The sequence below is a fragment of the Leptinotarsa decemlineata genome, unplaced genomic scaffold (assembly GCF_025532065.1).
Source record: "Leptinotarsa decemlineata unplaced genomic scaffold, Ldec_3_MD MMD2_tig00000035_RagTag_RagTag, whole genome shotgun sequence".
NCBI lineage: Eukaryota > Metazoa > Arthropoda > Insecta > Coleoptera > Chrysomelidae > Leptinotarsa > Leptinotarsa decemlineata.
In genome coordinates, this window is record NW_027412540.1 from 18,080,948 (window position 1) to 18,657,663 (window position 576,716).

The 576,716-nt window shown below is 34.9% G+C and overlaps 10 protein-coding genes and 1 pseudogene across 16 annotated transcripts in view; 4 read left to right on the forward strand and 7 right to left on the reverse strand.

Annotated features, from left to right (window-relative positions):
- Window positions 1-918: 918 nt before the first annotated feature.
- LOC111509302 (frequenin-2) lies at window positions 919-329,322 on the forward strand. The gene is made up of 7 exons (XM_074171976.1): window positions 919-1,034; window positions 174,806-174,830; window positions 200,586-200,634; window positions 202,705-202,794; window positions 231,751-231,829; window positions 309,620-309,708; window positions 326,463-329,322. The coding sequence occupies exons 1-7, from the start codon at window positions 971-973 to the stop codon at window positions 326,625-326,627; spliced, it is 561 nt and encodes a 186-aa protein (XP_074028077.1). The 5' UTR covers window positions 919-970; the 3' UTR covers window positions 326,628-329,322.
- On the forward strand, window positions 235,080-257,336 carry LOC111509299 (kelch-like protein 10). 3 transcript variants are annotated; one of them, XM_074171973.1, is made up of 6 exons: window positions 235,080-235,305; window positions 235,366-236,003; window positions 238,267-238,604; window positions 250,904-251,188; window positions 251,248-251,556; window positions 257,001-257,336. In XM_074171973.1, the coding sequence occupies exons 1-6, from the start codon at window positions 235,165-235,167 to the stop codon at window positions 257,204-257,206; spliced, it is 1,917 nt and encodes a 638-aa protein (XP_074028074.1). In that variant the 5' UTR covers window positions 235,080-235,164; the 3' UTR covers window positions 257,207-257,336. The 3 variants fall into 3 exon arrangements, with proteins under 3 accessions (XP_074028074.1, XP_074028075.1, XP_074028076.1); XM_074171974.1 differs by having other exon boundaries at window positions 257,013-257,336; XM_074171975.1 differs by having other exon boundaries at window positions 235,167-235,305; window positions 235,355-236,003.
- Window positions 251,264-253,783, reverse strand: LOC141481096 (ubiquitin carboxyl-terminal hydrolase 2 pseudogene; annotated as a pseudogene).
- A 16,987-nt stretch (window positions 329,323-346,309) lies between the features above and the next one.
- Window positions 346,310-369,068, reverse strand: LOC111509296 (luciferin 4-monooxygenase). Its single transcript, XM_023165010.2, has 5 exons — window positions 368,906-369,068; window positions 360,074-360,594; window positions 359,085-359,244; window positions 351,685-351,963; window positions 346,310-347,065 (listed from the first exon to the last, which is right to left on the reverse strand). The coding sequence occupies exons 1-5, from the start codon at window positions 369,014-369,016 to the stop codon at window positions 346,559-346,561; spliced, it is 1,578 nt and encodes a 525-aa protein (XP_023020778.2). The 5' UTR covers window positions 369,017-369,068; the 3' UTR covers window positions 346,310-346,558.
- A 14,102-nt stretch (window positions 369,069-383,170) lies between these two features.
- LOC111509301 (luciferin 4-monooxygenase) lies at window positions 383,171-411,073 on the reverse strand. Of its 2 annotated transcripts, none has more exons than XM_023165014.2 (5): window positions 410,587-411,073; window positions 407,178-407,924; window positions 399,706-400,010; window positions 395,945-396,226; window positions 383,171-383,379 (listed from the first exon to the last, which is right to left on the reverse strand). In XM_023165014.2, exons 1-5 carry the CDS (start codon window positions 410,818-410,820, stop codon window positions 383,211-383,213), a joined length of 1,737 nt encoding a protein of 578 aa, XP_023020782.2. In that variant the 5' UTR covers window positions 410,821-411,073; the 3' UTR covers window positions 383,171-383,210. The 2 variants fall into 2 exon arrangements, with proteins under 2 accessions (XP_023020782.2, XP_023020784.2); XM_023165016.2 differs by having other exon boundaries at window positions 407,178-407,920; window positions 410,587-410,726.
- Window positions 411,074-430,503: 19,430 nt separating this feature from the next.
- LOC141481040 (chymotrypsin inhibitor-like) lies at window positions 430,504-432,767 on the reverse strand. The gene is made up of 2 exons (XM_074171978.1): window positions 432,619-432,767; window positions 430,504-430,718 (listed from the first exon to the last, which is right to left on the reverse strand). Exons 1-2 carry the CDS (start codon window positions 432,719-432,721, stop codon window positions 430,549-430,551), a joined length of 273 nt encoding a protein of 90 aa, XP_074028079.1. The 5' UTR covers window positions 432,722-432,767; the 3' UTR covers window positions 430,504-430,548.
- A 16,111-nt stretch (window positions 432,768-448,878) lies between these two features.
- On the forward strand, window positions 448,879-523,467 carry Cbl (E3 ubiquitin-protein ligase CBL). The gene is made up of 7 exons (XM_074171983.1): window positions 448,879-449,757; window positions 492,834-492,980; window positions 504,475-504,744; window positions 507,467-507,689; window positions 510,211-510,381; window positions 511,798-511,872; window positions 514,451-523,467. The coding sequence occupies exons 1-7, from the start codon at window positions 449,216-449,218 to the stop codon at window positions 515,186-515,188; spliced, it is 2,166 nt and encodes a 721-aa protein (XP_074028084.1). The 5' UTR covers window positions 448,879-449,215; the 3' UTR covers window positions 515,189-523,467.
- Window positions 522,865-555,829, reverse strand: LOC111512372 (Glycerol kinase 2). 2 transcript variants are annotated; one of them, XM_023168491.2, is made up of 12 exons: window positions 555,562-555,829; window positions 555,106-555,345; window positions 544,083-544,175; window positions 543,810-544,027; window positions 543,540-543,755; window positions 543,375-543,485; window positions 543,242-543,320; window positions 542,912-543,089; window positions 525,797-525,977; window positions 525,576-525,744; window positions 523,753-523,839; window positions 522,865-523,498 (listed from the first exon to the last, which is right to left on the reverse strand). In XM_023168491.2, exons 2-12 carry the CDS (start codon window positions 555,332-555,334, stop codon window positions 523,383-523,385), a joined length of 1,677 nt encoding a protein of 558 aa, XP_023024259.2. In that variant the 5' UTR covers window positions 555,335-555,345; window positions 555,562-555,829; the 3' UTR covers window positions 522,865-523,382. The 2 variants fall into 2 exon arrangements, with proteins under 2 accessions (XP_023024259.2, XP_023024251.2); XM_023168483.2 differs by having other exon boundaries at window positions 555,603-555,828.
- Window positions 555,830-559,253: 3,424 nt separating this feature from the next.
- On the reverse strand, window positions 559,254-561,488 carry LOC111512349 (GPI mannosyltransferase 1). 2 transcript variants are annotated; one of them, XM_023168465.2, is made up of 3 exons: window positions 561,182-561,487; window positions 560,821-561,127; window positions 559,254-560,763 (listed from the first exon to the last, which is right to left on the reverse strand). In XM_023168465.2, exon 3 carries the CDS (start codon window positions 560,608-560,610, stop codon window positions 559,405-559,407), a length of 1,206 nt encoding a protein of 401 aa, XP_023024233.2. In that variant the 5' UTR covers window positions 560,611-560,763; window positions 560,821-561,127; window positions 561,182-561,487; the 3' UTR covers window positions 559,254-559,404. The 2 variants fall into 2 exon arrangements, with proteins under 2 accessions (XP_023024233.2, XP_023024241.1); XM_023168473.2 differs by having other exon boundaries at window positions 560,469-561,127; window positions 561,182-561,488.
- A 1,582-nt stretch (window positions 561,489-563,070) lies between these two features.
- Window positions 563,071-570,642, forward strand: LOC111512319 (ubiquinone biosynthesis protein COQ9, mitochondrial). Of its 2 annotated transcripts, XM_023168440.2 has the most exons (5): window positions 563,117-563,313; window positions 567,660-567,949; window positions 568,967-569,179; window positions 570,093-570,302; window positions 570,490-570,642. In XM_023168440.2, the coding sequence occupies exons 1-5, from the start codon at window positions 563,259-563,261 to the stop codon at window positions 570,523-570,525; spliced, it is 804 nt and encodes a 267-aa protein (XP_023024208.1). In that variant the 5' UTR covers window positions 563,117-563,258; the 3' UTR covers window positions 570,526-570,642. The 2 variants fall into 2 exon arrangements, with proteins under 2 accessions (XP_023024201.2, XP_023024208.1); XM_023168433.2 differs by lacking the exons at window positions 567,660-567,949; window positions 568,967-569,179; window positions 570,093-570,302; window positions 570,490-570,642 and adding an exon at window positions 563,439-565,226 and having other exon boundaries at window positions 563,071-563,313.
- A 2,785-nt stretch (window positions 570,643-573,427) lies between these two features.
- Socs44A (Suppressor of Cytokine Signaling at 44A) overlaps window positions 573,428-576,716 on the reverse strand; it is a 9,441-nt gene continuing 6,152 nt past the window's right edge. The window contains exons 3-4 of the mRNA XM_074171984.1: window positions 575,567-575,793; window positions 573,428-574,540 (exon numbers count right to left, since the gene is read on the reverse strand). Of these exons, the coding sequence (XP_074028085.1) occupies window positions 574,177-574,540; window positions 575,567-575,793 (591 nt within the window). The 3' untranslated portion in view covers window positions 573,428-574,176. The remainder of the gene's footprint in view (window positions 574,541-575,566; window positions 575,794-576,716) is intronic.

Genomic DNA, 576,716 nt, shown 5'->3' on the forward strand with positions numbered 1-576,716 from the left:
AGTCAGAGGCTGCTGACTTCCTTGCAAATGAGGGTGCCACAAGCAGCTTCAACGTACCAGCACCTATCATTGGCATCGCTTTAGGCTTTGCCAAACAAATTTTGAACACCTGGATGTCAAGAAGATTTATGGACTTTTGACAGAATCTTCCAGGATTGGCTCACTCCAAGGCGTTCATTCACCCTTCTAAGTTTGATACCAAACGGTTGTTGGACTACAGTAGGTATGAACTACGATGTCTAATAGGCCTTCTTACAGGTCACTGTCATTTGAATCATCATATGCAGAGACTCGGACTGTCGAAAGACAGTCGCCTCTGTTTGGAAAATGATGAAACAGCAGAGCATATACTTTGTGTCTGCCCCGCTGGGGACTGAATCAGGTTTTTAGAGTTCGGCAGAGCCGTACTCTTACCATCTGACCTGAACCAACCATCATACCAACTAATCGGCTTCGTTAAGAAGCTGGGTTTATTCGAATAGACCCACTCACTTCAGACCTAACTTAACATAACTCAACCACTGAGGAAAGTACCGTATAGTGGAAGGCGTCTTGAATGAAATATATAGTGTGAAAATTATACAACTATTATCATGGTTAGTATTATTAATTTTCATCAAGTAACTGGTCATCGTATTGATGAATAGAAATGTGTTAAACGAAAGTATGACTGCGAATTTTGTTTCAAAAAACCAATTCTTTCAGGCAGTCACAGTGATACATTTTTTATTTCTTATGTAATCTCTCTGTATCTCAAACATCAAAAAAAATAATCTGTTCACCCCAACGATGTTATAAGATAGAGCATCGCGGCAAGTATGTGGCGTATTTCCTAGTCTAAAAAGGGCGCAAGCGTCTATGTTACCCCCGAGCGGGACCAGTATCCGAAAACTACCCTGTTAGTATCGCGCGGTAGCCGTGCTGTTTAGTTTTCGAGTTTTCACCATTTTTTCGATCAGTTCCGAGCATCATGGGGAAGAAAAATTCTAAACTAAAGCAGGACACTATTGACAGATTGACAACCGCAACTTATTGTAAGTAATTTTTGCTTGGGTATATTTCGATTGAAAAAAGAAATATTTGAAAGTTAATGAAAGTTTCGTGAGCGGAGAAGTATTGATAAAAGTTTTACGCAGTGATTCGTGACACCTAAGAAGATTTATAGTAACGGTATTTTGGGATATTGAGTTTGTGGAACTATTTATTAGATTCCTAGCGATATTTTGTGAAAATGAAAGAACTTTTCTTGTTTACTCGACCTTTATTGGTTTCGTGTCATTATGAAGAGAGGAACTCTGGCTTTGAGAATTTTATAAACGATTTTATGGGAATATATTATTCATTATATAATAGATAATTCATATGAGGAATACTTGTTACTCATAGTACATTCATTTCAATTCAAATCGACGTTCACTAGTTAACGGCAATGCTAATACGTACAATATAATAAAAAATAGTGATCCAATAAATATTAACATCGAAATGATACAAACATACAGAAAAAAAACTCGAAAAATGAAATGAAACATCGATTCACTCAATTTTGATCAGTCTAACTACTGCTTAAGAAGATATCCTTTGGTCATCGTGAAACAGAAATATATTTGTGAGATATCCTATATTGGAATATTTTGGTTTTGAATTTACATATCATGTATCAGCAGAACTATTTGGATTTTTCAGTTTCACCACATTTTTTCATAAAAAAAACTCTATGCTTTCTCACTTTGAAGAAATTTTAATGAAACCGATTATCATTGATTCAAACATGCGGAAAGATAGTAATGAAAACAATATTTATTGGAAATCATTAGATATACATAGATGAAAAATACATTCACCGAAAGATATATAATATTTTCCTATAAAACTCTTTGACATATCTTCTGCAAATTTAATGCAACCATTATGAGTCACTAATAAACAATTTATAGTAACTGATATGTAAGTATGGAATTATATCAAAGTTGAGTTGAATAAATAACAGTAATATGTTAAAAATATGTTTAAAATATATTACGAACGACAACCCTCAGAAGTCGAAATTTGTGCGAGCTAAAGACTAACGAGGTCTTACCTTTCAACGTGTGATTCCTAACGCGGGTTGAACGATAGCGAGTGAAAATCGATCATTCAGCCTGCGGCTTGAACCACCGACCAAAGCGGCGGTCGATTTGATTGAGAACAAAGCAGTCGAAGCGACCGACTATCAACCAATACGTAAATAATTTACAGTAACAAGTACAACACATATAAATGAAGTATATTTCCTGTCTTCGAATAAGTAATGAGGCGTTTTAATTCATAATAGTTGTTTGAAATGTAATCCGGAAAAGCATGTTACAAACAATAAAGATATTTTAATTTGTTGTTATAATTTATTCACGGTTTTGAAACACTCAATAGAAATAACCGGTTACCATATTACCAAGAAAATTACAAATACTATTTAGCATTTTTACCAATTATCGAAAGAAAAAATTGAAATTATTTAGACCAAGTTTTGTCTTGCATGGTTATTCACTTGGTTATGAATGTATAACTTTTTTCTGCAACGACCGCGACCTTTATAAGGTGTCATTCCAAGAGGAAAGTTTTTCTTTTCAAAAAATATGATTTTTCGATAAAGACGACTATCTACCAAACCATTGATTAAATCCAAATTGGTTTCCTAAGATTTTCTGTCAATTCTGCTGAAATATCACGGAACGGCATCCAAGAAAAGTTTTTGCTTTCCGTGAACCATGTTCATGTGAGTCAGTGATCATCAGGGAGACCGTAAACACAAGGGTTCCTAGCCAAACAATTGAAGCAACATCTTTCAATTTGAACATGGTTGTAACAAAGAGCGTTTCAAAATCTGTTATAGCGATTGTGGTTGTGCCGAAATACTTAGAAATATCTGCTCTTAGAACCGTTTCTCTTCAGTTGGTGGTCTGCTGATACTGATACCTGATGAATTTGGTCTTGAGGCTCTTTTCTATTAGAGGTCGCACCTACATCATGAATGGGTAATATATTAACTATTTTGTGGCTTGACTTGTACGGATTTCCATTGTCTAATATGATACGATTTGGAATCCCTGAAAAAACAAATTAAATTACAAACTGAAACGAATAGCTGAAAATAACAAGTTTATTAAGCACTAAACTGTGAAATGAAGTCACTAGAAAACAAGTAGGCAAAAGATTACAAGAATTGAACAAATAAAAATGGAATTAAAACAATAAAAAATTTGAAACCAAGTTATTTCACGACGTTTCGATTGTTAGTGTTCACAATAGTCTTCGGGTGATGAATGGAATGTTTCTCCAAGAGATGACTATTTTAGCTTCCACCTATTTCCTCTTTAGTCCAGTCATTATAGTAAGTTCACCTCGGAATTCGAGATACCCAGCTGTAAGTCTGTAAATACTTGTATATTGACACCCTAAAAGTTGTCTCAAAACCTACATATGGTAGGGTGTAAGCAACTATTACATTTTAAGGTCAAAGGTCACAAAAATCGGTTTTTTGCGCTTTTTTTGGAAATATCCCATTTCCTATGGGTTTTTGCTATTTGTATTTATTATCAATATTGTAGAATACAAAATTATCTACAAATTTTGTTTGAAAACATTTTTTTATACGGTGAACCGTTTTCGAGATAGAGGGCGGAGAGCACGTGGTCACAGCATCACTTCAGGTCAACCGGTGCCTCCGGTCGAAAACGCGCCATATATAGTTGATGAACTATCGATAAATCAATGATTATAAATATTTGTCAATTTTTATTAACTATAATTAATTATATTAACTAATTTGTCAACTATAGATTAAAAAGCTGACGAATTGATTTGCAGGTAGTGGTTCCACTAGTTAATTACCGAAAAATCAATTAGAATAATCATCATTTAACAAACAAAGTCCACATCGGACCCAAAAACTTTAGGTATATAAACAGCTAACCCTTGTCTCTAGATTCAGTATCAATTTACTTCTTCTGAAGATGCTAACCTTGTTAACGAAACGCGCGTTGAGTGCAAAAATATCAGTTTGGTGTTAGGGTAATTGATCTCTAGAAAAAGTTTTCAACTTTTACACCAAAGTTTCCAATCTCATCATTTTAACCGATTTTTGTGAAAATATTAGTGTTTTTGGGTACTTTCATCAATATGTCTCCAGAAGAGACCTTTTGAAACAAATGATAACATTACGTGTGAGGAATCTGCGTCAATCGACAGGGATCCGGAATTTGAAAATGAGGATACCTGTCACACTTCACAGAATGCTATTGTGAATAGAATATGCGAGTTAACGGAATTATCTCGTTCGACAGTTCTTCGAGTCATTAAAATAGGGGATGTCATTGACCATGCAATGAAACGAAAACAAAGGAAAAAAAAATCGCAAACGTTGATGGTGCTACAAAAGATGCGATTCGACGAACAATTTATGGTATATACCAAAAAAATGAAGTACCAACCTTGGAAATGATTTGGTATAAATTACTCGACTATCCCGATTACAATTACAAATCTTTAGAAACTCTACGAGGTGTCTTATTATCTTGTGGTTTCAAATATAAAAAATTTAACAATTGGATGGTCATGATGGAATCGACACGCATTGTTCAACTCCGACAAGAATATTTGAGGCGAATGAAAATCTACCGAGAATCCAGCAGATATATAAATAATCTACCTCGACAAAACTTGGTTTGATATCCATGATGTTGTTAAATATGGCTGGGTAGACGAAACCAAGTATTGTGCTTTGAACACACCTTCTTCAAGGGGAAAACGTGTTATAATTTTGCATGCCGGAAATGAAAGTGATTTCGTACCTAAAGCTTTACTTCTGTCGGCAAAAATATAAAAGATTCGTCTGCTGATTACTCCGAAGATATGACTGCGGCTTTATTCGAAACCTGGTTCAGTGAGCAGCTTCTCCCAAATATTCCTTCAAACTCGATTATTGTTATGGATAACGCTTCGTATTATTTTCGGTTATTGACTACAATACCAAACAATAACACAAAAAAGCAGATATTGTTGATTTCATGCGAAATCATGACATGGAAATACCCGAAAAGATTCCAACGAAAAAGGTATTACTGGTGACCACAAAACAACGTAATTTCAAAAAAGAGTATATTATTGATTCGATGTGTGAAACACGTGGTCATATTCTCTTACGTTTGCCTCTATATTATTGTGTGTTCAATCCAATTGAATTGGTTTGGGCCACAATGAAAAAAAGCTTGCGGAAATGTAATCAGTCACCTATTCTAAATGCTGTAGTGCTTGACAATATAAGGCGAGTAGTGAATGAAGTAGGTAATAGTGATGTGTGGAAGAACTGTGTGGCCCACGTTTTAAAAAAAGAGAACAAATATTATGTGCAAAGCTCCATAAATCCGATCGTTATTAAACCCGATGATCATTCCACCTCATCCGAATATAGGGAAGAAGAATTTTGATTTTTCTAGCAATTTTGTTGGCCTCTATTATTTTGTAAATATATGTTTGACGAGAATTCGGTGTGATTATTATTTGTTTTCATTGTATTTTAGAGTTTTCGTCTCGGAAATCAACTACCTTAAATTTCGAATTTTTTCATAATTACCCATGTTGGAAAAATTCAGTTGAGATAACTTTTTCATGGGGTGATTAATTGCTATGATTGTAAGAATAAGTAACTGAAAAACTACCACTGAAAAATAATATGCCGACGCCTATGTCGAGGCGGGAATTCCTTCTCTGTGCTGTTCCAATTGGTATTGGAATACCGAACAACAAATGTTCATATTTGATGTAATTATTCATCACTTTTAGAGGAATTATAAAAATACTAAACAGATATTGAACTATCTGAGTTTTGGAGAAGACAATCTGAAACACCGTCGACATATTCATAATACTTTTTGTTATTCAGGCTCTCAAGAATGAAGAGTAATAACAACCTATTTGACAAAAAATAAATTCAATATGGAAAAATTTATCAAATTGAATGTTCAAAGTGCCCTTATCAAGTGGTAGAGAATGAAGGAAACCGTTGAATGAACTCATTTTCATTGTGAGAATCAACTCATCACTTTTATTCCAAAGTAATCATAAAATAAATGCATTTATTTTTATTGGATAATAGGGCGGAACGTGTTACTGAGAAAATACAATTCATCACTTACAATAAATTAAAAAAGTCACGATTCATTTTTATACAATCAGTTTCATTGATAGAAAAATTATAATAATAGTGAATTATTTTCTTTCAGAAATATTTTCACTAAACAAAGATATAAAGATAAACACTGCTAGATGTATTTCTTTGTTAAATAAGAATACTGAAGGGTTTAAGATATTTGAGATGAAAGATTCGTTCTTTATAGGCCCGTTACAAATTTCCATTTTTTCATCCCTTTCAGAATTCTCGATGAATGTTTTTCCATCGAGAACATAAGCCCATTATAGATAAACATCCAACATAGCTGAAATACAGCTAATGAAATCCATTTTCAGGGTTATTATTTATTTCGTTTCAAAAACTCTGACTATATTTCGTAATCACAGTCACAAGAAATTTATTAAAGAAGTTTCAATGTTTTTTCAGTCCATACGATGGGTTTGACGGAAAGTTTGTTGGAATCGAGTTTTACGCTGTCAGGAACTCATTCGTGTATGGACGAATCGAATTTAAGGCCGTGTCTTCCCAGGCTGAGAAGAATGAATAAGTTTTTTATTTATATTCATGAAAACAATTGGGACGTTCCTTCTGGAATATAATTTATGAATTAGATTGACACTTCTGGTGTCATTCTTGTACATGACCATTCAAAAAAGTTTTCGAAAAACGGAAATACTATAGAGTCATGTTCAATTGCAGCGACAAACACCTTTAGAGGTGAAAAGTTGAAGTTTTCCATATATACACTGATACTAGAAAGTTAATCTTAATGATTCTTATCGATGGTTGGTATGGCGTCGATAGTTATCGAACACATTCGAAAAGGAAATCTATTTCCCAATTGATATCTACTGAACAGATTGAAAGATGATTCGTCGGACTCAAGAGTTTTCAACGATAGTCGATTTGAAAAGTGTAGGCAGTGATGTATCTCGAACAAATATTCGGCTCTTCCAGTAACAATTAAAACTTGAATGACTAACTTTATGTCACTAAAACAATCTTTTGGAATATTTGGATGATATTCCATTAGTAAAAATGGGGAATGTGCGATTTCACCATGATGCATTGCATTGGTCTTGTTTTTCAAAGTGAATCACTTTGAAGCCTAAGGTCGCACTGTAAACCCAAATGCTTACAGACGTTGTATTCTGAGTCTGAAGTCACACAATATATTTTTACTGTATAGATCCAAATGATCTATATAAAATTGGATGTTTTCAGTGACTGACAACTACTCAAGTTTTCATTCGACAATGAAATCAACGAAAAACAAAGTAATTATAAATAATATTCTTCGGCAACACCACCTCTAGTAATGGAACTCGCTTCATTACTCTTCTTTTTGATGATGTTCATTTGTCACATCTAGAACGCGTAGTTTCACAACCGATCGTCGATAAACTCCAGATTTGGTTTTGACATCCATCATCTGCTCCTGGGAATACCACAACAATCTGTCCTTTGAGCCAGTAATTTCGTGGTAGGTCGCTGTCAACTGAGACAACGATGTCGCCAAACTTGATATTCCGAGGGTCTTTCTGGAACCATTTAGTTCTCCTTATTAACGTCGGCAAATACCCTCTCACGCATCTGCGCCAGAAACAATAGATAAGTTGTTGGGAAATTTTGTTTTGCTTTCGGGTGACTAACTGATCTTCAGAAAATTTAGTGAATAGGCAGCTAGAACTAGAGGTACCGATAAAGAAATGGTTAGGGGTTGTAGATTCTTCATCTTGCGAATCAATGGAGACATGTACGAGTGGTCATGAATTGACAATGTACCCAGTTTCCACCAATGATATTAATTGAACTTCTTCACGTGGCGATTGTTCTTTAATGATCGCTTTGAGAGCTATTTTTAGTGATTGACCAAACGCTTCCAACTGCCATCCATGTGTGGTGCAACCAGAGGAATGAACAGCCACTCAATTCCTTTAGATGTCATCTGTGTCATCATCTTTTTTGCTTTCAATTCTCTCAGAGCGTAGTTCAATTGTTTATCTGCCCCCTCAAAGTTTTAACCGTTAATGGAGTACATTTTTTTCTTGACATTTCCTTCTCCCTGTAAGTCGACGTATGGTCATAATCACAGAATCAGTGCTGAGAGATGAAGAAATTTCTGAATACACTGCTCGTTTGCTCGAGCAAGTGAATAATACTCCCCATCCCTTTTGTTTTCTTCTTCTGATGGACACGTTCATTGATCCAAAGTAGTTCAATATAGATGATGACGAACTTGTATTTTCAGTGTCGTTGCTTCGCACTGAGTGAAGGAGACCACCGAATTTTGTTTGAGAACACAGAACTAATTGCTCCCAACTAGGGATACCATAGCCGACTGGTACGGGAGGCAATAGAGATCCACAAACACACGTATAATTTTAACAGAAAAGAAGAAGCGGTGAACCTCAATCGAATATGGAACCACATTTTGAGGAATTCGAGAATAACGAACAGGACATCAGGCAGCAAGATTGTTAATGTTCCAGGTTCAAGTGCAGGTACGAATACAGGTACAAATTCAGGTACAAATACAGGTACTAATACAGGTACAAATACAACTGATTACCTCACAAGGCATAAATATGCTTTGCGAAGCCTAAAAGGTAGTCATCGGACAGCAAGCCATGATGCTTGAAGCTCTGAAGAAGCTAGCCACTCGCGCCAGCGAAACGTCAGGAAGAAATTCCAAAAATCCACGGCTTTCAAACTCGAAAAGCAACGACACTGAAAACCTCAGCCGTGAAAGTCTAAACCATTTTGTCAAACTTGTATTTTTTTTGGTGACTGACAGTTGCTCAAGTTATAGTTTGTCGACAACTTTATATCAGAATTTAAAATAAAAAGGAGTCAAATTGAATCAACGAAAAACGAAGTGATCATAAATATTCTTCTTTCGCAACACGTACTTCTATGATAAATACTCATCTATTTGCAACATATCCGTGCGAAGCTAGATTGATTTATTTGTAACGAATAAAATCAATATAAAAATTGCTCCCATACATCAAAAAGGTAAAAAAAATCTGGTGTCTTATCAACTGAGTTGACATCATCAAAAAATGAGCAATATTCATTATATACGAACCATACTATATACGCGAACCTACAAAATCCTGGGCAATCAACTCTTGAAACAAATAGTCTCCAAATCAATATTCCATAAACATAAAGATTCAATACAATCGTTAACACATAACCCTAACAATGATGCATTCCAAAATACAAAGCCATGAATTCAAAGGCACCTCAAACAAAAAAAAAAACACAAATTCCAATTCACGAATTCCAATACTCAAACCCTGCTAAATCTCTAACAAAACAGTATTGAGTAAAGCAAAATCGCGGAATCCAAACCTACACTCATTCATTCAGAAGCTGTCTAGTGTTCTTTTCGAAAGACTAACCGCATAACTATCACTGATTTCCATTCAATTCAATATTAATATCCTTGAAATTAGTTTCGGATGGACTTTTCCTTCCAATTCGTATCTGAAAGAAACTTCTTCACATGATATACATATCTTCGTAGAAAATTTTTATTTAATTTTTTTCTTTGGTATTGAACTCATATATTCTCGCTTTAGGTTATTTTCCATTTCTTTGTACCTTACTGATGATGAAATCAATTCGATCGTTGTTGCTGATCAAATCAGTAGTTGCTGACAGAGTTAGTCGTTTCTGAGACTTCGAAATATAACCTTCGTCCTCGTAATGAACGCGCATACGACAGATGTTGTTAGCCCGGAGTTTTTCACTGAGTTGACTACTTATTCCCAAAATGAAATTTGAGTCTTGGTAAACAATTAAGGGAGGATTTGCATTGTTGAGCAAGAATGTATTTAGAAGCCATAGAAATACACAGACACCAAGAGTACTTCAACAGAAAGGAAGAGATACCAAATGCTGTGTGCCAGATCTACCAAAGATCTGGCACACAGCATTGAAAAGCAAGTCACCCAAATCGTGCAGGAGTACGTGCGAACCCGCCTTTACAGAAAGTGCGCGAAAAATCGGAACTATAAATGACACAACAGAAAGGAGAGCTTCAGTTTCAGTTGACACGTCTAGAAGAGTACTTTGACCACGCCACTGAAGATGACTGCCGCAAATGCAGTTGAAACATTTGGAGATTATAACCAAAGACAAAACGGCAAAACTCGTAAACGAACCAAAGCGATGAATAAATTTCATTTGCATGGCTCTACATGAAAACCGAAAAAATCGGTTCTCGGTGGGAGTGTTTCTTATTAATAACTTCTGGGCCACTTGACGAATTAACCTCTCGTTATCACAAAATAGTCGAATTATGACATTTCTCGTTGAATTACTACTCTCTGAACGGTAGAAGACAACAAATCGTGGTATTCAGTACTCAAGAAGGCCTGAAATAGTCTAGAATATAAGTCTGACCGATATCCCACGAGTAGCTTACCTGTCAACAACGTGGTCCAATCAGAACTGAGCATTCACACGAACTCTTCGTCGCCACCCACAAAACCGTTATCATCGTTACCTCTACCATCACCCCCACCACCACTCAAAATTATAAATATGAGTGAACACTGAGATCGTCAGTCAGTCGTTGGTGATATGTCGAGATAATACGTTCGTCGCTTTGTCCTCGCAGTCGACGTATATACCACTGAACATATCTGTCGCAGTGGTAGACGAAACATTTGGTACGACAGGTTCTCTCTAATCGTTACTCCAGCCGTGAAAGCCCATGTTCTCAAATGGAGATTTGCTTCATGAAAATGTTGACACACTATATATATATATATGATTTCTTCGCTGAGTTTACGGTACCCTGAAAAAAAAAGATGTGTGAAGAACTCTTCCAACATTTATTTCTGTCACGAAAAGCGGAAGACACTTTCGTAAAAATAAGAAAGGTTTGTAGAACCAACTTTGACCTCCATATGGGAATATTTCAAACCAAGTTGCATTTTTCATTTCCGACCAGAGACCGGTCTTATTTCTCAGAACCTATATTTCATGAGTTATGATCTGCACGAGCATTATGTTTTTGTTATCGGGATAGTAGGTATATTTCAAATGTCGAATACACTCGTATATTATATTCCCACAAATATTGGGTCAGTGAGCTCATGTTTGAATAAGCCCAACTTCTTTACTGAATTTTCCCCCTTAATATACCGGTTTGCTTGATTACTTATTCATAAATTCGTATGAGAGTCAGCTGTAAATAAATAAGGGTTGCCGTCGCATTCATCGATATGTCAAACTTTTCGTTGTAGTACAGTTCATAAGTACCATTTCATGTTTTCAGCTATTTAGCATGTTTAATTTGTTTGTGAGAGGCGTAAAAGTTAGAAGTGTTCTACGTGTTCGGTGATTTTCTGCTATCGAAAAAAATGAATCAAAGAATTTGCAAAAAACATTTCGTGTACAAAATATAATTGAATGCTCAAAAACACCTGAAATGTTGACAGTGGCATACGGTGATTGTACTCTGAGTCAGAAAAATGTTTTCAAGTGATACAAGCACAGAAGGTCGCGAAGATATAAAAGACGACGCTACCCCTGGACGCCCCAGCTCATCAACAACCGACGAAAATGTTATGGAGAGTCGTCGAATCACTTTCAGAGAAGTTGCTGGAGATGTCACGTGATTATCGCTCAGAAATTGTTGAATAACCTCAATGGCGATCCAGATTGGCTCATAGGTATATGATTATGATATCGGAACCAAAGTCCAATCGTGCCAATGGAAGAGCTCAGAAGAGCTGAGACCAAAAAAGCACGCCAAGTTCGATCAGATGTCGTGTTTTGCTCGCTGTTTTCTTTGATTACCATCAGGAGTGCTTGCCACATGGTCGTACGGTCAATAAAGAGTACTATTATCTTTAAGTTATGCGCCGCTTGCTGGAAGCAATACGAAAAAAACGTCCGGTATTGTGGAGAAAATTCATCCTCACGAAAATGCACTGCACCTGCTCACTTGTCATTGCTTGTTTGTGATTTTTTAACCAAGAACAACACCGTAATCATGTCTCAGCCACCGTATTCACCAGATTTGGTTACTTGCGACTTTTTCCTGTTCCCAAGATTGGAAAGATCCATGAAAAGACGGCGTATTGTGATGTTGAGGAGATCAAAACTGAATCTGTGAGACAGCTCAAAAACTGCTTAAAGTATTGGAAAAACGTTGGCACAAGTGTATTGTATATGTGAGGGGGACTACTTCAAAGGATATAAAATAGGAATCGATTAATTAAAAAAAAATGTAAATTCAAATTATTTTTTGAATAGACCTCGCAATTTCAATTCGCGGTCATTTAAAATTTTGTGTCATTCAATCCGTAATTTCACACACAAATAATTCGAAAGTGGTAAGCAATTCAAATAAGCAAAAAAAGGGAGTTTATTTTTTGCGAATATATTAAAAACTATTGTAAATATTCAAAATTTGAAAAAACGTTCTTAAAGAGCAAAAAATTAACAGAAGAAAAGTTGGGTGGTTCGATCGCCTGATTCAGTCGCCTGATTCAATATGAATATAATAATAATAATAATAATCGATTTTATTGCCATAAAATCACAACATATACATATAGATACCTATACATACGATAAAGTGAAAGGAAAGTATATATATATATATACATATATATATATATATATATATATATATATATATATATATATATATATATATATATATATATATATATATATATACAGTGTGTCAATTTGAAAACTTCCCACCCTCAATATCTCCCTTCCAGTACATAATATGAAAAAATGGTCAGACAGGTCAACTTTATTTGCAAGGGGGACACTCTGAATGAATATTTTCAACCCTCGGGGTTCAACCCCCTAGGAGGGGTGGATGTTACCCTCAGAATTTCAAATGGAAAGGGGGGTCAAGTGGCACATCATTTTGAAGGGCATTCAATTCGCTTGCCGACGGTGCCCTCATTTATTATTTTCCGATCAGCAGTATCCGAAATGTAGTTCTAAACTAATAGAAGTAATTAGAATTGGCCTATACTAAAATGCCTGGTTATCAAGTTAGTATGCAAAGAAATACAATTTATTGACTCTCTTATAAGTAAAACTTGTGATGACGGGTCAGCTTTTCAACTTTCCATCAGGGGTAAAATTAGACAAGCCTCAAAAAATTTACATTAATTAGTTATCTGATTTCGGTGACTTTCATTTGGGTTTATTATCGGATTTAAAACTCTTATCCCTTTTTTGTTACTTCTGCTATAAAAAGTATCGTTTTTTGAGCAAAAAAGGTGTTCATCGCATTCAAGCCATTTGGTAGTACTATCATTTCAGTTTCATTTGTTGAGCTGATCAGCGATACCTTAGAAAGTGTATAAATTGTAAGAATGGTTTACACTATCCAAGACCGAATTGAAATAATTTTTATTTATGGAGAGGTGGGCAAGTGCGCACGAAGGGCGGCATCTCTTTTTAATGAAAGAAATCCAAAACTTAATATAAGTCACCGGTATGTGCTTGATTTGGTGACAAAGTTTTCCGAAACTGGTTCGGTGAAGAATAAAAAAAGGAATAACCCCAGAGTACTGAATGAGGATGCTCAAATTGAGGTGTTGGGAACATTTGCTGCAGAGCCGACTAGCTCCTTACGATCAGTAGCAGAACAGACGGGAATGTCACACGAGACTGTAAGGAAAGCACTGAAAATGCACAAATTTCATCCATATAAAATGCAGATTCTCCACGAGCTCCATGAGGATGATTATGACAGAAGAATAGAATTCTGTGAAATCATGACTCTTCGAATCAATGCTTTACCTAATCTTCTGTTCAATATCTGTTTCAGTGATGAATGTTCATTTTTCCTGAATGGCAATGTTAATAGGCAAAATTGTCGCTATTGGAGTGACGAAAACCCTCACAATTTTCGAGAAGGACATACACAACACCCACAAAAAGTTAATGTTTGGGCTGGTATTCTTGGAAATGCCATTATCGGACCTTTATTTTTTGAAGAAAACTTGAATGGTGATCTGTACCTAGATATGCTTCAAGCACCTATCGATCCACTTATAACTCACGAGCTCGAAACTCAAATTGATGCACACGGTAATTTACTGTTGCAGGAAGATTTGTTACATTTCCAACAGGACGGTGCGCCACCTCATTATTTTCGCCCCGTCCGACAATGGTTGAACGAGCGATTCCGGGAGAGATGGATTGGCAGAAGGGGATCAATTGAGTGGCCACCGAGATCACCGGATTTGACTCCATTAGATTTTTTTCTTTGGGGATATCTCAAATCTGTCGTTTATAAAACACAGCCCACTGATATGGATGACCTCAAAGGACGAATTACAGCAGCATGCCGGTCAATTAGTGGTGAAGTTTTCCAAAATGTTCGAGAGGAGTTCGAAAACAGACTGTATTACTGTTTAGAGCAGAATGGACAACATTTTGAACATATTATCAGATAAAGCGTAACAAGATGGTTGAAATTTGTTTTTTGCAATTTAGTATTTTTTGTTTGCACTCGATGCGTATTTCGTTAACTAAGTAGTTCTACATTCCTCTCACATCCACGAATTCGAATATTACTCAAGGGTTGGAACGATGCTACCTAGTACGATGCTCACCTTTTCCAATAGTCCATTACAATCATTTGTTTTGAATACCAACCTGAATACCAAACATCTAGTGCGGGCGAGTTTTAATCATTTATTCTTATTCACTTCTAATCACCGTTCGTTTGGAACGTTATTGTTCAAAAACTGCTCATCAAAAACTAATGAAAAAGGTATCATTGGCAAGAGAATTGAATGCCCTTCAAAATGATGTGCCACTTGACCCCCCTTTCCATTTGAAATTCTGAGGGTAACATCCACCCCTCCTAGGGGGTTGAACCCCGAGGGTTGAAAATATTCATTCAGAGTGTCCCCCTTGCAAATAAAGTTGACCTGTCTGACCATTTTTTCATATTATGTACTGGAAGGGAGATATTGAGGGTGGGAAGTTTTCAAATTGACACACTGTATATATATATATATATATATATATATATATATATATATATATATTCAGAGTTCGTGCTTTCTCAACAGGAGTTGAGAAGCAGCGCTCTTCCACTCATCCTCAACCACTCAACCAAATATTGAGAAATTAAAAAATAAGTACTTGATGACTAGTTAAATGATCAATAATTTTACTGCAAAAATGTTCATCGTGATTTTATTTCAAATTATGTTTTTATGCAATATTGATTTTTTCTAAATCATTGTATTCATATTAACCTTAATAATTTACAAAATTTCAGAGGCTGGAATCATTTTGAAGTTTCTTGAAGACTTTAGAAAAGTTTATTGTTGGAAAACTAAAACAAAATCCTTTTATATATGATATAATGATGTCTTCGATGAAAACCATCACGGCAAATCAATAGCTCCAATAAACTGTTCGAAATAAAGATTTTGTAGCCCGTTGTTTCATTTTTTCAAGAAAAACTGATATACAGGGTGGTAATTAAGTATGTACCATAAATTTAACAGACGATTAAAAAAAAGTTATTCGTAAATATCTTAAATATCCTTCACCTAATTTTGTTTTAATTTGGCAATGGTATTCATAACATCAAGGAGCTAATTTAGCCGGAACGTGATTCAATTTATTAAGTCCAGTGGCGTCTCGAGCGGGATTTGAACGAATATTTTTTACTTAAAAATGTATCCCACTGACTTTTGTGCAATTCATCATCATTTCTTTGGATTAGGCAATTAGAAATATAACTTTTTTGTTTCTTGAATTGTTTTCGTATCTTGCTTAGTTTACAAGAAAAAAACGTCGACCTAATTGCATATCCCTGGAATAAGGAATAATATGTTAATAATAAAATAAATAAAGTATGGTGGAGCACCATCGTGCATGTACCACATACGGAATCTTTCCAAGACTGGAATTTCTTCTAAAAGTCCAGGTAAAACAAATTCTAAAAACCTTTGGTTTTCTTCTCCATTGAGTCTAGGTGGAAGGAAGTGAGGCCCAATGGGATGGTCACCGACAATTCCAACCCAAATATTAAAAGAAAATTGTTCTTGGAAATTATTTTCTAACAAGGCGTGTGGATTGTTTTCGGCCCGAATGTGATTGTTGTGGAAGTTGATAATTGAATTGAGAGAAAAACAAGCTTCATCTGTAAACAATATTCGACTTAGGAAACCTGGATTTCTTATTTTACCGTGTAATCAATTAAAAAGCTAGTCTTACTGGCAAATCTCTGGGCAATAGAGCTTGCACACGTTGCATGTGATAGGGATATAGCTGCTGGGCTCTTAAAATCTGCCACACTGTGACGTGGGTAATATTCAGTTTTTCAGCTATTTTTCGAGTACTGGTATGAGGATTTACTTCAATTTCATTCAAAACAGCGTCTTCAATTTGGACTGTTCGTACCGTTACAGGCCTCCCAATGACAACCGTATATCTTTTGAAGCTGCCTGTTTCAGAAAGTCGTGCATGGAGACGTACAAAAGTTCTTCTATTAAGCACTACACGCTGAGGAAATCTTTCATGGTAAATGCGTCTTGCAGCATTCGAGTTTCCATGAGCCATTCCATAACAGAAATGCATATCTGCTATTTCACTGTTAGTAAATTGAACCATGTTTTACAAAAATGGTTCGAAAAATAACCACTAAACACACTTTTTATAACAATTATAAATTAAAAGCTTATAAAGTTGACAACAACTGTCAAGTTATTTATTAAATGCTGCAATCGTTTTCCAAGGCAACCCTTAATTATTATTTATGGTATTTTCAGAAAAGTGCGAAATTCAATGATGCGACGGCTAGACGGTTGTATTGAAGCCGGAGGAGGCCATTTCCAACACTTAATTTAGTGCAATTCGTTAGTCTAGATGTTAATGTTATTTAATATTTGTTGTTATTGTTATATAATTGGTAATGAAAAATTGTAAAAATAATAGTTTCCAAAAGAAACACTCAATTCCCCATATTATTCCTTGTGAGGTCCAGGGATATGCAATTAGGTCGACATTTTTTTATTATAAACTAAGCAAGATACGAAAAAAAATTATGAGACAAAAAAGTTGTATGTCTAATTGCTAAATCCAAAGAAATAATGAAAATTACACAAAAGTCAGTGGCGTACATTTTTAAGCCAAAAATATTCGTTCAAATCCCGCTCGAGACGCCACTGAACTTAATAAATTAAATCACGTTCAGGCTAAATTAGCTTCTTGATTTTCTAAATATCATTGCCAAATTACAACAAAATTAAAAAAAGGATATTTAAGATATTTACGAATAACTTTTTTTTTATTTTTATTTCAACACCCTGTATCTTGAGAACGAAGGATTTGATGACCCATGTTTATATGAACATTTCGTCTTGAAATTACTTAAAGAATCGTCTATTGAATTTATGACACATACTTAATTAACACCTTGTATCTCGTGAACGGTTGATTTTTGATAAAGGGAATGCTTCATGAAAATCTGTCAAAATGTTTTCAAAATTCCAAAACTATCGTGAATAAAAGGGTATTTCATTCCTGAAAACTGAATTTTGGGTATTTTCACATCTTCAGACACAGTCATCTATTACGAACACCTTGAATAGCATTTTGAAAATGTTACTCCTACAAAACGATCGAATGAAGAATTTCGATGAATCAGTAATAGCTTATTTACGTTTTCTATCAAACTTATGAATTTTATGGGGGAATCACTCGAGAGTCGAATAACTAGTTTTTTTTGAGTAAACAAATGATATCTTGAGAATGAGTAATTTTTGGTATAGAATTATGCAAGGTATTTGAAAAAATGTGAAAATATACCGGTTATTACATCTAAATTGAGGAAGTTGGTACCAACTTTGGTACAAAAACCTATACTTGCCAATTTTCAAGATATGAATCTTATTATTTACCAAAAAAGTCTGCTTCCAGTCTATTTGTTTCCGAAACTTGGCTCAATCTCAAATTATTTTGTTTGAAATTACGAATTGAAACTCGTCAATCATACTGGAATTATGTGAAATACTTGTGAACTAGACTACTAGTCAGTCAGATAAACATCAAATATACAAACATATGTTGTCAATGTGGTAGTAAAAAATCGCATTGATGACTTTGGAAAATGTTTGATGATTATATCAATATTTAATGAAATCGCTGAGTAAATAGGAAATAGGAACAATCGCCCTTTTCAATCTAATATTTAGTATGTAATATGATACACAAACCGGCAAACAGAAAGTGTATGAAGTTCATGGTTAATGTGTAGAAAAGCATAATTCGAAGTGTGTAAGCTTTTACGAAAGGAGATGACTGTTTCAAAAATATTTTTTGTGTTTGTTGGCCGTAATCTACAAGTTTCATGTCAGACGTTTCATCGCATCTGCGGTAGATATTATCAAAGACTATGAGGTGACAAAGTATTCTGGTTATCATCAATGCAGGTAGCCAGATTTTATTCATGTTGATTCCCTCTTCCTCTTGGTTGGAATTATTTCTGTGCTTCTGAATTTCTATCACCTTCCAATATTGTCTTAGATAGTAAGTCATCAACAGATATCAGAGTTTCTATTTATAGAAACGAAGCTACGTGCACCACCAATGGAATAAATACCTCCAAACAAATTCTGTGGCATCTGCTTTAAGGACAACGAGAACATTTCGTCCATTCCTCCACGCATTTAAAAATGTCGATCGCAGTAGGCAACGTCAGACATAAAAACCTGCATAGCTTGTCCAAAAAACCTGGAAAATAACTTTGACATAAGCTTCATTGAATAATCTTTCCTCTACAACTTTTTCAATGAATTGCTCGCTGAAAAATCAACAACATAATATTAGTATGGTACAGATAAACCATTTTACTCAACTATTCTGCAAATACTTCTGCAAATACACTTGCTATCGTTACCTTAGTCAGTCTGAAACACATTACCCTGGCTTACTCAAAAAAAGTGATCGATACTTCTGGAATTATCTTTATGTTCATAGTCTCTCAAATAATGTACAAGCTGTTCATTATTGTATTTCAGAATGATACTTTCTGAATATTTGAGTTTTTACTGATGATAATAATAATAATAAATGGTCTTTATTTTACGTGGCGGAATTTAGCAAAGCGCTATTCTTCCACTAAACCACGTTTGAAAAAAAAGAAACATTACAAAAAATAAATGGCAACTTCAGGACAAGAGTAAGATTAAATTAAAATGTTCATGTTTGGATCACTGTTGGCTGAGCAATTCAGTTTCAAGTTTACTATTGAATAGCGGTAGTGATGAATTTTTCAAAGATTCACTGAATGAATTATTGATTGTTATGATACGTGAAAGATGGTTCATAAATGTTATGATTCGGAATGTCAAAATTATTGTTAAATCTAAGGTTTCTTGAGTGTATCTGATGTCTGGGAAGGAGTTTATTTACCAAATAAGTGGGTTTTTGTGTTTTTATCAGTTTGTGAATGAAACAAGCGAAATGCAATTCTCTTCTGTTTTGCATTTTTAACCAATTAAGTTGATTGATGAAAGGGGTCACATGATCTCTGTAATTCAAGCTGAATATTAGTCTAATGCAGGCGTTCTGTACTTTTTGAATTCTTCGCAATCGCAATAATAGAACATTGATAGATAATTGATAGAATCAGTACGTCTGAAAGGATAATTTCGAGAGACCTACTAAAATAGTGTCTATTTGAATACAGATGTTTTAGAGTACCGTACGACCTTTGAATGAGAGTATTGACTTGATGAACAAATCTTAGGTTGTAGTCTATATGAAGTCCAAAACATTTGATTTTGTCAGTCAGTTCCACAAAATGTCCATCAAATCGATATTATCTATGGCCCTTCCACGATCTTTGGCTTTTCCAAAAATTATTAAAGATTATTTACTAGGATTAAGGTTTAGACAGTGTTGCTGCGAAATCTGAACAAGATTTTTTATATCATTATTGAACGATGTTTCGTGATCAATACGCTGATTTACTTTATCGGAGTAGTACAAGTTAGTGTCGTCTGCATATGTATGAATATTGAATAACTTAAGGACCTTGGAGAAGTGAGATGTGTAGATAATAAAGAGTAGCGGAGCGAGAATTGAACCTTGCGGGGCTCCATGACATTCAATCATATTATCAGACTGACTACCCTTTATCACAACACGTTGCTTTCTATTTTTTTTAATGAACTAATAAAGTCTCATGCCTCCATACTGAAACAAAAAAAACCAAGTCTAGCGCACATCAGATCGTGATTCGTGGTGTCGAAAGCCTTACTGTAATCGAGAGACAAAAAAAGAGTGACCTTTTTATTATCGGTGGCTGAAAAAATATCGTTGGTCATTTTCAACAGAGCACTAGATGTACTGTGATTTTTCCGAAAATCAGATTGGTGTTCAGGCAGGATGTTATTGTCTGAGACATAAGAGTATATCTGACTACAGGCTGCCTTTTCTACAATTTTTTATATTGTCGGTACTATATTTATGGGCCTCAAATCATTTGGTGTCAAAGGTTTAGAAATTTTGTTTATAGGAAAAATAATAGATTGTTTTCATAGTTCCGGGAAGAGACTGGTTTCAAGGCATTTGTTGACTAAATATGTTAGAACTGGAGTTAAGTAAGGAAAACATATTTTGATCATTTTGATAGATATCTTATCTGATCCGGTAACATTCGTTTTTATGGAGTTGACTATCATGTTAATATTGATTTGATGGAATTTAAAATTTAAATTTTCCAGAAATTGCGGTGTTTTGTAGAAGTTAAGAAGAATATCCGGAGATTCAGTCGCAATTTGAGTGACCGAAGTAATAAAGTGATTACTTATTTCATTAGGATTAGAAAGATGTTCAGGAATATCTTTCCTGTCTTTACCATTGACAATGTCAAATAAGTGTAATGTGTCCCATAGATGTTAAGCGTTTTGATGATTTTTAATGAAATTCAAGTAGGCTTGTTTCTCTTTTCTGTCACCATGTTTCTCAAACCCTTATAGGTGTTCCAATTATTACTCGTTTTGTACCGTTTATATTTCGCGAAAGCTGAATTTTTTGTCTTAATCATGATCTTCAAAACGTCAGTCAACCAGGGAGCTTTGGGTTTGCTTATTCTCGTCGTTATTATGGAGCTATATCTATTTTTTTTTGCATCCAACATAAACAATGTGTAATGGAAAAGAATATCCAAGAAGCTTTTTGAGAGAAGATTGCTCGAGTTTTGCTCTCCATCTGTCTATTGGTGTAATTTTTGAGCAAATACAGTTTTTGAGTCTTATGGCAATGCCAGAGATAGAAATAAAAGAAAAATGATTATTTATCAGTTTCAACCATGCTAAAATAAAATTATGCGTCACCACAAGTTCTATTGACGATCTTCAATAGGAAGATATATGATGGAATCGGCCGATACTTGATGAAAATCCATAACTAACGTATTCCAAAAACACTTTATTGTGAGATTTTCACTAAATTGTTTTACAAAAACGCAACACGTGTTTCGCCATACAATGGCTTCATCTGGCGTGTCTTTCAACTGAGTTCAACTGAGTTGAAAGACACGCCAGATGAAGCCATTGTATGGCGAAACGCGTGTTGCGTTTTTGTAAAACAATTTAGTGAAAATCTCACAATAAAGTGTTTTTGGAATACGTTCAATAGGAAGATATAGACCGATTCGGAAGACCAGTTTCTGTGTCCACCTCCGTAAGTATCGATGTAGTTTATGAGACAATTTCATCAAACCGACGAATTGTAATAAAACGAATATCTGAGGCACTGAATATTTCATATGAATGCATCCATCATATAGTTCACGTTGATTTATTAATACATGAATTGATCAGAACTGTGTGGCGATAGCCGTGTTGTCTTCATTGATTGAACTTGATAACATTCATACAACCAAGAATAGCTATTTATGATATATGTGTGTTAACACAAATATCATACAAAATTGTTTGTACTACTGCCCGTTTTCATAATAAGGTAGATAAATTTAATATTTATAAAGAAACACATTTGCTCATCTATTGTCAGCTAACTATTTTCATATTATCGCATTTGCTGTGAAGTAGCCATGTCAGGTGACGCCGAATCGCTTGGTTACCAACAAACAGGAGTTTTTATAGCTCACGCGTTTTATTCAAAGTCACATATAAAGTTCTTGCTGGTGTTTAATGTCTTGCATAATGAAGAACAATAGTGGGGCATTGTGTGTTCCTGACGATATTGAAGAGGCTGTAAAAAGAGCTTCAATTGAATTTTTACCAACAAATAGGTTCAGCAGTACGACATCGTATATTCAAATATTCTTAGCTGGTGTAGACTTAAAAAACGTCGAAGGAAATTTCAGCGAAACCGTTTTCTTAACCTATCTAGAAGAGAAATAAAAAATTTGGAACTCGTCAACTTTGTGGAGCAAGTTTTCAATGATAAAGTCGAGTGCGCTTGTTAAAAATGGTGTTAATACAACCAAATATTTCCAGGTTATAGCATTTCTAATGACGGAACGGAAAAATGGAACTTATAGGCCCAAAAATCAAAAACTCTTAGGTTTGTTTGAAGGTGATTGACAATGTTTCATGATGAATTTCACTAGTTCGGACTTCCATTGTCTAATATATAAAATGATCTGAAATCCCTGAAACAACTAAAAAAGCAGAATTAAAAATGAATAGCTGTATTTTATTTAACTATTCTTTCATTTCAAGTTATTTTTCCTTAATATAATTGTTATTTTCAGCTATTTATTTTCAATTCTTCTTCTTCTTCTTAGTTGTTTCAGGGATTTCAAATCATTTTATATATTAGACAATGGAAGTCCGAACTAGTGAAAAACTCTTACATTTGAATAAGTCCAGAGGCGTCCGATGAAAAATATTTGATGATAAAAGTTGCTACTATTTTCGAAATATATAGAGCCTGCCGGCGTGAAGAGCTGTGCCATTTGTTAATAGAAGACATTAAATCAATGAATGAAACATTGATTTTTCAAATTTCAAATACAAAAACGAAACTAGGTCTTTCTATTTGCATTGTTGGAAAAAACATTGACTATTTTAATAAATACGTTGCATTACGCCCTTCTGTTATCAATCATCAACGTTTTTATCTAAAATACTCAAATTATAAATGCAATACCAACCCAGTTGGTATAAACACGTTTAGGAAAATGCTCTCTACCATTCCTGAGTTTCAGAACCTCCCGGAACCAAAGGAATATACAGGTCACAGTTTCAGAATGTCTTCTGTTTGTTTGCTAGCAGAATCATATAACGGATATTAAGAAACATGGAGGATAGAAGTCTTCAACAGTAGCTGAGAGTTACATCGATCAATCTATTTTTCATAAGAAGGCTATTGCTGAAAAAATGATCCCAACAGCTAGCTCTAGCGTTACAGCATCGTCCTTTTCACTAAAAATTGTCAAATCAGCTAGTTCAAATATATTACAATGCTCTTCAACATTGCAAGGTATCAATATCTGCAGTTGTTCTAATTGTACTTTTCATAATAATGTTCATAAATAATAATAATAATGTAATTAATGTTCATAATACATTTCTAACATAATTTAATTGTATCTATATCTATTGTTCATAATAAAACTTCCTTGAGTATTAAATAATTATATTTTGTTTATTGCTATTTGTTAGAAAACAATCGTGTTCAAAATACTTTTAACACAGTGTTGAAAATATTTTTGACAGGCTACGTTGTAAACATCATCTTTTAATACTCTTGACAACTATTACTTTTAATGACAGTTGTACAAAAGCAAATATCGATCCATTGTATTCAATAATAATAATAATATTTATTTACATTGCATTGAAAGAAAAGTTACAATAAAAGAAGACATTCAATGGTAAATAAATACATACTACCCAACAAGGCAAGCCTTGGTAGTGGGAGTAAAACTTTACAAAAGTAATATCTATACATTCAATTAGCCTAATAGGGGATCTAGTCAAAGTTGACAAAATACCAAAAGGCGGACCTTGACTACAGTGAAATTGTCTACGTAGATCCAGAATCTCTAATACATATCAGGAAATATGGAGATACTCTTGGTTTTTGAAGCCTAAACAATTTTGTGTATGATTTTCTGATGCAGGTTAGAATAATAACTGGTAACTACTACCAGGAAAAATTGTGGCGAGGGTAATTAAGGAAGTTGTTTGAGGGTTTATTGTTTCTACAGGACAATGTTGCCAACTAACAATTCGTGATTCAGTGTTGAAAGTACGTTCTGGATTGCCTCCTTATGACATTCATCAACTGAAAAAAGTGTTGAGAGATCGTAACTTAATGAAAAGAGAAATGAAAATTTCTATGTTTTTTACCACTTTTATTTGTAACTAACGTTATTAGTTTCATCCTATATGGAAATTCTCAAACTTATACTACGTTACATAGTAACGATCATCCATCATCCATCCATCAATCCATCATCCATCATCCATCAATTTATAGATAGTAACTTTTTTATAGAAATTGTTGAGGCCTGTTCTGCAGAACAAAATAAATGAAAGTATTTTGGATGACTTTAAAAATTTCGTGTGCTCCTATAGTGAGCTGAAAATTGTTCAATACAAGTTTTTCTGAAAAAATATCAAAATATTAGAACTTGTCACATTCGCTATCCTCACACTTTCACAATTTCAATATGATAGTTAATTTAACCTTGTTACGATTTCCCCTTTTCCGTCTACCAGAAGATAATCAGTAAATCGTCGCCGAGGCGTATCATATTATTCTGTATTTTCCCCTTCTGTTGACGGAGAAAATTTATCATCTTGGAGCTTTAGATTGAAAGCTAGCCCTGCAGACAAGTTGCCAATGCTTTAGATTTAATAATGTAATTTCTGTGGAGGATCCTGAGGCATGAGCAATACGATAAAAAATATCTTCGAAGAATTTTCGAAGAACGCCTTTAAAATTTACGGTTATTTTACGTCGCGCTTCGAGTATATCCCAGCGATCGTCTTGCCACTAGAAGTTGATTCTTGATGTCTTGTCGTTTGTTCCGGGCGGAAAATATTGAGAAATTTTGTTGAACCGTGTTACTGAACATGGTTCAGTGAAATATCATTAATAAATTAGACTTTGAAGTCATCTACAGAGTAGAGCAAAAAGAGCATATGTGGCTTATGAGCAATGTATGGAGACGCACATGTAGTTTTTCACCCCGTGTGGTCACCTGGATCTACACTGCAATAATAAAACCTATCTCAACGTACGGATCCATTGCATGGGGACCGAAAGTTCTACAAGCAACGGTCATCCAAAAATTATATCAGATCCAGCGATTGGCTTGTTTAAACATCACAGGAGCCATGAGAACAACACCAACCGAGGCAATGGAATTAATTACTGCGCACGGCTGGTGTAAACCTCGAAGTAGGAATGGGTCAATTGAGGCTAAGCTTATGGCAAGAAGCGCTTACTGCGCAACCTCTGTTGCAGGCTGCCAGTGATGCAATTGAAGACAAGTTTTGTGTTCAATGAACTCTACAATGAACACAAAGTTAGATGCTACAAATGCAATATGCATATATACAGATATAGATATATAAAAATAATCAGGAAAGGAATTTCTGACAAAAATATAACAATCTGCACTGATAGTCGACAAGCCTTATTAGCCTTGAACAGACAACGTGTTACCTCAGTTATTAGAGTGCCACCAAGATTTAGCCAAAGCCTCGGTGGATAATAACATTATCTTGAGGTGGGTTAAAGGGCATAACAGGAGTGATGGTTATCGCATTGCCGACTCTTTAGCCAAGGAAGCGGCTGGACTAAGAATTTTAAGACCCAGTGACACCTATGGCCTGATGACTTTGACAATTGCGGAACTAGCCGAACGTCACACCCATGCTCAATTCCTAAAGAGAAGGGATGATAATCAAAGGATGCAGTCTTACCAGAATCACCCTGGGCGATCCTGGAAAGCTGGCGCCGAAGAAATATCTGGCGATGACCAGGTAAAACCTATGCTTAACAGAAGGATTTCTGACTGGCCACTGTCAACAAAGGTAACACCTGCATATTATGGGGCTAGTGGACACACCTCTATGCAGGATGTGTGAACAGGAAGATGGAACTGTCAGGCATGTCTCATGCGAGTATCCGGAGTTATCGTCAATAAGATGTGTGTTCGGCGAGTCTTGGCCTACACCTGCCGATATATAGGAGATGTCTCCTAGTGACCTGTCCACCTTCCTGGAAAGGACAGGATGGACGATGATCTAGGAGGACAACTCCTCAGACAATGGGTCACATGTGTCCTAACTGCTGTGGGCCTACACTCACCCTCCCTACTCTACAGATACAGACAAATAGACTTTGAAGTGGAGTTCCATATATTTCGACAATAATTCGTTACATAACTTCAAACAAGCTTTTCGGAAATTGAAACCAAGAAGGTCATCCGGACCAGATAATATCCCTTATTTTATATTCAAGGCTTGTGAAGACTCCCTGATATATCTTTCATTAGTAATATTCAATAAATCTTCGAAGAATGGTAAATTTTTAAAAAAAGGAAGACTAGGGTCATCCCAATTTATAGAAATGCAGAAAAAAACAAAATTTTCAACTATTGTCCAACAGCACTTCTGAACTGTATTGCCAAAGTTTGTGAATTCATCATTCATGAAAAGGTATATTCTTATTTTCAGAGTTATATTTCAGTTCACCAGCATGTATACTGTGTCTTCACTGATTTTGCAGAAGTATCTGATAAGGTTGACCATGATACATAAATAGAAATGTTGAAACACTACAGACTCAGTTACAATCTAATAACTGTTTTCTCTCCTATCTAGAGAAAAAAATACAGCATGTTACCTATAGAGTAGAAAAATCTGAAGTGTATTTGGCAGGGTCGGGAGTAACCCAAAGGTCCAACCTAGACCCATTGTTCTTTTTAATTTTCATCAATGACCCCGGAAAAAAAAAGTTAGTGACGATTTCAAAATGCTAAGAAACATCACAAACCCACGTTACTATTTTCAAGTCTAAAACGATATAGATAAAATAAGTAATTGGTCCGGGGATAATGAATTACCTTTTGACATTTCTGAATGCAAAGATATGACGTCCAGCAGAAGTAAAATTCCATATCACTTTGTTTAGCAAATTTTTTTTTCGTAGTCCCCATTTTAAAAAATGGGTAAAAAAAATAAAACTTTACTTAGATGGCCATTACTTCAAATCTAGATGTATTTTTCAATGCTGAACAACTTTTCTGGATAACATTTCCCGAGATTTTTCAAAATAAGAGTACTTTACAATTGTCTCATAATCAAATATTTGAAGGCTCCTTGTATATTACGTGTGATTTACTGCATTTTGTTGGTGCATACTTTGGTTATGACACTGTATGATGCAAAATACAGTTTGAGGAAGGGTTTAAGAAATATGTCCCCTCGGGGTCCTCTTCCAAAGTGAACTGAAATTCAACTGACATATTCACATGAAGCTATTAATCCACTAGGTTTCTCAAAATTATTTGAAATAAATCAGAATATGCTAGTATTATATGAGAATCCAATAAGAAAAAAAACAAATCAGGCCAGTCTCAAGTCCCTACACAGTAGGTTAATGGACTGACACCTATCAGAAAACAACTACTTTCCTGGCTAATACCACGAAAGGGCGTTGGATTATATCCGACAGGTGTGAGTGCAGGATTCTTCACAGAAGTTATTCCTGCATATGCTGTTGGCGATACAACTGCCGCAATAGATTTTCAATTATTGGAACACACTTGCAAACCGGTTTCGGGCTGTTTGGCCACTCGTCAGTGCAAGGTAGTGTATATCATCAACATAAAGTCGATGATTTCGGATAATTGAAAATCGAATTCCGTCAGAGTATCATTCCTCGAACTAAGCTGGAGCATACAACAAACAACAGGTTTGGCGTCGCCCCATCTGCCTGTGATCGAGGTAACCAACTGCATATCCGAAATTTGCCCAATTCCTCGTATAAGGAAAGAAAACTTTCACATATAGTCAGTGGGCATACTTGAAGACTGGCTATAAATCAAATTATCTAAGAACAATTTGTTCAGGCCAGTCTCAACTCCCTACACAGTAGGTTAATGGACTGACACCTATCAGAAAACAACTACTCCCCTGGCTAATACCACGAAAGGGCGTTGAATTATATCCGAATCAGATTTTAGAAACATTCGAACAATTATTTTATGTTGGTGTTTTTGATCCACGCATGTGAACAATATGTGTCCTATATGTAGGACATTACTATACCACGATGTTTTTTAGGGATTTTTTCTGCAAGAAGCTTTCTTTATGACAGAAGATGATGATTTGCAAGCAGATACAATAATCTTTAATGCTTTTGGTGATATCACCGATGAAGAATCTGGAGAGGAAGATAACATTGACATAAAAAAATTGCCTGCTTCACAGATGTTCATTTTGAATGTGAGGGTCATCTACACATCACCGTGATTGTGACTGGGATTCAGATGATGAAATAACATTGTCGGAAATGAAAGAAAATCTGAAAAAAACAAACATCAAAGGATAGAAAAAATATGAAAATAGTTTTATCAATGAATTTCACATAAAGCAGGTGATGATTGGTCATCACCCGAAGAGGATTGTAGATACTAACAATCGAAACGTCGTGAACTAACGTGACTTGTAATCTCTCAACTTTTAATTTTAATTTTTTTTTATTTCTCTATTTTTATTTATTTTTGTTCAATTGTTCTATTTTACTTGTATTTTATTTCACTATCATTTCATTTCAGGTTTATTTTGCTTAATATAATTGTTATTTTCAGCTATTAATTTTTAATTCTTGTTCTTAATTGTTTCAGGGATTTCAAATCATTTCATATAGTAGACAATGGAAGTCCGAACTAGTGAAATTCATCATGAAACATAGTCAATCACCTTCAAACAAACAGTTTCATCAATATTTGAGAAAAGGTATTCAGAGCAATAATCATATTTTTGAAAAGCCTCAAAGTGGTAATGTTACCGTATGTACTGCTTTGCAATTGTTTTCTCTTTTCTTTGATGGCAAAATCACTGATGTTCGTTATCTTACTGAAAAACATGAAAAGCCTGCTCTCACTCAACGCAATATTTTCTTTCGAAATGCATATTTGTTTAAGCAAAATCTTCAAGATGTTTCAACGATATTATGATTCGATAATCGGGGGTTTTTACTTACTTGCCAAAAAAGACTATTTTCTTTCTAGATTCATGAAATCCCTTTATGAAGGATGTATTCCCAACACACTCACGTAATATTTTGAATCATTGAAAATTCCTTCTATGGTGGTTTCTACGGCCCTCTCTTTTGTGATAGATGGAGGTGACCCAAAATGCACTTACCGATACATAATAGGAAAAGGATTCTTTAGAAGTAGATAAAGAATGTACACTCAAAGGGGAGCTCAGTTATGCAAGAAAAGCAAAATTGTTGAAAGGTTTTTCGTCTCTTAATCACAAGCTACTACATCCTTTTGCACGAGTTTGTTGATAGCAAAAACATTGAATGTTTCGGAGAATAAACAGAAGACAAAAGTAAAATATTTCCCTGTGAAACTAATTTTATTGGTGACGTTTATTAAAGTATGTTAAGGAACCAGTCAAGGAGAAAAATAATGTTTCTAGTCAATTTTTCATTTCTGAAAACAATGTGTCAACTTCATCATGTTCCATCAGTTACAATATAGAGAATAATATGAGATAAGAAGAAAATATTGTGATTTTCCACAATACTAATTGAGTTTTTTCTGTGAATTGGTGTTTCCATAGCAAATAGTGTTTCCGTGTAGTGTTTATTTGTTCCTGTCCAAGGGTATACTGGCGGCCTTTGAAGTCAGACAAGTATGTTGTTATGAAGATTTAACGAGTACTAATAATGAAAAAGTTATTGAATAAGGGGACGAAAATAATTAAGATATTCTCACCTTTCCTTTTTCTTTCAGGAACACTAAAATATATATTCGTTATTTACTTTTGAGGTCACAGAATTTCAAGGTTTGACTTTTTCGATAACAAATGGTGGCCGTTTGCATAATTTCTTTCTTAGTTTTCCCCGAGTTTTTTCTCTCAAAAATTCCAACAGTTCATTTTCAACATCCATATCATGAAATAACAGTAACAGTATACTGAATTATTTCATCAGTATCGAGAGTTATGAACTCTACCATCAATATTCTGAACAGGCAATAATTTTAGTAGAGATACAAGGCAGGTTCTGGTTCACTTCAAGGTCGCGCGTCGTTGGTTAGTGTTTTAGAGAGAGACTTTAGTGAGCGGAAGAGATAAACGTCTGACGTGATCGACGCAGAAAAGGATGGAATGGATATCGGAGAGTTTCAAAGACCGTGAGCCCCCTTAGGACTATTTCACAGTAGTTGCTCGATAATATATTTCATATAGTCTAAAAATGAAATCATTTGAAATGAGTACCCACATCGGCCTGTTGCGGCTAGTATAAGGAAAATAGGTTATGAGGCCTTTTTGGCATCAGAAAATGATTAATTATGTTTTTTGACATCTAAATGAATACATTGATGTCAAAATTGGTCGACCGGAAATGAAAAGAGGAAGTGACTTGTTTTTGGCGGATGCGAAGCCGTCTCACCATAAGGAATTTAAATATATCATATATTTTTACATGAAACGTAAAGATATGTCAAGCCAATTTCTCTATTTTTTTTCCAGATCTCTACAACATATGCTTCTCATACGAATTTCAAAATATGGGACGAATACGGCTACGACAATGACGACGAAATGAAAACGAATGAACGTACGCAAAACGGTCGAAGCGCACGCAACACAACGTATTTTGAAATGTCATTGTCGAATACTTTGTTTCCCTATTGCCCCCACCCCCCTTCAAACGTTAACTCCACAACACGTAACTCCCCGACACCATTGGGTGCGGTCTCCTTTTCCTGATTATGTTTACTTGGTTGACGAAGATACGACTTAGTGTCCTTCTGACATGTAGGAACGCACTTTGAAACGTTGGATCCTCGTAGTCGTCGTCGTCTGATCACCATACAATTTTTATTGAGTCGTATTCCTAATGCTTCATGATTTATTTTGAAACCGGCAACGCTTCATATGCTACATCGCCCTATAAATAACGATTTATTTCACAACCGACAACACCGAACCTGTCATGTTTGCGCTGGCGACGTATCACTTGATACCATCTTCATCCCTCTCTGCATCGATTACGTCACACGTGTCTCTCATTCTTACACACACAAACACACCTATTATGAAACATTAATTCTTCCCCAAATCTGAGGATATTTTCCTAATTCCACATGAAAATGACGTCATAATCTCCCTAAAATTCTACGGAAATTGAAAAATGCGGTTGAGTATAGAAAATGAACCAATTTCCGCCCCGACAAGACAGTTGCAGGCACCATTAGTATCAACACTTGCAATGACTTTCAAGATCTCACGTTGGTGTCGAGGCTAAGGATCTGGGTTCGATTCTCATACCGATAATTTTTCTTGAATTTAATTTTCCTCAGCTGCAGATGACAACTAGAACCATGTGACTGGTGCGCGACATGGGGTTGGGGGGTGAAGGCCCGAGGGGTGAGGCGGAGTCCCAAGAGGGCCCACGCTCTTTGAATCCTCCGATACTCATTCTATCCTTCTCTGCGATTACGCCACACGTAATTGGAGGTTGAAACATCACCATGCCTTTTGGCAGTTGACAGGAAAAGATGGTTGATGTAAAATTCAAATCGCTTCATAAGAGTATAACCCAAATTGAACCATTTTTGGATTATTACTCCCATATATGAAGTTTCGCTCACCAGCATACTATGACACTACTAAATGTTGTTCCACAAGAACTTATTCACGAAGTTGGAGATTGAAACATCACTATGCCTTTTGGCAGTTGACAGGAAAAGATGGTTGATGTAAAATTTATTTCGCTTCATAAGAGTACAACACAAATTATACCATTTTTAGATTATTTGTCTCATATATGAAGTTTTTCCTGTTCCACAAGAAGAGGAAAAGATGGTTGATGCGTTATACTTTATTTTTCCATTTTATACTGTTTGCGAGACAATCTGACCACAAAGAAACTTTTTTTGTCAATTTTAACTTGAAGATTGTACCATACCAATTATGTAAATTCCTATTTTCACAGATCTGGGATTGTTCTGAGCAGCCTGCAGCAGTATTCCAAATAAATCATAATCAAAATACTGACACCTATTCAAAGTACATAGTGTTCATTTTAATTATTTTCATTTAATTTACTTTTTTTTTGGTCAGTTATTGTGAGTAACGTAGAGTGAGAAGTGAGTGAGAAATGTCATATTTGGAATCGGTGGGCGCCCTCTGTGTACATATTTGAAGGGATGGAGGCAACAGGTGGTAGCATTGCCTAAAATGATACTGGTTCTATGTGTGAAGTATACATTTTTCAAAAAGTCTTTTTACACCTGACTTCACCTGCTCTAAATAGAAATTATTGAGAATCATACATCAGAATAAATTCCAACTTTTGAGGTTCATGTGAAGCAGATTATAAAAAGTAATATATTGAATATGTTGATTTTAACTCATCATAGGGTCGTCAGAATTTTTTACAACATTTTTTTTTGATATAGTACTGTCAGGTGAAAACATAAACGACTAAAACTAAAAAAACAAAAATTGAATACATTTGACAAAACGAGCACATTGAAAAAATTTAAAAATCGACGAAATCGATTAAGTCGAAGAAAGTGGAATACATTGAATATTCAGCAGTTCTCTTGTTCGCGGGAAGCAGATCGTCTTCGACATGTCCGAGGTGGCTACTGCTTGAGATTGCCGGAGTCCCGGATCTCAAGAATAAGAGGAGACGTATAAATGAAAACTCTTGAGTTTCCTTCAATGTTTCTGGAAATAGGATTTCGATAAGAAGCTGTGAGATTTAGTGCATTAAACCCTAAGGTCAGACCCTGTAGTTTTCCTATTGAAACAACCATTGGAAAGTGTAGGAAATTCCAGAACTTTGACACTCTGATTTCCATTTATACAGGGTGTAACTAAATAAGATTAAAACTTTCAAGGAGGTGATTCCTCATTGAAAAAAAGGTAGGATCTCTCATATGAATAAATTTCATTGGAGCATCCCTTGTTAAGATACAGGGGGTACATAAAATTTGTATAACAATTTTTGTCACAAGCAATTATTTTACGAACAACTACAGAGATAGATCTGGTTTTAGATCCGGTAACATTATCCGTAGCAGCCTCACGAAAACCAGGCCACCAAACGCGGACTGCGATTCCAAGAATTGCATTTACCGGATACCCTGTGAGTGCGGAAAATCCTATATTGGTGAAACTAAGAGGCCATTGAATGTTCGCATTGCCGAGCACAAGAAACACACACAGCGAGGGGAAACCAGCAAATCAGGAATAGCAGACCATGTTTGGACCCATCAACACAACATCGAGCGGTCCCAAGCTGAGATCTTGCACAGAGAGGAACATTGGTTTAGGAGAAAATTCAAGGAAGCCGCATACATGTTGTCCAACAACGTATTCAGCCAAGCCAGCGTAGAAATACGCAACATATGGAAACCCATCATCAAGCGAAAAATGGCCAACTCCCGCCAAAACGGTCATCTCCCACGGAACCAGTGAAGCGGAAAATGGAAAGCGGGGATAAGTGAAAGTACTCGAACGACCTATAAATAGTCATCTCTCGGAGGAATCAGTCCAGTCATCACCCGAAGACGATTGTAGATACTAACAATCGAAACGTCGTGAACTAACGTGACTTGGAATCTCTTCACTTTTTATTTTTATTCTCTTTCTTTTTTCATTTCTTTATTTTTTTATTTATTCAATTGTATTTTATTTCACTATTATTTCATTTCAGGTTTATTTTGGTTAATATAATTATTATTTTCAGCAATCTCATTTTTAATTCTTCTTGTTTAGTTGTTTCAGGGATTTCAAATCATTTTATATAGTAGACAATGGAAGTCCGAACTAGTGAAATTCACCTCCTTAAATGTTTTACACTTATTCAGTTACACCATGTAGTGACAGTTCAAAGTATATATCAATTATTTCATTTAATCCATTCATTCATTTCAAGGTTAGGGATACAAACTCCTATTGAAACTCTCAAGTAAATTGTATTCCTTGTTTTATTGGTATGCTTAAAGTGTGTATAAATACTACTTTCTTGCTCTAAATCAGAGAAGAGTAAGAATGCGGTAGTAATGTGTATCACTGATAAAAGTCAAACACCTCAAAATTTTGTCAGTGACATTTCTGTATCAGCATCATTTTACATAATCTTAACTTGAGTTATGATTCCCATAAAAGACTAATATATTCCGCAGAGGAAATAGTCTAACATAAAAATTCCCCTATTTCGCCTCGAATTTATTTCCACGTATGAAGTTCTACCGTTTGCGTTGGAGTCAGTTGAAGGTGGAGATAAAAACAGTCTCATGTATCAAACATAAAGCTTGTGGAACACAAAACATGAAGATGAAAAGTTTGGTGTGTGATGTTAAAGTGATTTGAGTAAAAGCAGTAAATCTTTAGGACGAATCCTGAGGAATGATATTGCGATTTCTAGAGGAGTTTTAAAGAAAGTGTAACGATTCATTCAATACAATTGTTACAGACATCGATTTGGTAGGCATTATATTTTAATTGATGATTTGACTGAAAAAATGTATTCCAAAGTATGAAATTAAATTATAATATTCATTCATTCATTCATTCAGAAAACTGGAAATTGACGGATTATTGCGTGGCAGGAGATTATCATGAAAAATGAGAATTGAACCTTTCTATGTTTTTTACCACTTTTATTTGTAACTATTGTTACAGTAGTTTCGTCCTACAAAGACGAAGACAATAATAATAACGATATGTTTATTTTCTCATACACTGATATAAATTACATGAGTGCTATCGAAAATAAACAAGATAATCACAGAAGCCATAGAAATCTGTAGCTTGTTCGTGATGAGACTATTTTGTGAATTAAGTGTATAAGTACTTTTACCATACATTTACATTGCATTAAAAAATAATGAGTGATCGATCAATTAATAAATAAACCTAATAACAGAAACATTAGTTACAGACAGAATACATAGTTATTTTCATCTACTCAATAATTGCTCAGGTCAAATTGCTGTTTGGAATAGTTTAATTTTCGAAGTAAAAAAAAATGTTCTTTTGATATTTAAAATAAATTTCTTTACTTCTCTTTTAAACATAGAAGAACTGTTGATATTTTTTATTTCTCCTGGTATAATTTGGTATAAGCGTGGTCCGAGATATGTTGCGTTTCTTTGTCCTATAGTTTTGTCACATCGTGGTGCATTCAAAGAGTTTCCCTTTTTCCTAGTATTGTAGGAGTGAATGGTTGGTTCTATTTTGATACTTCCTTTTTTAACATCACTCAGTATGCTCATACAAAAAAAGTTGTCGAATATCACATACACTTGCTTCTTTAAATAAGGCCTCAGTTGGATGAGCTTTTTTTCTATCAAATATAATTTTCAGTATCCATTTCTGTATGACATTTAGATTCCTAAGATAACAATCATTCACTTCTCCCCAACCTATTATAGGATAGTTGTGATTGTACAAGTGCAAAGTACAATGTTTTCAAATGCTGAATGTCAAGAAAGTTTTTTAGGCGATTGAACTTAGAAAGTGTACCTCTTGATTTTCTGATTATTTCTTTCATCTGTAGGTGCCATCGAAAATGCCTATCTATATAGATATATAGATATTTTATTGACTCGCCTTCAGGTATGTGATTATTATTTCCTATATTTAAGTATCCCATATTGGGTAATATACTGCAATATGATGTGAAGGGTAAATATTTGGTTCTTTCTTGACAATTTATACCCTTATATACCTTTACAACCACAGCAAGTAATAAAAGACGGTCCTTAATGACTTCAATACCTGTATTTTATTTACCTGTGACAATGTAGATGCGCTTTCCTGAAAACCGGCGAATAGGCAAGATCAATTTGGTTATTTACTATGTTACTTCTTCCAAACAGAGTGACATGTGTAAAAAACTCTCTTTCAACTCCCAATGAAATATTTTTTCTGATTTCAATTCGTAAAGTGTTTTTACTCATTTTTCGAATGCCTCAACTTTAGTGACTTCAATATTGATTGATACAATGGCTACAATAATAATCAATCAAAGATTGTTATATTTTCAACTGTTTTTATTTTTGTATTTTGTTAATCCTCTACATGATAAAGACTGGGTAGATACATTCGATATGAATATTGTTTTTCCCAATTCTTTGTTGACTTTTTCTCCGAAATCACTTTTCCAAAATGTGGAAGATATTTTAGTAATGATAACGAAAATAACTGGATAATTAATGAAATTATAAAGTCAAGTCAGAATCTGAAAAATATTTCAAATCTGAAAAATGTTCTTTATGAACTTTGTCTAAACTGAGTAATTTTTGAAAAATAGAAGAATTGAAACCAAAACTATGCTATCTTTGCCTGCTACCTGCTACAGAAGTTTTCGAGAAGTACGTTTTCTCCACATATTTATAGGTCCAGTTAATTCGTTATCGATCAATCAATCAATCAATTATGCCTTATTGTCCAAGAAATCCAAGCTAGTGAAACTTTATGGAGTCAACAATGTTGAAGTTGTATGTTCAGTAACATGCATGGTCAAGTTTGGAGAAATCAGTAAATTATGTAGATCCTGCTTAACCATACACTCTTCATCGTCGTAATTTATATTGAAGTCGCCTGTGAGTTCAATTTTTGAGTTAATTGGTAGGTTTGATGGAAGAATTTCAAGTTTATTCAAAAAGTTTTTGACATCGAAATTAGGCGATCGGTAAATGCAAATTATATAGTATATAGTAAATGCAAATATAAGATCATTGAGTATTTCATCATTCGCTGGAATCATAGTTCCACCATGTGCCGAGTTACTTCTACAATATTTGATGACCTAATTTAGAATATAACATGTATTTGTACATTGTGTGTTTTGGTTGTACTTTTCATCCCAGTTGGTAATTTTATGTGTGCTCTAGTTCGCTCTGAAGGACTCGCGTGCAAAAAAAAGAATTAGTACCCATGATCAACGGTGGAATTCATAAGATAGTTCAGTTGGAGTGTAAACTGGGATAGTCTAGGACAAAGACAACTTTTTTTCCATCTTCACAAAATGTCTGCTGGTTTTCCTTAATTGGTATACTACTTTGCATGTTCTGAATATATTTGGGCGATGCCGCTTTGTTATTTGTTCCATTGTGTGTATTGTATTGTTCGTTTGTGACAGGAGTTATTTGTGCTGCACCAAGGTGTGTTTCAATATGACTTAGGATGGCCTTGCTTATGAACAATTTTGCCGATTTCTTCAGTTGATCGCCATTCCTGTTGTAATTCCTTCTCTGGATTATCCCGTTGCATTCCAGTGTACTAATAGATATGCTGGCTCCGCGACAACATTTCTTTAGTGCTAAGTTATAATCTTATTCTTCCGAATCCATATTTGAATCAGAATCGTTTTTGCAGCAGTTAATTATATTGAATTGAAGAGGTTATATTTTCAAGAGTGATTAATTTTTGGGAAAGAAAGTTTTTGGCTTTCTCCCACTAGATCTTGATACAAAAAAATGAAAAAAAGGATTAGGGAATCTTCCAAAAAAAGGAAGGAAGTAATCAATTTGAAAATAAGTAACTCTATACATGGATGTATAGATCATGCAAAAAAGTAACTTTCAGACACAAACTGAAAGAAAGTCCTCCTGAAACAGCTACTTTCATACAAACATTGAATTACACGAAAGAAAAAAATTCTTTCGAAACAAATACTTCTATATGAACACTGAATTATACAGGAGATATTTTCCTCTACTTAGTTTGTATTGCAAACATTCGTTGTGGAATAAAAATCAGATATCATTCACATGAGTTCTACTTTAAATGAATGGCAACCAATTGCACTTACATGGAACACTGTCATCCTCACTGGTATACATCGATGTTTCGCCTTAAGACACTTGCCCTAAGGCTCTACAGTACCAAATTGGATAACATTATAGAAAATACACACACTTCATTCATGAATTACGATTTTTTAATGTCACGGAATAAGCTTGATCTACTTATGTCATCGATGACAACGTAATGACATTCATTCACCTATTTGATTTAATCCCAGCCAAGAGGAATCTTATTTGAATAAAAGGTGTTATATTTTTAGGAGTGATTAATTTTTGGGAAAGAAAGTTTTTGGCTTTCTACTACTCCATCTTGATACCAAAAAAAAATGAGGGAATCTTCCAAAGAAAGGAATGAAGTAATCAATTTGAAAATAAGTAACTCCATACATGGATGTGTAACTTTCAGACACAGAAGTAACTTTCAGACACAAACTGAAAGAAAGTCCTCCTGAAACAGATGGAGTAGTAGAAAGCCAAAAACTATCTTTCACAAAAATTAATCACTCCTAAAAATATAACCCCTTCAATTCAAATAAGATTCCTCTTGGCTGGGATTGAATCAAATAGGTGAATGAATGTCATTACGTTGTTATCGATGAAATAAGCAGATCAAGCTTATCCCGTGACATTAAAAAATACACACACGTGTGTGTATTTTCTATAATGTTATCTAATTTGGTACTGAAGAGCCTTAGGGCAAGTGTCTTAAGGCGAAACATTGATATATACCAGTGAGGATGACAGTGTTCCATGTAAGTGCAATTTATTACCATTCATTTAGAGAAGAACTCATGTGAATGATATCTGATTTTTATTCCACAACGAATGTTTGAAAAACAAACAGAGTAGAGAAAAGTATCTGCTGTATAATTCATAGAAGTATTCGTTTCGAATTTTTTTCTTTCGTGTAATTCAATGTTTATATGGAAGTAGTGTTTCAGGAGGACTTTCTTTCAGTTTGTGTCTGAAAGTTACTTTTTTGCATAATCTGCACATCTATGTATAGAGTTACTTATTTTCAAATTGATTACTTCCTTCCTTTCTTTGGAAGATTCTCTCATCCTTTTTTTTTGTATCAAGATAGAGTAGTAGAAAGCCAAAAATTTTCTTTCCCAAAAATTAATTATATTATCTTTCAAAAAGCGAACTCAAACAACTCTTATGATAAATACCTGAACATGTTCTGTATATATAGTAACTTACTGATTTGGTTTTACAACACTTATAAGACATATTTACGGAACTCTTACTTTTTGAACATTTTCGATCACTAAGTGATTATTTTCAAGAGGGACATTGAACTCTTGTCAGTGATTTTACACACTTCTATTGAAGGTATACCTCCTGTAATAATGACGAATTTACTAAACGATTCTCAAGTAGTACCTTTCTTGACAAACTCTTCTTGAATTCATCACTAGAGAAACAGCCAGAATCCGCATGTTTTTTTTACCGAAAATCAAGTATCTGGTAGCTCTTTTCAGTGTTTGTTTTGTTTTTGATAATTCCATTCTTTTAAAGAAAATGTTCCAGCTTGGAATTTAATGCCCTCTAATTTTATTCACTATTGATGACGATACTGTGACAAAATGGGTGGGTAACGCTTTCGCGGACAAGTTTTTCAGTGTCACCATTTTTCTGGTCTGAAGACCGTCGGTTTTTGGAATTTTTTTCCTGACGTTTCGCTGGCGCGAGTGGCTGGCTTCTTCTTGAGTTCATCTCCGATGACTCCAAACTCAATAGTTATGTGCTAATGGATTGTTCAGAAATAGATGAGATGAGATTTCAAAACAGATGAGATTTTTTTAATGCAGTTAAACTTTTCTCATTCCGTTTTATAAATGGGTTATGGAAAGTAGTGGGCATATCAACATTCAACACAACACAAATCTTGTTAACCAGTCATATAGTTGAGCTGAGCTCATAGATATTTTCGATCAGAAAACAGTACTGCATTTTGACTTCATGCAAACATTCAGTCTTGAAATAAGATATATAGAAACAAATGAAAATATTTAAATTTTCAACAAAATCCCACAAATCGCAACAAATCTCAACTGAAAGTTCACTGGGAACGAACAAACTTTCCGGGAGTTTCTTCAACAATTGTTAAAAACAGTGAAAAAAATTGCGACAAATGCCCTTCGAGGATAAATTTCCTGTTCAAACCAGAATCCACCTCTTTTATGTCTCGAAAGCAAATTCTAAGATTATATATATTCAGTTAATTGAATATCCAGATGGGTTTCTTTGAGATTGAATTTAATAGGAAGTTCGAAGTTGAAAGTTATCTCTGAAGTTGAGTGAATAGGGACTTTTTGAAAGAGAAATGTTCCGTTACAAAAGTATTCAGAGTTATTCATTAGTGATTCCCAACTTCAATTTATAAATATTCCGGAATAATATAATTTGATTCAACATTTGAAGAATGTCTCTTGGGAGATTTTGAAGAACTTTTTCCTTGGTCGTAGAAAAAGTCGTAGTTTCATGTTGGAGCTCCAATCCAAAGACAAACTTTCGAAAATTTTCTAAAATGGTATTTTCACTACGTTGAAGTCTTCATATACTCCATATACCAGTATTAAACGTTTACCATTTCATTCTGTTGATGCTACACTGTTTTCAGAATCTATTGAAATCTGTTAAAATCTGTTTTTTCGTTAACCAGCTGTCGCACCCCTACAAACGACAACCCCCAGAAGTCAAAACTTGTTCGAGCTAAATGTAAAACCTGTAACTCAATGAGAATGTTTTTTAATGTCATCATCATGAAAAAGCTCCCGAATAATTTTCAATTGCAAACAAGCACCATAGTAATTAGCGATTAGAAGCAAAGTCTTAATCATTTCATCTCGAAAAGTTGAAAATTCTTGTTAATTCATACTGTTCCTGTTGAAATATTAATTTTGGTAATTTACTCAGAATGAAGCCATTACTTTGATAGGTTGTGCTAAACAAGGGAAGTTAATTGTGTGGAAGCAAATACAGACGTCATTATAGATTTTCAGATTCAGGAATGATACTTGTTGATAATAGATGATGAGTTATTTGGAGTCATTCAGTTTCAGATCCAAATAAATAGTTTTAACTATCACATTCAATCGATTTTTTTGCAGTAAAGTCAAGCAATGACACATCAACATATACAGGATGTCTCCTAACTACGGTACAGAACTTCTAAAGGTGATTCGTCAGGTCGTTTTAAGGAAAACAGTTCTTATAAACATATGTCCGGAATTGCTTCGTTTCTCAGATAAAGGGCGTTGAAGTTTAAAAAGAAACTATATTTATAAAATATCATCAATATCCTTACAACGATTCAATTGAAATTTGAAGTAATAAGGCTTATATAGCCTAGACTGGATTGAAATTATTAGATCCAGTGGCGTCTCATTGGAGATCACAGCCAACAATATTGAGAAGAAAAAAAGAACGCCACTGACGTTTTTTGTAGTTTTTCATTTCTTTAGATTGAGCAACTGAAAATATAACTTTTTTGTTGCTTGTGTTTTCTTTATATCAAGCTTCGTTTTCGTGAAAAAAAATCACTTCAATCACTTCTAAAAACTATCTATGGACAACAGAAAACAATTTCGAACTTCCATTCGTTTTCGTGAAAAAAAATCACTTCAAATCACTTCTAAAAACTATCTATGGACAACAGAAAACAATTTCGAACTTGAAGTAAACGAGAAAAATGTCAACCTTCTGATAGAATACACGACTGCAATCGATCGGTCAATGATTGTCTGACATTGTCAAAAATACCTGGAGTATTCCTTATGACAATGCAAACGTCAATTATTGGATTTCTTAAGTCTTTGAGATCTAGTACAAGAGTTTTATGAACAAGAGCCTTCAGGTGACCCCATAAATAGAAATCTAGAGGATTCATAGCAAGACTGCGAGCTGACCAATTTTAAGGTCCTGCACGTCCAATCCAGTGATTAGGGTAGGTGATGGTGATTGAACGCTGTGGGGAAAAAATCAGTTAAAAGTGACCTATCTATCACGAAGTATACACCTACCTGGTGAATATCTGTACCTCGACATAATGGAGAAAATACTCTTCATTTCAATGTGAGAAAAATTATTGACGACAACATTCAAATCTCATGAACAGGTAATCTATTTCTATGTCATATTATTAAAACAAAAAACTGCGTCAAAATTCCCAACACTACCTATGATCAAATTGAGAGATTCTGCTATGTAGTTGAATATAAGTTTCGCTGTCCATATGTATCACATAAAATCTCGGAGAAGTTGATAGAACTATTGAACCAAGTCTCTGTTAGACATATTATGTCATATTCGAGATTTAATGAATATTTGAAAGTAACTGACTAAAAGTAACTAGTAGAAAACATGAGTCCATTCATTCATTCATCACTACAGAACTGAACGGCTATCATGACCTCTTTATGTTGTTTTTTTATAAATTGTATCTCGGATATTATGTTCTGAAGGATTTTCTGCTCCTGATTCCTCCTGTTCTTCTTCATCTGGAATTACTATAGACGAGTTGCCAGTATCAGATGAGGATCGGCAGTTACGACAGATCTATACCGCGCCTGGCAAGTGTAAGTTATTGAGCATCTGCTTAGCCCGTGGTCCGAATCACGCTCACAGCGCTCGTAGCGTACGTACCAACGCTCGGTCCGATTCGTGCTTTTCACGCTCACCGTTAGCGTTGTGAACGCTATGACGTCACATGTGACGTCACACCGTAGTGCTCACAGTACTCACGGATCAGATCGTTAACACTGTGAATATGTGAACATTGACGTTATTTTGCGCTATTTATTTGAACTATCGAGTGTTTTATTTCTGTGAATTCAATCGTCCGAAATAAAATAAAATGTCAGTTCTTCCGTGTCAGTTGAAGAAACTGGCGAGATAGAAAATCTGGGAATCGTTTCTTCGACGTAACGTTGAATACGAGGTCTAAGGTCCAATTTTCCTCGCTTCTTGTTCAACACGAGAATTGTGTTAACCAGTTCATCTTCGGAGCTACTCGATGATGACGAAATATTAAATATATCTTCCACATCAATATCACTCTCCGTCACTTTCCCCGATTGCAGAAAATGTTAGAAACACAAGCATTTTCCGATCTTCATCAGCTACACCACATACTCCACTCATGTTTATTTCAAAAAATGCATTGTTAGGTTATGTTTAACTTGTGGAATTCGTAAGCACACTCACAAGTGGTTCGAATCGACGTTTAAATGTCGTAAGTGCTGCGAGCACAATTCGGACCACGGCCTTAGTTAGTCCAACATATTTTCCATGGTAATGGTGATGTGCGATTGTCATTGTCGGTTTGAATGGAAGTTATTTTCTTGGTATATCAATGTGTTAATAATTTATCCACTTTCGAAATGTTTCTATCTTTACATATTCTTTATTTATTTTTCTGCAGTGGTTGTATTCCTGGTAAAAATAAATTCCTGGTTGAAAGGTACGTTTTCTTGTTGATACCTTTAGAACATATTTCGGAAGTACACCACTGACGAGGGTCAGCCAAATTGATCAGGTGGAAGAAGCGGTGTAACGGTATAAAGAAAATAAGTTGTTTTCGGCGGCGGCATCGCATCAGCCGGGAGAGGCGCCCGACACCGCGGCGCCCGTCAGACTCTGACGTGCAACAAACACCACGGCATCGGCACGCTGCTACAAGGCGTCTCTCCGCGGAGAGATGTGGCCGGTGACAGTTTCTCAGGTTAAAACAGATACTACGAATATCGAAACAATGTTGCTACGCTCTTTTGCGGATGAGGGAATAACACAGACGGGAGCGATTGATTTCCTCTCACGAACTCGGTGAATGTGGAGTTATTCAATGAAGAAATTGGAATAGTATCATTTGAATTGATATAAAAATATTTAGTTTTTCATTTACTTAGTTGAATTTGAAAGAATTATACGGATCATTTTTTAACTAATCTTTTACATGAGTTTTCTGTTCAAGGGTTGCCAAATAAAAACACCACTAACAAACCCAACTATAGAAGGACTAGGGAAGGAACAATTTGTTCAGACCAGTCTCAACTCCCTACACTGTAGGTGAATGGATTGACACCTATCAGAAAACAACTTCGTGGTATTAACCAGGGGAGTAGTTGTTTTCTGATAAGTTTCAAACCAGTAACCAACAGTGTAGGGAGTTGAGACAAGTCTCAACAAATTGTTCCTTCTGATGATTTGATTTATAGCCAGTCTTCAAGTATTCCCACTGACTATATGTGATGTTTTACTAATAAAGACACTTTATTCGGATTCCAAACGAATTATATTGAACTGTCTGATTTTCAGAGATGAGTCAGATGATAAATTCACCTTAGAGAGAGACAAAAAAAAAATTAAAATATGTGACGTCACGTAAAAGCTCACACCATTTATCGCAATCAGGTAATTGCTTATTGTCAGATAAAGGAAAATATAAACACAAGTAAGTTTCTTTAATTTTCAATTAACTGAGCCTGAACTTAACTATTTTTCTGGTGATCCTTATAACGTTGCAAGGGGGGGGGCGACTGCCTCAACAGTATTCTGAGGATACTGACGGCTTGGAAATTCGACGGAACTCTCGGTTCACTGCTACGATATATCCAGGAGAGTCCACGAAAAGAAATGTTGAAACAAGGGATCGTTTTCAATTTATTTGATTCTAGCTTGCAAATATGTTTTTCTATGGGATACCTCAACACCTTGAAGAAAATATTCTTCGTATCGACAATATTTACATGAATAGTGCGAAAAAAATCTGACGTGGAGGTTTATTACGAGTTGAGTTGCAATGTTGAGTTGACAATGGAGGGTGTTTCAACGGTGATTTCCCTTGGAGAGCTTATAGAAGATGTAGATACTGATTATCTGCCTGGTACAAATCCTACGTTTGCAGCTATGATTTTCAATACTACTACAAGATATCAAAAAGAAACCACAATCAGCTCAATCAACGAAATAATTCGACAAGAAATCATATATCTAATTGGTTTCCGTCAAATTTTAGTTTTTGAAGGAAACAACACAAAATCGCTTCCTAGTTTTTTATTTCGAAATAATATTGTTCGGTCCATAGGCGGGTTGAAAACTAATCGTATTGAAAATATAATATATATATATATATATATATATGTATATATGTATATATATATATATATATATATATATATATATATATATATATATATATATATATATATATATATATATATATATATATATATATATATAGTAAAATGGACTAATGGGTTATCTCAGTCAAAAAATCAAACTCTGCTCTACTTTGCCAAGCTTTCGCTTCTAATGGGAAGCTTCTTCAGGGCCTATAATTTAATGAGTTCTGAATTTTTTCGGCATTGAATAACATTACAAATCATACTTACAGTAAAAATGACTTAAAAACAATTAATTGAACATATAAATTGACGAAGAAGGTTAAACATGTATAGGATTACTTTGTGTTTGACAAATGTCATACCTTCACATAAATGTCATTTTTCATTATAGCTGAAAATTGTTTTATATATAGCTATAGATAAGTTCATTGCAAATAACATATGAAAGTAAAAACAACAATAAAAATTAATTGGCGGTCCGGGGCGACTTCATTGATTCCAGTGGCGCATTTGCTTTTTCAGCTGCAGGAAAACCCGGAAAAACCTGCAGCACCACATCATCTGAAGATCTTGATCCAACAATGTTCTCTCTCTCTTATAAAACAAAATGTAGGGTGTCTCCAGAGGCTCCAATAAATTAAATGCATCACCAGAACACTTCGTGACACGACTATCGTCAAACTTAAACCAGTCCGTTTCTTCTTTGACCAAGGCGTAATAATGACCAAATTCAACGCCAGAACCACAGTGAACAATGACTGCATGAATATTATAATAGTGGTCTGCTAGGTTGAAATGTTCATCTATTTCGAACCTTCCAAAGAGTTTCTTGCTTCCGTTAGAGGTTGAGTCTTGTTTGAAAATCATTAGTGTTATTATTAGATTGACTGGAGCCTCAGCTATACTTGTTTCCTTATAACAGTCAGTTAGTTTGGCGCATGTTTGACAATACAGTCGATTATTATTATGTTTTTGATGTAGTTCCAGTAAGTTACTATATATATATATATATATATATATATATATATATATATATATATATATATATATATATATATATATATATTGCTGGGGGTATCAATGTCAGTTTTCTTATTCATACAAACAGAAGACTCATTAATTTCAACCATTTCAAGAAAAAGGCGTTAAGAAATATATTTTTCTGTATGTAAAACTTTGATATTGGAGTAATCTGGTTCATGTCCTGTTTCTATAGAATGTTGTGCTGATGCCCATGATTTCTTATTAGGCTTCATATCACTTTTATGTGAAGTTATTTTATCATTGAGAATTCTACATATCGTTCCAAAATAATCCAAGTTACAATCATTGTAACAAGGAATGTTATAAATCACATTTGACTTTTTGGTAGTATCCGTTTAATCTTTCAATTTAGTATTCAAATTCTTTAAAGTTTTAACAATTTTTTTGGCATATTTTGAAATTTTGTTTATTATGAAAAAGTTTTATGATATTAGAAGATATATTTCCAAGGTTAGGTATAGATTTATAAGAAAAATTGATAGTTAAACTATCATTGCATACATTTCTGTTGATTACATCGAAATTTGTATTACTGCCAGTATTGAAAATTATTTTATTGAGAAGTTTTCTGAGATAAGAAGTTTCTATCAATATGTCTCTAAGAAGTCTGAGATTTTTTTGAAGCCATTTTCACGAACCACTTGAAACTGAATTTACATGACTCGACGACGGGTTCGTAATCTTCCTGACCTCCCAAGTATCTTTCTTGCTTTGTTCAGCTCCAAGTGTTCACTTTTTCATTCTGAGAATGGCGTCCTAAATATAAAATGCAGTGTTTCAAGGCAATTGATATTTTCGCACTGTCACCAATCTCAAGGAGTTTTAGGAACTTGAGCATCTTTATGGAATATCAGAAGGCCATATTGATTCAATTTTCATTGTTTCGATTCCATTTCACGTATTTTATATCAGCTGAATTTTTTAACCTTCATCAATCTTGTAAATTGAGGGAAGTTTTCACTGAAAATTATTATTCATCACAACGTCGACGATAACAGATCAGACATGGCATTACCAATGAAAATCATTTAATTTTTAATACAAATTCACTTCCATTTATTGATATAATTCACACTTCACCGATAAATAACTCATTTAAAATCAGACTGAGAAGCCGATGCTTCATATTTCAAGCGTCGCTACTTATATTGCCCTTAGAAAACAACTCCGTACATTTATCTTACTTTTCTTTTTTTAATTCATCCGCAAGTGTTCTGGGTACTTGAATATGCTATATTTTTTCGTCTGCATCTGTTGCACATGTACAACAGATATGGAAGTTACTACCTCTGTAATAAAAATTTATGAATTTCATATCTTCACTGCTCTGCTGGTAACGCTTTTTTATCGCCAGCACTTTAAAACTCCATTTGATACAGAAACTTTCCCAATGTGTGGAATATCGTGTCACGCGAATTTATTATAAGTTCGAGTTCAAACTTCTGATATGAATATAAAACTGTAGCCACCACAATTATGTTCGTTTTTGTTCGGAGGCCTTCGTGTTAACATTAATACGCTTCATGCATATTTTTTGAAAGCCTTTGAGATTATTACCTTACATGCTTAGGTCTTTGTTTGAGTTATATGAAACTGATGAAGTCTCATCTAGATCATCGAAAATAGTTCTTGCATAACAACCGTTTCAACTCGACAAAATATTATTTCAGCTGCTAATGAAGTATTTGGTTTCGTTATTATATCTGAAATAGTTGTTGCCCGCGAAATTCAATACAATCTTTGAACCCCTATTTTTCCCCATTGGGGGTGGAAAATCCCGGATTTCCTTTCTTGGGGCTAATTTACGCTATACAAAGGACCTACCTGTATATTTCAAGATTTTAGGTTCAGTAGCTTCGGCTGTCAATTGATATCAGAGCGGGCAACAGCTAGTAATTTTCAGTGTTACTATCTTCATTCGGGTTTAAAGGTCGTCGTAGTTTGGAACTGCATCCTAACGTTTCGACAGCACGAGTGGCTTGCTTCTTCAGATGTTTATTCATCTTGATGATTCAGTTGATACGTCAAGAAGAGTTCTTCGACCATGCCACTGAAGATGACTGCCGCAGTTGCGGTAGAAACGTTTGGAGATTACAACCAAAGAAGACCACGGCAATACCCGAAAACCAACCAAAACGAAATAATGTATTTCTGGTAATAAATATGTATTTGAAAACATTTTAGCGTATAAATTACTTCACTCATCTTGAGATACAGAAATATTAAAACAGATTTTCAGACGCTTCAGTACTGATTGCAAAGATCTGTTCAGAGTGAACAACATTAGGAATGTTCCCTCCAAAACCACCTTTCTATAGTTAGTGTCGCCCAAAGAAAAAATTAAGAGCACGTAAAAGTTATGAAAATTATCCATGTAATAATGTTAGATGAAAGTTCGGAAGTCTACTTGAGACATTTAAGTGCCAATTGAAGGAGTTCTAAATAGCTTCAAAGTGACATTACAAAGATAACATAATTCGCCAAGACTTTTATGAGGTACTCAAACTTGTAATATGCCTATGAAGGTCTGTTCAGACTGATAGTGATAAATTTGATAATGTCTGTTGAAGTATAATGGTTGTTAATATATCTGTAGAAATGATATCAGTATCAACGAGCTAACATAACTCAACCCATTCATGCTTATGAACACCGGAATAGAAACATCGAAAAAGATGTAAAGTAGAAAATATCAAAGGAAGAAGATTGTACAATGAAGATAACTTTTACTTCTAGGTCTCTCTTGAGTTAAAAAAAACTTCTTTCCAATTATTTGGAATCATATTTTCCATCATTCAACTGCCTTGTGAAGAAAGTGGTTGCCACATCGACAGAGTTGAGAGACAAATATGGCAGAGCTCTCTTCAGGATGCTATCGAAAGTTTTAAAATAGATAAAATCCGAATGAAAACTATGACCGGTGTCGAAGACCCAACTCCAAAGAGTTTATTGTTTACTCTTCATCAACCACTCACTTGAAATTAGTCATTAATTGTACCTCCCACCGTTCCATTTTAATTGGACTTTGAGTTTTGCCATCATGCTGATACTTGCTAGATAATAAATCGATACATCAATGTACCTCTGTCACACCTGAATGAAAACTCCTTCATGATAACTAGTGAACTATGACATTTGATTAGTTCAAATCATGGAAGTGACCATTTTGAACCGGAGTATTTTGAACCGGACATGACCGTGACCATATGAATGGAGTATTTAAATAATTGGGTATTATATTTGAAATTATATTAGCGTCATCGTGTGACACCTTGGCATTTAGCACTATTTTTAATTTTGGTAATTATATGAAAAAAAAAGTCCATTTCAGAAAAAAAAGCTTTTAAAGAATATCAAGTCAGCAGTTCTTGAATCTTCTTCTTTTTCTTCAGAATGATCGTACTCAGTTAACTATTATGAATGAACAAATTTTATTCAGATGTCTCCGAATCTCCGAATTTTTTTCGAAGGAAAACACAAGCACAGAATCCTTAAAGCGCTCTAAGAGCGGTGCCTGTGCGAAAATACCGATTCACGTTAAATTTGAATCAGTGGAGATTAAATTCATTTGGAAAAATTTCCTCAGAAAGTTTATACCACATAAACGCAGTTCTACAAATGGAATTCCTTCAACAGTGAAGTTAGAGGTGTATTGAGTTGAACCTCAGAACGATGAGCAGCCACAATTCGTAGCGTGTTTCAGATATGTACCGCTCTTGGTGGAATCAAATGTGCCAAGTCACTTGAACAACTCCGTGAAAGTATCTACAAAAGACAGACAAATCTCCAACTTTTTTCAATGTTTCAGACTATCAGGATTGCAAAATATGTTCGTGTCTACCACTTAGTAATTTACTTTATATATTTTTTTTTTGTTAAAATTGTCTATATAATAATACTCACAACAAATGGATGATTACATAAGAAATTTTGAAACTTACAGCTTTCCGAGACACTGAATTGCACCGAAGAAAACCTTGAATTATTTCACCTCAATATTAGAAGTATTAGAAAAAATATGGATCAACTCCAAGTGTTCCTTCATCAGGTCAAACAAGATTTCGACATAATAGTATTGACAGAAACATGGAATATAGAAGATGAAAGTATTTTCAATGTGGCGGGTATAACTTAATGTATAATTCAGGCAACTTAAATCGAAGTGACGGCATAATTATCTATATTAAAAAAGATCTGAACTATCAAGTCCACTATCCATATATAAATGTAAATAAAGTTATAGAAATTAACATTAGATTTGAATCAAAAAATATAAAAATAACTTCAGTGTATAGGTCCCCATCAACCTGTGCTAATGAATTTTGCAACAGCCTCATAAAGTACCTGCAAATTCCAAGAAATATTGAATCAGATATACATATCATTACTGGTGATATAAATATAAACATATTAGATAACAAAAGCGATGTAACTCATAATTACCTTAATGTCATGAACTCATTTGGTTTTCTTTCTTATATTAATAAATACACGCACGTACAGGGCTTAGCAGCAACATGTATAGATCATTTTTTTATAAAAGATCAAAAAGAAATTTTTACATATACACCTTACATAATACAGGAACATATAACTGATCATCTTCCTATAGTTCTCCAACTCACATCACAGAAAAAACGTGTAAATAATCCGTCCATAATTAAATACTACCTGGATAAAAATAAGTTGATAAAAAATATTCAGAAGGAAAACTGGTATGATATCTACACGGCTGAAAACATTGATCTATCAACAGAAATACTCGTCAGAAAAATACAATCAGCAATCGAAAGCAGTACAAATAAAGTGAAAGTGAAAAAAGAAAATTTCAAACGAAGTCCCTGGATCACCAGCCATATAATTAAACTCACGAATGAGAAAAACCATATTTATAAAAAACTTAGAATTCAATCAACAGAAAATAAAACAAAGTACAATCAAATGAAAAATGAACTACATAAGATTATAGATACGGCGAAGAAAAAGTACTATCAAAAACAAATTGAGAAAAACGGTAATAACTCTAAAGGTTTATGGAAAACTGTAAACGAATTATCTGGAAACAAAAAAGAAAAAGTGATAAATGAAATAAAGACAGAGACAGGTGATATAGTAAAAAATGATAAAGATATAGCAAATGAATTTATTAGCCATTTCACTAACATAGGTAAAATACTGGCTGAAAAAATTATAGATAAAAAACAACTACCCCACTTCTCAAAAAAAAATTAATGTATTTCATTTTTCCTAGAAGAAACTACTCAGTCTGAGGTCTTGAAAACAATACTTGAATTAAAAAATAAGAAATCTCCAGGAATCGATGGTATTCGATCAGAAACTTTAAAACTGATAGCGCGTGAAATTGCTGAACCCCTAACTTACATCACTAACCTCACATTCTCTGCAGGACAATGCCCTTCGGTATTCAAGACTGCGGTAATAAATCCTGTATATAAAAAAGGTGACAGACCTGACGTGTCAAACTATAGACCAATTTCCCTTATCTCAAACTTGGCAAAAATCTTTGAAAAAATTTTGAAAAATCGTATTATCAACTTCCTGAATAAAAACAACATTATATCAGATCGCCAGTATGGATTCAGAGAGAAGAGATCAACAGAAGATGCTATAAACTATCTGCTGAGTAAAATTAGCCAATATGTCGATAAAAAGAAACCTAGTTTATGTGTCTTTGTGGACCTAGCGAAGGCTTTCGACATGGTAAGCCATAAGCAACTACTGGAAGTATTGGAAGGGATTGGATTCAGGGGAATTCCATATGAATTAATGAAAAACTATTTAACATCAAGAAATCAATGCGTAAGAATAAATAGACAGTATAGTGAATCGAAAGAAGTTGAGTATGGTGTGCCTCAAGGAACAATTCTGGGTCCAATCCTTTTCGAAATTTACCTCAACGACTTATATATGCAGCTAGTCAAAGGAGATATTATCAGCTACGCAGACGACACCGCTATACTATATACTGCAGAGAACTGGATAGAGTTAAAGAGTATTGCAGAAACAGATTTCAAACAAGTTATACAATGGTTCAGTAGTCCTCTTCTAACAATAAATTTTGACAAAACCGTTTTCATTCCCTTCACCTTATACCCCAAATTTCTTCCAACATATAAATCCTTCAGTATTACTTTGAGTGATAAGGAAGAAGTGAAAATATCCACAGCAGATAATATAAAATACTTAGGTATCATTGTAGATCCACACTTGAAATGGAAGGACCATATAAATACCACTGTAAAGAAACTCCGGTATGTGCTTTATAGAATGAGGTATTACAATTATATTCTCAACATGCAACAAATGAGAACACTATACTATGCCCTTGTGCAAAGCCTCATTAATTACGGTATAATTGCATGGGGGGCAGCATATTCCAATCATCTGTCTCCGCTGGAAATGATACAAAAGAGAATTCTCAAAGTTATTTTCCGTAAGCCACAAGACTATCCAACGGAAATGTTATATAATGAAACCAAAGTAATGGATATCAGACAGCTATTCTTCTTGAAATTAGTTCTCAATCAACACAAAAACAAAAAAAACGGCGACTAGTAATAGCCATGTACATGATACTCGAAATAGGAACTATATACTCACAATACCTAGACCCGAAAAAAACACCCTAATGAGAAATTACACCTATTTGGCTCCTCGATGCTACAATATGATACCTAATGAACTGAAATCAGTAAATTCTATATATTCATTCCACAAGCAATTGGTTGCCTGGATAAACGACCAACTACGGAAAAAAATCCACCAGTACATTGACCTGAAAAATCATTACTAGATAGACTGTCCTTTTGAGTGTAAATGTGTACTCGGAAAGCTAATGAATGAAATCTCATAATAAATTTTAATGTAATCCTCCCCGAATTTTATTAATGTTGTATTGTGAATAGTCTTCATATAAGTGAGTATAATTATCGTGAATATGTGTGTGTGACTGTGCAGACTGTGTTATTGTTATTAACTTGCTAATATATCCGTACTTATTGAATTATTATTCTTACCCCCTCCACATACAGGGGAAACCCTCGTGGAGTTCAACCATATTTATTTCATTATATATCGAAATTTTGTATCATTCTTTGTATTGATATCCTGAAATAAATATTATTATTATTATCAGTTGGATAGCTTTTTTCTGGATGGAATACAGCAGCTTCAGGGTATGCTAAGAAGCGGAGCTCCATACATGAGAACAATACTCCAAAGAAGGTCTGATCAGAGATTTATAAAGCATCGAAAGTTGCTTTATGAACAGTGTTTCAAGCCTTTGCAATTCCAACGACATGATTGTGCTACGATATATTTGTGTCCATTTTAACCCCCAAAAAACTTATCGAAGCAGAATTGTCGGTACTCACATCATCATATCCGGTTTGGAGAATGTTTTTTGGAGAAAACCGATGATTCATTGAATTTGAACCTGGTTACTTTCACCCCAATTCGAAATCACTTCTAGGGCCTCATTAACATATGCAACCTCCTGCTGCCGGTGAAGATGTAAATCCACAGTCGATTTCCTGGAATCTTAATGGAATGACGATACAAGTGTGCTGTCGTCGGCAAAGCAATATATTTGATTTTAATGTTTTTTAATTAGTCGTTGATATACTATAAAAAGAGGGTTGGAGACAATATGGATCACTGGAGAACACTAGCGTTGATGATGAAAGTAATCGAGGGATATCCATCGACGACCACTTGCAGGGAACGCTCTTTCAGGAAGCTGAAGAGGCATACACAAAAATAATACGACAAGCCATAGCATCGAAGTTTGTCCAGCAAACCCTCATGCCACACACGATCAAAGGCCTTAGAAATGTCAAGTGCAACAGCTCTTGACTCTCTATGTTTCTCGATTGCGTCATTCCAAATATGGGTGACATACAATAAAATTTCCCCTGTTGATGTTTGTTTCCGAAAGACATATTGATGATCGTGCAAGATGTAAAAGCCTTCCAAATGTTCAAGGATATGGTGATTCACGACTTTACAACAGTTTGCTCGCAATATGTGTTGAACCAAAGTTTGCCGCTAGAAATTCGTTTAATTGAAAATAGAACATATGCATCCATGGATGATAGGATGAATTTCAGTAAATTTATTCACAACAGATATGTTTCAGTATCTTGCACTAATTATTTTGTTACTGAAATAACATTTACTATAATCTGAATACAGTTCGTTTCTATGAATTTGAATAATTGAGACCTAACTTCTACCAGAGCTGGTAGGAATATCAGTGGAATAGTTTATGTTTATGTTCAAAATTCAACCACTACGTATTCCGTTTAATTTTGCGAACAGGTAGATTTATTCCAAAGCAGCAAGGTAGAAAGGGTTGTAGGTCGAATGCGAATCAGATAGGTGAACAGAATATAGCAGTATTTCATTCATACGAACTTTGATAGCCTTCGGGTACGGAAAACATTACTAACACTTCTCTTATCTGGTATCAGGGGCTATATATCATGCAGTTTTATTTATCTAATTTAACTCGTTACCGAAATAAGGAATCAGAAGTGCTTCTCTGACTTTATTTGTATGACAAATTTCATGAAATTTCTGATTGGAATATTCGATGACTGTAATGCAAAGTTTTTAGGAAATCAAGTCAACAGGTGAAACTTAAATATCTGATACACAAGTGAAATTGTGGCCAATTCGTTAGAATGAATGGCCAAGTGGCCAATTGGTCGGTCGGTAGCCAACACTGCCGTGTTGGTCGGTGGTTCAAGCCCCAGTCTGAACGATCGATTTTCACTTGCTATCGTCCAACCCGTATTAGGAATCACACGTTAAAAGGTAAGACCTCGTTAATCCTTAGCTCGCACAAGTTTAGACTTCTGAGAGTTGACGTTCGTAGGGGTGCGACAGCTGGTTAACGGATAAACATATTTTAAACAGATAAACAGAACTGATTAGAATGAAAAATTAGTAAATTTATAGTAAAACGGAGACATGGAAGAGAAAAGCTTTACGAAGTTGAGCAACTCGAGTAAAAAAGCAAATAAAAACCGTTTTGGACTTCAATCCTGTTTTGTGACATCTTCGCAATAGTTGCTGAAGATAATAAACTCAACATCACGTGATACAGTGCATGATAATGATTACAATGTAAATAATCACGTAATATTTGTCTCTAACTCTTAACACAGGGAGCTATGGGCGTAAAACTAATTCTAAAAATAAGTTCATTTGTTTCACTCATCAAAACATTCAATGTATCAGCAACAAAATGGTACTTATAGATGAGATATTTAATGGAGATAAAACTTGTGATTTTCTTCTCATTACGGAACATTGGCTAAATGCTGAACAATTGGAAATTTTCAAATTGAAGAACTTTGATCTGCGTTCCTCCTATTCTACGAGCACTAGGATACATGGGGGGGTTGCTATATATAAAAAGAACACTCTTGTCGAAAACATTTGTGAGTTGAACCTGTCCAACTTTTGTAAAGAGGGTACTCTAGAAGTTTGTGGAATGAAGTTAATCACTCGAAGCATAATTTGTATTGTTTTATATAGACCACCTGATGGCGACTTTTAAAAATTTTTGTTATTATTTAATGGAATTCTGTCTATCATAAATAATGAATCAACAACGCTAGTTATTGGTGGAGATTTTAATATCAATTTCATGGTTGATAGTACCAATTCAACACTATTGGAAGACTTGCTTTCCTCTTATAACATTGATATTAGTTTAAGAATACCAACAAGAGTAAACGCAAAATCTTCGACATCTATCGATAATTTCCTAATTAAGACAAATTACCTCTACGATGTAGCAGTAGTAGACCTAAATTTGTCTGACCATTACTCACAATTCTTGAAAATTGCTTCCAATTCACAAAATGAAGCCAGCAATGAAACAGACAAAAAAAACTTATCGTCGGGATTTCTGTGATGATAATATAATGAGATTTCGAAATTACTTACAGTGTGAAGACTGAAGATTTGTGTAGCAGCGTCCTAACTGGATATGTGATCTCTTTGCACAATTTCTAACTTATTATTTTGAAATATCTTTCCCATCAAGAAAGGTATCGACTGGACCATTGAGGAAGAAATCTAATTCAAAAATAGCGGTGTCTCCCGAGCTAGAATACGTGTCACTGTTCAATAGGCTAGCAAAGCATGATGGCAATTAAAATGAAATTTGTAGGAAGATTAACAAGGAAAACAGAGAAGAACTACAATCTATGAATAGGAAATATAATGATGAATTGGTTATCAATGCACACAACAAGTCTAAAGCATCCTGGAGAATTATTAATGACCTACAAAAGAAACAATCCGAAAAACATGAACTGATTTTAGCTGAAAACAGTATACAATATACGGGTAAAATATTAGCGGAAAAATTCAATGCTCACTTTACGAAGCCGCTATCGGAAAATTCCTCAATAGATACCGGATTTCTTGAGAATAACATCCCACTCAATTCCTCCACTTTTTTTATGTCTCCCATCACTGACAGGGAATTAATACAGTTAATGAATAGACTGAAAAACACAAATGCATGCGGAACAGACCAATTATTATCAAACAGGTTGAATAAAAGTTGCTCCTCTGAACTATGTACTGTACTCACCTTTCTAATAAATATATGAACAGAAAAAGGCATTTTTCCAAATAATCTGATATTAGCCAGTGTGACGCCTATATATAAAAAAGGGGATAAAAATGATTCGAATAACTACTTTCTAGCATTTCTAAACTATATGAATCTAAAAGAGCAGTTGAATGATTATTTTACTGCGATGAAATTATTATCACCATCATAAATAACATGGTTTCACGATTAACAAAAGCACTGATACAGCTCTCTGCTACTTTCATAGTCGCATAATAACGGCCTTGGATAAAAAAAATGTGCTAGGATTGTTCACTGACTTTTTACGTGCGTTTGATTGTGTTGATCACAGTCTCTTGCTGGAAAAACTCTCAAGATATGGGGTGAGAGGACTCCTATCTTAAAAATAGGAAACAGATAGTGAAAATTGGGAAGAATATAAAATTTGAAAAACACATTGATGATGGTGTGCCTCAGGGATCCATTTTGGGACCTTTTCTGTATTTAGTATTTGCAAACGATCTATTAGTGTACTATTAGTGTACTTTTTGTCTTATTATTTGTTTACCATTTATAAATTTATTTCCGATAGCCTGTTTCATTCTTAACAAAAAATGTCTCTTGGGTTTTTTGCCCAAAATAAACCAGCTCGCAAAAAAAATTATTTTACGAACAACTACAGAGATACATCGTCATATATGCGAACTGGATTTATTGTTATTTTGTAGTTAGAACCTGCATTAAATGATTAAGGGGTAATAAAAAAAAACTAATTTATTGATAACAAAACACACAACATGTAGAAATCATAGTAAATGTTCAATATCTCTATCTTCAGACATACGCATGCGTCTAAACGTCGGCGCATTGAGCCACGTATTCGCTCAAATATTCCTGGACTCTCTCTGATTACCCTGCACGCATCGATGATGCGGTTTCTTGAGTCCTCTACATCGCGAACAGGAGTACAATAAACCAAATGCTGTAAATGGCCCCAAATAGAGAAATCGATAGGATTGAGATCCGGGGATCGAGCGAGCCAGTTCTGTGGTCCTCCTCGATATATCCACTGATTTTGCATCAAAGGAACGCCCAAAGGAACTTCCTCTAGCAGTACGTATGCCTCAGCATTTGATCGAGGAGGTAGAAAATGAGGCCCAATTGAATCATCCCCAATAACTCTGAGCCAGACGTTAAGAGAAAACTGTTCTTGATGGTTAGTTTCGACAATAGCGTGAGGGTTTTCATCAGCCCATATGTGGTAATTATGAAAATTAATAATCTTGTCCCGAGAGAAACTACATTCGTCTGTGAATTCTATCGTCTTCAGAAAGCCACAATTTCTTCTAATCATTCCCAGCATCCAATTGCAAAATTCAAGACGGTTCGGAAAGTCTCGCGGTAACAGTGCCTGTACTCGTTGCAGATGGTAAGGGTAAAAGAGTTGTTCCTTTAGAATTCGAAATACCGTCATATGATCAACATTTAGCTGGAAAGCAATCTTTCTAGTACGGATAGTAGGTTGTTCTTCAATCAAATTAAGTACTGCTTTCTGAAGCTGTCGTGTTCGTACTTCTCGATGGCGACCACAACCCACAACGAGGAAGATCTAAGAAACCGAATAGTAGACGCCTGTGAAACAATAAGAAATACACCAATAATTTTTGAGCGGGTACGAGATTCAATGACTAGACGACTGACTGCCTGTATCTTCGCTGAAGGTGGACACTTCCAACAATTTATTTGAAAACAATTCAGTTTCGTTTATTTTGGTTTATTCTACATATTCAAAATTTACTGAAATAAAATGTTGACATTTCTTGCAAATCTTATCAAAACAAATACTGATTATGCACCCTTGATACAAAAATAACTATTTCGCTCAAGGATGTCATAAAGGAACGTACCCAACAGTAATGACCTCTTCAAACGAGTAAAACGTCAAATTCATTTCCAAAGCAATATTGTGAAAAAAGCAAAATATTCGTAACAACTTCAACATGCATCGATTATCAAATAATCGACTTGAAGTTTTCCAGTCGAAATATTTAGAAAACGGTTGCTTACAGTGACTAGTAACAAGGGTAGCTTATTTACGTAGATATGACAGAGGAATAGATTTTTTTACTGAAAAATGTGCTAGAAGTACGCCCAAAAAAGTTATGAATCTTTAAAAAAAGAAAAAAACGTGTCGTGGCGCCCCCTACGAGTAAGAGCAATAAGAACATCATGTTCGAATTCGACACCTCAAAAACCTCCTATTACCAAGTTTCGTTCAATTAAGTTCAGTATTTCAAAAGTTATTTGAAAAAAACGAAAATAAAAATAAAACTTCAACATCCTGTATCTTGGAAACGAAGCGTTTCCGGACATTTATTTATTCGGACAATTCATATTAGAATATTGTGTGGAATCACGTCTTGAAGTTTGTCAAAGTACTTTTGAATCACCCTGTGTATACATATATATATATATATATATATATATATATATATATATATATATATATATATATATATATATATATATATATATATATATATCCGTGAAAAAAGTACTCACTTATTTCCCGGGGAATGAAGTAATTTCATAAAAAGTGACATTTTGTTACCTGTCATCAGAGATAAAATGTCGAACTTTTTTCCCGTCACAAAAAAATATGTTTTCAATCATCAAAAAATAAATGATTCTTATTGAGAACACGAAAAATGACACTTGCAGGTCCTCCATAATTGTGGTACAAATTCACGAACGAAATAATTGTTCGACTTCGAAAACAGCAAAAATAAAAAACTCTAATGGAAAAACTAAGCTGTAAAGTCACCATTCCTAAATAATTTTCACCAGAACTCAACAATTTCAGCAGTAAATAATGAAATTTAAATCCAAAGTGTGTACTTCATTCTGTACTCAAACAAGGAATTTTCCACTGTTCTCATTTCTCATTTCTGTTATTTTCTTCATCATTCGATAATACTCGACTCAGTTAGAACATTCAAGGTAGTGAAATTATTGTTCAGGCTGACCTTGGCCCAAAAACTAACTACTGGAATTATCCTTTATCAAAAACTATCCTACTAGAAGTAACCAATCAATATTTTTGATTGTTCATCGAAAACATTGTAATAGCTATTCAGAAGCACGAGTATCCAGTCGTTTCTAACCGACAGACTATAAAGAAGAAGAGACAAGAAGACTACTTCTGAAGTGCACTAGAATTTCATAACGGAAACATCTTGTTCGAGAAGAAACAAAGCAATGCCATTATTCGAGGTTCTTCAGTAGAAACGAACTCTAGTGTGAATGCTCATCCAATCGAAAGAAATTTGAATTTTCCTCATGCGTTCCCATATTATCCAGGTCATTATTTTCCAGACGCAAAGTGGAAAATGATTATATGGTAATCTACGGCCAGTTAGTTTGGCCTAGATGCCAGTAAAAATGATTAGCAATAAGTTTTAGAGTCTTACAGACATGTAGAGTTGAACTATTGGGAGATAATGGAAAAATTCGAATTGTAACAATTATAGTTCTCATCCACAAAACTGAAATGAGGTAAAGTTCCAATATCAGACAGAAAATTATTGCATAACGGTTTCCCTTTTATTTTCATTAAATCTATTACAATTATTTGTCGAATTCAGAAATCCATCCCTTTTGCCTTGGATATTTTCATAGCCATTGTTTTTATTTTGGGATTTACTTAACAGAAACCTAGAATATGATGCGCTAATTATCCCAAATGAAGTTTTAATGGCGATCAGCTATGTTTTTCAATTCTTGGACAATGAATAACAAACAATTGATTTCATAATAAGAATATACTTTTCAAGTATGTTCTTTGGTATTATCTCCGAAATCTTGATGTTTTTGCTCCTGTGAGAATTTCTCGAATTATGGCACTCAGCCTCTCCAAATCTGATTTGTAGTGATTATATGATTTCATTGACATTGTGGGTTAATGAACGTAGAATGTAGAATATATATCTAGTTTTCCCAATTTTTGTCAACGATATTGGGGATATTGATTTCGAATGTTCGGGTTGTGGATACATTCATTGAAGCTCCACATATTTATTCGATTATTACTTTAATACTAGTGATATAAAACTGAATTTTCTATATGTGGTGACTTGTGGACAGAAGCAGCTAGTTTGTAAAAATTACCGAATTACATCTGTGTAAAACGTCATTCAATGTATTGAGACAACTTTTTCCAAGTAGACACCTTTCATCAAAATGTCTAAAGGTGAGTCTCTGTGAAACACTTATTTTTTCAAGATTAGCTTACTGTGATTGTGTCTACGGACCCGCCTTACAATAATTAGATACAAAATAGTTGTGTCAGATTTTCCTACGGTATTTCGAAAGTATGATCACATAAGTCCGTCCTTTCGAGATTCTGGCTGGCTTTCACTGAAGTATCTAAGAGCAATCCATTTGCTCGGTTTCACGAATAGAATTCTTGTTTTTTTGTCTTACGTGAAAGACTGGTTGCACTATTACAGAGTGACACTTCTCGTAATAGGCATACTTTGCTCATTCACAGGCATTCCACAGCAAGTTTCTTCTACAATGCGGCAAAGTTGTATAACACCATTCCAACAGACTTTAAGGAAAGTTCAATGAGACACTTTAAGAAAATGTTAAAAGACATGTTTCTTACACGACAAGGATAGGGCACGACATATGCAAAAAGATTTTTGCAATTTTTCACATATACGAATATTACCAATCGAGGTTGGGTTTAAAAGCAGCTCTCATAGCTGAACTCCGCCTATTCATCATTTCTTTGAATTTTATTTAATTTGTACTTCTTATTGTGATGAATACAGCCATATTATTATTATTATTATTTTCATAACGACTTTTTTCATCAAAGAGCCAAATACTTTTGTGTCGATAAATCAGGCGAATCTGAAAGATTTTCAGGGAACATTTGCAAATTCTCCACTACCTAAGAATCGTCTTATCAACATTTTCGATATTTGGGAAGAAGTAATTTCAATTTGAAATCTCTCATCTTGACTTCCTCTTGTGGGTTTTCACATTCAGTGGATGCGAATCTGTAATTACTATTATCTCTTGAAGTCGAAGTTGAAATAAGTTCGAAAATAACTGTCTGCTCATTCTTCCACATAAACTTCCCTGACTTGATTTATATTTACTTTCGTATTCGCTTCTTTCGTCTCTATTTAAATTTTCAAAATGCAAATCCAAATAGAAGCCAACATTCCTTGTTTCAGTTCCTTTTCCTTTATATCTGATTCAGTTTCAGATCTTTTTTCATTTCTTTTTGGTGGTTGATCTTTTTACTTAGAAGTGCATCATGAAGTTCTCGTTTACTATATGTCTTTTTACAAAAGTTAACTAGAAGTTTCGAAAGACCAATATTAGTGCTTACCTATAATATAATGATTTGTGAAATGCCTGTAACATATTGATCAATATATTCGTGTCAAAGGCCGTCGAACAAACATTCGACTCTTTTCAACGTCAAAGATTCAAATGCATTCATTTCAATACTTATAATAATAATAATATATATATTTGACTACGTTACATAATACAATATGTTTGTAGCAAGTCATGTTTGGCTTTACATTTGAATTTTACAAGTTAAAATTTACACAACAAGCACATATGTAAAAACTTTGAAAATCAAAAAAAGTAGTGACTTGTATGTTACCACAAAAATGTGTTCTGAAGTCATCGACAGAATAGAAGCAATGCCTCAACAAATAATTTTTCAGTTTTCTCTTGTATGTGTTCAGACTGAGTTCTTTGAAATCTTGGGGCAAAATATTGTACAGAGAGTAATCTATGGAATTTTTTTGCGAATAGTAAAGACAAAACCGATTAAATCTAATGTGGTGAGCGTTTCGTGTGTTATGTTCGTGGATATGACATATACTTATACATTAATGTATAAGTTTGAAAATGTCCTTATAGGATGAAACTGCAGTAACGTTAGTTACAAATGAAAGTGATAAAAAACATAGAAAGTTTCAATTTTCTTTTGAAATGCTCATGCAATATAAAGCCAACACGTTTTTTTATATAAATTGATGGATGTAGCGTTAGTTACATATAAAAGTGGTGAAAAACATAGAAAGTTTCCATTCTCTTTTCTTCATTGTGATCTCCTATCACTTAGTATCGGCTACATCCATCAATTTATATAAAAAAGACGTGTTGGCTTTATATTGCATGAGCATTTGACTATGAGAAAGGTCTGTTCAAATTAGGTGCCGCGCGAGCTCACTGTTGACCAATAACAAGAACGTATTGATGATTCTTAGCCGTGTTTGGCCTTGTTTGACCTTAAAAAAACAGAATATGTGACAATAGATGAAATTTAGATCCATCACTTCACTCCGGAATCGAAACGATCGTCTCTGGTATCTGTAGAGTAGGGAGAGTGAGTGTAGACTCACAGCACCTAGGCCACATGTGAGCCATTGTACATCCACCCGAGGAGTTATCCTCCTAGGTCATCGTCCATCCTCTCCTTTCCAGGAAGGTGAACAGGTCACTAGGAGACATCTCCTTAATATTGGGAGGTGTAGGACAAGACACGCCGAACACACTCTTTGGCAACCTTGAGGTATCTCACGGTGGCCTTCGCGAAGGTTTTGGAAGGTGCAGCATTACAGTCGTTGCGCGGCTTCTTCAACCTTCTTGGCGTTCCCTTCGTAGAGGTCCACAAGTGAAGGAGCTTTCATGCAGGGGCAGCCGTTTCTTTGCCTTTATTCAAGGCGGAGAAAGTGCCCTTTCTATTGGAGGTGACCTGCTATTTCCAGCCTCCTTCCAAGCGGTAGATTGGGGTGGACATTTCTGTTCATCCCCAGGTGAGATTGAGGTGAGCACTTCTGTCCAGTCTCGGGATTGGTTTTTGTTGATTATCTTGTTTCATTTATGTGTGTTCCCATGAGTAGCAAGAGAAGAGTTGGTCACCTCTGGCAGAGCTCCGCATTACCAGAGGTTGGCTGATTACAATGAGGTTCCGCCCAGTTTCCCAAGAGGATCATTCGTGACCACATATCACCCTGCGGCCATTCAGCTGTCGGCACAATTCCTTACACCTTAGCTTGGATAGGTTGATCTACGGAGGCATGTTTTGCAAAGGCTTTTGGGGAGCTTTAGTTCCTCTCTTCCTATTTATTTCTGCCACTGACCAGTAGTCCGGCGACCCCGTCTGTAAGACCACATTGATTTTTCGGACAGGGCCCCCAGTCCCCTGGCCGTTCCCCTATTCGCCAACTGAGAACGCGCCCCATAGGTAGCCCAACCCACGGAATGATCGTATCTGGGTGGAGAGCAACTGGCGAGCCTTGTCCAAAACGTCCGAAAGCACAGAAATTGGCTAGAAAGGTTATGGCCTCGGTATTTTGGGATGTGCGTGGTGTAATATTCATCAACTATCTTGAGAAGGGAAAACCACCAAAAGTGAATATAGTGTTAATGGAGCATTTGAAGGCTAAAATTTCGGAAAAACGACCCCATTTGAAGAATAAGGAAGTGTTGCTTCATGAAGACAATGCACAGTGGTACAAATCAATGAAAACAGTGGCAAAATTGCATGAAATGGGCTTGAATTGCTCCTGGATATACCATATTTGGCTCCCAGCGAATACAATATGTTCGCAGACCTCAAAAAAATTCTCACTGGTAAGAAATTTTGCTCGAATAAAGGGTGCTTTTGAAGTAGTGCTATTGAAATGTTAGAGGGGCGCTGTAATGATTGTGTGGCTCTTGATGGATAAAGCCAATTTTGAAAAAAAAAGCGTTCTCTTTCTCAGGCCAAAGACTTTTTAGCTCAGGTGTTGGTTCTGTTAATTGACTACTGCATGTAGGTATTCATGGAAATTTTCAGAAGCGTTTTGGGTCAGTATCTGATTTTTGTGGACCAGTTTCGGTGCGTTCGTAATATACATGATAACGATGGATATCAGTATTCTCGAAATTTCAAAACATTCTCAATTAAACCCAAATTCATGAGTTTCTTACCTTTCTAAAGTTGAGATTCATCATTTTGTTGAAGTAAAATTGTTGTAATGTTAAGCACATTACATTATATTTTACGATTTTACTAATATTGTCCTCAAAGTTTCATAATGAGTATTATCAAGTTCTAACAGTGTTCTCAGTTAGTTCGCATTTCATAAAAGTTTCCACATTGTTTGTTTCCCGACAATGAAGTTTTATTATCATTAACGGCGGACTTACCGTCCAACGCATTTACAGGATCCATTTCAAGCTTTGCGTCTCTAGAGTAGGGCTCATGTCGCTTTAATACTGAATTATATTTATGATCATCGAAAGTAGGAGAATATAAAACGTTTGCTTGAGTATGCAGGACAAAGCGTCTTAGGAAAGAGATTTAAAATGATTCCAGATTATTATGATATTAAGTTCATAGATAATCGATTTCTACGTTACGTTGAGGGAATTAAGGGGACCATTTTTATGGTGAGGACTCAGTAGATACTCATCAGTTCATTAGTTGGAAGCAACAGAAAAAAAATGAATGAATTATTGTGGAGGGATTGGCGTTTACCAAATATGTTGAAGTGTTTATTTCACTATGAACTATAAGATATATTCTACCAAATCTGGAGTAAGGATAATGGGATTTCCATACATTATACAAAAATGTCATAAACATAACATTTTTGCTAGTTGGAATTTGTTAGTTTACTACAGAAGCCAAAATCTTATTAGTAGTTTTCGTCAGCTAATATCAGGGCCGTCGCCATAGGGGGAATGGGTGGAGCCTCCCCCCTGCTTTTTCGACTTGGGAAAAAGTTGGGAAATTTTGGGCCGTGAAGATAGAAAAAAATAATAGTAAAAAATGAATGAAAATCAAACAAATAAAAATCAGTGAAAAGAAAGGGAGAGGTGATAAGAAAGGGGAAGGAACCAGGATTCCCAACATGCATAGCTTGGATATCCCATATTTTGAAATTCTGAGTTGTTTGAAAACTTCAAAAAAGTTTAATTTCTCCCAAGTGAGAGTACAGCTCTGAGCAGTCCACAAATTATGAAGTGACAATTTTACAAAATTCCCAACTTTTCGCTGTTTTTTCGACTTGGAATAGTTGGAAAATTTCGGGCCGTGAAGATAGAAAAAACAATAGTAGAAAACAATAAGCACAATATTATTCAAGCGTTGCATTCTTTCATTTATATTGAACATTCCTATACATGGTGGATATGGTGGAAGACCAAGGACCTTGGTCCAAAGTAGAATGATTCCCATTATCATTTTCATAATTACCAATATTTATTTTTGTTTGTGCATACCCTAACGGGCATTAACATTCAGCCAATCTTTGGATAGCTAAGTGAGAAAATTAAAATATTGTAGTAGTAACTACTACAGTAGTAGTAAATAAAAGCCGAGTGTTTTTTTTTTCGAAAGTTGGGAAATTTTGCTGGTGGGGTTGGGAACATTTGGATTCGCTCCCCCCTGGTTTTTCTTTCCGCTACGGCCCTGATCAAACCAGAAGGCTGCAGCTCAGTTTGCGGAAATGTCGTTTTATACAACATAAAACATGATAATTGAATACCACTGGAACGGAAATTTAACTGAGGGTACGTATTTTATCCATGTATATTCTACTATTATACAGGGTGTGATAAAAAGGTAGGTTATAAATTGAACCACATATTCTGGGTCAAAAATAACTCAATTGGATATAACTTACCTCAATGCGAATGTACACACGAAACAATCATAGCCCTTAGAAAATACAAAAGGAAATTTTCCAAAATTTTGAATTGTTCAACATTTTGCAATGAAAATAGATCCATGGCTTCCTTTTCATAAGAACATCTTTTTCATATGAAACCACGAAATCTGTTCATCTCACAAAAATTTTAGGGAGGTATTGGACCCATAAAGCCCCCCAAACTTTTCTATGCGACACAATTAAATTAGTATTGTAACAATATTGGTTGAAAACATAATTTTTGAATTCTTCGCAGCATTTTTAAGGGAGTCTAGTTCTCATCAAGCATTTTTTCATTATCCTTTGAGAATTCATTAGTTTGCTACACTTTCAGTGTTTATTGGTGGATGACAAACAGTTGCTAGTTGCTTCAAAAATTATTTTTTTGTCAGTTGAAACTTTCGATTATTGCGCATTTCAGGAGTGTGTTGAGTAAAATTTAACTTTCTGTAACAATGGTTTATACGTTTGCAGAAATGGCAAATATGCATACAATTCTGAGTGAGTCTATTCGATCCCCCATTGCAACTCGCAAAAGTTTATTGTGGCTCACACCTATTTACACTCACCATATAATCTAATCGGCTTCTTAACGGAGCCGATTAGTTTCTATGGTGAGTGGTCTTTCAGGTCAGATGGTAAGAGTACGGCTTTGCCGAATACTAAAAACTTGATTCGGTCCCCAGCACAAAGTATGTGCTCTGCTGTTTCATCATTTTCCAAACAGAGGCGACACACAAGGTCTTCCGATAGTCCGAGTTTCTGCATATGATGATTTAAATGACCTATAAGAAGGCCTGTTAGATATCGTAGTTCATCCCTACTGTAGTCCAACAACTGTTTGCTATCAAGCTTCGAAGGGTGAATAAACACCTTGGAGTGAGCCAATCCTGGAAGATTCAGAAGTCCATATATCTCCTTTCCATCCAGGTGTTCAATCTTTGTTTGGCAAAGCCTAAAGCGATGCCAATGACAGGTTCTGGTCCGGTGAAGCTGCTTGCAGCACCCTTCCTTTGCAAGCGGGTTAGGCCAGTATGGCCAGGAATCCAAACTATAGACAATCTGTTAAGGCTTCTTATCAAGAAGAGTCGTTTTTGGAAATTTGCTGCGAATTTAGATGTTGTTCGGTAGAAGCCAAGAGCTTCCAACGCCGCTTGACTGTCCGAGAATATTTTCATTGACTTGTGTATGAGGTTGAATTCTTCCAGTTTCTCCGCACACAATTCAGTAGCGAAAATGTCCGCTTGAAATACAGTCGAATAGATTCCTAAGCAGGTTGATATCTCTGTCCTGAAAACACATGCACCAGAACTGGAAGGTGTATTTGATCCAACCAACAACTATCTACTCTTGATATTTCCTTCTCCTGGAGAATACAGTCTCCTCTACTTGGGAACAGTATTTTATAAGGCAGTTCGTAGTTGACAGTAGGAGGCATAAAGTGCGAAGTCATTTTCAGAATGCTGTGACTTCCAGTGTCGACCAACAGTCTGTTGCACTCTGCATCAAATCGATTTGTGCAATTGGCAATGTGCAAAGTTTATTTGCAGTCCATCTAGCCTCTCTCTCTCCAGAAAAAATGTAGACAGGAGGTAGATTTTGAAGGATTTCCATGACCGCTGACGATGTGGTACTGATGTCACTACTGATGATCAGACAAGCCTCTCTCTGTAAGCCAGAGAGTTTGGCCTGGGTCGTTTTCTATAAAGCCTTCGGTGATCGGTAAGTGATCATTGGTCTGGAATTGGTCAGGCTATAACAATGTTTCAGAATATTATCTGTTATTCTGGTAATCACAGATGGATGCCAAAGAAATAGGGCAACAGCTGTAAGGCATCATACAGAGAAATACCCTTATCGGGATACAACAGACGATTATTTCTTTCCAGTGATCGTTGATTACGGGAGACGGGTACTTTGCAACTGCAAGTTGCAGGTAATAGTGGTCGTCCAAAAATGGATTCAAATGATAAAGAATATTTTAGAATTTGTGAAAGAAAAAAATGAAAGCAGTGCTGCCCAATTAGATGTTGGTCACTTGATGGTTTGGAGAAGATTGAAGGAACAGCAGCTTCATCCCAAACACTCAACAATCATCTAGGAATTACTAGATGGAGATCATCTAGGAGAACGGGATTTAGCGACTGGTTCTCAATGAAAAACAATGAAATATGAATTTCATCACTCAATTTTTATTTACCAATGGAGCTACGTTTATTAGGAATACAAATCATCATAATGCTCACATATGGGCGGAAAAAATCCTCATGTATCAAACATGTTTCATCACCAAAAGATTTTCAAGGTAAATTTTTGGGCAGCTATTGTCAATTATAATCAAATAAGACCAGTATTCCTTCCAAATGTTTTGAATGTTACTCAGAATTCTCACAAAATGATTCACCAGAATAATTAGAAGAGGTTAATTCAGCAATAAGACAAAATAAGTTGTATTCACAAGATGGAGCTCCAGCACATTTCGATAACGATGTTAGGTTATATCTTTTCGGTCTGTACCCTGAAAGTTGGATTGGAAAGTACACCGATGCATATCTACTTCTTGGCCAACCAGAAGTCCAGATCTTAAACCTATCGACATACACTCCTGGGGTTTTATGAAAAAGGAAGTGAATGCTGTTGAAATAATTGGCGAACAACAACTGAGGCATAGAATCATTGAAAGTGCAAATCGATTTCGTCAGATGCCTATCATCTTTCAACAAATTTGGTTTTCCCTTTCGAAATGGTACCGAATATGTATTCAGAAAAATGAAGGTCGTTTTGAACTTTCATTTTAGGAAATAATACAGAATTTTTGCCACATTTCGATACAAACCGACTTTTCAAAAAAGTGCTACGAGGTAAAGAAAGTAAAGAATATATGTAATAAACCATTGGTGTCACAAATGGCAATATGTAATTGTTTACGCAACTGTTATCAGTAGGAACTACAAGTTATGGACAGCCATGAATTTTCAAAGAGTTATGAAAGAAGCCTGCATCTTGATTAAAACTGGATCCTCAGAAAAGTGGAAAAGGTGGAAGAAAATCAAGAAAAATGATATATCAAACCAATACCGTCCCAATACTAATTTGATTGTAACGCATAGAAAAGTTAAGGGGGTTTTAGGGGCCCAATACCCCTGAGTTTCTTATAGTCCGAACAGATTTCGTGGTTTTATATTACAAAATATTGAACAGTTCATGAAATATTGGAAAAAATCGATTAACGTATTGTACTTTTATATCCATTCGAGTTATTTTCGACCCAGAATATGTCGTTCCATTTTTGACCTACGTTTTATTACAGCCTGTATATTCAAGCAACACTTCATTGTGAGATTTTTACTGGACAGTTCATGAAACCCCAACACTCGTTTCGCTATATAATAGCTTCCTCAGGCGTTTCCAGGCTAAAAGCACTTTTTGCAAGTGCTAAAATATCCAGAACTGTATACATCTACATAACGTTCCCGTATGATGAAAAAAGTCTCAGCTTCACCTTACCATCTAGATTTTCTTTGTAATAGTGTGCATGGCAACACAATCATTTCGTAATACGCAGTAGACATTAGGATTGTTTCACACGGGAAGCTTCACGTATCTTGCTCCTATAGGTTTATCACTCGTACCTACCGCGTGACTCTTTGAGGTCAGCCATAGAATGGATCACACGCAAACTGTTACCATATACATTCTCTACCGTTGACACAAACCTCTACGACAGAAGTGTCAATGACCAAGAATGGGATGGACAAAGTTGCAGAGTTCCACCCAACTTTTCACAACTTCATTTCGGTCCTTATAAATGTCGAGACTTTCATCCCAAAGAGCGGGTCAGTTGCAGACAGCTCTAATTAACAGCTTCACATCGTAATCTGCCAAGATGAATAGTGTGAAGCATCAACTAGGTTCCTCGTGTGGAAGCCCCCACTCATCCTTTTGCATTATGAAGTGGAGACGTGGCTCCCCGGCTCGAGGTGTAGGAGACGTGAGAGCTCTCGTCTCCCGCTCTACGGTTGAAAGCTCCATTGGACTTGTTGCATTTTGGCGCTAAAAGCCTTCCTCTCTCTCTCGGGAGCGAGAGACGTGAAAGGGCGCTTACAGTTCCATTCAGTGTGAAAAGATTTTGCTCGGATCGGGTGTCGATTGCTGTCACACCAGTAACGAGAATCTGTTGAATGAATCTTTTTTTTCAGATTTGGCTCTATCAGTCCAATTCTGATCACCAAAATATTGTGTTAGCAATTTTTTTTGATACCAGTGATCTTTCATACCACTTCATTTCTGTTCAAGTTGTTTTTCAATTTTCGTGTATTGTGAGTAAAATCTCACAAGAATAGAAAACAAATTTAGGATTTCAGCTCTGAGAAATACTAATAATCGATGTATTTTATGAATATAATTTTCCGATACATCACCCAATCATAAAATGAAGAAACTCCGCTCAAAATTGCCTCTGATTCGATATATTGATGAATAAGCTATTGAAATCGCAATCTGAACATTACAATCACCAAAGCATTAAGTTGATTGCTTTTTGAACTTCATGAACGCTCACATCCGTGGAATCCAATTATCACTGAGCGTTTTTTGTTGACAAAAAGATTGATTTTTGATAGACGATTCATAAACCCATCGCGTTTTGCAGTTTGCTACAAATCACCGAATTATGGCATTTATATACGTGTACTCCAATTGAAAATTTATGCATTATGAAATTTCACCTACGAAACATTTTCATACTACACAATAAATGTAAAACCATGATCTGCTCGCATCTTAAGAACCAGTTAGTATCATTATATTCAGTATTAGGAAGCGGACTTTGATTTTCATTCGAATATAACAAAATATAACGAACATGACTGTTCGAATCATCAACTAATGTTGATAAATTTAGAAAGATATGGAAAAAGAGGTTCAGCGCTAAAGCGGGTTGAATCCTACCCATCAGATCGCCTTCAATCTGTAGAAATAAAACAAAATGGAAGAAACCCTTCTCAAAGACGTGGGAATTCCGCAGAGGAGCATTGCCGGCCCTCTTTTGTTCGTCATTTATTTGAACGACTTATGTAATCTAAACCTACACCAAAACAAAACTGTCTTCGCAGATGACACAAGTCTGTTATCAGGTGGTGAAACCTTCCCAGAGATGATGGTAAATAGTACAGATCTATTCAACAAAACTAAGGATTGGTTCAATAAAAATAAACTTGCACTAAATGAATCGAAGACACATATTATTTTGTTTGGAAAAAGCCAAGAGAACATTGATTATTCAGTTAGGGTGGACCTGCAAAACTCTGCTTTTGGACTGTCCCACAACACCAAATTTTTAGGAATCTACATCGACGAGAAAATGAATTGGTCTTCTCATATTAACAACCTCGCAAACAAATCGAATGGAATTAGAGTTACCTACATCAAAATATCTGCACAACGAGGCTACAAAAATAATATACACGGCTAACTCGGTTGCTAACTCGGTTGCTCGATTCGGAATTATTTTTTGGGGAAGCAATAGAACTATCGAAAAAATCTTCATAGTTCAAAAAAGAATAATAAGAGGAATCAACAACTCAAATTATAACCAAACTTGCCGAACAATATTCAAATACACCAATGTAATGACAACCTACGCGATTTGTATCTATGAATGACTAATGTTCATTTATAAAAATTCACACGTCTTCACTGAGAATATACCTGTTCATAAGTATCCCAATAGAATTAATGAATATATGTATACCTTTCATATACTAACATTGACTGAAAAAAGCGTCCACTATATGTTAATCAAGCTTTTCAACCATCTTCCTAACAGAATAAAACAAACTAAGAAAATTGGAGTTTTCAAAAAAAAACTAAAAAACTTCTCATAGACTTAGAGCCCTATAATTTGAACACATATCTCACTGGAACATTTTAAAAATATTTATAACAAAAAAATTTGAACCTTTTTGTTTGGCGCCATTTCATTCTATGTTACCAACCTTTTGCAATGAAAGTTTGTAATCGACTCTGAAATAAAGCTGTTTATTATTATTATAAATCAATTATCAGATCACGTGGCAAGGAACACCATTCGAAATGCTATCCAAGGTTAGATTGCTTGGTTTCTGTAGAATTCCAAAGGATGTTATCTTTTGAAATTGGTTTTGAAAAGTTCTTCCATAAGGAAAAGTGAATTCATTACGGCAAATATTTCGAATGTGTCGTGAACTGATGGTTTTATCGTGGCGAATTTATTCACAACAAACAGTAACATCGAAGACACCCATGTCTACTCGTATCTGATAGATGGCCATCTATGAGATCGACAGAAAAATCAATCCATAGGTATGGAAAATGAACGTGGCTCCTTGAAGCGATTTGTTACAAAGCCAAGCTGCGACTTCGATAGCCGAACGAGATTCCTCTCGTCTTTCATAATAGCTTCCACTAGATGAAAACCAGTTGAAACTAGATACCAATGCCAAAGCATTTGGATCCAATACCAGCCAGCACCTACCATACATCTTATCAGTAATGCTACGCTGAGCCACAAGTACATTGTTGAACTCTACTGTCCTTAGCCTTACGCTAGTTGCACATACACGGCCAGTATAAAATCGGCCGATATTTTATTGGTAGCGGGTGCTTGCACACTCACCGGATTCTTATCGGTCAAACAATCAGTTGCTTTGTTGTCGTAATTAGCACGCACTACCAAAACGAAGTTAATGCGTAGTAACTACAATTTCACCGAGCATTCGAGACTGGAATGGTCGGTAAAAAACCGGTAAGTATGCAAGAGTGTATTTAGTCATGTACGCCACTACTTCCCGGTACTGCCGGCGATACAGTGGCAGTGGACGGCTGCTCACCGGTATTTTACCGGCGACGATCACCGGTAGGCATGTGTGCAAGGTCCCGTTCCCTCATGTGGTTCACTATTGGAATTTGGACGACCGGTACAAAGTCGGCCATCCAAAATCGGTGTGTGTGCAACTAGCGTTAGAGGACAAAAGTGAGTAGGAAACGGCGATGATATACACTCTTTGAGAGTTCCGTTTGCCTTGAGCTGTAGTGGGAGACTGAGGATGAATCTCGTTCGGTAGCCGATGTCGAAGTTTGGATTTGCAACTTCCCGCTTTCATCTTGCATTTACGATGATTGAGTATTCTGTCGATAGGTGGCAAATTGACAAAAATGACTCTCCTCGATAGTTCCTGGATTTTTTGGAAAATGATGAAATAGCAGAACACAGAGCGGCGGCAGATCGGCGGAGCCGTACTCTTACCATCTGACCTGAAAAATCACTTACCATACAAACTAATCGGCTACAATTAACCCTTGCAGGTTACGGTGGAGGGTAGAATAGACCCACTCACTTCGGACCTAACTTAACCTAACTTGTAGATTGCTCCGAATAACAGAATGGTTAGTTCGGTCGATCCGGTGGATGGTGTAGTAGGGTGTCATCACCTTCCTTTTCAGGATTATTCTTATAAGAATAGTTGCGTGGTTCAGCCTAGCACCACTGATGAGACATTAGAGGGCAAAACAGTGCTGTTCTTTGTTGAATCGCATGTACCTACATATAATATAACACATCTAAAGCTAGTCAATCAACATATTTTTGAGAAGTGATATCAAGGCTAAGTTGTCAACATTTCGAATGAAAACAAATCATACCAATACATAACTTTCGCCCAATTTCAACACAGTTTGAATTAATTCACCTGTAGATATAGCTGGCACTTCCATATTATGCTATTTTCATTTTTGAATATCGATCTATCATCAAATTTCGACTTTATGAGGTACTTAACAACTATTCTGAGTACTTTTATGAGAGTTCCTGTATAAATTTGTGTTTTAATAAAGTTCCAAAAGATCTACGGATCGAAATGATATCTGCCGTGTTTTTAGATTCATTGAAACTTCTACAATATATAGGGTAAACTTTGAGGAAATCCAAAAATTGAGTTTTCAAAAAATTGTTCAAAATTTTTTACACAGCTCAAATCATAAAATCTAATGAGCTCATTAACTCAACAAATACCGCATTTTTCTCTGTCTGGTGGGTTTTTAACTTTCCAGAGTCTGAAAAACAAATATATAGATTGAGAATCAGCTTGAGTGTAAGGAGAAGCTGAAAAGTTCACCACAAAAAGGTACTGTGTAATATAAACCTCTAAAGACAATATTTACTCTCTAACTTTTTGTATTCATAAATTGTTCGTGTAGAAATATGAATATACTTATCTTTATACACAGTGGTTGACCTTTTGTAAAGCAAATTCTTTTCATTCTCAAATCCTGAATTTCCTAATAAAAAACGCCCAGCAAAAGTTGAAGTCCATTCAAATAATCCCATAAAAATTTTCCGGGTGATTTAGAGATTTCCTAACAACTTACCTTTTCGTAAGGACAAAAAATCTAGTACTCAGAAAACTGTGTCGAATACTCTTAGAGTGGAATTGGAATTGAGGTGGAATTATAAAATGAAAAATTGATTTTTCAAAATAACTTCAGAATATTTTGATGGAGCAATATTTTTGAGTTAACAATATTTCTTGTATGAAAAGTAATATCAAATAATGCAATTCAGTTAATCACTCTGTTAATATTGTTTTGAACAATAAACATAAGAATTGGCGTTATTATTTTTGTGCTGAAGATATATATATATATATATATATATATATATATATATATATATATATATATATATATATATATATATATATATATATATATATATATATATTTGGGCCAGTTTTGGGCCAGCTGGCAAACACAACCTCGACTATATGGCAAGTCCGATACTGCATTGGTATTATTGACAGTTGACTGAATAGTTGAGTATTCAGAAATGAATAATTCTAGCCACCTTGAAAGAACACAATCGAAAACTTGGAGAAATCATCAGGAATTCTTTTTTTTTTCAATATTCATCACAGACACTTTTCGAATAAATTCTATTTCCGTGCTTTCAAAAAATTAATTGAAATGAGTTTCAATGAAATGGTTCGATCAATAACGTGAGTCCGGTTTTGGCACAACTTCAAAAACCCAAGAACTCGTATTTCTCTCATTATTGGAATGCATGTGGTGTTGTATGAAATGAGGTCTAGTTCCGTTATTTAATATATTTTCTTCGCCACAGAGATATTGGATGAAAGGAAAGGGTCTCCACATGGAGAATATGAGATTTTTACGTACTATCATTATTGCTTTTGTCGAAATTATATATAAGAATGTATTACCAAACTATTTAGAAGAAATATGAAGCTTCCGCGAGCATTTTCAATGAAATGAGATAAAATACAGGTATACAGAACATCTGGTATGGATACAAATGTATGCAGTTATGTGTCTGAACTTTGACTCTCATGACTTTCAACAGAAGGTGACGTCAATAGTATCTACATTCAAAAAATAAGACACTTTATTTTCTCTTCGAAAACCGAACGAATTCTTGTTTTCCGTTATCGTATGTCGTTATCTGACTTGTCAAGATAAGAAAAGAGTGGGGACTTTTCAATCTCGTATTTCAAGTCGAATTATTTATTTTTATTGAGGAACTATTTACTCTAAGCAATATTCACATGGTCCTAATCACTTATTCTTGAAAGTGAAAAACTATAAAATAAAATCTGTCATTTGAGCAATCGGAAACAAATTTCACGGGGTGACAAATCTGGTGATCATGGAGGCTATTTCTTGATGCCTCTTCTCACAATCCAATGCCATGTTAGTAACCAAGTCGATCTCCTGATTGATTTCTTTGTGTGAAGATATGAAAGGTGGGATCGATAGAACATAGCCCATATCTTCATAAGATTTGCAAGAAAAATTATAGGGTCTGGGGTCTATACTAATTTTTTTTTAATGATATCTTTATTATCGTATGAACGCAGCTGGTTATCGATGTTAACAGTCAATCAGTCATGAAATAAGTGGGCACCTGAACAAGTTCAAATTTTCAAATGTATTTTTTTTCAAAACTATAAATCTATGGAAAAGTAGAAAGCCACAACCTTTCTTTCCCAAAAAAATACGTATGTTTTTAAAATGAAAGGAAAGCTGGAATGAAGAGCTTTCAATCAATAATCGAGTCTTGAGAAATAATGACGTAGTTCTTGATAGTGGCTTCAACCATAAAGAGATTTCCTTTGTATAGAGGGAATTATTTGAAATTGATTGCTTCTTTCCTTTCTTTGGAAGATTTCCATAGTTTTTGTATCAAAATGGAGGAGTAGAAAGCCAATAACTTTTTTTCCCAAAAATTAACCTTTACTAAAAATATACCATTTCAATTGGAATAGGATTCCTATGGCTGGGATTTAATCAAATAAGCGAATGAATGTTATTTATGTACTGTTATTGATGCCATGGGTGAATTCAACCCATCAAGATCCCATTCATATAGATTTGTTGTTTAGAAATCCTCAAATATCTACATCAGACCATCAACATTTTATTCAAACATATAACCGATTGCCTTCGATATTATGAATTTATTTTCAGTGTACTTCGTTCTAACATAAAACATGATGACATTAGAAGTAACATCAAGTTCTGGTGTGGAACACTCCGTAATGTTTTGTTCTCATCAACCATAAAAGCATAACCTAAAAAAGTTTTGCGTTACTTTAAAGTATCATAAAAGTTCGTAAAGCGTAGAGAGTTAAAACAATGACTTTTGTTTCAGAAAGTTCAGAAGAGAAAGAATTTATGATAATTATTGTTGTCACATCGTTACGCAATTGCAGCGAATTCTGCGGGCGGAAAACATAGACTTGATGTTGTGCCAGAAACACACTCGACCTTTGTAATTTTCAAAACTGTCTGCAAACGGCAACTGATGAATGGAAATCAGTAGGGATTGCCGATAGAAAAACGTACATTTGAAGACCGGCATGCATTTGCGAAAAAGTTGATTTCGAAGTCAAAGTCTTTTCCTCTCTTTGTGAGTTCCTTCTCATTTTTGTTGGGAAATGGGAAAGTAGAGAACTAAAATGCATTTTCATTCCAAAAATTAACCTTTCCTGAAAAAATATCCAGGGATTCAATTTAAATATCAATAAATGCTTGGAACGCCTAAAAAGCCTCGATGCCTTCCAAAAAGCATGTTCATTCAATGTCTCCAACCTTTGAAAACTTCAAAGAATGCACTTGATCCACTAATATGTATAGAGTTTTTTTTAAATTTTCAAATTGCCTTCTCCAGATTAAATAATAGTACTTTGATTGTATACATTCGACACTCAAAGAGAATCTTCATTTTCAGAAACATTTAAAATAAAAACCTTTCATATCAATTGGTATTAATATATCTACCGGGTGTCAACGAATCTATTAGACAAGTCATAATTTCTAGACTATTAGGAGAATTGAAATGAGATTTGGTATAGTTGAATGGTATGTGGAGAGGAATGTTTTCACATATTTTTCACTTTCCGGTCACTTCCGGTTTCAGCGGAAATGGCTCCGGTTCTGAATTTTTAAATAGAACACCCTGTATATTGTAACATTTTTGGATTTCTGAGACAATTCTGGATCAGAAACTGACATTTCCGGAAGTTTTTCAGCCTACTTGATTTTTTCAGAGTCACTTTTAAAATTGCATCTAGATGGCCATGATCGGACGTAAACTAATCTATGGACCTCAGGTGATATCAGAAAATTGCAATAGCGGAGTTTTAGTGACAAGTGTGTTGAATATGAATGAGACAAGTTTACAAAATAACATTTTCGTGTCTAACTACTATTTTTCAAATGGCGACCATTTTTTGACAAGCAATTTCCGAATATCGATTGTAAAGTAGGGGGAAAGACCGCAGTTATCGCCAAACTTTGAACAGTTCGTCTGTCTGAGACAGAATTAGCAGATACTCGATGAAAATCCATGATAAATGTTCACATTTATCATGGATTCAGCATTAATTCAACAATTAAGATACCAACAAATTTTGGAAAAGATATATCAGGATGGAATCATTATACAGCGAGGGTGTAAAAAGTCCTCCCCTCCTTGAACGGAACAAACTATCGAGGTCGGGTGAAATTCTGGTAAAAAAATACTACTTTTGCTACGAATATTTAACAAATGAATTATTTTAACCATTAATCGCTGCAGAATTTCAACTTCGTTACTAATTCTGGTAGAAAATCCAATTTTTTGTGGTAAAACAGGTCCGCATATTAGTTTAGGTTAGGTCCAAAGTGAGTGGGTCTATTCGACTCTCCTTCGCAACCCGAAAGGGTTTATTGTGGCTCATACCTATTCCCACTCGACCAAATAAACCCAGATTCGTAACGAGTCCGATTAGTTTGTATGGTGAGTGGTCTTTCAGGTCAGATGGTAAGAGTACGGCTGTGCTGAACTCTAAAAATCTGATTCAGTCCCCAGTGGGGCAGGCACAAAATATATGCTCTGCTGTTCCATCTTTGATGAGGTAGTCGGATAGTCAAGGAGCAAGATTATCACCTTGATACTCGTTCCCGCGACAACCTTTCCATATGAGGGATTTTGCACGTCAGCTACGCCCGATGATTCCTCAGATTCAACCGTGCAGGGCTTTTTTGACTCTGGTTTTGGTGAATCATCACTTGAGCGCAAACGTTTGCTAACCTGCTCATGGGGGGTTTGTTCCTTTACCTGAGACAGATTCTGCGTACGCCGCTCAAGAATTTGGTGCAAGACGGTTTTATAAGGTGGTACCCCGCTCTTGAAGAGACGACTCAGTCATTTCCTGGCTGCACCACCAAACCTTTATTTTAGGTTCAGTTATTGGATCAGGAGTTGGAGAGCTGAGAAGCTCTCGATCTTGATCTAAATTTACAGGAAGGTCAGTTGGAATCGTAAGCTCGACATCCATCTCCTCTGTAGACTTAGCGTCAGAAAAAATGTTAAAGTTTACTCTATCAATGAAAGTCCCAAGAGTAGCTATGGAAAGAAGGTCTATCACGGCAGAGCCCCGCATCACCGTGACAAGGCGATGCTATGACGAGAAGGCGCTCGAAGGTCCCTTAGAGACAGCTGATAGGCTCAGTGTCATTCACACTGATACACACACCTTAGGATTAAGCCATCGTTGGGATGCAGAACCACAAGTGATTCTGTCATTCCCGTATCCAGCGGGGCTACATGGAAGCAGGCATCCGATGGCCGGTTTGCTCAACTCCCACATCTCAAGCCAATGCACTCGCCAAAAACAGCATGCACAGTGGTTCAGGCAGTGAAAGTTGAACAAGAAAAACCAACCTGCCGATGCGCATATTATTGGTATTTTAAATTGTGCTTCTTGTTTCAGTTTCTTATACCTTAGTTATTTTGCTGGAGACTCCCAATAGCATTTCATTTCAATATCAGTCTAATATTGACGTTAAATATATCGATACTCGTACCTACTTAAGGGAATTGGTCAGTAAATTTCAAAGAACTGGTTGTGAAACGGAGAAAAAAGGATCTAGAAGAAAATCTATTTCACAAGAACAGCAAATCGACGTTCTGGCAGCTGTGGTTGATAATCCGCAACAATCAACTCAAACGGTAGCCACGGATTGTGGCCGTTTCTTACCACTATGAAAAAATATCTCAAAAAACACAAATTTCACCGATACAAATTAAAAATTCTGCATAAATTAACAGAAGACGACCCGGATAGAAGACTGCAGTTTTGTGAGATCATGTTTGACCGTGAAATCCAAAATCCCGGTTTCATTACCTTTCTTTGTTTCAATGATGAAATTGCGTTTCTTCTAAATGGAACAGTAAATAGAGAGAATGTGCGTTGATAGTAAATCGGTACTTTTTTCGAGAGGGAAGATCAACGTATGTGCTGGTATTTTGGGTGACCATATCATAGGTCCAATATTTATGGTAGAAAATGTAACTGGACATTTGAATTTAAATATGCCTCAAAATCAGTATTCAAGAAGTAGTTGGGGAAAGCTAAATGTACTTATCGTGGATGTTACCTTTCAACAAGATGGTGCATCCCCTCACTACTACAGACCTGTCCAAGAATGGCCTAACGAGAATTTTCTGGGACGGTGGCTAGGCTGACGTGGCTCCTTTGAATGGTTAGCTAGGTCACCCTGAATGAAACCTAATCTAAACCTAATTATCTGTCGGGGTACCTAAAATCAAAGGCGTACGTCATGCAGCCACAGTCATTCCAGGAACTCATGGACCGAATGACAGATGTGTGTTACAGTATTACTCCGGAAACATTTAACAACGTTCGGAATGAATTCCAGAACCGACTTTTTTTCTGTCAAGAAGTGAACGGTGAACACTTCAAGCACACGTTGAAATAGTTGAAAGTGTTACTTGAAATTTTGTTGCAATTAAAAGTTATTTAGGTTTTAAATTTAGTTGCAACATATTTAAAGCACATTTCAAACTCTTGTCAATCTGAAATGGCTTGGACGATTTTGACATATACAGAGGATAGAGATTCGGAAGACCTTCAAAATCAGGAGCCACGTGACTACCTTTTACATAAAAAAGTTGATGGTGCCCTCTTGACACTAAGCTACGTGACTACAATCATTTTTATGCCAAAAAGTAGTTAAAGTAGTACCATTTTAACAAAACTTCACCCGACCTCGATAGCTTGTTCCGTTCAAAAGCTAAGGGGTGGGGAGGACTTTTTACGTTGTCACTGTATATAATTCAATTCCAGAGAAAATAAATAAGCACTATTCCATTACATAATTTCGGTATCAACCGCATTTTATTTCTATTACACTTGAATTCGTTATCAACATATACTTTATGTAATCAATTTCATATTTGACTGCATTTCATTGTTATTTTTTTTTTCAAAATATGTTATGTGTTCATTGTGAAGTATCTTATTTCTGTCATTTTATTATACTTAGTTTCACCGATATAGGATTTTCCGCACTCACAGGGTATTCAGAAAATGCAATTCTTGGAATGGCCGTCCGCGTTTGGTAGCCTGGTTTTCGTGGGGTTGCTACAGATGGTGTATTTCAGCTATTCATTCGAATTTTATCTGTTCTTTCATGTATTTTGAACCATATTAGAATCGCATTAGACAATGGAAGTCAGAACTAGTGAAATAAAGGAGATGTAGGAACTTTTCAATGTCATTTCAATCAGAGTAGGAGGATCAACTGAAAATATTGAATTTATTTGAGTACTCAAGTACAAAATTTTTGATAGCTAGTTTGGAATGATTCAATTGATGTCTAAAGTGTCATTTAAAAAAAATCTCATTATAATAATCAAGAGTTTACATCAAAACTTCTGCATAATAGAGTAATGATTTTTTAATCATGAAGAAAAATAGTTTTTAGCTCACCATGCAAATTCTTCAGTTGAATACTTCAATACATTTGTAATTTAATTTCCTGGAATTATTCAGAATATGCATATACCTTCCTTGATAGCCACAAAACATTGCAATTTTTGACGGTGAATATATTCATCTTGAGGTGAACGGTGTGATGCTAATAGCCATTAATTAATGCAAGTTCCAAATCACGCGTTACAATTAATGGGTTACATGAAACAGACATCCTGTCAGACCAAATGACGTGATTGCATGATTGAGCTTTCGCGTTGATAGTCACAAAGATATAGATAATATGTAAATGACATAAAAGCACTTCGAGGAGATAAGCAGATAACATACACGCGGAGTCAGATAAAGAAACTCAATTAGCGTGTTCTGGTTCTAGAATAACAAGAACATTACTCACTGGAATTGGTAACGTGTCTTGAGGGATGAAAAGGATGTGAAATATTTCACAATTAATGAAATGGAGAAATGTGATTTACGGTTTGGACAATCAAAACAGATATTAAGGATATTTTTACTTGAGAGTGTTTGTGTTTCAGTTCACACATCCTCTTTAGTGCCGCATAAAAAAACATAAAATATCATGGAATGTATTAAGATTAGTTTTTTCGATAAATTCATTTGAAGTGATGTAACAACTCCTTATAATCTCTACACTACTGAATAGAAATAACGTTTACCCAAATGACTGAATATAGGTCTTACAAAACTCAACAGAATATCACATTTCGTTGCACCAGCACTGTACTCGATGTTTCATAAAACCATGTTCAAAAAGATATGACATTTTTAGTGAAATGTAGAACCTTCATGTTATATAAAATTAAATTTCATAAGGTAATCCCTGTTCAATTTTATTCATTGGAAATATTTCCTAGTAGATTATATATTTACCATCCTAATGACCTAAGAGTAGTAGTTCCCAAACTATGGACGACCAACGGGGGTGTCGCGGGAATAATTTGGCTGGGTCGCGGAGAAAAATTAATAACACTTAATACTTTTGAATTGTTTTTCTCATTTTGAATAAAGGCTAGGGGAGAGTATCCAGTTCTTTCGAACATAGCCTTAAATGAGCTGATGGGGTTTTCAATCACATATTTGTGTGGGCGGGCATTTTCAACTTCAGTATATTCAAACAATAAATATACAACTGTGCTTTGTGTGGAAAGTGACTTGCGTTTGAAGCTTTCAACTTTCAACTTGTGGAGCACCAGCTCCACATGTCACATTTATTACATGAGTCTCATTTTTTGTATTCGTCCAGTTTTAAGATTCCTCAATAGTAAATTTTCAGGATAGTAATAATAAAAGTAGTGTTAGTAATGATAATTATACTTTCTATTATTCAATAGGTCGGTCGCGAAAAAAAATTCCACAATGAAGGTGAGTCCCCAGGCAAAAACGTTTGGAGAACGCTGCCTTAAAGTATAATCTGAGGTGGTCCCAGAAGAAGTACCCGTCCTGAACTAGAGATGGTGGTAGTTGTTTAGAAAATCTAACTGTATTAAAAAGTACACAATGTATAAAGCATATGTTTCAAGTTTGAAGACGCGTCGTCGTTTAGTGTTTGTTTGGCAGCCATCAATAGCGAACGTTTTTGGTAAGTTTGTGAAAATGGGGAAAATTGGTCATCATTATATGGTAAAATACTTCTATTTGAAAGGCCTCAGTCCAACCAATATGAAAGCTGAACTGCATTTAACTATGAGTGAGTTTGCTTTTGAGTTTACGACAGTAAAATATTAGGTAGCAGAGTTTAAACGAGGCCTACGAGCTGCCGAGCATCGCAAAGGTTGAGTAAATAAGGTGAAAACTCCAGAAACGGTAAAGAAAATTCACAAAGCAGTACTGAATGATCGTCGAAAGAAAGTGAGTTACATCGTAAATTAACTAAAAATTTGAACATGAGAAAGCTGTGTGCAAGATGGGTGCCGCGTTTGCTCACACTTACGCAAAAACAGTGTCAAGCGAAGTTTAACAGCAACAAAGCATATTTCTTGCTTCGTTTCATAACCATGAATGAATAAACATGGTTGCATCACTTTACACCCGAGATAAAGAAACAATCAAAGCAGTGGACTCAAAATGGAGAACCGGTTTCAAAGAAGGTGAAGAGCGTTTCTTCAGAGTGAAGAAATCCAGCAGAAACGGTCGCATTCAGCGAAAAAAGTTTGTTCCATCAAGACAATGCACCAGCTCACAAATCTATCATCGCAATGACCAAGATTAATGAATTGAAGTTTGAATTGCTACCTGCACCATATTCACCCCCCTCAGATTATTTTCTGTTCCCAAACTTAAGAAAATGGCTCAGTGGTCAAAGATTTTCCCGCGATGAAGCTTTTTTGAGAAGCAACGATGGTTTTATTATAAAAACGGAATCGAACTTATTGAATGTCGCTAGAAAAAGTGTAAAGAGCTAGCTGCAAGGAGATTGATTCTGTTGAAAAATAAATACATTTATTTCAACATTTTTGCGTTTTCTTTGTTGAGCCGGGTATTTCTGGAACTACCCTCTAACTATAGTTTCCTTTTGATCTAGTATTTCAGGAAATCTTGTTACCGTTCAGAGTTTAAAAGTTAATTCAGGAACTTTGTATGTAAATTATTACTTTCACAGATAACATCGTGGCCGTGCTCACCCCTTGACAATATCTGGAACTTTATTACCGAACAATTCACGTAACCATGCCTGAAGTAGAAAATTTCTGATTTTGTCGCCATTAATGTACGATAAGGTCAACAACCAACCCTATGTCTACTCGACTTATAATAATATGAATCGGATGCTATCAAAGGGTAACGCAACACGCAATAGTTTTTGCCAGATATTTATGGAAACGCCAACCGCGTCCTATATTGTCCACCGACTGATGGTTTTCAACTCAGGCATAATATTTCACATAGTCACATTCATAGTTTCGACAGTATTTACTTCAATCAACGAGCTTTAATTCTTGTAAATGAAAAATGTTCACCTGGCTGAAACTTATCACTCTTGAATTTTTTTTCACCAGAATACTGGGTGTGTAGCTGCTTGTTAAATGAATGACTGTATTGTTCAAGTCAATGTTTTTTCAAACCACTTTCAGTTTAACTTGGAAATAATTTCAGTAGAGTAGACGGTGGTTACATTTTGTTTGCTTCCTTTAAGTTCTCGTTAACTGTAAATGAGAGTCAGCTGAATGGAAAAAATTTGACTATATCAATAATTTATTAGACGATATAAAGAAAACTCGAAACATCTCGAAAGGTTCCCAAGATATTCGAAACAATGTGCAGATAGAGAGGAACCAATTTATCCCAGTCTCTTTGGTTTTCGGAAACAAACATCGAACGGTAGTTATTTATGATGCGGTTTTACCATTCGACCATTCCATCGGACTGTGGTTGAAGAGCGGTTGTTCTTGTCTTCTTCATTCCTTTCATAAATCTGATTCGAAGTTGCGGCCCTGATCCGAGTGTAATTTCTGGGGTACTCCATAGCTAGCAATTACGTTCTGCAACAGAGCTTCTGCCACCGTTTTAGCCTCTTGGTTGGGTAGGGCTGAGGCATCAGGTTATTTAAAAAAATAATGCGTTACAACCATACGGTACTTGTACCCGGATGTGGTCAGAGAAAGTGGTCCCAGAATGTCAACTGCGATTCTCTCGGAGGGACACTCACTAAGGTACTCCTCCAGCCTTTCTCTTTGTCCTGTCTTAGGATCCTTTCCTCTATGTCTTGGCGGTAATTGGCTCAGTAGTACCTCTCGCACACCCTCGCTAGAAATCTATTCACTCCGAAATGCCCTTCAGTGCGACCATCGTGAAGCTGTTTGAGTATAGACCGGATCCCACTTCTGACACCAATTGGTAATAATTGACTTCATTTCACTGCTACACTGATAATACAACCAAACACTTTAACTAAAACTCCACATTAATATTCAAATGTATATCGCCTTATTAGATCACTTCGTACCGCACTATCAACTAAACTTTTTGATATGCGAGTGAGTAGTGTTTATATCTGCGAATGGAAGGCTTAAGAAGCCAATAGAATTATTCCCGAAGTAACGCAACACCTCAAAAGATCTAAAACACAATTGGAGTTGAACGTGACCTTGTCCGAGTCACAGTCAATTGACGATGACCAGTGGCGAACGGAGTTTTTTTTTCAGGAATGAATTACAAAAACACCGAACATCTTGCTTATGGGTGACTAATGGATTCTGTATACCCGATCATTTATCTTTTAAATTACCCAGTAAGGTCCCCGACATGGTATTTGCAATTTGGAACGCAAACGATTCCTATGCCAGGGTTGGTAGAGCCACACTGCATCGTCCTCCTTAGAGCTCACCGGCAGCGACTTTTTGTTAAATCTTATCTTCATGCTGTCGTTATAAAATCTACGATACCACCACATTATATTTTCATTAAGAGATTTCATGTTATTAGAGCCACCATCTGAACCATTTATTCTAATTCAGACCTGGATATTATTTCAATTCCCTTGTTGAATTATCACGTTGTAAATTTGATATGGTTAAAAACGTTACATAGAATCAGTTACTCAAAATACATTTGAGAACTTACCTTAAATTCTATTTTGAAAGTTGGCTCATTACTCCAGAAATGAAAATAATGACATGGACCATTTGTATTCTGGAAGAAGACAGCCGCAGAAAAAAAATTCTTTCGAAATTGTACAGAGATTTTTATTTCAGCAATTTGAAATTTTTTAGAGAATGAAAGGAAGTAATGAAGATTGTGTTCTATATTATATAAAGTACAAAAAATTACCTGAACATTTCTTCACAATTTCAAACAATATTGAGTTGTAAAATGAAAAGTCACTTACCTATCCTATAAAATATATTGAGTTCCTTTATATCGTCTAACTGACTATTGGTATAAAAAATCTTCATTAAACCAACTTCATATCTATTAGGCCCAGTTGTAGAATCACATTTTGAGTTTTTTCAAGTTCAAAACTTTGTTTAAATAATATGGGTTGTACAAGGCATGTTTATTGGTGAACATTAGTCATATCACTACATAGTTTCACTGCACTAATCCAATAATTCCACAGTCAGTTTCTATATTTTTTCAGGATTTTTTCACAACAACTATTTGAGAAAGTATACACTATACTGTTCATCCAATCAAGGATTCTCCTGTTTGCCTATCAAAAATATTACACCAAAACCATATTGTCCATTCTGCTCCGACATAATTGTAGTCTTTCTGAGTCAGCATATTATATAGTTTTTGTTGAAAATTCGTATATTCTGTGTTTGTTAAAATAACTTCCATTTATGGTGAAACTTTCTAGCAGGTTTTCTATTTTTTCTTGTTTGCTTTATATATTTTTTGCACATTTGCATGTGCATTATAATACATCATCTCACCTGACTATACTGTGTTAACGGAGGTCAAATTCAAATGATTCACAAACAGCATTCAAAAAATATTGTTCTATTGGTAAATAATCATTATACCAACGTTACTATTGTATTCAAAACAAATAAATAAAACTGTCTTCACTTATTAGATTAGATTAGATTAGTTGGCGGCACTCTCAAAGGCCAAAAAAACCAATACATGAAAATAAACTGGCTGCGAACTAGACCATGTAAACTGTAGAATTGGCAGAGAGTATGTTTCAATGCATATACGAATCTATATCTCAAGCTTGCTTTCGAGGGAAACATACTATTACAAGCAGCATCAGATTTAACCGAAATTCCTTTCTTAACGGTACGTAAGACGAAATGTGATACAGAATTACCAAAACCTTTAGATGTTCATTTAATAAAATCTTTGAAAAAAGCAAGATACGACTGTAACAAAAGCAATGAGTTTCCTACAATTGAAATCATGAGGAAGAAATTGTATACTTCTGGCCATAACGTGAGCTGCTGTGACAAAACTGGAATTCCGTAACAATAACTCTGAACAAATAACTAAATATAGACAAGAACAACGGCAAATTTTTTATTTGGACGAATCTCGGTATGACACTCATGACACAGTTACGAAAGGGTGGACTGATGTTTCGAGAATGTGAACGCCTAACATGCCTGCAAACAAAGGATGGCTACTAATTATTGTGCATTGCGTAGGAAGTGAAGGACGGGTTCCGAATTCTCTGAAATTATGTGGGAAGAAATATGAGGACTGCAATGTTGACTATCATAAGAACATGGAAGCTACTATTTTCGAGGAATGGAATTTAAGTTGGAAAAGTCTATGTGGAGATTGGACACTTCCATATTAATAGTGGAAATGAATGCATTATTGATTTAAATGATTATTGAATAACAAAATTAGTTAGCTCCCTAACTATATTATATTGAAGGGGAGCTGTTGGAAGATAGGTTTACTTAAACTATACTCATCAAGGTATCCGTACTGGAAATCGCACGTTGAAAGGTAAGATCTCATTTATCCTTGGCTCACATATTTTTTACATTTGAGGGTTGAACAACATTCGGCTTTGTCGGAAATATACGTACAACACAGAGCAAGTGTATTCATGAAAGTTTTGGTGTTCACTGTCAATGAATTCAATCATTTGTGAATATGTTTCGTAACAAATAAACACTGTTCGTCAGTTTCCATGAGAATCACGAAATTCTCTGTAATAATTTGTAAGATAGGCGGCAAATCCCAGCAATGTTATAGCAAATCTGGATTATCTAGACTATGGGTTTAGCTGTAGGGTAGATTAAATGTAGTGGATTGTTCGAGGTTGACTCATTATCTGGGGCTGGAATCGATACGTTTTGCAGTGGAGAATACACACATTTTTGTTACATTGGAAATTAATATATTAAATGTGTTATTAAGGAGAATATTTACAGCAGAATAACAATGATGAACAATAAACTAAAATACTAATGAAAATAAAACATATCAAAACCTCAAAATAGAAATGTATTCTCTCAACTTCTCATATGGATAGAACACATAGTTAAGAAGTCAGCAAGCATGCAAAATCGAATTGAAAACACTTTGAAATTCTATAATTTCGAATCTGAAGGAAAAATGTATAAACAAACAGATGGACTAGCGATGGGATCCCCACTATCTAGCATTATATCCGAAATATACCTGCAAACCATAGATGAGAAAATCTTAACAATAATAAGAACACATGATGAAAAAGGAGAATGGTTCAGATACGTTGACGATGGACTGTACATATCACAAAACAATGGAATAAGAATAGAACAAATAACAAAAGAAATTAACGAAATAAATCAAAAACTATGTTTCAGCATTGAGAAAGAACACAACACAAAACTTAACTACCTGGACATAACCATAGGATATAACCACAACAAAACACAATTTCAAATGGCAATATACAGGAAACCTACACAAACAAGCTCCACCATACCCGCAAGTTCAATCCATCCACCATCACACAAAATGACTGCCTATAACGCATTCATATATAGAATGTTAAGGATACCACTCAGCAGTGAAGCCGGAAACGAAGAACGGAAAATCATATACCAAATAGCGAACGAAAACGGATACACCCAAAAGACAATAGATAAACTAGAAAACAGAATCAAACGAAAAATACAGAACAAGGATCAAGCTACCCCAACAGACAAAACAACACAACGTTGGACAGCATTTACGTATGTAGGACACCAAACCAAAAAACTAACAAACATCTTCAAACCACTGAACATCAACATCATATACAAGCCGAACACGAATATAACACAAAAAATAATCAACTATGAAAAAGAAGAAGACGAAGACCAAAACGGGATATACAGTATATAATGCTCGGACTGCAACAAATTCTATATCGGCCAAACCAAGAAAAAACTGACATTTGGGAAAACTTGAACATCCATAAATTCAACAGTCATGAATCACTTATCGAGGAACAAGTACGAATCAAAACACAACAAGATCTCACATTCAATATATCAAAGAAAACCATACACATTTCTAGAGAAGATCTAACACGAAGAAGAGTACCTGATGCAGAACAAATACAGGCAAATTTACCTGAAATACCTGAAATACCTGAGTTAAGACGCTCTGACCATATAAAGAGACAGACAACAGGATGACCAGTTCAGTTTGAGGAGTGCCAGATAATGACAGTACTACCAACTGTCGAAAGCGCTCGCAGATAATTAATAGAAGATATAAAGCTTCAAATCCTTTTTGTAGAATTTAAAATTGAAATACTCAAAATAAAGGAAAATTAGTTGCATCAATCAAAATATATATATAGGCAAATAAATCAAATTTCCGGAAAGCATTAATAACAATTCAATTACACCTCATCATCAAAAATATTAGATAGTATGATAATTACGGAAGCAGGGAAGTAATATATCCCTCAATGGTTATGGATGTGAAAGAGAATTATGCCTGCCAGGAACATTGAAGAGTAATTTATTTCTATCTATTCAATCAACGTATACAGAATTGCTCCTGTAAATCACAAAATTATTCATAAAGTATGAAAGAAACCTTTTTTTCCTTCGAAATAATTTTGATTATTCTGACATCTTTCATTTTCTTCGAAAAATTTAATTTTTAGAATCATCAAAATCCTTTATCTCGCAACAGGATTCTGAGTAGAAATCTAAGAAAGACATATATAATTCCGAGGGTTCAAGACAAGGTGTTTTAATTTTTTTTCCAAAATTCATATTTTTGGTAGAATATGTTTCTGTACCAACAACAAAAACAATTCATTTCTAAACTTACATAAACCTCTCTCAGGATTCTAAAAACCCCTCAATTACTACCTATTTCATCTCTATTGCAAATAACAGATTTTACATTCATAAACTATTTAACATCATTTCTTTTTTTTGAAATCATGATCTTGTTCCAGATGATGCTCCGGATTCTACATGCAAACTTTGTCTAGCCAATTTTGGCGATTCTGAGCCGCAGATGATTAATTACCCGCGGAGCTGCTGAAAGAAAATTAACTTTGTAGTAATAACCTCAGCCGTTTAGAAGATTAATTGTTTTTGTGAAAGTTCGCTAAGTCGTCTTGTCAGTTTATTCAGACTTTATAAATACCTAGTTCCACACCGAATTCTGGATAAAGTTCGGAAAGTATCAAAGTTATTGTTAGCAATATCATTGTGAGGATGTTTGAAAACATTCTCCAACAGCCATTAGACTTTTTGTAGTTACGGTGATATCCAAAAGTTTTTATTTTTCAGTTATATAATTCGAGCGGTGAAGAATGATGTCTTCTATAATACTGAATATAACGAAAAATTGTGAAATTGTGAATGTGTGAAACTGAAAATTAATTTTTCGAAAATTATATTTGAATCAACAGATTTCTTGAAACAGAAACAGGATGAGAATTTCATTTTTTGTCTTATGAAATCATCTTGAGGTGAGATAGCTTACTATTTTCCCTGGAGTATTTTCTGTATCGATGAAAAGAGTACTTCTTTCTTTTGAAGGTTTCATTCCATTTTAAATTTTGTGAAAATTTCAATAATATAACCAGAAAATTTAATTTTTCTCTAATCAATTCAAATTTTATTGAATCCGTTTTCCTATTATACAATGGATTGGACGTGTCTGGTGAGGTGTGAAACCCACACACTTACTACAACAAAAAAAATTACTCCTAAAGTACCAGTTTACAGGTTGAAGATCATTGACATTGACAAAATAGGATATATACACATACATACATGGACATACTATATTGGTGAGGATGTAATCCTAATATTACTCAATGACACATAAAAACAAGTATACAAGACATGTTGATATGAATATAAAAAATCAAAAAAAAACAACAAACACTATGAACTCAGTTAACACTGCTAGAAAGAAAGTCATCAAATTTCCCTAGGCCCAGGCTATATAAACAATAATTCGTTAAAATTTTCTTTAACCTACTTTTGAAAATTCAAAATACTCATCATACATTGAAATTGGAAAGAACAACATGGATGATGTAAATAAATTTCCACAAGGGCAATAAAAACCTAAATAATGGTTTAAACAGTATGATAGTATTACAGAGTATAGAGAAATACTCAAAAATAAGAACAAAGGTGGAATTGAAAAATATTAGGATCCAACAGAAATACTTCTCATGCATTGAAATTGGAAATGAGAACGTGAATGATGTGAGTGAATCAGGAATTGTTCTCCACATGGACATTTACAGCCTAAATAATGGTTTGAACAGTATGACAGTATTACAGAGTATAGAGAAATACTCAAGAAATAAGAACGAAGGTAGAATTAAAACATATTAGGATCCAATAAAAATACCTCTCATGCACTGAAATTGGAAAGAACAACGTGAATGATGTGAATAAATCTGGAGCTGTTCTCCACATGGGCATTAACAGCCTAGATAATGGTTCAAACAGTGTGACAGTATCACAGAATATAGAGAAATACTCAAGAAATAACAACGAAGGTAGAATTGAAACTTATTAGGAACCAACAGAAATACTTCTCATGCATTGAAATTGGAAAAAACAACGTGAATGATTTGAATGAATCAGAAGATGTTTTCCACATGGGCATTTACAGACTGGATGAAAGTTTGAACAGTATTACAGTCATAGTATTGAGTGATACTATTCAATAAATGAAAACAAAGGTGAAATTGAAACAAACGAGGAATCAACAAAAATACCTCCCACACTGAAATTGGAAAGAAACAACGAAAATAATGTAAACAAATCAGGGCGCGTAGGCATCAACAGATCTGATAATAATATGAACAGTATTACATAAAGAGTTTATATGGAACGATGTTAATCAAGAAACAAGGAAAATGGTGGTGAATTGGAACTTCTGACGTAAGAAGAAGCCGCAAAAAAATGCTTTCCGTACGCTGAAATTGGAAAGTTCAAAAAATGGAATGACAACCTTTTCAGTTATATCGGGGAAAACTTTGGGTTGAACAACAACACCACATTAACGTGACGTAAACAGTGTAAACAAATCAAGTGGCCGATCTCCAGATGGAATATTAACTTTTCAGTAGAAGAAAAATCCCTGGGAGTTATCTTATAAACAATGCATTTGTTAATAATGACATTTAAACTATGAAAATATATAAAATATAGTAATGCAGCTATTATCAGTGAGAAAACAAACTAATCTGGATATTAAGAAAATGTTTAATGCTTTTCTTATTTAAATGCAAAATTCATGTAAGGATCTTTTCTAGAACCTTCAAAGAATAGCTCCAAAACATGAAAACAAAGTTTTCAGTTTCAAAAATGCTCGACCATTCAATGTAAACCTTCAATTTGGAAGAAATCCTAATCAATAAAATCTTGAATGAGAGAAAAATTTGCCAAACTTTTTGGCCAGTAATGTACCTAATTCTTCAAATTCATTAAAATGTACATCTGAAGGGTTTGAATAATTTTCAGTATAGAAGCGACTCTCTTTTTTGTTGAACCGAAATATTTATAATATGATACCTCAGTCATAATTTTCAAACAGAACTTTTGTGAAATGTCACTTTTGAGCTGCACTATCACTAGTTTTTTATATTTCTAACATTTATAACACATTTCATTTACGTTTCATGTTTCAAACCACATCGGAAAATCAATGGCTGAAAACAAAATTGTAGATATAGCTCATAAAAAGATAGTATTGCTGTATTCTCGACGGTTCTGAATTGAAAATTAAATAGTTCTAATCATATTTTAGAGTTCAAATATGAATGATTAAATGTAACTGTTTGTTGAACTTTCATTACATAGATCGATGTTGTGAGATTAGACGCTTCTCGAAATTCATTTTCATGCATTTCATTAGTTCGGACTTCCATTGTCTTATATGATATAACTTGATTTGAAATACCTGAAGGAATCTGTAGAAAATGAAAAAAAAGGTAAGCTGAAAAATAACAACTATATTAAGCGAAAGAAACTGAAATTACATTGAAAACAAAATACAAGCAACAACCAAAAAATCAAAAAAATAAACTATCAACACGAGATGAAAATTAAAAAATTATTAACAAGAAATGAAAATTGAAAATTGAAAGATTCCAAACCAGGTTACTTCACGACGTTTTGATTGTTAACTTATTCCTCCGAGATCATTCGAGTGCTTTCACCTTCACCCTCTTCCCTCTCTCCGCTTCATTGGTTTTAGCGGAAGCTGACCGTTTGGCGTGAGTTGGTCGTGTTCTTCTTGATTAGAGGTTTCCACATGTTGCGTATCTCTACGCTAGCTTGACTAAATGCGTTGTTGGACAACAAATATGCGGTTTCTTTGAATTTTCTCCTAAACCATTGTTCTTCCTTGTGGACTATTTCAGCTTGAGCCCACTTGATGTTATGTTGATGAGTCCAAACGTGCTCTGCTATTCCTGTCTTGCTGTTTTCTCCTCGCTGTGTGTGTTTGTTATGCTCGGCAATGCGAACTCTTAGTTTCACCGATGTATGATTCTAAGCACTCGCAGGGTATCCGGTGAATGCAATTCTTGGAATCGCAGTCCGCGTTTGGTGGCCTGATTTTCGCGAGGCTGCTACAGATAGTGTTCCCAGATCTGAATCAGGTTCTGATGTTATAATTGGACCCAATCCTCCTTATCCTTTCCGACAATCCTCTGATATAGGGAAGTACAAGTGCTGGTTGTGGCGGCTTCTCTTTCTTGTGGAGCTCTTGCTGTCTTCTAGCTAAAGCCTGTTCCACCATCACTTTAGAGTGAAGGTCATTTTTGATGATACCGAAAGCACGGTCTAGTAGTCTTGATGATTTCTCTCTTAGTCGATTGATGGTGGTTGGATTCCTGGTTGATACACAGATGTTTCCCATTTCGACTTGGTCCTCTTCACCAATATGTCTATCAATTGTCATGGTCTAGAGGTTCGTTGTTAGGATAAATGCAGTTATTTTAAATAAATTTCGAAACTTTTTTCGAAAATCTCTCCGTGATTAAATTAAAAGGTATCTCAAAATCCTTATGCGTATTGAAGATATACGACAACACATAAAGACCATATCTTCCCTATTCAATAACTTTATATTGTGCATTTCATCTACAACCTACACGTTATATAACAGAAACATTTTTCTGATATTAAGTGTCGAGCAAAAAATCAATCTATCCACTGGTAAATAAAATTCTGAGGAATTGATTTCTCATCGCCCTTTTCTGCCATGAATTTCACGTCCATTCCAATGTTAATTCCGGATTCAGAATTCAAAGGCATAATTCCTCACCATCCAACCTTTGAGAGGAATTTTGAGAGGGTTAATACTTAAACTATGTTAGAAGGTCGGGAACGGCTTTTGTGAAAGCTACGCTGAAAACAAGGACGAAAAGGAAATATGAATAATAAATAATTGATTTGTAGCAATCAAGGAAGGTAATCAAAATTTAAATTTAAAAATTGAGAGAGGTATACAAAGTGGTTTAAGTTATGAAGCCAAAAATAAATTTGATTTCTGACATCGAGAAGTATCTGAACACACCCCATGTATGTATTTTTTCAATACTTCATACCTAGTTCCTTGAAAATCTTTCCAAAGTTCTTCGCGTAATGGTGGTATGGAACTGAGATATATTTATCTTTGTTTTTGTCCTTTCTAAAATTCGAGACTTCGTTCATTTTTAACCTTAACTTTTTCTTCCTTATTATGCCATCTACAATACCCCTCGGAAACCGTTAGTGGCTGCTATTTCCTGTATTGTAGGTTTTTCTTTTGTGAACCTCTCATGTGTTAGAGGAAAAGTCAAAAGACGATGCACTAGAAAATTCAACCCAGCACGTTTGTGCTGTCCACAGTGATGTGAAGTGTCAGGAATACACCTGTACGTGCTTGTTTCTTTTCTAAATATATTGTATTCTAACCCTCCATATTGGCTCCTCATTACCAAAACGTCAAGAAATGGTAGTTGTTCCTCATTTCCTAACTCATACGTGAATTTTATTGATGGACATCTATTATTTAAAATGGAAACAAAGTCGTCAATATTCGATTTTTTGGTATCGAATATCGCGAAAATATCATCCACATACCTTAGCCATATCCTAGGAAAATACTTTGACTTTTTTTTGGTTTCCATTCCGAATCTGCTCATGAACAGGTTTGCTAGGTAGGGGGACACGGGGTTACCCATAGTCTTTCCCTCCTATTCTTCATAAAAGCAACCTTCTCCTGGAACCGGTTTTGTTTCATACACAAATTAGCGAGAAAAACGAATTCATCAATTTTGTTTTTATTGAAATTATTTTTCTCTAGTAATTCCCTGAGGTATTGTAAGGTCTGTGGAATTGGGACGCTAGTAAATGAGGAATTAACATCAAAAGGAACCAAAATGTCATCTTCTTGCAGAATGATGTTTTTTGTATGTTGTATTAACTCTAAGGAGTTTTTTATACCAAAACCTGTTTCTGCAACAGACAAAGCTTCAAATTCCTCAGTGAGCCACTTTGCTATTTGGTAAGTAGTATATCCAATAGCTGACACGATGGGGCGCATTAATTTTCCCGGTTTGTGGATTTTCAAGAGGAAAAAACCCCAGTAATATTTATCGTATATGGTAGTGGTGAATACTCTTATTTGATGTAAAATATGACTCATTTTCAAACACATACACACATATTTCGAGAATATAAACTGATGCTAGAGTTGTAATATTACATTTTACTAAATACTGTCTGCAAGAATCTTTAGAATATTTGCCAAGCATCGTACAATGCGCTTTTGTGCAATGAATACTCTACGTGCTGAAGTACCTAACACTGTATCTGTCTAGTCAAACAATTTGTTCAGTGTTACTATCTTCATTCGGGTTTGAAGGCCGTCGTAGTTTGGAACTGCTTCCTAACGTTTCCCCAGCATGACTGGCTGGCTTCTTCAGAGGTTTATTCATCTTGATAAGTCATCGGTGAACATATTCCTTATGAATTATTCTTCACCGCATGAAATAATCAAATAGGAAATAGGAAACATTCTGATCAAAAGTTAAATAAGTGTAACGAGAAACCACACAACCATTCACACTTCAAGTTGCAACATATGGAAATTACTCAATTGAAAAGTTCATTCAAAACAGTTTTTCAAATCAATTTTTTGAATCGTACCCTATATTGTTCATAATCGAAATTAATAGAGTTTAAATTGAAATATTTCTTCTTTATCTTCTGAAACAGAACGGTTGTTGTGAGATGTATCATGTATTTGTGAAAATCATAAAATACATGTATATACTTTTAGGGTTCCAATCTAGTAAACATCAGCTTTTCATTTTTCTTGATAATTTTGTGTTTCCTTTCATTGTGATCATGTGCAAGTTGGGCTAGACTAAACAAATGTATATATTACATCCTGCCGATAATAATCATTCGCTAGGGAAAGTTAAAAACGCTGAGATGAGGTTTTTCTGGCTAGCGTTGCTGACACGAGGGCTTGGGAGTTTTTGCGAGAGACACAAAGAAGTCGGTCACCGGAGCCCGTCGAGACGAGTTCGGGGGTCTCATCCCTCAGCCTTCGAGGCTGAGGAAGGTGGCCTAAATACGGAAGTTATTTTGTTTCTAAGCGTATGATGCGAAATTTAATGAAAATCGGTAGTGAAATCGTAAGCCGGTATTGAGTACAGGGAAGTTGAAAATAAAAGTGTTGGTGTTGAAGACACACCGGGTCAACGTACCTATGGTTGACCATGAACCACCAAAGAGGCGTTATGTGAGTGTTTGTTTTTTTTTACTAACCAGTTGATATTGAGAGAGAGTTCACATATTATTTCGTCCAAGTTCACTTCCTATTTTCAAAGAGGTTATATATTGTTGGCCAGTTGATATTGAGAGAGAGTTCACATATTATTTCGTCCAAGTTCACTTCCTATTTTCAAAGAGGTTATATATTGTTGGGTTCCTAGTGCGGGTTGTAGCTGGAGTTTATATTACAATTACAAAAAAGGGTGCAAATTTAAAGTTATTCACAACTCTCTCTGAAGTAAAAGTAAAACTGAAAGTATTTTTGTACTGAGTTGGTGCGTTCGTAGTTGTTTAACAGGATAAGTTAATAGTAAATGGCACAGTCAAATTGGCGACATATTATTTGTTTTATTTCCTATTATTTTATAGACTTTAATATTTTTTTATATAAGATTTTACACGTTGTTTTCTATTATTAGTTTGTTGTTCATGGAGTCGTTGTTTTACTCATTATACTTTATTTTTGAAACATTGGATTTTCATTTTCTCTTGGACTGAGAAAAATTCCATTCCTCGTAGAGTGAGATAAAATTGAGGAAACAAAAACAAATTAGAGACTTCTTAATCAATCTATCGAGAAGAGAATAGTAAGAGGAAGGCATTTCAACTAAGAATAAAATTCAGTTCGGCATCATTTTGGAACCATATGATGAGAGAGAATATAAGTAGGTATATCAAATGACCAGATTTCAAAAAGTCCGGCCTTCGTGCGATCGGCACAAATCCTACAGCCAAACTTTGATGTGGAGAAATCTGCATCTGGTGACAGCAGCTGAAAATTTTATTTAAATAAAACAAACATGGCAATAGCGAGAGGGTTACCAAGGATTGATAGACAGTTAAGTATTATTTCACTGGTGACGCAGCGATATATAAGAACCCGTAGATATTACACTGACCATAAGAACAATATTGCAACAGTACAGGCTTATTACAGTATATCTATAGACATTAATTGAAGGGGTTATATTTTTCAGGAGTGAATAATTTTTTGGAAAGAAAGTTTTTGGCTTTCTACTACTCCATCTTGATGAGGGAGTCTTCCTAAGAAAGGAAGGAAGTAACTCTTTACATGGATGTTTAAATCATGCAAAGAAGTTACTTTCAGACACAAACTGAAAGAAAGTTCTCCTGAAACAGCTACTTTCATATAAACATTGAATTATACGAAAGAAAAAATTCTTTCGAAACAAATAATTCTATATGAACACTGAATTATACAGAAGATACTTTTCTCCACTCAGTTTGTATTTCAAACATTCGTTGTGGAATAAAAATCAGATATCATTCACATGAGTTCTACTTTAAATGAATGGTAACAAATTGCACTTACATAGAACACTGCCATCCTCACTGGTATACACCGATTTTTATTCCACAACGAATGTTTGAAATACAAACTGAGTAGAGAAAAGTATCTTCTGTATAATTCAGTGTTCATATAGAAGTATTTGTTCCGAAAGAATTTTTTCTTTCGTTTAATTCAATGTTTATATGAAAGTAGCTGTTTCAGTAGGACTTTCTTTCAGTTTGTATCTGAAAGTTACTTCTTTGCGTGATCTACACATCCATGTACAGAGTTACTTCCTTCCTTTCTTTGAAAGACTCCCTCATCCTTTTTTTTTCAAGATGGAGTAGTAGAAAGCCAAAAACTTTCTCTCCCAAAAATCTATAGACATATTAATCCATAAACTTCATAACTCAATCAAAAACAGTGTATTCATAAAGTGATTGGAGAAAAATGGTGAAAATAGATAGAAACTCTTGAAGTTTGTTAACAAATTCAGATTCGATTGTTGAAACCACTATAACTCCATCTACTAAAAATCATAACAAATGTTTCCCGAAACAAAAAATCTTTTTTCAGTTTAATGCAATTACGGCTCCTGTCGGATGCAACATATTTCATCCACATTTATGAATTGAACTCATAAGTTTCACAGGGATAGAGGAATTTTCGAGGGCAACATCAGTCAGAACTAATGTCTACATTTCGGTTATCAAATCTGACGCATATGTGAATGGGCTTACTGTAACGTGCATGCTGGATTCTTCAGGATGTGATTTATTAACGAAAGTGTTAACCCGCCAGTGAAATTGATGTTCGAAATCCGGGAAAATTGAGTTATAAAAATCAGACATACTTGACGTAAACTCCAGGGCTTCGGAAACGGCTGCCCACTTATAAATCTTCCGCTATATATTCCAGTTTTTTTTCCTTTATTATCTGCTTGCGTTTCATCTCATACGTATGCTAGTTTTTGTAGCAGCATGTCCTTATTGTTGAATTAGTTAAAAATTGTTAATTCAACATGCATGAGTTATATAAATATATGAGGAAGAAAAAAAGAATATCATTTAGTATCATGCAATACGATCAACTAATATGAATTATATAGTTTGAATAGTTCAATGTTTCATGTTTATGTAATGAAATCTGTTTAAATCTGTTTAAAATCTGTTTTTCCGTTAACCAACTGTCGCACCCCCTACGAACGACAACCCTCAAAAGTCGAAACTTGTGCGAGCTAAGGATTAACGAGGTCTTACCTTTTAACGTGTGATTCCTAACACGGATTGGACGGTAGCAAGTGAAGATCGATCGTTCAGACTAGGGCTTGAACCACCGACCAACACGGCAGTCAATTCGAGTGAGTGTACAAAGCACCCACGCCGAACCGCTTGGCTACCGACCCACACTTGATGAAAATCCATGACAATTCAAAAAACACTTTATTGTGAGATTCTCACTGCACAGTTCACAAAATCGCAACACGTTTTTCGCTTCTTCAGGCGTATCTATAGAGGGTGTTTCAAATGCGATCCTCTTTATTGGGATCTCGGAAACTATGAGAGATACGAAGATGGTTGATTCGGAGCGAAGTTGCGCATTTACCTGACTAACAATGTGTCGTTGAGAAAGTTCTGAAATTCCGCGTATATCCGGAAATATCCGATTAAAACAGAAATTTTGGAAAATGGGTTTTATTTTTTCTGGCTTCATTTTTCTAAGGATTCAAAAATAAATTGCACTTCCACATTGTCTCATAAAGGTGTTTTCAGATTTGCTATCCGACATTTCGTTTTCCGGCCACATCAACTTTATTTTTTTATGGGCGCTACATTGGCTTCTTCCTGTTTTGAATAGAACCAGATTTTACCTTCTCACTGATGTATCATAAGTTATTATTTTTTTTCGAAAAATTGGAGAAACTGGAAAAAATTCATTCTTATCATAATATGCTTTCTAAAGTTAACTTTCAATTTGTTACACTCAATCACATTTTGTTATTGTACAAATCATTTTTTGGTGAAAAAAGGCTTTCACGAATGAAGAAAAAAGAGATATGATACAATTGTATTACAAATACCATACAAACAATATTAGGACATATACTTAAACTTGTAACCCGAAAGACGACAACTACATCGGACTATGTTCAAGTTATTGGATCAAAATCTCACGATTGATTCGTTAAAAAAACCAATAAATGAATACGGAGACGGAATCAACAATCAAAATTTGACAAATGAGGTGTGTATGAGGTAAATTAGACACTATATCCTTTTCAATGAAAATAGAACTTTGAACGAATAACAAAAATTAATTAAAATATAAACACAAAAGTGAATCACAACAAATGTTCAAAAGGCCTTATTCATGATAACAAAACTATGCCTTTCTCAAACATTGTATCTAGGTGATCCCGAAAGACGATTAGAATTTTGTAATTGGCTTATAAGAAGACCGGATTTTCCTGTTTTTTTGAAAAATGTAATTTGGACAGATGAAAGCACTTTTACGAATTGTGGGAAATTCAACTGAAATAATGAACACATTTGGAGCATAAACAACCCCAGGCGGTTCCGAAAAATTTGACCTCAAGTGCGCGTGGGCAGGAATTGATAAAGATAGAATTTTGGGCCCTCATTTATTTGTTGGAATTCTGGATGGTGAAATCTATCACCAGTATTTAATGTCGATTTTCGAAGACTATTTGGATGATCTACCTTTGACTAACTATAACAACATCTGGTTTCAACATGATGGTGCTCCACCGCACACTACCAAATGAGTATCTAATTACCTGAAAGGTTTGGTGATAAATGGATAGAGAAAAATGAGTCAGTGAGGTGGCCAGCAAGGTCTTCAGACTTGAGTGTTATGTATACATTCTTATGGGGTACACTGAAAAATAGAGTTTATGGTCAGAGGGAATATCAAAATATTGAGGAGCTTCAACACAGCATTGTTGAAGACTTCAGAAGATTGAGGAGGAGGGAAATTACTCGTGCAGTGAATAATATTGGCAGAAGGGCACAGTTGTGTTATAATGAAAATAATTCTCAGTTCTCTTTCAATTTCAATCACGAAATGTCTTGATACGTTATTAAGTTGTGATTAGGTTGAGTTAGGTGAGATCAACCTCAGGTTAGTAATCTTTCAGGTCAGATGGTAAGATTGCGGCTCTGCCAAACTCGGAAATCATTCGGTCCGCAGCGGGGCTGTTTCAGCATTTTTCAAACATACAACATACACTGTCTTCCGACAGTCCGAGTCTCAACATGTGATGATTCAGACGACAGTTCATGCCTACTGTAGTCCAGAAACTGCTAGGTTTCAAGTTTCGAAGGGTGAATGGACACCTTGGAGTGGGGAAATCCTGGAAAATTTTGCCAGGAGTCCATCCAGGTGTTCAATGCTTGTTTGGCAAAGCCTAAAGCGAAGCGAATGACAGGTTCTGGTCCGACATTCCACCAGTATGGCCAGGAATCCAGAGACAATTTGTTAAGTCTACCTATTGAGGAGCTCCTTTCTTGGCAATTTGCTACCAATTTAGTTGTTGCTCGGTAGAAGCCAAGAGCTTCCAACGCTGCTTGACTGTACCAGAATATTTTGTTTGATTGAGTTGTGATTGGTTTATTTTGTTCATTTTCAAAATTGCATGGTATGTTGGAAACATATTTTAATTTTGGTTGTACGTACCTACTTCCCTTGCTGAACAACTTTTCATCATATAAAACTGAACAATTCAAGAACAAGTTCTATTTCAGTTATCTGTAACTACTATTTAGAGCAGACTTGAAAACTATTATTATTTCAGTATAAGCTCAAACTTCCAGCACCCTCATCTGCTAAGTTTCTGTACATAGAAGCACAGGGCAGGTATTCTGAAATTATTCACATTTCAACAATTCCGGAAACAAACTTCAGATCTCATTAGCCTGTAAATTTAATTACACCAAACCATCCTGCTTTATCCGAAGCTGATACCCAAACTGAAAGTTTTTGAGCTAAATGGCCGATCCTAATTTAAAACTTATCTCTGGATCCCGAAATCCAGTGACACGACGCGTTAAGCATGAAATAACAAATTCGGATTCAGTGACTCCGATGTTAGATTTGGAGTTTATATTATATAACAAAGTAGTGAGAATGTTGTGAAGTTGATAAAGTTGAATAAGTTTGAATGGGAGGCTGATATGACCTATAATATTAAACTGCTAGACTACATACGAAAAAGACCACTACTGTGAAATTGCAAAAGTTATTCTGGACACATTCTCAAGGAAAATATTTGAGATCATAGCTTGAGTTCTTGATTTTCGATGACAAGTTTCAATGAATCAGAAGAACTTGATGAGGAAAGTTTACAAAAACGCTATACTACAGCTTTCTCAAGCATTTTCATACTCCATTGCTGTTTTTTTTTTCGAATGGAATTGTTATTTCGCTGATATAAAAAACGGAAAAACAATATTATTGTATGGTAAGTATACTATGATGATGAAATAATAAATATTCGATAAAACGTGTCAACATGGCCATCATCAACTTTTTTTTCAAATACGGACCTGTCTTTTTTATTACAGATATTGATAAAGCGATACATTCACAATTCAACGGTATATCATGTTTGACATTTTCATAGCCTTTCATTTGAAATAACCAGTGACAACAATGAAACAGAAAAACAATTTATTATATCATGAACTTTTGGGAAAATTGAAACCAAAGCAACATGGCAATCTACATTAAATGGTCGAATTGACAACTTCTTTGTTGAATGCACATAAGTTGTCGGTACAGACAATTTCTGTGGCAAGTTTTTAGCATAATAGGTGTAATACTAATAAATGCATCTCTTATTTTTTGTTTGTAATGGTCGATATCTGTATCTGGTGTTGAAAAAATGTTATCCTTTATGTATCCTTATATGCCATCCAGCCATAGAAACCAAGCAAAGCCTACGCGATTTGGATGGTAAATGAATTGAGATGCTATTTGATCATACCAAATTATACAACAATCGAATTTTGACCAAAAACTGATATTTTTGTTACTTCCAGGATTGATAATTATAGAAATATTACTAATTATAATTGATTAGGGAGAAAAAAGCCTTGAAAGAAGGATTACGACAAAACAAAAATTTCCAAAACGAAAAAGTACGAATTTTCATTGTGTTAGGGTACCTACCTATCGAATTTTTGGGGTTGTCTGATTTATATTTTGAAAAAATCGAAATAATTCACAAAAGAAGTAACGACAGAACCTTAATTTAAAATTATTGTCACTGCTGATGGTAGTTATTTCAAATGAATCACTATAAAAATATCGAATGTGATATACCTTTGGATTGTGAATTTATTGCTATATCAATATTTGTAATAAAATAGACAGGTCCGTAATCAAAAAAAGTTGATGGTGGCCATGTTGAGACTTCGAATACAATAACATTTTCCTTTTCCACTTTTTAATATTCTCCAAAATAACAATACCATTCGGAAAAAATGAAAAACAGCATTTTAGGTCTTCCCCGTATAACTCGAGAAGGGTGAGAGTCCTCGTGAATTTTTTTTCGACCATTGTATTGTTCCCGACAGTTACCTTTTTTCCCATTTAGGGCCGGTTTATCAATCGCCAGCTAACCTCATTTGACTAATGGTTTTGTCTTAGCTCCTAGTCAAACTGTTTTTCGTTAACATGTTACCATTAACTGGTAGATGAAGTCTCAGTGACTGTAACAGTCGCTAGAAAGTGATAGTTTTTTTATTTAAGCTGACAGTTATGTCACAGAATATCAGTTCCGATATTCTGTGGTTATGTGGTCGCGCATGCGAAATTAGGTTATTTATATTTTTTGTGATAATTTGAAAAATACTTTTTGCAAGTAAAGGGTTAATTACTATAATTGTTCAATTAAAGAAATTTTCCATTTGTTGAATGACGAAGATGAGGATATATTGGAGTTCAAAGAAGACCTTACATTGTTAATGAACGTAATGATGCTTTCAAAGAATTAGATGTGGTAGAGACTTACAGGTCCTGATGTAGAGGAATTAAAATCAATTTCAACTCTTTTCCAGGCCTCTTCTTTCTTCTTTCATGTGATGGCATCAGTTTTTTTTGCACTCAATGATAAATTTATAGGAATTGGCAATTTTTATTAGGAGTGATCTGTCTGTTTCGGTTAAATTGGATGTTCTTTTATTGCTCTTTTTCGTTGTTCATATACCCTCTGAACTCATATAGGTTATAATGTATAACTCATGAACTTTTTGTTAGCAGTTGTCATTCTTGAAAATCAATCCTCCAATAAAAACAAGCCCCTGAAATAGTCACTTATGCCAACCTTAGTTAACTAACAGTTATTAAACATTAGCATCAGTCAGGGTATGATAAAGGATTTGAGTAGTAACTGCAACATTGACTATCAGCTAAGCTTAGCTTCGAGGTAGCTAACAGGAACATTTAACTAAATATTGATAAACCGGCCCTTAATCAACTTCGTATTTACGGTTACGGTTACGGTTTAGAATATAGCACTGTTACCGCATGATAAAAGAAACGGCCTTTACATAGTGTTACTTGAATGAATTCCATTCGAATCAGAAATGTCTTACTACGATTATGTTCTTGAAATTTCTGGATATCATGGGGCACCCCATACGACACGGTCTCTGTCAACTAAACCATTAATCTTTTCGTATATTTTTCATTTCAATATAATATATGTATATTGATTGAGGAATCTACAGGGTGGCTCAAAAAGTGTAACATATCGAAGTTATGTTACACAAGTTATGTTAAATGGAACACTCTGTATTTAGTTACATTTATGAAAAGGTCAGGAATGAATAATGATATCATGAGATGTACTATATACCTAGTTTTAACCGTTCTCAAGTTATTGATTTTTTTTTATGAAAATGCTAAGTACAATTGGAAACTAAATAGCATCGAAATGTATAGAAATCATTCCTTCGAATTCTGACCAATCATAAAAGTCAATATCATACAGACTATTCAAAAATCATTGTCACTTCTTTATAATTTCGGACAAAGATAACTTAGTTATTTCATAAAGAACACCCTGTTTTTCTTGGTCTTCCATTTCTTCATGAAGTTTTCTATACCTAATCTGAATAGTTTTTCAAATATTCGCTTTTTCAAATAGTAGTTATTATTTCAATACATTCTTTGAATGAAGATAGCTTTGAAACGACATTAATATGATTTGCTCATAGACTTCTCATTGACAGTTGTTGTACTCCACTTTATAGAAAATATTTACTGTTCACTAAAATGAAGTTATCATTTATATTCATATTCTGTAAATGCTCATTGGAGAGGGCTCCAAAGAGTTATTTCAAATGATACAAAACTATTATATCTTTCAATCATGTGACTGCATGGTGACTGAAGATGAAAGGTTTTTCAATTCTTTCAGAATGTAATATTAGTAAGTGAAAAAGCACTCTCATAAACTATGGGAAATTTCATAGAAACAATGGGCATTTAGAGCATAAACTGTCTCAGGGAATTTCAAGGAATTCAACCTCAATTGCAAGGTTATGACGAGCGTCACAATATTGATCAGTATTGCAGTATTTTTTCATTGAATCATCTTCTAGATAGTGCACGAAAAAAAGAATTACCAAGAGAATATGAAATCAGAGTAAAGCTTTCCAGAATGGAGTTCTTTTAGTTTCTCGCAAACAAAACACTGTTACTTTATAAAAAAAAATCAGTAAATGGGTATTTTGGGCCTGAAACATGATAGTTGCTTAGGTTGAACAACAATATAAAATGTTAAACAGAATATTTCGTTTGAATGAATTGCAGCATTTATAATATTCAGAAAGATTTTGGTTATCATCAAAACAAACCGGTTTTTTCAATTTTTCTCGGAGAATTTCAGGTGGTGTTGGAAAATGGTTCATACAAAAATTGTAGATCCTCAATTTTTTCTATAACTTTTGTATTCAAGAGGTCTACCCCTAAAATTAACGCCATTTCATTCCTGGTAGCTCAGATTGACTCATTAATTATTTTTTTCTCTATTAACTTCTCTAACATGTTTCTGCACTGATCTATCTAGAGAAATCTTTTTTTTAATATACCCGTATACAAAGTAACGAAATTTCATAATTATCCAAACCACTTCATATTTTTCGAGATCCCAGTAGTGTTATTCCAATTCGAAATACCCGGCATGAAGATCCAATATCATCGGAAGGAAACTGTTTTGAACTTTTTTACTAGTCCTCCCTCGAATAAAAACACGTATAAACTCTTCTGAATTGTTTTTGTTTTTCCAATATATCGGATCCGGCTGACTGCTGTATTAAATCCGAGAAACTCAATCATATATTTCACATTTGCAAACTTCTACAACTCGATGATATGTTTTTAGGTTGAAAATGCTCAATTTCTACTACGTGATTCGGTTGGATTTTATCTCCTACAAAACTTTAGCAAAAAAATGACAAATGTTACAAGAGCAGCAAGAGTTTACTACAAAATAATGGTTTATTGGTCTCAGATTTACAGCCATGGCTATAAATCTCAGACCAACCATTTTTTGATGGTAGTGTGAAAAACAACTACTCTTCTATTATGTTTTTTTATCAAACCCTCTCAACTGATAAACATATCATGGAGGTTCATGAAAAAAATTCAGTCAACCATCTTGTGCGGTCCGCCATGTCAAATTAATCATATTCTTCTCGAACTTTGAATGTCGCCATATATATGATGTCCATTCAAAATATGTTTTCACAGTGTTAATAGCATTTATATGCCCACCCATATACCTGGTTATAATCGAAAACATTTCTTGTATCCAAAGATGTTATATGGAGAATAATATTTTCAAGTAGTCATATTCAAAACTGAGATTTCCTGAAAATTCTTGGAACATATGTGTATGTTCAGATAAGTGAGACACACGCTCTCTAAGAAAAATATGAAACGTTCAGAAATACACAAAAAGTACATTATTCAAAAAAAGTATGCTTCTGGGTCCACTTTGGTTTGAAATGATTTTTTTGTATTTGTTATATTTGAAATTAGCATTTCGAGACAAACTAATGAAAAACCAATAAGGCATCACTGAATGTTCACCAATGATTTGGATCCCACGTTCGATCTTGATTGGATAAAATTATTGATGAGAAAAATGTGTCAATCTCAGTGACTTTGTGGATGAGTTGTAGTGCCACTTGCTTGAAAAGACTGTGTTGCTTTCTTTGATGTAGCGGAATGTTGGCATAATTAAAATTATTTTTCTCTCACACTATATCGAATGTACTATGAATATTGTTCTCACAGATGTCATCAACGGAAATAAAGGGAATTGAGTTATACATAACAGCAGCCTGAGAAATATTGAAATAAAAAGTTGGAGTACTGTTTTTTAATTTTGCGGCAGTAATTTTCATATTCTTCTTCTGCCTGTTTAGAAAATAATATGAATTTTCATTTTTTTCCACGATTATTCATTTATTCATCAATTTCTATTTTGTCCCCTTCAAAGAAGTTCCCCTCAGATATCATTCACGTTTGCCAGAGTTTTTTCCAATTCTCGATGCAGTTGTGATATGCTCTTTTTGGTATGTCCTTAAGCATTAGGCAAGAACTTATGATGTTCTTCAGCAATTTCGTAACGGACTTTGCTGCCACACGCTTCATTCCTAAAATTTTCAATAATATTGGATGGCAAGAGCCAACCGATATGCCGAAATCCTCACCTACTTCTTTAATAGTGATTCGACGCTTCACCATAACAGTTTTTTCACTTTCTCAACATTTTCTGCGGTCGTTGATGTTCTGCGGCGTCCAGGGCGAGTATCGTCATTCACATATTATCGACCTTTCGTGAAGAGCTTGTACCACTCGTAAACATTTTTCTGAATCTGAGTACGATCATGTATGCCTCTGTCGACATTTTCAGCACCTTATTCCATTTTTTGAACAAAATTTGTCGAAAATTCTTCGACCAATTTTTTTGACAACAGAAAATCGCCGAAGAGGCAAAACGATTTCAACTTTTATGTCTCTCACCAAGTGCTGAACAGCTGAAAATATTAGCAGATAGTTGTTGGTTCACAGATAGATCAGAAAAACCTTCCGGTTCTGGTGCAGGTGTTTTTAGTTGCAGACCCAGGACAGAGTTATCTACCTATCTAGGAATTATGTGCGGAGAGATTGAATAAATCCAACTTCACTCACAAGTGAATAAAAATATTCTCGGGCAGTCAAGCGGCGTTAAAAGCTCTTGGCTCCTACCGAGCAACATCTAAATTGGTAGCAAATTGCCAAAAACGACTATCCTCGATGGGAAGACTTAACAGATTGTCTTTGGTCTGGATTCCTGGCCATACTGGCCTGGAAGGAAATGAAGCTGCTGACTGTCTTGCAAAAGAGGGTGCTGCAAGCGGCTTCATTGGACCAGAACCTGTCATTGGCATCGCTTTGGGCTTCGCCAAACAAACACTGAACACTTGGATGGCAAGAAGATTTATGGACTTCTGGCAGAATCTTCCAGGATTGGCTCACTCCAAGACGTTTATTCACCCTTCGAAGCTTGATACCAAACAGTTGTTGGACTACAGTAGGGATGAACTACGATGTCTAACAGGCCTTCTTACCGGTCACTGTCATTTGAATCATCATATGCAGATACTTGGACTGTCGGAAGACAGTGTGTGTCGCCTCTGTCTGGAAAATTATGAAACAGCAGAGCATATACTTTGTGCCTGCCCCGCTGGGGACCGAATCAGGTTCTTAGAGTTCGGCAGATCCGTACTCTCACCATCTGACCTGAAAGACCACTCACCATACAAACTAATCGGCTTCGTTAAGAAGCTGGGTTTATTTGGCCGAGTGTGAATAGGTGTGAGCCGCAATAAACCCTTGTGGGTTGCGGTGGAGGGTTGAATAGACCCACTCACTTGAGACCTACCTACCTACCTACCAACATGAAAAAAAGCTTATTATTTGAACAGTCCACGTATGTATCAAACAAAAATATATCTTGAACAGTCCACGTATCACGTATGTATCAAACAAGAAATACATCTGTCTGGAACTAATTTATCTATTACGATTGAACTGTGTTCTCAGAATTTCCCTGCTTTTATTGAGCGCAAGAAACAAATTATAAAAACTTCTTGAAAGGAGTTCACCAACGGCAGTAGATTCAACAATAATTGAATACATTTGTAGTACATACATACCTACGTACTTGTATTCCGTGTGTGATAAGAGAAATAAAATAATCAAATCATCTGCAAGAACAATTCGTTCAGGTTAGTTTCGGATATGCGGTTGGTTACCTCGTTCACAGGCAGATGGGGCGATGACAAACCTGTTGTTTGTTGTTCGCTTTAGCCTAGTTCGAGGAATGATGTTCTGAAATAATTCGGATTTTCATTTATTGGAAATCATCGACTTTATTTTGATGATAGACACTACCTTGCACTGACGAGTGGCCAAACAGTCTGAAACCGGCCTGAAAGTGTGTTTCAATATTTGAAAATCTATTGCGGCAGTTGTATCGCCAACAGCATATTCAGGAATAACCTCAGTGAAGAATCCTGCACTGACACCTGTCGGATATAATCAAGTGCCCTTCGTGGTATCAGCCAGGGAAGTAGTTGTTTTCTGATGGGAGTCCGTCTATTAATGTACAGTGCAGGGGTTGAGACTGGCCTGAACGAATTGTCCCTTTAGATGATTTGATTTATAGCCAGTTTTCAAGTATGCCCACTGATTATTTCATGAATATATCAATCTGTATCAATATAGAAATATATGTGAAGAATTCCATTTCATATTTTTTTCTAATTCAAACAATTGTCATGTCCATGGACATATGACTTTTTTTCAAATGTCAAATGAAAATACTGTTGCATTTAAAAAGCATGCTCGCAGAATGACGTAGTTGCAGAAAAATTTAAAAAAATTGAAGACAAAACTGAATTATCAGATTAATATCGTATAATCATAATGTGGTGAATTTATAATCCATTTTGCAATATGTTATTATCCGATGGAAAATTAGGATAAATTTCTTTCGATTTCCAATATAATTGGATAACATTAGCTTGTAACGGCACGTAATGTTATTTCTACTTTATGTGCCTAATTAGCTACCAAACACACAAATCACATGCACTATTCCACTATAATCATACCAAAAATTGAATGGTTGAACTTTCTGATGACAAAGTTGTAACTTCCTCCATTAGCAGTTTGGATAATGAGACACGAGAAAATATGAAAAAGGTATTGCTGGACGTGTTCGTTTGAACAAATTATTTGGAAAGAAGTATTTTCGAATACTCAGTATCATCATGAGTTTTTTCATCTCCTGATGATGCTAACATAGTTAACAACACACGCGTTAAGAGATTCTATTTTTGTTCTGGTCTGTGATGAGTGTTATCTTGAGAATATAATAATTATTTCAGAAATAAATATTTCACCACTCCTATTTCAGTAGAGTATATTAGTTATATTAGTATTTCTGATGATCATTGCTTCAAAGCTATTCAATATTAGATATGCTGAATATAGCACATTTTTGTGAATCTCTGATGTAATTTCTTTTTTGATTTTTTTTAGTTATGAAACAACTATGAAAAATTATAGTCATTTGTTGATCAAAAATCTCAAGAGACTGAACAATTCCCTTATATCATAAAAGGAAATCTATTTGTTCCCGTTTTTGAATTTCACTTTATTCTGGTAGAGAACTGAAAAACAACATAGGACTGGAACTGTTATGTTATGAAAAATCTTGAATAACAGATCAACTTGAAGATTTGAAATTTCCACAATGCTTATCAGAACCAAGATAAATATTCAGTAATTGAATATTTTAATGCACTGGAAGTTTACTAAGAGCTTATACATCTTTCGACTCTCAGTAAGTTATGCGATTATCTACAAGGATTCAGAATGGGTAAAAAACCACAAATAATCAAAAATCAATGGAAGGTATCTTGAATGTAGGAAATATATTTGTAAACAGACTCCATTATCGTCAGGAAGTGAATGGTGAACGTTTAGAACATTTATAGAAATGAGCTGAAGTGAGTTTTGAATACATTTTGTTAGAAATTAATCATTTGTTTGCACATTCTCAAATCAAACATAAAACTGCTCATCACTCTGGAACGGCTAATTCGATCTCTGAAAATGAAGTATTAGATGGAGAATTGTAATACCTATCAAACGAGATATCGCAAGACCCTTTCCATTTGAAAACAATTTTGGAGCGCACTTTCGACGACGAATGATGCAACACTTACTAATCAAAAAGTATCACGAGCTTCATATCTTGTCCCTTTCAAAATTTGAGAGGACAGATTATTTACTAAAGCTCTGTATATGTTGCTGTCGTAGTCAACAAGCTTTACCTTTTAAAAATTGATCAGTGTCCGACCGAAACTGGTTTTTACGACCGAAACCGAAACCGAATTTCCGCAACGGTCTCAGTTTCGGCCGAAACCAAAACTTCCTTACAAGGATTATGTTTTGAGGGAAAAATAAAGAAAACGTTATTGTAATCAGTCAGTCTTAATTTTTTTATCTTCAAATCACAACGTTATGCAGTCTTCTACATTTTTACTTATTGAATGATCAACATAAAAAACTCTTATTTAAGAAAAAATATCAATTGCACCTTAAAAATACTTAAAATAGGTGAGGTGTTTATTTGAGTAGGTGAATATCCTTCTTTTGATTAAATTGATGTGTTTTCAAAAATGTTAAACATAAAATTACTTATTTGAGTTGTTACTTAATATCACTTGTATGAAATTTAACGAGCCGAACATGACCTATCACAACGCGGGAACTCCCGAATGCAGTTTCGGTGTCGGTCGTAGTTTCGGCAGGTTTGCCGCCGAAACCGAAACTAAACCAAAACCCGTTTTTTGCCGAAACTCGACCGAAACCGAAACCGAACTTTCGGTCGGACACTGAAATTGATATACTGCTTGAAACTCTAGATTGAATATCAATATCATCAGTGGTTTCTGAGGAAAGGATAGTATGCCTCTGCAAAAAAAATCAGCAAACCAACTGTTTCAACTGTTCAATTGAATAGTAGGCCAAACTGAATTCACTACACCCTATTCGATCAAAGAATGTAAACTTTACAGTCAGAGATAACTCAATATTAAATATATTTTCCGGGATATTTGTTCATGGTCTGCAGGTTTTATGTTTGTCGTTTCGTATACTGATGCGGTAGACATTATCAAAGGGCCATCTGGTAACGGTGGCATTGCTCGGGTTGTTCCCGTTATTCGGAACGCATTAATTACGATGCTAGTATTTGACTTTGGTTGTATATTATTATTATTGGGATTACCTCACCTTGTTTGTGTACATTTAAGGACAGGTAGCTAGATTTTATTATTGTTCATTGCCTCTTCTTTCCCATTGAAATTATGGTTGTGTTTATCGAGTATTACTGTTTGTCGGTTTTTCCGAGTAGACATTTTTTCTTGTGATCAGAGAGATAGGTACCTACACTTCTTTTCGTGGTTCCAGTGCAGACCAACCCGCAACTACAAGGAATACGGTATAAAAACTGAAAAAAACTCTTTAAAATTTTTTTTTGATTTCGTTACCTGATCTTTATGTAGTTTTTTGCGCTGATTTCAAAAATGGCATTTATTTTTATCTATCACGTAAGGTTTGCCTACATAATTGAAAAAGTACAAAAAACGAGGAATTGTGAATTTATTTTTATTATTTTAACATGAAGTAAAAGCAAAAAAAATGATGCTTCATAGATGAACTAAGCATTATATTGATACATAAGTGTTTGCAAAGTGATTATGAGTCTTTAAAAAAACGTTTTCTTTCACCGTCTAAGCTTCTTTTGGTACTTTTTCAGCTGTGTTCTTGTGAATTTTCTCTTTTTAACATCCAACAGCAGTCTTGCATCATGTTAACATTCCACCGACCTTGTTATCTGCGTTCCATTTCTTTTATGTCTTGATGGAACCATTCTCCTTGTTCCTCACTTACAGCCCCTAGATTTTCGGGAAAGTAGTCCAGATGTGAGTGAAGAAAATGGACTTTGACATTCATGTTGCAGCCCGACATTTTATAGTTTTGTATCAATTCAACAACCAAAGTTTTGTAGTTTGGATCTTTTTTGTTTCCAAGAAAGCCTGTTATAACAAGTTTAAATGAGAAAGAAAGATTTTGGCTTTCTACTACTCCACCTTGATACAAAAAAATGTGGGAGTATTCCAAAGAAGGAATATGAAAATAAGTAACTATATAGATGTATGTGTAGATCATGCGAAGAAGCAACTTTCAGACACAAACTGGAAGAAAGCCCTCCTGAAACAGCTACATCCATGCAAACATTGAATTACACGAAAGGAAAAATATTCTTTCGAAATAAATACTTTTATATGAATACTACATAAAATATAACCCCTTCATTTCAAGTTTAAATAAATTCCAGGCATTTTTTTCTTTCATTTCCATTTCAGTGACAAAGCTTTCATCTTTTGAAAGTTTTCTTTTGTTAGGCCCAACGGAAACTCCTTTTTTAGTTTAGCATCGGATAGACCAGGAAACTTTTCGGAAAGATACTTGAAACAATCTCCTTCTTTGTCTAATGCTTTCACAAACTGTTTCATTGGCCCAATTTGATATGAAGTAATGGAAGTAGAATTTTTTTAGGATCCACTAAACTTTGTTTTTCAACATTTTCAACTCCAGTAATAAGACCTTTTCTTATTGGCCACACCTGCTTGACATAGTGGTGTTTCTTGTCACGGCTATCCCATTCACATAGGAAATATGGAAACTTAGTATAACCACTTTGTTGACCTAGTAACATCGAAATAACTTCCAAGTCTCCACAAATGGTCCACTTATGATCAGAGTAGCTGAGCTTATTGAAAACAAATTCAAGAATTTCGCAACATTTTTTCAAATGGACTGAGTGTCCAACAGGCACAGAAACATATACGTTCCCATTGTGAAGAAGTACAACTTTCAAACTTCTTTTTGATGAATCGATGAAAAGTCTCCATTTCTCCCGTTCATACGTTATGTTGAGCATTTCCATGACGCCGGGTATATTGTTGCAGAAAACCAGGTCACCCTCTTGTTTAAAAAAAGAGACCAATTCTCTTTCTCTTAATCGGTACCATGAAAATGAAACACCAGAGGCTAACATAATGTGACATATTATGTCTTTCTTTAAGGCTATACAGAAACATCGAACCCATACCGAAACTAAAAATCCATTTATAGGTGATAGAATTTTTTTATTTTTTTCGTAATCTGCACACAAAATACTGTTAAAATCACTAGTTACATATTCTACAATTTTTTCATCTCAGACCTGTGTAGTTTTTGTTGACCTAAATATTGGCTTTACCAAGATTCTCCCAATCCGGACTGTAACATTTTTAACATAGGAAGGGAAATATTTTCCCTTGACCAACCTATCTGAGGTTACTTTGGTGTTCTCTCTCCTGGATCGTATGGCCCTTCGCTGTACCTACTCCCTCTTGAATGCAATTTTTAAGTGATTGAGATACGTCGTGTTCTCTCTCTTTTTTGTTGTGGTTGGTGGTTAGAGTATTTGTTCAGGTACCTTTCTGTGTGTGTTGGTCACGTCTGTTTACAAGAATGACCAAAAATGCTAGAGTCCCTTGGGTTTCTCGTTCCATTGTGAATTGGGTTTGGGTCGAGAGAGTTTAGATGTGATAGAGCATCATTCAGTGTCGCTTCACCATCTTACCATACTAGTACACTCTATGAATATTCTTAGCGAGATTCTCATCTGAAATAGTTTTTTGAAAATTCACTTCTTCTCTTAGGCAGATAGATAGCATTTCATATGAATGAATGAATGAATGAAAGTTTATTGACTACCTTACATTACATAATGTTTGTAGTAAGTCCAAATAATATCTAAAAAGAGTACAACACATAGAGAAACAAAATAAGATAAAATAAAATTTTAAAATATAGTACACTACTACTAGCTATTGTAAAGTGTCGCAGTGGCGAGTGCATTCCATAGAAATACACTAGCGATGTCGAAAATGCTCCATGAAATCACTGACAGAATAAAAACAATTAGTTAGTAAAAATTCTTTTAAGCGCTTCTTGAATTTATTGTTTGATAGGATTTTGTATTCCTGCGGTAACAGGTTGTAAAGATTATAATTTAGAGAGTTTTTCTGTGATTTGGTTAAGCGAAAACGATCAATACGAATATTGCCTGCAGCTCTGGTATAATGATTGTGAATATCAGATTGTTTGCGCAGACACATTCGATTTTTGTGGATCTCGAGCAGAACCGAGAAAATGAATAATGAAGGCAAAGGCAATATGCGTAATTGGGCAAAAAGGGGCTGGCAGTGATCACGAAAACTCACATTGGAAAGTATCTACAGCACTAGAGGCGTTCCCCCAGAGTACAATCCCATAAGTAATGACAGAGTGAAATAATGAAAAATATACATTTTTGAGTGTTGGAAAACTTGTAATTGGCTTCAGTTGACGAAGCAAAAAAATTGAGCTGGCCAATTTACCTCGTAGGTCATCCGTATGATTTTGCCAAGATAATTTACTATCTATGTTTATGCCTAACAATTTCACACTGTTATCACTCGACATAGTACTAGACAAACAAAAGGTGAGATTCTTTGTTTTTTCATTATTCAGTTTTAGTTTATTTAATGAAAACCACGTTTCAGCACTTCAGAGTGAAATTTTTACAGACTGTTGCAAATCCGGCAAGGTGTCACCTGAAAAGATGAGTGTAGTATCGTCAGCAAATAAAACTGACTTATAGGGATGTAAAAAATTAGGTAGATCATTGATGTAAATGATGAACAATAGAGGGCCGAGGACTGAGCCCTGGGGCACTCCATGTTTGATAGGTTTATAATTAGATGTACAGCTGTTATATGTGACAGCTTGTAAACGATTTGTTAAATATGAGGCAATGAGCGATAAAGCTACACCTCTTATTCCATAGAACTGCAGCTTATCCAGAAGAATAGAGTGAGAGATGCAATCAAACGCCTTAGATAGGTTGCAGAGTGTGATGGCGGTTATCTTGCCCTCCTCAAGGCCCTCGACCACATCACTCACCACCTTGAGAACAGCTTGCGATGTTGATCTCTCTCTTCTGAATTCGAATTGTGAGTGGGTAAAAAACCTGTTCTGTTCAAAATAGTTGTATAGACGCTGTTTCAGGAGAGTCTCGATTATTTTACTGAAGATAGAGATGATAGTTATTGGTCGATAATTATTCGTATCCGAAAGGTTCCCTTTTTTATGAAGAGGTAAGACTTTTGATATTTTGAAAGCATCCGGGTAGATACCGAACAAGAAAATCAGATTTATGTCGACAGGTTTTTTGCTGACCTCTGAAATAACTTTGAGAGTGGAGAGTTTGTCTCTTTTTTCCCCAAAAGAATCATCAAACCAATTTACTGGAGATTTCCTGACTTTTTCACGGCATTTTTTCAGACGAAAAATATCAACGATCAGCTGTCTAAAGGTGTTTGTTATAAAATGAGATAAGTAGTTAACATCTCGATTGGCTTCAAAAATAGACCAGTCCATATTTAAGAGGGAATTTCTTAGCCTACATATGCCATTTTTTGAAAAAAACCTTTTAACTAAAGGTTTATTTGGAAAAAGGTTTTTTTTTTCTATTTATAGCAATTACTTGTGCTCTGTGATCTGAAGTACATGGTTCCCAGACACCAGCCGTGAAAACATGGTTGTTCAAGTTGGTAAAAATGTTGTCAATGCAGGAAGCCGATGTAGCTGTTACTCTGGTGTAATCATTAATAGTAGCTGCGAAACCAAAGGATGTCAATAAATCTTTCAATTTTTTACCAGAGGGTGATAAATGATTTAGATTGATATTTATATCACCCGTTATAACTACATCCAAACCAGACTCTGCCGCCACACCAATGGCACCTTCAAAACTCTCCAAAAAATCCTCTACATTGCCTTTTGGTGATCTGTAAACTGTTAAAACGACTAGTTTAATATCAATCAGAACTATTGCACAAAATTCGGCATTTTGTTCTGCGTTGAATGCAGACAAGTCTAAGGTCAGATATCTTAGTCCCGATTTTGTATAAATTGCAGTGCCACCTCTACTTAAACGAGTCCTGCAATAATAAGTTGCCAGGAGGTAGCTATCTAAGTTGATGATGGACAGATTATTTTCAGTCTGCCAGTGTTCAGACACGCAAACAATGTCGAAGGGCAATTCTGACAGCATCAAATCAAACATCAAATCAAATCAAACAAATCAAACATGAGTCATAACTGAAATCCCTCGTTGAAACTGATTTCCAAATTTCAAAAATTCTGAGTTGGATCTGTTGAAATTAGTTTGTAACATTGACAGAAACTACTGAAATTTCTATACCTATGGATGCGTAAGTCACTCACTTAATATCCACTCATTTATCTCTGCTTCTCAGTACTGGAAAGTAAGTATGAGTATGTAGGTGCTTCTTATGTCTACGATGCTCACTAAGAAAGGATTTCCAAATATTCCAAGTGGGGCGCCAGCCGCAGAGAAAAACGGCGCCCCCATACAATAAAGTTGCGTTTTCATCATTGTTTCTCCATACCGATATATTTTTGGAGGTTGAAAGAAAGTTGCCTTTTTATCGCTGTTTATCCATACCGGTATATTTTTGGAGGTTGAAATTTTGTATGTGCAATAAAAAAGAATTTTCAAATATACCAACTGGGGCGCCAGCTGCAGACGAAAAAAGGCGCGTCCATAAAACAAATTTATTTTTTTATCACTGTTTCTCTATACCGGTATACTTTCGGAGGCTAAAATTTTGTATGCTAGGGTTGCTAGTTCATCAATAACTGAACTCATTTCCATCGATAACTCATTGCCATTGTTCACGGAAATAGTTATTGTAATATCGTCAGTAATATGACAATCTGCCATGAATTCGAGCAAGTCAATAATGAAATAACAATGGATCCAAGACAGATCTCTGAGGAGCACTTAGTTTCACTCCACTAGGAACTGATGTAGTTTGACTAACAAACTATGATTTTCCATACAAGATTCCACCCAACACAACATATTATTGGTAGAACCCATTTTTACCAACTGTTTTCTTTAAAATTTCAAAAGAACAGTATCGAATGCTTTCGTTAGATCCGAACAAAACGAAATAAACAGGTTATTAATATCGACATGAATAGAGTTTGATAGTTGGTGAGATACTTTCGTGTTTATCATTACAGAAAAGGTATAAAATTATCCTACCTACTCTTTTCGTGAATAGTTTTGGGAAAGAAAGAAACAGTGAACTCTGACTTTTTTGTGCAGTGGCTTTCAGGCTTTTTTTGGTTACTTTATTTATATGACATTATCTGGAGATATCGTGACTGAGAACCCACTTATCTTAAAATAGTCTTTGACTTGTTCTATGTCATCTTGTTATGATCGTTATGAACGAATAAACATTATTATTATTATTATTATATTTTCCATTATTCACCTCTGGTGAATGATGAATAATTAGCTGCGATGATCATATCACACCAACTATAAATAAAGTTAATACAATAATATATCAAATTCGATGTTTGCGAAATGTGGTTGATATTGGCAGTCTGAGAAATTTCTACTTTACTGAAATCCAGTCTATTCTACTTCATGACATTTTACTACGAGGAAACTCTACAGCTGCACAGCATCCATTTCTGATTCAGAAAAAAGCAGTAAGAACTGTAAAAAATGTATCACCCAGGAATTTCTGCAAGCCATTGTTTGCCGAATTGAGTATTCTTCCTTTGGCCTGTCTTTATAGGAAGTTGCCTGCTACATTCATCAAACAAAAAACACTCTTCTCAGACATTCGGACATGCATGTCTACCAAACCAGAAACAATCAGCTGATCTTTCCAAATCATGGCAATCTCCAAATAACATCAAAAGGACCACTATCAACAGGTGTAAGAATTTACAATCAATTATCCACTGACATTAAAATTCAGCCTACACATTTCAAATTTCGAAACTTCGCTTTCTGCAAGAAAATTTATTTTATACTTTTTATTATTAATTAATTATTAATGTAACTTTTTAGGCCAATAATTCATATTGCTGTTCTTTTTTGTTGTTTTGTAGTTACGTACGTAGTCTTTACTATATTTATATGCATGTACTAAGACATTATTTCCTGACATGTTCTATCCTAATGGGTCCTTTGAATGAATAAACTGATTTGATTTGATTTATTTATTCTGATAATACAAAAAACCACCAGATTTGTAATTTATACCTGATCTTCATTAATACATCCTTGATAAATTACCAATAACAGGAATTATTTTTCCATTTTGGCCCCCAATTCCACAATAATACGCGAATCGCCGCAAAACTAATTGAACGAGCGATATAGTTCTCATGATATACCAATTATTTGTATCCGTATGAAATGGTCGAATAGAACCATGGAAAAAACAAATGCTGGAGTTATCCTGATCTGAAACAATTCCAGAAATTACTGTTTTGTGTATTCGCATTGAATTGCAAAGAGTGCCAAAACTATAATAAATAAACGAGGGAACAAAAGTCCAAAGCTATGAATACAGCCAAATTTATTGAGCATGTATATCATTGGGATAGTAGGAAAACTGGCAGGCGTCGAGACTACGAGAGATTACGAGTGCACCTGTGGCAGGACAAAAACCTGCATGTCTGTTCATTTGGAGAGATATTATCTGGAAGCATTCGGTTGAATTCAAATTGGTGTTATGGAAAATTAAATTAGGCAAGTCAATTATTGGAATAGCATTTTCAAACATTGTCCACAAGCAAATTGGAAAAAAAGAATTTTCTCAGATGAAGTTATAGTTTAGGATAGGAATATGAACAATTTTTCATTTCGGAATTCAAGAACTACTAGTTTGACCTTGAAGTTTCCCAGAAGTCACTTGATGTTTTCGTTACTGCTTATAGTAGTAATAATCTCTTCGTTTGAGGGCTTTTCTGAAAACCAGTAAAGCCTCATCTCTCAGTTTCTGTAATTGCTTGACATTTTCAGTTATCCACGGCCATTTTGGAAGGTTTTATTCATTAGATAACCCTAGCACACAGTATAGATCAAATTTGTTCCTCACTTCAAGTTCTCTCAATTTTTCATGGTATCCCCAAACCAATCTCAATGCCATTCTTTGGTTCATCAGTACCCAAAGTGAAGCCTGGTTGTTTGTGAGAATATAAATCCATTCATTTCGTTGATGATTCTAAATTCATACAATCAGGAAATGTTTAAATTGTTCAGTCATATGGTTTCCAGGACTTGGATAGACGTTTGTTGAGATGAAATGATATTATTATTTTTTATTTAAAAACTAATGATGTGATACTCGATAAATACAAATAAATACGAATCATACAAAACAACAAAAATTATTTGGCGCTCCGGGGTGACTTCATTGATTCCAGTGGCGCATTTGCTTTTTCAGCTACACGAAAACCCTAAAAAACCTGCAGCACTACATCATCTGAAGAGAGCTTGATCTGCCAATGTCCTCTTTTTCATGAAGCAAAATGTAAGGCGTTTCCAGAGGCTCCAATGAATTCAAGACATCACCAGAACACTTAGTGCCACGACTATCGTTAAACTTAAATCAATCCGTTTCGTCTTTGACAATGTGTAATAATGACCACATTCAACACCAGAACGACAGTGAACAATGACTGCATGAAGATTATAATAGTGATCTGCTAGATTGAAGTATTCATCTATTTCGAACCTTCGTAAGGGTTTGGTACTTTGGTGGGTTGAGTCATGTTTGAAGATCATCAGTGTTATTATTAGATTGACTGGTGCCTCAGCTATACTTGTTTTCTTAGTTGATTTGGCGCATCTTCGGCAATACACCACCCGTTAAAAGTTTCACAATAAGCTTTGCACGGAATGGTTATTAGTCATATCAGGAAACGCTAGTTGAAGTTCCAGATAATCACTTACGTTTTTGCTACCTTTTGAACATTTACTATAGAGTAAACAAGTGGAGATATTTCCAGCAAAAGATCTACAAACACAAGACGAGATAGACTGTACGGAATCATTCAATCCATAGCGGTCAGGAGTATTGATTCTGCTATTTTTTTTGCTCACGAAGAGTATTCAACAAGAACCCCTAGAATTCGGAACAATCCTTTTGTTGTCCTAACGACTATCTAGTGGACTTCAAAGTCTCCAGGAAATCGGTTTGTGGAAAAAATGATACATTCTTACGAAGATGTAACTGCATGAACAATTGTTTGAGTCTGATTAATAAATAGGAAACATCCTGTATCTCGTTCATCGTTAAAACCTCGTTCTTGAAATTCTTCGTCATGAACAACACTTGTAAAATGCTATTCATGTAGCAAGTGTTTCCTAAATCATCCAATCCAATTTTCTCCTCAAAATTTTCAGGATAAGCGCCTACTGATTCGTAAGGAAGAACATGTTCCACAGAATCTGTATTAGAATCATTTCTCAAGCTGCAATCGATAATTTCAAGTGATGAAGGGTTTCGTAGAGAGATATATTCGGCTCTTGCTTCATGAAGCTCTTTCACTGTTTTATAAAAATAGAAGACGATTATTTATATTTTTTCAATCACGACAGTCCCAATTTAATCTGAAGTGTCGTCTACAAGGTCTAAATAAATTAAATCTGCTTTCTCTTGGAAAATATTTCATCATTTTCGGCTGAGTAGCTATTACGCCAGTTGAAACGGAATCGAAGCTCAATAGTAGTCTACAGTTAGGACATTGCATAGCACCTTTTTTTTACAAGTGAAATGGGAGACAAAAAGGTCAAAGCTTGTTTTTAATTGTTGCGGCGAGAGACAGCAGCACAATCACGAGTCGTTCACAATTTCTTTGATTTTCAGATCATTTAATGATGCTCATTATTCACATTTTTTTATTGAAAATTTTATAATTATTTTACACTACACACATAGTTTTTTTCCCAAATAATAAACTTCATATTTCACAGTAAGTGACTTTTATATCGTATTACGAATTTAAACCTCAAACTAGGAATGACCCTCTCTAATGTTCCGTATACTGGACAATTCAAATTGCCAGATATCGGAGGTGAAAAATGGAATAGGAAATATGCTCCCATAGAATAATCAATCAAGTGCTGACGAATTTGATGAAACTGACCCAAAATCGTTACAGACGAGTTTCACTATTTGTGAATTTCAAAACTGGTTAGGTTAGGTTGTTTGGAGCAGTAACCATATTGACAAAATGGTTGAGGGTTTCACGGCAGATGTTTTCAGTGTCACTATTTTTCCTGTTTGAAGGTCGTCGATTATTGGAATTTTTTTCTGGCATATCTCATCCTCAGGTATCTCCGATGAGTGAATATTATTGGCTCAGGTGGTTTGGTGTGCTAATTCACGCTTTACAAAATTTATCAGCACACCAAACTAAAGTTTCTGCTTAGTTTGAACAAAAGGATCCGATTTTTTCAGTAGCTGTTTCGAAGCAAATCAATACAGCTTAAGAAATTACTTTCAGGTGTTTTAAAATGCAAGATCTACGCCTAATATTGTTGCTGAGAGTTTGTGATAAAAAAAATCTCGTCACTGGTGTTTCCAAATCAAGCTTCAGGGTTCCAAATGCTTCTTGTATATCTTTTTTATGCACTATTCATAATTTTTTTTTTCAGTGCACAATTTTCATTTGTGTTGACTTCTACGTGTGCCATTATGACTTTTAGCTAGCGCTTGTTTTTATCGTTTGACACATGTTGGAGATCGTTCTGAAAATTGTTTTTACCATAACCCAAGCATTTCTCTTGCCTTCAAATTACATTTTCACATGAGTAGCGAATTCAAAGCTCATTTTATTAGCGTTTTGGTTTTCTTTCTCTGTTTGTTCGCTGACATAACAGGGGGACTTCTGTGGGTGTCCTGACCGAGATCTTTTTTGTGGTATAACAAATATCTCTTGTAACCATCATTCCTACAAAGGAACAGTTCCTCTATATGATGTGTATCAACTCATTTACGTGTCATTCTGAACTTCAGAAATGAGCGTTTCTTTTCATTTTCATCTGTTGGTCTCCAGAGTGATTTTGTAAATCACACAAAAAAGCTTCAGCATTGTCCATTTTTGCAATTATGCCATTATCAAGGTAAAAATGTCATAGCTTCGATGAAGGGTCTTGAAAGAAAATTAATCATATTTTAGGTTGCATAATAATTCCTTTAATCATCCGATTAAGGAATAACTCACCCAGTTGGACAGAGTTGGAATTGCTTACAATTGACATGATAGGAAGAGACTTTCAAAAATGTGATCGGGACATATCCGGACTTATAACAAAACTCTTGAAGCTCAACAAAATTTCAAGCTGAATGTGACTTGAAACTGTCTTTTCGTGAAATAGTTTTTCATACGAAATAATGAATCTATCAAGTTATCATCGTTAGGAGATGACTAAGTTCTATCCTAACAGTATTTTTGTTCTGGTGAGGTTTTCTTTTTTCGAGATTCATTGCATGCTGTATAGGAAACAGGGCAGTGAATAGTGTATTGAATTGTAGGAACGAAATAGTTAGGATTAATTGTTTTTATCTGCCACAGCAATAACTGAACCCAATATAGATGAATATTTTTAGTAAGTATATGATATACAATATTTGACCAACTGAAATATTGGCACACACTGAACGCTCTGCTGAGAGATACATGCATTGTAAAATATAATGGACAATCAACTTTCATCTAAGACCTTTTCTATCTAATAGAATGGGGACATAAAACAAACCTCAAGTCTATGTCCACCATATATTTCTTTATATTAGGTAATAACCAATTTTTGGGATACAACCCTCAGAAGTCGAAACTTGTGCGAGCTAAGGATTAACTAGAACTGAATAACGACACACGTAAGGTTTTTACCGACAAATACCCATATGTGAGACGGTTTCTTGCAAAGCCAAATTGTTACGTCGACCGCAGGAAACAAAACATAGCTCTGTGTCTCTCTACAAGATTTTAGCTACAAGATGACCATTTTCATTGCCTAAAATACAAAACATTCATGACTCAACCCATAAGTGAAACAAAACACTATCGTTAATCTATTATTTGATCACCGAAAAGATGAGTTGTGAAAGAGCTTGATCTACTCCTGATTTTTCTCCACATAAACAAACAAATTCTATCTGCGAAATTTCTTTGCAAATTCAGCTTTAGCGGTTTGGTGTGAACTCGATTCCTGCTCGAGAAACACAGCTTAGTAGGTAGAATACCAAAAAATCCTGAACATATAACTGATACCCTTTTCATCTCATTGGATTACTTGAATGTAACCCCAATCAAACTGGAAAGAAGCAGAAATGAGCAGCTTGCCTATTCTCGGACTGTATATTCAACGATTTTTTTTTCAAGTAATACGTGGATTGAAATAATACAGCAGGAAAGCTATTATCTAGATGACTGTTTGAATTTTTTAGGATCTCACGACACTGAAAAAGATTTATGACCTTATAAAAAGCCCTACTACATGGGTCGGGAGGTGCGAAGAAACTCATGAAACGGATATAGGATATTTATTTGAAGCTCCTTGAAAGAATTATCATCGTCTCCCCCCGACGGAATCTTCTATCCAAAAGAAAAATGTATCAAATTGGTGGAACGTTAATGTAACGTAACGGGAAAATGTAATCATGATATTTTATTGGGAACATTCATTTAAAATAATGATGTTACCAATCCACTCTAGATAAATGTATCTATATTTCAAATAACGATATATTCGTTCAAATGGAATGATTTCAAAGAGAGATTCTCGAAACAAATTTGTTCAGTTTATAGCCATTTAACATGGTGCTCGTAATTCAAAATGAAACTGCGCAAGACCTTTTTTCAGTATCAATATCTCTTTTTACACAGGATGATGTTATATATTGCATTCAGTATATTTTAGGATCCGTTAATTTAATAAAACATCGCAATTTAACATCAGTAGGCAGAGAGTTGTAACACTCGGGCTGAAAAATCCCGGGCCTAAGAAAGAAAACACGATTTTTTGTTAAGAATTGGCTTTATTCATCAACGTAATCTCCATCAATAGCCAGACAATCATTCCAACGTCGCTCTAACATTTCAAACGCTCCAATAACGGTATATTGCTCGCTATATGATCTGAACTTGTTCAAGAACTATCTCGCCAACAGACTTCAGTGTATAAAAATTGATGAAATTTTGAGTGATACACAAGAAATTGTTATAGGGGTCCTCCAAAGCACTGTTCTGGGACCAATTTTATTCAACATATATATAAATGGACCAGAGGTAAAATATTGGGCTTCGCAGATAATACAGCCATGTTTTACAAAGCAAATAGCTGTGAGCAACTGAAACATGTAGTGAAATCGGATCTGATTTTGATTAAAAATTGTCCCGAACACTATATGTATACCTTTCAGTGGCAATAATTCCAGCAAACCTTGTTTTTCACAACTAAAAATTGATCAATTTGTAATACTTCGCGAAGCTAAAGTAAAATACTCAGGAGTAATAATAGATTCATATCTCAAATGGGATGCTCATATGTATCTGTATAGTGCGGAGGGTGAGTGTAGACCCACAGCACTTAGGCCGCATGTGACCCATTGTACATCCTCCCGAGGAGTTGTCCTCCTAGGTCATCGTCCATCCTGTCCTTTCCAGGAAGGTAGACAGGTCACTAGGAGACATCTCCTTTGTATTTGCAGGTGTAGGTCAAGACTCGCCGAAGACACAATAAATTTGGCAACCTTGAGGTGTCTCACGGTGGCCTCCGCAAAGGTTTTGGAATACGCAGCGACATTACTGTCGTTGCGCGGCTTCTTCAACCTTCTTGGGGTTCCCTCCGTGGAGGTGCACAAGTGAGGGAGCTTTCCTGCATGAGTAGCCGGTTCCTTGCCTTTATTCAAGGCGGAGCTCTTGGCGCCCGTCGCAGAAGGTGCCCTTGCTGTTGTAGGTTGAGTGGGGGAGGAGGAAGGTGCACATATAGTTGCTGCCACTCTTTTTCCTTTTGGTCTCGACGCCGCAAATACGCTTACGCCTTGGCCTTTGTAATACATCACGAGGTATTACAAAGGCCAAAGGTATTGGAATGACGCTATGTCCAGCGTCATTCCAAGCGGTAGATTGGGGTAGACATTTCTGTTCATCCCCAGCCACCGCCATAGATTGTCCAGCCCCGGATTGGTTTTTGTTTTTTCTGTTTTTGTGTTTGTTTCATTCATGTGTGTTTCCATGAGTAGCAAGGGAAGATTTGGTCACCTCTGGCAGATCCCCGCATTACCAGAGGTAGGCTGATTACAATGAGGTTTCGCCCAGTTCTCCAAGGGGATCATTCGTAACCGCATATCACCCTGTGGCTATTCAGCTGTCGTCACCATTCCTTACACTTTAGCTTGGGTAGGATGGTCCACTGTGGCTTCTGTGGAGTTTTAGTTTTCCTCATCCTCCGTATTTCTGCCACATTGGCTTCCCGGATAGGGCCTCCAGTCCCCTGGCGGTTCCCCTATCCGCCACCTGGGGACGTACACGATAGGTAGCTCAACCCACGAGATGGGGTGCTCATATTCAGTATATTTGTAATGAGTTGCGTTGCATACTTTTTGAATTTGAATTTTTGGTAAAAATATCAACGAACTCTTACGTCAAAATTTTGTGCCATGAACTTGTAGCGAGTTCCCCGATCTACGGAATTGCTTGTTGGGGAGGAACCTACCGTACTCACCTTCTCCTTCTTGAGGTACTCCAAAACAGGTTCCTGAAATTAATATTGTCCAAACCGCCTTAATGTTCAACTAAAACTCTGTTCAACGAAAAACGAAGTTTTTGATTTTTGCCCGCTCTTTTATCATAATATCATCCATCCATTACCATAAGAACAGAAATTTCGCTCTACCGATTCATTTACACAACACCCGCAGAAAAAAATATCATTTTATTCCCCAGACAAAAAATCAATTTTCCAACACTTATACCTACCTGATGGCTCCGAAACTGTATAATACTATTCCTGAGGAGATTCGTACTTCCCGAATGATTCACTTGTTAAAAAACTTTTCATTTTTTCTCTACCTAGGATGGTAGTTTCCAATTTTTTTGACGAAAAAATACATGAATTCAATGTACATGATTAGGTACTATAATTTCAATTAGGAAACCACACACTACATCGTTGTATTTATATTACATATTTTTTTGCGTTCCAATTATTGTTCCATTTCTTTTCACTAGTTTAGAGATATGTATTATTGTTTCCATTTATTTAAAGTTTTACTTTCATTTACATTGTATTTTACGTTGTGTAACTGAAATTGCCAAAAAAGATAGTTATTATATCTTGGACGCTTGTACATCAATTTTACTATCATTATTGTTATAGGTTTAACTTCATGTCTATATATTATATTTGTTTTAATAAATTCTTAAAATTATATTGTTCCTGTTATACGAAGCAAGTGCTTTTGCACTTATCGTTATTTTTCTTTATTCAACTATTATTATCATTATGTTGTGTGAAACATTTCATATGAATGAATGAAGTAATTATAATGTTCACTGTCGGTCGGTAGCCAAGCGGTTCGGCGTGGGTGATTTGTTCACTCACTCGAATTGACTGCCGTGTTGGTCGGTGGTTCAAGCCCTAGTCTGAACGATCGATCTTCACTTGCTATCGTCCAACCCGTGTTAGGAATCACACGTTGAAAGGTAAGACCTCGTTAATCCTTAGCTCGCACAAGTTTCGACTCCTGAGGGTTGTCGTTCGTAGGGGTGCGACAGCTGATTAACGGGAAAACAGTTTTTTTTTTAAACTGTTAATGGTATTTCCCTTCTCCAGATAGTCGACGAATATTACACCACGCACATCCCAAACTCGGATTATGAAAAAATTTATATTTCAAACTGGAATTTAAAATAAAATTGGGGTCTTTTCACGCCTCTTCACTATACTACGTTATTCAGAAATTTTAAAACAATGAATTTGAAAAAACTGGTAGCTGGTCCAAGAATATAGTGAAACGAGGATATTATTTTGGAACCTGAAAGATTTAATTATGGAATACAACTATAAAAGGATTTCTGAGCAGAGAGGGATAGTCTGTGTTATTGCAACAACTAATCATTACATAATTATTGACTGATAAAGAATATTTCTTTTGCCACGCGAATATCTAGGAAAAAATGATATCGGTGTGAATTGTATTAGAACTCAAACAGAAAATGAAGATTTTTGTAGTGGTGTGGTTTGGTATCGGTGTGATATTATTGCACATGTCAAAAAATGCGGTTCTCACAATTCATTTTCACGTAATAGTTATCAAGCCTTCAAACGTTCAGAATGGAGAGTAATCAACCCTTAATATGTTAAGTACTTTTGGAGAAATTTAGCCCACTATGAGCAGGTATATTTTTTAAGGATATTCACATACTCCAGAGAAAATCCTTCCTTGTCTTCTAATTGAACAGATTAGGTATATAATGATATTGAATTGGTTCATTCGAATAACATGACGAAAACTGATTGTGTTACATTCTATTCAGAGGTAACATTCAAAGTTTGTGCACGTTTTCGCCAGAACATATTATTTATAAGATGCTGGTGAAATCTCTTGGGCCGTTTCCTTCCCCGGGCCACATATTTTGGAGGCACAATGGAAATATCGGATTCGTACGAAACTCAGTATTGTAAATTTAATTTTTCAAAAGAAAGATCATATGAAAGTGGATGAATTATAGATTGAAGGGTTATATAAATACAAAACGTGAAGCGTTTTTTTTTAGAAGCGTTATAATATTTGGAGAGGGTGTTTTAGCACATTTTGAAAACAAACAAATAATTTTAAAAATTATTATTTCATGTATAACAACATTTTTAAATATTAATTGGTTTCAAAATAGTAATGATGATACAAGAAATGTTTTTCAAGGGATACTATGTATGTATGTATGTAGATAGTAGGGAGGGTAAGTATATACCCCCAGATGTGACCCATTGTACATCCTACCGAGGAGTTTTCCTCCTAGGTCATCGTCCATCCCGTCCTTTCCAGGAACGTAGACAGGTCACTAGGAAACATTTCCTTTATATCGGCAGGTGTAGGCCAAGACTCGTCGAACACACACTCTCTTTGGCAACCTTGAAGTATCTCACGGAGGCCTCTCCGAAGGTTTTGGAAGTACAGCGACATTACTGTCATTGTGCGGCTTCTTCAACCTTCCTGGGGTTCCCCTAGTGGAAGTATTCAAGTGAGGGCGCTTTCCTGCAGGGGCAGCCGGTTCTTTACCTTTATTCAAGGCGGAGATCTTAGCGCCCTTGCTGTTGGAGGTGAAGTGGGGGAGAAGGAGGGCGCACTTATAGCTGCTGCCACTCCTGCCTCTTTTGCTCTCTTTCTCCTTTTGGCTTTGGCGTCGCAAATGCGCCGCCTTTGTATTGCATCACGAGGTTATCTGCTATGTCCAGCCTCACTCTGAGCGGTAGATTGGGGTGGACCTTTCTGTCCATCCCCAGCCACGACCATAGATTGAGGTGAGCACTTCGGCATTGGTTTTTGTTGTATCTGTTTTGTTTGTTTCATATATGTGTGTTCTCATGAGTAGCAAGAGAAGAGTTAGTCACCTCAGGCAGAGCCCCGAAATACCAGAGGAAGGCTGATTACAATAAGGTTTTGCCCGGTTCCCCAAGGAGATCTTTTGTAACCGGATATCACCCTGCGACCATTCAGCTGTCAGCCCTATTCCTTACACCACAGCTTAGGTAGGCTGGTCCACGGTGGCATGTTTCGCAAAGGCTTTTGGGAAGTTTTAGTTCCCCTCGCCCTACTTATTTCTGCCACTGACCAGGAGTCCCACGATCCCGTCCGAAAGGCTTCCCGGACAGGGTCCCCAGTCCCCTGGCCGTTCCCCTATCTGCACCTGGGGACGCGTCCGATAGGTAGCCCAACCTACGGGTCAAGGGAGACTATCAACGGTATACTTATTTTTCGATTTGGATTTGATTGGTGCATTGAAGGGATTTCGAAAATGAATGTTTGTTCTGTTACAAATGGAAAAATGGTTTTTGAATTGAATTCAAATTTATTGTTGATTTTTAAATCAGTGATTCAAATGATGACATTGAGAGATACTAAATGTTCATCAAAACTCCTCAATAATTTGATGGATGCTGCCGTTACAACGTGGTAGGAGATCATCATGAAAAATGAAAAATAAAACTTTCTATGTTTTTACCACTCAGTTTATTGTATTCGTTTGAAAATTTTCCAATAGAACGAAACTGCAGTAACGCTAGTTGCAAATACAAGACAGTTTTATTTCTCATTTTTCATAACTTCTGAGTTCAATATTCTATTTCATTGATTTGTTCAGAAGTATTTATTTTCTGCAATTTTCGGGTTCATTGTCACAGAATCAGACTTCATTTCAGGTTATTGCAATAATTCAAAACCGTCGTTGAGGATTTTCAATCCATCAAATGTTAGCGTAATCATTTACGACAAAACAATAACTTTAATTGTCAAGATATCAGTTTTCTGAAATGATCACCAAACCCTGTACACCTAACGACATTAATATTATATTATCATTACAACTATCGAAATTAGAATTGAAATGGAATATCATTTCTATAGTTTTTACAATAATGAATTCAGTTAAATTATTATTCTTTAAAATATGTATATATGCCACTGCAATCCATTATATCATTAATGGAATATAATGGAATATTTGATAACTCTTTTATTAAGTGATTTTCGACATCAAAGTTTAACAAATTGCAACAATGTTATGAAGTATCAACAGGTCAATTTGAATAAAATTTTGTAATAATGATTTAAAGAAAGAATAAGCGATGCCAAAGGAAATTGCATCAATTTATAATCCACAAATTCGTAAACTGAATGTAGGTAATTTATTACAACTCCCCACTAGCGAAATACAAGATAATTGAAAAAAGTTTATGAAAATAATAATAATGATTCATTTTCGTCAATTGGGTACAATATGTACATATGGTAAGTCAATTAGAAACAGAAAGCAGACTACAACACTGATTAGACTTATTAGGAAAAGAACAGAAGACATTAAATTTTCGTTTAGGTATTCCTGTCGACTATAGTAACACCTATCAATAAGCAAAGATTCAACACGGTTACAAAACACATTTTCAAATTTCAAAGTTTTAATCAAAGTTGGCATTTTATTATACAGGACGATTCCATTATAAAGGGGTGATTTTTGGAATTCAGCTCTCCTGTGAAGGAAATTGTCAAGATCGTCATATGTAGTATAAAATTGTGAGAGGATCCACTAGTTGTGAGAGTTGTAAGCTTTTCCTGACAAAGATTACACATTTGGAAATAGACACTACTGGGACAGACAACAGTTTCATTATTATGAATACTGGTTTATAACTCTCACGATATTCCGTCTCAAAAATTAGTCTCAGAATACGTTTCTGCGCTATGAACACACTGTTGAAATCCTTACCGCACCTCAAGACATGATAATCAAAGAAATATTTGAGAAAGCCATTAATGGATGTTCATCAGAGTTTTCTGATATTCACAGTTTTTCATTTGTTTTATTGCAAAAAATGCTTTATTGAGTTTCTTGCAGACACAATCAATACGAGAGTTCCATTTCAAGGATTCATCCTCAATCGTTCTCAAGAATTTTACTTCATATGACATATCTATTCCATCTACATCTTGAATATTATTTTTTCTGTAATAAAATTTCATTATTACTGATTTTGAGGTGTTCAAAACTAGGCGATTGCGTTTACACCGATAAGAGAATTCATTTATAGTGCTACCAATTTTGGCTACCACGTCATCCATTGACTGCAAACATCGTTATGGATGTTATGGAAACGTCTAGTCGACAATTTATGTTAGGTGAGGTCAAAAGTGAGTGGGCCTATTCTACACTCCACCCAATCCTTCTCATCCTCTCCGGTAATCCTCTGATGTAGGGAAGTGCAAGCACTGGTTGTGACGGCTTGGCTTCTCTTCCTTGCGAGGCTCCTGCTGTCTTTTAGCCAAAGTCTTTTCTAGCATCGTTTCCGAGTAGCCATTCCGTTGAAGATCATTTTTAATGTCTAGTCTTTCTTGAGACCTTCCTCCGTATTACAGAGCCCGAAAGCACGGTCAAATAGAGTCTTGATGATTCCTGTTTTAGTCGATTGATGGAAGTCCGAACTAGTGAAATTCATCATGAAACATTGTCAATTACTTTCAAACAAAGGTCCGTAGGCAGGTTTATATCTCTGCCCTGGGTTTGCAACTGAAAACACCTGCACCTGCACAGATCCATCTGTGAACCAACAACTATCTGCTCAACAATATATAGTTTATGAATAAAATTATATAGTTTTCATGTACTGTTGAATAAGACAAAATGTGTTTTTATAACTTATTCAAAAAACACTTCAGTGTGAAATTTCCACATGAACGTTTACAAAAACGTGACACGTGTTTCGCTAAATAATAGGGCGTTACAATACAAGTGAGCTAGTTTATCAACAGAAAGTAGTAAAATATTACTCATTTCCTGAAGTCTCATATACGACACCCTCGTATAATCGATTCTTTGGCATATTTTGTAGATTTGACAACGTTGCATCAGCAGACGACGTAAGATTAGCTTTCAGCGGAATTCGAATAACAAGTAGGCCGGGATCTGGCAGCAATTTCGGGACAGCATAAGTAGGCCATGAAGGGAATACTGCTTTTCCGATATGAAGTCGGGCGTAGAGATCTCCCTTTTTCTACTATCGCGAACTCCATATTTGAACCTATATCTCTTCAGCTGGAACTTGCGGACAGAAAATCGTTTTCTTTTTGGAGTTCGGTCTGAGTAAATAAATGGAATTCAAAAACAATTGAATTTTAATCGAGCCATTACGTCTAAGCGATTAATCCATGAAAATTAAAATGAACTGAAGTATTGTTGGATTTTCCTGTGATTTTATCTAATAGACGAAGTGATTCAAGAGAAAGATTCATGTGTATAACTCATCAATGTTTTCTGTGAATTGCTTGAGATATATACTGCGCAATCCAGATATAACAAATCAATATATCAAATCACTATATTTTTTTTACAAAATTATTTTTTGTGGGGTTTCTATAGACATTTTTGGCATTTTCCACAATGTGAAAAAAAACATTAAAATTGTAATGGGGAACTTTGTACAGGCATAGAAAGGAAAAAACATACAGTTTACCCCGATAAGTTACTGCGCGAATTCAGAGAATTCAGAAATCAGCAAAGAAAAAACTTCAAGTGTCATTAGATTTTCCCAATTCTGAAGAGAAAGATAGATTTCAACATTGGAAACGTTAAGGAAATATCTGTATAGCTTTTCAGATCTTTTCCCATTAATACAAGTTACTGATAAATAGAACATCTTCCTTAATGGAAAATATCTTAAAGTCACACAATAACTCAAGAGGTGAATTGAAAAGTTTGTTCCACTACCAATTTCATATTTTTTTCAAATTGTGGAAGGTGAAAATACCGAAAAAAGTTATAATTCTTTTATGGGTTTAAAACATTTCGCGATATCATATGTCTATTTTTCAAGAAAAGTTAACTAGGAGCATTTCAATATTCAAAATAATGGAAAAATAAAGTTTGGTAGTTGAAAAGCTATTAAGACGGATATGAAATTATTTTTCACCAAATACGTTAATTTCCTTGAGTATTTCATTCACATCCTTCACATCATACGATACATATTAATATCTCAGGAATTATCTCAAAATCAAAACATACGTGATGAAAAAACGTTGCAACTGCGTTGGTATTGTTTTGAGTAGTGAATTATTTTTGACGTTATATTTTTATTATGTGTGGTCTTTGGAACATTTCACAGCACTCGAGATTGTTTTGGATATTCAAAAAACTCCAGACTATTTCCGAACATTTCACAACATTCCAGAATATTTTGGAATGCTCTCGAATACTCACGACTTTACCCTACTGTCCTATAAATTTCTAGGAGGCGAAATTTCGAGTCCTCATATTTTCAAAAGCACGCCCTATTTTATGTTTTTACAGAATAATGAATGAAGTGTTGAAGAAATTCATGAAATTGACCGAAAATTGTAACATGGGGTTCTGTATTTGTAGAGTAGGGAGGGTGAATATAGGCCCGCAGCCCTTAGGCCCCATGTGGGCCTATGGGCTAAGGACCCATTCTACATCCTCCCAAGGAGTTGTCCTCCTAGGTTATCGTCTATTCTGTCCTTTCCAGGAAGGTGGAAAGGTCTCTGGATAACATCTCATTTATATCGGCAGGTGTAGTACCGAATATACAGTCTCTTATTGACGGTAACTCCGGACATTCGCATAGAAAATGCCTGACGGTTTCATCTTCCTGTTCACACATCCTGCATAGAGGTGTGTCCACTAGTCCCATATTGTGGAGGTATTTCCTTAGTTGACAGTGGCCAGTCAGAAATCCTACTTTTAAGCGTATATTTTTCCTGGTCGTCGCCAGATATTTCTTCAGCGCCAGCTTCCCAGGGTCGCCAAGGGTGATCCTGACAAGATTGCATCCTTTGATTCCATCCCATCTCTTTAGGGAATGAGCATGGGTGTGACATTTGGCTAGTTCCGCAATTGTCGAAGTCATCAGGCCATAGGTGCCACTGGGTCCTAAAATTCTTAGTCCAGCCGCTTCCTTAGCTAAAGAGAGTCGGCAATGCGATTACCTTTACTCCTGTCGTGCCCTTTAATCCACCTCAGGATAATGTTATTATCTACCGAGGCTTTGGCTAAATCTTGGTGGCACTCTAGTACTAGCCTTGAGGTAACACGTTGTCTGGTTATGACTAATAGGGCTTGTCTACTATCAGTGCAGATTGTTATGTTTTCGACAGAAATTCCTTTCCTGGTTATTTTTTTTTTGTGGCGATTGAGATACCAGTCAGTTCTGTTTGAACCATGCTGGTATTTTTTCCCACTCCACACTTAATCCTTAGGCTCAGTGATCTGGAGTACACTCCACATCATGGGCCTTCCACATGGGGTTTTAACTACCAGATAATTTCGAAAATTAAAGCAATTATCAATAGGTTAGATTATTCGGAGCAGTAGCACTATTGCATATGCATCCTATCATTGTTGCAATTGTGAAGATAGGTCCCGATTTTGTGCATTGTATTAAATTGTCATACAATATGTCATATTTATGGTAGAACTCATATCCCACTGCGAAAAGTTGATTTGCAGATATTGAATTGGTATTTTCATTCAAAAAATGGAATATTCTTCATTATCTTGGAGACGAATTCTGAATTTGTAACCAGTATAGAGTTTGGATCAAAATCCACAAGTCAACTTATACACTTCTCGATCTATCCGATACCAGAGTATTGTCTTTACTGTTTCACTAATTCATTCGATTCATTTTTCGTTTTGTTAGCTACGTCATTCTTTTTAAAAAATGAGTAATATTATTGGTGGGTTAATCAAAGTAGGTTAATGTTCCATTACAGTTACTGTGTTTCTTGGAAATCAATGAGATTGGTTTGATTGTTTCAGTACTTTTGTAGAAAAAATATAATCGATAATATCATTTTTGTAACCATTGTTGCAATTTACATAATGAAACTCAGGTCTTCTCAAAAAATGCTTTCAGATAGTGGAAAGGGGAATATTCAATAGTCCGTGGAGCAAATATTATATGCTGCTTCTTTATGATGATATCCCAACCAGCAAAAATGTTTTATAATTCCATGGTGCTGCAACAGTTGCATTTTGTTGCTTTGTTATAATTACTTACAAAATGCTTATCGATTATGATAGATGAGTCGTGAACACAATACCCTTGTAGGTAATGAAAGTATTTTATAAATTTGTCAAAGAAACGTTTATAAAATAAAATTAAAAACCGTTATAAAATACTCACCAACTTATCACAGAAACGTTTTTACAACTAACCTATGAAAGTAAATTGGTTTGTAGCACTTTTATAGAACTTTTCTGCACAGTTTGTATAATCCTTATGAAACTATTTCAAGCTTATTTTATAACTGCTTCCTGTAGCTTCAGTGAAATTATTTTATTGGATTGCATTCAAACACAATTTTATTTGCATTACCATATTGTCACTTCAATGATGATTTCCCAATTATTTTATAGTATGGTGTATTTACTACAATTCCAAACCAATAAAGTAACTTCTATAAATTTTGCATTGATAATCGATAGAAGAAGTTCCTTAGTCAAAACATCCCGATAGATAATATTTATCCAAATTATACCTGAGAAATCCTATCTTTATACTTTCGTAGGAATTTACAGCTTTAAAAGTAGTCCAATTCTGCCGCAATAACATCACTCCTAGAACCAAGTGTTTCTTAACAGTTTTACAGAGGTAACATAGTAGCTAAAATATGTAAAAATGCTGGCTATTGATATCAAATTACTTTATTGAACGACACCATTTTGAAATGATAGCAATCCGGAATTGAATTGAACTGAATTAAGTTTGTGATCAGAAAATGAATACGTCGACAGAGTGAATTTTTGTATAATTGATAATTTTTTCCAAAAAGATTTATAGATGAGTGGCGCACTTAAATTTTGCTAATGTCATTGAATTTTTTTTCGCGGTAAAAATATCAATCTTTAAAGCACAAACAATGTCTTTAACATATTAAGTACAAAAGTGAAATTATTAAAATTGCTTCAACCTTTCAATTTGTTAGTTTTTCAAATCTGAAGAAATGAACTTCAAATGTTCAAGGCCGTCTCGGATATATCTACGCAGTAGGTTGAATGGACTGACGCCTACCAGAAAACAACTACTCCACTGGCTAATACCACGAACGGCGTTGGATTATATCCGACAGGCGTCAGTGCAGGAATCTTCACAGAAAATTTCCTCCATATGCAATTGGCAATACAACTGAAAGAGTCGACCTTCAATTTTGGAACGGGCACACTTGCAGACCGGTTTCGGGCTCCTTAGCCACTCGTCAGTGGATATAATCCTGTCGCCTGTCGGATATAATCCAACGCCGTTCGTGGTATTAGCCAGTGGATTAGTTGTTTTCTGATAGGCGTCAGTCCATTCAACCTACTGTGAAGGCATATCCGAGACGGGCTTGAACATTTAAAGTTCATTTCTTTAGATTTGTTTGCTGCTCGTCTTCAAGCATAGCCCACTGACTAATAAGAAATATTAGTTATTTTTGTAGTGTCCAATACAAACTTATTCCTTGCGCCTTCAAGAAAACATCTTTAACACTTTTTTATTTCATTGTTATCGTTTTAGGCTGCTTTATATTTTATAACGCTCACTTGAAACTACTGAAAAACTCTTATGAAATTGTTTTTTAATTATTCTATAAGTCTTTACAAAACTACTTTTTAAGAGTGTTGGAAAAATTTTGTAGTAACCGCCGAAATGTTTATAAAACTGTTTTGTAAAAGTGTTTGTAAAAGGCCTTACAAAATATCAATCAAGAATGTAATGTTTTATAAAACGGTGCCAATTTCCTACTTATAGATGTTTTGTAAACACATTGTAGTTAGGTAATACATAATGTCCCGACAGTGTAAAGTGAAACACGCCTTGGAATTTCGTGAACTGTTTATCGAAAATTCCATTATATTGGATTTTCATCAAGTATTACTCGTGTTCATCACATCAGAATGGTTTTGATAGAATCTACCATCCCCCAATATCAAAATATAGAATCAAATAAATAAATACCAGTACCTACTCATGCATTCAGCTGAAAAGAGCCAAAATGAAAAGTTGTGGGTGCATTGGAATTATAATTCCAGAAGTTGCACCACGTTGCAGTTTTATTGAGATAATAACAAACACGGCAGCTTGATTTGCATGTTATTTGAAACTGCCGGATGCAATTTGAAATGGAAAAACTCTCAAATTCCGTAATAAATGAAAAGTCAATGGGATGGAATCAACTGGCATGATGAATGTGCTTCAATATGAACACTTTTTTGCCAGAAGAGGCTCATATCCATCATAAAACTCGGTGAAAAAACATTTTGTTACATACTATATCAACTTTCACATTGTTTCAATTCTTGAAGGTACTTTACAAATATATTTCAAAAAGGGCTATTCCAACCGCTGTAGTCTTGGGTAATGTATTTCATTGCAGCTATGAAAGCCCAATTTATAATGAGTTGTTTGCTTTTCATAATGTTGAGTGCGATGCAGATTTTTTTTAATTTCAAATTATATGCTGTCAAAACAATCACATCCCAGGAAAATATCCAAATTGTGATATCCATAATATAACATCACAATTCAACGTTTGTTGAGAGGATTATCGGAAAGAATAAGGAGAATTGGGTTCGAATATAACATCAGAACCTATCCGTAGCAGCCTCACGAAAACCAGGCCACCAAATGTGGACTGCGATTCCAAGAATTGCATTCACCGGATACCCTGTAAGTGCGGAAAATCCTATATCGGTTCGCATTGCCGAGGACAAGAAATATACACAGCAAGGGGGAAACCAGCAAATCAGTAATAGCAGAGCATGTTTGGATCCATCAAATGACAAGCTGAGATCATACACAGGAAGAAATATTGGTTTGGGAGGAAATTCAAAGAAGCCACATACATGCTGTCCAACAATGTACATTCAGCTAAGCTAGCGTTGAGATACGCAACATATGAAAATCCATAATCAAGCGAAAAATGGCCAACTCCCGTCAAATTGTGATATCCCACTAAACCGGTGAAGCAGAAAAAGGATATAAGTGAAAGTCCAGTCATCACCCGAAGACGATTGTGGATATACTAACAATTGCAACGTCGTGAAGTGACTTGGCTTGAAATCTCTCAATTTTTTTTTATTGTTTTGTTCAATTGTTCTATTCTTACTTGTATCTTACTTCAGTGTTATTTCATTACAGGTAATTGCCATCCAAATAGTGTTTTGATTGGTTTCCGTGGTCTTCTTCGGTTACAATCTCTAAAAGTTTCAACTGCACTGCAGCAGTCATCTTCAGTGGTTTGGTGGAAGTACTCTTCTTGTTGTATCAACTGAAACTGAAGCTCTCATTTCTGCCATGTTACTCATAGTGCTGATTTTTCGCACACTTTCTGTAATGGCGGGTGACATGGCTGTCAATGCTGTGTGCCAGATCTTTGGTAGATATGTTCTCTCTTTCTTTCTACCGAAGTTCTCTTGATGTTTGTGTATTTCTATGGCTTCTAGAAACATTCTTGTTGAATACTGATTTGACATTGCCAGCCTCTTGGTATTTTTGAAAGGGAATTTTTGTTCCCGTCGTATATTGCATGTATAGTGCATGTTCCCGTCGACTGCAGATTTCTCGGTCTATCCTAATCGGCAATTTCGCTTGTGCTCGACTACGTGGGTACCAATTCTCTATAGGTTTAAGTACAGAGAATTAGATTTAAATCAAATTGAAATAAAAATAGAAAATGACAAAATTGAGCTCATTACTAAATTCAAATATCTAGGATTCATGTTGGACAAGCATCTATCAATGAATAACCATTTCACTTAAATACAGAAAACATTTTTGATGAAATTATATTTTTTCACAAGAGTGTCCCAACAATTAACAATGCAATCACGGATAACTGTATATAAGACAATTATACAACCACATTCCGAATATTGTCTTCTATACACACGTGATTTAAATAAAATGAGAACACTAGAAAATCTACAGAATCGCACAATGAGGATTATTTTGAGATGTGACAGGAGTACCCAGATACCTTTAATGTTAAATACTCTAGAATGGTTATCTATAGAAAGTTGGCTTGGATACATATTCAACGATGATTTATATTTACAAAATGTTACATAACCTTCTACGTTCATATTTTGACAAATTTGTAATTTTTAGTAATCAAATCCATCAGTATAATACTAGAATAAGAAATAAATTGTATGTTAATAATCAAACAATAACGTTTAACACTAAAACAATAATTTTTAAAGGATTTACCAAGTATAACAGTCTACCTGAAAATGTAGTCTTCTAACAGTCTTATTCTGTTCAAAAGGAATATATTAGATCATTTAAGACACCATTAAGGTGATACCAAATCATTATGTATTGTTTTTTTCTATTTTTAATTATCGTAGGTGAGACTACTTAAATATTCAACGAAATTCATTTTTTTGTGGAGGAAAATCAGTTCTTTATCGACCTTTTTTGGGTATTTGTTACCTTCCACAATCTGAAAAATATAAAAATTATAATGGAGAATTTTATACAAGTGTAGATGGGCAAACTTTTTAGTTTACTCCTTTGACATCTGTCGAAGAAGTAAAGAAATAAATAATCAAAAAAGAATAACTGCCAATATATTAGAATTTTCTTGTCCATTTCTGAAGACGGAGGCAGAGTTTGGCCTACGAAACGTTAAGATAGGTATCATATTATTTTTTAACAATTTTTTTGATAGGCGAAATACTGATAGAAGATTTTTCTTTGTAAAAAAAATTTGATTTTTACGCAGAGACTTAAGTTTTCCCTTCTATTACACTTGTATAAATATTTTTCAGATTGTGGAAGGTAACAAATACCCAAAAAAGTTCGATATTATCAAATATCGGTAGATCTTTTTTCTATTATTGTGTTTGTATGTAAGTATATCATTGTTAACATTATTATCATTTTTGATTCGATTTGAATAAAACTCCTTTTCATTTGACTGATATAAATTTTACCACAGTTACATAGAATCCTGTAAATTCCCACTGATTTTAGTGGATCTCTGCTGTAATTTGCCTATCTCAGATACTCTGATATTTTCTTCGTTGGTATGAAGACGGTGTTGATTTTCTCCTTCTTAAGAATTTCCTTGATTTGGTTGGTGACACCTTCTTTATATGGCAGATAGACAGTGCCTTGTGTTTATCTTCACTGGTGATTCTCTTCTTCTTTCTTGGAAGCGTAATGTGGATTATTTTCGCTTGTAATACAGTTGTTAGGTGTTTTAATTCGTCGTCGACATACCTTCCTTCACATATTCCCAAAGCTTTGTTCACTGTTCACTATTTGGATCCATTATGTAGGTATCGATTCGTGTGTTTTCTTCCTGTACACCTTATGGCCTAGGTGATTACCTTCTTCTAGTTTTATGATGAACTGGATTTTTGGATGAAAGCTGTTCAGATGATTCAGGAAGTTCTGAAGTTCTTAAATTATTCAAAATATCGTTCAGTAGTACGTAGGTTGAAAGTTGAATTATATGTTTCACACAAACGCACGAGAATGTATTTCTCCGAAGTCATAAAAATCTGTTTTGATAAGAAACTCGCTATAATTTGAAATATTACTTTGAAACCAATGAGAAAATATCACCTACTCCATTGTTGCACGCAAACTAGATTAAACGATAAACCGTTGATTGAATCACCACTGCCGTATATACAATTACTTTTCCATCCGATTGATGTTTTTTTTAAAACACGGAATCAATGGAAAACTATTAGAAGAAGTAACCATATGAAAAGTTGGGTGCAAAAAATATTTCAAAATTGTACACGAACAAATTGATCAAAATTATGAAAACTCAACGTGTTGTGTGAATACACATGTATTCAAATTTTCAAATTACCAAGCTGTAGGTTATCTGTTCAACGGCTGAAATTCACCATTCACTATTTGTTTTCAATACGAGTGCATGGACTTTTATTTCCACATTGGAGGTTGGGAAAATGTTCATAACGATCATAATAAGAGATCTAACTGACTGCTCAGCAGGTTTCTTGTCAGTATCTTAATGCATTTTCAATATGGTTAGAAATATGTTTGAAAATATTGTTTATTATATTCTATAAAAAGACTACAAAATCAGAGATAGTAGCAACACGCTACAACTAAAGTCGTTTCATAACAAGACAACAGAATCTTCTTCAGCTGTGTTGATTCATTTCGAAACAATCATGTTCCCGATCTCAATTTAAAAAAAAATGAATCGATCGAGTTCGAATTTCCATCCTACCTTTTGAAAAGTGTTAACAGTGAAGCGGAAAAATTTTATGATATTTAAAGAAGCTGTGAGAATCTTATTGCCAGTAGGTACTGCAGACATGCGGAAACTATTTTTGTAGATATTGTCGAAACTAAGCAGTTTTATCGACCCTTCTAGTGGTGAAAGCTGTGATAGAACTTGAATTGTGCTTAAGGATCGGAGAAATTGAAATTGAACCAAAATTTTGCGGAAATATCTAGAATTACTCAGTATGGCTAAAATTGTTGAAAATTATATCTCTCATGTTGAGATTCATTGGAAATTATAAAAGTAACAGGAAGTAGAATTGGAACCTCCACCAGAAAAAAGTGTAATCCACTTTCTGAAGATGCCAACTGGGTTGGTGAAACGTACGTTTCACCAACGTTGGAAAATGGTCGTTTGGTTCCGAATAATAACAAATGATTCCAATTGACACCATGTGCGGAAAGTGAATTTATTAGTTTGAGGAGCAAAAACTGATGATTCTATAGAAGTAGAATACCGAAAGATCAATTGAAATACAGTCATAGATACACATAATATTATTATAAATAATTTGGTTCGAACAATTTGGGTTATTCGTAGATTTTTTCAATTGAAAAAAATAAGTAAATATAAATCGAGGTTAGGAAGGTGTTTCAGTAGAAATATAGTTAGTTTTGAATAGTCTTTGTTGATGATTTCACTCTCATTATTCATGAAATAATTATGTCTTATCCTTCTTTCTGAATTCTACTTTTATTTTTCACGGAATAAGTATGTAACGCCCTTTTTTCTGAAATCTGTATACCAAGAGGCTAATTATCTTGTCCAGCAGTTAGGCCATTGGGACTCGCTAAAACTGGAGTATCTACCCAGTTTGAATAATATGATGATTCGGAGTATTGTTATTCCGTTAGGTTATTGTAAACGGTGAGTTGATTTGAGTGGATTAAATGAAGAAATTATCGAATTCACCACTAAGGAGCCTTTATTTCGTTCATTTCGACTTTTGGCGAAGGTGGCAATGCTAGACTTCATGCTCAGATTCAAAGCCTTCGCCATAGTCTTCAATAGAATTATTGCAAGCAGCCTGTTTAGTTCAAAACAGTCTTAGGGCTTCGTAACCAAGCAGTTGGTATCTATATTAAAATTACCGACCAAATTGTTGAATCAGCTTTGTAAATGGTCTTATCTGCTTCAATCAGTGTGAATGTGAATAAAAATAAATAAAATTTCGAAGTCGTTTTATACTATGCCTATATTCAGGTCAAAAATAAAAGACGTTAGATATCACAAATAGTGGTCATATAATTGAAGAAAATCAGAATGAAAGGTTATAGAGCACGACGATTCAATATTTCGGGAAGCTGGAGCCCTTCTTGAGCGCCAAAGTTTTTGAAAAGTGAGAAATAGAAAAACTGAATAGCCTTTTGGAATAAACAAACTGGATGAGACTAGAATGGGTCTCCAAATGCGATTGTACAATGAATCATAACTCACGAATGATACGATATGTCCACTGAAAAGTTTATTGATAGGTTTCAGTTACAGCTCTGTGATAGGTTTGTATAGTTGAATTGAATTGAATAACTGATGACTGCCATCAATTCCGTTTTATAATTAAGTTGAATAGTTTTGGAAGCGGTGAATTGTCGCAGTGCTAGTTGGTTTGACTCACGATCCTTTGGTAGATTCCCACATTTTTTGTATAAAGATGAAGAAGTACAAACATTTCTTTCTTTCCCAATAATATTTTAATTAAAATTGGAAAGTGAGTTTTTATTTGTGTTACACCATATTAGATCTCAATGTCATTTGTTCACTTTGGTTAAAAAAAAGAATATTGGAACGGATTTTGTGCTGTCACGTTTAAACCTTCATCTACAGATGTCTATCATGTATACAATTATTTCAATTTTCAGGTATCTGATCGACTATTTGGGAAATGTAACATCCATTCATACAGGTGGTGGAAGTGGACTTTGAGAACTGACCGACTAATGTCAAAATCTCGCGAAGAGTAGTATATGAATTAATGATAAGGAAGGATTGAGAGTGCGATGAACCTGAATCCTCCACCATTTATTGAATATACTTCGTCTGCAAATGGCTACCTACTTTTTTTGTTCATTTAATAGTTATTTTCATGGTCTACTATAAAAAATTCAATTGATCGTTAACTCCGGAAAGTCTGAACTCGTAAAATGTTTCATGAGAAGGTAATATTGCGGCAGACAACAAAGGTATATCATTAAAATTCCACTCGGATATTTTCTAACAAAATAAAACGATTAAATGATTGGACTATAAACAATACTGAATTTTTGAAAAAAAAAGTTATTTTCGTTTTGGAATACCATGATACAAATTTTTCTCATTGTGGAAAGGTAATTTTATGAATCGGGAACAGTTATAAAAGCTTTTATCACACGCCTATCTTTGTCCAGATTACTTGAGAAGTTATTTTATTCTAGATACGTCAAGATTGTTCTGCTTTTGAAAAACAACACAAATGTGAATGTTAATATTTTTTTAATCATTATATGCAAACATGGGATCATTTGGTGATTAAATGTATGAGGAAGAAAGTTCAAACATAATAATAATAATAAGCAAGGCCACGGTGGAGTAGATTTCCATATTGTACGGGGGCCTGGAATCTAGAGAAGTTTCTTTTATCATATAGTGAGTCATGGGTCGATGACATCGAACATGATATTTCAACAAAGGAATATAATTGGGTTGGTATCGAGGAAAGATGTCATTTGACCTACTTTAGAACTCGAATCACGCATTATATCACGATATTACGATATCACGATATTATATATCGAACAGGTTTTTATATAGATACAAAATTCAAGATTTAGAGACGTTACTTAAGAAATTCCCGAAAAACCAACCAACTCTCCAGAAAGGTTTTCACCATTATTTCCAAAAAGGTGATGACATATAATTGATGATCCCCAAACAGGGGCAGTATTTGATGATCCGATGTGGAATTATTTTTGTTTGGAAGAGAAGCAAACTGCGTTCTTTTACAAAAACTAAAATTTGCCGACAAATCTATGATTTATATTCAGGAGATTAGGTTAGGTCAGGTCCAAAGTGACTGGGTCTATTCGACCCTCCACTGCAACCCGCAAGGGTTTATTGTAGCTCACACCTATTCACACTCGGTCAAATAAACCCAGCTTCTTAACGGAGCTGATTATTATGGTGAGTGACCTTTCAGGTTTGATGATAAGAGTTTGGCTCTGTCGGACTCTAAAGACCTGATTCGGTCCTCAATGGGGCAGGCACAAAGTATATGCTCTGTTAATGAGGTAGTCGGATAGTCAAGTTGCAAGAATCCCACCTCGATAGAAATACTGAAAAAGCCAGGTTAATCAGTTTATTCGGCGTGCATATCATTCACTCAAAATTATATATGGACACCGAAATTTCCTACCCATGAAGGTGAAGGCGAATTTGTGCGAATCATTAGTTTTATCTATATTCAATTATGCTGATGTTTTGTATGGTCCATGTTTAACCAACCAATTCAAGAAAAAGATACAAAAAGTTCAGAATTCCTGCCTACGGTTAATTTTTGGTATAAGAAGAAGAGAAAGAATATCCCATAAACTGAAGGATACCGACTGGTTGAATATGAACGACACGAGAGTGTTACATGCTGCAAATTTGTTTCACAAAATAATTTATAGTAAAATGCCGTCTTACTTACACCAGAAAATCACTTTTAGAACTGATGTGCATAATATTAATGTAAGGTATAAAGGCCGACTAACTCCGCCATCCTTTCGCACAGAATTCTTTAGAAGGAGTTTCAGCTACCAGATCTGTGCAATTTATAATGACATTCCCGAGCCCATGAAACGAGATGACTTCAATCATTTTATTATCAGTTTCAAACGATTCTTATTATCTTCAAACTATTAATGACCCAATAGCTACCTACCTATTACAAATCTATAAATAGTTATAATATTTTAAGATATTTAAAAATTCTTTTTGTCTATTCCTTTGCGTACTAGGCGACATTTTTGAGGTTAAGTGGAAGAGCAATTGAATGATGACTTGTCATCATGTAAATTGAACTTCGCCTTTTGTCTTCTTATAATAAATGAACTGTACATGATTAATTTGATTTGAATGTATTAGAAAATAATAAAGACGGTATTATTATTATTATTATTAAAAATCACCTGATCAAAATATTCAGATGAGTTAGTTGAAACAGAAAAAAAGGGCAAAAAAGCAATGAGTATAATAATTGTGAGCCCCGAATTTGTAGAGCGAAGACATTATTGTTACATGAAATGAAAATATTATGATATTATAAGATCAAGTGAAGTATCAAATATATACAACAAACATATGGATAGAATGAAGTAACCAGAATAAATGATGAAAAAAGCTAAAAAATAGGGAAGAGATTTCAAACCAACCTACTTTACGACTTTTCTATTCGTCTTCGGATAATAACTGGTCCCTTCCTGTTGATCTAAACTATTCATCGGTGAGTCACATCGGCGCCCCCACTTCTTCCAACCCCTTTCTCTTGCTTCTCTGTATCTAGTTCAGTGCAACGTAGACCGCTTTTGCATTTGGTTGGTGATTTCTATACTTTGTGTAACTCCACACTACCCTAGCTGAATGCTTGGCTATAAGCAACTTCTTCAAACTTTCTCTTGAATCAGTATTCTTTCCTGTGCATGAATCCATCTTCGAAATTGACGATATTATGTTGGTTAGTCCAAACATGCTTCGCTCTTCCTGATTTGCAGGTTTTTCCCCACTGGTCGAGTTTGAATAGGTGTGAGCCACAATAAACCCTTACGGGTTGCGGTGAAGAGTCGAATAGACCCACTCACTTCAGACCTAACCTAACCCAACCCCGCTGGACAATTTTCTTGTGCTCGCTCATAAGAGCTTTCGACGGCCTTTTGTTTTCACTGATATTCGGTTAATGTAATTCTTGAAGTCCCTGTCTGCATTTGGTGGCGTAGATATCGCGAGGCGGCTACGAGTAGTATTACCGGATTTGGAGGAGGTTGTATTCAACCTGCTGCAACAATAGGTACTCTAACATGGGGAAAGGGCTAGCACTGGTCTTGGATAAACAAATCTGCTAAAGATCTCTCTTAATGTATTCCTCGTCAAGACTTTCCGAAGTGTTATAGAACCTAAATAGACGATTTTCTCCTCAATGATTGGTACTGGTTAAACTAGAGATTCAGATACAGTCCTGTATATGTTGTTTTTTTCTTATACTAATGTTCCTTATAGTTTTCTTCACTGTCACGCCTCAAAACCGCAGTTCATTATAGACTTCCTTCTTCATTGTTTTATGTACGTCTTACACTGCAAACAATCATTCAGTTCTGTTTCTGTATGATTTCATACAGAATGATCTCTCAGTTACGGTAGCGTATACACTGGTGACTCGTTTTATCAAATTACTTCAGATTTTTCCAAAGCCAACTATCAGGAGTGAAGCATGTAGCTCTCACGTGAATAGGTGCCTTGAATGAAATACTTTGCATCACAAATCATCATCAATAATTTCCGAAAATTTTGCTTGCACTCCAGAAAGGATACAATCTACGTCGAAAGGTTGAGGTGGTGTGGAGCAGACTCGATGTTGTGGATAGCATTTTATTGGAAAAAAAACTTATTGATACAAAATCTCAACCCAAAAATATTAAAGGAATATTATAATTTGATATTATAATATAAGAGGAAGGCTCCACCTAAGTGTGGCTCTGCTTGCACACGAATTGAATTCGAATTTACAAATGAAGTTCAATCGAACTTTTAACGATAATGAGTTTAAATTATTGATTTAATCCAAATTTTACAATTTAAAAAAGTAATCAGATTTCACCAATAATTTTTGACCAGATGGTGAAAAACTTAGACGAGATTGGTATTGGTACCGGTTTCTGGTAAGACGGTATGTCTTGCAACAAGATGTTTCTACGGTACTTGCAAACGATACTTTATTTTATGATACGCGGTATGTATTGTCACTATTACGCTCGGAAGTAAACTGAAATTTATTTTCATTTTGCCCTGTCCCCAAAAATTTCCTTTTGAGGTGGGGTAATTATTGTCAAGTCCCGTAGACCTCGTACCTCTTGGAAAAAAGGATGCTTAGGTCGAAATTCGGCAAACATAGGAATTAGTATAGATTGTAGATAATAGTTGCCATAATATCAAAAATAATGCAGAAAAATGTCACGTTATCTTTAGAAATCTCGGTATTTCAACCCAAATAATAGAGCCATGAAGAAATAAAATAGACTGTCTTGAGAAAGTTAACAAAAGAAGTATAGACCCTTTATTGATGGTTGAGTTGCAGATTTACCAATCATAAGTAAATACCAATAATCTGAAAGTTTCCAATTTCAAAATAACGAGAAATGAACATAATGAACAATTCAAGATTGACCCAAGGGTCAAAAATGTTAAATCAAAAAAATATACAGTCTTTAAAATTATGAAAAAAACACTGATGTGTTTGAACAACACCAGTAAATATTGAATCATATCGATGTATCTACAAGCGTACATTGAATAATGCAGAGGTTCCCAATCCATTTCGGTTTGCTGCAACTTGAGTAATCGGATTTTTTTCGCTGAGCTCTCAATACATTAGATTTTTTTTATTTTTCACTCTCTTGAAAAATTGGAAAACTTTCGGATGCGGATTGGAAAAAAAGACAATAGGGGAGACATGAAAATTGCTAAATTCCTATAATTTTGTCAGCAAACACGATTGTTGGCGCCAAAATTCGAAAATTAGAAATTCCAAAAAAATTGCCGAATTGTTTAATTAAATATTTCGGGGCGCCGTTATGACGGCAACATGTCTCCCCGGAGAGCCGCGGTTCACACTTTGGGAATCATTGGGCTTATGTATTCCACTGTATAGACAGAACGGCAATGGTGCCAGGTCTCGCATTGGCAGAGTGACAATGATCGACTCTAACACAGCAATCGTACTTTAGACGTTCGAATTTTCATTGACTTTTAAATTCGATATGTGATTTAGCAGCCTAAGTCAGAGACTCAGACTGTCGGAAGACAGTGTGTGTGTCGCCTCTGTTTGAAAAATGATGAAACAGCAGAGCACATACTTTGTGCCTGCCCCGCTGGGGACCGGATCAAGTTCTTAGAGTTCGTCAGATCCGTACTTTCACCATCTATCCTAAAAGACCACTCACCATACAAACTAATCGGCTTCGTTGAGAAGTTGGGTTTATTTGGTCGAGTGTGAATAGGTGTGATCCACAATAAACCCTTGCGAGTTGCGGTGGAGGGTCGAATAAACCCACTCACTTTGGACCTAACCTAACCTAGAAGCCTAAGTGATCATAGCACCAACTTGACATGGATGGCTGATATTTTGAATTCAACTACTTTGTGATGACATACTTTTAACCAAATTTCGTATTCGTATTGCTTTCCCAAATACATTATCACAATATTATTACTTCAAGCTAACACTAACGAATAGATTGTAAACCTTTTATTCCAACATGAAAGAATGCCACTGTTAAGAACTTCAGGAAATAGCATGCCAAACGCGATTTCATGTTATTGTGAGTGTGTGTAATAAATTACAGGTATGAAAATTACTTGTTAAATAAAAACACCACCAAATTACTCATTTATTGCTGCTAAATGTACAGAATGACTGTTCTGGCGAATTTCATCACATTATTGTTTGAAATGAATATTTCAAATCCTTTCAAAATGATTATAATCATTATAATGTTCTGAATGCGGTTGAATGAGATTTTTGTTTGATACTTCAAGGCATTCTTTCTAGAAGATTTTTGGAATAATTTCATTCATCCGAAAGGAGGACTATTTAGAGTTTGACCCGTAGATGAATAGTATGAGAAAATATGTATTTTATTTTATCACAGAGGTAAAAATCAATTATACATATACCCACAGATACTCGCTTTCCTCAAGTTACAAGAAGTGGGATAATATTTTTTTGTGAACAATCTGATGAATTTTTCCTCAATAGTATTTATGATAGGTATATTGAAACAAAATGTTTGTATATGAATGTTTTGTAAAACAAGACAATTAGGGAAAATACAAAAAACTAACCATTTCGATCATTCATGATTGTCAGTACGGAATACTTTCTCATAATTCAGTAATAGAAAGTATTCTACTATTGAATATCATTTATTCGAATAATAGTGGTAATAGTATCGTACTTTGTTTTGACGACTATTTAAAAAAAACCTCTTCCACCCGACTTGAGATAAGGAAAGGGACATTTTGAATATTCTCATCACAAATTATACTGTTTGGATTCTAATATGATCTGATCCAGAGCCGAAATAAATCAGGAACCAAAACATTTCAAACAAATATTCATTTTGGTACTTCGATAAATGAATGTTCATGTCTGAAATTAATTGAACATACAAGGTTAACTGAATTGCTACGTGAAGTGAAATTACAGCTGCAGAAAAATAACACATAATTTTTCGAAATAAGAAAGTTCATGATTTGAAAATTGAATCCGCAATAATATACCAATTTTTATCTATCAAATGTTGAAAGTTTTGACTTCCACTACCGAAAACAAAATAACAGATAGATATAAAACTTCAGAACAGATGAATCAGTAAATTCCAGTTGGACGAAAAATGACAAAAAACTACATAATTCATAAAAAACTGTGTTGTAATATACAGTACCACATCATCTGAAGATCTTGATCCGCCAATGTCATTTGTTTCATAAAGTGAAATGTAGAGTGTCTCCAGAGACTACAATAAATTCAAGATATTGCCAGAATAATTAGTGACACGACTATTGTTGATCTCAAACCAATCCGTTTCGTCTTTAACGTTGCATAATACTGACCAGAATCAACGCCAGAACCACAGTGAACAATTGCTGCATGAAAATTATAATAGTGGTCTGCTAGATTGAAGTGTTCATCTATTTCGAACCTTCGTAAGAGTTTGGTGCTTTCGTCAGAGGTTGAGTCATGTCTTATGATAGTCAGTTAGTTGGGCGCATATTTAGTAATACAGTTGATCATCACTCGTTGAAAGTTCTATTTTCGGAAGATTTAACAATAAGCTTTGCACGGACTGTTTATCAGTAATATTAGGAAATGCTAAAGTTCCAGTCACATACGTTTTTGCTACACCTTGAACCTTCATAAGAGTTTGGTGCTTCCGTCAGAGGTTGAGTCATGTCTTATGATAGTCAGTTAGTTAGGCGCATATTTAGTAATACAGTTGATCATCACCCGTTGAAAGTTCTATTTTCGGAAGATTTAACAAAGAGCTTTGCACGGACTGTTTATCAGTAATATTAGGAAATGCTGAAGTTCCAGTCACATACGTTTTTGCTACACCTTGAACATGTACTACAAAGTAAACTAGTGAGGATTTTTCCATGAAAAGATGATTCAAATGATCTATATACACAAGACATGATAGACTGTACGGAATCATTCACTACAGAGCAGTCAGGATTCAAGTATTCAATATCCCAAACTTGGTTTCTCATAAAGTTTCTGTCAATGCCCACAATCACCTATGACAATATGTGACTTCTTATAATGAGAGACTATTCATGAGTTCATTATGCGAGTTTCTTTCTTTTGAGCCGGGAAATATAACCTTATCCACAAGGTTTTAACCAGATGCAATTTATTAAGTCGTTGTTCACGTTTGTTGGTTTGGCCTCCTTGAAGTTGCTATTCATTGATTATCTGTGATTGTTTTGAATAAAGAAAAAACCTGAAACCTTGTTGCAATATACTCATAGAATGTTTTCCATAAAATTCATATAGGAGAAGGAATCATGGAATTATTCGTCGTCCCTGGAAGGGTGGAGAACTAAGTACCAGTGAAAAACATTTATTGGAAACCAACTCACAAGAGATCGTACACAAACTTTTGAATTCAATAACCAGTCAGGGGAGTCATTGAGACACTGACTGGTGATCAGGAAAAAACTGAACGAATAGAGGAAGATATATACTCACATATACAAAACCCAAAAACTCAGACAAAGAACAGAAACTGAATTCATACAATAATTTGTTCTCGTGGAAAAGTTATATTACTGAGACTTCAAGACCATTGACAGTGCGAGAAAGTGAACATCCAGATTACATCAGAAATAGACATCACCAAGATCAAAATTCTCAAAACTAATTTCGAAATCAGACGGTGATCATTGAGTTGAATGGAACGGTATGATAATGATTGTCAGTGAACTCCACTCATGGAGACGAAAGTTCAATAAATCAGAGTGTATTCTTATAGCTGGAGAAACGTGTTTTTCAAGCAACTCCTCAGAAATTGATCCTTCTTTTGGCCATCTGTCTTGAAAAAGAATAAGAAAATTCGCAAAATTGCAACAGAACAATATCAGAGATCACTTTGTATCATATCGAATGTTCCAGAAGTCGAACAACATAGACAAATTTCCCATCTCAAAACGCTTTCGACATATTTCTGTTGAAAAATGAAGAAAACCGCTGAAAACTACAAGAAGCAATAGCATACTGTGCGTATGACCATGGTACTGTAAATATCGAAGTAGTGAGCTCTGTATTTTTTCATTTTCTAAGCGATATTTCAAGACTAATTAATCTGTGATCAAAGTCATATTTCGGCAACTACCGTTATGCGTGGATTATAAAGTTTCAACTTTTGTAAAAGTGAGATTTTAAGAACAGTGTTACCAGTTTACGCATAATGAGCAAAACAACCCGAGCTAATGCATCAACCGCTTTGAGTTATATCGATGAAACCACTCTCGAAATGCTGATAAATAAATTAGTTCCAAATTACAGCCAAAATAGAGGAGCAGTTGGAAAATATGAGTAAGCAACTTGAAAAAATGGATACTAAGTTAAATAACGTTGTGATCAAATTGAATGCTTTGGATGAATTAGTCTATTCTAATCAAAAAGAAGTTTCGCTACTGAGGAAAAAATTAGATTCACTTGAACAGAAAAATAAGATGAATACTTTGAGACTGGTTGGAATGAAGAAAGACGATAATGAGAATCTACAAGATAGGATTCTTCATCTATTTAATGATGGAATGAAATTCAAATGCGCATTTGGAGAAATCATCAACGTCTTCCGTATTGGTAAATTTAGTGAGATTACTCAAAAGCCAAGAACGATTATGGTAGACTTCGTCTCATACCTGAAGCGAAACGAAGTCTACAGAGCCAGAGCTGCATTGAAGGGTACCGGGATATATTTGAACGAGGATTCGATTGGAAAACGCTACCAATTCTAATGTTAACGAAGAAAGAACAGGGTGCACAGAATGTCTGGACTAGAAATGGGAAAATCTATACGAAAGTTGGCAACCATGTGAAAATAATGAATGAAGAATCGGATTTGATGAAGGCAGATGAAAAACATCAACGATAAGATTTGTTTTTTCTCTTTAAAATGGTTGTGTTCCACATAAAGTTAGGTTTATACTGTTTACATGTCGATAATTAGCAAATATTCGCTGAATGATTGATAACATTAGAATTCATAATTTATCTAATATTTTTTGTAATATTTTATAGTATTTGATATGAGCATGTTTCAGGGCTTACTAATCGTTATACAATACTATGATCGACTCAGCTATATATTACCAGAATTGTAGGAGGTTGAACACAAAATGAAACGAATTTTTCAGGAGATCTTTGGAGGACGACTATGACATGTTAATGATAACGGAAACATGTTATTTCTTCTGAAGGGAGGAAGGAATCTACAAATATTCCACTAGAAACGAGGTATAACTTTGAAAAGGCCGATTTTTTTGAATTGAGTCGCATTTTCAGAAATATCGAGTGGCATACAGTTCTTAATGAAAGCGATGTTGAAGTGGCCTCAGGTAAATTTTATAGTTTGTGGAATGACGTGGTAGCAAGGTGTGTCCCTAAAATTAGTTAAAACCATTGATTGGAGTCTAAGAAATAAATTATATTTCAATTTAAAAAAATGTACTGTACTCTCAATAACCCGTATTAAAGAGCCAATTCTGTTTGAATATGAAATGAAGGGAGATATCCTACAGAGAAAAACTGAAATAAAGATCTTGGTGTTACCTTTAATTCACAATTCACTTCTCCACTCACATTAATAACATGATTGAGTCCGCTGATCATATTTAAGGTTTTGTTATCAGACAAACATCGAATTTTGCCAATATTAACACCATTAAGTTATTATATTATTCCCTGTTCAGGTCTAAACTAGAATCTGCCTCAATTATTTGGTCCGGGGAATATCAAACATATTTAAATAATTTGGAAAAAGTACAAAACAAACTGTTGAGATATTTGTATTTTAAAAAGTACCACGTGTGGCCTAATTATAATACCGTCAGGACATATCAATTAAGATCGGAATTCAAGATACTATCCTTAGACCAGAGACGAACTTTAACATTAATTATATTCCCCTATGAATTAATAAACAATTCAACAAATTCCCCAGAAATTCTCAGTGTGCTTCCATTTCATGTACCTCCATGGTGTATACGTTCCGCACCAATGTTTAATATCTCTGCAATATGTACATCATCGAGAGCACCTCTTTTAGTTATGATTAAATTAGCAAACAATTTCAATTTACTTATGGATTTAGATTGGACCTTACCTCTATCAGTTTTCCGTAAAACAATTTTAGAACAAATATTGAATTTAACTTTGTCAAACTGAACATATATTTGACGAATCCACTCAGTGCAGTTATGGACGACTCCCTACAAATCTGGTATCAGATTTGGTATCTGGTATCTGGTATCAGTAATAGTTTAGTAATCTAGATCTATATTTAATTGCTATCATTGTAGTGTATTTGCCAACAGTTTATCCATGTGATTAGTCTATAATGGACTGTATGGGTAATAAATACAAATAAATAAATAAATTTTTTTTTCAAATCTAAAGACGGAGGCAGATTTCAGCCTCCGAAAAGTCAAGATAGGTGAAGCATCTGATAGTTCACTGATGAAACAACCATTTTTCTTTTTGAAAAATAACGAATTCAAAAAACACTTTATTGTATGATTTCCATTAAACAGTTTTACGAAAAAGCAACACGTATTTCTCCATACAATAGCTTCTTCAGGCGTGTTTTTGCTAAATGTATTCAACATATTCAATGCTTAATGAATAATGATTTCACAATTTGAAATACCTACAATTCAAGTACCTGTGCCTATGTCCCAGTTTCCACATTTGGAAAAATATTTAGTAACGTATTCAATTCTAATTCAGTTCCCGCATTTTCAATTCATTTGGGATTTCATTTTTGAATTCAATATGAAACTACGTCATAATTACCTTATTACTCTGCAATTTCGAGAAGAGAAATCCATTGCCAAAGATCCAAAGTTATCTAATTCAATAATGGGACTGGAAAGTGTAAAATTCGTCCTTTCACAGCGCAACGAAATATGTGCAGATCTAATTTGCATTACTTGTTGAGAACGTTCCTGATATCGCTTGAAAACCGCTCATCTCGAATGAATAATAGTGAGCTTTCGCAAGCTGACAGAACAAGTACCTTAGTCGTATACAATGGGAGGTAGTCATGAATATGTGTTGGATTTTTCTTTATACTGAGTCTGAAAATACTTTTACAGGAACAAAGGAATATACATTTTAAAAAACACCGCATTAGAATTTGCTTTCTATATAATTCATCTCCACAGAAATAGAGATTCAGAATTTCTCACAGCTTTTTATTATAACTAAGATAAGATAAGATAAGATAAGATAAATTTATTCAGGTAATTACATATTTTGATAATGGTATAAGAATCAATGAAAAATAAACAATTTTGAAGGCTGATCTACCTAAGCAGAGCTTGAGTTGTAGTATCAACCTATAAACAACTTAAACGTTCTTTATTTATATACACATATACATGCATATACACATATGCATACATATTCATACATACACACATATAAACACTGCCAATGTAAATACAACTATTACAAATATTTGGAAGAAAGAAAAAAAAGGAAAACTGGTGGAAAGAGAGAGTAATATTCGAAGAGAAGGTGACGTTGGATTGTTCTACTAATTCAAGATATTACCTACAGTAGGATGTAGTTTATATTCACAGCCTAGAGAGAACTTCGATTATGAATCCAGTTCATAAACAGATTTCAATTTATATTTATTGGAAATTGCTCTAATGTCTGAAGGAACAAGGTTTATTAGTTTTAGGCCAGAGTATGATATAAATCTCTGAGTGCGAGTTAATCTATTATAACTTTTACAGTTGTTCGAAAAACTCAGTTTCTAGATTTTATTGCACGCTTTATCATAATATAATTTTCTCATTTTTCTGAAGAAATGATTTACTATGAAGTTATGAAAATACATTGAAATAGAAACGGAAAGTAAAAGTTTACAAATTAATTTCATAAATGGAATTGTAATTTTTATCTACCCTGTTCAAAAAATTTGGTGAATTTTCATTTTTCTATATAGCAGAGAGTCGCTGAGCACGCCAAACACTTTCAACTTTTATGCCTCTCAACAATAAACTAAACATGCTAAACAGCTGAAACTGTCTAAATATATTCGAAATTACTGTACCATCACGAAAAAATAAAACAATTGCTAATCGAATATACATACCCGCGAAATTCGAACATTCACATTATTTTTTGAACATTCCAAATGAATGGTAGAATACAATTTTCAATTATAACTATATTTTATTTATGCCATTCCATTTGAGTATACGATTCTGTTTGAATTGACATGATTTGAAAATTTTTCCCTTCGAAATGAAATGAACAACATTTTTTTGTAGAAATGTATGGAGTTTTTAGTTGATTCATAGCTCTTTCCATGGTTTAATAAACAGGTATCACTTTTTTGTCATCATTTCTTGAAACATTTCTTGTACTTCCGTGTAAATGTAGTGAATATTACTAAGATGTTATTAATTGTTTTTTAAGGACAAAATGCATTGGATTTGAATCGCTAGAGATCAGATTCATTTGGAAAAACGTTCTCAGGAAGTTTCTTCCACATAAATGCAGTTCTCCAGATGAAAGAGTTCTTAAACAGTGAATTTCGAGGTGTACTGGGTTGAACCTCAAAACAATGAGCAGCAATAGTCCGTCGCGTATTTGTGATATGTACCGCTCTTGGTGGAATCAAATGTGCCAAGTCACTTGAACACTTCCCGTATCTATAGAAGAGAGACAAATCTCAAACCCTTCTTCCAGGCTATAAAAGTTGCACGTGATGTTCGCGTCAGGCGGATGGCTTTTTTCTGGATGGAATCCAGTAACTTCAGGGTATGGCTGGAGGCGGAGCTCCATACATGAGAACAATACTCCAAAGAAGGTCTGATCTGACCTTCATAAAGCATCAAAAGTTGCTGAGGTGTGTAGAGTTTTCTGGTTCGGAACAGTGTTTCAAGCTTTTGTGGATCAGCCTTTGCAATTTCGGCGACATGATTGTGCCAAGACATATTGGTGTTTATTTTAACCCCCAACAAACGTATCGAAGCAGAAAAAGGAATTGTCTGACCTGACATTATTACATCCGGTTCGGAGACATTTATCTACTTGGAGAAAACTAATGCCTGGGTTTTTGTGGCATTGAAGGCATTGAATTCAACCTGGTTACTTTCACCACAATTCGAAATCACTTCTAGATCCTCATTAAGATATGCAACCTCCTGCTGCTGGTGAAGATGTGCCTCCGTAGCCGATGTCCTGGAATCCAAATGGAATGACGAAAAAAGTGTGCTATCATCAGCAAAGCAATATATTGGATTCTTGGTTTTTTCCAGTGAGTCGTTGATATAGATTTTTCAAGATTTTTTTTATACAATAAAAAGAGGGTTGGAGACCATATGGATCCCTGTGGAACACCAGCGTTGATGGTGAAAGTATTCGAGAGATATCCATCGACGGCCACTTGCAGGCAACGTTCTCTAAAGAAGTTGAAGAGCCTTATCTCAACGCGGATGAAATATAGTTCAACGACTTTTTCCGCGTGAAATACAGTATACAGGAGTGCGCAAAAGTCCGGAATAAAATTAATATCTTTTAAACCAGTATTTTAGGAAAAAAAACGCTGAAACACTTCGGTTGATTTCACGTTGTATGCAGTTTTTGGCAATAAAATGAATTTTTTTTTCAACCCCTTAGCCACAACCCTCCCCAACTTTTTTTTCAAATGCAAACCTATGTCGTGTATGGGCTCATTGAAAAGCTCGTAAAAAATGAATTCTGACTATTCATTTTATTTTTTTTTGTGGTTACAACGAAATGAGAAAAAACTCTTTTGAAAAGTTACAAATACCAAGCTTAGTGCTATCTACGGGTAAATTAACGTAACAGATGCTGAAATTGGCCTCCACCCTCTACTTGGCAGGCTCCTAGGCGATGGTAAAACCCGTCTACGGAATTCCGAATGGCCTCAGCCGATATGTTATGTGATTCTACTCTAATTCTGCTTTTTAGATCTTCAATATTAGCCGGCCTATTTTGATTAACCCTTGTCTTTCATATATCCCCAATAAAAATAATCTAATGGCGTTAAGTCTGAGGATCTTGGCGGCCATTCAATTGTACCACGTCGTCCAATCCAGCGTCCTGCAAATATGTCATCGAGATATTCTCTAACATTAATACCAAAATGTGGGGGAGCGCCGTTCTGTTGGAACCAAAGTGTTTCAGTGGGGATATCTGGATCTGCTTCATTGGGAAACATAACAGCTAAAACAGGGACTAATTCAAAACGTAAAAAGTCTAAGTAGCGTGCAGCTGTAAGGTTTTCCTCAAATTAGTATGGCCCTAATATTCTGTTGTTGATGATGCCTGCCCATACATTTACTTTCTGAGGACGCTGCGTACGAGCTTCGCATATCCAGTGTGGGTTTTCCTGACTCCAGAATCGATAGTTGGGCCTGTTAACTACTCCATGTAAATAAAATTAGCTTCGTCCGAAAAAAGTATGTTGAGTGGGAACCCATTATTCTCGTCACATCGCCTCATTATTTCCTCCCAAAATTGCAAACGCCTGTCATAGTCATCTTCCAAGAGCTCTTGGACAAAACATATCGTATATGGATGGTATTTTTCTGTTTTCAAAATCCTCCCAATCGTACGTCTAGACGCAGGATTGTTTGGGCTGATGAAACCGTTGGCAAATGTGGATCTTGCTGCAGAGATACGGCAATGTCCAATTTTTGATCTTCGTCTTAAACATGTGGCCGGTCACTTCTGGATGAGTCCTTCACGGTACCATGTTCTATAAATTCGTGTAAGATCTGACTCACAGTAGCCTGGGAAATGTGATTTTCCGGATATTTTGCATTGAATAAAGTACACAACTCACTTTGACTCCGCATTCTGTCCCCACATCCCAACAATATCAAGACTTCGATACGCTGCCTCTCTGACAATACCATTTTTGTTTAGCAAATTAAAAAAGAACACTTTGAAGGTGCCCAATTAATAAACTTAACATACATACATATTTTCATTTCCACCCAGAAATGCCACAATTTTAAAACTAAGTCAAGACAATAGTTCTTATCAGGGCATTCATTTTGGTACAAAAAAATCAACAACCTTTTTCTCTTTTTGAGCTACTTTGGTCAAGAATTGCTTGGGATGGAACTAATTCAATGTGTAAGTTTTTGGTGAAAAAATAAAATCCACAGAATGTTGATGCTACATTACGTTATCAGTTTTACACATAAATCAATAAAATTTGTTGTGGTGCCTGGCCCGGTTGGTCTGTTCTTAAAATTTGTAAACTTTTAGAAAGTAGGTACTGGTGATCCTCAGCAATTGTTGAGCAATGTACATCATCACCACTTATTTGTTTTTTGCAACGTTAATTCACCCATAGATAGCACCAAGTAGGTATTTCTAACTTTTTTGGTTTTAAAAGAGTTTTTTCTCATTTCGTGGTAACCGCATGAGTAAAAAAAAAGGGTATGGCCAGATTCCATTTTTTACGAGCTTTTCAATGAGCCCATACACGACATAGGTTTGCATTTGAAAAAAAAAATTGGGAAGGGTTGCAGCGAAGGGGTTGAAAAAAAAATTCATTTTATTGAAATCAACTGACGTGTTTCAGCGTTTTTTTCATGAAATACTGGTTGGAAAGATATTAATTTTATTCCGGACTTTTGCGCACCCCTGTATAATGAAATCACCTTGCATCATGTTACTTCTGGCTCTGTATGGGCAGATAGATATAAAGTATAAATTACACTCGATTATGGAAACGAGCCTCTGAATTTTAGTTGCTTGAAGGTTTTCTATAAACCACATTTGACGTCGTTTCGTTTTGTGATAGCAGAATACATTGATTATTGAAAGTTCCGGCATCAAATATTATTCACAGGGAAACTCTAAACTACTAGGCTTCCATGGACAAAGTTCCAATTGACCGATGGGAATGGTCGCTAAATACAATTTTTGTGTAAAGAATCTGTTTCGTAGTTCTGTTTTATCTATCTATCCTCATGATACCTTGGTGGTATTTTGTGAAACTACTGAAGCGATTTAATGTATGCATCTTTCAGCATATCTTACATAATGCACCTGAGAGAAGATTCTTATGTATTTTCCGTAGCGGAAGTACAATATTATTATTTTTGACCAGAACTTCTCAGTATATTTTGAAACATTTCAGTTCATGAAAATATCAAGTCCTTTCCTTTTATCTATTCCTATATTATGAATTAGTTTTATTGCTTATAAATAAAGAACGTCACACACTATCTGAAGTACGAGTCGTAGAAAGATCCAAAGTAAGTAAGTCTATTTGGTAGGGTTCCTCTGAAACCCGAGGAGGTTCATTGTAGTTCACGCCTATTCAACTTAACCAAATTTGTCCATCTTCCTAATCAGTCGATTACGTTATTTGATTGGTGATCAGCTGGCAAGATTGAGACTCTGCCGAACGCTGAAAACTGGACCCGGTCCGTGAAGGGGCAGAATCAGAATAATTGTTCTGCTATTAGGTTCATGTACCATGTACATGGGGATGTACATGATTGACCATGGTACATTTCTCCCAATCTAGTGAGGACCTGATCAGCGATCAGTCTGCGACTAACTTCGTCAGGTAGGTGAGGAACAAAAATATATTAGATGGGAAGTAACTTCCCTGTGACACGCTCCCTTATGGCTTCAGTGTACTAATCACACCCACCAGCTGAAAGATGGTCCCATGTTACTCTCAGAGTATGTAGCCATTCAGGCCGAGTGGTGCAGCTCTGGAATCGAGCCTTATTGAGCCTGTCAGGTTCCCACAGCAACCTTTCTATATGAGGAAATCTTTTTGTCAGATTTCACTGTCAATACTTCAGATTTAGTCATGCAAGACTTTTTGCCTCTGGTTTGGGTAAATTATCATCTAGGCATAAGCGTTTGCAGAACCTATTCAGGAACGGGCTGCTTTCTCTCCTGATGCAGATACTCCTTTTGCTGCTCAAATATTCAAGCAGATTCATGGAATATCCTGCTCTGCAGGAGGCTACAGGTTTTTTCTAGCTGCACCGTCCATACTAGGTTCATTCATGATTTGGAGGATTGAGAAACTTTGCTCGTAATGTGATGTTACAGGACAGTTGGTGTCACTTGGTCAACCTCTATCTCCTCTCTGAATCGAACTCAGAAGCTGAAGAACTGAGAAGCTCTTTCTCTTGATCACTTGTTACAGGAAGAACTGCATTTAGAGTATTTAGTCGAGTCGAGGTGTATCTCCTCTGTAGACACAATTTCGAATTTTTTTGTTACTACATGGTCCATTAGGTTCCCATGACAATCTAGGAAAGGGAGGTCCATGACGGTAGAGCTCGGCATCACCATAACAAGTCTTTCTACGACGTGAGGGCATATGGGATACCGAGGGTTCTGTAGTGACACTGAATGGACTCAAGACATATATGAGAAGTCATTGAGTAGAACTTACCTCCACGAGTGATACCTCACCAGGGAATTTCAACGTTTTCCGCACGAATCGTGAATTATTTTTCAATGTCTTGGGTTTGTACATATGAATTTTCAAAGATAACGATTAGGATCACAGGTTTCTAGACGGTGTTATATTTTCTGTCACTCATTAAAGTCTGGAGAATCTTTCACCAGCTCAGTGGAGTTTCTCTTAACGTAGTGAGCGTTCGAAAAAAACGCTGAATCATCTAACTGATCCTGACGACATCATGAAAAAATGAACCATTTCGAGACTTATGTTTCTAATAGAATATGAATATGTCAACCAATTTATTGAAAGTTGAATTGATTGAAATATTTCACAAGTAGGTATATGAATAACAGAGTTTCTGTGAACTTCTCTCATAGTCATGGTATTTCAGGAAAGCTCATAATTCAAGATGAATTTTGCAAAAACTATTACTTCAACTGAATTATCTCTCTCCATCCCGACACTGGTTTAATCAGTTCGGGATAATTAAGTTTCTGATTTTGGAAGCTAGAAGCAAAGTAATGGTGTTAAAATCCAAGCCGCAACATCTTACAATAGAAATAACAGTAGCGGGTATCTTTTTCTAGAGGATTTTGATCACGATGATGAAGATAAAACTCTTCGGTGCAAAAATTTCAACTCAAATTGAAAATGGAGTAATTTACTGTTCTCAATCAACAAACAATAATTAATTTCTCCAAACAAATTTAGAATATTCAGAGAAAACCCAAAACGTATGAAGAAACTAACTTTCCTCATATCTCTCCGTTTTGGGGTATTGCCAAGAAAATCAAACATAATGATTATCCTTGGATAATTATCAATCAAGAGTGCGGCTTTTCCTATTGTTATTATAATGTGGTTGAAATATTCATTTCTGGTATCCAAAATCAAATAATTTTCAATAACGACGAAGGTATTTGCCGGAATACTGTTTTACGTAGAATTTTATTCTGTCAGATATTTGCATCTCGTAGTAAATCCGGTGGCATATTTATATTATTTGAATTTGTTTCTTCCAACTGATCCAAACATTTCGGTTCCGTAATTTCCTATTCAATTCCTCAACTCTCTGGTCTATGAATTTCCAGAACTGTGATACAAATTCCAGCAGTTTTTATAAGCATAATGCCAACAACTGCATTATCAAAAATGGTACAATTCGCCCCTTTACCAATTTCTAGAGACTTTCATTGAACCTGTGATCCTTTTCATAATGGTTTTCCCACTATTTTTTATTAATTTTTTATCGATTCAGTACTGATCTGGTTCCGTGAAAATGGTCTTCTTACCTCCACAACCGATACAGATCGCCTTTCTAGATTTGCTGATCACCGTCCCTATCTAATTCAGAGTCAAATCTGTTCTTGTCACTTTTTTGATTGAAGTCTCAAATCATTCATATTCTTTTTCGCACTGCATGAGTATTGACTGAGCGGATAGCTGTACAATAACTTTCTACTCGCACAATATATTTCAAATTCCATCATATTTTTTTCATCCAACCTTTTGTGGTGAGACAAGTTGAGAAGGACTTGCCATAGTCTGTCATGGTGAACAGGATATGATTTGAGGAAAAATCATACTATTGACTGGAAGTTCAAAGAAAAAAGTGAACGAAAGAATGTGAAAACATTGTTATCGTGAGTAGTTAATAAGAACACTAGAAATGATATGTGTATATAGAGTACTACCACACTGAAAGACAAAAATTATTTGTGTGACTTTTTCAATTATTTCTGAGATTGTTTGGCTTGCTCAGGTAATAATGAACATTTAGATAATATACATTGTATGTTTCATGAGCTGAAAGTGGATTGACAATCTTGAAGCGATTTGAAATTGTTTCTGAAAAAACTAGCCCTGAATGAAGAATAGTAAATTCATTTCTCGATTCATCAGAATTGCTGAGAAAGTTTGTTCCAGACTTTAACATCCTGTATTTCAAATTGAAAACTTTCGAGATAAGCTATTAACAGCAAATCCTCAGAAAATATACCCACTTAACGAATATCTTCGCCGGAGAAAGACGATGCGAGCTACAGTTAGTTGTTCATGAGAGGATCACTCCCAGCTCTATAGATCGAGATATGATGTCGGGACGTCTGATGGGTCAAAATCCTATACGGACGTCGATGATAGAAAAGGAGGACAGCAACCCCGAAAGAAAGTGTTTGATGTAGACGGGTGATGAATTTATCTCAATGAAATTCTGTTTTCATTTCAACCATATTTCAAAGCATAGATATATTATTAGGAATCAATTACGAATGAAATTAATGACTTTCGTTACGAGTTTATTTTATAAAACTCACCAATACTTTCAGTAGCTACTCGTAAATATTACTAGAGTTTTTTCCCAAAACGTGTCGAGGTTTTAAAATGAAGGTTTGGTGTTGGGAAAAAACTCCCGTAATATTCATCACTACACCAAAGGTTCCAAACAATGCATCACAAATAGCTACTCGTGTATGAGGTGGGTAATAGTGACACATAATGTTTTCCTATCGGGAAACACATTGGGGATGATAAAATACAGGGTGTTAAATAACTACGGTACGAAACTTGATGGGTGATTCGTTAGGTCGTTTAAAAAAAGTTCTCATGGACATATGTCTTGAGTTGCTTCGTTTCTGAGATTGATCAACTAAAAAATACAACTTTTTCGTTGCTTATGCTTTCCTCCTATCCATCTTCGTTTATGAGAAAAACAATTGAAGTCACTTTGCATATCATGAACACCTGTTTTGAATTCGGAGTTGTCAATTAGCAGAGATTACGTCAATAATAACTTTACCAACGCTGAAATGGCTGACATGCACTTCATTTATGGACTAGCAAATGAAAATGCAGAAGAAGCACAGATAATTCATCAGGACAGATATCTTAACAGAATAATTCCATGTGCTAAAATATATATTTAGAACACTACATGCAAAATTAGGTAAAACTGGGAGTCTAAGTAAAAATGCAGGTGGATCAGAAACTGTAACAACGCCTGAATTAAAAGAAGCTATACTTGATGCGATAGAAGAAGATCCTTCAAATAGTACTATTAAGATTGCACTGCATCTTGATGTCAGCCCAAAAACCGTATGTACAGTTCTGAAAAATAACCTCCTATACCCATATCACATATAGTGGGTCCAAGTTCTGCCTCGGGATTTCCATTCAAGAAAAATGATTTGCATGTGGATGATTCATACGATGGCACACAAAAATGATTTTTTCCAAATATTTTATTTACGAACGAAGCATGTCCATTTTTGGGCCGACGAACGAACAATGCTGACCGTTTGGGTAAGACAATTTTTCCTACCAACAAAATCAACAGGTGAATTCTAGATGAACTTTTTGTGGAATCATTCACACATTTTGTTAGGAGTGCCGGTACTTGTAAGAGGCAATATGTGGTTTATGCACGACAAGCTCATTTTAGTGTTCTTTCTCGTCATCTCATCGACTTCACTTACCCTAATGGCTGGATTGGACGTGCAGGACCTTTAATTGGCCTGTCCGCAGTCCTGACATGAATGCTTTATTTATGGGGTCTTGTTTATAAAATTCCTGTACTATTGAAATTGAATAGTTGATAACTGCAATGTCATAAGGAATACTCTGTGTCAAACAATCAATTACATTTATTTTGAAGTCGTAATTGTTTATTATTTACTTTTAGTTTTTATTTTATGGTGTCAACAGATAGTTTTTAGAAGTGATTACCCTGAAATTACCCTCTGAAGTTCCGCACTGTAGTTAAGAAACACCCTGTATATTTTTATTCACTCACAAGGTATCTTTAATGATATACTTCGAGACGAAAAATATTACTAGACATTTCGCTGACTGGTGAATCATTAATTATATGTTGGGTTTCTTTTAGGAGATATTGCAACTCTTGATTGAGCTTGTTGAAATCACACATGTTTATTTATTCCAGCAGCTAACTGAAGTTACAACATAGTACATTATATCGGGAAACTATTACGGTTGATATTGATATACCGGGTATCCGGAAAGTCTTAGTATAGGCTGGAGTAATACAATTTTGGTAATTAATATATACAATGCTTGATATAAAAAGGTTTCATTACGAAACTGCCTATGAGATCTATTAACATCCCAATGATTTCATCAGAGAAGAAAGACAAAAGTTGACTAGAATACAACTTTAATCGACATCCTACCAACAGCACATCTGTAAACAACCTGGTTCAATCAACAAGTGCGATTCAATCAGCAGAGAACATTCCCATTGACACCCCACACTCTACTAGTGAAAATAGGAAAGAACACAGAACTTTCCAGGTAGTCGTTACATGATTTCGAAATACTTCTTTCATCCTCATAGTTAACTGACACCACTGAAGATGTCTGACGCAGTAGCAGACGGAACGCTACGTTCTACAATTTTTTTTAACCATGGCCCAACAACCCAGAATCTGTTTTATCCTATCTGACACTGTGTGAAACCCTGTGTTATTATATAGCTCTGTATCTATTGCATTTATCAATTAGCAATTCATTATATTTTGTGAACAAGTTCCGCCTTACCCAATAAATTTATTCTATTTCCTCTGACATCCTCACCGAGACATCTCAATTTTTAATGACTCCATTCAATCTGGAAATCTCCACACTCCTCCAGACCCCCTTCGAACAAATTTTTGCACTCGAACGTTTCAAAATTTATAGTTTGGGATATCTACAGAAAAATATTTTTTGTTATCAGAACATCGTCATTATAATAAGTATACTCCATGAATGAATGTGTACAGGAAAAATAAAAATTTTACATGTTCATTGAAATTTCCGTGACTACTTCTTCATAAATCACCATCTTCTACTTCACATTCGCATTCCTCCTCATCGTGTGCACATTCTTCTTCCCAGTTGATTCGCTCGAATTCCCGTTCTGATGTTTTATTTATTTCTGCTAGGATCGAACTTCCATATTTTCCAAACCAAGCTCCAGCTATTATCCCCACCAGTAGTGATCCAAAGTCCCACAGTAATTTCACCATTTGCGATTTTTTCCGAAATTATTACTTTTCACATGATTGAGTAAGTGTCGGAATTGAATTTGAAAGTCATTCGTTTGACAGACGAGTAAATGACTTGACAGAACAACCGTTATCTAGTGATAAATCGGTAAGGATTGTGTCGAGTAATAAAATCGATAATACTATTGAAATATTCGAAAACTAACTATTGGAAATGGAAGAAATGAAGGACTTGAACTACTCACATTGTGAAATTGATCTCTGTATCTCTTTATCAAAATGAGTCACAATCATTTTGAGTATAAAAAATTGTTTCAATGTGTATTCATAGATTAGTGTTTTCGTTTTTGGGAGAATTGTCAATGAAATTGATATTTTGTATATATAAATCTGTGAACTAGCCAGATATTTCAATGTTGGTACCACTGAATTCGAATATTTCTAAACAAAATCTCAATATACTCATCCCTCCCAACTACCTACTCTGTAGGTTCTGGCACTTTACTGCAATCCTGCAATGATGAGAGGTTATTCTTCGAAACCACTCTATAGGTGATCTATTCGAAAGATTTCAGCAGAGTACTGCAACTGGATGAACGGAAAACATCTGTGAGACAAACCTTAGTGTGGTATCTTGCATACACGTCTGTCGGATATAATTCAATATTCACCGTAGTATTAGTCGGGAAAGTAGTTATTTTCTGGTAGGCATCTACCAGAAGCTACTGTGTAAGTAGTTGGGAGAGATGAATATTTCGAGATTATATTCCGAAATATTTTTCTTCTCATCCATATGTATTTCTTCTCAATACAGTCTTCAGACAAGTTTTGATCTCTTAGCTTAGCTTAGCTTACTAGTTAACAATTTTTCACTCAGACGAAGGTTTCCTACATACAATCGAGCCGCTAGGAATCAATTGATTCTCAGACACTTTCAGGGGTTTTTTTGCTTTATATAATTTTTACTTTCAGCTATTCTTTTGAAAATTTCAATTTGTATTGGTCGTTTAGGGATTTCAAATCCATTTATACAGGGTGTAACTAAATAAGTGTAAAACATTTAAGGGAGCACCCCTTGTTGAAATACAATCCCTTAAAGGGAGAACATGAAATTTTTATAACAATTTTTTTCACAAGCTCTAAAAAAGTTACAATATTGAAATTAACCTGACGTTTTGTACTACCAAAAATACACTTAGCCAGAAATTTATTTGGTTTACCCCATGGTTGTGAGAGGTGGAAAACGCAACACCTAATAATTCACTTGTTATTAAAATGGCATACACAAATGAGGAAATGGCTGATATGCATTACGTTTACGGTCTGTCGCAGGGGAATGGGTTAGAAGCTTCTAGAAGATATGCTGAAATGTATCCTCGACGGCAGCATCCTTCACATAGAATATTTGCTCGACTTCATCAACGAACGCAGAATTGTGGTCGCCATCGAGAAGTACGAATACCACAGCTTGAGGCAGCAGTACTTAGTTTGATTGAAGAACAACCCACTAACAGTACTAGAAAGATTGCTTTTCAGCTAATTGTTGATCATATGACGGTATTTCGAATTTTAAAGGAACAACTCTTATACTCTTACCATCTGCAACGAGTACAGGCACTGTTACCGCGAGACTTTCCGAACCGTCTTGAATTTTGCAATTGGATGCTGGAAATGAATGAAATGAAAATTGTGACTTTCTGAAGACGATAGAATTCACAGACGAATGTAGTTTTTTTCGGGACGAGATTTTCATAATTACCACATATGGGCTGATGAAAACCCTCACGCTATTGTCGAAACTAACCATCAAGAACAGTTTTCTCTTAAAGTTTGGCTCGGAGTTATTGGAGATGATTTAATTGGGCCTCATTTTCTACCTCCTCGATTAAATGGTGAGGCATACGTTCAATTTTCAAAAGGAATGCATCCAGTAATGCTGGAGGAAGTTCCTTTGGGCGTCAGAAGGGATATGTTTTTTATGCATGATAGGGCTCCCGCCCATTTTAGTCAAGAAGCACGCCAGCAATTAACTGAAACAGTAGATAGGTCGAGGAGGACCACAGAACTGGCCCCCTCGATCCTCGGATCTCAATTTCTCTATTTGGAGCCAACAGCATTTGGTTTATCGTACGTCTGTTCGCGATATAGAGGACTTAAGAAACTGCATCATCGATGCGTGCAGGGTAATCAGAGAGATTCCAGGAATATTCGAGCGAATACGTGGCTCAATGCGCTGACCTATAGACGTATGCGTAATGTATGAAGGTAGACATATTGAACATTTACTATGATTTTTACATGTTGTGTGTTTTGTTATTAATGAATTAGTTTTGATTATCACCCTCCAATCGTTTAATGCAGGTACTAACTACAAAATAACAATAAATCCAGTTCGCATTCATGACGATGTATCTCTGTAGTTGTTCGTAAAATAATGTTTTGCTGCGAACTGGTTTATTTTGGGCAAAAAACCCAAGAGACATTTTTTGTTAAGAATGAAACAGACTATTGGAAATAATTTTTTAAACAAATATATTAAAAAAATAAAATGGTAAACAAATAATGAGACAAAAAGTTACATTGGAAATATATTTTAGGGGTTGCGTTTTCCACCCCTTACAACCATGGGGTAAACCAAATAAATTACTGGCTAAGTGTGTTTTTGGTAGTACAAAAAGTCAGGTTAATTTCAATATTGTAATTTTTTCAGTGCTTGTGAAAAAAATTGTTTTACAAATATTATGTACCCTCTTTGAGGGGATGTATCTTAACAAGGGATGCTAAAATGAAATTTCTTTATATGAAAGATCCTATCTTTTTTCCGATGAGGAATCACCTCCTTAAATGTTTTACACTTATTCAGTTACACCCTGCATATTATTAGGCAATGGAAGTCCGATCAAATGAAATTCAAATGGTATATCCAATATTTTTACTGATTTGGATATTTGAAATCTATGTTTTTTGAAATATTTCAACTAACTTTTCTAAATATAATTTTTTAATGGAAAATCGCATATGTACATTTATCGACTTCAAAAAAGAAGATACAGGGGTGGTCAGAGCTCTAGTGAAAAATTTAGTATATCATCAATCATCACTGATACGGATAATATTTGAGATGTAAGTGTTTGGGAAGATTCCAAGCAACTATTTCAAATCATTTTCATCAGATGAAGAATTAGCATACATATTTTCTCCAAAATTTTGATTTCTGATATCAATAAGTTAAAATTTGTAGGCAGAATTCATTTTGAAGGAAACAGAATTAAAATGTTCTACCTCTTTCATTTGTAACTAACGTTTTGTTCTAGAAGGACAATTTCAAACTCATACATTAAACAGCAACGTATACATTAAACAGCAACGTATAAGTTTGAAAATGAAACGTTTAATGTATAAGTTTGAAAATGTCCTTATAGGACGAAGCTGCAGTAACGTTAGTTACAAATAAAAGTGGTAAAAAACATAGAAAGTTCAATTTCTCTTTTCTTCATTATGATTTCCCACCACGTGTAGTAACGGCTATATCCGAGAAATTATTTTTTTTTAATTAACACATGAGTTCTACATTCTGAGTTGAGGTAGAAACTGATCCAAAATTTTCAAACTCCATAAAAGAAAATTTCACTAACTGTTACATGTAGTAAACTACCTACCAATATCCACATTAAAAAACAGATTCAGAACACGAGATGAATTCATTTCTATTCGATTATTCTTGAAGCTATTAATGTTTAATGACTCAAAAGGATTGTTTCAAACCTTTTTTACGGATCTAATACTCCACAGTCACGGTCAAACTCAGCACTGTCTGTCAAACGATGTGGAATTGATTTTCACATTCGAAAAACTACTCATATGTTCTTTTATGTGATAAAAATTTCTTCCCGTTTGGCCATCATAAAGTTTCAGACAAGAATCACAAGTCAACTTATATATTCCTGATCTATCCGACACAGCAGTTTTGTTTTTATTGTTTTCAATGAATTTACCTAAATTATCATTTGTTCGGTAAGTCACGTCCAAGTCTGTGCGGTAAAAAAGCGATATTGTTGATATTGTTTGTTGAGTTTACCAAGAAGTATCAATGTCCTCTAACGCTTATTATTTACTTGTGATGCACTGTTTGGAACCTTTGGTGAAGTAATCAATATTACTGGAGTTTTATCCCAACACCAAACCGTTATTTTTAACACCTCGACACGTGTTTCGATCACCAAGTGATCATCTTGAAGAGAAAGATTAAACTGTGTGATCATCACACATAGACTGTATTATTGTTTTCAAAACAACAGAAACCATTTGGAACATATACTTAATTGACATTTTTAATGAATTTGTAGTTCAACAAAAACCTCATTAAATATTCCATTTAAGCCAAAGTTGCACAATTATTGCACCATCCTGTACAATCATTATTTATACCATTGAATTACATTTTTTATAGTCTTTTCAATGATGTATCACAAGTAGGGGTTTGCAATTTAAACTTTTTGAGTTTTGGTGGGTGGAGCCTAGGGGATTGATGAAAGTGAGTTCTCTTTCATGTTACTTTAGTTCCCCCTTACTATCCTACAAACGGTTTCAAGCATTTTTCGATTTCAGCTTTCTTTCGTGAGATATAGCCCAATGTAAGTTCTTAAAATTAACACACTGTATAATAAAGTAAATTATGACCTCCTGTTGAAATGACGAATGCGTAGTCAAATTCATAATTATTGAAACAAAATTAACGAAATGTAGGAGGTCGTAGAGAATTGTTAATACAAATCATATTGATGTTCAGAAAGTTATCAACATGAACTATCGATAATACGGGGTTGATAACCATAGTAGTCGATACTATTTACAACGTAGGGAAATAATCAAAACAGTTTCGAATGTAACGTTACAGAACTTCTTCTTAACCATATTTGAATTTTCCAATTGAGTACTGAGTTTTGAGTATTGAGTTTTTTCATTATTTTCTAGGAGTCTCAAGTTCTTCATTATCATATGAATCTTATCCTAAATTTGTATCTCCATCACTCCATTACCTTCTTCTTGTTTCGAAAAAACCAAAAGCGTAGAAAATCAGAAAGTCAGAGAAATTACGTCCAGAAGTTCAATTAATGCAAAAGCCGAGAACGAGATTGTTCTTTTGGACCAACTACTAGGTAACCAGTCAGGAAGAAAAACTATCTGATGAATTTGCGAGCGTATTCAATATTTGCGAGTTTCAGGTAGAGAATCAGTTCGAGACAACCTACGAAAGGTTATCAAACTATAGTGAACGAATGAAATAACTATGAAGTTACATTGAGAAAAAATGTTTTGAGTTTCAGTTTTGAGTTATTGAATCAAATTATGAATTTAATTAGTATTCCTAACAAACAACTTTAGTACACATAACTGCATTAGGTTATTGGTTATTGCAAATAATGTATCACAACAAACGACCCATTGATAAGGTAATAATTACTGTAGGAAATCTTATTAATCTCAACCAAAAATACTCCAAAATTGCAACAATATTGGGGAATATTTCTTAGCTGGTGTTGGTTGGAATGCTATAAATTTGCTGGAGAGGGTGAAATATACGATCCAGAAAACACTTCGCCTATGAGATTTTGAATAATTTCATTCCATTAAGGGTAGTTGAAAATTCCGAACAGTGGGTTGAAACAAGCACTGGTCGTTATTTAAAATTAATGTTTGGGGATTTGGAATACCAAAGTTCTGCATCACGTAAATGATTGGGCACTATCCTGATTATACTCGTGCCAGTGGTTGAAACGACGTTATGATGCTCATTTCAAACCCATACGAGGATGTGAAATTTGAGTTAAATAGGCTGGAATTCCGTTGTTCGCTATGTAGAAACCATAAAATGTTTTCGAAAACTACTCGTGTCACGAAGACATTATACGCTTATTTTATTTGATGCCAGCCATTGGATTCTTGTTTGAATTGAAAGGGTTAATAATATTTCAATCAGAATGTTGAAACTCTATAGCCCGTTTACTCATATCATGGATTGTTTTTTTGAACGTTCATATTTTCCAGACTTGTTGAAAATTGCCGTTGGAAAACCCTTTCCAAAGAATAATTATCCAGCCAGTTATTCTGTTCTCAGAATTATCAGTATACTCCTGACCATGAGTAAAATTTTTGAAAGGTTTATTTATTCGAAAATTGATGAGTATTTTGATACTAATAATCTGTTATTATCATCGCCAGGACTACAGCACAAGTACAGATCTTGCTACTGTTACTCAAGATATTGATAAGAGAATTGTTAGTACTCTGGTTTTTCTAGATTTTTCAAGAACATTCGATAACATCAATCATGAGTTGATTTGCATGGAACTCAAATATTTTGGTTTTTATAGTGCTACATTATTTCTCATCTGGTGTTTTTTAATGGGTAGACCTCAAAAACCCAGAACGAGGAATGGCCACAGACAAAAGGCATTTGACCTGTGCCCGCAACGAAGGCGCTCACAGTGTTCCCAATATTGCCAACACAATAAATAAGGAAACGATATATATCGTATAATCAAATTGTCTTCGATGTGTTTTATTTTATACCTGAAATTATTGTTTGGAACTATATTTTCACTTGATTAACATTGATTGTTTTATTTTTCAGTTACCGAAAAAGAAATACGACAATGGTGAGTAACTTACACTTTTTTCCATCAATAGAATTTAAATTTTAACGATTCTCTTGAGAATACCAAACATTTCACTATTTTGGAACACAAAATATTTAATGGAGGTATATAAGGAGGTATATCAAATCTCAAACCGCAATTATTTTTCTTTCAATATAGCTTCTCTGTTCCACATTCCTTTGTATTAAAGGTTGCATATATTTTTCTCCAAACAACAATCTCTACTTTCCAACCTGACAATCTGAATATGAATCTAAATATAACCTTTTGAATAGTTTGAGGAGGTATTGAAAGCAAGAGTAGAACTTGAAAGCAGTAATGTTTTGAGATCTGTAATGTCGTATGAATATAGAGTTATCTGTAATATTATCCAGAAGGTTTTGGAAACTAGTTGAGAATTCAAGTAAAAGTGGAATTTTTATCTTCCTACTGAAGTTGAGATCAGCTCCCAGGTTGTCAGTTTTGTATAATCCCATACATGAGTTACTTGTGTGGATTGTGGGGAAAAATAATGTTGATGATGATTAACCATTATATTCTTTTGAATCTAGAACATTGACACTGTTTGTGTATGCAAGTTTCAAGTATTATCTACAAAAAAATCATTCACTAAAAGAGGTATTCGTATTTAGCGCGGGGATGAAAGAATTTTTTCCATTTCACTCGACGAATCTCAAAGAATTAATCCATTTGAATTGGTTCCAACTATCTTGGCTCTGGCGTCAAACACAAATCTGAGTTTCTGTAGTTTGATGGTATGTTTACTGCAAAGTTTGACGAAGGCCGGATATGAGACAGATGTGAGACATAACGGCGGTTTACAAGGGGTACAAGATTTCCATAGAAGATCAAGAAGAAGTAAATGATGACGCTTATCCTAGACGCCCGAGCAAATCAACAACCGACGAAAATGTTAAGTGAACAGAATTGTCATAGAGAATCATCAAATCACTATTAAAGAAGTTGCTGAGGAGGTCGGGATTTCGGTTGGTTAATGCCATGCAATTGCCGTCAACGGCGATCCAGAATGTGCCGCGTGCGAGAATCAATACGAAGAATACGTCTGGTATTGTGGAAAAACAATTCATAGTTTTTGCATCACGATAATCAACCTGGTCACTTGTCAATGCTTCTTCGTAATTTGTTAGCCAAAAACAACACCGTGATCATGCCCCAGCCATCTCATTCACCAGAGTTAGCCCATGCGAGTTCTTCCTGTTCACAAATTTGAAAAAATCCATTACAAGACGTCATTTTGCGACGAATTGAGGAGATTAAAATCGAATCACTGAGAGAGCTCAAAAACTTACCCAAAATGTACAGGGTGGGCCAAATTGAACACTTTCAAATGGAAACACCTGTTTTCAAACTAGATAGATGGAAACTGATGGCTGTGTCTGAGGGTCAAATCTTTACTGGTAGCAGTAAAATTTTGATTCAAGCAGTGAAGACGCTCTTCAATTAGTGGTTTTTGTTCAATTCTCAAACACATTCGCAATAAAGTATGAGAATTATGAAAAATGGGAAATGATTGTCTGAGAAAATACGGAAGCAGCAAGCAATTTGTTTCACGAGACGTATCCAGATTGAAAACAACCTTTTAGAGAAATTTTGGCAAGATTGCGACACAACCCAATTGACGATGGTCAATTTGAAAAGAAAAGGACAAAATTATATGAATCAAATAGGGATAAGAAGTTGGAAGAAATAGTCGTTTTTGAAGCTGTTGAAAATAATCCCAAAAAGGTCAACACAAAATTTGAAAATATCAACAGGCCTATCAAGAACTAACTTTAGGAGGAGTTTGAGAAAACTACAAATTCAAGCCATACAGGACCAGAAGATTTTAAACGCCGCATGGCTTTTTGCCAGTGGTTCTTGGAAAGTTGTAACCAAGTGCGCGATTTTTCGTTAAATTGTATTTGGATAGGCGAAACTTATGTGAGCAGTGTAGGCATGTTCATATGCTATAATTCTTATGCTTGGGTACATAATTCTCATTCTATTGTGAAGCAGAGAAGTCAAGGAAAATTTGGATCATCAAGATGAGGCTTCGCCTCACAACACTACTATTGTCACAATTTTTTTGTCTGCAAATGTTGGTAATAACTGGATAATTGAATAGAACTGGCCGATACTTGATGAAAATCCATATTTAAAAAACTAATAAATAGAGTTTATTCTATGATTTCCACTATAAGGGTTTTACAAAAACCGGTTTTACAAAAAAAGCGGTTTTTGTAAAACCCTTATAGTGAAAATCATAGAATAAACTCTATTTATTAGTTTTTTTAATAACTGGATAGCCAACCAAGGACCAAACCGTTGGCCCGCCAGATCACCGGACCTAACGCCTATGGAATTTTACCTCTGAGAAAGGTTGAAAGACCTCATGTTCAAATTGCCGACCAATTCTAGATACGAAATGGAAGCGGCAGTGATGTTTTGCTTCTCCCACTCTTATTGAAGTAATTATATCGACAAAAAAGTTCAGAAAAGGTGTCGCCTGTGGGTAAGCGAAGCTGGTAGATATTTTGAACACCTTTTCTAAAAAAATATATTCCATTGTTTGTTCTTTATCATTATTTATTATTATAGAAGTTCCATTCATTAGTAGTAAATAAAATATGAATTGTTATCAGTTTTATACGGAAGCGCAGAAGGGCCACATATTTTTATTATTTGTTTCTTGGAAATTACGACTTCAAACTCGAAATTTCGAGACTAAAGTCGAAATTTCGAGATTGAAGTCGAAATTTCGAGTTTGAAGTCGTAATTTCGAAATTACGAGATTAAAGCCGAAATTTCGAGATAAAAGTCGAAATTTCGAGACAAAAGTCGAAATTTCGAGATAAAAGTCGAAATTTCGAGATTCAAAGTCGTAATTTTCAAGAAACAAATAATAAAAATATGTGGCCCATCTGCGCTTCCGTAGTTTTTATGTTATCAGTTTTGATTACTGTTGTTAAAAGCTTTATCAACATTTGATAGCTACTATTGAACAATTTCATTTTGTTTCACGCCCGCGTCTTCCAAAGCCAACTTGATCAAAGTGAGCGTTTCAAAGTCTAAATGGAAACTCCTAAAAGCTCTGTATTTCAAAAATGACCCTAGCAAAATATCAAATGTGCTATATTTTCAAAAGTTTATTTGAAGCTCTATTGAAATGTGCAAGAATATACAGGGTGTCTCATAAAAAATAGTTTTTCATCAAAATGCACATTTTCGAAAAACATGCTGTAACACAGAAACGATGATAGATATCGATATACAGTTTTGATCATTGAGTTTGTCATAAAATTTGACCTCCAAACACAGCCATCAGTTTTCATCTATCTAGTTTGAAAACAGGAGTTTCCCGTTGAAAATGTCCAATTTGGCCCACTCTCTACATTGAACCGCTTCTAGGATTGGGAAAAACGCTGGCTGGAGGGCTATTTTGAAGGGTACAAAATTGAAAATGATGAATGAATAAATATGTTTTGAGAAAAATGAAAACTCCCCTAATTTTTTAAACAGACAGCATACTGTTGTAAATCATGCCCTAAAGAAAATAACGCCGGCCGCCACTGGTAGCCATAAACCAATTGTGACGTAACTGACAGCGCGCGAATGTACGACGTTTGCCTTCGCTCCAGATGTAACGTGAATAATGCTACCGACTTCAATGAAATTCCGGCAAATTTTCTTCCGCATTCGATTACCATATATTAACGCTAGCAATGAGCATATCGACACAGTTAAGTGAAAGTTACAGTGCGGTACGCGAAGTGATCTACTAAGGCGGTATACATTCGAATAATAGTTGAAATTTTAGTTGAAGTGTTCGTTGTATCTAAAGTCGAATAGAGTTGAGTTTAATTATTTTGCAGTTTAGTCAATTGTTGGTTAATCCACGGGTAAAAACGTAACAATACGTTCGAGTATTCACAGCTCGAGAAGAGATCACACCAATGTGATAACTACAAAACTATAATTAGTATTTTTCGTTCCTTCACAAAATGTTCCAAGAATTGATCACACTGTATACTCACAAAAGTGTGTTCGCGAATTCAGTAACATTTACGCTGAATATTCATGTGCAATAACTTACGACAGTCAAATAATTCGCTTCAGAAGTAATAGACATGAAACCTAATCCCTAGAGATATTGAATCGATTGGCACAAAGCAGTATAATTTGTTTCTGATTTATATGACATCGGCATTATATAAATAGAATAGATTTGGCATTACGTTATATCGATATCCCATTAGCTTTTCCACTTTTTATCGAACAGACAGTTTCTAGGTCATAGTGTGTCTTTTACCATTCCGAACAGAATACGGATATTTCATTGTTCTTGTTATGACGTCGTATGAAGTTTGATGAAATAGTTTATTGCTGTTTTATTATACAACATACAGTGGAAATACATGAAAATTATGTGATATAATTTTCCCAGTAAATGAATCACTACTATCAGTTATTGGTTGGTTAGTGAGTACTATTCATAAAACCACCGCCGTCGTGGAAGCTGATTCGATTCCAATTCTGGAACGATCAATGTTCTCTGCATATCACCTGACCTATACTAGGAATCGCACATTGAAAGTTAAGACCTCTTTAATCCTCGACTAACGTGAGTTGAAACTTCAGAGGATTATCTATCGTGAGGAGATTTCAGCTATTTGACAAAAAAAACATCCAACCAATTTTTTTCAACCCAGTATTCTAACAAACCGATGTTTCAATGTTACTGAAAGCTTATCTTAACAATGAACTGAAAATACATCTCTCTACATATTTGCTATTCGCTCAGCAAAAATTTTGAGAAGTTAAACCCATTGAATTTGGTTCATTTGAAATATGATCTTTGAATATTTTATACTCGTATACATATACTAATGTCAAATATTTATTGAAGTTTGGAAACTACTGCAGGCATTTAAGTAAAAATTTTGATGAATCTTTGATGATAGATAATGTGATGATAACATGGAGATATCCAAATAGATCATTTACGGCAAACCTCACAACATATCAAAAGCGTGTCCCTTGTTTTGTGTAAAATTTTTTTGTCAATTTCAAAATGAAATTAAAGTAAGAAATGCGAACTTTCAGTAGAAAAATATACTGAACTTTACTTTAACGCCTTTATAATTCAATAATATTTTAAACAGCCACTGAGGAACTCCAACAAACTGTACCCTATCGAAAAACAAACATTGATAATCTGTTTAATAATCTGTTTGAAAATCTGTTTGAAATTTGTTTTTTCGTTAACCAGCTATCGCACCCCTACGAAAGACAACCCTCAGAGGTCGAAACTTGTACGAGCTTAGGATTAACGAGGTCCTGCCTTTTAACGTGTGATTCCTAACACGGGTTGGACGATATCAAGTGGAAATCGATCGTTCAGACTGGGGCTTGCACCACCGGCACCGACCAGCACGGCAGTCAATTCGACAACAAAGCACCCACGTCGAACCGACTGGCTGAAATAATCATTTCTAATTCCCTGTCGCTACCACCGATACCTTATATGACTCATGAATGCTTGATCAAAAAAAACATTGTGTTCTCAACTTTCTCTCCAAAATCATCATTTGCCTCCATCGACGCCATCGGCAATGATGCCAGTCTACAAAGATATGAAAATTTGAACGAATGCATCATCACATTTTTGTTAAATTTGTTTAAATAATGCATTATTGAAAAGAACGATTGATTTTTGAGTTTTATTAATTGATAAATTGTGTTTTTGTAATAATTTATTTAATTTGGAATATACAATTTCAGTTTCAGTTTAATTTTTGCAAAAATTCATTCAACTTCCAGTAGCTCAAATAACTGTACCATTGCAGTTATAATTTTATTTTATTACCTTAGTTTACAAAAATATTTTTTTATATATCCCCACTATTCATGGTATATCATTCAACATTGGCAAGGGGGTACTGTAGGGTTTTTCCTACAACTACTTAGTTTAGAAACATTTTATTTCTTTGTTTGTTTGGAGGTGATTGACAATGTTTCATGATGAATTTCATTAGTTCGGACTTCCATTGTCTGATATTACATAAAATGATTTGAAATACCTAAAAAACTAAAAAAAAATAATTAGAAATGAATATCTTTCTTATTAGTCAGTGGGCTATGCTTGAAGACTGGCAGTAAACAAATCTAATTGCAGGATTTCATCTTTTGTTGTCGTGTTTTCTTCAGAACTAATCTGCCTGTCAGGTGAAATTTTTTAAAGAAATGAACTTCAAACGTTCAAGCCAGTCTCGATATACCTACACAGTAGGTTTAATGGACTGACGCCTATCAGAAAACAACTATTCCCCTGGCTAATACTACGAAGGGCGTTCGATTATATCCAACAGGCGTCAGTGCAGGAATCTTCACAGGAAATTTCCTGCATATGCAATTGGCAGTACAACTGAAAGAGTCGACCTTCAATTTTGGAACGGGCACACTTGCAGACCGGTTTCGGGCTCATTAGCCACTCGTCAGTGCAAGATAGTGACCATCATCGACCTAAAGTCAATGATATTCCATAATTGAAAATCGGAGTTCTTTCAGAGTATTTCATTCCTCTTCGGAAGGTCGACTCTTTCAGTCGCATTTCCAATTGCATATGCAGGAAATTTTCTGTGAAGGTTCCTGCACTGACGCCTGTCGGATATAATCCAATGCCCTTCGTGGTATTAGCCAGGGGAATAGTTGTTTTCTGATAGGCGTCAGTCCATAAAACCTACTGTGTAGATATATCAAGACTGGTTTGAACGTTTGAAGTTCGTTTGCTTCAGATTAGAAATGAATATCTGAAAATAATAAATAGGTATATTGAGCAAAAAAAATTAATAGTGAAATAAAATATGAGTAAAAATAGAGCAATTGATCAAAAATAAAAAAATAAGAGGTTCCCAAGACAAGTTACTCAACGACGTTTCGATTGTTGGTATACACAATCGTATTCGGGTGATGACTGGACTGATTCCTTCGAGAGATGACTATTTATGGGTCATTCGAGTACTTTCACTTTCTTCGCTTTCCTTTTTCCGCTTCACTGGTTTAGTGGGAGATGACCGTTTGGCGGGAGTTGGCCATTTATCGCTTGATGATGGGACAGCTTGGGACCACCCGATGTTATGTTGATGGATCCAAACATGCTCTGCTTTTGCTGATTTGCTGGTTTCCCCTTGCTGTGTGTCTTTCGTGTGCTTAGGAATGCGAACATTCAATGCTCTCTTAGTTTCACGTATATAAGATTTTCCGCACTCACAAGGTATCCGGTAAATGCAATTCTTGGAATCGCAGTCCGCGTTTGGTGGCCTGGTTGTTTTTGTGAGGCTGCTACGGACAGTGTTTCCGGATCTAAAGCAGGTTCTGATGTTGTACTTGTAACCAATTCTTCTTATCCTTTCCGATAGTCCTCTGATGTAGGGAAGTGCAATCACTGATTGTTACGAATTCTCTTCCTTGCGAGGCTCCTGCTGTCTATTAGCCAAAGTCTGTTCTACCATCGCTTTGGGGTAGCCTTTCGGTTGAAGATCATTTTTGATGATGTCTTGTTTCTTCTCGAGACCTTTCTCTGTATTACAGAGCCCGAAAGCACGATCTAATAGAGTCTCGATGATTCCTCTTTTAATCGATTGATGGTGGTTGGATTCGTGGTTCAGATACTGTCCCGTGTGAGTGAGTTTTTGGTAAACAGATATTTCCCACTTAGTGTTGGTCCTCTTCACCAATACGTCTAAGAATGGCAATTAGTTGTGGACTTCCTTCTCCATTGTGAAAGTGATGGAAGGTCTTACGCTGTTGATGTGTTTCAGGAAGGCGTCTAGTTCAGTTTTCCCATGGTTCCATATTATAAAGGTGTCGTCAACGTATCTCAACCAGACACTAGGTGTCTTGTGGGCTTCTTCGATAGCCAGAGTTTCAAACCACTCCATATATATGTTTACTATGACTGGTGAAAGTGACGACCCCATTGGCAGTCCCTCATCTTGTGAAAAGAATTCGTCCTTCAGTTGGAAAGAACAGTTTCGTACACAGCATCCTGGTAATTCCATAATTACTTCCATAGGTGGATTCGTTCTATCTTTCAGGTCCTTGTCTTCGGATACCTTCCTTTTTATCGATATTTATTTTTGTATTATAAACTTTTCTTGGGAAATTAACTTTTCATAACTCTATTATCCAGCAGTCGTCCGAAATATCAATCTGCTTGGGTTTTTATATCAATTCTCGTGTTTTAATTTTTACTCATCATTTTCGTATTTTCTCATCATATATCATTGAAATGCTCTCTTCTCTGGAAACGGAAGTTAATTGCCGAGAAACAGATGAATATTTAGAACGACACCACTTTCGAAAAGGTACTCATTGTTAATACTTTTATGGATCAAGACAAGGAATTTGGGTGCAGTGATTGACCTTTCTCGACTATATTTATGAACCCCGACCATTTGTCAGTGATGATTTTTCGAGAGACTTCGAATACATTTCTTAGCCGATACATTCATTCTATTCTCATTCTATTCTGGGATTTCGACCGAGAACCATTTCTTATTATGGGGTTTTCGCCGAGAACTAAACCCGCTCAAGAGTCTTCTCGCTGATCGAGAGAAGACTTAGCGTTAGTTCCTCGAGGTTACCCTGTAATTTTCTTTTTCATGTTTTGTTTGTCGTTGTGTCTTGTTAATAAATTTTATTATTGATAAACGCTATGTTCGTCTAAATAATAATTCCCCCATCACCAGTCCCGACATCCCCTTCAAAGAAGTCCTCATCAGATATAATATACTTGTGTCAGCGTTTTTTCCAATCCTCCAAAATGTTCTGTTGTGCACTTTTTGGTATATTTTTGAACTTTCTCAGCGATTCTTAATCGTCGCGAAACGCCGTCTTTTCTTGGGTCTCTTCAATCCTGGGAACAGAAACACAGTTGCAGGGGGCCAAATCTAGTGAATACGGTGGCTGAAGCATGATTATGGTGTTGTTTTTGGCCAAAAAGTTGAGAACAAGCATTGATGAGTGAGCACGTGCATTATCGTGATACAGAAGCCATGAATTGTTTTTTCACAATACCAGACGTTTTCTTCGTATTGCTTCTCGCAAGCGGCGCATAACTTCAAGATAATACACTCCTTAGACCATGTGGCAAGAACTCCTGATGCACTATGTCACTTTAGTCGATGAAAACAGTAAACAAAACCTCAACATTTGATCAAACTTGGCGTGCTTTTTTGGGTCTTGGCTCTTCTGGGCTCTCATATTGGGAAGATTGAACTTTGGTTTCAATGTCATGATTCGTCATGACCAATCTATATACCGACATCCTCAGCAACTTTCCTAATAGTGATTTGACGATTCTCCATAACAAATTTCTTCACTTCCCAAACACTTTCATCGGTTATTGATGTGCTCAGGTTACAGGAAGAACGGCGACAATCACATCATCTCGACCTTTTGTGATGAGACTTGCAAATATTTTTCAGACTCAGAGTACAATCACCGTATGCCACTGTCCAGTATTTTTGAGTCCTGAATTTCATATTTTACACAAAATTCAATGTAAATTCTTTGATGTATTTTTACGATATCCGATAATCGCCTAACACGGAACACTTATAACTTTCATGCCTCTCACGAACAAACTAAATAGCTAAAAATGTGAACATATGTTCGAGACGAGTGTACCAGGATAAAATAATCTTCAATCGAACATTCACGCGAACATTCACCTTATTTTTCGAACCGTCCACGTATGTGGTTACCAATTTGTGAATTATTACCTATCAGCATTATCATCTAGCGACTATACCATATCTTTTCTCCAATTTCCACCACAAGGGCGGATTTATATGATATCATCTTCAGTTATTATCTCATTGAGAGTCAGCATCCTCACAGCTGAGTTATTACTACTAAGACAGAAAGTTATTGAGTACGAATAGTCGCTATGTCACAAGTCCATTGTTCATTATACTCTGCTATAAAGTTCTGTTAAAATCTGTTTTTCCATTAACCAGATGCCGCCCCTCTCAAAAGTCGACACTTGATCGAGTTAAGAATTGAAAAGGTCTTACTTCTCAACGTGCGAGTCCTAGCACTCGTTTGAATTGAATAAACACTTCTAAAAGTCTTTTTCTTATTATTCTGCTTGTGAATAGCAGCGACGCCCGATAAGAGACATAATAGTCTGGGTGCCCGGCGACATAAGGTATCCAAGATGAATAACCAGCTGTAAATTTGTGTGTGGCTTCATCAAGTGTAGTCCGACAAGATGGTCTTGGCGTTTTTTATGAAGTGGGGGCGTTTATTCATAATTTCGTTCTAAAGTCGCACACCCGCAAAATTTTTAAAATTTATGCATAACGCACTTTCCAAGAAAGTATTTGAAAGAAAAATTAGTAAAATGCACAAAAATGAATTTGTCCGACAAAAATTTTGGGGCGTTGAAGCTGTCCACCAACTCAAACATGTCAAAATTTTGCGTTTAAAAAGTTTATGGATAACCACCTGATTTTTTCAGGATTGGTTATTTGATACATGCGAAATGCAAATATCGATTTGTCTAAAAAAAAAAATTTGCCGATTCTTCAGTCCGACGCGTGAAAATTTTCGATATAAATAAGACCAAAAATTTATGAATAACTATCGGACTGAAATGAATTTACCTTTTTAAGAGTAGTACTTATTTGATAGTACTATTGTCCGACATTTAAGAAGAGCTAAATTTCGAGTCCGACAAGAAAACATTAATATTGGAATTTCATGAATTATTCCATTGATCATATAATGAGTTATAGTATATGTAAATTGTTTAAACGACTCATGTTCAAAATATTAAATAAATTCTATTATAAAATAGATAAGGCTCATAGAAGCGGAATAATTTTTTTTTATGTTTCTAATTTACCTATTATGGATGTAATTGTTATAATTTGAAAAAAATAATTGATTTTTCAAATTTTTACTAATTTATTTTTTTGTAAATTTATAAATTTTAATTATAAATAATAGTAACAGTGAAATTTAATGCTTAAAATTTTTCCTCAAATTCCCTCAGATTTGTCGCCGCTCGAAGTAGAATCCCATTCATAGGCCTCATATTGCATCATATCATCATCGTCTCCATTATTTTCTGCATTATCAATATCATAATTGATTGCTACCATAATTGATTGCTACCATAATTGATTGCTACAGACTTCGTCTTCTTTCAAAATATTTCAAATTTCGATTGTTCACATACGATAAGTTTTTGCGAGAACATTCTTACAAAATTATGAAACATATTAATGACATACATTCTAAATCGGTTATGAAGTAAATGAGAAGAAAATAATCCACTCATTAATGCTGAGGCTTAATGAAACCGATAATTTCCATACGTCGGACTGGAAAATTGGAGCACGCATCTTATCGGACAATTCAATAATTACACTCTACATATTATGATGAACCAATTGTCAAAAAATCAGCTGAGTGTCCGTATATTCACAAATACGAATCAACCAATAATCCTCAGATAACCACTATGTACACACAATTTCCTTATTTTGCAGGAAAAAAGGCTCACTTTTCTATCGGACAAGTGATCCATTGTATTGTATACTTCATTTGAAAATGAAAAAAAAATAAAAAATGTTATTCATAAATTATTCTCTAATCTATGTAAATATAATTCTACTTGAGCAATTTCATCCTTAGTTGGCCCGCTATTATTAAACTTATGAACTAATTCATTAATAAGTGAATTAATATTTTCTAACCTCTGATACCGTCTCTGCGTAGCTGCTTCACTTCGTTTTTCGTAAGAATCTTTGCGAAGATTTTCTTCAAATTTCACCAGTTGTTCTTCAGCTCCTGTGAACTCCTTCAGAATATCTTTGCTGCTCATGAGCCCTGGATACTAGCGTATTCTAATATTCTCCTTTTCAGTTGGAATTAATACCTTCTCGAGACCTTCGAAGTTCGCTTAACGCGATTTGTCGTTCCATTGATTTTTTCATACCATCTCGCATTTTCCTCCATATAAAATAAATAATAACAATTGCGATGAATATTAAAATTGGAATTATCATTCCGTCGGTGTGTGTAAATTCGGTGGAACTGGATTGATTTGCATTATTTGATCCCGTGCCAGTAGCTTGTATCTGCAGTCTTTCTTCGTTTGTAACTTTTGATCCACACATTTTTAACTATTTGGTTTTTTCTCTTCACACTGGTTGGACTGGACTGGCAGGATCGCCATGAAATGTTGGGTTTTCCAGGTAGTTTAATTGAAGCCAGTCATTACCAAGAGTTTCGTTTTTATTCGTATCAAAGTTAACATCTTACATCGAAGAGTATATGCACAATAATCATTCATCAGAATCGGGGTTATACAGAATTGGTTGCTCATCACTTATTATCTAATTGTTACATATTTGAACTGCAAACAGTTCAATGTACTGAAAAGGTTGCAGTAATACATAATTAGGTCGAGGTGAGTTTAATGAACCTGCAACGTTTCTATACGTAGAATTGTGGAAAAGACAATTGAATATAATACGAATTTGGTAACCTATTTGAAATGTAAAATATGCGACTTAAATCTTTATCACAGTCTTATTTATATCGACAATTTTCACGCGTCGGACTGAAAAATCGGCAAATTTTTTTTTTTTTGGACAAATCGATATTTGCATTTCGCATGTATCAAATAACCAATCCTGAAAAAAAAGGTGGTTATCCATAAATTTTTTAAACGTAAAATTCGTAAAATTTTGACGTGTTTGAGTTGGTGGACAGCCTCAACGGCCCAAAATTTTTGTCGGACAAATTCATTTTTGTGCATTTTACTAATTTTTCTTTAAAATACTTTCTTCGAAAGTGCGTTATGCATAAATTTTAAAAATTTTGCGGCTGTGCAACTTTAGAACTACATTATAAATAAACGCCCCCACTTCGTAATAAACGCCGAGACTATCTTGTCGGACTACACTTGATGAAGCCACACACAAATTTACAGCTGGGTATTCATCTTGGATACCTTATGTCGCCGGGCACCCAGACTATAACCTTTTATATTATATCCTAGAATAACTCAGAACAATGAATTACGGGACATGGATACAATAAACACTTCTGGATTCAATCTGTTTGGGGTCAAATCTATAAATCGCCGCACCTTTGACTTCCAGAGCTTTGATATAGACAAATAGCAGTTCTATGCTTTCAGCTGAAATAATCATTTGTTTCCTTCGCCACGAGACTCAATGAAATTCATTATTGATATCCTCAAGTCACGCTATATCCTGTTGCTACTATAAATTATATTACTAGATTCATCCGTATATTTCCTATTGTTATATCTTACATTAACAGATTGATTTAGATGTGGGTGGATATGATTACAGGGTGTTTCATAATTGAGTTCTGATCCTGAAGGGCAATTTTTATGACTTCAAGAAAATTACCTCCTATAGGTCCGTAACCGATTTATTACTGAGATACCCGATTTTGAAACTTCAAGAAAAAATATTTTCCCCCTAATATCTCTGAAACCGCTTTGGATTTCTTCTTCAATTTTGGTACATACAAAGTACGCATGAACATACACTTTCTCCATGGTGAAGGTTTTCTTGATATTTATCAGTGATGTCCCTGCTATTTGTTCAATCAAAATCATGATACCACTGTCCTTCTTCCAAATGAATATTATTTTTGTTATTGCCCTGTATCTTTTCATGAAAACGGTCTCCCGCCTTTTTTTCCATTTGGCTAATGGTTTCGAGTCGAAAATAAAATGCATTAATTTGCTCGTCCCTATGCTAAATTGGGCGTTGAAGTGTAGCGGAATTATTTTGTAGGCTAGCACGTATAAAGTGCTAATTTCGTTGTTGTCAAGTTATTTTGAAAATTCTCTATCCCAATACGTGATACCATTCACATCATGTAGACTTGGTTTTTTTAACATGGGATATTTTACAAATACTGAATTAGTAGACATGTATTACTTCTATAGGCTTGCTGACGGGAACGCATATGAAGCCAGGCGGCTGTATCGAGAGCGCTTCTCAAATTGAATGATTTCTGATGCTAGAAAAATTTCAAGCACCTACAGAAAAGTATGTGAAACAGAACGTTAGAATCCAAATCATCACTTGAAAGGAGCACATCTGAATGCAAGAACTCCAAGCTATTGAGGTAGCTGTTTTGGATACAGTTGACGAAAATCCTGGAACGAGTACGAAGCAATTCGTCAATTATTTGAATATCAACCATATTCTAGCAGGTATGGAGAATTCTGCATGATCATCATCACATCCCTATCACTTTCAACGTATTCAAACTCTACTTCCTCGAAAATTTTCTTTTGAGTAGACTTCTGCTAATGGTTTCTCCAAAAAGTTACCGAAAACCCATAATTTAACAAGAAAAATTGTATTCACGGACGAAGCTTGTTTTACTGAAAACAAAATCAGAAATTTTAATTATGATTTTTTGGACCAAGAAAAACATTATGCAATTGTGTAATCTCTTCAGTAGGAGCTATTCTGAACTGGAATTATGGGAGATGATCTAATTGGACTTTTTCTACCATGCAATTTAAATGGACATACTTGTCATCGGTTTCTTGAGGATAATTTGCTAATTATGTTGGAAAATGTTCCTATTTTAATGCAAAATCGCATATGGTTTATGTACGTTGTTTGTTCGGGATATTCAGATGGTTCACTCTGTCTGAAATGACCCTCCTGGTATTGACGAGGAGCTAGTACTCCGAAAACGGTCTATCGGTGGTCGTCCCGACCAAATAGAATCAATTTCAGCTTTTTATATATAGGAAGTTACTTGCGATGAATCTTCCGAATAGAAGATGTTGCACAGGTGCCTGATGGTTTGACTTCAGCTTTCTGCACGACATTAGCTTGGTTAGTTGTTTTTTTCCTGTCGTGTATCTGCCACACGTACCTACAATATTTTAGGTTCACATGAAAGACAAGGGTGAGGTGGTTTCACCTGTATTTGAGTATGTCATATGCACCACTCCGGAATATATGTTCCATCATTCTGAGTCCCACCCCGGAGTATGTGTATGTGGAGACGCTTCCGGACTTTGATTACAGGTGGCGCACTGGTACATTCTATTAAATCATATGCAGATAGAGCTTATGACTGGTTGAAATCAATATTTTGTTTGCTAGGGATATTCAGGAGTTTTACTCCGTCTGTAATGACCCTCCCGATACTGACGAGGAGCTAGTACTCCAAAACCGGTCTATCGGTGGTTGTTTCGACCAATTGAAATCAATTTCAGCTCGTCATATGAAGGAAGTAACTTGTTACGAATCTGGTCGGTCGGTAGCCGGTTGGTTCGACGTGAGTGGTTTGCTTACTCACTCAAATCGACCGCCATGTTGGTCGGTGGTTCAAGCCCAGGCTGAACGATCGATTTTCAATTGCTACCATTCAAACCGTGTTAGGAATCATACGTTGAAAGATAAGACCTCGTTAGTCCTTAGCTTAGGTATTTTAGGTAAATTTGCCTGTATTTGGGTTACATCAGGTACTATTCTTTATGTTGGATCTTCTCTAGGTATACTGTTTCTAGGAGTGCATATTGATTTGTTCAATATAGTGGATATAAGGTCTTGTTGTGTTTTGATTTGTACTTGTGATAAGTGATTTTAGACTGTTAAATTTATTTAACAACATTTTTAACAATATTAAAATACTGAAAGTAAAGGAAAATTAGTTGCATCATTTAAAATATATATATATATATATATATATATATATATATATATATATATATATATATATATATATAAAATATATATATATATATATATATATATATATATATATATATATATATATATATATATATATATATATATATATATATATATATATATATATATATATATATATATATATATATATATATATATATATATATATATGGAAACACCCCCGTATCTTCCGTAATATTCGAGGTGAAACGATGAAAGTCTCTGGACTGACGGAAATACTCAAAATGCACCTACCACCTGAATGGGGTTAGCCAAAGTGATATACACTGTCCGCCACTCGCGATGGAACACTCCATTTTTACGGTAAAACATATTAGGGGGCAAAATAGGCTCAAAATTCCTTCAGATTCGTGATCAGGACTACCAACTTACTACGATTACACTTTTTTCCTGAAAAAAACAAGGATATTTTGTGGCGAATAATGTTATGTAGTTCAAAATTCTTTAGAAATACTACTTTCAAAATCACAATTTCAATTAAAAAACAAAACGATCAATTTCAAATGATTTAACTGTTGACAATTTTATATTTTCGTGCCTTCTATGAATTTTCCCTCCAATCGAACACATTTTTCTATGCGCCTTCTATTATTTCCTCCAACTCTTCTCAGTTCTCTAGGTGTGATTTCTCTACACGCCTGTATAATTCTTGCAGGGAGATCTTCCTTATTCGTTGGCCTATCCTTATTAACTTTATTTTTCAAGTTTCCCCATAAATAAAATTCCAGTGGAGTTAAATCTGGGGATCGTGATGGCCATACTGAGAGAGGGCTATTGCGTTTTATCCATTTCATAGGTAGATTCCTATTCAACCAAACCCTTGTTATGCCACTATTGTGAACAGGTGAAGCATCTAACTGAAACATCATGCTATGTCTCACATCCAAAGGTAGTTCTTCCAAAACATCGGAAAATGCATTTTCGAGAAAATCAACGAACAGTCGTCCGTTTGAATTTTGATCGAAAAAAAATGGCCCGATAATATTTTTGTTCAGGATACCACACCACACATTAACTTTCTGAGATATTTGGTCTCTATAATTCACCACCCAATTTGAATTTCGTTCAACCCAAAACCTCATGTTCTAGGAAGATACAACACCATTCGTGGTAAAGGTAGCCTCATCACTGTATAAGATATACTTTAAAAAATTCCTGTCATTGAGATAATTTCCCTGCATTTCGCTTGCAGATTGAGATCTTCAAGTTCTTCTGAAGTGTATGCACGCCCATTCGTTCTTGAGCTGAATTTTTTCAAATTTATTTTCGCTGATTCTACCGTAAACTTAGATTTTTTCTTATTTTCTTCTTCTGCATATATTCATTAAATTTGTATCTCTAGTATCTCTCTCGTTCGATTTTACCGACTGTATAAAAATAAATATTCCACTTTGATTATCTATCCACATCCATGAAACAAGTATGTTAATCTTTTCAGATAATCTGTCTTAATATTTATCATTTGATCATTTGTAATTTTGTGGTAACCGTTTGCCATAAAAATTCCAACCCTTTTCTGCAATTTCTACCCAGTCAACTATTAAAATCTTACGCAAACACATAACAAACGCCCCAAACTCAATTGCTCTGGTTCTCCAACTCTAATGAACTCTACCAAACCGCCTAATATCCGCTAGTTCCTAATTTACCACATGCCTGTTTGAATATTTATCATCTCACCGCATATACAGTCCCACTAGGTAATATGTAAATTTGTTCCATTGGTAGTAATTACCTAAGTATGTGCGTAATGAATGTGGGGAAAATGGAAAATTTTCATCAGTTCATTAGAGTAGTCTACCAAAACCACCAAAATCCAAACAAAGCGATGTAATTTGTGAAATGGATAGTATTTATTTAACCTTAAAACAGTTTGATTCAAATTTGTTGAAATTATTTTCAAGATATGATTTGAGGCCTCTTTTGTGCACTAAATTTTGGTCGTTTTTCGCGTTATACAGAGTGTGGCAAATTGGAAACTTTTAACAGAAAACTCCCGTTTTTAAACTAGATAGATGGAAACCGCTGGCTGTTTCTGAAGGTCAAATTTTATGACGAACTCACTAGTGAAAACCACATATTGATATCTGTCATCATTTTAGAAAATGTGCGATAAAACAGAAAGAAATTGTTCAGTAGTAGCTGTCAAATGTTGAGAAAGCTTTCCACAACAGTAATTGAAACACATGGTTTCAATGAAACTGAAACAATTCATCCTATATCTACTACAAATAAACGAATCTACAACAATAATAATAATAATAATGATAAAGAACAAACAATGAAATATATTTCTCCAAAAAAGGTGTTCAAAATATTTACCAGCTTCTCCTACACATAGGCGACACCTTTCCTGAACGTTTCTGAACGGGCCGATAATTTAATCTGTTCAAATCTCCTGGTCTAAGTTGATGAACTCTTTGTCCAGTATGGCTTGAATTTGTGTTTTTCAAAATCCTTCTAATGTTGGTTAGTTATTTTCAATAATTCTTAACACGACTATTTCTTCCAACTCCTCATCCCTATTTGACCTTTATATTTTTGGCCTTTCTTTTTCAAATTGATCTCTATCAATTAGGTTGTGTCGCAATCTGGCTGAAATGTCTCTAAAAGGTTGTCTTCTCTTTGAATACCTCTCGTGATTTAAATTGCTTGTTGCTTCTGCATTTCCCGCGGTTTGTATAAAACAGACTGTCATATCCCATTTTTCCTAATCCTCATTGAAAATTGAACAAAGACCACTAATTGAGTGAGGTTTTTTCAAGTGTGACTTTCAAAGTCTACTTGAAAAAACCTAAAAGCTCTGTGTTTCAAAGATGACTCTAGCTAAACATCAAGTGTGCCTCCATCAGTTTTCATCTATCTAGTTTGGAAACAAGATTTTCCTTCAAAAGTGTCCAATTTGGCGCACCCTGTACAAAAACCGCGACGCTTTGAAATAGAATCAAAATGGCACTTTTGTTAAAACGTTTCTCGTCGCGTGTCAGCTCTAAATAGAATCTGTTGATATAGGCCGGTCGATTAGATGACTTCTTTCAGCACCTTACCTTGATAAAAATGGATCCCTGTGTTGTAAATTTTATTTTCAAACATATAAATAAAAAAAATCAGAAGCGTTCAGCTATTCATTCCCTGAATTGTGAGTGACGATACATCTCACAAAAATTATAGTTTTTTTAATTCGTCCATGAATAGCACTAACAGTATTTTAACATATCGAAACAACACTGCAAATGAACTAATGGTTCTACCGAACTAACGACGTGATTCATAATCATAAGGAAAAATGCCAATTTGAATCAATGCACTATATAAACGCCCGTCGCGACGCGTTCTGTGATTCTAGACGACATGATATGAAAACAGAATTTGAGTAATGAGTGACTGATATATGAAATCGCGTATTCAATGTGTCAAAGATAAAGAGAGCCAGTATGGAAAAATGGAGAACCGTAAGAAATGACATTTCAAAATTTATTGATAAAACGACTGTGGTAATACATCACAGAAATTTTCGCCAAAAAAGACTAACTTATAGTGGGTTATTATTTTTTCCGGTCCCCATATAAATGAAATGTCAGCATAAAAGTTCAACAACGCTATCTTGTACAGCTTAAAAAGTGGCAGTAGTGAAAAATGTGTTTGTGTTCCAATATCTTCTGGAATGATGTCATAACAAAAACAAAATTGGTGAATTATTGATTTTTTCAAATATCTTCGGAAGTTATCGAAGTTTCCTAAATTCGCGAACATCATCCAAATGAGCTTTGAAATGAACAGCTCTTTCCCAATCTAACCGACTTTGTTCCCTCACAGAATCCGATGGCCAAATGTTTGTCAAGTTCTAGTGCAATCACACAAAAAATGGCTGAAACGGTAGCAATCTACGATAGAAACTGAAAAGTCGATAATGAAATTGCCAGGCTATCCGATATTAGATATTCAGAAAGAACCAAATGATGGAGAGTATTTAAAAATATCAAACTGACATCAGAAAGATATTAACTGAAAATTTTGAGAAATCGACCCCCAAAACGAAATCAAAAGTAGGTATGAACTGAATTGGTGGTCTACATATTTTTATGATGCTTGTGATGCTTATGATACTTAAGAAAAGTTTCCTCTAAAAATTAATAGAGTGTAGGTTCCCAATTCATTTTTACACACATCTGATTTCTTTCTGTTAGTAAATAATTCAATTCAATTCAATTCAAATTTTTCGAAATTACGTTTTTATGTATGTATTAGGAGAGTCATAGTTACGACCGCACCGGGGGGCCAGTTAGGCCCCCCAGACGCACCCTGGCTTTGGATGCGATCGGGTGTGGAGGGGTGCATTTTCGGGAAATCCTTGCGGGTACCACCCCTCACCCCACACCAACAGGATTTCGCAGGGCTTCCTCCCGCTCACCGAACCCGGAATTGCTTCCTTACATCTACTTAGTGTGGCTAACCAAGAGACAGGACCATCGGCAGCGTTCGACCGAACGTTCGTACAAGTTAACTAAGCTCTTCTTTCGCCAGAGAGTGCTCGCGTCGCACACCTGCTCCCGTCAACCATGCCAAATCAATTGGGAATATGGTCCCGGAAGTGGCCGGTCGGGGTCCTAAGCTCGGATACTAGTAGCTCCGTTCAACCGGGGTCCGACACCTCAAGCGTCTGCCTTGGTGCCCTCCAAGACTAGACTCGGATACTAGAGCCCGGAAGGACCGCGAGCCCCGACACCTCGAACGCTCGGATCCGTACAGAAGCAGGCGAGGATCACGGAACAGCATAAGCCGTCCAGTGCCTTGAAATGAGGCTGCAATGCACCCATGAATGGATTACCGCAACCCTGTATCCCTTTACCCGCTAGCGGAGCCGCTGCCCCTAAGAGACCAACGCCAGTTGGAGATGAGGCTCACTAGCCTCCAGCCGCGAGCGGGCACTCACCTCCCCCCTAGAACTCATGTTAGGAAAGTTACCTTTCTAGCGTTGGATGAGTAACCGCCGAGGGCTCTTGCGAAACACCTCTCCCACACATCTAGCTTGACACCGGCCAACGCCTGTTACCCGCACGTGCGGGATTGGGTGGTTGACCGATAACTTTACTGGGTGAGTGCCGTGTGGTCTGCACCGGGGGACTGTCAAACACCCATAAGAGAGAGACAGTGATCCCCCGCCACTCACACCGAAATACAGATAAAACATCATGAAACATTTGTGTGAAAGTTATTTTTCGGGTTTTTTTGTTCCTGGACTGCTGATTTTTATGTCTGACGTTTCGTCTACTACTGAGGAGGACATTATCAAAGGCGATGTGGTGATTGTTGCAGTGCCGAATTAGTACTCCCACATTTACTATGATACTAGTATTTGACTTCAGTTTTATACTCTTATTAGTGAGCGTGACTTGGTTCCTTTTCTCTTCATTGGGTTACCTAACCTTGTTTGTTTACCTCTAAGGAGAGGTAGGCAGATTTTGTTGATGTTCATTGCCTTTTCTTTTCTATTGAAATCATTCCTGTGTTGAATCCCTATTGTCTTTTGAAATTTAACAAGTATTACTGTATCTCCAAATGAAATGATGTGAGTGTCGTCTTTGTCGTTATGTTATGAAATATTGTTGATAGATCAACTAAAAATTATGTTTCTTCTCAGTAACAAATCAAAAAAGTATACATACTCATGAATCAAGATATGAACGGTGCTGTAGTTATTTGTTTCTCTATTAGAGAGCTGAAGTAAGAGGAAAAATTTATGAATGATTCACAGAAGAAGACTAATTTCAATTCAATGTACCCACAGTACACAAAAAGTAAGATATTTCAATTCGCTTTTTGTAAATGAAAATAAATTGAAAAGTGCTTCACAAGGTTCAGATTAATGAGCGATGAAACCAAGTTGTCTATGCATCAATCAATTATGATAGAAACCGTAGGAATGCAACTTGAAACACAAAACTGAACGATCAATTTTTTAATCGGTAGACTGGGGATCCAATTGATAATTTTTTTTATTCGGGAGTTCGAAGGAAAACTTATTGTTTCGCAACGTTTTGAATTAGATTCTATGTATCTTCAAGAAAAGCGATCACATCTATTTTTATGAATATGCCATCTAAAGGATCGTCAGAAGTTACAAATCATGAATATCAATGTTGAACGAAGCCCTCAAAAACGATCTCTGAAAGAACACTTTATTTTCAATAACTGTAACAGAAACATATTATGCGTCTTTTACTATGGGCAAACTTGCACTTTCCTTCAAAAAAAATAGTACATTGCAAACAATAGAACAGAAGAAAAAAACAAAATTCACTCAAATTATGTAAAAGAACTGAAATGGACTGACACCTACCAGAAAACAACTACTTCCCTGGCTAATACCATGGGAATGTTGTTGGATTTTATCCGACAGGTGTTAGTGCAGGATTCTTCACTGAAGTTATTCCAGCATATGCTGTTGGCGATTTTCAATTATTGGAACACACTTGCAGACCAGTTTAGGACTGTTTGACAACTCGTCAGTGCAAGGTAGTGTGTGTCATCAACATGAAGTCGTTGATTATTGAAAATCGAGTTCATTCTTTGAACTAGGCAGAAGCGAACGACAAACAACATGTTTATCATCGTCTCAGTAAACCAACCGCATATCCGAATTCGCCGAATTCCTGGTATAAGGGAGGAAACTTCACAAATTGAGTGGGCATACTTGGAGACTGGCTGTAAATTCAGGCGACTCTCAAATCACCCATACTGTAGGTTGATGGACTGACACCTATCAGAAAACAACTACTTCCCTGGCTAATACCACGAAGGACGTTGGATTATATTCGACACATGTCAGTCCATTAACCTACAGTGTAAGTGATTTGAGACTAGCCTGAACGAACTTTTTTTTATATAATTTGGTTTTCAACTTCGTTTCGAAATAGTATTAGTTACGTCCTATTTCAACAAGTGACATCTTCTTTCTGACCGCTGTATTACGATTCCTAAATGAATGTGTTTCTGACTCCGGTTAGTTTTGGTTTTGAAATTGCCTTTGCTTTGTTTGACAAGTATTCAATTTCTGTTTATTTTTGCCAAGTATTCAAGAAATCTCTAATAAGTTAATAGTACATGAGCAAAATAAATAAAACAACCATTTCAGATAAATAATCCGTAGGAACAGAATGTATTCTATTCTGTTCCACTTATTGTGATTCATTTCATTTTCGTGATATTCGAAAAAGTATATTTTGATGTGAATACGATAATTTATTTTCTTTATTTCTGCCGCACCTTTTATGAATGACTAGGAAACCTACACGTAAAATATGGGAGAGATGTGTCAGGAACGGAAACCTATCACGGAACTCACGTTTTACTTCAGCATAATGGATCGGTGATATTTTCCGGTGATTATTTGACCGAAAGATACCGTCACGCAAACGAATGAATCCCACCAGTATTTGATGTGTCATTATATCTGTTTTTTCTCTTTGAAATCTGGTTTCTCGTTAACCAGCTGTCGCACCCCTACGAACACAACCCTCAGAAGTCGTAACGTGTGCGAGCCAAGGATTAACGAGGTCTTACCTTTTGATGTGTTATTCCTAACACGGGGTAGACGATAGCAAGTGAAAATTGATCGTTCAGACTGGGGCTTGAACCACCGACCAACACGGCACGGCAGTCAATTCGAGAGAGTGAACAAAGCACCCACGTCGAACCGCCTGGCTACCGATTGATAATAGTTCAAAGAGATGTTTTAATATTTTTAATTTGTTTCACAGTCCGATTATTTGAGAAGTGCTTCGGTTTCGTCACTTTAAACGGTATTCTTTTTGAGAATAATCTCACCTGGTTGTTTTTCTGAGAACATTCACCATAAATATCTATCACGTCGTCCAGATAGACAAGTAATTATAATGACTTGTCTCAGAAATAATTCCATCAACCTTCCGAAAATGGATGGAGTGTTAAATATTTTAGATTTGTAGAAAACAATTTCTGCCTAACAAGCATGGTGAATATGTCAATAGTCTTTGATATAGAAAATTAATATTTTTCAGTAACATCAATGATCAGACCAGAACCTGTCATTGGTATCGCTTTAGGCTTTGCCAAATAAACATTGAACACCTGGATGGCAAGAAGATTTATAGACTTCTGGCAGAATCTTCCAGGATTGGCTTACTCCAAGGCGTTTAGTCGAAGCTTGACACCAAACGGTTGTTGGACTACAGTAGGGATGTACTACGATGTCCAACAGGCCTTCCTACAGGTCACTGTCATTTGAATCATCATATACAGAGACTCAGACTGTCGAAAGGCAGTGTGTGTCGCCTGTGTTTGGAAAATGATGAAACGGCAGAGCACATACTTTGTGCCTGCCCCGCTGGGGGCCCAATTAGGTTTTTAGAGTTCGGCAGAGCCGTACTCTCAACATCTTACCTGAAAGACCACTCACCATACAAACTAATCGGCTTCGTTAAGGAGCTGGGTTTATTTGGTCGAGTGTGAAAAGGTGTGAGCCACAATGAACCCTAGCGGGTTGCGGTGGAGGATCACTCACTTTGAACCTAACCCAACCTCACATCAATCAGAAGGCTCTACTTAATCAAGAATCAGGTTGATTCATCCTTCATTGCCACCAATAAAAATGAGAATAGGTAATCGGGGATTCCCAAAAAAAATATATTCCTCAACACCAGAATTTTTTCAATATCGGCAAAAAATTTTTTGTTGATAACTGGATGATATGGATATAAATAATAATAGTAATTATGAATATACTTCATTGGCTGAAGTCATACAACCTCAATAACAAAACATGAATATAAATAAGACATATAATATCTACTAAAAATCTGAATTAATAAACAAATAGTGTAGACGAAAACAACATAATAGAGTACCTGAAATATGAAATATTGTACACCCAGTCAATGCAATGAATGGAAGAATTCCTACTACAATAGTAGGGTCTCTCAGAGTTTTTTTTTTACAGTTTTGCCGTCAACTGGTAAGAGATTGAACATCTTGCCATCAATATATACCTATATAGATTTTTAGTAGGTAATGGGAGTTTCAATATGTGCTTACTGTTGCGGGTAGCACAATGATTAGGAGTTGGGGCAGATCGACTCCAGAATCAAAAATGCCTTGGCCGTAAGTATGTTGTTACTTGAGAAAATAGTCCTGCAAGACCGTGAGTCACGCAGGGTTATCATAGGGATAGCTCATTAGAAATCAAATATTACATATTTGTCAAACACAACAGGTTAATTATTCGAGCATCTGAAGGATAATAAGTAGGTTTTTCTGTGTTAAAAAATAATTTTTCTGCATCGCACCACTTTTTCACAATATTCAACTCTGTAGATATTATATCATGTAGTTCCCCGGTTTTCTTGCCTTTTCATAGTATAGTGGCATCATCTGCAAAGACAAGCATTTACCAGGTATCTTGGCTTCAGTGAGGTCGTTGGACATAATAGGAAAAGAATGGGGCCGAGCACAGATCCTTGAAGAACTCCTGACGTTGCTTTAACCATCTGATATTGTCGTGAGAGATGTGAATCGATCTAATTATAAACGAATTGGCGTGGAAGTTCTGCCTCACCCGCCATACTTCCCAGACCTCTCACCAACCGACACATATTTTTGCAAGCACTCCGATGACTTTCTCGCCGGTAGAACCTTCCCCAAACAGGACCAGGCAAAAACGGCCTTCACTCTTGAGTCCTTGAATTTCGAGGATTCAGTTTTCATGCTGACGTAATGAATTGACTTGTGTACGTTGAAAAAAAGGGCACTGATTCAAATGTCGCTTATTTCCATTGAGTTGAATGAATATTCTCTGAGATATAACGGTTTGAATTATATACATAAAAACGGACAACACATTTGAAATAACTTAATATTTTTATCTCATGTTTGTTCGCAACATTGCACGCAAACATTTATATCGTTATCTTTGTTTCAGGCACAAAGGTTTCCTGAAGGACTGTCCTAATGGGCTTCTCACCGAGCAGGTAAGACTTCTGAATCTTTTTCTTTTGCCACCTATTGCGACATACCGGGTGTCAATGAATCTATTAAACACGTCATAACTTCTAGAGTATCAGGTGTATAAGTAGGCACCAACTAAGATGAGATTTTGATGTGCATTTGAAACCAAATTGTACCCTTTCCCCTCCCCCGGAAGATTGATCATACGAATGAAATAAACTAGTAATATAATGGGTGTTATTTTTATAAGTCTATTGTGCGTCGATAAATTGGTCACTGCCGGATCTACAGGGTGTCCCAAATCCGGATAGTATGGATGTAAGCGTAAAATGTTGTGGCCATGTTCTCGTACGAGTGGTGAGTTATAAATCATCCTTTATTCGACTTTATTAACTCATATCAACTTGAATATTACTGGATGTTTTTGCAAACACCAAACCGTTATTTCAACACCTCGACATGTGGTTCATTACTTTACCTAAATTTCCAAACAGTGCATCACAAGTGATATTAACTTGATTAACTGATAAACATAACATTTTTATTAAAATTCCCGGTTTCCTTATCAATTTTGACAAATTATTCATTTGTGATTGGCTATTTACTTAAAAAATATGTTTATCTAATGGTCTATGTTTATCCGATAATTATTCAATTAAAAATAAAGACTGTGTTACCCTAAACTCAATAAATATTATTGAAATGTAATTTAAAGTTATTGTAATGAATCTGAAGCCGGCCCTGACCGATGTCCCAGTCAGCAAACGCATGTTTGATCGCGAACCAGCGGGAAAGGTGTGGATGGGTCCCGAATTCCGCAGAGAAATCCGGAACGTTCGTTGACGATATAAAAACGTCGCTCTCCGTCTCGAGGAGTAATCTGTACTTAGAAAGCGAATCGTGCGTTTAAGGAAATGAATCTAATTGTGAAGATAAATTAAGCGTTAGTTACTAAGTGTTGTATATAAATTAGTTGTGATAGTGAAATATTGCTAAAAATAAATTTGATTAAGACAGTTAATTCTTTAATTCGTTACATTATTTACTTTTCGCTTGCGATGTTTTACTTTTCACCATTAACAAAGTGTCCAATTCACCCTTTTTACTTCTGAAGTAATTATACACCCTTAATATTACACATTTTTTCTCACAATGCGAAATATGACTTAAGTGGGCGGAGTCTTTCGGCACGGAACGATTTTACGTTTCGGCGCTGACCCATTTTAGTTGGCGTCGACTATAGCAAAATAAGATTCGGTTTAGGTATATTTTCAGTTTTCAGTAATTTTTTTTTAAATTTTCTAGATATAACTCTTCAAATGCGTTGACACCCGGTTCATACAGCTCCAACATGACAAGATTTGGTTGAAATTCAACATTATTCATTCACTGTAGTTGAAGAATCACTAGTAAACATAGTTTTCAACGTTGAATCACGTAACATGAAATGAAATCGCTTTCATGTCAGCCGTATTTGCACTGTTTGCATTCGAATAATTTTTTATGAATTGGGGAGATTAGACCGTCAGTCGTATTGCCTGGATTTTTGTTAAAAAAAGAAACGTTGAACCTATTTCTGAAAGACAAATAAATAAGTGAATCCGAAATTTAATTAGACGTTCAATAGAATATTTCAACTTGATGCTCAACATTTATAGTTACATATAACATATATAGTTCACATCTGTGATTACAAAATATACAAGGAGATTGAAACTTTCAAAATTACGTAGTTTTGAAAGTTTCTTTTCTGTATATGACCCATATTTTAACTGATTACTTGAAAAGTTGCCAACAACTTAGGCGCTAAATTCACATGAATTCTTTTCAGACAAACGTCTGAAAGATATAAATCAAACTTGAATTATTGGAATAGTTGAACATCTCGAAGAAGAAAAGATATTTTGACGGTAAACAACTACTTCAGAAAATTTGAAAGCAAAAACAAAGTATGTCATTATATCTGATTATATATTTACTATATACGATCGTCAATCCTCAGAAGTCTTCAGGAGACTTGTGCGATCGACAGTTCAAGAACTATCATAGCTATGATTTTTTCTATAATTTACTAATAGTCTAAATCTTTCTAGGGGTTCATCAAGATATACAAACAATTTTTTCCACAAGGGGATCCCTCCAAATTCGCCTCACTAGTTTTTAGGGTATTCGACGAAAACAATGTGAGTATTCAGTTTTACTTTATTCATGAGTAACGCTATTAGAATTTTTTTCATATATCTTAAAATAATCATTATTTTAGTTGAAATTTTCATGAGAGATGAATGGTAGTCAATGAAAAATGAGAAAAAGAAATGTCAAGAATAACTATTCTGATTTTTTTAAACAAACAATATGACGCCATGTTCAATGATTTCTTCGTTCGGTATCTTTCAAAATAACAGAAAGCAAAATGAAACTTTTTACTTTCCAACCAAGTTTTTTCATCAATCTCATCAGTTTCGTTCAATACAAAGTACTCAAATGACTAAACTCGTATTTTTTAAAAATAGAATTTCTTCATTAAAATTGTGCGACGACAGAGCCGGCTCCCGAATCTCTCGTCCTACTTGATGCGGCTAGATCAACTATACGTCGCGTATTCTTTTCGATTTCAATGAAATTGCTACTATTCAGAATAATTCATTTAATAAGTTTCGAATAGAGATTTTATATTGAGTTATATAAATGCTTGGTATTCAAGGTGGAGTTTGAATTAAATGTCTTATATTCGTGATATTATATGAATCGATGAAGTGTGGTAATTCCTTTTTTATTTTGATCTTTTGTATGTGTTCATTGTGTTGGTGAGTTTCATTTGTTTCACATATTCATTTGAGTTGTCCCAGTAGAGAAAGGGGTCTAGTCACTGACATAATCATAATACCAAATTGAACCTGTGAATTTTTGTAGAAGCATTAATGTATCGTTTGAAAATTCAGTCACAATTATATTCGAACATTTGATTTCAATGGTTCAATTAGATGTTCATTTCATGACTGTCAGTTTTATCGCTGTTTAGAAGAAGTGTTTAATCGTCGTGAAACTCTGTTTTGGTTGCATTGCCACCAATTTTTTCATCAATTTATCGATTTTAAGGAAATTATCAATCGTGTACATACTCAAGTGGATTTTAAAAAAATTATAGTTGAATAACGGCACTTCTCCATATTCTTCGAGCCTCAGACAAAGATGAGTGTACTATTTTGGTCTTGCTAGAATTTAGTAGAGCTTTTGGTACTATCAACTATGATATATTGTTTGAAATTCTACATTACATAGGACTGTCGAATTATGCTAGGAATCTCATGGCATCATACTTTTGAGGTCATAAAGATACGGTTTCAGGGCAATCCTCCAATTATATGGATTCGAAATGTGGAATACCGCAGAGTCCCATTTTCAGGCCATTGCTTTTTACTATATATACTTCCTGTCTAATGAAAACTCTTCAGGTTTGTAATGTACACTTGCACGTGGATGGTACTCAAATTTATTATAGTTTTCACCTCAGAACAGTAGTGGAGTCATGTGACCTTATAAATGAGGAACTTGATAGGTTCATTAAGGTTGAAGAAGATCACTGTCTCAGTATCAATTGCAGTAAATCTATTGTTATTCTTTTTGGCAACAGAAACAAAAGACATGAGATATCTGATAGTGTAAGCATAGTAAAAATCAACCAGTAAATCCACTCCCACTACTTTCATTCATAAATTCACGATGTTATTTGAAACAATAATAACAATACCGAATAAATTAAACACAATATCAATTTTCGACCGTTTATTATAACTAATCCGATGTCCGTGGTACCGTCAAATCCTTCGATACTACAGCACTGAACGCGTTGGATGAGAATCTCATTTTAAGGGCGGTTGAAGGTCCCTGGCAACTCGGGCGAATCACGTTGTTGGAGACCCTACTGGTTGTATTATTCTTCTGTGGTGTGGTTTAAAATCTGTTTTTCCGTTAACCAGCTATCGCACCCCTACGAACGACAACCCTCAGTGCTAGCTAAGTATTGACTTGGTCGTACCTTTTAACGTGTGATTCCTAACAGGTACTTCAAAACGTATTTGAAGCCAAAAGTTCAGGTATAATATTGGACTTCAATTTAAAATTTGAAAAATACATAAATCAGCTTATTCAACGTACATACTTCACTCTTAAAAATATACATACCGAAAGATATTCCCTCTCTATTCAAATAAAATCAAATTTGTGGGAATCATCAATACTGTCCATATTTAATTATGCAAATGAACTCTATGGTCTATTGTTGTCCAGCCAATATCAAATAAAAATACAATAAGTACAAAACTCATGCTCATGATTAAAATTTGGTATCCAGAAGAGAACATATTTCACACAAATTGAAATACAGGGTGTAACTGAATAAGCGTAAAACATTTAACGAGGTGATTCCTCATCGAAAAAAAGATAGGATCTTTCATATAAAGAAACTTCATTGGAGCATCCCTTGTTAAGATACAGCCCCTTAAAGGGGGTACATAAAATTTGTATCAAAATTTTTACACAAGCACTGAGAAAGTTACAATATTGAAATTGACCTGACGTTTTGTACTACCAAAAAGACACTTAGCCAGTAATTTATTTGGTTTACCCCATGGTTGTGAGGGGTGGAAAACGCAAACCCTAAAATTTTTTCCAATGTAACTTTTTGTCTTATTATTTGTTCACCATTTGAAAATTTATTTCCGATAGCCTGTTTTATTCTTAACAAAAAATGTTTCTTGGGTTTTTTGCCCAAAATAAACCAGTTCGTAGCAAACAATTATTTTAGGAACAACTACATAGATACATCGTCATAAATGCGAACTGGATTTATTGTTATTTTGTAGTTAGTACCTGCATTAAACGATTGGAGGGTAATAAACAAAACTAATTTATTAACACACACAAAACACACAACATGTAGAAATCATAGTGAATGTTCAATATGTCTACCTTTAGACATTACGCATGCGTCTAGACGTCGGCGCATTGAGCCACGTATTCGCTCAAATATTCTTGGAGTCTCTCTAATTAGCCTGCACGCATCAATGATGCGGTTTCTTGAGATGCGCATAAAAAACATATCCCTTCTGACGTCCAAAGGAACTTCCTCCAGCAATACTGGATGCACTTCTCTTAAAAATTGAACGTATGCATCACCATTTAATCGAGAAGGTAGAAAATGAGGCCCAATTAAATCATCTCCAATAACTCCGAGCCACACGTTAAGAGAAAACTGTTCTTGATGGTTAGTTTCGACAATAGCGTTAGGGTTTTCATCAGCCCATATGTGGTAATTCTATCGTCTTCAGAAAGTAACAATTTCTTCTAATAATTTCCAGCACCTAATTGCAAAATCCAAGACGGTTCGGAAAGTCTCGCGGTAACAGTGCCTGTACTCGTTGCAGATGGTAAGGGTATAAAAGTTGTTCGTTTGAAATTCGAAATACCGTCATATGATCAACATTTAGCTGGAAAGCAATCTTTCTAGTACTGGTAGTAGGTTGTTCTTCAATCAAATTAAATACTGCTTCCTCATGCTGTGGTGTTCGTACTTTTCGATGGCGACCACAATCCTGCGTTCTTTTGTCTATGTGAAGGATGCTGCCGTTGAGGATACATTTCAGCATATCTTCTAGAAGCTTCTAACCCATTCCCCTGCGACAGACCGTAAACGTAATGCATATCAGCCATTTCCTCATTTGTGTATGCCATTTTGAAAACAAGTGAATTATTAAAGTAACAAATTAAGAACAGAACAACAACACACAATTAGTATTAATTCAATTTTAAAAATTCACAAACTGACAGCGTCATACCAATTTAATTGTCACTATCGCTAATAACGACCTACTAGATAGATCTTTTTTTTATTAAAACAACGATAAAAATAAAATAAAAACAACAATAAAAATTAATTGGCGCTCCGGGGCGACTTCATTGATTCCAGTGGCGCACTTGCTTTTTCAGCTGCAGGAAAACCTGGAAAAACCTGCAGCACCACATCATCTGAAGATCTTGATCTAACAATGTCCTCTCTCTTATAAAACAAATGTAGGGTGTCTCCAGAGGCTCCAATAAATTCAATGCATCGCCAGAACACTTCGTGACACGACTATCGTCAAACTTAAACTAGTCCAGATAGATAGATTAGTTTCGTATTTTCGCATTTATGACGGTGTATCTCTGTAGTTGTTCCTAAAATAATTTTTTGCTGCGAACTGGTTTATTTTGGACAAAAAACCCAAGAGACATTTTTTGTTTAGAATGAAACAGGCTATCGAAAATAAATTTTCAAATGGTAAACAAATAATGAGACAAAAAGTTACATTACAACCATGGGGTAAACCAAATCAATTTCTGGCAAAGTGTCTTTTTGGTAGTACAAAACGTCAGGTTAATTTCAGTATTGTAACTTTTTTAGTGCTTGGAAAAAATTGTTATACAAATTTTATATACCCCCTTTAAGGGGTTGTATCTTAACAAGGGATACTCCAATTAAATTTCTTCGTGTGAAAGATCCTATCTTTTTTTCGTAGCGCTGTCCTGTTGCAAGGAAATGTCGTTGGTATCCAGATTATCCAATCCAGGCCAGAAGAAGTTGGTAATGATAGACCTATAGTTCTCGCTGTTGACTGTGATGGTCTGGCCAACATCGTTCTCGGATAAATATGGACTGATGACGCAGCCAGCCCAAAATCCACACCAAACAGTGACTTTTGGGATGCAAAATTCGCCAAGTTGTAACATGCGAAAAGCCGAGTTCTTGTGAGCGACGCAAAATCGACTTCCCTGGATTCTCCTGCACACTCTCGCAGACAGCGGCGTTGTTTTCGCAAATCTTGCGTTGGTCGATCGTTTACCTCACTAACGGACTGAAATTTGTCCATCATATTGCGAATAGTTTTTTCGGTAGTACGATTATGACGACGGTAAAATGGGCGGGGCGCGGTACGTTGCCCGAACAGAACACCCATTTAGATAATAGCTATTTATGGTATAAGTGTTGAAACTAAGGTATTATTTTGTGAGTCAAAAAGGTTTTCGTAACGTCCGGAGCGAGTTGAGCAAATTCATGAACAAAATAAAACTTACTTTTAACACAAATATCATACAAAGTTTTTGTACAACTGTTCTGTTTTCATAATAAAATAGATACATTCAATATTTCTGTAAAAACACATTTTGAGATCTCTTGTCAGTTAACTATTTTCATGTTATCACATTTGCTGTGAAGTGGCCGTATCAGGTGACGCCGAATCACCTGGTTACCAACAACCAGTATTGTTTACAGCCCACGCGTTTTATTTGTAGTTACATTCAAAGTTCTTGCTGGTGTTTAATGTCTTGCATAATGAAGAACAATAGTGAGGAATTGTGTGTTCCTGACAATATTGCAGAGGCTGTAAAAAGAGCTTCAGTTGAATTGTTACCAAAAAAATCGACTCAGCAATACAGCATCACATATTCTAATTTTCTTAGATGGTGTAGACTTAAAAACGTTAAAGGGAATTTCAGCGAAACCTTCTTCTTAGCCTATCTAGAAGAGAAATAAAAAATATGGAACTCATCAACTTTGTGGAGCAAGTTTTCAATGATGAAGTCGAGTGCGCTCGTTTAAAATGGTGTTAATACAAGCAAATATTTCAAGGTAATAGCATTCTTAAAGCGGAAAAATGAAAGTTACAGGCCCAAAAAATCAAAAACTCTTACGTTTCAACAAGTCCAGAGCTTTATAAATGAGGCGCCAGATGAAAAATACCTGATGATAAAAGTTGCTACTGTTTTCGGAATATATGGAGCCTGCCAGCATGGAAAGCTGTGCCATTTATTAATAGAAGACATTAAATTAATGCATGAATTATTGATTGGTCAAATTCCAAATATAAAAACGAAAATAGGTCGTTGTTTTTGCATTGTTGGAAAAAACATTGAATATTTTAATAAATACGTTGCATTACGCTCTTCTGTTATCAATCATCAACGTTGTTTTCTGAAATACTCGAATTATAATGCAGTGCCACCCAGTTGGTATAAACACGTTTGGAAAAATGTCCTCTACCATTGCTGAGTTTCTGAACCTCTCGGAACCGAAAGAATATACAGGTCATTGTTTCAGAAGGTCTTCTGCTTCTTTGATAGCAGAATTAGGAGAAAATATAACGGATATTAAGAAGCACGGAAGATGGAAGTCTACAACATTTTCTACATCGTACAATCTATTTCTTATAACAGCTAGCTCCAGCGTTACAGCATCGTTCTCTTCACTTAAAAAATTAAATGTTAATGCCCATGAAATTGTCAACCCAGCTAGTTCAAATATATTACAAGGCTCTTCAACATCGCAATGTATTAATATCAGCAGTTATACTAATGGAACTTAACGTATATAATATATTTGTAACAGAATTTAATTTTATCTATATCTGATGTTCATAATAAAACTTCCTTGAGTATTTGAGTATTTGGTCAAAAAAATCGTGTTGAGAATACTTTTAACACTGGTGTTAAAATATTTTTAACGCGCTACTTTGTAAACATCATCGTATAATACTTTTTTCTACACCCGTACTCTAACAATACACTTATATGACCATAATCCATTTCATAATGATATCCATTAAGATACAGATTTTTCATAACAATACAGATTATCAACCAATAGAAACCCATAATTTTTCAATCAAGAATCCTGTTCCTTTGTTTGTCCTATATTCTAACCTAAGTAACTAATTGCTTTATTTGTCAAAATCAGTTTTCATATTACCTACCTATATTATCAAAATGTCCGAAAACAGCGATATAGAAGGAATACCATCGACTCCAATATTTTTAAAAGATCAGATTATTTACAGTTGTTATATTCAATATAAATATAATTAGAATCTTTATAGTTTTCATATATCCATGATAATACAATTAAGTTTGTGTTTTTACAGTTAATTACTGTAAATGTATTGAATACAAATACAATATTTATAGTTTTTCATTATTTATCGGGTTTAGAAAAAATGTCGTATGCAACTCTCATGTAATGGTTATTAATATACTCGCATATACCCGGTTAATGCTCGTGTCTTAATAACCATCATTACATGATCGTTGCATAATATACTATTGATAACCATTAAAAATATCACTCTTATTGACATTTGTACAAAAAACAATGTTATTACTTGCCCATCTTGTTGAATGCTATATCCATCCAAGATGGTTTGGCAAAACAGACTAATTTGACAGATGAACCTTCAACAAGATGGCCGTTATCAATTGTCAAAGTTCGGAACTGTTGGTAGACCCTTAAGATTCCACCTCCATCTCCAGAAAGAGCCAAGTAATGGTTCATTGAGTTTTATTCATCATTTGTTTTCAAATAATCATCCTCGTTATATAAACGACATGGTGTTGTCATATTGTCAGCATATTAGAAACTCACTGTCTTCAATACACACAAGAACTACAAATAACCCGAATGTGCCGTAGTAGCGTTTGTACTTTGTAGTGATGCAAGAGCGACCGTAAATACGCCATTAGGGAAAGTAAACATTCATTACTCTGCGTGCTTGCTTATGGCCTACCCATATTATTAGACATAAACCCAGATTATCCTGCGAGAAACGTGAACTGAAATTCGCCTGAATGAGCATATTCATTAGAGTTGTTTCCGCTTTTTATTCGCATACAGAATTTATTCCATAAACCTGACGTGGTTGGAATCATCGTGGTATCGGAAAGTATATGGAAATTTCTCGAGTGTAAGTTACTATTGAAAAAATGTGAAACGAATTTGAAGAACATCTCTCGCTTTTCTACTCTGAGTACGAATCTGAATATTTTTTATTCATCAACGAATAATTGTAATTCATGGTAATATGATCAACTGATATTTCATGAGAGTTAGGTTGAATCAGGTCCAGAGTGAGCGGGTCTATTCGACTCGCCACCGCAACTCGCAAGGGTTTATTGTGGCTCACATCTATTTACACTCGACCAAATAAACTTAGCTTCTTAACGAAGCCGATAATTTTGTATGATGAGTGGTCTTTCAGGTCAGATGGTAAGAGTGCGATTCTGCCAAAGTCTGAAAACCTGATTCGGTTTCCAGGGGGGCAGGCACAAAGTATGTGCTCTGCTGTTTCTGCGACACACACTGTCTTTCTACAGTCCGACTCTCTGCATATGATGATTCAAATGACAGTGGCACTACTTCAAAATGATGTCATTTCAAGTTTAGGAAATTTATTTCCTGATCCAGGAAACTCCAGGAGCTCACGGAAGACGATTTTCATAGAAGAACTTATTTTTATGAGCAAATGATGGATACGTTGAATAACAATATCATCCAATTAGAAGACGTTATGTTTTCTGATGAGTGTATTTTGTCTCTTAACGGTTATGTTATTCGGCAAAATTACCGCTATTGGTCAACGAAAAGTCCTCACTGGAAGAGAGAAGAACACACGCAATATCCTCAAAAGGTTAAAGTTAGGGCAGGAATTGGAGGAAACCATATCATTGGTCCCTTTTTCAAGGAGGGCACCTTGAATGGCGATAATTATTTGGCACTACTTCAAAATGCCAATGCCAAGTTTAGGAAATTTATATCCTGATCCAGGAAACCCTCAAGTTCCAGTGAAAACGATTTAATCTCAGCAGGATGGAGCACTATCACATCACCAAGTTGATGTTGGGCAATACCTCGATAAACCATTTACCAATCGATGGATAGGGAGGCGAGACTCGATTGAATGGCCAGCGCCATCACCTGATCTTTCATCATTAGATTTATTTTTATGGGGATATGTAAAGAGCAATGTGTACAGAACTGAACCTTCAGATCTGAATGACTTAAAAGAACGAATAATGCTTGCGATGAGGTTGGTCAAGCTAGATATGTTAAATGATATTATAAGACAGTTTTATTTGAGATTAAAATGTTGCCAAGACGTTCGCGGTGAACTTCGTTAACATCCATAGTTCTTTTTCGTATTTTACATTTCATTATGTTTTGCATTACATTTTAGTTTTTGTGTGTATTTTATCGAATTTCGGTAACTACAAGATTTTAATTTAATTTATCCCAATTATTGCAATAAACTTGGAAGTGATAACATTTTTGAATAGAGAATGAAGAGACCTTTACAACGATATATCACAAACCTATACTTCCTATTTAAAAAATTGGGAGTTGTACTTCGAAAGGGTTGAAGGTAGGGATGGCATTTTTACGTTGAAGAATGTCAAATTATAGTTTACTTCTGACGTATTTCGAGATTTTTTCAAATATGTACAGTAACCGAAATAATGAATTTACTTCATTTGGCTTTTAGACACTGTATTTCATTGATAAACCTATTGACTGATTCATATTAATTTCTCAAGAAACGCTTCATTGTGAAATGTTCACTACACAGTTCTACAAAAACACAACACGTGTTTCGCCATACAATTGCTTCTTCAAGCCTGTCTATATTGTTCGTATAATTAGTTTGTAATACCAAATGATCAAAAAACTTGTAAGGCCTCTCTTAAGATAGCTTCTTCAGTTTCTCTGACACATTATGGACATGCTCGAAGAAGGTTTTGTATACCGAAACAAGTGTTGCGTTTATGTAAAACTATGTAGTTACTTTGATCTACTACTCATCCGAATATTTCCTCCCTACATTTCAAACCTGAAAACTCCTTTTTAGAGACGGAGTTCTAAGATCGAACATTCCAAGATTTTGTCACACTACACAAAAATATGCTTCAAAATGAGCTTCTGCGGTGAATAACAAGTGAAATGAATAACTTCACCAAATTCAGTTTTTAACTTGCTCGCCTGAAAGTTTAAGAGGATTTATCAGAAACACATTTCCTGTACTGCAAATTTAACGTTCTGAACGAATATCGCAATCCCCCACTTCGTCGGTTTCCTTCCCTATTATGCGAAAAAACGTAAAAGCTTTCTTTTCACTGGAATTTACGGGTTTTGTTCCGGATCGCGTGTTGAATAAAATTCACCCTTCGACTTCTGGAGATTCATTCATAAAGAATGGATCAGCTCTCAGAATGACAAAAGATATTGTGAAAAGCTTTGAATGTGATTGCTGTTTAATTTTCGATGGTAGAAATTGGGATTTCCATTACCTATGAGGAGTTTAGATTTGAACTAATTTTTTCAACGATCTCAGGTACAAGCCTTTAATTATTTAAATAATTTTGAACACTTTTTTTTCGGTGTCACTCATTATTCAATCTGGTGAAATACTGCTGAAATACTTCGTGTTTTTGTTGAAGTCATCATTAGTAAATTAGAGCCTTCGAATTTTTCAAACATTAACTGATCCCGATTAGCACTTTGTGAGATATAACGTTGCCGTCAACTTTTATTCGATTATCATTTATAATTTTTTGAAGACGATAACCAAGGAAGGATCGATCGCAGCTTGAGAAATGGTTCTTATGGAGATTCTGTGAAACATGTTCTTCCTTACGAATCAGTAGAGAGTTGTCCTGAAAATTGTGAGAAGAAACACTTGACACATGAATAGTACTTTACAAATATTGATCATGACGAAGAATTTCAAGAACGTGGTTTTAATGATGAACGAGAACGGAAATATTTCCTACTCATTCATCAAACTCAAACAGCTGTTCATGCAGCTGCAGTTTCGTAAGAATGTGTCATCTTTCCCTCCAACCGATTTCCTGAAGTCTTTGAAGTCAACTAGATACTCGGTAGGACAACAAGAGGATTGTTCCGAATTCTTGCGGTTCATGTTGAATACTCTTCGTGAGCAAAACAATATCAAAATCAATACTCCTGACCGCTCTGGATTGAATGATTCCGTACAGTCCATCTCGTCTTGTGTTTGTAAATCTTTTGCTGGAGTAATTCTCACTCGTTTACTTTGTAGTAAATGTTCAAATGGTAGCGAAAACTTATGTGAATTTCTGAAACTTCATCTAGCGTTTCCTAATATGACTAATAACCAGTCCGTGCGAAGGTTATTGTTAAATCATCTGAAAATGGAATATACTGTATTGCCAAACATGCGCCAAACTAACTGACTGTTATAAGAAAACAAGTGTAGCTGAGGCACCAGTCAATCTAATAATAACACCGATGATCTTCAAATAAGACTCAACCTCTGACGGAATCAATAAACTCTTTCGAAGGTTCGAAATAGATGAACATTTCAATCTAGCAGACCACCGTTATAGTATTCATGCAGACATTGTTCACTGTGATTGTGACGTTGAATTTGGTCATTATTACGACTTGGTCAAAGACGAAACGGGCTGGTATAAGTTTGACGATAGTCGTGTCACGAAGTGTTCTGGCGATGTACTGAATCTATTGGAGCTTCTGGAGACACCCTACATTTTGTTTTATGAGAGAAATGACATTGGCAAATCAAGATCTTCAGATGATGAGGTGCTGCAGGTTTCTCCGAGATTTCCTGCAGCTGAAAAAGCAAATGCGCCACTGGAATCAATGAACTCGCCCCGGAGCGCCAATTAATTTTTATTGTTGTTTTCATTTTTAACACAATATATACATAATGCACCAAGATATATAATATATATTATAGAAATCAGATTTAATGAGAATATATTACATTGACAATCTGTCATACCGTTAAATCAAACAGAAACCCGAATACTTTCATACGTGATTGACTTTTGATCAAGTGAAATCCTTGAAATCTCAATTGAAATACCACCTTCAAATTCAATTTGAACTGGTCTCAATTTACTGCCTCTAAGATCAATACTACACTAATGATGTCCCAGGAATACTGCCACTTTCGTTTATACAGAGATCCATCACAGGTGCACTTCGGTCACAACAACAAACAAAAAGGAAAATATAGGATGACAATAAGAGTGTCTTCAGGTAGTTAGTTCACATCATACTTTCCACTGTCCTTCCTCGTCAAACCACCCTCGAGTCTTGTTTTCTCTTCACAACCAAAATAGGTCGATCTGAAAAGTTGCGTTTCAGTGACGTACTGCATGGGCTTAAAAGTCTCGTGCCTAGTCTTATCGCATTCACTGCTTCATCAGTTAGTACTAGTCTCCAAAAGAAAGCTGTTGAAATTTCAGGATACGAGGGGTGACCCAAAAAAACGGGAATTACGTTGTGGTGGAGAGAGGAAAATGGGAAAACATATTGTTTGACCACATGTACACTGTATACTATATATAGTAAGCCCATTTTGGATGATTTTTGGTTTGAATTTTCTACACGACGAGTTCAAGACAGGCTCGCAACCCTTCCATAGTTGTCAAATTTCATGGGTTTTACCCAACCTACTGAAAAATTTTGTTTGTTGAACAATACACAATTACTTGTTTACTTCTTCAAGTCCTGAATAGTACTACATAATTCAAAAAATTGGCTCTACAGATTTTTAATTCTTGAGTGATGAATTCGATTAGGAATATTTTTAATAATTGGCCCTTAATATAATCGGATCGGCAAACTCATCCGCCATCTTGAATTCTCAAATCAATAAATTATTATGCTATATTTGGCCCCAAAAATCACTACCTACAAAGAAATTTCGTATCGATTCGTACCATGGTTCATGAATAACAAAACTCGTTCTTCATCTTGTCTTTTCTTCCTGTTGAAATGAAAATATATTATGTCACATTCGAATATGAACATCTGCCGATCCCATGAATTTTTAAAATCTACTTGAAACATAGTTTATCATTGTCCAAATGATCTGAGTTACTTGAATATCACACAAATGTAAAATTATTACTTGTACAATTTTCTCAGGTGCCCAACATGGTTTTCATCGACTGTATTTTTTTGAGCAGTTTATATGAATAGTTGTTATGTTGAGCAGTGTTTGGACGCGTTGGTTGATATTGTAGTAGGGACAAATGTCATTAGTGTCAAATACGTCAGCATTGTAAAAACTGAAACTCCTCGACACCAACATCAAAGGACCGACGCTAAGGGGGATTACTGTATGTAAGTATACTGTGACATGTCCGTAATGGCAGATTGTTGTAATTCTTAAGATTGCTTATGGGGATGCTGCCTTAAGTAAAACCAGAGTTTACGATTGGTGTTCACGTTTTAAAAATGGAGAAACGTTTATTGAAAACCAATTTCGTTCAGGACGCCCCTCAATGTCAAGAACTGATTAAAACGTCAACAAAATCAATGTCCTCGTTCGTGAAGATCGTCGCCGAACCATTGATCAAGTCTATGAGATATTGAAAATGTCATGGAGTTCAATTAAGAGGATTTCATCCAAATATTTGCACATGAGAAGAGTTGCAGCCAAATTCGTCCCGCGCCTTCCACAGACGAGCAAAGGGAGCGTCGACTTCAGGCATGTTTTGAACTTGAAATTCAGCTCGAAGAGGACTTTGAATGTTTTTCCAAGGTAATTACTGGTGATGAATCGTGGTGCTATGGATACGACCCCGAAACGAAGCAGCAATCAAGCCAGTGGAAGACAGCTGGCTCTCTTCGTCCCAAAAAACCTCGCCAAGTGAAGTCAAACATCAAGAAAATGCTCATTTGTTTCTTCGATTGCAGAGGTGTTGTGCAAGCGGAGTTCGTTTCCCCTGGTCAAACTGTTGACCAGAAGTCAACAGTTGAAAAGATTGAAGGAGAGTATCCGGAAGAAAAGGGCAGATCTTTGGCGCACAGGCGACTGGTTCTTCCATCATGACAACGCGCCGGCCACACCACCTTTTCCGTGAAGCAATTTTTGACTAAAAACGATTGTCCATCCTACATACTCACCGACCCGGCCACTTGTCACTTCTTTTTGTTTCCCAGACTCAAAAAAATATGAAAGGAAAGCGTATTGCCACTGTGGACGAGGTGAAACAAAAATCGCTGGAAGGCTTAAAGGACATCCCAATGAGTGAATTTAAAAACCGTTTTGAACAATGGAAGAATCGTTTGGAGAAGTGCGTTGTGGTCAATGGCAAATACTTTGAAGGTGATCAAAATGTTGTGTTAAAATGTTTAGAAATAAAGAAGTTATGACGAAATTCCCGTATTCCACTCATGCTTCTTGATGGAAAAAAAATGCCCTTCAAGCGAAGCAATGGCTTGAAAAGTGTTATAAGGACTACGGTCCATCAGAAATAACAATTAAACGTTGATTTGCTGACGTGGTCGTAGATACACCGATGATGCAGAATGTAGTGGACGTCCAAATGAGGCAGTAACACCAGGAAACAAAAAAAAAATCCACAGAATCGTTTTGAATTATCGAAAAGGAAAGTTGCGTGAGTTAGCTGACCAAAGAACGTATTGACTTTATATTGCATGAGCATTTGACTATAAAAAAGCTCTGTTCAAAGTGGGTGCCGCGCGAGTTCACTGTTGACCAGAAACAAGAAAATCTTGATGATTCTGAGCAGTGTTTGGCCATGTTCGATATAACAATTCGGAATTATTGCGTCGATATCTGACAATGGACGAAATATGGATCCATTACTTCACACCGGAATCAAAACGATCGTCATCTGAGTGAAGAGCAACTGGTGAACCTCGTCCAAAGCGACCGAAGGGCTCGGTATTTTGACATCTGTGTAGTGTAATATTCCATCGACTATTTTGAGAAGAGATATATCATCAACAGTGAATATTATATAGCGTTATTGGGGTTTCAAAAACTACACCTCACCATTTAATCTCCACTAACTTTATTTGAAAAATATATCACAGGTAACCATAATTCAGACTACCTCCAAAAAATTACCTGAACCTCTACCTGTTCAATAATGATCACCTGAAGCATATTGCTTCACATCTGCATCAATAATAATTCTTTCTGGGTTTTTAAGAAAACAAGTTCAATAATGGTGATCTATTCTATTCAAATCCAGTTGGTCATTCATTAAAATGTTTGAAGTTTTAAGTTTAATAATTTCCATTGCTTCCAAATAATTCAGTTTCAAACCTTAATTTTCAATGTGCAAAATTTCGAACTCATATGAATGTCATATAAATAAAAGGGACCTACTAAATATACCACCTAATATATACCTACTAGGATCAACATTCGTTTTGAAATTATTTTAACAAAAATACGAAGTTTGTGGAAACCATTGATATTAGAAAAAGCACATTGTCGCATACACTACAGAGGGCGCTGGCTGACAATATGGCAAATATACCAGTAACGTTGAATTTCTTAATTTTCGGTGGGTGGCATGAATGCATAATTGATTTATTTTATTACAGCTCGTTCAATTCTTTTTAGAATTATATTTAGATATAACTTGTACTATATCAGTTATGAAGGCAAATATTATTGTTCATTTTTATGCTTAATTCGTGGATTCGAGCGATCTTATTATTGTATATTTATTTGTTTGCTGGCTTTATTCTTAAAAAAATAATGAATAATCACAGAAAATTTTAATTGATCGTTCATTTTCTCAGGAAAATGAATGAAATGGTTTATTCAGCATTGAAAATGTATGTCATATCGGATCCATTCTGCTTGGTTTTGCAACATTGAGTTTCAACTTTTGCTTAGCTGACAGCTCGCGTAGGAACAATTCGTTTTTAGTTTGTGTATGTTTTGAAAGTGTTTTAGAAATATATTTGAATATTGATATGGTGCATTCTTGTGCTGATTTTAATTGTGCGGAAAGGCACAAGAAAACAAAAAGCGCATTGGTTTATAAGTGAGTTATTTCATTTAATGAGTTTAGGTACCCAAAGGATAAAATGATGAGAAAAAAAAATGGGTGAAAGTATTGAAAAGAAAGAACTTCAATCCTTCTACTCTTCCAAGACTTTATAGAAATCATTTGAAAATTGACTATAAATGAAAGGGGAACGAAAATGTTGAATTTGATGACAGAGTTTCTTATTTCAACTTCAAGTATTCTCCACAGAAAGTATTATCTAGGGTTAATCCTGTCATTGAGAGTATGAAACAAAATCAATTGAATTTTATCATATGATTAATGGTATTATTAACTCAAAAGATTTTGTTGGATCAGTTCGAATACAATCAATTCTGTCTATACTTGACCTCATTCAACCTTCCTCTCAAGTTTTGGAAGATTCAACAGATGACCCAAGCGAGCCTATAACGCTTGAATTTAGTAGTTATATTAGAAAGAGGTATGTATGTAGAAATCGTTTTTTTTTATGATAAATTGCAGTTGTACAGATTGAGGATTGTAGAATAAATTGAATATTCGAAATGATTCTTCAATCCAGTTTGCTATATTTTTTGATTATCATAACTGTATATTATTAAATAATGCATAAAATCATAGTTTAGGTGAATATTTTGTGATTTATCGACTTTGTGTACTGATTTTAGATATAGAACTTATTTGCAAACATGATTTTTCGTGTACATTTTATTCCATGTGGAGAATTTTTCATTAATTGAAACGTTAACGGGTTCTTATACACTTCCATAATTTAATTGATGATTATAGGCTTCGTGAATTTTATGATTTGGCAATGTTGATTATTTCTATTGTTCCTATTGGCCAATCGAACAAGAAGCGGAAATAGGGGCGTGACCTCACCACCCTACCACATTCGATTTTTAATAATTAATTACAGGAAAACTACGGTACTTAGAGAGATGAAACAAAGTACACTGTTTTTCAATTTAAAATTTCTATCAAGTGAATTATAAACTATATATCATGAAACAAGCCCATAACTTCGAACATTCTGTCTTCCGGTGAAAAGGTTCAGCAATTTTCAACACTCATTCTTTTTTCGATAGTACTTGCCCAGTCCAACTGCTTTCTCTGTGGGGGTTCCTAATATCTTCAGAAAACTATCGATATATATTCATTTCAGAGCCTAATTTTTCAGATCTCCCAACGCCATTTTGAATATCATTTCCAGTAAACAGGCTCATGAAAATCAAAACTAAAACCAGTCGACTGGTGCACCATTTCAGTGCATTTCAGTAAATGAGATTCTCTTATGTTCGCAGTAGAACTGTCGTAACAGGCGAAAATTTCCACTTTTCTCAGTTTTTATGTTCGCATAACAACCCAGATTTCCCGGAATTCTTGGGATTGAGTTATATAATATGCATTTGCACATGGTTCCATATGGGGGTTTATTAACTGATCTATAGTTTCTCCTTGTGCTTCCTCAAATAATCAATGATTTTACGTACTATGTGAGAGTTGAGCACTGTGAAGTTATCATAATAAAGAATGATTCGACACGGAAGTGGTGAACATTCAAAATTAGATAATTACAAACTCATATCATCATTAACGCACTTATCAAAATTTTTCGAGAAATTAATAAAGAACAGGTTGACTACGTATATTGAAAAATATAAAATTTTATCTTTTTTATTAGTCAATGAGCTATGCTTTGAAGACTAGCAGTAAACGTTCAAGCTTGAACGTTTAAAGTTCATTTCTTTATAATTATTTACTGCTACTCTTCAAGCATAGCCCATTGACTAATAAGAAAGTTTTCCTTCCTTATTTGGAGGAATCGGGCAAATTACGGATATGCAGTTGGTTAGTACCTCGTTCACTAGATGGAGTGACATTTTGTTGTTCGCTCCAACTTAAGAAGAGGAATGAAATACTATGAAAGAATTCCGATTTTCAATTATAGAATATCATTAACGTTAGGTCGATGATGGCCACTATCTCGCACTGATGAGTGACTAATGAGCCCGAAACCAGTTTGCAAGTGTGCCCGTTCCAAAATTTAAGGTTGTATTGCATATGCAGGAAATTTTCTGTGAAGATTCCTGCACTGACGCCTGTAGGATATAATCCAACGCCCTTCGTGGTATCAGCCAGGGGAGTAGTTGTTTTCTGATAGGCGTCAGTCCATTCAACCTACTGTGTAGGTATATTCGAAACTGCCTTGAACCTTTAAAGTTCTTTTCTTTAAAAAAATTATCTGACAAGCAGATTGGTATTGAAGAAGAAAATACCAACAGAAGATGAAATTCTGGCCCTAACCACGAAACTAAATAATGCTTTGAATGAAAACAAGTCCTGTCTATGTATTTTTATAGACCTATCAAAAGCTTTCGACACTTTGAGTCACGTCCTACTTCTGCAAACATAAGAATACATTGGTATTAGGAATGAAAAAATGAAATTATACGATTTGCCGTATATTTATCACAAATATACGGCAAATCGTAAAGGTGGACGATGTCCTCAGTCAGGAAGAAACTACTGAATGTGATGTGCCTCGAGGTACTGTTCTGGTACCTCTTTTGTTCAATATATGCTTTTTTCGTAATGTTCTTATATTGGATTCAATATATTTTTTAATGTAGTTAAGTAAGGTGATTGTATTTCGAAACAAGTGTTTGCTCACTTATCGAGTAGGTATCATTTATGCAAAAAAATTGTATTTGCTGTATATTTTTCGATATCACCTAATATCGAATCACCTAAATATCGTTTCTTGAGTAGATTTTTGCAGTTTCGTCCTTAAATATTCACAAACAACATAAAAAACGGAAACATATTCTCGAACAAAGTTCTATGAAAACTCATCATCAAAATGACCTCATTTCTCTTGGAAAATCGAAGCCGAAACATTGTAAGAATTGAATTAGTGCACTTTGTTTCTGACATCACATTCAACGAAGTTATTTGAATGAATGCTCTTTCTCATTGTTACTGTCACAATATATATCATCAAACCTAGAATTACGTGAGTTACTAAATTGACAAATGTTTTTCTAACTATTTTTTCAATTTCTTGGTGTTTCGACAGATTCAATAGTTTTATCTAAATTTGTGTCTTTCTCCTCCAAGAGTTTTGCTGTGAATTATTGTCATTGATACCTGAAACAATTCTGTCACGAATAATATAATGAGTATTTTCTTTGAATACATAGTAATGAAAGTACAGTTTTTCCACATTCCACTTCAACTCTGGTGTAAAAAAATCTTTCATAGAGAATGTTCTCTCTGTATAAGCTAGTATAAGTTTTCAGCAACCTTTTCAGTTTTCAGAGATCCTTAATTTTGACTCAATATCAATATATACGTCAGTCTCATATTGTATGATTTTTCTTCAAAACTATTATCTACAGGAAGGAGTACACCTGCAAATTGCAATCAAGCAACAAGTATCACAATGAAATTATTTCCATTCCGAGATTTTGTTACTAGGATAATTCAGATTGACCACTTAGATTGCATGAATTATCTTGGAACAACCAGAAGCTTTCCAAAAGATCATTTCACCATATTCATATATTGTATTCATTGTATCAACTTTTTTCAACCACATTTTAACGTATAAGTGTGTTAATCTATTTGGTTGGAATTTAATATCCCTAGAATTCACAGTTCTGAGTAGGTACTATGTTGGAAATTCAGAAGATTTTTGGCTTTCAGAATTTTTAATTTTTTTTTGCATTATATTGATTATTTTATTATAATAATGGTTCTTTCAGGTTACTATACTTCAAACATCAAAATTGATATCAGAAACTTTCCTATCAATATTGAAAAGAAACTTTTCCATTATAATAAACTACATGAACCCAAATGGAAATATAAAGAAGATTTTCTGATATAATGACAAATTGAAACAGTCGTTAGAGAAATACCTCTGGTTCAAAAAAATCGATTTTTGTTTTCCTGAATATTTCGTAAAATGTAATGCAGATCTACGTACTCTTCTAGTTCAAAAAACATTGCAAACCTGATAGAATGTTGTTGTTATTGAAATTCTGTAAGTTATGAAGCATTTTCTTGGTTTTTCCAGTTTCAGTTGACGGACAAGTGATGTTTATGGCTTCTCACAGCGAAAAAAACGAGTTACGACAATGTTGGTTGTAATGAATGATACTTCTGAAAACTAAAGTACTTTTTGCATTATTGTGCGTGCTCAACAGCATTCTTACAAAAAAATTATATAGGAAACCCAAAGTGGAACTTTCCAATCGTTGACTGTCAAGTATTATAATAATAATAAATCGACTTTATTCATCATAATATACAATAGAATTGTATACAATAGCATTGACAGTAAGATAGGGGAGAGGTGGCATGAAAGGGACATTTTTAGGGCAAATATGTATATAAGCAATATCAATAAATTTCACATTTATTGAACCTGATATTATAATTGGTATAACATTTGGAAAATGATTTTGAGTATAAAAAACATAAAAAAATTAGTTGTTATTAAAAAAATTAGAAAAATATGAACCACTGTATTTGTCCCTTTCAACACATCTCACTGGATTGAAAGAGGCACATTTGGGGCTGAAAGGTTCACATACAAAAACATTTAAAGTAGGTGTGATAAATCAATATTAAATGAAAAAAAAAAAGCTTTCACTCTTGTAATCCTGGCATTATCAAGAGGTGGAAGTAGTTTGAGTACTATATCCTCTTTTATGACATCAGCCACGTCATCAATCTTAGGAAAAACAAAGTGGTAGGAACTGTCACTAACTTTTTTTAAACCTTAACACTGACTTCGCCATCTTCCATGACTTCATTTATTTGCCCAATAAAATGTCTGATTATTTTCTTTTTCGCAAATTTAACGACGATAAAATCATCCACATTGAAGAAATCATTTTCGGCGAACCTCGTTTCTTCCTCAACCTCCCAATCCAAAGAATTGTCACTTTCGGCATAGACAACATCCTCTTCGTTGCTACTTTCACTGCTACTACTTTGCAACACTTTCCTTTTTATTGTTTTTTTTATCATCCGTGTTGATCTTGTTTAGTTTAATTTTTTTTAATGCACAGGCTTCCTCTATTTCATTTTTCTCTGGTGTGGCAGTGATTATGCGACTAGTTCCTCTTTTTCTTCCTCTTTGATTGAGTTGTCTCGGAGGTGCCTTTGAAAATGGTTTTACAGAAGCAGGTGATATAATTATAGATGGGTCAGTGGAGCAGGACGGACGCGGTTCAGCAGAGGGTACACCTTCTAGATTGGGCCGTTCTGGTCCATCTTGTTTATTTGGATCTTCGTGGTCTGTTACAAATGAGTATAGGAAATCTTGTTCCGCAAATATATTTTTATCAAACGGATAAATACCAGCCTTTGAAAATCTGGAGCAAATATTCTTGGGTGTAAAAGCACTGATAAAAGCGGAATTGACTAATTTTGGTAAATGATAGATTGATATGGTTTTATCCGGATTTGATACCATCCAATCATTTTGGGCAACTTCAAAATAATTTTTGAATGGCCCGAATACCGAGATGTCTAAGGGCTGCAGCCTATGACTGCAGTGTGCCGGAAATGTTAATATTATGACGCCATTTTCACGGGCATGATACATGACATCAATATTAATGTGACTCTCGTGATTGCCAATTAACACCGGGTTTTCTTTAGATGGACGTACTTTTTCCACAAAATGTTTAAATGCCAAATAAAAGTTATCAGAAGTAATCCATCCACTTTTGTGACATAAGCCTAGGCTTCCGGTAGGGCAATCTTCCAGCATAAAGTCCTTAAACCGAACCCTAGGAAATATGAATACCGGAGGAACCTGGTTATTCGAAGCCGAAACAAATGCCAACATTGTTACAAGCTGTCCCCGTTCGGCAGAGGTAACCTGACCGACTTGCTTGGCTCCACGTTCAGCGATGATGGAAGGAAGCTCAGTAACAGTGGTTAAGCCTGTTTCGTCGGCATTATAAATTTTGTCTCCTGTAAATGAGTACTTTTTTAACACTTTTTCCATATTTTGGAAAAATGTGTTCACTGTTGTTGGATTAAAAGCAGTAGCCCGCGACAAGCTTGTTTTCTCCGGGCGGCGCAGAGACAGCTCGGGATGTCTCTTCATAAACAGTTTCATCAAATCTACTCCTGCTTTTTTGTCAGATCTCCAATTTTTTGGCATCTCCTTATTTACTTTCTCAGCGTATGGGTACGCAAGTTCTCGAGTTTGTGAATGAATGAGACCATGTGCCATTTTTGAGGATATTTTTAAATATTGGCTTAAGCTTAACTCTTCTTCAAGTGAAAATACTCTTCTGTTCCCAATCTGTGGCTCATAAACAAATTTATTTTCAGGAGTACACGCTTTTGTCTGTGCCACTAGTCGAGCTAGCATTGATTTAGCTATATCACATTCAGATGCTGCTGATCTAATAGATATTCTACCATCTAACACCATGTCTATAGCCTTCTGTATAGTTTCTTTGGATTGTCTTATCCTCTTTTTGGGTTTAGCATCCATATGACACAATATTTGGACTCTGTAATTGAATAAAGCTACTTCAGTAAGCAGAAAAACAATATAAATAAAGACACAGTATTGAAAGGGACATGTCCCTTTCAATGCATTAATGTATGTCCTTTTCAACGGAACAAAGATAAGAAATTTAAAAATTTATGAAAAACTTACCAAGCCTTCAGTCAAATAGCATATAATACAATAATCCACGAGGTTTCGTGGAGACATATATCGGTTAGTAGCAAAAGTTTATTTTGTTAGTAGATTAAAAGTTTAAGCAACTGTCCCTTTCAACACTTGTCCCTTTCATGCCAGCTCTCCCCAACTATTTCAAAAAATGATAAATTGGCGGGGGTTCAGCCTGAGCTGTTTTTCAACCCTACCGTGAGAAAGGGAGTGTCTACAAGTATAATCGTAATCATAATACAGAAATCTATAAACGCAATCGAACAGATGTATATGTGGTTATCAAGATTGTCAATCAATCCAAATTTACTTTAAATTTGATTTTCAATCTTTTCTTGAAACTCTGTATGTTCACACATGGGACCCAGGAGATAAAACTATGTTTTTCAAAGGAAATAGATATTCCTTTACTGCATTTCACACTTCAAGTATTAGCAAAGCTATTTATTTTAGTGCCATTAGATTCATTCGCGTTGAATCGACAACCGATGGAAATCGAATAAACAACTGGAGAAATAATGTTTTCGGTTTTTCATCACGAGTTGAACATATTCCCGGTAAGACTGATTTATTGAATGATGCCGTCAGCTTTTTGTGATTTTCCCATATAAAACACTCTCTGGTAGTATATAAAACTGTTCGATCAAGAACAATAAAATACATCCTGTCAAGTTAATCCGATAGGAGAATCTAAAAAGCCGAGGGATGACTCTTAGGATCTGCCACAAAAACTTTGGTAATTTTTTAGTCAGCATTTTGTTTTGATGGAAAACGATAGTTGGACGAAGTTGGTTAGTTAGCCAATTCGTCTAGTGGAAAGATAATTTTTATGTTTCATTATACTAATATCCTAATTTCAGACAAGTTTCAGCATTTACAAATAATAATAATAAATTGGCCTCATTGATATTACAAAAAAAAACAATACTAAGATACATTTGAAAATGAAAATAAGTTACAGGAGATAATTGGCCGCGAAGGTAGTGCGCCCGACTCACGATCGGAAGACCGTGGGTACGATTCCCGCCTCGACCAGATATTTTTCTCGACCCTAACCCTGTTAGGAATCACACGTTAAAAGGTAAGACCTCGTTAGTCCGTAGCTCGCATAAGTTTCTCAACTTCTGAGAGTTGTCGTTCGTATGGGGGCGACAGCTGATTAACGGAAAACAGATTTTAAACAGATTTTTTTTAACAGATTCTGGTACTCATTGGCGAAGTCTAGCTCAAAGCTACTCTAACTCAACCAACAAGCAACACTCCATAATGCACGCGAATATACAGAAACAAAAAGACAATTAACATTGGTAGTACCACGAAATAAGAAACATAAATAAACATAATATTTGTGATTACCCTCTGAAGAGAGTTGATAAATAATTAAATTTAATTGATCTGTTGCTTATTAAATTATCCAATGAGCAAAAGTTGACATTACTGACTATCATAGATATAATTTTTATATTTGTATTTGAATTTCCTGATATTGAATCCCTTCAATTGCTCGGGCAATGAATTATAGAGTTTTACAGCACCAAAAAGAAATGATCTCTGAAACTATGCAGTGCGATGTTGTGGCATAGTTAATATGTTTTCATGTCTAATGTTTCTTGAGTGAATATATTCATGCAGAACTAGTTTTTGTATTAAAAGGGGAGAATGGGGAAGGGTAATCAATTCATGAACAAAACAACCCAAATGATGAATTATACTGAGCAACGAGAGTTTTTAAAGTCTTCAGAAATTGAATCATACTTACGAAGTCCATACAACAAGAATTTTATACTTTTTGTTTTTTTTTTCCATCTGAATCATATAAGTATGGGCCATATATAAAGTCACAGTAGTTGAAATGGCTCAGCACCAAACTATCACAAATCATTTTTTTTTATAGAGGTTGGCTCAAAATAAAACAATTACAGTATAGCATAAAAGCTTCTTTAATCAAATTTTCAACATGACTAGTGAATATAAGATCAATGTCAAGCATCACCCCTAAGTTTTCAGCTGTATTGACAGGAGTCAGAATAGTATGACCTAGTTCTAAATGGAAACTGTTTTCTACAAATTAACTATTCTTCTGCGATCTAAAATGCATCATCATCGTTTCATTAGGATTGACTTTTAAATCATGTTCACTTGATAGCCCATTGATCAAATCAAGATCAGTATTGGAGAGGTTTTGTGCCTCAGCATACTCATCGATTTTAAAGTGCATGTGTATGTCGTCAGCATACGCCTGTATTTTACATTTCTTGATGGACGAGATAATGTCACTAGTATTAATGATGAACAATAAAGGTCTCAAAATGGAATCCTGCGGTACCCCTAATAGAATATCAAGAGGTAAGAAGTGATGACCAGATGAGAAATAAGGGAGCACTATCAAAACCATAATATATGATTTCGAGAAATCTAATAGAACCAGAATGCTAATCATTCCATTATAAAATCCCTCAACAATGTCGTGTGTAACAGTAGCAAGATCTGTAGCTGTACTAAAACCCTGTCTAAAATCACATTGCGATGGTGATAACAGATCATTGCTATTGAAATATTAATTGATTTGTGAATAAATAACTTTTTCAAAAATTTCACCCATGGTTGGGAGTACACTGATAATTCTGAGATCAGAATAACTAACTGGATCATTTTCTTGGGAATGTTTTTTCCAACGGCAATTTTCCACAGGTCTGGAAAATATGAACGTTCAGAACAACAATTGACGATATATGTGATATATTTATCTATAAACGGGCTACAAAGTTTCAATATTCTGAATGAAATATTTATCGACCCCTGAAGCTTGACTTTTAATATCATTCATGATTTCATGAATAGCTTCTTTAGTAGCGAATCGAAATGAGAAAAGTTATCTTGCCTGATTAAATAATTATTGCTCTAACATTCAATATTTTCATCACAATTATTAGAAACATTTTGTACGAATTAGGCAAAATAGTTGTTTATTTCATCGGGATTCGAAAGGTGATTGGGTGATGAATCTTGTTTTTTTGAACGAACATTGAGGTTAGAGAGAGCATTCCAGGTTATATATACATCTGGATGAACCATTTACTTGGCTAATGAGGGTCAATGAGTGAGTGATACATTATTGTACCCTTATTCCTAATTGTTATGTCACTGGCTATTTGTAGAGATACCTAATACTTTCCTAGTTGCTACATGTGATTATTATGCAAAAAAGTGAACAACTGGCTGTTTCGAATGGGATCTTTCGATTTTTCGAAAGCGTCTAAGGCCGGTGACATACTTTGCGATATCCGAGCGGCTTTTTCCAGCGCGGTTTCCTAATGGCAATTGCTGGGTAAAAATCGCTACAGTGGGTACCTCGCAGTGTTCGCGATTCCCGAACGATTTCCTGCCAGTCCGGGTTTCTGATTGGGGGAATAATATTACTTGTTCGCGCCTTCAAAACAATCCCTATGAAGTCTACTGCTGCAGCGATATTTCACCATCAAATGGTGGTAACCATGCGCTTTGGAAGCAGAAGGCGCTCCTGCTGAAAGACACCACCCAAGAAGGTACGACGTGCACTCGTACCACGGAAAGAGGAACCAGGAAAAAATGTTTTCTGTTTCATAGAAAAATGTCAGACAAGTTTTTTACCTGTTACCGAATGTCCATGAAGTCGGGACAATTGTTCGATCTTTGCTACAGAAAGATCGCACCAGAAAGGGTAGCCATCAGCATTGAAGAAAGGCTTACTGTTACATTGAGGTTAGCTCTCCATGGCCGTCAGTGGCCATGGAAATCCTTCTAGATCTACCTTCTCTCCACATTTTTCTGGAGAGAGAGGCTAGATGGACTGCATATAGACTTGTGCACATTGCCAATTGCACAAATCAATTTAATGCAGAGTGCAACAGACACTGGAAGTCACTTCAGTCTTGAAATGAACTCTGACTTTATGCTGTCAACTACGAACTGCCTTATAAAGTACTGTTACTGAGTAGAGAGGATTCGATCCTCCGAGAGAAGAAGATATTAAGAGCACATATTTGTTGGTTCACAGATGGATCGAAAACACCTTCCTGTTCTGGTGCAGGTGTTTTCAGTCGCAGACCCAGGACAGAGATATCAACCTACATGGGAACCTATGCGACTGTATTTCAAGCAGAAATTTACGCAACTGAATTGTGTGCGGAGAGATTGGAAGAATCCAACCTCATACATAAGTCAATAACAATATTCTCGGACAATATAATATAATATAATATAATATAATATAATATAATATAATATAATATAATACAATATAATATAATATAATATAATATAATATAATATAATATAATATAATATAATATAATATAATATAATATAATATAATATAATATAATATAATATAATATAATATAATATAATATAATATAATATAATATAATATAATATAATATAATATAATATAATATAATATAATATAATATAATATAATATAATATAATATAATATAATATAATATCATATAATATAATATAATATAATATAATATAATATAATATAATATAATATAATATAATATAATATAATATAATATAATATAATATAATATAATATAATATAATATAATATAATATAATATAATATAATATAATATAATAAGTAATTGAAAGTGCAACATAATTTTCATTTCATACTCAGTAAATTGCTTTTATCTGATTAGAATAGTATTATTTTATTAGTTGAAAATCTGTGGTTCCTATACGTTGAATATACGCTTATGAATTGAATTAGTATTTGCAAATGGTTTCTTAATAAAGTGCTGAAGATTTTTGAAATTTACGTAGTTTGCTGTCAGCTTGATGATTGATGAATGACAAAGCGATCTGATTAATACACAGCCATAAAAAGTCTTGTTCGAATGTGGGCAATTTTTCATTTAGCGTTTCTGAGGGGCATCACAACAAATTCAATGTTTCTTACTATTTTTTTGGTGTATATTCCTATTCTATTCTGAATCAATACGTCAAGTAACTGACTCATTATACTCTTAAGTGGTATATATTTCGCAGTAACTTTTCGGGGTGAACCTTTTAAATAGCCCTTTATTATAATTCAGCTTTGATTATTTGTCAGGTTGTGGAAGGTTATGCACACAAAAGTCTTGTGAAGAATATTACCGTATTCATGTTTATAAATGAATTCATCTGTATTGAAATTGAATTACTCACACACAATGATTTCCAAAGAATCAAAAGAAGGCTTTTTGAAAGATTATATTGAATTTCTCGACAACATAAACTGTACAACCAATATTGCATATCAGTTAAGCATATGGAAGGAACTGAAAACTCATTCAAATTTGTACAAGGACTATGGGATATTGATAAAAATAGTTTTTGCTATAGAGAACGATTGGAATATATTCAATGGAGATGTTTATTATTCATGCTCATCTGATTGAATATCTATTTTTTTTTGGTAATTTTTGGCAGACATACATTTATAGAGCACGGAGAGACAGTTGCACCCCAAATATCTACATCGTTGTCACTTTTTTACGTACGTATATTTTCTAAATTCGGTATTGATGTTGATGAACACGTACCAAGATTTTCAAGTTGATATACTTACATAACTTGGTGTGGCATATGGAAATTTAACGTATATTTTCGACAGAAACAATATGTTTTATAACTCAGTTCAAGACAATCACCATTTCATTTCTGCTTGAATTAGTATTATTAATTCTCAAGTAAAACCTTTTCTGAACATATCATTACAAAGACCTGACTTTTTGTTTCTGAGTGTAAAATACAGAGAATATGGAACATATTATTGTGACTTGAAAACGAGAGAAAATCAGCTGCTTCAACCGCGAGTGGATTATTCTGGAAAGGGGAAATTTTGCATATCGTAGTTCTTCCTGAACAAACTCAACAAATCGATTGAATGTCAATAGAAATGTGACCTGTTCAACTTTCGAAATTGCTTTTTTGATGTTTCTCTCAACCGTAAAATCACCTTCCCATATCTGTTTGTACAGAACATAGTAATGCAGTGCCGAAAAGTATTTTTGTGAATGAGTTCTTGAAGTTGAATGATCATTCCATGCAATTGCGAAAGAACTTTCAGATTCTGTTCACTAGTATAAGCAAATCCTAGTTTCATGTATTGGTGCCTTCATTTTGGAATTGTTACAGATTCCAATGACATTATGTTTTCATAGGTTGCTCTAAAACTAAAGAACATTAATTTATGGTCGGTCGGTAGCCAAGCGGTTCGGCGTGGGTGCTTTGTTCACTCACTCGAATTGACTGCCGTGTTGGTCGGTGGTTCAAGCCCTAGTCTGAACGATCGATCTCCACTTGCTACCGTCCAACCCGTGTTAGGAATCACACGTTAAAAGGTAATACCTCGTTAATCCTTAGCTCGCACAAGTTTCGACTTTTGAGGGTTGTCGTTCGTAGGGGTGCGACAGCTGGTTAACGGAAAAACAGATTTTAAACAGACAGATACATATATGTATATTTTCCTGATGAGAAATAATTGTAAGAATTGGAAAGGTTTTTGTTCTAGAATTCTTATCAGAGTTTGAGACGCGAATGTGTATAAAGATATTATCCCGAAAGTCATTTTTTAACTTTTAATTGAGGTGTATTGAGAATTCGATTTTGAAGATATCTTATCCTGAATTTATATGGATAATAGTCACATCACATAAGGATAATAATAACATTTTTTGCAAATTGGTTTATTCACAGTCCCTGTCATCAAATAATGTGCTTCATTTTTTCAGGATGGTTCCATAGAATTCGAGGAGTTCATTCGAGCTTTATCAGTAACGTCTAGAGGAAATTTGGACGAAAAATTACACTGTGAGTTCATTTGATTTAATATTAATAATCCATCGTATACAATGGAATATCTCTTTCTATCAATGAATATGTGATGAAATTACTTGAGAATTTTTTTTCCATATTTTATTATATTACTTTTTTCACAAAACCGTTTGGGGACGATATTTTTTCGAAATTGATTGAAATTCTATGTATAATTTCAGTATTTCCTTAAATATTTCCCTCAACAAAACCCGTATTACCGTTTTACTACCAAGACAAGGCAGGATCATTTGTTATTTTTTGTTACATCACTACTTTTGACCCAACTGGTTTCTCGAAATCTTGACTGATTCCTCGAGAATGAGTTTATTCTAGACACCGAGGTGAAATCTGGTGAAAAAGGCAATTTTTCGAAGATTACATGAAAAAATTCAACAGTTCCGTATAAAACGTTAACATGGAATATTGTTATTAACATTGATAGTTATACAGTGTGGACCTTCATCAAATGAAAGGTGATATAGGACTGAGTCTAAGATACTTTATGGGTTTGTTGTACTTGATCCGCAGGTTTTATGCCTGACATTTCATCTACGACTGCGGTAGACATCATTAAACCTGGAAAATAGCTTAACATTCTTTGGTGATGTAGAAGATAGCAAACCTATAAATTGTGCTTCGAAAATATGTTTTATGATGTATCATTAAAATAATTCAGTAAATGCAAAAACAACAGTTTTATCTGAAATTGAAAAATCAGTACATTCTAGATTGTCTGAATATCTTGAAAAGACAAAATTGATATATGATATGCAATACGGATTTCGAAAAAATTGTGACACACAGTCGGCAGTATTAGATGCCATTACCCAATTACAGCTAAATTTAGATTGAAACAAAAAATGTGGGGTTCTTTCATTAGACCTGAAGAAATCATTCAATGCTGTGGACCACGAAATTCTTCTGAGAATAATGCATAATATAGGTATCAGAGGTTCAGTTTACAATTGGTTTCAAAATCATTTAATGAATAGAAGGCAGAATGTCTATATTGGCGACTTGGACCTGTTTTGTTTCTTATATATTTCAATTCTTTGGCTACAGTTAATTTATTGGTGAGTCACAAATGTTTGCTGATGACCCCACTTTAATTTACAATAGAAATAGTGTACAAGAAATCAAAATTATTATTTCAAAAGACCTTGATCAGATATCTTCATGGCTCTTCAATGCCATAAAATGACACTTAGTTTTCAGAAATTTTCAGTTCCGTTTCAATTGTTTCAAAAGATCCAATGAAATTCAATAATGAAAATAATAAATACCTTCCTAGTGCTAAATTTCTTGATGAAAATATATCATGGAGAAAACACATTGAAACAATAAAAAAAAGCTTCCATAATTGGAATTTCATTCAAAATAAGAAATGTTGAACCCCTGAAATACCTTAAATAGATTTATTTTTCATTAGTATATTCCAAAATTCAATATCTTATATAAATTTGGGGAATGGCAACAAATTCCTTAAAATAAAAAACTTCAGAACAAAATTATAAGGTGTATATACAAGTTGAACTACAAGGAGCGCACAATTAACTTATATAAACCAAAAAAAACCATTAGATTTGTCATCCTTAGACAAATTCAAATTATGTACCTTCATTCATTTGGCGAAAAATGAGCTCAAACATTCAAATTTGACATTCAAAATCTATGATGACCAATACAACCATTTGACAAGATATTCAGGCAATCTGAAATCAATTAAAATGAAGACAAATATTTAGCAAAATTCGATTATAAAGGTATCAAATTTTACATTGAGCTACCGAATGCTTCAAAATAGTTTAATAAACAAAAATTCCGGATTCATTTGAAAACATATTTATTGTTTGTATAGATATGTTATCTGATGAGTACATTTATGTTCATGTTGGTAATAATGTTCAAACATATATGTAGGTATGTATATATGTGTATATGTATGTATATTCAGTTTATGATTTTTTTTTGCGTGCTCTTTTCGTAGTTAGTTATATTACAAATTACGAAATTATAAAACAACAACAAAAATGAATTGCCACTCTGGGGCGCATTTGTTTTTTCAGCTGCGTGAAAACTCGGAAAAACCTGCAGCACCACATCACCTGAAAATATTGATCTGCCAATGTCCTCTCTCATGAAACAAAATGTAAGGTGTCTTCAGTTGCTCCAATGAATTCAATGCATCGCCAGAACACTAAGTGACATGACTCAACCTCTAGCGGATGCACCAAACTCTTACGAAAGTTCGAAATAGATGAACACTCCAATCTAGCAGACCACTATTATAATCTTCATACAGTAATTGTTCATTGCGGTTCTGAAGTTGAATCTGGTCATTATTACGCCTTGGTCAAAGACGAAACGAACTGGTTTAAGTTTGACGATAGTCGTGTCACTAAGTATTCTAGGGAAATATTGAATTTATTGGAGCCTCTGGAGACAGAGGAGAGACAGGACATTGGCAAATCAAAATCTTCAGATGACTTGGTGCTGCAGGTTTTTCCGGGTTTTCCTGCAGCTGAAAAAGCAAATCCGCCACTGGAATCAATGAAGTCGCCCTGGAGCGCCAATTAATTTTTGTTATTTTATAATTAGTTTTTTGAATTATTGGTTTGTTTTCCTGCCATAAACATTGTATGTATGAAAATACATTTTTACTTTTTTGGGAAAGAAAGTTTTTGGCTTTCTACTACTCCATGTGATACAAAAAAAAGGGATGAGAGAATCTTCCAAAGAAAGGAAGGAAGTAATCAATTTGAAACTCTATACATGAATGTGTAGATCATACAAAGAAGTAACTTTCAGACACAAACTGAAAGAAAGTCCTCCTGAAACAGTTACTTTCATATAAACATTGAATTACACGAAAGAAAATAATTCTTTCGAAACAAATGTTTCTATATGAACACTGAATTATACAGAAGATACTTTCCTCTACTCAGTTTGTATTTCAAACATTTGTTGTGGAATAAGAATCAGATATCATTCACATGAGTTCTACTTTGACAAAAAATTAATCACTCCTAAAAATATAACCCCCTCAATTCACATTTTTACTATTATTATTTTGGTTTCATCAATCATTCTTTGAATCAAATTTCTCTAATGATGTATCGCAAACTCAAATTATTAATAATTTCATAGAAAAAATGTGGAAGGAGATGGATAGAACACAATATTGGATCTTCGACATATTTTTCCAACGTATAGTATACTGAATGGTACTCAGATTTACATGGTGACTTCCGAAATATGACACATGTCATTTAAACGTGATTTTTTACATGCGTTGAACCACTTTTAAAACTTTTTAAACATATTCCGTCATGGAATTCACTATGAGATTGCGGAAGACTGCCTCTAGAAACAAAACCGAGGAAATAAACGCAAACAATAACAAAATTATCAAGAAAAGAAAAAAAGCAGCTGGATTATTGTGTAAAAAGTGCGTGTGTTCTCCTTTACAGGTGAGTAACTTCATTTCGGTAATTCATAATCACCTAGAATTAAGTACAGTACTTATATAGGTCAGCACATTTGACTTTCCTCCAGTTTGGTTAGAATTGAGGAATAATTCCCAGCTTTGCGATGGGGTTGTGAAGTGTGAAGACGGCACCGAGTTCAAAATACACCGTGCAATTTTGGCCGCCGTTAGTCCCTACTTCAAGGCTCTTTTCACGAATTCCATTAACAGAGACCCAGCTGAGGCAACTGAGGCGAAAATGAACATAAACGGCGAGATATTCCAAATTTTCCTAGACTATGCATACACTGGCAACTGCATTATCAACAAAACCAACGTGAGAGGACTATTGAAATACGCAGATCAATACCAAATTCTGGACATAGTACAGTTATGCTGCAACTTCCTCATAGAAGAACTCGCTCCTTCGAATTGCTTGGAAATTCTGAAATTCGCATCCCAGTATTTCTGCAAAGACTTGATTGATCGGGGGAGACTATACGTGAAACATAATTTTCCGAAACTGCTCAAGGATAGTTACGAGTTTTACAATATCTCTGTTCAGCATTTAGAGGAAATCCTCAGAGACGATGAACTGAACGTAAAAACGGATGAGACCGTATTCGAAGCAATTAAAATGTGGATTAATTATTCACCTATCAGGAGGAAAATTCACTTGCTGACTCTCATCAAGTGTATAAGGTGAGCTAACAATTATGTAAGTCAATACTGTTGTCAGCGATATACTTACTATGCCTGGATATCATCAAATTTTGTAGAGTAGCTATAGAATAACGGTTTGAAATCGAATATTGTGAAACGTAATTATCAAGCTACAAACAAATACAGAACAAAACGCGAAAATGTAAAGGAAATATAAAATATATAATAAAATAAATAAGAATCATTGGGTAATTGGCTTCTTATCCTTTTTGGTACGTAATATACTATTATCCATTTGTTTGAAGGTGATTGACAATGTTTCATGATGAATTTCACTAGTTTGGACTTCCATTGTCTAATACATAAAATGATTTGGAATCCCTGAAACAACTAAAAAAGGAGAATTAAAAATGAATAACTGAAAATAACAATTATATTAAGCAAAAATAACCTGAAATGAAAGAATAGTGAAATGAAATACAAGTAACAATAGAACGATTGAACAAAAAATAGAAATAAACTATAAAAAATTATGAAGAAATAAAATGAAAATAAAAATGATAAATTGAGAGATTCCAAGCCACGTTAGTTCACGACGTTTCGATTGTTAGTATCTACAATCGTCTTCGGGTAATGACTGGACTGATTCCTCCGAGAGATGACTATTTATGGGTCGTTCGAGTACTTTCACTTATCCCAGCTTTCCATTTTTTTCCGCTTCACTGGTTCAGTGGGAGATGACCGTTTGGCGGGAGTTGGCCATTTTTCGCTTGATGATGGGTTTCCATATGTTGTGTATCTCTACGGTAGCTTGGCTGAATACATTGGTAGACAATATGTATGCGGCTTCCTTGAATTTTCTCCTAAACCAATGTTTCTCTCTGTGTACGATCTCAGCTTGGGACCACTCGATGTTGTGTTGATGGACCCAAACATGGTCTGCTATTCCTGATTTGCTGGTTCCCCTTCGCTGTGTGTGTTTCTTATGCTCGACAATGCGAACATTCAATGGCCTCTAAGTTTCACCAATATAGGATTTTCCACACTCACAGGGTATCCGGTAAATGCAATTCTTGGAATTGCAGTCCACGTTTGTTGGCCAGGTTTTCGTGAGGCTGCTACGGATACGGATAGTGTTACCGGATCTGAACCAGGTTCTGATGTTGTACTTGGAACCAAATCTTTTTATCCTCTCCGATAATCCTCTGAAGTAGGGAAGTGCGAGCACTGGTTGTAACGGCTTCTCTTCCTTGCAAAGCTTCTGCTGTCTTTTAGCCAAAGTCTTCTCCACCATCGCTTTGAAGTAGCCATTCCGTTGAAGATCATTTTTGATGATGTCTAGTTCGTTCTCGAAACCTTCCTTCATATTACAGAGCCCGAAAGCACGGTCTAATAGAGTCTTGATGATTCTCTTTTAGTCAATTTATGGTGGTTGGATCCGTGGTTCAGATATTGTCCCGTGTGAGTGGGTTTTCGGTATATAGATCTTTTCCACTTAGTGTCGGTCCTCTTCACCAAAACGTCTAAGAATGGCAATTCGTTGTGGATTTTCTTCTCCATTGTGAAAGTGATGGAAGGGCTCATGCTGTTGATGTGTTTCAGGAAGGCGTCTAGTTCAGTATTCCCATGGTTTCATATTATGAAGGTGTCGTCAACATATTTCAACCAGACTCGAGGTTTCTTGTGGGCTTCTTCAATGGCCAGAATTTCAAACCACTCCATATATATGTTGGCTATGACTGGTGAAAGTGGTGATCCCCCCAAAAAAAAATGAAGAGGGGGGGATAAGTGAAAGTACTCGAACGACCCATAAATAGTCATCTCTCGGAAGAATCAGTCCAGTCATCACCCGAAGACGATTGTAGATACTAACAATCAAAACGTCGTGAACTGACGTGGCTTGGAATCTCAATTTTTTATTTTTATTTCCATTTTATTTCTTTATAATTTTTTATACTTTATTTTTTGTTCAATCGTTCTATTGTTACTTGTATTTTATTCCACTATTCTTTCATTTCAGGTTATTTTTGGTTAATATAACTGTTATTTTCAGCTATTCATTTTTAATTCTCCTTAAATTATCTAAGAACAATTCGTTCAGGCCACTGACTATGTGAAAGTTTAATTCTCCTTTTTTTAGTTGTTTCAGCGATTTCAAATCATTCTATATATTAGACAATGGAAATCCGAGCTAGTGAAATTCATACTATTATTCATTCACTCAAATGGATATATTGGAATAGGAAAGTGTTGAAATGTTGATATTTGCCTCGTACATTGACATAATCGATTTTATTTATAGACTAGGGACTTTAACATACGACAGTGTACAGGAAATGTCCAAGTGGCACTTGATCGAAGAAAACATCGAGTGTAAAGAGTACTTGCGAGATATCTTGACCGTATTAGGTGGCTTAGGTCAAGAAGACGACGTAGATTATATCAATAATTATCTTTTCCGACCGAGAATTCCGTTTGGAGTTCTATTTGCTGTTGGAGGATGGAGCGCTGGTAGTCCGACGAACTTTCTGGAAACTTACGATAGCCGGGCGGACAAATGGTTATTTTCGGTAGACACGGATTCTTCGCCGAGAGCTTATCATGGCTTGTGCAATTTGAACGGCATGATCTACATGATAGGTTCGTAAGTATTGAAAGTATAATGAAATAATTGGATTGGTTATTGGGCTTCTGGTCATGCCACCGTGTATCTTCCAAATTGTTTCTGGTTCCACAGTCCAAATCTCATCTTTATCAGTCTCAAGAGGCTATTGGAGAACCTTTCGTTTCATTTGGACTATACTAATACTAAACCCACAATTTAGCCCAGGTCGATGTTATGTTGAATCGAATGGTTCGCTAATTCAACTCTCAACTCTCCAAGTATTTAGGAATATCATTACATATAGAGTAATACTCAGCGGCGGCTCCCCATAAAATTTGAGGCTATTAATCGCAATAAATTAGTATATATTGACAAATATATTGACTAAGTAGTACGTACCATACTGTATCCTGCATCAACAAAACTCAAACGCACCGCCCATAAACGAATAACGAATAAACTATTAACCCGAAATAATAAATGCCATACGTTGCAAGGGATCCAAGCCTCCGACCGCTTTAAAAAACATAGGCTCCTCGAGACCGATCCAAGCAGCGACATACGTTCCGATTTGTAATTTCAGTTGCAGAAATTATAGCGCCAGAGGAGGCTAGCCTCCAGTTGGTCTCCGTTAGTGTATGACTGCGTTTGTTTTTTATTTAATTATTCCTAAAACTAAAAAATATTCCGGTAAATCGTATTAGTGTTTTTTGATAATATTTGTTATTTGTGTATGAAACAGGCGATATTATATTATAGCAGTACTTTTTGGTAATATTTTTGATGTGTTTTTAAAGTGTTTTCTTTCAATTTCAAGGTGTTTTTAGGTTTTTTTTTTCATTTATTATGGATAAGTTGGACGAAATTAAAAAATCTGGCGATATAGTCGATTGGTTGCTGACGAATAATTTTAAGTCATTATCTTATGATAATAAATTTTACATTATTAAAACTCTGGGAAGGCCTCACCCAAATTTGATTTCAAATAAATCGTCAGATAATAATCGACAAAATCGAGGATTTAATATTAGTTGATACGATAAATGCTATCGGTTAACCGGCTCTATTAAACGGAAAAAACTTTTTTGTTGGCCCTGTGTTTTATTTTCCGTACAAATCGAATACCAAACGTGGTCTAAAATAGGATACTCCAATTTAAAAAATTTACCTCGTGTTATGGGACAAATATGATTCACAATTTGGCACTTTTTTAAACGGTAGCGTTTTTTCGGGCACCTCAAAAACCATCCAAAATGAGCTTATTAGAGACAGTGTGGCATATATTATTTTTAGATATGTCGAAGATGGTAATGTGGTAGAACGTTTTATGGGGTATCATGATGTTCCATCTGGGCGCACAGCTGACGATTTGTTTAATTTTTTAATTCGTGTGACACCTATAATTTTAGGCAAAAGTTAATTGTGCAAACCTATGATGGGGCTGCGGTCATGGCCGACCATTTAAATGGTTTACAAACTAAAATAAAGTCCATAGCTCCTCATGCACTTTTTACGCATTGTCATGCCCATGTCCTAACTTTAGTATTAAGCAAAGCGTGCAATAAAATAAAAATTTTCGCGCCTTCCGCGGGCTTTTCTGTGTGTATATAGTCTATATGACTTAAGCCTCCCCTGTTCTCCAATGCACGAGCCGTCACTGGTGAAACTGAATAGACTGGCATGAATGTTATTATCACTTGTAAGTTTTCCAGTTTCCTTTCATTGAATTGTGTCATTCGATTTCATGGCAGAGCATCAATCAATGTGTTGCTTTGGTAAAAGAGACAATTCATAGGAACAAAATCGATATGAATGATAAGAAAATGAATATTTTTGAATAGAAGTTTCGAAACGTTCATCTCTGTCAATCTGTAGGTTCTGGTGAATGCCTGTTTTCTGGCAGGCCACCACAAACTTTTCATTGAACAAAGACATTTCTTTCGACTTGAAGTAATACCTGAAAGTGTCAGATAAATTATCATATTTCTGACCACAGTAGGGTTTTCGGGGTCAAAAATCTAATAATTCAAAGTTCGGGTTGAAACGCGTTTTGTGTTTTTGGTAGTTCAACGTAGGGTACGGGTTTGCTGAAGTTGGAATTTGGGGTGCACTTTGGGATTCAGGATAGTCGTTTTGATGACGGCCACATTTGAATTCGTCTAGTTCCTTGGATCTATTGTGATTGTCAGCCACAATAGCGGAAATCCACAATAGATCGAAAGAATTAGACGAACTCAAATCCGCCCTTCATGGAAACGACTATCTCAAATCGGAATAGTCATCCACAATAGCTGAAAGCCACAATAGATCCAAGAAACTAGACAAACTCAGCTCGACGGACCACCAGAAAAGCTTTTCTTTCTTTTATTCATATAGTTACCGATAAATTGAGCTGAATTATGAAGAGACACGATATAATAACAGTATTCACAAACAATAATCAAATTTCCACTTTTATACGAACACCTAAGGACCTAATATCCAATAAGGCGGAGGGCATATACGAAATACCATGTTCCACCTGCTCCAGATCTCACATCGGCTGGACCAACAGAATAGAGCCTTTAACAAAAATCAAAATCAAAATCAAAATCAAAATCAAAATGTTCTTTATTAACTATTCTCCATACAATTTTAAGGTATTTTTTTTTGTGGTGTTTATAAAATATATACAATAAAAAATATATATACAAATATACAAAATGTACACAAGGGTTTCCCCAATGGAGTGGGACAGTGGGAAGGATTGGGATGGGTAGTGAATGGGGTAGAGGGAGTGGCAGGAAAAGACCCCGATACATTTGCGCTCTCAAGAATTCCGCACGGAAGAGAAAAGCGCCTCCACACAGTCCCCCGATGGGACAGTGGGAGACGCCCCCGCTGGTGTTGGCGGTTGGCTCTCCACTCAAAAACGCCTTATATCAGCCTCATCTATAGTTTTCCGCTTCCTGCCGAGGCTTACGCGGAAGTTGTCATTCTGTCGCGTTTCGGTACTTCTCAGAGAATCATTCGTCTGTTTGTTGGTAGCAGTTGTCGATATCCCCCTGGAAAAAGTTCATTAAAAAACCAGGTAAGAGTATTTCTGCTATCACGTCATCATCTGTGCGTGAATACTCTTATCCATTTTTTCCATGAACTAAGCGCGATCGCATTCGCGCCGTTCACGGTATATCTCCAGTTCTTCATAGACTAGCCCGTGCTTACGGCGCTGTCCATGATAGCTTCTAACTGCCGTGACGTCCCTCGTCAGCGGGCTCTTCGGTAGAAAGAACTTGAAGAATTTCTGAGCCAGTCTCCTGATATGGTCGGTGACTGACTCCACTCCTGCCAGATCTAACAGATTGTTCAATGAAATGTATCTGTCACTGTTAGTGCAAATACGGAGCACCTTATTCTGCATTCTCTCGAGTCTCATCAAAGGGGACTTCTTGAGACTGCAGAACACAGGACTCGCGTACAACATAGCCGGCCTAATTATTTGTTTATAAATAAGCAACTTGTTGTCAACACTGAGCTTAGAGTTCCGTGCAATGAGCGGATACGTGCGTTTTATCGCCGCACCTGCTCGTTGGATCGCCATACTCAAGTGTTCCTGGAAGTTCAGGCGCTTGTCCAGGATCACTCCCAGATATCTCGCACTCTTCTGCTCGTCAATGCACTTATCCTTAACTCGCAACTTCTTGAAGATTTTCACATTCGTGAATTTCCTCGTGAAGTTTACGAGTTCAGTTTTATCGGGATTTATTTCGATTTTATTTTGTTCGAAATACGGCACGACTAGCCTATCGAGGTGGATCTGAAGCTGCTGCTTCGCCACCTCGCTCGAGAAAGAGTGCGCGTAAATCGCGGTGTCATCCGCGAAAATACCCACCTTCGTCCTCGAGAACATAGGGAAGTCATGCGTATATAATGAATATAAGTGCGGTGACAAACAGGACCCCTGCGGGACACCTGCTTTGATTGAATAATTTGCAGATGTGGTTTGGTCCACTCTTACACGAAAAGTTCGGTTGCTCAAGTAGGATTCTAGAATCCTAATCACGAATAAAGGCATGCCTGCCGACCACATTTTGGCGACAAACCCCTCTATCCAAACTTTATCGAATGCTTTCTTGACATCTAACAGGACCATAACTGTATTCTTCCCCTGGTTGAAGGACTCCCTCACCCCGTGAACAACCCGGACCAGTTGCGATGTCGTATTCCGACCTCGCCGGAACCCGAATTGCTCCTCGGGGATGAGTTTCATCCTATCTTCCAGACGGAGAAGTCTGCTTAGGATGATTTTATCAATAACCTTCGCGACCGAACTGAGAAGCGAGATCGGTCGGTAGCTATCAATACGTGTTTTGATTTTTCCTGGTTTCGGAACGGGCACTACCACCGCATGTTTCAGACAATCTGGGTAATGCTGGTGCTTGATTATTGCGTTCACAATATGCACCAGTTGTACGATACCCTTTCGCGGTAGGTTGCGGAGCAGAACTGCATCAATTCCATCAATGCCTGGGGCTTTGTTTTTCCCCAGGCGCTTGATGTTCAAAATGATTTCTTCTACGTCTGTGATCCACTTTATCAATGTTTGCTCCGGTATAATTGGAGCCGGCCTATTTCTGACTTCATTAGCCAGTCTGGTTTTATTGGTGTGTTCTTCACAGACATCCGGTTCAACTCGGTGCACGCTGGAAAAATATTCCCCGAACAACTGAGCCTTTTGATGGTCCGTCACCGCGTGCACTTGCCCGCTTTCTATGGTAGGAGTAGCCTCAGACCGATTGCTCAGTTTTTTGGCCATCCTCCACACAGAGTGGTCGTGCACGTTCAGGCTTTCGAGTTTGTTCTTCCACTTCATATTGGTGAACTCATAAATTCGCGCATTAACTTCCGCAGCAAGTATCAGCATTTGATCCTTGCTGCGGGGGTCTCCTGTGCGCTGCCAATCTTTTCTGGCTCGATGTTTTTGCTTTATGAGCTCAACCACATCATGCGGAAGAATATCTCGCTCCCCTTTCACCTCTATCTTCCTGGTAGAGACGTCACGAGATTTTTGAATATTCTTTATGAATTCTTCACAAACCTCGTTGATCCGTGATTTGGAAATGCTGTCTCTTATAGTTGTGAGGTTATTCATGGTCGATCTAAACTCCGCCCAGTCCGTGCTCTTGTAGTCATATTTTATTTTTTTATTGTTGGGTATCTCCCTTTTGAGATCAAAGAGCACCGGACAATGGTCGGAGCTGAGCTCGTCCACGGTAACCAACATCCCCAAATCGCGGACGTTTTTATTCAATACCAGGTCGATAGTTGTGGGTGACGAACCATTCCAGGGGTAGTGGGTAGGCTCCTCCGGGAATTCGATATTGATATTGTTGTTCAGGGAATATTCCAATAGCGTGCTACCATTCATATTCTGTTGATTGTGGCAGTTCCACTCACGCCTCCTGGCGTTGAGGTCTCCCACAACCAGCACTTTATTCCCAACATTAAGCAAATTGTCCAAATCATGCGGAGTGAAGTGTACACTTGGTTTGTTGTATACCGCAAACACGCAGGTACCGTCAGCAAGCTTGATTCCAGCATGTTCAATGTTACTGCGTTGCTGCGGTATCTGCGTGTGTGCGATACCCCTCCTTACCAGTATAGCCACCCCACCGCCTCTCACAGCATCAGGACGGTCCTTCCGGATAGTGGTAAAACCCCGCAGTTTCAGTTTATGCTCCTGTCGTAGCTTTGTTTCAGATAGAAGCATTATGTCTACATTATGTGTATGAATGAAGTTAACAACACTGGGGTATTTGTTGCCAATTCCATTCACATTCAACATACACGCCTTTATAGGCATTTAGAAGCTGTAACTGTTGATATTACTCGCGAACGTCGCGAATGCATTCCACTTTTTCAGGGGACTATCGGCCCCTGTCATCAATTTACAAAGGTCATTCGTCGCACGAATGATCTCTGAGAGGTTTACGACCTCGTTAAGCCTCTGGAAGCAGTTAACTGCTTCCATAAGATGCTCTTGAGTCTCCACCGGGGGTCCACCCTCCTGTTTTCTCTGCACAGGAGGGGGGGGAGGGAGTGGCTGGGATACCTGAGCTTGTCGAATCTCGCTCCTCTTTGCCCACGGATTTACCTTGGGCAGTGGCGCAGGCACAAGCCTGGGGACAGGGGGCTTCCTGGATGCCTGTGTTTCCAATTGCTTGGATTCGATCTCCTCCGCCTTCTCTTTGTAAACTTTACAGTCCCTAGAGTTGGCAGGGTGATCTCCTCCGCAATTTACGCATTTAGCCGGTTCAGTTTTCGGCTTTTTACATTCAAAGGTTTCGTGTCCTTCTGCGCATTTCAGGCATCTCGGGGTCCTATAACAATTGCTCGTCGCGTGGCCCCATAGCTGGCACCTGTGACACTGCACCAGCTTTCTAGTATTTCGTTTGAGTTCCCATGTGATCCTCGTAAAAAGGACACATGGGACGTTTCTTTTTAAATAGTTGAGGGTAACATCTTTGTCTGTGACGACCATGTACAGTGGACGTCTATCCGTCCTTAATCTGTACACGGTCGCCACGTTGACCTTTCTGAGTTTTCTCATGTCATCCTCAATTTCTTCCGGTTCCGGGGCAAAGTCCAACCCCCGAAGGACAAAAGCGTGTGTCTTGTCCTCCGGAAGCGTGTAGGTATGGAACTGAGTGTCCGCCTGTCTGATGGTGTTGACTAGAGAGTAGTGGTCTTTCCTCGATTTCGTGTAAATAAGAGTAGATCTCCCAGTGTATTTAACTGAGATGTCTTCCTCCAACTGTCCTTTTATAGCATTCATTGCCTTGTTTATGGGGATTATTCCCTGTACTACAATTGGCGGAAGACTTCTAGTATTTTTGTTCGGTTTTTTAACCTCATTGGGCACTGGGGGATCTGTCTCCATTTCCGTGTCGCTGAGACTGTTGTACATGTTCGACAAGCTTACAGGTACCTCTTTTGGCATTTTTCTCCTACGCGCGGTCCTCTTGGGAGCTACAAACTCACCTGAAGGTCTTTTGTGAGGGGGTAAGGAGGGAAATTCTTCTTTTTCATTTTTATTCTGGATTTTTCCCAAGCCTTCTAGTTTCCTGATTTCTTTTTCTGCTTCGGTGATATATAGGTCCCTATAGTATTTCCGGATCGTTTCAATTTGGGTTTTCCTCATCTCTTCCAATGGGAAGTCCTTAAGGGCTGGGTCCATGACTGGTTTCACCTTTCTGAAAATTTCCACTTTTTGGTTGACCTTTTCCATTGTGGCCTTTTTGATTCGTTCTATTTTGTCTTTGATGTCATTGGAAGTGCTGTATTCCTCTTTTTCCTTAAGGGGTGTGGAGGGGGTGGGAGGGGTGGAGGAGGTTTTCCTCCTCTTCCTTCGTTTTCTCTTCCTTTGCGCCGATTCTTCCTCGTCGCTTGTGGTTTGACTTTCATTTTGTCTTCTGACTTTCAACTTCAGTTTACCCTCCGTTTTTTCGATTTGTCTTGCCGGTGTTGTGGTTGTTTGTTTTTTAATATTTTTCAGTATGTTAGCTAGGTCGGGGAGATGAATTCCTTCATTCTCTCCGATCCTAGCTTTATTTCGTGGGATAGCCTTTTCATCTTCTATGATTGTTATCATGTCCAAATCCTCATGTGTTTTCTTTTGTGTTGCTGTGTTCTTGTGCGCAATCACCTCAACTGTTTTAGGTGTGTCCATTTCATTTTTTTTTATTATTTTTTGGTTCAGGATGAATAGTGGCCATTGTGATAATTTTTATTTTGTTATCTTGTGCTTCTGAGTAGCCTGTGGCTGCAATGGCCAGACTGCAGGGCTGCGTTTTGTCCCCACTATGTGGCTTCATCACACCCCCAGCAGCCTGGTCGCCGCTATTCTCCAGGCTAACTTCCATTTTCTCTTCTTCCTTTTTTGAATTTTGTGATTTGTCCTGTGTATGCGTTGTGTATCTAAGCGTTGTATATAGTTTGTTTGGGTTTTGTCGTAGAGATTTTTTAGTAATATTGAAACTGCTTCCTGATGACGCCTCTGATATCGGATTGTCACTTTCAGGTTGAGTAGTTTCCATTTTTGGCTGTTCAGCAGTATTCGGCCGAATTTTTGTTTTATTCCTGGTCTCTGTTTCGGAGTTTCCAGATTTTCTACTGTTAGTGACTCCGGGGTCCGACCCCGGAGTGGGTTTCTTGAATTCTTGACTCACTACTAGTATTTCTGTATTTATTTTCTGCTAGAAATATCCCAGAAAGCTTTCGCAGATGATTCAGAAAAATTTTTCTTTGAATATCCTTTTGTCAAAAATAAAATTTTCTCTGGTTGGAATTGTGATCTTATCGGCTTAAAGTTTTTACGTTGTAGTTGATTTCGGCGATATTCCAAAAAACTATCCCGTTTTTTGGTTAAAAAACTTCACTCGACAAATTTCTTTATTTTCTCACTACGATTGCTTATCTTCAGAACGGATCTTTACAATTGAACACGTCTGACTTCAACGGTTGCTCGCAGCGAACAGTATTCACAAACAATAATCAAATTTCCACTTTTATACGAACACCTAAGGACCTAATATCCAATAAGGCGGAGGGCATATACGAAATACCATGTTCCACCTGCTCCAGATCTCACATCGGCTGGACCAACAGAATAGAGCCTTTAACATGAGCATGCTATGCGTGAATCAGAATCGGCCTGATTTCAATTCAAACATCTTCATGAAACAGGCCACACAATAAGTTTCTAAAACATCAAAACCATTTTCACCGAAAAAACTACCCAGCCCTGGATAATCCGCGAAGCTTTCGAAATTGAAAAATGTCCTAACTGCCTCAACAAGAGAGATGATTCCCAAAGATAGAGATCTTTACTGTCACGCAATACATCTCAAAACATTGCACACCTCGCTTTTGCGAGCCACAACCACATTTCTATTACCAACTCCATCATCGCCCCCACAACCGGTCCCCCTGCACTTATCAAAGAATACAAATACCAGACCAGAACCGATGGATCGACAGTTGTTGCTTGGGAGTAGGCAGACTGAGATCTTCGCAGAGAGCAGCGACGATACTTGGGTAGTAGGCAAATTGAGACCCTAATGTAGTGATAGCTTTTTGAAAATGGCTCCAAAGTCGAAACGTCGAACTACTAAAAACATAAGACCCGGATCAACTTGACTTTCAAGTCATCAAATAGATCACTTCAATTGATATTTCACATTCCGAAGAGTTCTACCTTCTATAATCGAGTCATATAAAAAATGTTCCTTATGATGTCCACATTTCAACTACCAAGTTGACGTCATAAAGAGTTCATTTTGAATTTCACATTTAGCCTTCCACTAAATTTACAAATTCAACCCATTTTGTATTTGCTTTGGTTTTCTATTTTGCCATACTAGCTCCCCTTATCTTTGATACTGTATAAATAGGTTGACTAGAATTGGTGACAAGTGTTTCCAGTTGCGGTGTATGAAAATGTAAATTAGTTTCCCACCATATGTATCATTTCCACCTTTCAGTTCAATAACCAATAACCAGTTTGTTCTATACCATAACTTCATTTTTCATTTCTTTCAATTCAAAACCTTTCATTGAAAAGCTATTCCAATGATTGGATTTTAATGAAAGAATTCAATGAATTCAATAAAACTCTCTAGGTTTTTTTTACCACTTGTATTTGTAACTAACATTAGTTATAAATACAAGTGGTAACAAAACTAACTTCAGTTACAAATACGAGTGATAACAAAACATAGAAAAAATGAGGTTTTCAGTGTCACTATTTCTCGGTTCGAAGGACATGGACTTTTGGAATTTCTTCCTAACGTTTCGCTGACGAGACAGGATTGCTTCTTCAGAAGTTCATACGTCCTGGGTTAATGTAATGTTGAAGCAGGTAGTTTGGAGTGCTAATACTAATACCTGGAACAGGAAATTTGTAAGGAGGTTAGGTTGGGTTGGGTCCAAAGTGAGTGGGTCTATTCTACCCTCCACCGCAACCCGCATAGGTTTATTGTGACTCACACATATTCACACCCGACCAAATAAACCCAGCTCCTTAACAAAGCCGATTAGTTTGTATGGTGAGTGGTCTTTCAGGTCAGATGGTTAGAGTACGGTTCTGCCAAACTCTAAAAACCTGATTTGGTCCCCAACAGAGCAGGCACAAAGTATATGCTCTGCTGTTCCATCATTTTTCAAACAGAGGCGACGCACACTATCTTTCGACAGTCCGAGTCTCTGCATATGATGATTCAAATGACAGTGACCTGTAAGAAGGCCTGTTAGACTCCGTAGTTCATCCCTACTGTAGTCGAACAACTGTTTGGTATCAAGCTTCGAAGGGTGAATAAACGCCTTGGAGTGAGCCAGTCCTGGAATGATTCTGCCAGTAGTCTATAAATCTTCTTGCCATCCAGGTGTTCAATCTATGTTTGGCAAAGCCTAAAGCGATGCCAATGACAGGTTCTGGTTGGATGAAGCCGCTTGCCGCACCTTCCTTTGCAAGGGAGTCCGCAGCCTCATTGCCTTCCAGGCCTGGATTCCTGTCCAGGTATGGAAAGGAATTTATGCCAGAGACAATCTGTTAGGTCTTCCTATCGAGGAGAGTCGTTTTGGGCAATTTGCTGCCAATTTAGATGTTGCTCGGTAGGAGCCAAGAGCTTCCAACGCCGCTTAACTGTCCGAAAATATTTTTATTGACTTGTGTATGAGGTTGGATTCTTCCAATCTGTCCGCCCACAATTCAATTTCCGCTTGAAATACAATCGCATATGTTCCTAGGCAGGTTGATATCTCTGTCCTGAGTTTGCGACTGAAAACACCTGCACCAGAACTGGAAGATGTTTTTGATCCATCTGTGAACCAACAACTGTTTGCTCTTAATATTTCCTCCTCCAGTATTTTGTACTCGGAAACAGTACTTTCTAAGGCAGTTCGTAGTTGACAGTTGGAGGTATAAGGTCAGAGGTCATTTCCAGAGTTTTGTGACTTCTAGTGTCTACCAAAAATCTGTTGCACTCCGCATTGAATTGATTTGTGCAAATGGCAATGTGCACAAATTTATATGCAGTCCATCTGTCCATCTAGCCTCTCTCTCCAGAAGAATGTGGAGAGTAGGTAGATTTACAAGGATCTCCATGGCCGCTGACGGTCTGGTACTGATGGCACCACTGGTGGCCATACAAGACTGTATCTGTAAGCCAGAGAGCTTCGCCTGAGCCGTTTTCTGCAAAGCCTTCGGCCACCAGGCAATTTTACCTAACCTAACCATTGGACTGACAATCATCACATAAATCCAATGGATTTGTTTGGGACCTAAACCCCAAGTTTTACCGCAAATTTTTCGACATGTCCATAGGTAAAATCTGGTTTTGTGTTAAACTTTTTCAAAGTGAGCGTTTCAGGTATGTTTTTCATCAAGAACAATGCCAAGATATTTCACCTCCATTCCAAATGAAATAAACTCACCATTGAGGGAAAGTAGCGTTAGATCGTCCAATTTTCTCTTCCTGGTGGAAAGAATTATCACAGTTTTGCTGGGGTTGACAGACATCTGCTTCCTCAGGCACCAACTGTAAACAACGTCCATCGTTCTTTGAATGATATTACTAGCTACCCTTCACGACGTGGACCTTGCCAAGATGACAAGGTCATCTGCATAAGCTTGCAGATATACTTTTCTTCTTTCGAGGGCATCAAGCAAACTATCTATCAAGAGCGACCACAGAAGGAGAGATAGTACCCCACCTTGAGAGCAGCCTCTGGTGAACCTGAACCTAACGGCCTCGCCTTGAAGAGTCGTAGTTGCAGTTCTGTTTACCAGCATGGCATAGACTTAGCCAGTTATGGTCGATTCTATATCTTTCCTAGCCAGAGATGATCCTATAGATTTAGGTAGTGCATTGTCAAATGCTCCTTCAATATCGAGAAATACAGCAACCACAATCTTCTTGTTATCAAGGGATTGGGAAATTTGTCAGTAATATACATTGATCTTTTCCTACCTGCCTATATTCCATATATGATTGGCGTTTACTGCTTCCTCTTTTCTGTTGAAATTATCCGTGTATTTGTGGATCTCTATTGCCTCCCGTAACAGTCGGCTATTGTATTATCGGTTGGAGGCAATTAATTCTGTTTTCAAACGTTAGTCCACGGCCTCCAAACCCGGAAAATAGTGACACTAAAACATATAAAGTTTTATTTTTCATCTTCCATGATGATCTCCTACCACGTGGTAACGGCTATATTCATCAATTCAATAAAAGAAATAACCGAGAGAATATCTCAAAAATTGAAAGAATATTAACAGATACATGTCGCATAACAGGTGGCTTCGACGGAAATGAATACTTCAATACCGTCAGATGTTTTGACCCTTTGGTCCACAAGTGGAGTGAACGTTCATGCATGTACTATCCCAGATGCTACGTAAGCGTGGTGGTACACGGAGGCAAAATTTACGCCATGGGCGGATACAACGGCCGTACTAGAATGAATTCTGCAGAACGATACAATCCAGAGAAGAACCAATGGGAGATCATTACTCCAATGCAAAAACAGAGATCTGACGCAAGTGCTGCCGTTGCACTAGACAAAATATATATCGTAGGGGGTTAGTGAGTAAATAAGCAAAATCAATCTCACTTCAGATGCTTAACGTTCATTATACAGGTTTCAATGGTCAAGAAGTCATGAATTCAGCAGAAGTTTACGATCCGGTTACGAAACAATGGTCGTACATACCTCAGATGAATTCTGCTAGGTCTGGCGTCTCTCTGATTGCTTACGGAAATACATTGTATGCCATTGGTGGCTTTAATGGTTACACCAGACTGGCTAGTGGTGAGAAATATAATCCTGAGTTATCTGCTGCGTGGTCTGATATTTCCGAAATGTTGACCCCGAGAAGTAACTTCGCCACAGTTATTCTGGATGATTACATTTTTGTCATCGGTGGATTTAACGATAGATTTGTCTCAGGTAAGTTGTATCTCATTATTGCATGCAGTAATTTTAATTCACGCCTTGCTTTCAACAGTGTACTGATGAAAGTTATTCAATATTTCTATTGAATATACAGAGTTTTTTATAAACATTTAACTAGATGGTACGTAACATTAAAATGAACAGTTCAAAAATAACTTTACAAAATGCTCAAAGGTGCGAACTCGTTTCCTCCTTTTCATAAAAGAGGATGTATGCATCTCCACTCACAAGCGATTTTGGTGAAATTGGTGACACTTGTGAATCATTGTATTCGTGCCACGTGCCATTATAAGGATGTCTGCAGAATGCTGTATAATGTCCGCTGTAGGTAGACCCACTGTGATTCGAAAGTGCATAAAGATTATAGCGACAAGGAGTCACATTATCTGCTGCATAATTGTTCATATCTAATCCATCTAGAGGAAATTCGATGGCAACATTGAACTTGCCTCTAAATCTTTCTGTTAGAGAAAATCTTTTAAAATGAATAACTAAAATACGGGGAAACTTATGGATCGATAGAGACTTTGTGCATTTTTTCCTTTCTTTGCAATTCGAACACGTCAGTGTTTCATGTCCATCCAAAGTTTCCTCTCTTGTGAAGAAATCCAAGCACTGTGATGAACTCAATTGGCTAGTTCTTTCTGGTATGGGGATTAACGAATCCCAGAAAATGTCGAAGGTTACATATGAGTGTCCACAATGTGTGCACTTCATCGTGGATTTTAATTGACCAACGAAATTATCTACAATCTTAGAGTTATATTGACTCAAATAAATCAGCCATGACTTTTGTGCTTTTTCGCTGCCGCTCAATTTTTCGTTAATCTCCGTTGGGGTCGGTTTAGGTTTCTCAATAATTCTATTAACGTCATCATGTAAACCTTCTTAAAGAAAACGAAGGAACTCCTGGGCGTCTTGATGCGCATGACCCATGAATCGAGGGGCGAAACTCTGAATCTGACTTTTTGAGAAGACTGTGTTCACTGCTCTATCAGAAGATAGAGCTTCTGCAAAAGCTTTGATTAAAGCACCGTCCGAACTAGAAATATTAATATTGATATCTTTCATATACTCATCTTTTTTCAAATATTCCAGTAGCCATCTCGTATTGGATAAACATTGCATTACACTGTTCATAAAACAGGTGTTGCCAATATTTTTCAACCCATTGAGCTCAAGGGTTTTGACTAGGAACGTATCAGTGATCTAATTGTGTTGTAGCTGTTGGTGATACGTTCGCCACCGCTGTTTTCTTTCCAGTAATCACGGATGCAATGATTCTTTCCATCATTGGATCAACGGACTGAGAAATCTGAAGTTAAATTTCTTGAAACTGAATCAGATATATTCATGGTGATTTTTTCGAATTTGGGAGAGAAAGATAATTCCAGAACTTGTTTATTTTGCTCTGCATCTTCTGAGACAATTGGGAAGTGATCAATCTGCTTACTCCATTTTGCGATGTTCATAGGAAATTTTGATTTGATTTGTGGGTTCAGAAATATTTCATCTAATTTTTGAGTAGACGGAAGAGTACCCAATATCGATGTGGCATTACCCCTTTGGATTGCGATACTGATTCTTCGAATTAAAAATGAATAGGCTCGGTTATCACTGGTAGAATTCATCATTCTTCTACCAATTTCTTTCAACAATTCAGAAGCATGAGATCCAAAAACACCAAAGGTTCCAATAGCAACAGGAAAGAAACAGTAAGAACTCAGCAAAGTGGAGTATTTCCGAAATTTTGATTTTTCTGCAATCATAGCAGCTGCACCAGTGGAATTAGACGTAGCGGCAAGGTGTGAAGCTGCAACTGTATCCACGCAGGTGAAGTCCCAAACCAGAGGGGCTTTCCACATTTCCAAGGAATTAGACTCATCCCGTCTGGACGCTTTCCATCATCTCGGCTAACACCAAGGGGTTCAAAAACTGAAGGAACCTCTGCAGTAGCTAGAGCTCTTTTTATAAGATAATTAATGGAATGATGTCTTGAAAACCTGTCAGAACTGAATTTACAACTCAGACCATGGTAACCATTTTCTTCTACAGTGGTTCCGCATCTGCATTTATGACTAACACAAATTGAAGAACCTAACCGAAGACCTATCGAAATCCTAAAAGATGCATCATCCAAGAGGGTACCCAAAGAAGCCACGGAAAGAGCATTCAGCCAGGCATCAGATTCATTGGACATAACAGCTTTGAGTCTAGCCATTTGAATATCGGAACCTTCAGCTGACTCAAGAAGTTGATTATGAACCAAGAAATTGATCAAGAAATCGATCATTGGATAATCCCAGGCTTTCTGACACTTTTTATTTTCGGGAAGGGTATTTTTCGTTCGAAATAACCATTTATTTTCACCATTCAAGTAATACGCATCAGAAATTTCAGACAAAGATTTGGAAAGAATGGAGTTTATCAAATGACGAGAACTGTTATAAGAGGAAAAAAATGCTGGCAGTGAGAGGAATGAGGCTAATCGAATACCTAAACCACCAGAGTTAACTGATATCTTCAAACTTATTATTGGTAATTTTTTGTAAAGATTGGCGTAAGGTGGAATCAAATTCTTGTAACTCCTTTTGACATATCCAAGTTGGACTGCATCTCAAGGTATACAATAATTCGGGGATGGCCAAACAGTATTTCAATAGAAAATATGCTATATGGGAACGAAGACTATTGGACGAGATGACAGTAGAATTAGAGACTCTGTTTTCTGTGTGAGGCAACGTGATAAAGTCTCTACAGAGAGAGGAGCTCCCAGTAAAGACCAGTGTGTTATGGGGACAATTTTAACTTGTGGAGAAATTATTGTAAAAGGATTAGTAAGCGTCTGAGAAGGGGCAAAATTTTTACATTTTTCGAGATTTAATTCAAGTCCAACATCATTAGAGAGATGAATTATTTTTTGAAATTCTTGGAGAACAGAATCTATATTACCACCAATTGAACCATCGTCTAGGTACCAGCAATTAAAATTGGTGTTGATAGACTTTATCAGTTCATTCAAAGTGAGGCAGAAAAGAGAAGGACCTAGAGGATCGCCTTGTTAAACCCCTCTCTGAGATAAGATAGTATTTTTTCCAAACTTCAAAAATGTTGAATTTCGATAACATTGGTTGATAAAAGGAAAAAGGTGAGGTATAATTTCGTGGGTTTTTCGTAAAATGATATTTCTGTGAATCATGTTGAAGGCATTTTTATAATCTAGTTTAACAAAAATTTGAGAAGATGGATTGGTATGCTCATTTAAAAAGAGACGTGCAGCATGTGTAACTGCTTCGCATCCCCCTGGAGTTCCAAAACCAAATTGAACAGGACGAAATAAATTTCCTAAAAAACCAGAAACATCAATAAAAGATAATTTCGCTACAAGGCGACAAAAAATGATACCAATAGCAATAGGGCGAATGCCACCATCTTTTTTTTAATGCTATCAAAGAGGCACCATACAAAGTAGGACAAATATCGGGATTCAGTCGACCGCTCAGCAAAAAGTTACATAAGGAAGTCAAAGAAGACAGAAGCTTCTCACCTTTACAACCAGAACTTTTTGATGTCAAGTCTTGTAAATGGGAAGGTCTGAGGGAGTCTATTCCTCCTGCTGAACCAGAGCGAAATGATCTGATTGCTTTCAAGACTTGTTTTTCATCAACTTGGAGAGGAGTAGTTTGTGTCAGGTATAGGTTCTTGACAGACGTCAGCGAGATGTTCAGCTTGAAGTTTAGTTAACGTAATATCATCAAAATCTGTAAAAATGTCCGTTGAAGTCTAAATACGGATTGCCGATGTGAGATCGCCATCCGAAACTTCATTTATTACAGATTTTCAGAAATTTTTTTTCTTTTTAGATCGACTCTCGAATTTGTAAATGGAAATTTCTGGACAGACATTGGAAATGTTCTCCTTGATGAGTAAAGTGAGAGACTTTTTACGATTTTCTTTATGTGGTGGAAGACAAAAGCATCTGTGTGCAAAACAAAGCAAATATTCCCAGTGATCTAACGAATTGCTTTGAATGCATTCATCAATTACTTTGCTCAAAGCTTCTGCGGCACACATTCTTGCTCCTTTGGGAATTCTCTTCAATTTGTGAGAATAGAGTTTGTATAGAGAAAGTCTATCATTGATAGCTTTGGTAGAACTTGCACCAGATTTGGATTCAACATTCGGGCTTATTTCACTTGTTTAAATGGAAGAGGAAAACGTTGATTCAGATTTATGAATTTTTGAAAAGTGGATTCTCAAACCTTTTGTAGTTTTGAATTTCTTATTGCAATATTGACAACACGTATATTTTATATTTGCATCGTGTTCAGTTGTAGAAGATAGTTCCTCTGTGGAAGGTTCTTTCGTTTGATGTGATTTATTGATCTGTACATCATGACTGCTAAAGTATACTTTTCATCTCTGAGAATTTTATCCTGAAAATTTTTCTCTACAGCAGGCCTTGTAGTTTCAGGTGTAGTACATTGCATTTTCATTACTGCTCCGTCTTCTATCCAATGTTCAACACACTTCTATGTTATTGACAGCATCAGTGAATCTCTCACAAAAGATGTGTGCTGTTTGGTGAAAATAATTTGTATTTTCGACTATCAATAGAAAAATGGAGAAACAGGGACTCAGAAATCGGAAAAAAATTGGTTTTTAACGGTGGTTTTTAACGGCCGGACTAAGTCCGGCCGTACACGGACCACGTATTTGCTGTTGAGGCAACTACAACATTGTGGCCACGTTGACTGCACTTCGCGATTGAACCAACCACATTTTTGTGGTCGACTTGCGGTCATATAAACCGCACTTGCAGTTAAGGCAACTGACATCAAATATTGAATGCTGTGAGACCAATATGAGAAAAAGTACACGACGATGTACGCGGTTGGGTACGACTACAAGTTTGTGGTTAGTGTACGGCGGATGCCGCAATGACATCTCGGCGGAGATCAGCAGCAGGTTGACTGCAGACGCCCGTTTTGACTTTTGTAAACGCTTGTGTACGTGTAGTACAGTATTTCTTATGGGCGGCTTGAGTTCGCTGGAACGCGACTGCAATTGTGTGGTCGATCCGACTGCAAAATGTGACTCGTGTACGGGCGCTCTAACTATAATTTAAAAATAAAGATGAACGTTTTCAATGCTTCAGCTATTCATGTGAGTAACCAATTTGTTTCTCTTTCCATTGAGTACTTTTATTCAATGATAACTCCAATGGGAAATATTCATGTTCATAGAGAAAATAAAAGGGGATGGCAGATAATATGTAATAATAACAATAAAAGAAAGAAATGTAAATGCCAAACAAATTCATACAGAAATCAATTTTGTAGCGCCTACATAGGGATAAAAAGAGGGTTGATTATACTTCTACAGAATATTTAATATTGTAATGTTTTTAATAAAATTATTGATTCTTTGTTATGAAGAACTTATTGTAGGTTCCACTACTATCAACTATGTTGAGTACTACGACACTGAATCGAACGAATGGTACGATGCTGCTTCAATGAACGTCAGCAGATCCGCCCTGAGTGCTTGTGTCGTCCACGGATTACCAAATGCCAAAGAGTATACTTTCTTGAGGAGGAACACCATAGAAATTGGACCTGACGCTAGCAATGGTGATCGCTGAAATTTTTAACGAAGAATTGTGGTTTTCGACGTTTTATTTATACACCTTATTTACACATTGCTATTGATTGAACTATTGAAATTCGTCGATTTTGACAATAAAGTGAGTTTATTAGTTGAAGGGACCGTGACTAATTTGTTTTTCTTGTGTTTCGTCTTGAGATTTACTGATTTATTGAAATAAAGTTGGGTATAACCAGGCGTATTTCGGAGACGAATATTTTTGTGGGGTCGCTATTTTTAATGAGACAGATGAAGTGTGGAGTAATAATAATTCGCTCATGAATTCAGTCCGGTCTACTCAGTAAAAGAAATAAAAAATGTGAATTATTTTGATGAACAGAACAATTACTGAAGTTTTCATAAAAATATTACAATGTAATTGCTTCCATCCACTCAGGAGGTGATTTACGTCTGTTCCATCATTCATGTTGCATAAGTTGCAGAGCTATTGTTGCTGGAAGCTGTTGTTGCTCAAAAGGGCACTAGATTAGTTGCTTACATTATGTATGCATGATTATGAGTGATCGGTGTCAAATCAGGAGCAGGTTACTTATCGAATCACATGTAGCATCGCTTATTGTATCGCTCCAGTGGAAACCGCGCCTAACAGACAGCGGCGATGTTTTTGACAGATATTGCATTTTTTTCGACGTACGGATGTTGGTCAATTTTTAACTGAACTGGTGGACTCAAATGTATCTACCACATTTCCTGAAAATTCAACTAAATGAACAATTCGTTGAGAACAATCTCAACTCCCTACACGGTAGGTTAATGGACTGACACCTATCATAAAACAACTACTCCCCTGGCTAATTCTTCACCGAAGTTATTCCTGCATATGCTGTTGGCGATACAACTGCCGCAATAGATTTTCAATTATTGGAACACACTTGCAGACCGATTTCGGGTTGTTTGGCCACTCGTCAGTGCAAGGTAGTGTCTATCATCAGCATAAAGTAGATGATTTTCGATAATTGAAAATCGAATTCCTTCAGAGTATCATTCCTCGAACTAGTCTGAAGCGGACAACAAACAACGTGTTTGTCATGGCCCCATCTGCCTGTGAACGAGGTAATCAACTGCATATCCGAAATTTGCCCAATTCCTCGTATAGGGAAAGAAACTTTTCACATATAGTCAGAGGGCATATTTGAAGACTGGCTATAAATCAACAAATTGTTCATTTAGATGAAGGAAAATCACTATAGTCACAATTCATTCACCTTAAAAGACACAATAATACGGAATTTATCAACTATGAATCAACAAACAACTATTGGCAACTGGGTGATTGATCAAAAATATTGAATATATGTCTTTCCAATGAAGTTTGTTATTCCATAACTGGGTGACTGTATTTTCATGAATGGAAAAATAAATTCCTCCATTCAACTCAATCTTCAATTGATCAACAATTAATGAATTCCATTCCCGTATCGTTCGCATTCCACGATACTGAAACATCTTGCCATTTCTCCTAACGAGCCTACTTCACGTCTGTGGAATGTCAAGACGTTAAATGGTACGAACCGAATTGGCGAGGTCGGCTATCAAGTCCCTAATGAGGTTGAAAATCGCCAGACTTGAACGACTGAAACAGTTTATTTCTTTCACTTTGACTAATGAAGCTCCTTTCTCTCGTGTGTGGAAGGGGAAAATGAAACTTTTTTCAGTAAATAATTCAGAACAGTCTTGAGTTCCTGTTCATGTCGTAGAAATGAGATTAAGTGTATTTTTCCTGTTATCTCCTCGTAACTGGGTTATTTTTTGATTGCGTAGGGGTATTATTTTTCAATAAAACAGACACATCTTTCCAAATATGAGTTCAGTATTGGCTAATGAAAACTATTATGAACATTTTTGCGGCCTACATAGCGAATATTATATGAAAAGTTACAAATTGCATAGGTCAGGTTTCACCTCTTTTTACTCAAATCGGTAAATCTGCTATTTTCCATACGAAGTGAGTTAAAACTTGTAGATTTAAAAAACTGGCCCGAAGGAACAGCATAGCCTGTACATTATACCATTCTCAGAACCATGTCAATATGATCTGGGGTTAAAATCGAACTTTTGTGAATGAAAAATATGTTCACTTATATTGGGTGTGGGATTTCAACGAAATGTTTCATTCGTTTGAAAGGCATTATGTGTCATTATGTGTGAAATATAACATCGTTCAAATGTCCACTACGGCTTCTCTGTTTGGAGCGCATCCGAAACGTCCAATTTTCTATGACTCTGGCGCATAAATCAGGCTCAATTTCACCGATGGCTCGTATTATGTTGGCTTTTTTGGATCGCTGTAGTTTGTGGCTCATTCTCATACACCTGCAACCTAAGAAATCCATACATGATCTCGGTGGTCCGCTCACATCACCTCCACGAGAGAATATACGTCAGTTCAGACAGACAGTGACGTCATAACAGCAGTCAGGTTGCCTTTCAGTTCACCCAGTCGACCAGAGTGTACCAAATTGTCACGTGGTGTCCTGTCACACAGCGGTGAACCAATCAGAGTGTACCAAATTTTCACGTAGCGTCCTCAAACTATCCCGCAGCTCGCCATCTGATCAGAGCGCACGCTTCCGCATCTCAGAACATCGTGGCAGAAGATTTGAATTTTCTGTTGATATAAATAATTCAAACAGATAACCAGTCAACGAGACAGACCACCCAGTCACGTGGCGCGCTAATGTCAGCCCACCTTTTTGCTGAACACATTTTTGTTTCATGACCTTATTGAAAAAAATTTGTTGGAGAATTGTTCATCCAATTCAGGCCGAGAGAAGTTGGTAATCATCGACCTATAGAGCTCGCCGTTGACAGTGGGGGCCGGGCCAACGTCATTCTCAAAGCAATATAGACCGATGACACCGCCAGCCCAAAATCCACACCAAACAGTGACTTTTTGTGGATTGATGTCTTCCCAAATTCGACAATTTGGTCCGTTCACGTACCCATTCATCCAGAACTGGGTCTCATCACTGAAGATGATTTTTCGATGAAAATTAGGGTCAGTTGCCAACTGCTCCATATTCCATTCAGTGAACACGGGTCGTTGTCTACGGTCTTTTACCTTCAGTTCCTAGGTCAGTTGAATTTTGTACGGGTACCGGCCTAAGTCAGCAAAAATCGCCAAGTTGTGGTCTCCGTAGTGCCGAATTCTTGTGAGCAAAATCGACTGCTTCGGATTATCCTGCACACTCTCACAGACATGAATAATGCTATTGCTCTACGCTGGCCTGGCTTGGAAGCCTTACAACTAGGCATCTTTCCTCTATCCAACGTCACCACTGACAAGGGGCCCATGCTCATCCAAACCAGCGGGGGTCGAAGACCCAAAACTACATTGATTGCCAAAATAAATTACAATTCATCACATGTTACACTATTGCATTACAATATTATATTATTTGAACTCAAATAAACAATCCTAAGTAACGTAAAATAAAGATAATAACAAACTAGTCATCATCATTAAACATCATAATTAAAATATAGGAACTGTTTTTATTTTTCCTGTTTTCAACAATACAAATCCAGTAGTTTTTGTTTTTTACATTAATTTTGCCAGAAACATCAGAGTTTCACAAATCAGTTTATGAGTACTCAAAAGGTCTGCCCAGATTGGGAAGATCGTCGTCATTTCAGTTTTGGCAAACTGGTAGCTTGCCTCTCACTCATCCCGCTCATCCCTCACTACACTCTCTGCCCATCCATTCGCAACGCGTATCCATTCATTTCTCCTTTCATTCCTATCTCTCAACCCCCCCTTTTCTTGTTCCAGCCGTTCTTTCTATTCTCGCCACCCAACTCTATCTCCGTCCATACATCTCTCGATCCCATGTTATGCCGTTTCAGGCTTCTCCCATCCACAAAGGCAGGGCACCTCCGGTGCCAGGTTGAATCTGGCCAGGTAACCCGGAAGTTACCGTGCCCCATGAACAGTTGAACTGTCTTCCTCGACAGATCCAGTGACTCATACTCGACTCTGAAGAGCAGTCGCCCAGTCGTGCCGTTATCCCATTCTCGCTGCCATTCTTCCGTGATCCATTCCTTTATCTTCTTCCTCTCGTCTCTCTTGCTACTTCTTTTTCTTACATTCCATGAAATTCTATCCCTTCTTATGCCTTTTGTGGCCTCCTCGTGGGTCTTTTTATTTCCAGGATTGTCTTTTTGATGTCCTTTCTGCCATATGATTTCTGTCCGTGCTCCCCTTTCATACCTTGCTTCAATAATTCTCTGAATCACAACCACCTTTTTATTCTTCACTCGTATCGCTTTCCTCCTTTCCACCGCCATGGCGGAGTCACTAATGACTCTAACATCCTCATTCATGCCCCACATATCTATCACTCTCTCTATCGCAATCAGTTCGGCAAAAAATATTGTCTCTGCCTCGTTGCGAATTTTTCCTTTTTTAATTTGAGTGTGACCACGTAACAGCAAATCATTGTTGAAAACAAAAAGTTCTTTCTGATAAGCATAGTTATACTTAGCTATACGGAAGGATATGATGAGGTCCCCATGGAGCAACGTTGGTCAAAAGCTAGCAGTTGTGCCATCCTCAGTCTTTCGGGATAGGTTGGACGCACTTTACCAAAAGTCAGACGTGTGGCTCGATGCTGTACATTTTCCAACAAGTCCCTATCGTGCACCAGAACAGGACACCACACTGGACCTGAACGAACGTAGGTTTTGAAGAGTTTTATGAAACTTGAATATGATAGATGGAGGAACGTTTTGCGAATGAAGTAAATCAGTGTGTTTGCGCGTTTGCATGTGGATATTATATGTTCGGATAAGTTAAGTCAGTATTAATAGTCACTCCCAAGTCTACATGTGAGGACACTGTACGTAACGATTGACCGCTTATTGTGTACGTATGGAGTGGATCGTTCTTTCCTTGATGAAGTACGACGCATTTGTCGACGTTAAGAGGTAGAAGCCAATCCTCGCACCACTGACTAATCGAGTTGAGGTCTTCTTGAAGGGAATGATGTTCGACTAAGGCATTTCCATACAGTTTAGTATCATCGGCATAAAACGACTTGCTGGACTTTATGTGAAGAGCAAGATCACTTGCATGAACAACGAAGAGGAGCGGGCCAAGAACAGTGGGGAACTCCACTTGTGACTTGTCTGTGCGAAGAAAAAGAGTGACCCACTTTGACCGTGAAAGTTCTATCTGTCATGTAATTTTCAATCCATAGGTTTAGTTGGCCTCGAATACCGTGTGTGTCAAGATTATGCATTAGCCTCCTACTGGGGCCCTGTCGAAAGCCTTGGCAAAGTCAAGATAAACGATATCTGTCGGTATTTTCCTATCGTAAGCTGTAGTCCAATCGTTCATGCACTGTAGTAGATTGCTGGTGGTTGATCTACCTTTGACGAAACCATGTTTTTCTGGTGTTTTTTGTTAAAAATTCTGACATATCTTCTACGATGATGGATTCCATTACTTTGGAAGGTACGGATAAAAAACTAATGGACCTGTAGTTAATTGGATTGAGTTTATTATCTTTTTTGAAAATTGCGGTGACAGATGTTTTCTTCCAAGCCCGTGGGATGCGAGATTTTGCGAAAGAGACTGACATGATTGTTGACAACGGAGAGCAGAGAGTTTCGGCAAAGTTTTTGAGGAAAAAGGGGCTCATTCTATCCAAACCAGGAGATGAATTCGATTTGATGTTCAATAAATGATTTTTAATTTTTTCCGAAGTAAACGTCACATTAGTCAGATTATCACGTATTCGTTCTGCTATAATTTTTGATAGTTGGTCATCTCGAGGCTCAACTGTGAAGGAGCTTGTGAAAGCTCTGCCAAAATATCTGCTGATTCGATGTCTGTAGAATACAAGGAACCATCAGGTTTTCGTAGGAGCGGAATGCTTACTTTGGTGTTCAGGTTAGATCGTAATGAACTTGTAGTTTTTTATTGTTTTTAGAGTCTGCAATAGATTCTTCGAACTCGCGACATGAAGATCGTATTGTTGATACCAAGTGTTTTGAGAAATTTCGATGAGCTTGGTAATCTTCTGTGGCTTTTGATCTTTTGTATCTTTTCCAGAGTATTTTTTGTGATGTATGAGTGACATTATTTCGGCATTGATCCATAGTTTGAGAGTATTTTTCCGGCATATTTTGTTGCAAGAGTTCTTGTCAGCAGAGGCAGTTACGGTCGAGTAGAATTTTTCCTAGAGAATATCAACGTCATCACATACGTTAACCAGTTGTGTCCAATCGATGGTAGAAAGTTCCTCGGATAACTGATCAAAGTCGATTATTTTGGAAACTTCGGTACTTGTTTGGCATATGAATGTTGAGCTAAACAGTTGTGTAGATTACTACATGGTCCGATAATCCAATAGGAGGTAAGATTTCATGATCTGTGATGATGTTTTCATCGTTGGTAAAAAAAAAGTCAAGAACAGATGGCTCGTTATTGATTCGGAATCTAGTTGGTTCAGTGATGAGTTGAAAAAGGTTTGAATCGGCAACGAAATGCAGGAAATTACTCGTGGCACTATTTGTGTCAGGTATACTATTAATGGGTCAAGTGATATTAGGGTAGTTAAAGTCACCAGCAATGATGAGGTTGTCAAGGGTCGATAGTTGATTTAAGTAATTGATCAATTGAACATTGGCTTCATGGGATACATCATTAGGTCTGTAGATACATACAATATTTATGCTGACAGTTTCCTTGGTAAGGCTGACATATAAGGCCTCCACGCCTTGGATCACGGCAATATCTTGTTGAACTACAAAATCGATTATGAGCTCATTCCATAAATATATATGATGTTATTTAACTTAGTACATTTGAATTTAATTAAGCAATTTGTTATTGATATAATTGTAACTTTTTTCTTTGGAAATAAACATTATTATTATTATTATTATTATTATTATACATACTCCACCACCGACACGATTTAATCTGTCCGCTCTGTAAATAGTGTAGCCTCTTATGTTAACCAATAAATCTGGGTTGGTTGGTTTAAGCCATGTTTCGGTTAGGAGTATTATGTTAGGTTTGAGATTAGCTATGTCACATATGAGTTCGTTAAATTCAGCAGATAATGAGATTAAGTTAGTGTAAATAATTTTCCAGCATAGATACGGCAGTTGTTGGTTGTTGTTAGAGGTTATTTTGTGTCCGAAATTTGATGGAGGTTATTTTGGGAATGCCATGTATATATTTAATGGTTTGGTCACTTATGATGGACAGTTTCACTCTGTCTTCAGTCTTCCTCTCACCATTCATTCTCCACTCATGGTGTCTGGCCCCAGCTTCAATATGAAGTGGAAATGTTTTCAGCAGATCTTGCGGTTCATCGATTTACGTCGTTGGTCGATCGATTACTGAATTCATCCACCACCTTGCGAATTGCCCTCTCGATAGGACGATTATGTAAACTGTAAAATGGGCGACGCGCGCGGTACGCTGCCCAAACAGAACACCCATTTTGATAAAACGATTCTGTTATTCGCACGTATTGTTGAATGCTATATCCGTCCATGGTGATTTGGTAAAACAGACTGAATGACTGAAGATGGCCATTTGGAAGTGCCTGTTAGAAGACCCTATATGTATATATCAACCCAAATCCAATTGCAGATAAGAACAGGGTCTGTTACTTTTTCTTTCAAAATAAGGATCAGGATAGTCCTCATTCAAGCATCATTTCATTGTGAGATCATCACTGAACAGTGAAAACTGCTATAGAAACAGGGCTGGCTCTGAAAGATACTTCAAATTTAAATAAACATGTGGCTGCAAATATTTGTAAGTTTGAATCTGTTGATCAAATCCATTACAACAAAGTAATGAAAATTGCAAAATCAGTCTAAGAAAAAACGTTACATTCACGAGAACATAAGTCGAACTGCAACAGGCAAAAAATAGTGAGTTGGTGAAACTCCAAATATTATTGATTCAGGAACCTACGAATTCTGAGAAATAATCCTATAGATAACTTTGTACTAGGAAGAGGTGGGATAAAGGGAAATCCAAAGTCGATAGAGCTGGTTATGAATGAAAGTGATGAAACGCAGGGTGGTGATCATAAACCCACAACCACCAAAACTCTAAAAATCTCAGTGATGCGTATACAATCAATTGAAACTTCCACTAATTTCAAACCGATATTTAATATAAATGATACATATCGATCAGTAAGTAACAGTATAAATGAAACTCTTCGTGACAACGCTAAATTTATACGTCTGATGTCCAAAATTTATTTTGCAGTATTCCGCCAATTGAAACAATTACCAGGTTGAGCGTCTTTTAGTCAGAAACCATGTTGATCCTGTAGTAGAACAGAACATTCTGAAAATAGTTACTCTTCAAAATCATTTTCAATCCAATGAAAAGTTTTATTTATGCAGCGAAGGACGAATAATGGAAAACCCCGTTGAATCTTTTGCTTGCTGAAATTTTCATGGATAACCTCAAGAATGAAATTCATAATAATCAGTTAAATAACAGCTTCTCATACTGTTTCAGATACGTAGAAGATATATTAATTTGCTTCATTGGTACAGGTGGGCAAGTTTGTTGAATTGGTCAATTCCAATCATATATCAATTAAATTCAACACTGAATTGAAAGTAAATAATTTGATAAGTTTTTCAAATTTGGAGATTATATTGATCAACATGATTTTGCAATTTTCCACAAACCATCTCATACAGACATTGTCATACATTCCTCGACACATTCCTATCAACACAAAGTAGCAGCATTCAACACAATACGAATCCGTAGTCCTCGTATTGTATTGACTCGATTCTTATTGCTCAAAATGACAAAGTTTCAGTTTATCCTCAGCTGGGTGCATCAATATAAGAACAAAATCAGGATGATTAAAAGTGGTTCCACTTATGTCTCGCTTGCGTTTACGCAGTTATTTCTATTAAGTACTTTTCTTGGTTTTTCACATTTTGTCTTCAATCGAGGACCGCCTGCTCGGTACTGACGATGCCCAATAGGCTGAAACAGCTGTTTACCGGTGGCCTCTTTAATTGAAATAAATATGGAAATGATCAGAATGTTACTTATATATTTATCTTTTGATTTTCATGGAATTATTTTCCAGCAGCTTGACTGCATCAACCTTTCTCGATTTCATATCTAGAAACATGTGTATTCGTTTTTCGATGACATTCCAGGTTAGCTTCCCAAATTTCTGCCACGGCAGTTGTCGGTTGATTGGTCAAACCACCAACACTGACATAAAAATTTGGCAAGTTGACTTGGGTGTCACACCAATAAGTGGTTCCACTTATGTCTCGCTTGCGTTTACGCAGTTATTTCTATTAATTACTTTTCTTGGTTTTTTTACATTTTTTCTTCAATCGAAGACCGCCTGCCCGGTACTAACGATGCCCAACAGCTGTCAACAGCTGTCAACCGGTGGCTCTTAAAGTATTCTTTTCGATTTCATGCTGAATGTATACATACCTCATACGAGAATGTATATACCCCACTAACCCTGTCACCAGTAGTTGCTTCACTTTGAGATTCTAACCTCTGTTTACAAAATTGTATGGTAAGCTCGCCGGTATGAAAGTTTTTATAATTTCAAAAACATGTCTAATTCTCCAAAAAAACATATTTCTTTTCAATTGGAAATGTATCACAATCCCTAAATGACTCAAGCACATTCGTTTCGTTATAAAAATGTTTCAGTTATTGAAGCGCACATCAAGTTCAAATTACTGATAAGCCACGAAATTCATCAATTATACTTTATAGTCTGAGATTTAGTAGGTGTATCATCCATCTTCTGAATCTACAAAAAGGCGGTGGAAGGTAATTTAAAAATCTAATAAATCCTAGCTTGGATCCAACCCACTGATCCGCAACGATTCATCATCTGTGATTTCTTGCTAACGATTCAATTGTTGCCAAAATTGTTCAACAGTTTTTCTAGAGCACTGAAAGATCTGGCATAAGCTTTCGCGGTCAATATCGAGCTTATGGATATTTTATAATTGAGAAGAGCCGGTAGAATATATTTTTCGTATGAAATGACTAAAACGCGTGATTTTTTCCAAGTTGGTTGGAATGTTTGCCACTTTGAAACCTTAATATTCAGTAAATATGTTCCTTTTTCTGTTTTCATGTGAGTTGGTTTAGGAAAAGCAGCACTTTCGAAAGTATTTGAGACTTTGTGAATCGATTCAGAGGTAGGTATGCAATTAATTATAGATAAATACAGAAGGTATTCTGAATATCAATGGTTTATTTCTAATACGTGAATAAAATATCCCATTCAATGTAACAGTTTTCCATATGAACCGATATCAACTGTTGAAAATAATGGTTACATTTTCCAATCCCACTTCTTATACTACATAAGAAACTTTAAGCTGCTGCTTTCGGTATCAGTTGGTCGTCCTTTATTTTATGTTCAAACACTCTACAGAGACTCCCGCCTGCAAACAAATGACCGCAGCTACTAAGCGTGCAAATGGTGTTGCTTCACTAAATTCTAAACCCTCTTCAGCCTCGGTTATGTATTTCGGTGTCCCTTTTGTAGGAAATGTTGACGACATTAATTTATTGCCTGCAGTAATTATATTAACTGAATTTTCACTTATTTAGCAATTCGATGCTATTACACAACTTTTCCAAATCCAAATGAAATATTTGAATATCCGTCTCACCAAACAGTGTAAATTTGTACTATTGAAAAAGGCCACCTTTTGAAAAACTTTTCCATTTTTAATATTTTCATGTATCTCCAGTATCAATTAGTGATTCTAACCGCAAGGCCGATTGATCAATTTTCACTTCCTAACGTCCAACACGTGTTGGGAATCACACGTTAAAAGGTAAGACTTCGTTAGTCCTTAACTCACACAAGTTTCGACTGTTGATAGTTGTCGTTTGTAGTGGGCGACAGCTGAATAACAAAAAAACAAATTTCAACAGATTAAAATCATCATAATTTTCAGTTTGATTACCCCATAAATCATATATTAGGTGAATTTTCTGTACAAAATCCAGAATTCTGAGGAAAATCTGTTTCGGCACACTACTGCTTCATCAATATACACTGTGCGGCACCGAAAATGAAACAGGTCGAATATCTTCAGGACACATTTTTTGAGAAAAAAAATATAGAATGAGGTCAACTTTTAATACAATAGGGATAAGGGTGAAAAAATCAATTGAGTTCCAAATAAACTATTCACAAAGATGTGTTGATGATTCACAGACGTTACCTTCAGATACAAACTGAAACAAAAAACCCTCTCGAAATAACTACTTTCACATGAACATTGAATTACACAAAAGGAACAACACGAAACGACTTTCATATGAACATTGAAGTATAGTAATTTACGTATAATTTAATATTCATATGAAAATATATTCTCTTTCGTGTGTTGAATATCTTCAAGACAGATTTCAAAAAAAAATTTAGAAAGAGATGAACGTTTAATTCAAGGGGAACACCTTTTTATCATAAACTCAACTGCCATACGTTCTTTCCTGTGCCATGATGACCATCACTTTGGAATTTGAATAGGGAAAGTACTGAGTGTGTCATATTATCATTATCATCATTGTAATAATTATTTTTTTAACCTAAGTTGCACTGGTCGAACCCTATTTCTGGTCAGACACATAACCCTAGGGTAAGTGTCCTGCTAAGATTTCTGCCTTAATGAAGCAAGCCAGCATCATCTTGAAATTTGACTGAATGGTCTGGATAGTCTATGGAGTTCGAAGAAAAAGTCTCAATATTTCATTTGTTTTTCCTCTTCTTTTCGAACGATATCTGCCTTGCCAGGAGCTGACAACTACACGACAAATATCGTCTTGGGCTGGTGGTCGAGAAGGACTGCATCAGGCCTATCAGCTTGTATGAGCCTGAGGTGAACAAATAGTTCCAATGAAATAGGCATTTCTCGTTTCCCACAAGTGATTCAATATACCCCGGAGCGTAGAAAAACACCTATGTCCCGTCAATAACGTGAGAGTTCCATAGGTGGAATTATTATTATCATTTTTGTTTTATAGCGAAGTATGCGCTGGTCAGGCCCTATCCACCGAAGCCCCGATACATTCGGGAAGGCGCGCCAGTATTATCAACCAATGACCACTCCCCACACCGTGGGGTAAGTGATCATTGGGTCCGAGACTCATGTGCACTGAGCAAGCGCAGTGAGCCAAAAATGACAGCCTTCTGCATCTGTCCTGCTGAGATTTCTGCCTTAGAAATCAGAACAACCATCAGAACAACCATTTTATTATTATTAATAATATATATTGATAATATTACTATTATTATTATAGTAATAAAAATCTCACCATTAATATGTGTGGATTATACACATAAATACAACAAAGGTCATGAAATGTGAGTACGAAATTTCAAGTTTCCACGGAGTCATGGGGAAATTGCTTATTCCCTCAGAGATTTCCAGAAAGTTGACTTCAAGATGATAAATAACTCAGGCCCCTCAAAAAACTTCCCAATAATATATTATCAGTAGGTTATGTGTAACTCTGTCATAAATCGAACCAACAGATTTGAATGGATTGAATTTATTTGTGTAGTCTATTATTCTTGTAGTAATAATGAAAACAATTTTTCATTTGGAATTATCCAGTACTTTTTTGAAAGCTATCGAATTATTCCGTATCAATTCCAATATGTACATACATGAAATGCAATTACATCCAATGTATCCAGTGGCTTTCAGAGTGAATTTAATTTTTAATGATTGAATTAATACCAATACGTGAGATAGTTCAAATATAGATTTGTATCCATCAAAATAAATATATGAGAAAGAGAATATTATGAAAGCATTGTCATTATTGACTGGTGAAATGAAGCGCGATGACCGTTGATTTTAGGAAATAATGGCGTTTTTCCAACACTTCGGTTATACCGAGAGTTCTTACCGACATCCTTGATTCGAACGTAATAGCCTGTAAATTTTCTCATTTTTGAATACCTATTATAATTCCAATGTCAGTTTATGTAATACACTCTGTACCAAAAATGAACCGTTCTCGAGATACTCATTTGTTTACTCAAAAAAAATATGTATTTGGCTCTCGAGTGGTTTTCACATGAAATTAAGTTTGACAGAATACATAAATGGACTATTATTGATATTATAATTATTAATATTGAAAAATTCTCAATCCTCTACTCTCGCCAACCTGGAAAATTATATATGTGTGCCCTTAAGAGGGTATCAGAATGTTAAAATGCATTAAATGTTAGATAATGTCAAGAGTAGACGAAAAAAATACGTTCCTCTTCCTGCTGTTGTAATATATATTTTCAAATTGAAATAATAACCCGCTGGAGATCCGAATTCATGCAGGCAAACAACGAACAACTAAAATTCATTGTCCCATTTCCACACCCTTTCTTCCAAACTAATTACTTTGAGTCCGGTTGGCACAGCTCGCCAAGAGTAATTTCATTTTTATTTTCGATACTGAACAAAAAATTTGGATTGAATTTTTAATTTTTCTTGGACATCGTATTCTCTGTTTCTAATTGGATAATAGGTAGGCTCTTATAGGTCTAACAAGAAATTGTTGGTTTCTTCTTTGGAATTTAAATGTTTCTATATGCACCACTCAAAGTTATTTGGATGACTGGAATAGATACTTATAGAACCAAAGCAACAAAGACTCCGGCATCAATTTTTTGTTATACAGTATGTGATACATAGAACTCCCATTAGAAGTTTGAGATGAAGTAGTTAATTCATCAAAAATGTTTCATATGACTTTCGAAATATCGATTCAATGGATTTTTCGAAATATTCACCAACATATCTACAGTGTATCTAGTAGAAGTGTGGCGTATCAAATTTAGATTTCTGTGAATGGAATAAGATATACTGATTTCCGTATTCGTAGATTCTGAACACCAAAAACGTTCTCCGATCAAAAGAAGGCAGAAGAAATCGAGACAAGAAAAAATGGAACAAGAGAATATGTTCTCTTGGTATTCTTGTCAAGACGAGAGGTAATATTTTCTGGAATTGCTCGAGACAAGAGAAGTTCCTTTCATGTCTTGTCTCGACATCAGTCACACTTTGTATCAGCTGGATGTTCCTCAACTGTTTTTGACAGATTTTCTTCACAGAAAATATCTTAAAATAATCTCACGCGATAGGTCAACTGAAGTAATTTCCACAAATATCATAATACGGTTTTGTTGAGTCCGAAAATATTTAGAAGAATCCTTATTAACCCCAAGACTTCTAGATCATGATTTAATTCAAGAAATATCTGACACAATAATCGCTATTCATCGCGATTGAGACACCTTCCACTTATTGGTGAAAGTCTGATATATTATCACCAATATGCAGCAACGTACAAAAAAATCTCTTCGACAGTACAGTATGTCATGTATAGGGTCTTTCAACAAGGATATCCGAACTTTGACAGTTGATAACGGCCATCTTGTTGAAGCTACATCTGTCAAATTTAGTCAAATCACCATGGAGGGAAATAACATTCAACAACACCTGCAAATAAAAAAATTGTTTCATTGAAATGGGTGTTCTGTTCTGGCAAAGTACCGCGTGCTTTGATATTTTACAGTCGCCATAATCGTCCTACTGAGAGGACAATTCGCAATGTGGTAGATAAATTTGAGTCCACTGGTTCATTTAGCGATCGATCAACACCCGTACGTCGACGAAACGCAAGATCTGCCAAAAATATCGCTGCTGTCTGTGAGACTGTGCAGGAGAATCCGAGGCTGTCAATTTCACGTCGCTCACAAGAACTCAGCCTCTCGCAGACTACAACTTGCCGAATTTTGCGTGATTTGGGCCTGCATCCGTACAAAATTTAACTGATCCAGAATCTGAAGGTAAACAACCATAGACAGCAACGTATCTTAGCTGAATTGGCTCTGAAGCAGTTGGCAACCGACCCTAATTTTCATAGAAAAATAATCTTCAGGGATGAGGTCCATTTCTGGATGAATGATCTTAAATTTACGATTACGATTTAAGAATGATCTTAAATTTACGCAAAAAATTATACCTATTTGTTTAACTTCACTATTTTTTTCCCAATTTCTGAATTTGAGGTATTAGATTTGATTCATAACCTGAAAAACAGGTATTTATGTGGGCATGATGGGATATCTAATAATCTTATTAAGAAATGTAGTCAAGAACTGTGTTTTCCCTGGCTTTTCTAATAAATTTGTCAGTAGAAGAAGGGATTTTCCCAGACAAACTCAAGTCTGGGCTCATAAACCCAGTTTATAAAAAAGGTGACCCCCACTCCACTGAAAACTACAGAGGAATAAGTCTTCTATCAAGTTTTAGCAAGCTTTGTGAGTTGAATATAAAAAATCAACTGCTTTCTTTCTTAACTATCTTGCTATCTTCAAGTCAGCATGGTTTCACAAACGGCAGAAGTACTGAAACTGCTTTATATAACTTTCAAGAAAATGTACTAACAGCCTTGGATGGAAAAGTCCAGATTTGTGGGCTATTTATTGACTTTTCTCGGGCCTTTGATTGTGTTAATCATGACCTCTTAAGCTCAAGCGATATGGTATAAGGGGTAAAGCATTCAATTTAATGAAATCATACTTAGCTGATCGATCCCAGAGTGTAATCATCAACACAACTCAGAGCCAATCTCTCGTTGTTAAACAGGAAGTTCCCCAAGGCTCAATTCTTGGACCTTTGTTATTTCTAATATATGCTTATGATCTCATTAATTTCCTTCTTGACATCTCTAAAGTCCAAGTAATATCATATGCTGATGGCACAATTCTACTCATAACTGGCGAAGATACTACTGAACTTGTGATAACATCAGAAATGGTATACAATAAAGTCCATTACTTTATTGTATACCAGTGGTCCGAAATAAATCATCTAACGGTAAATATATCTGAAAACTCTTTGATGAAATTTACTTTGAGGGCAACTATGGAACAGTTTTTAAAGACAATGACATGAATGTATATGCTAGTGAAACGACTAAGTTGCTTGGACTAACAATCGACTATAAATTGTGCTGGGAACCTCACGTCGATATACTTTGTAAAAAGTTAAGAAAAAATTGTTATGCGTTGAAGTTCTTATCAAATCATTGTCACGAAAACATACTACTAATCGTTTATTATGCAAACATCAACTGTCATCTGCGATATGGTATTCTTGACTGGAGTACATGTACCTCTTGGTCACGTATTTTCGCTCTGCAAAAATTTGCTGTGAGAATTGTTGCAGGACTAAATTGGAGGCGGTCATGTAGAGAGGCTTTTAAGTGACTAAAGATATTAACTTTGACAGGCTTGTATCTGTATGAAATGTGTATATATGTATACAAACATAAAGATAAATTCTTCAATAGAACAGATCATCAACATGACACTAGATCCAGAAATCTTGTTGTGCCTGCTGTGCATAACACTAACCTATACCAAAAAAGTCACTTATATTTGGGATGCAAAGTTTTTAATCACCTCGATGTCTCTATCCGAATATTAATATTTTTAAATCCAGACTTGGAGCATTTCTTATTGAGAAGAACTGTTACAGTATTAGTGAATTTATGACATACTAGTATATTTTATAAAGATATTTTCTTGTTGACAATTCAAATATTATATTTGTGCTGTTGTTTCTCAACTGACAGTTGTCTTTTTTACTATGACACTTTTAACCTTTTGCTAATTTGTTCTTGTTGTGTCTTTTTTAATTGAGTCGATAGGTTCTATGAATTTTTTATATTTCTATATAATTATATATTTTACTTCTTTTACAATAATAACTTATGACTGTGTTCATATCATATAAATTCATTTCTATATTAATTATGACGTTTTTGTCAGTTACTGCTGGAATGTATTCATACATTTATGCTTCTTAACTAAAAAATGAAGATTTATTATTATTATTATTAATGAGTAAGTGAATACTTATGATGCACTGTTTGGAACCGTTAGTGTAGAATGATCATCTTCCTCTTTGAAGATGATCACTTGGTGATCGAAACACGTGTCGAGGTGTTGAAAATAACGATTTGGTGTTGGGAAAAAACTCCACTAATATTCAGTAAGTGAATAAACAAAATTGTTGAATTTGGAACGATACCAATCCACATGAGATCCAAGAGCGTCCAATGCATCCCGAAAAAGTCACTGTTTGGTGTGGGTTTTGGGCGGGCGGCGTCATCGGTCCATATTTCTTTGAGAGCATCGTTGATCACGCCATCACTGTCAACGGCAAGCACTATACAGTGTCACCGATAAAGTCCGCATCAAATGGGAAACTTTTTTATTTATCGTTTTATCTGAAATTTGATTTTGGCAGTAGATTTTGCTCAAGAAATGATGTCAAATGGCGTCTACAAAATAGGTCACGTGATTTCCTTAACCTGTCAAAATTGACATTTAAAAAAAGAAACATCGAAAAATGACATTATTCTTCAAAATATCCAAAAATATCAAAGGATAAAAACATTTTCTTTTGTAATTTTATACCAACACACCAAGTTTCAAACCCATAATAAGTATTTTATATTTTCACTATTTTTCCGCACTCCTGCTTTTTCTACTTATCAAAAGTTAAGCACACCTGTACTAAATCATTTATGTTAACTAAACTCGTCACCGAATTTTTTTTTTTGTAATATAATAATATTTTAAGAGCCTCTTTGATGTTAAAAACAAATTTTGAAAAATAAAAGTTGTCAAACTTGATGCAAAGTTCATCTAGTTTCAACGGGGCTTTCAAAACTATACAGTACTTGAGTTTTTTAGATATATGAATTAGAACAAAACGGAACATTAGGAAACATCATTTCGTGATACTTGAAGCCCATTCAATAAAAGAAAAAAACTCATAGTATTTACATTTACCTACTCCGCTAACAACACTAATTTAAAAAAACTGGGTAGGCTGTGAAAAAATATGAAACTACATAATGTGTTTTAGAAAACGTCACTGTCACTGAATAAATTAATGCCCGTTAGTTCAATTTAATGTATGAAAATTAAAATAATATGTTATCTTTACAAGAAAAAATTGAAATTGTGCTAATTTGTGGTGAAAACACATTGCATCGACAAGTGGCTGATATTTTTAACGCAAGACGCAATAATGATGAGGTTCAGTTGGCTGTCTGCCTGGATGTTATCGAACAGGGAAAATCAAGTATTACCAATATTGTAGATAGAACTGGCGTTAAAAGAGAAAACGTAAGAGCAATTTTACATAAAAATAAATTCAAATCCTACAAACCCAAATTTATAAATACCTTAAAGGAAAGAGATTTCGATGTTCGACTAGATTTCTCTTTCTGGTACCAAGGAGAAGTACAATTAAACAGAAAATTTCCTTACAAAATCCTATGGACCGACGAAGCTACCTTCACATCGAACGGCGTAGTCAGTTCCCAGAATTGTTGGTGGTGGGCTCAGGAAAATCCTCATTTTGTGATAGAATGTCGGGACCAATATTCATTTAAAACAAATGTGTGGTGCGGTGTTTTAAATAATCAGGTAATGGGACCATTCTTTTTTAGACACAATTCAACTTCTCAGGATTATTTGCAATTTCTAAATACTGAGATCAGTGATATAGTGGACAATATGCCGGTTGAAATAAGACACAGTCTGTGGTATCAATGTGACGGGGCTCCTATTCATAGTTCAAGACAAGTCAAAGAGAAACTATTAGAAATGTTTAGGGGCAAAGTTATTGGGCAAAATATGGAGCAAATATGGCCGCCTAGGTCGCCAGATTTAACCCCACTAGATTTTTTCTTGTGGGGTTACTTAAAACAAATCGTTTATAAACAAAGACCTCTTCGTGACGTGAATCACCTAGAAACTGTTATTAGAAACTCTATTTTAAACATAAACCCTGTAAGTATCAGCAACTCAATAAAAGATGTATCAAGAAGGACAATTATCTGCATAGAACGCGATGGAAGACATACAGAAATGTAGTGTATTTAATGTCGTGAGTCTTTTTTTCGTGTTTTTTTGCTATTAGGTATAGGTACATGTTTATTTTCAGTTCCTTTTAATTAAGATTAAATTCCACTGTATTTTTTGTTGAAAAAACAATAAACACTCTAAGATATTGTTTCCTAATGTTCCGTTTTGTTCTAATTCATATTGTGAGGCCATTTGCTCATTAAAAAACTCAAGTACTGTATAGTTTGGAAAGCCCGTTGAAACTAGATGAACTTTGCATCAAGTTTGACAACTTTTATTTTTCAAAATTTGTTTTTAACATCAAAGAGGCTCTTAAAATATTATTAAATTACAAAAAAAGAAATTCGGTGACGAGTTTAGTTAAAATAAATGATTTAGTACAGACGGCTTAAATTTTGATAAGTAGAAAAAGCAGGAATGCGGAAAAATAGTGAAAATATAAAATACTTATCATGGGTTTGAAACTTGGTGTGTGGGTATAAAATTACAAAAGAAAATGTTTTTATCCTTTGATATTTTTGGATATTTTGAAGAATAATGTCATTTTTCGATGTTTCTTTTTTTAAATGTCAATTTTGACAGGTTAAGGAAATCACGTGACCTATTTTGTAGACGCCATTTGACATCATTTCTTAAGCAAATTCACTGCCAAAATCAAATTTCACATAAAACGATAAATAAAAAAGTTTCCCATTTGATGCGGACTTTATCGGTGACACTGTAGATTGATGACTACCAACTTTTTTCGCCTGAATTGGATGATCTGGACACCAACAACAGCGGTTTCGTCAGGACGGCGCTACAGCTGATGCCACATTGATTTGAGTGCATGGTCATCTCACGTAGAAGTGATTGGCGACCGAGATTGTGCAATTTGACCCCGTGTAACTATTTCTTGTGGGGTTTTCTTGAGTCGCAGGTGTATGTAAATAAGCCATGAACCACAACTGTCCTCAAAGCCAACATAACTGATGCCATCGATCGAATCCAGCCGTGGCAAACATTTGAATAAGCATGAGAATTATTACTGGGAGCTATAATCTTTCAAGTTCAGGATGGGCAACACTTGGGTACCGAAAGGAAGAAATACAAATGCACGGAACCACCAGCAGGAGCCCGCCGGATGTCATGCAGGTAGCTATAGCTGCCTCCGTGGTGATTTTGATAGTTTATTAACTGAAACCACAAATGTGCGACTGGCTCCTGCTGGTGGCTCCGTGCATTTGTATTTCTGCCGTCCGGTACCCGTGTTGCTCTCCCTTACACTTGGCTGCACCATACTGATGATGGCCGAAAGCCCAAAACATGTGTCCATGGTTTGCCGAGTAAACTTTTAGAATATCTGTTGTTACGCTGACATTGCTTTTTCTATTATAGAACATTTTCACCCTAATTTCAAAATATCTCTATTCAGACAACAAGCGAGCATCGGATACAACTGAGGTCCCTATTCATCTGAATGAACTGAAATGGTTTTCGAGACACAACATAATCTATCTATTACACATTTAATAAATATACTGAAGTACAACAACACTTGATTTTTGGAAATAATCATAACACGCAGCAAATCATTGATCTACGATATTAAAAAACATTTCAGAAGACTCGATTTCTAAACAACTCATGCCTTGTTGGCGTTTCGACAAATAAGGAGTACAACTTACAAAAGCAAAAGTCTCCTCAGGACTGGTTGATAAGTCCTGAAGGGTTATCTACATCATGAAAATACGGAAAAGTTAAACAAAGAAAAAGAAAAACATATCAAAGATCACTGTCTGTTATCACTGAAAAATACAATCATGAAAAATATTTGCATTATAAGACATGCACACGAATGGCTGAATATTTAATTTTCAGTTATGAATATCCTTCTTTATTTATTGGAATATGTCTGTCGCACAATTATTCCGCATAACACATCCTCTGTTGTTGACAGCTTTTAAATTCATAGGGGTTGGTACACCTAAATGGAGGTTTTCGCAGAACTACCGTTGGAAGGGTGAAAAAATAATTGAAACAATAATCCACAACCATTGTTACGAAATCCCCATTCAAATTATAAACAGTAAACGAGGCTATGAAACGGAACTCTCGTTAAAGCTTATACTCGTATATAAACGAATACTAAGCTTTTCACTGGATTACATTTTTCGAGTGACTACTGACTAATGAGGTATGTTAATTCGTGAGAAAATTGGTATACTTCTACTTTTGTGCTGGAGATGATACAAATGAGAAACAATTTGTCAACATGTTTCATTTCAGTTCGAGTTCATTTCTGCAAGAGAGTCTCTTGGATTACATTAATGTATATTCAGAAAATTGAGAGAAAGTAAAACTATGGGAACGTTGGAAACAGTACTTTACGAAATATCGACAGTGAATTCATTCTGAAATCTTTTTTTGTATAGAATTCTATCAACTGATCAAGTGGGTGACATCACGATATACGATACTCTTTTCGGATATTTTCCCAGGGTAGAAAACTCTTTGTGTCTGCGTTTTTCGAAATTGCTTTTGATAGATTGAATAGCAGATACGAAATGCAAAATACGAAATTATAAAAGATGGTTGACAAAATCAAAAGCTTTGTTAGAGTCGAACAATACCAATGCTTCACAGATTTTTCAACAATTTTTTTGATTATTCGTCAGTGATTTTAATCAATGCCATCCCACACCTATATTCAGGCCTGTAACTTGCCTGAGCCCTTGGTGAAATATTTTTACCTTCATGTATTTATTACTGAATTACTTTCCCATTGTTAAATAAACCATTAGGAAAAATATAAAATAATTAATTAATTTCTACTTTTATTAGATATCAATCAAATGTATTTTCTAAGTGCACATCTTTCAAATTCTGTCCGTTAGACCCCAAGTATTATACCTTTTCGGAACCAGCTCATTACGGATTATCTAAAACTGACACCAAATACAGGGTGTTGCATTTAAAAAAAAATACCAATGACGTCATCACATTAATGTGGATCACCCTGTATAATGAAATTTTGTTGTAAAATAAAAAATATTAAAATTAAAAATCGACGTGTTTCAGGTTTTCGTAAAACGATCTTTCGTTTTGGACATATCGAATTTATTCCATACTTTGCGGACACACTGTATATTGCCAGCACCACTTGCCTTCTTCTGTTTGTTAGACTAGAAATTGACAACCTTCACATACGGATAGTTCATTTCATTCCTGACTGTCAGAAAATCGTTATTCATCTCATTTTCATTCATTATCAAGTTGGAGGTATATTTATAGTGGAACCTGTCTGAGAATTCAATTTCTGTTTTGTATTCGACTTATTTTTCTATAAAATCTTCTTTCAGTGATAGTTATGGAGTGAATCAGTTTCTTAATTGTTATCCGGTTTAGAATTTATAGCATCAAATTCATTGGATACACTCAATATCGGTAAAGCGATTTTATTCAAATCACACAATTACAAGAAACTTAGGCAATATACAAACATGAGTATTCGCCAATTTCTTAGATTTTGAAATTAATTGATGAGATACTATCACTTTTTGACAGTTCACATTGTTTACATGTTATTTATCAAAATGTTTCTGTGGTTTAATTTCATTTATACTATGAAAATAGTTGGTCTCACAGCTGTTAGGAATTGTACACCGTAATTAGGAATTTCAACTTCAAAATGGTAATGTGTTTGTCTGAGTTTCACATTGTGAAACATTTGAATTGCCAGATATCGAAGTCGTAGAATGAAGAATTTAATATAATGTATTCATAGAATATTTAAAAGAGTACTGACGAATTTTGATCCAAAATGATTTTTCGATAAATGAAATGATAGATTATGTCCGCCACTGTTCTTTGTTCGATATTGCCTCTCTCCCAGTCTGATATAAAAAAATAATTTCGATATAGCACGAATTCAAACATGTTTTATTTGATCAATTTCTATTTTCTCATCTGTCCCAGATATTCCCAGTTGTAAAAAAGGGATCGTAGGCCTTGAAATTATATTTTTATTTTGGGTGTTCGATCCTAAAGAACGTTCATTTTCAATCTTACTCCTCGTTTGATAACTAAACGTATATGACGTATTTTTTTATATAACAATTTTTCAAGCGATTTTTTTTGTAACTAACAATAGTAACTCTATAGTAATTCGTGATTTCTAATTCCCAATACATACATTATGAGTAGTAATTAGTGATTAGAAAAGCATTACTAAAGAAACTATAGTTTAAAATAGTTTTTGTGACACATATTTCATGGTTTCAAAACATGTATCTCCCTAAAAGTAAAAAAATACGCCAGCCAACATACTAATTGAAACTTTTCTGAGATATTAATTACCCTTCTGTAATGAATGTTCTGCAACCACTATAAATATATCTTGTGGTTTGTTCATGGATACCCATTTAACACATACCATTATTTTTCGGAGACGTATAAGTAACGCACGTTAATTCTTCAAACGCTCTGATGCGATGCTTGTACGGAAAAAGCGATCACGTTAGAGTGAAATCGCTTGAATTGACTATATTCATTTCGATTCCATTTTTCAAACGATCATGAGTTTATTACATAAAAAAGGCATTTCGAGTTGGACCTCGAAGCGATTGACTGCGGAATCAAGCAATCTAGTTACTTGAATTCTTTCCGTGGAAGCATCTCTAAAACAAAGGTAGCTGCCCAGTCTCCCTTCGATGTTCTGGGCTTTCAAAGTTTTTTTGATGTTTAAGTCTTCAACCAGTCGGAAGTTTCGTTTCTAGATATCCGGCAGCTTCAGAGTGTGACTAGGGGCGAAACACCATATGTCTACAAAATTCGAAACGTCTGGGACATCAAAGTGTACAACTCTCTAGTTTGAAATAGTTCACTACTAATTGGTAACATTCCTGCACAACTATTGTACAGTGAAACAAGTGTAGGGGTTTCGTGAACTGTCAAGTGAAAATTTCACAATAATTTAAAACGTTGATCAATTGATTTTCATCAACTATTTGCCAATTCCATCGGACAACCAACACAATTCACAAGAAGAGTTCGAAAAAGTAGAGGCAGTTTTTACTCACAACATAACTGAGGTAAAAAACCATTTTCGAAGTTATACTTCTTTTGGTGCGTTAAGGAGAAATGATGAGAGTAAATTTTTACGGTGCGCACGCTCAACGCCACAAAATCCGACACCCTGAAGTTAGCTTCTTCTTCTCCTTCTTCAATTTATATGGCCTTTGCTTCTCAATCGAGTATATTTGATCAGACTCCTTCTGCCACCCTAAGTTTTCTCATTCACTCATTTTTTCATAAAAACCATTAATTTTTTCATTAGGGGGCCGCCAGTTCTCTGAATATGACATTCACAAATAACACATCTATTATCGCACTGACGACCTCGTCGAATCCGTCGACATGCAGCCTGGTTACTGGCGTAGGAGACCGCCAGTCCTTTCAAAATGTTTTTCACATTTAAAAAAACACATCACTTGTGGACTGCACTCCAACTTCACTATGATTATAAGTGATAAAAGTGGTTTTTACATATTACTTTGAGTACGTTTGTATAATTTGAGATTACTTGCCAGTATGTCTTATTTATCTACAGTATTTTTCTGAGCATTAACGAAACATTATTATCCATACAGTGGTATCGCCATCAACCAAGTTAATTTTTCTTTTCTCTTTCACTCAACGTATCTCAGATTTTACGTTCATTTTTATTATTTACCAAATGAAATATTGAAAAAATTTCATCATGAATGAACTGGCAGTTCTATAAAAACATCAATATCCTGGGATGAGCATTCTTCTGGAACGTAACAGCCATATGAATCTACGAGAATATATGTTTAATCATAATCATAATCATAATTTATTAGCCCAAGTATGTATGAAGTACATATAAGGTTGTCATAACAGAGGTATAAGTATATGTATAGAACGTAGATTCAGTGTAAAACATAGGAAAAGTAAACGACATATAGTTTAGTGACAAACAGTACATGACATTTACAGTATCTGAGAAACTTTCAACAAAATTATTAACAATTTCAGTGGATTATGGTTGTATTTCATCAAAAGAGAAGTCAAAAAATTCGTCGAGATTGTAGAAAGCATTATACACTAAAATTTTCATAACTGCAGCTTTAAATCTTTTTATCGGAGCATTTTTTAGTCCATTTGGTAATTTATTGAAAAGTTTCAGAGCAGTATAATTTGTTGGCTGCTGAGTTCTTTTCATTTTATGGTAGGGAATACTCAATAAATTTTTATTTCTGGTGTTGTAGTAGTGATATGATGAATTTAGAGATAGTGAATTCTCATTTTCTTTAATGTACATCACGCATTGTAATATAAAAGCTGATGGTATAGTTAATATATTTAATTTTTTAAATAATGGTCTGCAGTGGTCCTTGAAACCAGCTTGAGCTATTATTCGTATGACTTTTTTCTGCAATTGGAATATTCTCTCACTATCTGAAGAGTTACCCCAAATTAAAAGGCCGTAAGAAAAGACCGAATAGAAGGTACTGTAGTAGTATGTTAGTGTCGTGTCAAAAGTGGTGAATTCTGTAAGTTTTCTGATTTGATAAACTACTTTATTCAATTTTGCTGCTAATTGCTCAATATGTTTTTCCAATTCAAGTTAGTGTCAATATGGATGCCTAATAATTTCACGCTATTTTGTTGATCAGATTTTCCGAATAGTAACTCGTTTGTTTTTTCAGTATTTAGTTTAAAATTGTTTGCTGTAAACCAATTGGTTGCTCTCGCTACTGTTTCAGATTTTTTTACAGTTAATTCCTCGACCTCTTGGGCTACATTCAGAATGGTCGTGTCATCCGCATATAAAATAGCTGCATCTGCGTTCAGGTATTTTGGTAGATCGTTTATAAAAACAATGAAAAATATTGGTCCTAGGACAGACCCTTGAGGAACTCCGATATCTAAAGGCAATAATTCTGATTTTTCGCCCGAGGGTAAAACAACTCTTTGCTGTCTCCGACTCAAATGAGAGGAGAAGAGCTCAAGAGCTTCACCTCTGATTCCATAAAAATCTAATTTATTCAGGAGATAATCATGTGTTACACAATCGAATGCTTTAGATAAATCAAGCCATCATCAGAAAATCTGTTAAAATAAATCAAATTGAATCTGGTTTTCCGTTAACCAGCTATCGCCCCTTGCTAATTACAGCCCTCAGAAGTCTGAACCTACGAGAGGTAAGGATTAATGTGGTCTTACTTTCAACTTGCGATGTCTGCCACAAAAACATATTATACCTCCAAAAAATGATGTTTATTTTTGAAATAACTATTTTCACAATACGAAAAATAATCCAAGACAAAAATATTCGTCAGTGGTTTCATGCAGTACAATAAAACTAAGTAAAATTAATGAAAATCCTACCACTTCAAGTAATTTTAACTAGTCAATCATACCAAATATGAATATTCAACTTATTTTATTGGTAAAATAATAACGATTATTGTTATAGATTACGGAAGCGCAGAAGGGCCACATATTTTTATTATTTGTTTCTTGGATATTTCGACTTTAATCTCAAAATTTCGACTTTTATCTCGAAATTTCGACTTTAATCTCGTAATTTCGGAATTACGACTTTGAACTCGAAATTTCGTCAGTGGTTTCATGCAGTACAATAAAACTAAGTAAAATTGATGAGAATCCTACCACTTCAAGTAATTTTAACTAGTCAATCATACCAAATATGAATATTCAACTTATTTAATTGGTAAAATAATAACGATTATTGTTATAGATTACGGAAGCGCAGAAGGGCCACATATTTTTATTATTTGTTTCTTAGATATTTCGACTTTAATCTCAAAATTTCGACTTTTATCTCGAAATTTCGACTTTAATCTCGTAATTTCGGAATTACGACTTTAAACTCGAAATTTCGACTTTAAACTCGAAATTTTCGACTTCAATCTCGAAATTTCGACTTTAATCTCGAAATTTCGACTTTTATCTCAAATTTTCGAAATTACGACTTCAAACTCGAAGTTTCGAGTTTAAAGTCGAAATTCGAGATTAAAGTCGAAATTTCGAGATTAAAATCGAAATTTCGAGATAAAATTCGAAATTTCGAGTTAAAAGTCGAAATTTCGAGATTCAAAGTAATAATTTTCAAGAAACAAATAATAAAAATATGTGGCCCTTCTGCGCTTCCGTAATAGATTGTTCAGTAGTTTGCTATGATTCGATTCAACTTATTTTAATGCTGTTTTTGTGTATAAATGTATGAATTGAAATATTCTGCAATCCATTGTAATAATTTGTATCACCAAAAAGGATAAACATCTATCTGAACATCTATCATTACTTTCTCAAAAAATGTTTGCCAATTCATAATTCGTAAAAGATCATGATACTACGTAATCCTTTCAGAGACAAATAAATGCTATCAGTTGAGCTTTCGCAAATAGCAAAACTAACCGATTTGACAAATACTGGATACTGTTTCTAAATCGAATTTAATAGACGATTTTCACTCACAGTTGATATCTCGAGTTTATCCAAGTGATTAACGAACTGTTTTCGATAAATCACTCAACCTGCCTCAACCCAACCATCACAATCAAATTAAGGGTAGTTTATTTTGCTGTTACGTTTCCAACTGTGGCGACGAAGATAACGTATAAAATCTTGAACAAGCGCGAAGTTTCCATTTGTCTTCACACGTATTTTGTCCTCGTATCGTTAAGACCTGGTAATAATCTATTTAATGGTTTCTGAAACAGGAAATTTCAAAAGAATTCATTCACTCAGTTGGGAAGTAATGATCTCTTTGAGTGGGCTAACATACGTATTGGAGTTTATCACTGATATAGAGAACATTACTTCCTATCCTCTCGACTTTCCTGAACGTGAATTTGTACTTCAGAACCTACAATTTCCTTACAATCGGAAAGTTGTTAAGATGTATATTCGAAAAATAAGGTGGATTTAGATTTTTCGAAAAAAATTATTTATTTATTCATCCATTTCTATTTTGTCCTCTGAAATAGTTCCCACTTATCCCAGCGTTTTTTCAATCCTTCTTCTATCTTTTGAATGAAGTACATGACATGACATATATATATATATATATATATATATATCAATATTAAATTCTACAAAAAGGATTTGAAGCTTTATATCTTCTAAAAATTATCTGCGAGCGCTTTCGACAGTTGGTAGTACTGTCATCTTCTAGGCACCCTTCAAACTGAACTGGTCATCCTGTTGTCTGCCTCTTTATACGGTTAGAGCGTCTTAACTCAGGTATTTTAGGTACTTTAGGTAAATTTGCATGTATTTGTTCTGCATCAAGTACTCTCTTTTGTGTTAGATCTTCTCTAGGAATGTGTATGGTTTTGTTTAATATATTGAATGTGAGGTCTTGTTGTGTTTTGATTTGTACTTGTTCCTCGATAAGTGATTTATAACTGTGTAATAAACTTATTCTGTACATGAATAAAACTCAGTGCTTCTTCTTTTTCCATCATGCTTTCCAAAATCATACAAATTTATCTGAATTTGAATTTTTGACTACGATCCATTTTTGTGGCACCTTTTAGGTATTTGCTCCTTTGTGATGTTGATGTTTTTAGAACCAATGACTGTGAAGTCATTTTCTTGCGACATTTAATTGCAAAAAGTTTTTTCAAGAAGTCGGTATTAACTTCGATGATACTTTTGCACCAGTTGTTCGATTTGATACGATAAGAACGGTTTTATTGATGCCTATTTCCGAAAATTTGCAGTTGTCACAATTTGATATGAAAACGATCTCTTTATACGAACTGTATTTAGAGCAACCGGATAACAATCAGGATGGTACTGCTAAGGTATGTAAGTTACTGCGTCTGAATTGCTTGAAGCAGGCGCCTTGTTTTTAGTATCTACGCTTCGAAGAATCTCTGAATGAAAAATATTTCAGCAAAGTTCATCAAATGCATGGTTATTCATCAGAAAACACCCGAATAAATTACTTATTGTGAATTATGTTGACGACGGAGTTAATTGAGTACACAGCAAGAAAATATATTGGGAGTTCAATACGAGTTTGCAACTCAGATTCAATTAAACGAGTGCACAGCAAAAAATATGGGAGTATTAAAAACGTTTCGCCGTGAGACACTTGCCTTAGGGCTTTCACTACCAATCTGGATAACATATTATCCAGATTGGTACTGAAGAGCCCTAATCTGGATACGGCGAAACATCGATGTCTACCAGTGAGGATGGCAGTGTTCCATGTAAGTGCAATTTTTAACCATTCATTTATTGTAGAACTCCTGTGAATGATATCTGATTTTATTTCATAACGAATGTTTGGAATACAAACTGAGTAGAGGATAGTGTCTTCTAAATAATTCAGTGTTCATATAAAAGTATTTGTTTCGAAAGAATGTTTCTTTCGTGTAATTCCATGTTTATATGAAAAGAGCTGTTTCAGGAGGGCTTTTTCTTCCAATTTGTGTCTGAAAGTTACTTCTTTGCATGATCTACACATCCATGTATAAAGTTACTTATTTAAAATTGATTACTTCCGTCCTTCCTTTGGAAGATTCCCTCATTTTTTGTATCAAGATGGAGTAGTAGAAAGCCAAAAACTTTCTTTCAAAAAAATAGTCACTCCTGACAATATAACCCTTTCAATATGAATATCAGTGTCATGCTGTCAAAACTCCAATGTCACATCGGCGATGAGTTTAAATATAAAAAAAATCCTCCAGATTCCTCCAATCTCATATATTCATCGGTAGCTACAAGGCCGGAATAAGATGTTGCTGTTTATTTTGTGTCACAAGCAGGGTCGGTGGGAGATGGTGAAAAGATTATTGAAGTATTCAAGATACAACTGACCATGGCATTACTAATGAAACTGACACACTTTCTCTTCAAACATACAGCAGAATCTTCCAGAATTGGCTCACTCCAAGGCGTTTATTCACCCTTCGAAGCTTGATACCAAACAGTTGTTGGATTATAGTAGAGATGAACTACGACTACAGGTCACTGTATAGGGGAAGTACGATAAGTTCAAAGTAGTACATAAAGCAGGCGAGGAGCAGAAAAATCTACTGGGTGTTAGTGAAAGACCACTGCACTTCAACGGGGAGTGTTGGTATATGAACTGAAAGGCAACTCATACTAACACTGTGAAATTTTTTTTCTGATTGACTCGGCCGTTACTTGATGAAGATCTATAGTAATTTCACAAACTACACCTAACCATTTGATTTTCACAAAATTTATTTTCGAAAATATCACATGCTTCGCATCACAGAAGCTTTTTTCGTAGTGGAAGTTAATTCTTTGCTCTAATTTTTATATACCCCTCATAATTAACAGTGAGAACTACCTACACAGGTACTTACTCGATCATAATTACCTTGAGCATCTACTCAACTTTTATATACCTAAGGTACATTCTCAAGTATGATTACCTAAAGCATATTATATTAATTCTAAGTCAATGATAATATATCTACAAAGACTAAAATAACATCCGTTTCTGATAAAACAAGTTCATTATTGATGATCTATTCAAATCCATTCATTTGAATGTTTGAATTTTCAAGTTTATTAATGTTCATTGTTTCCAAATGATTTAGCTTTAAACCTTCATTTTCTATGTGTGAAATTTCGAAATTTCCGTTGAAGATACGATATATTGAACTTGTTTTCTCAATTACTTAGGTCATATGATGGGATTCCTCAAAGTTCTGCCGGTTTGACCAATATATACTTCAGCACAAGTTCCACAATGTAATTTGTATAATCCTGATTTCTCGAATTTGGATCTATTATCTTTATTATTTCCAACGTATTACCTGGTCTATACACAATTTTATTATCTTGTTTATTCAAAACTGAAGCCAGTTTTTCTGTTTTTCCTATTGATATTTCAAATTTAATCTACAACAGAAAGGATAATTATATTTTCCGCATTCTGCGTATTAGCAGATGTCTCCAGGAAGTGGGTCACAAGAAATTTGAACGTCCATATTTTCAGATAATAAAATAAAACATAATAAGAATTATAAAATGTCTTTATTCACCTGAAGTAAGAACATAAAGGACATACAAAATGCTACAATTATATTTGCTTGATGCAGAAATAACTATTTGTCGGCCACTACATACACACATCGAAAAAGTCTACGGATATTTTTATAACATACTAAATATCATAAAAATAAATGCATGAGGTCGTTTAATTTCGATTAAATTGGTACACTCGACCACCCTGTAGATTTCTATGAGTTGAACAAAGCCTGCAAAAACGGTAACTAATCTTTTATCAAGTTTTTTACAAACTGTAGGTTTTCGGCTAAAATGAATAATCTGAAAGTGTCGAGTTTGTACATTCTATGCAGTTCTTGCTCAGCAATTAAACTGGAAATATTGTGCTTTAACATGGAACGCTATCACTTACAGGCTGAGATGAATAGAGCTGTAGGGCTTCTTCAAGGTGGCATGCGACAAAATGATGTAGCTCTTCATTTGGGGGTCTCCCAAAGTGTTATCAGTCGATTGTGGCGGCGTTTCCGTGAAACTGGCAGTCCAGCCGAACAACATCCAGGGCGAGGACGCGCTACAACTGCAGTTCAAGACCGATTTTTGGTCTCAACCGCAAGAAGACAACCAACAATCACAGCACCTGAGTTGGTTAACGTGTTGCAGCAGACGCACCAGGTAACCATTGGTCGTGATACTGTCAGAAATCGACTGCATGAAGTAGATCTCCACAACAGAAGGCCACTTAGATGTCCACCTTTGTCGAGAGGCAATCGCGGTTGAAGATTGGAGTGGTGTCAAGAACATCAAAACTGGGATGCAAATGATTGGGCCACAGTTTTGTTTACAGACGAATCCAGATTTGGATTTCATCCAGATTCTCGTCGAGTAAGACTGTGGAGACGCTCTGGAAATAATGAACGTTTGAGACACGTCCAGGAAGTCCACACATACAGAGGTGGTACAGTAATGCTATGGGGCGGAATCATGATCGGCGGCAGAACCGATCTCGTTTTTCCAAATCGCTCCCTCACAGCTCGACAGTACCTCGACACCATTCTTCTACCTATCGTCCGTCCGTTTGCTGGTGCTGTTGGTGAAAACTTCCACCTAATGCACGATAATGCTCGTCCACATGTCGCGCGTCTAGTGACTGACTGGCTCACCAACGAAGGAGTTGATGTATTGCCATGGCCAGCACAATCACCGGACCTGAATCCTATCAAGCATGTGTGGGACATGCTTCAACGAAGAATTACTCCGCATATGGGGAACATTCACACAACGTTTCAATTGAGAGAGCTTTTAATCGCTGAATGGGCAAATGTATCTCAACAAGACATTGACAATCTCATTTTGTCGATGCACGATAGATGTAGGGCCGTAATAAACCAGCGTGGAGGCCATACTTTGTACTGATTCCAATTTTTTTTTGTATTATGGTTTTTTTTCGGGGTGCCAAAGAAGAGCCATATTTTTTTTAGTTTTGCTTATATGCGCACTCAGTATTTTTGACCATTTAATAAATTTTGTTGTAAGTTACATTCGTTTAATAATCACCCGTCAACTTTTTTTTCCCTAAAGCGATCTAAAAAAAATTATTGCCATTTTTAAAAATATCCCTAGACTTTTCCGATGTGTGTATTTAAGCAGATTGCTGGATCGCAATCGCATCGATTCTGTTGGATAAAAATACCGTTAATATCTATTTTACTCATTGAATAGTATTCGAACTTCAAAGTCGAATCTATACCTACAGTAAATTATCATGTGAAATGATAATAATATGTTAAAAAAAAAATTCAAATTATGTTTTTTTTCTCGTTAACCAGCTATCGCACCCCTACGAACGACAACCCTCAGAAGTCGAAACTTGTGCGAGCTGAGGACTAACGAGGTCTCACCTTTTAACGTGTGATTTCTACGACGGGTTGGACGATAGCAATTGAAAGTCGAGCATTGAGCCTGGGGCTTGAACCATCGACTCACACATCGGCCGCTTGACTGAGTGAACAAATTACCCACTGCATAAATTCACTATCAAACTAACTAATATCTTTCAATTTCAACTAATATCTATCAACTTTCCAAAAAAATAAATATCACTGAATATTTGGCCAAATTTGTCATCCTATTATTTTTAGACGCAACGCCATCTCCACATTGAGTGATAAACTTAAATTATTATATTCGTTTCAGCAAATTTCAATTACGACTGGAAAAATTTTCTTTCAGTCGGGATTTATGAAAACGCTGCGTGTCCAGAAGAAAATTTCGGTCATTGCTTCTTTCTAACATATCGTAAATCAGGATCAAGGATATGAAGTAATCTCTCTCTTCTCAGAAAGAGGGCACAAATTACGGGTCGGAACTCGGAGAAGTAGAATCAAATGGTCCAGACTTAAAACACTCTCGGATTATGTTCTTTCTTATCATAGCACATCACACATCAAATCACAGTCTGAAGGATAATGAGAGAATATATTTTTTCAAATTAACATGTCGTGTTCAAAGCCCTTAACAAGAAATGTTAGAGGTATGCAAATGGAGTTCCAACAATTACATAAAATATATAATTTTTTTGAATGTGTTATATACAGGCCGTTTTTTTTTATCATGTGGTAACATTTTTATATTCTAAACCGTAACAGATACGAAGACGATTAAATGGGAAAAAAGGCAACTGTCATCGAAAACAATACAATGGTCGAAAAAAATTTACGGGGACTCTCGCCCTTCTCGAGTTATACGAGGAAAGCAAAAAATGCTGTTTTTCGTTTTTTTTTCAAATAGAATTGTTATTTCGGAGAATATGAAGAAATGGAAAACGAAAATGTTATTGTATTCGAAGTGTACTATGACAATGTAATGATGAATATTCAATAAAACGTTTCGTGTCAACATGGCCACCATCAACTTTTTTTTTAAATACGGACCTGTTTTTTTTATTACAGATATTGATGAAGCAATAAATTCGCAATCCAAGGGTATATCACATTTGATATGTTTATAGCGTTTCGTTTGAAATAATCACCATCATTAGTGATAACAATCAAACAGAAAAACAATTTATTTCATCATGAAGTTTGGGGAAAAATGAAACCAATACGGAAAATCAAAGCTAAATGGCAATCTACATTAAATGCTCGAACTGACGAACTCTTTGTTGTCAATCCAGACAATTTTTCTGGCAATTTTCTAGCATAATAGATGTAATACTACTACATACATCTCTCATTTTTTGTTTGAGATGGTCGATATCTATACTTGGTATTGAAAAAACTTTACCCTTTTTGTATCCCCAGACAAAAAATCTAAAGGAGTAAGATCTGGAAATCGAGCTGGCCAGTTAATGGGTCCATTGTTTCCAATCCATTTTCTTGGGAATATTGCATATAAATGTTCCCTTACTATTGCTGCATTATGGAGAAGGGCGCCGTCCTTTTGAAAATATTGTATTTCATGGCGGATATCCAGTGGCAATTCATCTAAGTAGCCATCAAATTCATTGAATAAAAAATTAAGATAAATTTCACTATTCAAATGATCATCGTAAAAGGGCCAAGGATGTTTGTTCCAACAATTCCCAACCAAACATTTATTCCAAACCTTTCTTGGAAATTCCCTTTGTGAATGTTCATTTGTATTATTCCACCTATAATGTGATAACCACTACACGATATTTCTGTTGAACCCACCATTGTTGGTGAATTTTGATTCTTCCGCCCATATAATAATATGGTCCCCAGTCCCATAGAAATATTTGTTAGAAAATATTTTAACAAATATATCTAACTTCCTTATTTCTATGTCTTAACCACTTCGCAAATCGCACTCTTCTTCCGTAATCCCTATTATTGAGGTGATGAACTTTGCGTATCCTGTAGCATTTATATTTGTTATTTTTCAAAATAGTTCTGGTGGATTTTTCAGGTATCCCCATTTTGACGGCAATTTCTCGTCACGAACAATCTTGATTAGCATTGTTTTTCTAACTGGCCAAGCCTAAATTTAAAAAATAAGATGTTTTCACTGTGTAAATTTTCATGTGGTAATATTTGCTTACCCATAACATTTTTTTGATTCCTCACACTTTCAGTAACCACACATTTTCTTGTTTTCTTTCTGTCAAATGCACCATAGTCCCTCAAATTTCTTTCTAATCGTCTAAACATTTGGATGTTTGAAATACGACTATTCGGGTATAGCTCAACATACATATTCCTTGCCAAAAGGGGATTTCTATTTAATTTTGCAAAACTAAATAGCCTATCAGTCCTTTCACCACTTGAATACATCTTTGATATGTTCATAAACGTCTGACAGTTCTCAACAGATATCAACAACGCATTCATTTTTCCAGCCATATAAACCTAGCAAAACCTATGCGTTTACGATGGTCAGTGAATTGAGATAGTATTTGATCATACCAAATTATACAATAATCGAATTTTGACCATAAACTTATCGTTACTTCCAGGATTGAGAATTATAAAAATATTACCAATTTATAATTGATTAGGGAGAAATAAGCCTTGAAAGAAGTATTATGGCAATACAAAAAATACTCTACATGTGATGATTCAAATGACAGTGACCTGTAAGAAGGCCTGTTAGACATCGTAGTTCATCCCTACTGTAATCCAACAACTGTTTGGAATCAAGCTTTGAACGGTGAATAAACGCCTTGGAGTGGGCCAATCCTGGAAGATTCTGCCAGAAGTCCATAACTCTTCTTGCCATCCAGATGTTCAGTGTTCAATGATTATTGAAAATTTCAAATTCGTTTGTTTTCCGGCTAAACAGAAATTACCAAAATAATTGAGATTATGTTAAAAAAATCGCTTATATACTTGCCAAATTGGAAAAAAAGGCAAACAATGGAGATATTTGGCTGCTTCAGAACTTTTGGAAAACTCTGTGCCAAAAACTGTATTGTCCGTTTTTGAGGAAATAATGGCTTTTATACTTATATTTCAATTTGATATGAAAAATACCCTTTTATTGTTCGTTTTATTTCTGTCATTGATTAAAAAATTGAGAATTCATGAAATTGAAACGATAATAATCGTTTCGATTTCATGAGTCAAAAATTCTTCGTTTCAATTAAAACCCTCCAAAGCACTTTTTTACGTAGAATTCAATGGTGTAAAATACTTATTTCTTCAAATGAGGTATCAATAATTATTGATCGAAAACTTTTTTTTAAGGAGATACCTTGTATTTTTCTGCATATTTCAATAGAGCTTAAAATTACCTTTCCAAAAATGTAGCATTTATATTTCTAGAGTCATCTTTGAAATACGAAGCTTTTAAGTTTTTTCATGTAGACTTTGAAACGCACACTTTGATCAAGTAGGCTTTGGACCATGCGGCAATAAAACACAATGCAAATAAATTGATGGATGTAAAACGTGGTAGGAAATCATCATGAGAAATGAGATATTAACCTTTCTATGTTTTTCACCAAATTTTTTTTGAAAATGTCCTTACAGGACGAAACTGCAGTAACGTTAGTTACAAATAAAAGTGGTAAAAAAACATAGAAAGTTTCATTTCTCAGTTTTCAGAATGCAAATATTTACTGGTAACTATCAAATTTTGATTTGAGCAGTTATGACGCTCTTCAATTAGTGAGTTTTGTTCAATTTTCAAACACATTCACAATGATGTATGATAGTCTGTTTCATACAAATCGGGGATAATGCATAAGCAGCAAGCAATTTATATCACGAGAGCTATTCAACTTTCAGAGATATTTTCGCAAGATTGCGACCCAACTTAATTGATGGTGGTCAATTTGAAAAGGACAAGCCAACATTATATAAATCAAATAGGGATAGTCGTTTTCATTTCTTTATTTTTATTCTTGTCCAATTGTTCTATTTTTACTTGTATTTTATTTCATTATTATTTCATTACAGTTTTTTTTGCTTAATATAATTGTTATTTTCAGCTATTCATTTTTAATTCTTCTTTTTTAGTTGTTTCAGGGATTTCAAATCATTTTATATATTAGACAATGGAAGTCCGAACTAGTGAAATTCATCATGAAACATTGTCAATTACCTTCAAACAAATGGTTAAAAGATTGGTTATTTTTCAAATTGTTTGATGCAATCGTCTCTCGGAAATGAAATGACTTCTTGCATTCCCGACGGATGAGAATACGAATAAAACTTCCTTTAGAATTGAGTAGAATCGAAAATTCTTCTTTTTTAGTTGTTTCAGGGATTTCAAATCATTTTATATATTAGACAATGGAAGTCCGAACTAGTGAAATTCATCATGAAACATTGTCAATTACCTTCAAACAAATGGTTAAAAGATTGGGTTATTTTTCAAATTGTTTGCTGCAATCGTCTCTCGGAAATGAAATGACTTCTTGCATTCCCGACGGATGAGAATACGAATAAAACTTCCTTTAGAATTGAGTAGAATCGAAAATTTTTCAATATAAATACCACATCATTAATCCTCTGGATGCTCAGATTTTCCTCGACCCCATTCAATCCTTAATTCCCATCTATAGTTTTGTCTACCAAAGTTATTGTGAAGGCCACATCACAAAAAGCCATTGTTTGAACAATCTCTTGGGTCCATCTCGGTTAATAGGTATCATCCATTGCTTGTTTTCTTACTGGATGAACATTTTCATCATTTTTATGTGCCTCAAGATTCACGTGATTGTCTTGCTGATTATCTTGTTTTGTTATCAGAATGTGGGATATTGATGTCAAATATAGAAAATAGTCATGAAATAATAAGCAAATACATTAATTGAAAGATGTTTCAACCTCAACTTCCATATTCTAAAACGAAAACACTCAGTATTCACAATTCCATCTTTTAATATTCCAAGTCCATAGGCATCAAAATTAATACTATCGCAGGATATGGAAATATAAATCAATGTCCAAATACGCAAAGTTGCACGGATGCACGGATCCGGTCACCGTACCTTAGTACGGTGACCGGAGCAAAGTTGCAACCTCAGCATATGACTCTTCATTAATATTGAGGGACGTCAAGATCATCAACAGAAAGTATTGAGAAATTTATTCAGTATTCATTGATTATTCTTAAGAAACGTTTCCAGAGCATTTTAATAATGCAGCATATCTCTTTTTCATCGATTCTGTTGGGTAGCAGTATAATGTAAGTTTTTGGTAATTCCAGAAACACGGACACGTGTTTCTGGCTATCAGCTGCACCGCGCTGATGAGGCCAATAGCCAGAAACACGTGTCCGCGGTTTGCCCCCCTGTTCATTAATTGTTTATTTTTTGATTTGTATATCATATACACATATAAACATATGCTAATATTTGAGGAGGTAATACTTAGACCCATTTCAAGGAAAAAACCTCCTATGGACGTATGTCCTAAACGCCTTAACTTTTGAGATACAGGGTGGCAAAGTTTTCAAAAATAATCAGTTTTTTAATAATAACTGAGATAATTTTGTAGACATCTTTGACATATTTGGTACATATGTTCCATGCCTCAAGGTGCATTTTCTGATGTACGATTTTCTTGATTTTCTCTGCCAGTGGCGTACGTACGAGTTTTCAAATGTATATTTTTGGCGAAAAAAATACTACGCCACTGCTTTATCTTGAATTAAAAATTATTTTAAAATCTCCATACAATTTTTGAGCACATTTGATTTGCTGAGTTTTCTTTGTCCGACGCATGGTTTTCGCTCAAAAAATTAAAAATCGCTTCACTTAAGGATAAATTCTTTAAAAATCTGATGCTGTATCGTGCATCGACTGAAAGCAAACTAAGAGATCAGATTTGTTGCAAAATAATTGAGGATCTAAAAGGTATTTGTTTGTTGTCAGATGCACTGTTCTCAATTAAAATTACGTCATAACACAGCACCGCTTAATAATTTTTGAAAACATAAATTTATAACGTGTAGCAGAATTTATTTACTGCACCTTTTGGAAATATGGAGTTTGTCGATATGTGATTTCTTTTAAAGATTAAAAGCAGAAAAAACAGCGTACCCACCATAGCAATAAAAAACGAATTCTCTGTATGTACAAACGTCAGTAGCTAGTATTGATGTTGGTTTAAAGTAAGATGTTGGTGTTAAAAACTGTCACAGCGTGTTTTGATTGATTTTGAAGTGTTATTGAAGTTATTTTGGTAGTCCGCTGTTTTTCTGAATATCAGTAAATATGGTAAATTATACGAATGCGGAAATGGCGCAAATGCATTACGTATATGGCCTTGCCGATGGTAATGCAACAGAAGCCAGGCGCATTTATCAGGAAAGATTACCTAATCGTGCCTTACCAGATAGCCAAACCTTTTCAAATATTCATCGTCGACTTGGGGAAACTGGTAGTTTCAAGAAAGGGACTCCGGAAGTTAGACCTCGTGTAGTAAGAACTCCTGAAATTGAGGAAGCGGTGCTGCAAGAAATTGAGGAACATCCTGAGACGAGTACGAGGAAGATCGCCAGAACTCTGGATATTTGTCATCAAATTGTTTGGCGTATTTTGGTTGATTTTTTGTTATACCCATACCATATTTCAAGAGTGCAGGCATTACTCCCCAGAGATTTTCCACAGCGTGTGAACTTCAGTCAGTGGTATCTACAAAGTATTGCACTAAATCCGCAGTTTGAGACACAAATTTTGTTCATAGACGAAGCAAATTTTTCTCGGAATGCCATTCAAAATTTCCATAACAATCATGTGTGGGCTGAAAAAAAATCCCCATGCAATAACCGAAACCCATTTCCAACACCAATTTTCGGTTAATGTATGGGCAGAAATTATAGGTGATCATCTAATAGGCCCATTTTTTCTACCAGGACGCCTTGATGGTCGTTCTTATTTACACTTTCTCGAAGAAGACTTACCTGGGTTATTGGAAGATGTGCCACTTGCGTTAAGGAATCGAATATGGTACATGCACGATGGCGCCCCTGCTCATTTCAGTGTAATTGTCCGAAACCATTTAAATACAATTTATTCTAATCGTTGGATAGGTCGCGGAGGACCTCAGCAATGGCCAGCAAGATCCCCCGATCTCAACAGTTTAGATTTTTTATGGGTTCACCTTAAAACTCTTGTGTATAAAACTCCCGTTAATACTTTAGAAGATTTAAGAGAGCGAATAGTTGCCTCGTGTGAAACTATACGAAATACGCCGGGAATATTTGAACAGGTGCGTAATTCCATGCGTAGAAGGGCGGAAGCATGCATACTAAGTGCAGGTGGCCACTTCCAACGATTTTTATAATCAGTTTTGGTATTATTACTAATTAACAAATTTGTGCTATTCGTTTAGACTTACTGTCACAAAATAAAATAAAACTCGTTTTTGTGAAAAATTTATTTTCTTGCAGATTATGTTTTCAAATATTATTAGGGAATTGGTAATGCATTATGAAGCAATTTTCAGTTTCTCATTCATTTTAGAATTGATCTAATTTCTTAATTTGCTTTCTGTCGATTTTTATTTTTTTGAGTGAAAATCATGTGTCGGACAAAGAAATACCAGAAGATCAAATTTTCTCAAAAATAAATGAGGACTTTAAAAATGATTTTATTTTGAAAAGAAAGCATTGGCGTAGTACTTTTTCTCCAAAAATATGCAATGCGAAACCCGTAGGGATGCCACTGTTTGAAAAAATACAAATTTGTGTACATCAGAAAATGCGCCTTGAGGCATGGAACATATGTACCAAATATGCCATAGATGTCTACAAAATAATCTCAGTTATTATTAAAAAACTGATTATTTTTGAAAACTTTGCCACCCTGTATCTCAAAAGTTGAGGCGTTTAGGACATACGTCCATAGGAAGTTTTTTCTTAAAATGGATCTAAAAATTACCTCCTCGAATATTAGCATGTGTTTAAGGAACACCCTGTAAATATACGACGAACTCAATAGACTTCGATGAAACTGAATGAAATAAAGACTCATTTTACTGAAAGCAACGATGATAGCAATAAGTAACACAATTATTACTTTTCAGTTTATTACATTAACCCTCAGTCGAGTTACATGTTTCAGACATGTTTTCCTTTGAACCATTATGACGAAACATGCATAGTAAATCGCAAGTTTTGTATCCAGTACATAATGATTTATATACTATGAGGAACAATATTTTTTTTTATTTACGAAATTTGTAGCTAACTTCTCTCATTATTCATGCCAGTAAAGTTTATCGAGATGTTCCTGTTGCGCTCCAATTAGTATCTTCTATTTGGCTCATATCTACACCCACCAAGATCGAAAACGATGCCACAAATCAAGCCATAGCATAAGAGGAGAGAGAGAGAACACGTGTGAGATTATTGAAACAGGGTTTCAATTTCCTCATCCAATATAACTTAAATTCAATTTTACATTACATCAGCAGTGAGCACTTTACGTGTTCTAAACCTGGTGTATATTAACACTAGTTAGTTTCCATTAGATTCACTTGGAAATTGATCATGTTTAATAACTTTTCAGTTGCGTGGGCAGTGACGAAGGTACTTTGTGGAAATCTATTGCGAAAGATAACTTTCTTTCAAAAATATTGATTACGTTTGCCAGAATGGAATTAATCCAATTATACTTTTTTGGTATCTCCTATGTATAGTTATCACCAAAAAATTAATGAAAAAATGTACTGAACATAATACATTGCAATATAGAAACATATGATAAAATATGAATTCGCGTCAATTTTTCAAGATGTAATACAAAACTTAATTTTTTTAAGGATAAAACACAAGCACTACAGGAAAATGCTTAAGGCGCTCTCGAGCGGTGCTTGTGCGAAAGTAGAGATTCACATTGGATTCGAATCGCTGGAGATTAAATCCATTTGGAAAAATGTTTTCAGGAAGTTTATTCCACATAAACGCAGTTCTCCAGATGAAAGAGTTCTTGAACAGTGAAGTTCGAGGTATACTGATATGAACCTCAAAACGATGAGTAGCCACAGTCCGTCGCGTAGTACTGATATGTATCGTTCTTGGTGGAATCAAATGTGCCAAGTCACTTGAACACTTCCCGTGAAAGTATATATAGGAGAGAGACAAATCTCCAACTTTTCTTCGATGTCCCAGACTATAAAGGTTGCAAGAGATATTCACGTATCCAATCAAGCGGATTACTCTTTTCTGGATGGAATCCAGCAGCTTCAGGGTATGTTCGAGGGCAGAGAACAATACTCCAAAAAAGGTCTGATCTGGGCTTCATAAAGCATCAAAATTGTTGAGGTGTGTACAGTTCTCTGGTTCGGAAGTTTGTTCCGAGCTTTTGAGAAGCAGCCTTCGCAATTCCAGCGACATGATTGTGCCAAGCCATATTGGTGTCCATTTTAAACCCCAACATCGTGACATCATTTAACAGGTTGCACCCGTAACCGATCAAATCGATTCAGTTCACTCATCGGTTTTCAAATTAGCGTATCCACATTGTTACAGGTGAACGAAATTCATATACTCAATATTGAGTTCAAGTAAACGATATACTACAACCTACCCTCCAACAGTTTCCCTTTATTAATATAGTTATGGAGCTAACTAATTCTGTTATTCAACATTTCTGATAATATAAGAATCACAATAATCATATTATATTTATTTCCACCATTAATATGGAAGTGTCCAATCTCCATATAGTCTTCTTCAACTAAAATTACTTTTTTAATCCCTTTCTGCTAGTCTTCTTCGGTAATATCAGATACTTCTTCTTCAACTAGCTATATCAAATTTTGAAAAATTATTTTTACGCCTGATGCTTTGTTTCAATTTTCCCCAAATCAACTCGATGGGATTGAAAACACAAAAACAGAGGGAAAGTCTCAGTATAGTGTATCCATACTTTTCAGCAATTATCTCAAGGGCATACACTTTTTGAAATGTTTTTTTCTGTAAAACCTCAAGTAATTGGTTTTTGATAAAGTTATCTTCAAAATACAAATTGTTATCCATTGAAAAACTTTATATTTCATATTTCCATCGGTACTTTGATGAGCTGTCTCGAATGATAGGAAAAGTTGTCAAGAACTATTACACCCACAGTACACACACTTGAACCCTATAAATTGAGTGAAATTTTTTCAATTGTCCCAGAATATGACGGTGATCAAATTTTTCTTAATACGTTCATAAGTGCGTGTAATACCGCTTACCGCATGGCAATTCAAGACCAAAGAATTTTACTTATTTTACATATCAAAAATAAACTCATTCGCGGTAATATGTTATAATAACTCTGAGAACAAATCTCATGGATTTACACCCCATGAATTAGTTTTCGGACACACGGAAAGCAGGCCTCCAGAAAAACTATATAATCAAGAACAACTTATTACAAAATACGTGAGAGACCTAAATAACAAACTCTCTCATTATTACAAAGTCGCACGAGAAAAAATCGAAAGGAAAAAGGAAAAAGCTAAAATCCGTTTCGACAGAAATATTTCTGGAGAAAAACCTAATTATAAAGTAGGCGATAAAGTTTACGTCAAGGAATCGCAAATAAAAGACAAATTGCAAAATAAATTCAACGGCCCATTCATAATTGAACAACTCTTTCAAAACTCTGCAATACTTCTAAATGTGCAAACAAATCAAAGAACAAAAGTGAACTTTGATAGGATGAAACCGTATACTGAAAATTAAATTTATTTTCAGGTCACTTCTACTGCTCGGAACAGTAGCATTTCCTGTAACCAGTCCATACAAAATCGAAACAATCAACAATAACGTAGGCGTATATTATCATGAAAAAGGTAATATTATTCTTACGAACGACAAATGGACGCTACTCGTCAATAAAAACATTTCCCAAATCAAAGAAGCCTTTGATAACAACGTTAAGATTCTAGATTCATTAATCAGCATAACCTCGATTTACAGTCAGAGCATGAGCACATTTCGCTCTAAAGTCAAAACGCACACCGGGCTTATCTTACAACTAGCTCAAGCGTTGAGAGATAAGTTTTGTGAAATTGCAATGGATGCAAAACACCCTAGACGAAATAAACGTGGTCTCATAAATGGCATTGGATCTATTTTTAAGTCAATTACTGGAAATCTCGACGCTTCAGATGGCGAATTTTATACAAGTTCAATAAACAGGCTAAATAACGATGAACATCAATTAGAGAATTTATTAAAAAATCAAATATCCGTTACTACTTCTGTTATTCAAAATTTCAATACAACAATAAGAAAATTGGAAATTGATGAAAAAACATTTAATGAAGACATTCGAGTTATAGAAAAGTCAATAACAGAACTGAACGACAGAATAGCACAAGTGGAAGCAAAATTGAAATTTATAGAAATTTGTGAAAAACTTATGGAAAGTTTTTTATTTATTCAAGAAAACTTTGATGACGCCTTGGATTCAATTACATTTGCAAGATTAAATATTATTCACTCGTCATCATAACACCTGATCACTTAATAAATGTAGGTACTACTAGAAATTTCTCAAAATTTAAGAAGAATTAACTTTCCTCTCCAACCAAAATTGGACAAAATAGCTCAATATCTCGAAATAATCGAATTAGAAGCCTTTCAAACTGAGCACAACCTAATATTTGTACTCGAAATCCCATTGACCGAACCTCCAATTTATACTCTGTACCATGTGTACCCCATTCCAATATTTGATGATAGAACAGGGCTACATCATATTTTGCAAATTTCACAATATATCGCGAAAGACGATGACTCTTTAATGTTCATACCAATCACGGATATGAGTGCGTGTAAGACATTGACATTCCAAACTAAATTGTGTTACAATATGTTCGCATATCCGTTTGACCAAAACTCAATTTGTGAAGCCCAAATTTTCAAGTAAACGAAAAACGTTCCAACCAACTGTCAGAGCTCCTTATTTTTCAGTCAGAATTATAAAGTGCACAAAATTGAAACGAACCTATGGCTAGTGATACTCTCGGAACCTTTACAAGTGACTAGAAACTGTCCCGAAAAGAAAGTGAAAACGGAATAAATAAACAAAAACTCTCTCATAACCCTTGAAATGGAATGCAGTACCTTTATTGGAGTAACAAAAATTCAAGCTGATTCCAGATTTTTGAAATATTCAAATATATCGTATGGATCACATCCAGTCTTAATACCATACGAATGTTGCAATAACCTACCGGACAAATCAAGTATTCCAAAACTGAAGCCATTGAAATTGAACGATTTGAATGTCGATGATTTGGAAATTGCCAAACACAAACTTGATTCGTATTCCAAAACCTTGGATGATTTGATAAATCAACCATATGTAACAAAACATATTTCTTGGTTTACATACTTTACCATTACGCTAATTATTGTGTTAATAATTCTGTACACCTTTTGTAAATGAAGAAGAAGACGTCGCAGCAGCCTAGCAATTGCAGATGTCAACAACCTACCACCGCCTCCAAGACCCTTCAGGCCTTTTAAGCATTTTACAAGTATGTTCCCAAGAAGAAGACCTAGCTTTCAAGATGAGATTCCCGAGGACGAGGAAATCACATCAGACGATTACTAATATATTTTTGTATTTTACAGCCCAAAAGTTGCTTCATAAGGAACCAACTTTTTTTGGTAAAGGGGAGTTGTTATATGCCCATGGCTGACCTCTACCATTCATCTCTAAGGTGACCATCTCAAGAGCATAGCTGAATCAACATCCGGCACCTACGCAGTTCCAGAAAGATCCCAGGCGCCGTTTACTGTTCTTTGTTCACCTGGACGCTTACTTTATGATATTTTTTCATATAAAAACGTCCTGCGTGGCGTAATAAAGTTAGTTGTATTCAAGTTGTCATACTGTTACTACTCAACTCTGGGGATACAGATCTGTTTTCCATGTTCAATAAATATTAATTTTTAAAAAGTTATTTTTCTCAAGTGAGTTATAACATTTATATATTTGGGACACCCGTGATATCATTAGTGTAAATTATTATCCAGTTGTCAAATAGATCTCAATAAAAAAGATCATAAAGAGAACTCACATATTCATTATAAAGTGGTATTAATACATGAATCAAATCAAATACTACTCATTCACAACAACTATATAGTATCTCTTTTTCGCATTGTCCACCATCGCGATCAGTTCCTGAACTGAACATTGACGACATAACGGCGATACTCATCCCCACATTCTATTCGTCACCGTAACATGACTTCAAAGTTAATTTTATGACTATTCAGCCAATCATAAAACCCAGTTGGTACAAATCATCCAATACAAACCGCCAATTATTCAGTCCACGTGGACTAGTTCGCAGCGGCATTATTTCTCTGTATTGGTTTTTTGGCCTTTGAGATGCCGATAGTTTTAAGTATTCACAATAAAGGTTACTTCAACTATACCTCTGTTATTACCTACAGTGTTGTTATGTAAGGGCTAATGCAATCAATCATTTTCAGTTTAATACATGAGTTTGAAAATATCCTTATAGGACGAAACTACAATAATGTTAGTTACAAATAAAAGTTTTCAATTATAATCAATAAATTGATTTCAAAACGTAAAGACAAATCTCCTATAAAGTTCCAGTCGAAATTATTATACTCAATACTATGTAATAACAACTGTGGAAGTTAATATATTGGTCAAATATTAAGACTACTCAAAGATCTGATTGCTCCTCACAAAAATGATAGTATATTACACCCTGAGAGATGGGCTCTCAGCAATTACATTTCCAAAAAAGGTCATAACATTCAAACAATTGAAGAAAATGAGTCTGAAATATTGTTTCTGGAAATGTCTTTTATATTACAATCAGAAAATATCCTAAATAGAGAGTCAAATATAAACCACCTCAGCAAAATAGCGAATCAGCGAATCAAATTGATTTGATGATCCCTTCAACATTACATCAAGAAAAAAAATCGACCGATTTTTCAAATATTGTGTACACAATTGTTGGTTTCTGTTCGTTATTATATCTTCCAAAAAAGCATTAAGATTGTCACGGATTTTATTTAAAATAGTGCGGTTTATTCTATCCCATGTTTCAGTTGTAAAAAGAAGTAAATTGGACAAACAAGCAGAAGATTGAAAGACAGTATTACTTTTCACAGGAGTGACTTCAGTTGAGATGATATATGAAGGGGAACCCATAGACATACAAAATGCATGTCGATAAAAGTCATCTTCAAATTGAAAATAGGTTTGGTCTCTACATAATCTTGAAAGTTCTACTGTAGAGGCGACATTCATCTTCATTATATTTTTAAAGTCAAGGCAATTTTCAAACCTGAATCTTACAATTTGAAGAGTTTATTCATTCAGGAAAAGACTTTCAACATCGAAGCTCACCGGAACATCATCACTATGGGTTGATTAAGAAAAATCGATAGAAACTATACCGAACTAACGACATCCAATACGTCAGGAGAGAATTTGATAAATGAAGTCTTCTAGTGAGCGAAATACCAGATTGTCACGAAATGAAGTTTCGTAAAAAATAAATTCAAACCTTCATTAGAAAATATAGTTTTTTTCAAATCAGTTTTCTGAAAAGTTAATTAGTCTGGAAACCACGTTATTATTTTTTATTTATGAAACATTGATTGAAGTTACTTAAAAGTGTTCCTGGATATTTTATATCAAAATGATTGAATATATTTATGCATTGCTAATAATGATTGCTTCCAGAATAGGAAGACTCCACATCGATTTGAAATAAGAAGGTGTACAATCTTCCGGTAAATCTCTTTCAATATCCATCTCCAATTTTTTGGAGTCGTCCGTTGAATGGCAATAGTCGGTGAAATACTCTAGATATTCATCTTCTGTCGTTGTGAGGTGTCGGAGAGAAGCGACATCTCCAGTTGTATCTTTAATGGGCGATCGTTGTTTCACTTGTTTGCCAGCAGGTTTTTTCCAAGGCGGATCATATGATTTTTTCACACGAAGAATGATTTTTTCCAACTCTGCGAATTGTTTAGCAGCTCTTTGTGCCAATTTCATTATTCTAATTTCTTCTTGGAAGTAGGTGTGCTCTAAAACTGATACTTCTATGCTAGGTGTTTCATCCATATAAAGAAGCTCATTTCTATATTTGTTTTCTATTTCCGTCATCATATCCAGAATTTGGAGATTAGCCGTATTCGCACCAATTCTTGTTTCGTATACGTCTTCAACAAAAATCTGCAAATTGAGTACCTCCTCATCCATGATAATTTTTCTGAATTGGTTATTCAGAAGATTTATGATCAGGTCTTTGAGGTAAGATTCGCGTTCTTCCTCCCACAGAATCGAAACTTGGAGTTTTTCGATATAATCTTGCATGGACTTGATATGGTTTTCAAAAAATTTTTTACAGCTTTCCAGTCCTTCTTTCACTTGTAACATTGGAACCCTCATTTCCTCATAGTGTAGTAAAGCATTCAGGTTTTGTGATTCGAGAAAGCGAAAAAACATCCAAAAGTTGATCTGGTTCAGTGAAATAGATTTCTGGAGGTCGTTCAGTTCTTGATTCATTATAAAAGTTGTCGATAATGTCTTCCAAGGAAATATTCCTCCATGTAATTGACTCTCTGTATGTTCCAAAAATATTGATGTCGTCCTCAGATTCTTCTTTGTATAAACAACTTGCACGTCTGTATTTTGGTTGAGAAGCTTTCCACGATGCAGGGCTGACGGTATACAAAAACTTTTGATAAACTTTGATATTTCGCCATTTCTCTTCGGCAATGAACAAAGTCGACCTTAAAGCGGAAAGTTTTTTAGCAACATTTTTGTACTCCAGATACTCTTCGTAAGCCTCAGCCGCTGCCATCTCAGAATCGTTCAGTAACTGCATAGCAGACATATGATCTCTGTATAAAAACTCCTCAAAAATATTAACATATTTTTGATAATTTTCCTGAATAATATGAAGCATCTTATGTTCAGATCGAAGACTTTCGTCCATTAGTAATATATCGTCTTCCCTATATCCATTAACAATTTTTGTTCTTAGTGAATCTCGTAAAGTTTGAATGTAATCTTTGATGTTGAGCTTCTCTGGTTTACTCTCGATCATTTTAAAATAATGTGGATCCACGTCACACACTGTTTTCATACTGTCTTTGGGTGGATCCTTGACGTGCAACATTTGAAAATCTCTTTTTTTTCTCTTGGTAGACTTATTAATACATTTAACTTTCAACTGCTTGATTCTCTCATCATTTCTCCAGGCCTTCGTCAATATGTCATGGGCGAGTATTGCCAGATCCTCAGGGTATTGAAAAGGAGAAGTTCCAACCTTGATGTCGCTTGAATCTTCACCTGGTTTTCCTCTATTAGTATAATAGTGTTTCTTTACTTTAGATTTGTGTTTGATTCGCTTAGTCTGTCCATCATGTTTTGTTGGTTCATCTACATTTAACAATTTTGCAATAGCAACTTCGTGATTATCAGACGAAACATCAGATAGGACTGCTAACTGATCCAGTGAGTCTTCCTCCCCCCCTTCGTCTTCCATCCCGAATTTGGATTAAAATATTTACAGCATTACACAAGACCTTTGAACCTACAACGACATTTAATACTAAATGTCAATGAAAATGTCAAGACACATACACCTTTCACTTATCGAATGAACCAGGAATTGCTTTTGTTTGTAGATTTATGGTGAATGAATAAATCTTCAAATAGTTTGAAATCTTGTGTCATCCAAAAAACTGTTATTCAACATAAAAAAATTTCTGGAATGAAAATGGTACGAAGTTTCTGAAATCTCTATTTTCTGTGATGGTAGTGGTGAGGACTGACCTCCTCACAACTACACTAGACATGTTGCCGTATTTTTAAAAGTCACAGCGTCATTGTCATATGATTCCATAGAATAATAATTGAGTTTCACTCAGAATGTTGTGGGTGACGGTCTCTTCTAATGTACTTGCAATTTATTTCATTTTTTTGTATGCTTTTACAAATGACATATCAATAATTATTTGTGGCAAATCTATGATTTAGCTATATTTTTGCTTTCAGTACGTTATGCAATAATGAAATAATAAGCATATATTGAGTTGTCTGAAACCGCATGAGGATATAAATGTTGAGATATCAAGACGTTTTGTGAAATATTCTTCACATATTCTGAGTGAAATGGGTGTTAAAAGTGAATTATATGTATACCAGTGGAAGCCAACGAATAGAAATTTTCATTTTCATTGGATACGGAAATAAAACCAGAACTCAGCATACGATTTGTTTAATGCGATGTATTCGAACTGACCTATCACTTGTTCAACAGTTAGTGAAATTGAAAAAAGTTCAGAGAACCTGGTCATGTCAAACATACTCCGAATGCTGGATATCCTGAAATAGAAGATAATGTAGATAATGTTGAACTTGATGTTCTATTAAGTGTAAAGAATAATCCTCACAGTACTTCACGGCAAATTGTATGAGATAATGGCATACCTTAACGTTCTGTATCACGTATTCCGGAAGTAGAGGAGTACAAAATACAAATAGAGTCAACAACTAAGTGAAGATGATCCCGATCGCTGTATAGAATTCTGCCAAATGATACAGAATTTATGTCACAACAATCCACGTTTTATTGAACAAAGTTTATTTTTTCGTGAGGTTTTTTTCCTGAATGATTGAGTGAATCGTCAAGACTGCAGATATAAGGTTTGTTCTGGTTCTAACATCCGAAACTGTTTGGAAACTGCGCAATACATGATGCGTACAAACAAAAAATTTCAAACAGTCCGAAATAGTCACGGACACTTGATTGAACCAGAACGCATTTTGAGAAGACCACTGTGCCACCTATCGCAGGACGGGAAAATACTGTTGTTCAAGTCCATTTTGTTATGTAGCGTATCTTTGTAGTCAGTTCAAACGTTATCTAACCTCAATCATCAATTATTTAAATCAAATAAATAAAAAGACATTCTAGAAAGTATCCCAAACAAATTTCCACATGAATGCGCATGAGCAACGGAAATAGTCCTCGACAGTTCACTCGAGAGCAAGTACAAGTTTGTTCCGGTTCTACAAAATTCAGGTTCTAGGACGTCAGGATCATGGGCGGTTGATATAGAGTGTTCTGGTTTATTGAGGATAGTTTCGAACTGATGAATCCTCTGTTCTGGTTCTGACTGCGAAATGATCCTAAACTGTTTTGAACCGTCCTGAATCATTCTTGCTCTCGAGGCTGAACTGTTGAGAACTGTTCTCGTTGCTGCTGTGCAAATTTGTTTGGGCTATTTGCTAGAATGTTTCTTTATTCATTTGATTTGAATAATTAATTATTGACGATAGATAACATTTGAACTGACTATAAGGATACGCTACATAACAAAACGGACATGATCAATAGTATTTTCTCGTCTTCATCTCTTCATATATACGACAGATGGCACAGTGGTCTCCTCAAAAGCGTTCTGGTTCAGACAAGTGTCCGAGACTATTTCGGACTGTTTGAGATTTTTTTTGTACGCATCATGTATTGCGCAGTTTCTAAACAGTTTCGGGTGTTGGAACCAGAACAAACCTTACGATTCGGGGCGGTTCAAGACAGTTTACGATCATTTCGCAGTCGAAACCAGAACAGAGGATTCATCAATCCGAACTTATCCTTAATAAACCAGAACGCTCTATATCATGCGCATGATCCTGACGTCCTAGAACCTGAATTTCGTAGAACCAGAATAAATCTATTGAAGCAGGGATAATCCTCAATGGATGATTGAGGGACTCACTCAACATCCGTAGAAAGTCAATGTAGGGCTGAAATAATAAAAGACAGAATTTGTGGCCCTTTTTCGAATGTCACAGGAGAGCGATAGTAAGAATTTAAAAAAATTAACTTATACCTTTCATCGCCAATATTTTCCCTACCGACAACAATCACAACTTATCAGATGGAAGCATACGGTTGCAAAATGACGGTGCATCCCCGCACTATGCACGTGATGTTCGCGAGTTTCTGAATAACTGTATTCCTAGGAGGTGGATTGGTAAACACGGAACGATAGAGTGGCCCCTAAGATCTCCAAATTTTACGCTACTAGATTTTCTTGTGGGGTTATTTGGAATCGAAAGTCTATGTTTCTAAAACGCAAAATTTAGAATTGTTGCATCAGGTTAAAAATTAGTAGACTTGCCCCAAAAATTATTCGCAATAAACAAGTGGATTTGTATTCGTAGATTTGCTCATTATTAAGAGACTGGTGGATGTCAGTTCGAAACATCTTATTTTTATTAAATATAAAGTTATACTCCCAATCAAGTTTTTCCTCCATTCATTTCCATTAATCGCTCCACGACTTTCCAGATATAATATAGTCGTAATTCTCAGCAGAAAGAAATTATCCACATTTTCAATTTCTTATTATTTCTTGACTCAAATCCCAGTCTCAAAAATCTACTGACACTCACTATTTTATTACAGGGGCATTCAGGCTTTACGATGTAGACAACGATGGTTTCATCACAAGAGAAGAAATGTACAATATAGTTGATGCAATCTACCAGATGGTGGTAAGTTAAATATAACTTCCAAGTAGAAATGTCTAAAATTTCGCAAAACTTTACTAGACTGTTTTTGAAAGCTGAAGGGAGTACACATCAGACAGTGACTTATGTTGAATTCAAAAATAATGTATGTCGGTGGACGTACTTTAGCGATCTATTAAATAAATCTAAAATGGCGCCTGTATATAGCACACATATATTGTTTACATTTAAGCATTTAATAATAATATTGAATGGGGTCGATTTATCAAATACAATATTGGAAAAACCTAGAATAATTAAAGGCAGATTTTCAGCAGAAGCTGTTATATATCTACAGGGTGTTTCAAATTCGATCCTCTTTATTGGGATCTCGGAAACTATGAGAGATACGAAGATGGTTAAATTGGGACAAAGTTGAGCATCTACCTGACTAACAATATGCCGTTGAGAAAGTTCTGAAATTCCGAACATATCTGGAGATATTCAGAAAAAACCGAAATTTCGGAAAATGGTTTTTATTTTTTTTCTGGCTTTGTTTCTCGAAATATTCGAAAATGAATTGCACTTCCACGTTGCCACGTTTTTCCTGCTACATAATGGTGTTTTCAGATTTGCTATCCAACGTTTTGTCTTCCGGCCACCATCATCAACTTTATTTTTCTTTATGGGTTTTTAATAGAACCAGATTTTACCTTTTCAATGATGTATCATCCTAAGTTATTTATTCTTATCATACTAGGCTTCAACTTTGATGTTTCTCAATTCGACTTTCAATTTGTTACACTCAATAACATTTTGTTATTGTACAAGTCATTGAATATTTGGCGAAATATGGCTTTCACGAATGAAGAAAAAAGATATATGATACAAATTCATTACAAATACAATAGAAACAGTGTTAGGACATCAGAAATGTAACTAAACTTGTATCCCGAAAGACGACAACCACATCGAACTATGTTGAAATTATTGGATCATTTGTTTGTTCATTTGAATAGCCGAGGAAAAAATACGGAAACATAATGGACCAGGAAACTAAATAAAATTTGATAATTGAGTTGAGTTAGACATTGTGTCCTTCTCAACAAAAATTAATATCTACACGTCAAAATTCCTCTGAAATGAATATTTGTCATACAAGTGCTTGAAGACATCTCAAAAAAAGCGGTTAAAAATGTTACAAAATACACATATCTCAAAAATTGCATCCAGGTGATCCCGAAAGGCGATTAGAATTTTGTAATTGGCAAATGAGAAGACCTGATTATCCTGTTTTCCTGGAAAATATAATTTGGACAGATGTAAGTACTTTTACGAATTTTGGGATATTCAACCGAAATAACGAACAAATTTGGGGCATAAGCAACCCCAGGCAGTTCTGAGAAATTCGACCTCAAGTGCGATTTAGTATTAACGTGTGGGCAGGAATTTACAAAGATAGAATTTTGGGTCCTCATTTATTTGACGAAATTCTGAATGGAGAAAGCTTTCACCAGTTTTTAATGTCGATTCTCTAAGTCTATTAGGATGATCTATCTTTGGCTAACTATAACAACATCTGGTTTCAACATGATGGTGCTCCACCACACACTACCAGACGAGTATCTTATAACCTGACTGAAAGTTTTGATGATAAATGGATAGGGAATAATGGGCCGGTGAGGTGGCCAGAAAGGTCTCCAGACTCAAGTGTTATGGATACATTCTTATGGGGTACACTGAAAAATTAAGTTTATGGTCAGAAGATGAATGCGCATTTTTGCCCCAATTTAACCATCTTCGTATCTCTCATAGTTTCCGAGATCCCAATGGTGAGAATCGAATTTGAAACACCCTGTATAACCAGACTTCCTGATGCAAATGATTTCCATAACGTTTCTGTTGAAAATATCTCCGCTAACCAGCTGGTGCTGAAGATTAACGAGGCCTCACCTTTCAACGTGCAGCTCGTAGCATGGGTTGGACGATACGCAATAAAAATCATAGCAAATATTATTGTTTTTCGATTTTCCATATACTATACTGGAAAGAAGACTTCAAGGGTAAGGTTTTTCAAATTCTATCTACTCAATGACTAATAATTTTATTCTATTGCATCATTTTTTGAAAATTGAAAAGTCGTGAAAGTCACGTCTGGAGAATTCATTGAAATATTCACCATCATTTCAGTGGTGAATTTGATGGATGGTTGCAAGAAATTATTAAATTCGACTAAATTGACCAACTTTGTCTACCTGTATCACTAAAACAGACTAAGATATCGTCTACCTATCTGTACCAGTATAGGAAACTATTATTCAACTGATTATCAGAAATTTTATTTTCAAGATCGTCTATGAAAATTTCAGCTAGCAAACGGATTTTCCATTATTAGCCCAAACATCAATGTGAAGAAAATAAAAGAAGTTTTGGAATTCGCAGAAAACTCCAAAAACAAAAGATTATTGAAGATTATTGAATATATCTCTTCAACAAAAACCTGGAGATCATTAAACACTTGAAATTTTGACAATGGCATGATTGTACTCAGAGCCAGAAAAATGTCGAATCACTATTAGAGAAGTTGTTGAGGATATCGGCATTTGGGTTGGCTCATACCATGCAATTTTTTCCGAAATTTTGAGCATGAAGAACCGTCGCATGAACATCAATTTGGGATTGTTGAATGACATCAACGACGATCCAGATTTGCCTCAAAGGGTCATAACTGGTGACGAAATTTCACATATAGTAAAGGGATATACTTGAAGTCTGGCTATAGATCAAATTATCTAAAAGAACAATTCGTTCAGGCCCTCAAACTCGCTTCGTGGTGTTATTAATCAGGAAAGTAGTTTTTCATAGGTCTCAGTCCATTAACTTACAGTGTAGTTTTTTTCATTGGTGACCTCGTTCACGGGCAGATGGATCGATGACAAGTATGTTATTTGTCGTTCGCTCCAGCCTAGTTCGAAAATTGATACCCTGAAAGGTATTTGATTTTTAATCATGGAAATCATCGACTTCATGTTGATGACGAGTGGCCAATCAATTATTGAAAATCGATTCCCGCAGTGTTATCGCCAACAGCATATGCAGGAATTACTTCTGTGAAGAATCCTGCACTGACACCTGTCGGATGTAATCCCCTTCGTGGTATTAACCAGAGGGGTAGTTATTTTCTGATAGGTGTCAGTCCATTGACCTACAATGTTAGAGAATTGAGACTGATCTGAACGAATTGTTCATTCAGATAATTCGGTGACGAATCATGGGTATATGGTTATGACTTCGAAACCAACGTCCAATCGTCCCAATGGAAGAGTCCAGGAGAGCCGAGACCAAAAGAGCACGCCAAGTTCAATCAAATGTCAAGGTTTTACTCACTATTTTCTTCGATTATCGTGTTCATCAAGAGTTCTTACCACACGGTCAATAAGGTGTATTATCGTAAAATTTTGCGCTATTGTGGGAAGCAATACGAAGAAAAAGTCTGGTGTTCTGGAAAAACAATTCATGGCTTTCGCATCACGATAATGCACCTGCTCACTCGTCATTGCCTGATCGTAATTTTTTTGCCAGAAACAACCCGTTATCGTACTTCAGCCCCTGTATTCACCAGATTTGGCCCTCTGTGACTTTTTTTTGTTCCCAGTATTGAAGAGACCCATGTAAGGACGGCGTATCGAAATAATTGGAAAGATGAAAATCAAATCGATGAGAGAACTCAAGAACATAACAAAAAATGCATTTCAGAACTACTTCGAGGATTGAAAAAAACGCTGGCACAAGTGGATTATATCTGAGAGAGAATACTTTGAAGGAAAAAATGGAAAGGGATAAAACAAAATCATATTATTTTTCAAGAAAAATGAAAATTCAACTGATTTTTTGAACAGAGTAGTATTGTTTTATTCTAAAAGACAACAAGAACTGAAACCGTCATCGCTTCTGCATTCAATTATTTGTAGTAGTAGAGGAGCCAACGATGCAAAATGGGGATTCACTGGAGCGTCATAGAGACATATTAGGTTGCAAAGCTTAGATGATAAGAAGAAAAAAATGTTATGTAATATGTACATTTTCATCGATGGGGGAAGCGGTTATAGATTTTTAAATATCTAATCATGTTGCATGGACATACTCGAGCGCGTCAGATATTGATAGCATCAATGTCCTACGTATTTTTAATAATGTTCGTTTGTTAATCTGATCGTTTGCATGATGCGGGTGGTTGTACGTAAGGGTTTAAAGTGAAAAGAAAAAAAATGTAATCGCGCAAAGTAATATATATATATATATATATATATATATATATATATATATATATATATATATATAATATATATATATATATATATATACAGTGTGTCAATTTGAAAACTTCCCACCCTCAATATCTCCCTTCCAGTACATAATATGAAAAAATGGTCAGACAGGTCAACTTTATTTGCAAGGGGGACACTCTGAATGAATATTTTCAACCCTCGGGGTTCAACCCCCTAGGAGGGGTGGATGTTACCCTCAGAATTTCAAATGGAAAGGGGGGTCAAGTGGCACATCATTTTGAAGGGCATTCAATTCGCTTGCCGACGGTGCCCTCATTTATTATTTTCCGATCAGCAGTATCCGAAAATGTAGTTCTAAACTAATAGAAGTAATTAGAATTGGCCTATACTAAAATGCCTGGTTATCAAGTTAGTATGCAAAGAAATACAATTTATTGACTCTCTTATAAGTAAAACTTGTGATGACGGGTCAGCTTTTCAACTTTCCATCAGGGGTAAAATTAGACAAGCCTCAAAAAATTTACATTAATTAGTTATCTGATTTCGGTGACTTTCATTTGGGTTTATTATCGGATTTAAAACTCTTATCCCTTTTTTGTTACTTCTGCTATAAAAAGTATCGTTTTTTGAGCAAAAAAGGTGTTCATCGCATTCAAGCCATTTGGTAGTACTATCATTTCAGTTTCATTTGTTGAGCTGATCAGCGATACCTTAGAAAGTGTATAAATTGTAAGAATGGTTTACACTATCCAAGACCGAATTGAAATAATTTTTATTTATGGAGAGGTGGGCAAGTGCGCACGAAGGGCGGCATCTCTTTTTAATGAAAGAAATCCAAATCTTAATATAAGTCACCGGTATGTGCTTGATTTGGTGACAAAGTTTTCCGAAACTGGTTCGGTGAAGAATAAAAAAAGGAATAACCCCAGAGTACTGAATGAGGATGCTCAAATTGAGGTGTTGGGAACATTTGCTGCAGAGCCGACTAGCTCCTTACGATCAGTAGCAGAACAGACGGGAATGTCACACGAGACTGTAAGGAAAGCACTGAAAATGCACAAATTTCATCCATATAAAATGCAGATTCTCCACGAGCTCCATGAGGATGATTATGACAGAAGAATAGAATTCTGTGAAATCATGACTCTTCGAATCAATGCTTTACCTAATCTTCTGTTCAATATCTGTTTCAGTGATGAATGTTCATTTTTCCTGAATGGCAATGTTAATAGGCAAAATTGTCGCTATTGGAGTGACGAAAACCCTCACAATTTTCGAGAAGGACATACACAACATCCACAAAAAGTTAATGTTTGGGCTGGTATTCTTGGAAATGCCATTATCGGACCTTTATTTTTGAAGAAAACTTGAATGGTGATCTGTACCTAGATATGCTTCAAGCACCTATCGATCCACTTATAACTCACGAGCTCGAAACTCAAATTGATGCACACGGTAATTTACTGTTGCAGGAAGATTTGTTACATTTCCAACAGGACGGTGCGCCACCTCATTATTTTCGCCCCGTCCGACAATGGTTGAACGAGCGATTCCGGGAGAGATGGATTGGCAGAAGGGGATCAATTGAGTGGCCACCGAGATCACCGGATTTGACTCCATTAGATTTTTTTCTTTGGGGATATCTCAAATCTGTCGTTTATAAAACACAGCCCACTGATATGGATGACCTCAAAGGACGAATTACAGCAGCATGCCGGTCAATTAGTGGTGAAGTTTTCCAAAATGTTCGAGAGGAGTTCGAAAACAGACTGTATTACTGTTTAGAGCAGAATGGACAACATTTTGAACATATTATCAGATAAAGCGTAACAAGATGGTTGAAATTTGTTTTTTGCAATTTAGTATTTTTTGTTTGCACTCGATGCGTATTTCGTTAACTAAGTAGTTCTACATTCCTCTCACATCCACGAATTCGAATATTACTCAAGGGTTGGAACGATGCTACCTAGTACGATGCTCACCTTTTCCAATAGTCCATTACAATCATTTGTTTTGAATACCAACCTGAATACCAAACATCTAGTGCGGGCGAGTTTTAATCATTTATTCTTATTCACTTCTAATCACCGTTCGTTTGGAACGTTATTGTTCAAAAACTGCTCATCAAAAACTAATGAAAAAGGTATCATTGGCAAGAGAATTGAATGCCCTTCAAAATGATGTGCCACTTGACCCCCCTTTCCATTTGAAATTCTGAGGGTAACATCCACCCCTCCTAGGTGGTTGAACCCCGAGGGTTGAAAATATTCATTCAGAGTGTCCCCCTTGCAAATAAAGTTGACCTGTCTGACCATTTTTTCATATTATGTACTGGAAGGGAGATATTGAGGGTGGGAAGTTTTCAAATTGACACACTGTATATATATATATATATATATATATATATATATATATATATATATATATATATATATATATATTAGGGATTCGCCTAATCTAACAAAAAAAATATATTTTTTAATTTTTTCAAATCATTGAACTTAATTATTTGAAAAGCTCAGGAAATGCCATGCAAATAAATAATTGTATGTTTTTTAAATAGAATACTTGTATTTATAAGAAAATAATTTTTAAAAAATGCTCAAAAATATTTTTTTTACGAATTGATTAATTGATCATCATCTTCATCCTCATCACGAACGAGTCTCTGTGATCAGCTGTGATGGCGTCATGGCAATAGAATTCAGAGTGGAGCCGGAGTAAGAGAGTAATAGATAGAGAAAAAGTGAAAGAGGAATAGACACATGGAGAGGAAAATATAGGTTTCACACAGGTGCACGCATAAAACTTTATCGAAGAATTTTTGTTATTTCGAGTTGCCTAAATCGTCAGATTATATATTTTTCGGGATCCTTGAATTATTTCCTTCAAAATGAAAAAAAATTAGCCACGCTCGAGAATGTCGAAATGACGTTATTTCTTTACAACTTTGCTGGCCTCCCCTTTCTTTACATCACTCTCAAATTGTCATATTACTGGAATATACACTTTTTAGCATGTAATTAACTCACCCTACCTCAATCTGACGCGCTCGAGAATTTCTGATGATCATTTTTTTTACTAATCTGATCCTTTATCTTTCATGGGCGGCCTTATACATATGAGGCTCATATTTGGTGGAGGTACTTAACCGAGTACAATGTATCCCCCTGTATATTAATCTGTCGCTCCTTAGTAAATCCTGAAATCCCCGCTTGGGCTCCCCTATGATAGGCTTTATTGTTTATCGTGGTACCATCCTGTGGCTGGCTTTTCATGAATCGGTGATGCAAAACTACCACATTAGCAAGCAGAGGCAATGCATGCGCTCAAATTTGACCGTTTGTAGCACAAATGTGACATATCCGACAAGGTATGCGGCTCTAGCTGAGGTTGCTATTGCGCGGCGCGCCTCGTGCGCGTCTGTTGAAGTTATTTCAAATATATAGCAACATCAATAATTATCATTCGATTAGAATACAAAATTTTCAATTTTACACCTCTCGACCTTATAAAATGAAATATCAGTGGTAGATAAAATAGTATTTGTTGTCGAAATATATAGAATCACCCTCCACTTTCAAAACGGTGGTATAAATTTGTCACTGACTCGAATGAAAAAAATAAGAATTTTCAAAAATGCATCATCTAACTGAATTGAGATATTAGTTGAAAGTGCTCTCGATTGATAGTTTTTTTTCGATTCAGCCCTCCATCCTGAAGCTCTTTGATTTTGAAGTACAAAGAATCTAAACTTGGTATCCTCAAATACATAATACCTTTGTACCGAAAAATTCATGAAAATAATCATTAATTGATAGTTAGGTCGTTTTATTGAAAGCGATTCAGTCTAGTGAATCTCATAATCAGTATACCAGTTCCTGTATAGTGCTCTACGATTTCTTAACACCATGATTGTATGATCAAAACGTAAGTCCCATTGCAAGTGATTTATAACAACCGAACTGTCACAGCAAACTCCTATTTGTACTGGGATTCAACAGGAAACGGACATTCTGAAACTTCGTGTTATTGTGGATTAATACAGAACGTTGGAGATTCATTGTCGTAAATCATACATAGTGGATTCTCATCGAAAATGAAGGTTACGTTTCTTGATTGTACTACTCTGGGTTCATACACTTTTCCAATGATACTCTCCATTCAAAAAGTTTACCGATAGTTCAAATAACAAGGGTTAATAATTTCTCTTTCCAAAAGTGGTAATGAAGTAGACAAAGTTAACTATTGAATTTATAAGTCTTCAAAAAAAATTGTGGACTGAGAAAACAAGATCAACTTAGTGAGATGCAGATGAACAATACTGGAGAAAAATATCCGAGCCATAATCTTGGTAGATGGTTGAGCAAAGGTTATCATCATCAGTTGTTTCAGAAATATCGATAATCAGTCAATTTCCGTAAAGTACTGAGAAAAAGCATAATTAGCTCAAAGAATTGTTAAGCTTATTCCGAACTATCCAATATAGATATGTATACTCACCTCCTTGGAGCTAGTTGCCTCTTTCCACATGTACTCAAATTCCCGTGAAGGTGTTACAACAAGATTTGCTATCCTTCAACCAATATATTGAAAAATTTTATCAAGTTACAGTGACTGATCAGTTAATTTTAGCACAGCAAAATCCTTTCGACTCATAAGGGTTCAACGAACTCCTTTTTTGGATATTGGATTCAACAGAGAGCTTGGAACATTACTAGAGCCTGAGTTGGGTTGGTATAGGTTGATCGAAATGAAAATCACAGTAAGCGGTGGAGCATTGGCATTTATCAAAAGTAACTTCGCTAGGTAGGTCCTTACTCCAAGCTACGACATACTGAGGTACGCCGGAATCTTTAGCCGACTATTTTTTTTTACTGAAGGTGGTCATTGATTCTAACAGATTAGATGAACTACTTAAATGGAACTGATCGATATTTGATGAAAATAATATTGAAACTATTTCAGATTTCTGTGAGATTGTCACTTTGAAATGATACGATTGATAACACTCTTCCTTCCGACATTTATGAAGATAGAATAGCTGACAGAGTTGAAATAAGGAAATATGTAATGAAGTTAATCAGTGTGTTCTCCTTGAATAAATGAATGGATAGAAGACGAAAATACATTCGTGCCTCCTGACTACATCAAGTATGACCTGAGAAAGGAAGGAATTAAATGCCAAAAGTCTTCTATGTAGCCTGCGAACCTCAATGATGTTTACAGTTCCAAGTGGTCCTTTTGTTGGACGGGTTTTGGTCCCCTCTCCCAAATCAGCTCATTAGACTTCATTGCAACTCCTGCACTGTTCTTACCTATTGTGATCAGTGTTTTTCCATGCACTTCCAGATAGGTGATAATTATCTTTTAGGAATCGAGACAGTGCAGGTTACTCATGTTTACAAGCTGAAGTTTTGTCCGAGCCTAGCCGCATTTTTTTTGAAAGACTTCGTTACACATTTTTCTCTTTCAGAGAAAAATGTTTTTCGTCTGAACCATACCACAGATGCAGCAATAATGAAATGCAAAAAAAGAAAGGTAAAGAAGTCATACTGAAACACACCCCATTGAAAATTATACTGTTTTTGCATCATGGCAAGATATTGTGGTGAAGTGAGTTCTCTAGAATAGTATCAGCAATTTGAAGCATCTGATTATTTTATAGAACTGTAGTGTATCGTCGTCGAACCGCCCGGCTACCGACCGGGCGGTTCGACGTGGGTGCTTTGTTCACTCAGTCAATTGGCCGATGTTGAATCGATGGTTCAAGCCCCAGGCTGTACGCTCGATTTTCACTCGCTGTCGCCCAACCGTGTTAGGAATCACACATTAAAAGGTAAGACCCCGTTAGTCCCTAGCACGCACAAGTATCGAGTTCTGAGGGTTGTCGTTCTCAGGGGTGCGATAGCTGGTTAACGGAAAAAACATTATTCAAACATGACGAGTCTATGTTGTATCAACCGCCCTGCATTATCGATGTCAGCGATAGATAAGCTGAGGTTACACTCATTGAGTCCTGTCATATACTCATACACATGTCGATTACCAGGTTCTTGCTATATTTTACACTAACTAATAAACAATTGCATAATAAATATTTTTTTTCATGCCAAACTATTTAAAAGTGTAAGTTATGATTTTTTAAAAGCAAAATTATTTCTTAAATAATTATTTAAACAATCGAAATATAAAAAAAATCGATTTTAAACAATTAAAAATTAAAATTAGGGAAAACAAATTTTTCAACCATCATTATCTCTAGACAACAAAATAGCAAAAAAAAAATTTCAAAAATTTTGAATTTCTGTATTTGTTTAAAACAATTTAATAAACAAATTACGTAAAAAATTGATATCCTATGTTAATATAACTGCCATTGTTCAATGTGAAAACAGACATAGCTAAATATCAATTGAAAAAAATTTTCATCAACAATTTTTAGGTATTTCATTTTGCAATAGTTATAAAAAATCATAATTAACAAATTAATACATTTTTATGAACTTTTATCGCAGGATCGTATGAAGTATATATATCAAAAGGGCTCCACGAAGTTTAAAATTTATAGGCCAATTATTTATACCTTTTATCCCATTATTTATGCCAACGGAGATTGGGAAAAAATTTGTTAATTAACAGTTGAATAACTTTTTGAAAAATGGTGATAAAACTTTTTTTTACGGGACTCGATTCATTCAAGTGTTAAGAAGATACTAGATTTTTTTCAAATTTTCAAAATGACAATGTATGTTAAAAAAAATTATTTGTTTTGATAAACTCTCTTTAGCGGCAGCGCGCGCATGCCGTAACAGCCGCGCGGAACCCTATTTTCAACGTCAAATTAAAATTATAAATAATGGAGATAGAGTTTCGGGAGTTGAAACTTTTTTATCGGAAATTTCCTCCTCTTTAACGAGCTTTTTTCAAAATTGCTCAAATATTAATATTCTTTGAGTTATTGATGAAAAACTAAATACCATTTTTTTAAATCTTATTTTGTTAATAACAATTACAATTTTTTACGTGCACCAGAATCCTTCAGAAACATTTTTCTAGAGGTGGTGAGCTATCGCTCATATTTTTAGGACCTTTATCTCTGTTTTTCATGTTTTTGAACTTGTTGATTAGACTACAGGTAGATACCTTGGTCTCTCGGATAAATTTCATCATCAGGGGTTGATTCTATAATTCCGAAATAGTAGGTACTACATTCTCAGTAATGACTAACGTTTTTGCCTTAATCTGTCTCTTGCAGTGCCGTACGAAAATTATTCCAAACAAGTTATATAATCTTCTGAATGCTTGAAAAAACATCACATCAATGAAAACAACTATTGCATTTTATGATTCAATGTATCCTCGTATTTGACTCCGGTAATATATTCTTTGAGGTTCCCTGCAAATATTTACTCGAAAGCAATAGCACTGGCTCTTTCCAGCCAAGATTTCATTTCCTCGTGCATTCGATGAAAATGCATTCGTTGGCTTGTTGATAGAAAACGCTTCCTTTTGCTTCGGGAGATGAAACGAGTTGTGTGTGAAGTTCATGAATGAGTCATCGGTAGAAATGAAACCGCAGAAAACGTGAAGTTGAAAAGTGGAAACTACATTAAAACAAATATAGTTTAAAAAAACTAAATTTTCAAAGACCCAGGCTATTCACTATACATTCCTAGATACAACGAATTTGTCTTTGGTATTGGCATCTCAATAGGATACTGAGTTGCGTTGAATAGTTATGATAATTCGAATTTTTGAAAAGTGGCTTTTTTGTTGTGGATTTCTAGTAAAGTTTTGTAGATGTGAGATCTCTTTGCACACCACTTTTTATGGTATGAATTTAGTACGGTAATAACGTCATAGTACTTTCTCGAATGCATATACCGCATTTGATATGACATTCAGAAAAGTTTTAATTGTTGAGCCGTGCCTGCGGAATACAAATTGTAAATCATCAAACAGGGAATTTTTCGCAAAATAATTGTATGGGGGTCTTTCCATAAATATTTCCATCAATTTTTCTTACAGAGGTTTAATCAAAATTGGCCGAAAATTGTCCAAGCAAGTAATTTCTCTTTTTTAACGATGGTACGAACTTTCGATATTTTAGTCGGGAATTACCCCGTTACTGAAGCACAAATAGCAAATATCAGTAAGATGGGAGTTAGTATTTCAATATTTTCTCCATCAATCTCCTTGATAGATCATTTATGTCAGTAGCTGAGGAATTTTTCAAATGAGTAGTATCATGGAGTAGTACATTTTTGACAATTGGGTCCGGAAAAAAATGATAATGGTGAATCTTCATAATATTGAGAGGAGGCAAAATTGCTATCTAAAAAGAAAATTTCAGGCGGAACATTGATGAGTCATGGTGACACAAAATTTATTCGTCTCATTTGAAATATATAGCAACATCAATAATTATCATTCGATTAGAATATAAAATTTTCAATTTTATACCTCTCGACCTCAAACAATGAAATATCAGTGGTAGATATTTTTTTTGTCGGAGATATATATAATCACCCTTCACTTTCAAAATCGTTGGTATAAATTTGTTACTGACTCGAATGAAAAAAATAAGAATTTTCAGTTTTTTATCGACCTTTTTTGGGTATTTGTTTCCTTCCACAATCTGAAAAATATAAAAAACTATAATGGAGAACTTTATACAAGTGTAGAAGGGCAAACATTTTAATTTACCCCGATAAGTTACTGCGTAAAAATCAAAGTATTTTTCACAAAGAAAAATCTTTTATTTGTCAGTAACTTGTCGTATTTAACAATTTTGCCTATCAAAGAAAATCATTAAGAAATAATACAATACTTATCTTTCACGTTTCGGAGGCCCAAATCTGCCTCTGTCTTCAGAAATGGACAAAAAAAAAATCTATATTTTCGCAGTTATTCCTTTTTGATTCTTTATTCCTTTACTTCTTCGACAGATGTCAAAGGAGTTCCGAAATATGAAATTATGTCAATGTTGTTGATTGACAACTGAAACATTCGATGTAATACAAGGTACCCTCCGATATCAGTCTGTTGCCTTTTCGCTACTATCCAAATTTTTCTTCAATATAGGTAGCCAAGTACGGTCTATTTCTAAGGAGCTATTCGAAATACAATTCTCTCCAGACATGAGAATATACGCTGATTCTTGTAGCTTACGTCTCTTGGAATGAGGCTCATTGGTAATCATTCTTGTCCTATTCCATTCAACTCGATGTTCACCGTCTGATTTTAAAATGTGTTCTCACAATTTTGATCCTGTCAATTGTCTACTTTTTATGTAATCTCGATATTCATTCTCGCGCACATTTAATGGTCTCGAGGTTTCACCAATGTAACTTCTACCACAAGAACAAGGTATTTCATAAATACAATTTTTTGTTTTTTCTTCAGTGTTGTTGTGTTTTGTATGTGTGAGTATAGATCTCAGTGTATTTTTTGTTTTGAAAGTAGTTCTAACATCATACCTATTTCCAATTCGTCTTATTTTTTTAGATAGTCTTGAAATGTAAGGTATAACGTTAGTTGTGAAAGGAGTCGGTGGATGTTGAGTCGGTAATTGGATAGTGGCGAAATGGCAACAGACTGATATCGGAGAGTACCATGTATTACATCCAATGTTTCAGTTGTCAATCAACAACATTGACATAATTTCATATTTCAAAACTCCTTTGACATCTGTCGAAGAAGTAAAGAAATAAACAATCAAAAAGGAATAGCTGCGAATATATAGAATTTTTTTGTCCATTTCTGAAGACGGAGGCAGATTTTGTTCTCCGAAACGTAAGAAAACGTTCCAAAATTTCAAACATAAATTTGGGGGAATTTTGTTATGATAAGTTTTTTTATAAGATTATTGCAAAGTTAAAGATTTTCAAATTTTAATTAGTTAAAAGTTCACATATTTTGTTAGTTCAGTGTTGAAAGTTTGTGAAAATCAAAGTTATTCTTAGTTAACAAAATACGTAAGTAGAGTCAAAATTTTTTTCAAAATCGCCGGGTGTCCAGATAACGAAAATTCACCCGTAGGGTAAATTTTCGTTATCTGGACACCCCGCGATTTTGAAAAAATGTTTGACTGTACTTACGTATTTTGATGCGTAGATTACGAATCCGAAAGAAAAAAGCGGCGCTCTCCCTTATTTAAAAAGTTACGGCCCTTCAAAGTTCAGAAAAGGGCAACTTTTCAGCCTTCTTTTTCACCAAATAAACTATTTAAAAACACAAGCATTTATTCACTAGGTCACCTTTACACCTTATTCCTCCTTCTTTAACACTTTTCACTTCAATAATCAACATTTTTCTTATAAAAATGTTAAAAAATGTACGGAGCTGCTTTTTGGTTACATATCACTGTATTTTACGTTTTTAAGGTTAATGATATGGTTAGTACGACTGATGCAGTCCATATTCCTGAAGTAATTCAAATGTTTTTTACCTTCATTCTTTAGATCGTAAATTGGTTTTTGGTGGTGTATTACGAATTTGAAATAGTAGGCGACGGCAAATACCAACCGCTTTTTTCTGAAATGTCACTAGTAACTAACCTAAAAATAGAATACTGTCACCAGGAGAAGCATTCGTTTTTAAATTAAGTTTTTTATAAGAAAAATATTGATTATTGAAGTGAAAAGTGTTAAAGAAGGAGGAATAAGGTGTAAAGGTGACCTAGTGAATAAATGCTTGTGTTTTAAAATAGTTTATTTAGTGAAAAAGAAGGCTGAAAAGTTGCCCTTTTCTGAACTTTGAAGGACCGTAACTTTTTAAATAAGGGAGAGAGCCGCTTTTTTCTTTCGGATTCGTAATCTACGCATCAAAATACGTAAGTACAGTCAAAATTTTTTTCAAAATCACCGGGTGTCTGCATAACGAAAATTTACCCTCGGTTCATTGTGGATTAATACAAAACGTTGAAAATTCATAGTGGTAAATCATATATAGTGGATTCTCATCGAAAATGAAGGTTACGTTTCTTGATTGTACTACCTCTGGGGTTCATACACGTTTCCAATGATACTCTTCATTCAAAAAGTTCACCAATACTTCAAATAACTAGGGTTAGTAATTTCTCTTTCCAATAGTGGTAATGAAGTAGACAAAGTTAACTATTGAATTTATAAGTCCTCAAAAAAAATGTGGACTGAGGAAACGAGATCAACTTGGTGAGATGCAGATGAATCATACTGGAGAAAAATATCCGATCCACACTCTTGGTAGATGGTTGAGCACCGGTTATCATCATCAATTGTTTCAGAAATCTCGATAATCAGTTAATTTCCGTAAAGTATTGAGAAAACCATAATTAGCTCATAGAATTGTTAATCTTATTCCGAACTATCCAATATATATGTGTAGTACCTCCTTGGAGCTAGTTGCCTCTTTCTAAATGTACTCAAGTTCTCGTGAAGGGTTTATTGTGGTTCAAACCTGTTCATACTCGACCAAATAAACCCAGCCGATTAGTTTGTATAGTGAGTGGTCTTTGAGGTCAAACGGTAAGAGTAAGGCTCTCCCGAACTCTAAAAACCTGATTCGGTCACAAGCGGAACAGGCAGAAAGTGTGTGTTCTGCTGTTTCATCATTTTCCAAACAGAGGTGATACACACTGTCTTCCGACAGTCCGAGTCTCTGTATATGATGATTCAAATTACAGTAACCTGTGAGAAGGCCTGTTAGACATCGTAGTTCATCCCTACTGTAGTCCAACAAGTGTTTGGTATCAAACTGCAAAGGATGAATAAACGCCTTGAAGTGAGCCAATCCTGGAACATTCTGCCTGAAATTCATAAATCTTCTTGCCATCCAGGTGTTCAATCTTTGTTTGGCAAAGCCTAAAGCGATGCCAATGACAAGTTCTGGCCAGATGAAGCTGCTTGTAGCACCCTCCTTTGCAAGAGAGTCAGCAGCCTCATTGCCTTCCAGGCCAGTATGGACAGGAATCCAGACCAGAGACTTCTGGTCTTTCTATTGAGGAGAGTCGTTTTTGGCAATTTTCTAGAGCATTACCATACTAAGGCTTTGAATTTTCATAAAATTGTTACTCGACAGCACTATCAGTAGATTTGCAGACAAATTACGTCTCTCTGACGGATCTCCATTGTGGTGGATTAATTCTGTAGCGTCTTTAATTCTGTAGCTATGATGTTGGCACTGTCACTCACTAAAAAGGACAAATACTCAAAAATAGAAGGATAAGAGAAAATGTTGTCGGTTAATCTACGAGTACCCAAAAATTGAAGTCTACACGAACAAAATTTCAGGCATCAGCTACTTAATAATATCTCATCATTATCTGATAGTATACCATTCACCTTTACCCCAGGCTTGTGAAGAGTCTCCTGGCCTAGTCCGACCCTGCATCAGATTTCTCATCCCAATAATCCGATCTCAATGTTTCAGGAAAACAATTGAACTCAAACCTTTCCTCGGTCCCCCATAACACTTCTGCGTGGCAATCATATTCACAGACAATTAACCCCCGATTTATTCCTCTAGGGTCAGCAGCCATCCGAAGACGAGAATACACCTCAGAAGCGGGTTGACAAGATTTTCGATCAGATGGATAAGAATCACGACGATCGTCTCACACTGGAGGAGTTCAGGGAGGGCAGCAAAGCCGATCCCCGAATAGTTCAGGCGCTCACGTTAGGGCCGGAATAGCACAAGGAAGAAGGGGCCACGCCCGAAAATATTTGACGCAACCAAGAAACACGATAAGAGTTGAAAGTTGGTTGAGAAAGGGTAAGGCGAGATGTCAAAGTGATTGATTGATTCAAAGGTTGATATTTCCACTACAAGTTATATTTTACCAATAATGTTTTAAGATAGTTCATTTTATTGCCTTTCTAATATATCTGAGCCATAGCAGTTATTTCCATCATATTAGAAAATATCGTGATATCGAATATCAAAATACGCATTATCAGACTTATTGTATTCACAGGATACCAGTTGATTGTTCAATTTTTTGGTTCGAAAGTACATCAGATTGAAAATTTGGGATGCACTGTTTGGAACCTTTGGTGTAGTAATGAATATTAGTGGAGTTATATCCCAACATCAAACCGTTATTTTTAACATCTCGACACGTGTTTCAATCACCAAGTGAAGTGATCATCTTCAAGAAGAAGATTCAACTTGCTGATGATCACCTCGACACGTGTTTGAATCACCAAGTTATCATTTCCAAGAGAATGATTGAATCTACACATGGTGTTTGAACATAGTGATCACCTCGACACGTGTTTAAATCACCAAGTGATTATCTTCAAGAGGAAGATTCAACTTGCACATGGTGATCACCTCGACACGTGTTTCAATCACCATGTACTCATCTTCAAGAAGAAGATTGAACTTGCACATGGTGATCACATCTACACGTATTTCAATCACCAAGTGATCATCTTCAAGAGGAAGATAGGAGTAGCACATGATGATTGCACATTGTGATCACCTCGACACGTGTTTCAGTCACCAAGTGCTCATATTTAATAGAAAGATTAAACTTGCACATGGTGATTGCACATGGTGAATGCACGTGGTGATTGCACGTGGTGATCACTTCGACACGTGTTTCAATCACCAAGGGATCATCTTTATGAGGAAGATTGAACTTGCACATGGTGATTGCACATGATGATCACCCCGACACGTGTTTCAATCACCAAGTGATCATCTTCAAGAGGAAGATTGAACGTGCACATGGTGATTCCCTCGACACGTGTTTCAATCACCAAGTTCATCTTCAAGAGGAAGATTGAAGTTGCACATGGTGATCTCTTGGTGATTGAAACACGTGTGGAGGTGTTGAAAATAACGGTTTGGGTTTGGGATAAAACTCCAGTAATATTCAGATAAAGAAACTGTCATATTTTTTGTGACAACGGCATCGCCTGCTAAGGTCAATAGCATAAAAATCATTATCGAATATAAGTAAAATATTTTTCAAACAAAAACAATGACATTTGAATTAGATGAACTAGACGTGGTTTCAGAGGAAGTTGATTCAGATTACTTGAGGTTGGAGGAAGTATATTTTACAGGGCTCATTCTGAATGTTAAACCCTTCATCACATTCCCTTGACAGGTTAATGTTTGACTACTTCAGATTCACTACTTCTGCACTAAGAGCCGGAAAATTTGAAAGGGTTTCTCAAATAAACATTTAATTTAATAGATTTAATGTACCATGAGCATCAAAATTTAATATGATTATATTTGATTTACTCATATGCAAAAATAAAATAGTAAAGGCAATGGGTAGGCCATCACATTGCAGAACTACAATTGATACCAATAAAAATGTTTAGTGATCTTCCGAAAGTTATGAAATGAGTCTAGTTTTTGGGCTTCAGTCTTTAAAGTTTTCTTTATTGTTGAAGAGAATAATGTAATAACACTGACTCTCTTTCATTTCTTTCACCTCAGGCAAAAAATATATGGTGATCAAATCAGGTGATCTAGGATGCCAATACCACAGATTTTCGAGGCGCCTTTCATTTTTCCTCATTCACTGTTGTGTTTTTGGTCCAAAATTTCCAAGGGCGTCAGTGAAATTCTCCTTAATAAATAATTGAAGTGAGTGGACCGCAGTGTAATTTTCTGAAAGACTTGAGAATCAGTTTTGCAAAAACAATATATCTGAATTTACATTGTCACCTTCTATGCCATGCTATCAGGTGATTTTTCCAACCATTCCACCCAGATGAAATAAATATCTACAATAAAGTGTTCAAAATATCTAAAAGCCTGAGGTGTCAGCAAGAATCAAATATGATCTCTCACAAAGTATTTCAAATGCTTTACATTATGAGTAGTGATATAGCTAGGGAAGTTCCAGCTCAAAATCTCATGGTTTTTCTTATGGCGCTTCATTCTGGCGATTTTCGGACCTCCGGTCGGAACCTTGTGTAACACCCAACTCGAGGTAGGTGTGAGGTGGTCGTCCTCACCCCTCCACTTTTGCCCTCATCCACTCGACCAATCAGAAGTTACCGCAGACCTGGAAACTGATCCTGAAATCATTATAGAATGAATCAAGCAACAACCGCTTCTTCCAGAAATTGCAAGTAATAATAAAACTGTTTTGCTTTCCATCTCTAATATACAGGGTGGAACTGAAAGTTCTGGAGTGAAATGAATTCAAATACAAGCACTTTCCCCAAACACTCAGGAGTTAAATGAAACTGTAGACGCCAACTTAGTTGATGAAATGCGAGCCAAACAGACCTTTCAGTTCCACCCTTCACATTAGAGATTAAAAGCAAAACAGTTTTATCATTACTTGCCATTTCTGAAAGATGCGGATGACAGCTGAAGTAGAGGAGTGGCGACTGCTACGCCACACCTACCTCGACTTGAGTGTTCCACAAGGTTCCGATCAGAGGTCCGAAAATAGCTGGAATGAAGGGCTATAAAAAAAGCATGGAATTTTGAGCTGGAGCTCCCCTAGCTATATTACTCAATGGTAGTTATACTGAAACTATGAAACTTCGTTTCCGTAAGAATACTCATCATACCCACTTTTCATTCAAAATGTTTCATGTTAAGAATATCCAAGTTCAAAGGAATGACAGTGTCGAAATGTATGGCAAAAAATGCAGGACTTTTGAGCCCTGGAATCATAAATTGGCGAATCATATTTCCACAAAGTTTGTACTTTCAAACAGAAAATAGGTGAGAACAATTTCTGAGAAGAACTGCATCTGCATTCTCTTCACATATGAAGTGTCAATAAAAACAATATTATTTGAATTATTTCTTGGCATGTAATTAGAATTTTTGTTTTATGTCATCAGAAAATATTCTTTTGAGAATTCAAACTGAAAAATAGTGAGGATCGTAACGTAATGGAAAATCTATTCTTAATGAGAAACGTATTTGTCTGTTGAGAAATTCTAGAAATTGATTCTTCTGTAACATGATATAACGTTTGAGTTGATATGCAAAGTTAATTCAAAATTAGTTAGAAATCGCAATAGATCGATGATTCTCTGAAAATAATGCCCATTCTGAAGAAGTGTATATTATAAATTATTCACGTAAAAAGTGTTCCCCAACAATCATTCCCGAGCAGTATCTACTTAAAGAAAGTGTTGAACTTAAAAAATAACACGTTAGTCGAATAATTTTGTGTGTTTCACAACACTTAGTCTAATTATTTAGAATTTTGGATGAAATTTTGACAAATAAAATACCACATTCAGATATTCATATTCTGAATAATATTTTCTGAAACGACCTATGAAAGTTATATGAATGGATAAACTGTATGATATGTTCAAATCAGTGTACGTAGAAGTTAATCAATTGTTACTATTTATAACTGAGGAGTATAAAGTTCAGAACTTTGATGCCTCCTTCTGCCCAAATCGTCGAACATGATATTCAGTTTCAGAAATGTCAGCTATATGCGTATCTTGACTTCATCATATTCGACCTTTCACCATCCAGTTAGTATTTTCACTAAAAACATTTCTGAAACCATTAATAAAGTCACATCAATGAAACATACTATGCCAATCAACATTCGATGTGTCAAATATTGTTTCGTCTCATACTTTCATTATCATGTTTTTTCTTGGGTGGAAAACCATTTGTTGATATTCAGGTCCGTAAACAACTCGCCAAACCCCATTCTCAAGAAATTGATGTTTACTTTCACACACATATAAAGCTGAAATTACCTCATCTCGCAACATAAGAAGCTAAATATTTTACGACTGAACGTATGGTTATGACTTGAATATGAAAAGGAAATTGGAAAATATCGAAGAATGAAATATTTCGTGAAACCTTGTAGGTAGTGGGACCTGTAAAATTATGTTGGATGATGCTTCAAAATATGTAAAATTTACAGAAATGCAAGTGGATATCGATTGGTAGCGTCGAAAATGTTCTGCCTAATCTCAAGGAATATGTCTATTTACCAATTATATACCTTCTTGACCTTTTTTTCAGTATGAATATTTTGATTAAAATGTAGTATTTTCAAACGTGTGAAGACACACGCGAAGAAGCCATTGTTTGGCGAAACACGTGTTGCAATTTTGTAAAATCGTTTAGTGAAAATCTCACAATGAAGTGTTATGGAATACGTTAGTTATGGATTTGAATCAAGTATCGGCCAACTCCATCATATATAATATTTTCAATACTGGTATTACTTTTCGAAATTGAGTTGGTTTTGGTTCTTTCGTTGAAAATGCATTAAAATCCTAATTGCCGTCCAAATTATCTATAAACTCAATAATGATTTGATTACAAAATGATGTGTTTTTCATTCATATATACTTATCGTAAAAGAATAACTGAGAGAGAAACATCAATATGTTCAGATTCATATCCAGTGTGTTGAATCTATTGAGAACAATATTTCCACACCAGAACAAATATATTTCCTGTTTCTCTAACCATGTTAGCATCATCAGAAGATGAATAGCTATTTTTTTCTTTCGTGTAATTCAATATTTATATGAAAATAGCTGTTTCAGGAGGACTTTCTTTCATTTTGTGTCTGAAAATTACTTTTTTGCATGATCTACACAACCATGTATAGAGTTACTTATTTTCAAATTGATTACTTCCTTCCTTTCTTTGGAAAATTCCCTTATCCTTTTTTTGTATAAAGATGGAGTAGTAGAAAGCCAGAAACTTTCTTTTCCAAAAATTCAAACACAAAAAGCTATCTTTCGTTGACATCATTGGAAAATCAACTAACTAGTTTATCACCTGGTATTTTTGTGAGTGTAGTCATCTGGTGTGCTGTGAGAAAAGTTTTTTTGAAAGAGTCAGTGTGTTGAAAATATTTTTAACTGAAATATGTCAATTTTTTCGAATAGGATTAGGAGTCCACCCTTCCCAGAAAAATTAATATATTGAAGTGTGACAGAAGTTAAAAAATGAGTATTCTGGAGCCACTCTCCTAAGGGTAATTATTTATTGATGAACAATTATTGATAGAGAGAGATCTAGTCCAATAATACTGATAAGAACTAGGACAAGAAGCATGAGAAATCCAACTGCTAACTATGCTGTAGTCAAAAAAAGATCGACAGTTACAATTCAAAACCAGTTTTAAATACGTGGTTTGAAAATGGTTCCGGAAACTTCTTTACGGTTTATAACTTACTTGTGTAGGTACATTTTCTGTTGAACTCTTGAATACATTCGAAATACAAATACGTTTTTGAAACTACCTGTAACTTTTTTGTACATGTAAAATGTATATTTTCTTATCAAACTAACTGATTTAATCGAACCAGTCCAATCCAATTATTAAATATGCCTCTATTAGAGCTATATTAGCTTATATTGTTCAAAAAAGGTGTAAACAGAATTCATGAAGAAAAAAATAATTACTGAAAAGTATAAATTCATAAGTTCATTGAAGAAAGCAATTCGAGAAGAGAACGAGTCATTGTGACCTGAATGGAAAATAATGGAATAGTGATTTAACAATGAAGAAAATTCAAAAATATAAGTACAACAATAAAAATCAGAATGAAGTTTAAAAGGAACAACGGTTTCAAATTGTTCATAGCCCGAAGACATCAGAAGCTTTCTTGACCTAACATCAGGAAGTATACAGATTAAAATTGAACACTGACGTATCCCCTTACGAAAACGATATCTAAGAGGTAGATAACAATCTCAATGCTCGAATGTCAAAGATAAATGAGGCTTCCATAAGTGGTTCAATTGGCCGATACTTGATGAAAAACTATAACTAACGTATTCAAAAAACACTTTATGGTGGGATTTTTCCCAAACAGTTTTACAGGAACGCATACGATGGCTTCTTAGGGCGTGTCTTTGCTAACTAGATTCTAAATATGCAATGCTGTATATATCTAATTTTACAATTTTGAAGTACCTACATCAAGTACCGAGTTTGACTTGGTTATATAATGTAATTTACCTGAGTTTTTAATTAATTATATTACCTGAGCTTATATACCAGTTTCCACATTTGAAAAAATATTTAGTAACGGGGAGTTTTTCAATTCTAATCGATCATTCAGTAAAATACCCGAAATCTTAAATCTATTGATTTCTAAAGATTTTAGAAATCTGAGTTTCAAACTTTTATCTTCTCTGTGCTCTTCAATTCTTTGGGAAAATGTTCTCCCTGTTTGGCCAATATACCGTTTTGGGCAAGAGTCACAAGTCAGCTTATATACTCCTGATCTCTTCGAGACCGAAGTTTTGTCTTTATTGTTTTAAATACATTTACTTAGACCATTATTCGTTCTGTAAGCTACGTAGGTTCACCCATATATGACAATGTCCTATGACTGACGTTATCACATCTTGAATTTGAGTAAACCTGATCTATGGCTTGCTTTTGTAGTTTTTGGAAAGAATGAAGTGCATATCTACCTTATAACCGTTATTGGCCGCGATTTGTTCGATCAAACTCAGCTCTCTCTGGAAATTACTATCAGACAGTGGAATATTCAATAGTCTGTGAAGCATACTATTGAATGCAGCTACTTTATGCTGTTAAGAGTGTGTGAAGGAATTATGTATGGTAATGTCCGTGTAAGATGGTTTGTGGAAAATCGCAAAATCATGTTTATTGTCATTTTTTGTAATGGTTAAGTCAAGGTAATTTATTGATTTATTTACTCCCCTTTCAGCGGTAATTGTTGTTGACGGGTGGTGGACTCAATTGACATATTCAACGAACTCGCCAACCTGTACCAGGTAGGCAGACAGACTAAAATATCATCTACGTATCTGTATCAGTACAAGAAACTATAAGTTAACTGATCAATATTGATTTCATAGTCCTTGACAGATTAGGAGTATATAAGCTGACTGTTGGCTCTTGCTCGGAACTGTATATTGGTCAAACAGGGAGAACTTTTTCTTAAAGAATCAAAGAACATTGAAGTAGTTTTGTAAACAGAGAAATTAATTCCACTCAATCTTCTAGAATGTTTAGAAATCAATAGATTCAAGAATTCGGGTAATTTACTGAATGATCAATTATATTTGAGTAACTCCCCGTTACTGAATATTTTTTCAAATGCGGAAACTGGTACATAAGCTCAGGTCATATAATTCGTTACAAATTCAGGTACACATGAAACATTAAATGTCCAAGTAAAACACAGGTACTTAAAATTTTGTTACTTCAAATTGTTAAATTCGGTATATAAAGCACATAATATGTAGAATAAAGTTTCCAAGTTTTGAATACGACCTTTGAATGAGAGGAGTTTTGTGCATCCTCTACTTCAAGACAACTACTTGAAATCAGAACTCAAAGAAGCTTTGTTTATCAATATTATTCGCAATCTTCTGTCGCTTCCATCTCCGTAAAAAAGCCCATGCTCACTTTTTCCCAGCATTGTTCTTCAGTAACAGTTGATCATATTTGTAAATGACAACAAATATTGTCTTGGTAGGTATGAAATACAATGTTTTGTTTCATTCAAATAATTCTTCAATAAAACATCTCAGGATAAGAGAATGAGAAATACGTCACATCAACCTGCCAAAGAAGGGTCAGTCCTCTTTGTCCAAACCTTATATCTGTCTCTTTCCTGGCGAAATTTTGTACAGTTTTAGCAAAGTCCTTCTTCTGAGAATCAAGAAATATGGGTAAATTGTATATGCAAGGGAAAACTTGAATGTATGAAATGAGGTAATTTTTGCTTGAATAATTTTTAAATTTTATTGATCCGTGTAAAGTGTAAAAATGGCTACGACGCTCAATTATAAAATTAGGTGAGAGTTTGTGAGAGTGTGAACTCAAGACTGAACCCAATAATCACTACGAGTACAGAAACTATTTGGTTCACTCTTGCGTTATTAGTCAATTCCATCAGAAATATAAAATTTAGCCAGATACGTTTTAACCATTGTAACATAGCTTTGATATCTTGCTAGAACAAACATGAGCACAAACAGATGACAATCAACTTTGTAGAAATTGTTTGTTTGTGCTTTCATAAGCCAACTTTTACTGTGTCATAGTTTTAAGATACTGGGGAATCAATGGAGTATTTACTCATACTGTATGTTTATATTTCATACTTGGCAAATTTTAAGATTTGATTCCTCATTCTATTCTAAAGGTGAATAATGGAAAGTAGAAAATTGATATGTAAATAATATATACCTACTGAATTTTTCTGACGTCTTCTACTTATATTGTTCAGCAAACTTCTCATCTGCAGAAAAATTGGAAATGATATCTCCGTAAACTGCGTAAACACCGATATCTGCGTAAACACCGCAGTTAAAATAAATTATTGCTACATGTATATTTGTGAAAAGCTCTCCAGAGTAAAAACTGGTTTCGATTGTTTTGCAGTCAGACACCACGTGATTATATAAATAACTTCTTTTTTTTAAGGTGATTGACAATGTTTCATGATGAATTCCATTAGATCAGACTTCCATTGCCTAATATTATGTGAAATAATTTGAAATCCCTGAAACAACCAATATAAATGAAAAATGAAAAGAAATAGCTGAAAATAATAATTATATTTAGCAAAAAACCATGAAATGAAATACAAGTTAAACATAGAACAATTAAAAAAATGAATGAAAAAAAATAAAAAAATGAAAAAATAAAATTAAGAGATTCAGGTGATGATCCGTCATCACCCGAAGACGGTGGATACTAACTCATCAAGTAACTTGGCTTGATATCTCTTGATTTTTAATTTTTTTTTTTATTAAATTGTTCCATTTATTATTTGTATTTTATTCCACTGTTATTTCATTAAAGGGTTTTTTGCTTAGTATAATTGTTATTTTCAGCTATTTTTCTTAATTTTTCATTTGTATTGGTTCTTTCAGGGATTTCATCTTATATAATATTAAAAAATGGAAGTCCGAATTAATAAAATTCATAAATAACTTCATTCCAATTTTACTGTAGTGTTGATGTCCTAACTCTAACACATTGTACAGTGTCATCCCCAAAGTACGCACCATATGGGAAACTTTTTTATTAAGGGTTTTTCAACAAGAAGTTATTCCGGATAAAAGTTTGTGCACCCCCTGAAACTAAACATGCACCAACAAAATACAGTACAACACACGTAATATACGAGGAGCCTTCAAATATTTGATTTTATGACAGGAGTGAAGTACTCTTATTCTGAAAAATCTCGTGAAATGTTATTCAGAAAAGTTGTTCGGCATTGAAAAATACACCTAGATTTCAAGTCATGGCCATCTAAGTGGAGTTTTATTTTTTTACCCAATTTTTTTTAATGGGGACTACGAAAAAAAAATGTTTGCTAAAATGATAAATAGACAACATCCTGTATACGACGGTTCATTTTAAAAGCCTGTAATATTACAAATTACACAGCAGTCGTGTTAACCACGGTCCATTTTTTTGAAAAGTAAAATAATTTTCAAAGTTTTTGGTGCAAAGTTATTTTTATTTTTTGTTATCACCAAAAATTACTCAAAATTATACAGTATTGTAACAAAAACTTAATATTCAATGATATCAAATCTCAAAACATCAAAATAAATTAGGTATTTCTGAACAAACTACGAAAGCGTTGAAGGGCCACACAAAAATATTTTTTTCGATTTGTATAATTCTGACTTTCATCTCAGAATTCTGACTTGTATCTCAGAATTCTGACTTGTATCTCAGAATTCTGACTTGTATCTCAGAATTCTGACTTGCAAGTCAGAATTCTGACTTGTATCTCAGAATTCTGACTTGTATCTCAGAATTCTGACTTGTATCTCAGAACAGTAGTTTAATGGAGTGAGATCGTCAGAACACAACTACTGATACTGAATGTATCATTATTATTCCCTGAGATAAAAGTCAGAATACTGACTTGTATCTCAGAATTCTGAATTTGTAGTCGACTAGCTTTATGCCTGTATCTGAGTTGATCTGTTATTCAACAGATAAAATGTCCTACCATAGTGTTTATTGTAGTATTTTGAATCAGTATTTATTACAGTATGTTGTTCTGGGTAGGATGCCAATCATCACTCTCAAAAAAACATTTTGTTCTGTATTTGAGTTTGAAAGTGTAGGTATAAATTAATATTTTTCATTTATACTGTAAACCATTGAATATCTTATTAACAAATGTGCTTTTCGATTATTGATTTCTTAGTGATGCCGATCTAGAAAGCCATATTTTTTGAAAATGAACCAATAAAACTACAATGGAAAATCCTCAAAACATTACGAGGGGGACATGCTGAATAGTCAGTTTAATTTTCATTTACAAGGTGATCAATGGAAAAGTTAACTGTATTAAATTTTTATCTAAGCTATCTCCTAATTTGAAAAAAATAATACAACGTTCTTTATGTTTCTCCAACACCTCAGTCAAATCTAAGTCATAATAGTCCTATTTATCGACTTTGTCGGATTGCCAGTAAATATCTTGTTACAGCAGATTTATTTTTTGACGCAATCTCGATATTCAAAAAAGATATAAATGATACTTTATACAGTGCGAGTCTCTAACATGGAACAAATTCACTAAATCAAAGGTGTTGTTTCTTTCGGAAATATGCTCGGACACGTCGATTAGTATTTTAAAGTGCCCTTATTTTAATGCAACAAAAATTATACAGTGTGTCTTGAATATGAGATATAACGTCATCGATAATTTTTTTTAAATGACAACCTTTTTTTTTTAATGACTTCAACAAGTTGCACATGCCTGCAAAATTTCATTTTTTTACTCCTTGTCCTTTGAAAGATATTCAACATTATCTGATTCAAAAAATGAATTCAAAATCAATAGTCTTTCGTTAACAAGTATTCAAAATGTCCATTTACTAACTGACAATACCCTAAACGTAACTGAAACTCGTTTTGAACATTTCTAATTACTTCGCCAGAAATTAGCCTACACTCTTGTCTTATTCCTTCTTTTAAATCCTCAATATTTGCCGGTTTGGTTTTGAAAACTTTGCTCTTCAAGTAACCCCATAAGAAAAAGTCCAAAGGTGTTGAATCCGGAGACCTAGGTGGCCATTCATAAGGTCCTCTTCTGCCAATCCATCTGCCTGGATATACATCATTCAGGTACTCACGGACAGGTCTTGCAAAATGAGAAGGCGCGCCGTCCTGTTGAAACCAGATGTTTCTATTTGGCACGTCAGCTTCTATAGGACAAGGGAACAAAATAGCCAAATTCGGAACTAGGTCCTTCTGCAAGAATTCTAAATATCTTGCTCCAGTAAGATTTTCTTGGAAGAAAATCGGTCCTATAACTCGATCACCAACGATCCCTGCCCAAACATTGACTTTTTCTGGATGTTGAGTGTGGCCTTCGCTCATCCAGTGTGGGTTTCTGTCTGTACAACATTCCTGTCTAGTAGATCCATCATTTTTTCGCAAAACTGAAGTCTTCTATCTGGATCAGTAAGTTCCTGGAGGATTGTTATTTTATATGGATGACATTTTGCAGCTACAAAAACTCTTGCCACTGAAGACTGGCTAATTTCGAGTTCCCGAGCTATCTGCCTATTGGGGACATGGGGATTTTATTCGACAGAGAGAAGAACATTTATTTTGATCTCTTCACTGAGCGCACTCCGACGATGTTCATTTGTTTTTCTTAAATGCCCATTTTTCCAGAATTCTGAGATACAAGTCAGAATTCTGAGATACAAGTCAGAATTCTGAGATACAAGTCAGAATTCTGACTTGCAAGTCAGAAAAATCGAAAAAAATATTTTTGTGTGGCCCTTCAACGCTTTCGTAACAAACTCATTGATTTCCTGTAGATTTTCTTGTCCAAAATAAGTGTTTCAAGTTGAATCTCTTAAAAATCAATGAGTTTGTTCCGAAATGCCTATTTTATTTAAATGTTTTGTGATTTGATATCGTTGAATGTTAAGTTCTTGTTACAATAATTTTGAGTAATTTTCGGTGTTAACAAAAAGTGAAAATAACTTTGCACCAAAAACTTTGAAAATTAATTAACTTTTCAAAATAATTGACCGTGGTTAACACCATAGTTGTGTAATTTATAATACTACAGGCTTTCAAAATGAACCATCGTATACAGGATGCTGTATATTTATCGCTTTAGCAATAAAAATTTTTTCGTAGTCCCCATTTAAAAAAAATTGGTGAAAAAATAAAACTTCACTTAGATGGCCATTACTTCAAATTTGGATGTATTTTTCAATGCTCAACAACTTTTCCAAATAACATTTCCCGAGATTTTTCAAAATAAGAGTACTTTACTCTTGTCACAAAATTAAATATTTGAAGGCTCCTCGTATATTACGTGTGTTGTACTGTATTTTGTTGATGCATGTTTAGTTTTAGGGGATGCAAAAACTTTTATCAGATATAACTTTTTGTCGAAAAACCCTTAATAAAAAAGTTTCCCATATGGTGCGTGCTTTGGGGATGACACTATATATGTCATAGTGGATTTCTGAAATCAGTAAGTGAGTTCATTCAATCCCTGGTTTCCTCAGAATGATGAGAACATACAATATCTCATCTAACTGACCAGTAGTTTCAAAAAGATTGCTGTATTCGTTAAACTGGTTCAGAATGTATCCAATTATATGGTTGCTCAATACGTTAAAAAAAAATTGATTGCCGAAATGATATATTTTTTTCTGTACTTGTTTTCATTCCAAATAAGCATGAACAGGGTAACATAAGTGCGTTGGAATATTCAAGTGACGTATTCTTGAGACAATTTCAAGAAAATAAGTTATTTGCACGAAATTTGGTACCAGGGGTGTTTTGACGTGGAAAATCATAATTTCGCCCTATCTTTTTTGATAGTGAACTTTTGGTACTTTTCATGAAAAAACCTAATTCCTACACATTTTCCAAGTGGTACAATTCCTCAACAACGCTGAAGGTGATCGTTTTCGAGATATTTACAATTTTCTATATCGATGCATATTACTTAGCTCCTAGGATACTAAGTAAAGTTGCTGAAAACATTACAAAAACCAAGTATGTGGTGGATCTCGTCAAAAGCGACAACTTTTTCCTATAAAGTGTTTATCGAAAAATTATCCATTTTCGAGATACAAATAACTGAAATTGCAAAAAACTTATGACAAAAACCAACCGTGTTTTGAAAAATTTCAACAATTTGTATCTCGAAAACTAATGATTTTCCGATTGGCAATTTGAAATAAATAATGAAAGCGTACACAACGCCCTTAAGATGTTACGTGAAGATTAATACCAAATTATAATTTTCCGCGTAAAAAAACGGGTACCAAATTTCGTGCAAATAACTCATTTTTTGCAGAAATTATTTTAAAAAAATTGACAAAAAATTCAATTTCAACACCCTGTATCTCCGAAACGAAGCATTTTTTCTTAAAATTGTCACAGAAATACGTCACTTGAATATTTTATCATAGTTACTTATGTTACCCCCGGTATAACATTGTGACATGATACCACAACCACTGACAATGTGAGTGAAAAAAAAATCATATTTCGCAGGAAGACCAATCCAACTTTCAATTGAACTTTCAATTTTTCGAAATATTTTCAGTAGAGAACAACTATATTCAGTTAGTATCGAATATAATTCATTTCATTGTATTTGCACAGTTATAGAAGTAGAGAATAAATTTCAACACAAACCATTTCTATTATCTACCAATGGTTACGTCTGGTAAAATACATCCTTCTTAATATTTTGCAGATTGGATTTTTTTTAGCATTTGCAAAAAAGCACAATAATTCTTAAATATTGGTAAAATTGAGCCAAATACATAGTTTTAAGAAGAATAAGACTCAAAGTGGTCTCCACAATTTAATACACCATCAGATGTAAGAACGGCAAAACCATCAATCAGTACATGTTTCGAACCTATATAGATTCATCATCAGCTAATTATTTGAAATTATGGAGAAGTAAATATTTTATGGAGAAAAGAAAATTCTCACATGTTAACAATGAAACAAAAGGTCACAATGATATGTTAATCATAATGATGAAAAAATAGTTTTTAAAGGTAGTGAAAAACAGGAGAAATATATAACAACATATTTGTTGCTGTAGGTGGCTTGAACTATAGGTGGCTTGAAGCCACCTATAGTTCAACTATGTACTTGACCAGATGTCAAATACATAGTTTCTCTCTCATCTAAGCTGACTACTGATTGCAGAATTCTACTGCGCCATTTATTGCATATTTATTCCTATAACTCGTTTGTTCATACTGAATCCGTGATGTATTTACAATTTCACAGTCGTTTTATAACATAGAACAAAGTTTTATTCTAGATTTATTAATAAATAATTTTTATATATCTCTCTTTCTCTTAATGTTAACTGAAGAGTTTAAATTTGAATATAGAAATTTTTTCATATTACGTGATTCACTGAAAAATTCCTTCCCAATTTCAGTATTACACAAATCCACCTTGTCTGTATACTAGTGGAGTGAAATATTTTATGAAAACTCAAGTCGATGTAGTTACAGGTAATATGCCACGTAAATTTTTAATTATATAACTTGCTATAAAATACTGCCGTAAAGATTTGATAACACAATCCGTTAATTTTTATTTTTCAAATCATTTCTTCAATTTAAGTAAGAGTTCTTTCACTTCCTAACGAAACATCTATTATGTTCATATCACAGTATACCTAACAGTGATTTCTGACTTTGTAATTGCTAATTGCCTTGCTATTGTCAAAAATCTACAACTTATATTTGTGTCGATTTCTTTTTTGGGCAGTTCAAAAGAAAAAATGCAAAATACACAGAGAAAATGAGAGATATATGATTTTTCAAAATTGGTACTTATAGTTATTTTTAGAAAAGTGACGAACTAGAAATGAAAATATTTCATTGTTACATTGGTATGACAATACCTCGATAAATTTAAGGTTGTACATTAACTATAAATTACTCAGCAGTTCTAAGGTAACTTTAATATTCCATCAATCCCAATCTCGTATGCATTGATTTAATTGCATGTATTTTAAACTCTTACTATAATCTTCACAGTCTCCAGTTAAGGAACCTATTTAGGAAATTAGAAGTAGTTGTTATCTAATTCTAATCCAAAATTCAAGGCTATGGACAATTTCGACACTTGAAATAAATTTCGTTGCCCTGAGCCTATATTCCACCTTTGTGATGCACTTTTTTTACTCATTCACCGATTTGCTATCTGGTACGTACTAATGTCTATGTTTCTTTCAAAAAAAATGACCGGCGTTATGATAATCATAAATAAATAATAACTGTTTGAACTGCATAAGTACGTACCAGATGGTCGTGATGAATGAATAGCTTTTTGCTATTAAGTTTTGGATAAAAATTAATTATATATTGTTTTTTAACGTCTGAATATTCTGCCTATTTTTTTTCAGTAAATCAATAATTGTATTTTTATGAGGTGGCCTAAATAGTAAGATTTTGGACAGATTCTTCAAAATACCTACATATTTTTTATCAAACTGTATATTCGGAGGAAAACTGATTATTCAACATGGAAAATGGCTTCATATTACGAAACTTCTCTTGAAATTTCCTAAACATTTCCCTAATGACATTCGTTTCTAATTGAAGTATCATTTGAAGAATATGTGCAGAATCATTGCGCTGAAATTTCTTTCCAAAACTTCTGTGATAATTACAATCATTGTATCGCAATAATGAAAATGCTGTGTCTTGTATTGCTGTAGGCTGTTCTCGTTGTTTGTTTTGGATTAAAGAGAGCATAAAATAGTTAATTGTTTGAAATCTCATCGTTGTTAAATTACACATGGAAGATAATTGATTTTGTAATATTCAACTTGAATGTACAAAATATATAACATTAAACAAGAATTATACTTTTATACTTCATAAACGGTACAATAGATTAGTGTATCTGTCAGAAGTTCATCAGATACTTTTTTCCAAATACCTTGGTGAGTGGAGAATGTTGATTATCACAAAAATAATTACGGCGGTGTAGTTATTTTTTGAATCATGACTTTCAGACTTTCTAAGAATGGTCCGCCACACGACAAACCAATTCGGAATCGGCTACTCTTCCTTCCGCCATGAGTTTGAAACTCTAGCTAGATGTTGGTGTAAACTTGGTAGATTTTTCCACCAAGTGTTCAGGACTTCCGGGTTTGGAGGGCTCTTCGAACGTCACTCGAGGTTATCAGGTTGCATAGTTAATTGAGCTCGGGGTGTCACAGCTCTCTACTTAAAATGTCGAGCTACACCAGTGCTGAAGTTTCAAGGATGAGTGGCAGCATATGTTCATAAATAAACCAGCAGAAGGATTCCAACTGATCAGCGTTCGGCGGATAATCCACGAAACACAAAGGATCTTTCCGCTCACCTAACTAGTAATTTTTAGCAGCCACTAACTAGCATCTGTATACGATCTAGTCAGCACTGCTCAGTCGTCAGCAGTACACCTTGATTCAGAGAGTGATCTACATATCGTAATTTAGCAGCTATTACCATATGACAGGTGTAAAAGGCCTTTTGGCCGTCATATAGTACAAATTGCCTCGCCATCTCCATATCAGCCGCCATTTTGTATACCCATCGCTCAGTCTTTGTGCGATGGACCCTGCTGGTTATATTAACCCCCTACAGAGGAGATGGGTGTTGAGCTTACGACTCCAAATGACCTTCCTGTAAATTCAGATCAGAAGCGAGAGCTTCCCAACTCTCCAACTCCTGATCCAATAAATGAACCAAAAAAAAAAGTTTGGTGGTGCAGCCAAGAAACGACTGAGTCGTCTTCTCAAGAGCTGGGTACCTTATAAAACAGCATTGCGCCAAATTTTTGAGCGGCGTACGCAGAATCTGTCTCAAGTAGAGGAACAAACCCCCCCATGAGCAGGTTAGTAAACGTTTGCGCTCAAGTGCTGATTCACCAAAACCAGAGGCGAAAAAACCCTGCACGGTTGAATCTAAGGCATCTTCAGGTGTAGCTGATGTGCAAAAACCCTCATATGGGAAGGTTGCCGCGGGTAGCAAGATGGAAATCTTGCACCTTGACTATTCGACTTCCTCATCAATGATGAAACAGCAGAATCAGGTTCCTAGAGTTCGGCAGAGCCGTACTCTTACCATATGACCTGAAAGACCACTCACCATACAAACCAATCGGCTTCGTTAAGAAGCTGGGTTTATTTGGTCGAGTGTAAATAGGTGTAGGCCACAATAAACCCATGCGGGTTGCGGTGGAGTATCGAATAAACCCACTCACTTTGGACCTAACCTAACCTAACTCAGCGCTCAATCTTTCGAACTACAAGGTCAATGTTTCATTCTCCATCAGTGTTGATTTGTAAGGTATCAGCCTATTTTGTAGAAACATTATAAATCTCCGCATCCAAACGATCTAGTTATTGTAGCTACAGTGGAGTTTTCTGCGTATTCTAATGCCACTTCAATCACCTCGACTTAAAACTGTAAATTTTAAAACTGAAGTCGAAATTTCGAGTTTTAGAAACGTTGTATGGGTTAATACCAACTGGTAACAAACAATTTGGATTTCAGTCAAACAAAAATATTCATGATGCCACATTTCCATTTTTATATGATGTCTTTGGTAATATTAATGACGAAAGATGACAGCAGCAGTCTTTTGCGATTTCTTTAAAGCATTTTACTGTGTTAATCATAAGATTCTCCTCGAATCTTATCTGTCGGGTAGAAGTCAAACGGTTAAATATACAACAGTATCTGATGTTTCTGACATATCTGAAGGAGTACCATAAGGCTCAGTACTCGGACCTATCATATTTCTGCTCTATATCAACGACTTGACTACCATCGATACAGAGGGTAAATTTATTTTATTTGTTGACGACACTATAATATTATGGCACGAAACCAACACTACTGATCTACATAATGTCATCTGCTCTCAAAAACGAAAGTATTATCATTTAATTGCATTCTTGATAATTTTCCTTTAGCTTTGAATTCGAACGTGATTGAGAACACGTCATGCAACAAATTTCTCGACAGGCGTGGTTATGGTATGAGTGTTTTGGGATGCGCATGGTATAATATTCAGCGACTATGTTGACAAGGAAAAGCCATCAACAGCGACTATTACATAGCGTTATAGGGCTTATCGAAGGACTGAATCGTGGATAAATAACCCCATTTGAAGAAAAATAAAATGCTGTTTCATCAAGATAATGCACCGTGTCACAAATCTATGAAAACGATGGCAAAATTGTATGAATTGCTTCCACATCCACTGTATTCTCCAGACCTCAAGAGAGTGCTCAATGGAAAGCTGATAAAGAAGTAATCGTCATAACTGCAGCTTATTTTTGAGTCTATAAAATGGTATTGAGACCACTTAATCGTTGTAGTGCCCTTGAAGACAACTGTATTGAGTAATAAAATCAAATTTTATCAAAAACCTTTTTTTTCAATGTTAGCCTACGACCTTTCCAGCCCAATTGTTATATACTAGCACAATAATCTATTCTTCAAGAGAACATTTCTGATGAAATTCGAATATGTGGAGCAAATTATCTCAGTCCTTTTTTAACACGCTTTTAACACGCTTCTATTAGCTTCACCTGTAAGTATGTATGTTTGTTTGTTTGTAACTCTCAAGCTCAGGATCTGAATTTAACAGAATTATCGACATTATTACTTGATTTATTCGCGGGCAGATGGCGCTGTACGGAACCACCTTGATATATCGACATTATTACTTGATCTATTTGCGGGCAGATGGCGCTGTTAACCTCCTTGATATAATTCGAACTCACTTTACATGTATTTCATCATTCGAAAAAAGTATTTTTTTTATTAACACGCGCGCTTGCTGCCTTATTTGTAACCCTCCTTTGCGCTCCTGCTGTCTTAAATAAACCTGTTGCCTAATATAATTGTTATCTTCAGCTATTCTTTTTAATTATTCTTTTTTACTTGTTTCAGGGATTTCAAATCATTTTATATAGTAGACAATGGAAGTCCGAACTAGTGAAATTCATCACGAAACATTGTCAATCACCTTCAAACAAACGGTGATTTTTCTAAACAATATACGGGTGATTGATCCCAAAGTTTATATAAAATAAATATAGTTTGAAAATATTAAAAAATACGCTTTTAAAGAGCATCGAACAAAAAGTTGAAAATATTTTTCAAATATTTTTTTAGTTCGTTATTGTTTTAAGCTTATTTAAAAATATATTTTCAACTTTTTAGTTCGATGTTCTCTAAGCTCACTGGATACCCTGTTTATTGGAGAATACTTTTAAAAAATTCCAATAGATTGATCTCTCAAACTTGTGTACCCAACATTTTTTATTACATTGAAAAATAGCATTTTTATTCAAATGTCGTCAGGTGGTTCTTCTTGATTTCTGAAATTATTGAAAGAGGAATAATTTGATTCCATTTTTATTTGAAAAAATAATTCATTATTCGTGAAAATTGTCATGAACAATAGACAAATCAAGTACGTACACACAAAAACATTCAAAATTAATATATACAAGATGGCAATTATGTTTGGGACTTGGATGTTCAATCAATATTGCACTTCATACAATACAACTATATAAAAAAGTGTAATACTGGTTCTATCAATACGATCACGGTTAATTTCATGAACTAAATATCAAGTCTAGAAACTAGGAACTCAAGAAGAGTTCGGCCAATTTGCTCCTTTGAATCTTCGAACTGGGAGTCCTTGGTAAGTTTTCCACCACTTTTATGCCACCTCTCAGCCTCTGCCATTCCGAAACATTGTTCGATACAAAACTTTGAATTTCATCGAGATCAACCGAGGCAGTATCCTTGAGCACTACACATGCTGCGGGGTGGTATTCATCCACCTCATGTGGTAGTCCAAAAACGCCAGACTCCAACACTGCTGGATGTTCCATTAGAATCGATTCTACAAAAGATGGCACCACATGCCACGATTTATATTTGAACATTTCCTTGATTCTCTCCACAATATAGAAGCAACCATTGTCATCATAGTAGCCTAAGTCGCCAGATTTAATGAACCCTTCATCGTCGAAGTAAGGAGATGAGTCCATGTTGTAGTAGCCAGTCATTCCATACAAACTTTTTATACAAATTTCTCCTTTTTGATTAGGTCCCAACAATTTGCCAGTAGCTGGATCAATTATCTGAAAAATATTTGAAAGTTAACAACATTCTACAATATTCGAAAAAAATAGAGAGGAGTTTGTCATCACGATATAAAAATGTAAAAGATATCAGACGGAATGTTAGAAATAGAAGCATAACTTGCTCCATTTGACATGATGTGCCCAAATCTCAGAATGTTCCGAAAAACGCAGTGCTCATATATCTGTTTCTAAGCGATCTGCAGAGCGGTTAGGAAGATTGTCTCAGAAATACACGGTCTGACCTAGAGATGGCGGTAGTTGTTCCTTCGTTCACAACAGTAAAATATTGGGTAGCAGAGTTTCAACGAGGCCGTACGAGCTGCCAAGACGAGCATCGTATTGGTCGATCAAATGAGGTGACGGCTCCAGAAACTGCAAAGAAAATTCACAAAGAGCTACTGAACGATCTTTGACAAAAACAGTGTGATGAAGACGTTTCAGTTGAGTGTTCAGCATAGTTTCACAGCAATAAAGTAGAATATTTGCGTCTGGATGAAACATGGATCCATCACTTTTCACCCAAGACAAAAGAACACTCAAAACAGTGGCCTCAAGAGGGATAACCGGCTCCGAAGAAAGCAAAGACCGTTTCATCTGCAGGAATGGTCATGGCATCACCTTTTTGGGATACTTTTCGTTGACTATCCTCAAAACGGTAAAACTATTACCGGCGAATATTGTACGAACTCATTGCAACATTTAAGTGAAGAAATCAATCAAGCAAAAACGACCACATTTGGCTAAGGAAAAAGTGTTGTTTCATCAAGTCACTGCACCAGTTCACAAACGCATTAACGCAATGATCAAAATTAACGAATTGAAGTTTAAATTGCTACCTCGTGCAGCCTATTCGCCAGATTTAGCCCCCTCAAATTATTTTTTGTTCACAAACTTGAGAAAATCGCTCATTGTTCAAAGATTTTTCATCGATAAAGAAGTGATGTCGGCAATTAATGACTATTTTGAGGAGCAAGACAGTTCTTATTATAAAAACTGTATCGAAATTATTGAATATTGCTGGGAAAAGTGTATAGAGCTGCAAGGAGATTGTTTCCTAAAATTTTTGTGTGTTCTTTCTTGGGCCGAATATTTCTGGTACCACCCCCGTATTATCAATAAATTATCTCGTGAGTATTTGTGGAGCAAGTCAGATCGAGGATTCGAATTTGAAATAATGATGACATATTTATTCAAAAGTTTCGTTTCTTGTTTTATTTTAATTCATTCAAATAACACTCTACTCCCCATCATCAGTAGGTGGACGATCTAACGCCACTTTCCCTCAATGGTGAGGTCATTCCATTTGGAATGGAGGTGAAATATATTGGCATTGTTCTTGATAAAAAAACTCACCTGGAACGCTCACTTGGAAAAAGTTTTACACAAAGCCAGACTGTCCCTATGGACATGTCGGAGGATTTGTGATAAAACTTGGGGTTTAGGTCCCAAACAAATACATTGGATTCATGTGATGATTGCCAGACCAATGATTAATTATGGTGCAATTGCCTGGTGGCCGAAGACTTTACAGAAAACGACCCAGGCGAAGCTCTCTAGCTTACAGAGACAGGCTTGTCTGGCTATCAGTGGTACCGTCAGTACCACACCGTCAGCGGCCTTGGAGGGCTTTCTAGATCTACCTTCACTCTACATTTTTCTGGAAATAGAAGCTAGATGGACTGCATATAGACTTATTCACGTTGCCAATTGCATAAATAAATTGAATGCAGAGTGCAACTGACTGTTCGTTGATACTGGAAGTCACAGCACTCTGGAAATGACCTCTGACTTTATGCCTCCAATTGTCAACTACGAACTTGCTTATAAAGTACTGTTCCCGAGTAAAGAGGACTGGATCCTCCGGGAGAAGGAAATAGTAAAAGCAGATAGGTGTTAGCTCACAGACCTATGCGACTGTATTTCAAGCGGAAATTTACGCTATTGAATTGTGTGCGGAGAAATTGGAAGAATCCAACCTCATACACAAATCAATAAAAATATTCTCGTACAGTCAAGCGGCGTTGGAAGCTCTTGGCTCCTACCCAGCAACGTCTAAATTGGTAACAAATTGCCAAAACGACTCTCCTCGATAGGAACACTCAACAGATTGTCTCTGGTCTAGATTCCTGGCCGTACTGACCTAAAGGCAATGAGGGTGCTGCAAGCAACTTCATCGGACAAGAACCTGTCATTTGCCAAACAAAGATTGAACATCTGGATGGCAAAAAGATGTATAGACTTCTGGCAGAATCTTCCAAGATTGGCTATCTCCAAGGCGTTTATTCACGCTTCGAAGCTTGATACCAAACAGTTGTTGGACTACAGTAGGGATGAACTACGATATCTAACAGAACTTCTTATAGGTCACTGTCATTCGAATCATCATATGCACAGACTTGGAGTGTCACAAGACAGTGTGTGCCGCCTCTGTTTGGAAAATGATGAAACATCATAGCACATAGTTTGTGCCTGCCCCTCTGGGGACCGAATCAGGTTTTTAGAGTTCGGCAGAGCCGTACTCTTTCCATCTAACCTGAAAGATCACTCACCATACAAACTAATCGGCTTCGTCAAGAAGCTGGGTTCATTAGATCGAGTGCGAATAGGTGTTAGCCACAATAAACCCTTACGGGTTGCGGTGAAGGGTCGAATACACCAGACGATTCTCATTGAAGTTTCGTCCAATTCCATCGCTATTTCAATTTCTTCGACTATACAAACTTTCATGAATTGAAATTCACTTGAATCTTAAATTCACAGTGATTTTTTCATCTTACCTTTATGTTGACAAGTGTATGGAATAGGAAACGTGTTTTTCTATATTATGACAATTTATCACAAAGTACGTTCTAATTTTCAGAACAATTCACAGTCAACAACCTTATCAATGATGATAAAATATATCCTGTCAGAAAGATTTTCATTCATAAATTAAGGAAATGACGTTTTTAGTGTATGGAGACTGCCAATTGAATAACTGTTATGTGATATCTGAAGAAAACCGCGTTTTCATTCTAAATATTGAAATAACTATTGCTGTTGTTTTAATTGGCCTGATTATCTGATAGAAAAGTGATAAGAAGTTTGTGCGAATAAATTCTCTTTCAAAATATGAAAAATTCACTTTCAAGAGATTGTTTTTAAATGTTCAAGGTTTTGAGAAAACAAACAGAACTTACCAACGTTTCCAGTAATTTGTTTGCATTGTTTTAACCGAATATTATTCAAACGCAGTAAAATTTCTGATTAAATTCAGTAATTAGTGAAACCCATAAATCTCCGACATAAAATAACTATTGAGTAACAAAATTTGAAACCCTGAAGATCATGAAAAAATTGTTTTTATATATTTTGCGATTCTTACTGATAAAACAGTATATGAAATCAGTTTGAAAACAATTCTTGAAATATATTTTAGTTGGTACATACTGATATTGAGGGATCATTTATATTTATAGTTCCAAGTAGAGTTATATACTTGTTTGAACTATGTAAAAGTATCGAAAATAAAATTCGATAAGGCATATTTCACTATTAATGCAAGGAGAACCAAATAACTTTTCAAATGGAAAAAGTATCAGATTGTATGTAAAAGTATCAGTTGAAAGATACGCCAGATGAAGCCATTGTATGGCGAAACACGTGTTGCGTTTTTGTAAAACAAATTAGTGAAAATCTCACAATAAAGTGTTTTTGGAATACGTTATCAGATTTTCATTACCAAACAGTTGTGTATAAAACAATGAAGGAAACGTGAAAGATTTTTCTGAAATACTACTTCATTCTTTATATTTTTCACTTATTCTCAATTTTTCTTGTGTTATTTTTTTTTGAAAAATTTTTGAAATATATTTCAGTTGGTACATACTGATATTGAAGGATCATTTACATTTATAGTTTCAAGTAGAGTTAAATACTTGTTTGAACTATGTAAAAGTATCGAAAATAGAATCGTAAATACATTCATGAAAAAATAATTCGATAAGGCATATTTCCCTATTAATGCAGAAAGAACCAAATAACTTTTCAAATGAAAAAAGTATCAGATTTTCATTTCCTGACATTTGTGTATAAAACAATGAAGAAAACGTGAAAGATTTTTCTGTAACACTACTTCATTCTTTATATTTTTCACTTATTCTCAATTTTTCTTGTGTTATTTTTTTTTCGGAACAATTTTTGGAATATATTTTAGTTGGTACATACTAATATTGATGAATCATTTAGATTTATAGTTCCAAGTAGACTTATATACTTGTTTCAACTATGTAAAAGTATCGGAAATAAAATCGTAAATACATTTATGAAAAAAATTCAAGAAGGCATATTTCACTATTAATGTAGGCAGAATCGAATAAATTTTCAAATGAAAAAAGTATTAGATTTTCATTACCTGACAGTTTAGTATAGAACAATAAAGAAAATGTGAATTTTTTTTCTGAAACGCTGTACGTCATTCTTTATATTTTTCACATATTCTCAATTTTTTTAGTGTTATTTTTTTCGGGCTGATCACAACTTGGAAATAGGGAAGGTTACTTTCCGGATATCGTCAGACATCTGCTGTTGCATAATAGAAAAATGTTTAAGGTAGAAAATAATAATTATCTGCTCACCTTCAAATCAATATCTTTCACTGGTTTTCCTATGGTACTATGGTTGTCCTCAAATTCTTTATCTCCTGTAATAGTTATGAAACCGCCCGCTTCTGTGGTGCCGTACGCTACTGCGACTAAGGAGTATTTGAACAATTTTTTTGTTCTGATCAATTGCGTCGGACTGACCGAAGATCCAGCAATGACGAGAATGCGCAATGAAGAAGTGTCGTATTTTTCAGAATTCTTTACATTTGTGAGATTGAATGTGTATAATGGTGGCATGAAAATAAACGTTATCTGAAAAAAAAATGGAAATAATCAAAATCGTGGATATTCTTCCTTCAAAAATTATTAGTTTCCCCACTTGAACTGATAAATATTATGCAGTGTTAGCGACAAGTAAAATTTATTCACTAGTTTCATCACTCCAATATGTCAACCATAGATAAAAATCAAGATAAAAATTCAGTATTTCATTCACAGATGTGCTGAGTACATTCGTCACGTTACATCGTTCACGAGATAGAGCTGTTACTAGTCAACAATCTACTAGTCAACAATCTATCTATTAGACGTAGGTTTCATGCATGCAGTCGAGTCGCGGACACTTTGCTGTTTGGGCCGGATCTTTTTTGCACTAACGAGAGGTAATACCTTGAAACCGGTCTGTGGGTCTGTATTCATCGTGATATTAGCCAGAAAAGTTGTTGTTTTTCGACAGGAATTAACCAGAACCTACGGTGTAGGTATTTGGGAGAGATGAATATTCAAAGATTTCATTTCGAATTTTTTTTTTTTTCGGGTACGAATGTATCTTTCGTCGATGCAGTCATGCTTTGGGAATAAATTGATATTAAGTGAAACATTTTGTTTACATCATGGTCCATTAATAAAGGTATGGACAATATACGCCCCACCCACAGATTCCGATTTTGCACCATCTATCAACATGGGTAGAAAGTTGGGTTAATTCCTCGCGTCAAGATTTTTTTGGCAAAACAAAAGCGAATCGGGTCAAACACCAGGGTTTCTATGTATCTTCAGTCAAAAATAATCAGTCGAATAAACTGTTCTACTGAATACTTAAAAGAAAATGTAGTCAGAGAATGAAAAATGTTTTCAACTCCGCCAGAAGTTAATGAAGCTGCTGAAATTACACAATTTGAAGTTATTGCCAGAATGATAAAACAATTGTATGTGGCAGCACATGAATCTATCTTGAATCATAAGAGGAACAAAAACATAAAATCGTAATGCAATCGGTTGTCTGGTGTATATACTATATGCTGTTCAACCGTCCTTCTACATATTGCGAATGATATAATGAAAGCAATAAATGAAAACAAATGTACGGTGTTACTCCTACTAGATTTCAGCCGGGCGTTTGACACTATTAATCACAATCTTTTGTTGGGCATTTTGGACTATAATGGTTTTTCTGCCAACGCTCTTGCATTATTGACGGACCATTTGAAAAATAGACAGCAACTGGTTGGTTAGAGGAATACATCAGATATGTTATATCTTAAATTAGAGGTACCTCAAGGATCCATACCCGGCCTTTTATTGTTCTCTATATATACACTCATATTACTACAGGATCTTCACACTGGTCAGGTGCATTTATATGCTGATGATACTCAAGTACACCACAGCTTTCCAGCAATGCAGATATAAATAGATGTGTTGAATTTTCAACGGACCACTGTTCATTTATAAACCCTAGTAAATCAAATGTAATGATTATGGTTCAAGCTTTCACTGTTCCATAATGAATAACTCTATGAATATCTGCATTCGAAATGAGCCACTAGATATTGTTAGTGAAGCAAAATGTCTTGGTGTTTTGATGGATGTAGATCTGAGATTTGAAAAATTCGTAAATAAACTCTTACGATGTGCCTACTCTGCACTGGAAATCATTTATAGAAACCGACATATTCTGCCTTGTTGTGTGAAAAAGTCCTTATGTGAATCTTTGGTGCTTTTAGTTTTCAATTAGGCGGATGTTCTTTATCTTTATGGCCCATGTTTAACCAATCAATACAAAAATAAGATTCAAACAGTTCAAATTCAAAACTCATACCTTAGGTTAATTTTCAGTATTGGTTGGCGACACAAGATCTCGTATAAGCTGAACATGGAGAAAAGAAGGTTACTTCACGCTGTCTGTTTTTCCATAAAATAATTGTAACAAAAAACCGTCACACCTTCTTAGGAAGGTGTGACGGTTCGTGATCGTGTGTGTGCTAAAATGCGCTCCTAACTAAGTCCAAATTGCTCGTGAATTAAGTGTCTATAAAACTTGAAAGTTAGTTCATTGTATAGCTGAAGACTCAGCGGAACCATTCAGTATCTTCCCGTTCGAGTATCTTGTGACATGTAAGAGCCAGACTTATTCATTGCATGTTTCAAATTATTTCCTGATTCTGATTCTCATTCAAAACCACGTATAAAAACTTCGCAGCTTATCAGTGGCACTTTTTAACTCCTGAATATAAAACACCACCGTCAGTTTTTATACCGAAGATTCAATATACACTTCACACACATAGTTATGCCTCAGGAAGTATGTTTAAGTGATCTCCTCGCTGAAATAAAGAAAGTCACTGTCCAAAACTCTGAAATAAAAAAGCAAAATGATGAAATTAAGACTGAAATTTTGAGTTTGAGGAAAGTTCATGAAATAGACACTGAAGAACTTAGAAAATCCATATCCGACCTCAAGGAAGAAAACACATTTCTAAAAGAAAGACTATTCAGGGTTGAAAGAAGGTATAAAAATAACAATATTCTCATCCACGGATTGAGAGAAAATAATAACGAGAACACCTTCGTGTTTTTATCCGATTTTATCCATAATAAGCTAAACATAGAAATTGAAGAATTTCACGTCAGAAATATATTTCGTATTGGTTACTTAGCTGATGATAGAGTGAGGCCTATTCTCCTTGAATTACTTCACAATAAAATAAAAAGTGATATACTGAAGAATGCCTTCAAGCTAAAGGGCACAGGTGTTTACATTAGTAACGATCTTACCGAAGAGGAACTCAGTAATCAAAGGACCATAAAAGATTACTGGAAGCTTGCATTGGAAAATAAAATTGAGGCAAAAATCGTGAAAGGCAAGTTATTAGTTGACAACAAAGCGTACAGCGTTGAAGAAATAAAAAGCGATCCACTAAAGATAATTAAGAGCGAGGAAGATAGGAAAGACGCTGCAGGAGAACGAAACACACGCCTGAAATCCAAGAGGACTAAAGGAGAGCTAGAATCAAACAACAAAAAAAAAATAAGCCTTCGAAGTAATTTATCGTAAATTTTATATCTGTTCTACCTAGAAATATATGCCAATTGTTTTCATATTTCTCCTTAATATATTATTTTTTTTATTGTATCTAATCATTTATGGTAGCATTTATCAATTTTGTTCATCTGAATGTGAGGTCTGTGTTCACTGGACTTGACTATCTCAAGACTTTTCTAGAAAATCATGAAATCCATATCTGCGGTCTAAGTGAAACATGGCTTAACTCGGATATCGATTCTGAGTCTGTGGCTATTCATTCTTATCATATTGTCAGATCCGATAGAGATGGTAGAGGGGGCGGCGTAGCTATGTATATAAAGAACACCTTAAACTATAATGTTGCCTTTCATAAAATCAGCTCTGAGCTCGAACAGCTCTGGATCTCGGTAAATTTGACGGGTAAAAACTTTTGTTTTGGAATATTATATCGTCCACCAAAGTCCAATATTTTAACGTGCCTCAATGAATTAGAAGAAACGGTTTCTAATCTTTTACCTGCGAGTGACTATTTTATAATGGCGGGTGACTTGAATATTAACCTTATGTCAATCGATAACCGTTCCAATCTCGTTTATCAATTTCTTTCGACCTTTAACTTCTCCCAGTTAATTACTTCCCCCACTAGAGTTACCCCTCGAAGTCAAACTTTACTTGATCTCCTGATTGTTTCGCATCCTGAAATAATTTCAAATGTGAATATTACTGATATTCAAGGAATCTCAGATCATATGGCCATTTCGTGTACTATCAAAAATTTTGGCACCAAAAAGAATAATGTCAAGTGGATTTTTTATCGCGATTTTTTAAATTTTGATAAAGATTGCTTTTTGACTGATCTTAGATCAATTGACTGGGATGAAATATATAGGTTGGATAACGTTGACGACATGGTAATAACATTCAACCACAATCTCATTACTCTATTTGATATCCATGCTCCTTTTCGAAATATCAGAGTTACCAAGCCACCCGCACCTTGGTTGACGTACAACATCCGTCAGATGATATCTTTAAGGGACCGCGCATTTAAAAAATATAAGCAAACTAAAACCATTGTAGCATGGGATAGCTATAAAGAACTGAGGAACTATACGACATCTGCTATTCGTCGGGAGAAAAAAGCTTATCTTCAATTTGTTCTTTTGAAGAAAGATGCCAAGGCAACGTGGAGCACATTACGTAATTTAGACATCTTGCGTCAGAAGTCAAACCCTGAACTACCACCTAACCTAAAAAATCTAGATGAAATCAATCAGTTCTTTTGCAATACTACCCTCCCTGACAAAACACAATTTCAATCATCGCTTCTAGAAAAGTACCAAACTAAGAACACTGCAAATTCTTTCAGATTCTCTCCCGTTGACGAACATACTGTACAGAAATTTTTAAATAAAATCAGAAGCAACGCTGTAGGTTCGGACAGCATCTCACTTCGAATGATTCGTTTGGTGGAAACACATCTCTTGGAATACATCACCTTTATACTGAATTCGTGTATCATTTCCTCGTGTTTTCCTTCCCCTTGGAAACATGCACTTGTGATTCCTTTGGCTAAGTGTAACTCTCCGACACATTACTCTGATCTTAGGCCCATTAGTATTTTACCCTCCCTTTCTAAATCGCTTGAGCTGATTCTCAAAGATCAGATGATTGAATTCATCACTTCTTACAATATCATAACTAGCGTTCAGTCTGGGTTTCGTTCTCAACATAGCACGACTTCCGCACTCCTCTCCATAACGGATGATATTTTCAAAGCAACCGATAAAAATTATGTTACATGTCTAGTTTTATTGGACTTTAGTAAAGCTTTTGATACCTTAGACCGCAGTCTTTTATGTAATAAACTTAGTCACTTTGGTTTGGATAAATGTGCCGTAGATCTTATTGAAAGCTTTCTGGAACACCGAACTCAGTGTATCAGCCTTGATCACTTAAAATCTGCAGTTCTGAACACCAAATTTGGAGTTCCACAAGGTTCCATTCTTGGACCTCTCTTATTTAACATCTACATCTCAGATTTCTACAAATGTATTAAATTTTGCAATATCCATCACTACGCTGATGACACTCAAATTTACTTATCTTTTCCGGAAGGCAACCTGGAAGCACAAGAACTGATAAATAGAGATCTCAATTCACTGTATAACGTCTCGTGCGCACATAACCTCAAATTGAATGCTAAAAAATCATCATATATGTTATTTGGACCCAAATCTAAAAAGAGCCTTATTTCCAACCTCATCAAGATCCACATAAATGATGTTGCCTTGCCTTTCACTTCTGAATGCAAAAACTTGGGTCTGTGGATCGACTCCGATTTGAGATTTTCTAAACATATCAGTCATCTTTGTAAATCGTCTTATAACATTCTCAGACAAATTTTTCCCAATAGAGACATTCTTTCTACACAACTCAAACTTAAGCTTTGCGAAACTTTGATTTTCTCTAAATTATCTTATTGCGATTGCATATATGGACCTGCACTTACTCAATACGACTCTCTTCGCCTCCAAAGAATTCAAAACTCTTGTTTGAGATTTTCCTTCGGTATACGTAAATTTGATCACATCAGTAGTAGGTTTGATGACTCCGGATGGTTAAGACTTGAAAAACTACGCACTCTACACATCCTCACAAATACACATAGATTACTATTAACAAATAAACCTGATTATTTATATAATAGACTTGTTAGTTTTTCCCAGACTAACAATTATTATACTCGAAATGGATCTGTCTTGGTCATTCCCAAACACAACTCGGCACTTTTCACTCGAAGTTTCTCCTATATTTCCGCTAAGCTGTATAATAAGTTGCCCAGTGACTTCAGACTTTACACGATAATGACATTTAAAAAACGCTTGAAACTTCTGCTTAAATCATGGTAATTGGTGCTCTGTATGTCGATTTTTGCAAAACCCTTATTATTATTCATTTTAATCAAGCTTTTATTATTGTGTTTATTGTTGTATTGGTTGATTTATCTTCTATTCTATACTTGTTATTATTATAGTTTTTATTGTATATTTTTGTAAGGTTGATTTGAAAAACAGCTTATGCTGATAATCCGCCTGTTCATCTAATTTATTTTTGATGAATAAAGTCGATTTATTATATTATTATTATTATTATTTATTAAAATCACATATCGTACGGACATCCATAACCTGAATATTCGATATGATTACAATGCCAAAATTCAAAACAGAAGTGTTCAGACGGTCTTTCAGGTACCAAATTTGTCGGAAGTATAATTCTGTCCATAACCTCCTCAAAAAAATCAATTTCCCAAAGTTTAAAAGTAAATATGAAAACTATTTGTTACACTGAAATTAAATCAAATTATTGATATCTTGTAAGAAATATGTGAAGTAAACTCTTTATGTAAGGTGTTTATTCGTATTTACATTATAATATAATTATATATAACAATCACAGTTTTAATTTTGTTTTTCATTTTATTTGTTCCTTTTTCAGGGTTAAGTGGAAGAACATTTTCCGTCATGTATTTCATTACAGACGATGAACTTCGCCCTTTATTTCAATTGTAAGTTGAATATATAAGTTATATTGTGTTTTTTGTTTTGGTTATGAAATAATAAAGGCAATATTATTCTACTACTACTTTCTCTGGAGTAAATATTAATAAAGCGTCAGACGACAAGGACCTTAAAACAAAGGTAACATGTTGATTATGGGTATTCTCCATTTGTTAGGTACAATTAGCTATTAATTTTTTCAAGGTTGCACTAATAATGGAAATAACGGATGCTTATCGGGCTTATCAAATCTATTATATGATGATTAGGGATTTATGAGCCCTTGTATCAGCTTTTTCAGTGAATGTGCCCAAAACCAAGAAAAAATTTCTTGAAAATTCAGAATAACTTATAATTTCAATGGAATATGTGAAATATACATTACTTGTAGTCCAACTTATGTTGCAAATTATTTTTCCTGTTTTTAATCAAACTTACCGTTCTGATAGACTGCCCAAAGAATTGGTATCAATAAATTGATGAAAATATTGAAAATTTCATATGCTCTTTCAGAAATACTAAATTCTGAAAAGTAATCCGTAAGTAATATGTCTAGTTCTTACCTTATGCTCTTCAATTTTTCTTAGGAGCTCTTCAGCGTCAAATTTTGGTAGAATGAGTCTAGCACCGCCATAGTGAAATGTTGACATTAACACCAAAATGGCTGATATCCAATAAAATGTTGCATAGTTGAGACTGACTGCTGGTTGACGAATGAAATAGCTAAAAATAAAAAAATAGTAATTATGATAATATAGTTTTCACCTTTCAACTGCGGTAGAAATGATTAGAAAGGAGAGTACATTGTTCGATCTGAAATTATTTCATGATTTAACTTTTTCTCATAAAGTGTTAGGAAGACAGATTATACTACTAGGCGACTAATAGTCATCTCGTGATGAGTCTAACTTGGTTAGCGAAACGCTTGCGTGTTCTACTGTGGAAATGTTCACAAAAGATTCATTTTACGCTACATGTTTCAATTCTACCTGTTGAGCTAGGCAAATAACATCCCAATGGACGAAGGTATGAACGGATAATGAATACAGCATAAAAAATCAATTTTGTTTTCTTGCTTAACAAAGAAAACAGAGCCATACTCTCCACTTTTAACTTAACCCTTTCAGGTAGTGTTACTCAGAAGTGGAGCCAGTTTCTGAAACACACTATTATTTTTACTCATGTCAAAATATTTTTCATAACTCAGAACTCTTCTTAGAAAGATTATATCTAGTCATATCTATATAATACTAATTCTGTAGTAATTCAATTATAACATTTTTGTTTATATCAATAGTTTGCCTCAATGAAAAAAGATGAGATATTGTATCAGTTGATAAAATGTTCAAGATCCTCATCTTCAAGAAATACTATAGGATGATCAACTGAACAATCGGAAATAAGTCTGTGATGTCATGGATCTATTCTGGAATTTTATCAATGAAAAAAGTTTTTCTTCATGAATATGAATTTTCTCTTCAACGAATTGAAAAGTGAACAACACATCATGAAAATCTGAATTCAATATGAAATCAAGACAGTCGAAACTTACAGAGCATTTTTCATTTCATTTATAATGCTGAAATGTGAAAGACATATGCCTTTTGGTAACCCTGTTGTGCCGCTACTGAATATGATTAGAGCTGTTGAATGACAGTTATTGATTGTTATCGGTTTGAATTTTTGTTCTTCCGGTAGAGGTGTCTGCAAATCTGCAAATGTTTTGAATTTTTTTGATTTCCCAACAACGATCAATTCAGGTTTTTCTTGTAGAGATTCAACAACCATCGCCATTTCTTCGGAAACGTCCTCGTCAACAAAAATCAGTTTGGGTTTCAGGATTTTTGCACAATGGGTCCACTCCCTCTTGGATTGTGTAGGATCCACAGCTGACATTATGGCTCCCAAACACAACGTCCCTATGTGTGGAATCACGCTATTCATGGAGTTTTTCATGCAGCTTATAATGATATCCCCAGGAACTATTCCTAAACGTTCCATGTGCAACGCTAAACGTGCTGATCTTTTTTTGACATTAGAATAAGTTTCCTGCTGTCCCGTTAGTCCATCAATCTGTAACAAACGTATATTTTCATCGTTCAGGAATCAAAAACGTACAAACATATTTATGTTTTCTCTGAAATGAGAATAAATGAAAGACTAAAGTATCGAGTCTGATGAATTTACTAGTTAATACCACATAAAACCCCCACGTAAAAATAATTAGTATATCATAATAATTATACCACGCCGCCCATGCCATACAAAAAAACTGCCGGCGTTCGGTAACTATTTGGTTTTATGCCATTCAAATTGACTTCGTACTATAGCACTTCATTATTTGAATCTCAGCTCAAAACGGAAAAAAATCATTCCGGATCATTAACAGTTATGAAGCGTTGAGAACCTTCCATCTGCCATTGTTCATTGTTTCGTGCCATACTTAATTTCAATTTTCACCTCCCATGAAAAACAATAGTTCAACATAGACAACAAAAATTAGTGCCTCTCAATGAATACCTAATTTTTACAAATGACACTCACAGAATCAATCACAGAAATAACTAGTGAGTCAATGGAGGCAAACAATTCATGGGAAACCAAAATTTCGCTCAGATGAATATGACAAATGTGTAATGGAAGACCGTGTACAAACTAATACCAGTGTAATCGGGCCAACACAGGCAGTGGTAGAAACTCAGGTAAATGGTACCACCACCCCTATAAATTGAAGAACAGAGTTCGAGTGGATTAGTCTATTTCTAAACTCCAGACATCACCAGAAAATGGCAAATGAGACTTTGCCGAAACGTTGTGGAAAAATCCTTGTAAGGATCAAAAGTACAGAACACGGAGCGAAACCCGGAAAAACAACCCATCATACTTTGTCCGTGAGAATCTCCGAGTTTACACGTGGATGGTGCCTTTGTTATATGGTCCCATGGATCCAAATGTCGTCATGCATGCCTGAACGATATGAACTCCTTTTACCCGGACCTAAAAACGCTTTTTGTTGTATTCTTCGTTTGGTTCTGAATCCACTGAGATGATTTATTTTCATAAGTAACAGGATCAAAATCAGAAATCAGACGGTGATTATCGAATGGAACGAGACGAGAATGATTGCCCCACTCTAACCCCACTCTAAGAATCGTAAACTCAAAGAATCAGCGTATATGTTTTTGTCTAGAGAAAAGTCTATGTCTAACAGCTCCTTAGGAATGACTCGTACTTGGCTACCCGTCTTGAAGAGATTTATGGTTAGTGTCAAAATAGCAAAAGAATAATATCCATATACAAATATGGAATGTTCAACAACATTGACATATTTCACATTTCAATACTTCTTTGACATTTGCAGAGGAAGTGACGTGAATCAGTGAAGGAAAACTGCTAATATATTCGGAATTATTTAAAGTCTGAAGAAGAAGGTAGAGTTTAGCCTACGAAACGGTGAGATAAGTATCTGTATCTGTATTTACGTAGTAGGCAACTTATCGATTAATCAAAAAGTTTAACCTTTCTACCTGGGTATATAGTTCTCCATCAAAATTGTCATATCTTTCAGGTGAAAGGTGAAAACTCCCGAAGAAGGACGATAAAATTGTATGTATTTTCTGATAATGCTAACTTGGTTAGCACAACGTGAAGAACTTGTTTTCGAGAAAGCGGTCAAAGATTCCACTGGAGTATCAGATCATTCGCTCAATTCAACACCACACTTGAAGCCACCTGAAGAACTATTGAATTTTTACAGACACAACCGTTTCGTTAATACAGAATTCCACTTTAAATAAGTAAATGACTTATTTGTTGCCGAAACTATCTCAAATATAAATACGAATGCAGCTGGTTGAGATGAATTAAATATTAGGCTGATCAGACCTTGCTGTCCACATATAATTGAGTATATCACCTATATTATAAACACTTGTCTCCTTGAGGGTGTTTTTCCGGCAACTTGGGGTAGAGCGCTAGTTAAAGTACTGCCAAAAAATCAAACCCTGTTGAATATCAAGATTTTCGTGCTATCAGTATCCTACCTACTTTGTCAAAAATATTAGAGCGCGCGATGGAGAGGCAGTTAACAGAACATCTTTCGGAATTCAATATCCTGCCACCTGTTGAATCAGGGTTCAGAAAAGGATACAGTTGCACAACCGCTTTTCTGCACGTTGTTGATGATATCATAAGAGCAACCGACCAAGGACAGTATACTATACTCATTTTGTTGGATTTCAGTAGGGCGTTTGAAACCTTTAATCACACACTTTTACTTGGTATTCTGAGATATATAGGGCTTTCGGGTACAGCTATTCGCTTATTAGGAGATTATTTTATGTTGTCTATTGACAACATAGAGTCTAACGGTCTTCCACTCATATCTGGAGTACCACAAGGCTCAATATTAGGTCCTGTGCTGTTTGTTCTTTACTCCGGCAATCTTCTTAGAAGTATTCAGCAATGCAACATTCATTGTTATGCGGATGATACCGAAATTTATTTAAATTTTTCGCCTCAAAAAATGAATGATACATGCGAGATAATCAATAGGGAACTCGGTATATCCGTTAAAAATGCTATTGATCATTGTCTGATTATAAATCATCTGATTATATATCAGAATTAATAATGAAAATATTATTATTGTATTATTGGATTTCAACTTGAGGTTTGAAAAACATGTCAATACATTAGTGCAAAGAGCATACTCATCCTTACGAGTTATATATGGTGTACATCATTGTCTTCCTATTAGGTTGAAATCCTTACTCTGCGAGACCTTGGATTTATCTAATTTCAATTATACGAACTCCGTATATGGTCCAAATTTAACCAACCAATGTAAACAAAAAATTCAGAAAGTACAAAATTCTTGCCTTCGGTTAATAAAGAAGCGAAATAGAATTTCCAACAAGATATGTGTGAAACGGGTTGGTTGAATATGGAGAACAGAAGATTTCTACATTCTGGAAATCTCTTTCATAAAATCATCCTTAACGGAAGACCTTCCTATCTTCATCAGAAAATAACATTCCGCACTGATGTTCATAATGTCAATATTAGACATCGAGGAATATTGTCCTCACCCCCATTCAGAACTGAACTCTTCAGGAGATCGATTAGTTACCAGATTTGCAAGATATATAATCTCAGTCCACAAAATTTCAAAACAGGAAGTATCCAAATTCTCAAAACCCAACTTAAAATTCTTTAGTTCAGGACTTATCAGTGGGTTTTATTCATTATTTTCACACAACAAGGTTGAAAACTGCTGCTTTCACCAAAAACTGTATAGACATTTTTTAATATTTTTGTTATACATTGTTCTTTTGTATCATTCAACAAGTACGCATAGGTATTTTTCAGGGTTAAGTGGAAGAACAGCAGAGTAGCACTCTCCGCTGCCGAGTTGAACTTCGCCTTTTATTTTCTTAAATATATTTTGAAGGATTATTTTTATTTGAATGTATTAAAAGAGGAAATGATAAAGACATTTTTATCATTATTATAATCAATACATCACAGTATTTTTGTTCTAGTGTGGAAAACGTGTTTTCCATAGATAGTAATATGAATATCACTTCAAACTACACTTTGACAAAAAATATTGTTTCCTTTGGGATATATGCAAAAATTAGAATCCAAAATATCCAAAGTAGTGTTGATAAGGGCTCATTCAAAAAATGTACGTTGTATTATCTCAATAATAGACACATAATAGGTCTTCCAAGATATATTAATTTCAGTTGGCGGCAATTGTGAAAATTATGTTCTGATTGATATTGCACGATCCAATCAAGGACTCATTCATTTCCGAGAAACGTAAACATCACTCAATCGATGAATCTATCTGCCACATAAAATACACTTGAGAAATATTTTTATATATAGAATTCTTTGTAATATAAAACTAACTGAGTAAACTCTTCCAAATACTTTGGTTTTTTTTTAAGGACAAAACACAAGCACTACAGAAAAATCCCTAAGGCGCTCTACGAGCGGTACTTGTGCGAAAGTAGCGATTCACATTGGATTTGAATCGCTGGAGAATAAATTCATTCCGAAAAGCGTTCTCAGGAAGTTTATTCCACATAAACGCAGATCTCCCAATGAAAGAGTTCTTGAACAGTGAAGTTCGAGGTGTACTGAAATGAACCCCAAAACGCTGAGCAGCCACACTCCTTCGCGTATTTCTGATATGTATCGCTCTTGGTGGAATCAAATGTGCCAAGTCACTTAAACACCTCCCAAGGGAAAAAGTATCTATAAAAGAGAGACAAATCTCCAACCTTTCTTCGATGATCCAGACCATCAACCGTGTGTACAGTTTTCTGGTTCGGAACAGTGTTCCAAGTTTTAGAGATACAGCCTTTGCAATTCCAGCGACATGATTGTGCCAAAACTTATTGGTGTCCATTTTAACCCCCAACAAACGTATGAAACTGTCCTGGCATTATTATATCCGGTTCGGAAACATATATCACTTTGGAGGAAACCGATGCCTGGGTTTCCGTGACATTGAATTGAACCTGGTTATTTTCACTGCAATTCAAAATCACCTGTATGGAATGGAATGACGGGAGAAGTGTGCTGTCGTCAACAAAGCAATATATTGGATTCCTATCTTTTTTAATAAGTCGTTGATATACGATAAAAAACTTCTGAAGAGGTAAAATACCTTGGTACTATCCTCGACAGGAAGCTAACATGGAACTCTCATCTACAGAGTAGAGCAAAAAGAGCATACGTGGCTTATGAGCAATGTCGGAGGACAGTGGGACGCGCATGGGGTCTTCCACCCCGTGTGGTCACCTGGATCTATACTGCAATAATAAGACCTATGTTAAGGTATGGAGCCATTGCATGGGGAACGAAAGTTCTACAAGCAACGGCCATCCAAAGATTATACCAAATACAGCGAATGGCTTGTTTAAACATCACAGGAGCCATGAGAACAACACCAACCGCGGCTATGGAATTAATCACGGGTCTGACCCCTCTTGATCTGTACGTTAAGGAGGTTGCGTTAATGGCCATGGGTTGCGCGCGGTTGGTGTAAACCTCGAAGCAGGAATGGGTCAACTGTATCGCTGTAGGCAACAAGCGATACAATTGAACCCTGGTTTGTGTTTAATAAACCCTACAAAATACAAATAAAGCAGAACATAGAGGCAGATGATACAAATGCAATACGAATTTACACAGTCGGCTCAAAAACCAAAGAAGGCTAAGAGTGTGGAGTGTACTCCAAATCACTAAGCCTAAGAATTGGATGGGGAATGGGAAGAAATACCAGCGTAGTCCAAACAGAACTGGCTGGTATCTCAATCGCCACAAAAGAATTAACCAAGAAAGGAATTTCTGGCAAAAAAAAAACAATCTGCACTGACAGCAGACAAGACCTATTAGCCTTGAATAGACAACGTATAACCTCAGGGCTAGTACTAGAGTGTCACCAAGATTTAGCCAAAGCCTCGGTAGTTAATAACATTATCCAAAGGTGGGTTAAAGGGCACGACAGGAGTAAAGGTAATCGCATTGCCGACTTTTTAGCCAAGGAAGCGGCTGGACTGAGAATTTTAGGACCTACAGCCTGATGACTTCGACACTTGCGGAACTAGTCAAGTGTTACATCCCTGATCAATCCTTAAACAGATGGAACGAAACCAAAGGATGTAATCTTGCCAGGATCACCTTGGGTGACCCTGGGAAGCTGGCGCCGAAGAAATATTTGGCAATGACCAGGAAAAATCTACGCCTAACAGTAGGATTTCTGACTGGTCACTGTCAACTAAGGAAACATCTCCATAATATGGAGCTGGTGGACACACCTCTATGCAGGATGTGTGAACAGGAAGATGAGACTGTCAGGAGTGCGAGTGCCCGGAGTTATCGTCAATAAGAGAGTGTGTGTTCGGCGAGTCTTGGCCTACACCTGCCGATATAAAGGAGATGTCTCTCAATGACCTGTCTACCTTCCTGAAAAGGACAGGATGGACGATGACCAAGGAGGACAACTCCTCAAGAGGATGTACAATGGGTCACATGTGGCCTAAGTGCTGTGGGCTCACACTCACCCTCCGTACTCTACAGATACAGAGATAGAGATATACGATAAAAAGAGGGTTGGAGAAAATATGGATCCCGGAGGAACACCAGCGTTGGTGGTAAAAGTATTCGAGAGATATCAATCAACGGCCACTTGCAGGAGAAGTTCTTTCAGGAAACTGTAGAGCCATACACAAAAATGATACGACAAGCCATTGCATCGAAGTTTGGCTAGCAAACCTATATCTTCTCTGTGTAAGACTACATACCATTTAGTCCTACCTGAGAATTGGAGATCGTCTCATATCGGCCATTCATGGCTGGCACTATGTTCAAATTCAGGGTCTTTTTGTTCGTTATTTTCAGTTAATGATAAAAGATGGTATTGATTGTCAAATATCGATAGTCACTCTGTTGGTGTTAGTGATGAATTTAAGGGGTTACGAGAGCAAATGAATATTTCAACAAAAAACTTATCCGAAGCATACAGGTCAGGTGGAATTAGGAATATTTCATGCTGGAACGACTAGAACAAAAAATGTATCAATATTCATATCTTGGATACCTCAGTACCTTTCACCAGTGTAACTTGGTTCAAAAGCTCATCCACTCTTCACACTCCTTTGAGGAAAAATTAAGTAAAAATTAGTGTTGCATATCGGAGATAATTCATCTTGATTCGTACTCAACCAACCACACACATTTTCTGGCTTTATAGGTGAACGTTGAATGACCTCAACTGGCAAAATGAATCCAAAAAAACACTTTTCCCACATTGTTTAAAATCTGTTTAGAATATCTGTTTCCGTTAATCAGCTGTCGCCCCCATACAAACGACAACTCCCAGAAGTTGAGAAACTTGTGCGAGCTAAGGACTAACGAGTGATTCTAACACGGTTGCAGAATCATCCTAGCTTCAACCAGATAAATTCTCTCTAGGAAAATATATGGTCGAAGCGGGAATCGAACTACCACCACTACCACCCACTAGAACCACATATTTCTCCAAACATTTCTTCTGAAGCTTTGGCGGATAGAAATTCTATTATTTTAACGTCGCAACCTAACAACACTACGTTATCAGATTCAATATCTACTTTTAGTGTCTAGCCAAAAAATGACTATATTCATGTTCAATTCACGGACCTTCAATTGAGAACTCAGATGTATTTCTGATGTGTTCTTTTCAGTCCTCATGTAACGGTGTATAGGCTTTTTATTTCGACCGATATGGTCGACATAAATATTGGTGTCGTGGAATACGGGAAGTAGGTACTTATTTGGCATCCTACTCATATGACACACCCGCTTAGAGCGTACCATATAAGTCACTCATCGAGTCCAAGAATAAAACCAACTCTCTAACAAGCCAACTACAAGCTACATCTGTCAAATTATTTGCCATTTAATCAGTCTATTTTGCCAAGTCACCATGGAGGGATGAAGTATTCAACAACACGTGCAAATAATTATATTGTTTCATCTGTTCTGTTCGGGCAACGTACTGTACGCTTTGCCCATTTTACACGACCACATCAGCAAATCAAAAGATCTGCCGAAATCAGCGCCGCTGTCTGTGAGAGCGTGCAGGAGATTCTAGGAGGTCGACTTCGCGACGCTCACAAAAACTCGGCCTTTCGCAGACCACAACTTGGTAAACTGTGCGTAGTGACATTGGCTTTCCATGAAAAATTCAACTGTCCCAAGAACTGAAGGTAAACGACCATAGACAACGACGTTTGTTCGCTGAATGAGCTCTGGAGCAGTTGGCAACTGACCCTAACTTCCATAGAAAAACCTTCTTCAGCGATGAGGTCCATTTCTGGATGAATCGATACGTGAACAAACGAAATTGTCGAATTCGGGACGATACCAACCCACATGATGTCCAAGAGCGTCTAATGCATCCCGAAAAAGTGGCTGTTTGGTATGGATTTTGGGCTGGCGGCATCGTCGGTCCATATTTCTTTGAAAACAACGTTGGTCAGGCCATCACTGTTAATGGCGAGCACTATAGGTCGATGACTACCAACTTCTTTTGTCCTGAATTGGCGAAAAAATATATGGAACGGAAATAATTCAGAATTTTCCAAGAAACATAAATGAAGGCTGCCCTATTTCAGCATAACTTGTAATTATTACCAATTTCTCCTAATAAACTTCCAATGATTATCAATTCTTGAATGAATTCAATATTTTTTACACTGACTTTCCATTGTTTGATTAATGACAGTATTCAAGTTTAGATGATGCATATATAATGGACCGCACGGTATATCATTGTGGAACCTCAAACTTGAACTTCACGGTCCAGTACATAATGAAAACTCACCTGGCAAGCTTTATCACTGAACTTGTCTGCTTGTTCGAAGAAAAACTCTCCGAATCCTCGGAAATCTTTTTCAAAGGAACTGCGTCCACCCGATATTACCTCACTGTTCATTGTTAATAACAAATGAAACTTATCACTCGGGTGTCTGCTTTTATGTGACTCCTTCTAACCACTATCTCCACGAACACGTGCGAATCCGTCCTGATAGAGTAGTTCACACCATTTGGAGTACTGCGAATTATTGGGAAAGCCACATGACTAACAATCGTTGGAAATCTAAAACTTCAATAAATTGTAAACATAAACAATGTATGTGAACAGAAAATTACGTAGTTTTTGACAACTGGGAGTTTTTCATTTCTAAAAATACTTCAGAATGTTGTCCTCGAAACTACGTTCAAAAATATGGATTTACGTTGTTACTTTGTACACGAAATATAATGAAACTGATTAAATTTCATCTACTTGTAATGCACAGTTTGGAACCTTTGGTGTGGTAATAAATATTACTCGAGTTCTATCCTAACACCAAACCGTTATTTTTAAAAGGATTTGGAAAGGATTTGGAAAAGCTGAATACACTTATTTGAATTAATGAATCGAAGAGGTTTTGTATTAAAGTGTATAATATTTTAAAATTCTTGCAAAGCGCTTTCGACTTTCGTCATCATCAGTGCTCACCTGAAAGTAAGTGATCTAGTTGAAAAGGGGAATTTAGTGAAATTGAAGTTGTAAAATTTTTTTTAAGGTTAAGAAATTTGGAAAAATTGTTTGAGATTACTTACTTGTCAGGCAACAGGAAGTATCAAGATAAGTGAATTGTAAATTGTAATATTTGAATTATATAAAACAAAATAGGCTTATAGCCAAGAAAATACATTTTTGGATTGAGGTCATGTGGTTCAGTCAAAGTATCTTATGAAGAAGGACAACTTGAGACAGAATGTGTCAAGTGTCATGTTAAAATAATGGTACCAACTTGAGGAGTGATCCATTAAGGGTTTGCTTAAATATGTAGAGGAAAAATATTGTTATTTTTATCACCTTGACACGTGTTTCAATCACCGGAATCGGAAAATAGCAATGTTCTTTTTTCTTATCAATATACGGCTAATTAATCCCAAAGTTCAGATAAAATAAATATAGTTCAAAAAAAACAAAAATCACGCTTGTATAGCATACGAAACTAAAAAATGAAAAATTAATATAGTTTGAAACACTAAAAAAAACGCTAATAAAGAACATCGAACTGAAAAGTTGATAATATTTTTTTTTAAATTAGCTTAAATCAATAACGAAAGAAAAATACTAATATTATTGTGAAATCGGCGTGGACGATTTGTGCCATACTTTTTGTATATCAAGCGCTAGTCGCTTTTTTCACAATAATACTAGTATTTTTCGTTCGTTATTGTTTGAAGCATATTTTTTCAAAAAGTATTTTTAACTTTTTAGTTCGATGTTCTTTAAAAGCGTGTTGTTTAGTTTTTTGAACTATATTCATTTTTCAATTTTCTTCCGGTGTTAATTGTTCAATTTTTTCATTGTTTTTAATAAAAAAAAATTCATTTTGTTCATTGTTCTTGAACTTAAATTCATTTTGTTCATTAAAGTTCAAGAAAGAACTAAAGAATTGGCTCAGAAATTCTGATTGAACTCTGTTTTATCAAATAATTAATCAGCACACTTACTAAAAAAAAATCAATTGTTATGCTAATCTTACTAAAATACAATATGACTTTTATAAGTAAGAATAAAACCCACTGTAGAATGAACTCGATCAAACCACACACAAATTCGGTTTTAGTGGGTTTCTCCATGTTTGTTTATATTGCTTTGTTTTATTACTATCTTGTGCTGTTGTATATTTATAAATAAACATTATTATTATCCTGAAAAAAAAAGTAATTAATTTCTATCCCATCATGTCCTTATGTGTTTCATATTATGTGTATAGTTCATTATGCTAATTTCTTTTTAACATTTTATATCTATTCATTGTATCGAATTCAATTCATTATGCTAATTTATAGTTATCAGTTTATACCTATTCATTGTATAGAATACTCTTACATACTTTTTTTTTAGTTTAGTTATAGTTTAGAATTTGTCAAAATCACTCACAAAGAACATTTTTTCGAAAATATTGCTTATGAGATGCCTACGTTTATTTGCCCAATATCTGTTATATACATACATGTGATCAATGTGGTGAATATACATTATTATTATTATAAGAAAGAGAATGGAGAGTGTCATTTGCTACTCAATTCATAGATTGAGTTATTCCTGTTATTTCTGCCAATAAAAACGCATATCATAATTTTTGTCATAAACAAAACAGTTAATTAAAATCTTTACAGTAACAGCTTCAAAAAAACACTTCAATATGGTAAACTACCTCCATACATTTGTTTTCCATTAGAAAAAAATCAACTGATTGGTTCGTTATTGAACCAATGATGTAAATGAGGTCTCAAGAAAATGTATTCCAACCTTTGAATAGTCCCTAGCTGCCCATTTGTAAATTCCTTCAAAGAGAATAGACATGTACCAAAATAGGATTCATGATGCTGAAGAGGTCATTTCTGAAAAGGAAATTCAATCAGGGGTAACAAATCTGGTGAAGGTTGGGGGCACTCGGTGTTCCCCCTTCTTACAGCGTGAAAAACAATGAATTAATTAATTTCATCCCGGATTTATTCGGAATAACTTTCTAGTTATTCAACTATGTTGGTTAATATTTTTCTGAGAGATTTGTTTGATTACCGATTCTACTGAAAATTCAGTTTTGCTGCTACTCTGAGCTGAAATATTACGAAATCGTATAATTTCTGAGATTCTTCTCTTTTTATTCCTCAATAATTCAGTGGTTATCAGAATCGTCAGATTTTTCCTTTCCTGTTTTTGATTCTCCCGATTTTTGTTAATTATTTTTCCAATTGTTCCGAAACAGTTGTTTTCTGGTGATTTCAGTTGTTGTATCACAATTTGTTGTTCGTTCTTCATTGTTTTCAAGAACTTAGTGATATATGAGGACGCCACCATCTCATCTTGATAATTTTCTCATCCATTCATAATACACCACCACTGAATAATTTTAATTTTTTTCTCGGTATCATCCCTTCTTCCACCTCTATCACGAATATTACATCTATGTAGATTCTGAATAATTAGGTTAATCAAGTTTAACAACATAATTTTCCATACAAATCACAATTTCGATTACTTCACACCCATTTCACTCATTTTCTATCGCTGGTAACCTCTCGATTGTCTTGAACCCTCTCTGTTCTTGTGAAATTGTGAAGAAGTTTTTTGTACAGAATACAAGCATCACAATCAGTGATTTCGTGTAGTTATTTTATTTTATCATGAGTTTCATGTTGAAAAAATATTGAATTCGAAACATGTATCTTCAATAACATTGCTACAAATATTTAAAAATTACTTGATTATGATTTTTTCAAAGCCCAGTATAACATATTTTGACCATATTGCATTGACCTTTGAATTATCTGAAACAGCAACAATACTAACTGGAGAATTATTCGTCATCCTTCACGCTCTCCACTACACCAAGTCAAGTGTCTCGGACACAATATCAATAGTTTCAGATACTGCCTTGCAACTCCTTCAAAGGAAGTATACTAAACACCCAATAGGCATACTAATTAAACAACAATTTTTCGAAATCCAAACGCTCAACAAGAAACTCATCCTGCTTTGGGTCCCGTCACATGTGGGAACTTCGAGTAGGACACACCACGAATACCTGATATCTCATTGGCGTGAAGTTATCCACAGATATCTGGCCACACATGCTGACGTAGAGGAAAATAAAAATCTGTGGTTGGGATACAGAATTATTAGCACCCGTACTAATATCTGTGGCTGGAAATACCTATTCACTATAGGTTGAACGTGAAATTATTAAGACTATTTGGTGTTTAACATTTTTATAGAGTCTTGAGTAGATTGAGGCGTTGATAATCCTTTTCTCATCAACAATACAGATTTAGGGAAAAATAAAATTGAAAATATTAGACTTACTTTGCAATACCCCATATAGAAATGATATCCGATGATGTGCGTCCATCAAAATCACACAACTTCCATAGTTTCTTGAGAAGATTAACTTGGTGATAACAGTTTTCTTGTCATCTAAACAGATTTCGAAAAAGAAATTGTTGAAACAATCAGACTCATTTTTTGAGATTCCTTGTACTCATGAAAATCACACAACTCCTAAAGAATCTTAGGTAGATCGATATAGTGAAAACTGTTTTCTTGTCACCCATACAGATTTCGAGAAAAAAATTGTTGCAACAATCAGACTCACTTTTCAAAACACCTTGTAGAATTGGAACCATATGATATGCGTTCATGAAAATCACACAACTGTTATAGAATCTTGGGTAGATCGATATGGTGTGAACTGTTTCCTTGTCACCCATACAGATTTTCAGGAAAAAATATTGAAACAATCAGACTCACTTTTTAAAACACCTTGAAGAATTGGAACTAGAAGATGTGCGTTCATGAAAATTACACAACTGTTATAGAATCTTGGGTAGATCTATATAGTGAAAACTGTTTTCTTGTCACCCATACAGATTTCCAGGAAAAAATATTGAAACAATCAGGCTTACTTTTTAAAACACCTTGTAGAATTGGAACCATATTTTGTTCTTTGTATATTCATCAAATTTCAAAAAGTCATCGAAAAAATGGTTTCTGCTACATTTCAGCAGATGAAAAGTATCAAAAAAGTATTCTTTTTCTCATCAACAAAGAAATATGGCTGCTCCACAGTCACTTCGAGATCTTTTCTGGCAAGTTTATAAAAATTAGAACCTGAAGGGATTTAAAAAAGTTAGTCTGATCGAGTCAACAATTTTATTCTCGAAATCTGTATGGGTGACAAAAAAACAATTTTCACTATATCAATCCACCCAAGATTCTATAACAGTTGTGAAATTTTCATGAACGCACATCTTCTAGTTCCAATTCTACAAGGTGTTTTGAAAAGTGAGTCTGATTGTTGCAACAATTTTTTTCTCGAAATCTGTATGGGTGACAAGAAAACAGTTTTCACTATATCGATCTACCCAAGATTCTATAAGAGTTGTGTGATTTTCATGAACGCACATCATATGGTTCCAATTCTACAAGGTGTTTTAAAAAGTGAGTCTGATTGTTTCAATATTTTTTCTTGGAAATCTGTATGGGTGACAGGAAAATGGTTTTCACTATATCGATCTACCCAAGATTCTATAACAGTTGTGTAATTTTCATGAACGCACATCTTCTGGTTCCAATTCTACAAGGAATCTCAAAAAATGAGTCTGATTGTTTCAACATTTTTGTTTTCGAAATCTGTTCGGGTGACAAGAAAATTGTTATCACTACGTCAATCTACCCAAGATTCCATAAGACTTATGCGATTTTTATGCACGCACATCATCTGGTTTCAATTCTACAAGGGGTTTAAAATGTTAGTCTGATCGTTTCAACAATTTTATTCTCGAAATCTGTATGGGTAACAAAAAAACGGTTTTCACTGTGTTAATCTATTTAAGATTCTATAAGAGTTGTGTGATTTTCATGAATACAAGGAATCTCAAAAAATGAGTCTGATTGTTTTAACAATTTCTTTTTCGAAATCTGTTTAGATGACAAGAAAAATGTTATCACCAAGTTAATCTTCTCAAGAAACTATGGAACTTGTGTGATTTTGATGGACGCACATCATCGGATATCATTTCTATATGGGGTATTGGAAAATAAGTCTAATATTTTCAATTTTATTTTCCCTAAATCTGTATTGTTGATGAGAAAAGGATTTTCAACGCCTCAATCTACTCAAGACTCTATAAAAATGTTAAACACCAAATAGTCTTGATAATTCCACGTTCAACCTATAGTGAATAGGTATTTCCAGCCACAGATATTAGTACGGGTGCTAATAATTTTGTATCCCAACCACAGATTTTTATTTTCCTCTACGTCGGCATGTGTGGCCAGAAATCTGTGGATAACGTCACGCCAATTGATATCTCTAGCATCTAGCAGATCAGCCACAGTGCATAATTTGTGAAATTGTACTGACAGTACAACAAATCATAGTGCAGTGTCCAGGAAACACAGCTATTTCAGTACTAGTAAGATTATAAATTATCTAAGTGTTCAGAATATTACTGGAGTTTTTTTCCCAACACCAAACCATTATTTTAACACCTCGACACGTGTTTCGATCCCCAAATGATAATCTTCAAGAGGAAGATCAAACTAATCATACTAACAAAGCTATCCTCATTTATACCACAGATACCTGTTCTAGGTACCTGCGTCTTGAGTGTCTTAAATTAATTTTACAATGTATCCTTATGTAATAGTAAGGTAAATCTAATAATCAAAATATTACCCTATCTACTTGTCTTAAATTAATTTCAAGTGCTATGAACTTGTCCAACAAAATATAATTTTGTAATTAATATACTTAATGCTAATAAATATCCGCCTCTAATAACGATTAGGTTGATATGGTTATTCACAAATCCAAAATAGTGATTATTGAAACACGTTTTCGATATCTGAATGAGATATATTTCAGGTGAATCGATGAGGTTAGATTGAATCGTATATAAACGTTATCTAAAGTACTCTATTTTTGTGAAGTTTGTAAAAATGCGAAACGAAATTTCAGGATTAGTGTCGAAATTTCGATATCAAAAAATTCTAATTCAATTCACTTCAATTCAATTTATTTGTAATATGTTAATATACAATTTATTAATATTATGGTTAGGACCACTAGGAGTTTAAGGAAAGCAGCCTAAGCGCAGGTGGCTTGTAATGTGCTTCCGTCTGTCTCCCCGTGGAAGTACTTTAAAAATATATCAGGCACAGAAGTAACAAAAGATTAAATAAATGTTGCAGTTGTATTAGTGAATAGACAGAGGAAGCTGGTATATTTTATGAGAATAAGTACCTATAATTATCTATACATCTAGGTTTACATAATATTGGAAATAGGTACACATACACTGAAAGACACATTGGAAGATTAGAAAATGTACTGAGTGATATTTCTGGGTTATTGGGTATGTTTGAATAAACTGTTTATACGGGTATTATTTACGATTATGAATTCTTTTGTATTTTTTTCGTACTTAAAAAATGTGGTATTCATCTTTATTTCAAGGGGAAGCATGTTATACAGTTTTGGAGCGAAATAGTAGACTGAACGTTGGGTACGACTTTTTTTGTAAAGGGGTATATCAATGGATAAATTATGTACATTTCTGGTGTACTTTGTATTTACCTTAGAATAATTGATATTGTTCGAGTATATTCATATAAGACACTGGTGTGCATACAAACTTCTTATATCAAGCAGATTAGTTTCAGAATAGAGTTTTTCTGTATCAAATTGTCTGTTTTTTTTTTCAACATTATTTTTAAAACTGTATTCTGGAGCACCTGTACAATATTTAGCACATTCTCAAACATTCCACCCCACACTGTGAACAGTGTGACTGACTCAACTCAACTGACTGACTCAACAAGAGTCAGTTATACGATATTGTATCACAGTTTTCCATATTTTTGTTACTCACCGTATATATACAACTTTGAAAAGTATTTTTAAATTTGTTTTATGGAAATCATACAACAATAGTGAATGTTTGAAATAAATTCTACATTTTTCACTTTTTAACCGACTCGATCATGTACGCCTATGGAACAGCTACTTCAAAATGACTCATTATTCCGCAGCGTAAGGAAACAGATTACAAAGGAGATATCTTTCATTTTTGTAGACAACGTAAAGCATAGTTTGTTGCTATTTGTGAAGCGGCCAGAGTATTCGTATTTTTTCAGGAAATATCAAAAGAAATTTTTCAAAAATTCAATCCATGACGCAAAAAGTCCACATATTTTCATGGTTTGTTTCTTGGAATTACGATTTCAAAACTCGAAATTTCGACTACTCGAAGCTCATTTCACCAAACAATCTGGCGTCTTCAGAAGCTGTTCATTTCATCACCTGATAACGTCATTTCAGTTGATGAAACGGGCGTTGAGAAGAATGTTGCAGTTCTGGTATTTGGGAATAATATTTGTTTTGGATTTTCTTAATTTGCAAAAACATCATTCAGAGTATCGATCCAGTAGTAGTCTACACAAACAGGGTAGTCAATTGGCGTTTTTAGACTTAGACGTAGAAGGAAAGGGATCTGCTTCAGAAAATCAATTAAATATGACTTTGAAGTTGGAATTTGGCAAAATTTTTCCAGTTCAAAGTCTAAATTCATTTGAATTTCCCATATTGTGACGTCGATCTCTAATTATCTTTCAATTTTGACTAAGATCTTACAATCATGCTTAATTTCGATTCAAAATTCGAAATTCAATTATACTCGTAGTTCCTACTCCAGACAACGTATTTTAATAAACTCGGTTTTTTACTCGAAATTTAGTTTTTTTTTTCAATTTGGGGTATTGGTAAAATTAATTTCACGTTCAGCATATTCAAAGTCCATGCACCTCAATATTTCACCATTACCACTTCTGAAGAGGTACTTTCCGATAACTGAATACATTGTTATTTTTAAGTAGCCTGAACATTGGATTAATTTTCGAATGCAGTGAAAAGAATAGGTATTTCCTGAAAAATATATAACTATGAATCGTTCAGTGTAATATTCTCAAAACAAGTTCTCAACACTATAAAAAATTGTATTTGTCCTTGAAAGCAATTCAAAAAATAATGCCATATTTTTCACAACTTCATGGTTAATTGAAAACAAAGAAAATAATTTCGAATTGAGTTTAATGTTATTGAATGTATGAAATCATTCAAAGTGGAACAATTGTGTAACATTCAAGGAAGCACGTAAAAATTTCAATTATGATGAAAATATTTGCAAATCGATCACACGCAGTACCAGACAGAGTATTCCCCTATCTGCAGACTGATATTAAAAACAAATTCAACGGTACTTTTTTAAAGATGACGAGCACGAAAAAGTCCAGTTCGTGGACGGAAACATCCTACACAATTTTGATACCAAAGAGGCGAAATTTCTGGTGAAAGAACGCCTTTCACAAGAGATAAGCAATATTTGTTCGAAGGTGATTGACAATGTTTCATGATGAATTTCATTAATTCGAACTTCCATTGTCTAATATTATATAAAATGATTTGAAATCTCTAAAAGAACCAATAGAAATCGAAAATTAAGAACAATAGCTGAAAATAACGATTATATTAAACAAAAAAAGCCTGAAATGAAATAAGAGTGAAATAAAATACAAGTAAAAAATAGAACAATTAAACAAAAAATGATAAATGAAAAATTTGGTGATTCCAAGCCAAGTTTCTTCACGACGTTTCGATTGTTAGTATCCACAATCGTCTTCGGGTGATGACTGGACTAATTCCTCCGAGAGATGACTATACGTCATTAGAGTACTTTTACTTATCTCCTCTTTCCGCTTCACCGGTTAAGGACAATATGTATGCGGCTTCTTTGAATTTCCTCCTGAACCAGTGTTCCTCCCTGTGTATGATCTCAGTTTGGAACCACTTGATGTTATGTTGATGGATCCAAACATGCTCTGCTATTCCTGGTTTGCTGGATTCCCCTCGTTGTGCATGTTTCTTATGCTCGGCAATGTGAACTTTCAATGGCCTCGTAGTTTCACCGATATAGGATTTTTCGCACTCACAGAGTATCCGATAAATGCAATTCTTGAAATCGCAGTCCGCGTTTGGTGAGCTGGTTTTCGTGAGACTGATACGGATAGTGTTTCTGGATCTGAAGCAGGCTCTTATATTGTACTTTGACCCAATTCTTCTTATCCTTTTCGATAATCCTCTGATGTAGGGGAGTGCAAGCACTGGTTGTGACGGCTTCTCTCCCTTGCGATAGGTATTTCAGCCAAAATCTGTTCCACCATCGCTTTGGAGTAGCCATTCCGTTGAAGATCATTTTTGTTGTTGTCTAGTTCCTTCTCGAGACCTTCCTTCGTATAACAGAGCCTAAAAGCATGGTCTAATACAGTCTTGATGATTTCTCTTGTAGTCAATTGATGGTGGTTGGATTCGTGATTCAGATACTGTCCCGTGTGAGGGGGTTTTCGGTGTACAGATGTTTCCCACTCATTGTCGGTCATCTAAGAATGGTAATTCGTTGAAGACTTCCTTCTCCATTGTGAGAGTGATGGAAGGTTTTATGCTGTTGATGTGTTTCAGGAAAGCGTCTAGTTCAGTATTCCCGTGGTTCCATGAAGGTATCGTCAACGTATCTTGTTGAGTCACATTTTCCCCTTCTTTGACTTGGTGTGACATATCGACTAATTCTAAAAGCAATTCTGCCGAGTATGTTGAGAGTTCTACATCCACCCATTTCAGTATGTGTAGAGTAATATTTTGAAACTTGTATACAGGGCCGTCACCATGGGGGGGGATCCCTGCCTTTTCGACTTGGGAAAAAGTTGGAAAAAGTTGAGAAGTTTTAGGCCGTGAAGATAGAAAAAAAAAATAGTAAAAAAATGAATGAAAATTAAAAAAATTAGAAATAAGGGAAAAGGAAGGGAGAGGTATTGAGAAAACGGAAAGAACCGGGAGAAGGTTGGGATTTCCCAACACGCATAACTTGGAGATCCCATACTTTGAAATTCTGAGTTGTTTGAAAACTTCAAAAAAGTTTTATTTATCCCAAGTGAGAGAACAGTCCTGAACAGTCCACAAATTTTGAAATGACAATTTTACAAAATTCCCACCTTTTCGCTGTTTCTTCTACCTAGAAGGACAAGATAGAAAAAATAATAGTAGAAAACAATAAGCACAATATTATTTAAGTGTTGTTTCCTTTCATTTGTATTGAATATTCCTATACATGATGGGTATGGTGGAAGACCAACGACCTTGGTCCAAAGAAGAATAATTCCCATTATTATTTTAATAATTACCAAAATTTATTTTTGTTTGTGCATAACCTAACGGGCATAATCATTCAGCCAATCTTTGGATAGATAAGTATGAAAACTAATATATTATTGTAGTAACTAATCCCTCGGCTTTCATTTTTTTCGAAAGTTGGGAAATTTTGCTGGTGGGGTTGGGATATTTCCCCCCCTGATATTTCTTTTCGCTGCGGCCCTGCTTGTATATGTCATTTCTGTTTTCCTAAGTATATACCAATTTCTTGAAACGGACCATTATAAGTCAATTCAAAAACTAGTATGACGTTTGTGTTTCTAAAACATAACCTTAAAAAGCTATATATGTATTTCATATCAGCAAAATAAAAATTTCTAATCAGTTTTCGCGCAATCATTATCGTGAACTATGAGAACATATTTAATCAATTGTATCGTTCGATGAACTAATTCATTCAGAACAATTCTATCTCAGGAGAAAAACAAGTTATTTTTAAAAATAGAAGTGATACTTTGAAGGATCTTTTATGAATTCGTTCACATTCAACAAATATAGGTATATTGAATGTATGAAAGACAGTTTTATGTACTAGAACAAAGAACTGAAAAGAATATGTAAAACTCAAATTTAAATATGGGCAAACTTGATCAATCGACAACTAGAGATCACTTCATTTTTGAAATAATAATTTGTTGCAATATTTTTGTTTTAATTAAAACGAACGTAAAATATTCCCTTTCTGATGATTTGAATACATTGTAGACTTTTCATTGCTCAAACGGAATCATGGGATGTAAGAAACATTCATGATGTACAAACTTTTACCGAATATTCCAAGCTCCAAATGAAATCATATACAAGATTCCAAAATAAATGTCTTAAATACATAATTCATGAATCGGCTCTCGAGAAATCAAAGTTATTGTAATTTCTGCATTATATAAATGATGTCATCATTCATTGGATAATGTCAAAAATAAACGAGGCTCCCTAAGGCGGCGACTTGCAAAGCCAAGCTACATCGACCGCCGAATGAGATTCGTCCTCTGTCTTTCACTGCAAAGCAACTGAATGAACTCATGATACAACACCAGACATCGTGGTTTCGACCCGATAAAGTCTCATCAGTCTTGGCTTTGCAAATGACGGCCTTGGGGAACCTCGTTTATTTTTGATATTCGGGGATTGAGTCTTCTGTCGATCCCATAGATGGCGTCTCCGATTGGGAAAATGTAATCACCTTTACTTTACAGGACAGCTGAGTGGTTCAGCCCAACACGACTGATGATACCATCAATTAAATTTGATCAAGCAAAATTTTTATATTCAGAAAAAAATACGTCCAACATACTTTTTCACGAAATGGTCTTTATTACCAAAAACTTAATAATATGAACAAAAAAAGAGGCATTGAAAATCTGAGTATAATTTTAATTATTTACTAAACATAGATAAATCTTGGTAATATTCTCAATTTGAAATAATTCAATGAGCATTTATGAAATAGAAATATTTTCAATTATAGTGTCACTCTAGTCATTACAGTAAGTTTTGAACATGAAATTACTAATATCAGATATCTGATGATATTATTAATACCAATGCGTCAATTTTTTTAATTGTTTTCATCAATATTCAATTTTAAATTGTGAAACTCAGATTACTTGTGAGTATTGTCCATGTTTTCAGTTCCTTTCTATTGTATTTCATTTTAGCGTCCTGACGAAGTCTCTGTTCAGAGACGACAGCTTGGCGATTTGTGAAATAGAGTAAGTTTGTTTTTGACCTTCCATAAACTACCTTCAGTCGTTTATAAAAAATCTGAACAATACTTCAAAGACGGTCTGATCTGAGCTTTATAAAGCATCAAAAGTTATTGCGGTGTGTACAGTTTTCTGGTTCGAAACAGTGTTTCAAGCTTCCGAGGAATAGTGGATTTTTTCAAAGCACTCTCGTTGTTTAAAATTTTTTCACAAATTTTTTCATGTTGTGAAATATACAACAATTAGTATTTCAATAACAAGAAAGCGAATAGGCTGAAACAGCTGTCTACCGGTGGCTCTTAAATTGAAATCAATATGGGAATGATCAAAGAGTACTTATCTGTTTATTTTTTGATTTTCATGGAATTATTTTCCAGCAGCTTAACTGCATTAACCTTTCTAGTTAATGCATTTCTATATTTATAAGTATATAAATGTAGAAATGAAGAATGAAATATCCATATGAGAGGCAGTCTCATGTGACTGAACCAATTGACGATTTAATTTTCCTTGTTCACTTTTCTTTAAAAGGTTGAACGGAATGGGGTTCAGAATACAATGCTAAAAATCACAAATTGATATCATTTACCGCTTTCAAAATACGCCGTTGATCGAGAACTTGTGTGACATCACAAGATATGTACGATTGTCGGTACACTGTCTGAACTACCTTCACAAAGCGAGGCATTCAATGTTTGAGGTTTAAGTGAAAATGCGTTCAGTCCAGGAAAGTTTTTTTGAGTGATTTACTACAGATGGGTTTATACATGTTTATGGAATATTTTAATGAGAATGAAGACTGAGTTCTTTATCAAATTCAAGCAATTCAAATGCAAGCGTTTCAAATTGTAATTTTTTGCATCAGTGAGAAATGAAAGTCAAGCATTATATCTGAGTGATATGTTCAGGTGAAGTCAACTTTACTCATTAATACGTAAAAATACATCCATTTTATTATTACTGTGGAATGTGTTGTACTTACATTAAAATGATATCCGCAACACAAAAAAATTATTTTCTTTGCATATCTATTTACAAGGTTTTGTTAACTTTTTCGTATCGTTTCGTAGCACGTAATCCACCATAAAGGTGAACATGATATGTATTTTCCAATTTTCAGGATATAAATTCTATTATTTTTCAAATTACGGCAAACCGTCGTCGCCCTATACCCTGTATATATATATGGATACGGAAAAACTATGATTATGGAAAGGTTAACAGCTAGTCGCTATTGAAATGAGAGCGGAAAGCTTCAAAACTTCGAGAAATTGTTGGGCGTAAAAACAGTAAAATCCGTGGTTGTACCGCTGAATGAAAAAATATTGAAACTGACTTCAGCCAAAGGGTCGTCTATAGGTTTACAATCAATTTCAATTAGTAAGAGCATTACAAAAATATAATGAGATTTCGACAAACCTTTTTCGAAGTTTATTGATATTTCGAGTTTTCTCATTCCTAAATTAATCTCATAATAAATAGGTGTATTCGGAAAATATAACATTAGAACAGTGTCCGGAAGAATGAAAACAAATAACTACTACGAACTCAATGATAATAATATATTCAGTGATTCAAAAAGTATTTATTAAGATGTATTTATACTTGCAAGACTTGCAGAGTAGTGGATAGTAATTTTAAGGTAGTCTTTTCGGAGTAATCGTTTCTTAACATTTCCAATTGTTGTTCGTGGAAAATGATCCAGGAAAACTATTTTTGTTGGTTTGTATTCCTCAGTGGTTTTTTCCGATATGAATCTGAAATATCGATAATTCAGAAAAACAGAACCTCCAAAGAGTAGACTTCAATATTCTATTCAAATTTGAGTATGTACATGGGAATTTCGTAAATAGTAGAAGAAAGAAAGAAGGTTATTATGGCAAGAATACCTATTTTTGAGTAGTTTTAGATGATACAGAAAAACGAACTTCAGCATTTATGGTTCCGGAGATACTTGAAAAATTTTATTGCTGAGATATTGAAAATCAGTTAAAACTTTCCCTTAGGAACTTTCATTGGGCTATCAGAATAAGATTATTCATAAATTTTTTCTTGCAGATTGTCGTCCGATTTCGGACATATTTAACTTTGAAATTTTGACTGTGATTCTGTATTTTTCAGCAGTTTTTTCATTGGTAGTGTTCATTATAATACCACATAAATAAAAAATTTTCGATACTCCAGAGACTTCCGATACATTCATGTTCTTCAAGTAAATAATCATTCATAACATAAGTACCACAGTTGATTCTAGAAAAACTTCACCGAGTACCTCAAATACGTTGATATGATTGATATGATGAAACTCTATACAGTGTCATCCCAAAGTATGCACCATATGGGAAACTTCTTCATTAAGGGTTTTTCGACAAAAAGTTATTCGTGATAAAAGTTTGAGCATCCCCTAAAACTGAACATGCATCAACAAAATACAGTAAAACACACGTAATATACGAGGAGCCTTCAAATATTTGATTTTGAGTCAGGAGTAAAGTAATCGTATTTTGAAAATTTCCGGGAAATGTTGTATAGAAAAGTTGTTCCGCATTGAAAAATACATCTAGATTTTAAGTCATGGCCATCTAAGTGGAGTTTTATTTTTTTATCCATTTTTTTTAAATGGGGACTACGCAAAACAAATTGCAAATAGATAAATACGACGTTTCATTTCGAAAGCCTGCAATATTACAAATCACACAACTATGGTGTCAACCACGGTCAATTTTTTTGAAGAGTAAAGTTTTTGGTGGAAAGTTATTTTTATTTTTTGTTAACACCGAAAATTAGTCAAAATTATATAGTATTGTAAGAAGAACTTGATATTCAATAATATCATATCACAAAACATCAAAATAAAATAGGTATTTTGGAACAAACTCATTGATTTTCTGGAGATTATTCTGAAGAATTATTTTGGGCAAAAAAATCTCCAGAAAATCAACGAGTTTGTTCCGAAATACCTATTTTATTCTGATGTTTTGTGATTTGATATTATTGAATATCAAGTTCTTTTTACAGAACTGTATATTTTCGAGTAATTTTTGGTGTTAACAAAAAATAAAAGTAACTTCGCACCAAAAACTTTGAAAATTATTTTACTCTTCAAAAAAATTGACCGTGGCAAACAACATACTTGTGAAATTCGTATCATAACAGGCTTTTGAAATCGTTTTAGCAAATTTTTCTTTTTCGTAGTGCACATTTAAAAAATAAAACTCCACTTAGATGACCGTGACGTCAAATCTAGATGTATTTTTCAATGCTGAATAACTTTTTGAAATAACATTTTTTGAAATTCTCCAAAATAAGGGTACTTTACTCTTGTCTCGAAATCAAATATTTGAAGGTTCCTCGTATATTACGTGTGTTTTAATATATTTCGTTGGTGCATGTTCATTTTTAGGGGATGCGCAAACTTTTATCATGAATAACCTTTTTGCCGAAAAACCCTTAATAAATAAGTTTCCCATATGGTGCATACTTTGAAGATGACACTGTATTTCAAGTGATATTTTCTCACCTTGTACAACTTCCAGAATTTCAAGAGTCAATCAGTGAAAACAAATCCTAAAAAAATCAACTGTTTTTGAATCCGAAGCTTCAAGTTCTTGAGGGAAGTTTCATAATTCAGAAACGAATAATGAAAATTGCGAAAAATTTGCAGTTCCAGAAATATTGAAGAAATAAACTTCAGATATCTGCTTTTGCTGGTATCTTTCATCTCGAACAAATTTTACGAAAAACATTCAAAATTTCATTTGAGACAAAGTATGATTTGCTGATTATGTTTATTAGGAGTAATTGTTTCTGAAGGATTTTGAGAAACATGTACTACATGAGCTGAAAATTCTCACAACCAACACATAGTTTTATTTCATTCACCGCTTTTTCAGTTAATGCTAACCTTCAAAAGAAAGCGCTGTTGTAATTTCATAATATTCAACTCATAACAATGTGAGTTATTATTCTAAGAGTGACACTACTTTTGTTATTTCCAAAAAATGGATCAAAAACAATGTCTTGTTTTAATTTTACACTGCTTCTTGATGGGAAAAAATACCGGTCAAGCAAAGTAATGGCTTGAAAAGTGTTATAAGGATTCCGGTCCATCAGAAAAAACAATTAAAAGTTGGTTTACTGACTTCAAAGATGGTACAGAACGCAGTGGACGTCCAAATGAGTCAGCAAATAACACCAGAAAACATAAAAAACACAAAATCGTTTGTCAATCAAAACAATGGCAAAACTACATAATTGAATAGAACTGGCCGATATTGTATATAGGCCAGGCGTACTATTTTTTTTTTTTGAGGAAAAAATTCCTTACAGGGCAAACTCAACGGAAATGGTTTGTAAAGGTAGTCAGTAATATTGGGGCAAAAATTCAACAGCTGAATGTTTGCAGGGGCGGAGGAGGGGGGGGGGGTTAAAAGGGGTGAAAAACTGTTTTTCGTGGTTAAAAGAGAAAGTTGTAGATAATGAAAAAACCTATAACTTTTGTGTTCATACTTTTTTCACATAACGCCAAAATTTTCAACGCGAAAAACCACTTTTTTCGTTTTTTATTTTTTATTTCACAAAAAAAAGCGTATCACTATGAAATTTTGAGCAATTGTACTATTTTTTATCACAAATAAGTAGCAATTTTTTTTGCGATAAGTTAATTAGTTTCTGAGAAATTCGCGTTTTTCGAAAAAAAAACATTTTTTTCGAGTTAGTCAAAAAGGTTTTTTTTTGGCCTAGACAACTTTTACACCGCTCATTTTGTTCGTAATTACATCAGCTTTCAGATGAAAAAATAAAAATATACTACTTTAAGCTAAAAAATCGTTTAAAATGCAAAAAACTGAAAAATTGTGCTTTTTTTCCGTGATTTGTTTCATATTACGTAATTAAACGGTTTTTAAACTAAAATACAGTTGAAAAATTTTTATTATAGAATATTTAGGATGCTTTGAATTAATTATCAAGGTTTTATAGTGGCAAATTGAACAAATAAAGCTTCAAATAAAATGTTTATTTAACAAAGATGCAGGTAACCATACATTATACATAAGATAATGAGATAAAAAATTGTCTTAATTTAATCAATTCTCGCTCTATTACTCTGGCTCTATTGTTGTTGTTGTTTTTCTTCTTCTTCTTCTGCTTCGTCTTGTACATTTTTATCGGATTCTTCTTGAAGATCAAGTTGCTTAGCAAAAACTTCATCCGTGTCGTCAATTTGGGTACTTTGCATCTCGATATTAGAACACGCATTCGAATCGCAACAATTTCTGAACAGCTACGAGCATTTTAAACCATGCTTCCTGCATCTGCAGCGCAAAGCCTTTTTACAGCTGCAATGAATTTTTTCAAGCAAACTGTCAGGAATCAACTGTTCATCGGTGTAGTTTGGCATGAGGATGCCGTCGCTAGACATCTTCCAACCCCAATCCGTTGCATTAATTGAATTTCCGAACCATAAGTGAAGCTGGTGATACACACGTAAAATGTGCTGCTTTGCAGCTCCTTCCGTTGGTGGTAATTTTTCCAATTTGAATGTAGATTTGATCGATGCTGTTTGGTACAGATCAAATCTTAGTTCGTTCAACGACATACTTTTTTTGCTGTACATTGCTGCAATCAATTTGCAGCCATTTTTTATCAACAAATCTTTATCAGCATTTACATTATAAAAAATATCAGCCAAAACCATAAAATTTGTTATTGCTAACAAAGACTTTATCGCAGTTCTTTTATCTTTTCCAGTGAAACCGGAAATATATATATGAAATCTAGAAAGGTTAATGCAGTCAAGCTGCTGGAAAATAATTCCATGAAAATCAAAAAACAAATAGATAAGTACTCTTTGATCATTCCCATATTGATTCCAATTTAAGAGCCACCGGTATACAGCTGTTTCAACCTATTGGGCATCGTCAGTACCGGGCAGGCGGTCCTCGATTGAAGACAAAATGAGAGAAAACCAAGAAAGTACTTGATAAAAATAGCTGCGTAAACGCAAGCGAAACATAAGTGCAACCACCTATCGGTGTGACACCCAAGTCAACTTGCCAAGTTGACTTGGAAAACTTCCCAAATTTCTGCTACCGCAGTTGTCGGTTGATTGGTCAAACCACCAACACTGACATAAAAAACTTGGCAAGTTGACTTGGGTGTCACACCAATAGGTGGTTCTACTTATGTTTCGCTTGCGTTTACGCAGCTATTTTTATCAAGTACTTTCTTGGTTTTTTCTCATTTTGTCTTCAATCGAGGACCGCCTGCCTAGTACTGACGATGCCCAATACGCTGAAACAGCTGTATACCGGTGGCTCTTAAATTGAAATCAATATGGGAACGATCAAAGAGTACTTATCTATATATATATATATATATATATATATATATATATATATATATATATATATATATATATATATATATATATATATATATATAAAAAATCTAGAAAGGTTAATGCAGTCAAGCTGCTGGAAAATAATTCCATGAAAATCAAAAAATAAATAGATAAGTACTCTTTGATCATTCCCATATTGATTTCAATTTAAGAGCCACCGGTATACAGCTGTTTCAGCCTATTGGGCATCGTCAGTACCGGGCAGGCGGTCCTCGATTGAAGACAAAATGAGAAAAAACCAAGAAAGTACTTGATAAAAATAGCTGCGTAAACGCAAGCGAAACATAAGTGGAAACACCTATTGGTGTGACACCCAAGTCAACTTGCCAAGTTTTTATGTCAGTGTTGGTGGTTTGACCAATCAACCGACAACTGCGGTAGCAGAAATTTGGGAAGCTAACCTGAAATGCCATCGGAGAACGAATCCACATGTTTCTAGAAATGATATGAAATCTAGAAAGGTTAATGCAGTCAAGCTGCTGGAAAATAATTCCATGAAAATCAAAAAATAAATAGATAAGTACTCTTTGATCATTCCCATATTGATTTCAATTTAAGAGCCACCGGTATACAGCTGTTTCAGCCTATTGGGCATCGTCAGTACCGGGCAGGCGGTCCTCGATTGAAGACAAAATGAGAAAAAACCAAGAAAGTACTTGATAAAAATAGCTGCGTAAACGCAAGCGAAACATAAGTGGAACCACCTATTGGTGTGACACCCAAGTCAACTTGCCAAGTTTTTATGTCAGTGTTGGTGGTTTGACCAATCAACCGACAACTGCGGTAGCAGAAATTTGGGAAGCTAACCTGAAATGCCATCGGAGAACGAATCCACATGTTTCTAGAAATGATATGAAATCTAGAAAGGTTAATGCAGTCAAGCTGCTGGAAAATAATTCCATGAAAATCAAAAAATAAATAGATAAGTACTCTTTGATCATTCCCATATTGATTTCAATTTAAGAGCCACCGGTATACAGCTGTTTCAGCCTATTGGGCATCGTCAGTACCGGGCAGGCGGTCCTCGATTGAAGACAAAATGAGAAAAAACCAAGAAAGTACTTGATAAAAATAGCTGCGTAAACGCAAGCGAAACATAAGTGGAACCACCTATTGGTGTGACACCCAAGTCAACTTGCCAAGTTTTTATGTCAGTGTTGGTGGTTTGACCAATCAACCGACAACTGCGGTAGCAGAAATTTGGGAAGCTAACCTGAAATGCCATCGGAGAACGAATCCACATGTTTCTAGAAATGATATGAAATCTAGAAAGGTTAATGCAGTCAAGCTGCTGGAAAATAATTCCATGAAAATCAAAAAATAAATAGATAAGTACTCTTTGATCATTCCCATATTGATTTCAATTTAAGAGCCACCGGTATACAGCTGTTTCAGCCTATTGGGCATCGTCAGTACTGGGCAGGCGGTCCTCGATTGAAGACAAAATGAGAAAAAACTAAGAAAGTACTTGATAAAAATAGCTGCGTAAACGCAAGCGAAACATAAGTGGAACCACCTATTGGTGTGACACCCAAGTCAACTTGCCAAGTTTTTATGTCAGTGTTGGTGGTTTGACCAATCAACCGACAACTGCGGTAGCAGAAATTTGGGAAGCTAACCTGAAATGCCATCGGAGAACGAATCCACATGTTTCTAGAAATGATATGAAATCTAGAAAGGTTAATGCAGTCAAGCTGCTGGAAAATAATTCCATGAAAATCAAAAAATAAATAGATAAGTACTCTTTGATCATTCCCATATTGATTTCAATTTAAGAGCCACCGGTATACAGCTGTTTCAGCCTATTGGGCATCGTCAGTACCGGGCAGGCGGTCCTCGATTGAAGACAAAATGAGAAAAAACCAAGAAAGTACTTGATAAAAATAGCTGCGTAAACGCAAGCGAAACATAAGTGGAACCACCTATTGGTGTGACACCCAAGTCAACTTGCCAAGTTGATGGCATTTCAGGTTAGCTTCCCAAATTTCTGCTACCGCAGTTGTCGGTTGATTGGTCAAACCACCAACACTGACATAAAAACTTGGCAAGTTGACTTGGGTGTCACACCAATAGGTGGTTCCACTTATGTTTCGCTTGCGTTCACGCAGCTATTTTTATCAAGTACTTTCTTGGTTTTTTCTCATTTTGTCTTCAATCGAGGACCGCCTGCCCGGTACTGACGATGCCCAATAGGCTGAAACAGCTGTATACCGGTGGCTCTTAAATTGAAATCAATATGGGAATGATCAAAGAGTACTTATCTATTTATTTTTTGATTTTCATGGAATTATTTTCCAGCAGCTTGACTGCATTAACCTTTCTAGATTTCATATCATTTCTAGAAACATGTGGATTCGTTCTCCGATGGCATTTCAGGTTAGCTTCCCAAATTTCTGCTACCGCAGTTGTCGGTTGATTGGTCAAACCACCAACACTGACATAAAAACTTGGCAAGTTGACTTGGGTGTCACACCAATAGGTGGTTCCACTTATGTTTCGCTTGCGTTTACGCAGCTATTTTTATCAAGTACTTTCTTGGTTTTTTCTCATTTTGTCTTCAATCGAGGACCGCCTGCCCGGTACTGACGATGCCCAATAGGCTGAAACAGCTGTATACCGGTGGCTCTTAAATTGAAATCAATATGGGAATGATCAAAGAGTACTTATCTATTTATTTTTTGATTTTCATGGAATTATTTTCCAGCAGCTTGACTGCATTAACCTTTCTAGATTTCATATCATTTCTAGAAACATGTGGATTCGTTCTCCGATGGCATTTCAGGTTAGCTTCCCAAATTTCTGCTACCGCAGTTGTCGGTTGATTGGTCAAACCACCAACACTGACATAAAAACTTGGCAAGTTGACTTGGGTGTCACACCAATAGGTGGTTCCACTTATGTTTCGCTTGCGTTCACGCAGCTATTTTTATCAAGTACTTTCTTGGTTTTTTCTCATTTTGTCTTCAATCGAGGACCGCCTGCCCGGTACTGACGATGCCCAATAGGCTGAAACAGCTGTATACCGGTGGCTCTTAAATTGAAATCAATATGGGAATGATCAAAGAGTACTTATCTATTTATTTTTTGATTTTCATGGAATTATTTTCCAGCAGCTTGACTGCATTAACCTTTCTAGATTTCATATCATTTCTAGAAACATGTGGATTCGTTCTCCGATGGCATTTCAGGTTAGCTTCCCAAATTTCTGCTACCGCAGTTGTCGGTTGATTGGTCAAACCACCAACACTGACATAAAAACTTGGCAAGTTGACTTGGGTGTCACACCAATAGGTGGTTCCACTTATGTTTCGCTTGCGTTTACGCAGCTATTTTTATCAAGTACTTTCTTGGTTTTTTCTCATTTTGTCTTCAATCGAGGACCGCCTGCCCGGTACTGACGATGCCCAATAGGCTGAAACAGCTGTATACCGGTGGCTCTTAAATTGAAATCAATATGGGAATGATCAAAGAGTACTTATCTATTTATTTTTTGATTTTCATGGAATTATTTTCCAGCAGCTTGACTGCATTAACCTTTCTAGATTTCATATCATTTCTAGAAACATGTGGATTCGTTCTCCGATGGCATTTCAGGTTAGCTTCCCAAATTTCTGCTACCGCAGTTGTCGGTTGATTGGTCAAACCACCAACACTGACATAAAAACTTGGCAAGTTGACTTGGGTGTCACACCAATAGGTGGTTCCACTTATGTTTCGCTTGCGTTTACGCAGCTATTTTTATCAAGTACTTTCTTGGTTTTTTCTCATTTTGTCTTCAATCGAGGACCGCCTGCCCGGTACTGACGATGCCCAATAGGCTGAAACAGCTGTATACCGGTGGCTCTTAAATTGAAATCAATATGGGAATGATCAAAGAGTACTTATCTATTTATTTTTTGATTTTCATGGAATTATTTTCCAGCAGCTTGACTGCATTAACCTTTCTAGATTTCATATCATTTCTAGAAACATGTGGATTCGTTCTCCGATGGCATTTCAGGTTAGCTTCCCAAATTTCTGCTACCGCAGTTGTCGGTTGATTGGTCAAACCACCAACACTGACATAAAAACTTGGCAAGTTGACTTGGGTGTCACACCAATAGGTGGTTCCACTTATGTTTCGCTTGCGTTTACGCAGCTATTTTTATCAAGTACTTTCTTGGTTTTTTCTCATTTTGTCTTCAATCGAGGACCGCCTGCCCGGTACTGACGATGCCCAATAGGCTGAAACAGCTGTATACCGGTGGCTCTTAAATTGAAATCAATATGGGAATGATCAAAGAGTACTTATCTATTTATTTTTTGATTTTCATGGAATTATTTTCCAGCAGCTTGACTGCATTAACCTTTCTAGATTTCATATCATTTCTAGAAACATGTGGATTCGTTCTCCGATGGCATTTCAGGTTAGCTTCCCAAATTTCTGCTACCGCAGTTGTCGGTTGATTGGTCAAACCACCAACACTGACATAAAAACTTGGCAAGTTGACTTGGGTGTCACACCAATAGGTGGTTCCACTTATGTTTCGCTTGCGTTTACGCAGCTATTTTTATCAAGTACTTTCTTGGTTTTTTCTCATTTTGTCTTCAATCGAGGACCGCCTGCCCGGTACTGACGATGCCCAATAGGCTGAAACAGCTGTATACCGGTGGCTCTTAAATTGAAATCAATATGGGAATGATCAAAGAGTACTTATCTATTTATTTTTTGATTTTCATGGAATTATTTTCCAGCAGCTTGACTGCATTAACCTTTCTAGATTTCATATCATTTCTAGAAACATGTGGATTCGTTCTCCGATGGCATTTCAGGTTAGCTTCCCAAATTTCTGCTACCGCAGTTGTCGGTTGATTGGTCAAACCACCAACACTGACATAAAAACTTGGCAAGTTGACTTGGGTGTCACACCAATAGGTGGTTCCACTTATGTTTCGCTTGCGTTTACGCAGCTATTTTTATCAAGTACTTTCTTGGTTTTTTCTCATTTTGTCTTCAATCGAGGACCGCCTGCCCGGTACTGACGATGCCCAATAGGCTGAAACAGCTGTATACCGGTGGCTCTTAAATTGAAATCAATATGGGAATGATCAAAGAGTACTTATCTATTTATTTTTTTATATATATATATATATATATATATATATATATATATATATATATATATATATATATGATATAATACATAATTATTATATATAATATATAATATTATTATATATTCAATTCTATCAAATAAAAGATTATGAATTTTATGTAATATATCATAGTAAACTTTTACTTAAATAAGTTCTTTTTTCACAAAACAAATCAACAGATTAACATTTGTTATTTTACGATGAAACACTATAAAACGCTCTCACTGAAAAGACGCTCACTTACTGATTTTAACGGTGTTCCGTTCGAAGCACAGCCGTTGCTCCAAAATTTGTAATTCAAACAATAAATACTCCCTCTATGATGCTTTGATCTCTGAACATGAACTACAAAATTCAAATTAACATTTGTAGGTAAAGAAGAGCGAATTAGGGAGTGTACATACATTAACAAGCACATTTTTTCAGTTTTTTGCATTTTAAACAATTTTTTTTATTTGAAGTAGTATATTTTTATTTTTTCATCTGAAAGCTGATGTGATTACGATAAAAATGAGCGGTATGTTGTTGGCCAAAAAAAAAACCTATTTGACTAACTCGAAAACAGTGTTTTTTTTTTTCGAAAAACGCGAATTTCTCAGAAACTAATTAACTTATCGCAAAAAAAAAATTGCTTCTTGTTTGTGATCAAAAATAGTACAATTGCTTAAATTTTCATAGTGATATGCCTTTTTTTCGTCAAATGAAAAACGAAAAAGGTGGTTTTTTGCGTTTTACTCGAAAATTTTGACGTTATGTGAAAAAAGTATGAATACAAAAGTTATAGATTTTTTCATTATTTACTAATTTCTCATTCAACTTTTTTCTCTAAGCAATTATTTTGTCCGCAAACCGCGAAAAACCGTTTTTCACCTATTTTCACATCCACCCCTCCGCCCCTGCAAACATTCAGCTGTTGAATTTTTGTCCCAACATTACTGACTACCTTCCCAACTCATTTCCGTTGAGTTTACCCTGTAAGGAATTTTTCTGAAAAATCAGCATTTTTCAACATAGTACGCCTGGCCTAATAGCGCTATTGTATAGCGAAACACGTGTCGCGGTTTTTATAAAACCCTTATAGTGAAAATCATAGAATAAACTCTATTTATTAGTTTTTTTGAAACTACATAAATTGAACTCTGACTTGCTTCCACATCCATCGGATTTTGCTCCCAGTAACTACTGGCTATTCGCAGGTCTCAAAAAATGCTCACCGTTGAAAAAATTCCCTCGAATGAAAAGGTTATTGCTGAAACTGAGGCCTTTTTTGAGGCAAAAGATAAATCGTTTTACAAAAGTGATATTGAAATGTTAGAGTGGCGCTGGAATTATTGTGTGGCTCTTGATGGAGATTACATCGATGAAAATAAAATTGTTAAAGATATATTGTTAGGTCTGTGGGTACACTATAGATGTTGAATGAAAACTTCATATTTTCAACAATAGAAATCAAAATGAAACACTGTGCAGGTGGCTCTCTGTGAAATAAAGTCATGAAGAAACTAGGAACAACGTTGACTACTTCCAACCAAATACGATGGAAATTGTATTCTAATATACAGTATTAGTATTTGAAATTTCAAGAAAAAAAATAGTTGGAATTATTGTTTTACCACATTCGTTACTTGAAATAATTGTACATCATTTTCAAGTAACACTTTATGTGAAATTTCTACTATACAGTGTACAAAACCATAACATGTGTTTCATTATACAATAGGTTCCTCAGAATTGTTCAGTATGAACATGGCATATATTTTTACTAGACAGTTCACAAAACCCAACACGTGTCTCACTATACAATAGCTTTATCAGAAACACCCCGTGTTCAGTATAAACATGCCTGAGGGAGCTATTGCATAGTGAAACACTTGTTGCGGTTTTGTAAGCTGTTTAGTGAAAATATCTCAATGAGGTTTTACTTGAATACGTTGTGGATTTTCATCAAATATCGATCAATTCCATCACGTATGATAGATACTATTGTTTCTAACTCATTCAGTACTCTGAATTGAGAAACCCTGCCTTTGAAAATCAAACATTATCAATACAGAAAAATTAACTTCCATGAATCTGCTCTGAACTAATTTCCTGCATATGCCTAATGTAAACACCCAAATATTTAAATTCAAACGAGGAACAAAAAAGTGTTAGATAATGCAATGAAGGAGCATCAAATGAGCCTAGAATTATTGCAAATTAAAATTTATGGAGAAAAGGGTTTTTATTCTGTTCAACCAGCTCAACAGTGAACCCATACCTATGAAAAAACTGATTTAAAATCAGAGAAAAATGAAGTCTAAAACGAGTCTCAAATGCTAACTAAATTTCAATTTCTACCTTCTTGGAGAATATTATCAAAATATTATGCGCTTGAAGTAATCGGCAAACCATTCAATCTGAACGCGGAGTAGATTATAGAAATCAAAGAGTTGATAAAAAGTCTGAACTGAGGATAAGCCTATCTCAAATTCAAAAATTTTAAAAAGTGAATGATTTCGATTAAGTGCCGCCAGCTAACAGTAAAATTATGAAAACTCACTGCTATCCTAAAAAAAACATAACATGAAACATTAATGACAGAGGAAAGTGGGATCATAAAATCGGTTCAAATTCAAATTATATCTTCGTGATTGGTTTGACCAATCCTACCGTTATATAAAGAGCGGAAAATTCAGCTCAAAGTTAGCCCAAAATTATAGTTTTAAATTAAATATGAGAATCCATAGTGATTATGCTAACTTTACAGGAGTCAAATATAGTGTTGTTCAATGCTGACATACTTCTGTAGTTTTTCAGCAGACAGTTCCTTATTTTCTTTTCGCTTGACGACTGCAACCAGCTCTTTGTAATTTCCTATAACAACTACGTCTTTTACGTAGGGGTGCGTTAAGATAACATCTTCCAATTCCAAGGGCGAGAAACTGGTAGTAGCTCTCTCTATCATGTCTTCAATTCTTCCAGTTACGTAAAGCCATCCATCCTCATCATACATTCCCCTATCGCCTGTTTTGAAAAATCCCCTATCTAAAGAAGCCAATGTTTTTTCTGTTTCTTTGAAATACCTGAAACAGTTTTGAATGTATTACGCGTATAGAATGGAACATTTAAAAGTGAGAACGGCTTTCATACTGGTAGTACGCGGAAACGCCTCCAAAATTCTAGTGAATAAGCAGAAGAATAATGAAGCAGTAGTATTAGCTTTGGAGGTCAGGTATGCTAGTGAGCACCTACAACAAGTTTACCAAGCTCAACTGCAGGTTAAGAACTCAAGGTTCATCCAAAAGTCTGCAAGAGTTTGGGGCTGAATTCGAAAGATTGGTAAGACTCGCCTATCCAGAAGCACTCGATAACTTCACCCACTGGATTAGCGCCCATGGTTTCATCGATGGGATTCATCACACGGAGCTGCAGCAGTTGCTGAGTGTAACCCGTCATTAAAATTAAATGAAGCCATCATTCATACCCTAGAACTGGAAGCTGCCAAAAATGCTTCGCGTCAACAACGGACTATCAACGAGAAGGAAGATGAATGAACAGATCGATTCATGGCAGGTCTGAAGCAACTCCTTGAGAAATATTTGATGAGAAATGAAACCGCTCTCAGGCAAAGAGTGTGGCCCATATGCTATAACTGTTACAGAGAGGGGCATTGAGGACGGGACTGTCGATCACGTTCAGAATCCGAGAAGAGTGCACCACTGCATTTTCACTATCGATACTGGAGCAACGAGGTCAATAATGAGAACCGCCACCTTCATCAATAGCAGTTTGAAGAAATTGTCAATAGATACCCGTTCTGGAAATAGCCATTCACATTAGGTTGACGGTCTATGGAGAAGCTGAAGTGAGACGTTGGCTAGGAAACTGCCAAATGAAAATTAAGGTATTAGTTAATGAACATTACTGGAGTGTTTTCCAATTTAATCTTCCCCTTGAAGATGATCACTTGGTGATCGAATCACGTATCAAGGTGTTGAAATAATGGTTCGGTTTTGAGAAAAAACTCCAGTAATTATTACACCAAAGGTTCCAAACAGTGCATCACAAGTGAGGTATTGGTGGCCCACTTCGACGACAAATTCATTTTGGGACTAGACATCATGTCCCTCTATGGACTCGTGGTGGACATAAGAAACAAACGGTTGAAAAAAGGAAATAAGGAAATTCTGACCGACGTGCTCTCTCAGCCTTATAGTAGCGCCTGGGTGTTTATATTGAAAGATTCGAAAATCCCTTCAAATACCAAGAAATGAATTCAAGCGGAAATTGCTGATTCTGGCGTCTGGCCCACAGCATTGATATAACCATCCAACGGCTCTGAAGCAGGAATTTTCTTCGCCAGGTCTCTCGTAAATAGTTATAATCAAATCATTCCAGTAAGAATAATCAACCCTAATAATAACACGGTAACTCTCAAAAAAAAGGCAACTAATAAGTACCTGCGAACCGATTGTGAAAAATGCCAGTGTGCTCAACAACCCGCTAAGAAACTCATCGACTCATTCAGGAAAACGTGAAGCCATCTTTCTGAAGTAGAACTATGCACCCGATTCGTAGCAGAAGAGGATGATATGATTATGAATGGCAAAATCATTGGTCGTACGGATTTACTTTAACATCGGACGCCAACCATCGAGGCGCGAAGCAGGACGAAGCTTCATCTATTGTTGAAGACATGTTGGAGAAAGAATTTATCAGCCTCTGGTTGTCACATGTTGTGTCAGTGACTAAGAAAGCTAGGTCGACGTAGAATAGGAGCAGTACAAGCATTAGCTATTTCGGTGAGTCCCTGGGAAAATACTGCGTCACGAGAAAAGACTTCCTTGCAGTGGTGGACCTCTACCACTCCTCTTTATATGGCCGTATACCCTTGATCAGGTCTGACCATTCAGCACTTTGGTGGCTCCTCAACTTTAAAACCCCAGCAGGACAAAAAGCCAGGTGTAACAAAGTCACGATTTCGAAATTCTACATCATTATGGAGAGGATCACGGAATAGTAGATATTCTTCCAAGAAGACCAAGCCTGACATCCGGATGCAAGTTTTGTCAACGCCAAGAGGACAAGGATACTCAGTTACCAGGAGAAGAACATTCCACCAAACTTGACAAGATAGCGGGCAGAGACTCCTTTATGGACAGCTCTAATAGGGAGATAAGCTCCCCTAATTCCAGCCGCTTTGGGTTCCCTCTGACTCAGAGGGTAGCAACCTGCAAGGGTCTCTTGTCCAGGGATACGGACAGAAGATGAAGGAAATCACCTGATCATGGTGTAGTACTGTCATTAACAGCTTTCAAAGTTGATACTACCTTCACGACGAAAAAAGAGATCATTTTAGCGCAGAAGGAGAATCCTGTTTTGAAAACTGTACGAGAATGTATTGACAAAGGAGTGAGACCGAAATGGCAAGAGATTTTCAAGCACGGTCAGGAGAAAAATGGTTGTTGACTCAAATGGGACCCCATGTGTATTCGAGATGACCCACTCACTAGGAAATGGAAAAACCCACTTTCAGGAAATCCTTCCAAAGACGTGTATCCTGAGTATACTCAAACCTCTCCACGATGGTAGCACTGGAGGCGATTTCGGAGTGAATAGAATGGAAATAAATAATAGAAAAGAAGACAAGGCAAACAGAAAGTTTGAGTTGACATTTTGGGATTACTTCCTATGACCACATTCGCTAACAAATACCTCATGGATGTGATGGATTATTTCTCCAAATGGCCTGAAGTAGTAGCCTGTTGCTCTGTTGCAGAACATCATTGCCGGACATGAGTTACAGTGGGAGCAGGGCCTTTCATGAATCGGATTCATGGAAGGAAATTATTACTTTATTGGGAATGAAAAAGACAAGAACAATGCCTCTCCACTCACAGTCCGATGAAATAGTCGAGACGCATAATCGCATCATAAATAACTACCTCTCGATATTTGTCTCCAGAAACCAAAGAGTCTGGGATGAATTAGTTCCTCTTTTTCTGATGGCATACCGGAGCTCCCAACATGTCGCTGCCGATGAGCTTCACGGAGGTCGATGCAATGTGGCTCTACCAACACCATCGTGGCGAAGGTTTTTGTCACAAATTGCAGACAAGGACCATAAGGTCCATAACAAGGACCTTACTTGATAAACAAAAAGATGAACGATCTGGTGTATATAATCCAATTGTCACCCAAATTCAAGTCTCAAGTTGTCCACATAGAGCAACTGAATCCTTATATGGGTCGTGATGTTACTTCTAGGGGCGTAAGACAATATGCTTAAGGTATGTTAGGGGCGAACTACCTCCGTAAAGGGAATAGTGTTTCAAACCATTTCCTGAAAAAATAACGCCGGTCGCCGCTGGTCGTCGTGAATGAGTGAGTTTTGTTGGTTGTAACATCATCAGTATAATATTATTTTGAAAAATAATTCTTTGATAAAATATACTGAAAAATTTAGCTATCTCAATCACACCTAAATCCTTACCGAGACATGGGAGGTCAAGTGTTCCGTATTCATTAGTGAATAGAATGTCATCAATAAATACTGAATTACCCCAACATGAGTCCATCTCCGTGAAAATAAATCTCTCCAAACTTGCCAGGGCCAAGAACTTCTTTAGAACTCAAATCTACCACACGAATCTTGCAGTTGATAGATAAAGTTCCTACTGACATCGGCTTGTCCAGGGAAACATTGTAATTTTTGAATTTTGTAGCTGCGACACATCCTGTTTCTGTCAAGCAGTAGTTCTGAAGAAATTTCACATGAGGTAACAATGCCTTCAAGGTTTTTATGTCATATTTAGTCGTATTGACTGTGCCAACCATAACACATTTGAGGCAGGTCATATCGAAATCCTAGAAACGAGATATATGTATATATATCATTATTTATAATTAAAATGAGTAACAATAGCGATGGGACAAAATACTCCATGGGCTGAAAAGTCTCGGGACTAACCCATAGATGGCGCTAGTCTTATTGCATTCGCCGCTTTTTCAGTTAGTACTAATGTTCACAAAGAAGCATGATATTCTAGTCATAAGTTCGTGAGTTATTGTTCTTAAGAGTGACACTACTTTTGTTATTTTCAAAAACAATTTCGTGTTTTAATTCTACACTGCTTCTTGATGGGAAAATATACAGTTCAAGCGAAGCTTGAAAAGTGTTATAAGGACTCTGTTCTATCAGAATCAACAATTAAACGTTGGTTTGCTTGACTTCAACCGTTGTCGTAGAGACACAGATGGTGCAGAACGCACTGGACGTCCAAATGAAGCAGTATCACCAGAAAACATATAAAAATCAACAAAATCGTTTTGAATGATCGAAAAGTGAAGTTGCGTGAGTTAGATGATATTGTAAAGATATCAAACGAACGTGTTGATTTCTTATTACATAAGCATTTGACTATGAGAAAGCTCCGTTAAAAGTGGGTTCCTTGGTTATAATTTTGAAAAACTCCGGAGGTGCATTATATGTATAATCTCAGCCCCAAAATCTCAAACGCGTTCAGACGTAGAGATAAACGTGTTTTGGGTATGTGAAAGAATGTTTTGATGCGGGTATTATATTCATGAAAAGATTGGTTTTGTTTGAAAAAATCTTTATTTTTATAGATGTACAACAAAACTTCCAGAATGTAGGGAGTAGGTAGAGACAAAATTTAAATTTTTTTAAATAATGTTCTACACGATGATGTTCGCGATGCGTTCGCAATGGTTCTAATAATTCTCTTTTGCGTTACAAAAACATTGTGTGCAGGTGGAGAATTTCCCCAAACAATAATCCCATAGTTAATTCTTGATTGAGTCTGTCCATGGTAATATAAAAGTAGACCAGAGTAGTACATAATTCTTTTCAGGTTTCTTAACACAAAACACTGCTTATTGAGTATGTTATATACCATTATTGGAGCATTTGAAAGCCGAAATTTCAAAAAAACTGCTGCATATGACAAAGAAAAAAATGTGTTCCATGAAGACAACGTACCGACTCATAAGTCAATCAAAACAAACGCAAAACTACATAAATTGAACTTCGAATTGCTCCCACATCCACCGTATTCGCCAGATTTAGCTCCCAGTGACTACTGGTTGTTCGTAGATCTCATAAATAATAATAATAATAATCGTCTTTATTCATCGACATAATATAAAAAATGAAATACAAAAATTTAGAACAATAATTAAGGGTCAATGAAAAGGTGAAGTATCAGCCTAGGCTGCTTTTCAACTTAACCTAGCGAAAAAAAAAAAGAAAAATATATAGGTGAATCATAGAAGACTATAAAAATATAAGTGAATCATAGAAAATTAAAAAAGTAAAATTTGAGTATTAGCGTATATAAAATCAAAAATACTTATTTCCAGAACAATTTATACTCGTGTGAGTATAAAATATAAAAGTACAAATCAAATGAAAAATAAATTTTCAAATAATAATTTAAATATAAAAAAAAGTAATAATTTAATTCTAAATATAAATATGTGCCTAAATTCTAAAATATTTTCACCCTAGTAAACACTAATTAACATTCATTCATAACCCTAGCGTAAACAATAATCATATACAGGTCCGTCTTTAAAGCAACTCTATAGTGACTGAAGTAAGATTTTTCAATTTCTTCTTAAAATTGTATAAAAAGAAGTTCCAAAACTCCTTGGGAAGAGTGTTATAGAATTTACGTGCAGAATATGAAAAGAAACGTTGGTACAGTGCAGTTGAGTGTTTGGGAATAACTAGAATATTATTTTTCCTTGTGTTCACCCTATTGAGGTGTTTGAACATAGTAAGTTTATTGAGGAGATACGTAGGTTAACCATCGTTATAACTTTGTGTGTCAATGTAAGTAAATGGAGTTTTCGACAGTTATCTAATTTGAGCCATCCTGTTTCTTTAAATTTCATACTGATATGTTCAAACTTACGTATTCCATGAGAAAAACGTAAACAAGAATTTTGAATTTTTTGTAGTCTAGCTGCATCAGCCTGTAGAAGTGCTGGACCATAAATACTGTCGCAATATGATAATTTAGATATCACCAGCGATTCGCACAACTCAAGTTTCATTTTAGTAGATAGCAAATCACGACTAGGATACAGCTGTCTCAGAATATTGAACGAGCTCTGACAGAGATAGCTGACGTGCTTGGTAAATCTTAGGTCAACATCAAACCAAATACCTAGGTTTTTGATTTCACTCACAAAGGTTAACGGCATACCTGCTAAACTGATTTGAAAATTTTGTGTTAGCTGTTCACGTTTTGATTTCGTTCCGAGAAGCATAGCTACTGATTTCGAAGGGTTAAGTGTGAGATTATGTGAGGTTGAGATATTGTATAAAGATGTTAAGTCTTCTTCAATTCGAGAAGTTGCTGAAAGGATTGAATTGCTCGTAAAGTCTAGGTATAATTGAGTATCATCGGCATAGTGGTGGATAGTACAAAACTTCAGACACTCATGAAAATCCGAGATATAGATGGAAAAAAGAATAGGTCCCAAGATTGAACCTTGAGGTACTCCGTAATTCACTATTTGGGCATCTGACTTTAACGAACCTACTACTACCGACTGACATCGTTCCGATAAATAGTTACGAATAAGCCCACAAGCTTTCTGAGAAAAACCGTAGTATAGAAGTTTATCACACAAAACATTACGATCAATAGTATGAAGAGATTATTGCTAAAACTGATGCCTATTTTGAGGTAAAAGATAAATCGTTCTACAAAAGTGGTACTGAAATGTTAGAGCGGCGCTGGAATGATTTTCTTTCATAGGCCCGGGACTTTTAAGACCATGTGTTATGTAGTATAACTTAAACCTTAATTTGAATTCCGAATAGAATGAGGGGTTTTTTTTCTTCAATATGTATTATCCCTACTATGTTTCTTGGGATCAATAAATGTATTATTATCATTATTATATTTGATGACATGTAATAGCTCATTTCGGTACTTCTGATACGTCAAACACTTTTACATTGACCAGGAGCTTAGATAAAATTTCGTAAAATTGATTGTTGTTTTTATTCCGTATCCTTCTTCTGTATCCTTCTTCAATATAAAATATGTAAAATTTGGGCTTTCGGAAAAATGGCAATGCAGTTGATCAAGAATAGTAAGAAGATTATACAGATCATTTCTGAATTGATAGTCACATGGAAAATGTGATACAAATGATCTAAGACAACAATTCGTTCAGGCCAGTCTCAACTCACCGACACTGTAGGTTAATGGACATACAGGAAACAACTACTCCCCTGGGTAATACCACGAAGGGGTTTAATTATATCCAACAGGTGTCATTACAGGACTTTTCACAGAAGTAAAACTTGTCGCAGAGCACGGCGCTGTCCGTCGCCTAATGGCGACGGTTAGTAGCATCGCTCACTAGTACAGCTACAACCAGCATACTGAAGGTGCTGTTTGTTCTATTTCAAGGGAATTTCAGTTCACATCGAGCGGTGACAGAAACATGTCTATCACTAGTGCTGACGAAGAAGTTGTCATTACAATTGACACATTATTGAATGAAGAAGAAAATAGTCACAAAAAAATATTGTGGGTCCATCCCATTAATCGAAAGAGGGGAAATCTGGGAGAGTTTCATCATATTTTCAACGACCTGAAAGAAGACTAGGAGAAAATTTTCCAGTATTTCTCAATGACTCCAGGCAAATTTTCAGACCTTCTGGATAATCTAGAGTCTGTCTTAACAAGCAACTCAATTTTTCCTCGTCCATTTTCATCGGTACCATCAGGCACAGTGCTGACAACTGATGGAATAGCAAAACAAACAGAAAGACAGAAACTTCCCAGGCACGTTTGGACAAGTTGATGCTGGCAAGCACTGGCCGGCGACACGCTCACTTGGCCAGTCCGTCACAGCACGTACCGTTATTTGCCGGACACGATCGAATAGGCTAATTGCACACACACCGATTCCAATAGTGAACCACATGTGGGAACGGTACCTGGCACACATGCCTACCGGTGATCGGCGTCGATCACCGGTAGGGAATGGGACCTGGCCCGTTCACTATTGGAATTTGGAAGACCGGTATAAAATCGGCCGTCCACAATCGGTGTGTGTGCAATTAGCCAGAGCTGGAACTCTTTCCGGCGGCGGACGCTCTTGACTGTGCCGTGCCAGGCTAGTGGGCGGTTGTCCATTCATTTTCGTTGTTCCAATCCTATCCGTATTTTTACGGGACGGGCCGTGCTGTGCTGTGCCGGACAAGTGGGCGACAAGCTTAATTCCTGTATGAGCTGTTGGCGATACGACTGCGATTTTCATTCTTTGGAACGGACACACTTGCAGACCGGTTTCGGGCTATTTTGCTTTTCGTCAGTGAATGGTAGTGTCCATCATTAACATGAAGTCGATGATTTTATAGGATTAAAAATCGAATTCCTTTCAGAGTATCATTCCTCGAACTAGGCTGAACCGAAAGACATACAACATATTTGTTATTCCCCATCTGCTCATCTGGGACTGGCCTGAACTAATTGTTCTTTTAGATAATTTGATTCACAGACAGTTTTCAAGTAAGTCCTCTTACTACGAGTATATGTGAAAAAAACTGAGAATAGAAGTGTTCTGTTTAAAATCAAAAATGAAATACGTCCAACTATTTACGACTATATTCAATGAACTCCAACACGTACCATGATTTGTATGCTCAAAAAAATCCTCGGTATTTTAAAATGATCAGAACCGTAATTCTGATATCGCCTACTACTCATTCGTCATTTATTCTCATACAAAAGATGAAGATTGTTTTCAATGTGAACACCAGTTCCACATTTGTAGGTAGGACTTTAATCACGACTATAAAGCCAAAAAGTTGAAAACAATGAACTAGGTAAAATGCTATTATACGAAGAAGGAATTCACTAAACGAAGATGAAGAGTGTGATGCTTCTGAATCGAAGCAACTTGTGGATAGACGAAAGATTGGTGACGTCCTAGAAAAGGCACAAATCGCCAGAGGGGAGGCACATATCACCGATGCTGAAAAAAAAGGACAGTGGAAGGTATACATTCTCATATCAATGATGTTTCAGTTACGAAAGAGCCTACAACCATGAAGTGATAATAAATTCTTCCACTGATAAATATAGCATCCGAAAGAATGGACTGAGAGTAAGAAGAAAAATACAAGACAGGTTAGATATAAGAAAGCTAAAATAAAGATCTGATCTGATCAACGATGAGCATCATAGTGAGCTATGGCTTTGTGGAAGGTCAAATATCACCTTCGTAGTTGAATACCTGAGAAATGAATAAATTCGGAAATATGAACTCCGCTGTATCAGTCTGTATGAAGTAACTACTAATTCAAATTCATATTGCTTGACAGGTTGATGATTTCACTTGTCGAATAGTTACCAAAATCCTGAATATACGAAGGTGATCCCAGAAGTACCCGGCCTGACCTAGAGATGGCAGTACTCGTTTGAAAAATATCACTGTATCAGAAAGTACACAATCTATGAATCATATGTTTCAAGTTTAAAGACGCTGCGTTGTTTAGTATGTGTTTGACAGCCATCAATAGCCAACGTCTTCGGGGAATTTGTGATAATAGAGAAAATTGGCCATCGGTAAGTGTTAAAATACTTTCATTTGAAAGGTCCCACCCCAACCAATATGAAAACTGAACTGGATTCTACTCCGGGTGAGTCTTTTCCTTCGCTTACAACAGTGAAATATTGGGTAGCAGGGTTTAAACGAGGCCGTACAAGTGTCAAGACGAATATCGCAGTGGTCGAACAAATGAGGTAACGACTCCAGTTGTAGATAGTAGCTACCGAGTATTTACCCACTATCATTCTGCAATGCGAAGGACCTTTAAATTGGATAGAAACTTCCTTCAAAATCAGGAAGCAATATGTCATTATTTTCTATCCTAACCATTCAGTAAAACATCATATTATTAATAATTAAGTAGATGTCAAACATGGGGTACCGCAAGGGTCCATATTGGGACCTATACTCTTTATATTATATCTAACTGAAATTGGGTGTATCTCTGCAGAAGCGATGTCCATTTATGCCGACGATACTTCATTTTTGATGTATGAAAAATCAGATGATTCTCTTGAATCCAAATGTATTGAATGATGCTAGCAGATGGTTCAGTGACAAATATTCATTTCAACTAAACATTATTAAGCAAGATGAGACAGTTAAATTCCTAGAAATGTATCTTGATGAAACCCTGAAATCACTGCACATATGTTTATAATAAGTTGAAAACACTGATGTACATGCTTAAGAACCTACGTACTGTCCTAGATGAGCAGCACCTTATTTCTGTTTACTCGTAGAGACACGCCTACGATATGGAATAATTTTCTGGGGCTGGTCCGTTTATGGTCATAAAGTCTTCTTGATACAAAAAAACAAAAACCAGAACAATTGCGAAAGTAATTATTTAGTACCTATTCATGTGTGGACTTGTTCAAAAGATTCAGGTTAGCAACTTTACCAAGTTTATTTATCTTTGAACTTTGCGTTTATGTTTATATGTTTATTCAAATAAATGTTCTTTTGAACTTGTTAAAAACAAACACCAAGTAAATACTCGTCAGAAGAATAATATATATATATATATATATATATATATACATAAACCATATAATGACTATAAATTAGGATGTAATTCTCCCAATATCGCCACAGCCCTACGAATTATAAAGAATTATATTACCAAAGCCCCTACCTTGAATGTTTTTGAAAATAGCCTGAAAGATATACTTGTAAAGAAGTGTATTTATTCTGTGGATTACTTTTTGTCCGAAACTAACAGATGGAAATAACTTATATTCATCCATTTCTTAGTGTATTATATACACACAATATACAATTCGAATTGTATATTGTATACAATTCGAATCACTTCATCACTGTAAAATATTGAGTACCACCCATGCCCAGAATTATTTTTTAGATCACTTTCGTCACGAAACCGCCTATATCAAACTATCAGTATGAAATTTTATTGAATACTGTTACCTTTATAGCCACATTGGTCACCAATCTAATTGCCCAGTCAGTTCCAAATATAGCGTGTCCAATCCGAAAATCCTGAATTATTTTGCATGCACTCCGTTCCGTGAAAGGCCCAGGAAGTATTCTGATGGTGGGAGATTCAAAGCAAACACATACAAGAGTCGTTTGAAGCAGCCATGATAATGGAAAGAATGACAAAACTTTTTCTGGATATTCGAAAATATCTTGAAAAATCATGGTCTGCACAACAATGTTGTGATGGGACAAGCAGACGAGCTTAGGGTCATCGGTGGTACCTTGAGTAGGCAGAATGAACGCAACTGATTCCCATGCATCTTCTACAAACGTTGGTCGAAAGCGTTCGTCTTCTTTGTGATTCAATAACTTATTGAATTGAGAAACACCCGGGTTGTCTTGACCAAAATTGATGATATCCGTGCTGTAATTGAGCGTGTTCACTATCCTTTCTATCTGGCTAATTGTCCGAGAATCTGTGAAACACATCTTCGGTTTCAATTTCTTTACTATTTCCAAACATTCCTTGTGACTGATTTCTGGGTCAAGAGGGGCTACTATTGCCCCAAGGAATAGAGTAGAAAGGACAGCGATTGTTTGGTCCGCATGGTTTCTGCTGTAGATCACTATGATATCATTTTCCGTCACACCTCTATCCTTCATTTCTAAGGCCAACTTTATGCTTCTTCCTCGCACTGATCCTTTTGTTTCCGTTATAGAGGATACGATGTCTACCTTAAAAACAAAGTGATTGAATTCTTGAATGAAAAAATAAATACTGAGGCCTCGATAGTATTTGTGTAATGAACGTTATCAATGAGGTTAAAAAACATATTGAAAGACATACAGGGTATCATCGGGAGTATTTCCAAAGGAAACGAGTTACTACGAGAAAACTTGAAGTCTCAGCCCATCTGAAACAAAAAAATGACAATCGAGATAGTTTTGCCATAAGAGGTAGTGGAGGAGAATATGCGCGTATTCCTCAGTACAGCAAGCCGCTGAAATCGAATATCAACACCGAAGAATGTGCAACTTTTGAATAATTGGAACCTGACAAGGAGATTATGATACTTTCTGCGGAAAAAGACATTGCCATGTCAGTTCTGAACACTAAAGACTATCAATAGAAAATACTGAATCTTCTAGACCTAGCAACCTACACAATGTTCAAGCAAGACCCTAAAGCCGAGATACTAATGAAAATACAAATACCCTTCACTTCCAACTGAAGACAAGCGTCAGCTTTGAAAGTCTGAAACCTTACCACCTAGTCTTTACGACCTTCCTGAGATACACAAGCCAAACCATCACCTTCATTTCATTTCAATGCCACTGGTTCCCGCTGGAAAAGATGAATCTTTCATTAGTGACTCAACCCAATTCATCAAGAAAATAAAAACTTTGCATGTGCAACCTAATTATGTTCTTGTTAATTTCGATGTGGTTTCCTTCTTCATCATGCTGCGAAGGATATGTAATTTGTTACCTGTAATGAACAGACAGAGGCGTAACACACTGTCTTCCGACAGTCCAAGTCTCTGCATGTGATGATTCAAATGACAGTGACCTGTAAGAAGGCCTGTTAGACATCGAAGTTCAGCCCTACTGTAGTCCAACAACCGTTTGTTATCAAGCTTCGAATAAACGCCTTGAAGTGAGCCTGCCAAAAGTTCATAAATCTTCTTGCTATCCAGGTGTTCAATGTTTGTTTGGCAAAGCCTAAAACGACGCCAATGACAGGTTCTGGTCTGATGAGCTGCTTGCAGCACCCTCCTTTGCAAGGGAGTCATCAGAGAAATATTACCAACCGTTTTAATCAGCTCGCTGATGAATGGTCCAATCCTATATGACACAAGTGGTAATTTTTTTCACTCGTGTGAATCCCACATTTCCGCCGTTTCCAACAAAATACCGGAAAACGTTAGGTACAGTTTTTATGTTTCAGCTGATATATTCCAAGCGGTGGATCATAACCATATTCGATCTCAATTAATACAAAAATTTCTACATGTTTCTACATAATTTTTTATGCTAGGAGGAGGAGAGCATAGAGGAGATACAATTCCTTTAAAAATCAGCCAAATATGAACCGTTTCGTCCCTTTGGATTGTCATAATTATATGAATGATGATAGCGATATGTTATGCTTCAACTTGTGACTAAATTTTCATTACCTATATTGAGGTGTACTAATAAAATCATGATAAAAAAAAAAAGAATTCGTTTTTCGAATTGACTTCAACTGATTATTGTTTGGTCTTTTCTATTGATTCATTTATAATCATTCATTCACTTATATGAACAACAATGAATGGTTATCAATAAAAATGATCAGTATCAGAGGAATTGCTTTATTACTTCAGATAATACGTCATGATCTGGATCAATCACTTTCAATGGGAACACTTAAGGGGGCTTTACAAGCAACGATAAGTTGTATCAATGTATCGTAACGATCAGATTTTTACAATTTATCGTTGTGTGTAAACGGAAGATTGTAGCGATTTATTGGAATTGGAGTGGATGGTTGAAGCCGGCCGGCATCAATTTCTGGGAATCGTAACGATATGTTGGAACGTGTAACGCTAGTTGCACACACACCGATTTTGGACGGCCAGTATAAAATCGGCCGATATTTTATTGGTAGCGGGTGCTTGCACACTCACCGTATTCTTATCGGTCAAATAATAATCAGTTGCTTTGTTATCGTTATTAGCACGCACTACCAGAACGAAGTTAATGCGTAGTAACTACAATTTCCCCGAACATTCGACACTGGAATGGTCGGTAAAAAACCGGTGAGTATGCAAGAGTGTATTTAGTCATGTACGCCACTACTTCCCGGTACTGCCGGCGATACAGTGGCAGTGGACGGCTGCTCACCGGTATTTTACTGGCGACGATCACCGGTAGGCATGTGTGCAAGGTCCCGTTCCCACACGTTGGTCACTATTGGAATTTGGACGACCGGTACAAAGTCGACCGTCCAAAATCGGTGTGTGTGCAACTAGCGTAACGCTAGCGTAACGCTAGTAGCACACGCACCGATTTTGGACGGCCAGTATAAAATCGGACGATATTTTATTGGTAGCGGGTGCTTGCACACACACCACACACACAAGTTCTGAGAAATTTGGGGCTGGTGCGGATGACATCTACAAACCTAGTTTGTGGTATTTCGACCGTCTTCATTTCTTGAACATCCAGGACTTTGCAAGACCAAGTAAGTGACATTTGACAAGAAATCGTTACGATTTATCGTATCGTGTAAAGCCCCTTTTTTATACTTGTATCGTGAGATTTTCTTCTTTATGATTCATGACTTGAAACTAGTGAATGAATCCTACTTCAAAATGAAATCATGTTGAGTAATTTTCTGAAGTGAATCACTCACCTGAAGGATTCTGTCGAGTTCATGACCGAGCTTATCGTAATACCTCCTACCCAAACCCCCATGTTCCTTGAAAATCGATACTCTACTTCCGTGTACTTCGGCACTGTTTCTGGTTGATTTACTTCTAAGCGACCTGGAACTATTTTCTGACCTACTCTTCAACACTGAAAATTTACTGCTATCTTCTGGATATCTCAAAACATCACTTTTCGAATTTCCGTTCAAATTACTCATTATAATAATTTGATGAATTTGGAGGATAATGTCAAGAAAATGTCATTTATGTTAGGTTAAGAAAAAATGTTTCTCTTAATGTCAAAGCTTCTGCAGCTGATTCAACTTTTTTCTATTCATAAAAAATAAAATTGTGTGTTTGTGCATTTCTCCTTTTGTGATTTATTTCACTGATTCCATTTATAATCAAGGATTTCTGCTACTTTTCAACGAGACGTTTCATTGGATAGTGGTATAGGGTCTTCCAAAAGTAATACTATCACTTCTATAAATTTAGTGTTGGTCAACATGACCAACATGACCAAATTAATATTGTTACCAAGTTAGCTTTTCCAGCAGAGACTTCAAAAGATCTACCTCAATCCAATAAACTTTTAATAATTAGTTCAATACTCACTCTATTATCTCGTAATTATGATGTAAGGTGTTCACATAAACAAAATACTGAACACTAATTTCATATTTCTCTTTTGTTGAAATTTCTTGATGCAGAGTTCGAATAAATAATTATTTTTCTAGAGTTGTTAATTCATATAAAAATAAAATTCCTTCACTTCAATGTAGCTACAAAACGATGTTAGTGTTGTTTTGAAAATATAATTTATGATACAATTTGAACTAATAATTGTGTTTATCTGAAAACAATTGGATATTCGAAGGTTAGGTTACCTAACGTTCAAAATTACCCGAGAAAAAGCTATTGGGGAATACCCATACTCGCAGTATCGCAAAAAGTCGTAGATCTCCAGATTAATATTTATGACATTATTGTTAGATTCATTTGAGGCAAAATTTTGATGGCAAAGAAACAACTAAGTTAAAAAACTGAATTTGTTTTATTCAAAGTACTTTTCTAACATTCCGTCAAGTTCAACCATTATTCATATCAATAATAGAAGAATAAAAAATAATCTACAATGTAGATAGACAAATAGATAGACTTTGAATTGAACATATGAAAACTTAAGTCAATAAGATATACGAGTAAATAAATGAATGGAAAATATAACAAAAGAATAACAAAGGTTTATCATTTCGTGAGAGTACATATTTGTATAACTTAGTAAAAAAAGAAACGTGTAAGACAGATATAAACTAATTTGTCTAAGACATATAAAGATTAAAATGCAATGAAACATACTATCGCATATATCATGTCTATAACTGTTAAGATTAAGGAAATTTTGATAACTGATCAAGCCTTCTATTGAATTTCACTAGTTCGAACTTTCAGTGTCTAATATATAAAATGATTTGAAAACCCTGAAACAACTAAAAACGAAGAATTAAAAATAAATAGCTGTAAATAACAATTATATTAAGCAAAAAAACCTGGAATGAAGTAATAGTGAAATAAAATACAAGTAAAAATAAAACAATTGAATAAAAAATAAAAATAAAGAAATACAAAATGAAAATAAAGATAAAAATAAGAAAGTTAAGAGATTTCAAGCCAAGTAAATTCACGACGTTTCGGTTGTTAGTATCCACAATCGTCTTCGGGTGACGACACGACTGATTCCTCCGAGAGATGACTATTTATGGGTCGTTCGAGTACTTTCACTTATCCCCGCTTTCCATTTTTTCCGCTTCACTGGTTCAGTGGGAGCTGACCGTTTGGCGGGAGTTTGCCATTTTTCGCTTGATGATGGGTTTCCATATGGAAACTCCCGCCAAACGGTCATCTCCCACTGAACCAGTGAAGCGGAAAAAATGAAAAGCGGGGATAAATGAAAGTACTCCAACGACCCATAAATAGTTATCTCTCGGAGGAATCAGTGCAGTCATCACCCGAAGACGTTTGTAGATACTAACAATCGAAACGTCGTGAACTAACTTGGCTTGAAATCTCTCAACTTTTTTATTTTTATCTTTATTTTCATTTTGTATTTCTTTTTTTTTCTCAATTGTTTTATTTTTACTTGTATTTTATTTCACTATTACTTCATTTTAGGTTTTTTGCTTAATATAATTGTTATTTACAGCTATTTATTTTTAATTCTTCTTTTTAAGTTGTTTCAGGGATTTCAAATCATTTTATAAAGGGTGTAACTGGAGGTGATTCCTCATCGGAAAAAATAGGACATTTCATATAAAGAAATTTCATTGGAGCATCCCACAAAGGGGGTACATAGGGGCTACAGCCCCTTAAACGGGGTACATAAAATTTGTATAACAATTTTTTTCACAAGCACTGAAAAAGTTACACTATTGAAATCCACCTGACGTTTTGTACTACCAAAAAACACTTAGCCAGTAATTTATTTGGTTTACCCCATGGTTGTAAGGGGTGGAAAACGCAACCCCTAAAATTTATTTCCAATGTAACTTTTTGTCTTATTATTTGTTTATCATTTGAAAATTCATTTCCGATAGCCTGTTTTATTCTAAACAAAAAATGTCTCTTGAGTTTTTTGCCCAAAATAAACCAGTTCGCAGCAAAAAATTATTTTACAAACAACTACAGAGATACATCGTTATAAATGCGAACTGGATTTATTGTTATTTTGTAGTTAGCACTTGCATTAAACGATTAAAGGGTAATAAACGAAACTAATTTATTAATAACAAAACACACAACATGTAGAAATCATAGTAAATGTTCAATATGTCTAACTTCAGACATTACGCATGCGTCTAGACGTCGGCGCATTGAGCCACGTATTCGCTCAAATATTCCTGGAGTCTCTCTGATTACCCTGCACGCATCGATGATGCGGTTTCTTAAGTCCAATACATCGCGAACAGGAGTACGATAAACCAAATGCTGTAAATGGCCCCAAATAGAGAAATCGAGAGGATTAAGATCCGGGGATCGAGCGGGCCAGTTCTGTGGTCCTCCTCAACCTATCCACTGATTTGCATATGTTTCAGTTAAATGCTGACGTGCTACTTGACTGAAATGGGCGGGAGCCCCATCATGCATGAAAAACATATCCCTTCTGAGGCCCAAAGGAACTTCCTCCAGCAGTACTGGATGCACTTCTCTTAAAAATTGAACGTATGCCTCACCATTTAATCGAGGAGGTAGAAAATGAGGCCCAATTAATTCATCCCAAATAACTCCGAGCCACACGTTAACAGAAAACTGTTCTTGATCGTTAGTTTCAACAATAGCGTGAGGGTTTTCATCAGCCCATATATGGTAATTATGAAAATTAATAATCTTATCCCGAGAAAAACTACGTCTGTGAATTATATCGTCTTCAGAAAGTCACAATTTCTTCTAATCATTTCCAGCATCCAATTGCAAAATTCAAGACGGTTCGGAAAGTCTCGCGGTAACAGTGCCTGTACTCGTTGCAGATGGTAAGGGTATAAGAGTTGTTCCTTTAAAATTCGAAATACCGTCATATGATCAACATTTAGCTGGAAAGCAATCTTTCTAGTACTGGTAGTAGGTTATTCTTCAATCAAATTAAGTACTGTTTCCTCAAGCTGTGGTGTTCATACTTCTCGATGGCGACCACAATCCTGCGTTCTTTTGTCGAATGAACCATATTCTCGTAATCGTTGATGAAGTCGAGCAAATATTCTATGTGAAGGATGCCGCCGTTGAGGATACATTTCAGCAAATCTTCTAGGAGCTTCTAACCCATTCCCCTGCGACAGACCGTAAACGTAATGCATGTCAGCCATTTCCTCATTTGTGTATGCCATTTTAATAACAAGTGAATTATTAAAGTAACAAATTAAAAACAGAACAACAACACACAATTAGTATTAATTCAATTTCAAAAATCCAGAAACTGACACCGTCATACCAATTTAATTGTCACTATGGCTAATAGCGACCTACTAGATAGATTAGTTTCGAATTTTCGCATTCAGTCGGTAGCCAAGCGGTTCGGCGTGGGTGCTTTGTTCACTCACTCGAATTGACTGCCGTGTTGGTCGGTGGTTCAAGCCCTAGTCTGAACGATCGATCTTCACTTGCTACCGTCCAACCCGTGTTAGGAATCACACGTTAAAAGGTAAGACCTCGTTAATCCTTAGCTCGCACAAGTTTCGACTTCTGAGGGTTGTCGTTCGTAGGGGTGCGACAGCTGGTTAACGGAAAAACAGATTTTTTTTAAACAGATTTTAAACAGTATCTCTGTAGTTGTTCCTAAAATAATGTTTTGCTGCGAACTGGTTTATTTTGGGCAAAAAACCCAAGAGACATTTTTTGTTTAGAACAAAACAGGCTATCGGAAATGAATGTTTAAATGGTAAACAAATGATAAGACAAAATGTTACATTGGAAAAAAATTTTAGGGGTTGCATTTTCCACCCCTTACAACCATGGGGTAAACCAAATAAATTTCTGGCTGAATGTCTTTTTGGTAGTACAAAACGTCAGGTTAATTTTAATATTGTAACTTTTTTAGTGCTTGTGAAAAAAATTGTTATACCAATTTGATATACCCCCTTTAAGGGGCTGTATCTTAACAAGGGATGCTCCAATGAAATTTCTTCATATAAGAGATCCTATCTTTTTTTCGATGGGTAATCACCTCCTTAAATGTTTTACACTTATTTAGTTACACCCTGTATATTAGACAATGGAAGTCCGAACTAGTGAAATTCATCATGAAACATTGTCAATCACCTTCAAACAAATATCCTTCTATTTTTTTCTAAAATCGTCATATGATTCCTTGTTACCCAACAAATAGAAAAGTAGATTCTTATAAGTATGCCGTCTGCCTTCTTCTCTGATTGTCAGTGGTAAATGATTGTATAATTTGATGGCCATATACGTAACGTTGACCTCTTCATGTATTTCTTAGTCTATATTTTGAAAACATTAGGTTTGAGTTATTCCTAGAAAAGTTCTCGTGAATATGTTTATGAATGATGAATTTTCATTTATTGTCATAAACGAAAAAAAAAACAAACAAATATAAATCCCATATGTAGTAGGTAATTTATTACTGTTGTAAATCATGCCCGAAAGAAAATAACGCTGGCCGCCACTGGTTAACCATAAACCAAACGTGACGTAGCTGAGAGAGCGCGAATGCACAATTTTTCCTGCCGCTCTAGAAGCAGCGACAATAATGCTACCGATTTCGATGGCATTCGATTACGATATTTGAACGCTGGTCGCAAGCATATCGACACAATCAAGAGGACGTTACAGTGCGGTACGGTACATTACTTTTGAAAAAATCACTACCAGAGTGTGAAGTTCATGTTTAACATAGTCTTTATTCTAAGCAATCCAAATGAGTAGTACTTTCACCCCAAAACGTAACATGGCATCTAGATAGACCCCTAACATTTTCATACATGATGAAAAATATAACATTCAATATATGACTTTCCAAATTTATATGACTGTCAAGAGGTGAAACGAGATTGGAATCATCAGCATAACTGACAAGTTTGGTGCTGATATTTTCAAAGGACCTAGCACATTTCCTTGTGGAACACCTCTTTTATCCACAGGTGAGACACGCCAGATGAAGCCATTGTATGGCGAAACACGTGTTGCGTTTTTGTAAAACAATTTAGTGAAAATCTCACAATAAAGTGTTTTTGGAATACGTTAGTTATGGATTTTCATCAAGTATCGGCCGATTCCATCATATATCCGCAGGTGAGATAAAATAAGTGATAATTTTTTCATGTTGAAAGATTTTATTAAAAAAAAAAAGATGAAAATGATGTAGATTTAGATAATGTAATAAAAATTAAAAAATAATTCGGAAAGTCCTAGGTAGCTGTCATCACATCACTCACCTCAGCGATTTACGGTATCGATCAGATAAAATAATAATAAAATCATAACTTGAGTAAATATAACTATTCAACATACATTTTTTTCCTCAAGTATTTCATTTTCAACTTTTTTCTTTCTAATTTTGTTACTGAATCCTTCTCAATCTGTAAATATGTAAATAATACGATTTTATTATTTTTTTATCGGATCGATACCGTTGATTGTTGAGGAGAGTGATGTAATTAATGTTACCTAGAACATTCCGAAATATTTTTTAGGTTATGGAACATCATCTACATAATTAATATCTTTTTTTTTCCAATAAAACTATTCAACATACATTTTTTTACTCAAGTATTTTATTTTCAACTTTTTTCTTTCTAATTTTGTTACTGAATCCTTCTCAATCTGTTCAGTTTATTTAGTGCCTCAGTAATTGTGATGCAGTGTTTGGAACCTTTGGTGTAGTAACGAATATTACTGTTACACCAAACCTAGTAGATAAAGCAATATTGTGAAATTAATTTTATATAGCTTATATACCTAGATTTACCTGACTATTACACAAGGACACATTGAAAAATTGATTTAAGACTAGTAGTTAAGGCAATTTTGTTAAATTAATTTGACACTTGAAACGCAGGTACCTATAACATGGTATAAATAAGGATAGCTTTGTAAGTATGATTAGTTTGATCTTTCTTGAAGAGATCACTTGGTGATCGAAACACGTGTCGAGGTGTGAAAATAACAGTTTGGTGTTGGGAAACAATTCCAGTAATATTTAGTGTCTCAGAACTACAAGGTTTATTTTCTGTCAATCTGTTGCAATCTAACTTCTCAATAACCCCTTTCTCCTCTTCAAGCCTTTTTTTTGTTGTGTTGCAGTTTCCGTTTAATTTTTCTTTGTTTTAATTTTATTATTATTTACCATGTTGTTTCCAGGAGTAATGCACATTATAACGGTAGTCCCTCCCAGAGGTCTAACAGAAGATCAAGGTATTATATTCCACAAGATGTACATATCATTTTTATCCACCCGAATGCCACACAGTCGTCGGCACATTTTAACCTTCAACCATACCTTGGTATAGATTATATTTGTACCCATATTGGTGTAGTTGTGAAAAGATATGTAATCCGCCATTTTGTAGCTGCGGCCATCTTGGATTCACAATGATTTAGGATTTATTAAATTTCATTGTCATCAAAACTAAATGTGTGTACCAAATATCAGATCAGTCTGTCAACAGGAAGGGGGTCAAACTTCAATTACTAAATTTGACTCAAACAAACAGGGCAAGCTAAATAAAACTTTTAGAAAAACTCATTACTTGTTGTTCAGTAGCATATATCGCATTATTTCTTTTTCAGTAATGTCAAATGTCAAATTTGGATTCTCACAGTAATTGAATATATTTCGGAAAAATATTTATTAGTTGTATTAAGTGTGCTACTGAAAAACACCAAATGTCTTTCTAAATATATTTTGTGAAGGGGAGTTTGTGACAATGCTATATATAAATATGGAATTAATCTTGATTTATATTGACCTCTCAGTAAAGATTTTGGAGAAAATTAACTCTATCGACATCCATAAAACCGCACACTAATGCAAAACCATTATTTTTCATTACCACATTGTCGTAATTGAGGATATCTTCCTTCTCTCCACCTTGGTCGGAATCCTATTTTCATCAATAAAAATATTGAAATTGACTCATTGAAAATGTATAATATTTGAGTTTTATTGAGTTCCGCACCATTTTCTATCACTACATTTCCTCAGCAATAAATTTCACTCGGTTACTGTCACATTAGGCTAAAATTCATTTTTGACATCTGATAAAATATAAAAAATTCTTAGTGTAGTCACACATGTGTATTAATAGAAAATATATGAATCTGAAAGGAGAAATATCCAATAAAATCAAATTCAGGTTAGGTTATTTCTCGCGATACTAATGTTTGTAGAACTTTTATTGATTATGACAAAGCCTACTCGAAAAAGTAGGTTTTGTCATTCGAATAAAACAATGCAATATATTATCCCTTTGGTGAAATATTACATCAGTTCTCAGCACTGAGTAGGCAAGACACATCTTCCATTCTTTTCACGATATCCCTGTTCGCAGTAACAACCTGGTAGCTGAATGCAAATAGCGGGACAAATATCCGGAGCATTTGTACCACATGGTACTGAATGGCAGGGCTTGCATTCATAATGACGCATGTTTGGACCGCATCCTGAAACAATAAATCAAAAGGATACTTCTTTGATAATATACTTTATCTGAACTGCAATCAAACTAATGTTTTAAGAAAAGGAGTTTTTTTTTAATTCAGTTTCTCAGTGGAAGCATCACCAGTGGAAACTCCAGAAGTTGATAGAAGCAGATTTTTCAAGAAAATCACACTATTCAAAATGAAATTACAGAAGTTTGAAGGTGATTGATAATATTTCTTAATGAATTTCATTTGTTCGGACTTACATTGTCTGATTCTATATACATGACTTTCTTTAATGTCTCCCCCCTTTTATTTTTTAACGTGTCAATTCAAATAATTGAAATTTGGGATAATGAAATTAATACATGAATACTTTATTTTGAATTGAAATTGATAGATGGAACTTTCAAAATGGCGACTGGGCACCATCTGGGAAAAAATCAAATGGAAAGGGGGTCTTGTGACCCATCATTTTGAAGCTCTGGACGAATACTTCACAACCCTAGAACATGAAGTCAATATCTTCACCTACTACAAAATGGCGGAACATTGAATAATAGTAAGACAAACCCAAAGGTTTGTTAAGTTATCTTTTGTTTATAAAAACGATAAAAAATGTCAGTACAGTACAATAAACATCATTGTTCATTTAGAATATTCTCATTTAGTTTTCGGTTTTACTAATAGAAAGTTACCACGTCAACAATCTCTAAAATGATCAATTCTCGTCCATTGGAAGAAAAAAAATTGAAGCAATTTTTATTTACGGTGCGACGCGTAACTTTCACGAGACCGAAAGGATTTTCAATGAACGTTTTCCGAATCGTCCTATCTGTAGAAAATATTTGAGGGAACTTGTATCCAAATTCACAACTATCGGTAGTGTACATAACAAAAAGTCCCCAGGTCACATTCGTCCATTCCGTCCATTCCAGAACGTGCAAATAATTGGTGAGATGGTAGTAGATCCAGAACAGTCTACTTATTCCGTCGCGAATGTTTGTGAGGTGTCTCCTTCTACTGTGTAGAGACTTTTGAAGAGGAATAGGCATCATCCGTACAAAATTAAAATGGTACACCAATTAACTGAAGATGGCCCTGATCGAAGAATTGAATTCTGCGAAATCATGACGGAAACCATTGCAAGGTATCCTACCTATCTCTAAAATATTTGTTTTAGTGAAGAATGTGAATTTTTTTAAACGGCAATGTTCACAGACAAAATTGCCGTTATTGGAGTGACACCAACCCTCACGTTTTCCGGAAAACACATTCCCAATATCCAGAAAAAATTAACGTTTGGGCAGGAATATTGTAAGACCTCTATTTATTGATCAAAATTTAACAGGGGAACTGTATTTGAATATGCTGTAAACTACTGTTGACCTTCTCATCACTGAAATCGTCGAAGCGAATCCTAATGAATGCGATATGGATATTGTATTCCAACAAGATGGAGCACCACCACATCACTCCAGACAAGTATTTGGATACTACTTTTCCCGGTCTCTGGATTGGCCGTCGACGTTCTATAGAATGGCCAGCCCGCTCGCCAGATTTGACACCTTTAGACCTTTTTTATGGGGCTATTTGAAGCAAAAGGTGTAGATACGAAACTGAACCTGCCTCAATATTGGATATACGGCCGAAAATAATAAATATTTGTACAGATATTGACGTAACTGTGTTCGAAAATGTTCGATGTGGAATATCGCATAGGCTGTTCATATGTCAAGGAGTTCAAGGCAACCATTTCAAACATCTTCTGAACTGACCTCAAGCTTATTACCTCATACTATGTAGTTAAATGTCAATGTATTCAGGCAATTATTAAAAGTTTCGCCATTTTGTAGCAGTTGAAGATATCAACATTATATTCTAGGGTTGTAAAGCATTTGTCAGGAGCTTCAAAACGATGTGTCATGAGACCTCCTTTTTTATTTAAATTTTTTTCCCAAGTGGCGCCCAGTCGCCATCTTGAAAGTTTCATCTGTCAATTTCACTTCAAAATAAAGTATTTATCCATTAATTTCATTATCCGAAATTTCAGTTCTTTGAGTTGACCCGTTCAGAAAATGAAAGGGGGCATTAAAGAAATGCACTGTATAAAATGATTTGAAATCCCTGAAAGAACTAATAAAAAGAAGAATTAAAAAAGAGAATTACGGAAGTTTGAAGGTGATTGACGATGTTTCATGATGAGTTTCATTCCATTGTCGGATATTATATAAAATGATTTGAAATCCCTTAAAGAACTAATAAAAAGAAGAATTAAAAAAGAGAATAGCTGAAATTAACAATTATATTAAGCAAAGAATCTGAAATTAAATAACTGTGAGAGAAAATACAAGTAAAAATAGAACAATTGAACAAAAAATTGAAAATAAAAAGTTAAGAGATTCCAAGCCTAGAAACTTGGCTGTTGTTTAATTTCAGGTTTTTTTGCTTAATATAATAATTGTTGATTTCGGCTATTCTCTTTTTTAATTCTTCGTTATCAGTTCTTTCAGGGATTTCAAATCATTTTATATAATATCAGACAATGGAAGTCCGAACTAATGAAATTAAAAATTACGGATAATGAAATATTTCATTGTGGAAATATTTTCCACAGGAACCGATTTGTTGATGAACACAATTGTCATAGTTTTTGTACAGGAAATTCGCATGAACTGAAAACATGAGCCAGATCTTTTGAAAAATGCCATCAGATATATGACCGATTACAATAAAAAATAGTAGCTAAAGTTCATGGAAATATAAAAAATTCGTAACCGAGAAAAAAATCAAAAAGTTCCATGAAAACAAATGTTGCTTGTATCCAAAACGGAGCCTACTCGTAAATAAAAAAAAACTGCTTTCATTCACTCTGAAAATTGAATAGATACTCACTCTGTGTATTCGTTTTTATGAGTGATAAAAACAAAATTTCCAACAGTAATTTCATTTTTCGTTTGTGTTAAGATTTCTTGATTCCATTTTCGGAATGAAAATCATTTTTTGCGAGTTGTCGAGTTGTATACGTGTATATAAGGAAAGAGCTTTTGTCGATTTGAAATTTGTGATGCGGTTGAAATGATAGTGGTATTTATCTACATAAAATTAGCAGATTTTTCGAAGGTCGGCTATAATTGATGTTTGGAACTACTAGAAAAATATCATGAGAATATCCATGATACATGTCGCAAAAATTTTTACAGAAAATGTTTTATAACCTTGTTGCTTCAGCAACATCTCTGACTGAATTCAATTACAGTGGAACAGTCAAAAAATATATCTATGAAAAGGTTTCTGTAGAGAGAATACTGTTTAGTGTTCAGTAAATATAAGATGGAAAACTGTCATAACAATAGAAGAAAGTCAACTTAACATATCGAAGAACAATTTCAAGATGAACTAGTAGCTATAATAATCAGAATTACAGTTCAATACTTACTTTGTGCTTCCGTAGTCATAATGCAAAGTGTAGACAAAAACAAAATGCACAAATATAGTCTCATATTTTACTAGTTTTCAGATTTCACGACTCAATATTCAAAACCAATATGATTATTTTTCGCAAGTTATTTAAATATATGATTATCAAGTGTTGTTTTGCACAAATATTTTGTCTTAATGTACTTGATAATCTCAAGGTCATTTTTTTTAATTCGATGATATCGCAAAATGAACATGAAACAAAAATTAAAGCAATCACTTGGAAACTGTATCAAAAACTGTAGTAAATAGCTATATTTCCTTTGGAAAGCTGATTACGCTGTCTTGAACAAATGGGGTGAATTTCATTTTTCTCAAAAAATAATTATTCGTTCAACAATTTCTTCATGAGTCAACTGACACGCCGACATCCTCAGCAATTTCTGTAATAGTGATTCGACGGTTTTCCATAATAATTTGTTCACTTTTTCAACATTTTCATCGGTGCTGGGACGCCCAGAGCGAGCGTGGTCATTCACATCTTTTCGACCTTTTGTAAAAAGCTTGTACCACTTGTGAACATTTTTCTGACTCAAAGTACAATCACGTATGCCTCTGTCAATATTTCACACCATTTTCTATCACTAGATTTACTTAACAATAAATTCCACTCGGTAACTGTGGCATTGAGCTGAAATTTATGTTTGACATCTGATTATATAAAAAAGTTCTTAGTGTCGTCGCACATGTGCATTAGTAGAAAATATCTGAATTTGAAAGGAGAAATCCATTAAAATTGAATTCAGGTTACCTCACGCGATACTAATGTTTGTAGAACATTTATTGATTATTACAAAACCTACTATAAGAAGTAGGTTTTGTCATTCGAACAAAACAATGCAATATGTTTTAAAATCGTATCATTAGTTCCATAAGTCACAATGTACTCAGAGTACAATTACGTATGCCACTGTCAATATTTCAAGTGTTTTCGAGCATTTAATTCCATTCTTTACACAAAATGTAATGCAATTTTTTTTATCCATTTTTTTCGATAGCAAAAAAACGCCGAACACGAAAAAACTTTTATTTCTCTCACCAACAAACTGGACATATAGTCTATCCATTCCCAATTGGAACGGCAATAAAAAGATGAGTACAGTCATAAACATTTGTTGCCTGTGGCCCCTAGTAGCCCAGATAATTAGTAAATGTGCTATCAAATGTATCAAATGTAAAGGCTTGGCTAGCTGGACTGGCTGAATACGAATTTTTTGTCGTTTCACAGTATTTCTTTATCAATGCCGTGTGTTCGTGGGGTTAGGTGAGGTAGTGAGTGGTTTTGCGAACCGATTCATGAATACTTTTTCTAGAGATCAATTACCTTAACACCAAACTGATATTTTTGCACTCGACGCGCATTTCGCTAACAAGGTTAGCATCTTCAGGAGAAGCAAATTTATACTGAATCTAAACACAAGTGTTAGCTGTTTATATATCTAAATATACAAATTAATTTGTCAACAATAGATATGGCTTTCTGGAGATCTTTTGAAACAAATGATAACATTACGTGTGAGGAATCTGTGTCAATCGACAGAGATCCGGAATTTGAAAAAAAGGACTTACATGTTCAAGTTCAGCGAGTAATTTTAAATATTCATGAATGCTTGAAGAAGGAAAACTGTCACACTTCACAGAATGCTATTGTGAATAGAATATGCGAGTTAACGAAAATATTTCGTTCGACAGTTCTTCGAGTCAATAAAATAGGGGATGTCATTGACCATGCAATGAAACGAAAACAAAGGAATACAAAATTCGCAAACGTTGATGATTCTACAAAAGATGTGATTCGGCGAACAATTTATTGTATTTACCAAAAAAAATAAGTACCTACCTTGGAAATGATTTGGTATAAATTAGTCGACTATCCCGATTACAATTACAAATCTTTAGAAATTCTACGAGGTGTCTTATTGTCTTATGGTTTCAAATATAAAAAATTGAACAAACAGATGGTCATAATGGAATCGACACGCATTGTTCAACTCCGACAAGAATATTTGAGGCGAATGAAAAGCTACCGAGAATCAAGTAGACATATAATCTACCTCGACGAAACTTGGTTTGACACCCATGATGTTGTCAAATATGGCTGGGTAGACGAAACAAAGTATTGTGCTTTGAACACACCTTCTTCAAGGGGAAAATGTGTTATAATTTTGCATGCCGGGAATGAAAGTGGTTTCGTACCTAACGCTTTGCTTCTGTCGGCCAAAAATATAAAATATTCGTTGCTGATTACCACGAAGACATGACTGCGGCTTTATTCGAAACCTGGTTCCTCCAAACTCGGTTATTGACTACAATACCAAACAATAACACAAAAAAAGCAGATATTGTTGATTTCATGCGAAATCATGACATGGAAATAACCGAAAATATTCCAACGAAAAAGGTATTACTGGCGACCATAAAATAACGTAATTTCAAAAAAGAGTATATTATTAATTCGATGTGTGAAACACGTGCTCATATTCTCTTACGTTTGCCTCCATACTATTGTGTGTTGAATACAATTGAAATGATTTGGGCCACAATGAAAGAAAGCGTGCGGAAATGTAATCAGTCACCGACTTTGAATGTTGTAGTGCTTGACAATATAAGGCGAATGGTGAATGAAGTAGGTAATAATGATGTGTGGAAGAACTGTGTGGCCCACGTTATAAAAGAAGAGAACAAATATTATGTGCAAAGTTCCATAAATCCGGTCGTTATTGAACCCGATGATGATTCCACGTCATCGGAATAAAGCGAAGAAAAATTTTGATTTTTTTAGCAATTTTGTTGGCCTCTATTATTTTGTAAATATATGTTTGACGAGAATTAGATGTGATCATTTGTGTTTTCATTGTATTTTAGAGTTTTCGACTCGGAAATCAACTACTTTGAATTTCGAAGTTTTTCATAATTACCCATGGTGGAAAAATTCAGTTGAGATAACTTTTTCAAGGGGTGATCAATTGCTATGATTGTAAGAATAAGTAACTGAAAAACTACCACTGAAAAATAATACGCCGACGTCTATGTCGGCATATTATTTTTTGCCGTTCCAATTGGTATTGGAAATACTATACTAAACAACTGAAACGGTGATCATATATTCGAAACGAATTTACCAACATAAAAAAATCGTTGATCGATTGTACGATGCGAATTTTGAACAGCTTATTTTTGAACAGTCACGTATAGAAATTTCTTTTTTCATAATGATCATTCAATTTGTTGTCGAAATTTATAAATACGACATGTTACTGACTAATTGAACTCTTCAATGGTTTTCGGGTGAACTTTCAAGTCAGCGCTTTATAACTGTTCAGCATATTGATTTGAGTTTGTTTCATTTTTCAGATTATGAATAGTTATTGAAGATGGTGTTCTATACATATTAAAATTCCCAACCTAAACTCAAACTGAACTTTTTGAAATTCCTCTTTTGTCCAATGACAAAAACACGCTTTGTGTTGGTCAGTAATTCACCTGGTAAGTTGAACTGGAAAGTTCGTAGGCTAACAGAATTTTTTTTTAATTTGAAGTTATTATTGAATATAGTTATTTTCGAAAACGAGACACCTCTATAGCGGTCATACAATTTTCCGATACCATTTCTATAGTACGATTTGTTTTTATCCTCAAAATAGGCCCCAGTTTCGACGATTACCTCTTCATCGACGCTAGATTTATTTCCAGCGAGAATTCCCTTGAGGTCTGAAAACATCAAAATGTGACTGGGGTCAAATCCGGAGAATACGGTGGATGTAGAAGCAATTCGAAGCCCAATCCATACCATGTTGCCATCGTTTTCATTGATTTGTGACACGGTGCATTGTTTTGATAAAACAGCACTTTCTTTTTCTTCAAATGGGTCGTTTTTTCACGATTTCGTCCTTCAATAACACTATGTAAGAGTCGCTGTTGATGGTTGTTCCTTTTTCAAGATAGTTGGTGAATATTATACCATGCACATCCCAAAATACTGATACCGTAACCTTGCCAGCCTACTGCTGCGTCTTTGCACGCTTTGGAATTGGTTCACCACGTGCAGTCCACTCAGATGACGATTGTTTTGATTCTGGTGTGAAATGATGAAGCCATGTTTCATCCATTGTTACACTTCAAACACTGCTCAGAATCATCATTTTGCGGTTACCCAATTTAATTTTGAACTTTTTGTCGTCGGTAACAGCTTATTTTTTTGTAAGGACAAAACACAAGCACTACAGGAAAATCCTTGAGGCGCTCTGAGAGCGGTGCCTGTGCGAAAGTAGCGATTCACATTGGTTTGAATCTCTGGAGATTGAATCCATTTGGAAAAACGATTCTCGGGAAGTTTATTCCACATAAACGCAGTTCTCCAGATGAATGAGTTATTAAGCAGTGAAGTTCGAGGTGTACTGGGCGGAACCTCAAAACGATGAGCTGCCACAGTCCGTTGCATATTTCTATGTACCGCTCTTGGTGGAATCAGATCAGCCAAGTCACTTGAACACCTTCCGTGAAAGTATCTATAGAAGAGAGACGAATCTCCAACCTTTCTTCTATTCTCCAGGCTATTAAGGTTGTACGTGATGTTCGCGTCTCCAATCAAGCGAATGGTTCTTTCTTGATATAATCCAGCAACTTCAGGGTATTTTCGTGGGCACAGCTCCATACATGAGAACAATACTCCAAAGGTCTGATAAGGACTTTATAAAGCATCAAAAGTTGCTGAGGTGTGTATAGTTTTCTGGTTCGGAACAGTGTTCCAAGCTTTGGAGAACCACCCTTTGCAATTCCAGCGACATAGTAGTGCCACTCCAACTCGAAGTCACCTCTAGATCCTCATCAAGATATGCAACCTCCTGCTGCCTATGAAGATGTGTCTCCGTAGCCAATGTTCTGGAATCCATATGGAATGACGAGAAAAGTGTGCTGCCGTCTGCAAAGCGATATATTGGATTCTTGGTTTTTTTCCGATAAGTCGTTGATTTGTACACGTGTCTTTTGAAGGTTATGGTTACCTAAAAATCATATGGATTCAATACTAGTATATATGATGGAATCGGCCGATACTTGATGAAAATCCATAACTAACGTATTCTAAAAACACTTTATTGTGTGATTTTCACTAGATAGTTTTACAAAAACCCAACACGTGTTTCGCCATAGAATGGCTTCTTCGGTCGTTGAGATAGACAAATGTTAAGTAAATCTATAGGAAATTGTAAAAAGGTAAGTAAATCTACAATTTCCTATAGATTTAGTTACCTTTTGTCTATCTCAAAATTATTTCCAGTTTGACGGAAAATTCTATTCATGCAATGAAGGACTAATAATGGGGAACCCTTCAAGTCCCTTGCTGGCGGAAATTTTCATGGATAACATAGAGTATAAAATCCATAATAATCATTTAGCTAACAGTTTTTTGTACTGGTACAGATACGTAGATGATATCTTAGTATATTTTACTGGTACCGATAGGCAATTAGGCAAGTTCATTGAATATGCCAATTCCATCCATCCGTCAATAAAATTCACCACTGAAAGGAAGGTAAATAATTCAATAAATTACTTTTACTTAGCCGTTACGAAAAATAACAATAAACATGAATTTGCAATTTTCCACAAACCATCGTACACAGACATTATCATACATCATTCCTCCACACACCCTTACCAGCATAAAGTTGCTGCATTCATAGTATGCTTCACAGATTATTGAATATTCCACTGTCTGATAGGGAATTCCAGAAAGAGCTGAATTTGATCAAACAAATCGCGGTTAATAACGGTTACAAAGTAGATATTATAAACGCCATTCTTACCAAAAAACTTCAAAAGCAAGCCATGGACTTGGTCTACCCATATTCAAGATGCGATAACGTCAGTTATAGGACATTGGCATATTTGGGTGAACCAACCAGAAATATTGCCCGTTTTTTGATGAAATAATGCGTAAACGTAGCTTACAGAACTAATAATAATTTATGTAAATTTATTAAAAACAATAAAGACAAAACTTCGTTGTTGGATAAATCAGGAGAATATAAGCTGAGTTGTGGCTCTTGTCCAAAACTGTATATTGGCCAAACTGGAAGAACATTTTCCCAAAGAATTGAAGAACATAGAAATAGTTTTGTAAATAGAAAGACCAATTCCACATTTGCAAACCACCTATTAGCAGAAGGACATGAGTTCAATCATGAATACGGTGTGTTACATTTAGAAGAGAGGAGTTTGAAACTCAATCTTCTAGAATGTTTAGAAATCAATAGATTCAGGTATTCGGGTAATTTACTGAATGATCAATTAGAATTAAATAACTCCGCTACTGAATATTTTTTCGAATGTGGAAAATGGAACATATGCTCAGGTAAAGGTAAAATATCAGGTAGGTACTTGAAATTCAGGTACCTCAAATTGTAGAATAAGGTATATATATATATATATATATATATATATATATATATATATATATATATATATATATATATATATATATATATATAAAATTAGTTATTAACACACCATTGTATGGCGAAACACGTGTTGCGTTTTTGTAAAACTATCTAGTGAAAATTACACAATAAAGTGTTTTTAGAATACGTTCAATACTAGTAGCGCCATCTGTGTGTTAGTCTGCGAACTTTTCAGCCCATCTAGTTTTTCTTTGATACATTTCAATCATATTGTATTTGGATTTTTACACCTGAATATCAAAATTAAGTATGGTTCTTGTAGGTTAGGTATACATAGTGTGAAAGATGAAAAAAATGGTTTGCTTTTAACTATTTCTTGCACAATAAGTTTCGATATATTCTGAATATTTTATCGACCTTTTTGGGTATTTTTACCTTCCACAATCTGAAAAATATGAATATTATTTTGGAGAACTTTATACAAGTGTAGAAAGGGCAAACTTTTTAGTTTACCACGATAAGTAACTGGGTAAAATCAAAGTATTTTTCACAAAGAAAAATGTTCTGTTTATCAGTAACTTGTCGTATTCAACAATTTTGCCTATCAAAAAAATTACTAATAAATAATACAATACATATCTTCACTACACATCGAGTCATCATGCGAGTGTTTAAAAAAGTATAGTGAATTGTCTACCCATTAGAGCAAAAACGATATGCCATTCAACTGAAAATGTCAATAAAGAAATATCATTAATTAAATATTTCCTGAAAGATAACACTTATCCAGATTCTTTCATAAATTCAACAATAAATGCAATAGAAAATAAAGAGTCAATTAAAAACTAAACGATCCCACAAACGGCTTCACAGATTCAACAACATCCATCTCAACAATTAGCGACTCAACATCCACCAACACCTGTCACAACTAACGTTATACCTCACATTCACATATAGAAAACCCAACAACACTGAAGAGAGAAAAAAAATTGCATTTATGTTCTTGTGGTAAAAGTTATATTGGTGAAACTTCGAGACCATTGAAAGTGCGTGAGAATGAATATCGAGATACATAAAAAATAGACAATTGACGGGATCTGAATTGTCAGAACACGTTTTAAAATCAGACGGTGAACATCGAGTTGAATGGAACAAGACAAGAATGATTAATTACCAATGAGCCTCACTCTAAAAGATGTAAGCTAGAAGAATCAGCGTATATTCTCATATCTGGAGAGAATTATATTTCGAACAGTTCCTTAGAAATAGACCGTACTTGGCTACCCATCTTGAAGGAAAATTTGGATAGTGGCAAAATGGTAACAGACTGATATCTGTTACAGACTGATATCGGAGAGCACCTTGTATTACATCGAATGTTTCAGTTGTCAATCAATAACATTGACATAATTTCACATTTCAAAACTCCTTTGACATCTGTCGAAAAAGTTGAAATGTAAATAATTAATCAGCAAAGGAATAACTGCAAATATCTTTAAATTTTTTGTCCATTTCTGAAGACGGAGGCAGATTTTGACCTCCAAAACGTATGAGATAAGTATTGTATTATTTCCTATTTTAATAGGCAAAATTGTTAAATACGACAAGTTACTGACAAAGAGAATTTTTTTTTTGTGAAAAATACTTTGATTTTACGCAGTAACTTATCATGGTAAACTAAGAAGTTTGCCCTTTCTACACATGTATAAAGTTCTCCATTGTAATTTTCATATTTTTCAAATTGTGGAAGGTACAAATACCCAAAAAAATCGACAAAAAACTGATTTTTCTGCATAAAAAATGACTTTCGTTGAATATTCTGAATATATTTCGTACAAAGGATCCAGAAATGAATAAACATGAAAGTACTAGTAATATTGGTAGATATAATAAGAAAATCAACTGAATTCATTAGCAATCACATGGCAGTACGCATTTTCCATCTTTTTCACGGTATCCTTCTTCACAGTAACAGCCAGGCTCTTCAATGCACAACGCAATACAAACATCTGGAGGAGTTGTGCCGCAAGATACAGAGCGACAAGGTCTACACTCGAAAAATCGTTGATGTGGCCCGCACTCTGAAATGAAAATGAAATATTTGTAAAGAAATATCGAGATAATTCTCCAGTAACTATATTTCCTTGTTTCTGTATACAGTTATTCTACGCCATTCTACTTTTATCGATAACCATCTAGGATATCTCAAAATACTTAATATTACATATAGGGAATATAATCAACATCACCAGATGGTCATTTTACTACAGATCTACGTATCTTTCCTAGTGTTGTTTTCTCATTTATTTTGTTCATTTATCTTGCTTCAGGTTTATTTTTGTAATTTCTGGTATTGTATCAAAATTCAATTTTTTCAACACATGAATCAAATTTTCATTATTATATATGATTTTACTTCTCAACTAATTTTGAATATGATACAACCGTATCACCCAAAATAATTAAAGCAATAGTCAACTTTTCACACAAATTGTAGTGTAATTGTAGAATAGGGCTTTTTCCCATTTAGTCGTCGTATTCTTATCAAAAATGTGTAAGTAGTTTGTTTTCCATTCTATCCAAATATTCTGACTATCGGACTTGCGAATGCATCTGTCTTCATACCATTTTTAGTGCAATACCTTGAAGACTGAAACGTAAATTATTTATTTCATCAGAGTCAGATTTCCACCTGTTTAAACAGCACAACGATTCATAAGATTTTATCCAAGCATTGGGATTTGCATTTTCTCCGGAGAAAAACGTAATTTTCACTGGTTCCGGGATTCTGCTGGTAGCAAATGTCATCAATTTTGACATGAAATTCTCAAGTTCACTTTTTCCAATGCAAAGTACATTTTTATCACCTCTATCTGGAATTTCCTTCTCATAATTGACCTGAACAATATGGAGAGTTTCATTTCTGGTCGACTGCGCCATTTGTAAAAAAATATCGAGATAATTATTCAGTGACTATATTTCCTACTTTTATCCACAACCATCTCCTGGAATAATCGGAATAGGGGATATAATCAAGTGTCACCAGATACCCATTCTACCACAACTTTCATTCGAGATTTGGGAAAAAAATATTCATCTCTCTTCTACGTACTTCTATCACCACCTTTTAAATTTCATTCAGATAAAAAAGTGGCAGTGTCAAACTGGCTATCTAATCGGGGTGACCTATCTCAACCAGGTCCTAGCCTGGCGGGCCCCTGATCCTACTTTATCAGCTTGCAGAGACAATCTCCCCCACCCCGACCTTTCCGGTCCAGTACGACATTGCAAAGTGGTACCAATAATATGAATATCAAAATCTATTGCATAAAATAAATAATTCGGATAAGGTTTCCGATTGCATATATTACGATTTTTTTTGGGTGTCATCGGCATCGACTACATTGGTCATTAGCTTCGTGTCCTATGTATGCAATGGTAATAATTCTCCGAGCCACCACGACCTTCTGATCGTGAGTCACGAAATCATTTTCATTCAAAAAATTGGAACAGAAATCACTGGAATCAAAACTTCACTTTATACCATTTTTTTGATTATTTTTAATTGTTTGGTTTTATTGCAAGAGGAATGGTATATATATCCTTGAAAAATTTATATCATGAAGATATATTGAATTTATAAAAAAATTGTTATCTAAGTCATTTCATCTCTTCAAGAACATCATGAAACATTATCAATCACCTTCAAACATTATTATTTATGTTTTACATCTGCCAGGCGTCTCGTGACGGCTCAAATTTTTTTGTTTATGACTTTTGTAAAAGTTTATGTTGGGATTTAAAATTCTCACACATTTTTCTGGATGGCATTATGAATGCGATGAGCTTTCAATTTCAATTCTCGGCATCAAGGAAAGCACAGCCCTAATTAGTTTCATAATGCACAAGCTTTTGATTGATTTTCATCGCTCTGAATAATATATTTTTGTAATTATTTTTCAAATTGATTATCATACTTACGTTTGTCGGAGTCGACCACCAGAAAACAGTAAAATGTAAAAACAACGAAAGCTAAAATTATAGTTTTTCCCATTTTCACTTCAGTATATCTAGTGGTATACATGTAGTTGTTACCCTCTTTTATACACTTTTCTGCTTGGCAGTAGATTAGAGTAGGTAAACGTAAACAAAATACCAGAATGTTGATATTTATAAATATTAAAAGGAGTTATCTATTCATACAAGTACAAGGTGAATACTTATTGGGTCATTCAAAGTGTGATTCTTGGCACAGCAATAATCAAACTCATCGTTCCCCAATTTCACTCTCTAAATACAAAAAAAAACCCTGGAAAAATTGCAGTGGAAAAATGCGGGGAAGTGTTCAGGAGCTTATTTTATGACACAAAATTCATATGAAGATAGTTCCAAAAATGCATTGTTTCAATGACTCAGTGTTTTTTATATAAATATTGTATGCATCCGGTCCACCACAATACATGTAACTTGACAAACGACAAACATCGCGAACAATTATTAATTTTATTTATTTACGGCAATGCATATTTTTTACAAAATAATTAACAAGTTCACACATATGTATTTAACAGTAATCTAAGCTAGGTTTAAGAAAAAAATATATAAAACGAAATAAAAAATATCGCAAAAATAAATGAACCACAATCTTTTCACAGTCTTTTCAAATGTTTCCAAAGAAGAATTAAAAAATTGTAAATCTACATTGTATGCATTTGCAAGTCTCAAAATTCTACCTACAGATTCATTTGCAAAAGCGTTTGATACCATCAGCCATCCAGATTTACTAGAAACCATCGAGAACATCAGATTCAGAGGGATTACACTTCGATTGATGAAAAGCTATCTTGAAGACCGAAAACAATGCGTAAGTATCAATGATGAAATGAGTATTAACAGAAATAAAATATGGGGTCCCCCAGGGAACAGTGCTTGGTACAATTTTGTTCTTTATATCAATTCTTAATTCGACCATCCTATTCCTGCTGAAATAACCTGTTTTGCTGATGAAAAGAAAAGAATTGGAATATCTTGAAAGAACAAGTGACATCTTCATTACCTGTAATCATGGAATATTTCAGTAGTAAACTACTCACTGTAAATCTAAAGAAAACCATGTACACACCTTTCACAAGCTACGAATCAAATCTACCCAACTATTTATCTATAGATGTTCGAATATCAAATGGTATAGTACAACTCAAATCAACCAACACAGTTAAATATTTAGGTATTACGCTTGACAGTAACTTGAAGTGGAACAAAAAAAAACTGAGATATATGGTATATAAATTTAAATACCCAAAAAACATCCTTGGCCAGAAACATCTTAAAATTGTCTATCATGCATTAGTAAAAAGAAAAAACACCTCTGTTGTATGGTATTATCGCATGGGGAGGGGTCACTATTATTACCTTAAGAAGTTGGAGACACTCCACAAGTGGATTATTAAGATCATTTTGAATATACTTACTCAAGCGACGATCTATACACTGAAGCCGAACTGATGGACATGCGACAAATTTTTGCTCTAACATTACTGGTATATCAACAAAAAACTCTCAAAGATGCTAAAACTCACATCATACACGTTATAGAATACATTCGATTGAAGTACCAAAAATTTCAAAAACTATTGGACAACGCAGCTGTACCTATTTTGCTACTAGGTTATATACCCGCCCATATCAAAGATATATACTCTCTTACTCTCTTCAAATCTAGAGTTAAATAATTGTTGAAACAAACTCCCAGAGCAAATATTTATCACTGGATCGATATAAAAAATAGTTGATTATAATTAATTATAAATAATTAATGATATATATACAGTGTATACATAGTGAGATGTCTGTATATATGTGAATGGTTGTGTGAGTCTAAATATGTTATTTTCATGAGTGTGTTTAGGTATATGTATATATATATATATATATATATATATATATATATATATATATATATATATATATATATATATATATATATATATATATATATATATATATATTTATATAAAATGAATAGATAAGTACTCTTTGATCATTCCCATATCGATTTTAATTCAAGAGCCACCGGTATACAGGTGTTTCAGCCTATTGGGCATCGTCAGTACCGGCAGGCGGTCCTCCATTGAAGACAAAATGAGACGTTAACCATCTTGACTTTATTCAGGTTGAAGCCTGGCCTCCTTCCCCTTTTAACTGAAGTTTGTCAGAGAGACAAATGGGTCACAACTGATGTTTGATGGTGGCATGAAAGTCCTTAGACATCCATACCGCCCTTCGCGTTATACCCCTACCTGGCTGGGGTGAGATAGATGAAGATATTATTCATCTGTTAACGGAGGACATAGGGGCCTCATACGACAGAGTGTCGGGGCCTTCTATATCGGGAGGGGTCGTCTACAGCGTAATCTATAGCTTCCCTGACTAAAGACAAAATGAGAAAAAACCAAGAAAGCACTTGATAAAAATAGCTGCGTAAACACAAGCGAAACATAAGTGGAACCACCTATTGGTGTGACACTCAAGTCAACTTGCAAATTTTATGTCAGTGTTGCTGGTTTGACCGTTTACGCAGCTATTTTTATCAAGTACTTTCTTGGTTTTTTCTCATTTTGTCTTCAATGGAGGACCGCCTGCCCGGTACTGGCGATGCCCAATAGGCTGAAACAGCTGTATACCGGTGGCTCTTAAATTGAAATCGATTTGGAAATGATCAAAGAGTACTTATCTATTCATTTTTTGATTTTCATGGAATTATTTTCCAGCAGCTTGACTGCATTAACCTTTCTAGATTTCATATCATTTCTAGAAACATGTGGATTCGTTTTCCGATGGCATTTCAGGTTAGCTTCCCAAATGTCTACCGTAGTTGTCGGTTGATTGGTCAAACCACCAACACTGACATAAAAACTTGGCAAGTTGACTTGAGTGTCATACCAATAGGTGGTTCCACTTATGTTTCGTTTGCATTAACGCAGCTATTTTTATCAAGTACTTTCTTGGTTTTTTCTCATTTTGGCTTCAATCGAGGACCGCCTGCTCGGTACTGGCGATGCCCAATAGGCTGAAACAGCTGTATACTGGTGGCTCTTAAATTGAAATCGATATGTGAATGATCAAAGAGTATGTGACCATTATGTTTAACACAAAACTGAGGTTAGTTAGCTGAGATATATGACATAAGCTCGCACGGGTAGGTAGTACAACCTCCCCGACTTCTCACAGAAACCATTCTTCAACAATAATGAATTATACACATTAAACGTTTCTTTTGAATCACACCGTCTATATATGGTGATTATCCAAGAAAAACAATTCTCTGTTTCATACCAAAATAAAATATATTTAACAGTTTATGAGAATTTTTTTATTATTTGCTTCTAGAAAATTACGACTTTAAGACTCGAAATTTTGACTTTGAACTCGAAATTGCGAGATTGAAGTCGTAATTTCCGATTCAAAAATGAAATTTCTAGTTCAAAGTTGAAATTTAGTGCCTAAGGTTGAAATTTCAAGTCCGTAGAATACCTACTCTCTTTCCTTTGTTATATTAACAATGAAACAAACTGTAATTACGAACAACCTACGTCTTCATTTTCATATTTTTAGGTGTGCAATGTGTAATGAGAGAAGACAGAAAAAAATATTTGCTTGGAAAAACTCAATATTTACCTAACTTCGCAATGGGTAAATATGTCAATATTGATCTGATGAAGAAAACAATTCTTGAAAAAAGAGTTTATGGAAAAATCATCACTTGTTTACTTTGTAGTAAATGTTCAAGTGGTAGCAAAACCATATGTAAATTTCTGGAACTTCAACTAGCGTTTCCTAATATGACTAATAACCAGTCCGTGCAAAGCTTATTGTTAAATCATCTCAAAATGGAACTCTTAACAGTAATAGGGGAGCTCAAGCGGGGATTTACTAAAGCGCGGTAGATTAATATACAGAGGGATACCTTGTACCCGGTTAAGTACCTCCACCAAATATGAGCCCAATATATAAGGCCGCCTGTGAGGGATAAAGGATCAGATTAGTAAAAAAAATTGATCATCAGAAATTCTCGAGCGCGTCAGATTGAGGTAAGGTGAGTTAATTACCTGCTCAAAAGTGTATATTCCAGTAATCTGACAATTTGAGAGTGACGTAAAGAAAGGGGAGGGCAGCAAAGTTGTAATAAATAACGTCATTTCGACATTCTCGAGAGTTACTAATTTTTTTTATTTTGAAGGAAATAATTCAAGGATAACGAAAAATATATAATCTGACGATTTCCGCAAGCCGAAATAACAAAAATTCGTCGATGAAGTTTAATGCGTGCAGCTATGTGAGACCTATATTTCCCTCTCCAAGTTTCTATTCCTCTATTCTCTATTCACTTTTTTTCTATCTATTACTCTCTCAAACCGTCCCCACTCTGAATTCTGTTGCCATGACGCTATCACAGCTGATCACAGAGACTCGTTCGTGATGAAGATGAAGATGATGATTAATTAAGAAATTAAATATATAAGTTTGAAAATGTCCTTATAGGACGAAACTGCAGTAACGTTAGTTACAAATGAAAGTGGTAAAACACAATTGATTATAAAAAAATAATTTTTTTGAGCATTTTTTTTAAATTATTTTCTTATAAATACAAGTATTCTACTTAAAAAACATACACTTATTTATTTGCATGCTATTTCCTGAGCTTTTCAATTAATTAAGTTCAATGAATTAAAAAAATTAAAAAAAAAATATTGTTTTTGTCAGATTAAGCGAATCCCTCTAGATAATCGTCAGATTATGAGATTGCACGTCTAAAACATAAAGATGAACCATATATACCCTAATCTGATGCGCTTGAGTATTTCAAAATGGCGAATTTTTTCTGTACATTATAATAATGGCCGCGAGTTTGCGTCAGATCGAAATCGTCAGATTATTGAATGAGAGCTTTTTTTTGTTGCACCTAACACCCCCTTAGAAAATTTGACGCGCTCGATTATTTTTTTTTCTTTTCACTTTTAACCCTTACGTACAACCACCCACATCATGCAAACGATCAGATTAACATACCAACATTATTGAAAATATGTAGGACACTGATATCTGACGCGCTCGAGTATGTCCATGCAACAGTATTTTTTTGCAAATTTAAAAATCTATGGCAGTTTCCCCCACCGATGAAAAGGTATATATTATATAACATTTTTTTCTTCTTATCATCTAAGCTTTGCAACCTAATATGTATCAATGACGCTCGAGTAAATCCCCATTTTGCATCGTGGGCTCCCCTGCTACAAGTGATGATCAACTGTATTGCCAAACTAACTGACTGTTATAAAAAAACTGAGTATAGCTGAGTCACCAGTCAATCTAATAATAACACTGATGATTTTCAAATATGAGTCAACTTCTGACGGAAGCACCAAACTGTTACGAAGGTGCGAAATAGATGAACACTTCCATCTAGCAGACCACTATTATAATCTTCATGCAGTCATTGTTCACTGCGGCTCTGGCGTTGAATCTGGTCATTATTTCGCCTTGGTCAAAGACGAAACGGACTGGTTTAAGTTTGATGATAGTCGTGTCACTAAGTGTTCTGGCGATGTAGTGAATTTAGTGGAGCGTCTGGAGACACTCTACATTTTGTTTTATGAGAGAGAGGATATTGGCACATCAAAATCTTCAGATGATGTGGTGCTGCAGGTTTTTCCGGGTTGTCCTGCAGCTGAAAAAACAAATGCGCCATTGGAATCAATGAAGTCGCCCCGGAGCGAAAATTAATTTTTGTTGTTGTTTTATGATTTCATGATTTGTATTTTAGAATTATTAAAAGTTCATTAATCATTTTGGAATATTCCGTGAAGTTGTTCTTTACTGATTCTGACTTTGGAAAGTCGAAAATTTGACTTGAATCTCAAATTAAAATTAAGACTTCAGATCCGAAATCTCCAGCTGCTCCTGCGGTACTGTGGTGAGAATTAGTCCAAAAAATTGTTACGTCTTTCCCCCGTGGGTTGACCAATAATTGACTACACTGAATAATCAAACTTAAATTTATTTCACTTCAAAAACAACAAACACTTCAACTAAAAAATTTCAACTATTATTTCAATGTCTATCGCCTTACTAGATTACTTCGCGTACCGCACTGTTACGTCACCTCACTATGTACTTGACTGTCTGAATACGCTTGCAGCCAACGTTTAAATATCGCAATGGAACAGCGTAGAATTTCGCCGAAGTTCTATGGACATCGGTAGCATGTTTCTTGCTCTTTCTCGAGCGGCAGGTAACATTGGATAGTCCCACGCTCTCAGCTACGTCACGTTCGGTTTATGGTTACCAGTGGCGGCCGGCGTTATTTCCTTTCGGGCATGATTTACAACAGTATTCCTGTTATAAGAACAAACTGAAAAGGGAAAAAAAGCTTGAACCAATGGTGCTAGGCAACCTTACTGCAGCCTCTGCGATACTAGGTGACATCCCAGAAAACTCCGTTTTCATTAAAGCTGGTGGCATGAATGTGGTGACCTTATACTGGTGGAAAATGAAAAGTGTGTGAATAGAAAGAAAAGAACTCCTCTATCACAAAATAAGAGTATTGAAAGCTGGCATTCAAAACAGTGGAGAGTCTATGCGGTCCTCACGAAGGTTATAGAAATGTTTGATATTTCTCTCGAACAAGAACCTTGGGACTACAGGAAAAAATATGGAATTGAAAGACCTCAACGGTGAATCCCAAAAAAAATTTATAATCAATCGAAAAGGTTCAAATATTTTACCGATAATCAACTTATGTACTAGGGATGCCTAACTGAATATAACAAAACCCTGAAGAAAATTCTAAGGAGATTAATGAAGAGACCCTCAGACAATCAACCATCTGAGAAGAAAATGTGAGGAGTACAGAAAACAGAGAGAGAGAGAGCTTCTCCAAATGAACTTCAACTCACAATCTCACAAATCTAACAGTTAGGCTGTCACAGAATTATGTTTTTGATAAAAAATTAAAGCGGTCATACAATTTTTCGATACCATTTTTATAGTACGATTCGTCTCAACTCTCAGAATAGGCCTCAGTTTCAACGATTACCCAACGGGCATTCTCTTGAGATCTGAGAACAGGAAAAAGTCGCTGAAGGGCAGATCTGGAGAATAAGGTGGATGCGCAAGCAATTCAAAGCCCAATTCATGCAATTTTCTCATCGTTTTCATTGATTTGTGACACGGTGCTTTTTTTTAAATGAAATCATTTTTCGCGATTTCGTCATTCAATAACGCTGTGTAATAGTCGCTGTTGGTGGTTTTTGCCCTTTCAAGATATTTGATGAATATTATACCATGCCCATTCCAAAACACTAAAAACATAACCTTGCATATTTGCACCTTTGCACATTTTGAAGTCGGTTCACCGCATGCAATCCATTCAGATGACGTTTTTTTTTATTCTGGTGTGATATAATGGAGCATTATTTCATCCATTGTCACATATCGACGCCTAAATTCGGGTATTTTTATGGTGGAACAGCTTCAAACACTGCTCAGAATCATCAAATTGTTGTTGTTTTTGGTCGATTGTGAGCGCTCGCGTGGCACGCTTTTTAAGGCGTCCATTGCGTGCATCATCCTTGGTGCTCATTTCACCTCGTTTAAACTTAGCAAACCACTTATCAAAGGTTGATTCTCCTAGAATAAAGCCTGAATAATGTTTAGGAAGCCAAGCCATGGCTTCTACAGTATTTATTTTCTCGACAAAAAGCAATGCATTTTTTCTTCAAACTAACAAAAGTTACTCCACTAAAAATGTTCTATCCCACAAACTAATAGTCCAACAGCTGAGAAATTTGTTCACACAGGTGTCTTTTAAAGGTTAGGGTTAACTAAAAATCATATGGATTCAATACTAGTAGCGCCATATGTGTGTTAGCCTACGAACTTTCAAGTCCACCTACAATAATAACGTAATCGTAAACAAATTTGGCAGTGAAGCCCTCCAAATGGACGTTCAGGGAGAATCAACAAGCTGTGAAAAAATATCGATTTGGACAAGATTGAGTGTACTGTAAACTCATTTCACTAATATAGGTAAGTCGCTCTGACCAAACGTCATTCATCAAATGATGATACTGCCAAAAAATCGTATCTTCTACTTCAGAATCTCTGTGTAATCCTGTATAACATTCCTGAGTTCTTGACTTGGATGAGAAAATGGTTTACTGGTGAGTATTTCTGGTCACTAACGCCAAATTGCTGTATAATCGCTTGGTGATAGTTGAAGTAAGATAAATTTGAATGAATATGTACTTTCATAACCAGCCGTTTCAAAGTGGAATTGCAATAACAGATTACGAAATGGGTATGCGTTTATCAATACGGTATAGCGTTTATTAAACAATATTAGCATTTTAAAATATATTCGCATATCTCTTGAAACAATACTACCTAGTAGATTTAAAAAAATTACAGGACTGAGTCAATTCAGGTCATGAAAATATTTACCGTTCAGACAAAGCTGTCACCATGCATGACACGTTATCACATTCGAGGTTAATGAACGAAAAAGCTGAATGAGTTAATCTCTTTTCAAAATGGACCCCTAGAAATTGGGGCAGTATGAGGTGGCAATTTTCCCACCAATACCTGTATTGATGTATCTTTTTTCCCAATATACATATATTAAGGGACACAGTTCCGTTCATAAGCAAGTATTTAAATTATAATAATAATAATAATGAGTTTATACAATAAAGTGGGAGGCATGATTTAGGGAAACTCAGACCAACTGTGAGTATTATTCATCTAACAATTCACTTATCACATTTCTCGGGTTGCTATTAATACAGTATTTCAGTCGTTTTTTGAACATATTAGTGCTTTTCAGAGATTTAATCTCTTCCGGAATGTGATTATAGTATTTTGGTGAAAGGTAAGAAAACGATCTTTGTGTTGTAGTTTTAGTCATAGAAGGAAGTTTGTAATAGTTTTTATTTCGTGTGTTATAGTTATGAGCAGGGAGTTGGTTGGAGTGTTTTGAAGTATGATATTTAATACTTGTAATGTAGAAGTATGACTGCCTCAGGTCTAAGATCTGTGATTCAGAATAAATTGATCGACAGTAAATATCAGAAATCCGTTACTGAGCCGGAACAAAAGGAATACGATGAATTTATCAAGGACTCCGACAATAAAACCAGAGATAGATGGAGGCTGATTCATTTATAAAAAGGCAGCGCAGCATCTCATGTAGCAACTGACGTCACACCGCACGAATTCAATTCATATTTTACTATCATTGCCGAAACCATAGTAAGTCTACTACCACACATAGTTAACAAAAATTCTTTGAAATCACTTGATAATAGACTCAAACCCGCCTTATCTGGATCCTTTTTTCAAACCCATCACTTCATCTAAAGTTTTCAATGCTGTAAATGGGCTGAAAAACTGCAATTGCCTTGATATTCATAACCTCAATAGTAAGATCATGAAGGAAACATGCACATATTTGGTGAAACCACTTACTTTTATTTTCAATTATTGTATTAGCGAAGGATATTTTCCAGACGAATTCAAAATCAGTAACGTCATTCCAGTTTTCTGAAAACTACTGTCCCATTTCCATCGTTTCCATATTTTGAAAAATGTTCGAAATAATCCTAAAAAAGGATATACATCTATTTAAAAGGAAATTATCTTCTTAACACCAACTAATACGGTTTACGAAAGTCCTGCTTGAGTGTTCAAGCAGTAGCTAGGGTTGAAAGGGATATAGTCCATGGCTTTGAAAAGGATCATCACAGTGCTTCAACACTTTGTGACTTGAGTAGCATTTGACTGTGTTTCTCATATTAATTCGTTACATAAACTGGAGGAATATGGAGTCAGAGGTGTGACACTTTCATCCACACCCAGAACCACAACCAGTACTTGTACTTCCTACATCAGAGGATTGTCGGAAAGGATGATAAGAATTGCGTCCAAGTATAACATCAGAACCTACTTCAGATCCATAAACACTATCCGTAGCAGCCTCACAAAAATCAGGCCACCAAACGCGGACTGCGATTCCAAGAATTGCATTTACCGGATACCCTGTGAGTGTGGACAATCCTATATCGATGAAACTAAGAGGCCATTGAATGTTCGCATTGCCGAGCACAAGTAACACACACAACGAGGGGAAACCCGCAAATCAGGCATAGCAGAGCATGTTTGGACCCATCAACATAACACTGTGGTCCCAAGCTGAGACCGTTCACAGGGAGGAACATTGGCATAGGAGGAAGTTCAAAGAAGCCACATATATGTTGTCCAACAATGTATTCAGCCAAGCTAGCATAGATATACGCAACATATGGAAACCCATAATCAAGCGAAAAATGGTCAACTTCCACCAAACGGTCATCTCCTACCAAACCGGTGAATCGGGGAAAAAGGAATGCGGAGATAAGATGAAAGTATGGGTCGAATGACGTATAAATAGTCATCTCTCGGAGGAATTGGTCCAGTCATCACCCGAAGATGATTATGGATACAAACAATCGAAACGTCGTCAAGTAACTTAGCTTAGAATCTCTTAACTTTCATTTTTAATTTTTGTTTAATTCTTTTTTACTTGTATTTTATTTTACTGTTATTTAATATCAGATTTTTTTGCTAAATATAATGGTATTTTCAGCTATTCTGTTTTAATTCTACTTATTTATTACTTCTTTCAGGGATTTCAAATCATTTTATATAATATCAAACACTGGAAGTCCGAACTAATGGAATTCATCATGAAACATTGTCAATCACCTTCAAACAAACAGAATATCTGATCTACGGCCGATTGAGTTTGGAGTTCTTCAAGAGTCCATGCTGGCACCTCTTTTATTCATAGTTTATATAAACCATCTCTTCTATGAACTATTACCTTACACATGTGTCAGTTATGCTGATGACACATCGATCTTGAGCTCTGACAACGACTTTAAGGATCTGCTTGTAGCCATGACACATGCAGAAAGACAAACTGAATCGTGGTTCAACTCAAACCTCAAAACTCAAAAACACAAAAAATATTTTTCTCGACTAATAATAGTAGTATTGAACCAGAAGCTCTCAATTACTTTACTCCGGCAACTGAGAAAATTTGTTAGTACAGAAACTCTTCTCTCAGCTTATTATGTAATTGTTATTTCACAAACTACACTTAAACGATTTGATCTCCACTAACTTTATTGAAAATAATCATAACATGTTTCGCTAAAACATTAGCTTTTTCAAATGATTAATACATCCAAGCATCCTTACATTCATATTTATATACTACAGGTAACCACAATCGAGACTACCTGTAAGAAATTACCTGAATCTCTACATCCCATACCTGCTCGATTATGCTTACCTAAAGCAAATTGCCTACCATCTACATGCTTTAGGTAAGCATAATCGAGTAGGTATGGGATGTAGAGATTCAGGTAATTTCTTACAGGTAGTCTCGATTGTGGTTACCTGTAGTATATAAATATGAATGTAAGGATGCTTGGATGTATTAATCATTTGAAAAAGCTAATGTTTTAGCGAAACATGTTATGATTATTTTCAATAAAGTTAGTGGAGATCAAATCGTTTAAGTGTAGTTTGTGAAATTACTATGGATCTTCATCAAGTAACGGCCGAATCAATCAGAAAAATATGTAATTGTTCATTCTCATGCTACTATGGAACTCTACTTTGGGGCAACTCCTCCAATGCCACGAAATTTGTCACGCTTCAAAAACGTGTAATTAGAATTATATCAAACACAGATTTCCGCGATTCATGCAGGTCATTTTTCAGAAGACTAGGCATTATGACGTTATCGTCTATTCTTATATATCAGTCACTCTTGGAAATACACAAAAATATAGATAGATTTTCGATCAACTCCCAATTTCACGGGTGTAATACCCGTGGGGCTAATGTTTTGAGACCTCAGCAGTTCAATTTACAAAAATTCTCTAAAAACTCACTCGATGTTAATCTATATAATATTCTACCATCCAATATCCTAAATTTATCCTCGCCAAGCTTCAGAAAGCACATCAAGGACTATCTAATAAAACAAAGTTTTTATAGTACGGAGGAATGTGTTGACACAACCTCAGTGCTTGAACTTTTATAATATCATGCACATTTTCTTTATATTTTAAATGGTATTTTTTTATATATGTTTCGTATTCAGTTATGCTGTTCATCTACATTCTGTACCACTTGCTTCTAATGTACCTTTATATACCGTAGTCAATAAACATCGATCATCTATCTATCTATCTATATTTTCACATGTCGAGACCGCCCCGTTTCATAGTAGTCTTCAACGTGGTCTTTGTCATCCCAATTAAAATGTGCACCCTAATCAAAATGCTGAACTCAAATGATGAGTATCGTAAAAGAGTAATATATTCAACAAATCTGATTCAAAACTCCTTCAAACTCGCATGCTACAATCTCGGTAGAATTACTGAAGGTAGTGGATTACCGATATGTGCAATTGGTTCTTCAATTTTCAAAGGTGGTGAAATATATCTCATCTCCAATATGCCCTAGTATATCCCAATAGCCCTTGACAAGTCGATTTTCTAAAACTTCAGCACTTCAGTCTGCTACTCACAACAATCATTATTAAATTGCAGAATATGTTTCAACTATCTATCAAACATCAATCAGTTTAACTCCGAGGCCGATATCAAAGGTTGAAATGAGAAATAACCGATTCGGAATTAAACGCCGAGACGTTTATATTTCTAGTAGAGAATTAAAGAATTACTTTATTATCTATAATTACAATGCAAAATTTATCTTTCCAGTATGCGTTAATAATCATAATAAAGTAACCTGAACATCCTGATAACTCCGTGTACTGAACTCATTGTTCTGAGAATCTCATTGAGTTTCGCATATCAACTTCCATTTCAGGTCTAGTAGAAGTGTGCTATATAAATCAAATACAGTACACTCATAAAGTGAAGCATGAATCCATTGGGATTTAATTTAACAATATTATCGGAAACAGGTCAATTTTTTAATTTAAAATATTGTTTGGTCGAATGGAACTTGTAGTAGCATTTTGTCTACTATTGCGACAGACATCTTCAATCGTGTATGCATTGACTGCGAGGATCAAAGTAGTATCTCGAAATTTTACCAACGACTCAAATCATTGTAATGATATTTTAAGAAGATGAAATAAATATCATTATCAAGTACTGTATCGTCCATTAAATAACTGAAGACGACTTGGACCAAAGAACTGCTGAAATCTACTCGTATACGATGGACCAAAATAATGAAAATATGTCCATTGCAATTTTTTTTTTTTAGCTGAAGCAGCGTTTTATTCAAACCGGCATGTTAATGGACAAAATTCCCGTTACTGTTCTGATGAAAAACTGGCTGAAAAATATCATAAACAACAACCACAAAAGGTCCATTTGTGGGCTAATATTTCGCCAAACACCAATTATAGCCCATATTTCTTATAAAAAACACACACTTCTGACTTTACCCAGCCTTTTCTTGATATTCCAATACCTATAGGTTATAAGGCAGAATCTTGTTCAAATAGGATGGCACATCGCCTCATTTTGCTGAGTTTGCTGCATACATGAGATTGTAAATGGAGCATTTCCAAATCAGCAGACAGGAAAACTATCAGAGGACTGGTCATTTAGATTACCTGATTAGACTTTTTTTACTGGTGGTGTAATGTTTATTCAGTAATCAGTTGCAGAAACTTCAAATCAGCCCTGAAGATAGGGCCTCACAATTTATAATTCAGAACAGTCAAATATATTCAATCTGAGCCTTCGTAAAATTTCCTAAAACATTATCAATTGTCATTCCGTACTGTCATCGTGATAAATTACCTCCTCTAAGCAAAACTCCTAACTTAGCCCCTGTTTTGAATTTTTTTTTCAAAAATTCAGTGTAGGAAAAGAATTTTTTGGAATATCTATTGATCTTATAAAGACAGAAGTTTTTAGGAATGAAATATCGTTTTGAAAAGAGAAATGAAAATTTATATGTTTTTCACCACTTTTATTTGTAACTAACGGTTACTGCAGTTTCGTCCTATACGGACATTTTCAAACTTATATACCTAATATAAGTGTAAGTTTGAAAATGTCCGTATAGCACGAAACTGCAGTAACGTTAGTACAAATAAAAGTGCTAAAACACAGAAATTTTCATTTCTCTTTTCATTATGATTTCCTACCACGTAGTAACGGCGGAACATCCATCAATTTATTAAAATATCATTTTAATTACAAATTTCTATTGGGATAGCTCAATTGGATAATTGGATAATGAATATCGTTTAATACCAAATCCAGTTAAAGTGAATGACCTGATAGCGTCATCATTTGTCAGAATTTATATTTACAAAGGATATGTACAACAGATATCTGTAACAAAATATGTGCTTTGAAAATTTGTCGTAAAGTTAGTTGTCTCGTCAAAGAATACAAAGCCCATAGAATTTTTAGTACTTACCCTGACCACCAGATAGCAATGGCAGTACTATGTAATGACTATGTAGTATTTAATAGGTTTGTTTTGGTTCTGTATTTCGAACTATTATTGAACCGTCCCGTATCGACGCCGAATCAATGCGCAGAACATTACAGTCACAGAACAGTTCTGGAACGGTCCCAGCAAGTAAAAAACCAAAACATATAAAAATGAAAAATTTTATTAGTGCGCAAGAGCAAATTCGAAGTTCTAAACAGTCCCTACTCAAATGTATGAACTAATATAATTACCGTTCTGGAATAGTTGCGAATCGGTTCGGAGAAAACCAAAACACTTTGTGAACGATACTAGAACGATTCTAACACATTTTAATAACTGCCCATGATCGAACTGTACAGAATTGTGAACCAAAACAAACCTAATGTGATCACGAACAGAACTGGGTAGTAGTCGCTGACAAACCAGTCGGCTTTTTAACTTAATTTAATTGTGGCGTACATTCCAACTTCGGTATGATCCGGTATACTATTTGTCAGCGACTGCTAGCTACTAGCTACCCAATTCTGTTAATACCATCGACATAACCTCAATCGTTATGTCAGTGGTTGATACATTGAATACTGACCCATACTGACATCGTACTGCCATCGCCCTCTGGTGGTCAGGGTAAATACTAAAAATTTCAGGTGACACGAAAATGCCACTTCTGAGCTTCTATGGGATTCGTATTTTTGATCTCGTAGAACAATGTTCATTATGTTCGGCAGAACAGAGATGCATAGACAGGTAAACGGATACTTTTCTTGTGAAAAATAGAAAATATGAATATGAGAATATTAACCCATGAGGGCCAGTCACGATAGTATTTTTAGTGTTATTCCTAAAAATTAAAAAATTAATTCTTACGGTATATAGAATAAAATAATATTTGACATAAAATACCTTCATTTTGAACACTGAACACGTTCTATTCACAGATGGTATGTTACGTAAAAATTTGGATTTCGTGATTAATCTCTTTTATAAAACATTTCATAATCATGATTTGAAATAGTTTTTTATCTGTGGAACATAATATTCCTATGATCTGTGACATTTGAACATGGTATTCCAACCTCAAAATGAAAATACTTTTCAGATAATGAGTTTCAAATTCAAAATAATCAAACTAGTCTAACAAGTAATTGAAGAGAGAGATTCGTAGAAAATTATGAAAGTAGCTCTGCACAGAATCATTTGACTGTCAGTCAGATATTTTCGCTACCCAATATAGTACTGGGACGATCACAATCTTGTAGTAATGTTGTAAACTGGTTTAAATACCATTTTATTATCAGTAAACCACATATTCGACATAAATATAATTTAATAATCCATCACCTCATGGCATTTTTATCTGTAAACATAAATGTTATACACCAATTGTATTGCAGTATTGCATTATCTGATCCGTAAAAATATCAAACAAGGCATCAAGAATCAAAAAGTCGTATGTAAGCTGTTTTCTTATGGTGATCTTCGCTCGTTCGATGAAACTGAAGTGTAAAGTAAAGTAAAGGTAAGGTCAGTTGTCAAATGATCAAGGAACAATACCTGAAAGTTTGTTTCGGCAACGCTGCGTTAACTCTTTCTGTCTTCTGTCGATGCTTTGTTTAGTTTAATGCAGAGCCGACTTAATATAAATTACACAATTGAGTATTTTTTCAAAACAAAAACAAAATTGATTCCTTCAAATTTAGTTCCATTGTTTTTAATGGTACTGTTATATGCAATAAATCAAAACTTATAAATTACACTCCTTTTAATTAATTCATTTGGAAAATGCTGTTCCACTTGCTATGCCGGCTCTGAATGCGCGTCTTCTGAACCTGAACTGTCAAACAGGTCAACTTCATTCAGTTCATTCATTCATCTTTGCTAGAAAATGACAACCGTGGACGATAATTTTGTTTAATGTCGATACCTTACTACTGAAGCGTATACTGTTAAGTAATGTGAAATAAAACGGTCATAATGATATGAGGTGATTCGTAAAGTGATAGGTTTGTTTTACTTTGTATCAAAAACGCACATCAAAATGGCAGGCCGAAATCGTCCAGTACCGCACAAAAACCTATCGACGATATTTTCCAAATTACAGGGCGCTTTTTCAGAAGTGGTAACACATCCAAAATACTCGACAGACAAAAGGACTTTGGATAAAACATGGAAACTAATGGATAAAGTTGTGAAATTGTGTCAACATCAGAAAATGAACTTGAAAAATTCGCCCCCATTTATTTTAGATATTTTGCCAGACACCTATCAAAGACTGAGGCTGATTTATTCTAAATATGAAGATAATATGGGAGAACTACATTCAATTGAACACTTTAATATATTTATTATTAATTTAATGCGGAAGTGTAAGCAAACAATTAAACTGTTCAAGGAAGGTAAAGAAAAAATGTTTGATGAAAACTCTCATTATAGGAGGAACTTAACAAAACATAGTTTAGTGTTTAGTCATATGTTGAGTGAATTGAAAGCTCTCTTCCCGAATGGAGTGTTTGCTGGTGATACGTTTAGGATTACTAAGTCTGATGCTGCAGATTTTTGGAAGACAAATTTTGGGAACAGGTAAGTTGATTTCAATGTTCTTCATGAAGAAAGAAGTATTTCCATAATGCATTTTTATTTGTATAAACACTTCAGATTTTGTTTTATGTCCATTATGATAGAATTGGAACCTTTATCATGAGATGAGTCAAATGAAAACACTGTTTCGCACCAAAATAAAGGCACTTTCTCTCCACGTGCTTTTCGCTAAACAAGTTTGCATCATCAGGAGATGATTGAAACAGTTTTATGATGCTACTTGCTAATTGAGTGTGCACGAAACAACTTAAATTCAATTTGTATCTGTTAGAATCTGCAGAACATTACAAAAAGTTACAATTATTCAGTAACTTGAGGCTAAACCTTGCATATTACATATATCTAACCATTAAGAAGTAGAAACTGTTGCAAAAGAAAAGCGATACAGAGGGTTGTATATTCACCAGTGGCCGTTTTCGGAAAAGTAATAAATATGTGAGACAAGATCTACTAGAAGAAAATAGTTACAATTATTGAGGACAGCAATGGGCTTTCCCTACTAAAACATTTTTGAAAATGCTGCAGAATAATTTCAATGTTAATTCAATTACGTTATTTTCATGCCAGAGAAATATCTGTAGTTGAATTTCTTACAACCAAAATATTTTGACAAAAAATAAACGTTTTGTTCAGTTTGGCGCTATTAGTAGTACTAGTGAAACTGCATTCAAATGTGCATGACAAAAATCATCGAAAAGTTTCAAAATCAAATCTGACTACTACTTTAATCTCAGCCATATAAAACGGTTTTGTTAAGATTGCAGTTTCAGTCTGCTTCCATAACAATTTTTAAAAGGTCACGTCAAAATGCTAAATTTGTTGCCGTAATTTAATATCTCTATTAATTCGTTCAACTAAGGGTTCCTTTTCTAAGGAAAACTTTCGCTTTCACATGGTCTTAGCCAATTGTGAAAATCTGTTCATAAAAAAATTCAAATACATTGACCAATTGAAGGCCCTGTGAAAGTGAATTAATGAGTGATGGGAAATTACTATTTATCAATAAATGCTTATACTATTGTTTACTGTATGGTGGTAAAGCCAATTTAGGCTGCATGTAGAAAGGTTCCAACATATTATGCAAACTTACTTCAAAACTCTTCCCATCTATGAGAAATTTTGTTGAATGAAATTAATCAAAATAAAATAACACAATTCTTTGTTGAAATGAGTCACTCATTATTCTGATTATATTATTGAAAAGTAATCTCTTGAAGGTACCGTAGTGTCGTGAAGGTTATCTTAACTACATCATGAATTGTTATCTTAACTATGTCATGAATTGTTTTGTAAAAAATAAGTATTTTCAAATGTGACAGAAAAAAATTGGTAAATCCATGGAACTTTTGTGAAGAATATATTGTACTACTCAAATACAATAACTTGAAACCAGTTCAAAATACTTTCCCTATTATGATTGATCTTACATTCTATATTGAGTATTTATACTTGAGAAGAATCAGTAAAATGCTACGAGTTTTTCTTGTGCCATTCATCATTGTGATCTATTAAGAAAATTACACTGTCTAGCATTTGTATTGTACATTCCAATTAGTGATATTAGTCACCATCATGCAACTTGGTCAACAGTATAGTTGTCAGCATTAAATTCAAGACAGATGTGTTAATGACATTTATAATCGATGTGACCTCTTCTGACTTTTTCGTTGCTTTCAGAATGCAAACAATGAATAACAGTACAATATCTTAACTTTGTGTCAAACCTTAGTAAAATAAGTTCTAAAATTAGTTATAATTATAAGTGTCTATTACCATTATTCAAAATTTTATTTCTTTATCTAACTAATTACTTAACTACTGTACTGAAGTTAAATAGGAACCCAGTTATCAATTTTAAAATTATCAATATCTAATAGAATATCGCAGGAGTATTGAAAAGAAAAGGTTTATTGTTTTGTCAATATTTAATTTGTTAAAGTATAGATAAGTTCATTCTTGATTTGACTATCTTATCGAGTAAAGTGCAGGTGAATTTAACAAAAATGAACAATTAAATAGCTTACACAACAATCCCAGATATATCTTCGTTGATTTTTTAGTCCAATTTCAAGAATGTTAAGAGTAACAAATGATGCTGGTTTAGATTTTTTTCTAGATTTCACCCACTCTTCAAATGATGTGTATGTGTATAAGTATTTCCTTCTATATTCTTGTATGAATAGCTCAAACTATTTATGATTTTCATGAAACTGTTCACGCCGAGGTTCACATATGAGTATTATTCTAGGATAATAATATATTTTCTTCATAAATTTTGTCGAAATAGGGAGTTAAATCATGGCTGATATTGATGTATTTTTTATTTAGAGTAATTTGATTAATCATAAGAATCTCCTTCATTTAAATTTATAAAGCGTTATTCACCATGCTGAAACTGTGATTTCCTTCTCGCTCTGATCCCAACTCAAAAGACAGCTTCAACCCAAGAGTAGTACATACAACACTATTAAATTTTTCCCTCTGGATTTATCCACTCTTTTTTACCCATTTTTCGCCCACCCCGTCGGCACCCACTAAAGAAAAAACTGGCCAGTTATATGTGCAGTGATATCTGTGAGAATGAATCAGCTTCTGGATTACATCAGCAGAAATCTGTATTAACAGGTAGGAAATCACAGACGAACCATTTCTTACGTTTTCCCTCAGAATAAGTAAGGTTCAATCTGAATCTTCCCTTGCTATAACCAAATGTATTTTTTTAGTTATTGTGATATGCTTTGGAACTAAATTTGAAATTGAATCCTGCGAAGAGTACTAAAACCAGATAACCAAATGTGCTTTTTGTAACTTTTGACAACAACTTTTTCTATATTGTGTTACTGTAGAAAAATATTTCGGGTGTTATGATAATCATCGGAAGGGTTATCTATTGGATAAAAAAGTCAAATAGGCAAAGCTTAAATTTGTATTTAGAGCTTGTTATTTTTCAAAAGTAAGGTATAGTCAATGTACAACAACAACAACAACAATTTTTTCACGTATTTCAAGTTATTACAAGACAGTTTGATAAACAACTCGTCGCTAGGTTACGTTACCGATAGGAAAAATAAGTTATCAGCATGCGTGTTAAGTTTTATCTAACCGGAAAATTAATAACACTATTCATTAAAATAATTCAACAATTTTTTTTTATTTCTAGACGCGTTTCGCTAACACCGTAGCTTCCTCGCTAATTGTTTTCGAGTTCTCTTACTCTGCCGCCGAATATTTTGATCCTATCTAACTTTTTGAGAATGCCATTTTGTTGTGTTCCCAAATGCCATAGCATTCTCAATTCATTTCTGTGAATGGCCTTCATTGAATCTCATATCAAAATCGTTAATTAAGATGAATATTAATTTGGTCATTTGCATACTGAAAAGGTTAACAGCAGTTATTGAAATAGCAAAATAGCAGGTTGACTTGAAAAAAAGCATTGGCTGAGTAGATGAGCAAGGCGGGTTCTGGCGCAAAATCCCATGAATTTTCTTATGGTGCTTTATTTTTTGCAATTTTCATGACACCCGATAGGAGCCTTGTGGAACATCCATTTCGAGGTACGTGTGTTTCGGAGAGACTTTAGGTGAGTGCGGTATTTCAGAAAAAATTGAGTCAATATCCACCTCGTAACCGTTGATAACATTATTATGTTTCATGAAAATCAGTTCTCTTCAAAAATTGCTTTTTGAAAGTGGAGTAGGGTGTGAATCATGGTGTATAGATAAATTGTGTATACTATCGGAGAATAATTAACATGCTGTCGGTTCCAACCATATTGTAGGACTGATATTTTTGGAAGATCATTCAACTGGACCTTCTCTATCTGGATATGCTGCAATAACGTATCAGGTTAATGATTGATGAAATAGTTCAAACAAACCCAGATAAGTTTTCAACTGATGTTACGTTTCACAGGATAGAGCACTTCGTCATTAAGACAGGGTGATTGGATAGTGGTTAGATGACAACTATCCAATACATGAATAGGTAGAGGACCCTTAAAACGGCCTACTGGTTTACCTGATATGAAGCCCGTAGATTATTTTGTGAGGGTTGGTGTAACTCAAAGTATACCCACGCTACATAATCGTAGTCCTTTTCAGAACTCGTGGGTAAGAAAAGTGCTTGCAACGAAGGTACTACAGAAACAATCTGTAATATGAGAAATGAGTTTGTAACAAAACGTCAGAATTGTCATAAAGTGCATTGGGAACATTTTGAAGAATCATATTGGGATGAAGTTTTGAATGAAATTATATTATTAAACCAGCGAGAAATGTGATCATTACTTATGAGAATTAAGTTTGTCTTTGTGAGGTAAAAGTGGGCATTGTAAATCATTTGAGCAAATATTTACCACTCCCCAGTAGAATACCAAACTTTTTCTATGACTACAATCAGGAATATTGTAAAATGAAATTCATTCGTGAAGAATATACCGACATTTCAACTACTTTGGAAATTGAGCTGTTGATGAAAAAAAAATGAAAAACGGCGTGCAAGCCCAGAGTTCCACTTACTGCTCTACCAACCTACTTACAAATTAGTGTGACAGACTCAACTCTATTTGAATTTCTGCTTACTCTCTTTTTTTATTGACAGGATTTTTTTTAAATATCAATATATTTGCTACAATACAAATTTCTGGTAGGTACTCTCAGTCTTTGGTTTTACGAGGGTGGTGCCAAAAGTACGTAACCCAACAAAGAAAACACAAAAATTTTGGAAAAACTTTATTAATTTTTCATTTTTATCATAATCTCCTTGCAGCTCTATACACTTTCAGTAAGTTCTGTACCGTTTCTATAATAAGAACTGTCTTGCTCCTCAAAATAAGTTCGGGAACAGAAAATAATCCGAAGGTGTAAAATTTGGCAAATAGGGTGCATCAGGTAGCAATTCAAACCCTAGTTCGTTAATTTTGGTCATTGCAAAAATGAATTTGTGAGCTGGTGCATTCTTTTGATGAAACAACGCTTTTTTCTAAGGCAAATGCTGCCGTTTTCACTTGATTTCTTCACTCAAACGTTTTCACGGAGTTTGCATAATACTCGCCGTTGATAGTTTTACCTTTTTTACAAAATACCGATGCCATGGCCTTGCCTGCAGATGAAACGGTCTTATCCTTCTTTGGAACTGGTTCTCCCTTTTGCTGAACACTCAATTGAAACATCTTCACGACAATGTTGCACACAGCCTTCTCATATCCAAATTTTCAGATAATACACGATGTACCGAACTTTTTAAGATGACTACTGAGTCTGCTAGCTCGCGCACTTTCAGTCGACGATCATTCAGTAGCGCTTTGTGGGTTTCTTCACTGTTTATGGAGTCGTCACCTGGTTTGAACGACCACTGCGATGCTCGTTTTGGCAGCTCGAACGGCCTTGTTTAAACTCTGCTACCCAATATTTGACTTTTGTAAACGAAGAAGCAGACTCAGCCTAAGTAGACTCCAGTTCAGCTTCTATATTGATTGGGCTGAGGTCTTTCAAATGAAAGTATTGTACCACATAACGATGACCAATTTTATCCATTTTCACAAATCCACCAAAAACGTTCGCTATGAAGTATGTGCTTTATAGATTGTGTACTTTCTCATTCAGTGATATTTTTCAAACTACCACCATCTCTAAGTCAGGCCGAGTACTTCTTAAAACACCCTCGTATTCCTGTTTTTCGTTAGAATCTATATTTTCAAAACGTACTGTCAGTTCAATGTTTGAGAACAATTTTGAAGTATGTAAATTCTCATAGCCCATTATGAGAATAAAAATAATTCAAATACAACCGTGAAATAATGAATTCGTTAGTATGTGATGTATCTGGTCAACTGTGATTGAATGTGTTGAGTAATACATCATTGCCTACTCGTAGAACGAAACTTGAGTCTATGACCCAACAAGAAATGGCAATATAATTAATCCGTTTGGCAATAGTCATAGAAAAATTTTGTATCGAGATTATATGCAGATTTTTCTTTGCAGATTCTTAACAAGAATATGAAACTCATAATTACTTAGAAACGGCTGGTCCGATTTTATAAAATGAAGGCATTTGAAGATGTATCAAACGAGATAACCCAAGACCCCTTTTTTCTTACAGAAAAACTTGATAACCTGTCCCGTGAAAAAGTTGTGATTGGGGGAGGGTCGTCTGAACTCGACCAAATAAACCCAGCTTCTTAACGAAGCCGATTAGTTTGTATGGTGAGTAGTCTTTGCACGTCAGCTACACTTGACGATGCCTTAGATTCAACCGTGCAGAGGTTTTTCGCCTCTGGTTTTGGTGAATCATCACTTGAGCACAAACGTTTGCTAACCTGCTCATGGGGGGTTTGTTCCTCCACCTGAGACAGATTCTGCGTACGCAGCTCAAGAATTTAGTGCAAGGCAGTTTCATAAGGTATCCCGCTCTTGAGGAGACGACTCAGTCGTTTCCTGGCTGCACCACCAAACCTTTTTTAAGGTTAAGTTATTGGATCAGGAGTTGGAGAGTTGGCTCTCGCTCCTGATCTAAATTTACAAGGAGATCAGTTGGAGTCGTAAGCTCAACATCCATCTCCTCTATAGACTCAGCGTCAAAAAGAATTTTTAAGTTTACTCTGTCCATAATAGTCCCACGAGTAGCTAGGGAAAGAAGGCCAATCACGGCAGAGCCCCGCATTACCGTGACAGGGCGATGCTACGACGAGAGAGCGTTCGGTATCTCGAAGACAGCTGATATGCTCAGTGTCATTCATCCTCTCGTTACGGATACACACACCTTAGGATTAAGCCTTCGTTGGGATGCCATTCATTTAGGGAATAACAGAACCACAAGTGATTCTGTCATTCCCGTATTCAGCGGGGCTACGTGGAAACAGGCATCCGATGGCCGGTTTGCTCAACTCCCACATCCCAAGCCAATGCACTCGCCAAAAACAGCATGCACAGTGAATCAGGCAGTGAAAGATGAACAAGGACAGCCAATCCGCCTGAGTAGCATGTAGTAAACATGGAATTATGCATCAACCACTATTGTACTGTGCTGTCCGTCTGTCCTCTACTAGCAGTTGTCATTTCACTTGTGTGGTCAACCATTAAGCACCCAGGACACGTTTATTCGTTGTTAGCAGTAAGGCCCGTCATAATTGCTGGAGCATTATGAAATCCTTACCCCGCACGGCAAGTTGCTTTTTATCGTCACTTTCTTTGAAGTTAGTAAATATTTTTTGTACTCCCAAAGGTTATGAAAGCTGCCTAGTTTTCAACTGTTTCGTTACTATTGTGAATGTTTCCGCACTAAAAAAAACCCCAAAAAAGTTATGTTCTATTCCAGAATAAAGTTTCGATGCGATCCAATTAAATTGTTTACCGTCCAGGACTACATGAAAAGAACGAGAATAGCTTCGTTTTGGCAAAACATTGTATCTCTCGTGAATCGAGCCGCCTGAAACTTCCATGAATGAAATATTGATTACGTGCACTCCCGAAATACGATTTTCTATCTCGTTCAGAAGGGAGTCTCTAGGTCATAACGTACGGTCTTGAATGGTCGGCATGGAGATGGGTTACTTTCAAACGGTGACGACGTAACAGGGCGAGAGATCAAGTGAATAAATCGTTTCCTTTCTAGTTCCATCGCTGTTTATTGCGGATCTAAAAGTTGTTACTCCATTTAAATTTGGAAATTCTCATATATTGACCCAAGGTCGGTGATAATAACAAAATCAGTGTAAAATGTTGGGGAATGTACATATTTTTATAACTAACGCCATAGAATCTGCTAATTGAAGAGAAATGCAGAATGGCAAACGTATCGCAAGGCAAAACTACCAAAGAAATAACTTTTACCAAAAATCAAGTCAAGTTTCTTTGTGAAGAGGTCAAGTTTCAACCCACAAACATTCCAAAATCTTGAACTCTCTAAACGATGGTATCATTTTTTTTAACGGAATCGGTCCACTCGCTCAGAAAATGTAGAATTTTGAAATGCCAACAAATACAAACGTTGAATCGGATTTAAATGAAAACCCATGAACATGAACAATTTTCAATTTTTCATCATAAGTATCGGGGTTTACTTAAGTTCAAAAATAATGTCATAACTGAAAGGGGTATTTTTTAGAAGAGATTAGTTTTTAGGAAAAAACTTTTGGGCATCCACTTCTCCAACTTTATACCATAAATTAAGAAAAACTTTCGGATTTATCTGATATAGGGTGGTCAATTCCGGTAAGGGTAGAAATTATTTAAACTTATTTAAAAAATAATGAATGTCGCTATCGGATTGCCGCCCGATAGCGACACTCACACCCATAGCACTTAGGCCGCATGTGACCCATTATACATCCTGTCCTTTCCAAGAAGGTGGACAGGTCACTGGGAGATATCTCCTTTATATCGGCAGGTGTAGGTCAAGACTCGCCGAACACACACTCTTTTATTGACGATAACTCCGGGCACTCGCATAGGACATGCCTGATAGTCTCATCTTCCTGTTCACACATCCTGCTAGTGTGTCCACTAGCCCCATATTATGGAGGGTGTTTCCTTAGTTGACATTGGCCACTCAGAAATCCTACTGTTAAGCGTAGATTTTTCCTGGTCATCGCCAGATATTTCTTCGGCGCCAGCTTCCCAGGGTCGCCCAAGGTGATCCTGGCAAGATTGCATTCTTTGATTCCATCCCATCTCTTTAGGGATTGAGCATGGGTGTGACATTTGGCCGCAATTGTCGAATTCATCAGGCCGTAGATTCACGGGGTCCTAAAATTCTCAGTCCAGCCGCTTCCTTGGCTAAAGAGTCGGCAATGCGATTGATTACCTTCACTCCTGTCGTGCCCACCTCAGGATAATGTTATTATCAACCGAGGCTTTGGCTAAATCTTGGTGGCACTCTAGTACTAGCACGTTGTCTGTTCAAGGCTAATAGGGCTTGTCTGCTGTCAGTGCAGATTGTTATATCTTTGCCAGAAATTCCTTTACTGGTTGGGTTACCGCTCTATTCTAACGATTCTACCGGGGCATATTCTGGGAATATCGTTCATGAATCGGTGGTGAAAATTTGCGAAACTGGATCGATAAAAAATAAAGAGAAGCAGGATGGGATTCTCCTATGAAAGTCTAAAGATAACAGTATTGTAATAAATTGCAATGTATATTATGCTCACTACAAGAAAATGTATCACGGAAGTCGTCCTCGGCGAATATTGAAAAAATACAAGAACTGAATGAAGACGACTTGATCGTCGCATGTTATTTGTGAAATTATAAGTGAACGAGCAATGGGAAATGGTAATTTCCTATTCGATGGCAACAGAGGCGTCAGAATATCCCACCAGGGGTATTCTAACGCCTCTGTTGAAGGCCTAAACACACTTCATACAATTTAAGAACATAAGCTTTCATGGTCGAAGTCACGAGAACAAAATCTGGGCTGCAAGGATGAAAGTTGAAATTCGAAGTCTCAGTAACGACTGTCTGGCGAGCTACGTGTTCACTCGCATTCATAATTTCAGTGTGGTGGGGGTGGGGATGATATGGGAATGGCGAGTTGTCCATGCTAGTGCTCATTCCTGATTGAGCAGCACTTTTGCTATGTCGTTCTGATTCTTTCATGTTGTTGACAAGTATGCCGCTGGTGGAATGACGATCGCAGTTTTATTCTAGTCAATTTCTGGCCTTTTCGAGTACTAGATACCATCTTCTGTTTACCCATATACCTTATTATTTTCTGGAACTTGTTGGGACGCTTATAGATCTTGATGGCCTCCCTGTGACGTCGTGCGTTGAATTGGTCAAGACAGCAGTTCTTCGTATATTTTTACGTGGTCTGTTTCTACTTGAACATGTTCTGCAATTGCTGATTTCTCCGGTTGCATGAGGCGGCAGCAACGCTTGTGTTCTAGCCTGGTGTTGATGATGCCTCGTTTGGTAATTCCGATGTAAACTAAGCTACAGGAACAGGGAATTCTCTAAACACCGATGTATATATCGGAGGATTTGATACTGTTTCGTAGTTGATCAGTTGGCTTGTAAATGTTAAAACAGTTTTTCGAAGCGATCCGTGACTTTATTTATGTAAGGCAAGTAGACTGTGCCTACCACTAGCAACTGAATCGTGGTAGAAGTTGAAGTATTTATTTTTATTCTACTCATAACAGGAACAATCTGATTGTAAACTTGACCAAAACAAAATATATCTATTTTAATTTAAAAAACGATCCGAAAAAGCAATCGCTTGCCTTACTAATCAATGGAATGACACTGGCATGCACAAGTTGTACAAAATTCCTTGGCGTTCATGTAGACAACTGTTTGAAGTGGTCTGACCATATCACAGTTGTTTGTAAAAAAATCAATCAAGGGTATTATGCAATCTCAAGAATTAAGAATTGTATGCCTTTACGCGCCATTTTAGATGTATATTACAGTCTGGTCTATAGCCATCTAAGTTATAATGTGATCCTATGGGGAAACAGTGTTGACAAAGATAGAGTTTTCATTGCTCAAAAAAAAGTCGTTAGGAAATTACTAGGCGTCCCTTGGAGGGAATCATGCAAGACATTTTTCATTAGTCATCAAATTTTAACCTTTCCCTGCATCTACATCTTTAAAATACTTTTATATGTTCGCGAATGTATAACAGACTGTACTAAGAACTCATTCTATCATAGCTACCCAACTCGATATGCAGAGGAGTTGAGCATTCCTAAACATAAAACTATAAAATTCGAACATTCTCCCAAATATATGGGAATAAAATTATTCAATAGGTTACCAGACCATTTCAAACAGATGAACACTGTAGCATTTAAAAAAGCAGTTAAAACATTGCTTCTTTCTAAGGCCTACTATAGTATTGGCGAATTTCTCTCGGACCATCTCGACTGAATGGGTTCATGCGGCTTTGGCATGACGTATTCAATTTTTATAACTACAATTGTTTTAATTTTTGTTATTCTGACTTATTTGTATAAATTTTTATTGTATTATTTTTATCTACTGATCTACAATTTTATCGTTTGATGTGATTTTTATCTGCTTAATACTGACCTATCCTATACGTTTGTCAACGTCTTTGAGGATGAATAAATATTATTATTTATTATTATAACTTTTTAGCGAAGTAACCCCGCGGGTATCTATTAGAAAAATAAAACTTGTTTGAATGAAATTATCAGTGGATAAAAAAAAATGTTCGCTCAATACTCACCTCTGAAAATATTTGTAATTTAATAGAAATCAATTCTGTGCGGATATCGATTTCCATTATTACCAATTCATTACCAAATATAACCATATCAAAATAAAATAGTTTAGTTTAGTCCTTATTATCGCCTTTATTTGACAAAAATATTGCACTGATTCTTCAAATGAAGCAAACTGCTAGCATAAAAAACCATAACCTTTCTAGAAGAATGTTGGTCTGTTTGACCTCCTGATCTCAAATGGTTCATCAATAAAGGTAAATCAACCGTTAAGCATCATTCATTGATAAATTAATTTCTCAACTCGATTGACGGCGATGTTTACTCATTATGCCCACTTTCCAATTTTGATGTTATTATTCATGACTATCTATTTGGGTGTATCATGATTTATAGGATGTACACGAGGCTTATGTTTGCCGTTCTTAAAATCTCGTTTCAATTCCGGTTGCAGTAAAAAATGCCTACATGTCTGCATAAATTATATGTATTTAAACTTTTTGTATCATTGAACAACAATTTCAATTAATAGAAGTTATTCCATATAGGTTTAATAATGGTAAATATATATTGCCAAACATTTCAACTGGGTCTTAATAAGTCTGTTGATAGAGGGCTGTTGAAAAAATAAGGTGAATGTTCAAATTTCACGGGCTACGTATATTCGGTTAGCGATTTTTCAATTTTTTTATGTTGGTACATGTTCACAGTTTCAGCTGATTAACACGTTTAGTTTGTGTGTATAAAGACAAAAAAGTTAGGAGTGTTTCGCCTGTTCGGCGATTTTCTGCTATCTAAAAAATGGATCAAAAGATTTGCATCGAATTTTGTGTAAAAAATTTCAATTGTAATTAAATTACAGTTGAAATGTTGACAGTTCATTGTCGTACTGACATTTTTTGTCGTTTTTATTAACAAAAATAACTTTACAAACCTTATCAGGTTGTTGGAATTGCCATGTGGCAGATGAAAAGGAATATATCTAGAAATATCGATATTAATGTGTATATTGTATATTAATTTATTTATCTTTTAGGTGAACAATTAACTCATACAGACACATTGTACAAATAAGACAAGTCACGGCTATGCAGAGCGAACAGTTTAAAATACATCATAAAATGTGTATATAAATATAGACATACATCAAAGTTAATATCATTAGAAAAGCTAATACAAGCACTAGATCATTGGCATTATATCTAGAGTTGGGCAGCCATATATTCATCCATAGAATAGAATGTGTTTGAGATAAGATGATTCTTTAGGTATTTTTTGAAAGTATTATAATTATTATAATCTTTAACTTTAGGAGGCAAGATATTATAACAGTCAACGTTCATAGAATTTTTTCTTGATTTGTCCAATCTGAATCTGTTCGGTCTTATGAGTAGGAGGCTCCTAGTATTATGATCATGGACATCAGCATTAATTTCGAGATTGCTTTTATTTTTATGTATTTCTAAGAGTGTATGATATATAAATATAGATGGCAAGTTCATAATTTTCAATGTCGCGAAAAGGGGTCTGCAGGAATCACTCTGCTTGGCCTGTGGAATATATCAAAGAAGCTTTCAAAGAAGGAATATATATTTTGATATTTTTAAACATAGGTGCTCTACGTTTTCTGACCAGTTCAGGGAGTCATCAAGGGTGATACCCAGCAGTTCAACATGATGTCCGTTTACAACAGAGGCATTAGCTGAAAAGTATAGTTTTTGGGTTTTAATTTAATTCAGCATGAGATTGTTGCACCTGAACCAGCATGAAGTTCTGTCCTGGGCCAAGATAGTTTGATTGCGTAGCCCACTCTCATTCTTGCTAGTGCTGAAGAAAGTTGTGTCGTCGGCAAAAGCTATGCATTCATTTGGTAACATATAGGAAAAGAGGTCATTGATATATATTATGAATAAGAGGGGCCCCAGTCTTCAGAAAATTATTAAATGTTCCGCCATTTTGTAGTAGGTGAAGATATTGACTTCATATTCTAGGGTTGTGAAGTATTCGTCAGGAGTTTCAAAATGATGTGTCACAAGACCCTCCTTTCCATTTAATTTTTTTCCCAGATGGCGCCCAGTTGCCCTCTTGAAAGTTTCATCTGTCAATTTCATTATCCCAAATTTAAATTTTTTGAGTTGACCCGTTCAAAAAATAAGGGGTGATATTAAAGAAATGCACGGTAGAAATAATTAAGCAGAAATCAATGAAAGTGATATAAATACGTGATCGTACTTGAACCCAAACATGTATTTTTCTTAGGAATTCACCAAATATCGTATTATTCACGTGGATATCTGCCTCACAGATATCGCGACTGGAATTACACACGTTTGACAACGACGGGGGCTAAAAGGGATTCTACAGAGTTCACCAACTATCCGGCTCATAGAGGATAAGTACCGGTTCTGAGGTATTTGACTTTGTATTGGCCAAAAAGATGAAATACCACTATATGTGGTGTGGCAAACGTCTTTTCATTAAATTCTACTTTTGGATGTTTTCAAAAAACCATTTAAATATAATTGTAACCTAACCCGAGGTCTAACCAATCCGATACTTGAGGTGCTACGTTGTACGAACATTTCTGTGAGTTGTATTCTATATCAGCTTGCAACAGTGAGTTATTTTTTTTCATTCCGTTGTGTCATGGTTTACAGTGTGGTAGTGTTTGCTTTAGAGTGCATTTTGGTTTTGAGTTATTTAGTTTCTAATAAATTCGTGTGATTTTGCTGTTTCTATCAAGAGTTTCGTTGGGAAATTATTGGAATACAAAGAATGTCTAGTATCGCTTTGTAAAGGTACCACCGTGTCAATCATTCGATGTATCGAATACTTTTATTTCTCTCCTAATGTTGGTAAGTTAGTATTACATGTGTTTTATGTGGTGCTCTGCTGTAGGCTAGTGCCTCTTCAGGGGATAGGTAGAACTATTTATCTGGGTTTCTCTGGCAGTGGGCTGTCTTTTACCTGATCGCCAGCGTCAACTCGTCAAGAATGTCCTGGAACAGTCCCGGTATATCATCCAGGGCTCCTAGGAGCATGGCTGGGGGTACCACTAAGTCTATGCACAGAAGTGCGTTTTTGAAAAATAAGTCGTTCAATGGGAAAGAACGGTTTTTGACTTTTTACTTCTCCATGTTTGTAAAGCGTGTTTTTAATAGAGGTATAGAACTTTAAGTTGCAATAAAACAACGATGGATTATTCGATTGACATGAATTTTATTTATCCGAAAGATAATCTTGTGGCATTACATTTTCAATATGATTTCTGGCATATGACCGCCACGGCTGGCGCGGATGTAGTCTAATCTAGACGTCCAATTTTCGATGACTTTTTCCAACATTTGTGGCCGTATATCGGCAATAACACGGCGAATGTTGTCTTCCAAATGGTCAAGCGTTTGTGGCTTATCCGCATAGACCAATGACTTTACATAGCCCCACAGAAAGTAGTCTAGCGGTGTTAAATCAGAAGATCTTGGAGGCCAATTCACAGGTCCAAAACGTGAAATTAGGCGGTCACCAAACGTGTCTTTCAATAAATCCATTGTGGCACGAGCTGTGTGGCATGTTGCACCGTCTTGTTGAAACCACATCTCCTGGACATCATAGTTATTCAATTCAGGAATGAAAAAGTTAGTAATCATGGCTCTATACCGATCACCATTGATGATCGTTTGGCTTCAATTCTTGCACGAGTTGGATTTTGTAAGCACGCAAACCAAGATCCTTCCGCAAAATCTTCCATAAAGTGGATGGACACAGATCCAATTCCTGTGCTCGATAGCGGATGGACTCCTCCGAGTCTTCCTCAATGCTACGCTGTACAGCAGCAAGAGCTTCTTCTGTACGCACCGTACGGCGTCTCTGGGGATGCGAGTTATCAATAAAAGTAAACGTGGTGCGAAAAGGTTCCATGGTTAATCGAATTAACTGCTCTGATGGACGATTTTGTCGACGATAAAATGGACGTAGTGCGCGATACGTTTTCCGCACAGAACCCTTATTTTCGAAATAAAATTGCACTATTTGCAAGCGTTGTTCAGGCGTGAGTCTATTCATGATGAATTGCCAAACCAAACTAAGAATAAATCACTTGACAGCTGTTAAATCGGTCGCCATCTTGAAAAGTAATGCCAACTTAAAGTTCTATACCTCTATAAAAAACACCCATTACAAAAAAATGTGGAAATCTTCCAAACAAAGGAAAAGTTTTCATTTATAACTTTTTCAATGACAGATTTCAATGGCATTGTGGACCCTTGATAAACCAAAATCTGGTAAGTTCAGCGAAGTTCAAATAACATATTTTTTCAATGACGAACACATTTTGACGTAATTTTGACATAAACCATTTCAAAAGTACGTTTATTTACTGGTTTGGTCTGAATTGAAAAATAATTATTTTTTAATTTTTTTTTCGTTGAAAATTTATGAAAATTTTGCAGCATATTGAGACTCGTTCATGAAATTTGGTGTTCTAGAATACTTCTCAAAGGTCTGTGATGGAAAAAAATCATTCCATTTTCAATGAGACACATCGTATACCTCGATGGAAAAGCCATTGCATTTAACGTACAATTGAAAAACGTTTTAATTCAATTATTTATTTGTGCGGTCTCGTCCCAAAGAAAGGCAGTTGTCGGGTTGTCGCTACCAACTAAATTCACAAACCTCGTTAGTACCTTTTGCTTATCTCATTCATGTGTTTAATCGCGGCGATCCTCGACCTCGTTGGCTTTTCCCGTTGGCTTCTAATTCGATTCGTCGTGATCAAATTCGATTCGGTTTGTTTTGTTTGTTACGACTGTTCAAATGTTTGTTGTCGATGCGTTGCTAGTTCCTTCGGTTAATTATTTCAGGTTTACCACGCGAGATTGTGAGCTCTCAACATAATATAGTCGGCTCTGACCGGAGTACATTGACTTTTTTCACATTTCATTAGGAGACCCATGTTTCGTTTAATCAACAGCTTTCACACTATTTTAATTTATTCCTAACGTACTATTATTAGTGTATTGAAAGGGTACCAATTTTGTACTTTTACAGCAACCAGGCAAACAAATGAGAAACTGAATTGTTTATAGAAAAAACTGTATGAGGGTTACTTTTAATTGAAAAAGCAGGATTTTACTAGTTTGGGCAGTGTATAGGTATACTTTTATAAGCTGAAGCCCTGGAATCATTATGCCTAGATACCGTGACCGATCTGTTTCTACTACTACGGTGGATGGCACATTAGACGTTTCTGGTGAACCAGACAACGGATCCCTTTGAAAATTTAATCGAGGGCATATTCGGACATTCTCTAGCCAACTAAAATATTTTCGACAATGCGGTGTTGCCGCTTCTATTAGAAAGCAGTAGCAACTTTGATTTTTCAAATGGAACACTCTGTATATAATATTATTTTTGGAATCTCCAACAATTGCCCGACAACTTTTCTTGATATTTCCCTATACCTATCTGTTACCGTTTTCGAAATAAAAATTGATTTCAATTTTTTTCTTCGAAAATCATGACTTTTAAAAATGCCGATATCTTTTAGTTAAGAAGTACTATGATATCGAAATTTGGTTTGGAGTTAGGTGATACTTGGACACTTCCCACACGTCAGCCTAATCTCCGTTACTTCAATACAGGGTGGTAAAAAAATACAGTTTTTTCGTTTGCTTGAAAAAGTTGCTGAAATTTGATTATTTTAAATGGAACACCCTGTATATTATTGAAAATTCGGAAAGCTGCTGAAATTTGCTTTCTTTCTATGTATATCATACCTATACCTAACTAGTCAAGTTTCGGACTTATGAACATTTATTTGTGAAAATGTCCCTTCAGAATGGTATTTCCATTCGGTATTTGGTAAGCAGGCCATGATTACTATTTGACAGTAGCGTTGTGACATTCTCCTAATAATATCGACATTTTCGTCACTTCAGAAGTTGCAAATACCTTCAAAACGATGGAACAAAACTATTCAAACGAAGTTCTTATGAATTTGTTTATTATTTTTGGACAGTGTGACAAAATTATCAGCAGAACATGTAGAAAGTTCAATGAAATGTATCCGAATCTACCGCCAATGAACCTCAAGAAATTTATACGAATTCAGAACAATTTCAATGCATTTGGATCAACTTTAAAAGCACCAAGAAACTTGCCTCGACCCGTAACTTTCGAAGACAACCAGATTAATGTCTTAGCATATTTTCACGCATTTCCCGAGTCATCGATAAGAAGTGCTGAAGAAGATTTGGGTATAAAATATTCATCGGTTCAAAGAATCTTGCGAAGACATAAAATGCATGATTATAAATTCACCAAAATTCAAGCAATGAAGCCTCAAGATCCTCAACAGAGAGTAGAATTTTGTGAAATGTTGTTGGCACGCATTCAAGAAGATCCACTTTTTTAAATAAAATTATTTGGACTGATGAATCGAAATTTTCGAGAGAAGGGATTTTCAATAGAAAAAATCGTCATTATTGGTCCAGTGAAAATTCTCACGTCACAAAAGAAGCCGGATTTCAAGAAAAATTTAGTTTTAATGTCTTCTGCATGTTGATGGACAACAAATTGAGGTACGTGATATACGAGAAGTCATTAACATCCAGAAGCTACCTGAATATTTTGGAGAATACTGTAGACAGTTTCGTGGATAATCTGCCACTCGAAGATTATCGAAACTGTTGGTACCAACTAGACGGAGCTCCTGCACAATGCACAAGAGAAGTGAGCGCAGAACTGGATAGACTATTTGACGATCGGTGGATGAGGCGCTTGGGACCATGGAATTGGCCAGCTAGATCACCCGATCTTAATCCATTAGATTTTTATTTGTGGGAATGTTTAAAGAAAAAGTTTACAAAATACCCGTGCGTTCGAGAGATGAATTGTTAGAAAGGATTGCCCAAACATTTGAAGATTTGGATCCCAATGAAATCAGATCTGCCACCACGAAAGCAGTCAACACCCGCATTTTAAAGTGCTTGGAAGTGAACGGCCAGCGATTCGAACATATTTTGAAATATTCCACATGATTGTTTTACTTTTTTATAATTATTCATATCAATATTTCCAATTTCAAGTTTCTTGGTGCTTTTTTAAAGTTTATCCAAACATATTGAAATTGTTCTGAATTCGTATAAATTTCTTGAGGTTCATTGGCGGTAGATTCGGATACATTTCATTGAACTTTCTACATGTTCTGCTGGTAATTTTGTCACACTGTTCAAAAATAATAAACAAATTCATAAGAACTTCGTTTGAATAGTTTTGTTCCATCGTTTTGAAGGTATTTGCAACTTCTGAAGTGACGAAAATGTCGATATTATTAGGACAATGTCACAACGCTACTGTCAAATAGTAATCATGGCCTGCTTACCAAATACCGAATGGAAATACCATTCTGAAGGGACATTTTCACAAATAAATGTTCATGAGTCCGAAACTTGACTAGTTAGGTATAGGTATGATATACATAGAAAGAAAGCAAATTTCAGCAGGTTTCCGAATTTTCAATAATATACAGGGTGTTCCATTTAAAATAATCAAATTTCAGCAACTTTTTCAAGCAAACGAAAAAACTGTATTTTTTTACCACCCTGTATTATATATATATATATATATATATATATATATATATATATATATATATATATATATATATATATATATAATATATATATATATATATATATATATATATATATGTATCGTTTATTTAGCACAAGCTAATGCAGTTACAATATTAGTCTTAATCTAATTTAAAAATTTAAATGTCACAATTAAAATTTAAAATTTAAAATCATGTACATTGAAACATATAAATAAAAACAGCACAATAAATAAAATAAAAAGAAGAAAAAAAACTGTATTAGCAGGTTCCTATACTAAACACTTTGTAGGTCTAAAAGGCGCACTTTTAATTTTCTTTTAAATATATTTAGAGAGGTAGCATTCTTAATATCCTCCGGTAGTTCGTTGAATGCTTGAACTCCTTTAATGAAAACTGTATTATTTGAATTGACATTACTAGTCTGACGTATATGAAAGTTATTGCGATTTCTTGTATTGTATTCATGATATTCAAAGTTATACTTTAATTTGTCACGTAGATATACAGGAACATCACCAGTTTTAATTTTAAAAATAATTATTAATGCTAAATAACGAAAGTAATTTTTTACTGATAACCATTTTAATGTATTCAACATTAATGTTATATGTGTTCTTCTATCACAAGATAATATTATTCTCATTCCTCTATTTTGAAGTTTCTGAAGTCTTCCAATTTCATTTTGGTTTAGTAAGTACAAGATGGTTCCATGGTATTGAAGTAACGGAGATTAGGCTGACGTGTGGGAAGTGTCCAAGTATCACCTAACTCCAAACCAAATTTCGATATCATAGTACTTCTTAACTAAAAGATATCGGCATTTTTAGAAGTCATGATTTTCGAAGAAAAAAATTGAAATTAATTTTTATTTCAAAAACGGTAACAGATAGGTATAGGGAAATATCAAGAAAAGTTGTCGGGCAATTGTTGGAGATTCAAAAATAATATTATATACAGAGTGTTCCATTTGAAAAATCAAAGTTGCTACTGCTTTCTAATAGAAGCGGCAATACCGCATTGTCGAAAATATTTTAGTTGGCTAGAGAATGTCCGAATATGCCCTCCATTAAATTTTCAAAGTGATCCGTTGTCTGGTTCACCAGAAACGTCTAATGTGCCATCCACCGTGAATCAGCCTGTATCATCAGCATATAATGTAAATTGTATCCTGAGAAATATTGTACCGATTTCATTAATGTAGAGAAGAAATAGTATAGGGCCTAAAATAGAGCCTTGTGGGACAATTTATTATAATAATAACTTTATTCACAAGGTATACATATTAGAGTACAATTAAAACAAAATATGTGAACAAAGTGGTTTGGCGATACGAGCAAGGAGTCATAAAGAATATGTAAGTACATAAATATTTGTATAAAAGCAAGTATGGCCTTCTAAAAGTAGAAACTACAAAACATTTTATTAAATTTTGTGAATTTGGTGTTATAGTTAAGCAAATTATATTTCGGCTTGAGGTAAAATAGGCCGATTAAATACTAGACAAACAAAAAGTAAGAAAAATAGATAAAACCTTAGACAAATATTACACGTTCTATAAGAATGAAATATTAATGTACAAATAGATAAAATCGTAGGCAATATGGATAAGATTATGCTACTTACAATACAGTATGATACAACTTTGGAATACATTTGACTAAGACTAACTTATTTCACTCTAACGGATTTTTATAAATTGTTTATCTTTTTCGAGAATGTGTTTTCTTATTTGTTTTTTAAATATTGGTTTGGAATAAGAATATTTTATTTTGTGAGGTACGGTGTTATATAATTTAGTTGCCATGAAAGAATATGCTCTTTGTGAAATTGACTTTTTAACAGTAGGGTAGGTTAGTTGGTCGCGATGTCGTGTGTTATAGTCGTGGTTTCGTGATGATGCTTTATTTTTGCTGAAATGATACTTCACGTTTGTACAATAGTAATATAATTGTCTCGTATCCATAACTTCACACGCTTTATACAGGAGATCTGACGAGAAACGTGAATTTCTAGACATGCTCAACTTCATGAATCTCCTTTGTAATACCTCTAACGGATTGAGTTGTACACGCAGAGCTGATCTCCATGCTGTTATACCATATCTCAAATAGCTCTCTACTAGGGAACTCTATAATTGATTAAGTTCTTTGTGAGGTAAGTAATTTTTCAAGAAACGGAAGTTGCCAAGCATTGTTTGCAGTTTTTTTATTGTATATTTTATATGAGAGTCCCACCGTAAGTTTCTATCTATGTAGACGCCCAAGTATTTGATTTCTCTCAGGGAATCTATTTTTATTGTTGTTCCTTGTTCGCCGACATCAAGAGTTTCAAATGGACAATCATTGGATAGATTGCAGCTAAAAGGAAGAAAATTAGTTTTTTTCAGATTCACTGTCAGGAGCCTTTGGTCAAATCATTTTTTGATCAAGTGAAAATCTGTTTCTACGTTCTTTTTCAAATCAAGCGTCTGCCTCATAGAATATCGCAGTATCGTCTGCGTATTCCAACGCTGTCCAAATTGAATAATTCATTTAGATATATATTGAAAAGCAGAGGACCCAGTACCGTACCTTGTGGGACCCCACATAATATTTGTTTTGGATTGCTAATTGTATCTGCAAATCTGGAGAATACCGTGGCTGAGGCATGATTACGGTGTTGTTTTTGGCCAAAAAATTACGAAGAAGCAATAACTATGAGCAGGTGCATTATCGTGATGCGAAAGCCAATGATTGTTTTTTCCGCAATATCGGAAGTTTTTTCCGTATTGCTTCTCGCAAGTGGCACATAACTTCAAGATTTTACTCCTTATTAACCATACGACCATGTGGGAATAACTGGTGTACTACGCCGGGGTAATCGAAGAAAACAGTGAGCAAACCTTGAAATTTGATCAAACTTGGCGTGCTGGGCTCTTCCATTAGAACGATTGAACTATGGTTTCGATGTCATAATCATATATCCATGATTCGTCGCCAGTTATGACCCTTTTAAGCAAATATGGATCACCGTTGACGTCATTCAACAGTTCCTGAGTGATGGTCATACAACGGTTTTTTTGGTCAAAATTCAGCTGCCGCACTCTTCATGCCCAAAATTAAAAAAAAATTGCATGGCATAAGCCAGTTCCATTTTTTACACAAAATTTGGTACAGCAAATTGGCGAGCACACAAAACACTTCTAACTTTTATGCCTCTCACCAACAAACTAAACATGCTAAACAGCTGAAACTTCATGTGGCCCTGAAATAATTTTTTTTATTATTCCACTCGTTTGATCAATTATAAATATTCAGTAAAAGTTGGACTGAATTTGGAATATCGTCAGTAACCATAATCTAAAACGTGATTAGGCCAGCTAATATAAATATTCAGTAATCAAATTGGAAATAACAGAAAACAATTCCCAACTGTTTATTTTGGGAAATTTTATATGAATACGAGTAAATTTTGTTATCTTATCATTTATTTGTATGCGAGGAAAAATATAGATGCCAGATTTGTATTCCCCATACCAATAAAATATGAATAGAGAATGTTTTGTTGGTAATATAACGATCAATAAGTTAATAATTTTGGCAGGGAAGGAAAGAGAACGGGAAGAAAATAATGAGGTGGAGGAGCACCGTCCTGCTGAAAATGTATAACAAATCCTCTTGCAAAAGTTCGTTATCATCTGCATCCATTTGGGTTTCTAGCTTGTGAGTTATAAGAGGATCGATAGTCTCTTCAAGCATTTCAAGGTATATACAGATTGCCAGTCAAGTTTTCTTCCAGAAATTATGGACCAATAATGGCATCTCCAAGAATACCAGCCCAAACATTAACTTCTAGAATGTTTAGAAATTAACAGATTCCAGAATTCGGAATTTACTGGATGATCAATTAGAATTGAATAACTCCCCGTTACTAAATATTTTTTCAAATGTGGAAACTGGTACATAAGCACAGGTAATATAGTTCATTAAAAACCCAGGTACACAAGACACATTAAATGACCAAGTGAAACACAGGTACTTGAAATTTAGGTACCTACTTCAAATTGTAAAATTAGGTTTATAAAGCATTGAATATGTAGAATATAGTTGGTAAAGACACGCCCGAAGAAGCCATTGTATGGCGAAACACGTGTTGCGTTTTTGTAAAACTGTTTAGTGAAAATCTCACAATGAAGTGTTTTTTGAATACATCAGTTATGGATTTTCATCAAGTATCGGCCAAGTCCATCATATACCAAACATTAACTTTTTGTGGGTGATGTGTATGCCCTTCCCGAAAAATATGTGGGTTTTCGTCACTCCGATAACGACAATCCTCGTGGAGCTCTTGAAGAATCTGCATTTTATATGCATTTTATATGCTTTTCTTACAGTCTCGCGTGACATTACCGTCTTTTCTTATACTGATTGTAAGGAGCTCATGGGCTATGCAGAAAATGTTCCAAAAACTTCAAGTTGAGCTGCATTTAGTACTCTGGTGTTATTTGTCACTAAACCAGTTTGGTAAAACAAAAGACATGATGCCATTCGTGCGCACTTTTCAATTTCTCCATAAATTATAATAATTTCAAATTTGTCTTGAAGAATGTGAACCATTTTTATACTTTTCTACACTTATTATAGTTTTCCTGAAAACAAAAACTTTTTACAGCAGAAGTAGCAAAAAAGAACGGGTATCTGTACACTTTCTGCGATGAGAATTAAAAATTCAGTATTTACTAAACACAACTTTGCTACCATCTACGTTTCGCTATTAGACTACTTTTTGATGTAAATTAATTGGAGCTAATGGCTAATGTTATCCCTAATAAAGGGTTGGAACGGTACCACCTAGTATTCTTACCAGTTCTGGTCAAACCATGCACCTCAGTATAGGCGTACTATTAATTACTTCTGTTAGTTTAGAACTCTATTTTTCGGAAAATGCTCGTAAAAAAATAATCAGTCTACCATTGGAAGCAGAATTTTAGAGGTTTCTAATGTGATGTCGTAAATACACACATTTTTTTGCGTTTACTTTGCAAACGCTGGCTGAACCCTACGAAATAGACTAAAAAATTTACTGCATATTGTACACCTCAAAAAGGTCTACAAAAAAGTTCCCGATGATATACGTTTATCTCTTGGGGATGACCCACAATAACAAATGTTTTAATCCTGGAGAAATAATGGCTTATTTACGAAGCTATTTTAGACCATTAGGCAATTAAGTACCTTAAATACATTGTACATTCAATATAGATCAATATGGCTCTTCACAGCATGTAATTTAAATGAATATTTTCGACGATATTACAAGGACATAGCGGTTGCGGCGGTACCGGGCGGGGTTCGGCGGCGCGTACCTTTAAATAGCGCATCGAAGGAATATAATGTTTTCGTTTTAACTCTTTAGGCAACCACGGTGCATAGAATAAACCACCATGTACCACCACGTTTGGTGGCGGTGGTAAATAAAGTATACCACCTTCTCAACAGAGCTATTGCTCTGGTTGCAGTGATTCATTTTTAGAACCACTGTAGTTTTGTCATCTTGTGCACGGTAGACGGAACTCACAACAGTTGGTTACAGATTTGGTCGGGTGTTGCAGCCACTAACCTCAAAACTTTGTACGTTCAACTGATGTGCTTTGTTTAGTGGTCTTATTGTATGAAAAAAATTAGTTTTTTGCAATAATGAGGAAAATTGGATAGCTAATGTTTGAAGTAAGTGTCATTAGCATCAAAGCTGAAAATATTACATTACAAGTAAACATAAACAATTAATTGTTGTGGTACCTTTCGTGTACCACCGCGTCGGTTGAAACTTTTATGATGTCATTTTTCTAGTAACATGGAGAGGCTCAGAAAGGATGAATTACCTTTTAATTTACTTGGAATTACTTTAGAAGAATTATACAACGAGATTGAAGGACCTGATACTATTGTGGATGAAGACGTAAAACCTATACCGTCTGATTGCGAATCTGAGATTGACGCCTTCGATGACAGAGACTTGGCAGATAATGTCCCTGTTGCAATTGACAATGATGGAAGTTTCGAAAGTGATGGGTTCGAATCTTTTTTACCTCTATCTAAGATAAGGGAGATAATTGGCAATACTAACCCTGTTCATATTCCCACCCCAAATCTTGCTGTACCTTATACACTACCAACTTGGCCGAATACTTGTAAACCAACTCCACCTCCAGATTTTGAAAGTTCTTCTGGTGTTGCCGATTTTGTACAAAATAATTCAGAAAATGTAACACCGTGCCATAGTATATGCCCAATAATTCCAAAGGATAGTTCACCAAAGAGAATAAAATTTTTCTTACTGGCTGGCTTGGTGGTACCTTATTTGTACCATCCCATAAGTGAAAAACAATCAATGCAATTTTGGAAAAAAGTTACCTTTATATTTGTAACGCATACCTTATTATTCAACATAAATTTTATAAAAATTTATGAATAAAATTTTTGTTGCTCCACTGTGGTCTTTCTTTGGTAAAATTTTTTGCCCCTCAAAGAGTTTTAATGCATATTTCTGAGAATTTAGTGCCTACTATTATGGAATTGTACAATGGATCGCGTTAACTAGGCTTTGAATGTTCCACTTTTTGCAATCAATGAAAGTAATCAAACACAATTAAAACTACACCAGATTCTGTGAAAATAACTATATACCACTGATACAATATGAATGTAGAAATGGAAAAGCTACTGAACGGTATTACAGGTAAAAAAAGATGAGTCACCAAGTGCAAAGATGATGTCAGATGAGTACCGAGTGCAAAGTATCAAAATTCAACCAAATTGTTCCTCCTTGAATCGCCGTTATCTACTCCCCTGGCTAATATCGCGAAGGGCGCTGGAGGGCCGGAACGAATTATTCTTTTAGATGATTTGATTCATAGTCAGTCTTCAAGTATGTCTGCTAACTATAGGTGATATTAATGCATACAGATGATACTAGAGCACAAAAGCGGGATTTGCGTTTCGAAAAATGTAGCCTGTATATTTCCATAACTAAAGAACCACCCCGGCTTCACACTACGCCGCAAAAAACCATTTATATGGATCATTGAAAATGTATTACTCGGATATCCCTGCTGACCACAATATTACAACTTACTGTATCATGAAGTTACCGATATTCTCATTTCAGTCATATAGTTACTGGAAAGAAAAACTTTGTAAAAAACTTTGTGGGAAAACTTCGCACGTTGTTGAATATTGGTAAAAATATGAAACCGTATCAGAAAGTGAACCTCATCAGCCACAAAATATCGAAAACTTCTACACTATTAGCTGTGATCTCCATCATAATGGACGATGGAAGACTTGAATCTGTTTGCTCTTGGAGAAGCTCACAATAAGTTCTAAATTTGATGGAGTTTCATAGATACCACCTTCAACATATGAAGCTGTGGAGACTCCTTTCCACATGAGAAAATTAATCATTTCTAAAAGTCATTGAAGCTGGTAAAATGGCCTTAATAAGGGAATTTGATAGAAATAAAGTTTTCAACATAATAGAAAGGTTTTTGCATTATCATATTTTTTCTCTGTTTGTAAATCACGTTCTGCGTTTTTCGAAGACAGACTTTTGCATTCTCATATTTTTTCTCTGTTTGTAAATCACGTTCTGCGTTTTTCAAAGACAGGTTTTTGCATTCTCACATTTTTTCTCTGTTTGTAAATCACGTTCTGCGGTTTTCAAAGAAAGGTTTTTGCATTCTCATATTTTTTCTCTGTTTGTAAATCACGTTCTGCGTTTTTCAAAGAAAAACCATTTCAAACAATTTCAGCTTAAGTCTCACACTACGAGGGTTGCCTTTTATATTTTGGGATTAGAGAACAAAAACAAATATTAATCAAGATCTATACACTTTTACATGCGTTTGAACAATTGTCGAAGCACTTTTGCCACTCTGATTGAGGTATCTCCAAAACATGCATTCTGAATGCAGCAACAGATTCTTCAGGTGTCTAAAAACGTTGACCTCTCAGTTTGTTTTTTACGTGTGGGAATAAAAAGAAGTCATTCGGTGCCAAGTCAGGACTATACGGCGGATGACTCATCAAATCGATGTTTTGGGTTCTCAAAAATGTAGTTGTTTGAGCCGATGTGTGAGAACTCGCATTGTCGTGGTGAAGAGTGATCCGTCTTCGGCGGTTGGTTTTCCTTATTTCTTGGAAGACAACTGGCAAACAAATGGTTGTGTACCACTCAGAATTGACTGTTCTGCGTTGTTCTAGTGGTACGGTTGCGACATGTCCAGTTTTTCCGAAAAAACAGGCGACCATTTGCTTGGAAGTACTTCGTGCGCCAACAACTTTTGGATTTGGCTCATCTTGAAACACCCATACAGTCGACTGCTGTTTACTTTCGGCTCATACGCGTAAATCCACAATGCATCACCTGTCACGATGTCATAGGCGTGTTTCGAAGCACCGTGATCGTATTTTTTGAGCATTTCCTTCGACCAATCGACACGAGCCTTTTTTTGAGCTAGTGACAAATTATGTGATGTGATGAAAAATTTTTTTGACAGTCAAATGTTTATGCAATATTAAATGTATGCTGGTCCCACTAATGCCTAAGGTTGTCTCAATCTCACGATAGGTCACATGACGATCTTGCAATATCAGTTCGCACACATCATCAACAACAACTGATTTTGGACGACTTTCATGAAATTCGTGTTGGAGTGAACTACGACCATGATTGGATTCACCATACCATCGAAAAACACTGGTCCTTGATGGAGCTTCATCGCCTAAAATTGAATTAAGTTCATCCATGCAGTGTTACTGAGTTAATCTACGGCGAAAGTTGTGAAAAATAATCGCACTATAGTAAAACCAATAATGATTGAGAGTAAAGCGCGTTGTCATATCTAAATTTTACGTTACCAGTTTATAGCAGAATCAAATTATAGTAAGCAGTAGAGTTGTAGGTTGTGGCAAATTATAGATAATACACAATACTAGTACGATTAAAAGGTATTATTTATGACAAAAATCAGTAATGAGCTTGTAATGAGTAATACTTATACATTTCCCGATTACTGATCAGTTAAAATTCATTATTTTCTGTATAGTGTTAGATATTTATTACAACTAGTGGCAACGCTGTACGCAACGATATTTCTGTCTTTGTCACTTTACCGTAACTTCCATCTCATCGTTGCAGTCCTCACTAATGTACTTGCAGCCATGAGCGTATCATTGGTTTGTGAATTATACAGCGTGAATTGTACGTTTTACAGTTAAGTTAGTCAGCAATCGACGTGTTGTGATAACAATTGGTGAAAATAATAGTGCTAATAAGTGTTTAAGCGTTACATAATTATATTTCTACACCGTTCTCAAACTACTCAAAAAATGGGAGACATGGTCGGGCCTTCCACGTCGAAAAAGGTAAAACGGTCGGAGTCTCGGTCAGTAAGAGAAAAACAAATTGTACTGCGAGTATTTCACTGTCTTGAAAGAGATCATCAGCCACCAAAAGATGACTTTGTGCATATGTGCTGTAATTCTACGTGTGTACCTCCGAATAACCAACCGGGCATTTCTACATCATTAAGCTCCACAATTACAAAAGATAAATTAGTTGATATGTGCTCTGATTATACCGGTGTACCAAAATCATCGATTTACAAAATACCAAGAGAAGCAGAAATTCATGGGGATGTACAAACGCCAAAAACTAGTAGCGGACGAAAAAAAATCATAGTTGATGAAGAAGCCAAAACCATTATACGCAGAACTATTCAGTTTCTTTTTCAGAAATGAGCTGCCCACACTACAAACAGTTCTGGAGGCACTTAGCGATCATGAATTGGTCCCAAAAATGGGTAAAGAACCTTTTAGGAAACTTGTACACGAAATGAAATTTACGTACGGAAAAGTTGACAGGAAAAGCATTCTCATTGAACGTCAAGAAATAATAGCATGGAGAAGAAAGTATCTAAGAAAAATTGACGAATTTCGGAAGCTCAAAAAAAATTGTACTTCATGGATGAGACATGGGTTAACCAAGGACATACGGTCAAAAAAGTATGGCAGGATGGTAATATAACAAGTGCACGACAAGCCTTTATTGAAGGTTTGTCAGTTGGGTTAAAACAGCCATCTGGAAAAGGTAGTCGTCTGATAGTTACGCATATAGGAAGCGACAGTGGATTTTTACCAAATGGTGAATTGATATTTAAATCTAAGAAAACAGGCGACTATCATGAAGAGATGAATGCGGAGGTGTTTGAAAAATGGTTTGAAGGCATCATTCAACTTGTGGAACCTGGGTCTGTCATCGTCATGGACAATGCCCCATACCATAGTCGACATTTAGAACCATTACCGAAACAATCATGGAAAAAAGCAGCAATTCAAGAATGGTTAATTAATAAGAACATCCAATATAACAAAGATAGTTTAAAGGCAGAACTACTTCAACTAACAAAATTACACACAGACAAATATAAAAAATTCGCAGTGGATGAAATGGCGTTAAGTCGTGAAATTACAGTGCATGCAGCATGTTTTAAAAGAGGAGCAAAAAATGTGGGACGTAGACAAACGTATTGAACACAATATTGAACCAATCATAATTCACTTTGATGATAGCGGTAGCAACAGTGACGAATCTGAGGTTGAAGATTAGACGAAAATTTGTACATTTACATTTATATTATATTCTATTATCAAAAATTTGTAATTTGTATTTTCTAGTACCCCTGACGATGAGTTTAAGTTACTCGAAAGCTTGAGAATAGTTATAAAGAGTTCACTTATTAATTGCTACAACCCAATAGTGAAAAAAAGTTTTATATATATATATATATATATATATATATATATATATATATATATATATATATATATATATATTGTGTTTTTTATTAATATTGTTAATTTATTTGGTACCTACTATAATTACTACGATTATGACTCCGTTTTCATAAGGCCCACCTAATGACTACAACGATTAGGTAAATTACGATATTGCAAAGTTTTAATGAAATAAATAAAAAATGTGTATGAATATTTTAACTAATTGTACTAAGAATTTTTCTTTCATTCTTAACCCTCTCAAAAATTAATAAGCACGCCCCCGATTTGCTGTCAACTGGGCTCACTTCTACTCTCAATCATTATTGGTTTTGGTATAGAATGTTCACGATTTAATTCCATTTGTGGGACGAGATGAATCTTTTAAGTTACTACAAACAACACAAATAGCGCGCGTATATCAAAACGTTCTGAAACATAAAAACATAAAAGGCAACCCTCGTATAATCCATTAAAGAGATTCTAAATTGTGAAATCGCTTCGAAATTGATTATAATATTCCGAAAAGAGGCTACTTTGCGAAATATACTCCTAATATCGCATTAGAAGGCCTCACTTCGACGTAGACTGTATATTCATTTCCACGCCCACAGATCCCAACACGATTCTGACATTTCCAGAAAAAAAACTTCTATTACGAAAGCACTTCGAAGAAAGATTCATTGCTTTCCTCTTTATATGAATCGCCATCCATTGCGTTGAAAGTATATAATGAATGATTATAATTTATTTGGATAAATTAGAAACGAGTTGATTCTAGGTAACTTTCGCAGGTTATTTTCCCTGGAAAACGAGTGGGATGTACGATAAGGCGATGAATGAGTATGAACGAACTGAAAACCGAAATTTATTTGATTACTTGTTATACACAAGTTGCTTCAGCCTGAGAGGTAAAGCAGGTGTTTTTCATGGAAATAATGACCTTCATTTATTAAAGCATCTGTTTTCTGCAGAAAAATTAACCTGTATTGTATGAATCATTTTTCCACATAGCCTGAAATTTTAATCGAACCTTACCCATCAATTTATTACACAATTTATATGATATAAAAACTTGTTAAATTTGCATATTAAACATTTTCTTCTCAAATTTACTTACGTCAAGATCATGTTTACATATAGCATTTTCATCTTTCATTTTCTATCATAGAATCCAAAGCCTACGGTGTCGATAAAATTTACTCAGTCATGCTTGTGAAGTGTTGTCCTGTTTTTCTCCCAAGTATTTTCCTTATATACAATGTTTGTATTTGTATTGTATTTCCTCAAATCATTTATCATTCTTTCACCTTGAACATCTAATCCAACTGATTTCAAATCTCTTCGTCGAATCAGCATACTCTTCTCATTGTCTAAAGCTATAACATTGTAAAAGATGTCTTCTATCAGGAGAGTTAAGACTACGGATTTTTTTAGTTGTAACCCGTTATTTGTTGTTATACTATGTCGAAACTGTAGTCTACTATAAAATGTGAATTTGTTCGTTTGAGACAAGTTTCAAGGTGTTAGAATAATACAAGCTCACAGCTGACTATCTCGCAATTTAAGGTGGAACCCCCAATATTCCTGGTGTACTATTATTTCAGTTTGACTCTACCAATAAAATCGTTCATTTTTATTATTATTATCATTGCATCTCTGCACAGATAATTCCAGCGACAAACACACAAGACACTAATATGGAACTTTTGTGAAAAATTTTTGGCTTTATGATAAATATTCCCCTTCTAAATTATATGGAACTTAGTGAAACCAAAATCAGTGTTGAACAAAAATCCGGATAACTTTGGAATATTTTTTTATCCGAATTGATTTTCTTTGCCATAAAATTACTCAAATTAGAAAAAATTTTAGGTTTATAGGGAGATTTACTAGTTTCAGACTTATTCTTACTAGAAACTTATAACGACTCAGTTAAGTTTATATCAAAACCGTTTCCTTCTTGAAAAAAAAACATTCGTATCTGTAATGCGTCTTGTTGAATATTAGACACTTTCGACATTCAGAACATGATCAACTAAAGTACGAAAACCAAGATAAATATATCACAGTTCCATACCATCAATACAACACTTAGCTCACCTAAAATATGGAAGACCAGAAAAATCAGCAGTCGCCCATCATATTTTGCAACAAAACCATTCCATAGACTATAGACTTTAGTTCAGTTAGATTAGTTAGACAAGTTAACAACAGGCATCTAGATGCCTACGAGAGTCTAGAAATAAGTAAAGATTATAATATTATATTATATTACGATGGCGGACCAATACTTAATAGTATACTATATAGCCTGTTAAAATAATATTTTACCTGACTATTACATATAAGAACACATTGTAAACTTAATTTAAGACTAGTAGATAAGGCAATATTGTGAAATTATTTTAAGATACTCAAAACGCAGGTACCTAGATGAGGTATCTATGTTATAAATAAGGATAACATTTTTAGTATAGTTAGTTTAATCTTCCCTTTGGAAATGATCATTTAGTGATCGAAACACGTGTCGAGGTGTTGAAATAACGGTTTGGTGTTTGTAAAAAACTCCAGTAATATTCTTTACTTTCAGTTAAGTTAAAAACTCCACTGATATTATTTCACATACTTAGCACTATTTAGATGATCGGTATGTCAATCCGTTTATCGCGTGCCTTAGGTACAAAAACCACAAATTTCCATTCATTTCCACAACATTTTCTCTATCATTGAAAATATTTTTGTACATCTGCAACTTTATTATCACAGGATGTTGAATAATACTATCTCCTTTCCTGCCATGATTATCCATGATTTGTGATAATTTATTTCTCGATGTGGGTCTCCATATAAAGCAAATGAGTGAATAATTGCAATACTTATCGTACGTTGTCTTATTTCATTCATAATTGGTATCCAAGGTCTCATGTTACTAATAATAATAATCGGTTCAATCGATTCATTTAAATGGTATGATACATACAATAAAGTAAAAACAGAAAACTAATAAACTATCTATCAAAAGGCAGAGTTTGCTAAAAGTTCAAAGCATTGATGGTGTCTGCCGCAGTAGCAGACGAAACTTTTGGTACAAGATCCAATCGACCACGGTCTACCAACCCGGATTTTGTTTATATTCTAGAATGTCAAAATCTTTGTAGGCAAAAAGAAAAATTGAAGAAACATATTATCCTCTAATAATAGAACAAATTTGATATCTTGTAGCAAGTTGATTTTTTAATTTTCAAGAGTGAGATCTAGTTTTTTTATATATTTTGACGATATATTTATATAGATTCAATAATCAATAATACAACTCTCACTTTGTTTGAACTTAACAACAAATAAGTAATAATTGCACAAAGAAACTTTCCCTCGGTTATCTCAAAATCGCGATTTTGTTCCATCCTTTTCATAAAAAAGGGCGTATGCTTCTCCACTCACAGGCGATTTTGGTTAAATTTGTGACACGTGTAAATCGTTGTATTTGTGCCACGCGCCAGTATACGGGTGTCTGCAGTATGCTGTATAATGCCCTATGTAAGTAGTCCCGCTGTGATTTAAAAATGCATATAGATTATAACAACAAGGAACCACATTTTCTGCTGCAAAATTGTCCATATCCAATCCTTCTATAGGAAATTCGATGACATCATTCAATTTGCATCTAAATCTTTCCGTTGAAGAGAATCTTTTTAAATGAATTTCTGAAATATGAGGAAACTTGTGAATTGATAGGGACTTTGTACATTTTCTCCTTTCCTTGCATTTCGAACACGTTGGTTTTTCATATCCATCTAAAGTTTCTTCTCTTGTAAACGAATCCAGGCATTGTCACAAACTCAATTGGTCAGTTCTTTGTGGTATGGAGAGAGACAAATCCCAGATACCCATGAATCGAGGAGCAAAACTTTGAGTCTGATTTTTTAAGGAGGCTGTATTTACAACTCTATCAAATGATTCTTCTGACCACAACTCCTTGATGACTTCTGCAAACGCTTTGATAAATGCACCCCCCATACTAGAAATACTAGTATTGATATCTTTCATGAATTCATCCTTTTTCAAATATTCCAATAAACATTTGTTTCAAGTTCGTATTTAATAGCTATATTTTTTCAGATAAATAGTTACATTCTTCAAATTGTCAATCCTACAATAATTTAAACAACAATCATTAAAAGGAAAACATATTTTAGCAGGACATAGAACATAATATTTGAGCTATAAAGACAATTTTGGAAACAAAATGTTTTTTTTTCAAAAAATAATTTAAAGAAAAGAATCTTTAGAGTGTTTATTTAGATCACCAAATCTGACCCCTTTAGACTCTTTTTTTTAGATGAATATCACCGTTTACAGTTAATCTATTCGGTTATTGTATTGGTATCTTAGTTATTAGGGTCCAACTTTTATTCAGTTAATTATGAGAAATATATTATATTTTTTATTAACTTAGAAGTAGCTACCATGTTTGTGGAAGCCCTTTTCCATAAGTAGAACAATAAATATTTGAAATATTGAATTGGTAACCTCGGAACCCAAGCGACTGAATTTCAAAATTGTTTTTCCGAAAATTGAAAAAATTAAAAACGTAACGGAGGATTACTACTCCTTTCAAGTATTTTGGTTTAACGTCACTGTCATGCCTCGTGTCCACTTACACGTAACTTGCTAAAGTTTTTTCACCAAGTACTTGCCGGCGTGTCTACACTGTAGTCTAATTGTTTTGAAATTTATTGCTGCAAATTACTCTAGCAAGTTCGTTTGCTTGAGTAACGTGTACACACACTTCCAGAAAAATGTCGTCTCAGCAAGTGGCTGCTGCTGTTGTAACATATATTCATTTAAAAACAAATATAGGAAAAGGAAAATGACAAAAAGCGTAGAAAAATTTGGGTCAGAAAATGGATTCAGCGAAGATCTACGTTAGGCATACATGAGAAGCTGCTCTCTGAATTGAGAACGGAAGATCCTCAGCAGTTAAATTTTTTTTACGTATGTCTGCGGAAGATTTTGATTTTTTGCTGAATTTGGCGAAAGAAAAAATATATAAAAAAGATACCAAAATGCGAGAAGCTATATGAAGCTAATATGAATATTGAAGAATCAAAAAATTCCCACGTGCTTTTATACAGTTCATTTGTCCCCTGTCCACTCTTTTTCTTTTGAATTTTTCTCCACCCCTGATTTAGTTGTGTTCTCAAGTTATGTAGCTTGCGCTGAATTTCATGTTCAGATGTGTTGAATAGTTCTGCAAATTTTTTAAATGCGCCTTGTTTTTTTACTCCATTTTTAAAATCTTTGCAATGTACATTCCATATTTTTGGGTATATTTCAAAATTTTCAATTAGCAGAAGAGTGTCTTCTCTATTCGAAACACGTCGTTCCTCCATTTTTGTGAAAAAATCAGAATTTCAATTCAGAGTCGAAAAAAAATAAAAGTTTAAAATATTTCACAAAATCTCACAACTTGCTACAAATATTTCGAAATAATAAAGTGCAAAGTAATTTGCTTAGATTAGCCGTGTACACTATAAGCTCTAACAAGTCGACAAGTACTTGGCCCGAGAGTAAACTTTCAGCAAACTTCCTCTAGCGCTGCTGTTTACACGCATTGCAAGTGACTTGTGAGAAGTACTCTAGGCAAATTTAATTGCTAGTGGACATGAGGCTTCACAATGTTACGTCTGTATTTATTTAATTGCGCAAAATATAACTTAACACTATACATTAATTGCTTCTCAAAATTATTTCAGTATTTCGCTTGTACACTCATCGCTTCATTTTGGAAATAATCATCGGAATGATCTCCGACCAGATCTCAGGACTGATTAGCCTAATTTCCAAAACGGCCGTAATATACACCGTCTCTTCAGAAAATTACAGAATTTTCATTTTTCACAAAAAGAGTTTCATTTATTCATCAATTTTCATTTTGTCCCCTTAAAAGTAGTTTTCCTCAGATATAATACACTGCCAGCGATTGTTCCAATTCTCGAAGCAGTTCTGATAAGCACTTTTTGGTATGTCAACAGATATGTGAACAGGAAAAAGTCGCAGGGAGCCAAATCTAGTGAATACGGTGGTTTAGGTATGATTACGCTGTTGTTTTTCGCCAAAAAATTACGAACAAGCAATGACGAGTGAGCAAGTGCAGTATCGTGATGCCAAAGCCATGAATTATTTTTCGACACTACCTCCATGAGTCGTCAACCAGTTTTGACCCTTTTAAGCAAATCTTGATCGTCGTTGACGTCATTACTTGTGAACATTTTTCTGACTCAGAGTACAATCACCGTATGTCACTGTCAACATTTCTTAAGTGTTTTTGTGCACTTAGTTCCATATTTTACACAAAATTGATGCAAATTCTTTGATCCATTTTTTTCGATGGCGGAAAATCGCCTAACACGCAAAACACTTCAAACTTGTATGCCTCTCATCTACAAAGTTGACATGCTAAACAGCTGAAACTGTGAACATATGTTTGAGCCGAGTGTACCAACATGAAAAATGTACATAGCCCGCGAAATTTGAATATTCACTTTATTTTTTTGAAGAGCCCACGTATACCATTTTCGGCCGTTTGGAAAAAAATACTCGAATTCTCATTTATTAGTGAATATTGATACTTTTGATGATGATCTAACATTACGTCGGATCTCTACGCTCAGTAGCGTTTCATTGGAGGCTTAACAATATACGTATCACAGAGGGTCAAATTGGATGATTACTCATGGTCTTCCCTAAAAGAAACAATTTCAGGTGTACCGCAGGGAAGTATTTTAGGACCCTTGATGTTTTTAGAGTTTATTTTTGACCACCCCACTTTCTCATCACATTGTCAATTACATCTATACGCAGATGATATACAGTTATATTTGTCTTCTCATAACACCGATACATCAGAAAGTTGCGTGGCCAATATAAAACACAGATTTGCACAACACATTCCTATACTCGGAGAATTATGGACTGAAAATCAATCCAAATAAAACTTTGTCCTTATGCTTAGGGTATCAAAGACAAATAGTAGAAATTCAGTGTAACTTTAGGCTCACTCTCGATAACGCAGACATTGACTGGGTTGACAGTGCTAAAAATATTGGCGTAACCATAGAATAGCTCTTTGTCTTTTCATGAACATGTGACAAACATTTTCAAAGTATCATTCTTCAAACTCAAATCCTTCTACAAATTCAAGTATCAGTTATCAGAAGAAATGAAACTCAGGTTAGTTAAAACTCTTATTTACCCCCGTATAGAGTAATGTTGTTCGGTGTATTATAGTTTTTTGCCGCAATATAACAAGCAGAAGTTACAACGTATACAAAATGCTTGCAAGCGATTCGTATGATGTATACCATATGGTGAACATGTCACACCAGTTTTGTTAAAAATGAAGGAGCTGAATATGAGGTACAGAGTCCAATATTTGATAAAAATTTTTTTGTTTAAGTTGCTTCAAACTAAAACAACTAGTTATTTATATAGTTTATTAAGCAGGAATTCTGACATACTTATGGTCAATTTGAGAATTAACTCATTCAACATACCTAGGCTCCGTACTTCCAAATTTCAAGGATGTTTTTCTTATATAGCCCCTTCTTATCTGAATGAAATTTTACCCCTTTTAAATCGTAATATTCAGCAATTTAAAAAATAAATAAAATCACAGATGCCTACTGCCCAGTGCTAATTTAAAAAAATTTAAATTCAATGTATGGTAGTGTAATGAAATTGTTAAATTGACCAAAATAATGTTGAGAATTTTAAGAGTTATTCGCAACTATATGATCTATTATTTTTTTGTCTTCTCTATCATTGTTATTATAGTAAATAAGTATTTTTATAATTATTTTCTTACACTCACTGTATAAGGGGTGGAAGACAGCCTTTGGCTAACCCATTACCTTTTATGTATAAATGTATTTTTTATGCATAATAAACGATATTATTATTATATTATAGCGAAACCCGTGTTGTAGTTTTGTAAACTATTCAGTGAAAATATCGCAATAAAGTGTTACCTGAATACGTTTTGGATTTTCATCAAGTATCGGCCAATTCTATCCGTTTTTCTCTTAATCTATGAACGATAACTCTCATAATTCGAAACTTGTGCGAGCTAAGGACCAACGAGGTCTTAACTTTTAACGTGTGACTCCTAGCATTCATAAATACATTACACATTTGTAAAAATCGGTTGGGTTTGTCATTTTTTTTTAACAAATTGGGCATTTTGGACAAAAATTGTAGTAAACACTTTTGGGTCAGTATTTTCCTTTCATGAAAGTTCATTGATGAATAAATTATGAGTCTATTATTAAGACATACGGTTATTTGATACAAATATTCATTCGTCTAAGGCCTTTTGTGTTTTCAACAGGTAGCCTTGTTTATTCACTGCGACGTCGACGTGACTGAATTAATGAGCTTGCACGTGGAAACGTGTCTTTCGATAGAAAATGAACGAATTGTATTCAATGGGTGCAGAGGTAACGAAATTGATTAATAATTTATAGAATGACGTGCGCGTGAAATTGACGTCTTGAAAATTAATTGTGAACAACGATGCTGAAGCTATCCCAATGTCATTTAATCTTGATTGAGGAGTTTGAGAAAAATATCTCGTTTTACTGATATGATTAAAAAAATGAAAAAAAACAAAACTTTTTAGATTTTTTCGAAAATTCTATGAAATGGTATTTGTCATCATATCTGTTTTTAAAATCTGTTTTTCCGTTAAGTAGCTGTCGCACCCCTACGAACGACAACTCTCAAAAGTCGAAACTTGTGCGAGCTAATGACTAACGAGGTTTTACCTTTTTACGTGTGATTCCTAGAACTTAGGTACAAACGAGAAGAGAAGAAAGGGTGAAAACGGTCAAATATTGATGAAAACTATTAGAGAGAATGTTTAGACCAAACACTGATATTTTTTTCGGGTACAAACTAAAAAAGAAATCTCTCTTAAACGATACTTTTGTCTAAGAATATTGAATTGCAAAGAAATCATTTTTGAAACCAGGGTTTCCGGCGAAAATAGTCAACAACTTTTTATTAATTTTCATTATGGTTGAAAATAAGTTGACCCATATTTTCTAATTAAGACCCGGTACTTGATTAAAATTAATAACACTATTAATTTCATTAACGATACAAGTAATCATGGAATTACTAGGATGCTGTGTACGAAACTGCTACTTTCAACTGAAGGACGAATTCTTTATACGCAAGATGAGGGACTGCCAATGGAATCACCACTTTCACCAGTTTTAGCCAATGTATATATATATATATATATATATATATATATATATATATATATATATATATATATATAACGGATGAACGGGTGTTCATCCGTTGTGTACAATTCGATAGTCGACGTTTCGCCATCATCTCAGATGGCGACTCACATTATCTCTTATGTCGACAGAAGACTCTCCACACAATAGACAATCTGTGACACTACCTTATGTCAAAGGTGTGACCGACAAAATCGGGAGAATACTAAGACGTAAAAACATCCGGACAACCTACAAACCGCACAAAACGATATCCAGTTGGCTGCCCAGACCGAAAGAGAGAATTTCCATAGAAAACCAAGGAGTATATAGCATCACATGCGAGGACTGTGGTCAACAATATATCGGTCAGACCAACAGACGTATATCTGCCAGAACCCAGGAGCACAAAAACTCGATAAGAACAAAACAAACCTCCTCTTCCCTCTTTCAACACCATCTACAAATGGGTCACAAGATTAATTTTGAGTCCACAAAACAGATAGCACAGGTGCAAAACCCAAGAATTCGACAAATCAGGGAAGCTATCGAAATAGAAAAGCAAGGCCTCATCAACAAAAGGGATGACTCACTAAACATCCCAAGGATTTGGAAAACAATAATTAAAAACAACCACCAAAGACAACCACAAATTGATAATGAACCATCGCAGGTAGGAGAACCGCCAGAAGCCATTAACAACCCTCAGGTAGAAATATAGGTAGGAGAACCGCCAAAAGCCATCAACAACCCTCACGTGGAAAAACAGGTAACAAATCCATACAACTTACGCAAGCGAAGCCATATAAAAACACCACAAGAAGAACCTAACATCAGTTACACCTCTCGAAGCGAAGCAGTAACTCGTGCCATCTGAGATGGCATCATCAAGACATTATCAAGGCATTATGGAGTGGTTTGAAACTCTAGCCATTGAAGAAGCCTACAGGAAGCTCCGACACCTTCATAATATGGGACCGTGGGAATGTGGAACTAGACACGTTCCTGAAGCACATCAAAAATGTCAGTCCTTCCATCACTTTCACAATGGAGAAGGAAGTCCACAACGAATTGCCATTCTTAGACGTATTGGTGAAGAAGACCGACACTAAATGGGAAACATCTGTATATCTAAAAATCCACTCACACGGGACATTATCTGAACCAGGAATCCAACCACCATCAATCGACTAAGAGAGGAATCATCAAGACTCTACTAGACCGTGCTTTCGGGCTCTGTGATATAAAGGAAGGTATCGAAAAGGAACTAGGAATCATCAAAAATGACCTTCAACGGAATGGTTACTCCAAAGTGATGATGGAACAGGCTTTAGCTAGAAGACAGCAAGAGCTCCACAAGGAAGAGGCGCCGCCATCAGAGGCGCCTACATCAGAGGATTGTCGGAAAAGATAAGAAGGATTGGGTCCAAGTATAACACCTGTTTCAGATCTGGGAACACTATCCGTAGCAGCCTCACGAAAACCAGACCACCAAACGCGGACTGCGATTCCAAGAATTGCATTTACCAGATACCCTTCGAGTGCGGGAAATCATACATCGGTGAAACTAAGAGGCCTTTTGAAGTTCGCATTGCCGAGCACAAGAAACACACACAGCGAGGAGAAACCAGCAAATCCGGAATAGCAAAGCTTGTTTGGACTCATCAACAGAACATCAAGTGGGCTCAAGCTGAAATCATCCACAAGGAGGAACACTGGTTTATGAGAGAATTCAAAGAAGCCGCATACATGTTGTCCAACAACGCATCTAGTCAAGCTAGCGTAGAGATGCGTTACATATGGAAATCTCTAATTAAGCGAAACACGACCAACTCCTGCCATACGGTCAGCTCCCGCTAAAACCAATGAAGCGGGGAGAGGAAAGAGGGGATAGAGGAAAGCACTCAAATGACCTATAAATAGTCATCTCTAGGAGGAATTAGTCTATCATCACCCGGAGACGATTGTTGATACCAAGAATCGAAATGTCGTGAAGTAACTTGGTTTCTTATTAATAATTTTAAATTTTCAGCTCGTTTTGATAGTTCGATTTTTTTTGTTGTTGCTTTTTTGTTGCTTCCATTGTAATTTCAGTTTTTTGCTTAATGAAATTGTTATTTTTCAGCTAATCTTTTTAATTTCTTACAGATTCTTTCAGGGATTTCAAATCAATTCATATCATATTATACAATGGAAGACCGAACTAATGAAATGCACCATGAGCACATTTTTGACATAACTCGCTTAGTTTTTATGCTGGGAATTTTCATGAAAGACATAAATAAAGGTTTTTTTCAAGCACTATAAAAAGTTTTATGAATTTCCCTCGAAAAATGCAAAATTTGACAAAAATAACTAAATGCTTTCGAGGAGAAGTCTTCCTTGATACCACTATTTCCTCCTCCACATTCTCCACTATCTCAGTGGCCGTAATTCACGTTGGGAAGACAATAATTACGACCACCAAATCTCGAAGTCCATTAACTTTCATAGACATAGACAAAGTATACCGTAACGTAGCTGCGAGGAATTTGTTCACAGGCACTTTGTATATATCGCAGTGCTTCTCTTCCTGTAACGGTGCATTATAAATTAAAATTATGATCACGATTGGCAGAAGGGGCCGCCAACGCAAAACTTTTTGAAGCACGAAAACACGATTTTTTTTCCGCCCACACGTTTCGGAAAGAGGGCGGAATTTATGTGCGACTTTTGAATTTTCATTGAATTCGGCAGTATAATGTTTGTTTTTCTTCTGTATGGAAAATTTCAGGGTGAAACGTCCGCTTACGTGTGCAATACTGAGTAATGGTTTCACAATAACACAATTCTTCATGTGAATATTCGAATTCCGTTTTGAACAATTGGAATTTAAGAGAAATTTAGAATCAAATTCATCAGAAGATAATGTTTTGACATTGCATCCATTCAAGTACTAAAAAACGACTATATTTCAAGTGAAACCAGTGTTTTGTATTTATTTACTGTATATTGGCCAAACAGGGAGAACATTTTCCCAAAGAATTAAAGCACATAGAAGTAGTTTTGTAAATATAAAGACCAATTCCACATTTGCAAACCACCTTTCGGCAAAAGGACATGAATTCAATCATGAATGCGACGTGTTACGACATAAGCACAGGTAATTTAATTCATTACAAACTTAGGTAAAAATCAGGTACTTCAATTGTATGTACTTCAAATTGTAAAATTAGGTATATTAAGCATTGAATATAGTTAGAAAAGAGAAGCCAGAAGAAGCGTTTTTGCATTTTTGTAAAATTGTTTAGTGAAAATCTCACAATAAAGTATTTTTTGAATACGTTAGTTATGAATTTTCATCATATTGGCCAATTCATCATATAATATTGCTCAAGATGGAAAACCTAATTTATAATTTCCAGGTAAATTAGTCTAGATCACAAGTCGAAATTCTTGTTCAATAGATATTAAGGCCCTAAAAATGGGAGCTGTATATCGCAGAAAAATATAGTTTGATGATTTTACAGCTCACACAAAATTATAATTATTATTAACAAATTAAATCGAAATAAAATTTCGAAATATTCATCTCTCCCAACGAGCTACACCGTAGGTTCTGCCTGTCGGAAAATGGCGTGGTATTAGCTGGGTAAGCAGTTGCTTTCCGGCAGACATTAACCAGAACTTACGGTGTAGGTAGTTAGGAGAGATCAATATTTCGAGATTTTTTTCAAGTGAGGTATCTATTTCTCCTGGATACGATCTTCAGACACGGTTTATTCCACGCTTGGAGCTCTGTTCACGAGATGGAGCTGTTACTAGTTAACAATCTTTCTCTTAGACGAAGGTTTCATGCATGTAGTTGAGCCGCGTTGAAATTAATCGAGTCCCAGGCACTTTGGTGTTTGATTAGGATCTTTCCTGCACTGATGAATGGTAATACTTCGAAACCGGCATGTAACTTATCTACTCGACTGATTTCAGCATGGTTCTGCTACTGGATGAACGAATAACATCTGAGAATCGCACAAACCGAAGATTTATGCCTCTATCCTTCCAAACTATTCAAATTACAAATAAATGAGAAAGTCACATCAGAATTATTCTCGTTATTATTATATTTGAATTCCTATATCTATACAGTACTTTTGTTTCAGCACTTTGGTTCCTTGGAAAATTCTCAAACAAGAATTGAATAAAATCCATCCTATCGGGTCCGGTCTGGAAGCGCTAGCTCTGAAATCCACCATCGACCTGACTTGTAATGATTACATATCAAATTTTGAATTTGATGTCTTCACAAGGTGAGTCGATATTATTAATAAGTGAAGTGTTAAAGTGAATAGGAGATGGTAACGAATATATTATTGACGCGTCCAGGAGGAGGGTCGGAATTGCAGCCCTCCAGACCTCAACCTCATTTACAGATTCGGTAAATTCACGTTAACATACTAGGTGGGCTGAAAAATTCGTGGACTTAAACACAGGTGGCGATACTAGCATCAAATCCATATGATTTTTAGTTAACCCTAACCTTCAAAAGACACGTGTACAAATTTCACAGATGTCAGATTATTATTTTGTGGGATACAACATTTTTAAAAAAAGTGTTGTTTCATTAAGACAAAATTGCAGGAATTTGGCTCCGAATTGCTTTCGCATCCACCGTATTCTCCAGATCTGGCCTCCATCGACTTTTCTATGTTCTCAGACCTCAAGTGAATACACGCTGGAAATTACTTCAACGAGGGTTACGCATTTTATTTGAGAACACCTTTGAAAGATTTTTTTCGTTTTCCATGTCTCCAATAATACGTGAAAATATAAAGAACTCCCGAAAATATAATATTCATCGACTATCTTGAAAAGGAAAAAACCATCAGCAGCGACTATTACATAGCGTTATTGGAGCGGTTGAGGGACGAAATCGCAACCCTATCAGAAGAAAAAGAAAGTACTGTTTCATTGAGACAATGCACCATGTCACAAATCAATGAAAACATTGTCAAAATTGCATGAATTGAGCTACGAATTGCTTCCGCATCCACCGTATTCTCCAGATCTGGCCTCCATCGACTTTTTTATGTTCTCAGACCTCAAGTGAATGCTCGCTGAAAATTACTTCAACGAGGTTTACGAATTTTGAGAACCCCTTTGAAAGATTTTTTCGTTTTCCATGTCTCCAATAATACGTGAAAAAATAAGAAACTCCCGAAGGTAGGAGATATAATTGAAAAAATATCAATAGAAAGTGTTGTAGGTTATACACAGATATGTAATCATTGAACAGAGAAGTAACGTGGAAACAGACAAGTTTCAAAAATATTTTTCCCACAAGGAGGAAAAGGTAAAACACGACCCAGTAGGAACAGGAAAACTTTTAGTCCGACAATTGAAAAAAATCAGTCAAGAACAACGAATCATCTTTCAAAATACATATCATGAAATTATGGAAACAAATAGGCAAGTCTGGTGTAAAATAAAACCAAGTAGGGCTAGTTAAGCGAGTTGAGCAGCATCTCATAAAGACTGAAGCCTTCATCATTAGATGTCCTTTCGTCATTGGACTATCCAGCCAATGCCTAGTCAGGAGAGTACTAGTTCTGGCACTGCAGGCGTAGACAATGGAAATTCTCCAGAATACTCCAAAGATTGGTGTGAAAGGATCGTAGCTAAGTAATGAGTCGAAATCACAACCACAGGAGACTGCCGAAGTGCGCGGATAATATCGAAAGATTAGTCAATTTGACCTACTCCCAAACCCCAGATTGAAGCACAGGCCTTTATCAATGGTTTGAAGATACTTCAGAAGTTTTTATTCCAAACATTCGTTATGGAATTGAATCAGATATCATTCACGGGATTCCTATCAAATATACTCAATGAAAGGTAAAATTTTACTTGCATTGAACCCTGTCATCCCCACTCATACACATCGATGTTTCGCATTGAGACGCCTTAGGGCTGGCTCTTGAACACCTGGACGGCAAGAAGATTTATGGACTTCTGGCAGAATCTTCCAGGATTGGCTCACTCCAAGGTGTTTATTCACCCTTCGAAGCTTGATACCAAACAGTTGTTGGTGTATAATAGAGATGAGCTAGGATGTCTAACAGGCCTTCACACAGGTCACTATCATTTGAAGCATCATATGCAGAGACTCGGACTGTCGGAAGACAGTATGTGTCGCCTCTGTTTGGAAAATGATGAAACAGCAGAGCACATACTTTGTGCCTGCCCCGCTGGGGTCCGAATCAGGTTTTTAGATGGTGAGCGTACACCATCTGACCTGAAAGACCACTCACCATACAAATTAATCGGCTTCGTTAAGAAGCTGGGTTTATTTGGTCGAGTGTGAATAGGTGTGAGCCACAATAAACCCTTGCGGGTTGCGGTGGAGGGTCGAATAGACCCACTCACTTTGGACCTAACCTAGCCTAGAGCTCTTCAGTACCAATCTGGATAACATCATAAGAAAAGAAAATAGAAGGCAAAACTTCATTTTCCGAAAATAACCTGTTCCTGGAAACTTTTTCTTCTTGTTTGATTGATTGATAGCACTTTATTTCCAACAGGCATTCACCCAATTACAGGAAATGTACAAAGGTGTTGATGAAAATATATGCAAAACAGTATAATTAGTTTTAAAAAAAATTGCTACAACTAAAAGAAAAATAAGTAGAAATAGAAATATATCACAAGAAGCGAAAAGAAAAAGTGATGACAGTTAAAAGGTTCTAGTGAGAATACATTTTAAAATAAAACTTGGAGAACTGTGATTAATATCGCACATATCACATATTGAATTATAGTTGTTACAAAGTATTGACACTGGTGCTTTCAAACTGTTATTTGTTCTGACAAGATCACAGTAAAATGTCCTTTGGTATCTGGAATTGAGGCGTGGGGTGCGGAAGTTGATCATTTGTAAAAGAAGGGCACACGAGATCCTATTGTTTAGCAGTTTGTGAAGAAAGGAGATTGTGACAAAAAGTTGTCGTGTATTCAGAGATATTACAACAAATTGATTCAGAAGGATAGAATAGTCGGTTCCCCTCTGAGGATATATTCATGTGACCTTGAAAGACAGATATTTTAAATTGGATACCATATTAACACGCCGTATTCTAGTTTAGACCTCACATATGCATTAAACAGTGATATAATCGTATTAACATTCTTGAATGTTCAAACGTAAATGGTTCTTGGAACACCAGTCGAATACTAAATCGATTTCATTTTGTAAAATCAAGCAGTCTTCATAATTTTCAATTACTTCGTATAGCTTTAGATCATCAGCGTAAAGAAGTTTTGGGCAGTTCATCAATGAAAAGCAGAAATAAAAGAGGCCCCAAGTTCGAGCCTTGTGGTACCTGTGAGCTAGGTGTGTACAAAGGGGACTGAAAACCTTCATGTTCTACGTATTGCTGTTTGTCAAAGAGATAGCTTGTGAAAAGATCAATTAAACTTCCAGAAAAGCCAAACGATGATAGTCGCTGAATGAGGATGTAAAAATCAATTTGGTCAAACGCGTTTTGCATGTCCGTATAAACTACGTCAACTTGTTGCTTTTGGTCTAAAGCATCTGAAACATGTGAAAGGCATGCAAGATTGGTCACACATGACTTTTGTTCCACGAACCCATGTTGATCGTCCGATATTATATTTCTGATCGAGTTATAGATAAAACCGTATAGAATTATTTCGAAAAGTTTCGAGAAATTGCTTAATATAGAAGTAGACCTGTAATTTTTTATAACAGTTGCTTCCTCTTTCTTTAAGATAGGTCATACTCGTGCTGTTTTCCAAATCTCCGGAAACGTAGATGTTTTCAGTGAAAGGTTGAAGATATGTAGCAAAGGGCTGAAAGTGACTTCTATGCATGATCTACACATCTTTGTTGAAAATTTATTTTTATCTTGTTTTCTTTCTTTCGTTAGATGTTTTAAATACTCCTGTTGGTATAAAGATGGTATAAAGTAGAAAGCCAGAACCTATCTTTTCCAAAAACTAATCTCTCCAAAAAGTATACCCCCTTCAATGTAAGAAATACTCCTTCTTTTCTTAATTTTTGAAATTGTACAACTTTTGATGCCACTGTCACCGCAGAACTCTCATATTAAAATGTTCATTTTACTACGAAGATTACCAGCCATGTATCTAGTTATATAGTTTGACATTTGATATTATACATAAGCTTTATGCGATGTTTCAATAACATCTGCATCCTATCGATGACCTTCATTGAAGTACTTCAACTTCATCTTATATTTTCCAATCAAAATAAATAATATCCTGACGTCTACTCGCCTGGAGATCCGCTTATTTATTGATTCACAATATAATTAGGGAATAATTATTCCTCTTTTACGTTCCAACCGTCTAGAAAAACAAATTCCCAGAGAAATGCTATTGAGCATTACCATATTCAAGAAATCAGTTGTGTATAATTTTTCACGCTGATGAGAGTGTCTGTGATTTAGATAATACAGGATGTTGCTTATGCGGAGTGCGTACACTCTGGCCGGATAGATAAGAAAAATGAGGATGTCGGTTTGGACATAAAACCATGCATGTATGGTAACGTTCGGGTTTTTCATGCAGATGAATAATTGATAGTATTTTGTTATGCCATAGACGCCACGATGCCACTCGACTTGATCGGCCTCGGCATTTAATACAATGCATTTGTGCATAATAATAAATGTCAGGTTTTTCCAGCATATAAGGACTTTTTTCACGGAATTAGTAGAATTCTTTTCAGTTATTTTATTGGGTCTAATCAAATTCACTAGTAACTGTAACTTATTTATCAACCCTTTTTTTGATATTTTTATCTTTTCAGATATAAAAATTGCAACGGGGAACTTCATACTGGTGTAGTATGGGCAAACTTTTAAATTCAAAGTATGTGTCGCAAAGAAAAATGTTGTATTAATCAGCAACTTGTCGTATTTAATAATTTTGTCTATCGAAAAAAGAGCTAAGAAATTGTACTACCGTAGGCATGGGTGACAGGGGGTTGCCCTCCATAGGGGTTTCGTCCCTGCTTTTATGTAACCTTGTAATGACCGAGTTACTCGATATTCTAGACCATATTGGGCTCAAAAAAAGGGACATGCAGACGACTTAGTCATCCTAGTGTAGGGCAAATATAAATAACTAGTTTTTGTCCGCGTAGAATTTGGTTTGTCGCATTAAGTTTCGTGACTGACCATCTCAAACAAATAGTTACAATATTTTTTTATCAACCCAAAACTTCAGGTTTCCAACTTCAAAATTGACGAAACTCAATACAATCTTTGTACCCCTATTTTCCCTCTTGGGAGGTGGAAATTCCTGATTCCCTTTCTTGATGCTTATTTACGCTATACAAAGAACTTTCCTGCATTCTTACTTTTCAATTTCAACAAAATGACTCGAAAAAAATGTAGCGTATCCTGAAACAAAATAAAATAATTTTAGATAAGGAGAAAAGTTTTCCAGATTTTCTGAAAAGTGTTGATGAGGTCAATGATTTTTTTGTTAATTCTATAACAATGATAGAACCTCCACCAAACTTACTTGAATACAAAACTAACTGTTCAACTACCTCAAAATTCTGTTTTAAAGAAGTGAGTGATCTTTTTGTTTTCCAAACAATAAGTGATATTAAAACAAATGCAACTGGTTGTGATAATTTGAATATAATGCATATAAAACTATGTTGTCCGCATATTGTTGAGAATATTACTCACATAATAAACGTTTGCCTAATTGAAAATGTTTTTCCTAAGATGTGGGGCAGTGCTGTTGTGAAAGTGTTACAAAAAAAATACTCCCATTGAGTTTAAAGACTTACGACCCATTAGTGTACTTCCGGCTGTATCTAAAATACTAGAGAAAGCCATAGAAGTACAACTATTGGAACACATTTCAGAATTCAACATTTTACCGTCGGTTCAGTCTGGGTTTCGGAAGGGATTCAGTTTGCACTACAACATTGCTGCATATTGTAGATGACATTGTCAGAGCTTCAGATAGAGCACATTGTACAGCTCTAGTACTTATTGACTTCAGCAGAGCCTTTGACACTATAAACCACGATTTATTGATATCAATTTTACCTTACGTTGGTCTGTCAACTGCAGCTATCACCTTGCTTGCCAATTATCTTAATGGAAGAAGTCAAAGAGTTACATTTGATGGAACTTTTTCATCTCCCCAATCTCTTCAACGCGGAGTGTCACAAGGCTCTATACTTGGGCCGATCCTGTTTACACTTTATTTCTCCAATCTTATCAAAAATTTGAATCACTGCAAGGTGCACTTTTATGCGGATGACACCCAAATTTATTTTAGTTTCCCCCTATAGAAGTAAATGATTCTTGCATGATACTTAATAAAGACTTGGATAATTTTTATAGGGCTGCAACAGAACACTGTTTGCTCCTATACTCTCAAATGTTCTATTATTTGGACCAAAGTCCCAACGATCTAATATTTTAGAGCACCTAAACATATCAATCAATGGCGTGAATATCGAGTTGGTGGAAGAAGCGAAAAATCTTGGAGTCATCCTTGACCACACTCTCAGATTCGAAAAGAACTTGAATAACTTAATACAACGTGCATATTCTTCTTTAAAATTGATATATGGAGTTAGGCAGTATCTTCCTCTAAAATTGAAATTAGTATTATGTGAAGCACTAGTTTTATCACATTTTAACTATGCTAATACTGTCTATGGACCACATTTGAGTGAGCAGTATAAACGTAAAATTAAAAAAGTACAAAACTCGTGCTTGAGACTTATTTATGGAATAAGACGTTCTCAGATAATTTTTCATGAGCTCAAAGATGCTTATTGGTTAAATATGAATAACAGAATAATCTTGCATGCCGCCAACCTATTCCATAAAATTATTCTTACCAGAAATCCTGCTTATCTTCATAGAAAAATGTATTTTCATAACGTCAATATCAGGTTCAGGGGAACACTTACTCCACCTTCTTTTAAAACTGAATTTTTCTGCAGGTGTTTCAGTTATCAAATATGCCATGTGATGAATGACCTTCCCCTCGAATTACGTACAGCTGGGTTCCAAAAATTCAATTATAATTTATTTAGCCATTTATTCAATACACGTCAGAACTTTCAGAACTTCACATCGTTTTGCTCCTACTTCTGTAAACTTTCTTGCCGTAGTGTGGACAAATTTGTATATTTTTCCTTTGTTTTTGTATTATTTAAAGAAAATTCAATAGAGAGTTATTTTTTAGAGTTAAGTGGAAGAACAGTTCAGTTGTTGAATTTATTCAGGAACTGAACTGAACTTCGCCCTTTATTTTCAAAAATTTTCTGTTGGTGTGTTTCCTCAATCTTGTTTTTCTTTCACATATTTTTTGAAAATAATAAAGACGATTATTATTATTATTACTATTATTATATTTCAAGATTCTAGGTTCAGTAGCTTCGGCTGTACGTTAATAAAAGAGTGTCAGTCAATCAATAGGTACCCACTTATACAATATTAAATAGCATCAGCAAAATAAACTGAAAGGATTAGAATGAAATACATTGGCATTCCTACTAATCCCATTTGTTTAACTATTTGTTTAAAATAGTCTGTCACGAAAGTTGATGTGACAAACCAAATTTTACGCGGTCGAAACCGCGGTCAACAACTAGTAATTTATACTTTTACTTTAAAAATACAGTAACTGAAGAAATATGCCAACTGCACTAAGTAATAAATAGTGTAACAATTTAATAAATTAACTGTCTTAAACAAATTTATTTCCAACAATATTTCACTAATAACAAACTAATTTATTTATTACAACAATTAGCAACTAACACTGAATTCATTTCCACTATTTGAATTTCTTGTAGCCGCTCGATTCACTTTCTGAACTGCCCTCTTGGGTCGGGAAGAGGGGCTTATATCGGTAATGGCCCTTTTCAGAATTCTGAAGTCGGTTCGGTACTAGAATTTTACCGGCAATTCCCGACTGCATTCTTTTGAGGAGAGGTCATGTATTTATTCGATGAGTCGGATGGTATATCGGTCTGGGGCGGCTTCAGATTCATTACAATAGCTTCGAGAATCTAATTATATTGCCTATAAAGAAATTTCGCAAAACTGAATGGTATAAATTGGTGTCCAATTATATATATGTCTGTACAAACAGGCTTTGCCTTTTTCCTAGTGTCTCTGTCCTGATGTTTTGATGTATCATACCCAATAAAACAAAGTAAAGTTAAGAAGCCTAAAAACTCATGGATAACTAACGATGTTGTTCAAAAAAGAAAATGCTTAAGAGAAATGTTCTATCTGATCACCAGTTATGAAGAAATCGATGCCCAAAGCATGCTTACATATTAAATAAGATTGAGAGAACATAAAAGAACAATCAAACAGAATAAAATTAACTATTTTTCTAAAAAAATTGGGAATGCAGCCAACAAAACGAAGAGACATGGAAAATAGCGAACTAGGATAACCAATGCATTTTGATGCTGGGGAGGGGGGCATTACTTTAAACTATAATTCAAACTCAGTTGGGAATGCGCAAAATACATCGGAATTATTTGCTCAGTACTTCTCAAACACTGCTACATCTATCATAGCCACCAACTTTGGACAGAATTCAACCCTACCCTGCACCAGTAGTACGAATGTCAGTATTCAACACTCCTTTGATAACAGCCCAATATTAGAATCTGAAATATATGACGCTCACAGATCAATAAAAAATAAGGCGTCGGTCGACAGGTATTGATGAAATATCAATAATTACAGTTAAAGATATAATCAGTGCTATAATTGATCCACTTACCTTTTTGATGAACCAATATTTCATTCAAGGGTACTTCCTAAAGGAATTTAAAAAAGCTTTGGTAATTCCCCTATTTAAAAAAGGAAATTGTGTTGAGATTGATAACTATAGACAGATCTCTCTACTATGCTCGTTCTCAAAATTGTATGAGGAAATTGTAGCCTCCAGAATAAGAGAATACGTAGAAATCAACAACATATTATGTAACAACCAGCATGGTTTCAGAAAAAATCGTTTCATGGAAAAATCCTCTTATCACTGCCTCAGCAACATATATTCCAACTTGGACGCTGGTAACTTTGTTATAAGTGTATTCTTAGACTTGTCAAAGGCATTCGACTCTGTGTCATGAAATTTTCTGTCTAATAAGTTGATTATATTTGTATAGATTTTTATATTAGTATAGATAGTATAGATAGATATAGGTTCGTATGCAGGAGCCTCTGAATATCACAATATGTACCGATGAAGAAGGGCTGGACATAAGCCAGCGAAATCGACCATAGTAGCATTCATCAAGAGGATCTCTTAAACTTCGAAGAAATATGTGTAAAATCTATTTTCCGGTTTTTTTGGCCGTGGTCTGCAAGTTTTTATGATTGACGTTTCGTCTACTATTGCGCTAGACATTATCAAAAGCGGTGTGGTAACGGTTGAAGTGTTCGAGTTGTTCTCAACGCAGAAACTACTTCGACCGTTACCTCATCGCCTTTGATAATGTCTACAGTAGTAGTAGGCGAAACGTCAGGCATAGAAACCTGCATAACACGGCCAAAAAACCCCGGAAAACAGCTTTGACACAGTTATCTCCGGCCGTGAAAGGTTATACTCTTCGAGGAAATCATCTATTTTTTGATACACTCGTCTTCACAAAGTTTTGTCTTAGCAAGTTTTTTTTTCATATACTTCAACCAAAATGTTGGAAGTTTCTTTGTGTCCAGAAATTCGATGTGATTTTTCCAAAGCAATTCCATCATTTTCTAGTATCTTAGATATTTCTTCCACGATTCTAATAGCCGTCGAATCGTCACCGGATATTATTTCTTCAACATATTGTTACTCCTAAGTTGTGATCTACTCGAATAATTTCAGCATGGTCTTACTGCTGGATAAACGAGAAACATATGCCAGATATATCTTGCATAAATGTATGTCAAATATAATTCAATATCCATCGTGGTATTACCCGGGGAAGTAGTTGTTTTCCGGCAGGCGTTTACACTAGAACCTACGGTGTAGGTAGTTGGGAGGGATGAATATTTCGATATTTTATTTCGATTTTTTTTTTTATTAAAAATATAACAACAACGTACAGTTCAACATAGTTAAGACACTATAAATATAAAATATGTTGTTATTCTCCCTAATCAGCATAAATGCTGGTCTCGGGATTCACAAACATTCAACATGACAAGTGAAACACAAAAACTAGTAAACCACTACAAAGCTCATAGTATCAACGTATCCATGTGCCTCGAGGCTCAGATGTTCTTTTAAACTATTGATGAATGAACTATAGCCCGGCAACTCACGTATATGAAAGGTAATTCATTGAAGACTTTTATAGTCTGTGTAAAAGGATTGATTTCGATACAGTATTCAAACTTACTTAGATAATAAATTCATACAAACTCCCTATCAAAAAAAATATAATCTAAAGATATTATCAATAAAAAAATATTATTCAGTGAGTTAATGTTTAAATGACAAAAACTTATAAATTGCAATCAATCTTCACTACTATATTATCTTCACTTTCACAATAAATTCATATAATTTTTTGTACATCCAACATTTTTTTTTGAGAATTATAATTATCTAATACAAATCGTGAAATTATAAAACAACAACAAAAATTAATTGGCACTCCGGGGCGACTTCATTGATTTCAGTGGCGCATTTGCTTTTTCAGCTGCAGAAAAACCCGAAAAAAGCTGCAGCACCACAACATCTGCAGATCTTGAACTGTCAATGTCCTCTCTCTCTCTCATAAAACAAAATGTAGGGTGTTTCCAGAGCCTCCAGTAAATTCAATACATCGCCAGAACACTTAGTGACACGACTATCGTCAAACTTAAACCAGTCCGTTTCGTCTTTGACCAAGGCGTAATAATGACCAGATTCAACACCAGAACCACAGTGAACAATGACTGCATGAAGATTATAATAGTGATCTGCTAGATTGAAGTGTTCATGTATTTCGAACCTTCGTAACAGTTTGGTGCTTCCGTCCGAGGTTGAGTCATATTTGAAGATCATCAGTGTTATTATTAGATTGACTGGTGCCTCAGCTATACTTGTTTTTCTTATAACAGTCAGTTAGTTTGGCGCATGTTTGGCAATACAGTCGATCATCACCTGTTAAAAGTTCCATTTTCAGGTGATTTAACAATAAGCTTTGCACGGACTGGTTATTAGTCATATTAGGAAACGCTAGTTGGAGTTCCAGAAATTCACATACGTTTTTGATACCTCTTGAAGATTTGCTACAAAATAAACAAGTAAAGATTTTTTCTGCAAAATATTTACAAACACAAGACGAGATGGACTGTACAAAATTATTCAATCCAGAGCGGTCAGGAGTATTGATTCTGCTACTGTTTTCCTCACGAAGAGTATTCAACAAGAACTCCAAGAATTTGGAACAATCCTCTTGTTGTCCTAACGAGTATCTAGTGGACTTCAAAGACTCCAGGAAATCGGTTGGAGGTTGTATACATAAATTTATGCAAATTCATGTATACGACTTTCGGTAACACTTTCATAAATATAATAATTTATTTGCATATTGACTATTTCACCATACTATATTTTAATTCATATTCTTCATTGCCCTAACAATATTGTGTTCTCTTACACCAGAATCATGAAAACATCGTCTTTGACAATGTTCAGTTACATTTATTTTATGCCAAACGATTCAGTTTTATCCACTCATTATTATTTTCTACTGATCTCGTTACCAATTTTTTTCAGGTTGTTTCAACCTTGGGCTACCCTCCTCAGCAACTGGAAGATACTGGCCGTTACTCATCATGGTTATGTGGCATTCTTGACGTATGATGAAGTGAAGGCACGTCTTCAGAAGTACATCAATAAGGCAGGAAGTTATGTGTTCAGGTTGTCGTGCACCAGATTGGGGCAATGGGCAATAGGCTACGTAACGCCAGACGGCGAAATTCTGCAAACCATACCGCAAAATAAAAGTCTGATACAAGCTCTCTTGGATGGATATCGAGAAGGATTGTAAGTGATTTCTTTAGATGATCTGGATAGGCTTGTTTCAATTTTGCCCCTTCACCATTTAGTCTGTAACCTCTGTGAATATCATTATTTATTATACTCCTAACTACTAAAAATTGTTTTTGTCAGTACTTTTCAAGAATGTGTTCACAATGGAGGAAGTATTTCGCTTTTTAATACCTCAAGTTGAAGAAAATCATATTTTCAATCCTTCACCAGAATTCATCCAATCATTTTCATCTCGTGTAATGCCAGAAATTGTATCGATAATGACTTATTCAATTATAAAACTTATTGGGGTTATAAATTTTGGAAAATATATCTTCTCATCCTCTGAAAGCAAACTTTGAAATTAATAGAACTTTTCATTCAAATCTGACTTAAAACGACTTTTTATCTTTCATAACAACCAAGTTGCATTGTTTTATCAACTGGAAAAGTAGTTTTCTGTTGAGTATTCATCAAGCATTGCACTGTATGTCAATTGAAATTTTAAGTTTTAGCTAAAATTCAGTAACAGTCTTTTTTTTTCAATAATAGTTGCTTCTTTTTGACATATTGCAGAATTCATTATTTTATATCATTCTATTTGAACTCTGTAAATCCAACAAACAAAGTAACCCAAACAATGATAGATGCGTGATCAAAGCATAATCAACACGCACATTAGAATGAATGAGCCTTTTTATGCTGGCCAATCAGATTTAACTGCAATCGGCTGGCGAAATGCATTCAGATATATCACTAAAGGGTCGGAGTGGTCAGTTACGTTTTAATGCCTGTGGTGTGTACATATGCGGTATTTTAATGTTTGAAATTTTTAAATTGTCAAGTACTGATGCTACTGAAGAAACTGCTAATTTGTGTCCCTACACTCCATCTAAAGAATGTTCCTATACCCAGCCGCATATTATTATTTAAAAAATCGGTGGTTACTTAGTGCGACTCCGTAGAAGCAGCCTTGTCTGGGAGATCAGGTGCACTATGCATGATAATCTTTTGGAGAACGCTGTTGGTTAAATGGACAGATTATATATAATTTCATCATTTATGAAATCCTAGAAGATAGTAAGCAGTACAAGAGATATTTTTGCATATTCGCCAATTATGTTGTAGTTAATCTAGATCTCGATTCTGATAATTCACATTGTTACTATTAATCTGGAGATAGGTCAGGAAACATTATTAGAACATATTCAAGAAACTAAGCAGGTAGTTAACTAAAGCAGTCATTGTAAACAAATCATTTACATAAATATAGTGAATGTAAGTACTAGAATGTAATGATTCATAAAAATTTCTGATATCCTGGCTTTGTGTGAAACCACAAAAACGCTAACAATTTCTGATAATATTCCATGCAGTGATTGAGAATATTTCCTTTCAAGATCAGACCATAAGTTGCTTTGAGCTTTTTGTTTCTTTCTAATTGAAATTCACATATTTTTAAGAGATGATATATTTCTATTCTAATTGAAAATTGAATGTAGAACAGTATGTATAATTTACTGTTAAGCCTAATATCCAAGCAAACTTCATATTCAATAGGTAAATAGGTAAGAGGAATGTTTCTCTTAATTTTTTTCTTGATGTACAATTGGATATTTAATAAACACTTCATGGCTTTCATGATAACATTCGTTTCTCATTTCGTTCATTTGCATATATAGGGCCTTCCAACAGTAACTTCCGAACTTTGACAATTAATAACGGCCATCTTGTTGAAGCTACATCTGTCAAATTAGTTGTCATTTATTCAATTTGTTTTTCCAAATCTCCCATTTTACGGTCGCCATAATCGTCTTACCGAGAGGACTATTTGCATTGTGGTGGATGAATTTGAGTCCTCTGGTTCAGTAAACGATTGACCAACACTTATACGTCGACGGAACGCAAGATCTTCCATCACCGTTTTCTGTGAGAGTGTGCAGGACAATCCGAGGCAGTCGATTTCGCGACGCTCACAAGAGCTCGGCCTTTCGCAGACCACAACTTGGCGGATTCTGCGTCACGACTTGGACCTGCACCCATACAAAATACAGCTGACTAGAAACTGACAATTTATAAATAGTTTCAATATCTAATAATTGATTATACATTTTATTGATTTATTTCACAATTTTTATGACGGCTTAATCGTAAAAATATTAGCTGAACCTCAAATAAGTACTAAATATAATATTGTTGGACAGGCTATTAAACAAGTATATCCTCACATCAAAGATAGTACGAACACTTTCAAAACACTATCATATACAGGAATGGAAAAGGAAAAGATAAGTAGACTACTAACCTAACAGAACATCAACATAGCATACAAGACACCCCTAGTAGACATATGAGAAACAGCAAATCAGGTGACTATAAGCTAAAATGTGGCTCTTGTCCAAAAATTTATATTGGAAGAACATCTAGAAATTTCATAACCAGAATCTCTGACCATGAAAAAAGTTTCGAATCAACAACCACGATTCTACATAAACTACAATGTTCTACATAAAGAAAATGAAGGACAAAAATGAAACCTGCTGGTGGAATCCCTAAAATTTTCTATTGAATAATTTATCTTTGCTTCCGATATTTTATCTGTATTCAGACATGCAAGATTGTAGACCGTTTCACTGCAGATTTTCTTTGGGAGATTTTCGACGTTATAATGTAGTTTTTAATTGTGGTACTATTTTGAAATATCAAAGAGAATCACGAAATACTTTGATTATTTCAGCTATCTCTACCCCGATGGCAGATCAGTCAACCCTGATCTATCATGGGCTGTCCAGCCTAGTCAAGAAGACCATATTGCTGTTACTCAGGAGCAGTACGAGTTATACTGTGAGATGGGTAGTACATTCCAACTATGTAAAATTTGTGCCGAAAACGACAAAGATGTACGCATTGAACCTTGTCAGCACCTGTTATGCACACCTTGCCTCACGGCCTGGCAAGCGGTAAGTATAATTTGCTATAAGTTACATCAACACAGTGATTCAAAATGTGATGCAGCAATGTTGACTTCAAACAGTATTTCAAATAACTGCATTCAACTCTTCACATTACAATCGAGGTTAATTTTGAAACTAGAAAACTCCTTTGGAGCCACAATGATCTCAGATAGCAAGCTTATTATTATAATGTTTCAATAAACTGAATTAATCAAATTATCATGTAGAAATCTGCCCCAATTAAACATAGGATTTAGAATATATTTATATTATAGAAAAATTACATTCAATTAATATTATAGGCATTCCAGTAATTGGAATTGATAAAAATTCACTTGTCATAGTCACTCAATAACATCGTAGTCCACTCATCTGGCCAGAACATCTACGTGCTTTCTAAAAAAAGCAAGATGATTATTATAATGTTTTAAATACTGAATTATTCAAATTAGCATGTAGAGATTTTCCCCAATAAAACATAAGATATAGAATATATTAATTTTATAGAAAAATTACCTTCCATTGATATTATAGGCATTCCAGTAATTGGAATTGATAAAAAGTTACTTGTCATAGTCACCCAATAACATCGTACCTAGTCCACTTATCTGGCCAGAATATCTATGTGCTTTCTAAAAGAGCAAGATAATTATTACATTGTTTAAAATACTGAATTATTCAAATTAGCTTGTAGAGATCTGCCCCAATAAAACATAAGATATAGAATATATTAATTTTATAGAAAAATTACCTTCAATTGATATTATAGGCATTCCAGTAATTGGAATTGATAAAAACTCGTAGTCCACTCATCTGGCCAGAACATCTATGAGTTTTCTAAAAGAGACCGAAAAATCAACATTCAGTGGTACTTTTTCACTCGTTTAGCAGTTTTTTCTTTTCTTTGATTCTATTACTAAGTAAAATTGAAGCACAATTAATAGAAGATGATAACATTATACATATATTGTTTATTGTTTGTCATCAAATCAATGTTTAAAAAAAAATCTGTTTTTCCGTTAACCAACTGTCGTACCCCTACGAACGACAACCCTCAGAAGTCGAAACTTGTGCGAGCTAAGAACTAACGAGGTCTTACCTTTTAAAGTGTTATAAAATATTTATTATATATGGGTAACCCTCTTTACAATATATTCATTATTCACATACAACTTAAATATAGTTAGACTCTTCAGAACAAAGAATAAGGTGAATTTTCATTTTTCTCAAAAATACTTGTTCATCGATTTCTATTTGGTCCTCTTTAGAGTAGTCCCCGTCAGATATAAAATACTTGTGCCAGTGTTTTTCTCAACCCTCGAAGCAGTTCTGATATGCATTTTTCAGTATGTGCTTGAGCTCTCTCGTCGTCCTTTCATGGGTCTCTTCAATCTTGGGAATAGGAAAAGTCAAAGGGGGGCAAATCTGGTTAATATGGTGGCTGAGGCATGATTACGGTGTTGTTTTTTGCCATGAAATTACGAACAAGCAAGCATTATCGAGAAGTTGTTTCGCTACAATACCGTAGGTTTTCTTTGTATTGCTTCTCGCAAGCGGCGCATAACTAATACTCTTTATTGGCTATACGACCATATAGCAAAAACTCCTGATGCACTACGCCATGGTAATTTCACTTTCTGTACATTTTCAATTGTTTTGATCACTCGATTCCATTTTTACACAAAATTTTATGCAAATTCTTTGATAGGAGATAATCGTGAAACACGCAAAACACTTGCAACTTTTATGTCTGTCACCAACAAACTAAACAGCTGAAACTGTGAACATATTGTAACAATTTAAAGAATTTACTGTCTTAAACAAATTTATTTCTCACGATATTTCACCATCACAACTAACTTATATTCAACACTTAGCACTAACGCTTAATTCATCTTCACTATTTGAATTCCTTGTTTAACCGCTCGATTCGCTTTCTGTATAATTCAGACTGCCCTTTCTGAACGAGGAGCCGGCCTTTTATATCGGTAAAGGTCTACCCTAGAATTCTGTTGGGACTGGCCTAGACTTTTCGCCGTGGTTCGCGGTGAGTCATGTGTTTATTCGCTGGCTGAGATACCGGTCAGAGTCGATATCTCGGATTCGTTACAATATGTTCAAGATGATTGTACCAACATACAAAATTAAAAATCGCTAATCAAATGTATGTAGCCCACGAAATTTGAACATTCATCTTATTTTTTGAACATACTAAAAATATCGAATAGAATACATTTTCATTTTTTAGGATTATAATTACTGAATAGTATATATTTTTCAATGCATTGCAAATGTATACTCACCTTTCAATAAATTAACTTTCTTGAGTCTCTAATTTGAAGCCAATCGATAGTGATAATGTCACTATTATTATTTTTATTACTCCTGACATTCACACTGATACTGTTATTGAATATTCAGAAGTAGATAATGTTACAGCAAGTTGATGCAACAATGGTTTAAAAAAATCAAAAATCAGGCAAAAAGTGAATATCATTTAGAAAATGTATATGCTTATCTTCCACAGGGATCCGAGGGCCAAGGCAGCCAAGGTTGTCCCTTCTGTAGGGCTGAAATAAAAGGCACCGAGCAGATTGTTGTGGATCCTTTTGACCCGAAGAAATCCCATCAACGAAAAACGTTTACGACCGCCTCTGGAAATACAGGAAACATTGATGATGAAGACTTCGAGTTAGAGGTAGCAAATGATAAGTCAAGCACGAATGATTATGCTGAATAAAAATTATTTATAGAGATGTCAAACATTTTACAACGAAGATCAGATATATTTTTCTTTTAATTTCTTCATGTTCTGGAAGTTGTACTGACGTCTCTAAAAAGTTTTTATTGCCGTTCTTCTCCTGTGCCCTTTCAACTTCGGCTGTGCTTTATGTTTACCTGTTTTTCTTGTTTGGTTAAATGTGCTCATAAGTGTGTGCTTTATATAATGACAGTTGTGGGTTTCTGGAAAAACTCGACTTGCATGTTGATATTGAGATGAAAACACAATTCCAACGGCACTTCCATCAGTTAATAAAATTTCATTTCCCTGTATTCAAAATTCCATTAAATTAGTATAACGTGTCAGAGCTTCTTGATCCTAACTCTCTTCTTCATATTTACAAATAATCAAAATTTGCTGTTTTGAAGTTGAATGATTCTTATGTACCAAACTTTTGTTAACTTTAAAGCAATAGCTGGCAGTAGTTTTTCTCTAAAATTCAAGTATACGTTATAGGATTAACCAAACTCCTGTCGTTGAAAGATTCAAAATTTAATCGTAATGTTAAGAGCCGTAACAGTATTTGTTCAGTAAAATATTTGTGATATTGTTGAAAATTCCTTGAGGAAGTAAAGTACAGTCTTTCTTTTCTAGTTTTCACTTCTTTGAATTTATGGACAGAATTATAATTTCTGAAGACAATTTCAGTTGAGAATGTAAAATAAACTTTTTGTTGGCCATCACTTTTTCTTATCACGAGCTAGAAGTAAGATCATTTTCAGCCGAAAATTATATTGATATTTTATTTAAAATTTCCTACTTTTTAAAAGTTCTTGACAAAATTCATCTCTAGGTGGAAAAGTGGGTTATTCATAACAATTATTTTATATTATTCTATAATAGGGTTCAGATAATTAGGATAAAAGTTAGAGGTTTTATTTTTACTTTTAGTTGTATATAAATATATATTCCGTATTTAAATTGTATATTCTATATTACTATAAGTTTACTTTAAAGTATTATTTCCATTGTAATTTTAAAAAGGAAAAGCACTTTTCATTTATTTTATTTATAATACATTATTTCTGCATCAACTTTGTTTTATTTTATGTTGTTTCGATGTTATGTTGTTATGGCTTGTCTTGTTAATTTTTTAAGATTGCAAGCAGGTAGGTATTGTTGTTCAGCTTTAGTGACCCTAGCACCATTGCGCTTTCAGAGCTTTGCATGAATGGGTTCACAAAAAATTGGGCTTTATGTGTTACCATAACATTTCAGGTGAGTTTTTTCAGATGTTCTTTTAGATATTCACACATTTCATTTGAAAGTCAGGTTTTTCATGTATCTATTAGTGGTTTCTTATACCGCCTTCATACTCGATTTTTTTTTCAGGACGTTGGAGAGTTATGGAACTGTGCTGGCAGTAGTCTACATGCACTTTCAATAGCTCCCAGAAGTGAAATATCGGTAAGATTTGACTTCTAGTAATAATCTATTAATTTCATTTGGACTTTACATAAAATTTTAATGGTGGATACTGTGAAAATACTCCATTCAAGAATAAATAGTTGATTGCTCCAGCTAAGGTTGCTGAAAAATTCTCTGGTAGATATAGAAGAACTTTTGCAGAGATATCATCCCAACTTTTTTTTTTATGTTATTCATACTCCTACACTAAGAATACCCATGAATAGTCTGAGGAATTGGGAATAAAACAAAAGTAATCAATAATATCAGACCTTCCTTGGTCATATGTATAATATATATGATATTCGTATGTCAATTTTTGAGTTGAGTTGTCACTAACAAGACTACTCTTCTTAATTTTGAGAAAAAAGGAGTACTCCCTTTCACTTACTCCATCGTTTTTGTATCACTTACAAACAACCATATTCTTCAAACGAGATATCAGAAAGGAAAGAAGAAATCCAATAAGAAATGTTGCCAAACTCCACCATAAATTTTTGCCAATCCAAATGTCTGAAATAATGACAGCGCTTAACCTCTGTTTTCACTGGACGTTGAGTGTGTGAAATTTGTAGAAAGCAAGTACTAGTGAGGCCACAAACAGCAGCTGTTTTTGTAATCCTCAGAACTAATACCCCAAACTCAACCAACACATAGAAAAGGTTAAAAAGTAAATGAAAGTTGAATACATAGGAGAATTCTAATAGTTTAAAGAAAAGAATTCATAGACTATCGATTTATTTTTCCACAATAGTTTAATAAGTAAACAATATTGTATATCAGAAATAGAAAAAATAATGAATTCTATACCTTCTTCTTCATCTATTAATCAACTTATATAGAACATATATAGAAAATTAAAGTCATCCATATTAGTTGAAATGGTCCAAAATGAATTGAATTTCGTAAATAAAATTCACAAAACTCCGACAGTTTAGATTTTCTGGATATGGTTTCGTTTTCTACTCAAGTTCTCTCATTCGCGACCAGTAGAATTAGTGACAGTATTCAATTCTCCTTGTTTGTGATAGAAATCATACTTGAATTCACTGACCCAACTGCTATTAAAGCCCTTTATTGTTCACTGGTCCATTCACATCTGGAGTATTGTTCTTCTGTCTGGTCCCCTCATTGTGTAACTTATATTCAGAACATCAAAAATGTCCAACACAACTTTCTCAGATACATAGCATATAAATCGGGTGTTTGTTGTGAGTATGACTTGCTACTGCAATCTCTGAGCATGTCCTCCCTGGAAACTAGGAGGAATCAGAGGGACCTGACACTACTTTTCAATATTATTAATGGCAAATTCAGTTGCGCTGAACTCCTAGAAAAAATTTCTCTACATGTTCAAAACCGCTCAACTCGACAGCAACAAACATTTTATGCACCATTTTATCGTTTGAACCACACATTCAATACGATTCAAATAAGATAAGCCAATAGTAACGTTGATCTTGAGATGTTTAACATCTCCTTGCATCATTTTAAAACTCAATTACGGAATGTTTAATGTTTTAGTGTATAGTTTAAGGTAGTATATGTGGTATTTGTTTTATTGTCGCTCATTGTTTTTTGTCGTTTTATACTCTAAAATTAACCCCTTTTAAACTTTAAATTTACTCCTTTTAAGCTATCCTTAATTGCAGTTTGTAATTCATTACCTTATCTGATTTTATTTCAATTGTAATTCAACATTGTAATTTATACCTTAAATGGGCTTAAATGCCCTTAAATAAATAAATATGGTATAGCAAAACCACACCCCTTTTTTGTAACGTTCTCTTGACATTTCTACTTCTTGTATCTCAAGCTAGTGTTCTTGGAGTATATTTAACTTAATCTTCTATTTGCTTGTAAAATATATAATTAGGTACTATTTCTTCCATATTATTTATATGATTCTAGGATGAAAATATGAAAAAGATGAATACATAGAATATCTTCTTCTTTGGTACAAAGACACTTATGTGTGTAGGAACATGTCAAATTGTAAAAGTATAAAATAAAATTATTGTTTACAGAGATACATTTCTGACAAACATAAAATATTACATACTGTGTGTGTGTATTTGATGAAATTGGCCGATACTTGATGAAGAAGACGTTGTATGGCGAAACACGTGTTGCGTTTTTGTCAAATCGTTTAGTGAAAATCTCACAATAAAGCACAATAAAGTGTTTTTTGAATACGTCTGTGTGTGTGTGTGTCGGTCGATTTAAAAAGGAAGTTCACCATAGATTCATTCAACTTAACAGAGACTAAGAAGTAATATGTGACATTTTACATTAATTCACAAATAAGAACAAATACTTCTTATGAACACAGTTGGTGGACCCACTGAAGATCTTTAATAAACTGATGAAAACAATTATAACTTCATCGAAAAATGTTTCTCAAATGAAACAAAACTTGTGTATCCTCATATTCAATGACACTCTGAAAATGATTATTACAGCAGTATTCAAGCTTGAGCTGGGGCATTTTGATGAAGCACTGTTGATTTTGATAATGCAAGATGTTGATATTACAATGTGGTAGGTCTAAGTTTTCCTGATTTTTTTTTTTTTTTAGGCTTCGGCTAGTCCAATGATTTCGCCAGGAAGCAGTCCTAGATGCTTGCGCAGAAACGTGCCAGTAATTGTTCCCAGTTCACTTCCCCCACCGCTACCTCCAAGAAAAAGTTCGCCCACACATGAGCAAACAATTCTTCCAACTACATCAACCATGGGTATGCGAAACGGTGCCACCTCAAATGCGGGTTTAAGTGAAGCACAATCAGTCACGAATTTATTACAAAATCCAGTAGAAGTACCTCAAATACCAAAGAGCAGCTCGATGCTGAACATCGAGTTACATAGGAATAACAGTATTGAGCATGAAAATGAAGTTAGTTCCCCAGACACAATATATGGAGTTGTTATACAAAATTGTGATTACTATGATAGAAATGTCTTCGATTTTAAAACACCCAACAGACATCTCAGTTGTCCGTCGAACAGGAGCGGTCCTAGAGCACCAAAACCTGTAAAATCAAACACAACACCTAATATTAGCCAAACTTCTGATCCCAATCTACCTCCACAGTATGAAAACGTAGAATTAGAAATACCACCTAAGATCAAACAAAGATTCAACCCTCTGGAACGGGAAACAAATGTTCCTTATGAAAACCTCAACATGGATTACATCAAGAAGTTGGTTAGCGAAGGATATTCTAGAGATTCGGTTATAAAAGCTTTGGGGATCACCAGGAACAATGTTGATATGGCTTGTGATATTTTGCATGAGTTCGGAACAAAATTAGGATAGCAAACATAATTTTTCTACATTCAGCTTATGCATTTCAACAGCAAATTGAAGTTGTAAGGTTTAAGTTTCAAAACCCAATTGATCATCTAGGTTTAAGGATAGAAAACACCAAAAGGGTAAAAGTTGGACCTAGATTAGTCCAGTGCTTACTTCACTGGTCAATTAAGTGGTAGTCTGTAGGCAATATTAGTATAGCAGGATATCTCTGTGAATCATATTTTGGGTAATTCCCATATTTTGCTAGCAAAACAAACATTCAGAGTGATTTCACATCTTATTTTATTCATCAATGAATGTGTTGCCGATTTTTCTTTTCCTAACTAAAATATGTCTTATCAACTTTTCACATCCCACTGAGCTAGTTGACAATATTTTGAACCTATTTTTTTGAGTATTCAGCTTTCCACAATATGAAAAATGACATTAGGTCAATCGAGAATCTACTATAGTGTAAGAAAGGACAAACTGAAAAGTTCACCCCGAAGAGTTACTGCGTAAAACAAATCACTGAAAGGTTCAATTAGTCAGTAACTTGTATCCACAAATTTTGCCTACTAATTGAATAATCTATGGAGAAAAAAATCATGTACACAGCGGTCGGTAGCCAGGCGGTTCGACGTGGGTGCTTTGTGTTCACTCACTCGAATTGACTGCCGTGTTGGTCGGTGGTTCAAACCCCTGTCTGAACTATCGATTTTCACTTGCTATCGTCCAACTCGTCATAGGAATGACACGTTAAAAGGTAAGACCTTGTTAATCCCTAACTCACACAAGTTTCGACTTCTGAGGGTTGTCGTTCCTAGGGGTGCGACAGCTGGTTAACGGAAAAACAGATTTTTTTTGTTATTAAGAAAATTTACTTTTCAGAAAGTAATCCCTTACCTTTTCAAAACCAAAAAATTCACTTGTAAATGTGCCTCTATACGTTACAATTAAATTAGTATTTTAGACACCATTGGTTTCATCATTTTTTTTGCGGGCTCTTTTTCTTTATCCTTTAGTTAACTGTCCAACACTTGTAGTTACTACAAGTTAACAAAGAGTTGCTTTAATAATTATTACATACTGTCATTTGTGACACCATTGGTTTAATACATCTTTTTTTTATTCGATGTCTCGGTTGCTGTTCGCCGACTATTTCAACAGAATACAATCTCTCTTTCATAAAACCTCAGAAGCAAAAGTGAATAGGGTTAAGGATCTTCTAGACTTCTAGCTGGTCAAGAAAAAGGTGCATCAGGGACATTCCCAATCCAATGTTCAGTGTACAGACCGAAAAGATATTCCCTAAATTCGTTATTGAAATGTGCTGGAGTTCCATCTTGTAAATACCACACGTTTTGCCTCATTTCTAAATCTACCTCTTCCACGTAACGCCTTCAGCTGCTGCACTATTCCCTTGGCATTCACCTGTGATTACCAGAATTACAGGTAATTATCTGAAACCTTGTTTACTTACCCAAAATTAAATGCAAATCTGCCATTTCTACGGATGTATAAACCATGTGCAGAAATTTAAATTTTTGTCAACACTCTTAGAATGTGCAATAATAGAAAACTTCAATTGACAGTATATAATTGTTGAAGCAACTGTTTGTTATTCATCTATAGGATCTACAAGTGTTGAGCCAACTAATGAATTTTTAAAGGATATTGAAAAAAAGCCTGCATTTTGATAAAAACTGGCTTTTCGAAAAAGTGCTACGAGGAATCAAACCGATGGTGTTTCAATATTAATTTGATTCTAAAGCTTGGAAAAGTTTGGGGGTTATAAGGGTACAATACCCCCTAAAAATTTTATGGGCTAAACAAATTTCATGGTTTTAAAGATGCTCTTACGATAAGCAAACTTCGGATCCATTTTCATTACGAAATGTTGAACAGTGAAATATTGGAAAGAATCGATTTTTATTTTGTGCTGGCCAAAGGCTAACTTTTTTTTTGTGCACATTTGCATTAGGGTAAGTTGTATCTAGTCGAGTTATTTTTGACCCCAGTTCAATTTATGACTTACCTTTTTGTTACGCCCTGTATATTTTTTAATCATAAAATAAGGAGTCCACGTGACAACGTTGTTTTTCCAATTCAGAAACAAATACTAAAACTTTCTACTTGTTCAGAGATTTTCAAAATGTTTATCATACTTGATACAAATTTGGATTATGCACACTCTTCAATTTACATTATCTGCCACAGAGCTAATATTAAAAATTACGAAATACTTTATGGCTTAGGTGTACTTTTCAATATCAATAATTTGTGAAGCTGATTATTTCATAATATAGTGAGTGGAAAGATATTTTTACTCTAATTTGTTTTGAATGTTCCCCAGGACAGGGCCCCCGTAAGAGCTATTGGTGCCTGTGTGCCGAAAAGGATTTTGGCGTACTACTTTCTACTAATACTTAGATATTTTTAAAAATATGCATTATGCAGATACTTCTGATAAAAAATACCTAGGTAACTTCGTTATAAAATCAAAAATGATAGCTAGGTACGATAGAAAAATACAAAATAGCTATTGTAGCAGCGATATTTTCCGCTAATATCGCTAGCCCAGACAATCTTTCTTGAAGCATTGTCGATCTTAAATAATTTTTGATGATTTTTAACTTTGAAAAAGATCGCTCGCTAGACGCTACAGATACACGCAATGTCAGAAGAATTCTCAGTGAAATATTTAAGTTTGGAAGGGTGGAGATTGAATTGTTTTCAAATATATATTGTAAAATACTTAAGAGGTCAGTATCATCAGGTAATGTAACAAATTCAACTTACTTAAGTAAAAAGCAATTTGTTCGAGCCCATTCACTTAAACCCTTTCGAAAATAAAGACATAAACAGTATTAAACTAAGTTGATCTTATAGCCCTTAAAAAAACCTAAAAAATGCTTTATTAAAAAGATCGATAGCATAAAAACTAAGCGAATCATTAATTAATATTATTTTTTTAAACTCGTACAGGGTCTTTGACTTTTTGACTATATTTATGTGCTTCCTAGAGCCTTTATTATGTCAGAAAAAAATGTTTTATGCTCATATTTGTTTCCCATTTGGACTATTGAAAATAAATTATATTTCTTCAAATTGTTTCCATGGCTTTCTCTGCAATTTATTTAAGCTAATATAACTTGAAAATTTAAAAACAGCTCACCCAAATGCCCAAATTATATCAACATATATATTTTTCAAATCAAACAAAAAAGGGCTTTCATTTTAGCGCATAATATACAGGGTGTTTTATTAATGTGGATGATGCCTATATTTTTTCATTTTCGATGCGATTTTGTTTTTATCTTATAACTTCAAAAGATAATATAGGAAAAAAACCTACAACTTCTGCTCAAAACATTTTTTTCTATCTGACATAATAAAGGCTCTAGGAAGCACATAAATGTAGTCAAAGACCCTGTACATGACATTTCAATTAATAAAAAGATATTTGGGTAAACAAAAAATAATTATAACCAGTATCCTATAAAGGGTTAATATTGATAGTATAAATTAAAGTAGGGACCACTTACCAATTTATAAAAAATCAAACCGTTGAAATTGGAGTCAGCAGGTATTCAGCATTTGATTTTTTAGAAAAAAGTAGTAAACAAAATATACAACACAACACTTGACAAAATAAAAAAAACTTTAAATGTAATAATTAATAGGATAACTTATTTTTATGCACTTGTTGCACGGTCCAGTGAACTAACAGGTTTAAAAACGCCTCTGGCGATGCATCATCTCTTTTATACCGCTCCGGGCATTGTCTAAACAGGAAAAATCACCGTCTGACATGTTCTCGCAACATAGGAATCGGCAGTAATTTGATGATAAACTAATAAAATTTCGTGTGTATTTATACCTAATCCTATTTAATTTCTCAACTTTTATTTTAAAATCAATTTTTGTTTTTTTTTTACATAATTGCAATTTTTGACCCTAGATTTTGGCGCCCCTAAAGGATGGCGCCCGTGTGCATTGGTAGCGGGGGCCCTGCCCCAGGATTACTTCCCATATTCAAATTCAGAAAATTGTTCCCAATGGGTTTCAAAAATTTCAACAATAGCATTCACAATTTTTTTGAAAAAAAAGTGTGTGATACGGATATAAATAATGTACATGATTGCAAAGACCAATAATTATAGAAATTTTGGAAGGCATGAATAGTGGAGGTATAAACACTTGGTAATAGTATGCACAATCAGGACAAGAGTGAAGGTTGTACAATAAAACTCAAAATTTCAGGTTTCGGGAGACAAACTTTTCGTTTTGAGGAACTACCGTGATGACTATATTTTTTCATGATCTATTTTGAACACTTATTTACCACTGTAGTAAAATTTTATCTTAGTGATCATTGGGTTCTTAAGGGAACAGGGTAGGTAAAACTTCATAGATTTACCACAATTGGTGATTGAAATACAACATCTTAGATTTGATAATACAGGCAAGAGATCAAGAAGAATATATTCAAGAAACACTTTATTGTGGAATTTTCAATAAACAGTTTTTAAAAAACGCCTGAAGAAGCTATTGTATAGCGAAACACGTGTTGCGTTATCTCACTGTAAAGTATTTCTTGAATACGTTACGATTTTCATCAAATATCAGCCGATTCCAACACATGTATCAAGCAAAATATTTTCTATATTTGATGTGCAAGATGACGTTTACTTCAACATGCTAATAAAACACAGTCAAGTATCAGTTTCAAAACAATGTCTAGAGATTATTTTAAGATTTACTCGTTCTTCAATTTGCCCTTGAATATGCATAAGCAATATTTTTCCAATTCTACTTCTGAAATTATCAATGTAATTCAAATTTTTGGTGAATGTTTCCGAATTTCAATCTGGTAATACTGAATTGCGATAGATTTGGGGTATATAATTTTCATAGTGGTTTAATAAGAGTAAAAATTATTTTTACATTGAAATGGTTGAGTATGTATACTTATGAATGAATTTTAATTTATACTATTAGGAGATTAATTGCAATATTGGTATGCTTAGTAAGTATTACGACATATCTTATATTGGGTGTTCCTACAATAATAAGCCCTGTGATTATTTTTACGAAGGTATCAATTCAAAATCAAAACTGATTGTCAGAGAATATATATTGAAAAATTGTAGAGAAATGTCGGCATCTCTGTCGTTGTAAGTAATATATGTTACATATTAGTTTTTATTGCTTCTTAGATAACTAACAAAATGTCAATTTCATGTGACTTTTGAAAAACAACAATATTTCACAATTTAACGCTTCTCTTGCCTGCATTTTTTTTTTGGGTTACCACTGGTTCACTTGAATTGCTAAGCTTCCCTCCGTTCTTCTATGAGATTTAGCAATAATTCATTATCTTTTCATCTTCGAGACTCTTCCTCTATATCAACCATAAATCTCCACATATATCCTCGTGACACCAGTTATGATTTGTGAGGATTCAGAAATAAGCAAAAGTCAAAATGATCAATTATTGAAGAAGATGATGTGTCTCCAAGTGCTGAATAAATTCTCATAACAGCAATATCTCTGAGAATGTTTGAAAAACCGACAATCTTTAGATGAAGTATTTTGATTAACTCAAGATAAAATCCAGAAGAACAAGAGTGTCTGAAAAGTGTCAACAATAATCATTAAGAGTGGTTTGTTACCTCCATAACAGTAGTAATGGGTGAAAGGTTAAGTTTCCTTTCTTCAGCATTCCGAACTTGACAACCTTTTCCTACAGAAACCAATGATCTGTCTTATACTCCTTCATGACTGCAGGTGAAGCGGAATTACAATTCTTGACGGACTTTAGAACTAAAAATTATGAATGGATTGGCAACAAATTTGTTCCGGTCAAGTACCATAGATAAATGATGATGTGATGAAACATTTTTTTGTATCACACTCCAACACCTACTGTTGGCCTGTTGGTATCATAAAAAGCCACTCCTAGGGATAAGGAACCAATCAAACCAAGTCTTATGTGCCCCCTGGGTATTTGACTGTTTTCACTCCAAAAACGTCTTTAACCAAAGTTTCCATCTAGACTAAGAGTGAGTGAAGTGAATTTTTGTATTTTTTTGTTTTGTATCTTCCCCAGCCACTTTAATACTTTCTTGAAATCTATTCAGATTTCTTCATCATAATTAATAATTTCATAGGGTTTTTTTCAAATTAAAAGTTTATGGTATTCATTTCATGAATGTAAAATGTATCTGTTGAATACACTTTTCCCACATCTGATCGAAAATACTGTCTCTTGACGCATCATCAGAAGATTAGTCATATTCTGATGCTAACTTGGTAGCGAAAGGTGCATCGAGAGATAGTGAAAAGTGTTTTTATATATAAATTAAAATCCGCCTACTTTGTGTATCAAATATACAGTAATACTTGACAAAACTCAAAATTACTATCCGAAATTATATAGAGAGGCAATAGAAATTCAAATTCAACAACTTGAGTATCAACTCTGGCACTGCGACCGTTATCACATCACCTTTGATAATGTCTACCGCAGTAGTCGACGAAACGTCAGGCATAAAAATCCTCAAACCACGGCAAAAAAACTGAAAAATAGCTTTCACACAGTAGAAACATAGTATAGATTTGGTTCAACTGACTTTCACACTGTAATCACTGCCCTGGAAAGTTGGCAAGTTTACGTGAATCCACTCTTGTTAATCTATCATATAACTATTTTGAAGCATCATAGAATCATTCCCATAGCAAATCCAAATATATCTTTCATTTTCACTTGTCTAAAATAATGTTTTTCTGTTTCGGATACTGGGTCTTGTAGAGACAATATGTGAATGATACAATAGTCTTTTGAAAATGATCTCAGCTATTGGCCCTCTTGAATTTGAATTTCTTTTTCGAAAAACGCACTGACCCGTTAGTAGTTTACTATTCAGGATATCTTCAATTGATAATGAATGAAGCATTATCTTTGGTTCCCCCATAGAGATTGACGAAACAATTCATGTGGTAGAGTTTACCAAAATAGATCTTGAAATATTGTTCAATGTAAAATTTTAGCTGACTATGACTCATTTAATGATTGTGAAATAATTTTTATCTTTTCCTCTAAAAAATAATAAAGGCTATTATTTCTGAACACCCCCTTTTCAAAGCCCTGTTCAAGAAATATACGCTTCAATTTTATCTACTAATACTAAAACAAAAGGCTGATACAATTATTGTTGGATACTGATAGTACAATGTATGCATGAAATAAGGGTTTAAAGGAACTGCACTTTCTTGCAGTTCCTAATGGTTTACTACTAATTCTCACTAATTTTTCATATATTATAATATTTGTATATATATTATATGATTTCCTCAGGAACTGGCTACCAAAGTCTGTACATATACTGATAAAAGTTATTTGTTTTTTATTCCTGTAAATATTTTGCCATGCGAGTTCTTAAGTAGGATTCAAAATAAATTATAGTCGAAATGTAGTTGTTTTTTTATTTTTAATCCTTGCTTTTAATTTAGGAATCAGACGTTAAAAGGTAAGACCTCGTTAATCCTTAGCTCGCACAAGTCTCGACTTCTGAAGGTTGTCGTTCGTAGGGGTGCGACAGCGGGTTAACGAAAAAACAGATTTTTTTCAAACATATCAGATGAAAAAGATCTTTACACAGTAATTTGTACGGCATTTACAAGAAAAACTACAATATGGTTTATTTTTTTAATATTCCCAATATAAAACAAAAAATAACTTTTATAAATATCAACAAAATATAACAAAGTAAGTACACATCTGAGTTAAAAAATATCAATAAAACAGTTGATTAGTTCAGTAAATATATTTAAATTACCTTTGCTTGCTGTCATCTTTCCGAATCTACTTCAGGTAAGTGATAATCTTTTGTAAATTATTTTGAAAGATGAAACTGCGAAATTATTGCTAATTTCTATGCCAGTAAAATAAACATTATTTCTTCTCTGAACTATTCACTGGTATCTTGAGAGCAGATGACTAGCACAAACTAGGTAATTATTTGTTCGAGGCATATTTCCAGATGCTGATCTGCCGGTCGTTCACATGAAAATCATTAAACGAGTCTCATTACTAGCATCCTCTTTAAAAAACTGTTGTTTTTTCGTTAAGTCATAATATCAAATGGTGGGTTTTTGTAGCAGTATCGAGAATATTTTCACTTATCGATGAGTTTTTCTTCATTCTACCAATCTAGCCCAAATTGACCCCGTCATTTGCTTTTAAATATTCTGAAAGAGCAATCATTCCAAAACTGCCAATCAAGTATAAACTGCCAGGTATGCTTGCCAATAACTTGTACCGTTCCTCTGAAAAATCAAAATGTATATGAATTCATATAAAAACTATATAAATTCAAATTGTAGTTTGTATATTTTTATTAAAACTAATAATGATAATAATACCTAAAAATTATTGATGGAAAATTCCTCGATTGGAAATACGAGGTCTGCATTTTTTTCCAACCCTCAAAGCAGTTCTGATATGCACTGGCTTATAATTAATGCATTGCATCATTATATTTATATATGATATATTTTTTAATGAAAACATTTTAACAAACCTGTCATGACAGATGTTTTTTTGGCTACAGCCCATCCAAGAGATCTCTGGACTGCCATTTTCCATTTAGTATATCTGGCATCCCTCTCTGAAAAAAATATTCGATTTGAAAGATTCAATATTTCTACAAATTCAAGTGTATTTCTTTCAAATAAATATTCAACAGTACTTTATTCATGTTAGTAAGTGAATATAAAGCAATAAATTATATAGAGATATAAATTTTATAACCTCAAATATTTATGTAAATCAACATATTATGCAAATATTTTTCTTGTTTCAAATTTTTATTGCTGCGAAATTGTTATGGTATTAAACACTGAAATTGTTGATAAACTTCCATATGACTCCATCACAAATTTTTATGTCATGTCATATTAGACAGGAGATTATCCGTGTAGCTATTAATTACAACTAGATACTCTCAGTTGTTATTTGAAAAAAACGAGAACAATTTCCACATATTTATTCAGTTACCAAATGTGCATCGTAAGACATAATTTCAATTCCCACTCAATTTAGAAATTTTTTTAAAGCCTTGATTGGACACCTAATTGGCATACTCTATGAGAATGTCAATTTGAATTGCTCTGATGACAAACTTTGTGCTCAGTGAATATCAACCAAATAATGGTTGTGGTCGCACATTAAAAAATAAGCCCTTAGTATTTCAATATGCACAAGTTTCAAAAAGACTTCTTAGGTTGGTCATGGAGAGATAGCTGATTCAAAAAATTGATGGCTGTAGCCTTTTCTAAGTTTAGATTCGGGAACTTGTGGTTGCATTCCAAGGAATAGTTTGAAGGACCTTTCATGTTCAGCATTCCGTTTTGAGAAATTTCGACCACATTGTCACACATGAACAATATAACAATCCGTACACTTATAGCTTGTATAGCTTATAAACTCCAGATTTCTCTATCTTGTCCACTTTATCTTTGACATTAATAACGAAATTAGATAACCTGGAATGTAGTCTGAATGTCACTTCCAAATTGGAATATATGGAATATGAAATATGGAAGTGGCATTCAGGCCACATGCCAGTTAATTAATGAAGACAAGATGAAGAAATCTGGAGTATATAATCTTAAGTTCCGGAATGGAATAGTGTTCACGTGGGACAACGTGGTCGAAATTTCTCAAAACGGTATGTTGAACATGAAAGGTCCTTCAGACTAGGTAAAAATTATTAGACGTTTTCAAACCATTCCTTGAAATGCAATCACAAGTTTTCGAATCTAAATGATACGGAGATTTTGCTTGCATAGTGTGCAAGTAAGGGTTGGAATCCTTGGAAATTCATAAGCATTGTTAAATGATCAAATCGATCTAGTTTACTCAGCGGTTTTCAAATTAGTGTAACCACAATGTCACAGGTAAACAAAATTCAGGTACTGAACTGAGTTAAGTACCTCTTGTTATTGATTCCTACAGTGTTTAGTTATATAAGGGCTAACATCAATTATTTTCATTTTCTTGTATTCATTTGAAAATGTTCTTATAGGACGAAACTGCAGTAATGTTAGTTACAAATACAACTGGTATAAAAACATAGGAAGTTTTATTTCTCATTTTTCATGATAGCCGATTCGTTAGTTAAAACAATCGACAAATGCCTTCCTATTTTTGACTAAAGTAATTTCAAATTGGATCTCTAATTTCATAACTAATTATGGATACTGTAAAAAAATCAGAGAGTAACCTCTTTGAGAAAGTGTCTGTAATTTAGTTTACATGATAAATTTCTGTAAATCAATAAATACCCTGCTTGAGCGGTGTGATGCACTCTGGAATCTGAAAAAACTATTCAATAAAGCTCACCACTTTCGGTTGACGTTGGCAAAAATGTGTCGCTAGGCACCAACTCCCTTTCCTCAGAGTTTATATCCCAAATTTCAATTCCAGCAGCAGCTCCTGCAGCCATTGCCGTGCCTAAAGCTGTAATATCTTCAGAATGTGCTCTTATTACGGGTATTCCACTTATGTCAGCCTGAAATAAAACTAATTATTTCCTTGAACAGATTCACATTTAAAATAGAAACCTGCAGTTGCATGAGAAGGTTATTAGTAGTCATTTTTCCGTCAACATGCAGTTTTGATAAAGGTATGCCGCAATCTTTATTCATAGCTTCTAGGATATCTCTTGTTTGGAAGCATACTGCTTCCAGGGCGGCTCTTATAATGTGTTGTTTAGTTGAAAAAGCTGTCAATCCGCAAATAATCCTACAATTATAAAGGTTATCTGTTAACATTTATTTTCAGTATCCACAAAAATTAGAAGAAGAACTACAGAATTTAATGTGTTATTAATTGAAATTCATGAAAATAAAATTTACAATAACCCATTTCGGATTTCCTACTTAAAAACTTTCCCTTTATTGATTCCATCAACTTAAAGGAATGCTGGAGGAATTTGACTAATTACTCCTACTTAAAATGAACAAAAATCTCTCAAAGTGGTTCAAATTAAAGAGATCTGTTCAAAAAATAAGGTGAATGTTCAAATTTTGCGTGCTACGTACATTCGATTAGCGGTTTTTTTATGTTGGTACACACATGTTGAACATATGTTCACAGTTTAAGCTGTTTAATATGTTTAGTTTGTCGGTGAGAGGCATAAAAATTGCATGTTTTGCGTGTTCGGCGAGTTTCAGCTATCAAAAAAATTGACAGTGGCATACGGTTGATTGCACTCTGAGTCAGAATTTTTTTTACAAGTAGTTCAAGCTTTTCACAGAACGTCGAGAAGATGTTAATGACGACGCTCGTCCTGGACGCTCCAGCACATCAACAACCGATGAAAATGTTGAGAAAGTGAAGAAAATTGTTATGGAGAATAGTCGAATCACTATTAGAGAAGTTGCTGAGGATGTCGGCATATCAATTGGCTCATGCTATGCAATTTTTTTGTAATATCAGGCATGAAGCGTGTGGCAGCGAAGTTCATTCCAAAGTTGCTGAATTTTGACCAAAAACACAATTCATGGGTATATGTTTATGACATCAAAACCAAAGGCCAATCGTCCCAATGGAAGATCCCCAGAGAGCCAAGATAAAAAAAATCACGCCCAGTTCGATCAAATGTCAAGGTTTTGCTCACATTTTTCTTCGATTATTGTGGCATACTGCTCAGGAGTTCTGGCCACATGGTCGTACTGTCAATAAGGAGTATTATCCTAAAGTTAAACGACGTTTGCAGGAACTAACACGAAGAAAACGTTCAAAATTGTGCTAAAACAATTGGCACTTGCATCACGATAATGCACCTGCTCACTCGTCATTGCTTGTTGGTAATTTTTGGCCAAAAACAGCACTGCGATTATGTCTCAGACACCGTATTCACCAAATTTGCCCCCCTGTGACTTTTTTCTGTTCCCAAGATTGAAGATACCCATGAAAGGACGATGTTTTGCAACGATTGAGGAGATAAAAGCCGAACGGCTGAGAGAGCTAAAGGACACCAAAAAGTGCATATCAGAAATTCTTCGGGGATTAGAAAAAACGCTGGTGAATAAATATTTTTTGAGAAACATGAAAAATTCACTTTTTTAACAGATCTCGTAGATCTGTATTCGAATTCTTCATAACTTCTTGACCTGGTCCAGTACATCACCAGTGTACCTTCGAAAAATGTTGACTGTAATTAAAACGATTCTATCATACTGAAAAACTATTCTCGATGCATTTTTCACCCACAAGTATCAATCACAAAGAGAGATTCATTTTTTTACAGTTTAGGAATTTATAAATTGTTAATTTTCTATTGTATTCTATTGATTGTGATTCAGCTCAAAAATAGAATATCCAAATGTTTATGAAAATCTTTTCAAATCATGAAATGTTCATGATTTTCTCATTTTACATTTGGTAAAGCTTACTGTTAAATTATCTGAAAATCAAACTTGTGATGATCGACTGTATTGCCAAACATGCGCCAAACTAATTGACTGTTATGAGAAAACAAGTATGGCCGAGGCACTAGTCAATCTAATCATAACATTGATGAACTTCAAACATGACTCAACTTCTGACGGAAGCACCAAACTCTTCCGAAGGTTCGAAATAGATGAACACTTCAATCTAGCAGACCACTATTATAATTTTCATGCAGTCATTGTTCACTGTGGTTCTGGCGTTGAATCTGGTCATTATTACGCCTTGGTCAAAGGCGAAACGGACTGGTCATGTCACTAAGAGTTCTGGCGATGTATTGAAAATATTGGAGCCTCTGGAGTCACCCTACATTTTGTTTTATGGGACAGAGGACATTGGCAGATCAAGATCTTTAGATGATATGGTGCTGCAGGTTTTTCCGGGTTTTTTTGCAGCTGAGAAAGCGAATGCGCCACTGGAATCAATAAAGTCGCGGCGGAACGCCAATTAATTTTTGTTGTTGTTTTATACTTTCATGAGTGTTGTTGATATCTTATTAGCAAGTTTATTTCTATAATAATAATTAATTTTATGAAATAATGAAATTTGGTATTTGTATTAAAATGATATAGAAATTTTCATTTATAATCTAAGAGAACAAAATTATTTTTATTCTCAAGCACTGAAGACGTTGGATTGAAATCGCTGTACATTATATTCATTTAAAAAACGGTCATTCTCCAAAGGATAAAAACCATTACATCAGATATCAATCAATGAATCAATCAATCAAAATTGATTCATCACCTGAAGGCAATTGCATATATTGTTGATTTTAGAGTCCAAAAACAATGTATTCATGAACTAATACCAGACAGCGCTGTTTCGACCCAACATAGGTATCATCAGTGATGCTAGGCTAAACCACGAATGCCATGCTGGACCCAACCGTCCTTAAAACACAAGTCCGAGTAGTAATATGCGATGAACTCTCCCTTACGACTCAAAGATAAATGAGGTAAATGAGGCATTACGAAAAAGACAACACATACAAGAGCTGCAGTGTTATAACAACGAACTATTTAAAATCTATAGTATTACTAAAATTAAACAATACAGATATCCAAAAAAAGATTTTTTCATTAATCTGCAAAGGTTTGAGAAAATCTAGAGCAGCCATCATACATCATTTGGTTCTATCAGAGGTCAAAGCGAAACTGGTACACTTTTCTTACAGCTGGGAAGATGGTAAATACTTTGAAATCATTTCACTCAAACTCGTGGAGAGGAAATGTGAATTATGCTCTTCGAAGAAAAGACTGAGATCATACGGGGTCCTCCAATTTCGGAAGACCAAGAGCAGTGAATTGGCGCAGTAGTAGCGCCAACAACCAGATATTTTTCTTGTGAGAATTTATCTAGTAGAAGGTGGCTGCTAGGTAATATGACCGACAGGACTGTGAAAAGCCACAATACTGCCTAGTGAATCTAGGAGATATCAACGTAGTCTACCTAGAACACGTAGCTTATGACCACAGTTGTCGATGCCGAGAAAAGGAAGAAAGGTTGTCAAGAAACACTTTACATTGTTTGAATTGAAACATCATAATGACATTAATTCGCTTATTTGATTAAATCCCAGCCAAAGGAATCTTGTTTAAATTGAAAGGGTTATATTTTTAGGAGTGATTAATTTTTGGGAAAGAAAGTTTTTGGCTTTCTACTACTCCAACTTGATACAAACATGTGGGAATGTCCAATGTTTATATGAAAATAGTAGGAGGGCTTTTTCTTCAAGTTTGTGTCTGAAAGTTACTTCTTTGCATGATCTACACATTTATGTATAGAGTTACTTCTTTTGAAATTGATTGCTTCCTTCCTTTCTTTGAAAGATTCCCATATTTTTGTATCAAGATAGAGTAAGTAGTAGAAAGCCAAAAACTTTCTTTCTCAAAAATTAATCACTCCTGAAAACATAACCCTTTCAATTTAAACAAGATTCCTTTGGCTGGGGTTTAATCAAATAAGCGAATTAATGTCATTATGATGTCACCGATGACATGAGTAGATCAAACTCATTCCGTGACATAAAGTCGTAATTTTATTAATGAATTGTGTGTTTTTTCATATAATGTTTTCCAGATTGGTACTGAAGAGCCCTAAAGCGGCGTTCCCACGAGGCGTTAATCACGACAGTGAACCACGCTTTCGTGAAATACACTTCTGTGTGAACGCATAGTCGTTAAACTTGCTTTCGTGAGGAACGGCGCACGACTCAAGCGTGGATAGATCAAACCTGTTTGATTTTCAGTCGTGATATACCGTTCGTGAAGCCAAGATGTCGTCACAGCAACGTGGCATTATTAAGTTTAACGACAGTGAAACTACGCGTTTTTTGGAGTTATACGATGGAAAAGGTGTTATATGATCCAAGTTTGGAGGAATACCGTGATAGAGATTTACGAGCCGCCGCAGCTAAGAGAATAAGTCATGAATTAAATATTCCTGGATTTGGACCAAAAGAAGTTGTAGCAAAATTCAAAAATTTAAGAAGCTCTTTCTGTCAGGAGTTAAAAAAAATATCAGACAGTGCAAGGTCTGGAAAAGGTACAGATGACATATACAAGCCAAAAGTATTTTGGTTTGATCTGATGAACAGTTTCATTCGTCCGTTTGTTCAACAGCGACCCACACAATCTTTGTCTAACGTTTCTAATTTTAATGAAATTGGTTTTTCAAACAATCTAAATTTACTCACGAGTATTCCAAAGGCATTTTCCACTACACGTCTTGCTCTTGACAATCGATAATTGTAAATCCTTCCTGCAGGGGTTTAATTGCGTCGACTGTAGGGTTTCATTATATACTTTTTTAACGGAAATGCATCATCAGCCAAAATAACGAAATTGTTTGGTATGGCTAGTGAGTTTGTTTCTAAAGCGTTGTACAAAGAGCTATTTTGAAAAATTCCTCCATCTGATCCTCTTCCTTTCGCTCCAACATCAACATATAAAAAACAATAATCAGAACGTGAACGGCACGAACCCCCCAACCGTGTGAACGTTTTATAAATTCACACTTTCGTGAGTGTCACGAACGAAAGTTGACTAGCGTGGTTAACTGTCGTGATTAACGCCTCGTGGGAACGCCGCTTAAGGCAAGTGTCTTACGGCGAAACATCAATGTCTACCAGTGAGGATGACAGTATTCCATGTAAGTGAAACTTTTACCTTTCATTTAGTATATTGTGTAGGCATCCTGTGAATGATGTCTGATTCAATTCCATAACGAATGTTTGGAATGCAAACTGAGAGATATAATTCAGTGTTCACATAAAAGTATTTGTTTCGAAAGAATGTTTCTTTTGTGTAATTCAATGTTTGGATGAAAGTAGCTGTTTCAAGAGGGCTTTTTTTTTCCAGTTTGTGTCTGAAAGTTCTTTGGAAGATTCACCCATTTTTTGTATCAATATGGAGTAATAGAAAGCCAAAAACTTTCCCAAACTCAACAATGATTTTTCTCTAAAGACTTTACAAAATCGCATATTTCATCATACAATAGTTTCTTCAACTGAACACATTTGGATGTGATGTTCAATTGAACACACCTGAACACGCCTTTAAAACAGATTTTCACCTCAAAAATCGGCTACTTCTATCGTATATAGAAAAGGTACAAAAATAAGATAAAAAAAGGCATTTGAGAATGAAAATGAAGTTGACCGCTAGCTCAGAGTTGTCAGAAACACTTTCTGAATGTTTCATACATTAATAAAATTTTGAAAAGGATATATAGAGAAAAGGTTTCATCACAAAACTTGAAGTATTACCTCAGTTATTAATTTATGGTAGGTAATTTGAAATTTGAATAGCGTCAATAAAGAAATCAGTCATTTGAGGCTTTTATCATGTAAATGTTGATAAAAGTGAAATGGAGTTTAATTAATATGGTGTACAGTGTACATATCCAACACACCGACGATCTTTCCGAAATCAGATAATGAACATAAAGCAGGCCTTGTGCTTTATTGCATATCTCAAATGTATAACATTTCAATCAAATATCCGAAATAGTCTCATAGATAATAGAAATTAAATGAACTATTTCATTCATACACCAATCAAGTTACATGAATATTTCATACATTCCAACCAGTTGTTTCATATCTAAACTTGCAACAGAAATGTTGGCTAAATAAATGCTGAATTTCATTAGTTTGGACTTTCATTGAATAATACGACTCTACTATGATTCGAAATCTATGAAAGAACAAATAAAATTAGAGTGAATAGCTAAAATATCAATTATATTAAGCAATAAAACGTGAAATGAAAACAGTCATCACCCGAAGACGATTGTGGATACCAACAATCGAAACGTCGTGAAGTAACTTGACTTAAAATCTTTTCGAATTTTTTTAATAAATCCTAATTTAAATGAATTTTGATTTTTTGCTTATTTTTATTCTTTTTTTTCTCTTTACTCTGTAGTCATATTAGACAATGGAATTCCAAACTAATGAAGTTCACTATGAAACATAATAAGGGGAGAAAGCCATAACATAAACATCTTGTGAAAAAAGTTTGCACCTATAAAGTTAATGTCATTATAAAATTTGCTACAATAAAAGAATTTCTATGTATTCTCTAGATGGGTAGAATTGCACATGCAATATAACAGAAGACAGATGGCGTCTTCGTAAGGGAAGATGTCATCGCCTTACGCAGGCTTGTCCGTCAAGGACAGCAATGGTTTAGCCAGGCTTCGTTGATGAGGCGAGACAAAACGGCAATGGCGTTTCTATTCATTTTATGTGTGAGTTGAGTCTGATAAACCAACGAAAAAACGAGTTCCATATCCCGGGCCGTGTTATAAATTGCATGTTAATCAGTAAGAACTCGTTAATCATTATATCGCACAAGTTAGACTTTTGATAGTTGCATTTGTTCTTAGCTTTTTCATTTTTAATGATGATATTTCATGTATCTATAGGTTTATTAAAGTGAATATGTTTTACCAAGGTCGTGACTGCAATTGGGGGCAAAGTAACTCAAAAAAATTGTTCAGTACTGGTATACACACTTTGGGGAGAGAACTTCCCTCTGGGCATGGTTTTGTATTTTGTTCTACGAGTGTAAGACATTAATTTTCCGTCGGTTTGAAATAAAATAACATTGGTGTTGTTTTTTTTTGCATTTGAAATTTAAAAATCACAATTCATTTCATATTTGAGAGCTTCCCTGTTGGGGGAATATTAACAATCACGAAATTAATAATTTTAGGGATACACCAATATTCCTTCTAATACCCAACTGAATGATAAATTACTTGAAGGTTAATAAACAATCCAGCATTAAGAACCAACAAGCACTTCATTAATGACATCTGATAACCTTATTCATGTGAATATCAGGCATATAATTCGTGAGATAAGAAAGTCACAGTCCAATAAGCTTTCCGAATATATAATGGATATTATTATAATATATGATTGATAATTATCAATTAATTATGATCACCAAAATCCAGAATATACTTATAATGAAGAAAAGAGAATTGAAACTTTCTATGTTTTTTACCACTTTTATTTATAACTAACGTTACTGCAGTTTCGTCCTATAAGGACGTTAGTTACAAATAAAAGTGGTAAAAAAACATAGAAAGTTTCACTTTTCTTTTCTTCATTATGATTTTCTACCACGTAGGTACAGCTACATCCATCAATTTATTGACAGTGTATATTTATGAATTATGAATTCCAGATTTTGTTTTCTCCAACACTCGGTAACTTTCAACAAGGAATCTAATGGTATTTGACTTCGAATCTCATTTTCAAGGTCATTTCAGATTCCACTGTGTTTTTTATAACCCCAGTTTAACTTGACCCTTGATCTTACTTTTAGAGTAACTGAGAAACAGCAACGTGGATTCAGAGTGAGTCTTCTTCGCCGGAGTGTTTTTTCATAGCGAGTTCTCCTCGCCATTCACTTTGCGAAGATGTATATACAGATTTCATCAACACTAGACCTAAACACTTATTTGAACGTTAAATTTTCCTCTTTCTTGATTCCAGTATCAAAAATAAAATTTCCATTTTAAAAAAGTTTTGCAAGAATCATAATCGTTCATCTAATTAGGTTTGTGATTACCTACCTACATAAAAGACATTATAGAATAATCTGATGTGCCAGTCCAACTGAGAGTATTAATAGATTTCATCAAGTAACGGGTCAGATTATTTACAATTCCAATCCAGTTGGACTTTTGAATTCCCCGTTGAAAGTTACACAGGATGTGGCATTTTTTGTTTTATCACAAGATCGCCAGACTTCTATTAGCCGCCATGCTTTTCCTCACTCTTTATATTTTATCGAATTCTATATTGATATCGACAGTCCAGAATACAGGATGATAAAACCTCAATAATGAAGACATCATTTGATACAAAGAATAAGAAAAATTTGACTCTGCATTTATTACAACTCTTAACGACCTGTAAACATTTTTCTATTTGAAAAAAAGTAATTAGACTTTTCAAGGATTTTAGGTATTTGAATTTAATGATTTTCTGGAAATATATTATTCATTTTTTAAATACTCGAATGCATTCTTCTGAATAACAATAAAATATAGGAAATTGTTCTCTAAATAGCAGACGAAAATTCTAGAATTCTTCCAATAATGAAAGTTTTCAAAATTGTCAAATTCTGTTAAAATATTTCATGATATATGTAACTAATCTGCTATGTAAACAAATCTTCGAAATAATACAATATGTTTCAAAATTTTCATTGACTATCAGAATAATATGGACATGTGTTCAAAATTGTCAAATTCTGTTGAAATAGTTCATGACATGTTCTAATCATATTTGAAGTAATACAATATGTTCCAAAAATTTTTGGACAGTATTGGATTTCAGTATCAGAATAATATGGACATGTATCCTTTCTCGTAACCTGAATGAGAAATAATTTGTGATCATCATCTTACACCACCTTTCCTCCATGGTGGTTCGATCACTCTCAACTTAGCACTTTGAACTGTAGTACATATAAACTTCTTATCACTTAAATTGTGTCAATAAATTGATATAACGGATTATCTCCAGACAAGGTAATCTAATCCAAGAATATTATATTTCATGCCAGAAATTATATTTACTTTGTGTTTTTGAGAATACCGAATAAAAATGGACTATACGTTTTTACCCACGTGATGTCCCTGAGAATCTTTATAATAGATAAATCTGTGAAGGAAGTATTTTATATACAGTGTGCCCCGCTTTTTATGAATCCACCTTCATATCCCTATTGTTAAGAATGATATATACGTCAAATTCCTTCAAATCAACCAAACATTTGCGGTTTTATGGGATGCAATAGGGTTTATTATTCAGGAAAAGTATATTAGGAGTCAATATAAATGAAAATTATTTTCAAATTCGGATTCAGCACTCTCAAAAGTCCCTACGTATGAAGTCATTTTGAAAGAGTCCGAAATCTTTTTCATACTATTGAAAAATTATTTGATTTTTATTCTTGCTATTGGTAAAAATCGGTGATTTTTCACAAACATGTAGTACGAGTTTTATTAAGAAAATAACCGGTTTAGAAGTTTAACTTTAATCAATTTGAAAGAGTCTTGCATATACATCAAAGAGATTTCAGAGTGAATTCATGTAAAGCTTTACCATATACAAAATTATATTTCTATCATATCAGAATCAGAATGCTTTATTGTCGAAAGAATACAATTCTTGTTGACAAAGTCAGTTGTCGTACATGGATGTATGTTAAAATATAGTTAAAATAACACTTACAGATGTATAAACACAAATAAACACAGGATCTGATCAAATTGGAGTAAATGATGGTACATATATATATACACCCATCCATACATACATATTCACATAATTGAGCCTCAGCAATGACAGATATGGATAATGAGTTCATTCAGATAATTTAGCTATAAAAAATTCATCCAAGCTATAGAAGGGATGATCAAAGAGTAAAACCTTCACACTACCTCTAAATCTATTATAATTCTTGATTTCCCTAATTCTTGCTGGAAGGTAGTTGTATATTTTCAAGCCGTTATATATAATAGAGTCCTTTACGAGGCGACTTTTGGGTATAGGCAACATAAGAGTCGAGTTTTGGGAAGATCGAGTATTGTAAGACGATGACGCTCTTTTACATAGATCACGGTGCTTATGAATCAAACAAGATGTTTCCAATATAAAAATAGAGATCACTGTGAGGATTTGGTGATTTTTAAAGTATTCTTTGCACGATTTGCGACTCTTAATCTTGAAGAGGGCTCTAATGGCTCTTTTTTGTACAACTTGGATCATCTGTAATAAATTTTTATTGCATGCACCCCAAAAAGCAATTGCGATTCAATTAATGCATGGTAGGCAGATTTTGCTGCTGCAAATCCTACCTCATTATTGATGACTCTAATGGCATAGCACCCAGAGGATAGTTTTTTAGACAGTTTTTTAACATGTTCATCGAATCTCAGGTTACTGTCAATATGAAGACCCAAGAATTTTGTGCAGGGGGAATTGTCAATATTAGTTGAATCAAGAATTATTGTGTCCAATTCACATTTGAAGGTTAACAAGTTAGTTTTGGAGATGTTGAGTAACAGGAGATTATTGTCAAACCACGTTCTTATTGTTTCGAGATCACGTTGTATGACATTGTGTAAAGATGTTTCATCACTACTGTGCCAAAGTATAGTGGTATCATCTGCAAATAACGTGAACCTCCCAGATATATTCAAATGGGAGATATCGTTGACATATAACAAAAATAAAATAGGTCCCAGTACCGAACCCTGAGGCACACCACATCTAGTAGCTCCAATACGTGAATAGTGGTCAGTTTTTACCAACTGGCTACGATTCTCTAGGTAAGATCTAAACCACTGCAGGCTAATTCCTCTGAAACCATAATAATCAAGTTTGTCTAACAGAATTTGGTGATTTACGCAATCAAAGGCCTTGGTTAGGTCGCAAAATACTGCCGCGGTTGATTGCCCTTCATTAATTCGTTTGTAGACTTTGGTCATTAGCGCCAATATGGCATCATTCGTATTCTTGCGTTTTTGAAATCCGAATTGATTCTCGCTTAGTATGTTGTTTCGGCATAAAAACCTTAGCAACCTTTCCTGCACCAATTTCTCGATTATTTTGGACAGGGTGGGAATTAGAGTTATAGGCCTAAAGTTCGATGGGTCGCTACTGTTCCCACCTTTATGAATTGGGACCACAATGGAAATTTTTAAAAACTCTTGGAAGAGGCCCAGATTGAAGGATCGGTTTATAAGTTCAGCTAAGATATTAAGAGCATCATCTGGAATATTGTCAAATAGAGTGGCAAAGAGATCGTCAATTCCCGCCGCTCGTTTATTTTTAATTGATTGTATAGTGGCTCTCAACTCTATCGCATCAGTCGGTTCAAAATAAAAATTGTTTTCAACGTAAACATCTGACATATGTGCTAAATAGTCGGAGGGGGGTTTCAAGTGACTTCTGTACCATCTAAGACAACTATAGTCATTATAGGTATCAGGACTCACTGAAATTTCTGAAGCTTCCTTTTTTTTTCCCCGAAGGTCATTCATAATATTCCAACTTACCTTGGATTTATTGTCAGCCCCATCTATTCTGGTTTTGTAGTGGATTTCCTTCGCGACCTTAATGACTTTGCGATAAATGCTTCGATATTTATTGTAGTAGGTATAAAAAAATGGTTCACTTGTAAATTTTCTTATTGAGTGTAGAGATCTCATATTTCTGTCAGATGTTTTTATGCCTTTGGTGAGCCATTGTTTTTTTTCCCTATTTTTCAGTTTTCGGATTGGAAAAGCCTTATTAAAGTTAATAAGGAGAAGATTGTAAAATGCTAGGAACGGACCAGGCGAATTAAACACCTCATACCAGTTAGACAGATGACAAAGGTTATGGAATAATGCGTAATTATTTGAGCTGAAAACTCGACCGAATTTGGATTTAGGTTTTGGAGCTACAGAATTAAGATATAGAGTACCACTTATTGCTTCGTGATCAGATAACCCTGAAGGTAATACCTCATAAGAAATCTGCTCAAGATTACTACATAAGTAGTCAATGTAGTCGCAGAATACTGTGAAATGCGAGTCGGATCCTTAATATGCATTTGAATATTGAACGAAGACAATGAATTGATAAGTTCTTGAGTATGGACAGATTCAATATCAGAAAAATTGATATTAAAATCCCCGGTTATTACAACTTTAGACTGAATATGTAATTGTGCTAAGATCACTTCCAATTTGTTGAGAAAATTGCTGATATCTGTTGCTGGAGCTCTATAAATACTAAATATATACATGTCAATATTTTTGCTATAAATAGTTGAACATTCAAATTGTTTTTCCTCAAGGACGTCATCAAATTTGTCGACTGTTCTAAAGCTGAAAGTATCTGCTATTGAGTTTTTAATAAAAATAATAGTTCCTCCGTGTGATGATCTCAATCTGGTGTATCTGGCAATAGGTGTGTAATCAGGTAAGTAGGCTGGCTCGCCTTCCTTCAGCCAGTGCTCGGTTAGTAAGACTAGGTGCGGGAAATCATGCTGAGATAAAAATATGTGTAATTCGTCGATTTTATTACGTAATGATTGAAGGTTGACAGATATCAATGAAAGTTGGCAGGTTTCCTTGGTGGATCTTCCCCTAAAAAATGTGCGGGAATTTTTGTTTTGCGGTTGTCACTAAAGATATCTTGTTTGTGGTTAGCAAATTTCTCAATTTTAAGTCATCAATTTTTCTCACTAGCTCTGTGACCAGATATCTAGTCGCATCTAGCTTCGAAATAAATCCATTACGTGAGTAATTGGTCAGCCTTATGAAGATATTGCATTCTAGAAAAATACAATTATCCAATTGTAGTAGGTGCAGTTTCTTGGAAGTTTTGAGGTTGTTCTCATAAATCATTTGATTCACATCAACGTCGTATATGTAGGGTTCGGATATAATTACTAGTTGTGTATGACGAGTTTCCTGAATGCGTTAACATTAGTTCTGTTCAACCATAGCACAACTAAATCATTTCTGGTGAAATCTTTCGAGTTGTAGATAGCCGTACGAATTAGTTCTTCATTGTTTGCGCCGGGTTTTCGTATTGACTGAGCGGAATATTGTACCTTTTCTGTAAGATATTTTATCATTCCTTTTCCATGTATTCCGGATACAAATAACAGTTTATCCTTTATTGACATTCTTGATGTTGGTACGTGTGTCTCATTAATATTGACTGGACTAAAATTGTCACTCATTGTTCTAGTTTGTGAGGCTCCAGTATGGTGTTTGATATTCGTAACAGATCTATTATCTGTAATGTCGAAACCCACCCCATCCTTTTTTGTATAAGCAATTGTATAAGCATATGAAGACCTGATATTTCACATATGACGACTTAGTTTTCTTTTGTTGAGATGGCCATCTTTGTTCATCATCTCACTGCCTAAACTACTGCTCACAGCTTTTTGCATGTCTCTTAGCTTGGGTTGTGAATGGTGAGCAAATTTCGGCATATGGTGTCTGCTTCACCATACCCAAAAGCTGGACATGAGAATGGCAGGATATTATTATTCCCCATAATTCCCTACCTGAATGTCATCACAATAATGGTTTCATCTAAAGTGCATGTATCCGTGCTGATAGAATGCATGACTCCAAGCCCATCGGTGTCACTAAGAGAACCTTCGAGATACCTTCATAGAAAGCCTTGTCACGATAATGCGGGACTCTGCCGTGATGAACCTCCTTTTCCTAGTTACTCCTGGAACCCTTGATGGACCCTGAAGTAACCAAAGAATCCTACCATGAGTCTACAGAGTAGATGGACATCAACTTCACAACCACAACTTGCTCTGATGCATCGTCAGGTATGGCCGACATTTAGATGCCCTCATATATGACGATTGCTGCGACCATTAAGAAGGGAATATTGCATTTCGAATATCTGACCTTGATATCAACCACTCAACTGGTGTTCCAGAAAGTGGTCCACAAGTTACCTGACTGGATTGGAAAAGTTTTACCTGAATATTACTGGAGTTTTTTCCCAACACCAAATCGTTATTTTTACACCTCGACACGTGTTTCGATCACCAAGTGATCATCTTCAAGTGGAAGATAAAACTAGAAACTACTCAAAACTAAAGCTACTTATGCTATTCAGGTACATCACACAGGTAGGTAATCAGTAATACCACCCGTACAAGTGTACCACCCTAAATTAATTTTACAATTGGCCTTTCTATTATTTTACAATATGTCCTTATGTATGTTTAAATGTTACAGCTATTTATAGAACAATTTTCAGCTATATAAAATTAGTTTCACAATATTGCCTATCTAAATATATTTACAATGTGTCTTTTTGTAGTAATCAGTAAACCCAACAATATTATTTCAACAAGCTATATAGTATGCTATTTGGTATTGGTCCGTTATCTTTATTCATAATATTATTATGTTTACTTATTTCTACACTCTCATAGGCATCTAGTTGCCTGTTGTTGTTAACTTGTCTAACTAATCTTGAAGAACTAAAGTCTATGGAATGGTTTGCAAAATATGATGGGCGACTGCTGATTTTTCAGGTCTTCCATATTTTAAATGTGCTATGTGTTCCTTATATCTCACTTCAATAGATCTTTTTGTCTGTCCATAATATTTTGCATCGCAGTCCTTACATTCATTGTACATTGTCCTTACATCATTGTTACATTGAATGTAAGGACTGCGATGCAAAATATTATGGACAGACAAAAAGATCTATTAAAGTGAGATATAAGGAACACATAGCATATTTAAAATATGGAAGACCTGAAAAATCAGCAGTCGCCCATCATAATTTGCAACAAAACCATTCCATAGACTTTAGTTCTTTAAGATTAGTTAGACAAGTTAACAACAACAGGCAACTAGATGCCTATGAGAGTGTAGAAATAAGTAAACATAATAATATTATGAATAACGATAACGGACCAATACCAAATAGCATACTATATAGCTTGTTGAAATAATATTGTTGGGTTTACTGATTACTACAAAAAGACACATTGTAAATATATTTAGATAGGCAATATTGTGAAACTAATTTTATATAGCTGAAAATTGTTCTATAAATAGCTGTAACATTTAAACATACATAAGGACATATTGTAAAATAATAGAAAGGCCAATTGTAAAATTAATTTAGGGTGGTACACTTGTACGGGTGGTATTACTGATTACCTACCTGTATGATGTACCTGAATAGCATAAGTAGCTTTAGTTTTGAGTAGTTTCTAGTTTTATCTTCCACTTGAAGATGATCACTTGGTGATCGAAACACGTGTCGAGGTGTAAAAATAACGATTTGGTGTTGGGAAAAAACTCCAGTAATATTCATTACTGCACCAAAGGTTCCAAACAGTACATCATAAGTTTTACCTGGTTGATGGATGTAGTTAATACAGCCATGAGAGGACGTCTCCCACAAATGTGTCACAGGAGATTTACTTCCCAAGCCACACATATGTGTTGCTTGCTACCTAGACCGATATTCTGGAGTTTCAAGAAGTAAAAATGTCAAGCGGGTGTGACAAATATACGCCGTGGTTGGTTTCGCAATTCTTGAATGATTTCTCTCATAAACTTAGAGAATTGATTTCTCTCATAAATTCTATTGGTCACGATTAAAGCCAGATGGGCCTCACTAATAATGATGATTTTTAATTGAACTGGCCGAGCTTTACGAGTTCCACAAATGATAATGTTCAGTTTCTTTGGTAAGTTGACTCCACAAAGATTATACACGCCGAGAAGTATAACTTGACGTGAATTTCTCAGTATATAACTTCAGAGAGTCTACAGAATTTTTTTGTTTGAGTTTTGTGCTCCAGTATTTTATGCTTTTTATTCATTTTGAATAAATAATAATCAAGACTTCTTTCACCAAATTACCAATTGTTACTTCACATTAAATAGTTAAGACTATCACAATTTTAAGCTTTTGGGTTGGTGTAGAGGTTTGCAGTGGAGTGTCGAAGAGATCCACTCACTCGGGACCTACCTTGGCTTTGATATTTAGAAAAATTTATGTTCACCAACAAATGTATATGACAGAATTTTCACTAATACAGTCATTATCAATGCCCTAGAAACATAAAAGTATCCTAGATATGGCATATACTTTTGTAATAAAATGATTAACCATGGACAATTAGAATTTTCCATCGATTCCGGTAATTACTTTGGAATAAATTCTTATCAAATATTAATAATGTAGAAATTAGACACAAGTTGATTAAATATTCCTCAGGTTTAATGTAGGTTTTCCTTAATACGATATAGTCAATAACACCTTTCACACCCTGTCTTTTTGTAGAAAAATACCGATATCATTACCTTATTCAAAATTTTATCGAGTGACATTAATAATAATGATCTATTACATGAAGAACTACAGATACTTCTCCCCCATGTCAAGAATTATGCGAGAAGTTAACCGTCTTATTTGTTGCATTACAGGAATTTCACTGTAAACCTACTTTTAAAAAACAGTGTTTCAAACGAATTCAATAACTAGCTAGGATGTTAATGTTAATTTTAAGTTTATACCATTACAATTTTATATGTTTACATTGATTATGTCTACATTTATACATACATTAAGGTTAAGTTAGTTTTAAGGTAATAATTTATTTGTATATTTCTTTTTCTTCATGGGGATTACCCGTACACATAAATAAACATCATGTGTTTACCTGGAGTTCAGACGGTTCAGAGATATAGTATATACGAAGTCTAATCGAATAGAATAAAAACTAAATAGTTACCGAACGTCGGCAGTTTTTTGTATGGCATGGGCGGCGTGGTATAATACGAGGTCTAATCATCATTTTTATGTGGGAGTTTTAAAATGGTATTATCTAGTTAATTTGTCAGACCCGATTCATTAGTCTTTTACATTCATTTAGATGTTCGGATTGACTTCGTATAGACTATACTTCAAAGTACATCTTTTTGCTCAGTTTCACTCTTATGAGAAATACTTCTTAAAATCAATCAACCCATGCTGGATTCCATCAAATAACATTATAAATATCTAGCATTTTGTCAAAGATTCATGTCTTGTTCACTTGAAATAGTAAAGCATTTGGTGAAGAAAAGAAGCAGCTATTTTTATACATTTCAGAAAGCAATTTCTAGTTGAAAAAAAAAGCTGTCAAACATACCCTCTTGCATCCTTCCTCCAATACGGAGCATACAGGCCCTTGAAAGCAGGTACAAAGTAAACATCTCCTGTATTGAACACTTCCTGGGCAAGCGATTCGGTATCCTTTTGAACATCTTTAACGAAACCCATGTTGTCCCTCAGCCACTTCATGGCGGCACCTGCCACTGCCACACTACCTAATGAAAAATTATCTGTTAGGATAAGTATAGGTCGATTAGTTGGATTTCTTTAAATCGCCTTCTAGCTGAATTTTAGATTGAAATAAAATTTTTAGAGACACAATTTTTTAGTTTATTTATTTCCTAAAAAAATTGTGACCTGTGAGTACCTTCTAGAGCATATACAGGAGGAGCACTTCCAAATTTATATGCCAGAGTCGTGACTAACCCATGAGTAGACTGAACTCTCTAAAACAGAATTACATTTGTTTTGGAAAAATGAGAGTAAATGTCAATTCTCACTGATGTTCCTGTATTATACAAGAGAAAACATCCGCTTCTGTAGGTATTTTTTGCCTGTCCTTCACTCAAACATCTTTGCCCCACCAATGAAGCTTGCTGATTACCCAATATCTAAAAATGACTTTGAATGTAACTAGCGGTCAAAGTTTATCTTCTGAATCTCACCCCTGATATATAAACTCCCTCCAATGGTTTTCCCTGAGAAACCTTTCCGTAAATCTCTGAGCTACTTCTAATCTCTGGAAGGATCTCAAGGGGAATTTTGAAAGTGTGCAATAACAAAGGATCCCAATTCAAGAGTTCTATGTTCATAAGAAACGTTCTAGATGCGTTTGTGACGTCTGTTAAGTGTTTTCCCCCATTTATACCACCTGTTAAATTCTAGATGAAACATTTGAGAATAGAAAAAAAGTGAAATCACTACTGAATTCGTACCCATAAAATCCAAGTGTCAACTGTCCCAAAAAGGCAGTTCTTTGCTTTTATTGCCTTTTTCACTTGAGGTATGAAGTGAATAAGCCACTTAAGTTTGAATGCACTAAAATAGGGAGAAATTGGAAGACCACAGTTATGTTTAAAATAGTTCGTATTGTTTTCTGGTACCTTTGCCAAAATGATATCTACTGTGGAGTCGGTCCTTATGTCATTCCATACTACGAAAAAAGATATGTGAGATAAGGAGGCCCCAACAAAATAAAAGAAAATTACCGATAGCATTATGAAGAGGTTCCCCTGTAGTTTTATCCCAAACAATAGTAGTTTCTCTTTGATTTGTTATTCCTAAAGTGACGATATTTTTTGCTGAAATAAAAGATTCTATTAGAAGACAATCAAATAGTGAAGGAGCGTGGCTGCTGTTAGAATTGTATTTGTGGGTGCAAATATTTTGGTGGACAGCCATTTCAACTGATAATTTATTTATCTTTTCCATTTTTTTATTATTTTGAATAGGTTAATTAGCATATCCTCAAGAATAACAGTTGAATCACATAAGTTTGTCTTCATTATACATACAATTAGCATACAAAAGTTCATGGTAATTAAAATGTCTATATATAGGAAAGTTTTGACTAGTAGAGATTCATAATTCCATTGACTGTACAATGTACAAATTTGCAATAAAATATAAAAAATGCTATTAAAAAAGTGAACATTGTCTCGAAGCTGAAATGCTAGTTTAATGCTTGAGATTAAAACAGATATAAGTTAAGAGTTCAAATTGAAATTTCATTCAATATTATGAGTGTTTGTCCCCTGCCGTGTTTTCAGTCTGAACATGATAAACTGAAAAGTGAATTTTATATGATTTTCACCAATGGATGTACTGATTCGAAAGGTTAGCATTATTAGGAATGCTCCAAATTGTTGAGACATGACAAGTTTTTAAACGCCTTTGAAAGTTTAGAAATCGAAAAATGCGGAATGAGATCTATGAACGGGAGAATGCTTTCCATAATTATATGATCTTAGGAAAATTAAATTTCACTGCTTATATTATTTTTTCTCGACAAGAAAAATAAGAATGTATCCTGTCAAAGCTATAATCATAACATTTTTCCAATATTTTTGTTCTCCAGTATACGGGAAACTGATGCATCAACGATTGCTTGAAAATATGGTGGAGCTATTTACATTCATGTTTATATTGTTTGTTAATTACAGGTAGTTTACCTTGAATATGTCATGTACTCTAGAAATGAAAGAAGTAATAACAGTTACTTGAAACTGATAATTAATGATAAAAAAGGCAGCATGCTCAGGATTGTCATGACCAATTATCTCAATAGTTTGTTCCAGCAAAATCCCATTTGATCCTCAATAAATTATTAATTAATGATAGGATTCAAAGTAAATATACTAAATAGTATCTGACAACATTTTTCAAATTTTTAAGAAGTCAATTATTAGATTAACACCATCCTTTGCAAAGAATTTTTGTCCAAAACTAGTGTTCTGATTTTTAGGTAAATTTCTGAATAACTTCTGGTTCCACTTTATTGTTTTGCTTTCCAATATTTGTAATTGTCCAATTGTATTAAAATCAATCGACCCAATATGAATACTAAATATTGTTAGTGTAATTGAAAAAATAGTTGGAAGAGAAACAAGCACTTTTCAACTTCAACTTTTAATAAAAATCATGGTTGTCTAATAATATTTGCTATAATTACAGGGTTGTAATTTAAATAACTGTATAACTTTTATATTCAATAAAAAAAATTATTCGAATAAAAATTTTAAAATACTGCATTTATAGTCTATTTCAAAAGAGTGTAGAGTAATAAAATCTCATTAAGTATTCAAAAGCGCTACAGGGTGATCCGTCAATAAATTCTGTCACTTCCCTAGTCCGCATTGCAAAATTATGTCGTTTCATAAAGAGCAGGTAGGTATCACCCTGTTTTAAGGGATTTGTCCATTGTTATCGACGGATAAATACTGAGCCAGAGGCGCGCTAGTGGGATAATTGCCAAAAGAATATGCATTCATAAAAATTATATTAAAGGAAATAAAAATTTAATACAGCAGAACAGTGTTATTAAAAAAATATAAAATGTAACAATAAAATATATACGAACCGAAATCGGGAAATACTCACAAACACACACGAACGAACTTTACGTATTGAAACACTTGTGGGGACTTTAAATCAATTTATTCACAAAAACGACAAGAACTTTACTGGATACGTTATTACAATTTGACACTTGAACAATACTAAAACTGTGAACTTCCCTTAACGTTTAACAACACTCTATTTATACCCTAATTGAATGTTCTAGAGATTACTAGGTACAATTTTCGAGAACATCCGAAGAACTGTCATCATCCCCTGGTGTTATAATTATAGGGTCAACCACCTGATCGACCAAGTTGTCCAGTTCCCACATTTTATCTTCCTCTTTTAAAACATGCTGGATTGCTTTTTGCCAGTTTTCTGATGTGATTTCCATAATGGCTTGATCAAACAATACCTTGACATCTTTCATTTTAAATGTGGTATTGTGCCTTGCAACATATCCTTTAACTTGTGCCCATATAAGTTCTATAGGATTTAATTCGCAATGATATGGCGGTAGGCGCAGCACAGTTACTTTATACTTTTCTGCTACATCTTCTACGGCATATTTCATGAAGCGAGATTTATGTTGTTTTACTATGGCTAGTAGTTCCTTCTTTACTGAATTCGTCTCAAACTGAATACCTTTATTTGACAGCCAGTTAATAATTTCTTGCTTTCTCCAAGCTGAAGTTGGTACCTTCTCTAAGCGCCTTGAATGGTAGCTTGCATTATCCATAACCACGACCGAATCAGCTGAAAGAAATTTTAACATTTCCCGAAGTAGTCTTCGAAGACATCCGAATTCATGTCCTCATGATAATCTCCCGTCCGGCACGACTCAAAGCTTAACAAACCTTCTTTTAAAAATCCGTCTTCGCTTCCAATGTGAGCAATTATAAGCCTCTTCCCTTTTCCCGAAGGCACTTTAATACCCGTCGAAAGGCCTTCTATGAAAGCTTGGCCGAGAACTTGTTATATTTTTATCTTGCCACATTTTTTTGACTATATAACCTTCGTTTATCCACGTCTCATCAAGATAAAAAATTTTCTTTTGCTCTCTGCGGTACTGCTTTATAGTTGTCAAATATTTTCGTCTCCAGCAAACAATTTCATCACTTTCCAGTAATAGTGCCTTTCGATTGTGCTTTTCCCAGGCAAAATTCATACTTTTTAAAGTTTTCCATAAAAGTTTTCTGGATATCAAAGGAATATCGTTATCTTGGCTTATCTCGATAAATATTTTTTCAAGAGTGGGTATTTCCTTTTTAAAATAAAACGAATGAACTTTTCTTCGAATGTCACATTTGGTGTCTTCATCTAAGATTTTTATTGGTCTTCCTGATTTTCTCTTGCATGGACTTACCTGGCCTGATATCTTTCTTTCTCGCAATAATTTAAAAATCGTGAACTGTCCAATTCCAGTCATTCGGGCACATCGCTCAACACTTTCTTGCACAGACAAACTAGGGTGATCGTGTTTTATGCAATCATATACTTTTAAAATTATAACTTTTTCGCAAACAGATAGCGGAGAATTTTTTACACTTCTTTTCTTTGGAGTAAATGTCCCCATTTTATAACTTTTTCACTATTTCTATATCACAATATCACTGTACGTTTAATTGGTGTAGTAACAATTACTATTATAACTCGAATGTTTAAGACACCATTACAATATATTTAAACCCTTTTTCTTAATTACCTGGGTTTAATAGGTATTGCATGATTGGTGGGCAGGGTCAAAAAGGGATTATTATAATGACATGGCACCTCGGAACTAAGTGTTAACCCTTTTTTGAGAAATCATGCTCAAGTATATGAACCCAAATTGCATATTAAATAAGTTTACAAGAACCACTTAAATTAATCTTAATCTTTTTTTAAGAAATTTTACTTACCTAAATACATGTAGGTACTTAGTTTTAGACCAAATTACTTCCCAAAAATGGCCTTTTATTATTATCTATGTCTGTAATTTTTAATTTACTTTAATTATTAAGTTTAATAATCCTAAGATTTGCCTACGCCCATGGACTACAACGAAATTCAGGCAAATTTTATGACACTTCATGATTTATTACTCTACACTCTTTTGAAATAGACTATAGTTTAAAAAACACAAACAGAATATCTCCTGAACCACAGGCATATACAGAATATATTAAAAAAAATTAAATCAGTCCCAATTCATTATTTATTTTAAAATCACAAAGATTAACTCCTGAACCACAGGCATTTGCAGAATATATTTAAAAAAAAATTAAATTATTTTCAATTCATTATTCAACTCTCTTGTAGGATGACTATATCATCAAGTACTACTTATGAATTAGGTACATCATTAATTTCATGATAAGAGATTCAATACAGAATATAACTTTATTAGTATGTAATAAAAAAAAACATTGAATACTGTTGTTTCCTTGATAACTATCAAACTCGGAAATGCCCAATAAATCCTACTTTTAGTCAGGATACACTTTTAATGACTTTTCCTTTGACACATTATCAGTAACTATCTGAAACATTTTGTTTTTTTATCTACAGGGTCGTATTTTCAATAAATAAAACCAAACTAATAAAAAGATGAACAAATCAATATAACATTCTCCCCCGCTGGAGGAATTACTTTTCCTCTAGCTCCAATCTGCAAATTTTCGTGACTGGGCGCCTATATTCCGAAGTTGAGGTTTTTACGTCGACGACTCGAATTCTGCCATCTACTCCTGGATGAACAGCCGTTATTCTACCAAATTTCCACTTATAGCGTGGTGCTTGATCGTCGACCAGGATGACCATGTCATTGAGTGCTATTGGTTTGCAGTCATTAGTCCATTTACTTCGCTTCGACAAGGTTGGCAGATATTCTTTTGTCCAGCGAGTCCAAAACGAATTAATTAGCACTCGAGAAATTTTCCATTCTCTTCTCAGAGTATTCGCATCTGGATTGATTGGTACCAAATCACCTTCTCCGTTGGAAGAGCCAATCAAAAAATGATTAGGAGTGAGTGCTTCTGCGTCAGCTGAATCCACTGAAACTTTTGTCAATGGTCGGGAATTAACGATTTTCTCCGCTTCCGCAAAAAAGGTTTGTAAAGTTTCTTCTTTCAGGGATGAGTCGTAGAGTACTTTGCCGATGACACTTTTCACTGAACCTATTAACCTCTCCCATATTCCTCCCATGTGGGGAGCAGACGGTGGAATGAATTGAAAGCTAATACCTCTTGACGACAAAGAATCAATAATCGCTGTTCGATCTATTTCTTCCATGGCTTGGCGAATTTCGTGTGCAGCACCTCTCAGATTTGTTCCATTGTCGCAAAATATGACCTGAGGTTGTCCTCTTCTAGCCGACATTCTTAGTATGGCTTGAATCGTGGAATCGCTATTCAGACTATGTGCAATTTCTAGATGGATAGCTCTAACTGCCAAGAATGTGAATAGCACACCCCATCTTTTTTCGCATCTCCTACCAATCTTCACCATAATTGGGCCGAAATAGTCCATTCCAGTGTTAATAAAAGCTCTAACACCTCTCTTTAATCGTACTTCAGGTAGTTGACCCATTAGAGGTGGTGAAGGTTTGCTTTTCTCAATCCTACATTTCACACAGCTTGAGAATGCTGATTTGACTGCAGCTCGACAGTTTATCACCCAGTATTTCTGTCTGATTTCATTTATGACTAATTCTACTCCTCTATGATGAAATTTTTCGTGATAATTTTGTATCAACAATTTGGTGAATTCATGTTTTGGACTCAGAATGATGGGTTGTCGTGTGCTCTCCGCCATAAATTCTGTAAAATTCGTTCGTCCACTCAGTACCATAATACCATCTTTCATTTCTGGGAATAAACAGGCTAGTTTGCTTTGACCACCCAGAGATTTCCCAGTTTTGAGTTTTTGTATTTCTTCTGGAAAACACTCCTGTTGAACATGTTTCAGCCATATCTTCTCAGCTTTCAGGATTTCCTCTACTGTTAGGTTTGGAGGAAATTTTTCTTTGTTCCTTACAATTTCGAAAAATCTCAAACACCATCCGGTAGTCCTGATCAGTCTATTCCACTTCGAAAATCGTCGTATGTCTGGGAGGCATTCTTCATATTTTTGAAAAATGACAAAACATGTTTTAATTTTTCGATTTCTCAGCTCTACGTCATTTTCATTCAAATAGGAAGGTCTTTTATTTCGATTGGCCATGATTCTTCTGAATTTTTGAGAAAATAAGGACCAGAAAACCATTCATTTGAAATTACTCCGTTGATTTTTTTCCTGCGTGTAGCTTCATCCGCGATATTAAGTTCAGTTGGGACCCATCGCCATTCCGCTATACGTGTCAATTCTTGAATTTCACCGATTCGATGTGATACGAACGGTTTGTAGTTTCTTCCGTCTCCTCGTATCCAATTCAAGACACATGATGAGTCGGACCAATAAAACATTTCATCTATGGGGAACTCGAGTTCATTCCTTATCACTTGAGCCAGCCGACTGGCCATCACTGCCGCCTGGAGTTCAAGCCTAGGGATGGAAAGAGGTTTCAGAGGAGAAACTCTCGTTTTCGCTGAGATAAGACAAACATCAGTTCTGTTTTCTCCAATGACGCGAAGAAAGCTAACTGCTGAGAATGCTTCTTCACTACTATCACAAAATGTGTGAATTTCGATTCGTAATGCTGATGGAATCAATAGACTATAGCATCTTGGAATTTTGATCAGTACAATTTTCTCCATGTCACTCAACCAATCTTTCCAAGCGATGAGAAGTTCTTCAGGTAACAAATCATCCCAATCGATTCCTACTCGCCAAATATCTTGCATCAGAATTTTACCTCTCACCGTGAAAGTAGAGATCAAACCTAGCGGGTCGTATACCGACATCAAAGCTTGCAAAACCTTCCTCTTCGTAGGTTGTTCCGCCACTAAGTTTTCTGAAGTCAGTCTGAAGGAAAACTCGTCGTTTCTGGGATCCCACCATAAGCCTAATATTCGATGTAAGGAAGTGTCATCGATATTTTTTGTAGCCGCCAGTAACATATCATCAGATAGCTTATCTCGAATCAGTTGGGAGTTTGTCATCCAGTTGACTACTTCAAATCCTGCAACCTTCTGGACTTTGCATACTTCTATTATCGTTTCTAGCGCTTCTTCTTCAGTGTCTTTTGAATCCAAATAGTCATCTACATAGAATTTTTTGATAATAGCTGTTCGGATGTCTGGATTCGTAGAAAATTCTTCAGCATTCGAGTTTTTTACGAATTGAGCACATACGGGCGAACAGGTTGCTCCAAAAGTCATGACCAACATTTCATAAATATCAGGAGGTCTGTCGCTTTCCAAATTTCGCCAAAGGAATCGTTGAGCACATCTATCTCGTTCTTGTATTCCTACTCTATGGAACATCTCTCGAATATCTCCACAAAAACCGAATCGCCTTTGTCGAAATTTCCATAAAATTGCAACCAATGACTGCAACAAATCTGGACCAGAGAGTAGAGCATCATTCAAGCTCATACCTCTTGATTTTGCTGCAGCATCAAAGACTAGCCTGATTTTATTCGGTTTGTTGGGATTTTCTACAGCGAAATGAGGTAGATACCAAAGATGAGGATTGTCAATTTTCTCTTCCTCTAAGGTCAACTTCTTTATATATCCTTTCTCTTCATATTCCATAATTTTCTTGCAATAATCCTTTCCAAATTTTTCGTTCAGACGACATTTTCTTTCGACACATTTTAGTCTTTGGAGTGCCATGAATTTACTTTCAGGTAGCTGTATGTTATCGGTTTTCCACAATAAACCGATTTCGTAGTTTTCTCCAGTATACTTCAAGGTGTTTCTCATCAGTTCTAATGCTCGTGAACTTTCACAAGATGGTTGGTCAGCTGCGATCAAAGTACCAAATGTTTCGGTCAGATAAGATTTCTCTACCATCTTCTGCAGTTCTTCATCAGTCGTCTCTTTTTCACAAATGTGTAAAGTATGGGCTTTGAAAGAGTTTTCCCCGCTATTTGGACTTGGTCCGTGTACAGCCCAACCTAACTTACATTTACTGGCTACAGGAAGATTTTCTGGGCCGGTTCTTATCTGTCTCGCAAGTATCAGATGTATGTTATCTTGTCCAATAAGCAGTGAAGGTTTTTCGTGATCGATATCTTTTATTGGAACACCTTTTAGATGTGAAAACTTTTTCCAATCGGATATGTTGATGTGTTGTTCTGGTAACGACATATGAGTGACAGTTCTGACTCTTTTCATAGTAAACATTCTGCTGTCATCAATTTTGGAAACAGTCACGTCTAAACGAACGGAATTTTCTTCAACCATGACATTTTCGTTTGTCCATTGTAGACAAAGTGATTCCTTCGTTCCAGTTAGCCCAAGTGTCTCTGCTACTTCTGCATCTAATAATGTCACCGTAGACGCCTCATCACAAAGAGCAAGAATAGGGACAACACCTCGTGGACCGTATAATTTTATACGAATCACTCTCAGAAGAATCGTAGTGAAAGGTTTGTTGACAGAGCATACTCTTCCTCGATTATCATCATTAGTATCTCTTCCTATCGCTGCCTGATTGCTATTGACTTCTAATTCTTTGTGTAATAGAGGATGATGATGAAGTTTACAGCCGTTTGTTCCACAAATCTTCCTCTTTTTACATTTGAATTTTTGATGATTCTTTTGAAGGCAACTGAAACATAGTTTTTTTCCGGTTACCATTTCCCATCTCTTATTCAGGTCATCGTGATTCATCTGCGGACAAATGCTTTCTTGATGTATTTTGTCACAGTAACCACATGTCTTGTGAGTGTTTTGGGTGTGAATATTGTATACTCTTTCATTTCTCTTCATTTGATTTGTGAATTTCTGTGAGAATGTTTCATTGCGTGGGGTACTAACATTACACGCAAAGCTTGCTTTCTCGTTCAACCACAAAGAGAAATCTTCCAAATTGATATCACCCTTTTTCATTTCCAACTTTTCACCCCAGGATAATTTCATTGAATCCGGAATTTTCGTCAGTAATTCACGAATAAATTGAGGATTTTCGAGATAACGTTTACTTCCTAGACTCTTCATGATCGACACCATGTTGCTCACCTCTGCAGAATAATGAATCAGCTTTTCAAAGTTATTTTCTCTTATGGAAGGAAGGATGCTGATTCTGTTCATCAAAATATCTATGATGTATTCAGGTCTTCCGAATCGTTTCTCTAAAGTTTCAATCACAAGATCTACGTTATCGGCAGTTAACATCATTCCTGCAACTGTTGTCTTTGCTTCCCCTTTTAGAAATCTCTGCAGCTTCAGCATGATCTCTTCATTGCTGTAGTCACAAAACTTGCGAAGATTCTTGAAAGACTTATGGAACAGGGGCCAATCTTGGGGACTGCCATCAAACTGTGGAAAATCCTTCTCTAACATTTTTCGCATGTGAAATTTATCTGGATTCATTACTTCAAGTGACGTTGGGTTTTGAGTTGTTGAAGCTGGGAGAGAAAACGTTCTGAGAACGTTTGCAACAGTTCCGCAAAGCTGTTGTATGTCTTGTGATGTGATATTTCCTGGTTTCTCTTCGGAAAATTGTCCTTCGACCTTGGGTATGTCATCATTGGGTTTCTCAGTTTTTTCAGGAATACGTGACAGATTTTCTTGTCTCTCATAATGAAATTGTTCAGATGTGTAATCTACCCATTGAGACACTCTGTTTCTTTGTTCTTGTTCTTCAACTAATTCTCTCCTGATATTTTCGCTTCTTGCTTCTGATTGAACGTAACTGCTGCCTTCTTCTTGGGCATCTATCTCGGCTTCATGCAATTCTTCTTCGAGTTGAAGAAGGTGTAAACTATCAGCTATTTCCTTCTTCTTCAACTCTCTACGGTTCTTTTCTTCTAGTTGTTGTTCTTCCAGTTCTAGCTCTCTGGATTTTCTTAGTAGCTCCCGTCTTTGTCTTTCTATTTTTAGAGCTATTCTTTTCTTTTTCAAATCCAAACTACTTCGTCGAGATAATCCGGTATCCCTTGAGGCTCTCGAATGAACAGACTTCTTTGAGTGATCCTCATGTTTCAAGGAAGTTGACTCGCCGGATTTATCTTCAACGACTTTTTCAGGTAGTTTGTCTAGACTGGATTCTGGTTTCTCACGACTTCCAAATCCGTTTGGCCATACGTAGTCCGATGACAGACTTTGATTCAGACCTGCACCTTCTCGCTTGGACGTACGTTTCTCCATATCGTGATCACGTCGGGGTCACCAAATGTTGTTTCCTTGATAACTATCAAACTCGGAAATGCCCAATAAATCCTACTTTTAGTCAGGATACACTTTTAATGACTTTTCCTTTGACAAATTATCAGTAACTATCTGAAACATTTTGTTTTTTTATCTACAGGGTCGTATTTTCAATAAATAAAACCAAACTAATAAAAAGATGAACAAATCAATATAACAAATACTAAATGAAATATGGGATATAGAAGCTTAAATAGAGAATACGTTCTCTTTAACATAAGTATATATCATTTGAGAAGTTTTTGAAATATCATTAAAAGGTGTACTTAGTAATTGAGAAGACTGTACCTTTATGAAATTCATATTTTTGCTCTACCATCTAATAACATGAAGATAGGTATATGTAAAAGGAAAATGCAATATTTTTTGAATTCAATGTATGAAAACGTTGCCTTCATAAAAGCTCTATCAAAATTGTGATGATATAATTATTTATGTCTTAAAAGAGCATGGGTGCCAAATTTCATTTGTTGAAGATACCCTGAAATTTGCATAGTAAAAATATATGTATTTAACAAACTGGGCAAAGCATAGGAAACAAATCTTCACAAAACTATAAAATATTAAATTATGGGCAGATGGGAATGTAACATACATCAGTTGAGCTCACAGCAACCTGGAAAATTTTAAATTGTCACAATGAAAAATTAAATGATTTAAAAATTTTCATGAATTTCAATTTGACAGGTCAATGTAAAATTTTCAAAATAGGTATATCAATTTAAAATAGATTGTTATCTTTAACCACATACTTATTCCAAAACTAAAAATTTGCTGTGAGTTGGTACATCAAATTTTTTATAAAGTGGTTTAAAAAGATTATAGGGAATTTAGGAATTACATAAAATATTTCAAGATTCTCAATCATTCTTACCTGAGTCTCCCAGCTTATTTACCACTGCCTCCATACATTTTTCCACAGCAATCAATATTTTTTTGGGATCTTGTTCTGACCATCCCTCTTGTGGGGTATAAGTGGTAATATCAATAGTGTGTTTACATATTTCCTTTATGTGCTCACTACGAAATACACAAAACTTTACAGTTCTTGTACCAGCATCTACCACCCCAATTAAGGGCCCTTCGTAGTCTTCGTGATTCATCCTTTTAATATCTTAAAATAAATAAATGTGCCAAACAAGGGCTTCCAAAATTTTTTCAAAATTGAACTCATTGTCCTAGCTGTTAATATCAACATTTAAGGCTTGTTCAGAGGAATATTTTATAGTTGTTTTCAAGAATAAAACAGCAAGTTGTCTGAGAAAAAAAAACAACTTATTTCTTAAAATGTATAAAATGACCATAATTCGCAAAAACAATGTTAATCTACCTATTTAAAAAATTCACGACTGCCAAGACGTCTGTACTTACATGGCAAACGTAATGAATGACTTTTGAAGGATTTTTATTTTAAACTATAACCTATTAACCTATCCTGCTTTTACTTTCAGCATTACGGAGGTGTGTCCTTCACACCCATGCACGTCACAAGTTGTACTAAAGAAATGAACTGATTCTGTGTGCCACCAATGATGGAATTTGTATTCCAATGACAATTCAGAATTTTCTTATCTTGTTTATAGCTTATCGTAAATTCTACATTCTGTTTATTATAATGCTATAGTCACGGAAAGTATTCAAATTTATTTCCATTTTAATTAATACCCACACTGACATCTGGCATAATATATCTGAAACTTCTACCGATCGGTAAAAATGGTATTTTCCGAATTGCTGCAATGGAAAGAGACTGATTTCCTTTGATCAGGGATAAAATTTCACATGCAGACCATGAGTATTATATATTATTAGTTTCGTTCAGGGCCGTAGCGAAAAGAAAAAACGGGGGGGGATCCAAATTTTCCCAACCCCACCAGCAAAATTTCCCAACTTTCGAAAAAATGAAAGCCAAGGGATTAGTTATTAATATATTAATTTTCTTACTTAACTATCCAAAGATTGGCTGAATGCTTACCTATAATATGCCCGTTAGGGTATGCACAAACAAATATAAATTTTGGTAATTATAAAAATAATAATGGAAATTATTCTACTTTGGATCAAAGTCCTTGTTCTTCCACCATATCCACCATGTACAAATATGTTCTGTCTGTTTTTCCGTCAATCAGCTGTCGCCCCAATACGAACGACAACTCTCAGAAGTTGAGAAACTTGTGCGAGCTAAGGACTAACGAGGTCTTACCTTTCAACGTGTGATTCCTAACACGGAATAATATTATGCTTATTGTTTTCTACAATTATTTTTTATATCTTCATGGCCCGAAATTTCCCAACTTTTCCAAGTTGAAAAACAGCGAAAAGTTGTGAATTTTGTAAAATTGCCACTTCAAAAATTGTGGACTGTTCTCTTAGTTGGGAGAAATTGAACTTTTTTGAAGGTTTCAAACAACTCAGAATTTCAAAGTACGGGATCTCCAAGTTATGCACGTTGGGAAATCCCCTGGTTCTCTCTCTTTTCTTATCACCTCTCCCTTTCTTTTCTCTCATTTTTATTTTTTAATTTTTTTTACTATTATTTTTTTCTATTTTCACGGCCCAAAATTTCTCAACTTTTTCCCAAGTCGAAAAAGCAAGGGGTAGGCTCCCTCCGTCCCCCCCCCATGGCGACGGCCCTGGTTTCACTTAATAAAATGTCCAACAAAAAAAATGTCAAATTTTATTTAGTAAATCGTGTCATATTTGTTACGCTGAAAATCACCAAAAAGTCACGAAATTGCAGATGCAATGCAATACGTTTCAAAGCTTGGTTTATGTTGTACGTTTTACGAAGAAAATTCAAAAATTGCTTAAATGTAAGGTGACCTCTTGAATGAATTTTGTTGCCAGAAAAAAAATAAAGATTGAAAAATTTAATATGTGACCTTGTCATATTTTGTAGAAAGTAATACCAGAGAACACCCTAAAATTTCATTAATAAAAGTTACCATTTTTCACCAAATAAGTACTTTATTGAATATTACTGGAGTTTTTTCCAACACCAAATCGTTATTTTTACACCTCGACAGTAATATTCATTACTACACCAAAGGTTCCAAACAGTACACCATAAGTACTTTATTATTTAACAATACCATGAAAGCAACCAGCGTACAGGACCTGTATTTTTAACGCATTTTTTCTATCTGTCAGGGGCATGTTTGAGCATCAGTGAAGATTGTAGCGTTTGAAAATTCAGAAGATACTAGTTTCCGGTCATTCATTATTGCAATAATTTTTTTTATTACATTTGAAGAATTTTTTCTTTTGATCAGTGTACTCTGTATTTACTTCTGATGAGTAGAAAAATTATTACGTGTTTTAGACGGTTCTCGTTTGATTGCTGAAAATTATAAATGCTAAAATACCTGCATTATTCTTAATTTTTGAATATAATGGTTCCAGTTTATCAAAACCTGTCTTCATACCTACTATCTAAAACTAAAAGTATGCAATGTAGTACCTATTGAACTAAAAATGATCAACTTTCTCAGTTTATTCAAAAAAACGAGAATTTTTGCTCATCGTCTGAAAAATTATTAGTGCTCTTTCTTAGATACTTATTACAGTTCTTCAAAGTTTTTCTTATCTTCAGTAATCTTATGAAAATGTAATCCCAAGAAAATCACTCGTATACGTATGTATACCGCATCAATATTTTCATAATAATAGTAATTATAATCAAATTTAAATATTAATATCGTGAATTTTTCCAAGACAAGGATATGCTTTTGTGGATTCAATATTCATTCATCACATTTTCATTGATATAATCTGTACTGTTGTTTGTTTATATTAATTATTATTATATTTATTTTACATTTATTTGCTCATATAGTTTGTTATAACATATAATATTCCTGACATTGTCTTGTTATGTATTCTCAACGTCATCATTTTTCTTTGCCAATAAAATTGATTTTTGAACAATATAGCATATTTACTATTATTATTGTGAAATAGGGGTTTACCCAGGATTCTGAATTCAGTTGGAGAGATTGAGCTCAGAACAATTGATGAATTTCAATAAAGGTTACAAAAATCAAACAAAAGTTTAAAAGGATGAGGCCGCAATTTCTAATGTTTCACAGCTTCTCTTCATCATTGGTAACTTTATGTTTGGAGGAGTAAAGTTCTTCTTGATTAGCGGTAGATTGAAAAATTGAACTTTATTTCAGTATCTCTGATGAAACTCACTTCAAACTGTCTTTCATTGTGTACAATTCAGCAGTGTAACTCAATTTCAAGTATTGTTGTAAAATTCAAAGATATTTTATTAAGCTTACTGAAATAGTTCATAAACTGATTTTTGTTTTCAATACACAATTTCTTGATCAGTTCAGTTTTTGAATATTTCAATTATTAACGATGTGGTACTAAACCAGTTTGAGTTGTTATAAATTCAACTTTTCAAAGTGAGCCCTTTCAATATCACAACAATTACAAATGTGAATTATTTTTGGGACTGTTCTGAACGATGAACTTGCTTCATCCAAAGCAAATGAATAATATTTCTTATTACAACATAATGAATAAAAACAAACGTTGATTTGTTGACAACTGTAAATGAATATATAATAAACATGAACATTTTTACAAGTAGTCTACATTAATGCTACCCACAATTTACTACAAATATTAAACAAGTATACTGTGGCACAAATTCAATTACAAAGTCCTTACATAATATTAGTTTGAAAACAATTTCAGTTAACACTGCATGTAGCAGGCCTCAAATTATATATGCTTTAGTTACCAATAAATTTTTAAATAAATTTCTATGAATGTTTTTTCACAATATAAATAGTACAAATTTCCATATATTTAAATGTATCTGATTGAGAATCAACATGTTTTTTCTTTCCGTGGCATGAAATACATTATGAGACGACCTAAAATGGCAATATTAGCACAGAAAAAGGATACACTCTGTATCCAAATGAAGAAAAAAGTGTTCTGACCTTGGAACTCCAACAAGTATGCTGGCAAAAGCCATGCCCCCTGTGCAACAAACCATATAAACAACAAGAAAAAGGCCATTTTAATAGACATTTTTACTTGCCATAGACACAAAGGCAAAATTGTCATTATCCATACGAAATATTGGGATGTTAATACACTGTTGTAAATAACCATTACTATTGTCTGTGTAAGTATGGCAAAATTCAAAGAAAATCTATTCAATCCATATCGAACTGAAAAAAACAAGAATTAGGATAATTTGGGGCAATACTGTCAAAACTTTTTGCCAAATGCCAATATTTTTTACCCATGCAGTAAGATATTGCAGATAAAAAAATAAAGAAAAATTGTGCCTTGTATCTTTACGCACCAGATGGTAAACATATGTTTCAAAAACAAATTTGTAACCAAATAACTGATAAAAAAACCAAGTTAGGATAGACAAAGATGAAATGCACCCAAATATTAACTTTAGTTGGTCTGAATTTGGCACTAAATAGTGTAAATATTCCTTCCTAAATATTGTCTTCCTATTCACAGTATTTCCACCATCAGCCACTATTTCATTATTAGTTGAGAAAGAGGTTGGAATCGATTCAACATTTTTTAATTGTTTACCTGAAATATTTTCTATTGAACATTTCTCTTTACGGTCCTCAATAGAATAAAAAGAATATTCACTCAGAAACATGAAAAAAGTAAGACTGTACATTATTGGATACAACCGGAAGTGTATAGAAACACCATGAATCAAACCAGCAAAAAAAGGATATTGCCTACACTGAAGAAAATAAAGGCTCAATAAAACAAGAAAACCTGCTATTGAATCGCAATTTCCTCTAGTTCCGATTGCAATTGTCAAAGGATTATACAGCCAAAATATCATAGCTATGTTAGCATTAACATTCACATCATCTGCAGATAGTATATCAGTACCCATGATGTTCATTCCTTGTTTTCTAGACTTTTTCATTTTCTCCTTCATTTTTCTGTCAAATTTCTGGTTAGTTTCTGTCAACTGAGACTCATCTCTAATTGAAAGTCTCTTGAAATATCTTAGCTTGTAACAATCATACTCCTTCAGATTGTACTTAACTATGATACGAATTAAGAGACCAACAATAATATCTACCAGTGAAAATATAACTTTACCAAAACTGTGGTGTATGGTAAGATTTGGAATAAGAAATATTGCTATAAAAGGGCTGTATCTGAATGTATGGCGGTCATATGGTGAATTCCCATTTACAATGTGGCGTGAAGCATCTGTAAATACTTTGTAATCAATGTCAGTATATTTTACTTCTGAAATCTGATCGTGATGTATTCCATAAGAAATCAGTATCAATCTAATAATCAAGGATATGAGCAAATGCTTCTTGTAGCTAATACATACAATTCTTTTGAATAAAGGAAACATAATTGGAGTTCTATATTCTAGTATTCAATGTTCTGGCAGTTTTCTGTAAGCAACTTTTGAACCGTACAAATTCTTCACTACAGTCATTCATACGTATATTGTCTGTTTTCAAAACACATGTTGCATATTTTGAGGCCTCACTGCTGCATTTTGCTAAAATAACGGGATACTGTCTGTAGCGTTGTCTTGCTTTATTTACCGATTCCATACCTCAATTTTTAGTTAATCTGGAAATATGAGTTCTTCTTAGTTCTTCTATATCTATCACCTCTCTGCTAAAGCAAATGTCGTAAATGGGCTTTGAAAAAAAAATTAATAATGCAGTTGTTGTAAATGTTCCCACAACTAGTCTAGGGTATCTATAAATGAAACGTTTGTCCTTGAGCCTTAGTCTCTCCCCAATATCTTTCATTGTACCTTTTTTTGGTTTTATTTATTTTTGTCTACACCACCACAGACAAAAAACTCAAATCGTTCCCTTATCAGCAATGAAAAGTTGATTCTTGATTTTCATTTTCTTGAAATAAAAACCATTATGTAATTAATAATTATTATAGCAAAGGAACTTTACCTTTCAAGCACACCTACACTATGGACATCAAAATCTGACCTATTTTTTTTAGATATATATATATATATATAGTTGTTAATAGTTTCCTATCATTAATTTTGTTTTCTACACCTTCCCCCGGTACTAGTCGTACTTGTACCACAAACCACTTACTCCAAGAGTAAGTAGTTTATGACTTGTACCCCTGTTTGTACTAGGGTGACCAACAGTCATATTATCCAATAGTCAGCTAAAAATTTTCCGCGGCCAATTTGAAATTATACATTTATTATCCATAAGAGCCGTTTTCGATTGGAGTTTGTCCTATTCGCGGTTGATGTAAAACTATCAGCAATTTTTAAAGTGAATGTTTCTAATTATCGACTATGTCAGTTGAAGATATGTTCCTAAAGTAACTGAAAATGTGGTTTGGTGTTTTTAAAATCATCGTTTGGTGGTTCTACTGTCTACTGAAAAACTGCTTACACACATAAATACTTCTAGGCGTTTTCTGGCGCTCACGTATTCAAAACGTATTCGTCTGATTCAAACACATTCATTCTGGCGTTGAAACGATGACGTCACATCAACTATGATTTGAAACCACCGACATAAGGTTATGTCGATGTTTGAAACGTATTCATCATAATTGGTGTGAGATTGGTATTGTATTGAACTCAGAGTAACAAAAGACAATATTGAATTGAAACTAAATTTGACATTATGTTACGTCATTGTCAGTTTCTGCTTTATTTGGATCATTATTACTCTGAGTTATAGTTTATAAAGTGCTGAAAACTTTTCATCAAATACGTTGTAAGGATATACAATAATTGACTTAAGAGAAAATTGAAGTTTGTTTTTATTATTGAATTTTACATCTGACACAAATTTAATCATTCTATTCTGGCAAATCTCATTATTAATGCGTAGCTACGAATCGTTTTTTAATAGACGCCCGAATACGATTAAAAGCCAGAAAACACCCTTTATATGGTTAGTTAAACATGGAACATGGACTTTGGCCGAAACATCTCTAGGTTATCTTGGCTGCTGCTTCCGTGCGGCGCATTTAGCCAGAACATAATCTTTTCGAGAATCAAAAACACACAGCACGGAATGAAACTCGGAAAAACAACCCATCATACTTTGTCCGTGAAAATATATAATATACCATCAGTAGGTGGTTCCACTTATGTCTCGCTTGCGTTTACGCAGTTATTTTTATTAAGTACTTTTCTTGGTTATTCACATTTTGTCTTCAATTGAGGACCACCTGCCCGGTACTGACGATGCCCAGTAGGCTGAAACAGCTGTCTACCGGTGGCTCTTAATATGCAACACGTATAACATCGTGACGTATCTGATGTTAACTGTATGAGTGACGTAAAGGCCAGGTCGCGAAACTTCATTTCTTTAATTGTTGTAGTCAGAACCTCTCTTCAATTGCCAGTTCGTAATTATTATTACGTCACTATATTTATGATGCACTGTTTCGAACCTTTAGTGTATTAATGAATATTACTGGAGTTTTTTCACAACACCAAATCGTAATTTTTTTTTAACACCTTGACACGTGTTTCGATCACCAAGTGATTATCTTCAAGAGGAAGCATATGATTCTAGTTTCTATGGTTCAATCAGTCAGTGAGGTCATAATATGGACTAGGCATTGAATAGACGGTATTGACTCCAACAACTGAAACATGATGAAGAGATTCATGTTTTGGCATGCGTCACTCATACATTAACGTCAGATATAACGATATTTCACAGTTGCATATTTCCATTGTGAAAATTTTGGGATTTAATGTTTCACACGGTGCTGTGACGCAGTGGCCAAGACATTTGTGATCCACAGGTGAAATATATGTAAGTGACGTCACGGCTAGTTAATGGCCTTTAGCTTTCTATTATACTTTGATATTATCATGGTATGATCACAGTCTAATGTCTATTGTCTAATCAATATTTTGTGGTCTGTGGTTTAATGTTCAATCTTTCAATTGGCTATATGGCTATTATTGCCTACTGATTGTGAGATATAAAATGTAATAAATTTTAAACTTAAGTAATTTCGTCATAGAACCAGGTATACATGGTATTAATAGCTTTTGCCGCTTCAATAATGTTGAGAAGATTCAATTTGCGAAGTAAGTTTACTAATTGTTCTAACCTAACAAATCATAAAACCCAGTCAGTATTTATTATTACTCATTTTTCCTAAGATATTTGAAACTATCAATGCATATCTTCGAAATCGACAATCTCTTTACAGACATTGAAGTTCGGTGATACCTACTGAAATCCAGGAAATAAAAGAATGGAGGAAAATAGTGATGGCATTTTTGTGAAAAGTGTTCAGACACTTTTGAAAGATGGTAAAACAAGTGATGTTATAGATTTATTTCATAATATTGAAAACAGTTCCAATGTTAAAAATAGCTCATGGGACCTAATACCAATCATTACAGAATATTTAACGAGTCAGTGCGAAAAAGATAATGAAAAAGTGTTTATATGTTGTGAACAATTAGTAGACATCATAGCAGATCAGTCAAATCCTGAAGAAGTCCTGTTGCAACTCATAGAAGAAATTGAAGAATGTACTGATGACATAAAATTCATGACATTACTGAAACCTTTGAAGAAAGTGTTAGTTCGTATTAGTTCAAGAAAATTGATTTCCTTTGCTTGGGGGTTTAATGCAGTACAGTCATATCTGTCAAAATGTGAAGGACCTGATAGCAGAGGTTTGGTTGGGAAAGAAAAACTATGTTTAGACTGTGATGAAAAAACTATTAGAATTAGTATATTATGCCAAGAGGTGGTGCATTTCTTTGATAACCTGCTTGAAACAATTTCTGTAGTTGAAGATGTTGAAGGTCGAATGGGAGTTATTAGGAAATATTTGATTCGTCTCTTAGCAAAACCACTTGTTTTTTTGGATACGGAAGTTTTTGATGGTATTAAAAGTAGGGCAAGAGTCTTAGGGGAGAGAATTATTATGAAAATATTTCAAATTTCAAGTGATCCCTTATCATTACTGAATTTGCGTCTTTCAAAAGAAAATGTAGAACTCCTCAATTTGAATACATTGGGCATTGCAACTTTATTTTATTTGGTCTATACGGAATATATTTTAATTGAAAGAGTACCTAAGGTGTATAGTTCTATATATTTTTTTCAAAGTAGCTTGCATCTTGTATCCACACTTTTGAATGAAGAACACCAAATCCTAATTGAAAAGGGTCTCAAGTTATCTGTTACCTTGCTGCAGCATGTTAAATTTTCAAAACTGTCGTATTCTCTCTTGGATTGTGATGATCACAGAGAGTTTTGCAAGAATTTGGCTAAAATCATTGTCTTCAATGAGCATGACTTTTTGAGAAAGTCTGCATTAAATACTTACAAAATGTATCTTTTCTCATTTGAAGTTAAAGGATTTTACTTGATAGTTTACAATCTGATATCTGAATTAAACCATTCAGGTCTTATAGGGTATACCATAACCCAATATAAAAATCTTTTATCTGAAGAATTTATGAACAATGAAAATAATTTCTCAGATTTTCTAAAGGGTCAAAAACTTCTATCTATACTTAGGAAGTTCTGTTATTTGCACAAAAAAGAAGAGAGTGATTTGATAGAACTGTTTGATCAAATCATGGCATCTCTCAATTTACTTCTTTATTTAGCTTTGAGGGATAAACACAATGTAACAAAAATTTGGGATTATTTTGGACAACTTGAAGATATTTACTTCAGGCCGTTGAGAAGAGGAATTGAGCTTTCAAGGGCCCACTATCAACTTAAAATTAAGGAAATTCAGGAAGAGGTAACACCCAAAATGAAAACAAGTGAAGTTTCTGTAATTGTTTCTGGCCAAAATTTATTAGAAATGACTGCTCAAGAGAAGTTGAATGTTTTTAAATCCTCATTAACTGCTTTTGACCTCATTGACAACCTTCTGAGTAGGCTTATCGAGTGTATTGAATGCAAAAGATGATTGTTATATGTAAATTTTCAAATTAATGTTGAATAAATAATGTATGAATTCGATAAATATTTTTATTTGCCTCCTCTAAAATAATCGCTGAAGAAAAAGTTTTAAAATTATGCGTAATAAACTTCAAAAAATTAATCAAGGTAATAAAGTTTCAAGTTCCCTATCTCTCGCTATTCTTCTAGATAGGTAATATATTAGATTTTCAAAAGAAGTAAAAGTAATAAAGAGTACTACATAAAAGAATATCAGATGTAAAAAAGGCACAAACAATGTGGGTAGGTTGAGGTGCTTCTCAAATCCCTTTTTAGCACTTAATTACAAGAGTACAATTGACATACTCAGAAGTAAATTAGATGGATATATGGACAAAAACCTAACGGAGAAAGAAATCTAGAATTTTTACGATATATTACAATGTATGAAAAGTGAGGAGGAAGGGCAAATGAAAAGAAATAGCAAACAAGGATGACATGATAACTAGGAGGAAAGGAAGTTCAAAAATAGATACAAAAACTACAGAAGAGAAACTATGTGCATCATGGAGTTTTTCCCAACACCAAACCATTATTTTAACACCTTGACACATGTTTCGATTACCAAGTGATCATCTTCAAGAAAAAGATCAAACTTGAAGAATCACTTGGTGATCGAAACACGTGTCGAGGTGTTGAAATAATGGAGGAGGATCAAACTTGAAGATGATCACTTGGTGATCGAAACTCATGTCGAGGTGTTAAAATAACGCAGAAAGATCAAACTTGAAGATGATCATTTGGTGTTCGAAACACATGTCGAGGTGTTAAAATAAAGGTTTGGCGTTGGAAAATACTTCAGTAATATACAAATTAATTATGAAAAACTTTTGCGAATGTCGCAGGGATCAAAGATCCAGGTTCCGGTACATGTCCCGGTTGGGTATGTATCTGGGAGCGTTTATGGTTATGTGTAAGTAGAAGTTCCTAAACCTTTAGATCTGGAGTCTGTATGTTTCTGCACACTGGCCACATGCAGTGGAGGTATAAAGAATGAAAAGAATATATGAATGTAACAAAAAATCGTAGATCTTATTCCCTTTTTTGAACTTGACTTGGGTAAATAGAAACTTAATATTCTGAAGGCTGCTACCACAAAATTTACATTCGTAAATGGAGCATGAAGGTCTGTGGAGTTGAAAAATTGATAAAGAATGATGCAAATAACAACTCACATAAACCTAACTGTAGCATTGTTAATTAGTGAAATTTTTGGCTGATCTTCATTATGCTTAGTTTTTACTTTTTAATTTTGATTCATGCAAGATGATTGAATTATATGATTAATAATATTAAGGAAGTTTGAGAACAAAGTTGTGAGCTTTGAAACTGAGTATTGAAATCTAAATGCATGATATAATTATTGGTACAGAAACGCGACTTGATGATATATTTTTGAATCCAGCATTAATAAATTTGCAAAGGTTTGCACAAATATCATGAAAAAAAGAGGAACAGATTAATGATTGGGATAATAGATAGTTCAAACCACGGCAAACCAACAGAAACAGTACACTTTGTATTGATGATTTGGAATGAATATTCAATATGATTTACTGAGGAGGTAAAATAATATTTGATGAAAAGAAAAGAACATAGAAAACTGAAACATTCGTCAGATGATGACCTCAAATCAAGCTGAGAGAAGCCATTTGAAATACATGATGAAACAATTTGAATGGCCACAATACATAATTGAAAAATTCTATAAAAACTAACAGGATGTTTTGGTCTTATGCAAAAAATAAGAGAAAGAACTAATTTTTCACCATCTTCAGTCTTTGTATACAAAAATCCGAAAGTAACTGGTACTAAGGTTAGACATTTTCAACATGTTGTTCATATCAAGATAGCGAACATCAACAAGTATAAAACTGATGACAATAAGAAATAGGGCTGTTGAAAATTCAAATAATTCAATTCCTCTCTAACGAAAAAATTATTAAACAGATTCATGTTCCATTGTGGCCCAAAACTGGATAACCTACCTCAAGAATTGAAGAATAAAATTTTAATTAAAATATCAACTAGACCTTCAAGCAGTTGATAACGGAATACATAGGTTCAAATTGACTGAAATGAAAAAAAGTTTGATGTAAATGTATTTCATCCAATCAGGATTAACGGAATCTAAGAATTATGTTACACAACCACATCACACATGAATCAAAAATAGTTTAATGAATTTACTTCATCAACTGAACTTCTGGTTATGAATTTTGACAAAAATATTGTCGAATGCATATTGTTGTGAATGAAGATTTTTCTTATAAACTCTTATGAACGAATATATGTTTATAATCAAGCAAACAATGGAATTTTCTTACATCACAAACTTAATTGATTATTAAAATAGTGTGAGACTCCAGCGTAACATCAGTACCATGATGTATTGAAAAGATTGAGTCTATTAATTTCGAAAATTGGAAAACTTGATTCTCAATTCTATTTCATTTAGGTACCTCCAAGCTAATAGTATGGCAAGTAACTCGTTTGAGCTCTACAGATTCCTCCAGCACCAAAGAATGTAATGGACCAACATATGAAGATGAAATTAGAAATAAAATATTAGCAGCATCTCTTCCTTTTGTACCTGAGCTAGGATGGTCCAAAGAAGCTATAAGCAATGGAGCCGAATGTATTGGTTACCCTGGAATCAGCCACGGAATGTTTACCAGAGGTGGAGCGGATCTAGTACACTATTTTCAAACTAGTTCAAATTCAAAATTAGTAGACATCTTGAAAAAGGTAAATTTTATTTATTGGCTATCCGAAAATTTTTCAGTGTCATTCTTAATTAAATATTTTTGATACTTGTGAGAAATGATGAAAAGTTCAAGTTTTGTTTTTGATAAAGTTTTATATGTCATTAAAAATGAGGAAAAACTAAATATAAAACTATCAGATATGCAATCAACATTCATAATAAGTTACTAAGATATAAAAAAGTAGCATAAAAACATAGTTGAAATACAACAATATTTGCTACATCCTGAAATATTTTGAAATCAACTTCCCTTTATTAATTATCTGGTTAAGTTTTATTTGTATAGAGTTGATGAGAAGACGAGATATACAATACGTTCAAAATAAATAGGGCCAGCATGGAAAAATCCGAAGCCACTTAATTAAAGAAAAAGTTGCCCATTTTAGATACTATTTGAATTCAAAATTACTTGAATTTACTAATCAACGGTCTTTGAAGCCTTAGAAAGGCGTAGCATCATCTTCATTGATAAATGAAGAAAACAACTTAAAAAGCTAAGTTCCAATCTACATATTTTTTATATTAGTTACTGAAGAAATTATATTAATGTGGTTGAAATAGAAACTGCAATACTATTTCAATAATCGTATCAGCAACACTAAAATATCCTGAAAAAGTGTAGAAAATTTAAAAAACATAGCGTGCTTAGGTTACTGTTACTGGGAAAGCAACAATGTGTAATAATACTTTTATGGGAATGTAGGCTTTCACGGCTGAAGTCAATGTTTTGGTTAGTTTCCAGGTTTTGGCGTGGTCTTATTTGGTTACAATTTCCAAAGATTTCAACTGCAACTGCAGCAGTAATCTTCAGTGGCTTGGTCGAAGTACTCTTTTTGATATGTCAAGGAGAGTACTTCAAGCACGTCACCGAAACTGACCTCCGCAGTTGCAGTTGAAACGTTTGTAGATTGTAATCAAAGAAAACCACAGCAAAACCCGGAAACCAACTAAAACAATCATATTTTGTAACCTGTATTTTGTATTAAATATTTTTTTAGATTCAGGAGGAATGTAAAGAAAATCCTATACTACCAGGAGAGTTTGCAGAGAAAGCCATTCAGGCCCGCTTGAAAATGATACAACCCTATATTAGCAAATGGCCACAAGCAATAGCAATTATGTCAATGCCACCAAATGTACCAAATTCTTTAGCAACACTCTTGACCATGGTAGATGACATTTGTTATTATGCTGGTGATAGATCAGTTGACGTAAGTTCTATAATTACATAGTCAAAATTTTCAACATTCCATATATTCTTGTTGTATTGAGAATCAATATTGACATGAATATAGAAATGTAATAAATGATTCGTCAAGTCATTTTGAATCAGCAATATCTTTTTAATGAGCAGAAACAGCTTGGAGGAATACTTTCGATTATTTGGAATGAATGTTGTGTATTCCTGATTTGACACAAATAGTCAATAACCAAATATTTTTGAGCATTATTCATACAAGTAAATACTTTCCTTATAAACAAAAGTATCACAATTTTTAAGTTGACATCTGTCATTCAATAACACTTCATTTAGTATATTCAGGTTAATTTCAGAGAGATTTTTAAACTACATAATTTTTTTATTCATCGACAGAAAACTCTTTTTTGCAGTTTTCAATTTCAATTTTTGTAAAACAATAAAATTAAACGGAAATAAAAAAATATGTATACACAAAAACAATTAATTAAACAATTAATTTTGAAAGATTGTAATGTTGCTCCAAATATGTTTTTTGTTCTGTCACTGGAGTAGATATCACACCAATTGTACCTTGTGCTTGTGTTTGATTTGATCTTTTTTGAATAGTGTCCTAGAACATCCTTCGAGTACGTTTGGGGGGAGATCCTTTTATTGTAACCTCTATTCCAATAAAGGTGTAATTTGAGCTTTATGAAATATTCAAAGTGGCGGAGACTACTACATCTTTCTACTTCAAAATAGTTTTTCTGAGAAGCTATCTTTGCTGTTTCAACAACGTTGCTACCAAGGATTGTGTGGCGCTGACACTGAAATTTCTATTATTTATCTGCTTATTTTCACCCAAGCTAAAAGTTCCTCAATAAAAACTATTTAAAGTCTTCTCAATTTTTGAAAGGCTTTATTTGTATTTTTTTTCTGGGTAGTTCAACTGGTATCTGAGGAGGATAGGAATTGCTGGAGTTTATAAAGCTACAGAACTGTACATGATTCAGGATAAGTCAGATGAATTCCTAAACACATGGACTTTTTTGAACCGCCGTCTAGGAGAAGCAGTGCAGTTACATGATTTATTGTGCAAGTCCGAGGTCACTAGTCAATCTGCCAAGGAAACAGTACAGTCTGTGTTTATTACAGTAAGTTACTGCTCTGAAGAAATGTCATATTTTATTTTGAATTTCCCATTGCTTGAAATCAAAGAAAGTCAATATCATCATTAATATCAAATGTCGTTTTTGCTCCCTTTCCCATTAAAAACATTTGATATTAGTTGGATAACCAAACCATCATCAATTATTTCAATTGAATCTGTTTTCTTTTCAGGCTCGTAATATACTTGGGCTTAACTGGAATAGGTAGTACTATATTTTCACTTCACCAACGAAACTATGAGGTATTAATAGATAGCTTGTATTCAGCTGTGTTATTATTAAATATAATATACAATATACCTAATAAAAAATAGACAATGAAAAAGATCTCTTTTTATTCAAAACCTTTTATCACAAATCTATATATACTTTTAACAAGTGGAATAACTATACATTTCTAATACATTTATTTTTTATATATCATTCAACGATTTTCTTAGCAACATAGTCTCTAATATTTACATAACTTTTGTATAAGTTTTTATGAATATGATTCTACAAAATAGCCGTTTATTGTTCTTTTTTTAATTAAGTCTTTTTCAACACTTTCCTAAAATGTGTTTATAATTCATAACAGTGAATATGTAAAAATTCTCTGAAGGATTTCCCAGTCATGTGGTATCAAAATGAAGAACAGGTCATGAAGGTCATCAAGAATAAAATCGTATATGGTTTGTTCTGTGAAGGAATGGAAAATTTCGTTTCACAACATATGCATCAACCGGTGAAAATTTCAACACGGAAGTGTCCATTGAAAATATATATCCTACTCCTTCTCTAAGTACTTGTACAAATGAAAATGATATGTTCAGCGTTTCATCTATTCAAACCAGAGTGGACTACCTGGACAATGACTTTTGATTCTACTATATCTAGTTGAGCTTCTAATTTTAAATAGCTTTTTTAATTTTCTACACTAGTAAAAGTACATTCCTCAAAATTTCTGAAAACACTGCCCAGGGAATTGTCGCTAAATTGTCAAGCTAATGGTATGGATATCAAGTGAAAAGGTTTCAGAAACGATACGGGAATTAAACATCATGCCACTTTGTTTTTTACGACCCCATGATATAGATATTAAATTGAAGGGTTCAAGAGGAAAAAAATTAAAATGACAGGAAATAAGATTGTCCTCATACCAATTTTAAAGAGTAATAACTCTGAAAAAGCTAAGGATAGTTTGGTGGTGCTTGAATAAATGTTGTATAGACCAACCATGCAACAATGATGCATTGAATGAAATAAACATACTAAGGAACATTTCCGGTGATAACTAAAAATAAATTAATAGTAAGAAAACATTCTCAAGTAGAATCTTTTATTTATCGGCACTAATAAGAAGAAAATCTTTAATCACCTTGAACCCATCAGTTCATTACATTATATAAATAAATGTACTATACCGGTTCTAGTGTAGAAACAAGAACACAATAAAACTAATTAATAAAATTTATTGTACAATTTTCACTATAAACAAATGGTATGAATTTCTCAAACTGAATTTTGATTTAAAATTGGTGTGGTTTTGAATAATTGCAATTTTCTCGGACATTTTAACTGAAGGAGCTGTGACAAATGAAACTACTGGTCTAATCGGGTAGTTATCTTTGTGTAATTTAATCAACGAATAAAGTTTAGGTGGTTGTAGGTTCATGACTAACGATTGGAATTTTTCGGTTTCATTCATGTCACAATGAATATTTTTCAAAGTTTCCTTGACTTCTTTCTAATTTAAATGTGTGGGATCATACATGCCAGCATTTAGAAAGTCTAAAGTATTCTCTACATATTCTTCTTTGTTCATTGCTATGACCGTTTTGACTTTATCAGCTCGCGTGAAAACAATGATATTTTCTGCCGATTTCTCTTTTATAAATTCAACTAGTTTCAATTCCGGATTGAACCTACCTTTATGCTTCTTTTCAGATTTTAAAAGTTTTGCAGAAATGTTTATTGGCGTAACATGTCCCCATCAACGCGATATCTGTATCAATTCGTAAAACTTCTAAATTTCTCGAATTTATTTTGGGTTTAATATGGTTATTGAGATCTTTTTCTAATAGACAAGTTTCATGTTATGTGAAACTGGCGTTCGTGAGATTGACAAATTTGTCAAAGAACTTATGTTGTTAAAATAGTTCATTGTCTTTGGTATTTTTCTTCAGTGGCTTGTTCCGAATTAAAACATCTAATTTATTTCCCTGTGTTAAAAACTTTTTTATGTATAATACCATCAGAAAATTTATAGTGAAAATCGTACAATAAATTGTATTAATTAGTTTTAATGTGGATTTTCATCAAGAATCGGCCAGTTCTATTCAATTAAGAATTCAAATGTATCTTGATCTTGACAGAAGCAATTCTAAGAAAAATATACTCTTAAAGTATAAATCTCGCGACTAGATTTTATATCATAAATTGTATAATGTAACAAATTGATTGGTTTGATTGGATTCAAAATTTATTTTCATCTTTTCAAAGCTAGTAAATAAAAACTTGTTCTCAAAAATGTGTTTTACTATCAATTTATTTCATGAAATTTTTAGCATCATAACCAGGAATATGAAATAAAAAATAAAACAGTTTGAGGCAACTGAAGCTTCCTCAGGTACCTGAAGAAGTTATTGTAAAGTGGAATATGTGCAATTTGAAAAAATGAAAATCACACAATTGTTCTTAAATAAGTGCATAATGAACTTTCATCAAATATTGACTAATTTCATCAAATATTGACTAATTTCATCAAATAACTTTATGAAAATTTGGATCCACCATGAATCAAGTCTGTTAAGGACTCACAAATACTGGATTTATGACTTATGCATAATACTAAATATTAACGTCATTTTTCGAAGGAACCTCTTATGCGAATTATTGCCAATAATTTAAATTTTCTACAAGTTCTATTTCAATAAACTTTAACCAATAAACAATGGAACAATTGCATGAAAGCATTAGATAAAATGTTTGACCAAGACAAACATGAATTTAATTGAAAAACTCACTTGTATTCTCAATTCTGATCCTTTCTCTGATGTCACTTTTGATGTTTTACTATGCAAGTTGAACAAGACTAATTAGTATCAATATTCCGAAAATAAAGAATACAATCACATGTAATTAAATTTACTTCAAAATCAAATTGGTCTCCAAAACAAAACGTAACAGTAATAAATTCAAATAAAAAAAAATAATGAACAACAAAATAATTTTGGTTTCTAAATAAACAATTAGTTATAATCCTATATAATATACTTACCATTCTTCTTTAAAGATCCTTTATTTAAAGCTATTAAGTGCACTTTTGTATATAATACATAAATATAAATAAGAAAATTCAAATGGAAAGCAGTTACCTATCTGTATATAGGTATCAATAAAACAGGGCAATTTTGATCAATCTGTCTTTGATGTCAGTGTTTTTTGGGGCAGTTTGAACTATACTATGGTAGATTCAAAACAGTTTTTGAGTTAAATATGTGCAATTTTTTTAAAATCAAAAGGGATTAATTGTAATATTCCAATATTGACTATGAGAATAAAACAAATCATAATTTATATTCTCAAAAAAGAATATTCTATTATTCTTATCAGGAACAACAAACTTAACTTCAAAAACTCAAATGGGAAAAATTTAATGTGCTAATACCTTTTGTTTAAAACTTGAACCTTTTTGTTTTCTCTCAGAGAAAATTCTGTAATTCCAAAGAATGAAGTGATTTGAATAATGTCTCACTTCTAGTCATTTACCGAAGAAACATTGAAAACAAGATCATGCTGAAAAACCATATACATGAAAAAACTGCCCCAACTTGAAACAGAAAAAGAAAGTAAATGACACTTAACTATTTTATATTCTTTAAAAATAAGGTCCTTCTTCTTGTAAATATGCAATCAATGAAACAGGCAATGGTAACTTATCCATATCGTTGATAATCACAGACTGTCGTATGATGAATCGGGAGAGATATTTCAAAGTGGGTACTTTATCATATCTCGAAACTGGCAGAGTGAGCCTCACTGGAAAATTCGGACGTACTTCATCTCGATCATACCTGGTATAACAATAAACACTGTTTTGTGATCGGACTATTGCGTCTTCAACAAGCTCAGAGACGCTGTTATACCCAATTTGGTCGAAAAGACTGTAACCAGATTTGCTGAATTCAATTCTTGTATGAAGAATTTTTCCAAGACTTCGAAAACTCATAGTGAAAAGGTACCTAAAAAAGTAAGTTTATATTGTGAAAAGTAACTGTTTCAGGATCAACGATTTTTCGGAATATTTTATTTTTGATGAATATCCGAAGATTTTAGATAGATGTTATTGTTATGATCTGTTACTGCTGTTATGATTATCTATATTTATAACTATAGGCCTTGTTTACTATTGTGTATCCGAGGTAAAGAATAGATAATAATTGAAATAAATCTATTCAATGATTTTATCCGATTTCAGGTTTATCCGGTTTGGAAAGGGGTAGCGTGGCAAGATAGAGATTACATCTCCTATTCCATTACATAAATAAAAACTGAATGTTCAAGACTTTCAAATTTAAAATAGTAATGATGTTTACAAACTGTCAGTTTGAGGGTGCCTAGAAAATGACAGTACTAACAACTGTCGAAAGCGCTCGCAGATAATTAATAGAAGATATAAAGCTTCAAATCCTTTTTGTAGAATTTAATATTGAAATACTCAAAATAAAGGAAAATTAGTTGCATCACTAATATATATATATATATATATATATATATATATATATATATATATATATATATATATATATATATATATATATATATATATATATATATATCGAATCGAACCCACGATCTTCCGATCGTGAGTCGGGCGCACTACCACCGCGGCCAATTCCACAACGAATGAATGATAATACAGCATTACATTATCATTATTTCTTGAAAGATTTTTTTTTGAGGAGTCAATGTTTCTTACTGTTTTTTGGGATTATAACCTTACACAATATAAAAAATAAACAAAGCTAAATCATCAGTTGGACTGGTCCAACCGATGAAGCTACTGTGTAGCAAAATGCGATTTTTAATAACATTTTGTGTGAAAATTGTATAATTATCATCACGGATAAATGAAGGTCTGTTGATTCACTTTTAATATTGCTATGCATATTGTATAACATTTCATTACCTTTTTCCGTTTTTTTTTTAAGTTAGTTAAATGATAAATAAATTTATAAAACTGTTCAATTTGCAGAAATTATTTTTACCTATCTGATGTAGAGTCTCTGACAAGAAAAGCCCCATCTGGTGAGCTTTTGAGCCTTTCTTCCGCCTGTGACCTTGATATTGGTCCCCAGTACCAATAAAAATTTGAAAGGTTTGCAATTTCATTCTTGGGGACTCTGCTACTTTGATCATCGGCTGTCAGTTGAGGATAGTACCTTCTTCTGGGTGGTATTAAAGGAGCGGGATCTATACTTTCTTCTTGTAGAACCTAGAAAGTAGAATTTTTCAATTGTTTCAAATGAATCACCTTTTAATGGTTTCAAATATAAATCGGACCTATTATATCATGTAACAAGGTATTTTTTATCTGTGCAAGCTACTTTCTGAGTTTGTAGGCCGTGTTTCGTCTTCAACTGCAGAAGTCATTATTATAATTATCCTTCTATAGATACTCTCTCGGGAAGTGTTCAAGTGGCACATTTAAATCCACCAAGAGCGGTACATACGAGAAATACGCGACGGACTGTGGTTGCTCATCAATTTAAGGTTCAACTCAGTACACCTCAACTTCACTGTTCAAGAACTTTTTCATTTGGAGAACTGCGTTTATGTGGAATAAACTTTCTAAAGAACAATGTGAATTTTTCAAATGAATTTCATCTCTAGCGATTCACATCCAACGTGGAACGCTACTTTCGCACAGGCACCGCTCTTGGAGCGCCTTGAGGATTTTCCTGTAGTACTTTTGTTTTGTCCTTAAAAAAATGATTCGGGTCACCGGTTTTATTCCTTCGGTGGTGGGCTTGGATTCGTTCTTATTGGAATTGCCTCTGGCATAATGACAAATCAGCAGTAGTGAAACATAAAGCCAGTGAGGCACTGTAAAAAATCATTCTAAATCCTGGGTTACAAATGATATTATCCACAAGGAAAAAAATTTGAGAGAAATGTTTCGAAATATCAAAGCTTCTAACGAAGTAGATGCCAGAAGTTTAACTTTATATCAAAACAGTTTAAAAGAACATAAAAAAACTTGAAAGAGGCTAAAATCAATTATTTCATCAACAAAATCCTGAATGCAGACAATAAGATCAAAGCAACATGGAACATTATAAATAATGAACTAGGAAGGAAGAGTAGATCATCGAACAAAATTATCAGTATATTTAAAAATGATCAAGAAATTACAGA

Coding starts and splice junctions, on each gene's coding strand:
- Cbl (XM_074171983.1), top strand. CDS start 449,216: ATGGCAGGCCGAAATCGTCCAGTACCGCACAAAAACCTATCGACGATA. Junction 507,690..510,210: donor GCCTCACGGCCTGGCAAGCG/GTAAGTATAATT, acceptor TATCTTCCACAG/GGATCCGAGGGCCAAGGCAG. Junction 510,382..511,797: donor ATGAAGACTTCGAGTTAGAG/GTAGCAAATGAT, acceptor TTTTTTTTTCAG/GACGTTGGAGAGTTATGGAA.
- LOC111509302 (XM_074171976.1), top strand. CDS start 971: ATGGGGAAGAAAAATTCTAAACTAAAGCAGGACACTATTGACAGATTG. Junction 1,035..174,805: donor ATTGACAACCGCAACTTATT/GTAAGTAATTTT, acceptor TTTATTTTTCAG/TTACCGAAAAAGAAATACGA. Junction 174,831..200,585: donor GAAAAAGAAATACGACAATG/GTGAGTAACTTA, acceptor TCTTTGTTTCAG/GCACAAAGGTTTCCTGAAGG.
- LOC111509299 (XM_074171973.1), top strand. CDS start 235,165: ATGGAATTCACTATGAGATTGCGGAAGACTGCCTCTAGAAACAAAACC. Junction 238,605..250,903: donor CGGCATGATCTACATGATAG/GTTCGTAAGTAT, acceptor GTCGCATAACAG/GTGGCTTCGACGGAAATGAA. Junction 251,557..257,000: donor TAACGATAGATTTGTCTCAG/GTAAGTTGTATC, acceptor TTTGTTATGAAG/AACTTATTGTAGGTTCCACT.
- LOC111512319 (XM_023168433.2), top strand. CDS start 563,484: ATGGAGGAAAATAGTGATGGCATTTTTGTGAAAAGTGTTCAGACACTT.
- LOC111512372 (XM_023168491.2), bottom strand. CDS start 555,334: ATGAATCACGAAGACTACGAAGGGCCCTTAATTGGGGTGGTAGATGCT. Junction 525,978..542,911: donor TGGAGGAAGGATGCAAGAGG/GTATGTTTGACA, acceptor TTATAATTGTAG/GATTATTTGCGGATTGACAG. Junction 523,840..525,575: donor GCCAACGTCAACCGAAAGTG/GTGAGCTTTATT, acceptor TATTTTTTTCAG/AGAGGGATGCCAGATATACT.
- LOC111509301 (XM_023165014.2), bottom strand. CDS start 410,820: ATGAGTAATTTGAACGGAAATTCGAAAAGTGATGTTTTGAGATATCCA. Junction 407,925..410,586: donor AACTCGACAGAATCCTTCAG/GTGAGTGATTCA, acceptor TTTGTTTTTAAG/GTAGACATCGTATCCTCTAT. Junction 396,227..399,705: donor GGAGATGGACTCATGTTGGG/GTAATTCAGTAT, acceptor AAACTGTTTCAG/GTATTTCAAAGAAACAGAAA.
- LOC111509296 (XM_023165010.2), bottom strand. CDS start 369,016: ATGAACAGTGAGGTAATATCGGGTGGACGCAGTTCCTTTGAAAAAGAT. Junction 360,595..368,905: donor TCAGTGATAAAGCTTGCCAG/GTGAGTTTTCAT, acceptor CGTTTGTTACAG/ATTGATGGACTAACGGGACA. Junction 347,066..351,684: donor TGAAAGATATTGATTTGAAG/GTGAGCAGATAA, acceptor AATATTTTTCAG/ATAATTGATCCAGCTACTGG.
- LOC111512349 (XM_023168465.2), bottom strand. CDS start 560,610: ATGTTTCCTTTATTCAAAAGAATTGTATGTATTAGCTACAAGAAGCAT.
- LOC141481040 (XM_074171978.1), bottom strand. CDS start 432,721: ATGTATACCACTAGATATACTGAAGTGAAAATGGGAAAAACTATAATT. Junction 430,719..432,618: donor GGTGGTCGACTCCGACAAAC/GTAAGTATGATA, acceptor TTTTCATTTCAG/AGTGCGGGCCACATCAACGA.